The 561,723-nt window shown below is 43.0% G+C and overlaps 5 protein-coding genes, 1 non-coding gene and 3 pseudogenes across 12 annotated transcripts; 6 read left to right on the top strand and 3 right to left on the bottom strand.

Annotated features, from left to right (window-relative positions):
• Positions 1-158,427: 158,427 nt before the first annotated feature.
• RAD51AP2 (RAD51 associated protein 2) lies at positions 158,428-165,882 on the bottom strand. The gene is made up of 3 exons (XM_004450785.2): positions 162,738-165,882; positions 161,873-161,956; positions 158,428-158,546 (listed from the first exon to the last, which is right to left on the bottom strand). Exons 1-3 carry the CDS (start codon positions 165,880-165,882, stop codon positions 158,428-158,430), a joined length of 3,348 nt encoding a protein of 1,115 aa, XP_004450842.2.
• A 6,341-nt stretch (positions 165,883-172,223) lies between these two features.
• On the top strand, positions 172,224-172,879 carry LOC105745424 (large ribosomal subunit protein uL6 pseudogene; annotated as a pseudogene).
• Positions 172,880-199,233: 26,354 nt separating this feature from the next.
• Positions 199,234-305,606, top strand: VSNL1 (visinin like 1). 2 transcript variants are annotated; one of them, XM_004450781.4, is made up of 5 exons: positions 231,291-231,380; positions 232,720-233,055; positions 244,915-245,081; positions 297,040-297,255; positions 304,667-305,606. In XM_004450781.4, the coding sequence occupies exons 3-5, from the start codon at positions 244,920-244,922 to the stop codon at positions 304,862-304,864; spliced, it is 576 nt and encodes a 191-aa protein (XP_004450838.1). In that variant the 5' UTR covers positions 231,291-231,380; positions 232,720-233,055; positions 244,915-244,919; the 3' UTR covers positions 304,865-305,606. The 2 variants fall into 2 exon arrangements, with proteins under 2 accessions (XP_058144081.1, XP_004450838.1); XM_058288098.2 differs by lacking the exons at positions 231,291-231,380; positions 232,720-233,055 and adding an exon at positions 199,234-199,512.
• A 7,945-nt stretch (positions 305,607-313,551) lies between these two features.
• Positions 313,552-482,901, bottom strand: SMC6 (structural maintenance of chromosomes 6). 4 transcript variants are annotated; one of them, XM_058288091.2, is made up of 28 exons: positions 482,780-482,901; positions 482,363-482,449; positions 413,505-413,647; positions 408,841-408,958; positions 405,394-405,499; positions 399,568-399,704; positions 398,701-398,762; positions 394,356-394,436; positions 393,522-393,623; positions 387,776-387,895; positions 387,577-387,675; positions 385,112-385,258; positions 384,772-384,860; positions 384,427-384,591; positions 383,472-383,650; positions 377,968-378,172; positions 375,197-375,311; positions 373,808-373,968; positions 366,066-366,201; positions 365,117-365,197; positions 364,050-364,220; positions 347,249-347,386; positions 346,798-346,943; positions 341,863-341,988; positions 338,492-338,597; positions 318,908-319,060; positions 314,840-314,937; positions 313,552-314,060 (listed from the first exon to the last, which is right to left on the bottom strand). In XM_058288091.2, exons 1-28 carry the CDS (start codon positions 482,895-482,897, stop codon positions 313,946-313,948), a joined length of 3,504 nt encoding a protein of 1,167 aa, XP_058144074.2. In that variant the 5' UTR covers positions 482,898-482,901; the 3' UTR covers positions 313,552-313,945. The 4 variants fall into 4 exon arrangements, with proteins under 4 accessions (XP_058144074.2, XP_058144076.2, XP_058144077.2 ...); XM_058288093.2 differs by lacking the exon at positions 482,363-482,449; XM_058288094.2 differs by lacking the exon at positions 387,776-387,895.
• On the top strand, positions 317,229-317,335 carry LOC111762393 (U6 spliceosomal RNA). The gene has a single exon (XR_009183520.1). It is a non-coding gene; the product is annotated as a U6 spliceosomal RNA (small nuclear RNA).
• Positions 421,405-453,723, top strand: GEN1 (GEN1 Holliday junction 5' flap endonuclease). 3 transcript variants are annotated; one of them, XM_071211886.1, is made up of 14 exons: positions 421,405-421,471; positions 428,431-428,633; positions 429,624-429,810; positions 432,333-432,509; positions 434,091-434,201; positions 435,891-435,964; positions 437,851-437,939; positions 439,262-439,406; positions 439,720-439,756; positions 439,844-439,924; positions 440,649-440,779; positions 446,747-446,808; positions 449,240-449,380; positions 450,279-453,723. In XM_071211886.1, the coding sequence occupies exons 2-14, from the start codon at positions 428,473-428,475 to the stop codon at positions 451,583-451,585; spliced, it is 2,703 nt and encodes a 900-aa protein (XP_071067987.1). In that variant the 5' UTR covers positions 421,405-421,471; positions 428,431-428,472; the 3' UTR covers positions 451,586-453,723. The 3 variants fall into 3 exon arrangements, with proteins under 3 accessions (XP_071067987.1, XP_004450836.1, XP_058144080.1); XM_004450779.5 differs by lacking the exon at positions 421,405-421,471 and adding an exon at positions 421,745-422,779; XM_058288097.2 differs by lacking the exons at positions 421,405-421,471; positions 446,747-446,808; positions 450,279-453,723 and adding an exon at positions 422,013-422,779 and having other exon boundaries at positions 449,240-449,370.
• On the top strand, positions 442,182-445,467 carry LOC139437582 (high mobility group protein B3 pseudogene; annotated as a pseudogene).
• A 25,625-nt stretch (positions 482,902-508,526) lies between the features above and the next one.
• On the top strand, positions 508,527-509,057 carry MSGN1 (mesogenin 1). Its single transcript, XM_004450783.2, has one exon. It carries the CDS (start codon positions 508,527-508,529, stop codon positions 509,055-509,057), a length of 531 nt encoding a protein of 176 aa, XP_004450840.2.
• A 26,881-nt stretch (positions 509,058-535,938) lies between these two features.
• Positions 535,939-536,434, bottom strand: LOC139437592 (heat shock protein HSP 90-alpha pseudogene; annotated as a pseudogene).
• Positions 536,435-561,723: the final 25,289 nt, after the last annotated feature.

Below are 561,723 nucleotides of genomic sequence, written 5' to 3' on the forward strand. Positions count from 1 at the left end.
CAGCCTCTCGGGGAGAGCAAAGCAGGAAAAGAGGCCCAGTTCCCCGCCTCTAGGCTCCAAAGGCCAAGTAGGCTCATTCTCTACCTGTGCAGAGCCACAGTCATCATGAGATGCCATTCCACAAGCCTCATCCCAGGGCAGAAAAATCAGCCAAGAGAGCCAAACTTGCAAATGTGACAGAGCCACAGAGCCCAAAGGAAAAAGTTCTGGGTTTAATTCATTTAGGTGTCACCCTTTTATTGATTGCTTTTGCACTGCCAGGCACTGCCTGTGCCAAAAAGACAAAGGTAACGGGACATGATCTTTACTCTGAAAGATTTCCCAGTTTACAGAGGCAGACAAAAAGTGAACAACTACCATTCAACTACCATGCCTTGACTGAAGTGAGCCGAGGTGTTCTGGGGGGGGACAGAAGAGGAGCCACAATACAAAATGCACAGAAAATAGCAAATAGGAAAACCACTTTTAAAAAGTTCAAACTGGTAACTGATAACAGTGGTGGACTTAGGGGAAGGGATATAAGAGACTAAAAGAGTTGGAGAGAGACTTGCTTTCATTTTTTTAATCTTTTGATGCATGAATTACCAATTCACAAATTATTAATCAATTAAAGATAAAATATTGGTAAAAATGAATAAAGAAATGAATCCTTGTCCAGGATAAAAAGCCATAACTGTCTACCATCTGCTTATTCGCAGTCAAGAAAAATAGGAATGCATTAGTCCCAACGAATAAATAGCAATGCATTTGAGTTTTAATAAGCATGTTTGAAATTCACAAGCCTTGCATTTTATATCAGGGTCCCGGGTTTCCATGCAATCAAGACACAGGCTTAACAAAATACAATGCCAGTCACAGTATGAATTGTTATAACCACTTGATAAAAAGTTTTACTTTGAGTGCACCAGAACCATCTTAAAGGCTAGTTAAAACACTTCCAAAATTTCTGGTTCAGTAGGTCTATGAGAGAACCCGACAATTTGCATTTCTCACGAGTTCCCAGTGATGCTGCAGAACCACAGCCTTTACCTTGAGCACCACTGCTTTATAGAAACTCATGCACATGTACACCTGGACACATAAGCAAAAAGGCTCAGAGAGATATTGTCCATACCCCAATCGAGAGACAACCCAAGGCACTGGTGACAGAAGAATGTTCAAGTTGAGGTGAATCAATACAACAGATTGTCAAGCCACGATGAAAATGCACCACAGCTGCATGCAACGACACACTGACTCTCACAAATACAACGCGGGAGCAAAAAGATGCAAGACACAAAGAGTATATGTAGCACGACTTCATTCACAGAAAGACCCAAATAGGGAAATGAAACTATATCGTTTACAGCTGCAAACATGGGCAGTAAGAGTATAAAGCAAAGCAAGTAGAGTCAGAATGCCAGGTCCCTCGAGACTGGGGAGGGTGACAGAAGGGTGCCAGGGTGCTGGCAATGCAAGATTTCTTGAACTGGTGTGATCCTAGTTTTGACTTGACAAGTAACAATTTCTTGACTTGGTGGTGCCCTCCCTGCATTGGCTCAATAATTGATGACTTCTTGACTTGGTGGTGGTGACTCCAGTGTGGGCTCGATAACTGACGATTTCTTGACTTCAGGGTGGCAATTTCAGTGTTGGCTCCATAATTATCTGTTGAATGCACAAATGTGTTCAATGCACTTTTCTTTACAAATGTGATATTTAACAATAAAAGAAGGTGAGAAATATTCAAAGGGGAGAGAGCCCTTAAAATGGGGGAGTGGGGAGAAGCTTCGCAGAGCTGCTGAGACAGAAGCTTCAGTGAAAGAAATTTAAGTGTTTTTTTTTTAATAAAACGAACTATTCAGTTCAGTTATTTGAAAACAGAATTGTTATGGAGTTTTTAAAATATGTATTCCATTTGTAAGGTAAACTTAAAAATTGCCATTTTAAAAAATAATTCAATGCAAGTTTTCATAAATTAATATCAATTTCAATAGAAATAGATTTTGAAATAATCCATTTTATTACTGCTTTTAGGATGAACTAAAGTTTAAGTTATTATTATTTAATACTCATTAAGCCCAGAATCATGCCTTCTTCTGTGCTAGGTAGGTTCTAGGTGTCAAATCACAAATAGAAAAACCATTAGGATTGAATCTTCCCAGAAAATTTTTACCTATCAACCAATATATTCTGATTCAAAAGTCTTCCAGCACTGCTTCCTCTCTTCTTCCCCCAAAATTAGACAAGAACTGTTTTCCTCCTCAACACAGAATTCTCACATTAATCCTTCAGAGGTCAAAGATTTTGAAAGCATCTACCACTTTAGCCAAAGTTTCGGGGTGAATCAGAGCATATCTGTTCTATTTCTCAGTTTCTTCTTGCTGAATCATTCTGATTTTGCTTCATAAAACAACATTTTGAAGTAGGAATTGTTTTTCTTTTTGACTTGTGTAGAAGGATGCCTTGACTACTTCTACAAAGAGCCATTGCCTTATAATTCTAAAAGCTTCCACGTTCACCCTCCTCAGTCTTCGCCTTCTCTGACATCATCAGGAAAGCCACAGGTTGACCAAAACTTGCTGGTTCAAAACTTCAGGGGCTAATACTTTCCCCCTCCACAGGTGAGTCCCACAAACCCACTGGTAAAGTCTGTCCGGATGGAAGGATAATAGCCATTCATACATCCGACTGAATACAGACCCACCAGCTAAAGCTTCCCTGCTCCTCTCCACCTCGCTTGCTTGATGAAACCTCCTCTGTTGGCCATTCCTCCTGCAAAGCAGAGCTTTAGGGAGGGGAGGAAGAGGTCACTAACAGGAGGGAGTTTGGTACCATTTACCTGTATGCCCTCCCAGTACCCTAGAGAGAGCCGGCCAGGGAAAGCATGTGTTGAGGGAAAGGGCAGAGAATAGCAGTAAGTATTGAAGCTAAATTGGGTTATCCGAGAAGAACTCCCCTTGACTCTGGGAATGCCCTAAAAACGTCAAAGACAACAGATTCCTCCAGCTGAGATGAAATGTTGACAGAGAGGCAGATGCCAAGACTAGAACACTGGCTGGGGAAGGGCGGGGCTGGGCATCGTGCCCCCCACCATTTCCACTGCTGGGGCTCTGACCCAAGCGGGGTCTGTCATTGTCAGCCACACCTTCCTGGGCACAAGAAGGATAGAAACAGAGAACTGAGGCCGGTTTGGACCCCTTCAAACAATGTTCTTTGAATTTGTGTTCAATAGGCTTTTTTACCCAGTGTAAGGCACAACCGAATGTCTACTAATAAGACCTAAATTAAGAAATGGATTTCATTGCTAATCTACTTCTAATACATGAAGGAGAGTTCATTTCTGGGGAAAAAATGATCAAAACAGTTCCCACTTTTCTGCAGCTCATGTCCTTGTAATTTTCCAACCAGACACATCCTGAGGGGCATATTAAAGATTTGGAATTTAGATAACAAAATAAATCATTCATTCCCAATAAACAGAAGCATGGACGACACTATTTGTTTTCAAATTTTCTGCTGCTCTTAATGCCAACAGGAACTGCACGTACATGTTGCAGAAGCAATCAATGGAGCTATTACCCTTCTCCCAAGCAAAGAATGTAATGTAAATTTCCACTGGGCAGGATTTGCAATGTCAGTAGGAGAGGGAAGAATTTACACTGAGATATTTAGCTCCCTGCCTTTCATCCACCAGAGGCCGGACACTGCCCAGGGGACTTCTCCTTCTCATGGGGCTCCTGGGCAGCTATGAGCTGAAGGTCCGGGGAGCAGACCCTGAAGTCTCTCTGCTCTCCTGAGCTTGTTTCCAATCTCTCTGTAGAGTGAAAGATCACTCCTTGTTGATGCAATTTCAGTCATCACTCGCGAGGTAGGTGCTGGGGCACAGAAGGCATTTTGTAAGGTGGGGGAGACTTTACCTGGCCAATGCTCACCCGATGATGCATGAGGCCAGGATATGCTTGATGTGATTGAGTCACCAGTTCTTATATCCGCACATCAGTTCGCACGTGTTGCGTGATGGTCAAATAAAATCAGGTCTGTGAGGGGAAACTGGGGGTTACTTGGAAATGGCAGAACTTCCTTTTCTAGATCTTACATAGGCTACAAAGTAATCATTGTAGATTCTAGAATGTCACAAGGCATGAGCCCAGGCCAGCACAATCCTACCATCTTATAGATAGGAAATCAGGTCCAGAAGGAGGAATAGGCAGTTGACAGATATGGCGCAGTGTGTTAGTGGTGGAGCTGCTCGCTGGGCTCTATGGGTCCTTGTCCACACCAGTGGTGTAGACCTGGTCAATCAATCCATGGTTAGACCAGAAGACTGCCTTCGTGGCACACGTTCAGGGGCCTACTCATCTCCCATCCAGTCTGAGGCCTGAGAAACTCCATCAAATGTCTGAGTGGAGGCAGAGAAGGACAGGTGCTTCTCCTTTGAATATCTGAGTACAGACGTTTTATGTGAGAGCAGGCTTTGAAAACAGACAGAGAATGGAGCTTGAGGACCATCGAGGCTCTGGGAGAGTGAACACTGTCAGGAACACGAGGAGTTCAGAAACATGGTTGGCAGACACGGAAAACGGGCTTCCCTTCCCCCATAACAGAGTGTGGGAGCACGCCTCCGTACTTATTTGTAAACCTCAGCTGGAGAAATACAGCCCAAAGAGGCCCTGCCCTGAGGAAGGGGGGCAGAAATTGTTTCAATAAATATATACGTTTATGAAGTGTTATAAATTGGGACGTTCAAGAAGATTCCGTAACAGGAGCCTATGTGGCAATTTCCGTGGCTATCAACCCTCAGCTAAGTAAAACAAGAGGTTGGGCAATAGAATGAGAAGAAAAAGGGAGAAAAGAGGGAAGAAGTAAAAGCGAAGAGACCAACCCAATATCCACGGGTGAGAGAGAGGGGCCGACGGCACCTGCCTGGCCACTCCACTAGGTTGGCCCTAGTGCTGACCGGCCCTCTTCTCACCACACTGCTTCAGTCCCTTCCAGCAGCACCTGCCTCTCGGGCACTTCTTATTTGTGTCACTTAGTCGCTGCTCCTCTTGAATCCACCTCAGCTAACGCCCACTCACCCTCTAAAGATCATCCAAGGAGCGTTGTCTGGTCGCCTAGTATGTCTTCGAGGCCCCTACTCTGTGCTCAGATGGCACCTAGGCTGACATGTTGTATCACACCCAGCACGCCGCAGTCAATCCCGGATCCACTTGTCCGTCTTCCCAGTGGGACCGTGAGCAGCCTGCGGGCAGGAGCTATGCCTTCTTTTCCTTGGCCTCCCGCCCACCCTCCACCAGACATGGCATGTCGGGGGTGCTCATTAAATCTTAGAATGAAAGAATTGGCCCTAAAGGTCAGGACTGACAGGTAACTTTTGCCTTTACAAATTCTGAAGCTCAAATCTCTTCGTCTCGAGTAGTATCCAAAGTTCTCCAAGGTAAGAGCCCAGGGTGTCATTCCAGAAGCAGATGGCCTGGGAAAGCAGCCTTTCCATGGTACATGGACCCCCACTCACAGGCACTGTCTGAAGACTCAGCTCAGCCAACGGGAAACACCTCAAGACGTTGCTACCACAGATTAGCCCAAATAGCTGAAAGGCTGTTTACCAGCAAAACCCAAAATTAACTGGCCTGGCTGATGAAACAGGGCCATCATACTTCAGGAAACCACAGTAGCCTGTTCCACAGCAAGACATCTAAGGTCTTTACAGCAAGTACTGGCCTGTGCAGAGCCCAGGAGGCATCCAACAGTCTCTGCTGGACTGCGTGCCCTGTCGGCTAAAGGAAGCGTTAGCAGAGGAATGGCTGAGAAGTTCTGATGGCAATAGCCCCTCCTCCTCCCTCACCCCTGCCCCAGTTTTCCCCATACATCTCATCACTGTGCTCTCTTGAAACGTATGGCTCTAAGGCTAGTGCTGGCTGATGAAATTTTGTTTTGGTAGCTAGAGAAAGTGCATCTACCCAGCCGCAGGGAAGAAGTGCAAGTAGAGATCAGCACTGGGGTGTCGTTTTTCAGCAATGTAACTTAAATGCTATCTAATGGAAAGCAGGGGCCAGGGGACAATGGCTGGCCAACATGCTGCTGATAGGGATGCCAAGTCGATGGTGCCAGGCAAGGAATCCACTTCCTGGAGTCTTATTTAGGAGACGCTGAAAGCGAGGGCTGAAGGTCAGTCTTGAATGTGCTCCTTTCCATTCATGACCTGAGGCTTAGCAGATTAGGACACGGGGGCGTCCCCCCAGCCTCTGCAATCACACCCGAGGCTTGTGGCTCTTCTCTCCTACCTGCCTTACCCCGTCTTTCTCCTCTGCGGAGATAGCTCAAGATGAGAGCTCCCCTGTGAGGCTTTCCCCACTCCTGGGTCAGAATTGATTGCTCTCACCCCTCAAAACTCTGTTGAACATCTGTGCATGTCACTCACATCATTGGGCTTGCATTTTTCTCTTCCTGTCTGTCTCCCTTCTGGACTGTGAGTCTCTTGAGCCCAGAGGGCATTCCAATTCATCTCTTTTTCCTCCTGTTCCATAGAGAACCGGGCCTGGTTAAAGTGGGAGTTCTCTCCCCCACAAACGCATCTCATCCCAGCAGACAGCCGTGTTCTGATAAACAATTTCATTCGTGAGAAAACGAATAGGAGAGACAACACTCCACCAGCTCAAGGTCAAGGTGGCCACGCTGGCCCAGGAGGCCTGGAAATGGCGATCAGACAGACCTGACAGCGAATGGCCTTTCCCACAGCAGGACAATCACAGCTTGCCAGACCTCCGGATGCTTCTCCCTCGATAGAATCGGGGCCAGCCTGAAGCCTGCCCCTAACACGAAGACGGAGCACAGAGCTATTTGCACCACTTCATCTGCTTGGATCAAAAAGTACAGACCAACATCCAACCACTCCTAAAGAGAGGCGGAAGTTTCGTCAGGGATGCAGAATCTGGAGTCAACCTATAACTTGGTTTTACCACTTAACAGCTTTATAATCTAGGCATCCAAATGTTTGTCATTCTGGCTTAATTTTCTCATGGGTATTTTGCAACATTTGGTCAGTAGAAAGTTGAAGACTACATTCTAGGTGTCAGGTTTTTTTTTTCTTTAGTAATAAATATTAAAAAGGCCATTGATTTTTCTCTGTGTACAACCCTGATCTTATTCTATAATATGGATGGAGCACTCTCCTTGTTAATAATTTCTTAAAAAGTATGCAGTTTTGATATAGTCTCTGGCCAAATGTTATTTGCGAGATTTGGTTTTGTTTTGGCATGGTTTATTTTTACAGACTAGATTTTTTTGTTAAGTTGTGTTATTATTTCCAATTTTATTTCACTGGGTTTGGCCTGTACAAATTATGTATTGTTTTTGACTGCTAAAATCGTTCCTTATGCTATAGGGGAGAAGTCATACTCTCTCTTCTGGATTTTGGGGAATAGGGTCCTGAATTTGCAAGTGGAAAGCAGTGCTCGTAAGTCACCACGACCTTCAGAAGGTACCAGGAGCACCTCTTAACCCAGCTACCTTCATTTGAGCCCCTCTGCTTTGATTTGTAGGCTAGGAGTTTTTCAGATATGTTAAAAATGGAAACATAGTTCCTACAATATAAAATTACCAGGCTATGAAAAAGTGGTGTCTGGCAGCAAAATTAATTCAGCAACAAGAAATACTCGATGTTTTATAAATCCTTGAACGTTTCAAGCGTCCTTATAGAAGAACGTCAAGTCCCATGTTGATCTGACTGCTATATCTCTACACTTTTTATGAAACGCCAAGACAATTGTCAATTTATTTTCAGTGCTGTTGCTTCTTTTCCCTCTTCTCTTCCTTTTCTGTTAGACTTTCTTTCTCTCCTTCTTAGTTCTTTTGATGCTGAATGTCCTGTCCTCTAGCCAGCTTTTTCCAAATAACAGTTCTGACCCAGCATCTCTCCAACTCTAACAACTTCCTAACCATCCAGCCACCCATTTACGTGCGCCATCTTTCTTCTCAACAGCAGGCTATTGACTCCTGGCTCCTCCACGACACACTCAGTAGGTCACAATTACAGGCCTGCCCAGTGGAGAACCAATGCCTAACGGTGACTTAGCCAAGACCCTGGACCCTGTGGCCAAGGCTCTCCACATCCAGCTCTGTGATTTTCTCTAGTAGGGCTTTCAGTTATCTGCTTCAAGCTTAGAATCACGGATTTTCAAGTTGGCCAGAATCATAATCCCTATCATTTGTTTTCTTAGTCAAGAAAAATGAATTCTGGCAAAGGTAAGCAATGTGGCCAAATAGCAAGCAGCCAAGGCAGAGTTGGATTAGAAGCCTGGGCACCGGGCCCTGGTCTCAGACAGCTCTGCCCTTCCTTATGGGTCTATAACTTGCTTCATGTGCATCTTCTTTCTTCTTATCATTCTTTTCCTTTCCACCCCCTCATCTTTTCCCTTCCGATCCCCCTCTAGAATCCTATAAAACTGTTCTACATGATAATTTGTTTCATTTATCTTGCATCTATGAGAGATAATGTAAATTCAGGCTAATTAATCACAAAGGTCATCCTAAATTACAGAAAAGATGTAGTAAGATCACTTGAAAGAAACCCCGTTTTGTTCTCTTTGGACCCATAGGCAATTCAAAGTGGGCTCTGTGAGAGTCAGGTATGAGAGGTGATCTCATCGTGAGCGTCAGCAGGAGCTGTGGGGGTGGCTAAAATGCTTGATGTGCATCTTTATTTATTTTTTTATTTTTTTAATCTCTTGCACCACCGCAACTCTGTGTTCTGCTATGTCTTCTTATTTTCTCTCCTCTGTGTCTCTTGTTGCATCATCTTGCTGCGCCAGCTCTCAGTGTCGGCTGGCACGCCTGCACGGGGCGACTTTCCTGCACTGTACAGCATTCCCACGAAGGGGGTCACTCCCGCGCAAGGTGGCATTCCAGCGTGGGCCAGCACTCGGCATGGGCCAGCTTATCGAGTGGGCCAGCTTGCCCTCACCAGCAGGCTCTGGGCATCGAACCCTGGACCTACCTATATGGTAGACGGGAGCCCAATTGGTTGAGCCACATCCGTTTCCCTTGATGTACATCTTTAGCAACACCACGGCTCACGGAGGAGGAAGCAGGCACGATGCGTGAACCTGCCTGTTTACCGGTGACAAAACCTTCTAGACACACTGCCCACTGGAGGCGTAAACTCCCGAATCAAGAGAGGAGAAGGTGTCAGTATCCCATTTTAAACACAAAATAGTAGGAGGTCCCCAAGGCGAAGTCCGGGAGCTGAGCCCCCTCTGCCACCTCCAGACCTCCTCTTGGTGGCTCCCATTGTTCCACGTTTTCCACCAAGTCCTGGCCACGGTGCATGGGGAACACATTTCTTTGCGAAGACTGTGCCCTCGAGGTCAGCAGCTGGCTTTCACTCACCCCTAAGTCTCATTCGCTCCACAATTCTGCTCAAAAACGTTCCTCTTCCTAAATGAACCTGCATTAAATATTGTGCGGAGTGGCACTGAAATCCAGAAGCTCAATCTTTTGATTCAGTTCCACTTCATTTTCACAGAATTCCTGAATTAATGCAGCTGAGGAATGGAGTTCTTCCCCCGGGGCCGAGGCCTGCAGGGCCCATCTGGTGGCTGGCAGGCCTCCAGCTCAGCTTCTCCTCCTCTCAGGTTTAACTGAAGATCCACCTCCTCCGGGAAGCCCTCGCCACTGCACTCGGCCTCCTCCCGATTGCTTTCTGATTCATGCTGTTGACTCTGGGTACTGAACACTCGCAGCTTTCATTAACCCTCACTCTACCTTTCTTCTCCAGTGGGCAAGGACCAGTTTCTATTTCCTTGCCTCTTCCCAGCAGTGCCCAGCACGATGTCTCATGCAAAGCAGGTGCCCAGTAAACACTGACTTAGAACCAATCAGCTTCCCAGCATCAGGCTGGGAGTGCAATCCCAGCCCGACGCTGGAGTGATTCTACTTCTAGCCATACCCAGCACCTCACACCTGCACAGCCTTGCCCAGGGGCTCTCTTCCTGGCTAGGTACACAGTGCAACACAAAAGGCCAAGGCTCCAGATCCAAGCTGCGCTCTGTCCCTGGGCTATAAACCCTGAATGGCTATTTCTTGCCCCTGCAGACCCCAACCCCAGCCTGCTCCAGTCTGCTTCTGCACCCAGCAGGGGAGAGCCCTAGACCCGCTGCCCAGGGGTCTGTATTCACAAGCAGCCCCTGCGACCCAGCCTTGTGGAAGGCCAGGGAAGTGGCCCGGGGCAGCAACCCAGGCTCTTTAAATGCTTCCACTGCAATGCAGTGCTGCTCGCTCTCTAGGAAATGATGGCTCAGTGCTCCCGGTATGGGAGGGCCGCCGAGAGGCTGCAGGAAGGGCTGGTGACTGCAGCAGAGTCGTGATGCAGTCCTGGGCTTTTGACCGTGCGATGGAGCACAAAGCACGGCCAGTGCTGATTTCACACACGCGCGTGCAGAGTGGGGAGGCACGCAATGCAGCTTGCTGGAACATTTCTAAGGCAAGCTCCGCACCAGCTGCTCCGGGTGCTCCTCGTGTGCTCAGCTGCTCCCCGGCAGGGAGAACAGGAAGCGGCCCAGGCCGCAGAGCTCCAGCCTGGAGGACAACGAGCTGAGCTCCAGCCTGGAGGGCAACGAGCCCAGCTGGAGCACAACGAGCCGAGCTGGAGCGCGGCGGCAGGAGGCTGCCTCACAAACCACCCCTGAAATCCTTCCCCCTAAAACACTTCCATCCCGAGCCAGCGCCCCCTTCGGGACACCTTCCTGCCCTCCCCTTCCCTCTGAGCAAAGCCTGTGTTCATTCACCTAAGGGTGTTTTGTCACTAAGGTCCCAGCACCCTGGCTTGCTTCCCCCCACCCCACACCTGAGAAGCAGGACGTGTGAAGGGGGGCCCTGCACAGACCCGAGGTTTCCCTCCCGCGGCGAGGGGCCTGGGGCGAGGCCGCAGGGACCCCTGCTGGGGGGAGCTCCCCCCCCACCCCTCTGAGCCGGCTTAGGGGTAGCTCTCCCCCACTCCTCTGAGCCAGGCTGGGGCTCCCATCACTGTCGGGGAGCACTGCAGGTCCCTCCTCTGAGGATGACACAGCCCCTGGCCATTTACCAGGTTTTCCTGGAATGGGACTTTTTTTGTGTTCATTTCGTGGCCATTTAAATTGTTTCCCTTTTGTCACTCTCTTTTTACTTCCTCTTCCACAGACACTTTTGGGGCACCTATTGCATCGACACCCTCAGTGTCAGTCCGGGGGGGCTCAGAATGAGAGTTCACCATAAACCAGAACGAAACGGGCAGCTTGGGGGTGCTCGAGATGGGGGCTCCCCCGAGCAGAACTGGGATGCAGAGGGAGGGCTCCGAGACCTCGAATTCCAGGGTGAAGGCCAGATCCAAGCACAGCCCTCATGGTTCATTTACACTCAGAGAGCTGCTGCAGCACGTAGAGGCCCCGGCTGCGCCTCCAGGAGGACTCCCGCCTGGAATGGCGCAGAGAGGGTCAGCACCTTGATGAGGCCGCGCTGTCGCCAGGGTCAGTGGGATGGGAGGCGGGGGGCCCAAGGCTGCCGTCTCTCGGGAGCAGGAAGCTAACGCTGGGGCTGGGCCCGCCGGGCTGGAAGGAGCTCATTAGGCAAAGAGGAGGAGGTAAGGCGGGATGTTCCAGAAAAGACATCCAGGATGGAGAGGATCTAGCAAGGATCTACTTCTCCCTGACAGCGAGTCTTGGGGTTTATAATACAATTATAGGGTTTACTTGGGTTTGACACCCCTCCACCCCCCCACAACCTCACCCCATGCCAAAACCTCCTCCAGGAAGGCAGACATCCCCACTGTTTTGCTCACCGTTCTGTCCCCAGCACCTAACACAAATAGGTGTGCCAGTGAATGAATGAATGGACGGAGGGAGGCCAGTTCTACTGGAGCACTCAGTGCTGCGTATGAATAAAGCGCTTGTGCTTGAGCAAAATCAGGCATCCATTCATATCAAAAGATGTGAAATCATTGTTTATGGGTGCCCCCTCCCCCGCCACCGCTAGCCCCATTTTTCCTTCTCTAGGACAAGACTGGAATGCGTACCCATATTTTCATATCCTGGACAAAGGACAGCCATACTACCAACCAAAGCCTGGAGAAGCCTTGCTCACCCATTTCCCCCATTTTGCAGATGAGGAAACTGAGGCAGGCCTAAGGAGGTCAACTGATAGGCCGAGATGGCTGAAGTTGTGAGCTCTCTGGAAGCTGTCCACAAGCCCGTGTTCCTCTTTACTTCCCCCCCCACCCCAGTCTCCCCCACCATTTTCTTCCCTTAATCCCCCTCTTAACGTTTTCTGCCGCTGCCCTTTCTCAGTCCCCACTGCCGCCCTCCTGGTTCCGTCCTCACTTTTGCCGGCCGTCCCTCCAGCAGGCCCCTCTCCTTGCCTCACAGAAGTTAGCAGGATGGAGAGCCCAACTTGGAGTCTCCCTCTCTATAAAAACTCCGGCCAGCGGGCCCTTTCCTACCTCCAGCACCTGAAGTCTGGAGCCTTCTTGGCGCATGCATGTACTTTCTTACACTTCTGCTGCCATCTGTCAGGGGAAATGCTTCTTCCCCCCCGCCCCCCCTCGAGCCGTAACACAAAAAAGGGGTTAATTATTGACATCTCTCTCCCTTTTTTTTGCTTCATAACAGAGGAAACCAGGGAAGAGTAAATTTATCATTATAGACTGGGCTCTTCCCTTTTCCTCTTGGAAACTAGCTTTGCCACAGAGCACGGTTCCCTTCTGATCATGACGAAGCCTGGGATGCAAGTCTGCAATCCCAGAGCTCAGGGCCAAGCAGCCCTGGGGACTGACGCTAAGCCGTGCGTCCTTCCGTTGACCTTCCTCTACTGGGAGAACAGAGAATGCAGTGCGTCTCTTCAGCTTACACCTGTCACCTTTCGCAATCGGTCCAGAACTCAGGAGGGAAAGTGTCACCCTCACTGCCGCAGCGTGCTCTATGGATATTTTAAGTCTTGCCTTGTCATTTAATCTCCAGACTCTATGCCTTGTCTCTCCATCTCTAGCATGAACTCCACAGGGGTGGGAACTATGGCGTGTAATTTTTCATATCCTCCAGACCCCTCAGTTCAAAGCTTGCTCATAGCAGGTGCTCAATCAATTTCTACTCAATGCAATTTTTGTTGAAAAACTCGGATACCTCCCAGCAATCAAGTAATTTTCCCTAAAGTGTTTTCACCATAATTCTACCGCAAATAAAGATATGTAACCAAGGAAACATCTTTTCCGTTCTAGCTAAAACATATCCTTAAAAAAAAAATCTTCCCTAGGTACTCACCCTTCTCCTCCATCATTTCTCTCTTTGTTTGGTGGAAATAAAAAAGATGTAATGAGATCTTGAAGGAGTAGTGCCACCTGAGGCATGGTCATTCTGATCACTCATCCCACCCTCTTTTCATTTATAATCCCTAAAACAGCTTTTAGATGCCATGTCACATACGACTGGCAGAGCTCAGAATTCATATTTTCCATGAGCAGACCCAATGTCTGTATCTCAGGGTTGAGCACCAGACAAGACTACAAATTCCCAGGTGTAACATTCTCCATCCTTCTATCGCCTGCTACTCTGACCCCTTCCCCAAGGACTGGACCCTGTTTCTCTTTCCCCTTTCTGTGCCCATTTATCCAGAGCCAAGTTTCTCTTTTGCCGGGCACTCAGTATTACCTATTGACCGCGATGTTATTTCTACACTGCTCCATCTGAGAATTTCCCCCACTTCCCCAACATCACAGTCATATTAGTGACATGTTGCTAACGTTGCTTCATTTTGCCTAGCCTTTTGGTCCATGTGGAACCTCTGAGCAGTCTCTTCTAGGACCTTCCTTTATTTAGTTTAATTGCCCCAGGTCCCATCTGGCCTGAGACATTTCCTTCCGTTCACTCTCTTTTCAGACCTCAACCAAATCATTATTAACATCATAGCCTGAGTCTGCCCAATTTAGCCCTGAATTTGTCATGGGTAAGATCCAAGTATGAAAAAGAAAGGGAAACTTTGAGACACTCTCATCTGATCCAGTTCCCCCTTCTTCATTTTATAAATGAGGACGCAAAGGTCCCAGGAGATTAAGTGAGTTGCCCAAGTAACCTACAGGCAAACTCAAGACTAAACACCAGGGCTCCTGACAACCAATTTTGTACTCCAGTATTTTTGAGGAAATTAGAAAAATAACAGCAACAACAGATATCCATTTATCATTATTGTATAAAAGAGAGTTGCCAAAATGATACCAATTTCTTACAAACCAATGACTCAAATGCAAGATATTTGCAAATTGAAAATTGATTTTCAACAGTCTTTATGGGATGGATATTAAACTATAACACACGGCAAGGTTGAATGTTCTTCTATCCTAAGAGACCAACAATTCAGTCTTTTAATAGGAAACTATTGCAGTAAAAGAAGTTCTAGAAGCCTCCAAGGTCTTATATTCCATTAGGAATACAAACAGCAGCTTTAGCATAAAGCTAAAGAATCTCATTGTACTATTAAAGGGAGAAATACTCAACAAAATAAAATCAAGGAAATGTAATGAAAGGTATGACTCTTTAAAAAATCCAAATCCCTACACTTCAATTAAAATGTAAAGAGTTCATAAAACAAGACAAAGCCTGTCACTGTTATAATGAAATCATATGACATGATGCAAAAATAAAAACGACTACCATATCACCCTCCAAATACAACTTCCTTGACATAGTCAATATTTTGTGGTGATTGATATATTATAAAATTATGTATTTACTGAAATAGTATGCTATAAACCAAAAAAGTATGCTTAAGGTAAAAAATATATTTCCACTAAGAACACTCCATATTTTTACTGTTAAATTCCCACTACCAACCCATAGACTGCAAATTAGTTTCAATCAATTCAGCTCTGTGTTTCCATCAATAAATGACTCATTTCCATGAATAAATGACTCTTGAATAGACCAAGTATTTATTAAAAATGCCCCCAATAAGTTTCACATTTATAGGTAATGTTGAAATTCACACCATAATCTTCCAATATATTCTAGGGAGAGAGATAATCAATGAATTTGGGCTCTCAGAATCAAATACAGCCATCTAATTCTGAACACATAAATTGCAAAGTAGTCCCCCTAAATTCCAGATATTCCTGAAACGGCAGCACTGTTGGAGAGTGATTGGGATTTGATGCTTTGCCAGCACTGGGGTGGATGGGGGGGATGAGTAGGTAGAATCACTTGAAAAGAGTGCTATAGTAATTTGCCAGTGCTTATAATGTAAAGGCCCTCTTTGCATGCTAACAGAGGAGCTAGATACTCAGACCACTCAACTTAAACCAGTCCTCAAGACACACTTTCTCATTTGATCCATTCCCTGGAGAGTATAAAATGGCTTAAGATGCTACAGAAAGTATATTTTAAGGTGAAATCTTTAAAAGCATTTGAATTGAGCTGTCCAGTATAACCTTGCCAGTTACTGCTTCCTCAATACCTAAAGATGAAATGATCAGGGTCAGGCAGATTTAAATGCTTTAAATTGTATTAATACATTTAATCCTCATTTTAGAGTTGAGAAAACTGAGTCACTGAGAGGTAAAGCAAAGTACCCAAGACAAATGGCAGAATCTGCATTCCAACTCCAGTAGTCTGACTCCAGAGCCTTCACTCATGCCATGCAATTCAATACAGGGTGATCCCTGGGGAAAGATATAAAGAAGTCTGTCCAGAGAAAATGACAATTCAAAACACCTATTCAAATTCCCAGGACCCTCACAAAGGTTTTCTCAACAAAACACCCTCTCTGTTACTCAGTCTTCATACCTGTAAAATGGGGGAAATAACCATTCTTCTTTCATTCTGGGTGGTTGTAAGAATCAAAGAACATAATGAATTTCTCTTAGAAAATAATATAGCACAAGGTAAATACAGGATTATATAACATCAACAGTGAATCAGTGTGGGTGGAGCACTTTCAAGAAATGTTAGGTAAAAACAATCTAAAGTTAAATAAAAATCACAGGTCAAAGAGCAATATACCATAATCACCAGTGTTTCAGGAAACACAAATCAAACATAAGGAAAATTGAGGCTGAAGGTCTAAGTTCTCCCAAAGGATCACCACCCAGGTCACCACCCATTGTCAGCAGACCCTTAGGATCATCACCCAGGTGGTCACCCATTGTTACAGACCCTTAAGGTCATCACCCAGGTGGTCACCCATTGTTACGGACCCTTAGGAACATCACCTAGGTAGCCACCCATTGTCACAGACCCTTAAGCTCATCATCCAGGTTGCCACCCATTGTCGTAGACACTAGGATCCACCCAGGTGGCCATCCATTGTCACAGATCTTTAGGGTCATCACCTAGGAGACCACCCATTTTCACAGACCCTTAGGTAGAAAAAAGCACCAGGAGCCAGGATAGAGGTCTTGCCTCAGCGTCTCAAACCCAACCCAAGATGTGTGACTCTGAACAGAGGTCTGTTCTTTGTTTTCAGTTTCCTCATTTGAAAAGTTCAGCCTCCTTATTAGGACAGCCCTCCCTTCTGTCTCACACTTCCTCCTTGAGTGTTGAGGCTCAGTGGTACAGCAAAAAGCCTGCGGGGCTAGAACTTTGAGGTTCTTCCCTCACCTACACCCAGGGCTGGGTCCTGTAGAGGTAAACCTCTGTGATGCTGGAAGAAAGGGTAATGAAGAGGCAGGGTAGTATTGCCAAGGCCCATAGATTTGACATCTTAGACACCCCTCTTATCGGTTGCCCTATAGCAGTTTGATATGGTTATGAATTCCAAAAATAGATATTGGATTATGTTTGTGATTTGGTCTGTACCTGGGTGTAATTGCGTTATGGTTAGGGCTTTGATTGGGCTACATCATTAGGACATTGAGTCACAGATAAAAGGTATGGCAAAGGACAGAGCTGGAGCTTTTGATGCGAGGGTTTTTGATGTTGGAGTTTGATGCTGAAGCTTTAAGCTGGAGCCCCAGAAAGTAAGCTCACAGAGGAAAGAGAAGCAAGCCCCAGGAAGAGAGGAACCCTGAGCCCAGGAAGAAGCAAGTCCTGGGAAGAGAGGAACCCTGAACTCAGAGAGAAGCAAGATCCTGGAAGGGAGGAACCCAGGAAGCCCGAACCCTCGCAGACGTCAGCAGCCATCATGTTCCAACACGTGAAAATAGACTTTAGTGAGGGAAGTAACTTATGCTTTATGGCCTGGTATCTGTAAGCCCCTACCCCAAATAAACACCCTTTTTAAAAACCAACCAATTTCTGGTATTTTGCATCAGCACCCCTCGGGCTGACTAATACACTCCCTAAGCCACAGGCCCACCATGACCATTTCCCTGGTTCCAGCCCCATCAGCTCTCGCGGGGATGCTGGCTAGACTGCAAAGGGCACATAGCCAGCCCTCAAGGCCTCGAGCCTCTTCAGACTAAGCAAAGCCTTCCCTTGCCTCCAGAGGTCTTCCTAAGATGTGATTTGATCACAACGGTGTCCAGCCTGAAAATACGGGGCTCAATATAAGGTAATAGTGAAGTACCTTCTGAACTTGGAAAGAAAAGATCATTTGAAGTACACAAAATAATTGCATTACAGATGAGATGGACTTTCTCGAGTAATTTTTAAAGGACAGCATCAAAGCAGTAAAATCAGGCAGGATCGTTATCTTGGTTTGGGTACCCCTAAGAGCAGATCCTGAGGCAAGGATTTTAGCATGAGAAGAGTTTTGGGAGTGATCTCAACATGGGAAAGTGATTCTTGAATGGGAAGAGAGCCAATAGATACACATTACAGATAGGGTAGGGGGGTGGCAATCCCACTGGGGACCTTCCAACAGAATGTGGAACACATCTCAGGATGTCCCACTGAGAGGCAAGGAAGCCAGGGCATTTCCCCACCAACTCCTGACCTCCTTGGTGAGGGAATCCTGCCTGGCTCTTTCATTCTCCAGAACGTACCTTCTAGTGAAGGCTAAGCATGCCCCAAGACCAGAGAACATCCTCAGACGAAGAAATGCAGGAAGCTCTAATGTGTATATGGGACCTGTCTACAGCAGAATGTGAGCTAGACACCAAAAACTGAGCGAAAGGCTAAGTTCTAATCTTTCAATGGCATTAGCAGATCTGAAGGAAGAATATCCAGAGAGGAAAGGAGATCTGTATGGAGACTAGGAGAAGGGTGCCAGGGAGAAAGCATGTGAGCATTTAGCCAATTTTACAAAGCTGAAAAATCACATTTTCTAGTAAAAGTAGAAGACTCTCCTAGGCACTGGGCCAATAATATTAGCTATAATTTGTTATCTTTTGTGCCAGGCACTGTGTTAGATGCGGAGGGGCACATGATATTCATCACCTTATGACACCCCAGCAAATGAGAAAACTATGATTTGGAGGGATTCATTGACATTTCAAAGTTCCAGAATTAGTAAATGTCGGCCCCTTACTAGCTCCAAGGTCTTGGACAAGTTGGACTTGAAGTCTTCCATTAAAGAGCTTTGATTACGTGGCCTCAGCTTTCCTCACCACAGCAAGAGGGAAATGCACGCAGGGATCTCTAAGCACTCTTACAGTTCCGATAGGCTTCACATGCCCTGGAATATATTACAGGAAATTCAGACCGGTGTGAAGTTGAAATTCATTCCTTTAGTATGTGTGCAAAATATTGCCCTCTCCTGATGTCCATTAAAACAATAACCACCATGAAACCATCAAAATCCAAGCACTCCTACAATTGCAAGCAGGAGAGTCCCATCCATCAGATGTGTGGAATCAAAGCTTCCCTCAATTAACGGTGGAGTGGGCATCACCATCCCAGAGTCCTCAGGATTGGGAAACAAACTATGAGCTAAAATAAACTTACTAGTATTCTACTGTTGACTTACTGTGATTTTAGCAATGGAAGAAATACCATTGTTGTGGAGGCAGTGACCTATGGATATTCTGGGGTTAGGGAGAGGGAAAAACAGGTGTAATAGGGGGGCATTTTTGGGATTTGGGAACCATCCTAAATGACATTACAGTGACAGTTATAGGCCATTGTATATCTGGCCATAACCTACAGAGTCAAATGGGAAAGAGTGTAAACTTCAGTGTAAACTATAATCCATGCTTAGTGGCAATGCTCCAAAATGTGTTTAATTGCAATGAATGTACCACATTGATGAAAGTTGTTGCTAATGTGGGAAAATATGGGAGGTGTGGGGAGCGGGGCATATGAGAATCCCCTTTATATTCCCTGTAACATTTATGTAATTGAAATATCTTTTAAAAAATAATAAAATGGAGAAAAAAATCTAAGCACTCTCCAACTCCAACATGTATGGTCTTTCTACTACCCTGTCCTGTTTCAATGTTCTAGAGAACCTGTCAAATGTTGACATGAACTATTTGCCAATATTGTCTAGCTTCCTTCATTTTGATACCATGGCCACCACTCTTTAATGCTAGGAGGGATCTGGATTGGCAATTTAGTCAATTCAATATAACTTTCCTAATTTCCTCTTCTATGAGTCAAGCCATATGCCAGGCACATTTGGCAGTACAGAGATTGATAAGATATGATTCCTGCACTCAAGAGATTTATAATACTGGGGTAGGAGAGGAACCTACTATTTAAGAAACTCTTTCTCATCTATTATCACTTTTAATCTTCATAATGGTCCAATAAGGTAAAGTAGTAAATATCTATGCCACACAATCACAACAACTATAGATTATTTCTCCTTTATCCTTTACTCAAAGAGAGTTTTACTGATGTCTCTGATTCACAAGACACTGGACTCACCTCATGATCAATATCTTGGTTCAGAAGTATGTGGTTGGAATAAATATTCTCAACAATTTGCAAAATCCCCATACTTACTCCAGCTTGCAGAATCCTCATATGAAGTAAGAACTACTCTGGTTTGAAGGAGCAAACAAAAGCAGTGAAGTGTTTTCCCTACCAAAAGAGAAATCAAAAGAAATATCACATCCTTGGAGGAATCATAGTGATGCCACTATAAAATACATGAAAACTGCACATGTGATGTTTCCTTGCAGCTCCCCAAACAACTTTCTACTTTAGCCAGTGCAACACGATGGGATGAGAAATGAAATTGGTGGCAGCACCTACTGAAGCTGCCAGATCAGATTCCTTACTGGTGTTATTGGCACCTAGTTTGGGGTTATTAGTTGAGCAAATGCATTTTTATCCATCCGAATGAACAGAGATCACTAAGAGTAATCTGCTTTGACCTGGGGGAGACAGAAGTATACCTTTACGGTACTAGGAATGTCAAGTCTGGTTGGTTAGGGGTGAACCAACTCTCCAAATCAGTGCCACAATTTAGTTCCCAAGAACCTCTCACAACCCTGTAGGATACCATTCTGATTCATTCCATGTAAATCATTCTATTGATAGGAAACAGCGAGCAGGAAGTAGCAGGGTGCTTTTAGAAAACTGAAGTGTTTGGTGGATATCGCCAGACAAAGGAACTCAAGCTAGTCTTGACTTAAGTGCAGGATGCTCTGACCTTTGACCTTCTGACCCAGCACGCCCATCAGAGCAGAGGTCTTTCAGGTTTCAGAGCATTACCATATGCCCTTCAAGAAGAGATTGATCTTCTTTTGGAAAATAGTTCCTAGCTTGCTAATAAGCTTGAAGAAGACTGAACTCACAACCAGGACAACCTCAGCCCTTCTTCCCATGAATTTGCAGGCATCTCAGCAGGACACTGGATTACCACAGGTGGTGAAAGGGAAGTGGAGCCAGTCTTTTTAGACAACAGCATCAGGGCAGAGCACCCTTGCTCATACCTGGATTATATAATAAAAAGGACGACCACTCAGAGACTTGTTCACTAAGCTGGTTTCCTAGGCTTGTGTTTTAGTTTTGTGCCAATGTGTTGCTTAAACAAGAGAGCATGAGACTGATGGTCCAGCATTCTGTTGAAACAACACGGTTACCTCAACGGTGAGATGCCACGGCCCTCTTTCTCTCCCACTTGATTTTCCAGGCCTGCCAGTGTTTTCTTGGCAGCTGCATTCTTTCCATGGAATCAGTATCATCTGCTCACAGGAGATGAGAACATTGTTATTAAACACTGCTCTGTGGATTTTTAAAGCACACATATTTGGCTTGGAATTAAACTAAAAATCAAAATCCTATTTCATAGCAGGATGATGATTCCTGTGAAACCCTGTGAAATATGATGCTGCAGAAGCAGATGAGGCTAATAGTAATTACTGCTTTAATCACATCAAGTTAGGTGCATTGTAAATAGAATCCTCCAAAAATTATATCCTCAGCAAGGAGAGGTATGGAAGCCTGCTACCATTAGTAGCTGCATAACAAAGTGACAACAAAATTGTTAACAAAAGCAACATCCACAGGCATCTTAATAATCTGAATTCTTGCTCACTCGTTCATTTTTCAATCTTGGGAGGCTTTCATTAGACTGACTTCATAACACAAAGGGGGAAAGTGGCCAACTTCACGGCCTGAGGAACCCTGGGGACACTACAATGGACATGACTAACCACAAGCAGCAAGATCATAACAATTCAGGATGGACAACCCTCGAATCCTGGAGCCTTCCAGGCTGTGCGATGCTACATGAACGATGACCTCTCTGCACTTCAAGGGTGGCTTATTTTTAAATGAGATAATGTTCATTAAATGCTTGCCACAATACCACACTCCAGCTAGGCTTTCAGCAAGTGACACCTCAGTGGTCACCCTGCTGCCAAGAGCTGCTTTCAGAGGCCCTAAAAAGGTGTAGCTTCAACTGGGAATGAGGAAGGGGCTAGCATGGAAGACCTAAGAGATCACGATGAGGCTTGGCATGCGCTCCCCCTTGCCCGCTGACCCCAGGAGAGCTGAAGATTCTTTCTAGCCGCTGCTCCCTCTTTGGGTCAACCCTACATAGCTTAACGATGGAGCTATGCTGACAAGCCTCGGGTGCTCCAGGAAGATGAAAGAGAGCCAAGCCTCTGAAGCTCAGCTGCCTAAATATCTAAAATCAGGCAAACCAGCTGGTGGGTAAGGAGGAACAAGGAGGAAGCAAGAGAAATCGAGAACGATAAACACTGAAAATCAAATGCGCACAATCTGGAAAAGAGGTTGTCAGCTAGGCTGTGCTCCTTCTACGCGCCTGGTTTAGATGAAAAGGTCCCGGGGTTGGCCGTGTTGCCACAGCCGTGAAACGATTTTTTGTCTGCTGGAGGCAATGGTCAAAGAACAAAGTCTACACTAGAAGCAAGTCTGTTTCCAGTAACAAATCTGGGTGAGCTCCAAAAGTCTCCAGGTGTTTTTCTAGGGGGATAAATAGGGCTGGAGAGATCACTCATGTGCTCAGGAAACGGATGCAAACTTCCTTGCCTCCAGTCACCCATTCCTAGAGGCACCACGATGCGCTTCGGCCTAAAGCCTGCGCTGGCTTGCGGGAACAGCATTTTTCTGCTTCCAAATGCAATAATCATAGTAACATTTATGGAGAACTTATGCTACACCAGGCTCCAAGTCCTTTACAGGAGCCAGATGTAGATAGAGCACGTGATTGTGAGTACAGTCATGGTACAACGAGCCATGCGACACCCTGCAGTAGCTCTGCTTCTCGTAAGGTGTGGGTTTAAGGGAACGCCATTCAGCTCCTCAGAGGCTTAGCACACAGCTACAGCCTCACAACCGCCTCCAGCGTTTCAGAACAAATCCCCTTCCAGATCATTCTTTCCTGCACTAAAACTCCTTTCTGAGATGCCAAGCCTGCAGGCACCTTTCCATCGCGCTGCAGTCATTACCGTGATCACCCCTCTCCGGATAGCTTCAGTGCCCACATCAGCAAGTTCTGCGCGTTTTGAAGCTCAGGGAGGCGACGTCGTGTTCGCCCTGGGGACTTGCTCTTCCTGCAGTGCGGGCAGCTGCCTTGAGTCCTGGTTCTAATGAACGACAGCGGGGCTGCAGTTTTACACCGCACAGTTCATTGCCCCATTACAAAGGGCTTTGCAAAAATTCTCTCCCCGGCAGCCTGGAAAGATTTAAAAACCCAGAAAGTTTAAATCACATGCCCAATAAATAGTAAGGAAAGAATGAAAGGAGATTTGTCCCCCTGGGCTTAAGGCCTGCTCCTCACAGAGCCCCAGTGCTGAGCCTCCAAAGAAGGAGGGTCAGGCAACCTGCGTGGAAGCTCAGGGCTCGAATGGGCGGGCTGAATCCTCTTCCTTTCTTTGGTCTCTCAAAAACTACGTGTGGCTTTGAAATAGATGCATTAGTCAGGTGAGACTCCTCTTGTTCCCGTTATTGAGTAAAGGTCCTCAAAAAGGTTTGGAGAGTTGATATCGTTTTGGGGGGCTGAGGTTTATTTACAAGCCATTTTGTCATCCTCGTTTCAAGATCCACAGTAACAGGGAGACAGATCTTTTGTGATTGAACTGGGCAAAGTTCAAGACCCGTGTCCCTACAGGCCCACTGAACCTGCCATGACACCAAACCCTTCCTCCTTCTCGAACCTCAGCACCGTGCACCCCAAGACGAAGATGTGGCCCCCGAGGGCAGTGACGGTTGATTTTATGTGTCATCTTGGCTGGACGACGGTGCCCACCTGTTTGGTCAAACGCTGATCTAGATGTTGCCGTGAAGGTATTTTATGCACGTGATTAACATCTACAATAAACTGACTTTCAGTAAAGGAGATTCCCCTGGCTGGTAGAAGGGAGCTTCATCCAATTAGTTGGAGGCCTTAAGAATGAAACTTGAAGTTTCTGGAGGAAAAGAAATTCTGCCTCAAGACTACAACTTAAGCTCCTGTCTGAGTTTCCAGCCTGCCCTCCTACCCTATAAATTTCATTTTTGCCAGCCCGCACAATCACTTAAGCCAATTCCTTAAGCAAAATCTTTTTTAATATAGGTATATGTGTGTATAATTCGATAGACAGATGATAGATAGACAGATAGATAGATAGATAGATAGATAGATAGATAGATAGATAGATAGCTATTAGAAGGATAACAGGTTACACACATCCAGTTAGTTGTTTTTCTGGAAAACCTTAACTGATTAGACAACTTTTGACTCAGCCCTTTTAGCAGCAGGAGGCCAGAGAGTTCAGGGAAAAAAGCCCTGGCCTTCTGGATGTGCCGACTTCAGTGCCCACCTCAGACCCGGCTTTCTATGCCACAAGTGACTTAATCTCCCAGTGGGTGGTCTCCTGACAGCAGAATAAAGGTTCTTTCCATGCTTAGCTCCAAAGGGCTACTATGACTATTAGATCCCTGGGAAAGGAGAGTAAGTGTCAAGCTTTTCCAAGGAATGTGAAATAACCGGAAGCAATTTAAAATATTTGGTGAAGGTCAATAGACAAATATTACTGATATATACAAAGGACCAGATTCCAAGAAGAAAATGAAAATGTGAAGCACAGGTCTTGTCATTCTGTATCTCATAGACTTGCCTTACATATTAGACAAGCACACCCAGGAAAAGGTAACTGAGACAGGTCAGAGGAATTCTGGGAAGATGGCAGCATAAGAAGCTCCAGGACTCAATCCTTACACCAAAACAACTATCAAACAGGCTCCAGGAACTGTCTGAAACAACAATTTGGAAACTCCTGAAGCCGTGAGAACGTTGTACAGCGTCCAGGGAAGAGCAAGGGAACGGGCTGGTAAATACAGTAAAGAGCCGTGATCCCACCCTGAGCTGCCAGGGCATGGCCCCACCCTGGTGTCTGTAAGGTCTGCTATTTCCAAATAAAGGGCCGACCCAATCCCGAGCTACAGAAGAGCTCGCAGCGCGAAGGTGATGTATTGCAAGTGCACACGGAAGGAACTGGGGAAATCTTCCCAAAACCAGCTCTAAGTGAAAAGGGGGTCCAGGGACTTTATAGGACAAATAAGGGTTAGGGATCAAGGGATGACCGAGTGTGCATTCCTGCTGTGGCGATGACTCTGGAACTTTTTTACAGGGTCTCCTGTGTCATCTCCTGTGTGCAAAACTCCTGTTTGCATCCTGGTTCACAGCCTTTTATCTCAAGAAAGTTGCAGGTTTCCTGGGTTATAAGGCGCTCCCCGCACCACTCTGTGATTTTACTGAGATGCTCTCTTACTCCCTACTTTCCTGGGAGTAGAACTGGGAAGTTCTGGTTATTGTCCTTCTGAGAACAAAGAACAAAGAGTAAACTACTAAGATTAGGTTAATAGAAAACCAGTCCAACTGGATCTGGGGGGGAAGGTATTTGAATTTTTCAGAGGTGAACGTTTAATAAGCACATCTTCCAGCTGTCGTGGTTGCAGGCTGCTGCAGACACCGGTCCCTGACAGGTGGCTGGGGACAGGAACAGAGGTGTCCACCTGCCATCACTGATCGTGGCTTTTGATTAGCAAATTCAGATTACTGTGCCTGGCTCAGAGGGCAGCTACTGTTTCAACCTCCCCTCCCCACCCCAAAGTAGGCAGCAGCTTTTGTTTCCAGGAGCCCCAGACAAAGTGAGAGTGGTGGAGATTTAAAGACACAAGGCTTCATCAGGGCTGTGGGGGAAAGTTAGCTGAAGGGCTGCAAGAAATCGTAAAGAAATCAAAAGCAAAATTAGGAAATATTTTGAGGCAAATGAAAATGAAAATTCAGCATATCCAAACTTATGGGATGAAGAGAAGACAGTGTTGAGAGGGAAATTTATATTTAAAAAAGAAGAAAGACTTCAAATAAGAGACCTAACCCTGAAACTGGAAGGGTTCGGAAAGAAAGAATAAACTAAACCCAAAGCAAGAAGGAAAGAAATAACAAAGATTAGAGCTGAGATAAATGAAATTATTTTAAAAAGCAATAAAGAGAGTCAAAAAAACAGAAGTTGTTACTTTGAAAAGATCAACAAAATTGACAAACCTCTAGTATGAATGACAAAGGAGAAAAATAATGGCTACAAATAACAAAAATTAGAAATGAAAAGGAAGACATTACTACCAACCCTACTGAAATAAAAAGGACTATGTGCATGCAAGGGGTGCCGTGCCACAAGGAGTGTGCCCCACAGGAGAGCCGCCTCCCATGAAAAAAGCGCAGCCTGCCCAGGAGTGACGCTGCATACACAGAGAGCTGACGCAGCAAGATGATGCAACCAAAAAGAGACGCAGTTTCCCAGTGCCACCTGATAATACAAGCGGACACAGAAGAACACACAGCGAATGGACACAGAGAGCAGACACCGGGGGCGGGGGGGAAGGGGAAAGAAATAAATAAAATAAATCTTTAAAAAAAATTTTTTTTAAACCTTCCAACAAAGAAAAGCCCAGAAGCAAATGGTTTCACAGGGAGTTCTACCAAACATTCCAAGAAGACTTAACTCTAATTCTGCTCAAAATCTTCCAAAAAATTGAGGAGGAACCACTCCCTAATTCATGCTACAAGGCAAACATCATCCTCATACCAAAACCAATAAAGATACCACATGAAAAAATATATGAATATAGATGCAAAAATCCTCAAAAAGATACTAGCAAACCATCTCCAACAGTGAATTACAAGAATTACACAGAACACCCAAGTGGGATTTATCCATAGCCTACTAGGTTGGTTCAACATAAGAAAATCAAATAATGTAATAAACCACATTAATAGAATGAAGGTGGGGGGAATGATCATCTGAATTGATACAGAAAAGGGGTTTGACAAAGTCCAGCACTTTGTGATAAAACCACTTAGAAAACTAGGAATAGAAGGAAAAACCCTCAGCATGATAAAGGGCATATATGAAAAGTATAAAACTAACATCCTACGTATTGGGGAAGGACTGAAAGCTTTCCCTCTAAAATCAGGAACAAGGCAAGGAAGTTCACTGTCACCGCTGTTATTCAACAGTGTACTGGAAGTTCTACCCAGAGCAGTTAGACAGAAAAAAGAAATGAAAAGGAATCCAAATGGAAAAGAAAGACGTAAAAGTTTCCTTATTTGCAGATGAGATAATCTTATATACAGGAAATCCTGAAAAAATCCACAACAAAGCTGCTAGAGCTAATAAATGAATGCAGCAAAGTGGCGGGGTACTTTGAATTCAACACTCAAAAATCAGAAGTGTTTGTATACACAAGCAATGAACAATCAGAAGAAGAAATCAGGGAAAAAATTCCATTCACAATAGCAACTAAAAGAATTGAATATTTAGGAATAAATCTAACCAAGGATGTGAAGGACTTATACACAGAAAACTACAAAACTTTGCTCAAAGAAATTTAAGAAGACCTAAATAAATGGAAAGATATTCTGCATTCATGAATTGGAAAACTAAATATCATTAAGATGTCAGTACTACCAAAAGCAATTTATAGATTCGATGCAATCCCAATTAAAATTTCAATAACCTTCTTTGCAGAAATAAAAAAGCCAATTATCAGCTTTGTATGGAAGAGTAAGGAGCCCTCAATAGTTAAAGCTATCTTGAAAAAAAAGAACAAATTTGGAAGACTTGGGAGCAGATGTAGCTCAAACGGTTGAGCATCTGCTTCCTGTGTTCAAAGTCCTGGGTGCAATTCCTGGTACTTCCTAAAAACAAACAAACAAATGAAAAAACCAACTCTCTTTGGGAAGTGGATGTGGCTCAGTGGTTGAGCATCTGCTTCCCATGTATGAGGAGGTCCTGGGTTCATTCCCTTGTACCTTCCAAAAAAAATTTTTTTTTTTAATTGGAGAACTCACAATTCTCAATCTTAAAACTTACCACAATTTTCAATCTTAAAACTTACTACAAACAGTACAAACACAACATTGTACTGGCACAAGGACAGACATATAGACCAGCGGAATTAAATTGAGAGCTCAGAAATGAACCTTCACATTTATGGCCAACTGATTTTTGTCAAGGCAGCAAAGACCACTCAAAGTGAAAGAAGAGTCTCTTCAACAAGTGATGCTGGGAAAACTGGATCTCTATTTACTAAATAAGGAGAACTCCTACCTCATACCATATATAAAAATCAATTCAAAATAGTCCAAAGACTTAAATATAAGACCAGAACTATCAAACTCCTAGAGAAAAATATAGGAAAGCATCTTTAGGACTGTGCTAAGTAATGGTTTCTCAGATTTTATACCTAAAGCACAAGCAACAAAAGAAAAAAAAATAGGTAAATGGGACCATACCAAAATAAAAAACTCAGATAACTTTATCATGAAAGTAAAAAGACAACCTACAGAATAGAAGAAAATATTTGGAAGCCACAAAACTAATAAAAGATTACTATCCTGTCTATATAAAGAAATCCTTCGACTTAACAACAAAAAAGCAAAAAAAACAATTTTAAAATTGGCAAAAGACTTGAACAGATATCTCTCTGAAGAAGATATACAAATAGCCAGAAAGCCAATGAAAAGATGCTCAACATCATTAACCAGCAGGTAAATGCAAATCAAAACCACAATGAGATATCATTTCATACCCATTAGATTGACTGCTATTAAAAAACAGAAAATAACAAGTGTTGGATAGGACTTGGACAAATAGGAACACCCATTCATTGCTGGTGTGAATGTAAAAGTATGCAGCCACTGTGGAAAATAGTTGGGCAGTTTCTCAGAAAGCTAAGTATAGAACTACCATATGATCTGGCAATCCCGCTTCTAGGTATATACCCAAAAGAATTGAAAGCAGGAGCTTGACCAAATATTTGTACACTAATGTTCATGGCAGCATTATTCACAATTTCCAGAAGATGGAAGCAACCCCATCAACCAATGAATAGATAAATAAAATATAGTATATACACACCGTGGAATATTATTCAGCCATAAAAGGAAATGAAGTCCTGATACATGCAACAACTTGGATGCATCTTAAAGACATCATGTTGAGTGAAATAAGCCAAACACAAATATTGTATGAGCTCACTTATTTGAAATTATTAGCATACACAAACTCGTAAAGTCAGAATCTAGAATATAGGTTACCAGGGGATGGGGTTGTGATAGGGAATGGGAAGTTAAGGCTTAAAATGGACAGAGTTCCTATTTGGAATGATGGAGATGTTTTGGTAATGGATGGATGGCGATTGTAGCATGACATTGTGAATACAATTAACAGCACTGAAATATATATCTGAATATGACTAAAAGGGAAAATGTTAGATGTGTATATGGTAACACAATAAGATTTTTTTTTTTAATCCATGGAACTACACAAACAGTGAACGCTAGATTAAACCATGGACTTTAATTAATAGTACAGTTATAAAAGTGTTCTCCCATCAATTGTAGCAAATGTTCTACACCAATCTAAGGTGTCAATACTAGGGTGATATGTGGGAATTCTCTTTTATGCATGATTGTTCAATAAACACACAATTTCTCTGTGACTGTTGGAAGCTTTTTGTGAATCCCAGGAAAGGTCATGTTCTTGGAGTTAATCCATTCTTGTGGGTGTGGGGCCCTTGGATTGGATTGAATTCAGTCAGAGGCCTTTGAAGTACTTCAGTGAGGTGTAACCGAGAGTGGATCTCAGCCCTCTTGCTGAGTTTTGTACAAGTGGGAGAAACATGCAGAGACACACCAATAAAAGAGGGCTCCAGGATCACCTACAGACATAGAAAGACAAAGCAACCCTGGGAGGCTGAGAGAGAGGCCGAGGCTGGAATCAACAGAGCAACCCGAAGCTGAAGCAAAGAAACCCAGAGGAGAGGGGAGGGGTGACCCATATGCCTGATCACCCCTGGCTGAGCTTGGGGAGAAAGAAGCCAGCAGGAGAAGGTAGAGACTGCTCGCCATTTTGCCTTGCCACGTGGCAGGAATCCAGAATCGCCAACAGCCGACCTTTGGTGAGACAGCCTCTCTGATGATGCCTTGATTTGGACATTTTTATAGCCCTAGGACTGTAAGATTTTGCCCTGATAAATTCCCATTATAATAGCCAGCTCACTTCTGATATTTTGCATTGTCAGCAAAAGGGAAACTAAGACATCATCCAATAAAGGGAAAAAAAGTAACTGAAAACCAATCAATGCTTTGCAGCATGTGAACAAATAGGGAAGTTAATGCCAAAGAAGAGATAAATAGAAGAGATGACATAGAAGGTATAGAAGAATTTACAGATCTAAAACAAAAGAGAAGGAAAGGGGAAAACCAAGGCAGGTGGGATACTTACACAAAGGAAAATATAAGACTCCCAGGGGAAGCTAGAGACCATTTGCTGGAAGAACAGATGGATTTGATAGGATAAAACAGCCCATTTATGATATAAATAAGTAGAAGATAGGCAGGTAGATAGACAGATAAGACAAATTGTCTAAATATGAATAAAGACTTAGAAAAAGAAATACAAGTGGCCCTTTTTTTTGCACTTTTTAAATTAAAGTTAATAGATCACAAAGAACTTTACATTAAAAAACATTTAAAAAAACATAAAAAACATAAGAGGTTCCCATACACCCTACTCCCCACCTCCCAACCCATCGTTTTTGTAAATTGTATTTTTTTGAAGAACTATACATCACACAAAAAAGTTTCATTAAAAAATATGAGGTTCCCATATACCCCCCACCCCACCCCCACCCCACTCCTCCCACACCAACAACCTCCTCCATCATTGTGGCACGCTCATCGCACTTGGTGAACACATTTTGGGGCACTGCTGCACCACATGAATAATAGTTTGCCTGTAGTTCACACTCTCCCCCAGTACATTCAGTGGGTTATGGCAGGATATATAAAGCCCAGCATCTGACCCTGCAATATCATTTAGGATAACTCCGAGTCCCAAAAATGCCCCCACATCACATCTCTTCTTCCCTCTCCCTGCCCTCAGCAAGTGGCCCTTTAACATGAACGTGTGCTCAACTTCATTCACAATGAGATGCTTCAGGCTAAAACTACACAGAGATACCATTTCCCACTTATCAAATTGTCAAAATTTCCAAAGTTTAACAATATACTCTGTTAGTAGGTCTTTGGGGAAACAGCCCTCATACATTGCTGGTGGGACTGCCAAATGCACTACCTCTGGAGAACCGCGTTTAGCAATATCTAGTAAAGTCATATATGTTTTCAACTTTTAAGGAGCAAGCTCATATTGAGGACTGTACCACAATTATATACTGACTAAAAAAAAATCTACTTAAGCACAAAGCTATTCACTGTGGCATTATTTTTAATAGCAAAAGACTGGAAACTACTCAAATGTCCATTTAATAGGAAACTGATTGAATAAACTATGATACATCTAAACACTGGAGTATTACCCAGCAATAAGAAGGAACAAGGATTTATTTTATTACTGTTGTGATGTGATCACCATAAAAAAATATGTATATACACATATATTTATATATATTATATATGCAAAGAGATCATAGCAAACAAAATGGAAGGATAAAAGAAAACCTAATAAAAATTGTTATCTATATAGGGGAGCAAGAGAATAGAACAGAAGTGACAAGGATATATGTTACATTTCTCTGAACGCACTTTGTTTTGTAGTCTTGATTTGGGAATCATGTAAATGTCTGCAAAACTGCAAAGCAAAATTATTCAAAAAGCTGAAAGTAATTCTTAAGAGTCACAAATGAATGTAGCAAATGAACTTAACAGGGTATTGAGTTGATTGAACCACTCAGAGAGAAATTATTTCATGTGACTTGAAAACACAGTCACGTGAACATCTCTAGAAGTATATATTATAACAGCAAAAAGAGCTGCAAACAAACCTTACACAGCTTTTGCTACTCATATTTCTGGCAGTAATATCAGTGTTGTGATCTTACGTGTGTGGAGGATAAAGCAGGTGAGCAATGATGTTGGTGGTGCTGGGGGAAAAATTGTTGCTGTGGGAGAAGAGATAGGAGTGTGGAAGCAGAGAAGTTGAGCAAAAACCCTGTAATGATAAATTTCACGTAAGAGATATCAGCATGAATTTATGATATGTTTACTTTAAAAAATATGCATTTCCTACTACTGCTCATTAATAAGAATAGAAATGATGACCAAAGGGCACCAGAGTTCCTGGACTGTCGCTTATGACTTTTACCACCTTAGCAAACCATGATACCTAAGGAGAAATGAGGATTCCAGGTCTGGGGCAATAAATGTACAATGTTTTTCATTTCAAAATTCAAGGACGTTATCAAAAACTGCTAGAGTTTTATAAAAATGACTCAGAAATCAACTTGAAAAGACTCTCAACAAGCCAAAAATAGGACAATTGGAACATAAAAATCAATAATATCTTCAAGAGACTTAAATCCATCAAATATGATTTTTATATGCTCTAAAAATGAAAATGTAAAAACAGCTCATGTGTCACTATTGGTGGATACTAGGAGAACCGACACATAATCTTAAAAATTGGTAACTAAATGCCAAGAACCAAGCATTTGTCTTACCTTTCCTGTATGAACTATACCTCAGGATAATCAAATCGTTAATGATGGACAGCTATTCTTTTAGCTATTCTTTTTTAAAGAACCACAGTTAATTAATAAAGAACTACGCCACTTTGCAACCTCTAATGAAACAGTGGGTCAAAGCAATGAATGTCAATGGTTTTTGAAGCCATTAGTGGAAAAACCGATGGGAACTTAAAATGGATGACTCAAACTGATGACCCATAAACCTACTGATTAACCTTCCTTCCTTCCTTCCTCTCTTCCTCCCTTCCTCCCTTCCTCCCTTCCTCCCTTCCTTCCTCCCTTCCTCTCTCCCTGCCTCCCTCCCTTCCTTTCTTTTAAAGAAACTTTAGAGTACATAAATGTTACATGAAAAATATAGGGGATTCCTATATGCCCCACTCCCTCCCTTTCCCACATTAACAACATACTTCATTAGTGTGGTATATTTTTGTTACAATTGATGAACACATATTGAAGCATTGCCACTAACCATGGATTATAGCTTACATTATAGTTTACACTCTGTCCTGTGCAATTTTGTAGTTATGACAAACTATAGAATGGACTGTATCCATCATTGCAATGTCATGCAGACCAATTCCAATGTCCCAGAACTGCCCCCATATTATACCTATTTTTTGTTCTCCCTCCCCTCAGAACCACCAGTGGCCACTACCTCCACACCATTGATAAAAGTCCTTCTATTGCCAGAATCTTAATAAGTCTATAGTAAAATAATAGTAAGCCTACGTTAGTCCATTAGTCATTCCCCAATCCTGAGGATTTGGGGATGGGGATACCGACTCTGCCTCTAATTGAAGAGGGGCTTAGATCCCATAGGGCAAATAGATGGGACTATCTTCCTTGCAGTTGCAGATGTTCTTTGTTCCTTGGAATGAACGTTGTCCATCATCATCATCTTGTTAGTTGTCCTGGCTGAGTCCGAACTGGAAAGCAGGTGTTGCAACTCTGCAGAGATTCAGGGCCCAACTGGCACAAGGATGGACCAAAGATTTAAGTCTCTTGGACATACACCTATCAAGTATGGTACTAACTATAGGTTCAAATAGAAGGGGTGGAAGAGCCATGTGTAGGGAAACCAGAACTGAATCCAACTCTGTCACACTGGGGAGCAAAAATTTCAAAGTAAGATCCACTGGCAGGGTGCCAAACTCTTGAGTTGTCTGCCCTGCCAATAGTGTCTGGATGTCGCTAGAGCCCTCAGGAGCCCTGCTATTTGAAGCACTATTTACTTTGGCAGTCAATGAGATTCTGCTGAGACATGCATAAGCATAACCTCTGGAATGACCTCCCAACTCACTTTGAAATCTTTTAGCTATAAAAACTCATTTGTATTTAGCATTTCTCCCTTATGGTCAAGGATTTTTTCCAGGTGCATTGCTAGTTGGCACTTGGTAATAATCCCTCAGTGCCAGGAAGGCTTATCCCCAGGAGTCATGTCCCACACCAGCAGTGGGGGGGGAAGGTAATGCATTTATATGTTGAGCTTAGCTTAGAAAAATGCCACATTTGAATAACAAGGAGGCCCTCAGGAAGTAACTCTTAGGCAACACATAATACTAGGCTAAGTTTCAATTTCAAAGGAAAAGGTTCTTAAGTACAATCATCAATATCAAGGGTCTGGCACAATGGTCCATCCTCCTTCACTAGGCACTGCCCCTGTACTTAGGGGATTCTTGCTGTCCCATTAAAGAATGCAGTAGAACACCTCAGGATGGAAATTTAATATTTTTTCAGTTATTGTGTGGATCGCCAACCCCTGTGACAATGCCCCATGAACACTTGAGGACATTCATATGCCTTGGAGGCATGCCCCAGATGAACTTCCTCCCATGCATCTCCCCATCACTGACACCCTGCACCAATGATCCTCCCCTGCCACAGTTGTAACCTTCTGTGATCCAAAATCTCTCCAAAGGTGAAGTCAAGAAAATAACCAAATAAAAATAATAAGGAAATGAAATAATAATAATAGTTTTAAAATAACATAAAATTTTTTAAATAAATAGAAAATTTTAAATAATTAAAAAATTTTTTGACTCTATGTCTATCACTATAAGATCTATTCTCTTGTATATACAGTGACTTTTTTTCTGTATATTCCCCCAGTGTCTTTTTTTTTTTTTTTTTTTCATTTTATCTTCAAAGAAGCTTTAGGTTACAGAAAAGTCATGTAGAGAATATAGGGGATTTCCATATACCTAATGTCCTCCCCCTTTTCTCCTCTCCCCTATTAATAACATTTTACATGTGCAGGGTTCATTTATTAAAATTGATGTACAAATATTGAAGCATATCTACTAACCATGGTCAATTTTTTACATTATAATTTACATTTTGGACTGCACGCTTTTATAAATTTTTACAAAATTTTAAATGTCAAGATCATGCAGAACAATTCCAATGCCCCCAGAATGCCCTATGTTCCATATATTCTACTCTCCCTCCTTCCTCCCAGACCTATGGTAACCACCTTTTGAGTAATAAGATTCATAGTTACTTGCAATAATATTGAGGGCTTCATATATTGGTCTTTCTTTTATTAGGCACTGCCTATGTTCTCAAGAGACTCTCTGGCCCCTCTTATTTAGGAACATAGCACAATTGCCCAGGATGGGAGTTCAATATTCTCCTGTTTATTGTGTGAGTTTCCACCCACTGATATAACATACTATGATAAGAGGAAAATTTACATATTCCATAGGAGCCTGCCCCAGGTGCACCCTGTCCTTATGTCCCTCCCCACATCCAACACCCTATACCAGTAATCCTCCCCTGCCATATTTGTCAAAAGAATATTCCCGACATTGTAGTTTTAACCACAGACCTGCAAATACCCAGAGTTCACCTGATCCTTCCCCTGACTTTCCCCCTAGGTCCAACTCCCTACCTTACCCCCCTCACAGACCAGCACCACCAAACCCAATAGCATCACTGCACCACTGTCACACTCATCCCCGGCACAAATACACCCATCCACCTTATCATAGATTTCGCTTATGTGGCCATTGGCTCACAACCTTCTACTCCCATTATGTATCCTGTAAACATGTCTTCCAGACTCTCGCTCTGTGAGTCTGCTCAATTTGTTTCATTCATAAGCAAATTAAGGTCATGTAATATTTGTCCTTCAGGGCCTGGCTTACATCACTCAACATAATGTCTTCAAGATTCACCCATGTTATCCTATGTGTTAATATTGCATTCCTTCTTACAGCTGAATAATATTCCATTGTATGTATGTACCACAATTTGCTTATCCATTCATATGTTGATGGACACCTGTGCTGCTTCCAACTTTTGGCAAGAGTGAATAATGCCACTGCGAACATTGGTGTGCATTTATCTATTCATGTTCCTGCTTTCAATTCTTCTGGATTTATACCAAGCAGTGGAATTGCTGGATTATAGGGCAGTTCTATAGTTAGCCTCCTGAGCAAGTGCCAAACTGCCCTCCACAATGGCTGCACCATTGTATATTCCCACAGCAGTGGATAAAGTGGTCCCTTTCCTCCACAACCTCTCCAACACTTGTAGTCCTCTGTTTTTTAATAGCCACCAATCTCATGGGTGTGAGATGATATGTCTTGGTAGTTTTGATTTGTATTTCTCTAATAGCTAGTGATATTGAGCATCATTTCGTGTGCTTTTTAGTCATTTGTATTCGTCTTTGGAGAAGTGTCTATTCAAATAACTTGCCCATTTTTAAAATAGGTTGTCTCTTTTTATTTTTGAGATGTAGTATATCTTTATGGATGATGGATATTAGACCCCAATCACACAGATAGTTACCAAATATTTTCTCACATTGAGTATGCTGCCTTTTCCCTTTCTTGACAAACTTCTTTGAGGTAAAAAAAAGTTTTTAACTTTGAGGAGGTCCCATTGATTCATTTATTACTCATGCTTTGGGTATAAAATTCATGAAACCCTTTCCTACTACAAGATCTTGTAGATGCTTCCTTATATTATCTTCCAGGAGATTTATGGTCTTGGTTCTTATATTTAGGTCTTTGGTCCATCTTGAGTTAATTTTTGTATGAAGTGTGAAGTGGTGTTCCTCTCTCATTCTTTTGGACATGGATATCCAGTTCTCCAAACACCATTTGTTGAAGAGGCCATTCTCTCCCAGTTCAGTGGACTTGGTGAACTTGTCAAATGTAAGTTGACCATATATGTGAGGATTAATATCAGAACACTCAGTTCTGTTCCATTGATCAGTATGTCTGTCCTTGTGCCAATACCATGCAGTTTTGACCACTGTAGCTTTGTAGTATGTTAAAGTCAGGTGGTGTGATTCTCCAATTTCAATATGTCTTTGGCTATTCAGGGCCCCTTGCTCTTCCAAATAAATTTCATAGTTAGCTTTTCCAATTCAGTGAAAAATGCTGAGGTTATTTCTTATTGGGATTGCATTAAATCTGTAAATCAGTTTAGGTAGGATAGACATCTTCATGATGTTTAATCTTCCTATTCAGGAACAAGGAATATTCTTCCATTTATTTAGGTCTTTTCTGATTTCCTCTAAAAATGTGTAGCTTTCTGTGTACAAGTCCTTTACATCTTCAGTTTAGTTTATTTCTAGGCATTTGATTCTTTTAGTTTCTTTTATAAATAGAATTTTTTTATTTCCTTCCCAGATTGCTCATTATTGGTGTACAGAAATGCTACTGAAAAAAAAATGCTACTGATTTTTGTGCATTGATCCTATATCCTGCCACTTTACTGAACTCATTTATAAGCTCTAGAAGCTTTTTTGTAGATCTCCAGGGCTTTCTATGTAGAGGATCATGTCATTTGCAAATAGTGAAATTTTTACTACTTCCTTTCCAGTTCGGGTGCCTTTTATATCTTTTTCTTGCCTCAATGCTCAAGCAAGTACTTCTACCACAATGTTAAATAAGAGCAGTGACAGTGGGCATCCTTGTCTTGTTCCAGATCTTAGAGGGAACAAGAATATTCACCATTGAATATGATGTTAGCTGTGGGGTTTTCATATATACCTTTTATCTTGTTGAGGGATTTCTTGCTATTCCTATCTTTTGAATTGTTTTTATCAGGAAAAGGTACTATATTTTGTCTAATGCTTTTTCTGCATCAATAGAAATGATCATGTGTGGTTTTTTTTCAATTTGTTAATATGGTGTATTACATTAATTGATTTTCTTATGTTGAACCATCCTTGCATACCAGGGATGAAACCCACTTGGTCATGGTGTACAATTCATTTGATGTGCTGTCGAATACAATTAGCAAGCATTTTGTTGAGGATTTTAGCAGCTAAATTCATTATACAGCTTGGTCTGTAATTTTCTTTTCTTGTGTTGTCTTTGTTTGACTTTGGTATTAGGGTAATGTTAGCATCATAGAATGAGTTAGGCAATGTTCCTTCTATTTCAATTTTTTGGAAGAGTTTAAGCAAGACAGGTGTTAGTTCTTTCTGGAATGTTTGGTAGAATTCTTCTGTGAATCTGTCTGACCTGGGGCTCTTCTTAGTTGGGAGGTTTTTAATGACTGATCCTATCTCTACTTGTGATTAGTTTGTTGAGATCATCAATTTCTTTTTTCATCAATGTAGGCTGCTTATGTGTTTCTAGGAATTTGCCCATTTCCTCAAAGTTATCCATCTTATTGGCGTACAATTTTTCAAAGTATCCTCTTATGATACTCTTTATTTCTGTGGGATCAGTGGTGATATCCCCTTCCTTGATTCTTATTTTAGGTATTTGCATCTTCTTTTTTCTTTGTTAGTCTAGCTAAGGGTTTGTGAATTTTATTGATCTTCTCAAAGAATCAGCTTTTATTTTTTTTTTATTGATTTTGTAATAATATTACATTAAAAATATATATGTAAGGTCCCATTCAACCCCACCCCCTCACCCCACCTCTCCCCCCCCCCCCCCCCCAGCAACACTCGTTCCCATCATCATGACACATCCATTGGATTTGGTAAGTACATCTTTGGGCACCACTGCACCTCATAGTCAATGGTCCACATCATGGCCCATACTCTCCCCCATTCCATCCAGTGGGCCCTGTGAGGATTTACAATGTCCGGTGATTGCCTCTGAAGCACCATCCAGGGCAGCTCCATGTCCCAAAGACGCCTCCACCTCTCATCTCTTCCTGCCTTTCCCCATACCCATCAGCCACCATGTCCACTTTTCCCAATCCAATGCCACCTCTTCTATGTGGACTTCGGATTGGTTGTGTCCATTGCACCTCTATGTCAAGAGGAGGCTCAGATTCCACATGGATGTTGGATGCAATCCTCCCACTTTCAGTTGTAATCACTCTAGGCTCCATGGTGTGGTGGTTGTCCTTCTTCAACTCCATCTTAGCTGAGTGTGGTAAGTCCAATAAATCATATTGTAGGTGCTGGAGTCTGTTGAAGCTCAGGACCTGGCTATCACATTGTCAGTCCAGAGAAAGAATCAGCTTTTAGTTTTGTTCATTGTTTTCTAGTGCTTTCTTGTTTTCAATTTCATTTGAAATGAAATTTCAATGAAATTTCTTTGAAATTCTGCTCTAATCTTTGTTATTTCTTTCTTTCTACTTGCTTTAGGATTAGTTTGTTGTTCTTTTTCTAATTCCTCCATGTGTGCAGTTAGGTCTTTGGTTTCAGTTGTTTTTTCTTTTTTAATATAGGCATTTATGGCTATAAATTTCCCTCTCAGCAATGCTTTTGCTGCATCCCATAGGTTTTGATACATTGTGTTGTCATTTCCATTTGTTTCGAGGTAGTTACTGGTTTCTTTTCCAATTTCCTCCTCAAACCACAGATTTTCTAAAAGTGTGTTGTTTAAATTCCTTATCTTTGTGCATAATCTGGTTCTCTGTCCCTTACTGATTTCCAGTGTCATTCCATTGTGTTCAGAGAAATTATTTTGTATAATTTCAATCTTTCTGAATTTGTTGAGAGTTGTTCTGTGACCTAGCATGTAGTGTATCCTAGAGAATGATCCATGTGGGCTCCAGAAGAATGTGTATCCTGCTAATGTTCTGTATACGCTGTTTTTTCTCATATTAGGATAGCTATTCCAGCCTTTTTCGGTTATTGTTTACAAGTAAAATTGTTTACCAACCATTCACTTTCAAACTTCTTGCGTCCCTAGGTCTAAGGTGAGATTCTTGTAGGCAGCATATAGATGGGTCAAATTTCCTTGTCCATTCTGCCAATCTGAGTCTCTTGACTGGAGAGTTTCAAAGTTATTCAAAATAATTCAAAGTTATTACTGTCAAGGAATTACTTACAGTAGCCATATTTTCTTTAGGTTTATGTATGCCATATGTTGTTTTTATTTCTCTTTTTATCTTTTTAGTTATTCTTACCAATATCTTTCCTACATTCTCCTCCAATCCTCTCTCTCCTGTTTTTTCCTTTTAATCTGCAGAACTCCTTTTAGTATTTCTTGAAGGGCAGGTTTCTTTTGACAAACTCTTAATTTCTGTTTATCTGTGAATATTTTGAACTTTCCCTCATTTTTTTCAAAGATTTATTTATTTATTTATTTATTTATTTCTCTTCTCTTCCCCACCTACCCAGTTGTCTGCTCTCTGTGTCCATTTTCTGTGTGTTCTTCTTTGTCCACTTGCATTCTAGTCAGCGGCACCAGGAATATGTGTCTCTTTTTGTTGTGTCATCTTGCTGCATCAGTTTTCCATGTGTGTGGTGCCACTCCTGGGCAGGTTGTGCTTTTTTCACATGGGGCAGCTCTCCTTGAGGGGCACACTCCTTGAGCATGGGGCTCCCCTGCATGGCACAGCACTCCTTGCATGCATCAGCACTATGAATGGGCCAGCTCACCACATGGGTCAGGAGGCCCTAGGTTTGAACCCTGGACATCCTATGTAGTAGGCAAACACTCTATCAATTGACCAAATCCACTTCCCTGCCCTCATTTTTGAATGCCAGCTTTGATGGATACAGAATTCTTGCCTGGAAGTTTTTTTTTTTCTTTTATCACTGCCTTCTTGTCTCCAGGGTTTCAGATGAGAAGTCACCGTTATTCTTATTGAGCTTCCCTTGTATGTGATGGATTTCTTTTCTCTTGCTGCCTTCAATATTCTCTCCTTGTCTTGAGCATTGGAAAATTTGATAAGTATGTGTCTTGGAGAAGGCCTGTTAGGATTTATACTGTTTGGGGTGTGCTGCACTTTCTGGACATATATGTCCATGTCCCTGAAAAGAGTTGGGAAATTTTCAGTTATTATTTCCTCCAACATTCCTTCTGTCTCCCTTCTCTTCTCCTTTTTCAATGTCTATAATGCATATATTTATGTGTTTCATGTTGTCATTCAAATCTCTAAGTCCCAGCTAGATTTTTTCTTTTCATCTATCTGTTCTACTATCTGTTTGATTTCAGATGTACTATCTTTGACATCACTAATTCTTTCCTCTACCTGCTCAAATCTGCTTTTAAGTGCTTCCAGTGTATTTTTTATTTCTTGCATTGTGCCATTCATCACCATCATATCTGTTTCTTTTTATGTATGTTTATAATTTCTTCAGCATGTTCCCCCAGTGCTTCTCAATATCCTTTATCTCTTCCTTCACTTCAATAAGTTGATTCATGATATTTATTTGGACACCTCTGATTGGACATTCCATGTTCTGCACCTCCTCCTGTTTTTTAGTTTGTTCACTAGACTGGACCATGTTTCCTTGTTTCTTATTATGACTTGTAATTTTTTGTCGGTGCCTAGGCATCTGTTAATCTTGATGGGTTTATTTTATTGGTTAGCTTTTCTACTCTAGGGTTTTATTTTGTTGTTTTGTGTGTGTGTGGTAAGGTTCCTTTTTGACACTTTGTTCCTCTTATTCTGTCTTTGCAATTGTCTGTGTTCCTTTGGAGAAAAAAAAATTAGGACCAAAAAAAGAAAGAGATAAGAAGAGGGAAAGAATAATAGTAATAATAATTTTAAAAAGGCAGAAAAGGGAGGTGGACTTGGCCCAGTAGTTAGGGCATCCATCTACCACATGGGAGGTCCATGGTTCAAACTCTGGGCCTCCTTGACCTGTGTGAAGCTGGCCCAAGCACAGTGCTGATGCGCGCAAGGAGTGGCATGGCACGCAGGGGTGTCCCCGCGTAGGGGAGCCCCATGCGCAAGGAGTGCGCCCTGTGAAGAGAGTCACCCAGCACAAAAGAAAGTGCAGCCTGCCCAGGAATGGCACCACACACATGGAGAGCTGACACAACAAGATAACACAACAGAAAGAAACACAGATTCCCGTGCCACTGACAACAGCAGAAGTGGACAAAGAAGATGCAGCAGATAGACACAGAGAACAGACAACGGGGTGGGGGGGGGAAGGGGAGAGAAATAAATAAATAAATAAATAAAAAGGTAGAAAAGGAATCATACAAGAGGTAGGAAAATAAGTAATACAGGTAAAAAATCAAAAAAATATGAAGGAATATAAAAGGTGGAATAGGAAAAAATGAAACAAGGAACAAAATAGAGAAAAATAGAATAAATCAAAAGATTGGAATGATGAGAAGAGAGAGAAAGAGAAAAAGAAAAAGAGAGAAATTTTTTTAAATTGAAGGCCAAACAAAAAGAGATGCATGAAAGAAAACAGAAACAGAAGATATAAAAATGAAGGAAAGAAAAGAAAGAAAGTAGGTAGAAAAAAATAAAGAAAAGAAAAAGAAAGGAAATGAAGAAAGGGGAAAGGCAACAAACAAGAAACAAACAGAAAAAAAAAAGGAAAAACAGTGTTCCCTCTTAAGCCCCTAAGGAGCGTCTCAGGCTGCCAGTGCTCATCAATCAATCACCCTTCAACCTGCCCGCCACAGCTGATATGCCGGGTTTTAGTGAAAAAAATTAAGAAAAAAAGAAGTAACCAATAAAAAAATAACAGATCAAAGAAAGCTTCAAACAAAAATTTCTGTCTATATGTTCCCTGCCATAAGGTATCAGCTGGGTGCTTGATAAGCCAGTGGGTCACTCTCTGGATCACTTCTCTAAAAAGACCCAGGGATCAAACTAGGAACCTCATATATACAAAGCAGGAACTCCTCCACTGAGCTATAGCAGTTCCACAGTTGAAGTAGCTTCTGAAAGCTCATCTGTGTCATCCTGCCTCCATTCCCTCAAGCAAGTTAGGCTTCTAACAGTTTGCCGAGCCAGGCTCTTTGGCACCTGCCTCTGCCCCCTCTCTCCCTTAGTTCCTCTCTCTCCCAGGTTGGCTGGGTGTGACAGCCTGCCTGATCAGAGCCCTCTGCCCTCTCCCCACAGCTGCCTCAGTGCCCTCTGAGATTCAAAGGGGGCTTAGCTGACCAAACTCACTGACAAGAAACTACCCTCCACCCTCCGCCAGACCCCCCTCCCTCTCAGGGAATGCTCCCTCCCACTCAGTTAATTGCAGTGAGTCAGGGGCTTTCCTGAGGCTAGTTGCCTTGGGGGGGGGCAGTGATATGTGCCATTTCCAGCCACAGGGGCGAGTAACTCACAGTTTTTCTTTGGCTTCCTTATCTGTCTAGTTCCCTCCTGGATGATGTGTAGCACTTTCTGGTTCTATGTATCTCCAAAGCAGCTCCCTGGGATAGCTTTTTGCCTTTTCTCTGTTCTTTTTTGCGAGAGAACTGGGCTCTGCCTACCAGCTTTGACACCATTTCCCTAAAAGTCCTCCTGATTAATCTTCATACCATGAAAAGAGAGAGAACCAGCCACTGAGCTCTGCCAGCGGTAATAACATAGGAAGTTATCACTGCTATGAGATATTCTTGACAGAAATTTGAAGCTAAATCTGTTTACACCTCTAGACCTAATTATTAACTTGAACCATGCAAACTTGCCAATATTTGACCATTTTGACCTAGAAAAGTACAATTTCGTTTGGTTCAACCTAATAACTAAATAAAAGGTCAAAGAAGTTAAGTTAAACACCATGGGAATGCCATTGGCAAGATCCAGACAGAGCGAATGACCCAGTTTTTGTAGCTACAATAACAAAAACAAAATTACAAGGAAATTTTTAAATGGAATGAATGGTGAGAGAAGTACTAACAGACTGAAAAAGGCTTAGGAGACGTTCAGATAAAGCACAAGGTGTGAATGTTATTAGGATCCTGATTCAAACAATCCAACTATCCAAGAAAAAGAGACAATTAAGAAAATTTTTAAAACTCTTTGGATATTGTTTTATAAGGATTTACTGTTAACTTTAGATTATGTTAAGAACATTATGGTTATTTTAAACAGGATCATTTATCTTTTAGAAATATATATATATATTTCTGTAAATTACAGATGAAATCCACTAAGTCTAGTATTTGCTTTAACCTAATCTAAAGAGTGTGTGTGAGAGAGAGAAAAGGGTGAGGCTAGATAAACAAGGTTGACGATGTATTGATAATTAGGGAAGATGGGTCCCGGGTACACGGGAGTTAAACTACTCTCTATACTTTCATATATATTTAACATTTTCCATTATTAAAACTTAGTAGAAAAAAATATTTATATTCTAATCACTGGAGAGTCATTGAAAGTTGTCAACAGGGAAGAAAAGCATACTCATCAAATTACAAAGATGACACACCCATTCCTAGAGTCTGGTTTTATTCTTCACATTTTTCTGTAGGACACAGAGGAGCCCAGTCTAACTGCAATTCCTTTCAACCTGACTCCTGGAAGCCCAAAGCAAAGGTATCTCCAGATCGAGTGGGTGGCAGACACACTTGCCTTGATTTTTTTTTTAAGAGAAAAATAAAAGAAAAATGTCAACATACAGGTCAGATATTTATGATTCTCTAATGTTCCAACAGATCAGCTGGAAAAGAAGTTTCCTCAAATAAATTGATGTTGTATAATTCGAAGTCAGGAAAGGTTGTACAAAGTTTGTGCATCTTTATTCGAACATAACTTTAGACGTGAACCAATTTAAATCATCTGAGTAGAAACTTAAGTTGATGTATTGCTTTTTATCCTCTAAAAGAAATAGTTCTATATTTTCCAATACTCTTAGTAAGATAGGTAACATATTCCCCGTTCAAACTTGTTTATGCTCTTAATTTTCTTAAGAAAGCCTTTCTAAAAAGAATATAAGGATAAACTTAAGGCTTGGTGTGTCTTAAATCTATTTATTTAGAATTTACACATATTATCCAGGTATTTTCAAGATCTGATTCCTGCCACCCTCATGGGCAGCAGCCTTGTTTAGTGTCTCCTGCCTTCCCTTAGTGTGGTCAGAACCTGTGACTTGCTTCTAACCTCTATAATATGGCAGGGGTGATGGGATGGCATGCTTGTGATCAGGTTACATTCTATGATAAAGGCAACAGGCTGCCGATCCGTGATGAGGTTTGAAAACATACATGACTCCATCTTCCAAGTGTGCGCTAGAGATTTTCTTGCTGACCTGATGTAAGCAAGTTGCTCTGCTGTGCATGGAAAGGGCTGCAATCCAGGGAACTGCAGGCAGCCTCTAGGAGTGGAGGCTTTCAATTCTAGCATGAGAATTCTAGCACTGAAGTTTGCTGACCACCACGTGAACTTGGAAGAGAACTCCAAGCTCCGCTGACTGCTTGATTGCAGGCTGTGAGACCCTGAGCAGAGGCCCCACATGGCCATGCCCAGATGCTTTTTACTTTTTCATGGAAACCTAGAGACAATAAATGTGTGCTATTTTTAAGTCATTAAATTTACGGTAGAGAACTAGCATACCCATGGACTCATTTTCATGGTCCCCATGCCATGTATAAGTTATTCTTTCCGCCTGAAATGTTCTCTTCCCCTTATCTACCTGCCTTATGATTTTGTATCCTTTAACATATAGTTTAAGCACTTCCAATTCTGGTAGACGTTCCAGTCTTGACTTGTACCCTTCGTTCTTGAGCCCACCGTCAACCTTTGGGATGAATTAGTTCCCTCTCTGAATCTGAATTGTACCTGGAATATACCTCTACTGTTGCAAATCATTAAAATTACGAAAGGCCTGCATCCCTCACCAGACACTGAGTTTTTCATTTATTAATTCACTCATTCAACCAGTATTTCCTGCTCACGACATGCTGGATGGTATGCTAAGTGCTTCTCAAAAGACAGAGACTGTCGTTTATGCATCTTCATGTTTCCTCATGAGTGCTGGGACTGGCACATAAATAAAAAATAAAATTGGGGGCTCTAGGGTAATTCACCCGAAAGTCCATGCTCCAAAAATTAGCTTGCCAAATGACCGATTCACCAAAAACTGCCAGTCCCAAAAACATGTTTTTTATAGCCATTTCACTTTGAGAGGCAGAGACACGTTCAGGGTTTAAGCCTGCAAAAGCCTGAAAAGACTATTTAAGGAAAATCTCACTCCCTGGATCTTGAAAATTATTTGGGTTCGAAAATCTGAATCCCATGAAAAGTCTACATTTAGCCATGCGGAATTCTGTGCTGAAATCACTCTAGCAAAGCTAAGCAAATTTGTCATTTGGTGAATTCATTTTAGTTAACTGGTCTGATGGCAGGTTATTACTCATTTCTGTTTGGTAGAAACAATAAGAGCTGTTGTGGTTTTAAGGAAGACAAAAATCCACATGAGCTAGAGTAATTAGAGAGGTCACCAGGGAGGACGTACATGAACTGTGCTTTGACACAGGAGACGCATCTAAGTGAAGGAGTGAAAGGATTGGGGAAAAGCCAATAACTTACAAAGGACAGCAAGGTTATCTTTCTCACCAAAGCAATTAGATCCAAATCTAATGAGTAATTTATGCATAGGATACATAATAATTGAAAACAGACTTTAAAAAGAGAATTATGATTTGGAACGTTGTTCAAAGAGGGGCAAATGCCTTTCAAGAGGATTGCATTCCACTCTGACATTTGACTTGAGAGTCTTGAGAGTGAAACCTTGGGACACCTTTTATTCTTTGTAAACGTCATGCTTACTTGAAAAACGAAAACAAATACAAAGACATTCCCTTCACTCTTCCATGAGAATATCACTAGTTTTCATTATTGCTTCTTAATCTCATCTATCACTAGAGCTATGTACTTCTTAAGATGAGTTCAAGATTTTTTTTATATTTTGTCTTGTGTTTGCTATTCTTTGAAATTGTTTGTGAAATTGTGGAATTATTTCTTCCATGAATGGACTGCTAGAACTCATTTGGCCTGGTGTTTCCCTACCATCACAGGAATATTCAGGTTTCCTATTTCTTCTTGAGTCAATTCTGGGAAGTTACAATTTTCTTGGAATTTTTCCTCCCACCTAAATTTCAAATATGTTAGCATAAAGTTGTCTATAATATCCTTATATTATTTATTTAGTTTCTGTAAGAGTTATGACCATTTTTTCATTCCTAATGATATTTATTTGTACCTTCACTCTCTTTTTATGGATCAGACTTATCATTTTTATTTGTTTGTCTATTTTATTTTTCTCAAGTAGTAACTTTTGGTTGTGTTGGTTCTATTTCATTTTCTATTTTTATTAACTTTACCTTAGCATTATTAGTTCCTTTATTCTATTTTTTTATTTTGTTTTTATAACTTTTTAAGTTGAATATTTACATGCAAAATGTTTTCTTCTTTAATGTGTGAGTTATCTTAAAGTCTATTTTTTTTCCTGGATATAGTTCTTCCTACTGTCTTTTTATTATTAATTTCTAATATAATATGGTCCACTTCAAATGTATTGAAAAATGGTTTATGGCCTAATATGGAGTCAATTTTCCTAAATGTTCCTAAATTTGAAAATTTTTCAATTGTTCTGAGTAGTATTTCATATATGTCCATTAAGTTATGATCATAATTTGCAATATTCAAATCTTCTCTATCTTTACTGATATTTTTTGTCTGAACTCATATACTGAGAGAAGTGTGTAGTAACCTCTCTCTCTGTTGTGAAAGTCTAATCAATTTCTCCCTTGAATTCCACCAAGGTTTGTTTTACATAGTTTGAACATGTGTTCTTATGAACAAACAAGCTAGAACTGTTATACCTTCCTGAAGTGTTGAACTATTTATTGCAAATGTTGCTTTTAATGTTGAAATCTTCTGGTTTTAATATAAGTAGCCCAGTATTCTTTAGTTTGATTTTGTCTGTTATATCTTTTCCATTCTTTTACTTTTTGTTGTATCTTTATGTTTTATGTGTGACTCTTGTAAAACCACAGTCTAATTTTGCATGTTTTCCAATCTGTCAAATGTTTTCTTTCAAATGGAGAATTTAGTCCATTTTCATTCACTTGAATCCATGATATATTTGGATATATTTTTAATATCTTATTTTGTTCTATTTGTCTCTTTTTCTCCTTCTTTTGTTTATATTCTTTCTTATATTCTTGTGGATTTTTCTAAAAATTTCCCTTTCTGGGAAACGGACTTTGGCCCAGTGGTTAGGGCGTCGGTCTACCACATGGGAGGTCCGCGGTTCAAGCCCGGGGCCTCCTTGACCCGTGTGGAGCTGGCCCATGCGCAGTGCTGATGCGCGCAAGGAGTGCCGTGCCACTCAGGGGTGTCCCCCGCGTAGGGGAGCCCCACGCGCAAGGAGTGCACCCATAAGGAGAGCCGCCCAGCGCGAAGGAGGGAGCAGCCTGCCGAGGAATGGCGCCGCCCACACTTCCCGTGCCGCTGACGACAACAGAAGCGGACAAAGAAACAAGACGCAGCAAAAAGACACAGAAAACAGACAACCGGGGGAGGGGAGGGGAATTAAATAAATAAAAATAAATCTTTAAAAAAAAAAAATTTCCCTTTCTGCCTTCTACTAGATATTCAGAAACATTTTATCATACACACTTAACAAAGACAAATGTTAAAAATATAATTGCCCCGCTTCTAAACTAAATAAGAAGATAGGAACAAGTTAGATACCTGCTATAGTGGTTATGAAAATGCTCCTTTCAGATATTTGTGTGAGGAAGAAAATTAACTGAAGACCGAGCTTCTGCCCCTGAAATCCATCACTGCATATGCACAGAGCCACGAGGCAAGGAAGCCAAGGCAGGCCTATTCTTGGGAGACGCAGGACTCCTCTGAAAGGCCACTTTTGCCCAAGGACTCAGCATCAGCCTTGTCAAGCCTCTTCAGAACTGCATCCACCCACTCTTCCATCCTTCCCTCCTCCCTTACAGAAATCAGAAGGGCATCGTGACCTGGCGGCTCTTCCAGTCTCCCAGGCATCCCGTTTTCCCTAATAAATCTCTTGCACATCAAATCCTGTCTTGGAGCCTGCTTCTCAGAGATCCCAGACTAAAACAAGAAGTGCCAGAAGTGGTCCAAGAGAACAAGTGCTATAATGGGGAAGTGAGACTGGCTCACCCACTGGCAAAAGAAGAGAGCATCTTGCTTGCTAGGGTTTCACAGAGATCCCGGCACAAGATGATAAAGACCTCTAGCTCAAAATTTGGTAGACTTGGCACTGAATCAGTTTAACAGTTGTCTTATACTGGCCTTGCTACCAAAGTCTAGCAGCTTCTTTTTTGCTTTGTCAATACTTTTGCACTCTTTCTTTGTAATCCAGTATTATCCCCTGTGACTTGATACTCTATTGGTAATCCTATTTGCTGTAATACCCAGCACCCTCTTTAGCTCTGGAAAATCTGCTCACCACTCCTGATACCATGTCCATTTACTGAGGACCTACCTACCATGTGCCTGGTGTTATGTTATCTCACTAATCCTCACTACTCTGTCAGTAATTATTATTATCTCATCTAGAGCTGAGAGTCAGTGAATGGTGTGAGGCTGTAGATTTACCTCTGTTCCCATATGGCAGTACAGATTTACACAGGAGATGAAGAGACTTCCTGATTAGCATGGAATTATGCAAGATGTGTCCAACAGATTGAGAGGGTGATGTTGACAGAAGCCCATTTGCAGAGGAGATATAAAGCCTCTCAGAGAACTTACCAGAAAGAATGTATGAGCATGTCATAATGAACTTAGCTTGTTAATAAACACATAAAGATGAGCAGGAAGAGACAGACCAAGGCAGAGCTTGGCAGCTGTTACTAGAACTAATCCTTTTGGAGACACCCGGAGGTGTGTGCGCTCCCTGAAGAGTAACACAACTATGATGTTAATTCAAAGAACTGTCACAATAATTGCTGAAGAAGTTGAGAACCAGGCAATCTTACTGTGGGGATTCTACACACTCCCCCACCCCCATCCCAGCAGAAAATAAATAATACAGAAGGAAGGAGCAGCCTCCTTATTATATAATAAGCATCGGAAGAGGGAATGTTGATAAGACGTAGGAGCAGGAGTGGAGTTCCCATTAACCAGCTCCAGAGCGTTGGCAGAGAAAAGCACCAAGGAGTGGCCATGGCAGAACCCATCCTTTAGGCAACGGGAAGTACCAGGAGCAGAGTTCCAACTGGGCAGGCACCAGCAGAAAATGCTGGGGAGACATTCACCCTAGAAGTCATGCTTTGGTTCAACAAATATTTAGTGAGGAGGTACTGTGTTAGGTCCTTCCACTGACTGGCAATGGGCAGCGGAGGTGTACGGGGCTGTGGCAAACATCATCTCTCCTTAAATTCGGTAATACTTTGGCCCCAACAAACCTAATGTAAAATCCTGCCTTACCAGGCTTTTTCCTTTGCAAAACTTCTAACTGTAGTCATGATCCTTTTAACTAACAAGAAGTCCTTTCTTCTTGATTTATCAAAGGGTCGTTTGTTTGTTTGAGGGATACTAACCCCTATCGACTATCTAGGTTGAAAATATCTTCTCCTCTTCTATAATTTGCCTCTTATATTTACTCATGGTATGTCTTTTTTTTTCTTTTTTCTTTTTTAAGATTTATTTTATTTATTTATTTCCCCACCCACCCTGTTGTCTGCTCTCTTGTGTCCATTGGCTGTGTATTCTTCTGTGTCTGTTTGCATTCTTGGTAGCACTGCCAATCTGTATCTCTTTTTGTTGCATCATCTTGCTGCATCAGCTCTCTGTGTGTGCAGCGTCACTCCTAGGCAGGCTGTGCTTTTTTTTTTCATGCAGGGCTCACTCTTTGTGCGTGGGGCTCCCCTACACGGGGACAACCCCTGCATGGCACAGCACTCCTTGTGCACAGCAGCACTGCACATGGGCCAGCTCCACATGGGCCAGGAGGCCTGGGTTCGAACCCTGGACCTCCTATATGGTAGGTGGACGCTCTATCAGTTGAGCCATATCTGCTTCCCTTTTCATGGTATTTCTTTACATGTATTTATGGTAATCTCTGGAGCCCTCCAGACCTAGATGCAAATTAAATTGTATGACTCAGGACAAGTCACTTATTAAAACAGAAGTTTGATCGTTAATGTACTTGTGTTTTTGCTCTAGGGCAGGAGTTCTTAACAAGGGGTCCATGAGCTTGAATTGAAATTCAAAAAAACATTATTCTTGTGGCGATGTGTTGGTGCAGGGGTGATATATTTATTAAATAATACACATATTGTGTGGACTTAGTAAGGGGTCCATAATTTTCCGCTGACTGGCAAAAGGGTCTGTGGAACAAAAGGTTAAGAACCCCTGCTCTAACCTCAAAGGAGTTTGTCAAGAAAGTAAAAAGGGAGCCCACACAGTGGGAGAAAATATTTGGAAACCATATATCTGATAAGAAACTTATAACTTGCATATATAAAGAACTCCTATATCTTGAAAATAAAAAGATAAACAACCCATTTAAAAAATGGGAAAAAGACTTAAACAGACACTTCTCCAAAGAAGAAATACAAATGGCAAAAAAGCACATGAAAAAATGTTCCAAATCTCTAGCTATCAGGGAAATGCAAATCAAAACCACAATGAGATACCATCTTACACCCATAAGATTGGCAGCTATGAAAAAAACAGAAGAATACAAGTGCTGGAGAGGATGTGAAGAAAGGGGAACACTCATCCACTGCTGGTGGGAATGCAGAAGGATCCAACCATTCTGGAGGACAGTATGGCGGTTTCTCAAAAAACTAACCATAGATTTGCCATATGACCCAGCAATACCACTGCTGGGTATATACCCAGCAGAACTGAAAACAAGGACACAAACCGATATATGTACACCAATGTTCATAGCAGCATTGTTCACTATCGCCAAAAGTTGGAATCAACCCAAATGCCCATCAACAGATGAGTGGATCAATAAAATGTGGTATATACACACAATGGAATACTACTCGGCTGTAAGAACAAACACACTACAAACACATGTGATAACATTGATGAATCTTGAGAACCTTATGTTGAGTGAAGCAACCCAGACATTGAAGGACAAATACTACATGACCTCAATAATATGAAATAACCAAGCTGCCCTAGATAGCAAGAGACTGAACGATAGGCTTACAGGAAATCGGAGGGTGGAGGAAGGATGTGAGCCGATGTCTGCAGGGGTGGAATTTAAGACGAGATGGTGGGAGTTCTGGATCACAGAGTGATTCAACAATGGCAATGGAGGAATACTGGTATAGGATACCATTGACAGGTGATATATGGCTGACAGGGAGCTGTACAGAACATATGTCCAGGGTGCATGGTAATGTTTGGATATACTCATAGTGGCAACAATTAAAAACCACAGCAGGGGGGGTACTGGGTTCCTGGCCAGTGGTGCTCTGTCGTGGTCCCTAGGGGAGCAGCGACAGTCTCCCAGGTGCAGCGGCGGGGACTGGGAGGGAGTGAGGGCTCAACAGTGAGCCCCTGACGCTAATGACTATGCTTGTGAGCTGATAAGCCTAAAATAAGAACAAGGCCTAGAGCAGCATTGTGCCTGGGAATTTCCTCCTGTCAGCCTTCATGTTACTCAAATGTGGCCAGTCTTGAAGCCAAACTCAGCATGTAAATGCAATGCCTTCCCCCCAGCATGGGACATGACACCTGGGGATGAGCCTCCCTGGCACTGAGGGACCACTATCAACTACCATCTGATGATGCAGCTGGAAAATGACCTTATACGGAAGGTTCAATGCAGATCAGCAGAATATCCCTGTCTACATAAAATAACATGACTTTAAAATGCTGTTTGACCTAATGTAAGGGGGAAATGGAAAGGAGAAATGAGTTTATATGGCTACGAGTCTCTAAAAAAGAGTCTGGAGGCTGTCAGAAGGATTGCCCCTATGCACAACTGAGCAGAGTCTGAGAGACAGATAAAGCAGATACAACCTCCAGGTATTGGTTCCTTTGAGGGCTAAAGAGACCCATGGGAGTTATGGTTATGGCAGATGGGGTTAACTACCAGGTCAGATGGCCCCTCTTTGGAACTGGTGTTTATGTGTGATGAATCTGGACTCAGATGGGATCTTTCTTCATAAGACTTTCATGCTAATGTGCTGGAGTTGCAGTTAGTGTTGGGGTTTAAGATATATTTAGGGGATTTGAATCTCTGGACTGACAATGTGATAGCCAGGTCCTGAGCCTCAACAGACTCCAGCGCCTACAATCTGATTTATTGGACTCACCACACTCAGCTAAGATGGAGTTGAAGAATGTCAACCACCACACCATGGAGCCTAGAGTGATTACAACTGAAAGTGGGAGGATTGCATCCAGCATCCATGTGGAATCTGAGCCTCCTCTTGACATAGAGGTGCAATGGACACAACCAATCCAATGTCCACATAGAAAAGGTGGCATTGGATTGGGAAAAGTGGACATGGTGGCTGATGGGTATGGGGAAAGGCAGGAAGAGATGAGAGGTGGAGGCGTCTTTGGGACATGGAGCTGCCCTGGATGGTGCATTGTAAATCCGGACATTGTAAATCCTCACAGGGCCCACTGGATGGAATGAGAGTATGGGCCATGATGTGGACCATTGACCATGAGGTGCAGAGGTGCCCAAAGATGTACTTACCAAATGCAATGGATGTGTCATGATGATGGGAATGAGTGTTGCTGGGGTGGGGGGAGAGGTGGGGTGGGGGTGGTGGGGTTGAATGGGACCTCATATATATATATTTTTAATGTAATATTATTACAAAGTCAATTAAAAAAAGAAAAGAAAAGAAAAAAGAAAAAAATTCAGTTTTGAAGTGGAAGAATAACCAAAAAAAAAAAAAAAGAACCCCTGCTCTAGGGTTGAGCTTTTTGCATTTTTTAAAGAAATGTTTCTCTACTCTTAAGTTACATACATATTTGCCTATGTTTTCCTCTAACAGCGAAATTTCTCATCTATGGGTCTTTCATCTCCTAGAGTTTATTTTTTTGTATGGAATATGCAGGGATCTACTTTTCCGCATGCAGCCAATCAATAGTCTAAAACCAGTTGGTCCTATCTTTCCCCTTCTTATTCACAAAGCCTCCTTTGTCATTTTCCAAATTCTCCTAGGAAGTGGTTCTGTTTCTGGACTCCAGGAATCAATATCACAAAGTTTTAATTACTGTGGCTTTATTTTATACCTTAATAGATGTAGAGTACATATCTCCCTTCTTGTATTTCTCCTTGAAAATTGTCTATTCTTAGCCTTTTACCAATCCATATGAATTTTTCAATCATCTTGTAAATGTCTAAGAAAAACTCTGAGGAGTTTTGTTTGGAAATACCATGAATTTATGGATTGATCTGGAAAAACTTCCCATGTGTGAGACACTGAGCATTCCCATTCATGAATGTAGCAGTTTGATGTGGTTATTAATTCCAAAAATAGATACTGGATTATGTTTGTAATCTGGTGTATTACTGGGCATGATTGAGTTATGATTAGGGCTTTGACTGGGCCACAGATAAAAGGCATGGCAAAGGACAGAGTTGGAGCTTTTGATGCAAGGGTTTATGATGTTGGAGTTTTGATGTTGGAGTTTGATGCTGAAGGCTTAAGCTGGAGCCACAGAAAGTAAACTTGCAGAGGAAAGAGAAGCCAGCCCCAGGAATGTAGGAACCAAGGAAGCCTGAACCCTCACAGATGTCAGCAGCCATCTTGCTCCAAATAGACTTTGGTGAGGGAAGTAACTTATGCTTATGGCCTGGTATCTGTAAGTTCCTACCCCAAATAAATACCCTTTATAAAAACCAACCAATTTCTGATATTTGCATCAGCACCCCTTTGGCTGACTAATACAATGAGTATAGCACATCTCTCCATTTACGAAGTCTTCTTTTGCTTTTTGATATAGATGTATAATTTTCCCCATAGTACTCCAGAGGCCCTTTATTTGGATTTTTATGGAACAATTATTTTTGCTGCTCTTTTGAATAAAACTTTTATTTATATTTTATTTTCTCATGCTTGCTGAAACATTAGGCAGATATTCATTTTTGCAAATTTCAATCTTATGTTTAGCAGACTTGCTGACCTTTCGATTTTCTTGGCTTTTCCATGTAAAAATCATATTATCTTTAAATAACTGCCAAGTTATGAACCGCATTGACTAGCTCACAAGTTGAGGCAAGTGTGAGAACTGGGAGGACTACAAGGCTACAGGTACTAGTAGGAAAACTCTAGGGTGAGGGGACCTTAGCAAGTGGCTGAAAAAGGTTGTGGTATAAGAGACTGATGCTTTGAAGCCTTCCCTCCTTGGCTAAATCAAGCCACTGGACTCAAGTGCACAAAGACAGAAACTTTTGCATATAAAAACAAGTGACAGACTAGAATTAGTTTTAGCCAACCCCTACTTTATATCCTTAATTAACTCTTTCTCATATAATTCTTAAATAAGCAAATTAAAATTCCCCCATTACGTTATTTTCCCTAAATATACACATATACACAACTAGAGAGGCTAGGATAAAGAATCCCTATATATGTATCAACCAGCTTCAGCAATTACCAGCTCATGGCCTATATTGTTTTCTTTTTGTTCACACCCATTTTCCCCACTAGATTATTTTGAAACAAATTTTAGATAGCATTTCATTCATAAATATCTCAGTATGCATTTCTAAAATGTAAGAACAATTTTTAAAAGCATAACACTACTTGACTTTAAAAATGTCAATAATTCCTTAATATTAAGAAATGCCAATTCTGGAACACCTGGATAACCACATGCAAAGAATTAATTTGGACCCATATGTTGCTCCATAAATAAAAATTAGCTTGAAATGGACCAATTACCTAAACATAAGAGCTAAAAACAAACAGGAGTAAATCTTCATGAACTTGAATTTGGCAGTAGATTCTTCAATTTGACACCACAAGCACAAGCAACAAATGAAGAAAACAGATAAAAGAAGACTTCATAAAATATTAAAAATCGGGGGGCAACAAAGAACATTACCAAGAATGTGAAAAGACAACCTACAGAATGTGAAAAAATAGTTGCAAATCATGTCTGATAAGAGTTTAATATCTAGAATGGGGGCTCTTAACCACAGGTCTGTGGAGAGATTTCAGGGGGTCCATAAGCTTGAATTGAAAATTCAAAAAAACTTTATTCTTGTGGGGACACTTTGGTGCAGATGTGATGTATTTATTAAATAATACACAGCATAGTGTGGGCTTAGTAAGGGCTCCATGGTTTTCACCTGACTGGCAAAGGGGTCTGTGGAACAAAAAAAGGTTAAGAACCCTTGGTCTAGAATATATAAAGAACTCTTATAACTCACCAAAGACAAATAACCCAATTAAAAAATGGGCAAATGACTTTAGTGTAGATTTTTCCAATGATGATAAACAAATGACCAATAAGTACATGAAAATATGTTCATTCCACTATTAAGGAAGTGCAAATCAAAATCACAATGAGATACCCCTTCACACTCACTCGAATGGCTATTAAATACAAAACAGAGGGAAGCAGATGTGCTCAAGCGATTGAGCTCCTGTCTACCATATGGAGGGTCCAGGGTTCGATTCCCAGGGTCTTCTGGTGAAAAGCAGACACAGAAGAACATGCAGTGAATGGACACAGAGAGCAGACAGCAAGCACAAGCAGTGGGCGAGGGGAGTATACATAAATAAATCTTTTTTAAAAGTACAAAATAGAAGATAACAATTGTTGGTGGGCACGTGGAGAAATTAGAACCCTTGGGCATTGCTGATGGGAATGTAAAATGGTGCAGCTGCCATGGAAAATAGTTTGGCATTTAAACATAAAATTATTATATGACATGGCAAGTCAATTACCAAGAGAGATGAAAACATGCCCATTACAGAAACTTATACACAAATGTATACAGCAGCATTATTCATAACTGCAAAACAGTAGAAACCACCCAAATGTCCTTCAATGAGTAAATGGATAAACAAATGGAATATTATTCAGCCATAAAAAGGAATGAAGTGCTGATACAAATTGGATGAACCTCGAAAATGTGCTAAGTGAAAGAAGCCACACACAAAGGGTCATATAGAGTGTGATTCCTTTCATATGATAAGTCCAGAGTAGACAAGTTCATAGACAGAAAGCAGATTAGGAATTACCAGGGGGAGGGGAGTGATTGCTTAATGAGCACAGGGTGTTTTTAGGAGTGATGGAAAATTTTGAAACCGGAGAGATCTTGTGGTTGTACAACATTGTGAACACACTAAATACCATTCAATTGTACACTTTAATATGGTGAATTCTATGTTATATGAATTTTATTCACCTCAATAAAAACAAATAAATGCATACATACATACACACATGTGTACACAAATACAGGCATTAATGAAAAATACTGCCTGTCAGTATTCATATATTGATAGATGTCTCATATATTTTAAAAATTGGTTTGTTTGAATCCGGAATCAAAATATCCACACATTGAGATTGGTTGATAGTTTTTCACCTCTCTTTTAAACTATAAGCTTTCCCTTCATTATTTTTTTTCTTCCATGCCAATTGTTTGTTGAAGATCCCAGCTCATTTGTCCTATAAAGCAATAGGATCTTTCAGACAATACAGGTGAAGGGTTAAATTATACAAGTTAAATTGGAAATGCATTAGAAGTGTCTGCTTTAGGGGACCATAAACATGCCTTATGGCTCAGCAATTTCACTCCTAGCTAGTTATCTCGAAAATGCATTCCTATGTATACCAAGGAACTTGTACTAGAATGTTAAAACACTATTATTTATTTTAGTGCCAAATTGTCCACATGCCAGATGTCCATCAATAATAGAATCAAAAAGTATATTCAGGGAAATGGACTTGGCCCAGTGGTTAGGGCGTCCGTCTACCACATGGGAGGCCCGCGGTTCAAGCCCCGGGCCTCCTTGACCCGTGTGGAGCTGGCCCATGCGCAGTGCTGATGCGCGCAAGGAGTGCCCTGCCACGCAGGGGTGTCCCCCACGTAGGGGAGCCCCACGCGCAAGGAGTGCACCCATAAGGAGAGCCGCCCAGCGTGAAGGAGGGAGCAGCCTGCCGAGGAATGGCGCCGCCCACACTTCCCGTGCCGCTAACAACAGAAGCGGACAAAGAAACAAGACGCAGCAAAAAGACACAGAAAACAGACAACCGGGGGAGGGGAGGGGAATTAAATAAATAAAAATAAATCTTAAAAAAAAAAAAAAAGTATATTCACACACAGTAAAATTATACAACTGTCAAAAGAATGAACCGTTGTTCCACACAACAGCATGGATGAATATAGTAAATGTGATATCGAGATAAAGAAAAAGAAACACAGAGGTGTACATCTGTTTAAAATTCAAAAAGAGGAATCACTGCTCTGTGGTGGGAGAGGTCAGATGAGGTGCTCCTTTGGGGGTGCGGATTTAGAAGGGCTTTGAGGGAGACTTGGGAGATGCTGGGTGATGCTAACTTTATAGAAATTCATTGAATTATACACAAAATTTTACACTTACAATATCTATGTTGTATTAAAATAAGAAGATTTTTCAAAAATCTCATTGGAGGGAGGAGGTGACTCAAGCCATTGGGCACCTCCCTCCCAAGTGGGAGGTCCCAGGTTCAGTCCCCAGTGCCTCCTAAAAAAAGAAGACAAGCACACAACGAGCAGACAGCAAGTGCAAACAACGATGGGGAGAGAAATAAACAAATGAATCTTTTTTAAAAATCATATTGGAACTTTCAAGGAACTCAATAAACTGTTTCTAAAAGGTATATGGAAGGTCAAGTTGTAAAGATTAACCAGAACACTCCAGAACAAAAGCCAAGTAGGGGAGTCAGTGTGTGGCAATTTGATATTATTGATGAATTCCAAAAACAAGATAGTGATCATGTTTGTAAACTGGTCAGTTCCTCTGGGTGTGATACCCTTTGATTGTATTAAATGCAGATGTTTCACTTTCACTTGATTAAGTTAAGATTAAGGCTTTGGTTTGGACACTTAAGTAGGATCTTGAATCTCTGCCCCCTTGGTGGGTGGACACGCACACAGAAAATGACGCAGCAGAGGAGAGAACTCCGTTTTGGATGGAGCCCCAGGGAGAGAACCAAGCTACTCACCTGACAGTTCACAGCTGGCCTTGTGGAGACAGCAGAGCAGCTGAGCCTGGGAAGAGGCAAGAGACGAGCCTTATGCCAGCCTCAGCTGAGATTGGAAGAAGCTGGGACCGTGGAGCCTCTTCCTAGGAGGAAGAGGAAGGCTGGACCCTCACAGAGACCGGCAGCCATCTTGCTCCAGCACGTGGCAACAGACTTTGGTGAGAGAAATAATTTACTCTTTATGGACTTGTGAATGTAAGTTTCTACTCCAAGTAAATAGCCTTTATATGGGAACCTCTTATATTTTTTAATGTAACATTTTGTGTCATCTATGTATCATTAAAAAAAAAAAAACAATAGAAATTTTGCTAAATAAAAAAAAAAATGCCAGTAGACTTCTGGTATTTTGCACCAGTACCCCTTTGGCTGACTAATACACAGTGTTATAAGATATATTGGCTTATTATAAATCTATAATAGATAATATTGCTTTGATGTAGGAATAGAATAATTGACAAATGACTTTGAATCAATAATGTTAAAATGGACCCACCCATTTACAAAAACCTGGCATGCCATAACCATGAGGATGAAGTTGAGTATTAAGTAAATTATGCTGGGATAAATGATTATCTTTGTGGGAAGAAAAAGAATAAAAATGGATCCCTACCTCAAAACACATTCAAAAATCAAATTCAGAATATATTAAATATATTAATAAAATATAAAACGTTTTTTAAATTAGAGGTAAATTTAGAAGAAAATTTTAGTAAACATTGGGGTATGGGATGATTCTGTAAAACATGATGAAAAAAACAGCAAACCCTGAGGAAAAGGTGGATGGATACATCTGGCTACATTAAAATTAAGTACTACTGTTCTTTAAATTACACCATAAAAAAATTAAAATACAAGCCTCAAGGTGAAGAAGATATTTGAAAAATTATTTAATGACAAATGATTGTTATACGTAATTCGTAACAAAGGCCGTATAATATGAAAATGACTAACAATCCAATTGAATTGGGCAAAACATTTGACTATACACTTCCCAAGTGAGGACACGGAAGTAGTCAATAAAAAGCACAAAAAGATGCACAACCTCATTAGCAATTAGAAAAATGCAAATTGAAACTTTAGTGAGATATAACATCACACTCACCAGATTGGCAAAAATTAAATATCTGAAAGTATTAAGTGCTGAGAAGAACGTGTAGCATTTAATCTTTATACCCTGCTGGTACAAGCATAAATTGGTACAACCACTCTGGAAAACAATTTAGTCTTCCCCAGCAAAGGTTAAGATGCCTATACCGTGTGTAGCGGCTTAGAGCTGTATACCCCAGAAAAGGAATTGGTCTTCAACTTCTCCATCCCCTGGGTATGAACCCTTGTAAGTAGTACCTCTGGTGAGTTACTTCAGGTAAGGGGAGGCCCAGCTGACTCAGGAGGGGTCTTGGTCCTATTAGTGTAGGTCTTAAAGGGACAGTCACAGAGAGAGAGAAAGTGGATGTGAGGAGCCAGAAGCTGGAAGCCCGCGAAACCCGGAGGACTAAGCAAGGCTGCCACGTGCATTGCCACATGACAGAAAGCCTAGGAACAAGGATCACCAGCAGCCAGCCCCAGTGTGACACATTCCTCTGGGAGAAAGCATCGCCTTGATGACACCTTGCCTTAAAACCATGAGCCAATAACTTGTGATGCTGGACCTATACCTTAGAGAAATTCTTGTTCTTATTTTATTGAGAGACGTGTCATTTATAATAATAGCAAAAGAATGGAGGTACCCAAAGGTCCATCAACTGGAGGAACCTTACATAAAAGAGGTGGTGCAATTGCATTTGTCTTATCCCTGACTTCAAAGGGAATTCTTCTAATAATACTCACCATTAAGAGTGATACTTGACATAGGTTTCCATAAATACCCCTATTTGGCTAAGGAAATGTCCTTTATATTTCTGATTGGCCAAGGGTATTTTCATGAATAGATTTAAAAATTATCAACCTCTTTTCCTATATCTATAGAGACAATACAAACAATTAAATCTGATAACGTGGTCAATTATATTGTGTGGTTAATGACCAGTCTTAAACCACAGGATAAATTAAATTTGATAATTGTGTGTCATCCTCTTTATCTGTGCCTAGATTCCATTTTCTTATATTTGCTTAGTTTGTCTGCATCTCTGTTCCTGAATGTGATGAGCCTGTAGTTTTCATTCCTTATGCAGAATTTTAATTATTTGACATCAAGACTATATCTAGCTCACAGAATTAATTTAAAGAGTTTTCCCCCTTATTCTCAGGAAGAGTTTATATAAAATTGGAACTTTGAATTAACACTCCTCTGTCTTTTAATTTCCATCATTGATGCTAGAAGTCTGTTGTTCATTTACCTTGTCAATCCTGGGCTTCTTTAAATTTTTTCTTCTTTTTTTGGTATTCTATAATTTAACAAAAATATATCTAAATATGGGTTTTTCTATATATCCTGCTTAGTTATAATTGAATTTATTATGATTCATTTTTTTCATCAATTTTGGAAGGTTCTTAGCCATTATCTCTTCACATAATTTCTCCATATTTTTCCTTTTTCTTTCTTTTGGAACTCCAAGCAGATGTATTTAAACCTCCTATCAACCACATCCTTAACTTCTCTTTTGTATTTTGCATTTCATCTCTTTGTATTACATTCTAGATAATTTCTTTGGCTTTATCTTCTAGCAAGCTAATTATTTCTTCAGTTGAATCTAAATTTTTGTCCATCCCAACCACTGAATTTTATTTTAATTATTATAATTTTTATTCCTAAAAGTTATACTTGGTTCTTTTTTTGAAAAAAAAAATCGCAATCTGTATGCTAAGTATAAATATTTATTTTACGTTCTATTTATGTTAATAACTACATTTAACATTTTTCTAAAGTGGGTTCTATATTTTGCTTTGTTTTGTTTTGTTTTAAATGACTACTCTCACTATGATGCCTTGCTTTTTTGTGTGATTTAGAGTTGTTTATTGGTGTATCACATCTTGGAAGTATATCTGTGGGAATCCATTGTTGCCTAGCACGCTTCTCTGGAATCCTCTTTGGGAATGCTACAAATTCAGGGATTTTCCATTGGTGGTATCCAGGATTTCTCATGCAAAAAATTTCCAGGTATTGAAATTCTCCAAAATGTATATGATTTTCTGTAGGTTTTTCTCTTCTCCCCAGAAGACTTTTTAAAATAAATGGTAAATGTGTAGATTACTGGACACGGACTCACGGATTTTGATTTGGCTGGCTTGCGGTAGGGTCTAGGTATATGTAAATAATTTTCAATAAGGACACTAGAAAATTCTTATTCTGTTGTTCTAGGAATCATATTTTAAGACATGCTATACCAGGAACTTTACATTTTAACATATAGGCAATAGGAACTAAATATTATTCATCTGAGATATAAACTCATCAACTTTAAGATTACTTTGGTAGTTATAGAGTGAATGTGCTGAAGTAGGAGAGACTGGTGGTTGGAAGACTGCTGGGCTGTTGAAATAGTCCTAATGAAAGAAGGAAGCCAGGTAGCTGATATTTCTGAGGTAAAATCTACAAGGTTTGGTGATCAAGGGGATATAGGTGTGAGGGAGAAGAAAACGCCAGTCATGCCTCTGGAAGTTAATCCTTTTGTTTTTCAAAAGTTATTTGATGTCAGGGTGATGGATTCTACTGCTCAAAGCTCCACTTTTCTATATTTACAATTGTATGTTTTCTTATGAAATACTACTTGAATATGCAATGAAAACCACCACATGACATTTTCTGAAGGAATATGAAACACACACACACATACAAGCTTCTATAAATAGGAAGTCACCCATGCCCTATCACCCTTGTGTATACACTAAGCTTGATATTTGGAAGGTAAATGTTATGTGTCATCATTATAAGTGTTTTCCCTCTTGGCATTTGGGAGAACCACAAAAGACCTTTTTTTTTTTTTATAAAAGCAGAATTAGAAAAATTCACACGAAATCAAATGCCACAGGAGATCAAAAGCTTATCAGAGGTCTATGACTATGGGTCATGGGGGGAAATCAAAATGATTTTCTGACAGTTTCTAAAATAGCCTAATGACTACCAAAAGCTCCAAATACACCTGAGCAGTGAGCAGCAAAACACAGACCACAGTTGTGACACTTTTTGCTCCAAAGGCATTCTGAGTGGTGGTCAAGGTTGATCTTACTTACCTAAGTATCACTGGTAACCCAGTCGTACGGAAGTCTACCAATGCAGGGATAGAGTAGAGTCGATATAAACAATTCACAACAGCAGTCACATTATATCCGTGGTCGTCTTAACTACGAAAGCACACTGAACACATGCTTTTCAAAGCCTTCACCAGAACCTCTTCCGGAGTTTACACAACACACAAACTTGATGCCCTGTTCCATCTCTCCTTCACTTTCCATGCCCTAGAACTTGCTGTCCATTTCAACAGACACGCCTCCACCAAAGAGAGAAGTCCTTTATGAGGACTTTTACAGGACACCATATGATGAAACTCACAGCTCTTCGTTTTTCACAGGAATTAATTTTAAGTGAGATTCGGGAAATTTAAAAGGGAAGTATGAAAAACATGAACTCTCCATTCCACTTTTAACGGGAACAAAAAGGATTTTTAGTTGCCCAAAAAGTAAGTGTCAGTCTTAAATTTCCAACAGGGTTCTTTTTTGAAAGGTCAGCAATATTTTTCTTTTTTTTTTTTTAGCTTTCCTAAGTGTTTAGTCATCTTTACAGATCTTCCAAGCTGGAAAAGATCCATAACTATCTCTGATATGCTTCCTTTGACCTTGCTAACTCAGAAGGGCCCTCAAATATTGAAGAACCAATGAAGCTTTTCAGTGATGACAAAATTACAAGACTAAGTTGCTGCAAGATTATTTCACGGACATTTCGTAAGCCAGCTCATGGGCAAGGTAGAGTCATCAAGGATTTCTAAGCAAAAGAGTTACACAGTTAGAGCTTGATTTTTAAAAGATCCATCATATTATGACCTTAAATTTTCTAAAATGATGAACATTTTCAAACCTACCTAAAACAAATATGAATTGTATAATAAGCCCCATGAGCTCATCACCAAGCTTCAGCAACTACAGGACATGCTCAACCTTCTTCCGCTGTCATTTCTTCATTACCCCTCACTGGATGATTCCAGAGCTAATTCCTGACATCATAACACCTTAAGTATAACTACTTCAGTAGGTGTCTCTAGAAGATAAGGAATTTTTAGAAAACATAACCATGATACTCTTATCACACATTTTAGAAACTAACAGTAATTCCTTAACATCACCAAACATCCAATTTTAGTCTAGGCTTTGAATGCATGCATTGCCCATGTTATTAGTGATTTGGTGAACACAAAATGACCTTGACCACACAGTGCCTGTAGTCAAGTTGGGGAGAAATCATAGAAGATACACTGTTTCTATCCCTGTCAACTGCTGTGACAATGTAAGCATAAAATGAATAATTATAGTAGGTTGAAATACTGAATAGTTAAAACCAATCAGTTCATAATGATACTTTTTAAAAAATCTTGTGGGTCACTTTTGGAGATGTTAGAGAAACAACACGTTGAACTGAAAACTGGAAAATTACAGGAAAGAATCAAACATGTATTTTAAAAAATTTTAAAGTACTTCAAGATAACCAAATAGTCAATGAAAGTTTTTTATTTTCCTCAAGAAGTATTCCACTTAATAGATAAAGAAAGATTGGTAGACTAAACCATCGCCATCTTATAATCCCTAATGGAATAATAAATTTAATGCAATGATCAACAATAGTTGCTAAAATCACTAGACAAAATGATAATGGGGAACTTTAAAAATGGAGGGATCAAGCCAGCAATGCTTGACAAGACTGATCACCAAAAGAGACAAACGGGGTGGATCAGAGGAGAAGGGCACCTATTACCACATCCAGGGGAGGGTCTCACCACACAGAGGGTAGCACAGGGCGCACAAAACCTGCCCCCAGGAGCAGAGTCGCCAGCAAAGCACGACTGGCACAGGCACCAGGTGTTCCACTGCTCACTGACACAGAGGAGAGACAGCAAGATCAGCTTCCCAGAGGACGCCTGCCCCCCGTGGGCAGCGGGTCTCCATCCACAGCAGACACAGGGGCATGATCTAGTACCCCCTCCTGTGCTGTGTCTCAGAGGAAGGACCCGCTCCCTCCCTGGCAGGCAGGTAGACCAGCAGGTGTGGGCCCAGTACCAAGACTTCCACACCTTGCCCAGGCTGTCTCCAGGGAGTGAAGGGAAGGAAGGTGTGGGCAGACCGCTGCCAGCTAGGGGGTGTGCTTCCCCGCCAGGCACGCCCGGGAAGGGAGCCAGCCCATGCCCTCCTAGGTAAGGCTCACACAGCCAAGCCTGAGCACCGGCTTTATTTGCCCAGCGTGTGGAAGGGTAGAAGGTGGAGCTGGGACTGCCCCCACCACAGCAGGCTTACTAGCTCCTCCATCAAAGTACACAAAACTCCCTGGGAAGCATTCTTGCCAGAAGATGGAATGTGGTTCTGATCACATCTCTATGGCCAACTACTGGTTGGCAGGAGATACAGAACAGAGAAACCCACCAAACGATTCCACGGTGACATATTCAGCCTTCCTGGGCTGTGGGAGTCTCCACAGGACAAATGATCTGCGTTCTTCTCCACGGAAATTGCGAGGAGAAAGAGGATGGAGAAAACCTAGAATTAGAGAGACTTAAGAGTCATGTCAATCAAATGTAATATATGGACCGAGCTTGGATCATGATTGGAAACAAGGCAACTGTCAAAAATTTAAAAACAAAGACTCAAACACGGATTGGATATCAGATGATATTATGGATATATTTAAATTGTTATATTTCTAAAGTTCTTATGGGGATAAAAATGAAATGCTTATAGGTGAAATGATATAGTATTAAAGTTTACAGCAAAATAACAAAGTGGGAGAGAATTAGATAAGCAGAATGGGCCATGATTTGATAATTATTGAAACAGAGTGATGGGCATATGTGGATTCCTTATACTAGTCTCTCTACTTTGGTCTATACTTAAAATGTTGTATTATTGTAAGGTCAAATATGAATAGATAAATGTGTTTAATGTATATAAGGAAGTAAAGAAGGAAATGAAAACATGAACAAAGAAAAGACTATCAAAACTCTGAAAAATAATCTAAACATACCTGCAGAATGGAAAATAATATTTTTTAGCATTTGTATTGAAGTTTATCATTTATACCTGAACATCCATAAACAGTAAGTGTATAGTTTAAGTTGTGGACTTACAGAGCAAGCATCCATATCATTATATAGGGCTCCCATACATCAATCATCCCACCACCAACACCTTGCATTTCTGTGAAACAATTGTTACAAATACAAAAGAGCATCATCAAAACATTTCTACTAAGTACAACCAAAATCTTACATTTGGTGGATTTTTCCCCCAACCCACCCAGTTGTTGACACCCTGTTTTAGTATTATATACTAGTTATAGTTTGTGAGAGAATGTTCTCATATTTGTTGTTACCCACAGTCTACCTTCTACCACAGGACTTACTGTTATACATTCCTATGCCTTATATAGTTCATTCAAAGTGGCTCTCATACTCATCACAGAGTTGTGCTGTCATCAACTCAATTTTAGAATGTTTTCATTATATAATCAAACACCCAAAATGATATTTTATGAAACTTCAGTCTGATTCTAAAATTTATGTTGAAGAACAAAAGGATAAGAATTTTTTAAACTCCCTAAATAAAAAACAAGAAGGAAATGGATAAGGAGATGAAGAAGGAGAAGAAAATGAGAAAGAGAAGTGGAGGAGTAGAAGGAGAAAGAGAGCAGGTCCTACAAGATATCAAGGTTTATTACAAATTAATAAAAGTTAAGATAGTGTGCTACTGGTACAAGGGAAGATTAATAGACCAAAGGACTAAACCAGTGAGCACAGAAAGACACTCCACATACACACCATAAGAAAATGTTAAACAGATAACATTGAAGTTTGTTGGGAAAAAATCGCTAATTCATCAAATGGTGTAGAGGCAGCTAATTATCAGAATGGGGAAAAATGAAAATAAGTACCTGTCTCATACCCAACAAAAATGAAAAATACTACCCTGTTTAATTTTAGAAAAATATATTTGGGGAGGGGGGCATATTTCACAAGATTCTATATGTTCTAATCATGTGAACAATTCCATAATATGCTTTATCTGCATTTTACTCATTGCAGGAAGAACCAGACTCTCCAATACCCATCTTCTCCCTTACTCTAATACTCATAAGGTTCTGTACTTTATTCTGACCCATTTCTTATCTTCTGTAAATCCTGAACCCTTCAATTCCTCTGTGCTCTCTGGCATTCATTGTCCATCATTAGAAAAATCCCCTATATTTTCAAATTTGTCTTGAAAACTCCCTTCACCTTCTCTTGAAGAGAAATTTAGCTCTTCCTTCAGGACACTGCTTCTGATAAAATCACACAAACTTCAATTTCCCAATCCTAAAATGAGAACACTGAACACTAGATAACATTTTAGGTGTTTTTCAAATATAAGAATTCCTGTTCTTTCCTTCGTCTGCAAGTCTTATCACTCTAAGAGATCATATACTTCATTCTTCACCAGTAAATACTACAAGCTGAAAATGAAATATTTGCCATGGTGTTTACATTAAAAGTAAAGCAAATGTGCAGGATATATTGTGTCTTTTGGAATAGACTTTCAATTACATATCTCTTAGGATTCTTCTCCTTGATTTTCTAAAGTGCATTTTTAATGATTTACTATTAATGATTGGAGAATTTAATTTCACTTAAGATTAATAAATTAGGGCATGCATTTTAATACTCACTGTATGTATTTTTCGTTTGTCAGAACTGCAAGATCTAGTATTTAAAATTGATGTAAACAAGATATTAGATACAATAAATAAGAAAAATATGACAATTCTAAAACCTGTTGTGATAGGAAAACAGCTATATTACCAGCACTTGGTTCAACATCCTGATAGAATTGGCAGTTAAAAGACCACGCACAACAGTTCAGATTTCCAGTGCTATGCATCCTATGACATATTTAACTAATTTCCATAATTCTGCAATTAGTGCTTATCAAGTAATTTCTGTATCTGTATGCAATGATTTAAAATAAAAACAGATGCCAGAGAAAAAATTATTTTTCAGTGAAAATAAACTAGGGAACTAAAGAGTAGACAAAAGAAAAATGGGAGTATGAATAGCCACCACGCACCATTGGCACGTATTTTTAAATGTACCAACGTGTTCATTCATCCTAACCCTCGAACCAAGTTGGTAAAATCAAGGCATGAAGAATGTTTTCATATAAAATGCTTGATTACATAATTGTGTTAAATATTAAACAACATCATTTAAACATAGTGTTTAATAAGACTATACCGTATATGTGTGTACAATTAAAATTATATTAAAGTTAATTCAAAATATCTTGTCCAATAAGGAAAGTAAATCAATAACTGCAAGAAAATAAAATTGGCTCGGTAGTCTCATCCCAAAATGAGTTAGTAAAAGTTCCTCTTTGCTTTCCCTGTACATTTTCCAGATGGCAGAAGCTGTCCCACCTCCAGATCATGCCTCTAACATCTCAAAACTCTATAAGCATTTGCATTTTTTGTACTTGGGTGGTATTTCATGAGTAGGAGCCATTGTGAAAACAATGAGGACTGCTCACTTCTAGGAGAGCTGCAATGTCTGTGGTTTTTATGTTCTTCTCCTCTCAGAGGTAGAGGAAGAGACCTTGACACTTCCTTACCTTCAGAGAGGAACCCTTGCTTCTGCTTGGCTGTTAGAAAATGAGGTTCTTCTAACTAGTTCCATGGCCAGGCTGTGACCATTTTCCATCTGCAGGACGTCTGTCTTAACCAACTGACAGTTCTACCTGGGCAACTCACTTGGATGTTGCCCTCCAAAACCATGCCCTTATTTTGAATATATATATAAAATTCTTTTGGTATTACCATTCTTTTTTTTCATGTAATAAACTTTATTTTTAAAGAAGTTTTAGATGACATAAAAGTTATATCAAAAGTATAGGGGATTCCCATATAATCCCACTCCCTCCCTTCCCACATTTTCCCCTGTTAATACCATCTTACATTAGTATGGTACATTGTCACAATTGATGAACAAATATTGAAGCAGTGCTGCTAATCAAGGTCTATAGTTTACATTATAGTTTACACTTTGCACCATACAATTTTATATGTTTTGACAAAATGTTTAATGGCCTGTATCCATCGTTGCAATATCATGCAGAGCAATTCCAAATCCCCTAAAAATGCCCTATGTTCCACCTATTCTTCCTTCCCCCTCCACTCAGAACCTCTGGTAACCACTATCTTTATATCAGAGCTACAGTTTCTTCTGTTAATACAATAATAATGTCTACTTTGTCCATAGTTGCATTCTCCCCTTATGTTTGTTCATTCCTCAATCTTGAGGATTTGGGAATGATGATGCCTGCTTGGCTTCAGATTGAGAGGGGGCTTAGATCTTATGAGGCAGATGGAAGAACTGTTTTGTTTGCAGTTGTAGATACTCCTTGTTTGTTGGGATGGGGGTTGTCCCTCACCATCATTTCTTTAGTTGTCCTGGGTGAATCTGATAAACTGGAGAGTAGGTGTTGGCCACGAATCTGCTGAGATTCAGGGCTCAACCAGCATATGAACAGACCAAGGATTTAAGTCTCTGGGACAGATGTTTAATGAGTATAGTGCTAATTACGGGCTCAAATAAAAGGGGTTGAAGAATCATGTGTAAGGAAATCATAAACGAGTCTAACTCTGTTATAGTGGGGAAATAGGTTACCATATATTCCAAGGCAAGGCCCACTGATGGGGTGATGATTTCATGGGGTGTATGCCTGGGATGATTCTACAGCCCTTGGAAGCACCCTTATTTGAGGCTTTGTTTGCTATGGCAGTTAGTGAGATCCACCTGAGATGTGCATAAGTATAACCTCTGGAATGACATCCTAACTCACTTTGAAACCTCTTAACTGTAAAAACTTTTTTGTATTTAATGTTTCTGCCTTTTGGTCAAGGTCTTTTTCCAAAGCATTAATAGTTAGTGTTTGGTAATAATCCCTCAGTGCTAGGGAGGCTCATTCCCAGGAGTCATGTCCCATGCCTGGGGAAGGTAGTATGTTTATTTGTTGAGTTTGACTTATAGAGACACCACATTTGAGTAACAAGCAGGTTTTCAGGAGGTAACTCTCAAAGTAATAGATATTATTAGGTTGTTTCAATTTTACAAGAATAAGGTTCATAAGTATAAGCATTAATATTGAAGACTTGGCATATTGGTTTGTTTTCTTTTATTAGTCACTGCCTATATACTCGAGAAATTCTTATCCCTATAACTGAAAACATAGCAGTGCTCAATTAGAATTCAATATTTTATTGGTTATTGTGTGGGTCTCCACCCACTGAGATAACATCCTATGACCACGTGAACACATTCATATTCCATGGAGACATGCCTCAGAAAACACTTCACCACACCTTCCCCCACCTTGTCTTTTATAGATTACCTTTCATTCCCCTCAGTCGGTCACTTAGTAGCACCAAAGAATTTACCCCCTCATCTAACCCCTCTAATTCATGGGCATAAACAGGCCAGAATGCTAAGAATTTTAGCTTGGGTAGTATGCTCCAAGTTTTCCCAGCATGGCTCAAAAGTACGATAAACACTGTCCTGCTTTTCATATTTCCAACATAAAAAAGTTCTAAAAACAAAAAGGACAGCCTTATCCTTCCCCTTGAGGACCACTGATTTCATTCATGCTATCTAAATGTTCGAATGGAAATCATTTAGAAATTAAATGCATATTCTCAAGGTGTGTAAGGGCTGGCATAATGACCCTGAGCAAAACACTTCTAAACGACCTCACTCCCGTGGCTGGAGTACTTGCTACTGAGAGTTACAGGGCTCCCAGTTTAGGAGACAGATGGTGAAGAAAGTGCGTAAAGTCCTATTAACTCATTAGTGACCTCACTGCCTCCATCATCGGAAATCAGCAGGGGTAGCAGAAGATTAAAACTGACTTCTGGAAATATAAACTGACCTAAGTTTATGCAGAATGAGAATGAATGTGACACTCAACAGTACTCATCACTCTTGAGATTTTGAGAGCTGCAGCAAAGAGGACTGGGAACATCCTACATGATTATTCATGGACACTCTATGACATTTCTGATCAATCCCCCAGGGACCACTTATTGCAAAAACAATTACGGACTAAATAGTGTTGAGCTGTATTATTGCAAACCTTAATGACGTGTGTGAATGAGTTCCTTTCACAAGTATAAGAAGCTCTGCCAGTGGCCAGGACAAGAGTGCTAACCTGTAGCCATGACCGAATTCCCTTTGAGGTTCGCTTCAGGACATCACTTGAAACCCACTGGAAGGGCCTTCTCAGATCCTGCTGCTTTTAGCACAAAATCTACTGTCGTAGATTCAAGCCTCCAACAGTAATGTTTCCTGCTATTAATTTCCTTATTTCTTCCTAGAGAGACCAATGACCCATTTTTATCATGTGAATCCAGACCCATAACAACAAATAGGATGCTCCTTGGAGAAGTCTCAGACTTTTTAGACATCTGGAAATCCTAGACTAAATTAATCCTACAAACAGAAATTAAACCTTGTGTCAAAGTTGTCGCAGCCTTCCAGACCTGCTCCATGTGAGAGGCTGAAGACAACATTCACAGAAAGAGCAGAGCATCCACCTGCCTAACTGTCAACAAGAAGGCCACACTTCTGATTCACTTGCTCGTACCTAACAGATTCCAACATGCCGCCTATAAACTCAGTCCCGGCTTGACCCTCCTGTGTCCCACTGACATTCGCCGTGGCCCAGAAGCTAAAGAAAATACTTTGAACTCCAATGTCTGTCCTAATCATATCTTTTCTTCCAGGAAGCAATTTATTGACTTTTTCATTGGAAACTGTCACACAGACTGAGCAGGGTAGCTAATTCACTCTCTCCCAGCAAAGAAAAGGATTAGATTTCCAAACATCTCTAAAACCAAAGCACCAGTGTGTTAAATGAGCACTTCTAGCTAGAGCACTACTCCATCTGGACCCACTGGTTTGGTCCCTGAGGGCCAAATGTGAGAAGGAAGGAATTTACTTCCAAGGACTGTGCAGAACTAAACTTCACAAAAAGGATTGGCCTGTACCAGCTACTGACAAAGTATTCTTTTCTATGGAAAAGACACCATAACAGCACATTCCTTCAATGTTTTGCATATTGGATCTACTCTCCATGATGCTTAACTCTGAAAGAGGAAGACTCATGATACTGTGATGTGGGAGTGATGGTCTAACATGTGGAACAGAAAAATTCCCTAAACATTCTGAGCATGAACTTGTAGATTCAGGACTGTCCCCATCATACCAGAGAAAGAGGGGAGTCCCTGAGCTATATTTAGCAACTGTTGTCTCTGGATTATTTTGCCATAGGAAAGATAAAATCATTTTTGGAAACAAGTGTTAGCAACTGTAGCTGTTTGGCATTATTTATGAATTCCAAAAATAGATATTGGATTATGTTTGTAAATTGGTCTGTTCCTCTGGGTTCATTAGATTGTGTTGGATTCAGAGGTTCCACTCTTACTTGATTAAATCTTGATTGAGGCTTTGATTGGGCCATGTCAGTAGGACAGAGAAAGTGACAAGGCAGAGGAGTTAGTTGGAGTTTTAATGTTGGAGCCCCAGGAAGTAAACACACAGAGAAGCAGATATGTGAGAAAAGAGAGAAGACTCCTTTAGACATGGCAGAGGCCCTGGGTAGAGAGACGAGCCATTAGCCTGATAGTCTACAGCTGGCCTTCTGGAGAGAGGAGAGCCGCTGAGCCCAGAGAGAAACAGTCCCGCTGGGAGAGAGACAAGACTTCTCCCAGCCTATAGCTGATTTTGGAAGAAGCTGGGACCACAGAGACTTAAGAGGAAGCCAAACTCTCGCAGATGTCAGCAGCCATCTTGCTCCTACACGTGGCAACAGACTTTGGTGAGGGAAATAATTTATACTTTATGGCCTGGTAACTAAGCCTCTACCACAAATACCCTTTATAAAAACCAGCAGACTTCTGGTACTTTGCATCAGTACCCCTTTGGCTGACTAATACAATAATTATACGCAGAGCTGCACTAAAAATGTGACCTTTGCAGAGTATATTGCAACATTGCTTCTCTATAAAACTTGAAGCTTAAGAAATGGCACTGGCTCCATATGGAACGTTTTCCCCTCCCTGTGAAAGGGCTGAGGCATGATGGTTGCAGAGAGCAACCTATTCATCCTGCAGAGATACTGCTCTGTTGGAGCAATCTCGAACTCAGCCCATTTTCAAGCAAAGGAGTAACGTCAGGACTGCTTCTCAAAAATGAGTCTCTACTGTGAGCTGCTTGGAGTGTCACCTCAACCATCAAAGGAGGGATGGGCTCAGCTGTGGTGAGGAAACTTCCAACCTATTCCTGTCAACTCAAAGGGTGTCCAAGGTTTATCTAGCCCCACCTGAATAATGTGGCCGAGGCTCACCACAATGAGGATAAGAACTTATCTACATCAACTGGCAGCCTTCCAGGGAATTCAGAAATACAAACTAAAATAAATAGGATAGCATTCATTTACATGGAGAAGTAGCCCTTACAAAATGCAACAAACATTTTAGCCTTACAAAGAAGCATCTCAAACGTTCCCACTTGCATGCCAAGTATTGAACCGCAAATAAGATATTTGAAGAAGTTAACAGATGTGGCTCAACCAACTGGGCTCCGGTCTACCATATGGGAGGTCCGGGGTCCAATGCCTGGGGCCTCCTGGTGAGGGCAAGCTGGCCCACGTGGAGAGCTGGCCCACGCAGAGTGCTGGCCCATGCTGGAATGCCACAACACAGGAGTGCCGCCCTGCGCGGGAGTGCCGCCCAGTGTGGGAAAGGCCGCCCCGTGCAGGAGTGCCGGCCAACGCTGAGAGCTGACACAGCAAGATGATGCAGGGGAGACACAGAGGAGAGAAAATAAGAAGACATAGCAGAGCGGGGACCTGTGGTGGCACAGGAGAGTGATTGCCTCTCTCCCACTCTGGAGGGTCCCTGGATCAGTTCCCGAAGCCACCAAATGAGAATACAAGCAGACACAGAGGAACACACAGCAAATGGACACAGAAGCAGACAAAAGGGGGAAGAAATAAATTAAAAATTTTAAAAAAAGAAGTTTACACGAATCCATCTTTAAGGTGGAGTACTGATTACGGTCCCCAAAGAACTGCAAATGTGAAACATTAGGAAACATTCTCTCGTGCCCTTTCCTTTTCCAGATTGCAAGTTGTGATCTTCTTAGACCTCCTCTTTGTCCCCCTCTTGGTGTCAAATTATGATATGACAGAACTCAGATGTGAAACCACATGGGTTCCTGAGTGCTGGTGAAAGAAACCTCGGAAATACAGGAGAGAGAAAATGTTTCTCTCCCTGACAGCCGCAGAAAATATTATTTTGCCTCTCTAGTTCAAATAAAAGGGTTTTGGAGAACATCCACGAAAGTATCAATCTCACTCCCCTCTGTGGAAAGTGTCATCTGTTCTGTGTTACTGAAACTGTCCTTATGCCAGGGAGTCTTTCAGAATACTTGGGCTTCAGAGATTACTGCTGTGCCCTGAAAATATGTTAACCCTCCAAGTTTGTGATCCTGATTAGCCTTTGCTATTTCAGTTATTATTATCCCTATAATAATATTTAAACTAGAGTCATTGTTTCCTGAAAGGTAAGGTACTAGTGAGGTTTCTCTTTTTAAAGCCAGGACACATTTTGGAATTCCCTTTTTTCTCCCTTCGTCCATAAATGTAACACTGATCCCGTGAAAAGATTGATTTCTTGATTCATAGTTCAAGATTCTTGGTCTCATTTAAAAAAATTTTTTATGATTTGTTATAGCACAACTAATATATTTCAAATGGACAAAAACTTAGTAGCATTTACACTATCTTGAGATAAAATGCCTTGGAATGGAAGCTTCCTTTCCAGTACTTTCAGGTCTATAAGAAGTATCTAGAAAATTTACTACTGTGGAAAATGAAGACTGCTTAAATTGAGCGGGGTGGGGGGAGGCCTGTGCTTTTTCTTTTTGATTAATTGCTGTAACACTGTCCATCAGATGGCTAAGGGAGTTTCATAATTTCTTTACACATCATTAGGTGCCAAAGCTCTTGCAGGACAACTTTGATGCTATGTGGATTCTGCCATTTTGTTAGCACTGATATGGCTCTTGGGTCCACCACTCCATTAGAACTATTAATGCCATTCATATTAATTTTTGTTACAAATCTTACAAAGAGGGTGCTTCTGGGTATTTAGGTCCACATTCTATTTTTTTTATTTTTTTTTTTTGGCTCTCTGCGTCCATCCACTGTGCGTTCTTCTTTGTCTGTATTTATTGATTTTATTTCCCCTTCCTCCTTGTGACTTGCTTGCTGTCTGCTTTCTGTGTCCATTGGCTGCACACTCTTCTGTGGTTTTTTTTTTGCTTGTCTCCCTTTTTGTTGTGTCACCTTGCTGAGTCGGCTCTCTTCAGTGCTTGTGGGGCCAGGAGGCACCCCACAGCGTCTGTGGGTTGGGTGGCGCTCCGTGGCGCTCACGGGCCCGGCAGCTCTCCACAGCGTGCGGGCCAGCCCGCCTTCAGAAGGAGGCCCCGGGACACGAACCCAGGGCCTCCCATATGGTAGACGGGAGCCCACCTGATGGAGCCACAGCCGCTTCTCCACATTCCATTTTAAGGCTATATATTAGGTTTTCGTAAATCGGTCCTGAAGGCTCAATTATCATCCCTGTCCATCTTGTAAGGGTCATCATCTTCTTGACCCTGGCTAGCTATGCCATCTTCCAGTCTTTTCTGACCTTCTTCGAGTTCTTCCAATAGTGAGAAATGATGAGGGACTTTTGCTCCCAAGCCTGTGGTGGCTGCCATCTTGCATCGCTGTTGCTCAAAGCCCTCTCATTTAAATTAAATCTAGTATATGCTAGGGCATTTTGAATTACAGAGAGAAAAACAAAGTTCCTGAGACTATACACATTTTAGGATGCAGAAGGAAGATAATAATTTTTAGCTAATACTACATTTGGGGAAGCCACCTATAACACTTTTCCTGATGCTTGTTGGTTGGCTGAAAACAAAATATATCTTGAACTTCCCTCTTACTTTAAACTTGAATTTTCAACCCTTATTTGCAAAACCATTAAACATAGCATGAAGTTCCTTCGTGGGAATTTCGTGATTTACAGATGAGCAAATTGGAGAGCAAATGGATTAAGTAAGAATCTCAGAGTCCCGCATCAAGGAAGGAAAGGGTGAAATGTTAAGTGGCTAAGTACTAATTCCGGATGTGTGATCCAGCAGCCAGCTGCTTATGAAGTAACTAGAAATATGGAATTGCATCTAGTTACTATGGCCCAATTCCCACATTAGGAAGAAAAATTCTAACATGTTACAGAAATAGACATACTTAAATGGGAGCAGGATCCCTTGCTGTGTTACTCGAGCCTTTTTCCAGCTCACTCATAAGCGCTGCCATTTTACTTTGCTGTTCTTATTTCAAATAATATAAAGGGCAAATGTTTGTGTGGATGTGTAAGGATTCATGCTCAAGACCAGGAAAATAAATAGACTTTCTTTCATTATATCGTCTCTTTCTATAATCTGGTTTTACATTTCTGTACTCAAAACTATTGTGAGCGCTCCTGTCCTTAGAGAATATTTAACTTTTAACTAAGCCTAGCAGTTTTATAAGTTTATTGAATCAAAGTAGATTCTATCATTTGTGACACTTTCATAAATGACATTTTGATGGAGAAAATGCAGATGTATAATGAGGTAGAGTAGAAAAAGCCTTTCAGTCTTCAACCATAAGTTAATTTTTAAAAAGGGACAAAGAAATTATTAATTCTTATTGTAATTTCTTCTTCCTAATTGACTGTAATGAGGAAGGATAAAATATGATCAACTAAAACAAATCTGTATACCAACTAATCACAGAGAGGAAGGAGAAGAATCAATTCTAAGAAATGCCTCCTTAACCTCGGATGTTGACTTAGTGTGCTAAATCATCCCTTCAACAGTAAGGGGACACCAAATAAGAGAAGGGTTTTGTGGACTGTGCCTCAGAGATGAAGCAATGGACACATAAATAATTACAATACAACACATGGCAATTGAATATAGTTCTATAATTGAAGAAAGTATAATGGGAAAGTTGAGACGGAAGGCATTATTTGTGGGTGGGAGGAATGAGGCAAGGGTTTAAAAAGATGTCAAGGTAGTAATTTTTTATGGCCCTGTCCAAATCATCCTTTGCTGTGGCAAATAGGTTAAGAGAAAAATTACTTCTAAAAATATGTATTGCTGCACACTAGAAAAGTTCTTCTCCTATCAAGATAGAACACAGCTAGATGGCTGAAATGTATGTTTTCTTAATTACTGCCTGCTGATGGAAGTCCAGATTCCTTAGCATGTATTCAAGACCTCCATTATCTGGCTCTAACCTCCTTCTAGCTTTATTTTTCACCAAGTCACTTTCTACTTAACTACACTCCAGGAAACCAGAATATTCTGCACCTTCCCTTTCTTTATATAGTTTGTTTCCTCTGTATCGAATGTCCTTTCCCATCCTATTTCATCTGTCATAGTTATCGATCTCTCAGGAAGCGGACTTGGCCCAGTGGTTAGGGTGTCCGTCTACCACATGGGAGGTCCAAGGTTCAAACCCCGGGCCTCCTTGACCCGTGTGGAGCTGGCCCATGCGCAGTGCTGATGCGCGCAAGGAGTGCCTTGCCACACAGGGGTGTCCCCGCATAGGGGAGCCCCACATGCAAGGAATGCGCCCCATAAGGAGACCTGCCCAGCGCATAAGAAAGTGCAGCCTGCCCAGAAATGGCACCACACACATGGAGACCTGACACAGCAAGGTGACACAACAAAAAGAAACACAGATTCCCATGCCGCTGATAAGGATAGAAATGATCACAGAGGAACACACAGCAAATGGACACAGAGAGCAGGCAACTGGGGTGGGGGGGGTAAAGGGAGAGAAATAAATAAAAATCTTTAAAAAAAAAATTATTGATCTCTCCCTGAAAATTTAGTTCAAATGCTATTCCCTCATCTTTCTATCCACCTGTGATGGCCACTCCTCTACCAAGATATGGGGTTTGTTTATCCATCCCTTACAGCTGGGCCGAGGCTGTGACTACTTGGACAAAAGAAGATAGCAGATGGACTAGTGAGCCAGGCTTTAAGAGAACTAGCAAATTCTGCATCTTGATATGGCGAGGAAGCCTGAGCTAGTCACATGGAGAGCCCACCTGGAAAGAGACAGATGCCCATCCTGCCATCCCAGCTGAGGCACCTGACGAGAGTGTGGCATTCAGCCCAGCTGAACACTTGGAGGATGACATGGCCTTCCATTGGCTGACAGCAGCCCCTGAAAGATCCCAAAGAAAGCCAGACAAACCTAGTCAGCCCATAGCAGGATTAGAGAAAAGAATAAATTCTTATTATAAGCCACTAAATTTTGGAATGATTTGTTATGCAGCAACGGAAAATTGGGATACCATCTGAAAAGTATGCGCTGAATGGTCTTTAAGGACCTGCTCTCAAGGAACTTGGAGTTTAGCAGAAGGCAAAGACATATGAATTCATAAATTCATTAAAGTGCTGAAATGTTGTGATAGAAGTCCATATATGCTACAGCGGAGGCAGAAAGAATGGTGTAGAGGCTTCTCCAAGGAGTGGAGGTAGGTAGGAAACTATTGATGTTAAAGGTCCTGCGATGTATAGGACAATCTGATACAAGAAAGAATTTCCCTGTGTTCTGTCCAACTTGAAGATATCTTTACATTCCTTCAGTTAATACCCTGTTCATAATTACCTGCACTTGGAACCTAATTCCTTTTTACATACAAACCCAAAATATCTCTTACACTGTTTTAATATGTACTAGGTGTGTTGTTTTGAAGCTGTCCTTATCCCCAGAAAGAATATGTTGTGAAATCTAATCCGTTCCTGTGGGTATAAACCCTTCACAAGTTGGACCTTTTGGTGATGTGACTTCAGTTAAGGGGTGGCCCACCTCAATCAGGCTGGGTCTTAATCCTATTCCTGGAGTCCTTTATAAGAGAATAAAATTTGAATGTAGAGAGAAAGCCAAGGAAGCAAGAAGCTATAATCAACGAAACCCAGAAGAGATGGGAGAAGCCAGGAGACACCACCTGGCAGAGGAGTCCAGGATCGCGGGCAGCTGGTCTTTGGGAAGAAAGCATCACCTTGACGATGCCTCGATTTGGACATCTTCCTAGCCCCAAAACTATGAGCAAATAAATTCCCATATTTTAAGCCAACCCATTCCATGACATTTGTCTAAGCAGCCTAGGAAACTAAAACACCTGATTTAGAAATGTAAGAACTGTATGAGTCAATGGAAGGTTGTGGTTAATTTTGTTTAGAATTTTGCAAATTGTTCAGCATTTTCAAAAATTAGATTATGAATGGCAGGATAGCTTAAGTTATCTGAATCACCAAAAGAACATGACTATATTGATTGGTATTTCTAGCTGTCACATTCACAGTAATTCTTCTGTGTTCTAAAAGCATGGCCTCCTCATTGTCTTTATTTTTTTAATAATATTTTTATTTTTAAAGAGGTTTTAGATTACATAAATGTTACATAAAGTATATAGGGGAATCCCATATGCCCTACTCCCTCCCCCTCCCACACCCTCCCACATTAACAACATCCTTCCTTAGTGTGGTACATTTGTGACAATTGATGAACACAGATTGAAGAATTGCCACTAACCATGGATTGCTGAGATCCAGGGTTCAACTGGCACATGGATAGTCCGAAGATTTAAGTCTGTGGGACCTATCTTTAACAACTAGAGTGCTTATTATAGATTCAAATAGAGGGGCAGAAAGCCATGTGTAGGGCTCCATTCTCTTCTCAGAGCTGCTTATTTCCATACCTCACATAACGTCAAGGTTAGAAGGAGAAAGCCGTGCCTCCTCGGAACCTTGTAATGTTATTTTGATAGTCAAGCAGCGTATCACATGGACAGCCCAAAGATTTCAGCCTCTTGGACATACACCTATCAAGTCTAGTGCTAACTGTAGGTTCAGTGAGAAGGCACAGAAGGGCCATGTGTAGGGAAACTATAAATGAGTCTAACTCTGTTACGCCAGGGAGCATAAATTCCAAAGGAAGGCCCCCTGACAGGGCGCCGAGTTCCTGAGCTGTTTGCCCGGCCTCTGGTGTCTGGGTGTCTCCAGAGCCCTCGGGCGCCCCGCTGTTGGAGGCAGTGTTTACTGTGGCAGTCCAAGAGGTCCTGCTGAGACATGCATAATCGTAATCTAATATATCCCTGTGTGCATAGTTCTGAGTAAAATACATGTTACTTTGCTGTAAGTTCCTTTCTTCTTTTCGTTTGTTTTCGTTCCTGGGGCTGCCATAACAAATTACCCCACAGTGGGTGACTGAAGACAACAGAACTTGACTCTCTCACAGGGGGGGGCAGGAGTCTGAACTCAAGGGGTTGGTGCCAGGCTCCCTCCCGGCTCCTGCGGTGGCTCGCCGCAATCCACGGCTCTCTCTGCCTCGACTGCCACATGGTTCTCTCCCTCTATCTGCCTGTGTCCAAATTTCCTCTTCTTATAAGGACACCAGTCACACTGGATTAACTTGACCATTTCCAACTGAAACGACCCTATTTCCAGATAAGGACACATTCTGGGGTCCTGAGGATAAGTACTTCAGCCGATCTTTGGAGGAAACAATTCAACCCAGAGCAATGTTGTGTTAGTCAGTCAAAGGGGTGCTGATGCAAAATACCAGAAATTGGTTGTTTTTTATAAAGGATATTTATCTGGTGTAGGAGCTTACACACACCAGGCTGTAAAGCATAAGTTACTTCCCTCACCAAAACCTATTTTCACCTGTTGGAGCAAGTTGGCTGCTGATGTCTGCGAGGGTTCAGGCTTTCTGGGTGCCTCCATCAAACTCCAACATCAAAAACCCTCCAACTCTGTCCTTTGCCATGCCTTTTATCTGTGAGTCCCCACCCACCAAGGGGCAGGAACTCAGTGCCCTACTGGTACAAGAGGTTTACATAATTATTTACTCAAGTAAACCTATGAATCCAGTATAATCTAATTATAAACAATCCAATATTTCTTTTTGGAATTCATCAATAATATCAAACTGCTACAAACGTTAAGACCAGTTTTTTAAATTATGTAATAGTAGGATTTGATAACTGACAGTAAAGAGGAAAAAGAAAGAATGCGATAGTTACATTGCTCAACTATCAAAATAACATTATGAGGTTCAGAAGAGGCACGAATTTCTCCTTCTGACCTTGACATATGTGAGGTATAGAAAAATAAGCAGCTCTACCTGAGAAAAGAATGGAGGAAGTCATGCATAGCAGTTTGATATAATTGATGAATTCCAAAAAGAAATTGGATTATGCTTGTAATCTGATCTGTACCTGGGCATGACTGAGTTATGATTAGGGCGTTGCATCCCTACCCCTTGGTGGGGTGGGACTCACAGATAAAAGGCATGGCAAAGGACAGAGTTGGAGCTTTTGATGCAAGAGTTTCTGATGTTGGAGTTTGATCCTAAAGACTTAAGCTGGAGCCCTGGGAAGTAAGCTCACAGAGGAAAGAGAAGCAAGCCCAGGGAAGAGAGGAACTTTGAACCCAGAGAAAAGCAAGCCCCAGGAACATAGGAACCCAGGAAGCCTGAACCCTCGCAGACGTTGGCAGCCATCTTGCTCCAAATAGACTTTGGTGAGGGAAGTAACTTATGCTTATGGCCTGGTATCTGTAAGCTCCTACCCCAAATAAATACCCTTTGTAAAAACCAACCAGTTTCTGGTATTTTGCATGAGCACCCCTTTGGCTGACTAATACACCATGTCTTCAGGAGACAGTCAGATTTCCACTAGCAAAGGGGCTGAAGAAAACATTTGCAATTGAGAGCACTGAGAGCCTCCATGGTGAGGAGGAGCAAGCATAACGGGCACTATAGTTGAAGGATTTAGCTGGATGCCACATTTCTAAAACTTTTAGTCTCGGTGGATCCTCGTGGGTGCAGAGTCTGGCCTGACATGTTTGATAGGGTTTCTAAAGGAGTCCTGGCCCCCTGGGTCTCCCTCTCTCACTCCTCTTTCTGAATAAGCAGCATCACTTAGAGAAAGTAGATGTATATTGGTATAACAAGCTTTCCAATCACCCCATATTAAATCTGAGGGAAATTCATGCAATTTGTTTTATCTGAACAGAGTTGATCCAGTATTAACAGTCATTTCTGGTCTGTTAAAGTTTAATTGTTGGGAAAGCATTAGTTTTCTCTTGATGCTTCTTCTCTGGAATTCAAGGAACAGCCTAGTCAATAAGAAAAAACAGGGAAACTACTCTCTTTTCTGCTTTTGACTTGGAAATTTCATATTGCTTACTCTTCTTCAAACTACTTTAAATGCTAAAATTGGTCCAAAGCTCTCTTGAGTCAGAATGTTACCTGTGTAACTACTACTCAGTGAAAGTATATTCAAATATATGCAGTGAGAAAAATAAGTTGAAGTTGAGGTGTGTGTGAAATAGTACAGAGTAAGGATGAGGCATTCTTCAGAGTTCCTCAGATAAATCTTTTTGTTAGTAAAACTGTTCTACCCGTTAAAATCAAATACAATATATAACATTGAGCTTATACCACCATAGGAATTTCAAAACAGTGCTGCCAAATGGATGCATGGTAGAGTGTACGTAAAGATACCTTAACAGCAAGTAACGTCATCAGTCTCAAACCCTATACTAGAAATATTCATATGCTCCTAATGTATAGACCCCAAGAGCAAAGTTCCACAATACAGGGTGGGATGCTGGGATGTTTTTAATGATTTCTCATGGATCAAGAGAATTTGGGGAGCAATGATTTTCAACTCTGTCCTTTTAAAAATTTAATAAGACAGGGCATAAAGAGAAAATTAAAAGAAACATCAATAAGCACAGGAAAACTGTTAAATCTTATTTTTAATAAAATGAATGCAAATTACAAAATGAGGGCCCACTTTCTCTTACCAAATTTTGAAGATTTAAAAATAATAAAGGAATTAAAATTAAAGAAAATATTAGTCAGGTTAAAAGTTCAGGAAAATGAGCTCTCTCATACATTGCTGCTTGGGGAGTAAACTGGCACCATCTTTTTGGAAGCCAATCTGGCAACTTGTGTCCTAAAAGCACTGTAAAATGTAAAATATACTTCTATAAATGTATCCTAAGAAAAGTGCTGTGAATATATGCAAAAATTATAGCATTGCTTGCAAATTGGAGAAAACGCAAATGCCCAAAAACAGGGTATTAACTCACTTATGGCCTGCATTCATATATTGGAATGTTGTTCACACTTTAAAATGATATTTATTGATATAAAAAGATGTTCATCTATATTGTTAAGTAAAATAAAGAGTTGGTTACAAAACAGCATTATGTAAAATGTGTGTTTTAGAGGGGTATTTTAAACTAAAAGTTTTCTTTGTTGCTTATTTATATTAACTAAACTTTATATAATCCATTCATCCATTCCCTAGTCAAAGTACTAATTATACTGCAATGGAAAAACATTATCTGTACACCTTCGTAGAGACTACATTCTAATGGATAGAGACAGACAACAGACACGTAAATAAATGTGAACATGCATTATTTTTGTAATGAGGTTTCTTTTTTTTTTTTTTTTTTTACATTTATGAGGCGCAAAACAAACTTCACAGCATTTTAGGATTTGGAAACATTTCAACAGAAGTCACATATAAGAGGATGTGTTCATTGTCTCCATTTTCTCTTTTCCAATATAGAGAAAGGTTTTGCGTGACCTAAAATACACATTAAAAATCCAGCTGGTGTTTCCTTCCCATAGGCATACGTGGAAGGATGCATGGGGCAAAATGTGCCCCACTGGTCAAGAAACTAGAAGACCTGGGAGTTATCTTAATTCTTAACCAAGGGACTTGGGCAAGACAGGGAACTTCTCTGTGCCTCGGTTTCTTCATCAGATAAAAATATAATTACATCTTTCAAGCATATTATGCAGACTTGTGACAAGGATGAAATAAACCGATATCCTGATGAAGATAAAATCATCAGCTCTTATAATAAGAAGTGCTGTGTGTGTGCAAACACATGCGTTACTGATCGAAGAATGTTTGCTGAAATCAATTTAGCAGTAACAGTAATAATAGCTATTATTATACGAGAACCTGCAAGCTATACACCATGCTGGATGTTTTAACTATAGGACAACTTTTAAATATAGGACAACCATTGTTTCAGTCAGGTATCACCATTCTCATTTCACAAATGAGGGAGATAAGATTCAAAAAATAGTTTGTTCAAGGTAAGACAGAACCAGACCTACAGACCTTTATTTTTTTTTTAAGATTTATTTCTTTTTCCCCCTCCTTCCATTCTCTGCTCTCTGTGTCCATTCGCTGTGTGTTCTTCTGTGTCTGCTTGTATTCTTATTAGGTGGCTCCAGGAACCGATCCTGGGACCTTCCAGAGTGGGAGAGAGGCGCTCATTGTCTTGCGCCACCTCGGCTCCCTGATGGCAGCATCTCTTATTGTCTCTCCTCTGTGTCTCTTTTTGTTGTCATCTTGCTGCACTAGCTCTCCATGTGGGCTGGTACACCTGCACGGGGCGGCACTCCTGCACAGGGCAGCCCTCCTTGAGTGGGCCAGCTGACCACACGGGCAAGCTTGCTTTCACCAGAAGGCCTGGGTATTGAACCCTGGACCTCCTGTATGGTAGACGGGAGCCACATCCACTTTCCCAGACCTACAGACCTTTAAAACTCATTAGCTTTCTTTTGTGATACCTATCCATGCACCTCATAATTTCTTATATTAAAAAATAATTTTGTGTTAAAATAAGAGAATACCAAGTGTTAAAAGTGACCATCTCATTTTGTTTCTAATTTATCCAATCTTGGCTATGTAAGATAAAAATGAAATGATCAGCAGCTTGGAAAAGAAAAAGGAAAGGAAAAAAGTTAAAATAAATAAAAACATAAACACTTCATAATCCTGCTTTGCATTTACAATAAAAAATGATACTTCCTAGTACTTTACAAATTAGGATGCTCCAGAGAAATGGCCTTTTCCAGTTTCCCAAAGAAATCACCCACCCTGTAACCTATACGGGATGACAACAGTTAACTACAAGAGGGCTTGGTATGGTCTTGGAAAGAGGGAAGATTGCTGGTTTCCAATCCCTGGCATTCCACTTTCTTGGGTGCCATGACCTTGACCAAGCCCTTCGTTCTCCAGGTCTCCCCCATCTCTGAAATCTACTTCACAGAGCTGGTAGCAGGAGCTCACGAAGCCACAATTATAGTTTAAATGCCTGGCGTGTCAACCAATGTCAAGGATAAGGTTTAGTGCCCTGTGGTCCTCCAGAAGATAGAGAAGGTCAAGCTCTGCCTTCTGAGGACTTTCAAAAGTGTGTTCACCTCCATCAGAAAGGAAAGGAAAGGGAACCACCAAGAGCCCAAGTCCATTTGGTACCCTCGTTCAGCGATTCGGATCCTCATTAAGGAAAACAGGGCTCATTACACGCCCCAGCCCGTCATCCCCAGCGCTCCTCAGAAATATTTTGCAATATTTTACTTGGATGTATTTGGATTAATCTCAGGGGACTACAATTGCTTTGTTAGAAAAGCCGCTGGATTGATGATTGTTTTCTCATCTATTAACTGTTTAATGGACACAGGACAGAATGCCCCCCTGGATCTGCTTTATCTAGAAGGTGCCAGAAATTTGCTTTATAAAGAAAGGATCATCTTGTTAAACCGAGGCAGTGTTCTCTATGCTCAGTGTAGCATCCTCACAAAAAGAAAGTTAAAGTTCTTCATTTTAGACTTAGTCAAAGAAGGGGGCTGTGGTTTAACAAGGCTTTTAAAGAGCTCAAAGTTCTTCTTTCCCTTGTGTTCATTCTTGCTCACTTGGTATTCAATGTTGCTCCTGAGTTTGGGCACATTTAATTGAAACTCCATTTTTCCTCATTAATAAGATTTTATTTTTGTTTGCATCACAGCTTTAACGTTTTCTACAATAAATGGTATGTATTTTAATAATAAGAGGAAAGAACAGGTGTAACGGGGCATTTTCAGGACACTGGAATTGTCCTGCCCGACATTGCAATGATGGATACAGGCCATTACACATTTTGTCCAAACTTATAAGATTGTGCAGGGAAAAGTGTAAACTACAATATAATCTATAGTCCATAGTGGCAATGCTCCGATATGCATTCATCACTTGTAGCAAATGCACCACATCAATGAAGGATGTTGTTAATGGGGGAGCTGTGGGAGGGGGAGGGAGTGCGGTATTTGGGAATCCCCCTGCATTGTTTTAAAAGCTTCCCCCGCCAGATGGCTTCCTCATCTGTTTTGCTCATCTGCTATTGTCTTCTTGCTGTGTGCTCATTTATATTTTTGATGCAACATTGATGTAATCTAAAGTCTTTAAAAATAAAAAATTAACTCAAAAAAAATTGAAACCCAACTGAAATTTTAAAGAGTTTTGATTTTTTATATTATTAGGAATGCGAGTAATACAAAGTTTTAAATAGGACCTTCGATCAGAAATAGTTTCAACAACAATAGAATGTGTGATAAATACTTAAAAACAGAGTTTATTATATACAATGGAGTCTTGCGATTTGTATTAATTATAGGAGAGCATAAATAAGACCAGGCTTAATGAATAAAATCAGAAGACATAAGTTTTATTATGAATAAAATCAGAAGACATAAGTATTTTAAAACAAATCATTTAAACTCTTTTCCATTCATATAAGTATATGGTACTATTAAATATTTCCTATATTTGATTTGCTAAAAAATACAATTTTATTCAGTTAGCCTGATGCCAACATTTTTAAAATGTTACTAGGTATGCAACTTTGGTTAGTTTAGTCAGAGTCTCCTTCTTAAGATAAAATAGAGATGCTGATATTACTTCATGGGGAATTTAAAGGAAATAATGTAGACAGATGCCTAATAATGCCATCACAAGAGCAGTATTAACAAGGGCTCCTGAATTAAGGTATTTTTTTTAGTTTAGCTCACATTCTTCCTTTTCTTCCAAATCTGCCGTTTTTACAAAAGCAAGACCATTTTAGACACTTCGCTAAAGAAAAATAAGCACAAGAAAAGTGTTTAAACTCTTCAGGGGTCAGGAAATGTGAATTAAAACTATGATGAGCCACCACTACACCCGCAAGCATAGCAAAACTGCACAAACGCTGGAGAGGAGGTGGAGCTCCTGCAACTCCAAACAGGCTGCGGGATGTGACCTAGGGCAACCGCATCGGGAAAGGCTTTGCAGCTCCTCCAGAAGCTAAATATACATCTACCCTCTGTTTCTGCAGTTCCCCTCCTAAGTATATATTCAAGAGAAATGCAAACATATGTGCCCCGAAGGCCCTCTGAAAAATGCTCCTAGCAACTTTACCGGAGCCATCATCTGGTACATGAATCACCAACAGGGGTACAGCCAGACCATGTAAAAGTACTCAGCACTGAAAAGGAACAAAGGACTGGTATATGCATCGTGGATGACTCCCCGAAATATTATGCTGAGCAAAATAACCCAGACACAAAAAGTATATACTGTGTTATTCCATTTATTGGAAATTCTAGAATGTGCAAAACTAGGTTCTACGGGGATACAACTCAGGTCTGTGGTTTCTTCCCCTGGTGTGTGTTTTTGGGTGGGATGGGGGGTTGGGGGGGGGGAGCTGGTATCTTCTCTTCTTTTCTTTGGATTTGCCAGAAGTTTGTAATTTTTTTTAAGGATTTATTTATTTATTTTCCCCCTCCCCCCCCCCCGCCCTGCTGTGGTTTTTTTGCTGTCTGTGTCTATTTGCTGTGTGATCTTCTGTATCTATTTCTCTTTTTGTCTTCTCATTTTTTCTCATCTAGGATTCACCAGGATTTGATCCTGGGAACCCCTGATGGGGAGAAAGGTTCCCTGTCAATTGCGCCACCTCCATTCCCGGTCTTTGCTGTGCTTCACCTTGACTCTCCCCTTCATCTCTCTTTTTGACGTGTTGTCATCTTGCTGCGTGACTCACTGAGTGGGCACTGGCCCACCACTGGGCCCTCGCATGGGCACTGGCTCTCTGCACAGGCATGCTTCATCCTCTTCCTCACCAGGAGGCCCCAGGGATCCTACCCAGGTCCTCCCATATGATAGGCAGAAGCCCTGTCACTTGAGCCACATCCACTTCCTGAGGTCTTGTCAAAGTAATAGTTTTTTGGTCTTTTTTGAGTTGTCTTTTTTTGTGTGTATGAAGGCTCTTCTTATATTTATTAATTTTCCCTTCAATTTTCAGTTTATCATACTGGTCATTTTTGCTAGTTGCATCTTTCTTTAAAGTATATTATCCTAATATTGGAAGTTTAAGTATCCTCTTTTGAGTACCATCTTTGGCTACATTTCTTATGTTTTGCTCTTCATTCCTAAATATAATTGCAGTCTTCTTTGGTTGTCCATTTACCCCAGGGTATGTGAAAGAAGTTACACAAATGTGTTGTTCAATTTGCTTATTTCAAGCAAAACTGTGTTATTAGAAATCTAACAACAAGAAACAATCTTGCACAATTTCCTACACAGAAATAAACATTGAAAAATGAAACCCATGACTAAGCTTTATTTCTAAATACAAGGAGTTGAAAACTGAATTTCTAATAGGATTCTGATTTTAAATTTTATGAAACACACAAATACAGTTACAGAGGACTCAAGCTATCATTAGGCTCTACTTAACTTTATTCTCTGGTCCTAACACCATACCAGGAGTGCTCCTTCCTGCTCATTATTAAAAGAGAATTTCTCTGGGCATTGATTTGGAGCAAACCCCAGCTGCTAGCTGCTTTGAATAAAGATAGCTTACCTCTATAAGTAATCACTCCATCAATTACCCTGGCAATTGTCTGGAGAAACTTCTTGGGTGACACTTGACTCCATATTAAGAGTGTTTTGAGGGAAGCGGACTTGGCCCAGTGGTTAGGGCGTCCGTCTACCACATGGGAGGTCCGCGGTTCAAGCCCCGGGCCTCCTTGACCCGTGTGGAGCTGGCCCATGCGCAGTGCTGATGTGCGCAAGGAGTGCCCTGCCACGCAGGGGTGTCCCCCGCATGGGGGAGCCCCACGCGCAAGGAGTGCGCCCCGTAAGGAGAGCCACCCAGCGCAAAAGGAAGTGCAGCCTGCCCAGGAATGGCGCCGCCCACACTTCCCGTGCTGCTGACGACAACAGAAACGGACAAAGAAACAAGACGCAGCAAATAGACACAGAGAACAGACAACCGGGGGGTGGGGAGGGTGGGGGGGGTGGGGGGGGTGGGGGGGGTGGGGGTTTGGGGGGTGGGGAGGGTGGGGGGGGGTGGGGGGGTGGGGGAGTTTGAATAAATAAATAAATCTTTAAAAAAAAAAAAAAGAGTTTTTTGAGGGCCTCTGGAAAAACAGTCCTTACCTTGGCAGTCAGTTCCTTCTATCCTTGCCTGCGTGTGTTTCAGGTTATAAATTCCTTCTCCAGTCTGATCCTACCCGCTTTCTGTAATTCAAAAAGTCTGCAAAATATCTGGAAGGCTTATGGAATCCTTTATTCTTTCTTGCCTTTTAGTAGTTAGAGAATACACAGTCACACACACATACACAATTTCATTGGTCCCTGGATTTCAACAGGGAGATCAGCAGCACCATCATGTTGGCTAAGTCAAGGAGATACCATCCATGTCATATTGGCCTTACTTTTCAGGGTGTGGGAGGCTGAATTATGCAGCCCAAGAAAGGCATGTTCTTAATCATAATCCCTTTCTGTGGCTGTGAACCCATCACAAATAGGACCTCTTTTTTTTAAGATTTATTTTATTTACCCCTCCCCCACTCTTGTTACTTGCAGTCACCATCTGCGCTCTGTGTCCATTTGCTGTGTGCTCTCTGTGTCTGCTCATCTTCTCTTTAGGAGGCACCAGGAACTGAACCCGGGATTTCCCATGTGGAAGAGAGGCGCTCAATCGCCTAAGCCACCTCAGCTCCCTGGTTTGCTGTGTCTCTCATTGTCTTTCCTCTTTGTGTCTCTTTTGTTGTATCATCTTGTTGCATCCACTCACCATGCCTGTCCACCATGCCAGCTCGCCTTCTCCAGGAGGCACCGGGAACCGAACCCAGGACCTCCCATGTCATAGGCAGAAGCCCAATTGCTTGAGCCATATCTGCTTCCCAGGACTTTTTGAAGATACTGTTTTAGTTAAGGTGTGGCCCAAGTGAATGAGGTCGGGCCTGAATCCTATTATTGGAAGCTTTATGAAGAGAAAGCCATGTAGAGGACAAGAAGCTGCAAGTCAACAGAATCCAAAAGAGAAAGAAGAGGCTAATATCACGAGCAGTGCCATGCGGCAGAAAAGCCAAGGGCTCAAGGATGACCAGCAGCCAGTGCCAGCATGTGAGTCTACAGCAGGGGGTCTTAGCAAGGGGTCCATGAGCTTGAACTGAAATTTTTAAAAAAACGTTATTCTTGTGGGGACGTGTTGGTGCAGGTACGATATACTTATTAAGTAATACACAGCATAGTATGGACTTAGTAAGGGGTCCGTGGTTTTCACCCGACTGGCAGAGGGGTCCATGGAACAAAAAAGGTCAAGAAACTCTGGTCTACGGGGAGAAAGCATTGCTTTGCTGACACCTCGGTTTTGGACTTCTCCTAGCCTCAAAACCATGAACCAGTAAATTCCTGTTGTCGTAGCCAGCCCGTTTTGTGGTGTCTGTGATCAGAGCAGGGAAACTCAGACAACGGGGTTGTGCAAAATGGGGCCTCAGAGTAAGAAAATACGTGTGCTCAATCTGCCATATTGAACCTGACGTACAAACAGCTCACTGCTGTTTCTCAAGTAGGCCTTCCTTGCTTCTCTGTACTGGTGGTAATTGTGTTAGAATTCTCAAAAACATTCTGGATTTGTTATTTTAAAATGTGTCTCTTTCTGGCACCAGTGTTCTATGTGAGAGCACCCACAAATCTTTTGTAACGTCTTAATGTGAAAGATCCTCCAGACATGGTTAAATGAAAGGAGGGAAGGAGAGACGTACTGGCAGTTTCCCGCATGTGGAGAAAAGGGAGATTGTAGGGTGAGAGCCAAACTGTTATCATTTTCCAAATGTTCCCAATGTATTTTCATTTGCTTGCTGACTCTTTTTATCGGACAATAAAACTAAAGGCCTTCTGCACCCAAATGAAATAGAAAGGAATTTTTACTGAGAGCAATAAAAAATATGAATTGCTGCATTTGGAAAAGTCTTATTGAAACATTTTGGCAATTTCTAACTTTAAATGACCAAGCCTACCAGGACATGAAAACAATACTTGCTGAGAGCAGAATATATTATGGGTAACAACAGGACTTTACCTCTACTTTACCTTACATATTCATTAATTCAAAATGCATAACAGTCACTTATAAATGGGTATGGATATACCCACAAAATCAAAACAAAACATCTCCTCCAGAGATTCCCACTATTACTACAATCCAGCTTGTCAAAATGATATTTCCAGTATATTGCAGAATTAAAATAAACATCCACATCACCTGGAACCAAAGAAGAAAATATGCCTTATAATAAAATTGTAATTTGGGCGGCGGACTTGGCCCAGTGGTTAGGGCGTCCGTCTACCACATGGGAGGTCCGCGGTTCAAACCCTGGACCTCCTTGACCTGTGTGCAGCTGGCCCATGCGCAGTGCTGATGTGCGCAAGGAGTGCCCTGCCACGCAGGGGTGTCCCCTGCGTAGGGGAGCCCCATGCACAAGGAGTGCGCGCGTAAGGAGAGCCACCCAGCGTGAAAGAAAGTGCAGCCTGCCCAGGAATGGCGCCGCACACATGGAGAGCTGACACAGCAAGACGATGCAACAAAAAGAAACACAGATTCCCATGCCGCTGACAACAACAGAAGCGGACAAAGAAGATGAAGATGCAGCAGATAGAGACAGAGAACAGACAACCAGGGTGGCGGGGGGGCGGAAAAGGAGAGAAATAAATAAATAAATAGATCTTTTTTAAAAAATATATAATTTGATGAATGTGGATCCGTATGTATTTATGGAACCAATGGCAAAAGGTTCTCTTCAAGGCTTCCAGTTACTTATTGAATAAGGTACAAATTCTTTCCATTTGCTTCTGAATTCCAGCCTCTAGCTCTTCTACCTCTCTCGTCTCTCATTACTTCTCAACATAAATGAATTATTAAATCTTGGAAAATATTTTGCTCACTCATTCATTTGCTCATTTAGGAAATATTTATTAAGCCCCTACCATATAGCAGAAACTGTTTTAGGCCCTAGGGATACATCAGTGAAACAAGAGACAAAATTGTTACTCTTCTGGATCTTATAGTCTTGTGGGGGTAAGAGGAGAAAGAAATGAAAGTATGTTTTCAATTAATATGTAAATTATAGGTTAGAAGCGAAGGACTACAGAGAAGGTGAATAAGGGTAAGTGGCTAGGGGTCTAGGGTAGGAACCGACCTAGCTTACATCCACGGGTCCCAGGAAAGCCCGTCCTGCCTTCTCCAACCCGCAGCCATTGCTCCATCCTCTGAATCGCGATAGCACTACCTGGGTCATTCCCCCGGCATTGCTCACACGCTAACATTTTTTTCTTTTTTTTTTTATCATCTGTTTTTTTTTAAAGACACATAGATCACACAAAATGTTACATTAAAAAATATAAGAGGTTCCCAAATACCCACTCCCCACACCCCCCACTCCTCCCACATTGAGAACTTGTTTCATCGGTGTGTTACGTTCATTGCATTTGATGAATACATTTTGGAGCACTGCTGCACCGCATGGATTATAGTTTACGTTGTGGTTTACTCTCTCTCCCAGTCCATTCAGTGGGTTATGGCAGATAATGTCCAGCATCTGTCCCTGCAATATCGTTGACAAGGTTCCGAAAATGCCCCATGTTACCTTGTATTGCCATAGGCAGGAAAGTAAACTAGAAACAGCAGGAAGGAGTTGGAGTCCAACTCTAGCTCTCCCACTTGGCAAATCACTTAAGAATTCCAGTGGTTTTCTCATTCTGGAGATGAGGGGTTTAGACTAAACGTTATCCGAACATGTTTTGTTTTTTTGTTGGTTTTCTAAAAAGCCCTCTTTTTTTTTCACAAGCAAACCCTGCCCCTCTACCTTCCCCCAGCGCCCACTCCCACATCTCTCATCTGCATTCTCCAGCTATGAATTTGCTCTTTCTAGTCACCTCTTACCCAAATAACTTTTGTACTTGAAATATCCTAATTTTATGGTATGTCCCTCTCTTTTCCCCCAATTTCACCATAAGACTGTGCCTTTCACACATGTTCTTCTGCCCTGAACCCACATGTAGTAAGTTCTAATTTCTATTAGTTGATTTATTGGCAAACGTTTTCAGTCTCATCATCAAAACATCATCAAAACTTTCCAGGCATAGACCAACCTTTCCAACAACTTCAGAATTTCCTGCAGTGAACTGTTTCTCTGACTAAACATCTCTGCTGTGAGCAAAATCGCAGATATTTGAGGGAGTTTGAGCTCCGGTATTCGTGATTCTTGAGCCCTGCCACTAATGTGCCCTGAATGCAAATGTTTTGCTTTAAAAAGGACTTGATGCTCTCTAAGAAAAGCTGCCCCTCTGTGGTCTCCACGTAATTGGGAGCTTGTATTGCCACATAACCGTTTCCTGTCACTCGCTAGTCGATCCTAAAGTTTCTAAAACAGATTATCTAAACAAGACTGCACTTCTCAGACGTCACCGGACCTCGGAATCCTTGAGGATTACTTAAAAATGCAGATTCTAACCCAGTAAGGCAGAGTGGGCCCTTGCTCCTGCCTGCTTACCCACCGCTCGGGTGGCACCAACCCTGTTCAGTCAGAGATAGAGCTCACTGCAGGAACAGAAGTCAATGACAGCATTATTGCACATCTTCAAGGCAGAAATGGGATTTTGATCCTCCTCACCACAGCGGAATTGCTGAGGCGACTTTTCTCTCCATTTAAAACCTGAGTGTGCTTTGTGACAGTCTGTCTTATTTTTGGTAGTTCTATGGACAGAGCCATATTAATATTATTAATCTGTGAAAGATAGATGGAGGTAGAAGATCTATTTACACTGCGTGATAAATCTCAACAATTAAACCTCTCTGGAAAATGTTCAGTCTGACACAGTGTGCAGTGCCTGGGCATAAATTTTTTTTAAACAAAAGCATTAAAAACCAAGTTTTATTGCTAGAAAAGACAGCATCAGAGCTATCGGGCATAGGAAGAAAAGAAATATTGTTTCTAAAAACCTTCCAAGGTTATTTTGAATTATTTCTGTTATTAACACATTTATCATTTTCATAGAAGTTGCTATTTTAAAATGCTACTGGCACACACTGCTCTTGGGCCTCCTTGCTATGCACAGATGCAAATGAGCAGGTAGAGTGTTCAGTCAAACAGGCGAGGTTAAGAATGAATGTTTGTGGATCAAATATTACTTCCTGAATGCTGCCTGAGAAAGAGGGCCAAGGCTGAGCAAAGAGGTTTGCCTAAATGGATCATCAAAGCCAGGGGATCCTGAACCTTGACCTTCAAAATACGTAACTAAGTGGTATCAAAAGAAGTTGAGAATAGGAAATAGTGGTAAGAGTAAAATCCAACAGGGTCTGCATAAATTAAGGAGCAAGCCAGGATCCACACAGGGCTTTCACCACCCCTCTAGATGATTCTGTGTGTAGAAAGCATTTACCAAGGATGGGGCTGACACTAGATTAGGCAATTACTCATCTTGCTTGGACCTTTACTTTAAAAGGGGGGCAGAGTCAAGACAAATTTCTGCCCTGCCTGTCCAATTTGTCACATAATCTAAATTTGGAAAATTTAAATTCATAAATAAGTAACTAGTGTGTATGAAAATGACATTAGAATTGTTTCTGAAGTTTAAAAAAAAACAAAACTTGCATTCATCTGTGCAAACTTCTCAAACGACTGGCAAATAAAAAATTTTCATCCATACCTGTTGATCTACTTCAATTAAAGTATACTTTACTTAAAGTATACTTTAGGTAATTAGATCATCTAAAACAGTATTATTTGGACTACTATCCATGGCTCAATTTCTTGAAAGCCTGTGAGAGTGGATTCATTATTTCCTTGCCCAGTGTGCTTTCATTTATTAAAATTCCTCCTCTCTCAGGTTCTTTGACCAGTTAACGTGAATCCTGTACAAACGCCCAAGACTCTTCAGTCCTGGTCCAGTCCAGTCCCAATGGATTAAGATGGTCCCACTTCTTAAGACATCTCCGATCACTTTAGATGGCTAATGTCTTTGAGTGACTAGTTGTCACTACACAGCTGCCAGACAACAGAGCTTTCAGATGATGGCAAAAAAAAAGGATATTTTCTATGGGCTGAAAAAAAGAAAAAAGCAGTACACGAAAAAAATGTCTAGCAAAGTGAAACTCTCCCTTAATGTGTTACAGTGCCTTTTTGAAGCTTATACTCACCAATGGATGACACATCATTGCTTCATTTCACGACTGACTATAATAATATAGTAATATCTAAGATAAATATTATTTCATCTTATTTTTCACTAATTTAAACGTACATTAATTGGCAAAAGGATTTTTTGAGTTCGGTCTTCATTCTACCTTACATTTACAGGATTCTGTCATGCTATTTTTTTAACTTCTTAGAAGAGGATAAAAAAAAATTGCAATTTGAGTCAAAATATTGGGTTCTGGTCCCAGATTTAGCCCAGCTAAACACATAGCCTTCATCGGTCTCCTCTCATGGACCTGACGGCTCACTGAGGAAGCAAAAATGTGTATACTCTCAACCGGAGCCTATGGAACAGCCTGGATTTCTTTCCTCACTAACGGATTCACAATCATCCTCCCCACACTTCCTTTCCCAGGTCATACCCACTTTCAGGCCTTCCACCCTTCCCCCTTCTCATTCTCTGAGGAAAGTTTGTGTATCAAGGACTTCAGAAGCTTCCATTAGTCCATCTGCCAACCCAGAGCGAGTCCAAAGCAGTTCTATTCTGGCGCATCCAAATACAAATGAAGGAAGCCTCTTAGACATGTACTACTAGACCTGAGATGAACCATAGTTCACCACCTACAACTGAAAACCCTTCCTTAGAGAAGAATGATCTGTAATAAATGTAGACGGAATGATAGTTTTAAAATAAAAGTAATTAAAAGAAATAATCAGCCATGGATCATCAGTGGATGCTAAATTAGTCATGAGATGAAAGGCTGATGGGGAACAGGATATCCAGTGCATTGAGGTTGAACCAGTCAGATGATGTGCTCAGTATAAAATGGCAAACTTACCATTACAAGAGAGAGCTGGTGGTCACCACCGTAACCAGTATCACTAAGAGTGACATTTTACATCTCCTGATATGATTCAGTAGCCTTTGAAGAACTCTTTGCCAAAAATGCCTAATTGAATCTAATGGTAAAAAAAAAAAAAAAAAGAAAGAAAAGTAGCGCATATAAAATCTCAGGGAGTGGGTGTGGCTCAGGCTGCTGGGCACTCGACTTCCATGTGGGAGGTCCCAGGTTCAGTTCCAGATGCCTCTTGGAAAAGGTGAGCAAACAATGAGCAGACAGACAAGAAAACCGTATGGGGGAGAGGGGGAATAAATTTTTAAAAGTAGTGACTCTGGGAAGCGAACTTGGCCCAGTGGTTAGGGCATCCGTCTACCACATGGGAGGTCCGCGGTTCAAACCCCAGGCCTCCTTAACCCATGTGCAGCTGGCCCATGTGCAGTGGTGATGTGCGCAAGGACTGCCGTGCCACGCAGGGGTGTCCCCCGCTCTGGGGAACCCCACGCGCAAGGAGTGCACCCTGTAAGGAGAGCCGCCCAGCACAAAAGAAAGTGCAGCCTGCCCAGGAATGGCGCTGCACACACGGAGAGCTGACACAAGAAGATGATGCAACAAAAAGAAATACTGATTCCCATGCCGCTGACAACAACAGAAGCGGACAAAGAAGAAGACACAGCAAATAGACACAGAGAACAGACAACTGGGGAGGGGTTAAGAGGAGAGAAATAAAAAGCGAAAAAATAAAATAAAAGTAGTGACTCTAATTGTGCCTTTAGATCTAATTTTCAGTTTATAAGAATCATGGGAGAGAGAGAAACAAGTTAAAGGACAATATAGGAAAAAAACAGACAAAATACATACATTTTACTAGGCAACCATTCTGATCCTCAAAAAATTCAGTGCCACTCAATCTCAATCTCAATGTCAAAATGGAGAGAGCTATGACTAAAGAATCATAACACAAAATGCAGTGTGAATTTTGAGAGATTCCAGGTTCGATTTAAAAAAAAAAGAGCAGCTATAATAGCCATTTGAGGGACCGCTGGGAAGTTCTTTAATACGTGGTAGGCATTAACTTATAAGTGGGAATTGTTCATTTTCTTAGGTGCAAAGACAGTATTTTGCCTATGTGAAAAACTGTCCTTGTTTTCAGAATATTATGCTGAATCTTCTTATAGGGGAACAAGTTTCTCTGAATGAGTCTGCAACTAGGGTAAAATGTTAGCTGTTGAACCTACCTGGACGCATACAGATGCCCTCCATATTATTATTCCAGCTTTTCTGTGTTCTGAAATTTTTAATTATGAAGCCAAAATCTGATTATTTTTAGCTGGCGGTTTTTTTTCCCAGCAGCTAAAACCTTTCTTCAAACAAAACCTCACAAGGAGGCACAGGAAGTAAAGCAGACAGCCCTGAGCTCTTCTGACGGAAGTAGAATGAGGAACAGGGGGCCCTGCTCAGCGCTTAGAGGGTCTCCGTCAGAAACCCACGGTTAGCGGGCCATTTCTCATGGTGACAAGAAAGGAGGGATAGCAGCAGACACCAAGTACTGAAGGAAGGCGAAGGGACGAGCTCAAAGAAGAAAGGGGCACAAGAGAGGAAGCCGGCCAAAAGCACAACGTGTATTTCACATTCTAGTTAGCACCAGTCCTGACTGAGGACATTCTGGGGTCCCAGGGCTCTTAGGTAGGTAGAGGCTGGCAGACAAGGTCTTAGACCCAAACTTTAGCAAGAAAGAGGCCTCCGGCCACTAGATGGCGCACTCAGGGCGTCAGGGAGGAGACCCCAGGGCCATCCACGTGGACGGCTCATAAACACTGAGGGAGGCTGTAGCTCTCTGTGCTCTTTTTCATAGCAGATGTGTAGTTTTAAAATCCAGTTGAATTGCCCTTTTATTACTAAAAAGTTTTAGACTTGGTGCCTAAATTAGACAAGTTTTTATTTACTTCCTATTTGAAACATTTCACTTTAAGAAAACAGCGTACTAAATGTATGCATGTTTTAATTATGTACTTTTAAAAGCATAATGAGATAGCCTGAGTTTAATTAGGTGCTGAGCTTTTCTTTTCACTCTTTCGTAGGCTGCTGGGTATGTGCGGGTGTTTATGATTTTAGAAACCTGCCTCTTCCTTAATTAGTTTCCACCCATTCTGAACTTTCTCTGAAATAATAAGCCACATCATCTATTGCATACATCTAAATAGATGCAATTTTCTAAGGGACAAAGATTTTATAAAGAAGTGAATTTGTGAATTTAATAAAATAATATTTTTTCTGGGTGTTGCCTGTGGATAGACACTTGGGTTAAAGTTTCCTACAGCTCTGCTATTATTATGACTTTATGTGTAAGTATTGCTTTTTAGAAAAATTACCAGTGTAGTGCCTTAGGAGCATATTTTAAAAGGAATTTTTATAGTCTTCCTGATATTTAACACTAATAGGTTCTAAGATAATTACCTTTTCTTAGTGTCCACATTCTTGCTAAATTAAGCCATAGATTGTCATGTAGATAATCAAGGTGTTCTTATAGAGAGAGCTTTTTTGGCAACTCAAATTTAGACAAAGTTATCAATCAGCCTTTGGGAGAGATAGAGGAAGGGAGGGAAGGCACGAACATGCATGGAGTGTGAATTGCTGCCAGCTCCTTTTATATACATTATTTCACTTTGTTCTCATGACATTTCCCCTCTTCAGCAAGTACTCGAAATGGGGTTAAAATACACATAATACCTGTCTGATTTTTAAATCCATATTTGTTCCCAAATACAGCTTATCATCGTTAGAAATTACATTTTAGAAAGGTAAGTGGGAATATGCCACATCTACAAGAAGCTGCACCCTTCAGCACATCTACTATGACTTAAAAGGTACTTACTGCAGAGAAGAAATCACAGTGAGAAAAATTAAAGCCTCAAAACCTGTCTTTCAGCCTTTCTTAAATAACGAAGGGACCAGGCACTGAGAAATGATGGGGAGGGTCTCACACTCCTCTCAACTATAAGACAGAAACATTAAACAGCAACCGTCTTTTCCTTTTCTTTTACCAAAATAAGTCATGTGTAGAAAAGAAACATATATCTATTTATTCTATCAAAATACCTAGAATATGCCAGTAACTAAGGGGAAAATTAACTGTAGAACTACCGCCAACACTACCATTAACCAAAATAATGCATCAGGACCTCCCACTGTGGGGGGTGGGGGGAGCCCCAGCCCTACCCCAGAAGCAATCCCTTGCTTCAGCAGCCCTCCAGCCACCATGACGGAGCACTTCCAGGAACGAAACACTTTTTTAAGAATAGACATCCCTTTAGAGCCAAAAACTGAGCCCAAGAGCAATATCGAAGCAGTTATCTATTAACTATACAAACTTAAGTATTCTGTACTTTGAGATCTATAAAATTTGGATACCATTGCCTCATGGATTTAGCTTTAGGATTAACTGAGGATAAACATACAAAAGCTCTCTTGCTGCCTGATACAAAATAGGTTCTTGTAGTGGGTTGAACGGTGGCTTCCCAACGATGAGTTCACATACTGATTCCCAGAACCTGTGAGAGCGTTACTTTATTTCTAAGGAAGGGACTTTGAAGATGGAATTAAGGAACTGGAGATGAGCAGGTCATTCTGGATTATCCAGGTGGACTCACAGGCAATGACAAGGGTTCTCAGAAGAGAGACGCAGGGAGACTGGGTGGAGAGGAGGGGACAGGAAGACGAGGCAGGGATCAGCGCAACATGGACGCGAGCCAGGGAAGCCGGGGTGCGTCTAGACCCCTGCCGCTGGAAAAGGCCGGGGGGCTCTGGAGCCTGCGAGGGGCGCAGCCCTGCCTCCACCGGGGTTTCAGACTATGGCTCGAGCACTGTGTGAAAATACCATTTTGAGTTTCAAGCCGCCCGATGTGTGGCACTTGTCACTGACGCCAAGGACCCTAGCCCAGTTCTCATGTGATCACTGGGTGAGAGTCTTCGCAGGGCCTTCTTATCGGGTTCATTCCAGGGCTCTCCACCTTCAGGGCACGTTAGCATCATGTGGCCGCTCAGAACACACAGAAGCCCGGGACGTGCCCCCAAAGACGTGGATTTAAATTGGTAGCAGGTTGGGGAATGGTAAGTGTCTCAGGTGTTTTTAAAACCTCCCAAGTAAACAAAGTGGGGCAAATGCTGAGACCCCCGGTCATGTTGCTGATTCGGAGTCTGTTTTCCCGTTGGGTTTTGAGCTCTGTCGGGGCAGGGCCCACATCAAGATGATGCCTCCCCAGATCTGTGGGACCCAGCGCAGTGCCTGAATGTAGCCATTTATTTGTGGAATAAATTAATGAATGCCAAACCCTCTTAATGTGGTTTTCAAATGTGAAAAATGAAGGAAGTGTGGCTCCTACCCTCCCATAGGTCACAGTTTTGGAGAGAAGGGGGCACAAGAGAGACTTTCGAGGAACAATAACTATCCTTTAGAATTGCATTCAGCTGCAAGTAATAGAAACCTTAAAATAGCAATAGCTTAAATGAGATAGAAGTAGCTCTCAAACAGGAAAGAAATCCAGGGAAATCCAGCAGCCGACTAGGAGTAAGGCAGCTTTAGAGGCGGCAGGGGCCTGAGCCCCTTGGTCCTCAGCACACACTTCTAGCTCACAGTCAGTTGGGCACCTGGGCTCCAGGGACAGCGAGCACATTGCAGCCTGCAGGAGGGAGCAGAGGACAAGACCCTCCCATAAGTTACCCTGACACGTCCTCTCCCAGCCCAATGACGAGAGCATCATCACGTGGCCATTCCTACATAGAGGAGAGCTGAGGACATTACTTTATCTCAGGTAGTCGTGTACCCAGCTACAAAGGAAGGTTCTATATTATTTAAGGAAAAGGGAGAAAGTGGCTATCAGGAGCATGGACTGCTGTGTCTGCTGTAACAACTGCAACAGAACTTAGAGAACACAGAGCAACTTGGATACTGTGCTGTAACGCAGGTCCACGGGGCTTCGGGGGTGCAGAGCAGGGTGTTAAATTCCAACTGGCAGCATCAGGGAGGGCTTCATTGAGAAGGTACCACTTGAGCCGTGTCTTAAAGATAACTAGAACAGGAGGCAAAGAAAGAAGTGCTCCAGGTAGACGGGATACTCGGAGCAAAAGCAGGGATGTGGGAAAGTCCAGGAAAGGTACCTCCTCTACAGAACATCAGAGCGTTCTATTCTGCTGAGGAAAGAGAAGAAGCTTTGAATCACAAAGACCAAAGTTGAATGACCAGCCTCACCACTTAACAGACGGGCATCCTCGCCTAAAGGGAGGCTGTGACATCAGGTGAGACTCGGAAACACATTTTGCAAATAATGAAGCTGAAAATATATATATGATAAGATGAAACAGGAGCTGAGGGTCAGTGATGGTGGGACATAAATGTCACACTAAGAACTCTGAATTTAGTCAGCCAGTAATAATGTGGTAATTGAGCATATTACTAAAACTCATTCTAGTCCTTTATTGAAATTCCACTCGTCTTTGGTAATTTCAGTTTTTAAAAATTGGCGATATTAACAGCAAAAAACTATTTGTCATAATGGAGAAACTCACATACCACCTTGGAATTCTTTCACACCATTTTATTCCTCCTTACAGCTTTCAAGCCATCTAGTAGACACATGCAGAAAAAATCTGTTTGAAAACGAAAAGTAAAAGATGTTTTATAAACTCCAGATGGAATGTGGTCTCCACTCAGATCAGATATGAAAAGACTTCCAGGCACCAGGATGGATAGCCAATTCTATCCGAAGGTGAGATGAAACTTATCACGTTTTACTAATTGAGCTGAAGAATGGAAGAAAGCAGCTAGACGATGTGGGGGTGATGGGCGCTGAGCGGAACAGCTGGGAAGGGTGGAGCTGGATCTCAGTTTGCTGAGGACAACAAGTACCAGGCATAGTATCAGATAGTTTATATCCAATATCTCAATATCAACAACCTTATGGCCCAAATATAGCTGAGGTTCAGGAAGGTTAAGTGTCTTGCCCAAAGACTCAAAACCCAGGGACTGAGGCTATTAACCCGGTCGAACTCAAAGCATTTGCCTTTGCCGCGAAGGCGACATACGTTGTCTGGCTCGACCCATCACTCTCTGCTTCCTATTTCACTCCTAACGCTTTACTGCCGGCTTATTCCATCCAACCTGCAACAAAACCTTTCTGCCTTCTTCTTCTGTTTGTGCAGATATTTTCATTTTCCATATTCACTGATTTTCTTCTTTAGTTCCAAGCTTTCCCACTTCCTGATTTTATAAAGTAACCCTTAAACATTTCAAAACTTAAGAAAAAAAATGTTACTGACAGAGCCCACATGTACCGCTCCCCCTGCCTCTGAAAGCTTCCCAGTCTTCCCTGCCCTTTGCAGAAACAGCTGCTGATGAATTTCAAAACTGTCTTCCTTTCTCTTTTCTGCAGGTGCTTCCTAATGCCTCAGTGGTGGGTAGAAATACATGAGACCTCTGTTTGCTCAAGAGGTAAATTCAGACTGGGCACTAAGCCAGTTGTAGGCCCCCTGTGGCAATTTGATATTGTTTATGAGCTCCACAAATAGATACTGGATCACGTTTGTAAACTGGTCTATCCCTCCAAGCATATTAGATTATATTGGACTCAGGGGTTTCACTTTTACTTGATTAAATAATGGTCAAGGCGTTGATTGGGCCACGTCAGTAGGACGTAGCATCCCTGCCCCCTGGGGCATGGGGACTCACAGAGAAGCCACACCAGAGAAGAGAGGTGGGAATTTCAGTGCTGGAGCCCAGGGAGTAAGCACACAGAGGAGCAGAGAGAAGGTTTGATTGGAGATGGCAGAGGCCCCAGGAACAGAGATGAGCCATTTGCTGATAGTCTCCCGCTGGCCTTGTGGAGATAGCAGAGCAGCTGAGCCCGGAGAGAGGCAAGCCCAGAAAGAGAGGAACCAGGAAGCCTGAACCCTGGCAGACGTCAGCAGCCATCTTGCTCCAACAAGTGGCAACAGACCTTGGTGAGGGAAGCAACTTGCCCTTTATGGTCTGGTAACTATAAGCTCCCATTTCAAATAAATGCCCTTTATAAAACCCAACCGATTTCTGGTATTTTGCATCAGCACCCCTTTGGCTGGCTAGTACACCCCCTAATAGAGAATTCCTTTATTCAAACGATACTGACACAATGATTGTGAACAAGGAATATGTACTATTTATCTCGTTTGTCACTTACGATTTCCAATGCTCCCAATCTATCTTCCCAGCCTTAGTTTTCCACCCTTCAAAGACGTTACCGTGTTTGGACTACCTGCTGCTCCTTAAACATAAAATCGTACTTCTGGATTTTATTTATTTACCCAGAAGGGCCTCTCCTGTCTCCCCTTATAAGAATCCTGTTCATCCTACAACACTCAGCTCAGCTCAAACGCCCCTCCTCCAAGAGACCTTTCTGATCACCATAGCTGGAAGGCTCTCTCCTTTCTTCTAATTGCTAGAGGATTACCTTTATTTTCCCAACCACTTTATTTATTTTTATATTTCTCTCCCCTTTCCCCCACCCCCCCCCAAGTTGTCTGTTCTCTGTGTCCATTCGCTGTATGTTCTTCTGTGTCCACTTGTGTTGTTGTCAGCGGCACCAGGAATCTGTGTCTCCTTTTGTTGCATCATCTTGCTGTGTCAGCCCTCCGTGTGTATGGCACCACTCCTGGGCAGGCTGCACTTTTTTCACATGGAGCAGCTCTCCTTACAGGACGCAGTCCTTGTGTGTGGGGCTCCCCTACGTGGGGGACACCCCTGAGTGGCACGGCACTCCTTGCACACATTGGCACTGAGCATGGGCCAGCTCACCACACAGGTCAGGAGGTCCTGGGTTTGAGCCCTGGACCTCCCATGTGGTAGGTGGACACTCGACCTGTTGAGCCAAATCCTCTTCCCCCAACCACTTTAACAATGTTTTTATTGTCTAGTTATACACAGATGGAAAAAACCACACAAACCTAATGTGTAGCTTAATGAGTTATTATAAGGTGACCACCATCCTGATCAAGAAATAGAAGCCCCTTGCGTGTGCTCCATCCTCACCCCATACCTCCTCCTGCCCTAAGTTAGCATTTTCCTGGCCAAGTCACTCTTCACCATCTATTTTATGTTATTAGCTTGAGTGTGCATGTGTGTTCCCCTATTAGAAGATAAGAATTTCCAAGTCTTACCTAATCATCTTTGCGGATCTGCAATACTTTCAGATTCTGTTTCTTGCTATGAAAGAAATAAACCTGGTCATGTGACAGAGAGTAGCTGTGGAGATGCAGGAAAGGAAGGGAGTTGGCGAAAGAATTGATGTAAGAAAGCAATGATATTTCAGCTGAATCCTGAAAGAAGAGAAAGAGCTGACCATAGAACTAGGCTGCAGGCATGTGGAACAAGTAGCACGGCAAAGGTCCTGAGGCAGAAGAGGAGCTGTGTGTTCAAGGGAGAAAAAGGAGGCCAATGTTTCTAGAGTGGAGAGCAAGCATGAGAGTGGGAAGAAGGAGGAAAGGGAGCTGGAGCAGAATGCTTGGTGCCACCGTGGAATCTGAATTTATTGGAATGCCATTGGGATGTTTAAATCTGGATATTGGTATGATATGATCCACACTTTTAGAGACAAAGGACTTTATTACTCATGGCACATTAGGCAAAGTAGGCGGACTAAGCTCCACGTTCACATCAGTTCCTTTGGCCCCCAAAGTCCCACAGGACCCAGGCGGATGCTGCACACACGGTGGTTTGGGTCCCAGGTGAGGAGCCCCATGCTGAGGAAACTCCAGGTTTGTTTGTTTTTAAACAAATCAATTTTATTGATACATATTGATAAAGCATACAATTTATCCAAAGTGTACAGTAAATGGCATTTAGTATAATCACATAGTTGCGTGTTCAACACTTCAATCATTAGTAAAGCATGTTCCTTATCTCAATAATAGTAATAATAGTAAACACAAAACAGACAAACAAGAAAATTCATCACCTCTCAAATCTGTTTCCCTGCTGTACATAGCTGCTATTTTTGGCTATTCTTGCACAATTATTTGTTTGTTTATTAACCAGTTTTATTGAGGTAGATTCACATACCATATGAGCTATCCAAAGTGTATAATCACTGGCTTTTAGTATAATCACAATGTTATACATTCATCCTCTCAAAAATTTTAGGACAATTTCAGTTCCAAAAAGAAAGGCTCAATTCCCCTTAGCATTCCTTCCTCAGCCCTATATAACCACTAATCTAATTTCATCTTTATAAATTGGTTTATATTTACAATTTCTAGAAATGGAGTCATACAATACATAGTACTTTGAGACCAGTCTCCTTCATTCAATACAATATTTTTTGTCTGATATTAATATTGTAGTATTAACCTACATTTGTTTAGTATCAAAGAAAAACAGTCATATATGCAATTTTACCCATATTCGTATTGCATAGAATACATTTATATTTCACATAATATATTTAGCTCATAATAAGACAGTTATATAGTATTTGTACTTTTGTGTTGGGCTTGCTTCACTCAACATAATGTCCTCCAGTTTCATCCATGTTGTCACACATTTCATGACTTCATTTTCTGTCACTGTTGCATAATATTCCATCAAATATATTCTCCACAATTCATTTATCCATTCATCAGTTGATGGACACGTGGGTTGTTTCCAGATTTGGCTATCGTGAATAATGCTGCTCTGAATATCAGTGTGCAGATGTCTATTCATGTCACCACTCTCGGTTCTTCTGGGTATATGCCTAGCAATGTTATTGCAGGGTCCCATGGCAAGTCAATATTCAACTTCCTTACTACCAGTCTTCCACAGTAGCTGTACCATTCTGTGTTCTCACCAATAGTGAATAAGTGTTCCTATCTTTCCACATCCCCTCCAACATTTACAGTTTTCCAACTTTTTAATAGTAGTCAGTCTAATAGGTTTAAAATGATATCTCATGTAGGTTTTTGTTTGTTTGTTTTTGTTTGTTTTTCTTAAAGATTTATTTCTCTCCCCTTCTCTCCCCCACCCCAGTTGTCTGTTCTCTGTCTATTTGCTGCTTGTTCTTTGTCCGCTTCTGTTGTTGTCAGTGGCATGGAAATCTGTGTTTCTTTTTGTTGCGTCATATTGTTGTGTCAGTTCTCTGTGTGTGCAGCGCCATTCCTGGGCAGGCTAAACTTCCTTTCATGCTGGGCGGCTCTCCTTACAGGGCACACTCCTTGTGCATGGGGCTCTTCTACATGGGGACACCCCTGCATGGCAGGGCACTCCTTGTGCACATCAGCACTGTGCATGGGCCAGCTCCACACAGGTCAAGGAGGCCCGGGGTTTGAACCATGAACCTCCCATGTGATAGACAGACTCCCTAACCACTGGGCCAAGTTCGCTTCCCTCTCATGTAGTTTTGATTTGCATTTCCCTAATCACTAATGATGTTGAGCATTTTTTCTTGTGTTGCTTCACCATTTGAATTTCTTCTTTGGACCACTGTCTTTACAAGTCTTTTGCTCATTTTTAAATTGGATACTTTGTCTTTTTATTGTTGAGTTGTATGATCTCCTTATATATCATGGATATTAAACCTTTATCAGATATGTGATTGCCAAATATTTTCTCCAATTAAATCAGCTGCCTTTTCACCCTTTTGACAAAGTCCTGTGAGGTGCAAATGTTGAATTTTGAGGAGGCCCCATTTATCTGTTTCTTCTTTTGTTGCTCATGCTTTGGGGGTAAGGTTTTTGAAATTGCCACTAACACAAAATCTTAAAGATGTTTTCTGACATTTTATTCTAGGAGTTTCATGGTTGTTGTTTTTATATTTAGGTTCTTGATCCATTCTGAGTTCATATTTCCATAAGGTGTGAGGTAGGGGTCTTCTTTCTTTTGGACATGGCTATCCAGTTCTCCTAGACCCATTAGTTGAATAGACTGTTCTGGCCTAGCTGGGTGGGCTTAACAGCTCTGTCAAAAATCACTTTACTATATACATGAGGATCAATTTCTGAGTTCTCAATTCAGTTCCATTGGCCAATCTGTCCTTATGCCAGTACCATGCCATTTTCACTACCGTAGCTAAGTAACATGCTTTAAAGTTAGGAATGAGAGTCCTCCAACTTAGTTCTTCTTTTTTAAAACAATTTTGACTATTAGGGGCCCATTACCCTTCCAAATAAATTTGATTATTGGCTTTTCTATTTCTGCAAAAAAGGCTGTATTGAATCTGTAAATTAGATGAGTAGAATTGACATTTTAACAATATTTAGTCTTCCAATTCATGAACATGGAATGTCCTTCCATTTATTTAAGTCTTCTTCAGTTCCTTTTAGCAATGTTTTATAGTTTATTACTAAATATTTTATTGTTTTAGTCATTATAATAAAAGGATTTTTTTCTGATTTCCTCCTCACAGTGCACATCAGTAGTGTATAGAAATGATATTGATTTTTGCATATTAATCTTGTATCTCACCACTTCGCTGAACTTATCTTTTAATTCCAGTAGCTTTGTTGTGGATCTTTCAGAATTTTCTAGATATAGTTTTACTTCTTCCATTCCTATTTAGGTTCCTTTTATTTCTTTCCTTAGCTTAATTGCATTAGCTAGAACTTCTAGCATAATATTGAATAATAATGGTGACAGTGGGCATCCTTGTATTATTTCTGATCTCAGTGGGAAAGCTTTCAGTCTTTCACCGTTAAGTACAATGGTAGATGTAGGTTTTTCATGTATGCACTTTATCATATTGAGAAAGCTTCCTTCTATTCCTAGCTTTAGGGGTGTTCTTTATCAAGAAAGGAAGCTATATTTTGTCAAATGCTTTTCTGCATTAATCAAGAGGATCATGTGATTTTTCTTTAATTTATCAATGTGTTTTATTACACTAATTGATTTTCTTATGTTGAAACACACTAGCATATGTGGGATAAAACTCACTTGATTGTGGTGTATAATTTTTTTAAGGTGCTTTTGGATTGTGTTTGCAAGTGTTTTGTTGAGGAGTTTTGCATCTATATTCATTAGAGATATTGGTCTATAGTTTTCTTTTTTTGTAGTATCTTTATCTGGTTTTGGTATTAGTGTGATGTTGGCTTCATAGAATGAGTCTGGTAACATTCTTTCCTGTGCAATTCTTTTAAGAGCTTAAGCAAGGTCAGTATTAGGTCCTCTTTGAATGATTGGTAGAATTCACCTATGAAACCATCTAGTCCTGGGCTTTTCACCTTTGAGATGTTTTTGATGGCTGTTTCAATCTCTTCACTTGAAATTAGTTTGCTGAGGTCTTCTTTTTCTTCTAGGGTTAGTGTAGATGATTTGTGTATTTCTAGGAATTTGTCAATCTCATCTACATTTTCAAAATTTTTGGCATATAGTTGTTCATAGTATCCTCTAATGACCTCTTATTTCTGCAGGGTCTATAGTAATGTCTCCCCTCCCATTTCTGATTTTATTTGTTTGTGTCTTCTCTCTTTTTTCTTTGTCAATCTAGCTAAGGATTTATCAATTTTGTTGATATTCTCAAAGAACCAACTTTAAGTTTTGTTGATTCTCTATTTTTTATTATTGTTCCCAAATTCATTCCTTTCTGCTCTGATCTTTACTATTTCTTTCTTTCAGCTTGGTTTGGGATTAGTTTGTGTCCTTTTTCAAGTTCCTCCAGGTATGCAGTTAAGTCTTCAATTCTAACTCTTTCTTCTTTTTTATTGTAAGCATTGAGGGCTATAAATTTCCCTCTCAGCACTGCTTTTACAGTGTCCCATAGGTTTTTATATGTTGTGTACTCATTTTCATTCATCTCAAGACATTTGCTGAATTCTCTTGCAGTTTCTTCTTTGACTCACTAATTAAGAGTGTGTTGTTTCATCTCCATATATTTATGCATTTTCCCTTTTTCATCCATTATTGATTTCTAGTTTTATTCTGTTATGATTGGAGAAAGTGTTTTGTATAATTTCGATCTTTTTAAATTTATTGAGACTAATCTTATGACCCAACATATAGTGTACCTTGGAGAAGGATCCATGGGCTCTTAAAAAGAATGTATATCCTGCTGTTTTGGGGTACAATGCTCTATAGATGCCTGTTAGGTCTAGTTCATTTATCATATTATTCAAGCTCTCTTTTTCCTCATTTATCCTCTGTCCAAATGTTCTATCCAATACTGAGAGTGTTGTATTGAAGTCTCCAACTATTACAGTAGTAACATATATTTCTCCCTTCAGCTTTGCCAGTATGTGCCTCATGTATCTTGGGGCACAAAAGTTGGATGCATAAATATTTAGTATAGTTATCTCTTCTTGCTGAATTGCCCCTTTAATTAATATATAATGACCATCTTCATCTCTTATAACAGTTTTGCATTTGAAATCTATTTTGTCTGATATTAGTATTGCTACTCCAGCTCTTTTTCGGTTACTGTCTGCATGGAATATCTTTTTCCAACCTTTCATTTTTAACCTGGTTGTTCCTTACATCTGAGGTGGGTGTCTTGTAGACAACAAATAGATGGCTCATATTTTTAAATCCATTCTACCAGTCTATGTCTTTTGATTGGGGAGTTCAAGTCATTAAGCCATTAACATTCAATGTTATTATTGTAAAGGCATTATTTACTTCATCCATTTTGTCCTTTTGCTTTCTGTTCTCATATTGTACTATTGTCTGTCTTCTTAACCTTTAGTTTACCCATCCTAATAATCTTCATTTCTATACTCTTCTCCAAGTCTTTCACCCTTGTTTTTTCTTTTCAGGCTGCAGCACTCCCTTTAGTATCTCTTATAATTCTGATCTTTTGGTAACACATTCTATCAATTTTTGTTTGTGAAGATTTTGAACTCCCCTTCATTTTTGAAGGACACTGCCAATACAGAATTCTTGGCTGGCAGTTTTTCCCTTTCAGTACCTTAAATACATAATACCATTTCCTTCCCTCCTCAATAGTTTCTGATGAGAGGTCAGCCCTTAATCTTATTGAGTTTCCCTATGTGATGCTTTGCCTTTCTCTTGCTGCTTTCAGAATCTTCTCTTTATCTCTGATGTTTGTCATTCTGAACAGTAGGTGTCTCAAGGTCAGTCTGTTCAGATTTCTTCTGTTTCAGGTGTGTTGTCCTTCTTTGATAATGATATTTATGTCTTTCATAAGGATAGGGAAGTTTTCAGTCATTATTTCCTCAAATATTCTTCCCGCCTCTTTTCCATTTTCTTCTTCTGGGACACTGATCATGCATATGTTTTTGCATTTCACATTGTCATTCAATTCCCTGAGACCCTGTTCCATTTTTTCCATTCTCTTCCCTTCTGTTCTCCTGTCTTTTCCAGTTCAGATGGTCTGTTTTGGAAATTGCTAATTCTGTCTTCAAGCAATTTAAATCTGCTCTTATGTGTCACTTATGTATTTTTAATCTCATCCATCATGTCTTTCATTTCCATAAGGTCTATTACTTTTCTTTGTAGACATTCAAATTGTTCTTTATGCCCTCCCAGGGTCTTCTTAATAGCCGTCATCTCTTTAGTCATATTTTCTTTCAATTCTTTAAATTGATTTAAGAGAGTTGTGTAATTATTATTGATTAATTTTCTTCAATCTTGTATCTCTTCAGGATATTTGGTTTGTTCCTTTGGCTGGGCCATCTCTTCCTTTTTCCTAGTGTGGCTTGCAAGTTTTTGCTGATGTCTAGGCATCTGAATATGTTGGTGAATTTACTCTGATGGCCAATTTCTCTCTTTTGCCTATTGTTATTTTTTCACAGTTCTTTTTCCATATTTGGTTCAACTTATCCTAAGTATTTAAAATCTCCCATCTTAAATTATCAAAATCATGCCAAGGACTCACTAATGGGGTACAGATTTTCCACAGAAGTTAGGGAACAAAGAGACCCAATTGCAGTTTTGGTACATGCAATTTCCAGGCTGCCCAGAAGATGGCATTCATTGGCACACATTTCCAGGAGGAGTATCTTTCATTTTTCCTGTGTTTTGGTCTGGCCATAGCTAAGGACCAAAGAGGACTCCACTGGCCAAATTCACTGAAGAAAAGCCCCTGTCTTCCCCTCCCTTTTGCCTTGTAATAACTGAGAGGGAGGAAGACATTTGCTCCCCTCTCAGTCAGCTGCAATGAGCCAGGGGTTTCACCCCAGCCTAATATATTGGGGGTGGGGGAGGGAAGCCCTTCTTGGAAGCTGGGAGGTTTAGTAACTCACTGTTTATTGTTTCAGGTTCTTCCTTTCTCTGCTCTGCACCCTCCTGGGAGTTGCAAAGCACAGTCCTGGTCTGCTGACCCCAAAGCAGTTCCCTCAGGCAGCTTTTGGCTCTTTCTCTGTTGTTTTGTGAGAGAGCTAAGCCTTGTCTGCCTAATCTGATGCGATCTTCCAACCGATCCACATTTTTTAAAGTATTACTCAGTCAAGTCCTGAAAACACTCTTATCCTTGGAGATGGCCTTGGTCACTACTTTAGTATCAGTGCTGTAGTTTCTTCTGAACTCCCACTTCACATCTTCACCTCCTAAAGCTGTTTCTTCTTGAAACTTCAGACTCACCAAATCTAATAGCAAACTTTCTTCTCCCCAATAAGTGACTCAGAGTCTTAATTTCTATCGTGACCCTGGTTATCTCACTTCAAAACCCCACGATACCTCCATCCTCCCTCTTCATACTCTACCATGGTTCCTACTCAGGAGCTCCCTTTTCATCTCCATTGCTTCTACCCTCCTTCTGCACCTCATCAGATTCAAGCCTAAGCGACCAAAATAGCACCCAAGTACTTATTCTCTTTATCCAGTTCCTCAGGTCCCTCTTTCTTACATTGTTCACCATGGTTTCATTCTCTATTTAACAAACTATATCTCCCCAAAAATGTTCAAACTCTTCAGTGTGGCATTTAAGAACCATTCTAGCCTTAAGCCTTATCCTTTACTACTCCTTTAACTAAATCCTCCCCTCTAGACAACTTGGTCTACTTATACTTTTTCTCCACCAAAAATATATTTTTCTCTTCTCTTCACTCATCAAAAGTCTAGGTCAAAATGACTAAGTGGCCATATCAAATGCCTCTATCAAACCAACTTTCCTGCAAAGTTCAACAAAAGGCAATTTTCTCAAGAAATACTTTCTATGCATGTCCATAAGAACAAAGCAGATATTAAGAAGAAGGTACTAAAATACCTTTTCAGCTGGAATTGAAAGTATACCCAAAGATGATCTATAGGCTCTGAATATTAAGGCAATAAGTGAATGTCTGTTTTGATTAACTACTTAATATAGCATCTGGACAATCTCCCATGAATGTGGTCATGCAAGCTTTTCAATATGAGTTTGTAGATCATTTAATATTAAACATTACTTTGGCCTTTCATAACTAAACTTTTTAATAATTTTGTCTGTCTCAGTTGAGCCTGTCAAAAGCATAAGTCTAAAAAAGTCTATTCATGGTTAAGATGATTCAAGTGAAAGAAAAATATTAAATTCGCAAACCCTGCAATATTTTAATATCAAAGCTAGAATCTTTAAAGCATAATCGAGAATAATAAAATAATATCTCCAAGATGGCTATGGTTATTTATCATATGAATGAGCTGAATTTGCTCCGATTCAATGTTGAACTTATGCTGAGGCAAACAATGGCACATACAACTCCACATGCTGATGACCACTTCTGCTCACAGGAAAACGTCTAGTCTTCTGAAGCCAAAGAACCTTCAAAGACACAAGTAATAACTTCCCAAAGGTACAGAAGTAGAGGCAACATTTAGGGATGGGATATAATAGGGCCTGGTATGCATTACATGCACAAAAAGAATTTGACTTTGATTCCACATTGAAGTGGCTCCTTTCTCCTTCATTCTAGAATGATAGAAACAGACGACCGAGGAGAATGAAGTCTCCGGAGGTTTTCAGGACAAACATACAAACAGATGTATCCTGGGAACCACCTTTGGGAGAATTACTTATCACCTTTCAGGCCATTGATAAATTGGTGGTTGTTTATTATCACAGATTAATAGATGAGTGCTGTGATGATAAACTGACAAATAAACACTAAAAACGTACTATAACTTTGCCATTTGAGATGAAACTAACACTTCTAAAGGCCAAATCAGCCTTGAAGCTCCCAGAATGAAAATACTATTAATCTACTACAACTACTATTAATAATAATTTAATACTTAGTAGCAAGAAGGAGGAGAAGAGGAAAAAGAAATAATTTTGTACCTGGAATTTTCCATAAATCACCTTATTTACTTGGCGGGGTAGATTTACAGCTCAGTTTGGGGAATAAGCATTTGAACCTGAGCAAATCCTAAAGCCCGTGCACTTTCTCTACATTGCTGCCTCTGCTGAGTAGGGAAAGAGAAGGAAGGCAGGCGAGCAAAGGAGAAGAGAGACTGTCTGTGAGCAAGGATGTCTTCAGTGTTGGAGGTAGAAACCCAATCCTTGCCTCGTGGCCTTGGCCCTAAGAGCTCACATCAGTTGCCAGAGTCCTGGCCAGCTCAGTACAAGTTTAGCCTGGGCGCCCAGCCCCCTTCTCTTGGCCAGGAGAGGACAGGTGACTTGATGGACTATTGCCATGCAGGCCCCCAGATAAAGGACACTCAGGAGAAAAGGCCAGGGTAGCTCCCAAGGCAGCAGTTCAGCACCGCAACTCTAGGTTGACTGCTCGAGGTAGTGCTGGTGACTTGTCTAAGTGAATGAACGGAAGGCAGGAATTGAAAGCCCAGCAGAGCAGGAAGGAGAAAGAGAAGACCCTGGAGAAAATTTCTTTCTACAATTGCTTAGAACCTTGTCCAAATCATAATGAATCATACTCTATCATTTAACTATTTCTAGATAATGTAATGCTAGACTTTTCTTCTTTATTATCAGTTCACTTCAGCCAAGGCCTTATCCTCAACAGACCAATTTTTATCTTAGTATAAATTTCATCAATTTTATTTATGCATGTAATTTTCAAAGCAAAGCTTTAAACTACGCTCACACAAAAAAAAATGCAGTTCCTTTCCCTACTTACTAACACAGCCTAGCTCCAAAAGCACTTTTCAACTCTTTCATCTATTTCTTTTGATATTTTACATATGAAAATGCTTATATTGCCACTTTTTGATTTGTCACTTTTAGAAATTATCTGCTTACTTTCAAATCTAGCAGATCAATATTTGGCATATTTAAAACTGTTACCCCTACATCTGCTCACCACCTTCCATCTTTCCAGAGCCATTCTCTTATAATCCTGGTTAATTTAGTAGTCAGTGTTAAATCATTACTTTGTACTTATTTGTTTAAGAGCCAAACAATTTACTAAGATTAGAATTCCTTATTTGTATATAGCTCCCTCTCCCCACAGATTTAATAACTGCCCATTTCCAAATGTCCCATTAGATGTGTATATACCTGCTGCAAGACCTTCAAATACTCCAGCATCCTGGAAAGCACAGAGCTCCTTTCTGTCCTGATAGCCGCTGTCCCCGAGCCCTCACCACTCCTGCACCCCGGCCCGGCCTCTCCTACCCCTGGGGCAGAACTGTCCCTCTGGGCTTCCTTTTCGCTTCATCTTCATCTCTCCTCGGCAACCTTATAACAGATGCTCTATTTTCTCTCCTGAGTCATCCCCCTTTTTAAATTTACTGTCCTACTACTTACTCCAGAAGGTGTCTAAGAAAAGATGCATGGGAGGTAAATTTTCTATGTATGTGAAACTGAAATTGTTTTTATCAGAACCTCTTGCTGTACAATGCTAAAGAGTAAATGATTTTCCCTCAGATTCTTGAAGCTGTGCTCTCTTGTCTCTCTTCCCACCTCTTGATAGTGTACTTCCAGTGAGTCCAGTCTTAACTATTTGGTGTGGCAGGTTTTCATTCCATAAGTATCTAGTGAACACCTACTGTGTACCGCACACAGAATCTCACCTACTTAACAAGTAGCATAGTGTAGTAGCAACGTACATAGCCTGGAGTCCCACCTGGGTTCAAGTCCCAGCTTTGGTTTTCTAACATGTGGCCCCGCACATGTACCTCTCTGTACCTCTTTGCTCCCTTACCTTGGCCTGTAAAATGGAGAAGATTAAACGAGCTACTCCTTGGTGTGATGGCACATGTGTCATCTACTAGTGTCACTGAAGAGCTCCTTTGCATGTTTCATCAAGTGATGACTCTAGAAAGTCAGGCTCAGCTGAGGATGGTTAATAGCCATGGTTGTTGGTAGGGTGAGTTTATTTCAGTTCAAGTTCAGTTATTTTTCCATCATGATTTTAGGCTTGCCTGGGACACACTAGTACAAAACATATTTGGTGGGTCCAAGAGAATGAACTCTTTAGAAGCCCTCAAGCTCCAGGAGGCAGTGACTTAGTAAGTGGACTTCATGCTGTGCCAGGCTGACCCACCTCCCCTTGGTGAGCACAAGCCACAAGGACGGCGCAGCCACCCAGCCGATGCTGACGCCTACTTGAGGCCCACTTAACACCGGCAAATGCTCGGTGCCTTGCGAGCCATAGTACCCCGCAGAGTGGACCCATAATCTAAACCAGACAGAAGTCCTGAGGAGAAAAAGACGACCTGCTGAGCTAAGTAGAGGAGTTAATTCTAAGCAGTTCACAATCACACTTTGGATTCCCATCTCTTTTCTATAAAGAATCCAGGACAAATCATCATTTTACAGGAGAAAAGTCTAAATGTTGAATATCTTAACCTGTATTGCTAATAGCAGCAAATCAGAATGATCAATTAGGAAGGGAAAGAATTTTTTAAATCTTTATAGGAACTGCATTCAAAAAATATTTGCTAATATCTTTTCAGTTTTGTGCTTTCACTTGAGTCATATATCAATCAACACTTGAGAAAGAAAAGTAAATTGATTACTGAGATTCTTTTTCTCCTCATGATATATTTCCCTATTAGAGTATGTTTTCTAAGGATTTTCCATAGCCAAATATTAATGCCAAAAAAAAAAAGGAACCAAGAATCCAAAAAAAAAGGAAAGGAATTCCAAAAGAGAACAGACAAAATGAAAGATAGAATGAAAAACAGAAATAAAATTTAAAAGAATGGCTAATGTCATTTTGTAGCAAAGAAAAATAAAAGTTTGAAAGAAAAAAGTGATTAGGAAGCAGACTAAAAATAAAAATATATCTATGAAAAACATTTTAAAAAGTAAGAAAAAAACAAAAATGTAATCTATGAAATAATTTGAAACTTTGAAAGAATGAAGTGATAAGGAAGCAGAAGAAAAATTAGAAAAATAAAAACGTATCTATGAAATTCATTAATTGGCTTATAGAGAATAACATCTAAAGATAATCTTCAGACATTCCGGGGTGGCTTTGCAGGTGCTGATTCCTTATGTTTAGATTTCCTTAGCTAATCAAGTAGCCTGCTGTAGCCCAAGGGATGAAGTTCCAGCTCACGGTAAAATCCCATAGAACCTGCCTGCCCAAGCCCTACAGCCTTTAATCCTTCCGGGAAAGTGCTTGATGGATCTGAAATATTGAAGTCTGAGGCAAGACAGATGAAATCAGGTTTGTGAAAAGCACTGAAGGAAAAGATCATAAAACTTCCACTGACTCTGGTCATATCATGTCTCTTTTTCTACATGTTTCTCAAAGGATACTGGAGTCAAACACCATCTGTTGCTCATAGCATGTTTCAGACGACGTCACCAAAGTATATTTTACGTACCATAAAATTCATCCTTTTTGATTGCACAACTCAATGATTCTTTTGTAACTCTTGGGTGGTGCAACTGTCATCATAGACCAGTTTTAGAACATTTTCATTCCCCCAGGAAGCTCCCTCATAGTCAGGTCCAGGCAACCACTAATCTACTTTCCACCTCTAGAAATTTGCCTTTCTGGACATTTCATGCATATTGACTTGTACCGCATGTAGTCACTTGTGTCTGGACACTCGCTCTGCGTAATGTTTTTGAGGTTCATCTGTGACATAGCCTGGGTCAGTAGCTTGTTCTTTTTGAGACTGAATTATGTTGCATTGTAGGGATCTAGCACATTTTATCTACCCATTCCCAAGTTGATGGACAATTAGGTTCTTTCTGGTTTCAACTCTATAAATAATGCTGCTATAAACATCTGGGCAGGTCTTTGTGTGGAAACCTGCGTTCATTTCTCTTGGGGAAGCACCTAGAATGGCATTATGAGATCATGTCATAGTTTTACTTTTAACTTTTTGAGAAACAGCCAAACTGTTTCCCAAAGGATCTGCACCATTTTACATTTTCACCAGCAACGCAAGAGGCTTCGTGCTTTCTACATCCTTGCTAAGACTTGTTATTGTAGGTCTTATTTATTATAGCCAGGCTAGTGGGTGTGAAATGATAGCTCATTGCAGTTTTAATTTGCATTTCCCCAGTGACTAATGATGTTAGCAGCTCACTACATTTTGAAGTTACATGAGATCTAATCAAGCTCCTTTGTTTACAAATTAGGAAACTGACAGCTAGAGAAGTGATTTACATAAGATGATTCAGAAATTTAGGTGCAAAAATAGAATACGGATCCTTTGACTCTTTATCTAGTGCACATTTCTCTCTATGAATCAGAAATTACAACTGTATCATAAACGAAGTCTAGACCCCCCCACCAATAGATCATAGTTTCCTCTGAGGCAGGAGTGAAGATCTGTAGCTCTCTCAGCCCTTGGTCCAGTTTTTACATGATCTTTATCTTTCTTTTCCCTGGCTGAGTACAGATTACTAGCATGTTCCGTGCTCCATAGATGTCTGTTTGAATAAATTGACGTTTTTCTGGCTTTCATTCATTCATTAAAGTATAATGTGTATCTGAGGAGAGAGAGACCAGCAAGAATGTTGGGAACACCTTACACAAAACAGGTACGTGGCAGTCACAGGTGAGGGGAGTCCTTTCCTCTGCCCGTGAAACTCCATGGGTGCTCAGCATCTCGCTCACACCTTCCAAGTCAAGGTGTCCATCAGCTCTTCATTGTACCATGTCAACAGCAACAAAACCGACTGTCCTGCATCACGCGTACGAAAAAGACACGAAGTCATTCCCTCCTTTAACCCGGCTCTGTCTAGCCGGTATTCTTAAGGTCAAGTCCAAATTACTGAGTCTGACACCTGAGCCCTTCACAGTCTAGGCTCATCTGGTCTCTCCAGCCTCACTCCCTCCCACACCCACCAAATGAGTTAAAACCACCCTAAATTTCTCACATTTCTCTCTAAGTAACAGGGTCATGTACAACTCCACATCAGGGTATAAGTTCTTCCTTCTGGCACTCCCTAATCTTTTTCTGGTAGGTAACATCCAACACTTTCTCTATGAAACATTTCCTAAAAGTGTGAAACAGTTCATCCCTTCTTCCACCGCCCCCAGTTATCTCAAAGCATTCCATTTCTGTTTTTATCACACTCGTCCAGTGCTTTAGTACCAATTTAATTGGTTCTATACAATCTACCCTTCATGGTTATACCTTGAGGAACTATCAGTGCTGGGACACTGTTGATGCCCCAATAGTGTTGATTTAATGAATAAAGGACCACAGATTTCTAGCCTAGAAAACAAAGGTAGCATTCATGGAATAATACATCCAGTCTTGAAGGTGGGAGTAGATAAGTGCATAAGAAAAAGACAAATAAGAACATGCCAATCACCATAGTAAGCATACACCTTTTATCATTTCATTTATCTTCACAAAAAGCAAAGTAAATATTATTATTCCCACCTAGAGCCCAAGGTCAAAAAAAGTAAAGTAATTTGTACAAGGACATTCAGTTATTGTCAGAATCTGCACCCCAGTCCAAATCTGCTGGTTCCAAACCACCTGATCTTTAAAATACTATGTCATCAAAGCAAATTTTATAGAACAAACTCATTTTTGTAGTTGTAATTAATTGCAGTCCTTATCTAGCCATTTTCTGGGATGATAAAGAGAGAAATGTTTGGTTGCAGCAGAAGTTCTGCATTATTTTAGTTACTGATTCAACCATATTGAGAATTCAGTCCACGCTAGTCATTTTGCTAGGGACCACAGAAATTTTTTTAAAGTATAAAATATGGTTCAAGGAGGCTGCCTTCTAACTCAGTTAGTGGCATATAGATATAACAAGGAAGCAAAGAAATAGAAAGAAAATGCTATTTGAATACAATGAAAGCAAATGTTTTGAAGAACCAGGATGAGCCAATTACTCACAGATTCCAAAATTGTCCCTCGGTCATAGTTACAGTGCTATCGCAAGTAGGCTCCACTTGAAATTCTTCTAGAAAGAAAATAATTTATTTTGCAACTTAAATAGACCCCTTTCAAGCATAATTTACATGAATCTTCTCATGTAGGATCACTGGAAATTCTTTGCTCTCTCCATTAACTACTAATCAATTAAAAAATCATGATTTAAGAATACATTATAAAGAAGGCAGAAAAATTCTGTTAACATGTGTCAGAATATATATATACTTTCATCATGCAAGTACAGAAAAATTAGTTGCAAAACTGAGAAATAAGAAAGAAAATTTCACCTGTAATGCAATTAGGAGAAAGCTATACACAAATCACAGATTATAAAGTATATCTGAAAAATACAATAAAATTTGGACCAGATCAAGGGTTGATATCAAAAGCTATTATATTACTCTATGTCTTTCAAACAGGGGAAGACTTTTTAAAAGTCACTGATACTTAGAAAACCAACCAAAAATATTTTTCTTAGAATAATAGCAACTCCAGGCTTAGCCAAGCCTTAGAACACCAAAGATTAAAAAAAAAAAAAAAAGACAACCTTAAAAAGTACTGGAGAGGGGGAAACGGACTTTGGCCCAGTGGTTAGGGCGTCCGTCTACCATATGAGAGGTCCGCGGTTCAAACCCCGGGCCTCCTTGACCCGTGTGGAGCTGGCCATGCGCAGTGCTGATGCGCGCAAGGAGTGCCGTGCCACGCAAGGGTGTCCCCCGCGTGGGGGAGCCCCACGCGCAAGGAGTGTGCCCGTGAGGAAAGCCGCCCAGCGTGAAAAGAAAGAGCAGCCTGCCCAGGAATGGGGCCGCCCACACTTCCCTTGCCGCTGACGACAACAGAAGCGGACAAAGAAACAAAGACGCAGCAAATAGACACCAAGAACAGACAACCAGGGGAGGGGGGGAAATTAAATAAATAAATAAATCTTTAAAAAAAAAAAAAAGTACTGGAGAGGAAAATCAGTCATATACAAAGATAAGGACACAGAATGGTATCCTAATTCACAGAAACAATGCTGAATGCAAGAAATCATTGAAGCAATATCTTTGAGATGCTGGAAAAATGAGTTTCAGTGTGAAAATAAAGATATTTCCAGACATGTAGTTCACATCACCCATATAAAGATTACTTAAATTGATAAGTTCTAGCAAAACTGAAAAAAGTAGAGGTGACTACTACCAATATCAGGAAAAAAGGGTAAGACCTGTCACAGATCTTGCAGACATTAGAGCAACAAGAGAATACCATGAACGACTTAGATGAAACGACCATTTATATAAAATGGACAAATTCTTTGACAGACACAAACTATCAAACCACACTCAAAAATAAATAAATACCCTAATAGTCCAACACTTATTAAAGACATTAAATTCATAGTTAAAAACCCTTCCCTCAGTGCTGAGTTCCTAACTGGGGGAGTTCTGTCACATACCCCAATGGAACAGAAACAATCCCCCAAGTGCAAGGGCAAAGACCAGTGAAGAAGGATGGTCCAATGATGGGCCCTTGATACTGATGACTATGCTTATGAACCTGTGTTTTTGAAACTTCAACTAGGCCTAGAGCTGCAGGGTGCCTAAGAGTTACCTTCTGAGAGCCTCCATGTTGCTCAAATGTGGCCACTCTCTAAGCCAAACTCATCATATAAATGCATTACCTTCCCCCCAGCATGGGACATGATTACTGGGGATGAGCCTCCCTGGTGCTGAGGGATTACTATCAATCACCAGCTTGTGATGCAACTAGAAGAAGACCTTGAATAAAAGTGGGAAATAGTAAAGACAAATTAGTTTATATGGCCAAGAGACTTCAAAATGAGTAGAGAGGTCATCAGAGGAGTCATGCTTATGCATGTCTCAGTAGGATCCCAGAAACAGTTAAAGTAGATACAACTTCAGGTACTGGTGGTCTGAGGGCTACAGAGACACACAGGTTCTATGGTTATGGCAGATGGCTCTGGAGTTCAGTGTCTTGCCAGTGGGCCCTAGTTTGGAATTTGTGCTCTTGAGTGTGATTAAGTTGATCTCAGATGTGACCTCTCTGCACATACTTCTTCTGTCACTTTTACTGAACCTGTGATTGATGCTGGGGTTGGTGTATGCTCAGGAGACTTGAATCTCTGGATTGTCCATGTGCCACCTGGGCCCTGAGCCTCAGCAGAGTTGCAACACCTACTCTCCTGTTCATTGGACTTACCAAGGTCAGCTACCAGGGAGGTGAGGATGGTCAACCACCATACCAGGGAACTGAGAGAGCCTACAACTGCAAGAAGGAGAATCACATACATCAGCCATGCGGGATCTAAGCCCCTCTCAATTTAGAGGTAGAGTGGACATCGCCATCCCAGGATCCAGAATGGAAGAATAAAATATGGGTTAGAGTGGACTTACTGGTATTCTACTATAGAATTATTGTGACTCTAGCAATGGAAGAAGTTATATTATTGATGTGGAGACAGTGGCCACAGGAGTTGCTGACAGTAGGGAGAGGGAAGAAGACGTGTGATATGGGGGCATTTTCGGGACTTGGAGTTGTCCTGAATGATATTGCAGAGATAGATGTAGGACATTGTATATCCTGCCATAACCCACTGAATGGACTGGGGGAAGAATGTAAACTACAATATAAACTATAATCCATAACGTGTATCAGTGCTCCAAAATGGATTCACCAAAGGCAGTGAGTGTGCCACATTGATGAAAGAGGTTGTTGATGTGGGAGGAGTGGGGGGATGGAAATGGGGTAGATCCAAACCTCTTATATTTTTTAATGTAACATTTTGTGTGACCTGTGTACCTTGAAAAAAAAGACAATGAAGAAATTTGCTTTAAAATTGAAAGAAAAAAAACCCTTCCCTCAAAGAAAACTCCAAGGAGAGAAAGAGGGAAGGAGGGAAGGGGGGAAGGGGAGAAAGGAGGACATCGATTCTACCAAAGTTCTTTCAGACTCCAGAAGAGGAGAGAACACTTTCCAAATCATTTTGTGAGTCTAGCATTTGCTCAATGTCAAACCAAAGTCATTACAAGAATAAAAATGACGGACCAATATCCCTCATGAATACAGATGCAAAATCCCTTAATAATATTTAGCAAATCTTATGCAGTGATAAATTAACTGGATAATAAATCAGGACTTTGTCACATTTACTTCAGGAAACAAAGATTGTTTTAAAATTTGAAAATTCATAATTACATCAGTCCAATAATAAAAGAAAAAACTATGTAATTATCTCAAGAGATACAGAATAAACAGTTGACTAAATTCAACATCCATTCAGGATAAATTAAAAAATCACTCAAGAAGTTAATAATATAAGAGAGCTTTCTCAGCCTGTTAATGAACACCAATTTTTTAAAAACTATGTTAACATCATACTAATGGTAAAACAATGAATGCTTTCCTTCTAAGATGAGGAACAAAACAAAGATGTCTATTCTCACCACTGTATTCAACATTGTGCAGAGGTCCTAGACACTGAGTAAGTTAAGAAAAAGAATTAAAGGCACATAGATTGAAAATGAAAAATAACATTGTCTTTATACAGAGACAACACATTTGTCTATGTACAAAGCCCCAAAGAATCTACCAAAAAAGCTACTAGAGCTATTAACTGAGTTTAGCAAATCCATAGGTTATGTGCCAAATAGCCTATAATTAACTGTATTTCTATACAATAGCAATAAAAACTTGGAAGCTGAAATTTTTTAAAAAACTGATTATGATATCAGAAATTACGAAATGCAGCTGGAAAACTCTCACAAAATACATACAAAATTTGTATGCTGTAAACTATAAAACATTGCTGAAAGAAATTAAAGATCTAAATAAATGAAGAACTATACCATATTCATTGATCAGAAAACTAAATATTGTTAAAATGTCACTTTTCACCAAACTGGTTTATAGATTCAGTGCCATCCCAATAGAAATCCCAACAGAACTTTCTGTAGAAATTTACAAACTGATTCTAAAATCTATGGAAAAGAAAAGTCAAAACAGTTTTGGAAAAAATGTAGAACAAAGATGGAGGAATCATACTACTTGATTTCATGACTAAAGTATAATAATCAAAACATTGTGATATTGACATGAAGATAGATATAGATATATAGTTAATATAGATATAGATATATATAGATATATAGATATAGATAAACAAAGAAAGAAAGAAAGAAAGAAAGCAAGAAAGCAAGCAAGCAAGAAAGAAAGGCTACAGAATAGACAGAGACACTTATGTGTGTTTGTGGCAGGGATGGGGAACAAAATAGAGAGCCCAGAAACAAACCCACCTATTTGATGGCCAATTGATGTTTGACAAAGAGTCTAAGGAAAAAATCTATGGAGAAAAGATAGACGCTTTTATAAATAACACTGGAAAAATTAAGCATTCATTTTTTTAAATCTTGACTTTTACCTTTAATAATATACAAAAATGAACTTGAAATCAATTATAGATCTAAACATAAGAGTTAAAACTATAAAACTTCTAGAAAAAACAAAAAAGACAATCATTGTGGCCTTGGTATGGGAAAGATTTCTTAGCTAGTACACAAAAATCAAAAACCAGGAGAGAAAAAAATAATAAATTAGACTTCATGAAAAATAAAAATCATTTGCTCTTTAAAGATACTATTAAGAAAATGAAAAGACAAGCCACAGACTAGGAGAAAATATTTATAAAACAAATAGCTGATAAAAGATATCTAGAAAATAAAAAGAATACTTACAACTCAATAATAAGACAATTCAGTTTCCAAAAAAAAGTGAATAGATTTGAATAGACATTTTGTCAAAGATCAGACCCAGATGGAAATTTTTTAAAAATCACTGAAAATGTATTCAATAGTCAGTATGGAAATGCAAATTGAAAACAAAATGAGATATTCTGAAAGGTTAGAAGGGGTAAAATTAAAGACTGATATTACCAAGTGTTGACAAGGATATGGAGGAACTGGAACTCCCGCTGGAACTGGAACTCTCCTAGTGTGAATATAAAATAAAATACCTACTTTGGAAAATAATTTAGAAGTTTCTTTAACAATTTGACTTGCACATATCACATAACCCAGCTATTCCAGTCCTAGGTTTTTATCCACAAGAGAGTAAGCATATGGTACTGTAAGAATTTGTACTTGAATGTTGATATCACATTTATTTTGGATAGCCAAAAACAGGAAAGAGTTCAAATGTTCATAAATAAGTGATTGAACAAAGTATGATACATTCATATGTAATACTTCTCAGAAATAAAAAGTGAACTTTGATACATGCAATAGTATGGATGAGCATCATTATGATGAGTGAAAGAAGCTATGCCTACAAGACTATATTCCATTTGATTTCTTTGTATAACATTCTAAAGATGGAAAAATTATATGAAAGAAAGCAAATCAGTGGTTTCTAGGACCTGAGGGTGGGAGGAGAAGATTGACTAAAAAGGGGCAAAGGGAATTTTTTGTGATTAAAATGTTTTCCATCTTGAATGTAGAAGTAATTACATAACTGTATACATTTGTTAAAGCTCAGGAAATTATACACTTAAAAGGTAGTATACTTTCTATTATATTATGCTTCTTAAAACTAATTTGTAAATGGTATATGGTTAAAAAATTGATAATTCCCAGAATAAATATAAGTATATTGCTAAGAACATGGGAGGAAACATCAGAAAACAAAAACAATTCATGGCATTAATTATGATTGCCTCTGCTGAGCTTGCCTTAAGAGTGGGAAAGGAATGTGTCAAAGGATTGCTGTATTTCATAATTATTCTTTCCACAATCTTTGTTTTTAAAAATAGCTTTGTTCAATATGTGTTCATCTATAGTAACAAATGTACCACTAATGAAGGATGTTGTTAATGTGGGAAAGTGTGGGAGGGGGAAGGAGTGGGTAATATGGAAATCTCTTATATTTTTTATGCAATCTAAAGCTCCTTTAAAATTAAAAATTAATAAAAAAGATTATATTACAAATTATTTGTAATTCCACATCTCAGATGTAAAGTTCATGGTTTACATAATGTGCACTCTAAATACTTAGGCATTATCAAATGTTTCCAAATATCTGACAACAAATAAAAGAGAATATGAAAATCAAAAAAATAGCTTTGATAAAAATAAAGGTTTTTTTAAAAAGGTAACTAATACTCAAGAATTTTTTAGAAAAAAAAAAGCAGGTGTGGTAGTGCACACAAAAAATAGACCAATGAAGAGTCCATAATTAGAGCCACAAATGCGTAAGAATTTGATGAATAATAGAGATAGCATTTTAGATCATTAAAGAAGAATAATCAATTAAGCTAATGTGACAAATGGTTTTTCATGTGGATAAAAAACAGATTAAATCCCTATATAGCAACATACCTATTCATTTTTAAAAATTACAAATGGAATAGAAACCTGAATACCTCTTACAAAACTTTAATATTATTAAAGGAAAATACAGAAAACTACCCTTATGGGTTCAAGATAGGGAAGGTGTTCTTAAAGATGGTACATCAAGCAAAAATAAAAGAGGAAGCGGCTAGAATGAACTATATTCAAACTAAAACTTTTGATGAAAAAAGATACCATTTTAAAAGAAGTTAAAAGATATGGGATACACTGCATCAGAATATTTTCAATACATGTAATAGCAAAAGATGTGTCTCCAAGATATAAAAAGAAACCCCTACAGATAAATATGAGAGAAACAAACCAATAGAAAATAATGGAACCCGAAGATTTGGACTAGTCTAAAAAGAGGAAATAAAAATGTTAATAATGAAAACATATTGACTTCACTAGTAATCAGAGGAGCATATCCTAAATGAACGCAAAGCTATTTTCACACAAGAGATTGACAACAGTTTGAGCACGTATTAGCAGATTGCAGGAAATGGGTACCCTGTGCACTGCCAAAGGAAATGTGAACGCTTATATCCACTTGGGAGTCAGTACTTAAGAGCTGAAAATGTGCTTTACCTGATATTTTAGGTATCTGCTCTAAAGAATATACACACACATGTTCAAGGAATTATGGCCATATATACTTATTGTGGCATTGTTTCTGCAATGAAAAACAAAAACAGAAAACTGAAAGCTCATCAGTATGGGAATGGCTAGCAGGCTGTGCTGATGGACTGCAGGTGCAGTGCACAAGCCAGCCTTATGTTAGAAGAGAAGATGGAGGTGCAGGAAGAAGTGCCAGGGAAGGCAAGGTGGGCTCTTACCTGAGTCACGCAGAGCACTGCTGCTTGTAGCACATGCCTCTCCTATGGAACTACGGAATTGCCTTTGGTGTGGGTGAATGTGTGGTCCCTTCTGTTTCTTAAAATTTTGTCCAAATTCAGTCTCAACATCCACGTGCCTCTATTTGTATCTTCCCATCTCTGATAGTTAGCCTTCAGCCTGCGGCAATTGCTGGAGACGGTGGCTTTGCCCATCCTTACTGCTGAGAGAGGGCCCCATGCAGCCACCAGGGTGGGCAGTCAAAGGTGATATCCCTCAGCCTGAAGCTCCAAGGCTCTGGTGCTGACCCAGGCAGATGGCCTGAGGGTACAACTATCACCTATTACATCATCTTAAGGCCAAGGTGAGGAGGACAGAAATAGTGGGTGAGCCACCACCACAGCAAGTCTCCACCCTGAGGCAAATTTTCATCCTAGCCAAGAGCATCACTTACACATCAACTGATACAATCCAGGACTCGCAAAGCTTTCCTCAGCCTGTAGGAAACAAAACAAAACAAAATTAATTGTTCTTCGTGCTGTTTAGATGGAAAATGTGAGCATTTTCGAACATATGATCCATCTCCCAGAACTGGGTAGCCTATTGTCTGTTCCCAAAACCATCCCCATTTCTCCTCCTCTTAGACAGAACCACCCAGCTGACAGAACATACGGCGTCTTCTCCTAAAGGTAAGCTAAAGCTACAGCTTTTGTGAGCTCTCAAATACAAAAGCTTGCTGACACCTTTGTTCTTGAGCTGGGTATTCCAGATGCAAGACTAACTCACTCACTGCGTTCACGTGCATTTTCACAAATCTTAGCACAGATTAATGCATCACCTCCCACTTGGCATGAGTTTACAATTCCTTGGGAGCAAGTGCAAATTGGACTGTGACAGAAGATCTGTCTATGCAGAAGAACAGCAAGCTCTTTCCAACTTCTGGAAAATGTAATGCCACAGACAGGCCAGTGTAAATACCAACTAAGGGAGCAATATATTTCTGCCTACTCTTAATTTGTCAGACTTGATTACAGATGTTTTCAAGAATTACAACCAATCCTTTTTTTGCAACACATTGGATCAACATTTTTGAATACTAAATATTAGATGTAATTTCATTTTTGCCAACATCAATGGCTTTTTCGTGGCTCAAAGTGACCTATACATTTTGTGAAATACCAAATAACGAAAAAATTTGGTGAAGGTTTTTAACAATACTTCTTATTATGCAAACTTTACTGAAATACAATTATCTGTACAAGTGTATTTGAGTAACATGTACACTTGAGATATAATTGAATATTTTTATAGACATTCCAGATGGCAAAACACCTAAAAATCCTTAAATAATTTTTTAAGCCATGGCATAAACAGTTTTTGCTGGCATTCCAGAAACCCACGCATTTTATTAGCATATGCCTCCTTGTCATATTTTAACAGTCCCTAATAATAACCAAAACACTTAGCACATAAATAGCGTTGATAAGCTGAGCCAAACTATAATGTGGAGAGAAATGATGGTACGGTGGCAAGAGCATTGGAAAAAAATGCTTCTAGTCTAACCATGTGAACTTTGACAAATTTGCTCACCTCTGTGAGCCTCTATTTCCTTGTTTTTTAGCAGAAGCGTCATCATCATGGTTTATTGAGAGCAGAGTCTTGGTAAAGGTCTACCTGAAAGTACTTTATTTGGGAAATGACCCCAAGTTGCAGAAGGACCAGAAGAGTGGACCAGGGAAGGGGAAGGCAGGAGAGGATATGGTTACTGAGTCGACCACTGCCTGGCGTTACTGGTATACAGGGGCTCTGGGGAGCCTCACGAAATGTCTCTCAGAGCAGTCCAACCAGGGGCAAAGATTCATTCATCGACTCATGGCCCAGAGTAGGTATTGGTTTCTGTGAAGCACGAACTACCTGTGTGGGGTAACAGGAGTCACAGATTAATGGATAAGTCGAACCACAGTCAAGGGAAGAGTGGCAAAAGGCCAAATCCTGCATAAAGCCCATTTGAGCTCCAGTCTAGAGATGTCAGATGTAAGGATTAAGGCGAGGCTCAGAGCGTCCAGAGATGGAAGCCAGGAGAGCCAGAAATGCCCGGAACGCTTGAACACTAGCGGGTGTTTGGAGCTCATCGTTGTATGCAGACCAGGTTTTCATGCATAGGGAAATTCAAACTGGTGCTAATACCTAAATGCATTTTCAACCTGTGACCTTTTTAAAACCAACTTTAGAACTACCCGAGATGTTTGTCAAAAACACACATAAATGCACATACACAAATGCACAAATTCCTAGAATCCTGCCCAAATCTAATGAATAAAAGTCTCTGAAGTTAAGGTTCAGGGTTATGCGATTTAAGTTAGCTCTTAAAGTACACCAAAGTTGGGGATCAAAACGTCTACATATGAATAGAAGAACTTGTAACACTGACATAAAAACTGATATACATGAATTTCATGTCATTTCATTTCCAGTGGTCACCAGAGGTTCTGCGGGGAAGGTGGGGGAAGAATTGGTGTAACATGGGGCATTTTGGGGACTCTGGAATTATACTGCATGATATTGCAATGACAGGTACAAACCATTATACATTTTGTCAAAATGTATAAAATTGTGCGATGCAAAGTATAAACCATAATGTAGACTGTAGACCATGCTCAGTAGCAACGCTTCAATGTGTGTTCATCAATTGTAAAAAAGATGCCACCCTAAAGAAAGATGTTTTTAATGGGAGAAAGTGTGGGAGAGGGAAGGGATGGGTATGTGAGAATTCCCTATGTTTTCGATGTAACATCAGTAGAGTTGATGGTAACACATTACAGTGAGTAGCAGCTAGTTTATAAGTGGAATTGTGGCTGAAAGGGTAGTCTAGGGATGTAAATGTCAATTGAAAGAAAGCTAGAGAACAATCTAGGGACTGAATAACACAGTGAACTCAGAGGTGGATAAGAATTGTGATTAACAGTGCAAAGGCAAAAATGTCCTTCTGTGAACTAGAATGGGTATATGTCACAATTGCAGGGTGGTGGGAATGTGCAGAAGCATGGGAAAAATACAATTGGTGTGATCTATGAACTATAGTTAACAGCAATACTGTAATAGTCATGCATCTATGCCAAGGAAGTACTGTATTAATAATAGGGGCGTATGGAAAAAGAATGCCAAATATACACTATGGACCATTGTTAGTGGTAACAGTCTGATGATATTATCTCATAATCTGAAACAAATGTTCCACAATGGTGTAGTATGTTGACAAAGAGTTGTCGTATGGGAATTCTACACATGTCCATTATGGTTTTGTAGGTTCACAACTTGTGTAATAAAAAACATATTTTTAAAAATCAATAGGCCATAGATGTGTGAGTCTTTTTCTGGACTTCCAATTCCATACCACTGGTCCACATGCCTACCTTTATACCAGTACCACTCTGTTTTGACTTTTGTAGCTTTATCATAAAATTTGAAATTGGAAAGTGTGACTCAAACTTTGTTCTTCTTTTTGAAAAACTGTTTTGGATATTTAGGGGCCCCTTGCAGTTCCATATGAATTTGCAATTCAATTTTTCCTCTCCTACAAAAATGGCAGATGGAATTTCAATAGGATTGCACTGAATTTGTATACAGCTTTAGTGACAGCCTTAACTATTTTACCTCTTCCAACCTGTGAGCATTAGATGTCTTGCCATTTATTTAAATCATCTTTAATTTCTTTCAGCCTTTTTTTTTGTAGTTTAAACTATACAAGTGTTTCATATCCTTAGTTAAATTTATTTCTAGATAATTTATTTTTTAGGTGCTATTCTAAACAGAATTGTTTTCTTAATTTCCTCTTTGAATTGCTCATTGCTAGTGTATAGGAATATGGCTAATTGATCTTGTATCCTGGCACTATGCTGAACTCATTTACTAGCTCTAACAGTTTCTTGTGGATTCCATTGGATTTTCTATTTATAAGATCATATCATCTGAAAATAGAGAGGTTTTACTTCTTCCTTTTCAATTCCGATGTCTTTTATTTCTTTTTCTTGCCTAATTTCTCTGGCAGCCTTGCTGTGTTGACGTGCCAGGGGCAGAACAGTATTCCTTCTTAATTCAAAAGTAATTCCTTTTTATTTTAAGTTATTCTCCTTTGGGCTAGTTTCATAAGTTGGAAACGATTTTTTATATAACTGTTTAGCATGTGTTACCCAGAGTGCCTCACTTACTACAATTCCATCAAAAGGCTGAGCTAGGCCAAACCACAGAGAACTGGTCTGGGTTCAAATAATGAAGAAAAGTGTAACTCAAATATTGTTCTACATTGCCTTCACTTTGGTTTACTGACAAATCAAACAAAACGTGACAAGGGCAAACAGAAAATAAGCACACATGCAAGTAGAGACGCTCTCTCTTGCCTCTGATTTTTCATAATCCAAAGTTCAGTGGTTGATGCAGCCACGTAAAGTGTAGGCTCTGATAGGCCAGAGAAGAAACCAGGATCCTTGGCAATTCTTGCAGTGACACAGTTACGTAATTTTGCACTGTACTTCCTGCTGCCATGGGGCAAAAAAAGCCCTGAGTGAATGGTTTCCTCTTAAAACTGGCCATTCAAGGGAGTTAAATTCATGTTGTTAGTAACCTGAATTTAGTATGGGATTAGGATAAAGGAAATTATTTTAATTGTTTTAAACTCCCCAACAGCATGAATTTGCATGAATAACTCTCTAATATACCACCTATTTTTACCACTAGTGTCCAAGGCCTGAAAGCACCTGCCGATATTTAGTATCTTTAACATCAGTTTGGGAACATAATTATTTCTGAGAAATATCTGGCAAGCATAAATTCCAGGCAAAAACAAATTTCAATTTTTAAAAAGTAAGAAATCTCCCAATTCTTAGCATTGCATTTCTCCCACAGATATCTCATATAGCAAAACTTAAGCCATGATACAATTCTGCATATATATTTAGAGCAAAACATAGTTTTTAGGTTAGCTTTGCATTTTATCTCTAAAATCCATTTGCAGGGAACAGAAGTAGCTCAAGGAATTGGATGCCCGCCTCACACATGGAAGGTCCCAGGTTCAGATCCCAGTGTCTCCTAAAGAACACAAGCAGGTGCCACAACCAGCAGATGCTACAACCAGCAGGAAAAAGAAGTGACTCAAGTATCTGGGCACTCACCTCTCACATGGGAGGTCCCAGGTTCAGTTCCCGGTGCCTCCTAAAGAGGACAAGCAGACACCAAGGAGACAGATGAGGGAGCCATCTTGGCAGGGGGGTGGGGAATAAAAAATTTGAAAATAAAAAAATAAATCCACTTGCTACAATTTTTCACACATATCCAACCTTCTCCTATCATCACTGTCAATGAAACTCACTGGTCTGGAGGGGCAAAGGAAAAAAAGGAAAAAAGCAAGTCTTCCAGATTCCACCAGTGCGATCATCTTTAAACACTATGCAAACCAATTATTTATTGAAGCACTGTTTTGAAAGGCCAGGCACTTTGTAAATATAATCAATTTAATATTTACAACAAACCCCCTTATTATTCTGCTCTACTGATGAAGGAATTAAGGCACAGAAAGGCTGAGTACTGTAAATAAGATCACAACCAGATGCAATGGATGTGACATGATGATGGGGGAGAGTGTTATTGTGGGGGGAGTGGGGGGGGTGGGGGCGGTGGGGGCGAATGGGGACCTCATATTTTTTTAATGTAATATCTTTTTAAAAAATGAATAAATTGAGTAGAATTTGAAGAAAAAAAAAAGATCACAGACGTAAGTTAGATGTGGAGCCAGGATTCAAACCCAGGCCAACTGGCTCCAAAGACCATGCTTAGTCAGTACTCAGGAGGTTCTATTCTCTGTACCAACCACTCTAACCTTTTCAGCCCAATGGTTGGGGAAAAATGAGTAAACAAAAGGGAAACACACCATCCTAGATCAAGGCACACTGCGTCTCTTACCAAAGTAAAGTAGCTCATTTATTATTCCTTTACACAGTCCTTGATCTTTTACCACAGAATCAGAAAATGGACCAGCTCTTACACCACAGGGATAAATAAAAACATATATATAAGCACACTGTTTCTATAATGGTTGCATATGGTTCTTAGAGAAATTTAAAACTTCGAAAAACAAACATACTCTATTACTACCTCCATATATTAATTTTTGGTCATGTTCTCTACAAAGAAACACTTTCAAATTCAAGAGGTAGGCATTTACTTGCCATGGTTTTCTCATAAAAAAAATGGTTAACCTTGCTGCAACCAAGTTATATCACATCATCCTTAAGAAAATCTACCATTTTTTACCCTATTTTTCTGCATAATTTGCCGTTGGTATCCCAAACACATTTTTAAACTATGAAGAATGAGAGAAGAAAGAAAAAATAAAAAGATTCATTCAGTTAAATATGTTTTGCTATGTTTCTTGTAGGTTTTCTTTTCTTAAATGAATGAAATACAAGTTCTTATTTGTCTGCCAAGAACTGTGAAATGAATGTATACTCATATTAACTATTAATGCTCATACCAACATTGTGAATAAGTATTGTCTCCATTTTACAGATGAAAAAGCTCAATTTCAGGATTTTAAGTAATTTGTTTAGAACAAAAGATCTTAATAACCGTGATTTAGACCCAAATTCAAACTTCAAGAATGCTTTCCACAAGTTATATTTTACTTGTCTTAAATTTGCAAATTACTATATTCCACATACAAGTATTTCATTCAGTTATTGATACACAAAGTACCAAACATTTAGGTTAAGACTTGAGTCCACAAACATGAAGCTGGATAAATTACATATTTGCAGTTTATGGGTTGCAATATAATTAGATTGGAATATATTGCAATATATAAAGTATAGATTGAAAATACAATCTATAAACAACTATTCACATTTATTTTAAATAAGTATTAAAAATAAAATTAAATATTTTCCAGTCTCTATGATATCTCAAAGGTCACTTTTCACATTTTAAAAACAATTTATTTTGATGAAAATGAAATTTCACAATGACAGGAACATGGGGAATAATACATGACCTTGATAATTACCACTAACCGTGGCACAGCATTTCAGCAATGTCATCCTAACCGTCCATCCATTGTGTGCTGGTTTGTCATCCCATGGTCACAAGGTCACTGCAGAAGCTCCAGGTTGTGCTCAGGGAAGGGAAAATAGGGAAAAAATAGTGCCAGAGATATTAACTCTTGCCCACTGTCTCAAGCCCTCTTAGAAGCCACAGCAGTGTTCCTACATTAAACGGGCCAGAAGAGACAATCACTGCTGCCTACCCCCAGCTGCAAGGGAGGCTGGGACAAAATGCGTAGTTATCTTTTTCGACTTCTGTTGTTCACCCAACAAAGTAAAAGGGAGTTGGAAAAGACACTTGGGGAGGCCAGTCAAGAGTGTCTAGTATATTATTAGTCACATTTTAACAGATAAAACCAAGAATCTTTATCTCAAAGAATTTTTAAAAAGCAGGCAAGGTAATAGGGTCTTCAGTTAGGCTGATCCCATCGTTGAGCCCCCACTCCAAGAAAATAAGTAGGCACGGGAAATGGGCACCTTCCACAATGTGTGTACGTTGAAACAGCTCTCAGAGTAAATTGGGGAACTTCTGGGCTGGAGAAGACAAAGCTCCTAACTTGAGAATTGGACCAGAGGAGAGGGACAGTGCCCTCGGGAATTATTGGTCTCCTCGACAGCTATTAAAGAAAATTAATGAGGTCTGCAGAGTTGGCTCAGGTCGCAGTGAAAGCTCCTACAGCCCTATCCCTTCAAGTTACTGCATTTCCTATAGCCTCGATCTCGGGAGTTCTGCTGTTGGCCAACTTGTTCCCTCCCTGCAGCACCTTCCTGGAAGGCTGAAGGTTGGCGTGACTCCCTGTAGCCACGGGACAATGCAATCATCTGTCGCAATCACCAGGGAGCCTGCTAAGAAAAACCCAAAGCAACTGTCAAACCGAGGAGGAGAGCCAGAGCGGCCACCAGGGCTCCAACTCAGTAGTCCAGGAATGAGATCATTCTATCAAGAACTAGCAGACATTTGGGGATAAACAAGAGCCTGGAAGGGAAGAATACTGTTAGCCATTTGCTTAGGGTAGTAGAAAAATTAACCACCAAGAAAATAGATAAATGGATAAAACAGAAGAAAACTCTGAAAAAAAAATAAATTGTATTCTCTGAGGGATTCTAGAGAATATTGCAACCATAAAATGAAAACAGGGATCTTTGGAAAAGGTTTAAGGGAAGACAACTCATGATGGGAAAGAAAGTCTATAGAATGGCAAGAAAAAATGGAAACAATCAAAAACGTAGTTAGTTATTTAGAAGGCCAAGGAATATTTCCAGAATGTATATAAAACACCAAAAAAGAGAATTATCTGAGAAAGGATGCATTTAGCAAATCCAACATCTGTTTATTAGAAATTCCAGAAGAGAGAACTGACAGGATGAAAAGCAAAATAAGAATATAAGAGAAGAAATTTGAGCTGAAGAAAAACTCAAGTCTTTTATATATATTTCAAAAATTGATTAAGTTCCTGTTCTGAATTAGTTAAGTTGACTTTTTAATTTGGGTTCAGGTGGAGGTCAGGTGAGACACAGTAGGAAAAGGAGACCCTAAGGCATAAGAAAAGATACTTTGTTACTCACAGATCCCAGGGAAAGAGAGGGGCGCTGTGAGGGGTGGCTGGGGAGTGCACCCAGCAGGTGCGGAGCGAAGGCAAAGCTCGGCCTTTGTGGTGGTTCAGAGGAGGAGGCTGTAGATTTCTCGCAGGCGTCAAGGACTGGTCCATTTTAAGCAAATGCTCACGAAATGAGAAAGGGACTGAGGGTCCAGGGGCGGCGGGGCTGGTTGGGTTATCATCGCAGCCAGCTGTGGGGCTAGCATGAGGCGAGTGGGGGAAAGCCCTGGGCTGGGAGAGTTTACGCCCCAGGCCTGGAGAGCTGCGAGTTAAGCAGGCCGAAGGGCAAGGGCTCAGCCCGAGTAGGAAGGCTGCCCGGTCAGTGCACACGAAGTCTGACAGCTCCGACGGCTCCTATTAAGAACTAGACACGGGACTGGCGCTGAGCGCCGCTTTCATTCGAAAGAGCAATCAAGTGGCAGCAGTTAATATTGAAGAAAGTCACCCACCTAGAGACATCCTGGGGAAATTGTAAACTCTAAGGAAAAAAAGAGAAAATTACATAGGCTGTGAGAGTTGAGGGGTGGGGATGGAGAGAAGCAATAGATTAGAATAAATGTCAATACTTCTTAGTAGGAGGGAGGAATAGAGAAATATCTATGGGGGGGGGTATTAAATGTCTGCCAAAGGGGTGCCAATGCAAAGTATCAGAACTCTCCTGGTTTTTATGCAGGGTGTTTATTTGGGGGAAAAGCTTCCAGTTCCAAGGCCCTGAAGAGTCCAACTCGAGGCTGCTTCTCACCAGAGTCAGGGGCCCCGGGTTGCAGCAGGATGGCCGCGGAGGGTCAGCCTCCCTCTGCACAGCCCCCGCAGCTGAGCTGGCTCAGGGCTTGGCTCTCAGGCTTCCTCCCTCTCCTGACGTAGGGCTCTTTCTTTCCAGGCTTTCACATGGCAGGATCACATGGCAGGATCAAAATGACCAAGTCCTCTCCTCTGGCGTGTCTTCTTGAGTGAGTGTCCATTTATACCGGCCCAGCAAGGGGGCAGGGATCAACCCGAGTCACGCCTGACCGACGGTCAAATCAAAGTCCTAATCTTAACAGGTGATGGAACCCAGGGCCCCTCAACTGAATCCAGTGTAACCAAGGGGTATCACACCCAGAAGAATGGATTAGTTTACAAACATAACCTTTCTGTTTTGGGGGATTCATAAAGTAATCTCAAACAGTCACAGGAGCTAAAGGAAAAGGATTCTGAACATAAAATTCTTTGCCAGACAAGTTATCATTCAAGTATGAGGGCAAAATAAAAACATTTTCTGACAGGTAAGGACTACAAAACTCTTCTACAAGGATTTTTTCAGGTGCAAATGGAGTAACTAACAAAACCCACTTGAAACAGAGGAGGGGGTTTCTTGGCTCATAAAACTGGGAAGGAAAGGGTTGGACTGGCCACAGGCACAACTGGATCCAAATTCTCAACTACGTCTACCCTCTTCTCTGTCTTGGCTTCCTTCCTCTCCTGGTGGTGGGAAGAATGGACATGGTGGCAACTCCAATCCCATATTATCCTGTAGTGGCAAGTGAATGACTTCACTCAATAGGAATGTCCTGGAAGAACACTGTCCTGGCTTGAATCTTACACCCACATCTTGGAAAATAAAACCCCATGCCCAGGCTGCTCTGGCCAGACATGGAGCAGGGCTTTATGACTGGTGGCGCCACAAGTATCCCATAAAATAGATAGTGCCAGAGGAGAAATTTCCCAAAGGAGAGCGTGCTATTGCCAGAAGAAAACAGAAGACGTACTAGGCAGCCAAAAACAATGGCAATGCACTACACCACCTATTTATCCTTTCTGGAAAAAAAGAAAAAAATTCTGCAAAGTGTAATTCTGAAAACAAAACAAAAAAAGAATAAAGATTAAGAGAAAGAAACTGCAATAGTGGGAAAAGAAGCCAGCAAAATTTATAGTTCCTTGAAAATAATTGTGAGTAATATGTACTTGAAGTAAAATATAATTGTGCAAAAAAGGAGCTCTAAAAATAGAAGCATATGCAAAATTAAAATAAATAAAAATGAATTAAACCTCTGAAAAATTCCAAGTGATTCATGATTGTTGTTAGGGGTGAAAGGAGGGAATCAAGAGCAAAGAAAAAGTGTCCTAATTGTCTAATCTTCTTTGAGAAGATAAGAAAAATGAAGATTCATATATTGTGTTTAATTATCTATGTTAATATTCCGTATATGTATTGGAATTTTATGTTTTAAATATATGTATTGGAATTTTAAGAGTAGCTGCTGGCATAGCAGTCCTTAATACTGGTTGTGAATCTTAGGCATGTTGATGTTTTATAGAAGTACAAATACCTGGGCCCCAAACAGATTCTAGTTCCATAAATCTGGTCTTGGGTCTTGGAAGCCATGGTTTTTAAAGCTCCACATGTGCATAATGGTAACCACAATTGCAAATCATTGCACTAGTAGAAATAAGATTTAGACTTTCTAAAACACTCCAGGGGAAACATGGGGAAAATTAACAATCCAGGATAAGTCAGGAAATATAGGCAAACAAGAAAGCAGAAAAGAAATAAAATAAGAGAGCAGAAAAGAGGAAGCATATTGGTGATTATCATATGTACAAATGGATTAATTCCCCTATTCTAAAAATATTCTCACATGAGTTTGAAAAAAATAAAAAGCAAGATCCAGTTATATATTTTTTTTATCAAAAAAAATTTTGTTGCTACAAAATGATTGAAAAATTGTAAATACCAAGAGGTTTTTGTCAAATGATACCAAATTTAAATTGAGTGGGAATGTTAACATCAAAGTAGGGTGCAAGGCAAAAATCAAAATTTTTTATATTGAAAAGAAGTAAAATCCATGCAGGAAGTTTAACAGCCATAAACCTTTCTTTACCAAAAAACACAGCAGCAAAATATTTATGGAAAGGGAGAAAAGAATTCCTGAGCCTGAGGTTCTCACTCCTGCTAGGGAAGTCATGGGTGGGAAGAGCAGCTAGGGTCATCTGAGGACCCACATTTCACTCCAGGAAAACTAGACAGATGTAGGTTTTCCTGAGACAGTCCACTATCCTAAGCATGCCATTTTAAATCGGAAAATGAAATTTATTTAGAAATTCACTGGGTAGCGTAAAGCCCAAACTGAAAGGGGCTAGACATAAGGTGGAAAGCATGGGTGGGGACAGATGGCCTGAAGCTGCCGAGTGCTTCGTCTAGGTGAGCTGGCCACAGCTTCTTCCAGGCGTTCCCTCCCCCATAGTCAAGATCGTTCACCTCTGGGTCTCCAACAATTTCAAAGACCTATTGCCATCGGTATTTCTATTTCTGTCCCATGAACCTCTTCTCAAGTGTGTCAGGCTCCTGCTTACTTTATCTTACTGGGTTATGAACAACTGGCCTCTCCCCTAAAAACACTGCTTCCCCTGCAGTCTTCTACCACTGAGCCTCCAGCAGTGTAAGTGCCTTCTTGTTTCACTTTGCAGCTTTCAAGTATTGTCTCAAAAACCCTTAGCTTTGAATCCCAGGTCAACAAATTCAGTCACCAGCTACCCATGGTTGTTGCTGTCATCTCCAGTTTCCCCATCCCCACCCCACACTTCTCAGCTGTCTTAGCCTGGCTCACTGTCACTCTCTCACACTACTCCTTTCTCAATTCTTGGTGATTTCAATGTGCATGTAAAGAATTCTTCCAGCACTCTAGCATCTCAGTGATTTTAATTTCTCTCCATAATGATAATCTTTCTGCACTGTATCAGACACTCTTTCCCATTGCTGTACCCTAGATACGGCAATCTTGCCTTAATTTCAGTTGCATTCATCTCACTCTGACCACAATCACCTCTCTTGTCAGCTCACTTCCTGTACGTCCCAAACCCAATAATCCTTTGATCTGACTGGGACTTCCAGACCACTGACCCCACCTCTTTCTCTGTCCTTCACCCACCTTGATGACTTTGCCTGCTCCTCACCCCCCTTAAATTACATAGCTATTCGCTCCCCTGAATATATCTTTATTTCATTGCCCCTCTCTCACTTGAACGTGGCAAAACGTAGCCTTGGTTACAACTGATCCTCTACCTGCTCTTAGCCTGAACACATGAAACTGAACATAACTGGAGAAAAACGCAAACCCACACTTGGCTGTGCTCAGCTGTAAATGCAAGGAGTGAACCTCAAATGTGAATTCGTTATGGCCAGACAAACATATCATAAATCCTGTGTGCATTTAGCCTTTCTTCCTCCTCGACGAGTATTTCATACTCTCTTCTCTCTTGGTAAACCCTACCAACACCTCCTTCTTAGATATCAATTTCAGCAGACAACAGCTTTCTACATTACCAAGAAATTTGAAATAATCAGAAGAGAACATTCAGGGAATCCTACCATCACATTACACCCCCTTGGCTTCTCACCTGTTACCAAAGATAATAAACTTTCCAGTTCCTATTTAAAGCCAATTCTTCCACATGTTCACTAGGTGCCATCCCGTCTGCCTACTCAAGAGCAACACTCTAGTAATTCTTGCCCCTCTCCCACATCAATTTCTTACTCTCTACTAACTTTCCCATCAGCATGCAAAACATGCTATTATGTTTCCCATATTTAAAAAGAAATCCTTCTCTTTCTCACCTTCCTCCACCAGCTCCCCCCTTCCCCCATTTCTCTGCTCCCTTTTACAGCAAAACCCCTTTAAAAGTTGTTGGTACTTACCATCTCCAATCTTTCTCCTCCTTTTCTCTCTTAAACTCACACTGAGGGAGCTTTGCCCCATCACTTCACTGAAACTGTTCTGCTCTAGGTCTTCAGTCACCTCCACATTGCTGAATTCAGTGGCCAATTCGCATTACGAAGGGAGTGATACACTCTCTTCACTTGGCTTTTGGGACACCACCCTCTCTAGGTTTTTCTACTGTCTCATTCATTTTTCCTCTGCTCTCCTTTGCTAATTTCTCCTCTTTTCATTGCCCTTTTAATAACTGAGGTCCCTGTGCTCACGCCCTGGTCTTTTCTTTTCCACCTACATTCACTCCTTGGTGATCATATCCACTCCCAGAGCTTTAATACCAGATTTGCGTCTCTAATACAGATCTCTCCAGAACTCCAGCCTGGAATCTGCAACTGCATCCTGACCACACCTACTTGGATAGCTCCCAGACATCTCCGATGCAGTATGTCTAAAACCAAACTCCTGATACCCATCGTCCAAACCTTCCTCTCCTTCAGCCTACTTTTAATTTGATAGCAACAGTAAACTTTAAATTGCAAAAGTCAAAAATCTCGGAGTTATCTTTGACTCCTTTATTTTTCTCACATCGCACATGTAATTTCAGAAAATCCTTTTGAGTCTACCTTCAAAATGTATCCAGAATAAAACCAGTTCTCACCAACTTCACTTTTACAACCTTAGTCCAGAGTTCTGGTCTATTTTAACAGGTATTTATCTTATTTTTTCCTCCCCCATCTATTTCCCAACAACCAATCACAGCGACTCTTTTAAATCATAACTCAGGTATCATCCCTAACAACTATCAAGTCTTTGCTTTAATCTTAGGGAGGTCTGTTCACATTGCAATCCCCCTCACATATACCACCTCTCCTCTTTAACCCATTCTACTTTTACTTGTCACCGTCTATCATGTTGTATGATTTACTTCATATTATGCTTATTTTTTATTGTCTATCTATACCCTTGTAGCATATAGGCTCCACAAGAGAGGGAATTTTGTCTATTTTGTTCACTGATGTGATGTCTATAACACACTTGATACATAGTCAGTGGTAAAAAAATATTTGTTGAATAAATGAATTCTTTTAGTTCTTATACTAATTAATAATAAGCACTTGAACAAACTGCTTCCTGACAGTGCTAAATTAAATGTTGTTGTTATTATTATCAAATGCCTACCATGTACCAAGCACCCTGAATTTTATCTATAATGTTGATAAGAGCCCTAAAAGACAGATATTGCTGTCAACAGTTTGCAGATGGAGGAACAGAGAGTCTAAGAAGTTATTACGAGTTGGAGCCAGATCTCTCTAACTCAAAAAACCCATGTTCTTTCTGCTATGATATGCTGCCTTTGCTTTCTGTTTATTTGTTTCACACTCTTTTTTGGAAATTCAGGGTTTAATGTAACCAAAAGTCATGGCAGGCATTTATTTCCATCTCTTGACTGGCTCCATTTTTCCACCACAAAACTACAACCCAATCTGCTAAATACGTCTCCATATGTCGGAGAAAAAAGTCCTAGCCCACATTTTTCCCATAGTACTCAAGTCAAAGGGAGATGTTTGGAGAACTAAATATTAGGTCAAACAGAAGAACATTCAACATAGACTAATGCTGTGAAGCTGAAAATTAGCACATCCTCATGGGGAAAAGATTTTTATTTTTCAATTTGCTTCAGAAGAGGAATATGAGGCAGGCATATATTGTCACATTCCATCATTTCTAAAACTGAAGAGTCCTTCATGGCCAAAGGCCCTGCAATGTTATAAAATTCACAGACTTAAATAGTATTGAATGTATATATCAAGCCATTCTTTAAAAATATTGGTTTCACTCCCATCACTAAATACATTTTACCTCATATAGCCTGCAGTGAGGAATGGGGTAAAGTAATAATCAACTCACTATTAACTCATTGTTAGAGATTAACTACTATTAGATAAAAATCCTTTATTACATATTAACTTACTTATGAGCATTGCAAAATCTGACCTTATTATTCTAATATTGTCCAGTGTCTAAAACAAATTGAGAAGCTTATGCTTTAAATATTTTTTTCTACCAATTTACCAAACTGGGTTCCAGCATAAATAAATTACAGAATAAAATATATGTGTATATGTTTAAAGCGATAAGGAGGGAGGAAGGAAGGGAAGGAGGGAGGAGGGAGGAAGGAAGGGAAGGAGGGAGGGAGGGAGGGAGGAAGGAAGGAAGGAAGGAAGGAAGGAAGGAAGGAAGGAAGGAAGGAAGGAAGGAAGGAAGGAAGGAAGGAAGGGAGAGGGAAAAGTAAAGAAAAAGAGAAAGAGGGAGGGGAGAGGGAGAAACCTTGAGTAGTATGCTCTACCTCTGAATTAGTCTTCTATATGTCAGTATAGAAGACTTAAAGAATTTCTCCAAAGACATATGAATCACTAGAAAATGAAAGAATTAATTATTCTTTATTGGGACTATAATATGTGGATTACTAAGAATTAATTTGTTGTAACATTTTGTGTGATCTATGTATCTTTTAAAAATAAATTTAAAATACGTTTTTTTAAAAAGAATTAATTTGTTCCAGATTCTGGAATTTCAATATATTTGTTTTCTATGCCAGGAAGGCTCTTTTAATTTTCTGATTTATTGCTCTTAGGAACACAAATCAAGTTCTTAAAACTAAGGAATAATTTTTCACTCTAAGAACAGATTTAACTCCAATTTATTTTCTCTTAATCTATAATCCCCCACAATTTTGTATAAAATGTAATAAATGAAAAATATACCATTAACCAATTTAAAAATCTACAGCTTAACTAAATTTTTGTCTTCATGTCCTGAATAGAATTTTCCCCCATCCTGTCTGATATAAAATTTTCAAAATCTTTTAAGATTTAATTTCATATAAAACCTCTTCCCAGTAAGATTAATCTATCAATATTGTCATCCCCATAGCATTCAGTTTATTTACTTTCCTGCATTCTTTGTGAATGCTTTTTCCTTTCTAATTAGAGTTCAAATATTTATCTTGTCTATCTTTGTAACTCCCACAGTACTTAGCAAAGTGCCTTGTACATATCAAATTCTCAAGGGATATTTATTCAACTGAATAATGTGTTTCATTCACTCAAATCTAACAATATTTCTTGCTTTCTCTCAAACTTACCAATATACAATGTTTTTCCAAGCCTAAAGAACACTAAGTATTTGGTAAATTTGATTTAATTTCAAGTGTAAACAGTTATATTCACAATTTTATCTTAATGTTAAACTTTTCTTCTAGGTGAATTGTTTGTAAGAATAACTATTAAGCAAAGGAACTTCACATCCAAGTTCTGAAACTCAGAAGCAGATTTTAAAGACATAGGAATGTGTTAGCTGCAGCTCAGAATCCTACCATAAAATCACTTTGTGGGTTGAAAAATGAGAAAGACTTGCAAAAGTGGGAGCTTTTTTCCCTTCTGTTGTGATGGAGTTATGATGCCACTTTGGTGTTAAAAAAGAAAAACTGAGAAAATATCTACTTTTTAAAATACAGTGAAGTTCAAACTGCCTTGTCCATTTAAACAATTAATTTTTTATAGTAAAAGGACCTCCATGATAGCTAGTAAAATATATTACACAATTTTTTAAAACTTGCCCCAAACATGTTGAGGCAGGATAGAATAGGGACCTAAGGAGGAAGGGACAGAAACCTAATAAAAGTGACACAAACAGAAATGGAGGCAGGCGCCTGCTGACTCCCATCAGCCTGCTGAGCCACGGGGCAAGTAGGAAGGGGCTCCCAGCACACACCCAGCAGCCAGCAAGGGGGCCCCTTTCAGGCTACCTGAGTCTAGTGGACTGACGGGAGGCAGTCACCGCCGCCAACACGCCCAGCGTTGTCCATGGACAGCAGCCGGAAGCGAATCACCACCGCACAGCAGCCCCAGACCCCCAAGCACCAAATCAGCCACCAGAGCTCCCCTGCCTGGGCTCAAATACTTCGCCTGTCTCTCCCTGGAGAATGCCGGCCCCGTGCCTGAGGGGGTGAACTTCTGTTCTTTGGCTCCCCAGGCCCCCCCAGTAAATTCTCCACTTGCTGAATTAATGTGTGCTCTTCCTTGAATTCTTTAAGAACCCAGACGCAGCCCCCCAGCTGGTGGAGCGAGTTGCTGGGGGGTGCCTCGTGGCCCCCAGGCTAGGCACACCTGAAGCTTTCTGCAAATGGCCTGTTGATCACACACAGCACAAAGGGCCTCCCCAGAGGACCTGCTGGGGTCAGGTCAGCGGAGGCCGCTCTGCACACCTCACCGAAATGGAGAGGAGAGGCCATCCGTGCTGCCCCAGCCGTGGGACGACCCCAGCCCAGGGGAGGAACCGCAGGCGAGCGCTCCTGCCCTGAGAGGCTGCAGGTGCCCTCCTCCCGTGTCTGGGTGTAAGGTGGGGTCAGGCTGCTCTTTCGACCGCCCCTGGGCTATGCAGTGGACACAGAGAAGCATCTGCTCACATGGGAAAGAGGGCGGTAGGCGAGGAGGGCGAGAGGCAGCCGAGGGAGCCCCTGTCTTCCCAGCACACTAGTGTTCGAATCCTACCTTCCAAAGTAAGGGTTCTGAAAAGTACAGATTCAAAAGCCATAATACAAATTCCTAAGCATAAAGGTCCATATTCCTCAACTCATGCAATGTAGGTGCGTGGAATAAGCAAGAGACCCATTTGGTAATCTTTTATTTGTAACCTACAATGGATAAGAAGGTTCTATTACACATATGTGTGTGTGCGCATATAACTTATTTTGTTGTGTGTGTGTATGTGTTTATCACACACACACACAAAAGATACTCGTGTGCCAGGAACCTTGCTAAATATTTCATGCGCATTGTATCTAATCCTCACAATATTTGAAATGTTGACCCCATGGAAATCAATCAAAACATTAGGGCTATTATCATTCACAATTGCCAAAAAAAGGAAGGAACCCAAGTGTCCATCAACCAATGAATGGCTAAACAAAATACAGTTTATAAATATAATGAAATATTACTCAGCTATAAAAAGGAATGAAGTTCTGATACATGCTACTACGGGGTGAAACCTGAAGATATGTTGAGTGAAATAAGCCAGACAAATATCGATATGAAATAATTCATATTACTGATATGAAATAATTAGAATGATATGAAATATCTTTGATATGAAATAATTAGAATGAGAAACTAGAATTCAGGTTAATGCTTACTTGTAGTCTCTCTTTGGGGTGATGGAAAAGTTTTACTAATGGATGGTGGTGATGGTAGCCCAACATTGTGAATGTAATTTACAACACTGAGTTGTACATTTGAAAGTGGTTAAAATGGGAAGTTATTGTTGTGTACATGTAAGTATGATGTGGGCTATGGGTGGCAGGCTCTTTGTCTCTTCAGAGATAACCTAAACTGTGACTTGTGGGTGTGGGATGATGAAAGGTTGCAGTCCTGCCCTTGGTGAGCAGGAGACAGTTTAACAATGCAAGGTCTATAAACTTTAAGTATTCAGGGGAAATGCAAAGCAAATATGCTGAGCACAGTCTGGAAGGCCCTAGCTTTAAGTGCTAGGAAGGGGAGGCTGATCACCTCCCGAGAGAACCCTAGTAGCCCCAGAAGGTTGGGGGGAAGCCATTCTCTCTAGGCTTGGGAAAAGGAGAAAAACCGGGGAAAAGCCCTGGTGTTTTGGGTTTGTCTAACTGCATGTTAGAATCTGGTACTGGTCTTATATCCACTAAAGGAGTGGAGTCTTGATTTTAATAAAAAGGGCTATTTATAGGTTCAAGTCCTAATGTCCTGGAAATTGGTCTAGATTAAAAAAAAAAAACAAAGCTTGGTTACAGGAAAATGGATCGGCTTTTCTGGTGGAGCTTGGTCTCGGTATAAGGTTTAAACAGTGGAAAAAGTCTAGCTGAAATCTTTTGTTATGGTGCTAAATTGTGAATGAATTCGCTTTATACCAAATGTTAAGTGTTCTGAGGTTTGTGATGGCTGTGGGGGCAGCCATGGTGAAAATATATATAAATTTGTGGGTCAGATTAGTGACCTTTGTGCTTCTGTCTGTGTCAGCTCAATGCTAGTGTTGGAGTTGTGTCCTTATGTAAAGTAGAATTATAGCTGAGCTGGAGCCCTCCCTTGCCATTGGCAAGGGAGTGAAATGATTATGGGGCAAAACTGAGGAGTCTGGATGTTTGCCGAGTCTAGATGTTTGTGCATGCTCTGCCGTCTTGTCTCTGGTCTGGCCCTTTGCCGGGGTTTGGAGGCCATCTGTGTCTGCGCCACGCACCCAAGTTTGTTGGGGCTGCCCCAGTCAGGGTGGCTGGGTCCCTGGGAGAGTTTTTGTCTGCTCATTTTGGCTGAAAGCTGGAAAGGGGGGAGCGGCTTGCCCCTTTCCAGTGAGTCCACACCTTCTATTCATAAGCCGCATTCCTGTTTGTTGTGCACCCGACTGGCTGGAAGGGGGGGAAGTGAAGGGGGTGAAAAGCGGAATCAGAATAAATGCAGTAAAGTTCCCTCCCTAGGGTGTCAAAGCCAAACTATATTTGCATTCTGCCCAGGTTCTTAGAAGGTATTGTAGTAACTTTAAGTAAGAGAATGTGTTCTGTGAAGGTAAAATTTGTCTTAAAGGTATAAATAATTATAAAGGTTTTACAAAGCATTGTTTAAATTAAGGTATTTAAATGACTATTTGCAGAAAGTCATTATTAAACAAAAACTGAATTGATAATAATAATAATAAAAGGTAATTTTATAACAAACTTATTCGGCAGCCAGCCTCCCCTGCCAACTTGCTTCCAAAAAAACTGTTTCTGGTATTACATGCTACTAAGTATTAAAAGCGAAGAAAAGTTCATTATTTTAACAAGCTTGTTTAGTATTAATGGCAATTATATGTTGTAAGAAGTTTGCCTGGTAACTTAGTATGTGGGATATATGGAATGTGTTTTTATTATTAAGGAAGCAGAAGATGATTTTGTCCTAAGATAAAATGATTGATTATTGGAAAGAGTAGAGTATGGGACAAAATCTGAATAAATACTGAAAGTGTAGAAGGTTTGTGGAAGGAAACTTTTATGATTAAAATTGAGTAAGATCAGTATACAAAGAAAATCTGGTTTATCAAAATAGCTTCTTGTGCTTTAACCTCATCATTTCCTCAGTGTTTGAAGAAGGGTCTTATCTCATCAAATCCTGAAAAGTAGCTTTTATTTCAAACTAACTGCAAGAGATTTATTTTACCTTAAAAGAGAAATTAAAGTAATGGTTAAGTTCATCTAATATGTTATAGTCGAATGAAAGGTGTTTAAAAGTGTTATAAAATTAACAGGTTTTAAAAAAATTAATAAAAACTGTAACTAAGAGTTAAAATCATTTATAAATGCATTTATATTATGAAAGAGCAGAAAGATAATAACTGAAATTATAACTGAGTGAATTTAGCCTGAAACTGTTATTTAAGTGTAAATTCTAAACTAATCTTTCCTTTGTTTATGGTTACTTCAAGCCTAACCTCACCCCTTGCCTTTGCCTATGGTTATTTCATAATAGCTTCTGCCCCTACAGGCCAGACAAGAGCAAGGACATCACTGTCTCCTGTCCTGGTATTAGTAACCCTTTCTCTCATGAATTCAAGTGTAAACTAAATAAATTGCTGCCTGATGGAATAAGGTTAAATGACCACTGGAGTTTTATTATCTCCAAAATCAAAAAGGGGGGTGAAGGGGGAGAAGTCTCCTGCCTTAATGGTCAGTGTTCCTAAGAGTGGCAATTCATGAGAGAAACCAGTCTGTCTCCCTGAGGCTTCAAATAGCCTCAGTAAATATATATAAGATTAATCTTGTTGTTTATCCAAAATTCTGCTAATTTCAAAGTGAAATATAAAGTTCTAGAACAAAACGGTACTAAAGCATTGAGAACATTTTGGTTATTACAATCCATTAAGAAGGAAAATTCTTGTGTAAAACTGCATAGTCATAGTATAAAACTGCACAGTCATAGTGCAAATTAAGAAGAGTTTCAGGAGTCTTTGAAATGTTTTGCAGTCACACTTGTTTTGTAAGAATTAGAAGTTTAAAGTAACTAAAGTTATGTTGTTGTGTCAAACTATTCATGTCTGCCTATTTGCTCAAATTGTTGAGGTTAAATATGCAGTTATAAGTAATATATATTTCGGAACCCCAAATTAAGCTAAACAATATATGAAATAATTCAAATTATAAATAATATCAATGAGTTTTGTTTCTGTGTCTAACTCTTTGTGTCTGCCCATTTGCTCAGTGTATGTCTTCATACACCAGGATAATATCAAATTAACAAATGAAAATTCTTAAAAGAGCTCTATTCAAATTGTTAAAAATTAAATATGCAGTTATATTTGTAAATATTCTTAAAGACCAAATTAAACTAAGCAGGATGAAAAAGTCATATAGAAATCTAATTATAAAAACAATTGGGAAAAGGCCTCCTCTTTGCAAGAGCTTTAAAGGCAAGATTAGGTGTGGCAGATTAAACCTACCTACGAGGCTAGGGAATTAAGAATCAGTTTGCCCGGTAATTTCCCAGTTTAAACCTTTTGTCAACCATAAAATGTAAAAAAAAACGAAGATTAGGTTGGTTTTCACATAAAGGAAAAAAAATGTTGATTGGTGTAACCTGGTGGCCTGCTGCCTCAGTCTCCCACTCCCGGGTTGGACAGCAGTGGAGGAGACCAGCTCAGGCCAGTCCTACGGGCAGTAAAAGGTTGCCCAAGAAGGAGCTAGGTTGGTGCCATTTCTAAATTCTATTCTATTTCTTATTATAAATTCTATTCCTTATTTAACAAAGGGGAACAGGTAGAAACTAAAATGGTTGGAATGTGAGATAGAAGAAGCAGTTAAATCACAAACTTTTGCGTGGGAAAGTTAGATCTCAGATAAGCTTTAACTTCTGAAGTATCCAATCTATGGAAAAACAGAGGAAGAGCTTGTGTGCTAGGCTTAGGGGTATAAATTGTGTCATTTTTCTTTGTTCTGGGTGCCAGCCATATCTGGCTCTGCGCCCCTTCTTGCAAGATTGAGAATAAATTATTTTCTCCTCCACAATCTGGTGAGCCTTATTTACTTCCAGAAGATTTCTTTCCAACAAAATAAAGGTAATTAGTGGTTCTATTAACAAATTTCAGTAAGTAAAGAAAAGTCCATAAAAACTATGGAAAGATCTTTCCTGGGTTATGATTAAACAAATTAAGTAATTATGTAATGTGTTTTAAAACCTGGTAGTCAGTATGCTTTTAAATTGTTCATTTTCATAACTTAAACAAAGAAAAGAAGTTCTTAGCTTCCTGTAAGGGAAAAAGAGAACATTCCTTGCATAAACTATAATGGTTTCAATTTTATTTAACTTGAGTGTAATCTCCCATAGTTAATTTATAAACTAAATTAACATTATGTACAAAATCCTCAGAGTAATGAAAATTGTAAGTTCACATTGGTGAAATTAGGCTAAAGGAAAAAGATTGTAGATATGCTCTCTTAAATAAATAGAGTAAATTTCTTTGGTAATTGTAATTTAATAAGTTTATTTAAACATGAGGTGGCTAGTCAATGTGGTTATAGTCAATTATAAAGAGTTTGTAAAACATCTTCCAAACTAAAAACGTTTAAATAGTTCTAGTTCTAAAAGTCATTGTTAACTAAAACTTAGATTGGTATTGGTTGCAAAAAATAACTTCGTGATAATAAAACCTGTCTGAAGGCCACCACAAGGTACATATTTAAGTAAATGGTAATAAAAAGTTATCTTGATTCTATTGGAAATATTCTGTTTTCACTTTAACAATGAAAAATATTTTTTTCCTCTATTACTAAAGTAAAGTACCTACTGATATCTTCATGGTAAAATTGTGTAAGTAAACAGTCATTTGATATATGATGTGTTGCATTAAATTGTTTAAAATATATATATAAAAACAAGGAATAAACGTTAACATTATCAAACTCTTGTGCATTCAAACCAGGCCTTGTATGCATTGCATTTTGCCTCTCCATGTGAGTTATTGGCTAGGCTGGTCACTGACCCCTCAATTAAAAATATTTGATATATCAGCCTCTGGTTCTGCTCCTGAAGTCGATGGAAACTACGTTGCAGTTTCAAGCTCCTGCAGCAGCCAATAATGACTCTGTACAGCCAAGTGTACAATGGATATTGCCTCCAGACTGGCACTGTTCCATGGAGCCAGAGAGCACTATGCACCAGGCTAGTAGAATACTGGAAAATCTCTCTAAGATCAAGGATGCTGCGACTTGCTCACTGCATTGAAGAACATGCTAAGTGGAGCCATGATACCAGGATACTGTAAGTGAAACTTAAACACAATTGGCATTATGGCCTGCTCTCATGGAGAGATAACATGTAAAGTATTACAAACCTGAAACTCAAAACTAATAATTGCAACTCTGAATCCTTATGCATTAAGTAATACATTAGTTAATATTAAGTGCTGTACTTTTATCCTGTACTAAATATATGCCTAATAATTATAACGTTATCTTTTCTATTTTGGATCAAGTGCAGAAGTATATTAGATATGTTAAATTACTGGTAAAATCATTTTCTAAACAGTTAATAAACATGTCTATAGAATAAGTTGGCAGTCTAAGCCAGTCTCAGTCAACTTCTATATTCTACTGTACTCTGCTGTGTAGCAAAGGTGAGGCTTGCTCGCTGATGGTGAGTCAGTCACCTATTGAACAAGTCAAAATTGCTAAAAATTGTACAATTAAAACCAAGGTGTAAAAAAACCTTTATTCTGTAGTTCTGATCACTCCCACAGGTGAAAACTAAGAGAATTTCCAACTTAGTGTTCTAATCCTGAGTGAAGCCAGTCGCCCAAGGAGTGCCAGTTCACCAGGAGCACCTGACAGAGCGAATGAGTGCCAATCATTGAACAGCTTGGAATGTGTCTTCAGACAAAGTTAAGTGTCTGTTGCAATTTCTCTCTAAAGATGAATAACTTAAAAAAGAATATATATGCTGTTCCCACCAGCTTTTAAGGAGTGCCATCTTTATAGGCACCTAACCTTGTCTACCTCTGTAATCCAATGTGTCCTCTTTTAAAAACGGGTATTCCAAATTTTTAATTAAGTTTGTTTCTTTCAGAGTGAACATCTTATTAACCATATGAAAACTTCATCCAACTTCGTACAGAATGCCAGATCCATCTTCCTCCAGTTAGAATAAATTAAGAGTTTTACACCTTATTAGGCAATGACTACAGCCCGTGGCCAGCAGGAAGCAGTTACAGAAAAGAGATCCGTCTCCCTTCAGCACCCCTTTTAAATTAAAGGTGTAAACTCTTCAAGGGTAAAATAAAATTAATAGATGGATCTGGAACCTGACTGGAAATCCATGTGAGCGCCAGTGGCCGCAGGATGACTGCAGGAGGCCCCGCCCCAGGATTCTGCTGTCCAGAATGAAAACTTCTAAACTCTTAAAAACAGTCCTGGATGCTACACTAAAGATTGATAAATAATCAATCAAAACAACAAACAGCCATCCACCTCATAGCTCCAACAATAATTATGCCAAAGCTTAGCAAGTTAAACTTTGGCAAAGGGGGGAAATGATGTGGGCTATGGGTGGCAGGCTTTTTGTCTCTTCGGAGATAACCTAAACTGTGACTTGTGGGTGTGGGATGATGAAAGGTTGCAGTCCTGCCCTTGGTGAGCAGGAGACAGTTTAACAATGCAAGGTCTATAAACTTTAAGTATTCAGGGGAAATGCAAAGAAAATATGCTAAAAGCTTATCGAATGCCAGAGGTCCATGCTAAAAGCTTACTAAGATGTGGAAATATATGCTAATTCAAGCCTATTGAGAACTGAAACAAAAGGACCATTTGGCCTTTCCTCTCTGTATAAAAGGGACTAAAAAATCTTGTTCGGGGCTCGGGATTCAAACAGAAAGTTCCCGAGTCCGGCCGGCCGTCAATAAACCATTTTTCCTTCTCAAAATCATTCCTGAGTCCTGGCCTCACTATACTCAAGTAATTGAACTTCTCTCAAATTCTACTACAAGTAGAGTGAAAAAATCTAAAAACCATAGAACTGTACAACACAAACAGTGAACCCTAATATAAACTATGGACTACAGTTAATAGTATAATTCCAATAATATTGATATTATCTCATCAACTGTAAAAAAAAAAAAAAAGACTACACTAAAACGAAGGTTCAAATGTTTTAGGCCTTAGCCTTTTATCATTATATTTTCTTTTAGGGAAAAAGTAATTATAGCTCATTTTAAATAGTGGCTATGTCAATTTATGTCAGTTTTTGTCAACTTTTCTTTTAAGGGTTCCGAGCTTTGGGGAACTACACTGCGAACATTGACAAAAACTTCCCTGTGAACAGAGACGTTTCAAAGCATTTTAAGCCTTGACATAATGGCTCTGATGTGGGCTATGGGTGGGAGGCTCTTTGTCTCTTCAGAGATAACCTAAGCTCTCTAACTTGTGGGTATGATGGTAAGAGGCTGCAGTCCTGCCCTTGGTAACAATGGCAAGGACTCCAGTCCCAGGAAACAGTTTAACAATGCAAGGTCTATAAACTTTAAGTATTTAGGGGATGTGCAAACTAAATATGCTAAAAGCTTACCTAGAATTCTGAGGTCCATGCTAAAAGCTTACCTAAGATGTGGAAGATATATATGCTAATTGAAGCCTATTGAGAACTGAAACAAAGGGACCATTTGGCCTTTCCTCTCTGTATAAAAGGGATTCAAAAATCTTGTTTGGGCCTCGGGAATGAAACAGAAAGCTCCCGAGTCTGGCCGGCTGTCAATAAACCATTTTTCCTTCTCAAAATCATTCCTGAGTCCTGGCCTCTCTAAACGCAAATAATTGAACCTCTCTCAAATTCTACAACAGCTCCAAAGGAGGTTTTATCTTCTATTTTGCTAACAACATCTGCACTTAGGAGCCAAAATACACTGCTTTCTTACTGACACAGCACAAAGTGTCCAAAAGACAGGGAAGAGTCCCACGACTGGCGGTCTCCCCGGGAGGCCAACGGCTGGGATCAAGGTCAGCAGACGACATTACGATGGTACTGCAAAAGTCTATGCGAGGCTTGAAAAATTCTTGAAAGTGGAAATTAAAAATGCTAACCAATATAAGGGGATAGTTAAGCGTGTTACTGTTATGGAGTCTTACAATGTCTGTCTTGTGATTTGCTGCATAACCATCAGAATGCTTTTAGTAATTGCAATCTTAAGACTACAAGAATGATAATAATCATCAACTCTTTATTTAGAACCCCAAAAGTGTCTAGCTGTTGGACAAGTCGTGTGTGGGTTTTGTGTGTATAAATAATGGACCTTGCTTTTAGAGAGCATTCAACTTTAGTTGACAAAATCTAATATGCAAAACCCATCAAGCAATCAAAACAGGAAAGTTGAGCTTTCATTCTAAAAAACACGAAATGAATATCAGCATATAATCAATAAAAAATGCTTTTGCATACAAGGCATTGAGTAAGTGCTTTAGTGACTACAAAGAAGTTTCTAAAATGGTGCCTATGCACAACCTTAGAAAGGCAAAGAAACAAATAATGCAAGGCAGCAATAATAATGCTTGACGAGTGAATTTTAAAAAGAAGTACTAATATTATTCAGAGGACACTGCAATCATTAACTATTCAATTAGTTGAAGAAAGCCTTATCGAAGTGGAAGGAATTTAAAGATAGATAACATTTACATAGGTCAAAGAGAAGAGTATCTCATTAAAGGAAAGACAACAAAATGGAAGAACAGATGTTGGGAGAAAGAAAGTGGGGGTATTAATAGTGTAACTGTAGGGAAATTGTGGGGTAGACATCCTAGAAAGTGACACATTAGGTAAGGCCCCCTTATAGCGACTCTAAAGAATGAGAAGGGACAGATAAGTTAGAGAACTCCTTAGGAAGAAGAAGCAGCAGGACTTGCTGTGGGAGAGCTAGACTCAGGGATGCCTTGAGACTTTGATAGACTGAGCTGAGCTGAAGTTATTGACCAGCAGCAAATGCAAATTAGAGAAGTAAACATAGTAAAGAGTTTTGACCCTGGTCAGATCACCTGGGTTTGAATTCTGACTCTGCCACTTATTACTGGGTGACCTTAGACAACTTATTTAAACTTGTAATATAAAATGAGATAGTAATAATATCTGTTTGTGAGGAAATTGAAGGAATAAATGATTTAATATATGTAAGTTGCTCAGAATATCTCCTGACCTCTAATAAGCATTTAATGAGTATTAGGGTTTTCATTATTGTTACTCAATTGAAATTAGAATTTGAAAAAGTTAAGAATTCAATATAATTTGGTGTCAAAACCATGGAGACTTGGTATGTTCAATGACCCATGAAAAGCAATGAAATTTCTTAGGAATAAAATTCAAGCAAAAGAGCAAAAGCCCATGGACTACACTTTGGAGTATACTTGGTCAGAGAGAAAAGAGGAAAATCAAGGCAGTAAAAGTTTCAAAAATAGAAGGCATCTAGCAATACAAAGCAATCAAAGACAACGCAAACTGAAAATGCCCAAGTCCTCAACAATTCTGAAGGGCTCTTTCTGGTGAGAGTCATCAGGGCAGGGCAGAGTTAGAGCAGGAAAGGCCCTCAGGAAAGAAGAGAAGGGACGCCGTGCCTGCCGGTGGAGGCCTAAGAAAGGCCCAGGTAGAACCAGAGCGGGAGGTGAAGGAGCCACCCTGGAAGGAGTGGTGATCAGCCAGGTTGCAGAACCAATCCAGAACATGTTTTAAGAAAAGGGATAGGGACTAGGAAATGAAACATGTTGATAAAATTATATTTATTGAAATATGAAGATCAGTTTAAAGTAGAATTAGGAATATTTTTAAAGTTAAAAATAAAAAATTCTAAAGTTCTTTCAAAAAGTAATGTAATTTTAGTCAAAATGTCAGATTGATTAAATCCATTTGACTCAAGATTCAGTTTCTTTATCATAAAATTTTTTTTCTCTCTTTATTCTCAATTTTTAACATATTGAAATGTATAAATTACTGGATTACTTAAGCATCTCATAAAGACCAAATTTATTTAGAGAAACACATATATTCTAAGGAAAAAGTGAGAGTGACATCCACTGAGAAACATGCATATTGAACAACAAAGTGTAGGCATATAACAAATAACTCAAAATATCTTACATGTTTATTAATAATAAAATATTATTGTTTTATAAAAATATGTGAAGGCAAAGAATTGCTAACAATTTTTTTCCCCAGCGAGGAAAACTGGATAACTGAGTAACAAAAAAGAGAGGGGGACTTTGTATATTCTGGTTTTATTTTTATATTTTTATTCTTTGCATTTTATACTATGTCTATATATTGACTTTTCAAAGTTCCCAAATAAAAATAAATAAAATTTAAGAGATTAAAGGGAAAATATAAAAGTAAAAAATATAGAAAAATTTGAAGAATTCTAATAGATGCTCTTTACTAACAAAAGAAAGAAAGAATTGGAAATTTTAAATTTGTTGCATTGACTTCATTTGCAAGATCTTAAATGGGATAAGAGACAGGACATTGAATTTTGAGGAGTATTTTTGTAACTTAATTTTCAAAATTTAAAATCATATATGCTATATTTTACCTTATTTATCTTATATTCTTTTCATTTAAAAAAAGACAACAGAATTTCTGAAGAAATATACATAGTAACTGATCTGGATCCAAGCATTGTTTTTGTTTCTTTGACTCAAGGAGAAAATACAATGGAGAATAACAAGGAAGGAAAAGAACTTTAAATTCTAGAAGGGCATGGAGCCTTATCCCTCAAGAAGAAAAGTTTATTCAGCGTATTATATTTAAGACATTCCCAGTCTTATTATGCTGAGCACCATTCTAAGCACTGGGGATATAGTGGTAAGAAAATAGGCAAGAGCTTTGCCTTATAGACCTTAAAATCTGGTGGGAAAGATAGACAAAAAAACAAGATAAGTAAATAAAATACATAGTATGTCAACAGTGAAGTATTAAGGAGGAAAAGTTAAAATAGGAAAAGGGGTATGAATGTAAAGGGGAAGGAAAATCCACCTTGACATTTGAGTGAAGTTCTTAGGAAGGGGTGTGAGTTAAGTCGTATGTCTTTGAACAAGCATTGTAGACAAAGAAAGCTAGTGCAAAGGCCCTGAGGCAGGGATCTGGCTAACGTGTTCAAGAACATAGGCCAGCGTGGTCTCCGTGGAATGAACAAGGGGGAGAGTAGTAGAGAAAATTTCAGGGAGGTAATAGAGGGTGGCATCATTATATATTCTTTATACCTCAGCGTGAGGAGTTTGGCTTTTATACTGTGTATAAATCCATTGGAAGGATTTGAGCAGAGCTGTGATATGCTATGACTTATATTTTAAAAGATTTAAAGCATCACTCAGATTAGACTGAAGGGGAGCAATGACTGAAGCAGGGAGACCAGTTAGGACCCTCGCTCCAAATTAGTAAAATTGGATTTTGAATTTGGGTCTAGGTGGAGGTCAGGCACAACACATTGGGAAACTGAGGCCATACTGCACGAGAAAAGATAGTTTTGTTACTTACAGGTCCCTGAGAGACAGACGGGCACAATGAGGGTTGGCGAGAAAGCTCTGGCTTGGGTGGTTCAACCAGTAGGCGTCCAAGCGTGGTGGGGATGGTCAATTTATCAACCATGGGTTTTCAGTGAGGCGTACGGGTGATGGCTGCAGCCGGGGGTTTGGGCTCTAGGGCAGGAAAGCTGCTTATAAACTAAGCCAAAGGTCAGCCTGCGGCAAGTGGCTCGGCCGAGGAAAGACGGACGCTGAGGCAGCAGGCAAGTGTTGATAGTTAAACCTCTATTGCAATAGTCCAGACAAGAAAAGCTAAAGTTTTGCTGATGGGCTAGATGTGGATTATGAGAAAAAGAGAAGTGTTACTGATGACTCCAAGGTTTCTGACCTGATCAAAGCAATAAAGTTGTCATCCACGATGGAGGCCGACTTGGCCCAGTGGTTAGGGCGTCCATCTACCACATGGGAGGTCTGCGGTTCAAACCCCGGTCCTCCTTGACCCGTGTGGAGCTGGCCAACGTGCAGTGCTGATGCGCGCAAGGAGTGCCCTGCCACGCAGGGGTGCCCCCTGCATTGGGGAGCCCCACGCACAAGGAGTGCACCCCGTAAGGAGAGCCGCCCAGCGCGAAAGAAAGTGCAGCTGCCCAAGAATGGCGCTGCACACACGGAGAACTGACACAATAAGATGCTACAACAAAAAGAGACACAGATTCCCGTGCCACTGACAACAGAAGCAGACAAAGACGACGCAGCAAATAGACACAGAGAACAGACAACCGGGGTGTGGGGGGGCAGGAGAAAAATAAATAAAATAAATAAATCTTTAAAAAAAAAAGTTGTCATTCACTGAAACGGGAAAATCTGTGGGAGGAGCAGTTTAGGAGAAATATTAGGGGCTCAGTTTGGGGCATATTAAGTTCGAGATACCTATTAGACATCCCAGTAGAAATGCTGAGTATACAATTACATGTGAGTCAAATTCACGAAAGAAGTCTGCTTGAGCCACATCTGCTCCCCAATTTACAAATTCTTAATGACCTTATGACCTTGGACAAGTCTTAACTTTTAAAAACAAGATAATCTTATTATCAATTTTTTGTGTGAATTGATACATTTAGTCTTCCTTTTGTAGTGATATGCTTTCTAGTTTATATGCTTTCTTAATGCTTTCTTTTTACCTAATTACTTCTCTAATGTTTTGAAATATATTTTTTATTCCACTGGTGATTACCTTTAAATGGTATATATTTCTCTCCCAACTTCAAGCAAAGAAAGTCAACTCCCTGAAGGCAAGTTCTTATCCATGACTTCACTCATCTACCACTGGCCCTAACACATTTAGCATATAGAAAAGATATTAAAATACATTTTGTTCTATGGGTAGATAAATAGTAGTAGGTATTAACTACGGGATCATAATTCTGCTCAGTGGCCAAAGATAGATAGACTCTAGAGAAGGAAATAAAGATTAGAAAAAGAATGCAGAGCAAAATGGCAAAGAAGGCTACAAGGAGAGAGGCTCCATCCCAATCCTAATACTAGCTATGTGACCTTGAGAAATTTACCCATGCTCCCTGCACCTCTGTTTTCTTATATGAAAAATAAGGTGAGTAGATTAGAACAATGGTTTGTTGCCTTTTTTTAATGGCCCACAGATCCTTTTGAGAAACCTAAAAAGTCTATGAATGTTCTCCACAGAAAGATCATATATATACATATATATCATGAAAAATAGCAAATCAGTAGGTTTTATGAGATCATGAAAAGCCTTTAATATCAAAACTTCAATGAAATATCGTATAACATTTTAAAATTAGGACATAATTCACACACGCAAACTCTTATACCTTATAATAAAGAAAACTCAAAATCCCAAGCTGGGGGAAAAAAAAACGAAAAACATTTATCCAAAGAAAGTACAAAAACATTTCTAGATGTTCTAAAATGTTTTGAAATGTGAAAGCCCAATGTCTTCATCTCAGCTCTTGTCACACGTTTATTTCAGATAGGGATGAAGGTGCTTAAGCTTAGCTTTTCTTGACAAACCAATCCTGATTGGTCGGCTGCATGTCTTAAGAGGATGTATTCTTGAAATTCCATGTGAAAAATTGCTACCTAAAAAGATAATAGAATTACATAAAAGAGTAAAAATTACCAGAAGTTTCTATGCTTTGAAAAGTTACTAACTTCTAATCATGATACTGGCAACATTTACTGAGCAACTGACAGCTTTAAGTTCATTATTTTACTTAACGCTGTCCCCATCTTTAAAATGGGGAAACCAAAGCACAAAAGAGTTAAGTGACTTTACCAGTATAAATTAGCAACTAAATAAAACCATTACTCCAGCCAGGCAGTCTTACTTAACAATTAAAATACAACTGCAGAGATTTTAAAGTCAACCAGGTGTAGTGGCTTTAAAGAACATTTTTCTATTTGAAGCTAAACAACTACGCTATCTTGTTAATGATTATGTTTGGCTTCTAATAGAAATTATTATCAATAATAGAACTCAGATGTATTTCATTTGATATACACCATGGAGAGCTCTGATTCTGAAATTTGTATGGAACATTATGGTACATCATTTTCAAAGTGGTTCAAAACATTTCATAGAGATACATGCATTCTTAAATCAGTTAACCAGATGGGTAGGATAATGAAGTAATGATAATGAAATGCAACAATACTTCTAACTTTCACAGTGTTTTTTTTAAATAAACTTTGGGGTACATATGTAAACCTAGAAATGGAAAGCAGGTTTTAATGAATTTGCATGGCTTTAATGTAGTAGCACATTAACTAAAACCAGTGTAATCAACCCAAAATTAAATCTGGCAAATGGTAAACAGCATGATTTCTATTCAGTTAAGCCAAACTGAATCTCTGTGTATTTTATATAAACATTTAATATTAAAAAATTGAAATTAGATATAAATGGGGAACACAATAATAACTATAAATCATTCTATGATATTTTATTCAACATTAAAATTATAAAGTTAATTATAAAAAGAGAAAAAGTATATTTTGTTGCTACAATGTCTTAAAAAACATTTAAACAGAGATTGTCCAAAGCAAAGCAGAATTGTTGGATCATATCTGATATACTAGATTCTGTTACAAATTAGAAAAATTTAGTAGTTTATGCTGTATATTATAAGATTACTACCTCAGAACTAAACCATGATTAATAGTCTATTTGATTACTTCTACTAAGTATCTCTTTCCTTTCTCATATTCTAACATGATAGATACTTTTGGTAATTTTGCAATGATTGGGACATCACTGAACCAATTTGTATGAACAGTAGGCCTTTTGCAAACCACACACCATTAAACAGTCACTAAGTTAGGGTTATAAGGATGTATTTCCTTATCTCCTTGGATTTCCTACCTTTTTAATAAACAGATTATGATAATTTTTATTATTGCTATACACTAGATTAATTTTTCTTTGTATTATTTAACAATTCTGATCTTTCAAGCACACCGCAAAAGTTATTTATTTTAAAACTCAGTGTTTTAAAAATGTCAGGAAATTCATTTGTGGTCTTTTAGAAATAATACAACCTCAAATATTTTCTAACTCCTTGCAATGCAAAGTCCCCAGACTAGCAGCATCTACTTCTGTTGGGAACTTGTTAGAAATGTAGACTTTTAAGTCTCTTCCTACAACTGAATCAAAATCTTTTAACAAGATCCTCAGGTGATTAGTATATACATTTAAGTTAGGGAAGCACTGGTCTAAAAGCTACTTAAAGCAACCAGCAGACTGGCTGGCTGGCATATAACCCACACTCAGAATAAATTCAAAATGCTTGCCTAAATACTTGCCTTCTTCACACCACAGAGAGAAATGACAGAGAAAGAGAATGGTAAAAATTTTAAGTTAATTAAGAGAGGAGGTGTCCTGATGACAAGAGGGTAGGTATCAAACATGTTTCCAAAAACTGAGCTCTCTCCCATGCCTTTAAAACCACACCGTAAAAGCAGGCACCCATTCTTATGCACCCACTTCCCCGTATTTCCCAACTCTCCCCTTACTCTGTGAACTGACACCACACTCAGAAAGATGATTCCATATTTATGCACTTTGCAAGTGAACTTAAGACAGCTATGCTTACATAGCATTAAATAATTCCGGCTGACCTCACATTATTTTTCATATTTCATGACAAGGAGACACTTTGCCTTGTTGAGGAAAAAGCAGGTAATTATGGGTTTAGAGATATCACAAACAAATGATACATTTCTTTTCTAATTTATTCACGTACTTTAATCTTCTTCATGTATCTATTTCATTATCACAAATATAATCATGATGACAATATGAGTAGGTGCTCCCTAATCTTCTTCTATTCAATACCAAATATGTTCTAAATCCAATTTCTTCCTTTCTTTTTTGTCCTAGAAGAAGCAACCCCTACCCTTTCCAAGCTAGTTCTTGCCACTCCTGCTTTTAGACTCATGGAATAGTGCCCTCAATTCTTTCCTTTATTCAGGAAGAAGAGAAGACCTGGTGCTTTTGACCTTCCAAGAACATGGATTAATTTTTAAGATTATTTCACTGTCAGTTCAGAAAAGAGGAAAATTCACAGTTGTGAATTAAGGGACCAGGGACAGCATTCCCCTGGTGATGAGAAGCCCAGGAAAAAATGTTTCAAGAAATGAAGCACGACTGAAGATGTTTTGGCAAATATATTTCACCTACATCATTATTCCTCGTAGATCTAATGTTATTATGTAATACGATAAATTTCTGGTCAAACTATAACTTACCCCAGTTTTCTATTTCAGTTCTACTCCTACCTCACCCCCATAGATAATACAGGTTAGAAGGGATGTTAGGCTTGTGTATTTTATGCTAATACTGTGGACCTTTTAGGCAAATGATGGAGTTAATTGTTTAACTTTTCTTTAGTTTTATTTTTTAACTAGTAGCCAAATGTTAAAATGCCATTATCATGAATCATGATAATATGCCTAAATGGTACTAAAATTTTATAAAATATATAAAATTATCCATAAAGAGTCCCATAACAAAAAAGTATAAAGAAATATTGATAAAAAATATACATAACTGGTAGTAACATCTCATTAATGGAAATCCAACTTAAACAAATGATTAGATGTATATATTAGACATGTGTGTGTATATATATGTATCCTATCCTGTCACATAGTTATTGTAATACATCACTGCAAATATTTTAACACAGTTTTAGTAAGTGCATTTCTTAATAAAATTCTAAATGACATTTTAATTTTTAACCAATTTTCAATTATTGGAATTTGCATAAAAATGTGTTTACAAAAGTGTTAAATCTTTGTGTTTATTTTTTAACAACTTAAGGATCTGTTTCTTTCTCATGATAAAAATCCCAGAAGGTAACAATCATCTTAGAAGGTATTCTAGAAAATAACTAAAAAAATCTTACCTCCTTTAAGTAAAAAATTCAACTTTTCTTCTTTAAATTCATCAGAAAATAAAGCAGATCTTTGAGGTATAGATTTTTCACAATCTGTAAATTAAAATTGATATATTATAGCAAAAAGCAACTTTTATATAAAATGTTAATACTGTAAGTAAATCATTTTTTCAGAGTATTTCTTCCATTAACTCTTCTAATATTTAGAAAAATGTAGCAGGACTCTTCAGAGCTCCTTTAACATTTTAATAACTTATTGACTTGCATTTGAATATACCACTTAATGTTTGACCAGTCCTGCTACTCAAAACACAAGAATGCAACAATCATCTTTGAAAGTATTCAAGAAAATAACTAAAAATCTTACCTTCCTGCAATAAATAAACAAATTTTTCTTCCTTAAATTCATCAGAAAATAATACAGGTCTTTGAGGTAGAGATCTTTTACAATCTGAAAATAAACATCAACGCATTATAGCAAAAAGTAACTTCTATATAAAATGTTAATGCTGTAAGCAAATTATTTTTTTCAAAAATATTTCCTTCAACAGACATCTTCACTTTTTTTTAAGAAGGTACATGATTTGAACCTGGGACCCCCCCCCCATGTGGGAGGCAGGTGCTCAATCACTGAGCTACATTCTCTCCCTGACTCCTAATATTACTCTTCAAAACTCCTTTTACAAGTTTAGAGGCTTGTTGCCTTTGACTTCTATATATTATCTAATGATTGAGCAGTCCTTTATGTGAAAATGACATTTATCAATAAATCTTATACTTTACCTTCTTTTGTCAAAATTACATTTCACCTACAAAGAAAAAAACAGTACTTTTTTCTCTCATAGGAAAGAATGTTTTAAAACTACTGTCATACCTTCCTCAGAAGTAGAATAAGGTAATTCTTCCTTGGAAGCCCTTGGACAGCCGTGTTCATGAGGCACTTCCTGTTCTCCATTATCGGCTACTGTTTTCCACTTAAAGGAACTTTGGTGGCTTTTATGTATAGTAGGACCTGCTCTAATATCACAGAGCAGAGAAGATGCACATGTTTTGTTGACTGTACCCATTTTCAAATCTTTTTTTACCTCCTTTTTTAACTGGTCAACCGTATTGCTTTCTCCAAAGCAATTTTCTTGCCCATTGTTTGTTTCCACAGTGCTTAGAATTTCTTTGTCCTCACTAATTTTGTGAAACATTCTAAGTTCTTCAAGTACTAAATCAAATTTATTCTTCATCTCAAAATCTTTTACTATTGTCACAGTTTCTGTTGGTAAACACTTAGCAGTTAAATCCTGTAAACATTCATTGTTCCCTGTACTCATTTCAATTTCCAAATGATGATTAACACATTCTGTAGAGTCATTCTTTGGATAAAAATGCTTTGAATTAGCTAACTCCCTTTCTGGCAAAATACTGTCCAATTCATTTCTGTCAGCTACGTCATTTTGATTAGCATATACTTGATTTATCTGAATAGCATCTTCCATGTTTAGTTTCTCGTTTGTTAATGAAATCGATTGAATAGAAAACATGCTATCCACTGAGGAAAAATTATGTTTCACTTCCTTTTCTATCTTAAGATCTTTATGAACTTGGCAACTGTTTGTTAAGCTTCGTGTTGTGATTTTTACTTCCTCCTTCAAAATTAAGTCCTCTTTCTTTTCTTCCATTTCACTTAGGAGGTTCTTGAAAATTAACATCTGAGCTTTAGTCTTGGTATTGGTTTGCCCACCATGTGTTGCGTCTTGGCTTGCCAGTATGGCCTGTTGCTTAACACTGAAGAAATTTTCACATATGCTACTAATCTTATTATACTCCTGTTTTCTTTCATTGTCTAAATCTTGATTGTATGTATTTACTTCATAAAACATTTCATTAATATATTTTTGGTTGTTCTGCATAAACTGAGGATAACACTTAGCATTTGTTTTAGCAGTAATGGGGCTAAAATGAGCCAAATTTTTCACATTTACTACTTGATCAGGACAATTATCATTCTTATAACTAAATTCTTTTGTCAAAAAAATTTCATCCGTGTCATCAAAGTCCATTAAAAGGGGAATTTTTTCATAAGTGTCAAAAATTGGAAAATGTGTATTTTTAGCAGTCATACTGAATGAATTTATGGTTTCTTTCTTACACTCTTCAAAAGCATGTTCCGTTTTAAATATCTTTCTTTTCTTTAACATAGATTTCATATTTTCTTCTAACATACTTGAAAAAGTTGAAATCCTTGCTAGATAAGCAGTATCCACTATGATATTTTTTGGATAATTCAAGTAAACTATCCACTTGAAAATAATGTAGTCTTCTAATTTAGAACCAGTTTCGATTCTTGTTAAAGGGTCAAAGTTATGGATCAAAAAAGCTAGGCTAGTTTTCAATATGATATTTAGAGTTTCTGAAACAATTGTTCGCCAATATGTGCTACACATATTCTTCCTATTGACAGTCATATTCCTGCTTATGAGATTTTGATCTCCAATTTGCTTTTTGCACATCAAACTTTCACACCAAGTTAAAATACTATTACAGTTTTTATTTCCTGAAATATCTTGGAGGAAATAAAACATTTCTGTAATGAAACTTTCAAAAATGTTACTTAAATGTAAGGTTTTTTGCATAGTATAATATCTTAACTGTAGTGCATTATCATTTTCTTCCTTACCATTTAGCCAGACAATTTTTATTAATGTTTTTTGGGTACCCAGAGAGCCTATCATGAGGGGTTTTGATAGTTCTTCATATGTATTCATGGCTTTTGTATTGAGAAAACCTTCCTTGTTTAAAAGGTCTATTTCTAATAATTGCAGGAAATTCAATTTTTCTCCAGTTTTTTTCAGATTCTCACATTTAGTCTTGTCATTATTCATAATCCAGCAACTGGCACTGTTTCTTTTCGAAAGATGTCTAATGTTACAATCCGAGTTTTGAGATTTTTCCAAACTCATTGGTATATAACTGTCTAGACATGTTTCTGCTTCTCCCCCATTTGCGTCTTCTGGTATTATAGTGAAATTTCTTTCAGAGGCTCTTACATCACACCTCATCCTAGTGTGGTTATAGTAGTTGGAGCAGATGAAGTCTTTTTTCCTCTTCCGAGTATTTTGGTTGCTCGGTGACAGATCACTACTTTCATAACATTCAGAAAGTATACTTTCTACCTCCACAATTTTTTTATCATTCTGCAACTTTTGCTTCTTAACATGGGGTCTATTTTGGGAATAGTAAATGTTTGTGAAATCCCTAACATATGCCTCACTTTTGTCATTCTTTTTCTTTGCTATTCCCTTTAAATAGTCAGAGGACATTTTGCTATTTAAGTCAGGGATACATATTGTGATGTTATCTCTAAAGTAGCTGGATTTGCCAATTTCCAAGCTGGGCTGATTTTCAGATTTTGATAGTTTTAGTGTAAGTTCTGCAATGGTACTCTCTTTTTTATTCGATGGTGTAACACTGTCAGCTTGATGCCTGTTCTTCATTTCATGAGACGTGGGTTTAGTTTCCTTGTAAAAGATAATATCTAAAAGTGGATTTTCTGCCTGTGTTATACAACCATTGTCTTTCCGACTGCTCTCGCTCCCTTGGACCGAGCATTGTTTTCCGCGCTCGTTGTGCCCTCCACTCAGCGCCCGCTCGGAAGCCCCCTGGGCAGCCCCCGCGCCGCCGCCGCAGCCTCGCGAGGGGCGCGAGGCGCTCTCCGGGCACCGCGGGCTACGTGCCGGCCTCCCGCTGACTGACTTCTCCACACAGGAGCCTGCGGCTTGGTCACCCAGCCAGGCCGGCTGCACGAGCAGCGCCCGGAACGTTCTGGGCGGCAGCTCCCAGCCTTTCTCCTCCTCAGACAGCCGCGGCACCACGGGCAGCCGCCAGCCCGCCGCGCAGACCCCGCCGGGCTCCTCCCCGCGGAGCCGCTTGCTCGCGGGCGGCGGGGAGCCGGGGGCCGCGGCCGGCGCCGGGGCGGAGGCGGGTCGCCCCAGCGCGGCAGCGCGCGGCCCGAGGGGCGGGAGCGCCATGACCGCCCCTGAGGGTCTCTCCAGGACCCCGCCGGCAGCAGCCTCCTGGCGGGCTCCGCCTCGCCCTGGCCACGCCCCGGCCACGCCCCCCGGGCCTGGAGTTGGCCTCAGCCTCGGGGCGCGCCCCGCCCCTTCCCCGCCCCTGCCCCGCCCCTCTAGGCCCCGCCCCCCAGGCCCCGCCCCGCTCTCGGTCCCAAAGCCGCCAGCGCCGGGTCAGTTTGGCAATTTTCCGCGTCTCTGGGAGATGCCTCACGTCATGGAGATATTTTCTTCCCTCACTCTGGTAGAAAATAAAAATAAGGGGAAAAGTCAGAATCTCTCTTTTTTAAAAATAACTTCGTGAATGGAAATCGCTTCATTTTTAAAAGTCTGTTTTCCTCAGAAAGGGGTCTCCACAGTCGCCGGCGTCGCGTCGGGGGCAGGCGCGTCGTTCTGCACGCAGCAGACCAAACCTTTCTGTATCCCGAAAACTTCTGAAACTCAGTGAATCATCCCGGTGGCACTTAAAATCAGGTTTCTGCTTCACAAACGAAAGTGCATTTGGGGGAAAGAGGCGCTGGTACTTCACAGGCTGAATGTTTCAGGAAACGGTGCAAGTGTGTGAAAATTATTATCCGGATGGTTATTAATCTTCACTGAAGTCCATAAGAAACAGCTTTCATATGTGCTGTAGGGTTTTCTTCCCCAGTATGTAGATAAAATTACTTGACTTAGATATAAAAGTTTTATGTTCCCATTTATTGGAAACATAAATAATAATATAGCCTGACTCGTTCTAATAATTGTTTTTAAACATTTTTCCTCTTTTCATCTGCTTTGAGGCTCATTTCTTTGTGATTTCCAGGCAGTTCTGATTTTTGTGAATTCAAGAATCATAAAGAAGACTCCTTCAATATGTTTATTATAATCTGCATGTTTATTAACAGACATGTAATTACTGCTTGGTGATCAAAAACCTCAATCCCCTTTTGGGTTGTTTTTTGGTGTGTGCTTTGGGGGGGTTTGTTTTGTTTTGTTTTTATCTATCTATCTATATGTATATATATATTTTTTAAGATACTCAGATTACACAAAAAAATACACGGGAGTCCCATACAATACAAGGGAGCCCCACTCCCTACACCTCCCGCCCTTCCCCACGTTAACAGCTTCCTTCATTAGTGTGGTACAGTCATCGTAATTGATGAACACATTTGGAGCATTGCCACTCAGCATGGATTGTAGTTTACATTGTTGTTTACACTCTCTCCCTTTCAATCTGTAGGTGATGGCAAGATATATAATGGCCTGTTTGTGCCATTGCAATATCATTCAGGACAATTGCAAGTTCCAAAAATGCCCCCATTTTACACTCTTTGTCTTCTCCCTACCTTCAGCACCTCTGTGGCCACTGTGTCCCTATCAATGATATAATTTCTTCCATTGCTAGAATCCCAGTAAATCTATAGTAGAATACCAGTAAGTCCACTCTAGTCATATTTTATTCCCCAATCCTGAGGATTCTGGGATGGTGACGCCCCCTTGGTGGTTGTTTTAAAATTGGTTTATTTTATGTTCCTGGCAATAAAATTGTATAAGAAATACAATAATATGGAACAGGAATCCTGATTACTAGTCCCAGAGGAGTATATAGGGCAATATATGACTAGCATATTACTTCAGGTAATAAGACAGTCATCAGCCTCCTATCTTGTAAATACACCTACATATATTGTGCTTTCAATTCTGGGCATTTCCTATTACTTAGCTTGTAAATTCCTTCAGGAAAAAGTTTGCTTAAATTTACAGAAAGTCTGGCAGGATATGTACTTCATAAGCACTATAAACAAGAATGTGGACCATGCCATGTGCTGGCCCACACAGGAGTGCTGGCCTGCGCGGAGAGCTGGCTCAGCAAGATGACACAACAGAAAGAGACATAGCAGTCCTGGGAGCTGAGATGGTGCAAGTGTTTGAGCCCCTCTCCCACTCCGGAAGGGCCCAGGATGGGATCCCAGGGCTGCCTAAAGAGAAGACAAGCAGACACAGAAAGCAGACAACAGTGCAAAACCAATGGATTGGTGGGTGGTTGGGGAGGGGGGGAGAAATAAATAAATAAATAAATCTTAAAAAAAAAAAAGGAATGTGACAGTGGTTTCCATTGTACATCAGTGAGATTTCAAAATGCTACTTCTATATAGCTTATGTTCCAATGTTCATTCTCCCAGATTGTGCACAAATCTACATTCCATTCTAATGCAATCTGTTCTATGCTTGTGATCAGCTCATAAGAAGTGACTCATAAGAACTAAGTGCACTAGCACGATATTGGAAGTAAGTTTTCCATATATGAAATAAATGCAATAGCTTTGTGATTTCTAGATTAGTCTTTAACTTGATGTTTGATTTTTTCCCCTTCATTTTGCTAATTTGCCCAAGAACACACTGGATCTCCCAAATTGTTTTTTAGATTTCATCACACCATTTTTTTAAAATTAGAGGTATTATAAGTTTACAGAAAAATCATAGAGAAAATAGAGTTCCCCATTCCATATATCTCCTTATGATAACACCTTGCATTAGTGTGGGACATTTTTATAAATGATGAAAGAATATTCTTATAATTGTACTATTAATTATAGTCCAGGGTTTACATTAGGGCCTTATTATTGGTTAAGAAAACAAACAAACAACTATTCATGGTTTAAAGACTAGAATTCAAATAAACCCCTGTAGTACTAAATTTAATTCATCAAAAGTTTGAGAACTATGTCCAACATGTTGCTAGGCATACAGAAATGTATAATGTTGTTTTCATTACCCTGAAGAAACTTACAATAATGAGGACAGAAAAAATGAGTCTTTTTTCACATTTACTTATTCAGATATTACACTAATGACCACAACCATTTCAATCAATGCCTATTGAAATTACAAGTTTTACGTAGGGGTTTGTGTGTGTGTGTGTGTTTTGCTTTATGTTAAATGCTATGTTGAAAATGTACCACTTAAAAGTGAGAAAGGTAGAAAGTTGTAGCTTTGACTCATTATACTCAAAATATAAATAAGATGTTCAAATTTCAAATGCCATATTCTTCTATATTACTTTACCTGCCCTTTCTATAAAAGCACTTACTTCCCTTGTTAACAGTAAACTCATCTTTAATAGCAGCACCTCTCTGATTACTTTTAGCATGTTCAGACCTGAATGAATGAAAGAATAAATTAGTTCATGAGATAAACTCTGCACAAGCTCCTACTAGAGTTTTGAGAAATTCACTCAATACTTGAAGAAACCTAAAGGCCAATGTCCCTAGTATGGTACACCAGATCTTTACAACTAGCTTCATATCTCTCTCTCTCTTTTTTTTTTTTTCCTTTCTTTCTTTCTTTCATTTTTCTTCATAGTACCTACACCAGACAGTTTGCTATTTTCTTGCCAACCCATACATATGCTGAATGCCCTTCTCTTTCTCTACCTGGCAAAATCCTATTCAGTCTGGAAAGCCTTACCCTAAATTACCTCCACTATGAACTCTTCTCTACTTCTTTCCTCTCCTATCCATTCCCCATGTGCGATGTCTTTATTTTTAACTGTATTACAGCATTTAGTCTTATTGTAGTTAGTTGTTTTCATGTCTGCTCCTTTAGATTCTGTGTTAACCAAAGGCAAGGATTTATTCATTTTTGCATCCCCATTGCCTCATATTAAGTATCTCAGTTAATGAGAATAAATGAAATTGTATTACTGCTACTAACCCTTCATCAATTCAAATGAATTTAATGTTATCTTGAGAGTGTTTAAAGTTTCGGATTTTGGTTTTGATTTTATATTTTAAAGTAATGTCTGGCTTGAAAATATACCACCATTAAGTTCAAAGTTTGACTTTAAGTATTGCTTGTTTTAGCATAATTTAAGTTTCATGATGTCCATTTAACTAACTCAACAGTTTATTTTCTCTTTTGCATCTTTTAATAAGTGATGAAAATGATAAATAAATAGGCTAAACCTAAAACTCTGATACAGAATATGTGCAAAAGTTTTAAGCTGTGAGCCACCACCTTATTCTCAATTTTCATTGATGGCATCGTTATCTACCAAGCCTTGAAACCTTAATGTTATTGTTAACTTTTTTTTCTCTTTTTCACTCTTCCCCCAACATCTGACCCTCATGTAGACATCGATCAAGTCTTGGTGATTCCTCTTGAAACATGACCCTGAAAGTATCTTATTTTCTTTATCCTTAATGCTTCAGCTTTTGTTGGGGTCCTCATTGTCACTGTTGCTATTATTGCAGCATCTTCTTTTTACTAGACTTTCCTCATTTCTGTCCAACCCCCACACTACAAGAGTTCTCTTCTTAAAATATAAACCATATTGTTCCTTTCTTACTTAAGATTGCCTAAGGCTCTTTGATACTTGCCCAATAAAACACAAACTCTTTAATGGGGCACACAAAGTTTCTGGTAGTCCAGCTCCACACTGTTTTTCCAGCTACAATGTTTCCTTGTACAGCACCTACACATTGCGCTTTCCTACACATTGAATTGACCATTCCTTAAATATGAGACTATGAGACTCCATAGTCTTTGGCATATGCTGGTTCATTTGCCTAAAGTGTAGAAGCAGACCTCACTAAAGTCTTCTGAAGTGATTCCCAAGTTTACAGCCGTCTTGCTCCCCATTCTTTTTAACTTCTAAATCTTTATCTCATTAATGGATTATTATATTTTTTGTATGCTTAGCTAGTGATAAATTACCTTTTTCCTGAACACTAGCTTTGGAAAACCAGGTGGGAATGTTGAGTTACTTACCACATCCATTTGATGTTCTGATAAATTTCAGCATCAATTAAAAGATTCTTTGTCATTGAAACAAAAGCAGGAGCTTGTATTATATTGGAACACATGCAATTGAAAATAGCACCTCTTTTAAAGAGAAGTGAGGGAGGGATGGATAAGTGGAGCGCAGAAGATATTTAGAGCACTGAAATTATTCTTACTATAATAGTGGATACATGACATATGAATTTGTCATTACCCATAGAACTGCACAAAACAAAGACTGAATCTGATGTAAAGTATGGACTTTAGTTAACTGTGTATATATATTTTTTCATCAATTGTAATAAATGCCAGGTGCCAGAAATAGAGGGACCTATGTGTGGGAGGAGAAGGGCTATATAAGAACTCTGTACTGTCTGCTCAATTTTTCTGTAAACCTAAAACTGCTCTAGAGTCTACTAAACTAGAAAAAAGTAATTGTGAACTCTTTTTAATTAATCTTTCATGAGAAATTTTTTCAAGGTTTTTTAGAGGGCAAAATGTCTATTTTTAATCACCCAAGCTTATAATTATTTCAATTTCTCATTTTGTACACATTTTCAGTTATGAAAATTAGTTATTTTGGTTTGGATATGCAATAAATACTTAGCTGTACATTGCAAAAACATAGAGCTTCCTTTTACTTCAAATGTTGGAGAAATTAAAATACAAAATACATTTAACATGAAAACTGTGGTAAACATGCTTTAATTTTTGACCCTGAAAACTATATAGAGTAATAGTTGATGGGCAGGCTCTGAAATCAAACTGCTTAAGTGTGAACCTATGGTCCAATTCTTCTTTGCTGTATAATTTGAGCAAAATACTTATCTTTGCTGAAGCACATTATTCGTGTAATTGAGGATTATAAAGTCAAACATATCTTATAAGCTGTTGTGTGAATTAAGTGACACAAACCATGTTACGCATTAAGAAGAGTGCTGGGCACACTGCAGGAGTTCATTATTATTATTTTTAAATTATGATATTTATTATTAATATCAACCAACGATGTGCTGGAGCGGCTCCTTCAGGCTTAGAAGATCTGATTGTCAACTTCTTTTCCTAAACCCCCTTTTCAGTAACTTCACGCAAGTTGCTTCACTGGACCATGGTGGGGTATTTACAGCACTGGAATGAGCACAAATGGAGCTTTTTTTTTTTCCTGGAGAATCTGTTAAAGAGTTACTATCCTACTACTGCATCAACCTCTGTCTTGCAATGCTTGTAAATCAGTTCTCACTACAGGGTTACTGTAGCTATAGTAAGCCAGGCAGCTTGTTGTATCTTGTCTGGCTATTCTGAAGACTTTATTTAAAAATAAAAATAAAAATAAAACATTAGTGTCAGTTTGTTTCCCTCTGATGTTACTTCTTTTTATAAGTGGAGACTTGACTTCAAAATGAGTCAAATACAAGTAATCATTTCAATATTTTAAGTTTGCTTATTGTGCTGGTTTCCAAATGGAACAGGTTCAATTCGAGGGAAAACACCGCATTAAAAGAATGCTTTCAGCTGCCACATCTACCATGAGAAGGATGACCGTTCTCAGCAACCAGGCTGCCAGCATTCCAGAAAATGTCGAAATCACGCCGAAGGGATGCGCAGTTATTGTAAAGGGCCCCAGAGGAACCCTGTGGAGGGACTTCAGTTACATCAGTGTAGAACTCAGTCTACTTGGGAAGAAAAAGAAGTGGCTTTGGGTTGACAAATGGTGGGCAAATAGAAAGGAACTGGCTACGTTTGGCACTATCTGCAGTCACGTACAGAACATGATCGAGGGTGTTAACATTGGGCTCCCGCTACAAGACGAGGTCCGGGCATGCTCGTTTCCCCATCAACGTTGTTATTCAGGAGAATGGGTCTCTGGTTGAAATCCGAGATTTCTTGGGTGAAAAATACATTCGCAGGGTTCATTTGAGAGCAGGTGTTGCTTGTTCATTATCTCAAGCCCAGAAAGATGAGTTAATTCTTGAAGGAAATGATATTAAACTTGTATCAAATTCAGCTGCTTTGATTCAACAAGCCATGACAGTTAAAAACAAGGATATAAGAAAAATTTTGGATGGGAGTTATGTCTCTGAAAAAGGAACAGTTCGGCAGGCTGATGAATAAAATCTAAGAGTTGTGCAGCAATGGGAACAACAAGATGCCAGACCTATTTATGCTATTTTAAAGATTCAATAAAATTCATCTTTAATGTGAAAAATAATAATAAATAAAAGAATGCTTTAGTATCACTCCGAGTGCAGTGTGTCACTGTTTACTATCAATCAATAAACACTGACAAAAGAATAATAGTAGTCTTTGAAATGCACTTTGAAAAAGCACTTTTAAGTGGATTTTCTCATTTAATGATTTGATTTAATAAATTGATATGATGAACACCTATAATATACAAAGAACTGTGTCTGACACTAAAGTAAATACTGTGGCATTAAGATAAAATCCCCGTTCCTAAAAAACACATTTTACCTGGTGAGGCAAGAAATATGCATAGAAAAGAATAACTAACAATATTTGTAAATCAGATAGTCTAGTTAATCGGGCTGTCCACAGTTTGTCTTAGACTATTTTCCAGTCTTGTATCCAGTCACTTCATTGCTCTCTGATATGTGTGTTACATTCTGGCAACACAAAACCACTTGCTATTCTCCAAACACTCCATACTTTGTTGGTGGTGTTACTCAGTTCAGAAGACATTTTTTGAGCAGTTATTACCCATTGTGTTCTAGGTACTAGGGATTCAAAAATAAGGCATGGTCTTTGTTTTCAAGGAACTTAGAGTGCAACAGGAGAAGCAATAGAGTTTATTTCAGTTTAATAAGTGCCTCCATATAGATATGTCCCAGAAGATTCAAACCTACCCTGGGTGCTTAGAGAAGGTATTAAGGAAGAAATGGTGCTCAAAAGTCAATTCCTAAAAAATGCCTTTAACATTCCATTCCTACAAGCCTGTAATTCTGTAAATCATCCCTTTTATCTGCTTTTTCATCTGTTACCACAACATGTTAGACATCTGTTGTGATACTGGTAAAATTGTATAATGATTAGTTGCACAAATACCATCTCCTCCACTAAATTATTAGCTCCTTGGAACTCTGAACGGTTATCTTGTTCACCTTCATATATCTAGCATTTAGCATGGGACCTACCATACAGTAGAGAATAATAACTTTTTAAATTGTTGGTTTAAATACATATCAAGTGAATAATACATAAAATAAGTACTGAATTCCAGTCAACCAAGATGATGGTGTATGCTGTTCCAGGGTGCATGCTGTTGCCCCACAGAACCTTCAAACCACTTGTAAAAACTGGCAGAGCCATCTTCCTCAGAATTCTGGAAAACAGTTAAATGGGTGCAGTGCCTGGGCAAATAGCAGTTCAAGAAAATGCAGCTTTAAAAGAGGTTAGGAGAAGCTCGTGATGCCCATCCTCAACCCATGCCACAGAGTGGTCTGCTTCGGCGGTGCCGCAGGCAGCTGCTCCACAGGACTGGGCGTGAAGGAGCGGCTTCTGGCCCACGAAGGCTGCTGGGTAGAGGTCCAGAGTGTGGAGAGGGCTCAGGGCCAGTGACAGGGCCATACAGCGACAGGGCCACATGGGGACACCGGCTCCCAGTCTGCTGCTGACACTGGGTGTTTGTAGTTGGAGTACATATTTGAGTGGCATATAAATGTAACGCTGCATTGGAAGCACAATGTGTGGTGGCACCTCTATGTTAAAAGAGCTGGATGTGTCCTGGGGATGCAAAAAAGAAAAACTCCTCCCCCATCCTCTCCCCAGTGTGGTGCGCAGCCAGTCTGCGCTACCACTTTGGTCCCTTGCCCTGTTCCAGATGGAGCAGAGTAACCACAGTGCACATACTGTGGTGCCCACATGCCTGTCTCTCAGGAGCATCCTGTAAGCCCAATCAGGAAACTCCTCTCTGGTTCAGCCTCTCAGAAATTGCCCTGCAGGCAGAAGCAGTTTGCAGACAGCTAAAGCAATATTTGAAAAACAATTAAGTCAAAGGAGCCTGGGACAAAAGATTATCTGCTGTAAGTCATACAATAGGGCAACTGGGAGGGGGAAAAAGGTGGTTTCACGGGGAGTAGGAGGGGTATTTAAAATTCCTGTAAAAAGGGGAATTCCTAAGGCCACAAGCAAGCACTAGCCCAGAACAAGATGCACTCATAGAAGAGACAGGGAATCTTCTTCATAGGAGGGCTAAACCCTGAAGGAGAGCACAAGCCAACATAGAACCAATTTGCAAAGACTGTGAAAGCTGTTTTTCGCATTGGTTGATTTGTTTTTATTAGTTCCTGGCATTCAAGGAAATCTTTGTTACATCACTAGCTGGATACAAATGTAAGGAATATACATCTCAGGGACTAAATCTCTGAGTAAATACTTTAGAATATTAAAATGTACAGTGTGCAACAAAAGATACAAGACAAACAAAGAAACAGGAAAATGGCCCATCCAAAGGACTAAGATAAAAACCAGAAATTATCAATGAAGACCAGACTTTGGACACGCCAGACAAAGACTTTTTAAAAAATTGTACACAATATAACAAAGGCGATAAAACACAGAGAAAGAACTAAAGGATATAAGAAGACAATGAATGGACAATATGAGAATGTCAATAAAGAGATAAAAAGTATAAAAAGGAACCAAATGGAAGTACTGGAGTTGAAGTCTACAATAACTGAAATGAAAAATTCTCTAGAGGGTTTCAACAGCAGAATGGAGCTGATAAAAGAATTGATGAACTCAAGGATAAGACAATTTTAAAAATTCAGGCTGAAGAGTAGAAAGAAAAATAGGTGGAAAAGGCAAACAGAACCTAACAGACCTGGGGACACTATCAATTGTCCCAATATATTTTCTGGGAGTTCCAGAAAGAGAAGAAAGGGAAAGGCGCAGGTGGGATATGCAAAGAAATAATGGCAGAGAACTTCCCAAATTAAACAATGACATGATATGCGCATTCAAGAATCCCAATGAACTCCAAACAGGACAAACTCAAAAGAACCGTGCCCAGATACATAGTAGTCACATGATTGAATGCCAAGGACAAAGGAAGAGATCTGAGAGCTGTAAGAGAAAAGCAACATTTACATAAGAGAACTCTGATAAGTTTAAATGCCATTTTCTTCTCATAAACCATGGAGGCAAGAAGGTAGGGGGTTGAAATACTAAAAGTGGTGAAAGGAAACAACTGCCAATCAAGAATTTTATATCCAGCAAGACTGTTTTTCAAAGTGAGGGAGAGACTAAGACATTCCCAGATAAATCAAAGCTGATCTGCCCTATGAGCAATGTTGCAGACTGAAATGAAAAGACACTAGATGGTGTCTTGGATCCACTAGACAGTGGATCAAAGTGGCATAAAGAAATAAGACCTCTGGTAAAGATAATAACATGGGTAATTATAAATGCCAGTACTATTGTATTATATTTTTTGTGTGTAACCCTGATTTTCACTTCTTACTGGTTCTAAAATTCAGATGCATAAAATGTAGTGATAAATCTATGGTTTTGATATACAATGTATAATGATAAAGTTTGAAATAAGTACAACAAATAGGTGGAGAGGCTAGGAGGTGTAGGAATAATGTATATGTGTGCTCTTAAAGTTAAATTGGTATAAAATAAAACATGATATTTATAGAGTTGGGATGTTAAATTTGAAGCACATGGTAATCACAAAGAAGATATATGAAATATATATACAGAAAGAAATGAGAAGTGCTGCAAAAAAATCAAATGAATATGAAAGTAGGCAATAAAAGAAGAACTGAAGGACAAAAAAAAAGTATAAGAATTACAAAGACTAATAGAAAAATGGGAAAAGAAAGCCCTGCATTATCCATAGGTATTTTAAATGTAAATGGATTATACTCTCTAGTCAAAATGCAGAGATTGGCAGATTGGATTTTTTTAAAAAGAATTATTTATTTATTTATTTCCCCTTCCCCCCCACCCTGGTTGTCTGTTGTCTGTGTCTATTTGCTGCATCTTCTTTTGTCCGCTTCTGTTGTTGTCAGCAGCACGGGAATCTGTGTCTCTTTTTTGCTGCGTCATCTTGTTGTGTCATTTTCTGTGTGGGTGGCACCATTCTTAGGCAGGCTGCACTTTCTTTCATACTGGGTGGCTCTCCTTATGGGGCACACTTTCTTTGCACATGCGGCTCCCCTATGTGCGGGACACCCCTATGTGGCACAGCACTCCTTGTGTGCATCAGCACTGTGCATGGGCCAGCTCCACATGGCCCAGGGTTTGAACCGTGGACCTCCCATGTGGTAGATGGACGCCCTAACCACTGGGCCAAGTCTGCCACACAGACTGGATTTTAAAAGCATGACACAGCTATATATGTTTACCAGAGAGTTATATTAAATTAAAAGAGACAAGCAGGTTGAAAGTGAAAGGATGGAAAATATATACTATGCAAATAGTAACAAAAAGAGAGCTGGGGTAGCTATAATAACATCAAATAAAATAGGCTTTTATTATTTTATTGTAGTGACAATGAAGGTCACTATATATTGATAAAGGAGTCAATTCAACAAGAAGATATAACAATTGTAAATATATATGCACTTAACAGCATAGCCCCAAAATATATGAATCAAATATTGACAGATTTGAAGGGAGAACTAGGCAGCTCTACACTACTAGTAAGAGACTATTGCTTTCTTTTGATACACTACTTTCAATAAGGAAAAGAACATCTAGACAGAAAATCAATAAGGAATTAGAAGAATTGAATGATACTGTAAAAACCTAGACCTAGTGAACATATATAGAACACTTTATCCAACTGCAGCAGAATGCACATTCTTCTCTAATGCAAATAAATCATACTCCATGATAGAGTATATGTTAGTTCCTAAAACAAGTCTTAATAAATTCAAAAATATTGAAATGATACAATGAATCTTCTCTGACCACTGATTTCTAGAATAAAGCTTAGAAATCAGTAACAGACAGAGAACTGGAAAATGTGGCAATATGTGAAAATTACACAATGCACTCTTAACCAATGTGTCAAAGAAGAAATCATAAAGGGAAATTAGAAAATATCTTGAAGCAAATGAATATCAAAACACAACACACCAAAACGTATGGTATGCAGTAAAGGAGGTCTGGGAGAGAAATCTATAGCTTTAAATGTTTAAATTTTAAAAAGAACAACAATCTCAAATCAGAGCTCTAACCTTACACCTGAGGACCTAGAAAAAGAAGAGCAAACTGAGCCCAAAGCAAGCAGAAGGGAGGAAATAACAATTAGAGTAGAGATAAATGAAATAGAGAATTTGAAAGCAATGGAGACAGTCAACTAAATCAAAATTTTGTTTTTTGAAAAGATCAATAAACTCGACAAACAGCTAGACTGACAAAGGAAAAAAGAGGGGACAAAAATAACTAGAAATGAAAGGGGTGCAATACTACTGGTGCCACAGACATAAAAAGATATTACGAACAACTGTATACCAACAAATTAGATATCCTAGATGAGATGGACAAATTCCTAGAAACACCAACCTATCTACACTGACTAAAGAAGAAAAAGAAGATTTCAAAGTTCAATAACAAGTAAAGAGATGACATCAATAATCAAAAACCTCCTCCCAAAATGTGCCAGATGGTTTCAATGGTGAATTTTACCAAAGATTCCAAAAAAATTAACACTGATTCAGCTCAAACTTCTCCAAAAAATTGAAGAGGAGGAACCACTCCCTAACTCATTCTATGAAGCCAATCACATACTAAAACTAAAGCAAGATAAAGATATCATGAAAAAGAAAATTACAGACCAATATCCCTTAAGAATATAGATGCAAAAATTCTCAACAGAATTTTAGAAAACTGAATACAAGTGCACATTAAAATAATTATACACCATGATCAAGTGAGATCTACACCAGGTCTGCGAGGTTGATTCAACATAAGAAAATCAGTTTATGTAATATACCCATTAACAGAACGAAGAGAAATGAAACATAAGATTACCTGAATTGGCACAGAAAAGACATTTGACACAATCCAGCATCCTTTCATGATAAAAACACTTAGAAAACTAGAACTAGAAGGAAATTTCCTCAACAAGAGAAAGAATATATATGAAAAACCCACAGCTGAAATTATACTCAATGATGAAAGACTGAAATCTTTCCCTCTAAGATCAGGAAATAGACAAGGATGACCACTGTCACCACTGTTATTCAACATTGTACTAGAAGTCTAGCCAGAGCAATTAAGCAAGAAAAAAAAAGTAAAATATTCCCTATTTACAGATGACATGAATCATATATATAGAAAGTACTGAAGAGTCCATAACAAAACCACTAGAACTAATAAATAAATTCAGCAAAACAAAGTGGCAGGGTGCAATATCAACACACACACAAAAAAATCAATAGTGATTCCATGCACTAGTAAAGAACAATCTTAAAGGAGATTTTTTAAAAATTCTATTTACAATAGCAACTAAAAGAATCAAATATCTAGGAGTAAATTTAATCAAAGATGGTAAGGATTTTTACCTGGAAAACTAGATAACATCTCTAAAAGAAACCAAAGAAGACCTAAATAAATGGAAAGATATTGCATGTTCATGGATTGGAAGAGAAAATATTATCAAAGTGTCAATTCAATCCAAAGAGATTTATAGATTCACACAATCCTACTCAAAATTCAGACAGCCTTTTTGCAGAATTGGAAAAGGCAATCATCAAATATATATGGAAGGGTAAGGGGGGTCGAGTAGTCAACCATCTGGAAGAACAAACTTGGGGGGCTTGCAATTTCTGGTTTTAAAACTTATTATAATCTACAGTAATCCAAATAGCATAGTATTACTGACACAAGAACAGACATATAGACCAAAGGAATCAAACTGAGAGTTCAGACAGAAACCATTACATGTATGAGCAATTGATTTTTGACAAGAGTGCCAAGTCCACTCAATGGGGAAAGAATAGTCTTTTCAACAAATGGTGCTGGAAAAACTGGATATCCACATGCAAAAGAATGAAGGTTGACCCCTTCTCATGCCCTGTACAAAAATACTCAAAATGGATCAAAGACTGAAACATAAGAAGAAAAACTACAAAAAAACTTCTAGAAGAAAACACAGGGAGGCAGTTTCAGTACCTTGTGTTAGACAATGGTTTTTTAGACATCATACCAAATGCAGGAGCAATGAACAAAAATAGATAAATGGGACTTCATCAAAATTTAAAATTTTGTGCATAAAAGGACTTCATCATGAAAGAAAAAATACAACCTACAGAATGGGAAAAAATATTTGGAAGCCACATATCTGATAAGGGTTTAGTATTCAGAATAAATAAAGAAGCCCTACAATTCAGCAATAAAAAAACAACCCATTTAAAATATGGGTAAAAGACGTGAATATGCATTTGCCCAAAGAAGATATACAAATGTCCAAAAAGCACATTAAAAAGATGCTCAACAACATTAGAGAAATACAAATTGAAACCACAATGTATGCCATCTCACACCCACTAGAATAGTTCCTATGATTGAGAAAAAACAAACACACAGCAAATAGCAAGTGTTGACCAGGCTGTGGAGAAATAAGAACCCTCAATTTTTGTTGGTGGAAATGTAAAATGGTGTAGATGCGTGAAAAACAATTTGGCAGTTCCTCATAAAGTTAAATATAGAATTACCTTTTGTTTTGAGAAACATATATCCCAAGGAATGTAAGTAGGGACTTGAATTGATATTTGCACACTGTTGTTCATAACAGCGTTGTTCACAATTGCCAAAATATGGAAGCACACAAAGTGCCCATCAAAAGAAATGGCTAACAACATGTTGCATATACACACAATAGAATGCAACAAACGGTCTATCCTTGAAGATATCATGTTGAGTGAAATAAGCCAGATATAAAAGGATAAATATTGTATCATCTCATTAATATGAAATAATTAGAATAAACATAGAGTTCTAAACAGGTTACCAGGGCTCAGAGTTGGGGACGGGAGCAGGGGGTTAATACTTAATTGGTAAAGAGTTTCTATTTGGGGTGATAGAAAAATTTTGGTATTCGATGGTGACGATGGTAGCACAACACTGTGAATGTAATTAACACCACTGAACGATATATTTTAATAGGGTTAAAAGAAGAAATGTTAGGTTGTATATGTTTCTAGAAAAAAAAATAAGAAAAAACATAGAACTGTACAACATGGTAAACCCTAACGTAAACTATGCATTATAGATAATAGTATATTTATAATAATATCTTTCATCAAATCTATCAAAGTTACCACACTAATGCAAAGCATTAATACAAGGGGGTATGTATGGGAATTCTGTTTTCAGCATGATTTTTCTGTAAACCTGCAATGCCTGTAATAAAAAATTGTGTCAATTATATAAAACAATATGTATATTTTGTGTTGTTGGGCCTGTAACACATAAAAATGCAATATATATAATATATTGTCAATAATAGCATAATGTTGATAGGCAGGAGCAACAAAGTACTAGCACACCAAATCCAGCAAAATATAAAAAGAATTGCACATCATGACTAAATGAGATTTATTCAAGAGATGCGAGGTTGATCCAAAACTCAATTAATACATACATCAAATCATTGGAGCTAAAAAACTAAAATTACTTGATCATCTTGATTGACACAGAAAAAGCAGTGAACCAAATCCAATACCCTTTCATGATAAAAAACACTCATCAAACAGGGAATAGAAGGGAACTTTCACACCTGATAAAGGGCATCTATGAAAAGCCCAAGCTAATATCATACCTACTGGTAAAAGACTGGATGCTTCCCTCATAAGATCAGGAACAAGACAAGAATGTCTGTTTCCAGCACTTCTATTCAACATTGTACTGGAAGTTCTAGTTAGGGCAAGTAGGCAAGAAAAAGAAACAAAATGTGCCCATATTGGAAAGGAAGATGTAAAATAATCTCTATTCACAAATGGCATGATCAGGAATATAGAAAAATCCTAAGAAATCCACTGAAAAACTATTAGACTAAATGAGTTCACCAAGATTGCAAGAAACAAGATCGACATGCAGAAATCAATTGCATTTCTATACACTTGCAATGAACAATATGAAAATGAAGTAAGAAAACAATTTCATTCACAGTAGTATCAAAAGAATAAACTACTTAAGGATCAATTTAACAAAAGAAGTGGAAAACACTTATGCTTTGAAAACAACAAAACAGTGAAATTAAAGATCTAAATAAATAGAGAAACATGCTATGTTCATGGGTCAAAAGATTTAACATTGTTAATGTGGCAGTATGTCCCAAACTGACCTACAGATTTAACACAGTCCCTACAGGAATCCCAGCTGATTTTGTTCAAGAAATTGACAAGTTTATTTTAAAATTCTTATGGTGTCGTAAGGGACCCAGAATAGCCAAAACAATCCTGAAAATGAAGACTAAAGTAAGACAACTCTCACTTCTCAATTTCAAAAGTTACTACAGACATATAGATCAATGGAATAGAATTGATAGTCCAGATAAATAAACCCAAACTTACAGTCAACTGATTTTCAACAAGTGTGCTATGAGCATTCAATGGGGAAAGCATAACATTTCCAACAGATCTTACTGGGACAACTGGATAGCCACATGCAAAAGAAGGAAATTGGACCTGTTACTCACACCACATGAGAAAAATCAACTCAACATGGAATAAAGATGTAAGCATAAGAACAAAAACTATAAAAATTTTCTAAAAAACCATAGAGGTAAAACTTCATGACCTCACATTTGGCAAAGGATTCTTAGATATGATTCCAAAAGCATAAGTAACAAAAGAAAAAAATAGATAAATTTTTAAAAAACTTTTTGCTTCAACAGATGCCATAAGGTGTTTAAGGTTACTAAAACCTCCAGGAGCAATATACCAGAAATGGGGTAGCATGAATTTATTAAGTTCAAAGCTTACAGCTCTGAGGCTGTGAAAATGTCCAAATCAGAGATCATCAAAGATGCTGTCTTACCGAAGGTTGGCTGCTTGCGACTCTGGACTCCTGACCCATGGCAGACACAGTAGTGGCTCTTGGGTCTGGGTCTCTGTCTTCTCCAGGCTTACTTCTTCCCCAAGTTAAGCTGTGGGTGATCGGGTATAAGGCTCCTCTCTCCCCTCTCCTCTGCGCCTCGTCTCTTTCAGCCTCTTTTTTCCATACCTCCATGCTCTGCTGTTTCCAACCTCCAGCTTCGAGGACCTCTCTCTCAGCCTCTCTCAGGGTTTCTCTGTCTCTGCTGCTTTTTCTGTGTCTGCAGCAATTCAGTCCTCCATTCATAAAGGATGCCAGTTACAGGATTAAGATGCACCCTAATCTAAGGCCCTCAGCTGAAGCAATCTAATCAAAAGGGCATACAGGCACAGGAATGGGTTCGTGTTAAGAACATGGTTTTCTGGTGTCCATAAAAGATTCAAACCAGCACAAAAAGTGGAAACACAACCTACAGAATATGAGAAAATATCTGCAAATCATATATCTGATAAAGGATTTGTATTAGGAATATAAAAAGAATTCATAAAACCCAACAGTAAAAAAGCCAAAAAACCCAATTTTAAAAATGAGCAAAGGCTATGACTAGACATTTTTACAAGGAAGACATGCAGATGGACAATAGGCACATGAAAAGTGCAGCAAGGATGCAGAAAAATTGGAATCCTCATACACTACTGGGGGGAAGGTAAAATGATGCATCCAGTTTGGAAAACAGTTTTTCAGTTCCTCAAATGATTGAACAGAGAGTTCTTATATGACACAGCAATTCCACTTCTAGGTATATACCCAAGAAAAATGAAAACATATGTCTACATAGAAACTTATACACAAATACATATAGCAGCATTATTCATAAGAGCCCAGAGGTAGAAATAACCCACATGTCCATCAGAAGATGAATGGATAAACAAAATGTGGTATTGCCATACAATGGAATATTTTTCCAACATAAATAAGAATAAACTATTGATATATGCTACATGAATGAACCTTAGAAACAATATGTTAAATGAAATAAGCTAGTCACAAAAGACTGCATATATAATTCCATTTGTATGAAAGTTCAGAATAGGGAAATCCATTGACAAAAAAGTAGATCAATGGTTGCTTACGGCAGAGGTGGGTGTTAGCTAAAAGATTCGTTTTTAAAGGATGAAATACTCTAAACTTGACTATGGTAGAAGTTTTTATTTATCTATGAATATACTATAAACCATTGGACTGTACACTTTAAATAGATAACTTGTACATTATATGAATTATAACTTAATAAAGCTGTTAAAAATAATAATAAAATAAATTAGCATGTTTCTCAAGGGTGGAAATATCAGAACTGCATTCTCCCAACTCTTCTTTGTTGCTGATATTGCAGTTCTAACTAGTCATGGTCATGGTCAAAATGATATATTTTATATTCTCCATGCTACTTATATGTGCTATCCATGATACCTATAGATTCATTGTAGGCAGAGAAATCTCTTAACTCTTGATGGAAATTAAACCTCGTATCTCCTCTTATTAGCATGGTGTCTTGGTTTTAAAAAAGGTTTCCAAATTGTGATCGTGATCAAAATGCTTTTAAGCAGTAACTTCTTGATGATATTTTCTTTATTGTTTAATATGGTAAGTTTTAATTCTGAATTTAGAAATAATTTCCCCAAAATTAGCTTGAGTTTGCATGGGCAGCGATGAATCTTTAAATCAATAGCAATATAGACACTATATAGTGTCTCTGCTATATAGTGTCACAATATGACACTATATAGATTTCAGTGTCATCTGCATATAGTCAATGATTTTCAAAACAAAACAAACATATGACATTTTTCTTAGAAAGCAAAAAGGGGAAACTTATATATACTTTTACAAAGGCCCTGGAAAGCTATGCTCAGTTCCAGGGAAGCTACAAGATAACAGAGAAAAATGTGAAGTCTAGCACCATTTTCATGGATCAATAGTGAAAAAAAAGAACTACATAAGGAAGAACATAAACATATTTCTTGGCCTCGAAATGATTACATTGGGTGCCAAAGGATGGTTCCAGTATCTATTGCCAATTGTCAAAACTGTTGCCCAGTCAAATAAACCTAGAAACTCCCTTCTGTTGAGTCTAATTTCCTTTTTAGTTCATCAGTCTAATAACATGGTCTTCATGGAAATTAACTCAAACACTAAGTCACGTCTTGTTTAAATACTTTTCAAATATATTCTCCCATATCTTGTGGAAACCTGTAATGAATATGAGAAGTATCAACTAGTGGAAGTTGTCAAATTTCTTCCTTAAAATCAGTATAATCCCCCATATTTTCTCAGTAACATTTATGAAATCAAAAGCTTCTTCTAAAATAAAGAAAAAAGTAATAACCAAAAAAGATGCTCTGAATGCTAGAATGGCATCATCCTAAAAAAAGTGAAATACAAATTATCCAAAAAGTTAAAAAAAGGATATCACTGAAGGATTATTCAATTATCAATAACATTAGAAAAAAATCATATAAGAGCAACTATGTTTCACTGCTGTTTGTTCTGTAAATGGGGAATTATGTGTCACTCTACTAGACCAATTATGAAGCATAATGATTATCAAGTTATAGAAATAATCTCAATTATCAGAAATCACAGCTGAATTTTAATTATTCAAGATAGTAAAATCATAAAAAAATAACCCACTAAGAATGAAAACTAGGGACAGAAAGAGGAAATTATTCGAACAAATAATTGCTGAGCTCTATTATGAATCAAGATTTGGCATTGTGACTTGTATAAGAAGAATTATGAGACAGCCTCCACATGCAGTAGGTTTATAATACAGTTGGATAAGAAAATCTAAAAGGAGAACTATATGGTATGGCAATATTCTTTTGATTATTCCATTCATTTTAAGTCTACTGGGAATTGAAAAGATGGAAATGTCACTCTGGGGTAGATAATAGAGAAAGTCTTCATGGATTTGAACGAGACCTTGAAGAAGAAATAGGAAAATTACTTACAGCAACCAAATTAAGCAACGCATTGTAGCCAGAATCTCCCTCCAGAATTCTGGTCATCTCACCGTAAAAGTCCTCATTCTGGGGTACACATTTGGCTGGGGCTCTGACAATACTGCAGATTAGAGGTTGGTCTGGGTTTTGTCCATTGAGTCAGAAGATCTTTGAGAGAACCTTGCTCAGCTCAGGTTCGTCTGGAGGGCTCTATTCTTCTCTAATTTCAGCACAGGATTGGGTTGGAATCACTGTCACCCCTGACTTGTGTGGGGAGCCACAGAAGACGGGTGTCACCATAACTGCTGAAGAATGAAATTCTCTCTCTGAAGGAAAAAAAGGTTTTGCCATAAGTCTGAGGAGATTCATTTTTGGCATCTTTCCATTCATTTTTACTATTTGAATAAAATATGCCGCCAACTGACAGCATGAGATTTATAATAAGAAGGGCCATAAAGAAATATTCAGAGGAGGAAAAAAAAAAACACACTCAACTGCCAGCATAAGGGACATTGTATCTTAACTCCTTTAATGTTTCTTCATTTTCAAGTGACCTCAGATGAAGAGGGCTGTCCACAAATAGAGTAGGATTACCGTATTCTTTCCTACAGACCTCAGTGGCAAATTGGTCACTCATCTTTTAGGATAAGAAAAATTCACTCACAAATATCATGAATGTTTATTCTTTTAGATTAATAGATCTACTAGCTCTCTAAGGAGAAAGAGCTTCTATCTATTGAGAAGTCTTTTAGAAAAACCTGCTTTTACTTATTTTATTTTTAATTTTTTTTGTTTTTTATTTTTCTTTTTTTTCTCTCTTTATTTTTAAATGTTACATTAAAAAAATATGAGGTCCCCATATACCCCCCACCCCCCTAACCCCACTCCTCGCACAGCAACAACCTCTTTCATCATCGTGGGACATTCATTGCATTTGGTGAATACATTTTGGAGCACTGCTGCACCACATGGGTTATAGTTTACATTGTAGTTTACACTCTCCCCCAGTCCAACCAGTGGGCCATGGCAGGACATACAATGTCCAGCATCTGTTTTTAAAATGCATGTTGAATCCATCAAGACCAAAAAAGTGAATTTTAGCTTTTTCAAAACTTGCCTTAATTCATCACTTTCAAACGCTTTCAGAATGATCATGATCTCAAGTTTCAATTACTTATCTTCCAAATGGAACAGTAATGTATGAAAATTTTAATAATGCTTCTAGGTAGCAGGATTTTAATAGAAGTTGATCTTTGCAGATTTAATATTTGGGCTGACTGTATTTGTGAATGACCCCAGAGGATCCAGTAACAAGTAGTAATATGTCATTTTGCTAAAGCATGAATGTGATTGTCTATGAAACTGGAGCTTGTAATTGAACAACTAAATTAGTAAGGTTAGTCAGCTGGCCACCCAGCATCTGCATCTCAAAGTAGCTATGTAGTTCTTATTTGTTAGCTCACTTAATACCTTAGAAGGAGGCAATTTTATGGCCATTTTAACAACAAAGCAATTTTATTTTAGAGTGATATTCAGATTTGGGGGAGTTAGAAAGATTTTAGGACATATCCCTCATAAATGTCAAGTGTCCACAATATATTAAAGAAGTAATACATTTAATCTCCTTGACTTATTCTCATCCAATCCACAACCAACATGCTTGAACCTCTAATACTATCCTTCAATCTGCACAACAGGAACACAGTAAGGTCTACAGCCAATGTTTCCAAAATCATCTTATGGATCATTGGCATCATGTTGGATAAAGCTAACTTCAAAGTATTGTTTAACATTACGGTGTTAGAAACACATTTATTAGAACATCTATAAACTAGCCTTGGAAATCTTAAACAGAATTCATTTCACTTTTCCCAGTGGTACTGTAATCAATGTACCTAATGAGATTTTCATAAGCAACAATACGAAACGTCTCTAAGGAAATTATTTTAAATGAGCTCAAAACCAAAACCATGAATATAATTCTCTTTTCAATTGGAAGGAACTGGCCGAATATCATCTTAGATGCAAATTAGCACTATTAATTTGCTATCCGGAATTTTGTAGATGTCCAACATTTTTTAATTTTTGAAACATAGAGCTCTAATTTTAGGTAGCTTTGAAACTTCTCCATTTTTAAATGAGGGGAAGGAGACATGGAGGAACCTTAAGTGATCTGCCCATCTACTAAGTTAGCAGAGTATATTCTTGAATTTAGGTCTCAATGCAAATTCCAGTGATATTCACAGAAAAAAAATGCTATTTGTAGAAAGGAAAACCCTTTCTTTCTATTATTGCACTGTCAGAATAGTCTGTTTTGGAAACTAATCCCTACCCCGAATTGAAATATAATTGTCCACTTAGCTAAATGGTGATAGAAGACAGTTAAGAGCCATCTTTTCCATCCTGAGTTAATTTGACCTTTAACTTGCAGGTTGTTTGTTTGCTAGGCTGCTGAAAGCAAATACCATAAAATGTGCTGGCTTTAACAATGGGAATTTATTAGCTTACATGCCTACAGTTTTGAGGCCGTGAGATTGTCCAAATAAAAGCATCCTCAAGGAGATGCTTTCTTCCCGAAGACTGGCTACCAGTGATTCTTGAGCCTCTGCCATGTGGCAAGGCAGGTGGCAGTGTCTGCTGGTCCCTCCCTTCTCTTCCAGTTTTCGCTGCTCTCAGCTTCTTGCTTTGGTGGCTTTCTTTCCTGTATTCATCCTGTTTATAAAGGACTCCAGTAAGAAGATTAAGACCTTCCCTGGGCCATGCCTTAATTGAAGTAACCTCATGGAAACCTACTTACAATAGGTTTATGCCTACAGGAATGGATTAGCTACAAGAACATGATTTTCTGGGATACATACAGTTCCAAACCACCACATGGATTAAAAATTTTTGTCAACATTATATATTGAATTTGAAGTCATCACTGTCCTCTCCATGACTGACCAAATCTAAAAAAACTTTAAAGGAAGGGCATGCTGTCCCACGGATTCAGAGTTCATCATGCTCTGCTGACACCTTGAGTTTGAACTTCTCCTAGCCTCAAAACTGTAAGGCAATAAATTTCCATTGTTTAAACCAATCTATTGCCTGATATTTGCTTTAGCAGCCAAGAAACTAAAATAGTTTTTGGTCCTGAAAAATGAGGTGCAGTTATTGCAAATATCTAAAAATGTGGAAATGGCTTTAGAGATGGAAGAATTGTGAGGTGCTTGATAGAAAAACCTAGATAGCTTTGAAGAGACTGTTGATGGAAATGTGAATGATAAAGGTACTTCCAAGAGGCCTTTGAAGGAAATTATGACTGTGTTATCAGAAATTGGAGGAAAGGCAATTCTCGTTATAAAGTAGCAGAGAACTTGACAAAATTGAATCCTGATGTTGGATGGAAGGGAGAACTTTAAAGTAATAAACTCGGATATTTAGAGGAGAAGATTTCCAAGCTAAGTGTGGAAGGTACATCCTGGTTTCTCCTTGTGGCTCATAGTGAAATGAGAGAGGAGAGAGACAAATTGAGGAGTGATGTGTTAAGCACAAGGAAATCAGCAATTAATAATTTAGAAAACTCTTGACCTGTTCAATAGTGTGCTCTGAGACTAGGCCCAGATGTGGCTTTTTCAGAACCTCCTTGAGCTTCTGGAAATGAGTCTCCAGAGAACAGGGCCCCATGTGAGGGTCCAACTGAACAATCCTTTGCTAAAGAGGTGGTGCCTGAATATGGATCCAGACATGGCAGGGGAAGTCGGATTGGAAGTGCAGTTATCTAGGAAGGATCTGAGAAGAGTTATATTGTCTGATGGTTTGGACCCACTTGAACTGCACACAAAGCAGACAGGCTTTTTGCAAAATTTGTATGAGCAGAACCACTGCCAGCCAGGACTGAAAGGGACAGAGAAGGAACAAATTGAAGGAAGAATGACTTCATAGACATAACCAGAAGCCTAGTTCTGGACCGAAGATATTTTCCATGTGTAGGGGAAGGGCAGGTCCACCTTCGTGCTTGGAGAGGATGGCTGTTCCTTGTGCCCCATTGTTCAGGGACAGTGCCACTGTCCCAAGGCTCAGAGATGGTAGAACCTGAGCTCCAACATTCACGGAGAACCTGGCCGCTGTATCAATGCTCACAGTCATGGGGCCTTCACCCTGACAATCTGGGAGAGCTTACTGCCAAGCACTTAGAAGGAGCGGGGCTGCTGCTTCATGAGGTCCAGAGGACAAAACAAAGACGACTCTCAGACCTTGGATTCTAACACAGTTTACTCTGCTGGGTTTCAGACTCGTTTGGAACCGGTGACCATGTTTTCTTTTCAATTTCTTCCTCTAGAATGGGAATGTTTATCATATGCCTGTCCTTCCATTGCTTATTGGAAGCAGATAACTTATTTTCTAGGTTTCACAGGTCCATTGGGTACAGGAATTTTGCCCCAGGATGGACCACACCCATAACTGATTTTTATGAGATTTTGTATTTAGAATTGTTACTGACTTAAAGATATTGTGACAGAATTAATTAAAAATACACTTATATTTTAACATATATATTAATATGCAATAAAGACCTTGGGGTTGAGGGCAGACTGTTGGGGACTGAGTCAAGTTCACAACCAAAGCCACATTCAGGTCACAACCCCTGGTCCTGTGGGTTGATCCCATTTGTCAACAGGGCCCGTGAAGATGTTATTGGATCAGGAGGGGCCAGATTGAATGAGGGTGGGCCTTAATCCAATACGGCTGAAGTCTTTATAAGCAAAGGAAATTAGACACTGAAGAGGAAGCCACGGGAGACGCAAGAAGCTGGAAGTTAGCAGAACCTGAAAGGGAAAGAAGACACTTCCACATGAATTACATGTGATGGAAAAGCCAAAGAACCCCAAAGATTGCTGGATAGCCAGGAGATATTGATGCTGGGAGGAAGCTAGCCTTCTAGCTTCTGACACTAGGAGCCAATAAATTCCTATTGTTAGTCCACAAATTGTATGGTATTTGTTTTAGCTGCTAGGAAATTAATACAGTAAACTTGCAGGGAAAGGCCAGGAACGTGTTGGTTTAGGGGCTAAGCACACTCCTCCAAAAGTATTACCAGAGATCCCAGATATGAAAATTATTATATATTAATATTTTCTAAAACAATTCAAGCAGCATGCATATATTTGAAATTATGCTATTATTGTGGTTATTAACTATGGGCCACATAGTTAATAACTGTGTTAGATGAACGTACAAACCCTTGACAATCATTCTTTTAATCCCACATACTTTTTTTAAGGGTCACACTTTTTATTCATTTATTTATTTTATTTATTTCTCTCCCCCTACCTTCGTTGTTTTGCATTCACTGTCAGCTCTCTGTATGCTTGTCTTCTTTTTCTTCTTCTTATTTTTCAGGAGGCCCTGGGAACCAAACCTGGGACCTCCCATGTGGTAGGAAAGCACCCAACTGTTTGAGCCACATCTGCTTTCCTCCCACATACATTTTTAAAAACACAATGTTAAGTGCTACTAGAAGATACTAAATGAGTAAAACAGTCATTACTGTCTAGGAGTTTGCAAAAAAATGCATAGGAAGAATAACGATCGCACAATTAACTCTTCCAAATTCTTTTCCCTGAACTTAGATGATTCCTAGAGTTATACCCTTCTTGCCCCTTCTCTTTCTTACTCATCGTTTATCAGTCATATATATGTTCATGGCCTCAACCATTAGGTATTTAAGTAACTACTAGTTCTGTACCTCTAGAAGCAGACCTCTCTCCAAAGTTGCAGACCTGTACTTTCTTGATGACTTCGCCTGGATGTACCAGGAGCCTGTCAGATGAAGTAAACACGCCCAGAAGTTAACCTCATCAGTTCTCCCTCCTTTTCCTCAAATTTGCATGTCCATTTCAATTAAAACCAATACTATTGTCCCAATGACCCAGTTCCAAATTTACAATTGTGGTTTACTTTACATCCTCTTGCAAAAAGTAAGAAATTCTGTTGTTATTACCCCAACAGTATCAAATTCATATTCTTTTCACATCCATTGTTACTCTTCTGTTTCAAGTCCTTATTACTTTCATGTGATTATAAGATGTTTTTCTTCCAGTTCTTTTTGTCTCATTACGCCCCATCTAGTCCCCCATTAGGAGTGATATCTTTTTTCCAAATAAAATAATACATGGAAATTCTAATTATGTAAAAACTATAAAACTGAAACTGTTCTCATTATAAGTCATTTTTGCTGGTTTCATTTTAATCTTGTTTCTTTTATTAAAATCCAATATATACCAAATCTGTCTGAAATGATACTGTGAACTGCATCTCTATCACCAAATATCAACGGATTGCCTTAAAAATTCTATTATGGGTTTAATAGCAACAACTACCAAAATTTGTTGTATTTCAGGCAATTTGAAAAAAAAAAGCAGGTTTCTTAAGGCCTCTGAATTTGGGGGCAAAAATATACAGATAAAAATACATGAATAAGTGTAAAATTTGTGGTTTTAATGCAAATTTTCATGGGCTTAGACTATGAACTTTTAATGCAATTTTGTGTTTTTAATGTACACTGGTTTCCCAATCAAGTGAAACAAAATGAGCCAAACTTTTTTTTCTCTATTAGACTAAGTAACAGTAAATCACCTTTTTCCTAAATTGTAATCTACTCCTGCAAGTTCCTGTTATGCCCAGCAAGAAGCAGGAGCTGGGAATAGACAGAAAATAGTGGAGCATTTCGTCCACATCAGAGAGTAGGGACTGGAAAACTAGAAATAGATTACTGAGTTTTCCCTAATTTCATCACTTATAGCTACATAACTTCTGGAAAGTACTATAATTTGGCCTAAGGAATTAATAATCTAAAAGTTAATATTCCCCTCTGCAAAGTGAAGATAATAATATCTGTCTTGGGATCACAGAATATAAGGACTGAGAATGTGAAATCATTTAAACATTATAAACTACAAGCTAATTTATTATAGATCTGAGTTTACAATGAATGCCTAATGTCCAGAGAAACAAACAAAAAAGAATGATAGATTAAAAGCCATAGAAAAGAATCCATTTCTCAATGCTTTCAAAAACTTTGCCATGGGCATTAATTGTCTAACAGTAATTCAATGGGTGATAGAAATTTAACCCAGGTGGAAGAAATTTATGTGAAAAACTTATAAAATTCTTTATATTGAGTTAGGAACTCTAAATCCAAAGGTCACACATTAGTCAGAACAATTTAAGAGCTTGGCACATCTCATTTCACCCTTTGAAATTAAAAACAGAGAACATAGCCTTTACTTGTAATTATAGATAGGACTGTCATTTCGTGATGGCTCATGTTTGGACAGAGCTTCATAGTTGGGGAGGTATTTCCATATGTACTGTCTCCGTTAATCCTCCCAACAGCCCTGTAAACCGTATGCTCTGTGCTAAGGGGAACTCTTCCACAAGGAAGTATTTCAGCTGAACTTGAAGGATTAGTAGCAGTCCTCCAGGCAACAACCAGGGAAAGAAGAGTTTCCCAAGACTACAGAAAGCATATGCAGAAGTGCCAGGAAGTAGACCAGCTCTACACATTTGAGGAGCTACAGGAACTGAGGTACAGCTGGGAGGCCACAAAATCCACGTGGCAGGAGATGGGGCTGGAAGCCAGGGCCAGGAAAGGAGGCTTCCTGTAGGCTGCCTTACACAGCAGGTTGATCTTTTTTAAATTTTTTTTTTGTCTTTATTTTTTTAATGTTACATTAAAAAAATATGAGGTCCCTATATACCCCCTAGCCCCCTCACCCCCCTCCTCCCCCCATAACAACAACCTCCTCCATCATCATGGGACATTCATTGCATTTGGTGAATACATCTCTGAGCACCACTGCACCTCATGGTCAATGGTCCACATCATAGCCCACACTCTCCTACAGTCCACCCAGTGGGCCATAGGAGGACCTACAATGTCCGGTAACTGTCCCTGCAGCACCATCCAGGACAACTCCAAGTCCCGAAAACGCCCCCACATCTCATCTCTTCCTCCCACTCCCTACCCCCAGCAGCAACCATGGCCACTTTCTCCACATCAATGCCACATTTTATTCGATTACTAATCACAATAGTTCATAAATAGAATATCAGTAAGTCCACTCTAATCCATACTCTAGTCCTCCATCCTGTGGACCTTAGAATGGTTGTGTCCACTCCACATCTATATCAAGAAGGGGCTTAGATTCCACATGGATGCTGGATGCAATTCTCCTGCTTTCAGTTGTAGGCACTCTTGGCTCCCTGGTGTGGTGGTTGACCTTCTTCACCTCCATGTTAGATGAGTGGGGTAAGTTCAATAAACCAGAGTGTAGGAGCTGAAGTCTATTGAGGCTCAGGGCCTGGCTATCACATGGTCAGTCCAGAGATTCAGGTCCCCTGGGTATACATTAAACCCCAGCACCAACTACAGTTCTGATAAAAGTAACAGGAGAGACTTGTGAGCAAAGATCACATCTAAGTCCAGCTCCATCGCACAGAAACACAAACTCCAAAGTAGGGCCAACTGAGATGGCACTGAACTCCATAGCAGGTTGATCTTGATTGTTCCAAGTGAGCAACTACCAAAGGGTTTTATTCAAGGGTGGGATGTAATTTTATCTGAGTTTGTGCAACAGTTAATGGGAATGAGAAAGAACAATCCCAGAGTGAGGTGTTGGCCTGAACTCAAGCAGTGGCAGCGAGGGATGGGTTGGGGAGACAGTCAAAAGACAGAATCCATGGGGTTAAGTACTGATTTGTTGGGGAATGGAGAAGAGGGAGCTGCTGCAGATGACACCCAAGCTCTGGTTTAGAGGCCTTGGTTGGCAGCGGGCACCCTCGAGTTGTAGGGTGCACAGGAGGACTGGTGGAGGTGAGGAGCGGGGAGGTCACTATTTTGGAGGAGTCTCTAAGGGATTCGCGTGAAGATATTCGGCAGGCAGTTGTACGAAATGGGAGAATGAGAGAAAAGCCTGGACTTAAGATCATCAGTCGTCACTCTTCTTGAGCCCTTTCTCTTTAGGATGATAAAACGAACTTTAGAGGAAGAAAATGAAAAGATCATTAAAAACAGATTTCCTCCATCAGGCACAGAAAACAGGCAGGAGTGCTGGGAAGTGCACTTTCTTCTGGGTGTGCTGCCTTCCCAAACAAAGCTGACTACTCTGGTTAGGCAGGCAATGAGCAGCCCAGACCATAGGTGGGCGATTCAGAATAATGAGGCAGGGATTTGGGATTTGCATTTTTCTCATAGGAAATAGGAGACTATTGAAGGAAATAAGACTATCAAAGTATTCAGAAGATTGATCGTCGTACATAGGTCTATTAGTCTGATAAGAAAACAGTACTTTATAGAGCTGTAATCAAATTATGGGGAAAGGATGTACCTCAAGTGGTTGGGCACCTGCTCCCCATGTACAAGATCCTGGGTTCAATCCCCAGGACCTCCTAAAAATATATCTATATATCTATATAAATATATATAAATTGAAGAAGTGTGAAGAAGAGGGAAAAAGTGAAGAGGACTGAAAGGGCACTTTGTAGCATCTGGAGACATAACTAATACATGCATTGCCTCAGTTTCCTCCTCATTTGCAAAATGAGTTATAATAAATACCTATCTCATAGGTAAAGAGGGTTGTTGTGAAATTGACTATTGCATATATAGTGCTAGGTATACTGCCTGGACTAAAGGAGTTCAGTGGATGCTTGATGAATGAATAATGTATGGCATCAAAGAAAATCAACCAAAATCTACTAATAATCACCTTTATTAACTGGGGCATTTTTTTCTTTCTGTCAGTCAGTATACCCAGACATCCACACACCAATGTTCACAGCAGCAATTCACAATTGCCAAAAGGTGGAAACAATCCAGGTGTCCATCAACCAATGAATGGATAAACTGTGGTCTATTCATACGATGGCATATTATGCAGCTGTAAGAAGAAATGAGGTCGTCAAGCATATGACAACGTGGATGAACCTGGAGGACATTATGTTGAGTGAAGAACGTCAGACAGAAAAGGACAAATACTGTATGACTGTGTTACTATGAACCAAATATATTGTGTAACATATTGTATGATTCAAAAACAATTATACGTATTCAGTACATTTGATTGAGAAAAGGATGTTTTTATTCAACTGTGTTTTCTTATTTTTAAATTGTTTATATTTTCAAGTAAGTGTACAAAGTAAAGTTAAAAAAAAAATTAGTACAGTCCACTTGCCTTGAGACTATGGTACTGAACCTATATCCTGAAAAAAGCAATCAACATTCAGCACTATAAACCCAATTGTGAAACTCTTGATAACAGAATGAGGAATTTTTTTGTCATCGTCCATGGTCGCTGGAGGGGATGTAGAATTAACTATTTTTAGTTTCCCTTACCTTTAATGCTAAGATTCTTTGCTGGCTTTGAGAGCTTCATCAACAATTCAAAGGAACCATCTTAAGGAAAATGGGTTTGCTTTAGACCAGGATGGGCCTTTGGAGACCCTTCTCGATCAGATGGTCTCCAAAGCACAGACCACCCAGAAAGCAGACCCATGATTTGACCTGTAGCCGCAGCTCATACAATCTGTACAGACAGGCATGACGCTCCCCCTGGACGTGCAGGGGAATCACGTCAAGCAAAGCCCGTGCCTTTGCCCACTTGTTGTGGAAGCACACGCAGGAGAGCACCGACGTGCACCGTGAATCCCGCTGGTACCAGAACAAGTGCCGCACGGCTGTATTCTAGGAGATTTCCTGCTTGGCCTTAGGGAAGTCATTTTACTGACTCTCTACCCATGTTATATGTTGAGTAGTGTCTCCCAAAGAGGTTTGTTCAAGTCCTAACCCCACTTCGACGACCATGACCTTGCTTGGAAATAGGATTTTTGAAGCCATGGTAAGATCAGGCCAAGCTGCAGGTGGGTGGCCCTACGCCATGTAACGGCTGCCCTTGTGAGAAGGGGAGAAGTGGACACACAGACCCAGGGGCGATGCCACGTGGCCTCTGAGGCGGGCCTGAGCTCAAGGACCACCAGCACAGCACCCCAAGCGAGGAAGAGGCGAGGCAGGATTCTCCCACCAGGTTTTGGACTTCTAGTCCCTACAACTGTGAGACCAGGCAGTGCTCTTGTCTTAAACAACATAGTTTGCGGTCCTTTGCAGCGGCCTTAGTACACCACACATTTTAAAAATAGAATAAAATATCAGGATAAACATAATCATCTTACATAATGCTGCTGCTGTGTAAGGAATAACAACAGTAGCTTTTTGGAACACGGGCACTTTAACCACACAAGAAAACTGCTATCCTGATTCTTTATGAATTTAAATGAGTACCATTCCTATTTCTCTTCATTTTCTAATGATGACTTTCAAACAATTTTTCTTCCAATTTCCAAAATACCCTCATGCTCTAACTTCCACCCTTCTTCGTTCACATTTTATACCCAAGCTTTTCCAAAAAATAAAATTACAACGAGTTTGCAGGGCCACAAGCTTATACCTGTTCTACTGCTGGCACTGGGCACTTTTCCCGGCATCCTCAACTTGTCCTCCATGCCACATTTGAAGCTGGTGAGAATATTAAATGGAGTTGTGTACAACTTTAAAAGCCATTCCCGGTTGGATTTCATTTTGCTTGTTTGACTCTGGGAAGGAGTGAGGTGAAGTAAGGCTACAATCGTGTGTAAAGAACCGAATTTGCAACCGAGGAGAGGAAATTGCCTGCTCGGTGTTTCTGCGCAGTGGAGGGGTCTTTCCGGAACTCAGAGGGCGCAAAGGTGCGCTCCCTAAGGCACCGCGCTCCTAAAAGGCAAAACCCCAGAAAGATGAAGGCGTAAAAAGCCACGGAACCGCTGGAGATTAAAAATCGAGATAGCGCATCAAAGGCTCCATACAACGCTCTAGTGCAATGGAAACTACCGCATTTAGAAGAAAAAACCCTGCCCGCCCAATTGCGCCAAGCGGCTTCACCAAAGCGCAGCCGCCAAGTTCAAGTCCCCGTACCCGGCTCCTCCAAAGCACCCGCGGGCACTCGTGCCTCAACCCGAGTTGAAAGCCAGTTGTCTCAACGCGAGCACTGCCCTGAAAGCGATCTCCAGGGCGCGAGAACCAGGAACGGCTCTCGGAGGGGAGAAGTAACCTGGTGGCCGTCGGTGGCCGCTGAGGGCCGGGCGGCTGTCCTAGAGAGGAAATCCCGGGGGCCGCGCGCGGAGGGAGCTCGTGGGGGCCTCTGGGGCCGCCGGGAAGGGACCTCGAGCGCCTCGGAGGTGGGCCCCGGAGCCCACCCGTGCCTGCGCCCACCCCTCGCACCCCGGCAATGCGACCGAGAGGCTCCGGGCCGCGCGGGGAGTCCCGCAGCGCAGCGCGCCCTGCGGCTGCGAGCGCAGGGCTGCCCCCGAGGGCCACCCCAACGTCCGGGGCCACCGCCCGCACCGCGCTCCGGGTCTCCCCAGCCGCCGCACACCGCGGGCGGGTCCCGCCGGGAAAGCCCGCGTGGCCCGTGGCCCCCGCGCCGGCACCCGATCGCGACACCGCGCCGCAGGCGTCACCGCTCGGGGACGCTTCGAGACGGCTGCCCCAGGTTTGCGCCTCGTCGCCCGGGCTGGTGCCTGGCCGGGGTTCCCCGCGGGGGCCGGGGAGCGCGGAAGCCAGTGTCCGCGGGAGACGCCGTCGGCGCCCCCAGCGCCGGTCTCCCTGGCCGTGGCCGTGCGTGGCGCAGAGGCGCTTCGCGGGCTGCCAGGTCTGCGCTGGACGGAGGTCCTCCCCTGGGGCGCGCAGGACTTCCCTCCCCCGGGATAAAGACAGCTCGCCCCCGAGGGGAAACTCAGGAGGGTCGCCCCGCGGTGTCCCCGGCGCCCAGAAAGTGCCTGTCAGGCCCGGGTGCGGGGGCCACCCGCGCAGGGTGGGCACCCCTGGGGAGCCTCCCCGGGCGCTGCTCCTTGCCCAGTGCTCCGGGCTCCGGCAGGCCCGCGCGGGCGTCCTTCGGGGACACGGGGGCTGATGGGACCTTCCTGTCGCAGCCCCCTCCCCCGGGCTCGCAAGGGGGACCAGCCCCTCCCACCCGCGACGTGTCCCCTGCGCCCACGGGGCGCACGCAGAAAGCGCTCCTTACGAACCCTCTGCGCATGTTAGCGTGACTCGACCAGGGTCACCGCGGCAGGAGGCAGCCCTGGGACCCAGCGCCCTTCGGCTCGCATTTCTCCCGCGGCTCCGGGCCGGGCCTGGGGGCGCCCCGGGCTCCCCGCCTCGGCTTGGGGCGCCCGGCGGGCAGCACAACCCCGTTCCCCCAAGACGCGTACTCGCGGGACTCCCCCCGAGGGCTCAAGGCCGCCGCCGCCCCCACGTCCCCACCCTGCCCGCCTAGGCACCCCCCCCACCGGCGCCGCGCGGCGCCCCACCTTCCCGCCGCGTTTCCGCTACAGCCCCGCGCCGCGGAACCCCCCGCGCCCCCTTCCCCCCGACTGAGCATGCGCCCCTGCCGGCGCCTGGAGTCCACAGCCCGCGCGCTCCCGGCCGGGGGCGGGGCCAGGGCAGGGGGCGGGGCGCGGGGCGGGGCGCGCCTGCGCACTCGGCTCCGCGGCCCTGGGGCTGTCCATGGGATTCCCAAGCCGCCGCAGACTCCCCCGAGCGCGGTGCGGGGCGGCTGGGCTGGCGGGGCGCGATCCGAGCGGGCTTTAGGCAGCCAGGGCGCTCCGGGGCAGCGGGCGGCGCGGGACAACCACGCACCGACGGCCTCGCCGCTCGCCAGAATTAGAGCCGTCTTCTCGGAGAAGCAGAACTGTCGAGGCGTGTGGCCGCGACCGCGACCCTGCGCAGCGCTGTGCGGTGAGTGGAAAGGACCGTCTCCCCGGCGATCCCGCACGGGCAGCGCACCCCTGCCGGCCGCGGCCGCGGTCACACACCTGGCTCTGCACAGAGGCGGGTCCGGGCGTGCGGACAGTCGCTTTGGCCGCTGCGGGCGTGGGGCCGGGGTCGTGGGGGGCCCCTCGGAGGCGGGGGTGCGGGCAGCGCTTGCTTGCGGCGTGCTCGGGGATTGTCTGCAGCCGCGCTGAAGGCCACCCGAGGTGCGGTTTTCGCGAGTCTATATATAGGCGGGTTTCCTTGCGCAGAGCTCGGGCGCTCGTGGACGGGCTGCGAAGTTTTCCGGGCGCTGCTGAACGGGCGAGCGGCTGCAGCCAGGGCCAGCCCCGCGCCCCGGGGGGGGGGGGGAGCGGGGGGGTGCACCATTTTCCTCGCCGGGGGAGGGGTGCAGCAGGGGTTGGCGGAGTACAGCGGAGGGGACGAGAGCGCAGGGAGACGCGGGTGCTTTCTCCGCGGATCCACGGAGTGGGGCGCAACGGGAGCGCATTTCCCTCGCGCTGTCTGGAGCCAGGGCGGTCGTTTTTCGTCTCTGGTTTTCCATCCTGATGGTGAAGGGGCAGGAGGAGGCCGGGAGGTGGGCCGCCGCGCGCCCCCCGGGCCGCTCTGGAAGGAGCCGGAGGCGCGAACCCCGCTACTTGCCTGCGTGGGGCGTTCGTTTCGGGGAGCGCGGGGCCAAGAGCCGGCGCCCCTGGCTTGTTCCGCAGGCTGCCCTAAAGGAGAGAAGGTCGTTTGTGATTTGGCTTAGGATGGGCCGGTCTTTGCCCAGAAGCTGGCAGAAGGGTCCTTGCAAGGTCAAACCGTGGAAAGCAGACCGCCGATTATCCGCGCCCAGGGCGCTGGTGGCGGTGGTGGGGGCTGGGGGCCAGGGAATGGGCCGCTGCTGCGAGGGCTCAGCCTGCACCAGCGCCCTGCCCGGGGGACTGTGGGCATCCATTTTCCCGGAGTTGCTCTCCTGTCCAGGTTTTGGAGACCACAATGAAATGAAGTGCCGGCGGGTGTGGAAAACCCAAGCCGTGGGCTGTGCGTGACTTCCCACTTGAAGGCAAGGGGGGGGGGGTGCTTTATTTCTACCTATAGGAATTTAAGAAAAAATCAAGGGATTCCAGCTGGAGACAAACCCCAAATGAAACTCTTGGGGAAACGCGTTTTACCCCCACTGGCGTCTACACTGCCTGGCGTATGTGGGGGGGCGGGGGAGAGTGCGTGAGGAGCCCTGCATCGTTGAACACCCTGCTCATTAGTGCATGCTCATTAATCTCAGAGTGTTGAATAACCCTTGAAAACGCTGCACTGAAGCAGCTCGGCACGATGGCGTGAGGCAGGCAGAGGAGGAGGCGCGTGGCCCGTGTGTGACCACAGCAGCCAGGTTCCCGTGGAAAAATCAGGTCCAGCTTCTGAAATGGAGTGGACGGGAGTGGATCTCTCCCCAGTGAGGCAGGTCGTTACAGGGGTCTTTGGCCCTGGTATCAAGAGCTGTTTGGAAACCCTCAAAGGTCTTGACAGTTTATTTTACAAGGATGAAATTTGAAACCCAAAGCATCCATCGCTCTGCCTCCTCAGCTCCTTCCTTACTCCTGGGCAGAGGGACCAATCATCTGCCACAAGGAGACACACGCCTTGTCCCCTCTTGAGAGTTGGCATCTGCTCCGTGAACGGTGCAGGCGTTGGGCTGCGCTGGTTCACGGGCGGTGGAGGAAAAGGGCGAGCCTGGAGTTAAATCTCAGAGGTGTGGATCTTGGGGTCCCTGGCTCCCAGGCTAACTGCTTTGAAGGGTCAGATTGGGAAGAGACCCTAGAAGGCATCCAGGCCAGTCCCCTTGTTTTACAAATGAGGCAACTGAGGCCCAAAGCCATGGAAAAATCAATTGACTGTGGAATAAATAAGTTAACAAGTAATGTCGAGTGGAAGTACTGCTTTCTGGCTGCCCTTTGCAGCATCCTGGGTGGTGGCAATGCTGCATTCTCCAAAAAAAAAATGTCTGCTCCTCCAGCCGCTCTTCACGGTGGTCTCCAGGCCCCTGTCCTCGGCCTCTCTGCTTCCCCCTCTGCCTCTCTCCTACCAAGGCCTCTTTCCTCTGTTCTCTTGCCCCTCAACCCTCATACCCCGACCTCACTGGAGGCTTAGGTGGCCTTTGTGGCCTCCTGGCATCTCCGTCAGCTTCTCTGGAATCCCTGGAGGTTTGTGAGTGCAGGGGCAGAGCAGACGGAACCTGCCGCTCCTGTCTGAGCACCACCCAGGGCTTTTCTCCATCCCCTCCCTGCCCTAAGCCCCAGGGTCCTGCCCGAGGCTCTGCAGGCGCCATCTCCAAGGTCTCACCCATCCAGCCTCTTCCCAGATGGCTGCAGCTGCTGCACCGGGACCTGGTGGCATGAGCAGGCTGCAGGTGTCAACATGCCAGGGGCCCCGCCGGCTCTCCCTGGGCTACTGGAAAGGCCGAACCCCAATCGGAGATGCCTGTCTCCAGCCTCCAAGGAAACTGATGAAGCCACCCACGGAGGAGGAGGGGGTGGGCTGGGGAAGCTAGAGGGAGCCGCCTGGCTGGCTGAGCCTGGAGCGGCACTGCCGGGCACAGCGCAGCCTCCTAGAGGCTTTGTGTGTCCCAGGAACGGCCACCCCTTCGCACCAGGTTGGGTTTGCTGGCCCTCGCCCTGCCTGCCGGCTTGTCTTCCCTCCCTCCTGCTTTTCCAGTCTTTCTCTCCTCTCCCTTCCTCTCCCTCTTGCCTCCTTGTTTTCTCCCTTCCTTCCTTTCCTAAGAATTTCCTGAGGGCGTTTGGAAGATGATCTGTGCCCTCCTCTCCCTTCTTGAGACGTCCTCTCCCAGGCACTCAGAGCCAACCTCAGCCAGCAGAAACGTCCCCTTCGGGGAGCTGGCACGGTCTCCTACCTGAGGGCTGGGGCCCCGGGGAGAAGCGGCCAGCTGCTGAGCCTGTCCCTCTTTAAAGACCCCCCCGAGGACCCCTGAAAGTTGCTAAGGGAGCTGAGCCTTCTCTGACACGGTCTGATGTCTGTCTTGGAGAGATCCGCGCTGGGTTGTCTGGCCCTTGTGTTGCTACCCTGTGCTGAAACCAGGCCTGCGGGGCCCTTCCGAACACCGCAGCCTCTGCAGAGACACGAGACTAGGAGTTGCTAAGTGCCCGCTATTGATTTGCTCTCCTGTGACTCCCGTTCTGCTAGAGGATAACGTGGCTGGGAATGTTATCTCGGGCACGCTGCAGGTTCTCTATTTGGGTGGTGTGTTGGGGTGTTTTCCACACACTGATGGGCACTGTGACAGCACGACATCAAATGCGTGGGTTCCTGATTGATAAGAGCAATCTGTTTTAATGTTGTTCTCAAAGTCTTTTTCTTCGTACTGAGTGATTTTTCTGCTCTTGAGATTGGGGATGGTTTAGGAAGGTAGAAAGGCTCTTTTTGTAGAAGATATCACATTCAGTTACTCTCTTAAGAAATTGGCAATGCCCATCTCTGTTGTGTACATGGTATACATAAACACAGTCATTCTCCTACCCTATGAATGGCACAGAAATAAATTGATATGTGATTGAACTTACTATTATCCCAGTGCTTAGGTCACATAATTAATAGAATAAATGAACTGGATTTGGGTTCATAAAAATTACTTAATTCATTCCTCCACTACATAAAAAATATATATTACATTAAGGGAAAAGTTTATTTAAAACCATGTCTATAAAATGGCATTACAGTCTGCAAGGGCAAAGATTTTAATGGCTTTTTTCATATTTCCACAGCTCTGCACAATGTCACAGTAGGTACTCCATAATATTTGTCAATTATGTATTTGTTCTAGTAAGAATGGATTTCATGAGCCTTACTAATTACATCAAGAAATCAAATCATCTACTAAACTCTGTGCACAATTAACATCGCTTTAACTATCTGTACGTCACTAAAAGAAAAAGCTAGACTGAAGAATATTAAATCATTTATTCTATTAGATATAAGAATATTACATTAATACTTTCATGAGTACTTTTACATCCATGTATATGATCCACTTATCCCCCCTTTAACTACTTAATAAGTGAAAAACATATTATTATTTTTCTCTGTTTACAAGAATTGCCATTAATAAGTCCAAAAAGGAATATAAGCCTAGGCTGTGGTACTGTGTGATCCACTTATTTAGATCGCCACTTTTTGAACTGTAATGACTTTAGCACGTTCATGTGGTAAAGGGACCTCAATACTGCATTTCTCATTTACAGTTTGTTTCTAAAGATAACTTCTGCTCTCTTGAGTGAATCGAAATAGTTTGAGTTACTCCCAGCTTGATTCATTGAGAATTTCCAAATGGAAGGATCTTAGGGATGCTTTGGAAACTATTTCATGAATGAAACAGAAATGGAATAGCAAATTACGGAAGAATCCTCAAAGAGGTTTGACATTTTAATAATAAGGTGCCTGTGAATATATTAAAGAGATGCTCTATACCCTTATCAGCCAATTTAAAGCATGTGATTCAGATTCTCTACCTTGAAGCTTAGGGCATTTCACCCCTGCCTTACCTCTTGCAACCCTAACAAATGGTCTGCTATGTTAGAACCAATGGTTTACTTAAAAAAACAAAAAAACATAATTCATGGCATTTCCAACAATTTGTTGAATTATTTTCAGGTGAGCAATCTATTTCCTTTTGTTCTAAATCACAGTTAAGACTTGGAGTATTCTCATTCACCAAGTGGCCTTCGAATTCAGTGTATCCTAATATAGCAGTTGCTGAACTTTTCATAGACAGTAGGTTCTCCTAATTAAAAAGATTGCATTTTTACAAAGCATAGCTTGTAATAGGCAAAAGTGTTTATAAGTCAGTTCAATTTACTTAAAATTATTATAGTTCCATAGAATGAATCTCTTTTTTTAAAAATTCTTGCTCATATAAGGACTTTTCTAAAAATAGAAACCTATCCCTTTAAATGTGTTTTTTTCTCCTTTCTTTGGATTTTGTTTATAATCTGTTAGGCTCTGGAGACTATGAACTTTAAAGGAGTGGTATGTAAATAAAGGTGGGGTTTTTTGTTTGCTTTTTGTTGTTGTTGTTGTTTGCAAATCATTAACATGCTAAATGTGCTTTGGATCCTAGGTGAATTTTTTCTAAAGTAAATAGCCAGACTCTGCTCTTTCTATGGTTTTATATTTAAAAATGTTTATTACAAGTTAGGTTTCTTAAAATAGTAAGACTCAAGTGCTATAGGAGTCTTTGATGTTTAATATTCTGTTAATTTGTGATTACTGTTTATTTCTGATTTCTTGAAATTCAATTTTAAATTATGAGTAAAATGTCCCAATGAGGCCCATTAAGCATTATCAATAAACTTGAAATACCTATTAATATAATATTTTATTAGTAATGGAACACAGTGCTATACAAGTCTGAATTTCAATTAGCAGTTTCTGTTTGGTGGAGGTATTTGGCATTTGATGTTACGAGTTAATAGAAAACTATCAATTTTGTTTATTCCAGAAGTTCAAGTGTTTCTGAAATTTATATAGAAGGTGCTTGGTGGTGTTGGTGGAAACAGCCTATTTCTTTCATGTTTCTTGCACATATGGGAAACTTTATGTACATACAAGATTGTCAGTTGTTCTTTTAAATGGTTGTGTTTTTTTTAAAACCCTTTAACTCTCTCCTCACTTTTAGTTTGTGAATTAGAAAACTCAGCTTAAAGGATTTCAGCTGGCCCAAAGGAAATTAGGAGAGGACTTGCAGACAAGAGTTTGTAAGCCAGACAGACCTCGATTAAAATGCCCAGTTCCACAGTGTGTTTGTCCTGTAAGTGGTTTAACCTCTCAGCCTCAGGTTCCACTTAAAATAGTAATTTGCAGAATGCTTGAACAGGAAAGAGAAAATTAGATGTGTAAAGAAAGTAATGTAAGTCCTCATAGTTGAAAATAGATAATCAATAATAGTTATTCTCACTGTCTTTCCTTTCATCAGAAACTAATAGCTCCTCAGCCCCTTTGCTCTCTGAATTGTAATAAGGCCATCTTCCCGGAGCCTCTTGGTAAGGAATGGAGTTATTAAAGAGCCCTGAGCAATTAACAGTGCTTTATCCACTTTATAAAACTAATATTTATTGAATTTATGTGCAAAGGATTGTGTGGCTACTGTGGAATCACTAAAATGCATGCGAGCCCATCCTTCAGGAAGTTTTTGCCTGACAGGGAAGACAGAAAAGTGCACTTGCGGACATCACTGAAGTAAAAGGTGGTATGGATGCTAGAGGAGAGGGATTCCAGAAGAAAGGGCTGCTGAGAGCTCAACTTTCCCATCGCTCTCATTCCTTCCTAGGTCAACCCCCTTCCCAGTCTACCTTTTCTCTCCCACCGTCACCCCACCATACGATACCAGCTTACAACTGGGCACAGCAAAAGAGAGCACTGAAGGATGCTGTAAAGTTAATTTCCTTTTCGTATACATTTTAAGGTTACCTAGTCATTATTTTTCAATGCACCTAAATAATACGGCCTTTTTGTTGCCTCCTCCCCCACTGTGAGTCACTGAATTTCAGTAAATTCAAATTCCAAGGGCCCTGCCTTTTGGTTTAATTATTATGAGGGGATAATTCTATCCCTTAATCCCTTCCCCCAAAAGGCTTTCTACCCGAAGCTCGCCCTTCCTGTCCCTTATTATTCCAGCCCATTTCATGACTAATCTTTCAGTGGAAGTCTGTGGGAGGAGTCTTAGAAGACCTACTCTTTCATTCTTTCTCCCAGCGCTTTGGTGAGAAATGAGCTCCTCCAGCTCCCCTTTACTGCGGAAACAAAAGCTGGTTTCCAGCCCTCTCCACACACCGCTCGCCCACCCACACCAAATCCAAGCGGCCGCCTTGTTTTCAGCTCTTCTGATAGTCTTCTCAATTCCCCTCATTTTTCCCCCTTCTCCTATTTCCTGATTCCCTTCTCCTATTTCCTAGGGAATTTCAAGCATATTTCTAAGCTGTGCTTAAAAGGAAATAACCCTTTTTCCCTTTGAAGTTTATAGAATTTTCACCCACATCCTGAGGCTCTTTTGTAGAGTGGGAGGATTGCAGGAGGACACTCAGACATGCCTTCGACCATGGGTTCTAGCTCATTGTTTGTACCTGTGTATGTGGGGGTGGATAATAGAGGTGCCTTATCGGGGTGTTGAAGGCCTAATATAAAAATGCACACGCGGCACCTAGAAGAGCTTACGCCGTGGACCCCCGTGCCTCTCAGCCTGCTTCCCGTACGTGTTCCACTGCATTCCTTCCAAGTGTATCTGTCCTACTTTGCTGGTGGTTAAATAACAGCCCAGGTGCATCTATCCCAGGTAGCTTGGCGGGCATGGTCCTAGAAAAGGTGCACTAACTGAAGCACATTCTAACTTGGGCTCCTGGCATTGTATGGAAAAGCTCTCCTGTTGAAATCCTCATGGATTCTGATGACTAACGTTCAAGCAGTTGATGGGCAGTCCTCCCTGATCCAGCGTTTTTATGGTGTCCTTCAAAATAACGTCAGAGGACACCGACCACCCGCTCTTTGTCTTCTGCACTGTCGCCTTTCTTTCCCTATCTTGTCCTCTAAGATGCCTGAGGTGCCTGTGAACTTTCAGCTTAATATCCTTACTTCACCCCTTTGGGCCAGGCCTAGCTCTATCGCTTGCAGTTCTTTTGTCCATCAAGTAAATGTCTACCACATAAGACCACATAGAGGGCAGAGAGGAGACCCAAGTAGCACACACAGTACGTGTTGCTGAACATGTCCGATTCGAGATTAGACCATCAGGGCCCTTGTTTGCTGAGTGTTTAGAAATGTGCAGGGCTGCTTATTGGCCAGGAGCAGGGAATTGCCCTCAAAGCATGAGGGGAGGGGTGGGGATATACATATAGATACATACATGCATGTATACATGATATATTCATCATATGTTCAATGTACTGTGAGAGTAATTTATATATTTAAGGGCAAATAGCTTTATGCCAGCTCAATGCTTATGAGACAGCCTGAAAGAAAGTCCTATTGAAAGTCCCCCAGTTCTAGATGGAATGGTGGGAGGGACAGCAGTGGTTAAATTTGGTGGAAAAGGCTTTTTAGACTTTGCATTTTTAAAAAGCGTATTTCCAAAGTTGTGTTCCCTGTAACTCATTGATAGGTGTTTCTCCTCCAAAAATTTAGCATCTAAGCAATTTTGGGGAAGAACGGTTGCTGCGTCCCCTTCCTGGATATTCTCAAAGCACATTTCGATATTCCTGATTTTGAGTGGTTCTGGGGGAAAGTCCTGATGCCTTCAAGGAACTGACATTAAAATGTACGTACTGGCATTTCATTGTAGTTATGAAGAGCCCGTTTGGGAAAGCCTCTTTAGAAAGACAAAGGTTTGGGGGAAGAGTAGAAAATAGGTAAGCCCAGGGGAACATCAGATGGGTGCTTTAGGCCTTACAAATGCGCAGCCCTGGAAAAGGTACTCAGTGTCGCTGAGTTGTCATTTCCTCATGTGCAGGTAAGTGTGACATTACTGCCTGCTCTCCTTAAGGGTTAAGTCAGGGTGAGGGGACACCTGTGGACCTGCTCTTCAGGTTATATGGTGCCATGCCATGGTGAGGAGATATGGTCCTTATCCTTCAACCTCAGAATTTCCATTTATCCTTGATAAGGTAAAGGTAACTTAAGAATCTGGTCTTGTGCAAATTATTACACCAAGGAAAATGCCCCCCTCCTCTGCCCGCCCCCTTCCCAACCCGGGTCCTGGGATAAAATGACAAATCTATATGATAACTAAAAATTGAAAAAAAAAAGAATTTGAAATAAAACCATTCTTCAGGGGGAACGTGAATTACGTAATGATTGAGATGCAACTATTATATTGTCTCCCAGAATTTGTCCCATAGTGGCTGTGGCCTGGAGCCATCACGGTCATGCACACAGGTCCGTGTGAGCAGGGAGGCTTTCCAAATCAGAGTTTCATCCTGCGGCTATGGAGAAAACCCGCGGGGTAACCGGGGCTCGCGTTCCTGGAATGAGCGTGTGCAGACAACGACGCAGACACCTAAGGGCGATGGAATTGGTGGGCGGGACAAAAGAACCAAGCGCGTGTGCCTTCGAGGGACCTGCCTCGGCGGTGTTCTGTGCCTGCTGGGTGCGGGCGGACAGGGACAGGGACTTCTCTACTAGCGCCTTGGAAACTGTTTCTCATGAGCTCTGATGGCCCAAATCCGAGTCTTCCCGAGAATCCTTTCCTGGTCACTCTGAGCAAAAGTAATCTCTTGGCCCCCTGTCCCATCTGGAGGCGTGTTCATCACCCGCGGACATGCCGGCTCTCCTGCAAGCCTGGGAGCTCCTGCAGAGAGGCCAGGCCTGCTGGATTTCTCCACCCTCTTTAGAGAGGCGCACCCTGGAGGGCAGCGTGATAGCTACTCCACCGGCACATTGCCCCCGGCAGGCAGGCCTTGTGGAAATCCCCAGGGCGGAGATGCGCAGGAGACACAGAGAGGGATGCGGATTTGGCTCAACGGATAGAGTGTCCACTTACCACATGGGAGGTCCAGGGTTCAAACCCGGGTTCTCCTGACCCGTGTGGTGAGCTGGCCTACGCGCAGTGCAGGGGTGTTCCTGTGTAGGGGCGCCCCACATGCAAGGAGTGCACCCCATAAGGAGAGCCCTGCGTGAAAAAAGCGCAGCCTGCCCAGGAGTGGCACCGCACACACGGAGAGCTGACACAGCAAGATGACACAACAAAAAGAGACACAGATTCCCGGTACCACTGACAAGAATATAAGCCGACACAGAAGAACACACAGCGAATGGACAGAGAGCGCGGACAACGGGGGAGAAGGTGGGGGTGGGGGGAAGGTGGGAGGGAGAGTAAAAGCAAACAAATAGAAAAAGAGTCCACAGACACGTGGGAGAAGGAGAAACAGCATTTGGGCATCACAAAGAGAACTGATGGCCGGTGACACAGCCCAGCCCAGTGAGGCTTCGCCTATTTCCTATATTCGCCTTCTTGTGCCCCCTTCTAGAAGCAGCAGAGCAAGCAATGATGGAGAGAAGCAAACGGGAGACAAGAACCCATCACGATCCGCCACATCCTAGACTGAAATCTTAGCTCAAGATTGAGCTGAGGAATGAAAGATTGGACTGGATATGGAGCAGGAGTTGATTTAGGACTGAGCTGTTTAACACCTGGAAAGAAGCCCTTCTGTCATGCTGAAAGTGACCTGAGAGCATGGAGATCATCCCAGGACAGGAGAGACCCTAGAGCACCTGTGCGGCAGTGATGAGGGGACAGAGCTGGAGAGCCAAGCTGTTCAATAAATTGGCTGCACAGGGAGCGATGCACCGTGGCATTGGATTCTCTCAATGAGAGGCGAGGCTGGCGTGGCTCTGAGAAAGCAGCAGCCAGTGCGCCCTGGAGTGGCAGAGGGCGGTGGTCTGGCCCGAGAGAGGCTGGAAAGTTCGGCATTCCTCCACAGCGGTGCTCAGAGACCAAGGGCACCGACCATATGTATCACTCCTCTTTTGCTCTTGGCTGAAATGTAATGCATACGGCCGCTGGACGATTTCTCTAGGCCGGGTGGCCAATGAGCAGCGGGAGCAGAGGCGGTTTGCACCCTTTCACAATGGGAGCTACTGACTCTTCAGAGCACTTAGGGTGGACGGGTGCCGTGTTCCACAGTGACACAGACGATCTCGTGATCTCGCTCATTCCTCATCAAAGCTCTGCAGGGCTGGTGTGTGAGGTTCACTTTATGGCTGCGAGGTCTGGGTCCTAGAGAGGAGGGTAGATGGCCCAAGGTCACAAAGCTCCTAAGCGATAAAGCTGTCGCCCAGGCCCAGGGCTCTCTCTCCCTATCTATTCCGGCGCTTTGTGTGTGCGTGTTACTTTTGATTATGGAGAGCATACACATTTGGAGACAACATTGTCATGAGACCCCGTGGACCCATTGCTCATTATTAAGGTCTCTTTTATTTTACTTTTCTCCCCTCCAGTGAACTGATTTGAAGCAAATAGTCCACTATATCATTTCATCTTTAAATATTTAAACATGCATCTGTAAGGATTCTTAAAAACGTAACCACGATACTATTATCACACCAAAACAAACATCTAAATATCATCAAATATCCGGTCAGTATTCAAATCTCATGAATATTTTTATGGTTTGTGTGAATCAGATCCAATTTATATCAAAATTGGCCAATAGGTAACAGCCTTTTTTCTGTGACAAGCCTCTTTTTCACTGGAGAAGAAGGAGGGTGTCTAGGTAAGAGTTCTGGCTTTGAAGTCAACTCATAACTCTGGACAAAAGTTATCTAAATCTTGAAAACTGAAAATTATACCTCTGAGAGTAATTGTGAAGAGTAATGCCGTAATATCGGTGAAAGCACTTAGAAGAGTGTCTGGCACGTACAAGGTTCTCAAGGAGGATTCATTTCCTTTTTAAAAAAAAAAAAAAAGAAAGAGAAAAGAAAACTAAATAATAGGCCAAAAGCTTGAGGAAACTTCTTGGAGTGCTTTGGCTAGTGCTCTCTGGAGAGCACTCCCATTTTGTTTTTGGATGGAAATTTGCCCACATTTGTGCCAAAGTGACTAAGAACTGATGATGGCTCGGACTGTCCCCGCCAACAAGACTTTGGTTCTGTAGGGTTTTGCACAAGGAAAGGAAAGAAATCTGTAACTTGAAAATTACCTCGAATTGAGACAAATGCACAATATTGTAGATATTTTTAACTACATGCTTATTAAAAATAATAGAAAAAAATTAAAATATGGCATGACATCATATCAGTATGCAGAGGACAATATTATGTTGCAGAAGCCACATAATTTAAAGCAAAAACAAAGACATACTAAAGAAGTTAACCTGATGCAGATCTGAGTCTGCTTCTTGTTCACAGGAACTGGAGCAACTCACCTCATTTTCCAGAGCAGGGGATGGGGGGCGGGGGTCTTAGTTCCTTCGGCTATCAAATGGAAGTTCTGAATAAGGTGGTCAACAGTTCAGACATCGGAAACATGAGAGAATGGAAAGAATAATTAACTGTATACATCAGAACCAATTTTGAATTTTGACTTAATGACTGTGGCTTTAGAAAAGTAAGTTAATCTTTCTGAGCCTAAGTCTTCTCATTTGTTAAATGTAAATTATAACCTATCTCAAAATTGTTGAGAGGACTAGAGATAATATATACTAAAGAACTGGCACAACCCTGGCATTTAATTGGTTCTCAATAATGATTATTATTATTGCTGGTTTTTAATAAAGAAGTAGTATTTGCTGTCCTCAACCAAAGAGCTTTTAATTAAAATTGAGAAGATAAATAAATTGGTAATCAAGAAGAAGAGCAGAAAGGCTAGCTCCTGCTTTGAGTGCATGTGAAACCGTTTTAAGTTGATAAATACTTTATGTCGAACATGGGTGTTTGATTCAGAACATTTGTTTATAAGGACTTTTAGCACAAATGCTGTAACAGTGTCCCTGGATTGCTTATGCCAACTCAATGTCAAGTCAACAGCTTCTTCTATATTATGTGGGAACTACTTCCTAAAATGCCAACTGGAGGTGCTAGCAAGGAGTACTCAGGTTTTTTGTTTTGTTTTATTTTCAAAATACTTAAGTTTTTTAACTTTAAAAAAAGTGTTTATAATCTTTTTTTTTATTTTTAAAGATGCTTTAGATTGCATACATGTTACATAAAAAATAAGGGGATCCCCATATGCCCCACCTTCTCCCCTCCCCCGCTTTCCCACATTAACAACATTCTTCATTAGCGTGGTATATTTATTACAATTGATGAACACATATTGAAGCACTGCTACTGACTGTGAACTATAGTTTGCATTATAGTTTACACTCTGTCCTGCAGAATTGTATAGGTTATGACAAAATGTATAATAGCCTGTATCCATCATTGCAATGTCGCCCCCGTGTTACACCTATTCTTCCCTCTCCCCTCAGAACCTTTGGTGGCCACTGCCTTTATATCAATGATAAAAGTACTTCCATTGCTAGAATAATAATAAGAAGTCAACTTTAGTCCATTGTTTATTCCCCAATCTTGAGAGTTGGAGATGGTGATTCCCACTTTGTTACTAATTGAGAGGGGGCTTAGATTCCATGGAGCAGGTGGATGGAACTATCTTGCTTACAGTTGCAGACACCTTCTGTTCCTAGGGATGTGTGTTGTCCATCATCATCTCCTTATTACTTGTCCTGGATGAGTCCAGTGAACTGGAGATAGGTGCTGCAACTCTGCTGAGATTTAGGGCTCAACCGGCACATGAACAGACCAAAGATTTAAGTCTCTGGGACATATATTTAACAAGAATAGTGCTAATTATAGGTTCAAATAAAAGGGGCAGAAGAGCCATGTGTAGGGAAAATGAGTCTAACTCCATTAAACTGGGGAGCATAAATTCTAAAGTAAGGCCCACTGACAGGGTGCAGAATACCTGAGCTTGTCTACCCTGCTTATAGTGTCTAGATGTCTCTAGAGCCCTCAGGAGCCCCCATCTTTGAACCACTATTTACTGTGGCAGTCAATGAGATCCAGCTGAGATGTACATATGCATAACATCCAGAAGGACCTCCTGACTCACTCTGAAATTTTTAGCCATAAAAACTCATTTGTATTTGATATTTCCCTCTTTTGGTCAAGGTCTTTTTTCAGATGCATTGCTAGTTGGTACTTGGTATTAATACCTTGGTGCCAAGAAGGCTCATTCTAGGGAGTCATGTCCCACATCGGGGGAGACAGGGTGAGAGGTACTGTGTTTATATGCTGAGTTTGGCTTAGAAGAAAGTCCACATTTGAGCAACAAGGAGGCTTTCAGGAGGTAACTCTTAGGCAATATATAATACTAGGGTAAGTTTCAATTTCACAAGAAAAGGATCATTAGTACGATCATCAATATCAAGGATCTGGCATAATGTTCTATCCTCCTTCACTAGGCACTGCCTATGTACTCAGAGGAGGCTTGTCATTTTATTAGAGAATGTAGCAGGACTCCCCAGGATGGGAATTCAATAATCTTTTGACTATTGTGTGGGTCTCTGCCCACTGAGGAGTCTTGTTATTTTATTAGAGAATGTAGCAGGACTCCCCAGGATGGGAATTCAATAATCTTTTGGCTATTGTGTGGGTCTCTGCCCACTGAGACAGTGCCCCATGAACACTTGAACATATTCATATACCATAGAGGCATGCCCCAGATACACCCCTCCCCATTCATCCCCCCATCACTGATACCCCACACTAGTGATCCACCCCTGCCACTGTTGTGACCCTTTTATGATCCAAAGCCTCTTCAAAAATGAAGCAAAAAAAAAAAAACCCAAATAAAATTTATAATAAAATATTAATTAAAAAAGTAAAATAGAAAAAATTTTTAATATATTGTATCTTTCATCACTGTAAGATCTGTTATCTTTTATGTACAGTGACAATTTCTTCCGTATGTTCCCCCAATGTCAAAATTTTTCTTTTTATCTTCAGAGAAGCTTTAGGTTACAGAAAAGCCACAAAGAAAATATAGGGAATTCCTGTATACCTAACATCCTTCCCCTTTTCCACTCTCCCCTATTAATAACATTTTACATGTGGATGGTTTTTACAATTCATGTATAAATATTGAAGCGTTGCTCCTGACCATGGTCAGTGGTTTACATTTTGCACCATACACTTTTATAGGTTTTGACAAAATTTAAAATTGTGAGTACTCAGGTTTTTATAACAGATTTGGAAACTTATAAATCTGTGAAAGGAAATTCGTTAAGAGATGATATGATAGAAGCACTCAAAGCCCATACCATCCTCTAGCTAGCTTCTCTGAATTGTAGTTATTAGATTTCGGTGACAGATAGTCAGGAATACTGTCATTTCTTTGAATTTGTGTCTGACTTGGACACCACTGATTGTTATCATGCTGACGAGATTGGCTCCTTAAAACAGAATATTCCAGTTTCCTGGAATTCCAGTGTCTAGAAACAGAGTATTCCAGTTTCATGTTTGTCTAGGCGTAGGTATAAGTACAGAATTTTTCTTTTTAAACGAAGGAGACAGAGATTGCTTATTCTTTCAGAAGGTCTGTTTTCTGGGTTTACAAACTCATTTGACAAAACTCTACCCAGTAAGAACTAGACCTAAAGAGGGCTGCTGGTCCCAGTGATTCACTGAACAAATACTTGGTCCAAGGTCCTACTCTGTGCATCAGCTCCCCACTGTTTGCTCTTTTTAAGTATAAAGCAATACCGTTTCTGATTAAAAAGAATATTACTTGCTTACTGTAGAAACTTTAGAAAGCAAAACATAGAAACAAGAATAAAAACCATCTATAATCTATTGTTAATAGATTATATTTCTCTCCTTTCTATATATTGTTTTATAATTGAGGCAACTCCTTTCTTTAAAATTTATGTCCTACTTTTTTTCCCTTGATATTATAATGGCAGAAGCATGATCTTTACAATTAAAACTTGTAAATATAATTTTTAAATACCTCCCTTATACTCTGCCATCTGCATGAACATAATTTACCTTACCGTTCTCTTATTGTGACGCTTTCTCTTTTTAAATACCACTGAAGAGAGCATAAGTACACGTAGCCCTAACTTTATCCTGGACAATATCCTCAGCATGGATTTCTAGGCTTCTCTAGCCAAGTGAACAATTTCTTTAAACCAGGCTTGCTTTTTAGCAGGCAGAGGGTTGAATGCTAGGGACTGGTAGGCCTAAGGATATAACATTTAGTACTTTGAGGAAGATACATGTAAACTAGGTAGTAACTCATAGGAAAGACTAGGAACTAATCAAAACCTACCTGCAACTATCTGAAATCCCATCATTTCTGTCATATCATTTTGGACCAGAAAACTGGAAAAAGAGACAAGTCTCTGCCGAAGTCCCAACATACCGGTTCATACAGTTTTCGTGGCATGCTGTGTTTTTACCATCTTACCATTACCACTCCTTTCATCCACCCTCGTCACCCTCATCATCCTCATCATCACCATCATCTTTGTCAGCATTTCTCGTCTTCCTAACCAGGTTGTGAAATCATCAAAAGCAGACTCAGTGTCTCCTTAGTCTTAGGGTTTTGCAGAGGACTGTGCACCTAGAGGGGCCTCAGAGAAAATAGAAGACTGTTGGGTTTCCAAGATGTAGTCAAAGATACATTTCATGTGCTCAGAGCTTTGTCCCGTGCCAGCTTCGGCCCCCCATTTTGCCATCCCTACAAGACCCTTATCAGATAAAGTTTTCTCTCCTTCATACAGAAAACATCTCTTGTGTTCCTACTATGTGCCCAGGGAGTTTGGTTCTAGGGATACAAGAATACTTAAGAAAAATCTTTTCCTTCAAGAAGTTCGTTGTCTGAAACAGGGAGCTGACTGAGGTAGACAGGTGTTACATGATTGTTAAAGTCCTATTTTGACCGAGCAAAACACCTGCTAGATACTTGCCTCTTAAGGCATGGGATCATACAAAATGGCCAACATAGACAAAACACGTCCATGCTCTTTCTTAGGTGGTGCAATGTCTATGAGTTTGGTACCCCTAGTCTCAAAGGAATGCTCCTGGGCCCTGGCTTTTCCTTCCATTTTAAGGTTAGTTTTAGAAGATTTCTGTACCAAATGTAGTGAAGACCCAGTGTTTATGACCCATTTTTGCATCAGTTATTATAAGAATCACATTCATTGAATTAAACAATCACATAGGAGTGCAGCCTAAGAAAAGGAGGCAAGTTATAAAATAATGCCTATTCATCTCATCCTAACTCAACTGAACCATTGAAAGTGGTTGGCTGGCAGAAGCCATGGTAGAAAGCAAATTATGTCTGTGATGTCACACAGACCTGAATGCAAATCCTGACATTATCATTCACTGGCTGCATAGCTTTCATTTTCTAGCCTATGAAATGGAAACTGGTAAGTCTATCCTGCATGTTTGTCATAAAGCCTAAGTGAGATTATGCACTTGAGTTGCCTACAGCAGAACTGGGGATAGAATGAATGTGTAATACCTGGTTCCAGTCATCATTATCTACTTTCAAGCCAGTAAGAAAGGGAAGGGGTGGGGAAGGATGTACCTCTTCCTTTTTAAAGACACTTATTTAAGTCACACCCAAATATTCTGCATGTGTGCCTTTGGCCAGAATTTGGTCACATTTAGCAGAACCCCTGCCAAAAGTTAGAGATTTTTATTACTACAGCAGAAGAGAGATACAGATCCTGAAGGAATGTAGAAGCTTCTGCCATAATAGGTAGTAACACGATTTTTAAGTTACAATAAACATTTTAATTTAAATTGTCAAAAATTGTGAAACTGTTCTTTAGAATGTAATACTAAAAATCAGCTCAAAATAATAAATTCACATCTAAGGTTCTAATCAACTATGTCTTTTACAAAGAACATTAACCCAGGAGTCATTAAATCTTAGTATTCTTTCCTGTGCTTTTGTTTTTAGCTTTGTCATCTTGGTCAAATCCCTTTCCTTTGCTGAACCTTTGTCTCAACATATGTAAAAGGAGCAGGATTAAACCAAATGGCTCTAATTTCCTTCCAGCTCTACCTCCTATTACTGAATGTCGAAGGTGAATCTCATAGACTTTCGTACCAGAATTTTAAAGTAATATAACATTACTGGGAAAAAATATAGTGATGAGTCAATTTGGAATAGAGAGAAATTTGTCTTTGTATATTTGTATCCTGCCATATCTCAGGAAGAATTAAAGACCTCTATTATTCTTTATTTCTACAAAAGCAATATCATAAGAAAATGAAATAGTAAGAGTAAACACTGGGAAAGAGATTAACTGTTTTTTGCTGATTATATATCTGGAAAATTTTTAAAAATTGATTTAAAAATTAGGTAAGAGGTTGAATATAAGAAAAAATACAAAAACCAATAGCCTTCTCTTCTTTGTAATCTAATCTAATTCAGAAATGGAAATTGGAAAAATGATCAAATATTCAGGCCTAAAAATTATAAGAAAAGCAAATATCCCAGTGCATGATAACTATAAAGCCTAGTGAAGAACAGTAAATATGATACGAAAAATGGAAAAGCAATATTCTTGAATGGAAAGACCATATAAAAATGTAAGACATATGTGTAAGACATCTATTACATGTCTATGAGATATATTCATAAGAAACATATTACAAGAATAATGACATAAGGATTTTTTCTTGTAGGCATTATTTAGGTTGTTTAGTACATCAGAAAAACTGCATGCCGGAGACTGAAGAGCCAGCACGGGGATTAGCGGGATAACATGGCAAGGCTGGCCTTTCAGGTCAGAACAGGCTCTCAGTGTAATCAAATCCATACGGCACTGGCATAGCAACGGACAAATTGATCAATAGGATAAGACAGAGAATTCACCAAGTTATCATCTTTTTATGAGGCTTTGTGAAATACCAACAAATTTGATGGAAAGAATGTAGTTTATGTAATAAATGGCACTGGCTCAATTAATTATCCGTTTGGAAGTCAGGAAAATTTGACCCCTATCTCAGACTATGTAAAGTGTATTCCAGATATATTGCAGACTTCAGTTTCTTACAGGCTTAGAAGAAAATCTAGAAGATATATGTGTAAACTATATTGGTGAGAAATACCCTTAAGCAGTTGAGAAGCTATGAAAGAAGAGACATATTCGATGATCTATAAGAGTCCATTATCTCAAAAGCTGTCATTAACAGAAATTTTCAGTATATTTTGATAAGCATTAAAAGACAAATTTCTGTATTCCCAGGACCATAGTGCCTGGTATATAATCGAGATTCAGATGACAACAGTACATTGTAGATGGGATAAGAACCATGGAAAGAAGGAGTGATTATGTACTAAGAAAGTTTGGAAAAGTGAGAAAGCAAATCTGTTTTCAAAAGATTTCTCAAACTGCCTCTTTGACCCTTAAAATTTGTTTCAATGTGAGTGTGATAGCTAATCCAGCTCAGCAGTTCAAAATAAATATTAAATGAGTTCCTGTTTATGTGCCAAGCCCTATACCTGAAAAATGTACAGGTAAAGAGATGGACATGGTGCCCGCTCTGGGGGCCATATGGCAGAGCAGACAGGCAGTTATGAAGTGATGAGCCTGAACAGGTGGGAGACCCTGGTCCTGTGGGCGTTTGCCACAGAGACCAATTTAGGTGAATGGACCTGGGACAGAAACGAGGTGACATTTATGGGGATGGGTGTCAGCTAGATGAAGAGAGAGGCAGAAAGTGCTCTGGCAGGAATAGTGTGTGCAAAAAGCTAAATCTGATGGAGAACGTGGCGAGAACCTGGAGCTCAGAGAGCTGAAGGGTTAGCCAGCAAGAGCCCAGCTCCAGATTGTGGTGACTCTTCTAAGCAGTGGTCCGGGGTTCTGACTGTACCCTGGAGCAGTGAGACACTGTTGAAGGTTGTAACGAGAATGAGTTGATCAGATTTGCATTTTCAAAAGATCCTTCAGGAGAAGGAATTAGGCAGGAGGAGCTAGAAGCAAACAGACCTGTTGGGAGGCAATTGCAGTTGTCCAGGTGAGAGGTGATATTGGCATAGCACAAATTGAGAAAAAGACACCAACCTGAGACATCGTGGGATAGAGTGCCCCTGTTTGTGGGCCACTGGTGGTACAATTCTTTAGGATAGAGAATCTATGCCAGTGCCTGTTCTTTTTGGGGGTTCTTAACAATACAGCCCAGAAGTTAATTCAGAAAACAGTTCCTTTACGTTTTTCTAAATACATACAGCCATCAGAATAAAAAGGTGACACACCAAACCTTTTCGTCCAGCCAGCAGGGCTTGCAGTGAGCTTTCATCAGGTCTACAGTTTGTGTCAGCTGTTCCCAGTCTATTCTAGTACTTCTTTGTACTTGCTGGACTTCTTTGTAACATCAACAACTCTTACAAGCTCCTTTAGATTCGTGTTTGTACTTTCATCACTAGTTGATTAGGAGAATAGTTAGCTACTATAAATTCAGCAACTTTTAAAAATAATTTTTATTTTATTAATAGCAATACAGCCTCAACCTCCATTTGAAAAACAATGCAGTGGTCTGTGACAGTCACTTTTCGATGACCACAGCTTGGTGTCCATGGGCATTCACAGACTTCTTGTGGATTCTCCCTGTCCCAGAGTTCACCCAGCAGTCCACAGGTCACATTTTATCTTGCAGATGTCTAAAGGTTTTTGTTTGAAATAACCACAAAGCTAATGGTAACACCATTTCTTTACGTATTCCACTTTCTTTGAAGATCAAAGCAACAACTCTTTGCCCCCAAATGGTGGCATTTCAGAAGAGCAGGTGGCTTTCTGCCTCCTTACAGGGTGAGCCCCAATCTTAGAATCTGGGGGGCTTTTCCCAATAATGCCATACGCTGCAATAATGCAGTTTGATCTGCCTATGGCCACTACTCGAGAAAGAGGACTTACTTTAAGGGTGAAGAGCTTCTTTGGCTGCTCCCTCCTCTTCCTGTCCCTCTGTCTAAACATGGCACCCCAGCTGCTTTCTCTGCAGTTCAGCTCTGCTTTGCAGTCACTAATGGCACATGGCCAGTACTGTCTGCCTCCCGTTCCCAAACCGCAAAGGAGCAAGTCTGATAACCTCAGCTCCCGCTCTGCAGAGCCCTGCCATTGTCTGCCTCGCTGGTCTCATCAGCTAGCCCGGGCTCGGGTCAGCCCCGATGGTCTCTTCAGGCCCCCTCTCCCTGAAACAATGTCCCTGACCATGCAATGTGGAGAGGACCATTTCAGCTAAAAGCAGAGAGGGGCTGTTTTCATACCTGACGTGTTCAGTAGATCAGGCAAGGGACGAGTGGGGTGGGGCGGTAAAAGGGACTAACTCCTTTGTGTCAAAAATAATTCAGGCAACTGACATACCTTTATCTGATTTAATCTTCAGAGCAAAGCCTTGCAGATTTGTAATATTATCCCCATTTAACAGAAGAGGACAGTGAGGTTTTGCCTGGTCATCCACCAGCTCCAAACTTGCTTGACTCCAGAGCTTCCGTGAAAACTCAGCAGGGCCGAGAGTGTTAGCAGTGGAAGTGGCAAACGTTGGTGAATCAGTTAACCTGGTTAGAATTCGATCAGTCAAGAGAGTTTTAAGGTAATAAGTAAATAGGGAATTGCTAAACATTTGAGAATTGTCTGAGCACTAACCATTTAAATGTGTTGTTTTAAAGATAATGTAATTTTCATTGTAAAGTTAATGTGATAATGGTAAAGAACTTTGAAAATACTAAAGTAGAAATAAATAAAATCATCCTAATATTCAAAGGTAATTATTGCAAATATTTGGCATATTTCTTTCTGGTTTTTATTCTATTTTTTAAAATAGTCACAGGTATACTATAGATAAAAATTTACTAACTTTCTTCTAAATATTCCTTTTCAAAACCTATTCCTTTCATTATATCAAGTATTTTTTCAGAGCCACACTCTTCTCTGTGTTCTATTTATTTAGTCTTTTTCCTGGCTCCAGGCAGGATTTGATAGGCTAAGAAAACATGTCAGGGGTTGTAAAATAAGCTAAAACAGAATAAATATCTATTAGAAAAGAGGGGTCTGAAAAATGGAAAACAGGGGCTTTCTCCTGACTTGTTCGGTGCCACGTTCCTGGTTGGTCAATAGGAGTTTCCCTAACGTGGCCTGGCCACCTCCACTCTGTCCCCCGTGAGACCTTCCCACCCAAAACGCAAGCTGCAGAGAGCCAGGCCAGGGTGGCTGCCCCAGGACGGGTTCCATCTTGCCAATGAAATACCTGTTTGTCATTGAATTGACCTTTGCTACACCATCCCATGAAGCTGTTCAGAGTGGCCTTTAGACAGTGCCTCCAAGGCTTGGGCTTCGGAGCCTGGGAAAGCAGCAGCAGCCACCCCAGCGATGACACTCATTTTCTGTGCTTAGCGCAAGGGCGGGAAGCAGGGAGCTCAAAGAGCTACTCCCTTCCAATGGCATTGATTCTCGCTGCCTCAGAACCGCAGAAGAGCAGTACTTCTGAAAGTGCCTTTTAGAGTTCTTGTTAAACTGATGAAAGTAAAACTAGTCATGGAATGCTCACATGGCACCAGGCCTGGACAAACGAAACCCCTCCCCACCCCTCCCCACCCCTCGCCACCTGGAGCAGTCCAAGCCCCTGCAGGGCACAAACAAGTACCTGGGACGCATTCCCCGCAGGTGCAGCCGCCACACCAAAAAGGCAGTCATAAGGTGAGGGAAGCTGACTGGAATTTCCTTGTTAATTTGTGATACCCAAATTCATGTATCATGAAAATGATATCATTTGAGAATTACCCAAGGGATGTCAGAGAAGTATATATTTTTCTAAACTAATAGGGACCTGATTTATAGCTGTCAGTGAAAAATTCTTAGAGTTAAAACAGTTCTCTCTTCTCTCTTCTGGCCCGTGTTTCCTCTGAAATGAACCTGTTACTTTTCTGTGATAAGGGATACAAGAAAATGTGATTCTTCCAAGTCACGGGCAGTGATGAGCAGCGCTTCAACAATGTGAAGTACCTGGGAAGGAAGTCAGCGAGCGTTAGCGAAGTCTGAATTATAGAATACTTGAAAAGAAAGTACATTATTTTTACTGTGAAGAACGTCACTTACAGAAAAGCTCAAAGAATAATAAATGAAATACCCATCGACCTACACCCAGTGTCCATACACGTGATGCCTCTTACGTGTGGAAGTTGCCGTTTCCCCTCTCAGTCCTGTCCACCTCCCCGGTCACCTCCCTTCTTCAGAGACAACCACTCTGTAGAACTCGGGGTGCATTTTCCTCAAGGATGTGTTGATTCTTTCTTACTAAAAATATATATGTCTATTAGTACCATTTTGAATGTTTTGATATTTAAGTAGCTATCATATTGGATGCATAATTCTCCAAGTGGATTCTCTCAAATGGTTTTTAGTTCGCTCTATTTTTATTCATATAACGTCATTCATTATAACCACTAAGTCGTATTTCATCATACGACTATACCGCAAGTCAACTATTTCCCTATTTGATGGGCATATAGGTTGGTGCTTTTTAAAAATTTGCTATTGCAAAATTGCAGCATACGTCCTTTTTATATGTTCCCTTGTGTATATGTGTGAGAGTTTCTGGAGGGTATATATGTTGAAATGAAATTCCTAGATCATGTGCTAGGTACATCTTCTACTGTGTCAGATGATGCGAAATTCTTCTCCAGAGAAGAAATAATAGTTTATATTCCTACCAGCAGTATATTAGAAAGAGTTCCTACTTCTTGATATCTTTGTGAGTACTTGGTATCAGCACTAAAAAAAAAAAATGTTTAACCAAACTAACGGTATAAAATGGTGTTTTGTGGTTTTTCCATTTTCCCTATTATTCTTTTATTGGCCATTTAAGTTTTATTCTCTAAATTATCTGTCCATATGCTTTGCCTATTTTTCTATAGGATTGTTCATCTTTTTCTCATTCATTATTTGGCATTTTTATATATTCTGAATATGAATGTTTTGTTATATACATCGCAGATAATGTCCCCTTGCCTGTCATTTATTTAAATTTCTTTATGGTACCTTTTGTCTTAAAAACAAAATGAGATAGTAGGATTTATCAGTCTCTCACCATGATTTGTGCATATTGTGTTTTTGGGTTTTGTTTTTTGGGGGAATATCGGGGTTGGAATTCTGGACCTCTTATGTGGGAAGCCAGCACTCACCACTGAGCCACATCGGCTCCCTTCTTTGGGTTTTGTTGTTGTTGTTTTGTTTTTAAAAACACATTTATTCAGCCTGATGATCAGACTGTTATATTTAGCAATCAACAGCATGGGTGCAAAAAAAAAGTCTCCATCAAAGCCCTTTGTTGGAATGCTTTACACTTTCCAGAGAACAGAAACTAAAATGACCTGTTACACAATGAGTCACGAATACAGACTTTGTGGGGTTTTTTTGCCCATACACATGACTATTGTCTAAAACACGTCTTCTTTGTAGCAGCGAGGCCCTGCCACCACTGTGCTTGGCTGAGTTCACAGACCTGTTGTAACCTGTAGCTTCCCTGTCCCTTCTCTGGCTCTCCTCTCCTGCTGAGCTTAGTTGCCTTGCAGTAGTTAAAACCTTCTGCTACTGCCATAGCTACTGCTGCTGCTGGCACCACCACAGCCACCTTGGTTTTGTGGTTTGGCAAAGTATTGGCCTCCACCTCCATAAGGGCCAGAGCGTCTGCCTCCAAAGTTCCCTCCCTTCCTAGGTCAAATTTGAAGACTGATTGTAATTGCTTAATTCATCGTAGCTTCTGCCATTTCCAAAATTGCTTCCATCACTACCAAAGCCATTATAGCCATCACCACTGCCACCAAACCCACTACCACCTTGGCTGCCACCAGAGCCACCTTGACCACTGACATCTCCTCCATGACCAAAGTTGTCATTCCTCCCAAAGCCACCTCCACGACCGCCAACAAAGTTCCCTGAACCACTTCGGCCTCTTTGGCTGGCTGAAGCACTGGCCGTCTTTGCTTAGACAGGGCTTTCCTTACTTCACGCTGGTGGCCATTCACAGTAGGGTGTTTCTGAATGACAGTCTTATCCACAGAGTCATGCTCATCAAAGGTTACAAAGCAAAGCCTCTCTTCTCACCACAGCCTCAGTCATGATTTCAATTACTTTAATTTTCCCAAACTGCTTAAAATATTCTCTTAGGTGGTGCTCTTCAATGTCTTCCACCAAAGCTCTTTTTCACAGTTCAGTGAGCAGGTGGTCTCGGGGAGTCTTCTCTTGAGACAGCCCTCTCTGGTTCCACGCTTTCCGTCCACCTTGCGTGGCCTTGCCTTCACGTTGGCAGCCACCTCCCCCTCCACCATGGCGTACGTGACAGACCCAAAGCCTCTGGAACACTTGGTGTGTGGATCTCTCATCGCCACACAGCCTGTGGGTGTCCCCCTTTGCTCAAAATGGCTCCTCAGACTCTCGTCGGTTGTTTCAAAGCTTAATCCCCTGATGAAGAGCTTCCGCAGCTGTTCAGGCTCTTTAGGCGCCTCGGACTTAGTCATGACAGCAGCAGGAGGAAAGACTTGAACGATGCTTCCTCAGCGTTGTCCACCAGAGAAAGCAGGAAGCTAACCATCCTATCTCCTTTCTTTGGGTTTTAATCTGTCTGAAATATATTTTTGTATTTGGGGTGAGGTTGGGATCTAATTTTATTTTTGCCTTATAAATAATCGGTTATCCTAACACACAATTTTATTGAATAGCTTTTTCTTTCCCTGATGTTTTATCATACCCCACTATCATATATAAGGTTCCAGTATTTTTAACTCTATATTCTATTGCATGGTTTTATTTCTCTGTCCTTGTACCCTACGACTGTCTTAGATTCTATGGCTTATGATGTATTTAGATATTTGGTAGAGCAGAACTCTCTCCTTGTTCTTCTTTAAACTTGTCTTCACTATTCCTGACCTTTTGATTTTCCATTTGAACTTTAAAATAATTTTATCAAACTTCTTGAAAAATCCATTTGGTATTTTTATGAGAAGTAGATGCAGTGATTGCTTGAATGGAGAGAGACTTAATGTGTTGATGTGACTTGATTTCCAATTTATTTAGATATTTTTGTGTTTTAAATAAAGTTTTATAATTTTCTTCATAGAGTTTTGTCACACTCTTATAAGGCTTATTCCTAATTATCTTACATGTTTTGTTTCTAATATTCATAGGGTCTTACTTTTTATTAGATTTTCTATATGGTTATTGCCTTTACATAACGGAACATTTAAAATTGTATGTCAATCAAAATATTTATTGAAATTTCTGAACTCTTATTATTTGTAATCATTTGCTATGAAATATTGGATTTTTCTCTGTAGACAATCGTAACTTCAGCAAATAACTGCTATCTTTTCCTTTCAAGCCTTTTATTTATTTATTGTATTACTTCTTTAGCTTGGTCTTTGAGTTATACCTGTGAAGGTCGGTCATCATGTCTCTTTTTAATCTAATAGAAATGCTTCTAAATCTTTGTAATTTGCTAGAGCTTTATTTAAAAAATAATATCTAATGGTGTTTAATTTTTTTAATGCTTTTCTAATCATCATATGGTTTTTTTTCTTCTTTTCTCTGTTAATGAGTTCAGTGCCATTATTAGTCCATAATAATTAGTGCCATATAGATTTTCTAATATGTATCATCTTTGCATTCCAGGGATAAACTAAAATAGGCAGTGATATTTTAAATACATTACTGTGTTCTATTTGCTAATGTTTAGGTGTATTGCTTCTCTTTTCATAAGTTGTATTAGCCTAGACTTTTCTTTATATAATTCCTTATAAATGTCATGTAGCTGGATTTTTAAACAATTCACTCTAAAGATCTTTATCTTTTCATGGGTGGTTTTAATTCAGTTACATTTATTGTGATTACTGATATATTTAGGCTTATATCTACCTTCTTATTTTATATTTTCATTTAGCTTTTTAAAAATTATGTTTATTCCTCTATTTTCTATTGGATTAATGTTTACTTATTCCCTTTCTTTTTCTCTACTCATGGAATTTATAAATTTCATTTCTGTTCAATTAGTGATTTTTTTATATTCTCAAATGCATACAACAGATTCTAAGGTTAATCAATATATTTACTTTCCTCCTTAATAAACAAAGTACCTTAGAATGCCCGAGCTCCAAAATGCCCCCTCCTATCATCCATGTCATTGTTTTCTAGTATTTTTGTTGTACCTTGTTTTTAATCCCAGAAACAGTTGTTGTTTTGCCACAAATATGTATGTATCAATTTGTTTCACCTGTTTCTTTGCTTATTATCTTCTGGAATTTTCATTCTGGTTTCAGTTTCCTTCTTCCTGAAGTATATCCACTAATAGTTTTTTCAGATAGGGTCTGTAATTAGTATTTTCTCTAATCTCCATGTGTGTGAAAATGTCTTCATCTAGTTATCTTTTTTTTTTTTTTTTTTTTTTTGAGATACTGGGGCCAGGGATTGAACCTGGGACCTCATATGTGGGAAGCCAGTGCTTAACTACTGAGCTACACTGGCTCCCCTCATTCTCATTCTTGAATGAACTTTAACTGGGTATATGATTCCAGGTTGACAGCTATTTGCCCTTAGCATTTTGAAGCTATTCTCTTATTTTCTGGAAGTCATTCTGTCTGATGAGAAAACTGCTTTTAGACTGATTGCTCCTTTATAGATAACCTGTATCTTCTTTCTAGTTGGTGCTTAGATAATTTTCTTCACTTTTGATGTTCTTCAATTTTACCACCCTGTGCTTAGATGTGGATTTGTTTACTTCCCCTTTTCTGGAATTTGTGAAATGCTTCATTCTGAAATTTTCAATTCTGAAAAAAGCTCTATGATGTGATTTCTCCCCTATTCTGTCTTTTCTTCCCTTCTGAAGCTCTTAATAGATGTATATCAGAGCTTCTAATTCTAGCCTCATTGACTCTAAATTTCTCTTCCAGGTTTTCCATTTCTTATTTCACTCTGTTCCATTGTAGATAATTTCATTAGAACTATCTTCCAATTTGACAAATCTCTCTTCACCTGTGTCTCAACTATTATTTAAGCTCTCTATTTCTCTTGAAAATTTTCTTGACTTCATATTTATAGAATTTCTATTCCATTTCCTCCTGGCTCGTGTGGTGAGCTGGCCCATGCACAGTGCTGCTGTGCATAAGGAGTGCTGGCCCACGCAGGGATGCCCCTGCATGCAAGGAGTGGCCCCTGCGCAAAGGAGAGCTGCCCTGTGTGAAATCACAGCCCACCCAGGAGTGGTCCCATGTGCACGGAGAGTTGGTGCAGCAAGATGATACAACAGAAAGAGACACAGATCCCCAGTGCTACCTGATGAAAATACAAGCAGACACAGGAGAACACACAGTGAATGGACACAGAAAACTGACAATGGGGGGGGGGGGGCGGCTAGAGAAATAAATAAATCTTTAAAAAAAATAAAAATAAAACCCTCTCCCTTCAAGGTGTATTCTGTGGGCCTTAGCATCTGAACCTAGTTCCTTAGTTTTGTCTTTTTTCCTGATACCAAATTGTTTCCCTTTCCCTTCATCTTGAAGCATCATTTCTACATGTTTGGAGAAGTGGGAGAAAGAAAGTGGGGACAGTGGGAGGCTTCCAGCTTCAGCTCAGTCTGCCATCTTAACTGGAAGTCTTCTGGATAGAGCAGTGTTTGCCATCTTAATCAGAAGTCCCTAGATAGAGCAGTTTGAATTACCTTAAGAAAGTAGAGGTCCTTGTGAATGTACTTTAATGACTGTAATAAAGCTTTATAAATTTCTTATTTGTAAAATATTTTGAAGATATTCTTAAAGTAGATAAAAGTGCTCTCTCTTCTCTTCCATACCCATCATATTCACCCTTGCAATTTTGTCACTTATTTGTCTTTCAATCCAGTGAACTGAATTATTACACACTCCAAATTAGTAGAATGCAACTTGCTGGGTTTTATGTTATTGCTGTGTTTAGCTTTCAAAATCTTCTGTTTTCATTTCCTATTATAGAAGATATCCCCCTGTCATTTAATGTTCTTTGAACATATGATTTTTAATAAGAAAGTAGTTTTCCAGCCCGTAGAGATTTAATTATTCCTTTAATTATTTCTTACTTTGGCTCTAATTTTCACTACTATGAAGAGCATTAGCATGAGCATCTTTGTGCCCAATCTTTGAAGACAGAGCTGATAATTTCCTTAAGTTAAATTCCTGGGTTGAAAGATATTAACAATTAAAGGCTCTTAACACATATTTCCAAGGATACCAGTTTTTTTCTAGTGGTTAAAACTAATATACTAAGAACTTGTAACATCAGGTATAAAATTAAACTACCTTTAAACTTTTGCTTCTTGCCTCCTTACTCATAGTCAAGGATAAGTTCTTATCAAAACGGAGACATTTAGTTGGACTTTGAGAATTCTCATATTTGTGCTTTCTTTTGGAATTGTTCAATGAGGGATTTTTTCTCCTCAGTCTCAGATACCTGGCATAATGCAAGGAATCAGCCCTAAATCTTGGCGACTCTCTGAAGCGAGTGTCTCTGTCACACATCATTTCTTGCGTAAGAGGCAGTCAAGTGTTTGCCTCCCCACGAGCTCTTCACTTCCATCACCAGCAGGAGCAGGGGCCTTTTTCGTTTTCCACAAAAGACCAAAACTTTTTAGTTTTCACTTTTCTTTTTAACCAAGTAGGAAAGATCCTACATGCATGAGGAAAAATAGCGACTAACAAAACTTTGCTGAGATGCAGATAGCCAGGTGCCTTGTTAGCTGGTGAACTTGCTCCTGCACACAGCCTTGCACAGAGCGTGTCTTGAATTCACATTCCAGAAGCTCACCCATCGCTTCACTTGACGGGCTTTTAGGGGCCCCATGACAGAGTTTAAATTCCAATGTTGAATTTGTTAATACCAAGGGTATACACTCCTGGGAGCAGGATTTCTTATAAATGTAGGTATCTATGGATTGGTATTATAAAACTTTTTCTAATGCAGTGGAAAGGATCCATCAGGACAACCTAGGAAGATAAACTATAAATGTAGATGCTATTTATTGAGCATCTACAGCATCAGGCACCATGTTCGGGTTTTCACTTACATTCCCTCAATTTCACAAAGCCCTTTCAGTCAGGTGTTGCTACCACCACTTTACAGATGAGGAAGTTGAGCCTTAAAAGTTAGTTAATCGTACAAAATGACAAGACTAATTTACCCAGCATGAACCTGTGGTCTTCCCACTGTTTAACCTTGCTTGATCAAAACCTCCTAATGCACTCTGCAGTAGAGTATAGAGAAATTGCTTTATAATCTAAGAATACCCAGAATGCCAAGAGTCTGTTAGAGGGATGGTCTGGGCGAGGGAAATTTCCTATTTTGTAACATGATCCACATTTTCCTCCAAGTCCTGGCTCCAACCTAACACAACTAAATACTTTTTCTTAAACAATGTTGTAGCCTCTGATCTGACTTAAAGCAGTTTATGTTCTTCCTGCGAGTTGGTAATAATTAAAAATCTTCCTGGCCACTGAGCTCATGAGCAGGTGGTCAGAGGAACTTAAAGGTGACCTTCCTTTCAACCAGTTTGGCTGAGGCAGCCTCTTTGAGTTAATGTATGAAATGGGCATGTCCATATATTGAGTATCAAAAGCTGTCACTCCGCGGCGGAGTTGGCCCAATGGATAGGGCGTCCGTCTGCCACATGGGAGGTCCATGATTCAAACCCCGGGCCTCCTTGACCTGTGTGGAGCTGGCCCATGCGCAGCGCTGATGCGCACAAGGAGTGCCCTGCCACGCAGGGGTGTCCCCCACGTAGGGGAGCCCCATGTGCAAGGAGTGCGCCCCATAAGGAGAGCCGCCCAGGGTGAAAGAAAGTGCAGCCTGCCCAGGAATGGCACTGCACACATGGAGAGCAGACACAGCAAGATGACGCAACAAAGAGAGACACAGATTCCCGTGCCGCTGACAACAACAGAAGCGGACAAAGAAGAAGACGCAGCAAATAGACACAGAGAACAGACAACCGGGGTGGGGGGGGAGGGGAGAGAAATAAATAAATAAACCTTTGGGGAAAAAAAAAGAGCTGTCACTCCCAAGAAAGAAAGCCTGTATTTGAAAATTATATCAAGTTAAGACATTCATTTCACAAATACATTTAAGTCCCAGGACAGTGCTACTAGTCACACCCCACCATAAACAAAACAGACCAGTGAGGGGTGTGTGCATAAGAGAGGATGCCCCTAGACCAGATCCCACGGAGATCTGAAAGGGCCCCTCGTCTTACCAAGTGGCTGGAGCAGACCACGCTGCCAAACAAATGCACCCACACAAAGAGGAAGAAGGGGGTACAGGTGCAGAGTGGGCTGGTCTGCGCCTGCGGCACACGGCGTTTGCCAGGTACTCGTCCGTATTATCTCTTCTTTAACCTTCACCATCTACTTTGCTTTTATGTTTCCTTTCCCTCTTGTTCTGGAAGGTTTGCTTAATCATATAGTAAGCACTTAGGTAGAGCTGGATCTATTTCTAGACTCGCCATCCTGCTATGCTGATCTATATTTCTATTTTTGGCCAATAAATCCTTCACTTATTTGAGGAGAGCTCAAATTTCCTCTGAGTCTTTGCTTCTCTAGGCTTAGCATTCCCAGTTCTTTCCATCCATACTCTTGCATTTGGCATCGAGCCCCTCCCATTCTGCTGGGGACCAAAGCAGGTGACTGGCCACGTCTCAGAGCCCTTGACTTCCCTCCCTTGAGGAAAGAAGTGCATGAATCAGGGCAGCTACTTGGCAAGGCATGAGGATGAGCCGCTTTTACATGTAAACACCAATTTTTGTTCTGGAAAGCACTCTCTTGTTTCTCCTCTCTTCTAATGTGGCAAAACAGTTTTCAGTGGCTAAGAGCCTGCCAGGGTTCAAGTCCCACTTTCCCCATTGTCTCGCTGCGTGACCATGGACAAGTTTCTTAACCCAAGTCTTATTTCCTTCAATGGTAGAATGAAGACATAATGCTCTCTGCTTCCTAAAATTGTAGATGATGTAAAGTAATCCACGAGCACAGAGGAGGTACCTGGTAATAGAAGCACTTATCACTGCTAAAATATTAGTCGTATAGATTTCGGTATTTCATTTCACCTTTGGAGGTAGGTATTAATATACTCAATTTCAAGTCAAATTAAGAGGTAAAAAGTTCAGTTTCTTTCCCAAAGGCGCAAGGTTATAGAAATGGTAGCACCGAGCCTGTTGCCTCACCTGCCACCTCACTTATCCCACTCCAGGCCCACGTGCTCTCCTGTAAACCGCGGGACGGCACAGCGTCGCACAGGGATCTCAGACCTGGGGCCTTGGCTTCTGCCGTGCTTGCACAGGTGAGGCTGTAAATCCTTAGGTAAAGGTAAAGGTTCAAATATATGACTGTTCCAAGGTTTCCTTGGGGCTTTCAACCTGGACAGGTGTGGATTAGCGGGTGAGAGCAATATGGCGTTACCTCTTTGTGCACCTTAGCCCAGGTGGGAGCGTCCCCCTGCAGGCTTAGAACCACTAACCCCACCGCTCCAGAGGGCAGCGACTCGGACCCAGGAGCGGCTGTCATGCCCTCTGGTGTCAGAGGAGGCAGCCCTGCCTCCCCTTCTGGGCACGTTACCTGTGCTGGCTGCAGGCGGGAAGGCAGGTGGGCGGAGGATGCCTCCTTAGCCCGTGCGCACGCCTGCCAAGTCAAACAGAACCGGAGGGTCTAATTTTAGCCCTCCTAGCCTTGGCATTGTCCCTTTCAGCCAGGATGTTTTTCATGCACCCCCATAAAGCGCCTCGCCCAGCCTTGCTGGATCCTTCACAAAGGCCCAGCAAGGGAGGGTGAGCGTCGCCAAGCGCTGGAAACACATCAAAGCGTCAGCCTCCTCCAGCAACCGCTGGTGGACATGCCCTGCCCGCGCCTCCAGGCCTGCGGGAAGGGGCACAGGGCTGCCCTTCTCCTCCTCTGGGGCTCCCCTGCCTCCAGCTTCTTTGTCGGGAACCTTCGGTTGGCAGGGGTCCCTTCTGCCTTATGCCGGGGATTTGCCGTTTTCCCTGCTTGTCACCCCTGACAAAGCTTACTTCTTTCCCTTTATCTAGGTCTTGTTTTCTTTCCTGAGCTGTCATGGAAAGTACATAAGATTAAGAGCTGGAAACAATTTTGCAGTGTACATTTGATTTTTTTTGAGAGGTACTGGGGATCGAACCTGACCTTGTGTGTGGGAGGCAGGCACTCAACCACTCAGGTGGTTCCCAACAATTTTACCATTTTAAAACTGCCTCCTATCAAAGCACAGAAAACCCACACAGGCCTTTGGGGAGGCCCCAGAAAACCCTTCCTGAGGCTGTCAGCTGACTTCTGTGGCCATGAGTTCCAGGCTGAGGGCCCAGAATGGTGGGCCTTACCTCCGGGGAAATTGTCTCCTTATTTTCTGGAAAAGGGACTAGGAAGGTCAAGCCAGGGCCAATCGCAGAGGTGCTCCTGCTGCCAAAGGCTTTCTGGACCTTTCCTTCACCTTTCTGGTAGGTTCCTCTCTGGACGTCACTGGACAGCGCTATACCCCGCTTTCGGCCCTCAGAAGTGACCACCTCCCTGTCTGAATTGTCCGTGTTCGGTCATTGCAATGAGCATTGGGTGATGCTTTAGCAGCCGCAGAGTTCTCCCCCATCTTGCATCTCATTTAAATCTTGTTGTAGTTCACCGAGCTTGGCAATGTCATCATCGGTCTCAGGGGTGTGAAACGAGCCTCGGAGAGGTTGATGCAATGTGGTGGGACCGACGGTGGGGCAGTGACCCAGGATCCGGGCTGCAAACACGGCAGCCCCCCTCGCCGCCTCTCCAGGCGCCAGCAACAGGCTCAGCAGCGCAGCTGGTAGCAGACCCGCCTCTGCTCCGCCTTCATCTCTTCACCCTGCGTGGAGGGTGCGCCTGGAACTAAACGGCTTCAGCCTGCACGTGAGCCCTGAGCCTCGGCTGTGAATAGTTCTGAAGGGAGCAGCTCTCGTTGGCAGCACGGCGGGACATCTCTTCAGGTATCTGGGGACCATTTTGTGAATGAAAGGCGTTTTGTTTGTTAGTTGAAATGGAAATTACGTGTGTGCGTTTTTTCTGATTATAAGCGTTTTATGTCTTCATTATAAAAAGTGCCGAAAGATACTGAGGAGGGAGTGAAATATCATCATCCTACCACCGCAGCTACCTAGAGTTAAGATTTTGATGTAAATTGTGTACTTCCCAAACTTCGTGCGTGGTCAGGCTTGCACGTGAATGAGTATGAAAAAACCAAAAGCAGGTGACTCTGCAGAGTGCCTGGGGACCTGCTTTTTTCACTCGACAGTTGATTGCAGATATCTCCTCTCTGTTCTTTCTTTTCTGGAGCGCAGGTGCCATTATCCACATTATCTATAGAAAGTCCCACTTCTATTTTTTTCTGTTTTTTTTTTAAATTTTAGAATATTGTTTTATTTTATTTTTATTTATTAGAGAACAATCATGCATAAAGTACAGGATTCCATATTCCCTACTCTGAAGAGCTTGCATAGGTATGGACCATTTGCTATGATTGGTGATGGCAATTATGCTATAGGCTGTAGTCCATGATTTGATGTAGGGTTCACTCTGTGTAGTACAGTTCCACGGATTTTTAAAAAAAAATTTGTTCTGTTACCATAGATACAATCCAACATACTTCTGTTTTATTATATATTTTAAAATATCCCTTCTATCTTCTATACTTACTTCCATTTCCCTCACCCATTCTGTTATTCAATACCTCCCCTCAGAGAAGTGTTTACTCTTGAAAATAGAGTTGTTTGGTATATTTATGTTTTAATTTAAATTAATGAGTCATTATCAGTCCCTGTCAATCAGTCCAGCTCTGCATTGCCACCCATTGGACACACTCACCAGAATTTAGTTAACCATTTTCCTATGGTAGACATTTAGCCTGTTTTAATTTTTTATTGTTTTCAACAATTCTGGGGAAAACATTGTTGCATATTCATCTCTTCATCCTTGCACGGTTATTTTCTGAGGATAACTTGGAAGGCCCACTTTGTAAATGCCCTTTGCCCCACCTGTCAGCTCTTAGGGGAGCTTCATTGCTGATTCCCAGCCCGAGGTCCAGAAGCTTCCCCCTCCCTCTCTCCTGCGACACTTGCTTGTTTCTCCCTGATGGCCCTTGGCACGGCCATCTCTCTCCGTAGCTTCTCTCTCCTCCCTGAGCCGTGCCGACCGGCTCTAGCTCCTTGGTGGGGGGACTCCAGCTTCACTCATGGAGTCAACATCTCCCGAGAACCCGCGCAGTGGCCAGCTCTGGACCAGGGCTGAGGTGAAGTGGACGCACCTGCACCTGGGGACCTCGCGGCCTGGCGAGATGGCCGACGCCTCTGACGGTTCATGCCTAGCAGGTGCACTAGGTACGGTCAGGGCGACAAAGAGGAAGCGCAACAAAAAGTCACCCAATGTGATGTACCACGTCTGTGTCCTGTAATAAGAGCTGGGGTTCACTGGAAAACCAAGGTGGAGCTGGGGGGGCACGTGGGAGGTGAGGCCACAGGGGTCCTGAGTGGGGGGAAGGGGTGGCAGAGGGCAGGGCAGGCCCAGGGGAGCGGGTCTCGTGAGCCTCACCGAACCCTGGAGTTCAGAGGGCGAAAGGTGGGACGCCACCGGAGGGGTGAAACAGGGCAGTGAGATGGTTGGAGTTTGCATTCCAGGAAGTTCTTTCTGGCTATACCAGGCATAAGACTGTGGATGGGGAAGCCAGTTAGGAGGCTCGTGTAATAATTGAAGTGGGACGTGGGGTTCGCCTGCACTAAGGCAGCAGGGACGCAGAGAAGTAGGGGCGTTGGGAGAGAGTTAGGAAATGGAGTCCACCCAGGGCCTTGCTTGGTACCTGAGGAGGTACAGGAACGTGATGGAGGGAAGGAGCGAGGATGAAGCCTGGGCTCGGCCAGGACTCCGGGGTGCCTGGTGGGGACCTGACCCACCCAGGAGAAAAGAGGTTTTAGGAGGAAGCAGACGCTTTTGGATAATCTGTTGTGTCGATGTGCTTGGAGGACACAGAAGTGGACATGCCTCGCGGGCAAATGTGTGTGTGGACCTGGTATTCAGGAAAGGTCTGCCCCGGTGGTAGACTGGGAGCCCTGTTTACCTCTGCTGTAGGTGACCATCTAAGTTCAAGGTGACTGAATGAATGATTTCACTTTTGGCATCGTGTTTCCTTCCAGCAAAACATTCTGTCTCTGTAGAACTGACTTGATTTGTGAAGTTCCAAGTTCTCTGGATTGCGGAGCACAACTCCAGCTCTATTTGGCAAACATTCATAAGCATCATCTGTGGGAAAGGCCCTGAGCTGGGCAGAGTGGGCTGGGAGTCACGCTGCCCCGGCTCGGTGGCGGACACTGCGAGGCTCTGTCACTAAGCAGCTGCGTGCCCTGCCATCGGTCCCTGAACCTCTCTGCGCCTGCTCTAAAAAGAGGGGCTTGGGCCAGACGCTTGACCCTGGGCACACTTCTCCTTTCACCTGCTCTGTATTTATTGTCCTTTCTTCAGTGGAGCTCCTGTCGGTGGTTCTAACAGCGCCACTGCCGTCAAAATAGTTCTCATTTATTATGGATCAAATGGGTGCTTTTGCCTTGGTCCCCAAGGTCGCAGTCTGTGTCCCCACCCGTTTCGGCTGCGCTCCCACGAGGTCCACGCTCTGAGGTCATGTCGTCAGGGGACGCTGTGGGGAAGGGCTCGCCTCTTTCCCGGAGCTGCTCTGATCCCCGCAAATGCCATGAGATGCCAGCCTGTGCTCCACGGTCTCCCGGCAGGCGCCCTGGGAAATGCTGCTGGGGCCGTGTAAGCATCTGGCTGCCAGGGAGGATGAAAAAGAGAGGAGCAGAGAGAACCAGGGGGTGGGCCGTTTTCCTTTCTGAGAGAGGAAGACCTCGCACAGGGCGCGGGGCGGCTAGAGGCAGGCACGGTGTTCAGGGCTGCTTAGGTCTCTGGAAACCAGCCGCCTCGTGTCCTGGGTTTAGGGGATCCCAGGGGGGTGTTGGCGGGGGTTGTTCGGCGCCTGCCACCGAGATCCCCGTGTTGGTAAGCATTCCAGGGCTTGCGGCTCTGCCTGCTGGGCAGGGGGCCGCCCGCCGCGGGCGCGGGACGGTGGGAGCGCCGAGCCAGCTCAGAGGCACCGCGCTCACCCTGCCCCACCGTCAGCTGTCCCTAGGAGCTGGCGGGATTCATCACCCTCCTGAGCCTTGGATTCTCCGATCTAAAACCGACGGGCCGGAGCCGCAGCGCGTGGGAGCAGGTCTTCTCAGGCTTGGCCTTCTGGAGTTGTGCGGCTTTGGAATTCTTCACGCTCATCCCCCGGGACAGAGGACTTTGGAGCCATGTCAGGAAGGCCAGGCTCGGGGTGGTAGAGAATCAGAGTGACCCTGGAATATAGCCGGGCCGCTCTGGGGGTTTTCTCCTTAGGCATCTACAGTGATTTTAATTCACGCTTTGGGCCAATGTTTCCCAAATTGGCTGGTGATCCTCTTCACCTGAGTTGCTTGTTAAACAGTCCATATTTCCAGCCCTGCCCAAGACCTAGGAAAGGATAATAGCAGGGCGAGTTCTCAAGGTATTTTTAACAAGGTAGCCAAGGTTGATCCTTTTTTTTTTTTTAAAGATTTTTAATTTATTTCTCTCCCCCTTCCCCCTGTTGTCTGCTCTCTGTTCGTCTGTGTTCACTTGTATTCTTGTCAGTGGCACAGGGAATCTGTGATTCTTTTTGTTGCATCATCTTGCTGCATCAGTTCTCCTTGTGTGCGGCACCATTCCTGGGCAGGCTGCACTTTCTTTTGCTCTGGGCGGCTCTCCTTACGGGGCGCACTCCCTGCTCATGGGGCTCTCCTACGTGGGGGACACCCCTGCATGGCACGGCACTCCTTGCACGCGTCAGCACTGCGCATGGGCCAGCTCCACACGGGTCAAGGAGGCCCGGGGTTTGAACTGCGGACCTCCCATGTGGTAGGCAGACGCCCTATCCATTGAGCCAAGTCCACTTCCCAAGGCTGATTCTTATGATCAGGCGCATTTGGGGAACACTGCTCTACAGTTTTCCTGGGGAACCAGCCACAGTGCAGCAGGCCTGGCCTGGTGGGAACATGTCTCTGTCCCCGTGGCCCGGAGCTCTCTGCTGTGGACCTTCATTTCCCTTGCCCTCCCCACGCCCAAGGGCCCTGAATGTCTCCTTCCTCCAGTTCTGAACTTTGCGGGCCCAGGATCGCGTCTTCTCTGTATTTCCCACTCTGCCCAGCTCAGGGCCTTTCCCACAGATGATGCTTATGAATATTTGCCAAATAGAGCTTCCCAGAGACTTTTCTGCCAGCCTCAGTTCATCGGGCCATGAGTGATTAGTGACAGAAAACCAGGACGCCAGGTACAAGGAGAAGGGACAATAGAACTGGTAGAGAAGCGAGATGGAGAAGGCAGCACTAGGCTGAGCTGCAGGCATGAGATTTAGAGAGATGGTACAGAAAAGCCGGGGTGCTACACGCAGGTGTCTAAGAGGGAGCAAGAGCAGGAGGGCAGCTCGTCCCCCCATTTCCTTGCACAGAAGAGGAGCCGAGGGCCCAGGGAGAAGAGATTCACTCTGCGTCACCGCCGAGCCGTAATGCGGCGCTAGACCAGCCCGGCTCCCAGCAACCCCTTCCCAACTGGCCACACCTGCAGCTGTCATGTGGTCCAGAAGTCCCCAACCTGAGTCGGCAAAGCCCTTCCTTCCCTGCCCTGGCCCCGTCTCCCCGCTGGCTGCCCGCCGGCGTGCTCAGCCTGCTGCTGGTCTGTGCGTGGGCCGGGGCTGCCCCTTCCACGCTGCCCGTCACTGGACGCATCTCCCGAGGTTGGCCGGGCTGACAGCTGGAGCAAGTGGGCGAAGCTGAGGGGAAGCACCAGGAGCCTCCTGATTCTCCACGGCGCCAGCACGTCCTGGAGAAGTTGGGTTTAGGTATCAGAGTGGAGAAGGGCCACACTCAGAGCCACACACACACACGTGCATTTTTTTAATCCTCTTTAAGATGGTTTGTGGAGAGGAGATTTTCATGGGTTCTTCTCCCTAGCGGGCCCTTTCTCCCCTCCAGGAAGTTCTCCGGGTCCTCTTCTCAGGGCGCTCTGCCCTGTTCTGCCAGTTTTGCTCTGGAACCCTGCTCTCGAGGTCGAGTGGACAAGACTCCCGGGTGGAGACCAGTTAGGAGGTGGCTGCAGCGTCTCGGCAGAGCAGGTGACGGCGTGTCCGGGAAGCGGCGGGCCCGGGAGAACGGCCTCCATTCCTCATCAAGCGTTTTACTAGCTGCGAGGGTAAAGTACCTCTAGAGCTGGAAATTTCTCACCAGTTAAATAGGGATGATAGTTACCCCTTCCGACAGCATTTTTATGAAGGTAGAATCTCGTTGCACAAGAGCCTCCTGTACACCACTAAGGGGTGGACACACTGCAGTCTTTTCCAGGCAGCGTTTGCAGTGAAGTGACGCTGGGCTGCCCCGTGGCTCTGTCCCTGGCACCCGCCTGGCCGCGCCTCCAGCTGCCCCGGTGGCTGAGCCTCCTGCTGGGGCAAGGGAAGCTCTTTTGGTTTTTGGCTGGGCTGGTTTTTGTCTCAAAGCCCGGAGTCCCAGCTTAAAGGGCCCTTGCTCAGGCTTCTGTCACCTCCCTCCTTGGGGATAGACACTCAAGTCCAGACGGGTTCTCAGGTAAAGCATCCACGGAGCCAACGCCACTGACTCTTTGAGACAAGCCCGTTTAAAGTCTGTGGCTCATCTTTTCCTATTTAGAAAACTTGTCTTGCGAATAAGTGAATAGTCTGGAAGGACCTTGAAGATTGCCTCATCCCACTCACTGATTTTACCAACGGGGAAACTGAGCGACGGGGAAGAAAGCACCTCGCGCATGATCGCAGGGTGAGACGAGAGGCAGAGCTGGGCGAATCCCCTTCACCCTTCGTCACAGAACCTCTTCATTGGGGTGTAGTTGGCTTGGCTGTCATCTTCGCTCTGTCATCCTGGGCCATGTGTCCTGTGTGGCTGCAGCCACAGGTCAGCGAGGACAGGTGGGAGCAGCTGTCCATCTCCACCGTCGTTCACTTACCAAGTGTGTCGTTCACTTACCAAGTGTTACTAAGTCCCACCTTGGTGCCAAGTGCCAAGCACATGAGATAAAGGCGCCTGCAAGGTGTTCAGAATTCAGAGATGAAGGGAGACCAGCAAACGGTCTCCAGGAGGCCATGCCGTGCAACAGAACTTTCCTCCTGTCCACTGCCTGCATTTTGTATTTGTGTATATATGATGGCATCAACTCTCCTCACATATAGGTTATTATGAGACTGGAAAAAACATCAAATACCATCCTTTGATGAAGGCCAGGGACGGGATCCTTGAGTAACTGCCCCCAGGGGCTCAGTCGCCCTCCTTTATTCATTCCCTTACAAAATATTTGCTGAATCTCCGGTTTGAACCAGGCCCTACTGTAGGTACCAGGGATGCAAAGATAAAGGAATGACCATCCTATCTCCCAAGAAACTAAAAATCCAGTAGAGAAATAAATGATAATGGATAATGTACAAAATAAGGTTGATGCCTAGGGGAAAGTCTGCCTTGGGACATCTGAAATGGCTTCCTGAAGGAGGTGGCTTGTGAGTTGAGACCATGGAAGAAGGGGAAGGAGTCTGCTGATCTGGTAAAGGGGGAAGGCATTCTGGGAAAAGAAAGCAGCCTCTGCCAAGCCAAGAGAGTGAGAAAGCTCACAAATCCTGGAAAACAGCAGGCACCGGTGATTGCTGGTGTATGAAGTCGAAGAACGATCACCAGAAAATGGGTGTACCCGTCAGCAGGACCTGTGCCATGCTCAGGAGAGAGGGCTACCTCCTGCAGACCATGGAGGACTCCTGAGAGTTTAAGGAGAGGATGAGATGGCGAGCTTGGTCTTCAGAAGCCTCGCTCACGCAGCAGGGTGGAGGTGGGAGGCAGGAGACCGGTGAGGAGGCTGATCCCTAATCCAGACAAAGCCCCACTGATGAGGGCAGTGGCAGAACTTGATTTTCTGTGTGACTCACCTATTGCCAAGCTTATCTGAGTGACGGTGCTGGCCATGACCCGTAACCAAGAAGCGGGAAGTTACACACTTCCGTCTCCAAAACTGTGATTCATGGTCTTGACAATGTGGCTTGTGTTAAGAGCCCACCCTCTCCCCACTCAGCTGGAATGGTTTAAGGCATCACAGAGGATCCATGGGACATCCAAGCTCTCTTGCCCAATAGAGAAGCTGATATGTCCTTGAACTTCTAAGGGTTCTTGGGAAGGTGGGTTTTGATAACCTTTCATCCATTTTCCCACCATGAATACAAACTCACTACTGAGCTTGTGGTTTTGGTAAATCTAAGAGCCTTTTGCAAACAAGGCAGCCTGGCAAAGTCACTGTGTTGTGGAATTTAAGAGAAGTTCAATTACTTGAGTATAGAGAGGCCAGGACTCAGGAATGATTTTGAGAAGGAAAAATGGTTTATTGACGGCCGGCCGGACTCGGGAGCTTTCAGTTTGAATCCCGAGCCCTGAACAAGATTTTCAAAAGTTTTTTATACAGAGAGGAAAGACCAAATGGTCCCTTTGTTTCAGTTCTCAATAGGCTTCAATTAGCATATATCTTCTACATCTTAGGTAAGCTTTTAGCATGGACTCCAGACATTCTAGATAAGCCTTTAGCGTATTTGGTTTTTGCATTTCTCCTAAATACTTAAAGTTTATAGCCCTTGCATTGTTAAACATTTCCTGGGACTGGAGCCGCTGCCACTGTCCCTAAGGGCAGGACTGCAGCCTCTTACCGTTCCACACCCACAAGTCAAACAACTTAGTCATCTCTGAAGAGACAAAGAGCCCTCCACCCATAGCCCACATCAACTGGACCCTCTTTCATCTGAGAGGCACTGGCTCAGCTCTCTCTAGCCTTCAGGCTTCTGCTCCTTTTCCTAAAATGCCTTCCATTCACCTGACTTTTTGTGACTGTGTTTTGGAGTCTTGCACATCCAACTCCAAATTCCAGCTCTGCCATGCCTTAGGGGTATGATCACCCCCAAAAAGTGCTGTGAGCCCCAGAGGTCTGCATATGGAATGGTGGCCATGGTCATTACTGCTGAGGTGTTGTAGGGTTAGAGATCAGGTTTGTGAAGTGTCCAAACAGTGCCCACCCCACAGCCAACGCTCGATAGTCCATAGCTGATGTGATTAGGTGAGACTCTAGTTTAATAATCCACCGTGAGAGTTTGTAATCCTCCACTGAAAAGAACAAAGTGAAGTGCTGATAGAATTGGTAATACATCTTCAAATAGTTTTCGTACCCAGGGTAACTAAACCTGGCTCCTGAGATCTACTTGATTTCCAGATCTGGCTGTGAAATCCTTCAGTAAGTTATAAGTAAGTGGCAGCTTGCTAATAAGGAACTTGAAATTAAGAGCAAAAATAAGGAGAGAAGTTCTATGATACAGGGAAAAGTTGCAGATCGCCAGGTCCTATGCTCAAACAGAAGAGCTTGGAAGACAAATGGCCATCTTGGTGGAACCTTCTGTGCTGTGTGCTGCTGGGATAGTGCTCTCCAAGTAGCATGAGTGTTTGATTTCATTACATTGAAAGAATTGTTCAGTGTTAGGGCAAGTTACTGACAAGGGTGTGGAATCATTTAAGAGGAGGTTAAAAAAAAAAAGAATAAAAATGAGGTATGTGATGAGATGAGCCCTTCTGGCTATTGCAAGTGCAAACCTGCCTGCAGCCTAGGAGAAAATGTGTGTGGCACGCATGCTGACAACCTGGGGCCACTTGAGTAAATTCTTCAAAACTAAGTTCATTCTCTTCTAACAGGACTTGAAATATCTGCTGACACTTTCCTCATTCTGGTGATCCCTCAGATTTTCAAATTTAGCTTGACTTCATTAATCAATCTGGGATTAATTTGTTTTGCTTTAATTCTTTTGTTTTTTATAACACAACAGCCTTAATAGGAAACATTTTTAAAAACCATCCTTAATTTCCCTTGATACTACAACTGTTTTCATATTCATATTTTCATTTTCATACAACTATTTCATATTCATATTCATGTTCTTTTTGGTCTTTTTGTACCTATTTATTTCTTATTAGCCATCAGAGTAAATCTGAAAGAGTTCTGTTATTAAGCCTGCTTGAATAATGAAGAAATTGATGCGGATCAGCAGGATATCCCTGTCTACATATAATAACATGACTTTAAAATGCTGTTTGACCTAATGTAAGGGGGAAATGGAAAGGAGAAATGAGTTTATATGGCTACAAGTCTCTAAAAAAGAGTCTGGAGATTGTCAGAAGGATTGCCCTTATGCACACATGAGCAGAGTCTCAGAGACAGATAAAGTAGATACAATCCCAGGTACTGGTTCTTTTGAGGGCTAAAGAGACCCATGGGTTCTATGGTCATGGCAGATGGGGTTCACTGCCATGTCAGATGGCCCTTCTTTGGAGCTGGTGTTTCTGCGTGATGGAACTGGACTCAGATGGGATCTCTTTTCACAAGACTTTCATGCTACTTCACTGGAATTGTAGCTGGTGTTGGGGTTTAAGATATATTTAGGGGATTTGAATCTCTGGACTGAGAATATGATAGCCAGGCCCTGAGCCTCAACAGACTTCATCTCCTACACTCTGATTTATTGGACTTACCCCACTCAGCTAACATGGAGTTGAAGAAGGTCAACCACCACACCATGGAGCCTAGAGTGCCTACAACTGAGCAGGAGGATTGCATCCAGTATCCATGTGGAATCTAAGCCCCCACTTGACATAGATGTGCAATGGACACAACCAATCCAATGTCCACAGAGAAAATGTGGCATTGGTGTGGGAAGGGTGGCCATGGTGGCTGCTGGGTGTGGGGAATGGGAGGAAGAGATGAGGTGGGGAGGCGTTTTTGGGACTTGGAGTTGTCCTGGGTGGTGCTTCATGGACAACTACGGGACATTGTAGATCCCCCCAGGGCCCACTGGATGGAACGTGGGAGAGTGTGGGCTATGATGTGGACCATTGACTATGGGGTGCAGCGATGCCCAGAGATGTACCTACCAGGTGCAATGGATGTGTCATGATGATTGGGAGAGAGTGTTGCTGTGGGGGGAGTGGGGAGTGGGGACGGTGGGGTTGAATGGGACTTCATATTTTTTGAATGTAATATTTTTTAAAAAATGAATAAAAAATAATAATAAAATAAAATCTAAAAAAAAAAAAAGAGTTCATTAATATTACCCTAACTGGTATGTGTAGCAAATGGCTGAATCAGGAGTAAAAATCAAGAATGACTCCAAAACCCAAGCTCTGTCTCCTTGCCCCCAGCTGTGACGTTGGCCACACAGCCTGGCACATAATCGATATATAATTTTTCTCATTTTTTTTAACTTGTCATCAGTAGTGATTGTAGATCAGTAAATCAGTCATCAGTGAACAGCATGGAATTATGTCAACTAAGGCTCACCAGCCAATCCCTAGAAAAAGCCACCGACAGATTGACAACTTGAAAAGCTATGTCGTAGGAAGTCTCTGAAGATGAGAGGAGAAACAGATAATTAATGTGAATAATAAAAATAAGATGTTTTCATTTGGGAAAAAATGCTGCAACTTTAGAACCAGGTCAATTGAGACTGCCTGCAATTGCTGTCAGATTTTCCAAACCACTTCTTGAGCACGTGGCTCTAAAGCTTTCTTATTGTTCTTGTCAATAAACCCATTTAATACTCTGCAAACTAAATGTAGAATTAGGCACCAGGGCGGCAAGTGCTAATGAATTGCAAATCATAGAAGGAGAAGAAAAACAGCTTCCATTTACTTCATACACATAGCATAAAAGGGGTGATTGCCTTCCATCTAGGAGCCGATGCCATGCGAAAGATGGCACGATGTGCCAGTGGGGTGGGTGCCACAATATTTTGAACTGTCAAAATCATGCAGAAAAGACAGAGTTCCCACATACCCCCCTTCTCACAGTTTTCCTTATTATTGGTACTTTGCGTAAGTGTGGTGCTTTTGTTACAATTGATGAAACTATATTATTTATAATTATACTGTTAACTATAGTCCATAGTTTACATTAGGGTCCACTGTGTAGTACAGTCCTATGGTTTTTAAAAAATTGTTACTGTAGTAACATATATATGTATACTCTAAAATTCCCCCTTTTAATCACATGCAAGTACTTAATTCATTGGTGTTAATTACACTCACCAGGTTGTACTACCATCATCACCGTCCATTCCCAAAACTTTTCTATTACCCCAAACAGAAATCCTGTTCCAATTAAGCATTAACTCCACATCCCCCATCCCCACGCCCACCCTTGGTAACCTGTGCTCTAGTTTCTGAGTCTATGGATTTGTTTATTCTAATTATTTCAAATCTGTGAGCTCATGCAACTCTTGTCCTTTGTGTCGGGCTTATCTCCCGCAACATGATGTCCTCAAGGCTCATCCGTGCTGTGGCAGGCATCAGGACTTCCCGTCCAGGGGTGGAAAATGCGCCGTTGTTTGTGGACGGCACGTTGCCTTTCGCCACTCCTCTGCTGGTGGACATTTGGGTGCCTTCCACCTCTTGGCCATTGTCAACAACACTTTTGGGTGTGTGACTGGAGTGGGGTTGCCGGCCACGCGATTATCCATCCTACAGTTCACTTTCTGAGGAACTCGTCGCTCTCCCAGAACTCAAAGTAGAAGGAGGCAGACTTGGGGAGACCTTGACGAGCCCGGGGGAGGGAGCTCTGCTCCAGGGACTGCTCAGAACATTCAGAACGCCCTCGGCTCCTCTGTGAGTCTGGAAGGAGCACAGCCACGGTGCTAACCGCCTTAATTTGCTTTTCCTCAGACACGATGGGGAAACAGAACAGCAAGCTGGCCCCTGAGGTGATGGAGGACCTGGTGAGGAGCACGGAGTTCAACGAGCACGAGCTCAAGCAGTGGTACAAAGGCTTCCTCAAGGACTGTCCGAGCGGGAGGCTGAACCTCGAGGAGTTCCAGCAGCTCTACGTCAAGGTAGGCGGCTCTTCCCACCTCTCTGCTTCTCAGGCTGGAAACGGTTGTCTTCATAAAATGCGGCTGAACAGGGAGGGATAACTGCCCGCTTATGTCAGCTCTGGTGGTTTTTCGGATAATAAAACAGAAAGAAAATGGGCATTTAAAGTATCTGTTCCCAAGATAAGTCAATCAATCTTTTTAGGAGGTACTGGGAATTGAAGCCAGGACCTTGTACATACGTGGGAAGCAGGTGCTCAACCATTGAGCTACCTCCGCTCCCCAATGAGAGTTGGTTTTTTCATTTGTTGGTTTGTTTGTTTGTTTTTTTTTGTTTTTAAGAGGTACTGGGGATTGAACCCAGAACCCTGTATATGGGAAGCAGGTCCTCAACCACTTGAGTTATATCCGTTCCCCTCAAGCAATTTCTGAATAAGAGGAGTAGTTGTTAAATCAAACACTGAATAGAATTCAGGGATGACCGTATCTGGTGAAGGAGTCATAAAAATCTCAGCTAATCGTCTCTGCTGATGATCGATAAGCTGAAATTATAACATTGTTTGGCTCCTTAGAGGTATCTGCACCTCTGTCAGGTGAAGAGAAAGTCCCTGGGAGGCCTCCTTCACCATGAACAGCGCTCCCCTTTGCAGATGAGAACCCACGTTCCCTCAGCAGCCCATCTGGAAGGGGGCTCTGGCAGACACCAGGGCATCGGTGTCTACACCATGGACCCCTAACTCAGCATTTGTACTGTGTAGACCTTCATCTTTCCCTGGAGATCAGCTAAAACTGTGCCAAAGAAGGCGATATTGTTTTTGTTTGTCTGCATTTACATGTTGTTTGGGTTCTAGGTTTGGCATGATCCCAATTTCAATTTTGCATATTATATATGTTATGCCTGCAGAAGAAATGAAATTCAGATTAGGAAATCTTTCCTTTATCTTGTGTTTGTAGTAAGTGTCAATTTGGGCAATATGAGCCATCCGGAGGCATATAATGGTTGTAGTAAACATTGTCTTTATCTCCTGAAGTTGACTGTTTCACAAACCCTGTGGCCCAGCAATTCCAATTCTTGCACATGAACAAGAAATGACATGTATAGAAATGCCCGTAGCTGCACTGATCACAATAGCAAAACCTGGAAGTAAGCCAAATGCCCATCAAAGGGAGGACAGAAAATGAACTGTGGTATATTCACAAGCTAACAGGTTGTCCTGCGGTCAACACGTTTGAACTAAGGCAACAATAAAACATTAAGTGCAAAAAGTAAGTCCCAAAAGATTCTTAATAAAACACAAGGGACACGAAAATAAACTTGGCGGGACTACAAACATATGCAGTAAAATCCTATACAAAGGAAAGCAAGGAAGTGATGAACCCAAGATTTAGGCCGATGTTATTCTGGTGGGGAAGGGGCCGGGGATGGAATGGGGGCATGGCCATGGGCTTAGAGATCGATGGTTGTCCACCCCGTAGTTGAACGGCAGGTTTTCAGGGGCCTGGTGCGTTGCTGAAAGCTAACCCACCGACTGAATAAACACATGAGAGGCCGCGGGGACCGCTGACGGCCGGGGTGGACCCGGCATCATGAGTCACAGGTGCATACAAAGCTATCCTTACACGGACATAGTAAGGTGCACATACAGCTGTAGTCATCTTATAAGATTCAGGTAATTAGGCATTAGCATGCAGAGGGCTTTCCTATGGAAGGGCTGAGAAAGGCAGCTCCTGTTCAGTGGCTGTCAACTGCGCGTGTGGAGAGGTGGGGTGGTATGTCTTTCCTGGATGATTGCTCTCCTCAGTCTTCAGAGCCACCGCTTCCACCGTTTCTTCGCTCAGGAGTTAGCTTGTGCCTCAGAACTCTCTTCACCACCAGCCCCCTAGGAAAGTACAGACAAGTGACATTTGTCCAAGTCACCTTCATGTCGCGAAAGGTCATGCAAGCTGTCGCCCCCGTTCAAGAGGGTTGGTGTGCCTCACTCCTCGGTATTTTTTTGAAAAGAGATGGGGTTTGCCTTTGAGGAGACAGTTGACGTGCGGAAAATGTATTTCACGCGTGGACTGTAAGTAGCTGACCCTGCGAGAGCCGCAGCCTCAAGCCAGGGCGCGTGAACTTTGACCTCGCCTCTGCATCTTACGTTACAGCTGATGTGGACGTGCCCACTCCAGCCCCGCTTTCCGCTCCTGCCCAGCCCAGGTGTTTCAAGAGGGGAAGAGATGCCTTTCTGGACTTAGTTTATGTTCTCGCCATCCTCTTCTTGTAGCCTCTCAACAGCCACGCGCCAACCTGGCTGCGTTCTCGTGCCAAATAGAAAGCAGGAGAAGTCCTCCTCTCCTTCCAGAGCTGTCCAAGGACAGGATGCAGGGGACAGTCCCAGAGGCCATGGCCACACAGGACCTGAGGGAGAAGCCCGGGTCAAGGTGGGGTAGGCAAGGGGCCCGGGAGCAGCCTCTCCTGACGTGACGAGAGGCTCAGGGGAGCGACGTGGCTCTGGGGTTGAGCGCCTGCTTCCCGAGGATGAGGTCCCGGGTCTAATCCCCAGGACCCCCTGAAAAAAAAAGGTGAGGCTCTGGCCAACGAGGCAGTTTGCCCAAGGCCGCAAAAAAGAGCGACGGTGGGACGGACATGGGAGTCTGGGGCACTGACGCCCACAGGGCACCCCGCCCCGCCGGGTTCCCACAGCACTTGCCTCTTCCTTCTGTTAGAGGGTGGCGTGACCTGGGGGTCTCCGACGGCAGGGCCCAGCTCCTCCACGTGGGTGAGCACAGGGCCCTGCACTCATTCCGCTCACTCGGGGACCGTGGAGTGGCCCCGGGCGAGAGCCGCAGGCCCCGTCGCTTCTGGAACGGGAGGAGCAGTCGGATAGAGTGTTTGCGTGTTCATCATGGAATCCACCGCGTGCGCGTGGAGACTCCTACGTGCGTGAAACATCCCGCAAGCCTCAGTGGAGTCCACCCAGAAGGCGGACATGCCAGGCCCTGATTCTTCTCCCCACTTTACAGACGAGAAAACTGAGGCTCAGAAAAACAAGACCCTCGGCCCAAAGTCACGGGAGCGAAGGCGGGACGGACGAGGCCCGGGCGGCTGATGCCCTCTGCGCGCACGTGGCCTGGGCTTGCCCACCCGATCCCCTCGCCTCGCCCCTCCCGCCCACCCTCCGCACGGCTGCCAGAGCGAGCCTCGTAAACCAGGCCCTCCCCGGTGGGATGCAGGTTTCATTTTTCGGTCGTGGACCCCACAGCCACCGCGTGCCGGGCCATGTAGACCGGTGGCTCTCAGAGCCGGCCGCAGCGCACACCTCGGCAAGCGTGTCCGGTGGGGTCGGGCTGAACGCTTGCCCAGGGCGCCTGGTGGGGGAGCCGGGAGGAGCAGGCAGTGGGCAGAGCATGGACAGCTCTGCTCCCCAGGCTGTCCCGGGCCAGGCGGGAAGACACGATCAGCCACCAGACAAGGTCTCATGGCATAAACGGGGCCAAGTGAGAGAACGAGAGGGTCGTTTCAAGAGGGTCTATGGGAACAAGAACCGGCTTCGCGCAGCGGTGGCAGGAAGACTTGCCTCTTGGCTTTTTAGAATACGACACGTCTCCCAGTTGCTGTTATTCTGCCTATTTTTCTAGCCTGGTGCTTTTCCTGCTCTGTCGCCACATGCAAACCCAGAGCCCTGTCGTGTCTTTTTTCGTTTCCTAGGCTGCTGAGGCAATTACGTGCCATCGGTCAGCTTAAACAATGGGTGTGTATCAGCTTCCAGTTTGGATGCTAAAAGAGAGTCCAGCCCAAGGTGTCATCAGGGTGCTGGTTTCCTCCTGCAGACTCGGGCGCTCCGGGGCGGGCTGCAGGCAAGCCTGGGTCCTTGGCTTGGCACTTGGCAAGGCACATGGCAGCATGGCGTCTCCCTTCTCTTCTGGGTTCCATAGATGTCCAGGCTCTGGCTTCCGCGGGCTTTCTCCCTCTCGGTCTGAATTTCATTCTCTTATAAAGGGCCAGTCATAGGATTAAGACCCATCCCAGGGAAGCGGACTTGACCCAGTGGTTAGGGCGTCTGTCTACCACATGGGAGGTCCGCGGTTCAAACCCCGGGCCTCCTTGACCCGTGTGGAGCTGGCCCATGCGCAGTGCTGATGCTCAAGGAGTGCTGTGCCACCCAGGGGTGTCCCCCGCGTAGGGGAGCCCCATGCCCAAGGAGTGCGCCCCGTAAGGAGAGCCGCCCAGCGCGAAAGAAAGTGCAGCCTGCCCAGGAATGGTGTTGCACACACGGAGAACTGACACAACACAATGATGCAACAAAAAGAAACACCAATTCCCGGTGCCACTGATAAGGATAGAAGTGGTCACAGAAGAACACACAGCGAATGGACACAGAAAGCAGACAACTGGGGGTGGTGGGAGAAATAAATTTTTTTTTAAATCTTTAAAAAAAAAAAAAGACCCATCGCAACTGGACTGGGTCACACCTCAACTGAAGTAACCTCATCGAAAGGTCCTGCTTAAATGGGTTTACACCCACAGGAATGGATTACATTTCAAAACTTGTTTTTCTGGGTACAGACAGCTTCAAACTACTGCAGTGTCTGATATAGGAGACCTTCTGTCAGGAAAGGGCTGGCACACGGGCACACGCAGGGATTTCTGTGTCTCTGGTCCTAGAAGTTGTAGCTCATGTCCCATCAGCCCCTCCATGGCACAGCTGCTGAGAGGTTGGGAAGGAAAACTTCCCATGTTGTCACCAAGAACGATGTATCTGATTCTCCCCCACACCCATGGGAATTTCCTGTTTCATATTGATTGCCAAATTGGAATCACACATTAGGATGGAGAGTGCGCAATAATAGCTGCATTTTCAGAGAAGCCGCTCCAGCTTTGAAAGAACATTGACTTTGGGGAAAAGCAAGCAACTGTGTTCAGGAGTAAGTGTCAGCTCTCCCGGGGTTGTCTTCTCTGGTGGACTGATGCCATTCCTATTTTGCTTAGCCACTATGACATCTGAAGCCAAAGAAACCGAGAAACACACCTGGCAGAGTCCTGCAAAAAGCCCTAAATAGATTTGGGTATTTGCTTGGAATTTGTACGGGTCATTTTCATCAGGAGTCATTTGGGTTGGCTTGGGTTGAGTTGAAAAGGCAGGCACAGGGTTAATTAAAAAGGTCATGGGATGTGGAAGGAGATAGACCTGAGATTAACTCCTGGCGCTGCTTTGAATCTCAGTTTCCTATCACTTCATGTGGTTGAGCCTCAAATGGAAGAATGGAAGCTAAAATGATTGGCCACTGAGAGCAAAATAATTTGCCATCAAGGTTGATGATCTCTTCATTTACTCTCACAGAGCCAAGATGGGTAATAGGTTTTGTTTCACGCGCCACATCCAATGGCAACACAGAAGAGTAGATGGAGGAGGATGTCACAGGTCAGCAGGGAAACGCACCCTAATCCAAGATCTACCACAAGCCACAAGGATGGGAGGGCCTGTGGCAGGTCTCACCCAAGGGTGTGCCACCCCGCTCCATCCCAGCTCTTAGACACTGAGCTCTGAGGCCCCGGAGCACCAGGGCTCTCCATAGCTCTCTGCTGCCAGGCAGGGCCAAGTGGTGGAGCGCAAGGCTTCTTACCCAACCCCAGTCTGATGCCTTGTCCCCACATTCCCCCACGAGAAAGGAGACACCCTTGCTCCATCCCGACTTCTCACCATTTGGCAGATGAAGAAAGAGTCTAAATTGTTCTGTGGGGCTCCAGCCCAAACTCTCATCAAACTGCCCCAATTTTTCTTCTCAGAAGAATGTGAGGCTGTGCGTGAGGCGGGGGAAGGTGCACCTGAGACAGGTAGGAGGGTCCTAGAGGCCAGTGTGATCATCCCTGAGCCAACAATTTGAATTTTAATAGAATTTGTACATAACAAAAGAGTTTCTGCCAAGTGATTCCATGTTCCTCCAAGGGACAATTTTCTAAAGAGCTTCTGTGATGTGAGCTTCAGAAGATGTCTTCCAGCTTCTCCATCCAAATGTGGGCTCATTCATTCATTCAAACACGTTTCCTTTGTGCTTTCTGTGGAGTCGACCCTGTCCTAGGCACTGCCCTCAGTAAGTCAGAGCCTGGAAGAGGAGGTATATCATCTTATTTTTGGATAATACTTTTCACTTCACAAAACCATCTTTATTTTACAACAGACTATATGAGTGGAGTGCCAAGAAATTGTCTAGACTGAAGGCACTGGAAACACAAGTCTATTCACCAAACTTCTGTTGACTCAACTACCCAGGGGTGGTCTTAAGGCAAGGTAAAAATAAAGGTTAGCATAGAATTAGAAGCTGCTAAACATTTGTTGATAAAGATATGTTAATAGAACAAAAAATATTTTCTAATTGTCAAAGGAGAATATATTATGAAAATACGGTATAATCTTTTCCATGGTTTTAGAGTTCTACTTTCAGTTTTTGTTCTTATGCTTAGAAACCTACTATCAGGAGTCAAAGGTACTCCTTATAAAAGTTGTAGGCAAACATATCATAAATATAGGGTTTTAGACACATAACCTTTGTTTGGAAGAATCTGAAGTTTTAACAAGTGTGCATCTAGTTCTGCTCCCTTTTCTGCGTGGCTTTGGGTAAGCCCCTTCCCTCGCTGGCTCAGCGTTAGCGTCTATGCAAATGAAAATCCTTGGTCTGTCCTAGAGGCTCTCAAGCTTTAGTGGGCTTGGAATGAATGCTCCATTGGCAGACTTCTGGGCCCCTTCCTCGGGGTGGCTGTTCTCCTGGGACTAGGTTACAGCCCAGAAATCTGCCTGTGCAGTAATTCCAGTGGAGGTGATCCATGAATCAGACTCTGTGAAGCACTATCCTTGGGGTTGGCAGCAGGAGTTCTATACACCGAAATGATGTATAAAATTTCACATTTATGTGCTCTCCAGGGCGAACTTTCCTCAAGCTCAGGAAGGAAGGTTCTGTTAGCCGAGAAAGGTTAAGAGTCACTCAAGTTGCTTGTAACTAGACTGCATGATGGCAGAGTTACTGGGTCTTAATTTACACCAGGGCAAATGGAGAAAGCTCCCTTCTAAACTATACTTTCCAATAAAACTTAACTGGCATAAGAATAGTAAGAGTTTCTCGTCTGCACTTCGCTAACTTTGCTTTTGGTTTGTGGATGATACTGTCCCGATCCACTCGGGGCCATGCGTTGAGTTTTAGTTCACCTAGAGGCCCATGAGGCTGCAAGGGCAGGGGCGGGGCTCAGTGAGAAAAATGATAAGTCGTGCTCATGCCCCTGAGCGCACTAGACAACTGCGGGCCCTGGGAGACAGAGTAGGCCAGGTCCCTGCCCTCGGGCGTCCTGGGCGGGTGCCAGCAGGTCTTCAGCTGCCTGCAGGCTTTAAACGTAGGTGCGCACAAATAGCTGAGATACAGAGTTTATTGTGGTCAGGGCCAGGAAGGACCAGAGGGCCGGGAAGGGGGAGCTCAGGGTGGGCTTGTGGGGAAGGCGACGTTGAGGCTGATCCTCGAAGGACAGATTGGGACAGAAGGGGCTGTCCCTCTGCCTAGAAACTCGGAAATCTCTTTGCTTAGAATCACAAAAGCTGGAACAGAAAATGGCTATTGGGTTTAGAGCCCCTGGGCATGGTGTAGGTAGGAGAGCCATCAGTGAGCATCTGTTTGTTTAAAAGAAATAAAAACAAAGAAGCAACCAAAGACCTCTGGCAGTGCTGCAGAGACAGCCAGGAAGACAACTGCTGAAAGCAAAGCTTGTCCACACCAGGGGCTCCCACCACACCCCGGGTTCCTCCCCCCTCTCCTCTCTCCTCTCTCTTCTTTCTTCTTATCACTCTAAGTGCTTCAGCTCACGATTAGCTCCCTCCACTCTCGACTCTCGCAGTGACCTGTGACTTTGGAGGGAGCAGTCCCCTCTCTTTTAGCCCGGGGTGTTGGGAAGGTCTCTTGCAACCCGCTGTTCTCTGCACCGTACCGTGCGTCCTGGGTTCTTCTGGCTTCGTTCAGGATCAGGTTCCTGAGTTTCTCTGGTCTACTTGGTTGGGAAGCAGAAGGCACCGAATCCCAGCCGTCCTTCCAAAACCACCTCAAAGGCTTCTCCCTCGGGAAGCCTGCCTCGGTCTCCCCAACTCTAAGAGACTGAAGAGGCTCTTCTCCCACTATGTTCTCATGGCCTTAGTGTGAGGCCCCTTTTAACACCAAGTGCAATGAATGTCCCATGATGATGGAGGAGGAGGTTGTTATGGGAGGAGTGGGGTGGGGGGTCTGCAAGCATCTCTTCCCTTCTCTAGGTAAAACCCCCACTCCCCAGAACCAGTACCGAGGGGTTTGGTCTGAATACACGTAAACGCAGCATGGTTTAATCAGAAGAGCTGACCGTGCACCCGGCTCTCCCACACAAGCCTTGGGAACTTGGGAAGGACATTTAGGCTGACTTTACAGTAAATTTCCTCATTGTAAAATGGGGAGAATCCTCTGAGCCCTGCTTACCTGAGAGGCTATTCCAGAAATAAGAAGGTAGAGAGTGTGGAAGTGCTTTGTAAACAGTGCATGGCCTTACCAGGGAGAGGCCGGTTAGCGGCTGCTCTATCGTAATACCTGCTCATGCAAAGGGCTTCCAGAAGGCAGGCCGCCCTGTCCATCGAGCTGTGGCATCGAGGTCTTGCTTTCCTATCAAATATTTTATCAGAAACCATCGTGACAGGGGAGGCAGATGTGACTCAATTGATACAGTGTCCGTCTATCATACGGAGGGTCCAGGGTTCAAACCAGGGCCTCCTGACCTGTGCGATGAGCTGGCCCACACTCAGTGCTGCTGCCATGCCACACAGGGATGTCCCCGCGTAGGGGACCCCTACTCGCAAGGAGAGTGCCCTGCAAGGAGAACCGCCCCGCATGAAAAAAAACAGCACAGCCCACCCAGGAGTGGCACTGCACACACGGAGAGCTGATGCAGCAAGTTGACCGCAACAAAGAAGAGACGCAGTTTCCCAGTGCCGCGGGATAATGCAAGCGGACGCAGAAGAACACACAGCTGCACAGCAAGTGGACACAGCAGACAATGGGGGGGGATAAATAAAAATAAATCTTAAAAAAAACACGGAAACCATCACGACAGTGCTGACTATTAGCTCTTCTCAATATCTGATTCAAATCAATTTTGAACATAAAACTCTCGCCTCAAAAAAAGATGTTCAGATTGATTTTCAGGGATCCAGAGTCTACATGTTAATAATAGCTAATTAGGAGTAGGTCCTCTTAGAAATGTGTTGGGAAAAGCTAGATACAGAAGATCTGTAATTCCTTCGGGAAAGTAGACATTACATAAGATTCAAAATGTCATCCAGATCGCGCTGGCGAGGATGTTGCAATTTTTAGTGAGAAGCTGGGAATTCATTTCTATTCGGAATGTTTGCCAACATGCTTGAGGCTGCACTTCAACTTGAATTAATGTGGGAAAGAAGACCTGGGGTCTGAAATCTCGAGAAGGAGATGAAAATGAAGTTACGGTTCCAGGAAATTGAGAGCCGGCGAGAGCGGCTCAGGACGGAGCGAGTGAGCGGTGTGATGGAGAAGGCACTTATCCGAGCGGTGAGGAGCGATGACCCCCGCCTCTCGGGGTGTGAACTGGTGCAGCCTGGCCCCCGCACCTTGGGGTTTTGCTTTCCCACGATCGGGCCGCCTGCCAGTTGGAGGGTCATCTCCATGATGGAATCCCAAAAGAATGCTCTTAGACGATACCTCCTCTGCTTTGTCCCCAAGATAAGGTTGGAAAGAGCCTTTCCAAGTCTCTCCGTCCACCCGCCTCTCCCAGTCCCCACTCTTCCCATGGGGAAATGGATACCCTGAAAGGGGAGAGGCTGCCCCGGGTGGCACTGTGTCTTAACTGCTCCAGTGGACATCCAAGAGGAGAAGCGAGCCAACTCCAGCCTGATTGTGGGGGTTAGAGCAAGAAGGACCTACCTTCCTCTCTTAGTTATTCTCTCCAGCTGATGATTCGAAGGGCAGACCATTTCTAGCTGGAAATAGAGCCAAAGGGGAAGAGCCAGTTTCTACGGCAGAACTGGACGTGAGGAGAGCAAGTCGTGTCCCAGGCCCCTAACTATGAAGCTGATTTTCATTCCTGGATTTTCCTGACTGTTTGAAACAGGGGGTGCTGGCCTCTGGTGTCACTGGCCCACGCTGGATCTAAGATGGGACTGGTGGGCTCGCCACGGTGGGAGTCAGGGCCTCCCTTCTGCTCCTGTGACGGACCAGGCACCTGCTGGAAGGAAGCTGCGTCACTGGTTATTTGATGCATTGATTGTTTGGGGTGATTCCTGGACCACTGCGTGCCCCTCTCTGAGAGGAGCGAGTGGAGCTTCTGGGCCTGTCCCTGTGACTCCGCTGACGTCGCCACAAGTGGAAACCGAGGACACTACGTTGCTCCTTCTGTCCCAGATGAAATCCAGGCCTATCACAACGGGGAGGGAGCCGGGACGGTCGCCATGAACTAGAACTCTGTCGATCTAGACTGTCCAAGGGCCTCATTAGCGCCAACTTATGGGAATCCCTTTGTGGCTCGTAATCCAGAGCCGCTGCTCGCAGCCATCCACCTTCAACCAACTACCAAGTGGCCTCTGTAAACAAATCGTGGGCTGAGAGCTATGGGGGATGCAAAGTTTGAGGCAGAGCAGGGCTCCACTAGCAGAAAATAGAGCCATCTACGTAAATAATTAAAAGATAGAATAGAAAATGGTATTTGCCCCAAGACAGGTGCAGATATTCTAGCCTAGGGAATTTTTGTATAAAAAGTCTTCCTGGAAGGTTTCAAGGTGCCTTGACATATAGGTGGGACTTGTAGCTGCTGTGACAACACAAGCAGGAGAACAAGCACCGAAAAACAGGGGTGGTGGGAAAATAGCAAGCAGTTCTGTTTGCTGACGTCTCAGATAACCAAAGAGGAATCAGGGAAGCAGTGGAATTGGAGGCATGACTGGGGCTCGACCACAGAGGGCTTCGAATGCCAGAAAAGCCCCAAGTCTGGAACGTCGTGGATGATCTTCCACCTTGCAAAGCTCGTCAGGACCCGTGACGTGAGTGTGGGAGCCCTCGGAGCCAGTCTTTGTACCTTTTGAAGCAATACGGCTGCCGACCAAGTCAGAGAAGGCGCTTTTCCTTTTCTCTCCTAAACGTCTGGGACTCAAGGAGTCGAGCTGCAAGTGTCCTCCAGGATGGCTTAGCGGGAAGCGGACTTGGCTCAGCGAATAGAGCGTCCGTCTACCATATGGAGGGTCCGGGGTTCAAACCCAGGGCCTCCTGACCAGTGTGGAGCTGGCCCACGCGCAGTGCTGATGTGCGCAAGGAGTGCCCTGCCACGCAGGGGTGTCCCCCACGCAGGGGAGCCCCACGCACAAGGAGTGCACCCCATAAGGAGAGCCGCCCAGCGCGAAAGAAAGTGTAGCCTGCCCAGGAATGGCGCCGCACACACAGAGAGCTGACGCAGCAAGATGACACAACAAAGAGAAACACAGATTCCCAGTGCCGCTGATAAGGATAGATGCAGTCTCAGAAGAACACACAGCGAATGGACACAGAGAGAAGACAATGGGGGGGGGGGCAGGGAAGAAAAATAAATAAAAAATAAATCTTAAAAGAAAAACAAGAATGGCTTAGAGGCAGAAGTTGACTCCATCTAGTCATGAAATTCGTGTTGTTTGCACCTTGCGTGTCCAGCACACTTGGGAGGGGGCAGGTGAGACATCACAGAGGCTCCACGTCTTCTGGGGAAGTAGAGGCAGGGGCAGGCCAGGCCTCGGGGCAGTGAGGTCCCAGGGAGGCTGGACGTGGGCGGGTGGGGCGGGAGGCAAAGCTCTCTGTCCACACAGCAGGTGGTGAGGAGAAGGGCAGGGGGTGGGCGAGGCCCGAGAGCGCTGGACCCTGCGCAGTGGGCATGGCTCCTGTCCCCCAGCCCCCCAGCCAGGTCCTGGCTGTCACCCGTCATCCCGTGTCCGTTCCCAGCTACAGGCACCTGCCCCGGACAATCCACTTGCTCTGGGAGAGTCGGTCCCTGGGCCTCCACGTCTCCCTGTGTTGTTGTTGTTTTCATAATTAGTCTTTTTTTAAAAATTTCTCCCCACTCCCCCCCGCACCCCGGTTGTCTGCTCTCTATGTCCATGCGCTGGGTGTTCTTCTGTGTCCGCTTGTATTCTTGTCAGGAGCACTGGGAATCTGTGTTTCTTTTTGTTGCGTCATCTTGCTGTGTCAGCTCTCCATGTGTGCAGCGCCATTCCTGGGCAGGCTGCACTTTCCTTCGCACTGGACGGCTCTCCTTACAGGGCACACTCATTGTGCGTGGGGCTCCCCTACACGGGGGACACCCCTGCGTGGCACGGCACTCCCTGTGCACGGCACTGCATGTGGGCCAGCTCCACACGGGTCAGGGGGCCCTGGGTTTGAACCGCAGACCTCCTGTGTGGTAGGCGGACACCCTATCCACTGGGCCAAATCCACTTCCCTCCCTTGTGTTTTTGAGTGTTGATTTTTCATTACGAAGTAGTGCAAAGATGTAAGTCGTGTGCATTACCGTTTGGGGCTTGGATGGCGTCTTATCAGGCCCAGAGGAGAGCTGAGAACGCCGCTGACCTCCCGGCAAGGTGGCTGCTCCCCTGGAGCCACGCATGGCTGTGACCCTCGGCCCTGCCCCGGAGGAGCCCGGGGGTTCCGGCAGGGCATTTCTGTTCCCTTACTTCAGATTCCTCGTCCCCGGAAGTGCATCTTGCTATCCTCCTTACAAGGGGTAAAAGATGCTCCATCAGTGGGGAAGGTGAGCGCGGCAAGGAAACCGCCGCTATTTCTGAGGCCGCGCTCCGTGGACAGAAGCCCTGGCCCCGCTGTCCGTGGCTGGTGCCGTTACTGTCCCCACGGGGCGGGGAGACTGTTTGGCTTCATCCAGGCCAACAGCCCTGCCTGCCTTCCCCAGAACCCCCCTAGGTGGGTCCAGGTGTCAGAGGGGTCCCCCAGCGGCGGGGCGGGGAGGGGAGCTGGGGAGAGGGAGCAGCCGGTGGGGGAATCTCCCGGAGCCCTGGGGCAGGTGGTGACACCCGAAGGCAGCCAGGTGGAGAGCGGGGAGGGGGCTGGTGCACAGCCCCCCTGCAGGCTGACCCCTGGGGGGAGGGGCACGGGGGCACCTGCTCCCCTCTGGCGGTGGTCAAGGTCCCCGGAGGCTGCGGGGACGTCCCTGCCTGGGGGAAGTGGCACTGCCTTACAACGAACACGGTAGGAAACCTGGCCCCTGGAGTCCCTTCTGGAATAAATCAAAAGCTGCCTGGACGGGGATGAGTAATGCTCGGAGGATAATAATAGCTAGACCTGACGCGGTGGGGCCAGCCCGCCCCGGGCGCTTCCCGCGAGTTAACTCGTTCATCCTTGCGGGGGAATACGAGCAGGCGTCGTTACTGCCTCGATTTTACAAATGAGGAAACGTGTCACCAAGAGGTGACACAGCTTCACCGGGCCCCTGGGCACTCACGCTCACGGCCGAGCTCTTTCCCATGCCTGGAGAGCCCTGCTGAGCAGCCCAGGCAGCCCCGGTCGCCACCGACAAGAGCGGATTCTGTTCCTTGCTTTACATTTTAAAATTTCAAGTCAACGGCCTGGCGGTTCGAGGCCCGAGCCGGACAGCTGCGTCCCTTGCGCTGCAGGCCCATCGCCTCCCCTCCCCAGGTCCTCGCCTCGGCAGGCGGAACGGGCCTGCCTCACCTGCCTCCGGGGCGGTGGGGGGGCCCGGGTGGGGCGAGGGTCTAGTGTGGGGGTTCCATGGGCAGTGCTGGAGGCGGTCAGCCGAAGCTGGGGCGGGTGGGCTGTGTGCGAGGCCTCGAGGCTCCCGCCGTGACCACCAGTGAGGGGGCAGCCACAGTGAGTGCCCCCTGCCAATCATGGCCCTTGTGGCTGTGGCCTCCTGCCATGACCAAGGCTACAAATCTAGATGCATGCTTTCCCGGTCCACGAGGTGAGAAGGTGCATCTCAGCCATCACCCAATAACAAAAACCAGCTGGTTGAAAGAACCAATGCATAGATGAACAAAGAACTGTCTTCCAGCTTCCCTGAAATCCTATTCAAGGAAACAGCAAAAGTGTGCTATCCAGAGCAGTAGAGCTGCAGAGATTCACGACGAGCCATTCCATGTGGAATGATGAGATGAGTAGAATGCAGCACAACATAGCAAGTAACAGCACCCACTCCCACATCACGTGGTTAGCGGATTTCCTTGTGAGCGCGTGAGGCAGTGGCCAGCAAAAGAGAGTGGCCAATGGGCTTCTTTCAATGCTGTTTTCCCAAAGAGGAAATGGAAGTAGGCTAAAACGTGAAACTCAAGATGTCCAGTATGAAGAAGCTACCCAACAACTTGAAATTAGACTGCTTATATCGAGCTCCTACGAGGATTGTCCAAGAAAAAAGGTAGAAACTGAAAGGATTTTCCTTTAGAAGAAAGGCAAGGGCCACCGTAAGAGACATAGATGGTCTTTGAAAATAGATGGCTCCGTCTGCTCTCTAAGTCAGTCTCCCCGACTAGCCAAGGCAAGCCTTATTTGTATCCATGTTCTTTTAAAAAAAGGCGACATGCCTGCTAGGAGCTCGATGAAGGGTGACATCGTGTTAGAGCGAACGTGTTGAGGCTCCACAGCTCAGCCCCAGTCAAATCTCTCGCAGACTCAGAAGCTGGTGCCTGGAGACGTCTTTCAAGAGGACATAGCTGGGTTGCCAGGGTAACTCACGGATGGGGATCTCACCGGCTTTGGGAGAGATTACATAAGACAAGCCCAGCTGGGGATAGCCACGGAGGTCCTGGGGCTGCTTTGCATCGGCTGTCAGGGTGGTGTCGTGTGAGGAGAGCACCGCTAGACACTGGGTCGGCCACCTGACTGCAGAAGTCTCAGTGGCCAGACTGATGTCGCTCGGAGTAGCCGAGGACTCCCGTTGAAGGATTGGCAATTTCCTGTATCTTGGTATTAGGGACATGTGGTCATATGTGTTTATTGTTCAAATGGCCCTGGAAGGACCAATCTCAGTTAATTAATAACTTTCAATGGAGGAGACATGAAGCTCCAGCTGAGTGTTTACATCTATGTAAATTCAATTTATTTTTGTGGGTGTGTTAGTATATAAATTCAGCCGAGTGTGCCAGGAGCTCAGGTAGTTTCAGCAGGCCTGAAGATCATCTTTCTCTTACGGAACGCCCAGGCCAGCGAGGCAGCTCTGCTCTGGAGGCCCTTTGGGACTCAGGCTCCTTCTCTCCTGGTGTTCCCTCCAGAGGGTGGCCCTGATTCACATGACCCCAAATGTCTGGGTACAGGTCACATTTCCAGCTAGTGAGAAGGAGAAAAGGGAAGGAGTGGGGGAGCGTGCCCCTCCCTTGCATGCGTCACCTTGCCCCATATCCAGAGCCGGATCTCCTGGCAACACCTAGCTGCAAGGGACACTGGGACAATGGCCTTGCTTGGGAATGGCCATCTGCCCAGCTAAAAGTCCATTTCTATGGAAGGAGAGGAGACTAGATAATGAGCGAGAGCCAGCGGCTTCTTTCCAGTGGGTATGTTTTTGGAGGGGTCCTTTCTGTCATCAGCCTCTTTTTTTTTTTCTGTTATCAGCCTCTCTTCTGAAGGTCAAAGGCAGAATGTGCAGTTATTTGAGCTTCCCTGTGGGTGCGATATGAAGCTTTGACAAGGAGGAATGGACTCACTTCTGCTTTACTAAATATGATCGGTGCCAAGTGCCCCCTCTTGCTGCCGGGGCTCCTGCCTGACAACCGCCCTAGGGCTCTTCTGTGCGGGACGCCCTGGGGCCTGATGGAAACTTTAGCAGAGCAGAGTGAGTGAAACGTGGTCACAAAGGCCCACCGATGGTCGCTTCATATGCTGCTGGCATTGGGGTCTGTTTTAATACACAAGGAACTGTTGTCCATAACTTGAGAGAGTGTAAAGCCCCTCTGCCATCTCTACCCTCTTCCTGAGAGTCCACTCTCCCAGTCTTTATTCCCACAGGGGAGCCCTTGTGGGGTGTGCAGCTGGTCGTGTAGACCGTGACTAGTGCTTTTGTTCCTCTTCTGGCATCAGCTTGGCAGCAGAGGCATTTATTTACCTACCTGAACTGAATATCACATAAAAAGTAAGTTTGGGTGGTATTAGATGAACATGGCATCAAATGAGGCACAAGTAACCAGCAACTATTGAGAGAAGCTGAGGCACAGGGGCATGGACCCACAATTACACTCAGTAAGATTTCTTCATGCAGAGTGACTATTTGGTCTTTTTATTTCATCCATCCATCCATCCATCCAACTATCCAATCATCCATCCATCCATCCATCTATCCATCCATCCATCCATCCATCCATCCATCCATCCATCCAATCATGCAGTCATCCATCTATCCATCCATCCAATCATCCATTCACCCACTCATCCATCAATGCATCCATCCATTTATCCAATCATCCATCCATCCATCCATCAATGCATCACCCACCCATCCATCCATCCAATCATCCATTCACTCATTCATGCATCAATGCATCCATCCATTCATCCACCCATCCTTCCATCCATCAGTGTATCTATCCATTCCTCCATCAATGCATGCATCCATCCATCTAATCATCCATTCACCCACTCATCCATCAATGCATCCATCCATCCATCCAATCATCATCCACTCATCCATCCATCCATCCACCCACCCATCCATTTATCCATCCATTAATCCATTAAGCATTATTGAACATCTGCTTTACACAAGGCTGGAATTAAAAGCTGGGGATACTGAAATGAACCAAGAGCCATGTTCTCTGCTTTCAAGGAGCTCAGTCAATGGGGGGGTAGTCAAGGCAGTGATAATGCAGCGAGGCAAGTGTTGTGCTCAGTGCAAGCAATGTGTCATGAGAAATGCATAGGGCTGAGAGTCTAGACAGGCTTCCCAGAAGGCATCGTACCTGAACCATATCTTGGCAGAGTGAACCAGGTGGAGATGAAATGCAGGGACGCCGGGCAATGGGAAGCATTTGTAGTCTTTTGTTTTTCTTGCTGAGATTTATTTCTTCCTCCTCCTTGTCCACAAAATCATCTTGCAAGGCAAGATCCTAAATATTTCTAAGCCTCTCTAAAAATACACCCATAATCTAATGGAAACAAGCACGTTGGCAAGACGTCCCCTTCCTGCCCATTAGTCAGCCCTTTATCGGAACAGCGCGTCGAGGACCAAGAACATGACGCTGGATCACAATGTGTTAGTGACGTGGGGCTGGAGCGATCCGGATGCTCCCCCACCCTGCCGTGTGTTTCCAAGGAATCTTCCTCTGAACTCTGGCCAGGCTGGGACGGCAGCGCAAGACCCTGAACTCTGCTCGCTTTGATCCGGTGGTGCCAGGCTTGGCTCCATTTCTCAGGGACGATGGAAACCTTTATTCCACTCACGCAAGCTGTCGTGACGTCGTCCTGGTCCTGGTGGTAGTTTTGAGAAAGACAAAGGAAAGGGAAAGGGGATGGTGCTTGTGTTTATTGAGTTCCCACTATGTGCCAAGTAAATGCGAGAGAAGGAGAGGAGAGGAGAGTGCGTGGGAATCGTATAAATAGCAGCAGCCGGAGCAGCAGCCACAAAAGGGAAAACAAGAACAATGAAACGGCAAACATTTATACTGCACCTACTATGTGCTGGGCACGCTTCTAAGCAGGCGTTTAAATCACACAACATTCTTCGGAGTAAGTGCCATGGCTATCCCCATTTTACAGATGAGGCAACTGAGGCACCGAGAGAAAGCGGCACGTCCGAGGCCACGCCACTAGTGACTGGGTAAGAGCTGGTTTCCCAGCTCTGCCCTTACCACGTGGCCTTGAGCGAAGCTATGTAAACTCTCAGCCTCAGTTTCTTCGTCTAAGAGCAGGCGAAAGCAATGCCTCCCACACAGCTCTGTGGTGGGGACCAGGGCTCTTACTGCAAGACGTGGAACGAGAGCAAGACCTGCCACGCCAGTGATGAGCTGTGTCTTTTGCTTTTTCATTTTTATGCTGAGAGACCAAACTCAAATAGAGACGAGATGAAGGATGGTCATGCCTTGTAACCAGATGGGGTACTGAGCTTGCCCACGGCCGCTTTGGGGGGGCCAGAGGCCGGGCTTCTTCCAGGCCAGGTGAAGTTTGGATGATTACTCTGGGGGGATCCACCCAAGACTCCCCACAGGAGACACTGGCACTCCCAGGCTGAAGCCAGCCAGTCCCTCAGCCCCCTTTTCCTGTGTCTTTTTCCCTGTGTTCCCCAGTTCCTCACCCAGTGCCCACCTACACGCTGTCTCCCTCCCCTCGCCCAGGGCTGCGGCCCAGAAAGCCTTTAATCTGTTTATTTACACTAAATTAGCAAAGACTGATTAGGCTTAACGGGTACATCAAGGAACCCGAAGGAGTAGTGCTGAAATCTTAGGGTGCGTGAAGGAGAGCTTTACATTCTGAAATGCACATCACACTGGGAGCAAAGCAAAGCTAGGCTTTGTCCAGGGATGGGAATGTGACAAGCCGTGCCCTTCCCTCAAGGCAGTGGGTGGGGAGGCGGGGAGGGAGGTGGGCGTGCTGGAAAGCTGGCGCCTTCTGTGGCGTTGGGACCCTCATCACGATGGGACCCTGAGGTCGGAGGCTCCAGCCCCCTGCCTGAGGATGGCAGCAGAGGCTGCTCCAGTGGACGCTGGACCTGTGTGATCTCTGTGGGGCCGAGCAGCCCAGCCGCCTGGCAAGGTGCTCCCCACCCAACTGCCCTGCAGGGCGGAGGCCCCGCTGCCCCCGTGGCCACCCCAGCGGGCCAAGGGCGAGTGGGGGGGCTGGGGACGGTCAGCCCCATGGGACCTTACTGAATGGATCATGAAGAGAGAACGCTACAGCCCAAAGGAGAAGAGGCCAGGGAAGCAGGAAGCGGCTCCGGGAGCCGGCCCCGACCGTGTGCTGCATCTTTGACCTGCACGTGCCCGGTGGGGCCTCCCACTCCCCTTCTGGTTCAGTGGGAAGGAGCTGAGACCAGCAGCTGTACTTTGAAAAAGCTCCATGACGGCTCTGAAATGCACCCCACGTTCCCCCAAGCCGTGACGCGATGCTGAGCGGGGCCCGGCAGCTCTGGGCGCCATCGGTGGTTTCATCTCCCAGAAGGTGGACTTGCCCCTCGCGTGCTTCATTCATTCACTCACAGAGAGTTTCCTGAGCCCTCCTCCGAGTCGGGCTCAGTCCTCCCTGCGGGGACACGAGATGGATGGGACGCCCAGCCGTGGCTCGGGCGTGATGCCAAGCCTCCGCTCCCCTTCGCCCCATCTCCCCCTGCCTTCCGCTGACTCCCTAGGTCATCCCCCTCCTTCTTATCTCCCCTCTGGCCTCCCTCCCACTCCCTCACTCTTCCCATCTCCCCCCTCCTGTCCTGGGAGCTCAGATTTCCAGCATCTCCCCTCCCCAATCCATTGTCCATCACTGGCCGGGGAAGGCCAACGTAAGAGGACCAAGAAAACACGTGGCTGCATAAGTATCAGCTGCAGGTGTGACCTCTTGAATGAGGATTAGTTACTGAGTGCACAGAAAATATTAACTCAGAAATGAGGAACTGGAGAAAACAAAGAAATGTGTTGGAAAGAAGAGCGAAATTCTTGGGAGATGTCTGACGGCCTGCGCGTGTCTGTATTGCTGAGATCATCACGGCCACATCCGGGTGACGCCTGCGGGGTGGAGAGCAGGAGCAGATGAGCAGGGAGGGACATCAGGAGACAGGGCTTCTTGTCCCAGCTCGGCCACGGGCCCCCAGGGGAGCTCAGACCAGACAGCCTCACTGCGAACGGTGTCAGGGCTAAACAGTCGTAAGGACAATCTTCTCCAAACCAAGGTTTCTTCGTATTGAACACGCGTCACTTCTCCAGGCAGGTGGGCGCATACTCGGTAGGATGCCGGCTTCCTCCCTGACCTGCGCAGGGCTCTGCAGCTGGTCCAGAACTCATTCATTCATCCCAGTTTTCATCCCGTTGCCCATAAGATAAACACGAGTCGCTCCCGCCGCCGGAGGGGTTGTGTGTCAGGTGGTCAGAAACTGCAAATCTGCCAGACAAGACCCTGCCCACAAGAGCCCCCAGTCCAGTGCTCAGATTCCTGAAAGAGGGGAGCCACGGAAGGTTGAAGAGGTGGGACGAGAGCTGGGAAACGTGTCTGTGGAGGTGGCAAGTCCGAAGGGCTTCCTGGAGGAGGTGGCGTCAAAGGTGGGCTCTGAACTGGGATAGAATTCCAGCAGGACTTTGTGGGGAGGGCGTGCTGCTGGGCAGCCCTTCTCTTCGGGCGAAGCATCCCTGGGGAGCCTCAGTGGTCCCTCCGCCCCCTCACATGTGCCACAACGTGGTGCTGGCAGGAAGTCCTGCTTTCCTGTTATAAGGCTTCCCAGTGGGGGGAGCCATTGGCTCCCCAAGGCTGAGCAAATTACACATTCCCACTGAATCCTGTTGGCAGAGCTCCGCAGCCTTCAGCACCAGAGGGTGCCAGTGACGGCGTAATTACCCCTTGTTACGAGTTTCGCCAGTTGTCATTTTCCCGAGAGCTGCGGAGACGCCCGGCCTCTGCCTGGCAGCCGCCAGGGCAGCCAGCCCGATGCGCTCCACACGGGGCGCCCGGCTGGCTCTGCCTGCTGCCCAGCTCCTCCTGAGCCGGCCAGCGTGTCCCAGCTCAGCAGTGGCCGGCGCTCGAGGGGCACGTGGCCCGGGCCAGCTCTCCTGAGCAGGAGCCCTGCCTCCAGGGAATTCCCAGGCTTGCATTTGCCACATGAGACGGTTACAAGGGGCCAAGGTGAAACGCAAGCCAGCTCGTGGGTGCACCGAGAGCCCGGGGCTTCGGGGACAGACAGAACTCGGGTCCGATTCTGGTAATCTCGTGGAAGGGCAGGGACCATGGAAATGCCCTGCAGATGCTGGCGCTGGGCACGTTACCCCTGCCCCGGAGAGTTCCCTTTTCCTTTCAGAAGCAGGGGACGGGAAAGCAGACTTGGCCCAATGGATAGGGCGTCCGCCTACCACATGAGTATTATCTTAATTTGATTCAGGGACTGATATTATTTTAAGCAGGGGTTCAGCTCTATCAAAGGTTAGTTAGGGAAGCGGACTTGGCCCAGTGGTTAGGGCATCCACCTACCACATGGGAGGTCCGCGGTTCAAACCCCGGGCCTCCTTGACCCGTGTGGAGCTGGCCCATGCGCAGTGCTGATGCGCGCAGGGAGCACCCTGCCACGCAGGGGTGTCCCCCCTAGGGGAGCCCCACGCGCAAGGAGTGCACCCGTAAGGAGAGCCGCCCAGCGCGAAAGAAAGTGCAGCCTGCCCAGGAATGGCGCCACACACAAGGAGAGCTGGCACAGCAAGATGACGCAACAAAAAAGCACACAGATTCCCGTGCCGCTGACAACAGAAGTGGACAAAGGAGAACACGTAGCAAATAGACACAGAGAACAGACAACTGGGGTCGGGGGGCAGGGAGGGAAGGGGAGAGAAATAAATAAAATAAATCTTTTTTAAAAAAAGAAGAAGCAGGGGACGGTATGCCTACTGGAGTTCGTGCCCTGCTTTTGTCACTGAATCCATGTCAGCCTCCTCCTCCTTAACTGTAGGTCCCATGAAATCATACTTCTCCTCAAAAACCTCCCCTGGTGTCCACGTATAGCATTAAATGAAGAAAAGGTCCATTGCAAAATACGGAAGTAGAGATGTATCATATGATCCAACTTTAGCAAAATATCTGCACATTTCTGCCCTCCGTCCCTCTTGCGGTCTCTCTCCACACACACACGTCCTCACATCCTTAGGTATACGTGTATCTATAGATCTACATACGTATTCCTATCTGCGCGTCTGTCTGGATGTATGTCCCTGCAGAAATGATGACAAAATCCCCCACGCGGTTGCCTTTGAGAAGGGGAACTGTGAGGGGCGCCCTTCACTCATATGTGCTTTATCACTTGAGAGTTTTGGTTAGGCCTCGAGGCAGGGCCTTAGTGGATAAGCAGAGACGGCCGAAGAAAGCTGCAGCACGAGGGTCAGGCACACGCACGTTTGTTCCGTCTGCAGAGCTGAGGCGCCAAGGCCAGGCTGAAGCGGCTCGGTCCCGGCTCCCGCGCTGCACTTCCACTCTTGCTTAAACGCCCGAGTTACTGCTCAGCATTTGCTTTGATGATGCGTTAGTTTTTAGGCATATGGATGAACACACACAGCTGGGTATGTAACTGTAGGATTAGTATGTTCGGGAAATCACGCTTGCACATACATTGCATGATCAAGAAAGGGGCGGATAACTCCAACCACTGGTGGGAATTTTACTATATTAATCAAGGAAGTTGAAGTGAGGACAGCAAGGGGCTGCTTCTGCCCAGGTTTGGCCAGCCAGTTGAAGCTGGTTTTCATACTTCATTGCTTCAACAGGATATTCTCGACCACCAAAAGCGGAATTTGGCCCAAAGAGAGGGTTGCATTTTATTACCTTCTGATTTATATACAATTCTTTTCTTTGTATTCTAATAACATGGAGAGAAATAAGTTACTTTCAAGGATTCGGTCATCCTACATCCATCATTTTCACAATACACAAGTAATTCCTTTTCATTTTAAACTAATTTTTTAAAAACCCTCCTATGGCTTCCTTTCTCAGCTGGAAAAAGTACAAATTGTATTTCCTTGCACTGTTATCAGTGACTGTAAGGAACAGAAAAGCCAACTAATGGTCACTCAAACACACAGGAGTTTATTTTTCTTATATGAAAAGAGGTGTGGAGCCGGGCCTGTCTTGAGCACTGGGTTACGCCGTCTGAACGTCCTTTAGTTCCTCTTGGCCTTTGCCTCACGAGGCAGGATGAATGCTGCAGTCCCGGGCATCACATCACTTTTCCAGTCTGGTGGAAATAGGGAAAGGGTGTCAACCGCGTCCATCGCTTTTTATCAGAAAATCAAAAGGTTTCCGAGGAGTGCCTTCCACCCACCACCTCTAGCAGACTTCCTCTTCTGTCCCTTTGGCCTAAATTATATCCCATGGCCAAAAAGAAAAAAAGGAAGGAAAAACCACCACATAGATGGATTGTCGTGATGAGTGTTGGTCCCATCAGCACCTGCCGCCCGGGGTTGGGAGCAGGGTGGCTCGAACAAGGGCAGCTGGATCAGGAAGGAGGAAGTGGGGGATGCATAAAGATGGGGACGACGGGAGCCCCCGGGGCCGACAGCCCCCCTCTCCTTTCCCCATGCTTACACTTGCCGGGCCGTCCCCAGCCCTGCCCCTCCAGCCTGCAGGCGACGAGCCATCCCCTGACCTGTGACATCCGCCCCTGGGAACGGGGCTCACCTGCTGCCAGCACGGTCAGGAGAGCGGGCCGCGCGCTGCCTGGACTGTGGGGGCCGGCGCCCGCGGGGCTCCTTGGTGAATCGACGAGCTCCGGTTGGTGCTTTATCTTTCCTGACGGGCTAGGAAACGGCGGCCCGGCCCCCTCGCCTCCCTCTGCAGCAGAGGTGAGGCCTACAAAGCAGAGGAGGACAGAGCTGACTCTCAGGACCATCAAGCATTTCTCCAACAGCGACTTGCGGGCCGGCGCCGCGGGGGCAGGTGGCACGGGCTGATGGAAGGGGGCGGCCGTGCGTTCCAAACAGGCTGGCCTGGCCGGGGCTAGCTCGTTGTGCACCTGGCCTGCGGCTGCTGGGGTGTCCCTCCCGACCCCCCTCCTTGACTCGGAGCTGCTGGAGGTCAAGGGCTGGTTGAGCGTCCCTAGAAAACGGAACTGGCTAGTAGGGTCGGTCTGTGGCCCTTGCCCCTGTCCTAGCAGGGTCCCAGCGTCCATCCTGGCCGGTGGCTTCGCCCCAGGGAGGAGCGAGGGACCCAAAACCCTCCCAGGGCAGCAGCAGTGAGCCCCACTGGGCAGTCCTCGGGGTGAGCTCACGCCCGTTGTGATGATCAGGCTATTGTGTCAGCTCAGGCAGGTAACTGTGCCCAGGTGTGTGGTCAAGCAAGCCCTGGGCTAACTGTAATACAAGGGCACTGATGGACTTGAGTCACCAGTGACTTTACTGCAGGGTAAATCATAGATAGCTGATTACAATGACATCAATCAGGGAGATTGCCATCAGCCATGAGTGACGCTTAACCCAATCAGCTGAATGCCTTAAAAGGGGAAGTGATTCCAGCACTGAGAGAGAATTTCTCAGCTCCTCTTTGGACAACCAGCGTCTCCCAGAACTCATCCAGAACCTTCACTCAGCTTTCACTGGAGTGCCTGGGTGCACCTGCCTACGGAACCTGGACTTGTGCATCCCCACGGCTGCGTGAGAGACTCTGATAACTCCCTTACTATCGACGGATACCCCTCTTTGATTCTGTCTCCCTAGAGAGCCCTGACCAATTCAGCCTCCCCTGACTCACTTGTGCAGGGCGCAGGACGGGCCCTTCCCCTCTGCCACCCCCCATCCCTGGCGCTTTGCCCTGCTGCGGGGACGGATGGTTTCAGGACCCTGAGGGTAGCCGGCCCCTCCCTCACCCCTCAGCGAGTCCACTTCCCCTGACCTTGGTCTCACAGCTGTTAGAGGCCCCTGGGGGCCGGGGGTCGTCCTGGCCGGCCCCCTGTTCCTCTACGAAAGAGGAACGGGGCTCGGGGAAGGGAAGGGGCTTGGCAAGGAGGTCGTGAATCCCGCCTCCTCCCAGCCTTGCCCTGCAGCCTCTCTCCGGCTTCTGGGCCCGTGCAGTTAGTATGGGAAGAGGCTAAAGAGCAGACGTGCTCCGCCTCGGGTGGGCCTGCCCTGCCAAGGCGCGGAGCCGCGGGGGCTGGGTGGTGACGGGATGGCACCGCTGTGGCCGGGGCCCCGGGCTGCTGTTTCCACGACCACTGCCCTTCCCCTGGGCTGGCCAGCCCGGGCTCTCTGAGTTGAGCAGGGCTGAGCTGTACCACCGTGTGGAATTCTTTGCGTTTGGAACTGCCTCTGTCTCCCCACACACACACTCTTTCCCTCTACCTTTGCCTAGCGAAGGGCAGGAGGGGTTCCCAGCGGCACATGCCAGGCACGCCAGCACCTTCCAAGCCCTGGAGAGCATCACTGCCCTGGGCAAGGGCATTGAGAGGGGCGCTGGGGGGGTGCCAGGGGTCCGCTGTCGAGTGGCGCCCAGTAATCGGGGAGGCACGGGGTGCTCTCGGCCACTGGAGGAGGCGGTCGCCGGCAGGTGAGCTCCTGTGGCTGCCCGGACAAATCCCCACGAGCTCGGGGGCTCACAACCGCACGGGTTTATTATCTTGTGGCTCTGGAGCCGTGAGTCTGCCACGGCCGTGCTGGCCTGACATCCAGGTGTCGGCACTGCGCTCTCCGGTCCCTCCAGGGGAGCCCCTGGCCCTGCCTTCTCCAGCTTCTAGCGGCCCCCATCTCCTTGGCTCGTGGCCCCTTCCTCCTCCCTGAGCGGCAGCTTGGCACCTTCCTCTGCTTCTGCGGTGAAGCCCCCCCTGACTCGTCTAAGACCCCCTGTGGTGACACAGGGTCAACTCCCAGAGGAAGGGGCTCGGGTGGGGGAGGCAGCGGTGGCCCTGGGTGGTCGAATGCTTTCCATCACGTCACCCCCAAATTCTCCCGGCACTTTAGGCCAATGGACTGCCTTGTTCTCTCCTAAGTAAAGGAAGAGTGGGGGGCGGGTGGGGGTGGGAGGGGTCTGTGAGGAGGAGCTGGGGGTCAGGGTGCTCTGCAGGCCGACCAGGCCTCCTCACAAGCCCCGGCCGACGATGGCCACCTCAGCCCAGCCTCATGAGAGCCACCGCCCAGGCTGGCCGAGCGGCCTGCTGGAGTGACCCGCCGTGGGTGGAGCCGGGCCCGGCTTCTTGGAGGCCAGGGGCGAGTCCTCGCGCCTCCTCTGACCGCTGCCCCGTGGGGTGCCAGGGCTGGGCGGGCGGGCCTCGAGGCCCCCGTGCTCAGGTGCGCTCCTCCAAGCTTGAGGGAGCCTGGGCTCAGCTGCCTGGCGGGCGGCGGTGAGCAGCTTTCCCTTCTCAGAAGGGGCGTGGAGAGAGGGGAACCCCGATTTCCCGTAACTTAAATAAAACGGGGAGCTCCAAAGCAGCCGGCGCCCTTGGGGTCCCCAGGTGCCTCTGCTCCTAGGGCGCCCGGGTGCTCAGCCAGGCGGGTGGACGTGCTCTCTTCCGCTCTCCTGGAAGAGGCACCCCCCCGGCAGGGAAGCAGCGGACGCGGGCCCTGCCCTGCCAGTGCTGGCCGCCCCCGGGGGGCCTGTCCCCGCCTGGCAGGGGAGGACCCCTCACTCCCCCACTGGGTAAAATTCTGCAGGTGTCTGCCCTGGCTTGCAACTGGACTCACCACCAGGGGTTCTCAGATGTATTCATTTCAGTCCTTAGGAAAAACAGACGCAGCCCCCACTTTCCGGCAGCCGGCGGGTGGCACAGGGCTGGCACGGGCGGACCCCGGTGGCGCGGGGCTCCTGCGGTCTTGGGTCCCATTCGGGCTCTCGAGAGGACGGGAGGAGAGGCATTTGGCTTCCTGGAGTGAGCTGAACCCCGGGGCACGGCTGGGGAGGTGCCAGGGGTAGGACGGCCCAGGAGTGGGGGGCGAGGAAAGCCTGCAGGGCAGCGGCGCGTGCCATCCATTGGAAAGCACCAGGAGCGGTTCTGCTGGGGTAGAAGTGGGCGCAGGCAGGGAGGGGACCGCTGCGCGCGGGGGCAGAGCCGCAGAGGGGGCGGGAGACGGCGGGTTTCGGCTAAGGAGGCTCCGCGGGGCACCCTGGCAGTGTGGGTGCGGATGGAGGAGGCCACGGGGAGAGGGTCCAGCCCCTGCCCCGTCCCCCGGGGAAGCTCGGCTGAGGGCTCGGGGGGTGCCCTGCGCAGGGGTGTTTTCAGGACAGACGGGCCCCGGTTCCGCGCCAGCCTCGCCCACCCCCAGAGCAGGTCCTCGTCGCCCATGAGAGCCAAGGATCCCCTGACGAGGCAGCCGTCCCTGCTCCCCTGGGAAAGTGGGTGGTGGGTGAGCAAGAAGCTGGTCATGATCTTATGTTTTGAGAAGAAGAATTTCACACCCACCACTGTCTTTTATCTGGTGACATTACAGCTAGATTCCAAAGCCTCAGGGATCAAAGAGGGTACATAGTAATAAATAGCAAAAATCACACAGTCTTCACTTGCTGGTGTAAAAAAAGCCTAAGAGTAACCCCTGATAAAATCAGAGAAAAAACACAGTCGAGTGAGACCTCTCAATTTAGACTCCTTGGGGAAGGCTAATTTGAATTTTACGTTATTTCTAAGGAATGTAATTTTAGTCCTCTCACATTCAAACGGAAAACCTTAGGAGACTATTTGTGTAATCAAATGCTAATGAGTAGACTAAGGCAAGGTAAGAGGAGAATCGTAATAGACGTGTGTTACACCAGCGTTCTGGTCATTTTTCAATAGACAGGCGTGAACCTGATGCAGGAGAGCCTCTTTCAGCAGCATCCGGCACCGCACTTAGCAGGCAGCCCTGGAGAAGCCCACGCTCTCGGGGGGCTTTGGAAAGGGACCCGATTTGGGGATTGGATTTTTCTGGATGGCGAGGAAGACCCTGAGAGTCACGAGGGCGGGCAAGCTGGACGGTGAGGGGTCCTCACGTCCTCATCGCATTCCTCGACAACACTCGGTTGTTATTTTAATAAATGTTTGATGTTAACTACAACGCCAGTGTTGGTGTAAGAGCAAACCTTCCTCAAATGAAAGAATTTCCTTCCCTTAACAGATCAGGAAGTTTTTTCCTCTTTTAGAGTGTTGCTGGGGTGGGGGGGAGAGGTGGGGTGGGGGGGTGGGGATGAATGGGACCTCACATATATATTTTTAATGTAATATTATTACAAAGTCAATAAAATAAAAAAAATTAAAAAAAAAAAAATAACAACCGAGGAAGGGGCACACTTGATCTCTGACCACTGTTATTTAGTTTTGTTATGGAAATTGCCCCATTCAGTAAGATAGGAAATTAGCATAACTTTTGGAAATGAAGGGATACAGTTATCACTATTGAGAGAGGTGTCCAGAAAAACCCATGAGAATCAAAAGAAAAAAGTAATAAGAATTTGTTTAAAGAAGCTAGATATGAGTTAAAAATAGAAAATTATTAGTTTTTCTATATACCATCAATAATTAATCAGAAAACCTATTAGAAAAAGATAACACTTGCAATAGCAATAAAATGAAATACCTGAAAACAACCTTTACAAAACATGCATGGGACTTATATGAAGAAAATGTTATTGAGGGACATAAAAGACGACTTAAATCAATGGAAAGAAACGCAATGCTCCTGAATAATAACATTGAATACTACTAAGATACCAATTCCTCTTTAATTAATTTTGGATGTAATTTAATGTCAACTTAAAAGTAGCTCATGGTACACTTGGAAGAATATATAGCTGTGACCAGCAGCCATGTAAGGAAATGGGTTACTTGATCTGTCAAATATGAAAACGTGTTTTATAACTTCAGTAATTAAACAAATATGGCACTGGCGCCACAGCAGAAAAATGACCTGAGTAGTTGGGTCAGACAATCTTCAGTGTGTCTGAGAATGTCATACGTGATATAATGCCTTTGTAGCCTGATGACCAGTGGGGCACTGGGTTGACTTTCCATGGGGAGAGAATGGAAAAAATATTCAGATCCTCTCCTTCCACAGACACCAAACCTTGACAGATTAAACAGTTGATTGTTTAAATTAAACCAAGGAAACGAGAAGGGAGTGGAAGTTTGTTTATTAATTGTCCGGATGGAAGTGATATCTAAGAGCAAAACCACATGGGAGGTCCGCGGTTCAAACCCCGGGCCTCCTTGCCCCGTGTGGAGCTGGCCATGCGCAGTGTGATGCGCGCAAGGAGTGCCGTGCCACGCAAGGGTGTCCCCCGCGTGGGGGAGCCCCACGCGCAAGGAGTGCCCCGTAAGGAGAGCCGCCCAGCGCGAAAGAAAGAGCAGCCTGTCCAGGAATGGCGCCGCCCACACGGAGAGCTGACACAACAGGGTGACACAGCAAAAAGAAACACAGATTCCAGGTGCCACTGACAAGAATGCAAGTAGACACAAAAGAACACACAGCGAATGGACACAGAGAGCAGTCAACGGGGCGGGGCGGGGAGGAGGGAGAAATAAAAATAAAACTTAAAAAAAACTCCCCAATTATTAAACAAAAGCAAAAATATGCGGTAGGCGGAAGAGCTCTCCCACCCGGTGTCCACGTTCTCGTCCCTGGAGCCTGTGACGTGCCAGAGAGGAAGGCGGGGGAGGGCGGCTCTCAGCTCGCCAGCTTGCTGCCCTGGCATGGGGAAAGTGTCTGGGATTTTCTGGGTGGGCCCTTGAAAGGGGAGGGGGCAGAGCGATGTGCTGTGAGGACCCCACCCGCGAGTGGTGCTTCTGGGGCGGGGGACGGGGCGTGAGCCTCGAGGGGCTGGGGGCACCCTCCCCGGCAGCCCTGGGAAGCCCCTGATTTCAGCTGGACCTGGGCCCTCGGAACTGTAAGGTCATCATCTGTTGTTTTCAGCCCCCACGTGAGGTGTGCCTTACGGCAGCCAGGTGATATGCAGGTGATCCCCAGGTGATCCCCAGGTGATCCCCAGGCATGTAATTAAGATGTGGGGTCAGGCCCCACGACAGTGCCCGGCTGCCCTGGCAGTCGCGGCCGTGGTGGGAATCAACCCGAAGCCTCTACTCCCTGGCACAGGAGGGCGAGCGACCTCCTCCTCTTCTGCCTCCGCCCGGCGTCGCGCAGCAGCTCTGCCCGCCTGCCCCGACCTGTGCAGCAGCTGTTGTGGCAGCATCTTGGCAAGATGCCCCAAGTTTGCGGTCACTTTCGGGCACTGGCCATTAGAAGAGGCTCATTTCAGGGATGTACGACTCAGTCCTACTCACTTAACGAGTCCCGCCCCTGCCTCGAGTCCCAGCGCATCCTCCCGCCAGCACAGGTGACTCGAGCCCTGCCGGGACGGGCCGTCCCTCTCCCTCCCTCCCCCGCCGCCCTCCCCGGCACCTGCCAGCTCCTCCACCCCGTGCCCCCGGGGGTGAGAGCGGAGGACGGGCCCTTCCTGACCCCTGACCCCTTCCTGACCCCTGACCCGGGCGGCGCGCTGCGGCCCATTCCCGACCCCCTGGTCCCGCGCACTCTGGCCTTGGGGCAGGCTGGCCACGACCTCCTACCCGCCGCCCCTGGCGGGGCCAGCTGGGACCTCAGCTGGGGGGTTTCCCGCTGCACGTCCCTCTCCCCTCAGCGGCTCCTGGGCCAACTCCAGGATCCACTGTCCACCCCTCTTAGGAACTGGGAACTTCAGGGGGATGGGGCAGGGCTGGGGAGAAGCCCCCGCTGCCTCAGTGTCCTCTCCCACCCTGTGTCTCTCGGTTCTTTGCCCCCATCAGGAGCACAGGGGCTGACTAAGCAGTGCCAACCAGGCATCGCATGCCAGTCTCTTTTTGGAGGACTCTCCCTTCTTTTCCAGGGACGCTAGGAGCCCCCTGCTGTCCTCAGGGGATGACCCCCCCCCCACTAGCTTGCTGTCCTGGATGGAGGACAAGCTCCCGCCTTAGCAGCTTTTAGCAACCCTCCTGCCTGCCACGGCCCCCTGGAGTCAGTGTGCTTAGCCAGGATTTTAGGAGAAATCCCTGTGTTCCTGCCTCAGATGAGGCCTTGGGGACATCCCCTGATTTAATCACCCACTCCCAAGTCATGGCACCTCCGACCTGCACCCATCACCGGCCCCGTGGGGTGGGGTGAGCCCCTGGAGGATTTTAGCGGCAGAGGAAGCCATAAAGGACGTTCTGTCCCAGGTCCACCGTTCCTGGCCTCTCCCAGCAGTTCCACCCTCATTCCAACAGCAGATGGCAGGTGCGGCCGGTGCCTCCAGGGTCCCGGGCATGGTCACCGCTGCCCGAGCCAGCGCTCAGCCTGTTGACACACGGGCCAGCCCCTAACGGCTTCTGGGCCGGTCCCCGCCCGCCTTGTCCCTGAGCGCCTGTCCTGTGCCAAGCTCTGGCGGTCACAAAGCCAGACGGCCCTGCCCCCTGGGGAGTCACCCAGCAAGCGGGCCCAGGCGTAACTCCAGGACCAGCCTCAGCAGCTCAAGTGCCCTGAAAGAAGTACAGTGGAAGGTCAAGAGCACAAACGGGGGGCCCGGGGCCGAGGGTCCGGGCGGCGCAGAGCCCCGGGGCCCTGCCTCTGCCCCGTGGGCACTTCCCTGGCTCTCGCGGTGTCCGCCCGTCTTGGGAAGCTTTTAACTGTCCCAGCGCTGGAGGCGTGGAAGTGAGGGGGGCATTTGAAGATGACCCTGCTACCTGGCGCGTCCTCAGCATGGCGCCCGCAGGGGGGACACGTGTGCCAAGAGGGCCGGTTTTGAAGGCCGGTGAATGCCAGGCCACGGGCTCTGCTCAGGAAGGACCACAGAGAAGAGGGACCTTGTGAGAGTGGCACTGGAGGGCTGGGGCATGGGTGGCCGTTGGGGGCGGGCGCTGGGGCCGGTCATCTTGTCCATAGACACGTGTGAGGGTGGCGGTGGCCGGGACTTTCTGACGCCGAGTTGGTTTGTTGGACCGGCTCCTCCTTCTCACCCGGCCTTTAGAAGAGAAGCTCCAAGCCCACCAGTGCGCGCCCCGGGAGGGTCGGCGCCGGGTTCCGGCTCCGTCCTCAGGCAGGTGGCCCCGACCTGGGCATGGAGCCTCCGGCCAGCGTCCCGGGGCCCAGGGCTCGGGCGCGGCCCCCGCGCTCTCTCCCACCCCCAGACCCTCCGCCAGGGCCCATTATGGAAAGAACTGGCGTCGGGGCGGGTGGGAGAAGCCGGCGCTGCCGAGTGCCACCCACACGTCAGGACGCCCGCTCTGGGAGCAGCCTGACTCCCGGAGTTGCAGGTGCACTTGCTCCATTCCCACGTACGGGCCCAAGCAGGTGCCGGCACACGAGTCCCCGAAGCTCAGGACGGTCGGGGGCGAGGCTGGGGGGCTCACAGCCCTCGGGCCGCCCCGGCCTCTCGGGCGCGCTGCGGGTGCTTCCCAGAGCCCCTGCCCCCGCGGGGCACTCGAGTAGCAGCCGCCCGCTGTGCCCTTGAGGCCACCCCGGGCCGGGTCCCCCGCCGGCTCTCCTTACTCTTGCGGCAGGATTTTCCCGCCTCCCCTCCCCGCGCCTTCCCCTTCTGCGCCGGCAGCCGTGACCCACCGGGCAGGGGTTCAAGGGCCCGGGAGCCCCCCGGCGCTCCCCAGGGCTCCACTCCAGAGCTTCCGGGCGGGCAGCTCCGCTGAGCAAGGAGGAGGCTGTCCACACTCCCAAACCCGGCTCAGCTGGGCAGACCCAAAAAAGCAAAGAGGAGCCCCTTGTTCGCGGGTGGGAAGGCTGCACGTCGCCACGATGCCCGCTGTCCCGCGGCGGACCCAGCAGCTCCCCCGGGCTCCCCCGGGCTCCCCCGGGCCTTCACAGGGCCCTGGGTGCTCTGGAGCGTGACCTAGTTATTCGAAGCTCCTCTGCAAGAATATGTTTTTAATCATGATCAAAAAGAGAAGCGTGAGGGGGTACCCACTATACGTTAGTATAAATTATAAGTTTGCAGTAATTAAAACACGAAATAGAGGAATGGACTGGCAGCCAAAGAAAGAGCCTAGCAAGTTCAAACACAGGCCCAGATACAGAGGTCATTTGATCCTGGACAAGGCGGCATCTCAAATCAAGAAGGAAGTAACGGACTCTTCACTACCTCAGAGCAGCGGGCCCGTCGCTGGGGGAAGAGACGGGATCTGCACCCTACTCCCACAAGAGGAAAGCGAGTTTTCAAAGGTCAATTTGAAAGAGAGTGATAGGAGGGGAGCAGTCGTAGAAGAAAAGATAATGTGAATTTTTTTATAATGTGAAGATTTTCTTTGTCTCAGTGTGGAAAAGGCCTTCCAAAGTATGACACTAAAACCAGAAGCCATTTTGAAAAATGCTGATGGACTTGGCTACGTAAAAAGGTTGAATTCTGTAAAGAAAGAAAAAATCGTCACAAGTTTACTTAGGATTGTCTTCAAAGGAAATAGAGAAGATGTTCAGCCTCATTAAAAATCAAGTTTTCATCTATCAAGAAAGAGAGATTAGAAGGGCGCAGTCCACACGGGCACCCTAGCCATGGGCAGCTGGTGGCAACATGCCTCACAATTAAACGTTTGTGTGCTCTGTCACCAGCAGTCCATTTCTCAGAAAGGATCAGATCAAATTTTCTAAACAAAAATTCCCACTAAGGTATCGAGAACCATAAACACGTTTCCACCCGTGGTCGGAGGGTTAAGGTTTGGTTAAATAAATTCTGGAACAATTACAGTGGACTATTAGAGAGCCGGGTAGAAGGGGCACATACGGCGACGGCCAGTGACACGGGAAGGTTCTCACGACGCGTCGCTCGGCGACTGAAGCTGGTTAGCTGTTGGAGGCGGCGTGCTGTGTGCGTGTGTGCAGCAGCGTGCGTGAGCGTCGGCGCGTGGGGTCCCTAGAAGGGGGCTGGCCCCTCAGTGCGAGGTGCCGATTCACCGCTGTACCCCCCACGTGACACGGGGGCCCGCGTCGAGGGACGGACGCCTGGAATGGGGAGCTCTGTCGGGAGCGGCTCTTGCCGAGTGGATGGTTCTGGGGTTATTATTCCTTAATTTCCATGTTCTTAAAATTTTCTTCATGTTGTCCTTATAGTCAGAAAAAAGCATTTCTGTTTTCATTAAACGATGATAAAAGGGATTTTTAAAAGGAGAAACAAGAAGTCTCCTTCAGTCATGCTTTGAACAGGGTGCCCTTCGGAGAGGAATTAGGAAAGAAGGGCAGGAGCTGGCACGTTGCACAGCTGGCTCCTGGCTGATGGAGAAGTAAAAGCAAGAAAAGAATGCTGCGGATAGCGCTGGTGGAGCGAGAGCCGCTGGCCCCGGCACCAGGGTTTTCCTAAGGGAGGCAGGCACGGCCCTTCTCTGGAGGACTTCGTAGCCCAGTGTGGGGACAGACTGACAGAAGGGTAATTACAGTGAGGAGTGACAAGTGTCATTTTTTTTTTTAAAGATTTATTTATTTATTTGTTTTATCCCCACCCCGCCGAGTCTGCTCTCCTGTGTCCATTCACCGTGTGTTCTTCTGTGTCCGCTTATATTCTTGTCAGCAGCACCTGGAATCTGTGTTTCTTTTTGTTGCCTCATCTTGTTGTGTCACCTCTCCGTGTGTGCGGCGCCATTCCTGGGCAGGCTGTACTTTCTCTCACGCTGGGCGGCTCTCCTTACGGGGCGCACTCCTTGTGCGTGGGGCTCCCCTACACGGGGGACACCCCTGCGTGGCATGGCACTCCTTGCGCGCGTCAGCACTGCGCATGGGCCAGCTCCACACGGGTCAGGAGGCCCGGGGTTTGAACCGCGGACCTCCCATGTGGTAGGTGGATGCTCTAGCTGTTGAGCCAGATCCGCTTCCCCTGGAGTGGCAAGTGTCCTGATCACACCAACATGGCACCTGCGATGACCCAGAGGAGCAACTCACTCGGCTTACGCGTGGGAGAGGGCAGCCGCAGAGGTGAGAGGAAGGAGCATCCTGGGAAGACCGCTCGGAGGAGGCGGCCCTGCACTGAAAGGCCTGCCAGGGAAGGGCGAGGGGCAAGGGGACTTCCTGTGGGCGCAGCACGAGGGGGCACTGTGGGAGGCTCTCCTGTGGGCAGGTGTGGGCACAGCTGCCCCAGGCAGGAGGGGAGCGGGGCTGGGAGGCACCCACAGGGCCTCGTGTGACCGGTCAAAGGAGCGCGTGTGGCTGGGCTGCAGGGTGCACGGGGTGCTGGGACAGTTCCTAGCCCAGGGCAGCTCGCCCAGCGCCCCCGCCAGGAGGCCCCGCGCTGTCCCCAGGAATCCTGAGTGCGTTTGGAGCAGGGCACCCACGTTTGCACTTTGCACCCGAGCCCACAACTGCGAAAGACCCAGGCAGCGGCCCGGGGGGCTGCAGCAGGCTGTCCACGGGGCAGCGGCCAGCGCAGGGCAGCGCGGGGTAGCACCGCATGCCAGGGGCGCTGACCTGCAGGCCAGGAGGGACCTGCTTCCCTCCGCCCCTCAGATTTGCTGGGCGGAAGTGGGGATCCGCGAAGGTAAACTGAGGCTCTCAGGTGGGCTGGGGAAGGGGGAGACGGGGTCTCATTTGTTTTTTGTTTGTTTTAAGAGAGTATTGGAGCATTTTATTTTATTTTTTATCCATTATTTTTTTTAATTTGTTATCTTTTTTTAAGATACATAAATCACACAAAACATTACAATAAAAAGTATACGAGGTTTGGGAAATATATGAAGTAGGGCGTCCACCTACCACATGGGAGGTCCGTGGTTCAAACCCCGGGCCTCCTTGACCCGTGTGGAGCTGGCCCATGCGCAGTGCTGATGCGCGCAAGGAGTGCCGTGCCACGCAGGGGTGTCTCCCACGTAGGGGAGCCCCACGCGTAAGGAGTGCGCCCCGTAAGGAGAACCGCCCAGCGTGAGAGAAAGTACAGCCTGCCCAGGAATGGCGCCGCACACACGGAGAGCTGACACAGCAAGATGATGCAACAAAAAGAAACACAGATTTCTGTGTCGCTCAGAAGCAGGCAAAAAAGAACACGCAGCAAATAGACACAGAGAACAGACAACTGGGGCCGGGGGGGGGGGGGGGGGGGGACGGGGACGGCGGGGGAGGGGAGAGAAATAAATAAATAAATCTTTAAAAAAAAAAAAGTATGTGAGGTTCCCATATACCCCGCTCCCCAGCCCCCCACTCCTTTTGTTGCAGGGTCACAGCGGCCAGCAGAGAAGAGGGTGGCGGCTCCCCAGGTCCAGGGAGCGCACCCCGCCCCTGCCAGGGCCCCCACCCCGCCAGGTCCTGCCCCGGGGGTCAGGTCTGGGGACAGGGCAGCTTGGCCCGCGCCCCCGGCCCCTGGGGTTGGTGTTTGTCGCCCGAGGGCGTCCCTGCACCCAGCCCCGCTGCCCGGCTGCCTGGCCACGCTCGGGGGAGACGCCCCTGGCTGCAGCATGGGCCCTCGGGGTGCCGCGGGCCGGGGGGCGCCTATGGGGATTGTGCCCCCCAAAACCAGGGCCGCGAGCGCCCGGGGAGCCCCGGGGCTCCCGATGGAAAAACGGGTTTGCCTCGGGGGGTCTGGGCTCAGGGCCTCCTCGGCCCCCCAAACCCGCCCTGGTCTGCGGCTCTTGCCCGTGCAGTCGGGGCCCCCGTCGGCCCCCAGGAGCCCCTTCTCTGTCACAGTGGGGGCCGCTCAGCCCCGGGCTCTGCACTCCGGGGTTCACACCTCAGCCCTGATACAGATGGGTGACCTTGACCAAGTTACCGTGCCTCGGTTTCCCCATCTGTGCGCCCCATCCTCCTAGGAATCTTGTGCGAATTATGGTCAAACGGGTAAAAGATTAAACAGCGTCTAGGGCGTAGCTAGCCCAGTATGCACCGGTGTGCGTTTGGGGCCACTTCCCCATACAGGGAGCTTGTCGCCGGAGGTGGCGCAGGTCTTAGCACAGGCCCCCCAGGAAGGCTGCTCCCCTGTGCCCAGTGTCCCCTAAACACCTGGCACCGGACGCAGCGAGCCGCTGCCTCGACCTCCCAGCTAGGCACGGCGGGGTCTTCTCTGACTTCTCGGAGGAGGACACAGGACGTACCTCCGCAGAGGGCCGGGCCTGCTGCCCCGAGCGGCCCCCCAGCCCACGGAAATCGTGGCCCACACCGGCGCAGTCCCTGTGGCACCCCGGGGCCTGGCTGCTGGGATGGGGAGACCTGTCCTGGGGTTTGGGGCTAAGGAAGCCGCTGCCGAGGGACGGGACTGTAGACAGCCGGCTCAGGAACCCACGGGGCCCACGCAAGCAGGACGCCCGTCTCTCCGGCCACCCATTGATCAACAAGACTGGGGCTGGGTCTAGGCGGGACAGGAACAGTGTCCAGGGCTGAGCAGCGCACGGCGTCCCCGCCAGCGTCCACTCCCGGTGTCCACTACACTGAAATTCATTTCCTGACGATGGCCTGTAGTCCTAGAATTTGGGTAATTAAAAACATTCTTTTTTTTCTTTATAGATTCATTTTATGTATTTACTCCCCCCTCCCTGTTGTTTGTGCTCACTGTCTGCTCGTCTTCTCTTTAGGAGGCACCAGGAACGGAACCTGGGACCTCCTGTGTGGGAGAGAGGCACTCAATCACTTGAGCCACCTCAGCTTCCTGCTTTGTTGTGTCTCTCATTGTCTTTCCTCTTCGTGTCTCCCCATTGCACCCTCTTGTTGCATCAGCTCGCCACACCTTCCCATGTGCCAGCTCAGTTTCTTGCTCCTCTTCTCCAGGAGGCACCGGGAACTGACACCGGGACCTCCCATGTGGCAGGCGGGAGCTCGATCGCTTGAGCCACATCTGCTTCCCTAAACACGTTCTTTTGCATTGTGCACACTGTTGAGAGCAGTGCGGTCCAACACAGTGGTCACCGGCCTCTTGTAATGTGGCTAGTCCAAAGTGGAAGGTTCTCTAAGTGCAGAGTACACATCGGTTTCAAAGACTTAGTCCAAAAATAAATAAATTATCTCATTAATAATTTTAATATTGAGTGCATTGTAAATGGGGTAGTTTTGATGCTTTTTGAGTCTAGTGGGTTAAATAAAATATAGTATTAAAATCGTCACTTGTATTTTTTACCACTTTTGTTGGAAATCTTCGAATCACGTACGTGGCTCGCATTCGTGGCTTGCGACACCTGTCTGCTGGACAGGGGGCTCTCGAGGTCAGCCGCGACAGGCGTGTGCTTTAGTTGTCACCGAGCCTTTTTCTCTCTTTCTGGTAGAATCGTAGAAGGTTAGATCTGGAAGGAGGACGCCCACGCCAGTTTGCTCAGGCTCCTGATTTACAGGCAGAGAAACTGAGGCACTGAGAGGAGAAACGATTCTGGGTTCAGGTGGCACCGTGGGCCCCCGCCCCCCCACTGGAGCTGGCTGAGCTGTCCTCGGCCCACCGTGCCTGCTGCCCCCTCCCCGGGGCGCCTGGCCTCCTCACGAGCTGGCGCGGGGAGCCCTGGGCCGGCAGAAGCTGCTCCTGCTCTCCTGCAGGCTGCACAGGGCTAAAGCAGGAGACACGAGGAGACGCCCCCCCAACGCCTGAACAAGTGGGGGAGCTCCTCAGGGTGAAGTCAGCCCCTCCCAGAAGCGTCTCTCCAGCCTCCGCCCGGCCCCCTCCTCCAGCCCCCCAAGCCAGGCTCCGCAGACCCCCTGGGCTTCTCCCAGGGCTGGGCCTTGTGGACGCTGCTCCCCCACCCCACAGACATGCCCGCACTGCTCACATCCTGCTGCCTTCGTGCCCAGCGCAAGCCCTGCCTCCTCCAGGGAGCCTCCCCTGATTTTCCAGCTTTGCCTGAGCGTGCTTCTTAGAACCCCAAATGCCCGCCATCCACCCTCTTGCTCCTTGAAGCGGGGCCCGCCGACCTGCAGCTTCGGTGGCACCTGGGAGGCTGTTAGAAAGGCACAATCGGGGGCCCCACCCAAGACCTTCAGAGCCAGAGCGTGCCTTTTAACAAGGCCCCGGGAGACTGCCCGGCGCTCCCTGGAGGAAGCAGGCGCCGTGCCAGGCTTCCACGGGGCCTGCTGCAGAGCCTGGCGTGGCGCGGAGGCCTGGAGATGCAGACCCCCGCCGGCCCCCCGGCAGCAGCACGTCCACAGGGGCCGGCCCGGCCCTCCCGCCACTGCCCAGGACACCGCTGAGCGGCTGCGTGGGAAGCCCGGCTTGGCAGGCTCCCGGAGCTCCCAAAGGTCCCTGAGAAGCTGCGCTGTGGCAGCTTTCACCCCGAGGAGAAGGGGGGACGGCCTTGCTCACGCGAGGCGTGACATCGGGACTTGGCCCGTTTGGGTGTGTTTGTTCCCATGTGTGTTAGGAGGGACCCTGCGGCTTGGTGGCTTAGAGTAGGGCCTCTTGGGCTGAACTGGGGCCACACACCAGGTCTGCCACCTTGGACGGGCCAGGGCTGTCCTCAGCTGAGCCGACTCGCTGGGAGCTGGGAGCTGCGCCTGGCACAGTCAAATGCTGTAAAGCTAACTCAGTGACTTTTGTGTAACGTTGAGATTCTAGAACGATAGGATCTAGAGCTCGAGAGCCAGCTCTGCCCCGTGAGAAAGCCGAGGGCCAGCCTGTCACGGGCCGACACACTGCTTCCTCAGAACCCAGACCCTGGCCTGCCCAGTGTGCCCCCGTTAGGATGCCCCTCAGGATGTGACTGGACAGGGAGCAAAGGGCCAGGCCCGGCGCTGGAGCCCGCGTGGCCGCTGCCCACTCGCTCGGCCCCTCGTCCTCACGGTAGGAAGAGCCCAGGTCTGGAGCCTCTGGACAAACCCTTGAGCCCTCCCTCACCCGGACAGCTGACCCCTCCATCCAACCTCTCCACCCTTGAGTCAAGAATAATTGCGAAGGGAAGCTGACATGGCTCAACGGATAAAGCATCCGCCTTCCATGTGGAGGGTCCAGGGTTCAAATCCAGGGCCTCCTTGACCTGTGTGGAACTGGCCCACGCGGTGCTGCCGTGTGCAAGGAGTGCCATGCCACGCAGGGGTGCCCCACACGCAAGGAGTACACACACAAAAAAAAAAGCTCAGCCCACCCAGGAGTGGAACCGCACTTGTGGAGAGCTGATGCAGCAAGATGACCCAACAGAAAAAGACACAGATTTCCGGTGCTGCTGCCAGGAATCCAAGCGGACACAGAAGAAAACACAGCGAATGGACACAGAGAGCAGACAATGGGGGGGGGGGGGTGAGAAATAAAAACTAAAAATAAGTAAAAATTTAAAAAAAAGAATAATTGCCAAAATTACTCTCCAGGGAGAGGAAGAAGTCAGGGGGTTCGAGCAGAGAGGGCGCGGAGTAGGGCTCCTCCGGGGTGGTGGGATATCCTGCCCCTGCTGCCCTGGAGGGGGCCTCAACGCCCGGGAATTTCCCACGTTGCGGGATTCCGTGCCTCAACTGCATTACTGGCTTTGAGCAAATTTGGCCTGGTGGACGCGGGCTTGAAGGTCATGAAAGGAAGATGGAGATATACCGCATCCCACGCCTCCAGCAAGACAACCCTGTGCCCCCACGCCCGCTGCTGGGCCCCCCAGCTGGTCCTGTGTTGCTAGTGACCTCTGCGGGGTCTCTGTGCCCACCTCCCTAAGCAGACAAAGTCCTGGGCACCGTGTGCACTCTTCATCCCTCCCAGCACCGAGCGCTGTGTGTGTTCAAAACTGCTGATGGTATCCTTAGAAGAGCGCAAGAAAATCACCTCTTCGGCGGGTGTTTCTGGCATTCCTCTGTTTTCCTATTCTGGGCACTTGGGGCATGTCTTGCTGAAATGGCAGGACGACGACGATGACGAGAGCAGCGTCTTAGGCTGGGCGCACGTCACCATGACCTCGCAGGGTCCTTACCAGGTCCATCTGGAGAAGAATGCCCACCGCCCCTGGAGACACAGCTGGCCAGCGGAAGAACTGGCACCTCCCCGTGACAAGAGCCCACCCCAGCAGCCAAGCCCCTGCCCCCGCTTTTCCTGTGAAGGATACAAGGCTTTGGAAAGGGTTAAACCCCTTTGCCTAAAGTCCCACATCTTGTCAGCTGCACATCTATACTCAGTCCCTGCCATCTCACCCCAAAGCTCCTGCTCTGGCCTGCCCTCCCACTCCTTTCCATCGTGTGTTTACTTGTCTGCTTCTTGGTCTACAGCCAACCTCGTCCTACACCTTTGGTAGCTGAGACGGAACTACAGGGGCCTTGTATATTTTGGGGAGAAGCTAAAGATACATCAGTCATGGTAGACAGTAATGGACTTCGGGGACACCTTAGAGTTAACAGGAAGATTCCTTCCTGCCAGGGGAGGGAGGACACGTATCCTAAGAAGCAGCCCTGAATATATTCATTTCTTACCGCCGTGTTCAGGTTCTGCAGGTAGAACTTTCCTAGCTCAGGCTGTCACTGCTGCTCCACCTGTGCTGTGCAGCTCTCTTCCCTGGAGGCCAGACCTGGTGGCCTGTGACAATTCTTGTTGAGATGCATTCAGCCTGACCCTTCTCATCGCTGTCACCATGATGTTGTGAAATGAGGAGGGGGGTCAGAAACGGGAATTGATCTTTAGTAGATCCTTTCATTCCAGGAGATGGGAGGTAGAGAAGGCAGGGAGCCAGTTTCATCTGCTCGTCTACCCAATTCAGTTGGAGCAACTGAAGAAAGTACCAGGTGATGGGGGACGTTTGAATTTTTCTCACATCAGCCAGTCTTTCACCAAGCACCTTCAAAGACCCTCACCCCTTCCCTACTTTCAAAAAGAGGTTCCTTCTTAAGTCTATAAAACAATCTTCTTTCTAATCTGGCTGAGTGTCCCTAAATGGAAATTCATGACAATTTCCAGAGTGTGTTCACTATTGACCTGCTTCTCAGGTTGGTAATGAGCAGACCGATTTATGCTGTTGGCTTAAGGTCAGTCAGCAAGGGAGGTGCTGGAAGAATCCCTCCACCCAAATCAAGATGTCATTGGTCCATTTCATAGTACAAATGGACAGTGGACAGAAGTTGGACAGACTAAAGAGAGAGAAATGATTTGACTTTTAAATGAGTAACCAATGAATGGTCCTTCATGGTCTGTGACACTTTAAATATATTTATATAAAATATACATGCTCACCCAGCAAAGTTTGAGCCTGCAATTAGGGTATATCACCACATGGGGGCAGTAGATGTTTGGGTCAGTGACAAATCCAAACTCATGAAAGTACCATCAATTTCCCACACCTCCCTGTTGGCTTTTTTCCCTTGAGATTTTACTTCCAGAATCAAAAAGAAAAAAAAAAAGTAAAACATTATAGCTATAAGGACTATTAAAATTTATTTAAATTAAGTCTTCATTTTGGAAGATGTTAGAGGCAAGATGGCAGACACCATGAATCTCAATCCAGCATCCTCACTCCTTCTACCCTGTTGCCTCTTTTATCCATCCGGATAGTGTCCCTAAAGCATTTATAAAGCACCTACTGTATACTGGCTTCTGATCTGAGCACTCTGTGCGTGCTCAAGGAGAGCCCAGCCTTTGCCTCGTAGTGGAGGTGAAGTGGGCTTTCCCCTCGGGAAGGTTCTAAATGAAGGACACCTGGGAATTTCCGTGCCTGTTTCCACTGCCCGTGTCCGGGAGTGCGTGGTCCTCAGGGCCTTCTCCTGCGGTTACTATGCCAACGAGACCGGCCTAGCACCTGAGTGAAAAGGGCTTGCCCTCCCCGGAGACCAAATGCTCTTCCCTAGAAGCCTAGTTCAGGCCTAATTTTCTCCTCGGGTGTGTGGCTCAGAAGCACCGTGAACTGAGAATAGTGGAGTCGTGGGATGAAGGGCCAGGGAGCTCGTAGGGGCTGAGAAGCGCCTCCCGGGGACCTGGGTGGTGGCTGTGGGGCCTGGGTGGAGGGGGCTGTGGGGTGGGGGGCGTGAGCTCGACGCCGCCCTGGGAGCACACGTGGGGCGGGCAGCACAGCCCCCCGCTGGTGGCTGTGGGCAGGGCCCGCCTGCTCCCAGTGTCACCGGCCCATGCTGCTTGGCAGCGCGTGCGGGGTCCGCGGGGCAGGTGGCCGTTCTGGCACTCGCCATGTCTCATCGGGGTACTGTCATCCCCTCGCCCCCACACGGGACCCAGTGCTGTCCTGCCCTGCCTGGGGTACTTCCCGGGTCACCCGCGAGGAGGGGTCGAGAGGTGGAGGAATGGCGCGGCCTCCCCGGCCTCGTGGTCTGCAGCGCTGGGGCACCCGTCGCTGCGCGGGGAGCCGCACCCACCACCGCGGGCCGAGGGCGGTGGTCCACCGGCCCCTCCCTGTCCCCGGGGTAGCTTCCGGGAGGGGAAGGGCGTCCTGGAGCCAGCTCCGTGGGCTCCTCCTCAGGGCTGTGATCAAAGCCACCCCGGAAGGGACACAGGACTGTCACGGGCTGGGGGGAGGGGGGGTCCTTGGAGAGGCCCCGCCTGAGAAAAGAGGACAGGTCAGGCCTGAGGGGTGAGCGCAGGAAGGGACAGGTCTCCAGTGGGGGGAGCGCGACCGCGCAGGCGTCCCAAGAAACGGGCAGTGGGGGAGCAGCACGCGTGGGGGGCTGGCGACACGGGGAGGGCCACCCCAGTCCTTGGGGCCGAGGAGCAGTGTTGGGGCTGCCGTGGGTGGGCTGGGAGTGGACATGGCCACACCAGGGCGGGGACAGGGGCCTGGGGAGGACTGGGGGTGGGTGCGTGGGGTGTGGGGGGACAGTTAGGAGAAAAGGTGGGGCCACCCTTGGACCCGGAATGGGGGTCCCAGACCTCGTGGGGGGCTTAGAGTAAAGCTCAAACCCGAACCAAGCTAGCCCTCCGGGGCACAGCAGCCCGGGGCCCCCAGCCGCAGACCCCTCCCCCAGGTGCTGTGCGGGCGGCCACTTGGGAACCCGCAGGCGCCCCCGCAGCCTGGAGGGGTCCACAGCCGGCCCCTCACGACATCCCACGACCCTGTGCAGTGGGTCCTCCCGTGCCCCGTTTTGTGGCTCAGGTGGGCTCTGACTTAGCCAAGGATCCAGCCCCATGGCGCCTCTCCTTTTGGGTCCCGCTTTCCGCCCAGGGCACGCACTCCTGCCCGGCGGGAAAGGGGCGCAGGCAGGACCGGGAGACTGCCCGTACCCGGGGCGCCCGCAGAGCGGGGCGCACAGCATGTCCCGCCTGCCCTGGGCCCAGCTCGCTGTCGCCTGGGAAAGGAGGACGGTGAGAGCGCGGGCAGCTTAGGGACAGGGCCGTGCCCCTGTTGCCCCTCGAGTGGGTGCTCCACGCCCCGTGGGCCTGCCGCCCGCACAGAGCCAGGGAGACGGGAAGGCAGGACACCCGCCTGCAGGCCCAGGGGACCCCGCAGAGGCAGGAGGAGGGCTGCGCGGGGAGGAGGGGCCTTCGGGACCAGCCCGAGGGGGCCTGGGGGAGGGGGATTGCTGCTCGGTGTGGGAGGCTGGGCAGGGACTGGCAGCACCCAGGAAGTGCACGGGGCGCGGCTCGCTGGCATCCAGGGTGAGGCTCGGGGGTGCGGCCTGGGCGCAGAGGTCGGGGGGGAGGCCGTCCCAGGGGGAAGCATTGGAGGGGGTGGCTCTTCCTGGACCCCGGTCCTCCGAGGGCTTCTATGGGAGGTGGGCAGTCCTGGCCAGGGGACCCCAAAGCTCAGGCTGACAGCGCGTGCCGTGCTTGGAGCCCTCAGGAACCCCTGCAGAGTGGCATCCCGCAAGGGGCGTGGAGAGCCCGGAAGGGCGAGTTGGCACCTGCTCTGCAGGGCTGGTGGGAACACAAGGGCGACAGCAGGTGGCAGGCGGTAGCGGGGAAGGGCCAGGCGCCAGGTCAGTGGCGCTGGGTGGCCCCGAGATCCCCGCCTGCTGCCGGCGCCTGCCGGCCAGCTCTGCCAGGGCCCGGGAGGGTGTGCACCCCCGCAGCCCCCGCGGGGCGCCCACTGTGCTGGCAGCAGGCCCGCAGGGGCAGAGGCCCCCGGCGGACGCCAGCGGGGTGAGGGGCTAGGCTGGGGGACAGTTCCCCTGGTGGGGGGCAATTAGGGGGCGCCGCCCTGGTGGCAGGCGCGGGAACCAGGGCCGGACGGCGCCCTCCCTGAGACCGGCCCCCCTCTGGGCTGTTTTGGGTGGACAGAGGGGCATCTGTCGCTTCCGCAGTGCGAGGTCTGCTTTGCGGCGCCGGGAGCCAGATCCTGGCAGGGACTGTCCCCCCGGCAGCCTCGCTGCCACCCCTTCCTCAATGCGCGAAGCCCCTGGCCCACCCAAAGGCGGGTGCGAGGACGTGCTGCCCCCACCAGGTCCAGGCAGGAGGGAGGGCTTCTCAGGCCCAGATGCTTTCTCTGAACTCAGAGCATCTTCCAGAAGGTGGAGGCCTAGGAAGAGGGAGAGATTGGGGCGGGGGCGGGGGGGGGGATTTCTTAATTCCCTCCACCCAACAGCCAGTGGGGAGGGGTGCCAGTAGGGGGGGGGCTGAGGAAGGGCCTGGAGCTGCAGGAAGGACGAGATGTGTATTTGGCCGGTGCTCACCTCTGGAGGGAACAGTCATTTTAATATTCACACTGGACAGATTACTGGGGGGCGGGGGGAGCGGGGGTGGGGGTGGGGGGAGTCAGCCCTGAGCCCATTATCTGTGGGAAAACACCTCTCCTGGGGCCTTGGGGGCTCTGGTTAATCCAAGCCAAAATGCTGCCATCTGCCCCAGGAGGCAGAAGCCACAAGCATCTCCTGGGGTCCCCGGTGCCTGGCCTGGCTGGGGTGGCGTGTGCGCAGGAGGCTGCGGGGAAGGGTTTGTGGGACCCCAGCCAGTAGCGGCTCCCAGACCCACACCTAGGCTTTGATGGAGAAGCTCAGCAGCCTGGATTTTAGGATGGCAGGAGGGGGCCACACTCTGATGTTTTAGGTTGAAAAGGCATCCTATTATCTCCATCGCTCTTGTTTGCGGTACTCTACATTTGTTAATTTATCAAATTTAATTTTACACCTATTTATGTTGGTTGACTAAGATCAACTTTCCCCAATATCGTTATGCGCCATGTTTTTTCTTCTTCTGGTTTAGTCCCAGACCTAACACAGTGTTTGACACAGAGGAGCTGCTCCTTCAAAGTGTGTTGAGTTAATGAACGAATGATTCATAAAAAATAGCCCTCAGGGGCATCGGAGTCATTTCCATGCAGTGCACAGGTAGAGCCAGGAGATGGCGGTAGAGATCCACAGCCGAGGAGGTAAAGCCTTACCAGGGAGGAATTCCATCGTGGAACAGGCCCATTTGTATCCTCAAAGGTGGATATATGTGGGTTTATTTCCTCAGCTAAGACATCAAAAGGGGAGAGAGCAAGGTGTGGTGGCACAGATCGGCCAGGCCTGCACGTAAGCCCCGACTCTGCCGTGGCCAGCCAGGAAACGGCAAGTCCCTCCGCCTGCGAGCTTCAGTTTCCTCACGCACAAAACAGTTTACAATGCCAGGTCTTGTTGTAAGGATTAAATAAAATAACCCGCTGCCCCATGCTCTGTGAGAATCAGGGACGCTCTTCCTAACACCCCGCCTTCTGCCCTGCCCCGTCAGGCCTTGGGACGTCTGGAAAGTCTTCTCCGTTCCAGTTCGAGGCCTCTTTTCCAGTTAGAGGGGCATCATCTCACATCGCCATCCTCACTGTCCCCATCAGCGCCCGCCCTCAGCAGCCTCCCCTCACAGAGCCACGGCAGGGCCCCGTTCCTCCAACGTGGCGTGCTCCCCCTCTTTGGGTGTCGTTCTCGGGAGGGAGAAGAGCTCTCCTGGCTCCCGGGCGCGCAGCAGGCTGAGAGCGGCTGGCGCTGTCCAAGCCCGGGTTTCCTCGTGCATATCGTGGAGCTGGTGACAGCTGCTCTGCAGGGACATTCTGGAGATGGACTGACAAGGCATAGAGAAGGCTGTTCAATACAGGAGCCCCAGCCACATAGCACGTAACTTACCTGTAGGATAAATAGTACTTTACATAGTTGGGTTCCTCAGACACACCAGCCACGTCTAGCTGGTGGCTGCCGCTTTCCAGCATCACAGGGAGGTCTTTGGACGGGGCGGGCTAGGATATAATAAATATTCAACCGACGTAGCTAGCAGCAGCAGCAGCGGTCGGCCGTCTGGGTCCCTTGACGTCGGCACTCAAATGCCTCTTTCGTTTGGTCATTCGACAAGATTCTATTGAGTATCTACCTGTGCAGGCCCTGCCATGGGTCTTTTGCAGACACATATGTTATGCTTTAGGCTCTGAGAATTTACAGTTCGATCAGAGGTGTTAAACAATCATCTGAATAAACATTAATGACAGGTGGCGCTAAACCTGCTGCTCTGTTACCAAGTAAGAATTAAAAAGAGCCGAACCGTCCCTTGGGTCATGAGGATGCTGGAAGGTGCTGAATGTGTCGTCAGTTGTAGCTGCACAATACAGTTATTAGGAAGGACAACAGGAAGGACGACCCCATTCATGCACTTAATTATTGCAGGGCATCTACTAGGTGGTGGTGGTAAAATAATCAGGAGCGCCAGGCTCTCTGCCGTCACGGAGCTTTCGTGTCTCCTGGAGGGAAACAGATGGAGAATAAATAAAATATGCTCGCAGTGAGCTGCTTTTTGTAGAAAAATAACACAGGAGAGGGGGGAGAGGTACACTGGGAGCAAGAGAGCTGCCATCCTCGTGAGTGGGATTTTAGTCGTTCTCGTCACACTTCAGCTGTGATGAAAGCTGCTCCCCGACTGGAGCACGGGTGGATCGGGGTGGATCGGGGTGGATTTAGCTACGACAGCGTTCGAGTCACAGGCGGGACTGAGTTGCTGAAGGCAGGGGCCCCGAGAAGATGGGAAGGCGTGAGGCACAGGCCTGGCTCCCCAGGAATCTCCAGGGCTGTCTCTGGGGCGCTTAAGCCGAGAGGTGACCGGCCGTCCCTGCCCTGACCGTGCCCCCGTAGGAACAGGGCCAAGAAGAGAAATCGCGATGACCTAAGCCAGCGCGTCCAGAGCCCGTGCGGCTCAAGCCAGGACGTTCTGCTCCAGAGGCGGAGACTGGTTCCAGTCCAGAAAACCGCAGGTGTCGGGGAGGTGACCCTTCCGAGCCGGACGTTGAGGTGACGAGGGAAGACGCATCGGCTGTGAAGACGAGGGGCCTCTTTGGTGACACCCCGGCACGCGCGGGCCTTGGGACCCAGGATCGTGCACACAGGGGAGACGCGTGCAGCCAGGTTGACATCGGAACGGGTCCTGCGCCCCCAGGGCCGAGCCTGAGAGCAGAGAGAAGCCGCGTTCAGGCGCGGGCCCGTCCAGGTGATGGTGCTTGCATGTCCAGCTGAGGACTTGGCTTTTGTCCCGCTAGTTGTTTCTGAGACGTGAACCGGCCCAGTCTGCCCTGTTTTAGGAAGGTTCCGCCAGCTCTGAGTGTTGAGCCTGGAGGGGCCTGGAGGCTGGAGGCAGTTAGCAGAAGGGGCGAGAAGCCGATGTGAGGCAGGCAGCTCGGAGGTGGCCAAGGGAGGACAGAGAGGGGGACCGAGGCGACAGCTCCAAGTAGAAGGGCACTGGGCAGCAGGGGGTGACTGGCACGGGTGTGTCCTGCCCAGCGAGCTGCAGGCGTCCAGTGGCTGTGCGCGTCCCGCGTGGCAGCCCTGCGGGCAGCCGGCCCAGGCTGTGCCTCCTCTGCTGGGGGCAGAGAGGAGGGGTCCGGGGGGACAGGCCCCCTGTGCCCTCCGCAGACCTTCCGGAAGAGGAGGCAGCCAGGGCAGCCTGCCGCGTGCCAGCGCCCCACTCGGGCGACAGCACAGTGGCCGCCGTGGCCGCACGCACAGCCCCCTGCTTGTGAGTCTGCAGGACAGCAGGTGCCCACACCAGCACCAGCCCCCCCAAACCCGCCGAGGGGCCTGCGTTCTGGGGCCTCCTGGAAAGCCTGCGCCCCGGCCTCTCCCCGGCGGGCACTGTGGGCTGCGCTCTCCTGCTCCTGTCCAGGCCTGGCCCAAGCCTGGGGGGACGCCAGCGCCGGGGCCTCCCCGGGAGGCCCTGGCCCCTTGTTCCAACAGAGACCCACCTGGAAATGGAGTATCTCATCAGGAGGAGGAGCACATCCCCGATGAGGGAAACCATCAGAACGTGACCGGAAGAATTTTCTAAAGGTATCTGAGGCCATCTGAGCACACAGCGTTTATGTTGACCATAAACGTCAGAAAAGACTTTCTGCAGGCTACGGGCAACTTTGCTCTCTCCAAGTTTACATCTGATTGTTCTTCTCAAGGGTTTTCAGATCTAAGGTAACTTTTAAAATATCGTCCTAAGGTGGCCAGGCACTTTTAAATAAAACCGTCAAATATACGCCATGAGGAAGGCGAAAGATAAAACATGACCAGAAACCAACACGCGTGAAGGGAATACCCGGCGGTCTCATAGCATGGCGCGGGGAAGAACGGCCGGTGGACAGCTTGGGGCGGCACAGGGGCCCGCTCAGCCTGAGACCCGGGACCCCAAGGCAAATGAGCCAGCAGCAAAGAGCACCCACCTGGAAACGGAGGCAGACACTGGGGTGCAGGGTGCACGAGAGCGCAGCTTACCTCTGTGGGAACTGGCAAGCTCCAAACTCAGCCCCTGTCCTCAGGCACCGTGCCCCGAGGGGCCTGCGGTGGACGTGGGGTGGGGGGGACATGCCGGGCAGGTCAAGGGGAGAGACGCCTTCTCCAGCCTCGACTCCCCGTGCTGAGACCAGCCGCTGTTCTGAGCTGCAGGCATGTTGAGTTAAATTTCAAGCTCCCCGTTAACCATGCGGTCTTGAGGGCCAGGGCATAGCCTCAGCACCTAAGATGGGGCCTGGCAAGAAATAGGTGTCTGTGATGACCCCCTCCTCCCCTCCCCCCACCAATGGCTCCCTTGTCTGTTTTAATTTTTTTAAATTTTATCCCCCCCTTGTGGTTTTTTGCATGCTGTCTGTTCTGTGTCCATTCGATGCATGCTCTTCTGCGTTTTTGCTTGTCTCCCTTTTCTCATGGCGTCACCTTGCTGAGTCGGCTCTCTGCGGCGCTTGTGGGCCGGCGGTTCTCCACGGCGTGTGGGCCAGCCTGCTTCACCAGGAGGCCCCGGGACGCAAGCCCAGAGCCTCCCATAGGGTAGATGGGAGTCCCACTGATTGAGCCATAGCCGCTTCCCTGTTGTTTTTGCTTGTTGTCTGCCCATTTTTTTCTCCTTGATGTCTGCTCGTTGTTTGTCTTCTTAGGAGGCACTGGGAACCGAACCCAGTACCTCCCATGTGGGAGGTAGGCGTTAACTGCTCGAGCTACATCCACTCCCCGCTCCATGGCTTTTGATAAATAATGAACCTGAAGGAGAGCAGAAATGAATCCTGTGTTTGGAATATGAGAGAACAAAGGAGAAAAGTGTCCCGCAGAGACTTAGAGGGATAAATGGTTTTTCTTTTCTTTTTTTTTAAAGATTTATTTCTCTCCCCGCCCCCCCCCCCAGTTGCTTTCTCTGTCCATTCGCTGTGCGTTTTTCTGTGTCTGCTTCTATTCTTGTCAGTGGCACGGGGAATCTGTGTCTCTCTTTGCTGCGTCATCTTGTGTCAGCTCTCCGTGTGTGCGGCGTCATTCCTGGGCAGGCTGCACTTTCTTTCGCGCTGGGCGGCTCTCCTTATGGGCGCACTCCTTGCACATGGGGCTCCCCTATGCAGGGACACCCCTGCGAGGCAGGGCACTCCTTGCACACATCAGCGCTGCACATGGGCCAGCTCCACACGGGTCAAGGAGGCTCTGGGTTTGAACCCTGGACCTCCCATGTGGTAGGAGGACACCCTATCTGTTGAGCCAAGTCCTCTTCCAGTGTTTTTCTTTTTTTAAAGACATAGTTCTCAAATATTTATTTTCTGAGATGAAAAAGGAATTGTTTGTCCCCCTAAGTTCTGGGCGGTTTGTGACATAACTCCAGTAACCTGGAGGATGCTGGTGGCTCAGGGTCGGGGGCTGAGATCAGCCAGCCTCTGCTCCCGGAAGTACCTGTTCTCCAGCCTCCTGCCTCGAGCCTTACGTGGAAAACACCCAGTTTATTTCTGGAGGGAAGCTTTCTGCCCTCCGGGGCCAGAGAAGGGCAGCGCTGCCTTCTCTCTGCTGGCCCAGAAGGCTCTGCCCGGGGCTGGTGCCGCACCGGGTGCAGGGTGCGGGGTGCAGGGTGCAGGGCAGCAGGGTGCAGGGTGCGGGGTGCGGGGTGCGGGTGTGGGGTGTGCGGGGTGCGGGGTGCGCGGGATGCGGGATGCGGGGTGCGGGTGCGGGGCACGGGGTGCGGGGTGCGGGGCGCGGGGTGCGGGGTGTGGGGCGCGGGGTGCAGGGCAGCGGGGTGCGGGTGCAAGGGGCGGGGCACGGGGTGCGGGGCGGCGGGGCGGCGGGGGGCGGGGTGCATGGTGCGGGGTGCGGGGCGCGGGGTGCGGGGTGCAGGGCAGCGGGGTGCGGGTGCAAGGGGCGGGGCGCGGGGCGCGGGGTGCAGGGCGGCGGGGCGCATCGCCCACAGACGGCCGCGGGGCCCGGGGCCCACTCTGTTCTGCCGCGGGCCTCCCTGGGTTTGTTCGGGGCTTGGATTCCGGGTTTCTTTTTTCCACTTTTCTTCCTGCTCTCTCCCTGGAGAAGGTCCCCCAGCTTTCCTGGGGGGACACGCGGCTGATTGTTAGAAGCCCCCGCCCCCGTGGCAGGTAGAGGGGGCCACACCGGCGCCTTCTCCTCCCTCCTCTTGGCGTCCGTCCCCTGCTCCACCGCCGAGGTGGCTTTGGGCTCTGGCACCCCCTCTTCAGGCCTCTCGGGAATAACCCAGTGAGTGCTACTTCCAGTGGGTCTGACGTGTCTGTCCTGCAAAAAAAAAAGGTCCCTCTAAAAGGAGGTCAATTCAAAGAATGAGCCACGACGATGAAAGAGGTGGTCGATGGGGGAGGAGTGGGGTGAGGGGGGGGGGTGGGGGGTGTATGGGGACCTCTTATAATTTTTGAATGTAACATTTTTTGTGATCTGTGTATCTTCCAAATAATACAATTTAAAAAACTGATGGGGTGAGGGGTGGGGAGTGGGGTATATGGGAACCTCTGATGTTTTTTAATGTAGCGTTCTGTGTGATCCATTAACTTTATAAAAAGATAATTAAAAAAATAAAGAGTTCTTCAGAATGAAAAAAAAAATAGAGGTCACCCAGGAAGGAGCTGGGCGCGGGCTGGGCGGGGACAGTGGCAGGAGAAGCTGGTCCTGGCAGCCCCTGCCCTGCCCGTGGGAGCCCAGCTTTTCACACCTACAGGGTGTCAGAGCTGTGTACCCCCCCGGGGGGGGCCTTCCCGGGGTGCTGGGCCTGGGGAAGCTGCAAACGGGGCGCGGCTCAGGCCCCCCAGGCCCTGCCCCGCCTCAGCCCCCCGAGGGCGGGGTGCCCGGTGCCCCCCCCAGGCCCCAGCCCGCCCCGCCCCTCCCTGCTCCCGCCTCCCGCCGCTGCGACTTCTGACCCGCCTGGTGTCCCTGTGTCCCTGCAGTTCTTCCCATATGGGGACGCCTCCAAGTTCGCCCAGCACGCCTTCCGCACCTTCGACAAGAACGGCGACGGCACCATCGACTTCCGAGAGTTCATCTGCGCGCTCTCCATCACCTCCAGGGGCAGCTTCGAGCAGAAGCTCAACTGGGCCTTCAACATGTACGACCTGGACGGCGACGGCAAGATCACCCGCGTGGAGATGCTGGAGATCATCGAGGTGGGCGCCCGCCCGAGCCCCGCCCCCGGGCGCTCCCCCGAGCCCGGAGCCCGCTGCCCCTGAGCCCGCTGAGCCCACTGCCCCCCGAGCCCGCTGCCCCCCGAGCCCTGCCCCCAGACACTTTCCCCCGAGCCCAGAGCCCGCTGCCCCCGAGCCCGCTGAGCCCGCTGCCCCCCGAGCCCGCTGACTCCGAGCCCGCTGAGCCCACTGCCCCCGAGCCCACTGCCCCCCCGGGCCCGCTGCCCCCGAGCCCACTGCCCCCCCGAGCCCGCTGCCCCCCCGGGCCCGCTGCCCCCGAGCCCACTGCCCCCCCCGAGCCCGCTGCCCCCCCGGGCCTGCTGCCCCCCCGGGCCTGCTGCCCCGGAGCCCACTGCCCCCCCGAGCCCGCTGCCCCGAACCAGCTGCCCCCCCGAGCCCACTGACTCCGAGCCCGCTGAGCCCACTGCCCCCCCGGGCCCGCTGCCCCCGAGCCCACTGCCCCCCCTAGCCCGCTGCCCCCGAGCCTGCTGCCCCGAACCAGCTGCCCCCCCGAGCCCACTGACTCCGAGCCCGCTGAGCCCACTGCCCCCCCGGGCCCGCTGCCCCCGAGCCCACTGCCCCCACAAGCCCGCTGAGCCCACTGCCCTCACAAGCCCGCTGAGCCCACTGCCCCCGAGCCCGCGGCCCCCCGAGCCCACTGAGCCCACTGCCCCCCAAGCCCGCTGAGTCCACTGCCCCCTGAGCCCACTGAGCCCACTGCCCCTGAGCCCTGTCCCCGAAGCCCACTGCCCCCACAAGCCCGCTGAGGCAACTGCCCCTGAGCCCTGTCCCCGGAGCCTGCTGCCCCCCGAGCCCAAGGCCCCCCGAGCCCACTGAGCCCACTGCCCCCACAAGCCCGCTGAGCCCACTGCCCCCGAGCCCTGTCCCCGGAGCCTGCTGCCCCCCCGAGCCCAAGGCCCTCCGAGCCCAAGGCCCCCCCCTGAGCCCACTGCCCCTCGAGCCCATGGACCCCGGACCACTGTCCCCTGAGCCCCCTGCCCCACGAGCCCGCTGTCCCCTGGAGGCCCCTGCCCCCTGAGCCCACAGACCCCCCAGCCCGCTGCCTCCCCGCCTAACTTGCTGCCCCCCAGCTCACTACCCCCGGAGCCCGCCGAGTGCTGCCCGCATCCCCCTCCCTGGCCCCCAAGGGGGTGGCCCTTCACCCCGCCAAGAGCAGGTGCCCACCTGCCTCGGGCACCCCGCTCCTGGCCACGGTGCTCCAGGGGCTGCCAGCTTTCCCTGGACACCCAGTCCTGCTTCTGGGCTCTTCACCCCCCCCATAGGCCCTCCCCAGCCCCCCGTGACTCTTATCCCACTCAGTCTGTGCCCCCCTCTCACCCCCAGCCCCACCCCAAGCCATCCAGCCTCTTACCAAGATTAGAGTTTCACAGTGGGCAGCACAGCCCCCAGGCTTCCTACCAAAATGCAAGCCCTCGGGGGGGGGGGGTCCCCAGAGCCTGGCAGAGGAGGGGGCCCGTGACCTCTGGTGTGTGCCCCCACCTCTGCGACCTGAGGGCAGAAGTGCAGCCCTTCTTAGGCAGGACACAAGCGCTCCTTCCCTACAGCTGGGGTGGCCGCCTGTCCAGGCAGGGCTGAGGTGGGGAGGGGCCCCAAGTGGAACGGGGGCGTGTGCAAAGTCTGAGTAGGTGAAAACCGAGGAGCCGAACCCTGCAGGTGTCCTTCCCCACTGCCTTGTGTGGGGGTGGGGGGTGGGGGGGCAGACAGAGGGAGAGAGAGGGAGAAAGGGAGAAAAAGAGAGAGGAAGAGAGAAGAGAGGGAGAAGGAGAGAGGGAGAGGGAGGAGAAGAGGGGGAGAGGTGGGGAGGGAGAGAGGGAGGGGGGAGACAGAGAGACCTTCCCTGGCCCTCCCAGTGCAGCCTCGCCCCTGGGAGCCTCGCCCTTCCCGCGTCCACCTTCTCTTATGGTGTCTTTAGTCTCTGCTCCTTGTGCCTCTTGCCCTCCGGTGGCCATGCCTACTAGCCTCCGGCAAGCCCGGCACGCGGGGAGCTCAGTCTTCTCTTTCTGGGCCATCCCGCTGCGCCGGTGCTTCCAGGCGGCGTGCACATCTAAGCGTGTGGGTGACGCGCCCGTCATCGTGCTCGTCTTTCTCACTCTTCAGTCTCAGCCCCTCCTCCACACTCCCCTTCCTACAAAAACGAGCTTCCCAAGCTTTCTGTCACTGATGACCGAGCCCCAGCCTCTCTCCTTCTTGTCCGTGCCCTTCGGCCAAGGGCCACCAAGAACACAGCTGCAGTTGGACAAGCTGAGTTTATTACTCACCGCAGGGACAGTGCAGTGAGAGGGCACTAACAGGAGTTGTTGTGGGATTCGGGCTGTTGGGGTGGCTTGGGGGGGGTTCCGGGAAGCGGGGTTTAGCTCTGGACTGGGTACCGTCAGAGTGTGGGGACAATTCCATGAGTGTGCAGCTCAGTGCGCCTTTTCTAGGCGAGGTTTCCGGAGGACTGAGCCCTGGGGCACGCCGGTGTTTAGAGCCAGGGCCCTAGCGGGAACCACGGAAGGAGACTGAGAAAGGGAAATCAAAGACAAAAATAAGAGTGAGGAGTCCTGGGAGGGAAATCCAAAAAATAATCCACAGGGAAGGACTCATGTCCAACGGTATTGATAGAAGTAAAACGAAAACTAATCATTGTCAATTGGATTTGGAAACCGAGAGGCCATGGGTGGACCAGCCGATGGTAACGTCAGGGGCAGGGCGGGGGCACAGTCCTAAAGGGGTGCCCGAGAGAACGGCGACGGTGGCGTCGTGGCGACGGTGAGTATAGAAACTCCTCCCAGGGAGCTCTTCTCGGAAAAGAGAGGAGCAGCTGTGGGTCTGGAGGTTGAGCACCCGCTTCCCACATGGGAGGTCCCAGGTTCAGTTCCCAGTGCCTCCTAAAAACCAAAAGCAAGCGAAGAACGAAGAAACCAACTCCGGAAAGCTGATGCAGCCCAGGGATTGAGCACCAGCTTCTCACATATGAGGTCCCGGGTTCACTGTCCGGCCCGGGACCTCAAAAGTAAAAGGGAAACAGGACTAGAGCCTGCTGTTGTGACCTGGGACCTCGAGGCCACTCCACTCCGGCGGTTAGAGCCGTAACGTCACCCAACCCGTGAGCGCTGGGCACTGCGCAGCTCTTTGCTCGGAAACTCCTCCGTGGTTTCTCCTCCCCTGAGCGCGGCTTGTCCTTCGGCCACGGGGCCCGGCCGGCCCCTCAGCAGCTTGGGAGCTCGCGCCCTGCCTCGTGCCCTCCTGGGGGACGCCTCGCGCCCTCCTGGGCGACACCCCGCCGTGGCCGGCCCGCACAGCCTCCCCGTTTCATCAAGTCCGCGGACCCCGTCTCTGCTGCGCCCAGGACACCCCTCCTGTGCCTCCCTTCCCCCAGGAGTCGCAGCCCTGCTCTGCCCGCTGTGTAGTCTGGAAGGACTGTGGCCTTTTGCGCCGTTTTCCAGCCTCCGGTGGGAAGGCACGGCCTGTGCTGGTCGGCCCGTCACGGCCACAGGAAGGGGAGCTCCAGGAGCCGGGCCCTGGCCCTGCTCCCTCGTGCTGTCGGCGCCCCCGTGCCCTCAGGAAGCGCCGGCCCACGCGGGGGTCTGTAAGCACTCTTCCTCTCAGCTCGCCTGTGCGCACGACCCGGCAGCTACTTCTCAAGATTTTTTAAGATTTATTTATTTTTAAAATTTCTCTCCCCCGTCCCCCCTACAGTTGTCTGCTCTCTGTGTCCATTCTCTGTGTGTTCTTCTGTGTCCGCTTCTATTCTTGTCAGTGGCACCAGGAATCTGTGTCTCTTTTCTGTTGCATAATCTTGCTGTGTCAGCTCTCTGTGTGTGCAGCGCCACTCCAGGGCAGGCTGCACTTTCTTTTGTGCTGGGCGGCTCTCCTTACGGGGCACGCTCCTTGAACATGGGGCTCCCCTACATGGGACACCCCTGCGTGGCACGGCACTCCTTGTGCGCATCAGCACTGAGCGTGGGCCAGCTCCACACGGGCCAGGAGGCCCTGGGTTTGGACCCTGGACCCTCCATATGGTAGGCGGACGTTCTATCCATTGAGCCAAGTTCGCTTCCCTCTCAGGACTCTCTGGGCTTCTGCCCAGTACCTCAGCCTCCGAGCCACAGTGCCGCCCGCCTCTCTCCCTCGCGATCTTCTCCCTTGGGCTATCACTTGGCTCTCCGTCTCACGGGCCCTGCTGGTGGGTTCCCCCTTCTCCACCCCCGTGATTCCCACCCAGGTTCTGATCACCACCTGCGCCCTCGGTATTTCCTGCCCCCAGGTCCCCTCTGCTGAGCCGCCTTCTCCAGGGCCACAGATGAGTGTTCTTACGGGGTCCCGCCATTCTCTCACGCCGGTGCATAGCCCCCAAAGCTTCTCATCCGCCCGGTGGAGAATTCTTTCCAGGGCATCATCGTGTTCACGGGCACTAGGCATGGGCACCTCCGGGCTTGCGTCGCTCCGCTCTGGCCCTCACCCTCTCTCCACGGGCCCCTCGCCCTGCACGGCCAGGGCTCAGATCCTTCTTTTCACCCTGGAACGTGCGTCCTAGCTCAGTGCCCGAGCAAGTCCTCTCGCCCTTCAAGGCCTAGGTTAGCTTGCCCTGTCAAGGATGCCTTCTGTGCCCCTCTCACCCCCGAGGTCCACACTCACCTCCCAGCGAGGTGGTGAAGAGACAGGAATGAAAAGACCTGCCTGGAGGGGGCAGTTTCCAGATAAGTGAACAGCCAAAACCCCGGGGCGGGGCAGGCGCTGGAGGGGGCCGGGGGCCCGTGGAGTGGGGAGGCCAGGCCACCTCACAGAGGGAGGCCTTCTGAAGGAGCAGAGGCTGAGCTGTCTCAGAGGACGCATTGAATCTAGCCCGGCATCCGGCAAGGGACAGACAGGCAGACAGAACTCAAGCTTGCCTCGGCCCCTTGGTGCGCCGTGTTCCTGCACAGCATCCGCCTCAGTGTTGGATGCTTTAAATGAGAGGATAGTGGCTTAATTATGTCTTCTCAGAGAAGAACGTGCAGTAACGTGTCCTGTTCTTGGAGACCATAATGCTAAACATGGCCTCAGCCTACACATTAGCGTCAAATGCTATAGGTTGCCTCTGGAACATTCTGTTTTGTCGTCATGTTCCTGACCCAAATTGCAGCGTTGCATCCTGGGGGGGGGGGAGGTTACTGAGACTGCCGTTTTCTGAGTTGTTCCGGGAGGTTCGGGGCAGATCTCCTGGGTTTGCGTTTCTTGTTGTCCTGGCTTTATTGTGTGTTTGTATTAAGGACTGTCATTATACCCATTGTCTCATTTGATCCCTTTTAATTTCACTTTTAAGGGTCAGATGAGAAGGACAACTTACAGAGATGACCCACTTGGCTCTATTTTAACTTCTAGGTGATACTCAGTCTCCCCTTTTCCCTCCGTACGGGACACTGGTTGCCAGGCCAATCTGGACTCCATCTGCCAATTGTCCACAAAATTAGAAATTTCAATACCCTGTTTCTTTCAGAGTCAAATTTCTTAAGATTTTCCCACCACAAATAAACACCTTCTTCCTACAAACATGAACAAGCAAAAAATATTTCATCTCAATGGACATTTTAACTCGTTAAATAAACCACTTACTTGTGGTTTACTGTCCCTAGTTGGCATTTTTAAAAACAACTTGAGATAGAATTTCTATCCCATAAATTCACCCATTTTAAGTGGACGATTCAGTGATTTTCAGTAAATTTGATGAGGTGTGCAGCCATCACCCAGTCCAGGTTTAGAACCTGTTAGTTCCCCAGGGAAGCCCCTTCGCTCACCGGCCAGTGCCCTTCCCACCCCGGCCCCAGGCAAGCCTGGACTTGGCCTCTGTGGCTCCCCCTGCCCCCGACATTCCACATAGATGGCCTCAGTGTCTGGCCCGCCGGGCTTCTTTCCTCAGCGTGATAAACTGTACTCCATTGCACGTATATATTTTACCTATTTACCAGTTGATGGACATTTGTGTTGTTTCCACTTTGGGGCTACTATGCGTAATGCTGCCGTGAATATTCGCATGCAAGCCCTTGTGCAGATGGGCAGTTACTATTTTAAGGCACTTTTTTGGAAAAAAAAATATTTCTACCTAGGAAAACCCATACTGCAAACTAATTGCATACAATTAATCAAACTCAGTAATTGGGATCTTCTCTTTATTCTTTAGCACATGAACAGAGCCCCTGACCCATGGCTCTCCCTAAACTCACCTCTTTTGGGGCTAAGTTTTACTGGTACATCTTCTTGGTTGTTTTAACAGATTGTAAGCTCTTTATTCAGTAGGGGCCATATTTCCCCTTTTCCTCAATCTCTAAGGGCTACGACTTGTTGACTATCACTTGCACCTTAAACTCAGGACGTTTAAAACTGAACTCATTTTATTCTCCCTAACTTTGTTTCTAACCCATTATTCTTGCCCTCACCACCCAGCTACCTTTCTACCCATTTCCTCTAAACAGAAATCCTGGAGTCGTCCAAAATTCCTAGATATCCAGTTGGTCACAAGACACCCCGCACACTGATTGCATCACTCTTTTTAAAAAATCACGTAAAAGTCCTTCAAAACAAATTTTTTTTTTTTAAAGATTTATTTTCATTTATTTAATTCCCCTCCCCTCCCCCGGTTGTCTGTTTTCTGTGTCTTTTTGCTGCGTCTTGTTTCTTTGTCCGCTGTTGTCGTCAGCAGCACGAGAAGTGTGGGCGGTGCCATTCCTCGGCAGGCTGCTCCCTCCTTCGCGCTGGGCGGCTCTCCTTATGGGTGCACTCCTTGCGCGTGGGGCTCGCCTACGCGGGGGACACCCCTGTGTAGCAGGGCACTCCTTGCGCGCATCACTGCGCATGGGCCAGCTCCACACGGGTCAAGGAGGCCCGGGGTTTGAACCGCGGACCTCCCATGTGGTAGACAGACGCCCTAAACCACCGGGCCAAAGTCGGTTTACCTCAAAACAAATTTAAAATCTGTCTTGTCGTAGAACTTGATGGTCTCCTTGCTTCCCTCTCGTGCTTCATCTCTTACCAGCACCTCACGTGGCCCACCTCTTGTCTCCTCCCCTCTCCCCACGCACCACACTCTAGCAAGTTAAATGGACTTTTTCTATTTAACCAGCATTTACTGAAGCCCTACTGTGTGCCAGGCACTGTGCCAAGCCTTGAGACTACAGGGGTGAGCAAAAGACACGTAGTTCCTGGCTCCATGGAATGTCCCGGTGGGGAAGACAAACCAGTTATTACAATAAAGCACACGGCGGGGACTTGCACGGGGAATGAACCTCTTCTGAGGAGAGAGCTTTCCCAGAGGCTTGGCGGGGACTCGGATCTATCAGGTGAAGGGCAGGCCAGGCGAGTTCTCCTTCCCCCTGCGTCTCACTAACACGTCGCGTGATGGTCTTCTCCCCAGGCTATCTACAAAATGGTGGGTACTGTGATCATGATGAAAATGAACGAGGATGGCCTCACGCCTGAGCAGCGGGTAGACAAGATCTTCAGCAAGATGGATAAGAACAAAGATGACCAGATTACACTGGATGAATTCAAAGAAGCTGCAAAGAGTGACCCTTCCATTGTTTTACTTCTGCAGTGTGACATCCAGAAATGAGCTGATGCCAACACTATGGACTGCTCAAGTCTCAATGTTCCATTCAGTCTGCAGCTACACACACACACACACACAGTGCTTGGACTACCTATAAACGGACTTGCTTCTTGTGTTTGAAACACTTGTGTGCATGAGAATGTCATTTGCTGATGAATTTTAAAAGTATATATTATAAAACAAACAACCTGCCACAATGTGATATGTGTAATATCATTTCATAAAAACCCTCCTCCTCCGAAGCCCAGGCAGAAATGTGCTGCAAGGAGTCCTGTGGTTTCCTGTTCATGTTTGGCTAATGCTGTGTCTCCTGGATTACCATCATGTTAGTGGCGCTAAGACCCCGTGGTAATGTATCTTATAAGCTGTGTCACCATTCTCCTGTAAATTAGTACTGGACAGAGGGGCCCTTCGCGTCCGTGTCTGGTCCACACAAAAGAGCTTGTATTATCAGTGACTATAAATGTAATACTTTTGCATGCCTTTTAGGTTTGCCTTAATTCTTACCTCATTTGCATCCTATCAATCTGGAAAGAGCTTTGTTGGATGAATGCAGTATAAAACTTAAAAACCCTGCTAAAATGACTCATTAATTAAGTATATTTATCTATAGACACAAAGATATTATTTATTGGAAGTGGGAAAAAAAAAAAGGTGGGAGTGTATGGCTTTCTGCTTGAATTTTCAAAGGCTTCCAAAGAAGTTGCAATAGATGTCCTGAATAAATTTATAACATTTGACTCTCCCCCCATTCTTATTTTATAACTTTTAATTTTAAAAAGATGTTCATAATGATCAAGGCCTGGCTAGCAACAAATAATGGAATTTGCCTGTAAACACACAACTGTGGGACTTGAAAGATTAATGACAAGGGAAAGAAAACAACTAACTCTTCAACTTGGCCTTCAGAAGAGGGACAATTGATATGATATGAGGTATAAATAAACCAGAAGACTTGTTCATCTTCAAAAGATGCTCCTTAAATGCCAGTAAACGTTACCTCAGTGTGCCTGGTGCATCACGCCCTACGCAGCTCTGGAGGCTGAGAAGGGTCCCCCAGGAGCCAGAAGACGACTTCCGTCTTTCCAAATCAAAAGTATCCTAGTTGTCACCTTTAATGAGGCAATGAAGCTCTGACCCCTTGACCCTAAGCTAGGAGGGCAGAAGACAGGCCATCAAGACCTCTGAAGGCAGGCTTGCATTTTCACAATGCCTGAGAAGTGCAGTTTCTTTAGGCAGTGCTGGCCAGTAAAGCTTTCTGTCATTATGCAAATGGACTCTGTATCTGCATTGTCCACTACCCACATGTGGCTACTGAGCACTTCAAATGTGGCTTAGTGTGACTGAGCAACAGAATTTTCACTTTAATCTAAATTTACCTTCCTAGCTGTGGCTAGCACTGTGGTGTCAGGCAGCAGGCTGTCCTTTGGGCTGAGTGCCCGCCCCGTTCCCCCCCGTACGGCCCCTGTGTCTGTCTTAGGGTCATTAAGTGGGGCCCGGGCCTGCTGATCCCATTCACTGTCCAGCAAGCCGCCCTCTGCACACTTGGCACCAGGGCCGCCTGCGGCACCGACAGCACCTCCACTCTCCCCGGAGGGCGCTGTCCCGGGCCCGCAGAAGGCCCTTCGCCGTGCTGGCGTCCAGGAGGGACGTGGGAGACCCCACGCCTCCCGGCAGCTTAGCCCTCGAGGAGGGCGGGCGGGGGCAGGCTGTGGCGGCCTGGTAAGTCAGGCCCTGGGAAACTCATTCACAGCCAAGGACCACTCATCACCCGCTGGGTGACCAACACCATTCTTGGGAGACAAGACAGGTGACAAAACACTCCAAATGTCCAACCATAAGAACTGAAGCAAGCACGGGAGGTAAGAGGGGCGGTGAGGGAGGGGGCCGTGGTGGCTCTGTGCGGTGGGCTGGCCAGTGGGCATTTGAAGGAAGACCTGGAGGCAGAAAGGGAGCCCTGGGGAGCCTTGGGGATATGTGGGGTGTCTGTAGATGGTACAGGGGAAAGCCTCCAGTAGACTCAACAGTTTTTTCAAAATCAAACGTAGAACTTGAGCCGTCCAGTGACACCGTCCGGCAGGGACCTTGGAGAACTGTCCAGCAGTACGTAGTGAAGCGCACAAGCGCCCTCTGACCAGCCTTCCCACTCGCGGGGGTACTGCCCCCAGGCACCCTCAGAGGCCTGTACGCGCACATGTCCCCGGGTGCCTCGGCAGCTCTGCTGCGGCTGTGGATACAGGGGGCAATCCCATGGCCCGCCACTAGAGGAATGGGCCAGTACAGTGGCTGTACCCTAGTGTACCACCAATCATCAGCTGGAAGCAACACTGATGTACACACAGAAACATGGGCCTATTATACACACAAAATACATAAATGAAAAGACATCCACATGAAAGAATTCCGAGGACACAAAAGGAAGCATCGCATTGTAATTTTTTATGGGGGTGGGTCATCCCGTTACTATTGCTCCATGAAAACTCACCCCCCAAATTTATTCTTAAAATAACAATCCGTTTATTATTTTGTATGACTTCTGTGGGCCAAGAACCTGGGAAGGGCTCACCTGAATGATTCTGGCCTGCGGTAATCCCTGCAGCTGCTGCAGTCAGGTGGCTACTGAGGCTGAAACGGGGCTGGATGGGTCTCTCTCTCTCTCTCTCTCTCCAAGTTTCATCGCTTGTTTTGACCTAACCTCGGATCACGAAGTATCACTTCCACAGCATTCTGCTGGATACAAGCAAGTCACAAAACCCTTCATGCTCGAGAGGAATTAGAACCATCTCTTGATGGGGCATGGCACAGCTCTATTAGAACACGTGGTGGGAGATATTGGCATGCTGTTGTTCAAAAACATCTGCCTGTCTGCCATGGCCACAATTTCACATCTCTTCCACGTGCAAAGTGAACTCACACCCTCCCAAGAAACCCCAAAGGTCTCACACCAATACTGCTTCAGTTCTGGCTTGAGAGCTAAGAGCTCATCACCCAAAGGTTCTTCAGATGTGGTTCCTCAAGCACAGCACCTTGAGGACCGTGCTTTGGAGCCAAAGGCCTGTGAACCAAAGGGATAATTTAGCCCCGCCTCCCCCCCCCCACTGAACATCTGATAACAAGACAGGAACAGAGTAAGTGTAACAGACACTCCCTTTCCCAAATGGGGGGATGGAAAGCACACAGCCATCTCTGGTCCACAGCAATTCTGAAACTGTCAGGCACATGTTACACGTAACTTGATTAAGGCCCAGTCCTACTCTTGGCGGTTGTTTTCAGTGCTCTTGGCTCTGCCCTTCGTGCTGCTTCCACCCTCTTTGTCCTTCCTTTTTCATTAAAAACATAGCCTGTTTACAGCTTAGCAGTTTTCTCAGCCTGCTGTCTGCCCATAAGCCTTCAGGAGTACAAAGGCCTCTTTCATATTGCACTTCTCCGTCCGCGAGTCTGTGCCTTCCTCACCCTTGCGTGACCTGGTGGGTTTCTTACCCATCACTGTGTAAGTCCACTCCACTGGAAAGAGCCCACTGGGGACTGCCGTGGACCACACCTCCCACGGCCTCAGGAGCCCCCATCGTGGAGGGCCTGCAAGGGACACCATAGGCCGCCTCGTGCCTGAAGTATCTAGCTACACTTCCTTCCACTTCCTGAGGTCCTAATAAGGGATTTCATAGTCCCAACCGGATCTCATTTTTGCATTTAAGTAATTTCTACACGTGAAAATCACTTGCCATCTGGAGAAGTCTGGGAATGAGAAACAATCCTGGTCCCTTTATATTCAATTGTTTATTCTTCTGCTCATTTCTCTCCACGCCCCTTTCGTCATATGCAGTAGGAAGCCAGGAGGTACTTAAGTATTCTACCCAGGAAACTCCTTGATTAGACCTAGTTGATTGGGTGCATTTCCTACTTTCCACATTACCACAGGCAGTTGTTCCCAAACTGCCCACCATGCCAATCCAAGGCCCCCTCCTCCTGCCTCCAGTCACGTGTTCTCCCCTTCCCTTTAGCCCTCACTGTGCCATGCTTGAAGCTGCTGCTAACACGGGGCTCTTCAGGCTTCACGAACAATGTCCTCAAGCCCTTCCAGGCAGTGCCACAAAAGCTGAGATTTTTATTACGGTTCTTCTACTTCCAGATGCCAAAATCTGTTCCAGGCACTATTACCAGGTAAAAAAATTGCTCTAAAACGTTGTGGCTTAGAACAATTACATTATCACTTATGGTTTCTGTGGGCCAGGAACTTGGGGGTTCCTTGTTGGGCCCTCTCACAGCTGCAGGGACATGGTGGCTCCCACACTGGAACACGGCGAGGACCGAGGCACGTAGAGCGGCAGGCCAGCTCTCCTCGTGCAGACTCAGGGCTGCTCCATGGGGCTGGCTTAGGCTCCCTCGCTGCACGGCAGCCTCAGAAGACTGCAGCACGGAGTTTCCCAGCAGTGAAGGGGCAGGAGGGTTCCTTTGCCTTTTCTGCCCTAGCCTTGCAAGTCCACCAGTGCCACCTGCGATGCCATCTACTGGCTTCAAGTGAGTTATACCTCTGCCCAGCTTTAGAAGAGAACCCAACTCTAAAGGCCAGGCTATGGAAGAACATGGGAGGGTACTAGGACTATTGTGGTCATCTTTGGAAAACACCATGTGCCAAAGGGAATGAGGAATGGAAACAAAAGTAAGTACTGCAAGACGGATAACTGAGGGAGTACGTTCAATCAGCGCTCTGCACCTGAGCTCCATTTAAACACACACCTCAGCGAGGGGCCTCACGGACCTCGCCGCGGGAACCAGCCGTTCTGCCTATGCGCAGCTGCCATTTGAATGACTGTTAGTAACACCTGCTGCCGTTCTGAGGGGGAAACACCCCCAAATGTCTTTTATTCCTAGCCCGTGTTTTCTCTTTTTATTTCTTGAATAACTCTAAACACTTGAAAAGGGGATCTCTATTGCTTTAAAGCTTCATGTTTCCCATAATTCACACATTCAGGATTGCAGTCTCTAGATGAATGATACCAGCTATTTCTAAGGGGCCAGATTATTTCTTCTGCACAGTTGTGGACCACGTCAGGAAGGAAAAACAGGCTTAAATACACATCTTCAGAGAGCCTTATAGCAAGAGATATGAAGGAAGAGGTCTAGCAAGATAATAACAGAGCTCCTAAATAAAACGGCAGTTTACTTAGCTCCTTTCTTGTAAGCAATTAAGCTTCCCAACTTGGGCATGCAAGTTGGATTTCCCCAGCATTTTGCAGGTGAAATCTTCATCTCTAGACTTTTAAGTCATGTTATTATTTTCCAAGTTCTTATACTTAACCAGTATCCAGAACCAATTAGGGTGTCCCACAGGTGTCCCACAAGTGTCATCTGCTTGCACCAGTTTTTCTTCTCTGACCAGTTGTCATCCCTCCCTCTCATTTCCCCCTCCTCTATCTCCCTCTAGTTATTTAGGCTCCAGGTCCAACAGAAGTTGTCCTGGGCTCCTTTCACAACCCCACAGCCTTCTCCCCACTGGCCCCGCACTTCAGATCTGAACACTTCTACTTCCACCATCTTCGTCCAAGCCACAACCACCTCTTACCCAAGCCACTGCGAGAGCCCCCAGACTAGTCACCGTCTTTGCATGTGTGCTGTACCCTAAACCCTATTCACACAGGGGCCAGATTCTTTTAAGAAGTAAACAAGGCCATATTCGAAAACCTACTTTGAATAGTTTTAGGACTCTCGTTACGGTATCTCACTTCTGCCTAACTCTGAACCTCACCCCAATCCCTTAAGCTCCCCTTTGGTGACTAAAGCACTCTGGCCTTGTGGTTCCTGAACGCTGAGTTCATTCTTACCTCCAGCCTTTGCCCCCACTTTCCTCTCGTTACTGTTTTCCCACATACCTTCCCATAGCTGGGTCTCACTTGTATTTCAGGCCTCTCCTCACAGATTTCTCGGAGCGGTCTTCCCTCACCACTCCATCCGAGAGCCCTCCCCCTCCTCCCTCCACTCCTTACTCTGCCTCAGCATTGGCAACAGGAAATACCATCACCTGGAAATATATACGCCATCGTATGTGCCTCCCTAAACTAGACTTTAAGCTCTTTAAGGGCAGACTTTATAGTACTCACTGCAGTATTCCAGTGCTTAAGAGTCCCTAGCACACGGGGGGAGTTGTTTTTGAATGACAATCTCCATATTCTCAAACTGGAGGAAAATCAGGCAGCAAAAGCCTTGTTAAGCTTACTAGGACTAGCGAGTATTTTCATGCTGTGTTCAGTTTCTATGAGGCTTCTATCCAGGTGTCACAGACAAAATTTAACAAGCTAGATATCAGTATTATATATAATTGAGGAAAAAAACTCACACCCTGACTCAAAGAAAGTGAATTCATATTCACATCACTTTACTGCTCCTTAAAGAACAAAAATCTGTTTCTGTTAAATAGTATTTTGAAATATCTTCAAGTCTATACAGCATTTAATTAAAATAATGAAATATCAGTAACTGTTTAAACTTTTAGGACCATAAGTTTCAAACCGATTCTCAAAAACTCTCAGGGATGGTCAGAGTGTGGGGCATCCATTAGATATACAAACAAGTCATAAATCCAACTAGGATATTACGGGCTCAAGACATTATAAACACATTGTCTTTCTGCCGGCGTCTGATTTGTACTCAGACCTTTTAATCAGACATTCTAGACCACTTGTTCTTCATCACAGTTCAACATTTCTAATCCAATTCGTGAGTCCCAACCAGTAATTTCTTACACAGAATTTAATCATTTTGGTCTCCAGATATAAAAAACCCAGACATTTTGAAGTTATGCAAGAAAAGTACTAGAGGATGGGAGAAGACATTGAAACTTGGAAATATTTTAAAAGGCATTTTCTGAATCTTTTAGTGTTCACTGTCAACTTGAGTAAGTATTATTTATACCATGGTTTACTAAAGTTTCATCACATTTGTCATTTTGACAATTACTGTCATCATTTCCACCCCCACCCCCCCAAAGATATGAGAAGGTAGGATTTAAGAATTCAAGGCATCATTTTCTTCCATGTTTTCTGGACTGTGTTAGTTCAGTCATAGCTGCACTGATGATAAATGAGAAGAGATATCCATATGCTGTATTTAAGCTCCATTCAGTCAATTAATACTACCTTTCCCATTTAACAAAAGCATGACCTCAACATACATAAATTTTAGGTTTTATTTCCAGAAGTTATATTTTAAAAGCATAATTTCTATTTATTCTTTTATTCTAATTAATATGAATAAATAGAATAGTGAGTGAAGATATTTTCACTTACGATGGTTGAAACCAAAACTCTGTGAGGCCCAAGACAATGACTTATCTTTGATTCAACAAGAAATGCTGGGATATCTGAGGTTTATATTTCCCATTTTGTATTAATAACCAAAACATTCCAAATTATCACAAAACTCAAGACACTGAAATTATTTCATTAATATGAGTTCATGCATTTGGTATACGCTACTTCATTTTCTATTTGAAAAAGTTCATGTACTTTAAAATAGTTTTGATACAATGAGTTATAAATGTAACTTAAAAATCACACTTTGTTGAGTCAGTGGGGAATGTTTGAAACATTTAGCCCACATCTTCTCTCTGTATATTAGTAAAGCACAAGTTTTTGGACTTCTCATTTGCCAACTGGTTCCAATTTAAGACTAAATTAGACTCTCTCCCCCAGTAAAAGCAAAAACAAAACAAAGCTCAATTTTCCTCAATAACCATCACCTGGCTCTTAAAATACTTCCTTTTCCATAAAATACCGCCTTTTCAAGTTCATATATAATTTAAAACGTACTTCCAGCAATATAAGGAATGCTTCTTGTTGGACACTCACATCTTTCTGAAAAGGTGAGTACCAACCCTAGTATCAAACACAAAGAGTTCAGGCAACAGTCCTCATCATACTCCTGAAGAGAGAACATTCAGAAATATCATTTCTAACACCACACTGTATTCACCACTCTAAGAAGCATAGTTTTTAATATCTCTGAAATCAGGATGTGTCTTATAGTGTATGTCAGCTCACAATCAATGGCTTGGCATCTGATTCCTGCAACCACCAGCTACTGCTTTCCTGCTCCATAAGGAGTGGAGCTAAGCAGTTGCCCTCCATCCCAATTTTCCCAGATCCCTGCTCAGTCTGGTCTCCGAGTCCCTCTGACCTGCATCCTCTCTCAGATGAGCCCTAAACTGAAGGACACTGGACTGAAGACCAAGGAATTCTAAACCCAGCAAGCATGCTGCAGGTCACAGTGAAAAACAATCACTATCCAATCCTGATATCAGTTACAGGCCCTTCTTTAAGTTGGGTGGAGGGTAGTTAAAGTATGGAAAGAAAGGCATTGTGCCATAGCTGGCAGTACTTTTTCTTTCCCAGTGCTCCATAAAATAGTCTTATAAATGGATGACATCTTAAATTTGATGAAATATGGTAATTAAAAGTTATAGCCCAAATCCATAGTTTTCTCTCTGGGGTTAAAAATGATCTGTAAGCAGTGATTTTGCCCAAGGTATAAGCACTAAAAGAGGTGCACTTCTGAAATAGTCATGCACAGTTCTCTCTCCTTGTCCACAGCCCATACCCCCTATCCCACCCCACTAGGAGAAATCCTTCCCTTCATCCATTTTTTATAATTTAACTATAGAAAGTAATATTCTGAAAAAGCAAAACTAAATATAATCAGTGTTCACATTTTTATTTTAATTCTTACAAAATACGGTAGAAATGAACCCAAACTAAACAGATATGTACATGTGCATATGTACAAAACTTTACCTCTGAAAAATAATATATAAAATTAGATGGTTAAAAAAACAAAACAAACTGAAGATTTAAAACCAGTACTACAAAGTTGATTTTCTCAAAGTAAAGTAACTGTTATTTTAAATTGCTAGTTATTGTTAATTTTCTAGACTTATTTACACATTTTATTGTGATCATAAACAAAAGGCAGGGTTTTTTTTACATTTTAGAAATATTTTCCATTTCACTTTATTTCATCAAATAGCCCTGAATTTTTTCTTTCCCTTTACAAATCTTTCAACATGAGAACAGGGTTTATTAAGTTATAAAATCAACTTCGATCACCTTCTTCCTCTTGAGTCACAGGTCGGAAGGGCAAAGTAGTTTGTCCTCTTTCAGGATCAGACATTCGAAGAATCCTAATCAGTTTACTTGAAGGAAGTGAGCTAGAGGAAACAAAATTACTCAAATTTCCAAGAAAGTTTACTCATATTTAAAAAATTCTACTACCCCAAGGATATATCAATTTAAATGGCTTTTATCTGCTAATTAGAGGGATACATCCAATATGTAGAGTTCTAGGAGAAATACAATTTGTAACAAGGAAATAATCTGCTTTCTTTTTAAAAATTAACTTCCTACAAGATGTCACGGGATTTCAGTACAGAGGAAAAATAAAATGAAGGAGAGTTTCCTATCTATTTTAACTCTTGTCCTTATCTAGCAAGGAAAGAGTTACCTGATTATTATTCCCAAACTCCTATTTATATCCCTATACCATCAAGTGATCACTCCAGAGACAGAGTAGCAACTCTAAGGGACACAGTGCCTGACACTGCAGACACCCCAATACAGGCCAACTGACAGCAGAGGAGAGCTCATTATTTAGAAAGACTGGTAGGGGGAAGCCACCCAGAGGGCAGCCAGACAAGGGAAATCAGGAATCGTTTTTATTCAGTTTTAGAATGACTAAAACTACTTTATCACAGTCAGTCATGAGAGAAAGTCACAGGTCAAATCAACTTGTTAACTTGTTAGGGGAGGGAAATAACAGTTTAAATAATCTGAAAAGGAAAAACCAGCTTTAATCTCAAACTAGTATAAGTGCTATTTTTCTCTTTTTACTGGTCTTTTATATATTTACATTTTTAAAAGATTACAAAAAATGTCTTCCCCTTTTTAAATATTTTATATTTTTATTTGTGGATGAGTGGTAAAAAGTTACCTCATACTTTGAGGAGTAAGCAAGATAAATTGTCTAAAACGCTGGGAATCTGCCATCTTAAGAATCATGTCCATTGCAATTCTCCTGTTAACCATATCCTGAAGAAAAAAGGCAAAAGTTAGGACCACTGTCACACCAGTCTTATTTCTGTAAATGAAGCATTCTGCTGGTTGAGCAAGACACATGGGCTGTCATCATGGCCCATCCATTACCTTATCTATGATGCCAAGGAATTCTTATGGGAAAAGATAATAGAGATTACTAAGGATAACTGAATAAATATATCTTCTAATAATTTCTATAATCAAAGTAGTTGCATGTATAAACCCCTTCTCTCAAATATACCTAGCAATTAAAATAACCAGAAAATATTCAAAAGATGCAACTGTTACAGCATTAATGTAATTTACACAATAATGGTTAACCACTCAGGACAATGATTGAAATACAGTTTCAAATTTATTAAGGCTCTCAAATTTTCCCTCAATGATCAAAGTATTTGAAAAACACTGCGCCCCGCCCCCATGACTGCAGATAAAGAACCACTAATGCTTAATTTTAATAGGCCTTGAAATTATCTGAACTAAACCTTGTGCTTATACTTTTTCTGGGTTAAATAACATAAAAAGAAGAAAATCAGAGTACCCTTCCTTGAAAACTCATGTAAATAGAAAACACACAAATGAAAGTATGTATAAAGGTTTACTGGAAATCACATGTGGCAGAACAGCCTAATGGTTAGAACATGGGCTCTGGCGGCAAATAGGGCACCTGAATCCTGGCTATACTGCTCAAGGGCTCTTATGAAATGACTTTTTCTACAAAGCTTATCTATAAAGTCATCTAACTTGAAGTTAAATATTACCAGAGCTTGCTCAAAATTAATACTGTCCTTTCAAAGCAACTGCTGCAGGAGTGCTTTCATTTATTTAATAGCAAAGCTGCCAATGAACCAAAAAGCCCTTATTCACTTCCTGTGGATTGGCCCTTAGAACTTGGGGGCAGTCTTCTGAATAATTTTAAAAGGGGAAAAAATCCCATTTTGATTGAGAAGCTCTCCATTTTTAAAAGATAAAGAAGATGTTCAGAATTAAATCTGACAAATAAGACAGGTAAGTACACTGAACAGTGGCATGTTGTATGGAAAGGGTGGCATGGCACGCTCCTATGATTTGTGAATTAGCTTTGAAATCAATTCTTAAGAATTTCAACCTATTTCAACAATGCTATCAGGAAAAAAATGACAACACAATCATATACAAAAAGTACACAATCATATACAAAAAATGACTGCATGGTTATACCACACTCACTTAAAAATAAAAATTCTGATTCCTATATAACATTTGCTAAATGCTTTTACAGGCTAAGAATTAGATGATATAACTATGATTAAGAGACTAAGAATTAAGACACAGTCCATAACTTCAAAAAGGTTGCAGTCTGGTAGGATATTCAAACAAGAAAATAAGTGACTAACAGGATAAAATTACTATTTTAGTATAATTTGCTATAAGGTGGTATCAAGGGATCTCTGAGAGCTTGCAAATCTTGCCTGACAGTGGATAGTGGCTGCAGCAATTTGATATTACTTATGAATTCCAAAAATAGATTTTGGATTATGTTTGTAAACTGGTCTGTTTCTCTGGGTGTCTTAGATTGTATTAACTTCAGAGGTTTCATTTTTACTTGATTAAATTATGATTAGGGCCTTTTGAGCCACTTCAGTAGGACATTGAGTCCTCATACCCTTGGTGGGCAGGGAGCTGGAGTGTTTTTGATGCTGGAGCCCCACAAGGTAAACACACAGGAGAACAGAACAGAGAGGAAGAGAGACACGGCAGACGTCCTGGGAAGAGAGGAGCCTGGTAAGTCTACAGCTGACCTGTGGAGAGAAAAGAGCAGCTAAGCCCGGAGAGATGAGACCCAGGAAAGAGGCAAGACTTATCCCAGCCTACAGCTGAGATCAGATGAAGCTGGGACCACGGAGTTTTAATAGGAGGAAGAAGGCTGAAATCTTGCAGGCGTTGGCAGCCATCTTGCTCCAACACGTGTCAAAAGATTTTGGTGAGGGAAGTGACTTACACTTTATTACCGGGGTAACTATAAGCTTCTACCCCAAATAAATACCCTTTTAAAAAGCCAGCAAATTCCTGGTCTTTGCATCAGCACCCCTTTGGCTGACTGACACATGGTCTTTCAAGGTTTCATAGAGTTTATGTGTGAATGAGCTGGAGTGAGACAACCCAATGAAAAAGGGGATTAACAGAAAGAAGCACAGGGGCATAAAAAGAGGAGGCACAGTGTGTTTAGGCAATCACAAATAGTTCAGAATGGGCAAAAATGTAGGCAGATGACATATAAAAAAGGGTCTTAAAGTTACCTTACAGTGCTCGCTTCAACAGCACATATACTAAAATTGGAACAATACAGAGAAGATTAGCATGGCTCCTGTGCAAGGATGACAAGCAAATTTGTGAAGTGTTCCATATTGTAAAAAAAATTGAAAATTGAAAAAAAAAAAGTTACCTTACAGGATTAAACATTTATCTCACAGAGTAGCTAATGATGGAAGAGTTTTTAAACAGGTGACTGACCACGAAACTTTTTATTTAAGAAATGTAAACCTGTCCAAAAGACAGACTGAAAGAAAGAGCAAGACTGACATCTGGGGGTGTGGACAGGGGGCCACCCCAACCAGCAAGAGGTGAAGGGACAGTGCTGAGAGCTAAGGAAGTTTAAATGAGGCTGGAAAAGAAGGCAGAGTTCAGAGATTAAACTTAAGGAGGGTGCAAAAAGGAAAGAAGATTCATGGATATTGTGAAGTTAAGTGATCGGGTTGGTAATGGCAATTCGACATTGACCAAGGTAAGGGATTCAGAAAAAGAAAGAGGTGTTGAGAAGATACATTCAGACATGCTCAGTGTGAATGGGGGTTTACCAGATGAGGTCCAGCAGGCAGCTAGGCACATGGGGCTAGAGTGCAACAGAGATCTAAGGATGAGATATTTCTTGCCAAGTATCTAAATAAGGGTTGTAGTTTTGGGGACTGTGTTTGTGTGGAGGGTGGGTGGATAGGGTACAGTATTCAGGAAAATCAGCAAGTGTAGAGAAAACAGAGAAGACCTCAAATATTTAAGGGCAACAAAATAGGAGACTGAAAAAAAGAGTAGAAGACAGGAGAACCAAGAAAGAAATGTGGACAACAGCAACAAGACACACATTAAGAAATGGATAGGCCTGTGGTGCCACTTCTACTTCAGGGAATTAAAGACAGAATAAATGCTCACTTTTCATCTTTATTAAAGAAGTTTGGCTGGAGCAGTGCAGTTTAAGTTTAAACTTAAACCCCAACGAGAGTGGATTTAGGAAGGACAGAGACATGAAGAAGCGAATGATTGCTAACTCATCTGTGAGGCCTGCCATGTGCCTGCACTCTAACTAATGCACTGCATGCAAGACCTCACTTGAACTTCACACCACGCTGTAAGGCAGGAAATGTTAATACCCTAGTTTCATAGATGAAGCAACTGAGACCCAAAAAGGTTAAGTCCTTTGCCCAAAGTCATCTGGGTAGTTGATGGCAAAACTAGGTCTCCAATCCTAGTCTTTCAACTTCAAAGTCAAATGCTCTTGCGCCCTTATATAAATACTGTTCTGAAAAGTGTGTCTAGGAAGGAAAAGAGAGATTGAAAAGCAGCTAGAGTTAGTCGAAGCAAGGGAGGATGGATTGGTTATGATTTTGTGTTAAAACACAAGAGCTGGAACATGCTTATAGGCTAATGGAGATAAACTAGGGAAGAGACTGAAGAACTGGATTATCTAATGGAAAGTAAGGATATCCACAAAGGGCAAAAGGGGATGGAGCCCAGGACAGGACCTCTAGAGAGTAAATGAAAGCAAGGGAGAGAACTGGAATTCTTTAGATTTTATATATTCCCTACCACAGACTGAAGAGTCAGGGTAGGATCTTTCCTGCTATGGGTAAAACTAAAGAAACAATTGCTTCCTTTCAAAATGCACATTTCAGACAAACAAAAAAATAGAGAATTTAAAATTCAACAATACCATGTAGACATCAAACTCATCCAGGCATCTGAAAGGAGACTCAGCAATGGACCACAGAGAAAGAATGAAGCAAACGGTGGAAAAAGAACGTTCACCTCCAGATAAGGCTCTCATGTCATTGAAAGCAGCTCTATTTCCCTCTCCAGGTTGAACCTTGAAGAGAATGATTTAACAAGGAACAAAAAAAATGAGTACAGAAAAAGTCAGGTTAAATTCTTTATAGTATCTGTTGGCTAACATTAGGAAGAATGGGTTCATTGCTTTATTTTTTTTAAAGAAGATAAAAATGAAATCATTTAGTGAAATGAAAATGTCATCAATTCCATCTAAAATATTTTACAATAAGAGTAGGTGATAAAATGACTTTTAAGTTTTACTGCAAGATTATCAAACTGAAAACTTTTCTCACCATAATCAAATCTAAAATACAAAAATTCCAAAGGCTTAAATATAAGTGTCAATGTTAGGTAAACATTAGTGATAAAAACGAGTAATTTAAACTAGCCCTTTTCAAGCTATTATAGTTTCAAACGTTTACAAATGCTGCAATAATCTTTGATACTTGGGTCACAGTGACATCTAGTGGTCAAGCAGCTTTAAAAGTAATTACTAAGTGGCCAAGGGACAGAGGGAGCAACCTTGAAGAGGCTCACACTAGCCAAGAATAACAGCAAGAATGGGCTGAAACACAAAGTATGTTTTTAAAAAATCGATGGTTTATAACAACTTCTTAAAAAAATACTTCTTTACTAAATAAGGACTCACAGGAACAATTAAAAAATTACCAAAATTTGTAATTTTTTCACACTATTTCCTGAGAATACAGAATACTAGATTTCCCCCCCACAGAATTCTAGCTATATATATTTCTCTAAAAGGTGAAAAAAACAGTGCACTAATCAATTTTATACCATTAGCAGAAATATCTCAAATATTTCCAATCCACTATTTGAAAAATTATGTAGCTCTCAAGTGAACATAATTTTTTAATATTCTAAGGGTTATAAATATTCTGAATTTTTAAACATACAATGAAATTTTTTCTTACCTATAAATCCGAATCCTCTATGAAAACCCAAATATAAAAGCAACATTAACCTAAGTAGTAAAAAACCAAACAAGCAAGCAAAAACATAACAGTAAGAACTAATAAATACTGGGATGCAATACTTCATCCTAAAACTGTACTTGATAAAAATCTAAGGAATGATGTCCTAGATAAATTGTAGAGATCTAAAATTTAGCCCTAACCTATTATTTATCATGGGACTTCAGTTTCAGTTTCCCTATTTGTAAAATGAAGACTAGATAACATAAAAGATTCTTAAAGTAAAAATACTCTTTTGAATAACAAGGATGATATCAGAAAGCCTAGCCTGTGTTTTCTTATACAGTTAGCCCTGCGGATATATTATTCAAAAACTACTAATACTTTCTTCTTTTCTTCATTTTTATTAAGATATAATTTATATCTAGTAAAGAGCACAAAGGGATACAGCACAAGTAATTTTTACACACAGAGACACACCTGGGAACCATTATCAGACCCAGACAGAATACTTCCTGCATCTTAGGGAGACCCCTTGTGTTCTCTCCCAGTCATTATGCCCCCTCACTATCTTCTACCTTCAAAAGGTAAGTACTGTTCTGACAATCACCATTCAGTAGTTTTACCATTTTCTGAACTTCATGTGTACATATTATACTCTGGTGTACGTACTTTACATATATATCCTGTGTATGGCTTTTACTCATATAGTGTCAATGAATTCATGTATGTTGGGTTCTTTTTCATTCCTCTCAGTATCCCATTATGTGAAACCACCATAATTTGATTTACCCTTTCAATTTTGGGTGGATATTTGGGTTGCTCAGTTTTGGGCTGTTCTAGACAAAGACCCTATAAATATTATCAAATGCATCTTTTTTGGTGGATATAAGCACTCATTCCTCTTGGGTTTATCCCTAAGAGTGGAAATCCTTTTAACAATTCCAAACAGGTTTCCAAATTAGTTTTACCAAATTATATTACTACCCCCCAGCTATGTATAAGAGTTATACTTCTACAACCACACCAACACAAGATAATGCTAGTCTTGTCAACTTTAGCCATGCTAATAGGTTGTGACAGTAACTTATTATGGTATACGTTTGTATTTCTCCAAAGACTAACAATTCTGAGCACTTTTAAATGTTATTATTTGCTATTTGGATATCTTAATTGATAAAGCTCCCGTTTTTGGTCATTTTTAAATGAGTCTTCTTTTTAATGTCAGTTCTTTAAATATGCTGGATATGAGTCTTTTATTGTATATACATGTTGAAAACATCGATTCCTGGTCTGTAGCTTGCCTTATTGTTCTTTTAATGCTGTTTTGAATGATCAGAAGTTTTTTGTTGTTTTTTTAATTTATTTTTTCTTTCAAAAAATTTTTTTAAATGTTACATTAAAAAAATATAAGAGGTACCCAATCTTTTCTTTTGGGTAGATTTTGTCTACCATTTGTCTCATTTGGAAAATCTTCATAAAAGATCATATTCTTTTTTTCTAAAAGCTTTATACTACATTTTACATTTAATTCTATATCCATTTCTAAATTAAAGTTTGCTGGTTTGCCTATTTATTTTGAACAAAAGGATATCCAATTTGACCCAACACCATTTCTTAAAAGACCACCCTTTTTTTTCATTAGCTTGCAGTATTTGCTGAAGGTCAGGCAGCCAACTACGTATGGTCTGTCTCTGGGCTCTTTACTGTGATGTGACATGTCCATCTTCATGTCACTAACACACTGTAGCTTCAGGATAAATTTTAATGTCAGAGAGTGTTCTTCAAACTGACTTGATTATCCTGGGTCCTTTGCATTTTTATACATATTTTGGGATGAGCTTGCCAATTTCTATAAAAGCCTCGTGGAGACTGTAACTGCCCTAAATCCAGAGATCAATTTAGTAAGAATTCAAATCATAATATTTAGCCTTCCATAATCCATGAATATGGTATAGCCCTTTCAGGTTAAAAAAATTCTTGTTTCTCAGAAATGTTTTGCAGTCTTCACTATAAATGTCAGTTTATTTCCATTTCATTCTCTTTAGTGCTATTTAATTTTTGTTCCCCAATTTTTTGGATAATATATACAAATATTCATATTTTTGAATAATAACCTTGTATATAAAGAGCTAAGTTCATTTATGAATTTTAATCATCTGTAGATCCCTTTGGATTTTCTATATACACAATTACATCACCTGTGTATAATGACAGTTTACTTCTTAATTTCCAATCTTTATTTTATTTTTTTGACTTTGACCTGGCTAGGTCATCAGTAAAATACTGAATTTCTGGTGACAGCAGATATATCCTTATATTGTTCCCATCCTAGAAGGAAAGCATTTAATATTTCACCATTAAAAATAATATTTACTGTAAGTTTTTTGTAGATACTGTTTATCAAATTAAGGAAGTTTCCTTCTAATATTGGTTTCCTAGATTTTTGACTGTGACTATTAAATTTTTCAAAACTTTTTCTGCAAAATTTTTCCAAAGACGATTGTACCAGTTCACATTTCTAGTAGCAATTATTGAGAGCTTCAGTGGCTCTATAACCTAACTGTCCACCCACCCAGAATTTGGAATTGTTAGTCTTTTTAATTTTAGCCTTTTTTGTAGTAGCCCAATATAGTGGATGTAGCTCAGTGTTTGAGCAGCCACTTCCCATGTACGAGATTCTAAGTTCAATCCCTGGTACCGCCTTTAACAAAAAAAAAAGCTGTTAGGATTTGTAATTTCTTTTTTATTCCTGATATTCATAACTTGTATTTTCTTCCTTCTTTTACCAGGGATTTATCAATATATCTCTTTCAATGAAAGTGTTAGCTTTGATTTTCTCTACTGTACATTTGCTTTTATTCTCCAATTTTAACTCTTCATTATTTTCCTTTTGTCTACCTGGGTTTATAATCAACTTTTCTTCTTTCCCACCTTCCTTATAGAACTTACTGATGTTCAAGCTTTCTTCCTTACTGATATATGCATTTAGAGCTAAAAATTCCCTCTCTGAACAATCCTTTGGCTACATATACAAGCACTGATAATTTTTTATTTTTATTCAGTTCAAAATTATCTTCTAATTCCCATTATGACTCCTCTGAGTCACAGATTATTTAGCAGTGTGCTGCATAATTTTCTAACATTTGGAAACTTTTAGGATACTTTTCTGTTTTTACTAATTTCATTCAACTCTGTAATGCAGTCTATTGGATTTCAATCCTCTGAAATTTGAGACTTCCATTAAGGCCAGGAAAATGGTATGTGTCAAAAGAATCTTTAATGTGGTAGTTCAGTACAGAGCTTTATAAATATGCCAATTAGGTCAACCTGGTTAAAAGTGTAATTAAAATCTTTTATATCCTCACTTTTAAAAAAATAACCAGACAAGTAAACAAGGAATTCATTTTTCAAAAGATTAATCCAAACTGAACAAATATTCTACCCTAAAACTTATTCCACCCCATAATTAGAATAAAAGCCTGTACTGATACATTCTCTTCTCAATATAGCAATGATCAGGATGAGCTCTTTTCTAAAGTACAACAAAGCAATGGTACTTCACCATTGGCCTTAATTCAAACACTGAGCAATTTCACTCCAGTGACGGAAGTCGATGCTGAATCAGGTACTTTCATGGGAATTCTAGTTCATCTCATCACAGACTCCTGTCTACTCTGTCAGAGGGGGATGACCCATGCAATCTTAATGCCTTTCCTTCCTTTGGCCCAGGCGTGCCAAAAGCTGGAAGATTGTGGGGTCAAACTCCTGCCTCTCCAGAGCTTCTTGAAGATGTTTTTGGCATCTTTCTTCCACCAAGTCAGTGCTTTAGGAAGGCAGCCTCTTCAAAACCCTCCACCTGAGTGTACGTGTGCATGTGGTGGTCGTCTTGGCCTCCTCTCCTCCGCAGGCGCACTGCTCCGGGCATTAACCTCCACCTGGACGGTCACCTGCCCTGAGGCTTCTGCCTCTTGTTTCCATTGCAGCCTTCCCTGTCCTGCTCCATGATGCAGCTCCAGGCTCTCATGTGGCCTCTTCCTCATTGTTGTCATTCCTCTGGCAGGCGATTCTTTCTGCTTCCAGAAGCATCTCTTCCCACTTTTGCCTCCTAGATTCTCTGTGATGTTCAAAATCATCCACAGTCCTCACCAACTTTTAATCTACATGTTCTGTCAATTACTGAGAAAGGGTTGTTACAACTCCAAACTATAACTACTGTCAATTTTTCTACTTTGCCTTTTAGTTCTCATGACTGTTACATGTATTGAAGCTATATTACCAGGTATATTTAAATGAAATTTATTTTTTTAAGATTTTATTTCTCTCCCCTTCTCCCCGCCACACAACCCCCCACCCCAACCCCCACTGTCTGCTCTCTGTGTCCACTCGCTGTGCATTCTTCTGTGTCTGCTTGCACCCATATTGGCACCAGGAAACTGTGTTTCTTTTTTTTGTTGTGTCATCTTGCTGCGTCAGCTCTCCGTGTGTGCAGCGCCACTCCTGGGCGGGCTGTACTTTTTTACTTCCACGTGGGGTGGCTCTCCTTGCAGGGTGCACTCCTTGTGTGTGGCACACCCCCACATGGGGGTGCCCCTGAGTGACACCACACTCCTTGTGTGCAGCAGCTCTGTGTATGGCCAGTTCACCACACCAGTCAGGAGGCTTGGGTAGTAAACCCTGGACCCTCCCATATGGGAGGCAGATGGTCTCTCAATTGAGCCATGTCTGCTTCCCTGAAACTAATTTTTTGAAATTACTTTTATCATTATGAAATGCTCCTTTTGCTCTCTAGTAATTCATTCTGCCTTAAAGTCTACTTTGTTATAAATATAGCTGTATTAGTGTTGTTCTGGCTGTTTCTAGTTTATCTTTTTTCATATTTTACTTTGAACCTTTGTCCTTATGTTAACATTTAAAAATATTTCTTATAAACAGCATAAAGCTGGCTCTTGTATAATTTTTATATCCAGTCTGAAAGTTGCTATTTAATCCAATTACTTATTCCATTTATGGGTCATTAGTAATTACTAATAGATGAGGTTAAGCTAATCATCTATTTATTTGTCCCCTATGTTCTTTATTTCTACATCTCTTTTTGCCTTCATTTAATTATTAAGATTTTTCTTTCTGTTCCTTTTATCTGGTCTCCATTAGCTTTTCTAAAATTTTTTTCCCCTGAGTTACTGGGGACAGGGATTGAACCCCAGACCTCGTACATGGGAAGCCAGCACTCCACCACTGAGCTACATAGGCTACTCTGAGTTGGTTTTTCATTTGTTGGCTTGTTGGGTTTTTTTTCGCTTTAAGGAAGCACTGGAAACTGAACCTGGGACCTCCCATGTGGGAGCAGGTGCTCAACTGCTGGAGCCACATCTACCCCCTCCATTAGCTTTTTATTTTTTAACTTATTTTTTATTCATTTTTAAAAGATACTTAGATTACATAAAAAGTTACATAAAAAAATATCAGGGATTCCCGTATGCCCCACTCCCCACATGTATTTCCGCAATAAAGCAGACTTGTTCCTGCGCTCAGGCTGTCTCTGTGGTTTTTACCGCGTGTCCCCCACGCCTGGAGAACCTAGGCCTACGCGCTGGCCTAGGGGCTTCCCGCCGAGCCGTGGAAGGCTGCCCGGACCTCGTGGGCCGCTAATCACTGCCAGCGAGCCCACACTTGGGGGCTCGTCCGGGATCCTTTCCTTCCACCGCCTTACGGCCCCTGTTGTCTGCTGTTGCTGTTGTCTACTGGCGACCATTTCAGCTCTCCAGGTAGGGACCCCGTCGCCGTCTTTTCTTCTCCCACTATGGGCACCTCCCTCTCTTCACACCATACCCCTCAGGTTCGGCTTTTAGCCGCCCTGCTTGATACCAATGGGGTTCGCGTTTCCCTGAAACAGCTCCAAAAATATTGGGACTTACTACTCCCCTTCAATCCGTGGCTCGCCACCTGCCAGCTCTGGAGCCCGGACACGTACTCACGGCTAATAGATCGAGTTACCTCTGCCATAGAGCATGAAAGGCGGTCTTTTCCGCCCGGCCTGCTGCCTACTCTTGTGGCCGTTCGTGCCTGCCTCCTTGGTGCACCATCCGAAGTCATCCGGGACAAATCGATCAAACAACCCAATGATTATGAGCCCGATGATCTTAGAGACACGAATTCTCTGTCTGACCAGCTCCCCGCTCGCGCTCCCCGCCGCCTACAGAAACCGTTTCTGTGGCTCCTCAGAATAGCGGACCTCCTCCTCCTTCCTCCACCCCTGCCCAAGATGGCGTGCTTCCTGCTTCTTCCTCACCCGGATTAGAGCCCGCCGGCGGGAACAAAGGCGCTTCCTCTCGCCTTTACCCGCCCCTTCCTGTCTCGTCATCCCCCGGGCCGGCCCCCGGAAATGATGTAGCTTCGCCGCCATCTTGGCCGGCCCCCGGAAATGATGTAACTTCGCCGCCATCTTGGCCGGCCCCCGGAAATGATGTAGTTTCGCCGCCATCTTGGCCGGCCCCCGGAAATGATGTAGCTTCGCCGCCATCTTGGCCGGCCCCCGGAAATGATGTAGCTTCGCCGCCATCTTGGCCGGCCCCCGGAAATGATGTAGCTTCGCCGCCATCTTGGCCGGCCCCCGGAAATGATGTAGCTTCGCCGCCATCTTGGCCGGCCCCCGGAAATGATGTAGCTTCGCCGCCATCTTGGCCGGCCCCCGGAAATGATGTAGCTTCGTCGCCATCTTGGCCGGCCCCCGGAAATGATGTAACTCCGCCGCCATCTTGGCCGGCCCCCAGAAGTGACGTAACTTCGCCGCCATCTTGGCCGGCTCCCGGAAATGACGTGGCTTCGCCGCCATCTTGGCCGGCTCCCGGAAATGACGTGGCTTCACCGCCATCTTGTCCGACGCTCAAAAGGGTCCCGCCACCAGCTTGTTGCCGCCTTGACGCTGCTAAGCTGCCACTCCCTCACTTGTTTCCCGCTACCGCTCATCCCTCGCCACCACCATATAACGGCGACTCCGGAAGAGCGCACCCTTCCACCCCTCAGCTTTACCCGCTCAACCCGCTGCCTACGCCACAGCGCCCTCAGACCTGGCTTCCCTTTACGGCCGAAGAGATCAAGACACTGCGAAAGGCCGTGAAAGAAGATGGTATAGGTAGCCCATATGTCCAACAATTGTTAGAAGAACTGGGAGTTCAACTTGCGCTCCCCTATGACTGGATTTCCTTAGCCCGCACCATCCTTCCGCCCGGTCAGTTTCTTGAATGGCGTGCCTATTATCAGCATGCTGTTGAGCAGCAAGTAGCAGAGAACGCCCGCATCGGTGTCAGAGATCCACCGGACGCCTACACCGGAATCAACGGCTTTGCTAATCCTCAGTCTTATGTCAATATAGATCCAGGGTTTTGGCAACGAGCAAAGAACCTTGTCCAGCGGTCATTTTCGCTAGTCTCCTCCAAGCAATCTACCAAATTTGCGCAAATGCTTCAAGACCCACAAGAGACCTTTCCTGCGTTTGTCGCACGCGTTCTAGAAGCCTGTCAGCGGAAAATCACCAATGAAGACGCCCAATTTATGTTAGCAAAAGAGCTTATTCTCGACGGATGCCTCGCACCCTTCCGGACTGTCATCCTCTCTCTTCGCGACAAGCAGATACACGAGTGGGTCTTAGCCTGCCGAGATATTGACCCTCAAACTAAAGCGCTTACTACTGCCTTCGCCTCCGCCATGGCTGTGTCCTCTGCCTCTGCTTCTGCCTGCTTTCGATGCGGTCAACCTGGTCATTTCATCCGCGAGTGCCCTCAACAAGCGGCTCCCCGCCCTGCCGAGGCACTGCGCCGACCGAGAGGCCCCCCCACACCATGCCCGCGCTGTGGAAAAGGGTACCATTGGGCTCCCGATTGCCGTTCCTCGCAACAGCCTTTAAACTTCCAACGGGGCAGGCCTCAGCCCCTCTCCCAAGAGGCCTTCAAGAGAGCTCCAAAGCCCTAATGTGGACAATGCCTATCACACGTCACCAGAAACCTTCCCTCGAGCTCAAAATCAACGGGCAGTGGCTTGAAGGGCTCTTAGACTCTGGTGCTGAAATCTCTTGTATTCCCTTTGAAATCGCTGCCTTCAACCACTGGCCCCTCGAAACCGGCCCTCAAGTCATTGGCGCCACGGGAGCTGCTACCTCCTGGAAGACATCACAGCCTTTGCATTGGAACGATCGAGAAGGTCACGAAGGCCAAATTCGTCCACTCGTCCTTTCTTCAGTTCAAACCATCCTGTGGGGACGAGATGTCCTCAGCCAGCTAAAAGCTCGAATCACCACAGAAGCCTTCTCAGCCGCGCTGCCCCCCCCCTTCTAGGGGCCACTGCTCCTGTCTCAAGACCTGACCCTATCCCTCTGGAATGGGACACAGAGGAGCCCATCTGGGTCGAGCAGTGGCCCTTGCCCGTGCACAAGTTACAGGCTCTCTCTGCCCTCGTCGAGGAACAACTACAAGCGGGGCACATTGAGCCGTCCACCAGTCCCTACAACTCACCAATCTTTGTCATTAACAAAAAAAACACTAGCAAGTTCCGCCTTCTCCACGACCTTCGAGAAATCAACAAGCACATCAAGCCGATGGGGTCACCCCAGCCAGGCTGCCCCCATCCTACTGCAGTCCCCCAGCATTTTCATGCGGCGACCATCGACATCAAGGACTGTTTTTTCTCCATTCCTCTTCACCCGCGGGACTGCCCACGATTTGCATTTACAGTCCCACGCACTAACAACCAGGGCGCAGCACGCCGATTCCAGTGGAGAGTGCTACCACAAGGTATGCGGAATAGCCCCACCATGTGCCAGCTTTATGTCAACTGTGCCCTCGAGCCGCTGCGCTCTCATTTCCAGCCTGAAGAAACATACATCATCCATTATATGGACGATCTTCTCTTAGCAGCGAGTTCTAGCACCCTTCTCAATGACCTGCTTTCTGCAGTGATGACCAACCTCTCAAGTCTCGGGCTTACCGTACAGTCAGACAAAATAAACCTCAAACCTCCTTTTCAATTCTTGGGTTTTCATTTCCATCACTTCATACAACCGTCAAGCCCTCAGCTGCACATCTCTCCCACTATGACACTGACTGAACTTCAGCAACTTTGTGGGCAAATCAATTGGCTTCGATCAGCTCTTCCCATCACGACAGCACAAATGCAGCCTCTCTTCGAGCTTCTGCAAACCAAAGATAGCCCACCTGCTGCAGTCCGGCAAAAGATCACCATCACCCGCGCTGCGCAAGAAGCCGTCCAACAAGTCAGTGATGCGCTTCAGCAATGCCGCCTCGAGCGATTCTCTCCAGATCTTCCAATCTTTGCCCTGGTTCTACCGACGCCGGTCACCCCGACAGGTCTCCTGTGGCAAGATGGTCCTCTTCTTTTTCTGCACACGTCAAAGAGCAAACTCCCAAAAATCTGCCCTTTCCTAAGGGCCTGGATTGCGTTGGCCACTGACTTAGTCTTCCTTTCCATACAAACGTATGGTATCCCACCGCACACTATTATTTGGCCTCTTGATGCCAAAGAAGTTTCTTCCCTTATTATGAACAATACCCAGATGCAGAGCTTAGTAGAGCTCTTTCGCGGCTCCTTTGATAATCACTACCCTCATCACCGTTTGCTGCAAGGGGTGTCTCAGTTAGCATTCTCTAACCCGTTCCGCCCGTTGCCTGCGCGGAACCCCATTCCATCAGCCATCACTGCCTTCACAGACGCCTCAAAAACAGCGTTTGCAGCCGTTATCTACACTCCTGGAAAACCTGAGCCCCAGCACTTAGTATTCGCCAATGACTTCTCTGTTCAAGTAGGCGAGCTCCTAGCGGTCGCAGCGGTCCTCAATCTCCACCCAAGCCAGCCTCTCAATATCTTTACAGACAGCCTATACACACTACAAGTTTGTCGCAGCCTGCCACTTGCCACCTTTTTGCCAGGCGATTCAAACATTGACCGAGCACTTGCCTTCATGCAGCGCTTACTTGAAACGAGACAGCAGCCCTGGTTCATCACACATTTGCGAAGTCATTCCAACCTTCCGGGGCCCCTTGCCCACGGCAACAACCTTGCCGATGCGGCGGTGTCAAGCTTTAGAGTATTTCCTTTAGCCTGCAAAGATTATGTTGTGGATGAAAATCTGCTTGGAGACCCCATCAACCACGCTAAGTTGCTGCACTCGCGGTTTCATTACTCAGCGCGGACAATTCGCAAGCTCTATCCAGAATTACCCGCTGAAACCTGCAAGCACCTAGTGCGCTCGTGCCGCGTGTGCGCCCCTCTCCTCCCTCTGGGGCCCCTGCAACCCCGAGGTGTCAACCCTCGCGGCCTCCGACCTAACTCGCGGTGGCAACTAGATGTCACTCATGTCAGCGCCTTCGGCCGCTTCAAGTATCTTCACGTAGCCATTGACACCTTTTCCCATCTGTGCTACGCGGTGCCCCTCGCAGGGGAGAGTGCCAAACATTGCATCAAGGCTCTTCGCCAAGCCATTCTGTTCATGGGAGTCCCGTGGGACCTCAAAACAGATAACGGGCCAGCATACCGCAGTGCTTCCTTTGCCAACTTTGTGCAAATGTATCACATCACACATCACTTCGGCATTCCGTATAACCCACAAGGACAAGGAATTGTCGAACGCACTCATCAACAGCTCAAGCTACTCATTCAAAAAGAGAAAGCCTCTTCCCCCCACAAAGCTCCAGCAGATGTTGTAACAGCTTGTCTCATCCATCACAATCTCCTAACTTTTGATAGTCAAGGACTCTCTCCCACGCATAAGCATTGGGGACCTATGTGGCCGCCTTCCCAAACTCCTGTGGTCTACTGGAAAGACCCAGCTTCCAATCGCTGGCAAGAAGAACCTGCCCCTCTGCTAGCACAAGGAAGAGGGTTCGCCTGTATTTTCCCAGAAACAGAACGACAGCCTCTTTGGGTCCCAGGAAGGTACATCCGGCCTGCAACACAGCAGCTTGACCTAGATGATATCCCGCGCCCACTAGCGCCAGACCCCGAAGACATCCCACGTCCTTTGATACCAGAACACAATGCTAATGGCAATGATTGAGACATCGGCCAAGCCCCCTCCTAAAAATGTTTCTATTCCAATAAGTGCTCTCTCTAAGTTTCTTTCTGCTGATTGCCCCTCCTCTATGGGGGCTCTTTTTTCCTTTTTGTCATTCCAGATCTTTCCAAAGACCCAACTCTGCACAAGAGAAGCCTCTGCTACCTCCGCAACCCGCCGTTGACAAGTGCCTGACCTTCACCAAAACGTGCCTTATAACCTATCAATAAAGGGAACTCACCGTGCAAATGCTCCTCAAGCTCCCCTCCCACCCACTCTTACTTTGCTTTTTTCTTGCAATTTTCATTTTTCTAACAATCTTTTCAGCTGTCTGTCTCGCAGCCACAGCCCCAACAGACTGGAACCTTCGTCAACGTCTTCTCCTCGCTATTGTCTGGTTGCTTCTAATTGCTATCCTCATCTCTCTTGTAGTCCTTCTCCCATGACCACTATGCGCCCCCAAGTACATTCATTTGAGCCTACTACCCCAACACCGTCGCCCATGGGGACCACACCAGCTCTCTCTCGCCGCGAACGACGTCGACAACGCTTCTTTGCCCGCCGTCTAAGCCGACTTTCTCTTGAAGATGATGACCCCATCGAACGCCAAATTCTTCAACTCCTCAGACAAGCCCGCTCTATCCAGACCCCTGCCTCCTGCCCCTCCACCCTCCCCCGTCTCATTCATCTCCTTATCCTCATGCTGTCTCTAGCCTCCTCTGCTACAGCCAACCTGAATCACCAGCCCTTCAATTGGACCCTCAGCCTCTGGCAGTTTGAAAAACTTCTCGCCTTCAACGTGACTGCTGGAGCCCCCTCCTTCACGCTGCACGTTTGCCGGCTAGCTGGATACGATCACACAGATACTAAAATCTCAAGCTCTGTTATAAATACATTTAACATGGGATACATCAGTAATAAGTTGCCACCCCGACCCAAGTGCTCAGGCACCCCTAGCAGTGGCCTTACTGGCCCCTACGGGAAAACTCTTTCCGGTTACTATATATGCCCCCCTTCAGTGAGAGGCTGTCATGATCCGACACATTACTACTGCCCATCCTGGGGCTGTGAAACCATAGCCTATGGCCTGTCTACAACCCCAAAAGACAAAGACCCATATCTCACTCTCAAGTATGGAAATCGATGGGACCGCGTCACACTTTCTGTCAAAGACCCTAATTCAGATCAGTGGTTCACAGGCCGCACTTGGGGGATCCGTCTGTATATGACCGAGTATGACCCTGGTGCCTTTTTTATTATAATGAAAAGACCTGTCTCCGCCCCACTCTCTGCTATTGGTCCCAACCACATCCTTAACCCTCCTCCCCCACCCACTGTTCACCTTCTTCCGTCCTCATCTACTCCCCTCAAAATCTCTTCCACCTCGACCGCCTTCGTTCCTTCTACTAGGTCCACTTCCCCCCCTGCTTCAGATTTACAACCACATCCTCTCATCTCCTCTAGTCCCTACTTCAAACTCCTAAACGCCTCCTATTTCTCTCTCAACGCCTCCCACCCCAACCTCACTCGCTCTTGCTGGTTGTGTCTTTCCCCCAGCCTCCCCCTCTATGATCCACTTGCTATTCCTTCACCACTCTTTACTTCCTCCACCGACGATTCCCCCTCTTCCTGCAATTGGAATCAATCTACTCATGTCCCACTCACTTTTACGCACATCTCTTCCAAAGGTTTATGCATTCACCCCCGTTCTTCTCGCACTCCCAGCCTTACAGCCTGTGCCAACTATACCTCCCAAAATATCTCTACCAAATACTTAATTCCTCTAAACACTACCCTATGGCTTTGCTCTTCCACCAGACTTACTCCATGCTTATCTGTTGCCACACTTAGCAAGACCAAAGAAACATGTGCTCTTATCCTCCTCACACCTCGAGTCATTTATCACACTCCTCTACATTTCTTTGAAGCCTTTGATCACACGCAAGAAGCTATTTACCTCCACAAACGCGAACCTATTACTGCTGTACTCACTGTCACTTCCCTCCTAGCTGCAGCTGGAGCTGCCACTGGTGTTGCAGCTCTAGCTACACAAGCATCTGCCCTCCAAAACCTCAGACAAGCAGTAGACTCTGATATCATCTACCTCCGTGATGCAGTCAAATACCTTAAAGACTCTCTTAATTCTCTCTCTGAAGTTGTCCTGCAAAACCGCCGAGGCCTTGACCTCCTCCTCCTTAAAGAAAGTGGCCTATGTGCTGCTCTAGGAGAAGAATGCTGCGTTTATGCTAACTATACCGGCTTAGTAGACTCTAGCTTAAAAGAACTTGAAAAAGGTCTCAACCAACGCCGACTTGAACGAGCCCAAACTGCTGGTTCCTGGGGCTTCCTGCAGCCCCTCCTCCCCTATCTCCTCCCGTTACTAACCCCAGTTCTGCTCATTGTCCTGGGCCTCACCGTCGGTCCCTGGGCCATTCGACAAATCATCCGCCTTGCCAAAGATCATGCTGACAGTGTATTCTCCTCATTTGTCCAAATTCATTACCAACGTCTCGTTGCTTCTGATTCCATTCCTCAATCTCGACCATGTCCTCGCCCCCCTTCCCACCGTACTTCCTGCCTGTAAGCTGCTTACTGTAGAACTCCCTGACCGTAGCCGCCGGCACGGGTTTGTTTCCCTCGGCGTAAAGGGCTTGGGTGCACCCCCCCGCCCCCCTTTATTGCTATACATCAGAGAAATTTTGCAGTTAAGTTAGCCACAGTGCTATCCACCCCAAAAAAGCAACATCAGGTTAGATATTTCATTTAGCACTAGCACGTACCGACTCTAAGGGCTATACATGCATCCTGATCAAATGCTATGTCATTTGCCCTTAGCCAGTCAATTCTGCCCCCTCACCCCTCGTCCTCCCCAGAGATACTCTGTTTTCATCTACTCTCCCTTATAAAACAGAAGGAGCAATTGTTGCTGCATCCCTTCCCCCAGCCTTTGTTATCTCCTTCCTCCAGCAGTTGCTGTCCTTCCCGCCAGTCCCGCCCACGTTGCCAATATATAATCTGCCTTCTTCCCTGGCTACTGCCTACCTCATAGCCGCCTGCACAACTCCGCCTATCCACTACCGCCCCGTAGTTAACCCGCCCCAGCTCCTGCCCCTCCCTCTAACCAACCCTATATAACCAAGTGTATTTCCGCAATAAAGCAGACTTGTTCCTGCGCTCAGGCTGTCTCCGTGGTTTTTACCGCGCGTCCCCCACGCCTGGAGAACCTAGGCCTACGCGCTGGCCTAGGGGCTTCCCGCCGAGCCGTGGAAGGCTGCCCGGACCTCGTGGGCCGCTAATCACTGCCAGCGAGCCCACACCCACACCTCCCCCATTCCGCACACTAACAACTTCTTTCATTAGTGTGGTATAGTCATTGTAACTGATGAGCACATTTTGGAACATTGCCACTAATCATGGATTATAGTTTACTTGTGGTGTATACTCTCTCCCACTCAATTGTGTAGGTTATGGCCGTATATGTAACAACACATATATGTCATTGCAATGTCACTCAGGACAATTCCAAGTCCTGAAATTGCCCCCATATTACCTCTTTGTCCCTCTCCCTGACTTCAGCACCTCCAGTGGTAACTGTCTCCACATTAATGACACAATTTCTTCCATAGCTAGAATCACAGTACATCTATAGTAGAACACCAAGAAGTACACTTTAGTGCATATTTTATTTTTTGTTTTAAGGAGGCACTGGGAACTGAATCTAGGACCTCCCATGTGGGAGGCAGGCACTCAACTGCTTGAGCTACATCTGCTCCCCATACTAGTTTTTTAATTATACAGTCTTTTATAATTCTTTCAGTGGTTACTCTAGAGATTGCAATATACACCTGTGATGTATTAGTCTATCTTAAATTAGTATTGGTATTATTTCCTGAACAACCAAGAATGTTATACAATAGTTAAACTTCACATACACCTATACCTTTTTTGTGCTATTGTTGTCAAATATTTTATAACTTATAAACTCCCTCTAAGACACTATTTTGTTACTTTAGACAATCAAAGCTATTTCATTTATTTACCCAGATATTTACTTTTTGTACTGCTCTGTTCCTTCCAGTAGTTCCATGTTTCCATCTAGAATAGTTTTTCTTTCATCTAAAGAATTTCTTCAGTATTTCTTGTGGGACAAGTATATTACAGAACACTTTTTTCAGCTTCTGTTTGAGAACAACTCGTTCACAAGGGGCTCTATATATACACCCCAGTCTACGTGAGAACAAGCAGCAACATGCAGTTAACTATCAGCATTACTCATAGTCTAAGGAATTCAAAAAACGTATCTCAAGGTACAAAGTCTACGTGTTCTATTTACTACAAAAATGTTATCTGCTCATCTTTTCTTTCAGCCTTTCACAGCTTCCTCCTGTTTGCCCCTGAACTCTTAATTACTGCATTCCTTAGGTTACAAGCATAGCCAAGGAAACAGCACATCTCCTTGCGAGACCACCGTGCCTCAATTTCCAACAGTAGGTATAAAATTATAGTTTTTGAATAATTTTTAAAAATTCCTTTTGACACTTTAAAGTCTGTACCTGACACTTAGCCTTTCATGACTTGTTTAAAAGTCTGCCTTCAGTTTATTGTTGCTCCTTGGAAAGTAATGTATATTTTTTCCTCTGGCTACTTGCAAGATTCTTTATCTTTCAGCCCCCTAGCTACCTAAGTGAGGAAATGGTTTTCTTTGTACTTATTCCTTTAGGGTTGCTGAGATTCCAGAATCTGGGTGGATGTATTGCAGTTTTGAAAATGTGAAACCATAATCTCTTCAAATATTTTTTCAGCTTTCTTTTTTCTATCCTATCAGGACACCAATTCCACTTATGTTAGACCTGATCATGTCCTTCCCATCTCTTAAGCTCTGTTCAGTGTTTTTCACTGTCTTTTAAAATATTGTTCAATTTGGATATTTTCTTTGTAACCTGCTTCAAGGTCATCAATTTTGTCTTTTTCTATTTCAGTCTTGTGTTAAATCCATTCAATGAGTCCTTAATTTCTTGTAATTCTAATTCTCTGTGGAAACTCTACATTTTTCAAAATCAATTCTATCAATTCTATTTTCTTTAACATAGTAATGATGTTTAAAATACTAGTCTGCTATCTCTTATAACTGTATCATCTATGGTCTGCTTCCATTGCCTACTTTTTCTAGTCATATTTATCTATTCTTCCTATGTCTGGTCAGTTTTACAGCTTTGAGATATAAACAAAATACAATAAATTGCATATATTTAAAGTATAAAATTTGATTAGTTTGGGCAAAGGTATACACCCATGAAACCACAACTCATAATAAGGAATGCCATTATCTCCAAATTTTCTCAGTCTCCTTTGTAATCTGTATCTTGGTCCACTGACCTATTTGTCTAGCATTAATACAACGGCATACTGTCTTTATTATATAGCTGTGTATTAAATTTTTATAGTCAGTTAAGTCTTTCAACTTAGTTATTTCTTTCCAAAGTTGTTTAGGCTATTTTAGGCCTTTGTATTTCCATATGAATTTTAGCATTGGCTCACTGACAGCTAGAAACATCAGCTGGCATTCTGATGGGTGATTGTGCTGAATCTATAGCTCAAACTGGCAAGGATTAAAATCTTAAAAATATTAAGTCTTCCAAGACACAAGCACAATACATCTCTCCATTCAGATCTTTAATTTCTTAGCAATGTTTTATAGTTTTCAGTGTACAGGCCTTGCTCGTCTTTTATTAGAATATTCCTGTTTTACATTTTAGGTTCTATTACAAATGATTTATTATTTAAAATTTCAATTTCTGATTGTTTTTTGCTAATATATAATTTAATTTACAATATACACAATTAATATTTGTATATTGTTTGTGTCAGACAACCTTAAATTCACTTACTAGTTCTGGCAGTCTTTTTTGGATTCCATCAGATTTTCCCTATTCATGTTGTTTGCAAATAAAGAGATCTTTACTTATTTCTTCTAATCTCCAGGCCTTTTTCAGTTCTTTTTCTTGACTTACTGCACTGGCTAGAACCTCCAGTACAAGGTTGAAGAGAAATGGTGGGTATGAATATTGTGGCTTTTCCTAATCCTAGACAGAAAGCACTCCATCTTTTTCATGCTCATCATTTTGTACATTTTGTATAAAAAAACAAACAAGTCTCCAGAGGATACAGTATTTCACCAAAGAGGGGTCTATTTTCTCTCATTAGGTTGGGGGAATGGCACAGCTATCAGTTGCTCAGGAGTAAACTGGGTTGGGCTGAGTTGCAATTTTAATAAAATTAAATCCACTTTCATTCATCCATTTCCTTGGGTCACCAAGAACTCAGCAAATGAATAGTTGGAAAATCAGCCACATGCCTGGAACTTACCAAGTTTTTCATCTCTTGCCAGTCCTTGACTACTAATCCCAGAATTGCCAAATGCCTCCAGGAAAGAAAACATCCAACAATTGTCAGCTTATCTTGTAAAGGCTCTCCCCATTCCCGGGGATATCAATTCATCTACTCCTTATGGCCACTACTGCTTTCTAGTTTCTTTAAAAATAGGACTTTTTAAATTTATCTGGCTTTAGTGTAGTTTTCAATGAGAACACTGCACTGCTGCAACACATATTCCTATCAGCAGAATTTCTCCCAATACATTCAAATCTGTATCTTTAATAATTATTTGGTGCCTTTAAATGGTGGGTGGGGAAGTGCTAACCAATGATTTATTGGCAGAAATTTAAATAAAGGGAAGGTAAATTTTTTCTACTTTGATTAAAATGCAGTGTTTCCAAGTAGCTAAATGTTCCAAACAACTAACATTTATTCTAAGTATTAAAATGGAAGGGTAAAATTTTTATCAACGGAGAGTAGGTAAACAAATTACTTGAAAATTTTGCCCCAGATAATTCAGAGTAGCTTACCTGCTCTGGACCTCCTCACTACCCAATTTTTAATGTCATATATCCCCATTCCCTCTTTTAAATGCATGTGATTATAAAAAAGTCCATTGCTACAGACTCTACAAAGTTGGATGTATTAACTTTCTTTATCCAAAAAAGGCCATATCTAGACACAATTACATAGAGTGGCACATTCTTTGAGATAACCATTTTTGGCTTAGTGAGACCAGAGAATATGGACTTTCTACAATGACCCACATACTTTAAAATGCTCATAAATTTTAAAAAGAAATCAGTGAGTGCAAAGAGAAGGTAAATACTTGTGACTTAAAATGAAATTCATAATTAAAATTATAACACAATAGTTTGCTTGTCTGGGGGAAAGAAAAAAAGCTAAACAAAACAATAATATATATAATATCAGTAATATCAATTTAATTTTCAACACTCTGGCAAAGGTTATCCTTAACTTAAAAATAATCAAAATTAAGTTCTTTTTGTCTTTCAAAGACAATGGGTTAACGTTTCATCAAAAGAAAAGAAACAGGTAATATTCCTAACAATCAAGATGCAGTTAAGATACTTACTGATATAGTAAGAGTTTCATTTTTGTGGTCAAAATTCATTTTTCCACAATAGGCCCGCTGAGATAATAAATTGTCGAAGTACAATTTACATCGTAAAGTCAAACATCTTGAAAAATAAAGAAATTAGGCACGTTAAAGAGGATAAAAACACAGAACTGTATATTCAATATGAACTAAGCATGTGAGAAGAGTAGACGAAAATATGCCAAAATGTTAATATTGGTTGACCACTTAATAAGTGATATTTTTGGAAGATTTTTCCCTTTGTGTATATCTATTCACTTACACATGTCCACATTTTTTTCAGTTCATTTACTTTTATGTTAATAACTATATATAAAACAAATAAAGATGTCATCCCACATTTAATTAACTATTTATATTAGTAAGTCAATACATAAGCCATCAATTAATTTGAAACCATTACACTAATGCATGTGATATCTAAATCTTGTCCTTAAAAGGCTTATACTCTAGTGTGGATAAGATAAATGGATACATTGCTCCTTCACCTGCCTGTCTCCCCAAAGTCAGAGTGAGCAATGAGGGTATAAGGATGATCTCTTATTATCCTATAATGCTATTTTATACATTGCCTGGCACAAGGTGAACTCCATCATTCCTTACCTATTTATTAGCTGGCATTCTATTTAAGGAGGGACTTTCCCTTATTCAATTGCTTTTTTACTTACTTACCTTCCTGTTTTTCAGTCTGGGCTCACAGATTCCTATTTTATTCATTGGGTTATCATCCACTACTGTCCTTATTTACTTTGATCCTCAAATTGTCCCCAACTTTGTCAGCGGGACTTCCCTCAAGCTGGCTCCTAGGTCACTTTATCATGAACCAACAATCTTTGTGTTTTGTATTTTTTGAGCCACGTCATTATTTGGCATAGCAAGCAGCATTATCTTGTACCATCCCTTCCCAGCTCTGGGATCAGAGAAGCCTTACTTCCTTTTAGTGGGGAGCGATATCTAGAAAATACATCTGGGTGATAGGTGACCAGGTATTTTTCTTAACATCTGTCCTCCTTAATGAGTCTAATGTTCATTCATTTCTTCAGAGTAACTAACACTTGATTCCTTTCCCTCCTTTATTCCTCAAACTACATTAAATCCCCACACTAGAAAATACTGACAGGCTTGAGGTTTGTTTTATTTTTATTTTTTTGCTGCCATATAAACCACAACTAATTGGTTTTCAGAACTTTTTGTTAAATTAAAAGCATGGAAATATATGCTTTTGGCTACCAGTAACTTTATAACAAAGGCTTTAACTTTTCTTTCTTTCAAAACTAATATGTACTCTTTAGCCCATTCACTGGACATCTAAGAGACTGTCCTCATAAAAAGGCAAGTTTCTCCAGGTTAAAGATAAAAGATTTATAACATTTGATCATCCTCATTGGCCTTTGAAAATTGAAGAAACATTATAATACATGTCAGTGGTGAGGAACCATAACAAGGTAAAAAGCTGTAAAACAATTATATGTGCAGAAAATGTAGTAAATAAAAAAGTTCTGGAAAACATTTTTGTACTGCTCCTGAAAAAGATGGAAAAACTAGAATTGGAATTGTACTTCTGCGTCTGGAAAAGATGGAATAATTGGAATTGGACTTACTTTTCTGCCTAAAACAACTAAAAAACTGGGGAAAATATATGAAGAGTTTTCAAATTCTGGATATCAGACAGTGTGCAGGGCAATGATCTCTGAAAGATGAGAAAAACTGAGATAAGCTCTAAGATTGCCCTGTATTATTATATGTAATAGTAATATTAGTAAACCCAGGCTGTGTCTGGCTGTCTACCTGCTTGAGGGCACAGACCTGGGAGTCCAGGGAGGGCAAGGAGACCCCATTTCACAAGGCAGAATACTAGAGAGGAGAGAAGTGCATCAAGAGGACTCTGAGCTCCCACAAGCAGTCCTCCTTGAGTCTTTGGTTGAGGACTGGTCACTGTGTATGAGGACACTAGTTGCTGGGACTGGGGAAAGAAACACCTGAAAGAAGCAAAGGGAATAATCCTTGAAACTCACACAGAGCCAGAAATAGTTCACATTTCCACCAGATAGAATGGAAAACCTTAAAATTTACAAGGTATCAGACAGAGTACTTAGAAAAGTATTGACTTAGAGGTAGGAAAAAAATTAGCCCTCAATTAAACGCTGCACTGGTTCCGCGCCTGATCAAGCTTAAAAGCAAATCCAAAAGGATAAAAATGAATATTATCTAATTTAAGTCCTAGTAACATACCTATAAAACTGAAAGACATTTCAAAAATTAATGTATAGTTTAGTTAAGGAATATGTAAAATGTGCAAAAGCCTATCTTTATGGCTTTATCTAAGTTCCTCTGTATTAGAGCCATATGCACATATATATGTATGTATATACGTACGTATTGCTATAGTCTTTTTTTTTTTTTTTTTAATGGTAGGCGAAGGAGTTTATTAAGAAACAAGAAAATGAGAAAAGTACACGGTCCAAGGCATGGACCACAGGGTACTGCAGGAAGAGTGGTGCGCGGGGAGCGCCAGGTCAGGGTTTTTAAAAAGTCTTTCCTCTCCCCTTTCGTAATGTTGGGGGTGGAGCCCCAGCTGTCTGCTGTTCAATTGGTTGCCACTATAGTCTTAAGATTGAGTATGAGCATAAAGACAGTTAAAATGCGTGTCACTGAGAGAATGCCACTGGGGGAAATTAGAGGAAAATGAAAGGAATTAGGATGCTTTACACCCTACTCTGTCAAAGAGCCATCTCTACCAAAGAACTGTCCTGTTTCTGTTTAGTTGGGATTACTCTATCCCTGTAAGTCTGCCCATCTCTGAGTATATTAACACTATCCAGGTTCCCTGGTTCTATATTCATTCATTCATTCATTAATATATCAAGTTCCTACTATATTTCAGGCACAAATTTAGGCACTAGAGGTACAGCAGGAAACAGAGTTTCTGCAATCAATGAGCTACACCATTTTAGAAGATGATGGTACATCAACTGAGATACTGCCTCAACAGGTCCAATAAACACTCATATGCCTTAAGAAGATGCAATGCCCAAGAATGAAAGAGGCTATTTTAAAATCAGTGAGCTCCCATCCAAAGGACCTATTTAAGCAGAGATTGAACATCTTTACTTGAGTTCTCTAGTAAAGGATATCTAGCAGAGAATTAGCTTACTACAAGGGTTCCTTCAAATTCAGAAATCTGATTATATTAATGCTAAGCACTAGCTGACAAAGCAAGCACTGACAGTTTCCTCAATAAATGAATCATAAGAAGGCTCTTTTAATTTAATGTGATTATTTATAAGGGATAATGTCAAAACAAAGAAAACACAAAAATACATAAGGTAATTTTCTAAGTCACTTACCTTCTAAACTGCTGATATGTTTTGTATCTATGGGTCATTATTTCTTCCAGTAATTTAATAAACCTTTTTAGAGTCCTTACTTTATTATCCAGATCAAGATAGGTCTCTCTTGCTTCTTGGTACTGCCTATTTTATGAACAAAATATTAAATAAATAAATCCCATTCAAAAGAACATATAGAAAAGTAAAATCACAAATATATTTAATTTAGGAGTGCTGAGGAGGCTGAGTAGTTAGTAGCAGATCCCAGAAACCTTGAGTCAAAACACACTCCCAGAATGAGAGTGCTAGTCTGTGTGGGAAGAACTATTCGTGAGGCTGTGAAGGAAAAAGCCCAAGCCCTGAAGAAGGCAAAGTATTTGAGGAAAATGCACTGGCAGAGGAGGCACACCTTAGAAAATGCCAGCAAATATATACCCTCTCAAAGTGAAGGGCTCAGAGTAGACGGCAAGAAATGCTTCCCTTGGTGACAGATGCCAATGAGGAAGCAAGGGAATGCAGGGTCACTATCAGAATCCCTCCTTCCTGAACAAGATAAAAGCAAAGAAGCAGAGGAGGCATGGCTATTCAAAAGTACAATGATGGAAAATAACACTCTGTTGTGAGGGAACAAAAATCTTGAGAAACAAATGAACAATAAAAAGGCATAAGCATAGCATCCATACATAGATACTTTTGGGGAAAAAAGAAGAGGTACAGAAGAGCTGCAAAAACTTTCCTTTACACAAAGAACACTTAAAAAGAATATTGCCACAAAGCAAACAAAAAGGCTAATTGAGCACCATGAATTAGGAAAAAAAAAAAAAATCATGAGGCAAGTAGTGCGAACCAGAAGGAATACCTCAAAGCCAAAATAAAATAACTCAAAGAACAGACAGGTAAACAACAGAAGGTGATAATCAGACAAGAGGAAGAGATTAAGGCAGAACCTGAAGAACCCAAGGAGGGGAAGCCAGGGTTAAACAAAAATATAATCACAGAAAAACCAGAAGATGTATGGGACAAACAGACAGCAAAGAAAACACATTAAGGAACAGAGAGAACAGAAACAAGAAAAGCAGACAAAATCTAAAAATCCAAAATGGCTGGACCAAATGATAATTAAAGGATGTCCAACATATGTATAATCTAAGACCCAAAAATGAAAAGACAAGCAAATGAATACTGGATTCTTTACTGGAGGAAAGGTAGTGAGAAGTGACAAAATTGCAATCGGACTGTATATTAACCTGCATTTTAAAACTGTATTATACAGCGTAAGAGATTGTTTTGTTCTTAGGAAATATATGCCGAAATACTGATATATAAAGGGTCATGATACATGCAGATACACTCAAATGACAAGCAAAAAAGGTGTATGTGTAGTTTGAATGGAATAGCCAGAAACAGCAGCTATGTATAGTGGGGCAAGCATAGAGAGATTGAGAGGTGTGGAATTTTCTTGTCTTTTTATTATTATTACTGAAATAATGAAAATGTTCTAATAATGACTGAAGTGATGAACACACAACTATATGATTATAGCAAATACTACTGACTGCACACTTTGGATGACTTGTTGGTATAAAAAACAACAAAAAATAATTAGTATGTTAACGTAAAAAAAGTATATCTGTGTATGTATATGTAGGCTACACACTATATATATGTATAGGCTTTCAATAATGTTTAGAACCTTATGAATTTGAGTATTTATAATAATGTAATGTAAGTTTATGTCAACCAAATCCAGGCAATTTCTCCATCCAATACAGTATTAATTCAGATGGGAAAATTCATTAGGACTCAAATTTCATCTGGGGCCCAGCTGCTTCTTACATTATTATTATAATTATTAATCTTATTTGACAACGGATAGGATGAAAAACATTATCTGTGTGCTTAGTGGAATATGAAATTAAAATAATTTTTTGCACAGAAAACTGAATGTAGCTTTTTTCCACAGGATAATTTCAATAAATTAGAAACAGAAAAAACATTATAAAGCCACAGTAATTAAAGTAGTATGCTTTTTAATAACTGTCTATTGAATCTACAATTATCTCAAAGAATAGTTCAACGTAAAAAAAAAAAGTATGCTACTGGCCCATGAATAGAAAGTGTCATAGACTTAGAATACAAGCCAAGTGAGTTCTTTCATAGTCTTAGAGTGGAGAAGACCTTTAAAACTAGTTTAAAATCTATAAGGCATAAATGAAAAAGTTAACACTGATTACATAAAAATTTTGGTATTGTAAAAACACACCATAGACTATTAAAAAAAAAAGACAAGCTGAAAAAAATACTCGTTACTTAGTTCTTAAAATCTGATCTCTTTAAATATATGAATAACTCTTAGTAATTAGTAAGATTCACAGAAAAATGAAAAAAAGTACATGAAAGGTTCACAGAAAAAAAAATGGCCTTTAATACATGAAAAGATGTTCAACCTCATTCAATATAAGAGAAATGCAAATTAAAAACTACACCAAGATCTGTTTTTTTGTTTTTGAAGATTTATTTATTTATTTCTCTCCCCTCCCCCCACCCCAGTTGTTTGTTCTCTGTGCTATTCACTGCGTGTTCTTCTTTGTCTGCTTCTGTTGTTGTCAGCGGCACAGGAATTTGTGTTTCTTTTTCTTGCATCATCTTGTTGTGTCAGCTCTCTGTGTGTGCTGCACCATTCCTGGGCAGGCTGCACTTCCTTTCGCACTGGGCGGCTCTCCTTACAGGGCGCACTCCTTGTGCGTGGGGCTCCCGTACGCGGGGGACACCCCTGTGTGGCAGGGCACTCCCTGCATGCATCAGCACTGCGTGTGGGCCAGCTCCACACGGGTCAAGGAGGCCCGGGGTTTGAACCGTGGACCTCCCATGTGGTAGGCGGACGCCCTAACCACTGGGCCAAGTCCCTTCTTCTTTACTATATTTATGCCAACATCAAAAGGGCATTTGGGGGGAGAGGATGGGGCTCAAGCAGTTGAGCACCTGTCTCTCACATGGGAGGTCCTGAGTTCAGTTTCCGGTACCTCCTAAAAAAGCAACAAGCAGACAGTAAAAAGGAGCAATGAGCAGACAATGAGAAAAAAACAATGAGCAGACAACGAGGAAAAACAACAAGCAGACAACGAGCAAGACAATCTGCAAAAACAAATGAGCGGGGAGTAGTTGTGGCTCAAGCAGTTGAGCATCCACCTCCCACATGGGAAGTCCCATGTTCGGTTCCTTGTGCCTCCTCAAGAAAAAAACAATGAGCAAAAAACAACAAGCAAACAGACAAAGGAGTTGCAATACCCACTCTTCAGTACACTGGTCTCACCCAGGACAACTAACAAGGAAGTGATGATGGAAAACCACCACAACAAAGAACTGAGAAAGTTTACAATTGGCTGTATGGGACTGAAACCCCTTCTGAATTAGAGGTGGAGTGGGTATCACCATTCCAGAATCCTTAGGATTGGGGAATAGAATAAGGACTAGAGTTGACTGACTGGCATTCTACTATAGACTTATTGTGATTCTAGCAATGGACGAACTTATATCACTGATGTGGAGGCAGTGGCCACTGAAGTTCTGAGGTCAGGGAGAGGGAAAATGGGTGTAATATACTGGCATTTCCTAGACTCTGCAATTGTCCTGACATTACAACAACAGATACAAGCCATTATATATCTTGCCATAACTTACAGAATTGTGTGGGAGAGAGTGTAAACTACACTGTAAACTATAGTCCACGCTTAGCGGCAACGCTCAAAATGTGTTCATCACCTACAATCAATGTACCACACTAATGAAAGATGTTGTTACACATTAACAACATGGGTAATTGTGCGCCAAGTGGGGAGTGGGGCATAGGGGAGTCCTTTATATTTTTTCTGTAACGTTTATATAGTCTAAATATATTTTTTTAAGAATTAAAAAATTAAAATATAAATTATATAAGAAAAAAAGGAAACAATTTGTATAACAGCTTATATAGGGTGCTATCTTTTGTATCTGCAAGGATGAAAAAGAAACCATATTCAAAACCTTACATCTGAATAAACACTGAATACATATTTCATAAATTAATAGAAATAAAAGGAAAGAGAAGAAAGAAGGGATGGGGATAATGAGAACAGGGAGGAGGAGAAACTTTTCATGGTTGCAATATTATACTTTATTTTTAAAACGTAAGATGTGTTAACTTGTTTCAAACAAAATAATTTCTCTTGCTATTTTGATGTTTCTTTCCACTGTTTCCATTTTGTATTACTTGGCTTAACTTTTTTAATGCATTAATTTTTTAATGCTTTTGAAATATATTACCTAAAATGCTTTCCAGAAAGATGTCAATAATAAAAACGTACTATGTTTTACCATTTATTATGTTTATTGTTAATTCTCTCAATCTTCAAAACATCCTCATAAGGCAAGTACTGAAAATATGACCATTTTATAAACAAGAAAATTAATGTTCAGAGGGATTAATTTGTTGAAGTCACACAATTAGGTAATGGAAAAATTACAATTCAAACCCAGGCATTCATACTTCAGAATCTGTGTGCTCTCATGATACTTTAGCAGCAATATATGAAAATATCCATTTCACTAACACCCCGCTGACAATGAGTACTGTATTCTTTTTTCCATTTTATTCAATCTGATGGATTTGAAAAATGGCTTCTAAGTGTTTTGATTTGCGTTTCTTTGATTACTTGTGAAGCTGGACAGTCTTGAGTCTATATGAATCAGACAGGTATGAAAATGGCATTTATGTCCAAGTGGCATTCCAAAATGAGAATTGTAGTAATTCAAAAGAGGTTACCTCTTATTGTTAATGACACATATAAAAGACAAGTTTGGTTAGAACTATTTGTAAAAATAACACTTCATCCAAATTTAAGATATACATATAAACTTTCATTATTTATATCTTGATAATATGAATTAATGGTATAATAAAGTAAAACTACTTACCTCATTATTTCCTCTCGATCTCCATGACTAGCATGTTCTGCCTGTATCTTTTGTCTTAATCGATTAATTTCTTTGTCTAGAATTGATGCAGATTTTTTTACTTCTATTCGCTCTGGGCAGATTTGTCTTGCTTGTGACATTTTCTCCTAAATTAACATATGTTAAATATCTTACATTAGTTAAGAGGGGCTGCCAATTTCTAAGTTACTCCAAAGCACTGTAAATGGCTGTTACTGTATTGTCTCAAGTCCTCTCTACATTGTCACCACACCCTGAGGGTCCCTAAGCTTCTTACTCTGAGGCTTTATTGAAATATCTGTAACTCTATAGGAAAGAGATATTCAGACAACGTTTCTGGTTTTGGAAACATGTCTTTCAGGAAAACATACTTTAATAATCATGACTAAGGCTGTAAACAAAACAAAGTGAAAGAAAAAAAATGGTGCATAACCTCTAGTTCTTTCTCTTTCATATCAAGTTCCCGTTTCTTTTTATTTAAAGTATCCAAGTGTTCTTTCTGTTTGTCTTCATAATGCTGCTTCCCTCGTTTTTGGTTATCCACTTCAGAATCAGCAAGGTTTAATTCATCCTGTTTGAAGAAAGCCAAATAATCTTTAAAGATTGATTAAAGCAAAACAAAACAAAAAAACCCCACCCCAGCATAGGTATAAAACTAATTAACAACTCTATAGTCTGATATGATTATGTTGCATTTGAAGAGGCCATTGCATAAATAATTCATATCCATATGAGCATTTTTAAAAAATTAAGATTCCATCATGTAGTCAAATTCTTATTTGAAGCCTTATATATTATGATGCTTTCCAATACTTTTTAGGGTATACTACATAGTTTTTTCTCTGGAAAACAAATCAGGCTTGAAAAGACTTAAAATAGTGCAAGTAGTGGATATTTATAGAGGTCATCAGACAAATAATTTTTTTTAAAAGGTGGGGTGGGGTGGAGTGGAGGAGGAAAGAATGTAAAGATATTTAACACTGACTTATGTAGTAATTATTTCTGGAGGTACCTCACAATTTTGAGGGCAGAATTAATTGTAAAGTAGCCTTAAGATCACTTTAAAAAATTGGTTGGTTTTTATAAAGGGTATTTACTTGGGGTAGGAGCTTACAGATACTAGGCCATAAAACATAAGTTACTTCCCTCACCAAAGTCTATTTTCACATGTTGGAGCAAGATGGCTGCCGATGCCTGCGCGGATTCAGGCTTCCTGGGACTGGCTTCTCTTTCCTCTGTGTGCTTACTTCCTGGGGCTCCAGCTTAAGGCTTCACCATCAAGCTCCAACTTCAAAAACCCCTAACTCTGTCCTCTGCCATGCCTGTTATCTGTGAGGTGAGGACTCAAGGCCCTTCTGGCACAAGAGGTTTACATAATTACTTAATCAAGTAAACCTATGAATCCAATATAATCTAATATACCCAGAGGAAAAGATCAGTTTACAACATAATCCAGTATTTCTTTTTAGAATTCGTCAATAATATCAAACTGCTACAACTATGATAAGGTAAAGATGCATAAACATTGTAGTACACAGCAACCACTAGAAAAATAAAATAAGAGATGTCCTAAGAAGCTAGGAGAGGAGATAATAAAGGAACATTGAAAATTACTTGGTTAATTCCAGAAGAAGGAAATAAGGAAGAAAAACTGAACAAAACGGAACAAGTGTAATGATGGCAGACATAAATCCAGTCATATTATATTCTAGTAAATGGAAACTGACTAATGATTCCAATTAAAAAGCAAGCACTGTCAAGCTGGATTTTAAAAAGATATTTATAAGAGGAAGATTGAAAATGAAAATATAGGAGAGATTTACTATTCCAACATTAATCCTAATAAATGCAGTGTGGCAATGTTAACATCAGACAAGTTTGACTTCAAGACAAGGAATCTGACCAGAGGTGAGACGGAACATTTTCATAGCCGTTAGAGAGTTAAACTATCAAGAAAATCTAACCATCTTGAATGTATATACACTTCATAACAGAACTTCATACTTGAACCAAAAATTGACAGGACAAAAGTGAGAAACAGACAAATCCACAATCACAGTGTGACTTTAAAGCCATGCCTCAGTAAATAAAAGAAAAAGTAAGCAAAAAATTCATTAAATGGATCTAAGTGATATTTGGAAGGCACTAACACAAGTACAGATCACATCCACATGCACATGAAACACTAAGATAAATCAAATGCAAAGCCATAAAACAAGTCAAAATATATTTCATAAAAAAATTAAATCACACAAAAGGTGTTTTCTATGAACAATGGAATTAAATTATAAATCAATAACAAAATGGTTCCTGAAAACTCCCTAAATATTTGAAAATTAAGACACTTCTAAATAAAGCAAGTTCAAATATATACTGACAGGAGAAATTAAAATACACTTTGAGTGAAAGATAATGAAAACACAGCATATCAAAAATGGCAAGATATAGCTAAAGAAGTGCCAAGTTTAAAAATGCAAACTCTTACATGGATATTTCAGAAAGAAGATTTAAAGTCAATAATTTAAGCTTCTGCCTCAAGAAACTAGAAAACTAAGGGCAAATCAAGCATACAATAGAAGACCAAAGTAAAAGAAGTCAATGAAATATAAAATAGACAAGCAATAAAAAAAGAGATGAAAGAAAAAGGTTTTTTGAAAAAGAAAATGGATAAATCTCTAGTAAGACTTTATGAAAAGAAGAGAAAAAAATTACCATTATTGGGAATGAAAGATGAAGCATCCTTATAAATACTAGAGGTTGCATTAGGTATTAGGAACTTGTTTACCATTAAATTTAAAACGCTTCATAAAATAGTCTTCATCCCTTGAAAAATACAACTTTCTGAAAATGATACAAAAAGAAATAGAGGGAAGCGGATATGGCTCAAGCAACTGAGCTCCCACCTACCACATGGGAGATAACTGGTTTGGTTCCTGGTGCCTCCTAAAGAAGACAGTTAGCTAGTGCAATGGGCAGGTGCAGAGAGATGATACAACAAGATGATGCAACAAGAGAAACAAGTAGAAAACGTAATGAACACAGCAATTCAAGGAATGGAGGTGGCTCAAGCAATATTAAGCACCTCCCTCCAATAATGAAGGTCTTGGGTTCGGTTCCTGTTGCCTCCTAAAAAAACAAGGAAGACAGACATAGCAATCTCCAACAAGGGGATGGGGAAAAATAAATAAATAAGTCTTTACCAAAAAAAGGCTTAAAAATAATAGAAGATATGGATATATCTGTACTTCGTAACAAAATTTAACTGATAATTAACATGCTTTTCACAATAAAAACTTGAGGCTCTGAGACCCCCATGGATTCACTGGTAAATTCTACCGAACAGTTAAAGAACAAATAATATCTAACAAAACACTTTCAAAAAACAAAAGAGAAAATAATACTTCCCAACTTGTTTTGTAAAGCCAGAATACTGAGGGCAAAACCAAAAAGATTATAAACAAAATGGTCCAGAAAGCTAGGTACAAATTTTATTTTTAATTAACAAACAGAACATAGCAATTTATTAAAAAGTCAATATATCTTGATCAAATGGAATTTATCACAGAAATACATGGCCGCTTATTAAAAAATCTACTATCCTATTATATGGAAATAAAATCATACTACAATCTCATCAGATGCAGACATATTTGACAGATTCACAACACAACCATGAAAAAAAAATCTCACTAAAGTAGGAATAGAAGTTTGAAAAGAACATCAATGAAAGGCCAACACTAACCATACGCTTCATGATGAAATACCGATTGCTTCCTTTTTAAGATCAAGTATAAGGCAAGGACATCTAATCTCATTGCTTATATTCAATACTGTACTGGACTATTTCAATTAAATTAAGAAAAGGATACACAGTTTGGTGTATATTCTTGCATTCAGACTATATCCTATAAATACACTAATTCATACAACATTATGGTTTTTACATTTTGCATATGGGATCATAATATATATTGCCTTGCATTTAAAAAAAAATTTAGAAGACATTACAAAGACAGATACAGAACATTATATATCCTTCCATAACCTGCAGAATGGCGTGGGACAGAGTGTAAATTACAATGTAAACTATAATCCATGCCGTGTGGCAATGCTCCAAAATGTGTTCATCAATTGCAATGAACATACCACACTGATGAAAGAAGGTTAATGTGGGAAAAGTGGGAGAACTGGGGAGTGGGGCATATGGGAATCCCCTATATTTTTTTAAGTAACATTTTATGTAATCAATCTATGTATCTTTTAAAAATAAATTAAAAAATATTTTTAAAAATTTACCAATAAAACTTAATTATCTTCCAAAAAGAAAACTGCAGGGTAAGAGTATACCCTAAGCAATCTGCTTTGCTCTTAGGAAATGAAACTAGGGAATCAGAGTGGCTGAGCCAGCTAGGAGCAAAGACAAACTGAAATGAAGCCATAAGTCAACTTGAAAAGGAAAAAGAAAAAAAACATCAATCTCAAACCAACAAAGATTACAAAGTAAATACAAATAAACCTAGCCACAAATGTAGAATACCCTTATGGGCTGAAAGTAAATGAAAGCAAAGATACAGCATGCAAACAAAAATAATAATAAGGCTTAGGCTAACATCTGATAAAACAGATGTCAAGACAGAAAGTATTACCTGAGATAAAGAAGGACATTTTATAATAAAAGGATTAATTCATCAAGATGACATAAAAAGCATCTAAAAAGATATACCTTTTGTGAGCTTCAAATTACACAAGAAAAAATCTCCAAAGTTAAAGGGAGAATATAAACAATCATAATTGGAGATTTTTAACATCCTGAACAATGCTACCAACCAACTTGACTTAACTATTTATCCAACAGTAACACATGAAGAATAGAATGCATATTCTGTTCAAATGCACATGATATGTTTAACAGGACAGATCAAATGCTGGGGCATAAAATAAGCCTCAAAAAGTTCAGAAAGACTGAAAACATAAGGAATATGTTCTCTGTCCGCATATAACAACTGGATATCAATAACAGTAATATAACCAGTAAAATCCTAAATATTAGAAATAATCCCCTAATCCATGGTACAAAGAATTCACAAAGAAAATCAGAACATATTTTGAACTGATCAATAATGAAAACAAATATAGTAACATAAGTGAGTGGCAACTAAAGCATACTTTAAATAACATGTTAGAAAAGGATGTTGAAAACCAAGTGAACTGGGTCCTCACCATTAAAAATGAGAAAGAGCACATTAAACACAAAGTAAGCAGCAAGAAGGAAATAAAAGATAAAAGGAGAAATCAAGGAAATAGAAAATAAACCTACAATAGGAAAAGTCAATAAAACTATAAATTGATACTTTGTCAAGGTCAATGAACCCAATAAGTTCTAGCTAGAGTGATCAAAAGAGAAGACTGAAATGATCAGTATCAGGAATAAAGCAGGAGACAAGATGAACAATTTCATGTGACATGACAACTGAGGTAAAACAGTAAAGTACTTTAAAGTAATTTTAATCAAATTACCAAGGTTGACCTAGAAGAACAGCTAATGTCAACTAAAGAAACTGAATTCATATTCAAAAAAACTTTTCAACAAGAAAACAGGTCAAATTGCTTCACTGGCAAATTCTATTATTAAGTATTTAAGGAAGAAATTTCACATCTATAAAAACTTTCAGAAAAGAGGAAACATTTCCAAACTCATTTTTTGAGGCCAATATAAGTCTAATACAGAAAAATAAAGACATCAGGGAAGAACAAGACAGCAGATGAGTAAGAAGCTCCAAGAGTCAGCTCATGCTACAGAGCAGTTAGTAATCTAGAGAGAGCTATCGAAAGCACCTGTCTGCAGGGCTTAGGAGTCCAGAAGAGCATCCTGCAACAACCCTGAAACAATGAAAGGGGGAGACAGACCATGTGCAGCACAGCTGTGTGAATAGAGCATTCCATGCTGTGAGGTCAGTGCTCATCTTTCACTGGGGGACAAGGCAACACAGGAGGTCTTCTGTGGCTAGAGTTGAGAGCTCCATTTCCCAAATACAGAAGAGGAATCGACAATTGGCCACTGACTTCAGCTGATTAGTAAATTCAGCTGGCTAAGTATAACCCTAAGAACAGTTAAAGTTTAAAACTGTCCACTTCAGAAAAAGGCTGGTGGCTGCCATTTTAACTCCATCCCTGACATGAGGGGAAGCGGGGCTGATTGAAAATCAGTGACGGTAGGGACTGGCTTCTTTCCACCCAGATCAGACTGCAGCCCTAGCCTAGGCTCCTGTTCCACCTCTAGCAAGAGGAAGCTGGCAGGACCTGCACCAGCCTTTCTGGATAACTGCAGGCACTTCCCACCAGCACAGAATGAAGGGTTGACACCTGGGGCTCTATCCCAACACCCAAACGATAGGAGAGGAGTTGTATATCCTTGGTCTCTCAGGGCAACTGCAGGCACTTTTGATTCACACAAACTGGTTTGTTGAGCGCCTTCAATTCCATCGCCTCCTTTCCACCCCTCTAGAATAAGGGGCTGGTGATTCTTCAGTCTCTCTGGCAACTGCAGGTGCTTTCAGCCCACACAAGACTGGATAGTTGGATACCTGTAGCTCTATACCCATTCCCCAATAGAATAAGATGGGAGAGGAGTTTCTTCAGCCTCTCTAGGCAGCTACAGCACACTTTGGGCCACATGAACTGGTGTGCTAAGAGTCTTCAACACCATCTTCACCCCTGCCCTCACCCACCACAGGACAGGCTACAACTGTGTTTCCTCAGCCTACCCGGGCAACTGTAGGTGCGTTTGGCCTGCACGAACTTCACTGTTGGGTCCCAGTGGCTCCACCCCAACCTTCGACAGCACAAGAGTATGATGGTGTTCCCCCAGCCTGTCTGGGTAACTGCAGATTCTTTTGGCCCACACACTCTGAATAGTCGGACACCTGTAGCTCCATCTCCATTCCCAATTAGGACAGGAGGGGGCTGGTGTTTCCTCAGCCTCTCCAGACAACAGCAGGCACATGTGGCTTACACATACTTAACTATTCGGCACCTGTGGTTCCATCCCTACCCCCTAAAGGGCAGAAGGGAAGGTACACGCTTAGTCTCTCAGGGCAACTGCAGGTGCATTCAACCCACATGGATTAGACTCCAGAAGGCCAATCCTCTCCCCTGGCAGGGCAGGAAGGGGGCCAACTACATAAGTCTACCTGGGCAACTGTGGTCATTTTGGTCCCACATGGCATATGCTCCCAGGTAGGGGAGGAAGGGGTGTGACACTTCATCAGTCTCTCTGGGCAACTACAGGCCATCTTGGCCTGCACGACTTGGATTACACATGGTTGCAGCTCTGTTCCTAACCCTGGCAGAGAAGAAAGGTGGGAGAAGCTTCATCAGTCCCTGGGGCCATGAGGCCAGTTTCAGCCTCCACGGCTTAACAGTACCAACTACATCCTTGGCTCCTATTATACAACCAGCAAGGGAGAAAGGGCAAGAAAGCCCTAAACTAAATAGAGAAACTACACTCAGAAAAAATACATCTAGGAAGCCAGATGTCAAGACATCAACAAAAAATTACAATCCATACCAAAAAACAGAAAGATATAGCCCACTGAAAGGAACAAGATAAACCTCCAGATGACATAAAAGGAGTTGACACAACTAATCAATGATGTTCAAACAAATCTCTTTAATAAACTCAATAATACGGCTAAAGAGATTAAAAATTATAAGACACTGGGTGAACACAAAGAATTTGAAAGCATACATACAAAAATGTGAACAAAAGGCACATTAAATGAAATTAAAAATACACTGGAGAGAGTGGATGTAGCTCAAGCGGTTCGGCACCTGCCTACCACATGTGGTCCTGGATGTGACCCCTGACCTCCTAAGAACGAAGCAAACAAATGAAAAAAACCAACAGAGGGGCACTGATGTAGTTCAGTGGCTGAGAGCCAGGTTCCCACATATGAGATCCTGGGTTCAAACCCCAACCCCAGTGCCTAAAAAAGAAAAAAATTACACTGGAGGCATCTCCCAGCAGATTTGAGGGAGAGGAAAAGATTGATGAACTTGACGATATGACCTCTGAAACATAAAAGGGAACAGATGAAAAATGGAAAAAATTGAACAGGATCTCAGGGAATTAAATGATGAAAAGAAATATGCAAATATATGTGTCATGGGTGTCTCAGAAGGAGAAGAGAGAGGAGAAAAGGGGCAGAAAGAATATTTGAAAAAATAATGGTAGAAAATTTCCCAGCCCTGTTGATGGACATAAATAACCATGTCCAAACAGGATAATGTACTCCCATCTGAATAAAACCAAATAGACCAACACCAAGATACATACTAATCAGAATGTCAAATGCCAAAGACAAAGAGAATTCTGAGAGCAGCAAAAGAGAAGTGACACAAAACATATAAGGGATACCCAATAAGATGAAGTGCCAATTTCTCATCAGAAACCATGGAAGAAGGCAGTGGTAAGATATATTTAAGATACTGCAAAAGAAAAACTGCTAGCCAAGAATCTTATATCCAGCAAGATTGTCTTTCAAAAATGAGGGCAAGTTTAGAATATTCAGATAAACAGAAAGCAAAAGGTTTGTAACCAAGAGACTGGCTTTGCAGGACATACTAAAGGGAGTGCTACAGCCTGGAAAGAAAAGACAGGAGGAGAGAGGCTTGGAAGAGTCTAGAAATGAAGATTCTATCAGTAAAAGTAACTAAAAATGTAAAAATAGTGATGAAAATCAAATATGACAGATAAAATTCAATGGTCAAAATGGGTGAAATAAGAACCACCTTTACAGTAATAACATTTAATGTTAATGTATTAAATTCCCCAATCAAAAAACACAGAATGGCAGAATGGATTAAGAAAATATGAGCCATCTATATGCTGTCATATGCTCTCCTCTTTTTTGACAAAGAGACCCACCTTAGACCCAAGGATACCAATAGATGGAAAGTGAAAGGCTGGAAAAATATACTCCATGCATGCAGTAACCAAAAAACAAAACAAAATCAACCCTGGAGTAGTTATATCGGATGAAAAAGGCTTTAAAAACAAAACTGGTATGAGATACAAAGAAGGACATTATATATCAGTAAAAGGGGCAATTCACTAGGAAGAAATAACAATCATAAATGAATATGTAGCTAACCAGGTTGCCTCAAGATACATGAGGCAAACATGGGCAAAATATAAGGGAGTAATAGATATCTCTACAATAATAGTTGGAGACTTAAAACACTACTCTCAGCATTGGAGAGAACATCAGGGCAGAAGATCAATAAAGAAACAGAGAGCTTCTGTAATATGATAAATGAACTAAACCTAAAAGACAGAGACAGGAACAGTATACCCCAAAACAGTAAGATATACATTCTTCTCAAGTGTTCATGGATCTTTCTCCATATGTTGGGTCACAAAGCAGATCTCAATAAATTCATCAAGATCAAAATTATACAAAGCACTTTTCTGATCATAATGAAATAAAGTAGGAAATCAACAAGAGGCAGAAAAAGAGAAAAATCACAAAAATATGGAGATTAAACAGCACACTCTTACATAATCAGTGGGTCAAAGAAAAAAAACTGTCAGCGAAATCAATAAATATCTCAAGATGAATAAAAATGAGAACACAACACATCAGAATCTATGGGAAGTAGCAAAAGCAGTGCTGAGTGGGAAATTTATAGCCCTCAATGCTTATATTAAAAAAGAAAGAGTTAAAATCAATAACCTAACTACACAGCTGGAGGAGCTAGGAGAAAAAAATAAAACAGCAAACTAGTCCCACAGCAAGTAGAAGGAATGAAATAATGAACATCAGAGAAAATACAAAAAACAATAGGGAGAATTAACAAAAATTGGTTCTTCAAGAAGATTAAGAAAATCGACAAACCCTTAGTTAGACAGACAAAAAGAGAAGATGCAAATAAGTAAAATAAAAAATGAAAATGGGGACATTACTATTGACCACAGAAATAAAAGAGATCATAAGAGGATACTATGAACATCTGTACACCAACAAACTAGGCAATTCAGATGAAATGGAAAAATTCCTAGGAATGTACAGATGACCTACACTGAAGAAATAGAAGACCTTAACAAACCAATCACAAGTAGGTGGATTGAAATAGTCACCAAACAACTCCCCAAAATGAAAAGCCCAGTACCAAATGGTTTCACAGGTTAGTTCTACAAAGAATTCAAAGATTTAGTACCAATCTTACCCAGCTCTTCCAAAAAATGAACAAGAAGGAATGCTACTAAACTCATTCTATGAAGCCAATATCACCCTAATACCAAAGCCAGATAAAGATATTACAATAAAAGAGAGAAAATTATAGACCCATCTCCCTAATTAATATGGATGCAAAATTCATCAACAAAATACTTGCTAATCAAATTCAACACCACATTACAAGAATTATTCATCACGATCAAGTGGGTTTTATACCAGGCATGCAAGCAAGGGTGGTTCAACACAAGAAAATCAATCAGCATAATACACCACATTAATAAATAAAAGAGGAAAAATCAGATGATCCTATCAATTGATGCAGAAATGGCATTTGACAAAATACAACATCCTTTCTTGATAAAAATACTACAAAGTTAGGAATTGAGGAAACTTTCTCAATACAAAAGGCCATATATGAAAAACCCATAGCTAACATTGTACTCAATGGGAAAAGACTGAAAGCTTTCCCATTGAAATCAAGGACAAGACAAGGATGTCTACTGTTACCACTGTTGTTCAGTTTAGTGCTAGAGGTTCTAGCTAGGGCAATCAGGGAAGAAAAAGAAATAAAAGGCAACTAAATTGGAAAGGAAAATATAAAACTTTTGCTTTTTGCAAAAAGAGATGATCCTGTACCTAGAAAGTCCCCAAAAATCTACAACAAGGCCGCTGGAACTAAAACGATTTCGGCAGAGTGACAGGATACAAGATCAATACGCAAAAATCAGTGAAGTTTCTATAAAGTAGTAATGCACAATCCAAGGAGTAAGTGAGTAAAAAAAACTCCATTTAAAATAGTGACCAACAGAACCCAATACTTAGGAATAAACTTAACCAAAGATGTAAAGCCACTGTATTCAGAAAACTACAATGTACTGCTAAAAGAAATTTTAAAACGACCTAAATAATTAAAAGAACATTCCATGCTCATGGACTGGAAGACTAAATATCATTAAGATGTCAGTTCTACCCAAATTGGTATACTGACTCAAAGCAATCCTGATAAATTCCATCAGCATTTTTTAAACCAATGAAAAACATAATTATCAAATTTATTTGGAAGAGTAAGGGGACTTGAATAGCCAGAAACATCTTAAAAAGTAAAAATGAAGTTGGAGACTTTTACTTCTTGACTTTAAATCTTATTATCTATCTACAATAGTAAAAAGAGCATGATACTAAAATAAAGATAGACACATAGACCAATGAAACCGAATCTATGGTTCAGAAACAGATCCACGTATCTATGGTCAAGTGATTTTTGAAAAGCCTGTCAAACCTGCCCAGCTGGGTAAGAACAGTTTATTCAACAAATGGCACTGGGAGAACTGGATATCCATAGCCAAAAGAAAGAAAAAGAACTCCTACCTCACTCTTTATACAAAAATTAACTCAAAAGGGATCAAAGACCTAAATAGAAAAGAACCCTAAAGCTCCTAGAAGAAAACGTAGGAAAACATCTTCACAACCAGGTGGTAGGTGGTGCATTCTTAAACCTTACCGCAAAAACACAAACAATGAAAGAAAACATGGATAAAAGGGACCTCCTCAAACTTAAACACTTTTGTGATTCAAAGGACTTCATCAAGAAGGTGAAACGGCAGTCCACTCAATGGGAGAACATACCTGGAAACCACATATCCACTAAAAGTTTAATTTCCATTTTATATACAGAGATTATACAACTCAACAATAAAAGAGCAAGCAATCCAATTAAAAAGTGGGCAAAATTCAAAGAGACATTTTTCCAAAGAGGAAATATTAAGGGACAAAGAGCACATGGAAAAATGTTCAATGTCACTAGCTATTAGGGAAACGCAAATCAAAATGAGAATGAGATATCATCTCATACTGCATAAAATGGCCATTATTTAAAAATCAGAAAACAGTAAGTTCTGGAGAAGATATGGAGAAACAGGTATTCTTTCACTGTTGGTGGATTGTAAAATGGTACAGAGCCTCTGTGGCAGACAGTTTGGAGTTTCCTCAGAAAGCTAAATAAAGAAATGCCATATGATCCAGCAATTCCAGAAGAACTGAAAACTGTGACATTACAGACAACTTCACATTGATGTTCACAGAGGTGTTATTCACAATTGCCAAATGATGGAAACAACCTAAGTGTCCATCAACCAATGAATGGATAAACAAAATGTATTATATATACGATGGAATACTATGCTGCAATAAGAAGAAATGAAGTTGGGACATATTTTGTTAACATAGATGACTCCTGAAGACACTATGCAAAGCAAAATAAGCCAGACACAAAAGGACAAAATTGCATGGTCTCACTAATATGAACTAAATAGGAAGCATAAACACATGGAGTCAAATCTAGAACAAAGATTCTTAGGACTTAAGAGGAGGGCTGAGAAGGAGTACTGATGCTTAATGTATGTAGAAGTTTTAATTAACTTGATTATAAATGTATGGAAATGGACTGAGTTGATGGTAACACATTATAGTGAGTAGCAGCTGTTTTATAAATGGGATTGTGGCTGAAAGGGTCTAGGGATGTACATGTCAATTGGAAGAAAGCTAGAGAATAATCTAGGGATTGAATAACAGAGTGAACCCAGCAGTGGATGAGAATTGTGGTTAATAGCACAAATCCAAGAATGTCCTTCTGTGAACTAGAATGGATACACATCTATATTGCAGGGTGGTGGGAATGTAGAAAAGTATGGGAAAAATACAATTACTGTAGCCTACATACTCCAGTTAACAGCAATACTATAATACTCCGGCACCAGTGTCAAGGATGTACTGTGTTAATAATGAGGGGGTGGGAAAAATATGCCAAATGTATGTTATGGTCCACAGTTAATGATAATAAGTTTGATGGTCTCACAGTCTGTGATAAATGTTCCACAATGGTGTGGTATGTTGAAGTGTTGTTGTATGGGAATTCTACACATGTGCATGATTGTTATGTAAATTCACAACTTCTATGATAAAAATATATTAAAAAAAAAAAAACCCCAACAAAACAATAAGGGCCTCCCATAGTTACAGAATGAAAGCACTAGATTAAAGGGGGAAAAACAGAGATATCACAAGGAAAGAGAATCACAGACCAATGTACACAGAATCAAAAATCCTTAATAAAATTGTGACAAATAGAACTCAATTATTTATAAAAAGGGAAATAATTATAACCAAAAAATAGACAATATTCTCCATAATAATAAAGAAGGAAAACCATGTAATTATTTGAAGAGTATTCCCACTTTTAGGTATTTAACCAAGAAAAATGGAAGCTTACGTTCACAGGAAAATCTATACTTCAATGTTTATGGTAACTTTATTAATAGTCACCAAAAAACTGGAAACCCCAAATGTCCTTTTGGTGAATGGATAAGCAAACTGTGGTACATCAATATAATTTATGCATATAATGATTTGGATAAAATTCAAATACTTCATGCTAAATGAAAAAAGCCAAACAACCCTATGCATTTGTCATATAAGTGTACAATAAATAGACTGAAATGTGAATGGAAACCAAGCAGTATTTCTTAATGTTAAATAGGCCATTTGAATTTTAGGCTTCTAAATTTTTGCATAACCTAAGTAACTTTTTTAAAAAAAGATTATTTATTTCTCCCCTTCCACCTCATTCTGCACTTGCTGTCTGCTCTCTGTTTCCATTTGCTGTGTGTTCTTCTATGTCTGTTCATCTTCTCTTTAAAGAGGCAGCACTGGGAACCGATCCTGAGCCTTTCCGGAGTGGAAGAGAGGTGCTCAATCTCTTATTACCACCTCAGCTCCCTGGTCTGCGGCATCTCTTATTGTCTCTCTTCTGTGTCTCTTTTTGTTGTGTCATCTTACTGAGTCAGCTCGCCACGCAGGGCAGCACACCTGCATGCTGAGGCCACCTTGCCACTTGGGCCAGCTTGCCATGGGGGTGCCATCTTCTTTCACCAGGCGGCCCTGGGAATCAAACCCTGGACCGCCTATATGGTAGACGGGAACCCAATCGCCCACATCCACCTCCCCAAAGTAATATACTTTATATCCTAAAAACACATTACATTATTTTATCTCATCTTATAATTTCATACATGAATGGTGGCCAAAATATATTTTCCCTTGTCATTGGGAAAAGAGGATTTTTAAGGTATATACAGTACACAAATTTCTTTAAAGGAGTTATAGCTTAGTAAAAAGATTTTAGAAGGTGATATATAGACTCATCAAATATGGCAGCTATTCACAAACACTGATCTATAGATTGACTGCATTACAATCAATTTGGAAACTTATAAACTCTGAGTTAGTAGATCTAGGATCACTAAATCTGAATTTTCAAAATGGGACTTGATATAAGAATCAACAAAATAAGATTTAGACTGCCAAATGGTTTACTCATTTGGTTTTGTTTACAAAGACCTGGACACAAATGTTCAGAGCAGCTTTACTAGTAATAGCCCTAAAATGGAAATCCAAATGTCTATCAACAGTAAATGGGATAAACAAATTAAATAAAAAGTAACAAATTCTTGAACCAAGTAACAGTATGAATATTATAATCCAAAGGATTATATTTTATTCTCTTCACTCCCTTTTTCTTTGAAAATATACTTGGTGAATATATTAAGTGCCAGACACTGTTAAGGTCCAAGAGGTCAGACTCAAAAGAAAAAGCAAGAATATGTAATATATGATTCCATTACATACAATTCTAGAAAATGTGAAAACAATAGTATTAGGAAGGAAACTGGTGACTGCCTAGGAACAATGGCATAGGGGAGAAGAGGAAACACATGGACTACAAAGGGACATGAGGAAACTGTGGGCCATGATGGATAAGTTTACTATTGTGATTATGGTGATAGTGTCATAGGAATATACATGTTTTAGCTTATCAAACTGTACATGTACACATGTATATTTAATGTATGCCAATAATGTCTCAAAACTGTTAAAATAATAAAAAGGCTGGTGATTTATTAACTATCAATTAGATTTTAGTCAATTTATTTGGTTTATCAGGTTTTAAAAAACTGCTTATTTATCTTAGCTCTCAGCATTTTCAAAAGCTCAGGTATCCTCCATCCAAAGGAACTCTATCCATGCCAAAAATGAGAGCCCCCACCATCACCACCGTGACGACAACACTGTGGACTATCTGCATAAGCTCAATGTGGGTCTCACTACTCCCTGTGCAAAATATTCAGTTTACAACAAAAGCATTAAGTCTGTAAACATAAATGAAAATAATCACCATTCAAAGTGAGAAAACTATTCCGTGCCAAGATTTCAGTGACAACATATTTTACACAGAGCACTCCATACCCTTACCACTCTCCCAGTGCGAATCTTAAAAGCAAACAGATTATATCTAGAGGCTGCTGTCAGGATGACAGTTTAATAGGAATTAAGTTATTTTCTTAGCCAAATCCTCTTCCTACTGTTATGTATCGATGCCTCGTGTGATATGATATTGAAAAGAAAATCTCCTGCTACTGAATGGCTACATGCAGTTTTACTGGCTCACCTCCTAGCTTTCAATTATTTGCGGCTAAGACAGAGTTAAGATCAAGAATTCTTACTGCCTTCTGCCCATATTCTCCACTCCTGAACTTATTTATGGACTCTCAATTCCAGGAATTGCTTTAGCCTAGATATCCCTAAAAGAACAGAACACAGCTTACACTTTCATCATTTCTTGTTTTTTAATTTAAAATTTTCTGGGATAAGTAATTTAGTTGCTTATCTTTCTTTCGCTATATTGTATTGGCACATCTTATTTTAAGTTAGCCAGTTACCCACTATTTTTTTTTGAACTTTCCTTTGTTATAAATTTACTGCTCTAATTCCTAAAATGAATTTTACCTTGTCTTATTCTTGACAATTTTAATATTTATTTCATTCCTTATTTTATCTTAAAAACTAAATTTTATCTTTAAAAAATCTTGGACTTTTTCATCTTTAATTTTTATTTATTTTAGTAACTATCATTTTCCTTATCTCTCACATTTCTTTCCTTCTTTCAACTTAAATAAATTTTATATTCTTCTTAATCAGTTAATTTATTAATCTAGTTTCCTACTTTTAAAATTCTTACCATAAATAAGTTAAAACAAAAACAAAAACACCTTAGGTTATGTCAGGCAGGAATTTCAGCTATATGAGATCAACAATAGAGAAATTCTATCCTATAAACTGGAAATGCAGTCTCAATCCAGCTGCTCTTCCAACTTCCTTTAATGTTTTCCCAACTCTCTGTTTCCTAAAATTTTCAGTAAAGAACTATATTAGAGTTTCTATGCATTCAAATTCAACTTCTAAAATATTTAAATATATTTTTATTCTGAGGATAATTTTCCTGCAAATTAAGAGTATTTATATACTATTAACTCTTCTCAGTGTCTTACAGATAAAATTTGAAGTTCTGAGAAGAGCTATTCATAAGAATACTACTAACATAAAGCTACCTGACAGTCATATTTATTAAATGATAAGGGGAAATCCACACAATTTAATTACTAAAAATATTTTACTTTCCAAAATTTAGTCTTTAAAAGCATTTATTAAAGTGTCAACCAATCTGCCTGGAATGTAACTGAGACTTGCTGATGAACAGTTCAGGAGCCCTTTATTTTAATTTGGCTTTCATAGCAACTAATCCTTGAGTATTAAAGGGAAAGTGGAAAAACAGTCAAGCACAGAAACAATGTAAATATACAAAATGTCCCTCCTTCTGGAAATTAAAAAAAAAACCCACAAAATAAAGAGGTAACAAAAGCTGCACTCTTAAGGAAACAGTAAATTGGTAACTTTATTCTCCTAAAGGCACAAGCAGAAGTGGTTTATTTCTAATTGTCTAATGATGAATATTTGGTTCCACCCATTCTTTACCTTCCATTTTTATATGATTATATTTACATAAAATTATAAATTCTTTTAGGGCAATATTCAACCACTGTACTGTGGATATAAAACTAAAAGCTAAAAGAATATATATAACAGAACAGCAACAATACATACCTTAAGTGGATCTGCTAGCTCTGACAGCTGATTAATTTTCAATTTAATTGCATCATACTTGTTTTCTGCATCTATTTTTAAAGTTTTAAGATTCTCCATATTTTCTTTTTGTTGCTCCATATTTTTCTCAACCAGTTTCATTTTATTTTTATTTTCTTGAGCTTCATCTTCCTGGTAACATTTAAAGAACATACAGAATTAATTAAAATACTAAAATTATCAAGTAGAAAAAGAGCATAAACAGTTCTAAGAGATATGTTATAGGCAAGTTAAGATAAAAGACAAATTCTAAATTGAAATTAGGCAATAGAAGGGACAGAAAAAGAAACTCAAAAAGTTTGAATAAAATTATTTCTAGTCAAGAAGTAAAACTTACTGAATATTTTTTTTTAAAGTTACTACTATTTTTAAAATCTAGATATAACAATGCAGATTGAAGTAGCAAAATACAAACTCAAAGAACAACAGCTAAAAAGTTTCATTAGAGTTATGGTCCATCAGAGCAGGGACTTTTTTAATCTATTTTTTTCATTGCTGTATCCCTAGCACTTAATACAGTGCCTTGGCCAGAGACACTCAGTAATTATATATTTTAGCAAGACTCAGCAATCTACCTAATTCACTGTTTATTGTAATTCTGCTTATAAATGTCATAAACTAATGTCCGGAAAAATTAAAATAAAACAATGTAAAGAGATCAACTACAACTGAGTGACAGAGGGCATTATTATCTCTGCCCTTTAACACTGATGATAATTAACCCTGAGAGTGCCTATGTGAAGAAACACTATGCTAGACAATATTGTTTGATGGACCACAGTCTTGAAGCACAATTAAGTTTTGGTAATGCTTTATTTTATATGGAAAAATTAAATTATTATGCATGCATCCTATATACAAAACAGTAAGCAATTTGAAAGCTATATGCCAGTTTTTACCAATTTGTAAATGGAGATGGCAATCCTAGCAGACTCAATGAAAAAGATTAAAAAAAAAAAACAACTGAGAGTAGATGCCATTACCCTAAATGACAGTTTTATCCTTTAAATCAAAGAGAAGCAACTTACCAAGGTCGCAATATCTACAGACTGGTGTTCTTCTATATTCTCAAGTTCCCGAATTTCAGAAAGGCATTTTCTTATTTTCATCTGAAACAAAGTATTTAGATTTTAGTAACATAGACATAAATAACAAAAATAAAAACCTTGGAAATACAATAAAGGTTTCCGTAATCAACAAAAAGGGTACATTAGAATTAGTAAACAAACTAAAGAAGGTTACGCATAATTCTAAATTCTGTCATGGATCGCCCACAGTGCTAATCCAAACCCCGTTCCACCCCCAAGTTGGGAAAAAAAAGGCAAGTAATCCACTTTAGCATTTAAAATCAGGACAATATTGAATCTATAAAGAAAATATTTTCTGAAATATCTCCAAAGTCTAAAGTTATGGAAAGCTTAATCCAGCAGTTCTCAAAGTGTGATCTAGGTACCCCTGAGATCCTTTCATGGGGTCTGTGAGGTCAAAACTATTTTTACAAAAACATCAAGACATTATTCACTATTTTTCTTATTTTCTGACAAGGGTAAAATTGTTTTATAACTATATGACATGTACTATCACAACAGATTAAATGCAGAAACTGACAGAATTCAGGTGAATTTTATTAAACCAGGCATTAAAAAGATTTACAAATACAAAAAATGCCAATCTTCTCACTTTTTGTTTTGTTTTTTATTGGGGAAAATACAGCTATTTTTGGGGCATAGTTATTTTAGATGAAAACTGTTATATTAACATAATTAATTATTGTTATTTTAAAAAGAATACATATTTTTAATTTTCTATTTCAATCTTTAGTAATGAATATAACTAACCCACATAAAAGCTTTTTTAAGTATAAAGGAGCTTGAAACCAAAGTGTTTGAGAACACTGCTCTACTTAAATGAATGGTAGAATCTTAAAAACAGCTTAGAAATGTTAAGTTGAAAAAAACGAAGTTTTTTTTTATTTACCTTTAAATCTTTATAATGTACTTGGCACCTTTTAAGAAATTCTTCATTGCGTTTAATATCCTTTTCAAGGGTAGACAAATGTTGTTGAAGATTTAATATCTGGGCCTTCTTATTTTCAACCTCATTCTCCAAGAGGCTTGATGAAGAGGATAAAAAAAATACTTTAAATCTATTTCTCAATATTACAAATACTTGAGACTTTAAAAAGAAGGGTTTGTAATAGCTTATATGCAAACCCTATTCCGCTAAACCAGTCCAGTAAGTTTACGCAGTTGTTAATCACATGAACAATATATTATAGAGATTTTTTAAAAACTAAACTGAGGTTTTACATGATATGCTTTCTATGTGCCAGGCATCATGCATAGTAGCAAACAGAGAAAGAAATAGTATTAAGAAGAAATTTAAAAATCAAGAAATAAACTTTAACAGTAAAATGTGAAAAGGACACTATACCATTCAGAGGTGACAACTGAAGTGTATTTTTAAAGTTTTCATCAGTTAGGAAAACTAGAGGAGAAGATGGAAATACAGCAAGGCATAGAGGATGAAAACGGAATGACAAAACTGAAAGTCAGGTCAGTATTTACTGTAGGCTAATAAAGCTCAGAATGTATGGGGAGTGGCAGGGAAGCAGCAGAGGACAAGGAAGCGAGATGGATAAAGCAGGAAGATGCCAAGGCCAGTAAGGGCCTTTTGTGTCTGCAGTGTCAACAGTCTTCAGACGCGACCTACTCTTGCCTCACTGATCCAAGCATCTATCTTTCAAAGCTGTGTGCTTGATGGAAGAGAAAAACATTTGAAGGTAATCTTCTCTCTGGTTAAAGTATATGCCCTATTTCACTAAGATGTGTATTTTTTCAAATTTTAACATTCCTAAACTCTGAAACTATCTTCCAGTCCATAGTTCAATTAATGGCATTTTTTATAGGTAGATAAAATAATAAAGCATCTTAAATTTAATGAAACATTAACCAAAAAATTTACCATGTAATCAAATTTGAAACCTAAAAGTCTAAACTAAAACTAAAAGCCACAGACTAAGCAAAGATATTCTATTACACAGTTTTCTAAATATTTAGAATAAATTTAAGCAATCAACATAATTTGCATTAATGAAATTGCTAAATTTACTTCAGCTTCTACTCTTGGAAGAACTAATTCCATTATACATCTTCATAGGGTGTCCCTCCTTATGTTTTTTTTTTAATAGGAGCTATCAGGGATTGAACCAGGACCTCGTACATGACAGGCAGGTTCTCAACCACTGAGCTACACACACTCCCCAAAGAAAGCTGTTTTTTTTTTTCATTTGCTGTTTTCTGGAGGTACCAGGGATTGACCCTGGGACTTTGTACATGGAAAGCCAGCACTCAACCAACTGAACTACATCTGCTCCCCTCCTTAGTTTTTAAATAGCTTTTACATGGAAAAAGAGCATTTGCTACCTAATGAAAGCTATATTAAACCTGCGATAATCAGTATGTGCTGTTTATGAGATGTTACCCCTTCCTCTACCTGCCCATCTGAAAGAGCACACACTTCTCACCCTTTAGCCTCTCATTCTACTTTACATGTCTCCATAGAACTTACCACCTGATCTTGTACCCCTTTTCTTAATATAAGTTCCAGGAGAAATTCTGTGTACTTTGTTTCCCACTGTATCTCCAGTGCCTAGATAGTATCTCCAGTGCATAGTAGGTACTCTTAAAATACTTGTTGTTTGAAGGAGCAAAGAATGGTTTAAAACCATTATATTAATATCCATAACTGCTTAATATTATCAAATATTAAATTGGAACAAAAATTATATATTAATAAAGTAGCCATCTGACAATAGCTATTGAAATAATTTTAAAATCCACATATCCTTTGATCTAGCATTTTCAATGCTTACCACTTACGACATGCACACATACTTTTATTAAGTATACCAAGATATTCATGTGTGTGCTCTCACTGCAGCACTGTAACAGAGGAAACAGCAAACAACCTCTATGTCCATCAATAGGAAATTGGTTAAATAAATTATGGAAAACCCATACTGAGAGGTAGGTCTAAATGTGCTGATATGGAAAGATCTCCAACATATTGTATTGAGAGGGATAGGAAAGCAACATGGAGAAATTACATGTAAACTGATACATACTACACAACATGGATGAAACCTGAAAACATTATACTTCATGAAGCAGCCAGACACAAAAAGCTAGATATTATACGATTCCATCTATATAAAATGTTCAGAACAGACAAATCCATAAAGACTGAAAGTTGACTACTGGTTGTACCAGAGGGTTGGAGGACACAGAAATCGGGAGTGAATGGTAATGGCACAGTTTGCTTTTCTTGAATTAGATAGTGGTGACGGTTGTACAACCTTGTAAAGAACTAAAAAAACACAGAACTGTATAACTTGAGAGTAAATTTTATTGTATAAAAATTATATCTCAGTTTTTATAACCAAATATATGGTACAAGCATAAAAATTACTGTTCTGGAAATACATGTAAGAAATTGTTATACTATTATCTTATTTTGGAAAGAAAGTTGGAAAAAGTTTTACTTCTCATTGAATACCTTCTGTACTGTTTAAATTTTCTCATCATATGCATATAATATTTTTATTTATTTTGAAAGTGTCAAGAGACTATGGATAAATGGGAATATAAGCTACTTTTGTTTTCCAATTTTTAAATTAAAAACAATAATGAGACTTGCTGACCTGAACTATTTACAGGAGCCCAAGAAAAGTGAACTGGCTTATGAAGAGCACCCACTGAGAATACCATTTTTAACATTCACTATTCTCAAACTACAAACATAAAATAAAAATAAAAATACTGAAATTACAGTCTTAAAACTATTTTGAAAAATCTGATTCCTTGATGCTACAAACAGCCAATCCCTTTCAAAACACATCTGTATATATCCAGGGACAAGAACAAAGGCAAAAGTGATAACAACCTGTCAAAAGTAATTAGGTGGATGGGAAGCAGACTTGGCCCAGTGGTTAGGGCGTCTGTCTACCACATGGGAGGTCCGCGGTTCAAACCCCAGGCCTCCCTGACCCGTGTGGAGCTGGCCCATGTGCAGTACTAATGCGCTAAAAAGGAGTGCCCTGCCATGCAGGGGTGTCCCCCGTGTAGGGAAGCCCCCCGCACAAGGAGTGCATCCTATAAAGGAGAGCCACCCAGCACGAAAGTTCAGCCTACCCAGGAATGGTGCCGCACACATGGAGAGCTGACACAAGATGACGCAACAAAAAGAAACACAGATTCCTGTGCCACTGACAACAACAGAGGCGGACAAAAAAGAACACGCAGCAAATGGACACAGAGAGCAGACAACTGGGGGGGGGGGAGAAGGGGAGAGAAATAAATAAAAAATAAATCTTTAAAAAAAAAAAAGTAAGTAGGTGGACCCTTACCTCACATCATATGCAAAAATTAACTCAAAATGGATCAATTTCCAAAATATAAAGGCTAAAACATAAAACTCTTCAAAGAGTTTAAAGGAGCTCTTAAAGTAGAGTTTATAAGAAGAAAATTTTAAGGAACTTGTATCTAGAAATGGATTCTTAGACAGTACATCAAAAGCATGAACAGTCAAAGAAAAACACAATGAATTAAATTTTCTCAAAATTAAAAATGTTGGTACATCAAAGGAAATTATCAAGTAAGTGAAAATACAATATACGGAATGGTAGAAATTAACTGCAAATCATATTAAGGGTTTGCTATCCAGAATATATAAAGAACTCCTATAAGTTAACAAAAAGACAACCAACCAAATTTAAATACAGGCAAAGGACCTAAAAGGATATTTCTCCAAAAATATACAAATGGCCAATAAGTACATGAAAAGATATTCAACATCATTAGCCATTAGGAAAATACAAAATCAAAATCACGAGATATCTACTTTCTGCCCACTAAGCTCGCTATTATTTTTTAAATGGAAAATAATTACGTTGGTGAGGATGTGGAGAAACTGGAACGCTCATGCATTATTGGTAGGAATGTAAAATGGTATAGCCACTGTAGAAAATAGTTTGGCAGTTCCTCACAAAGTTAAACATAGAATTACCTAGCAATCCCACCAAGTACTCAAAGAATTGAAAATAGAGACTAAACAGATATTTGTACAGCAAAATTCACAGCTTCATTCTTCACAATAGTCAAAAGGTAGAAAGAAATAGTCAAGTGTACATCTACAGATGACTGAACAGATGAATGAGGAATTATTGCTTAATGGGGACAGAGTTTCTGTTTTGCATGATAATAGCCAATGGGATGACGGTAGCACAACACTGTAAGTGTAATTAATGTTACTGAATCGTTCCACCAAAAATGGTTAATATGGCAGATTTTATGTTACATATGTTACTAAAATTTTAAAAATTGTTTTTTTAATAAGTAGGGGAAAGAATTCAGATGAATGGAACACATTGCCTAGTATTAACATGCAGAAAATCATGGTAGGCGGGGACTAAAACAGTCTCAGAATGACAAGTCCAACCAGCCACCCCAAGTACTTCTGTCCCACCTTTGTGGCAGAGCAACCCCATGCTGTTATTTAGGAGGAGGAGGCCACCAATTCTAGTGGGAATTTGAAGGACAAAAAGTGGGGTGAGGGGTGAGGAAAATGGGTATAGAAGGCAACCCTGTCCACCTTCATATAGCTATAGATAATGATGTATAATACCTACATTAATAGACCAATCCATTTCTGCCCACAAAATTCAGAAGTGGAAGACTTAAACAAAGAAATAATGAAAATGATGAAATGATGAAAAACCTTAAGTAGAGAAGATATAGCAAAAGTGCTTTAACAACGTGGCAAAAGAAAATTAGGAGGAAAACCACAATGTTAATTCCTTTTACTTCAGTGTTGCAATTTTAACACAAAGCAGAATGACCTGTTACAGGGTCCAGTAAAGGGACGTTTAATTGAATTGTTCCAGACACTTTTAAAAGAGTGGCTTTGCTTAGTGGCAATGCTCCAAAATGTGTTCATCAATTGTAACAAGTGTACCACACTAATGAAGTATGGTGTTAACGCGGGAAATTGTGGGGAAGCTAGGGAATGGGGCCTATGGGAATCCTCTATAATTTTTATGTAACATTTATGCAATCTAAGTATCTTTAAAAAAATAAAAATAAAAAAGCATATTAAAGAAAATAAAAAATAAAAGAGTGGGTTTAGAAAGAGCTGGTGAATGAAAAGAGAATGTCACCAGGGAGCAGATATGGTTCAAGCCGTTGAGTGCCTGCTTCCCACACAGGTCCACGGTGCCTCCTAAAAACAAATGAAAAAAAGAAACAAGCAAACAAACGAAAAAACAACTCAGGGGAGCTGGGAGCTAATGTGGCTCAGTGGCTGAGTGCCAGCCAGGGTCCAATCCCCAGTCCCGATACCTCAAAATAAAAAAAAAAAAGACAATGTCACTTGCTGTAACGAAGTCACTGTATTCTGATATGGTAAATTCAGGTTACCTATTAAGTACTTTGGCAGGATTTTTTTTTTTTTCAAATAAATGTGTCCTACAGTACGAGGTGTACTTTATATTTCTTACAAAAATAAGTATTTTTTTACCTTCCAAAAATCACACAACTAACATACTGTTCTGGTCCAAGAGATGACACAAAAATAATTCATATATCATCAGATCTTGTTTTAACTTCCGTCAAATAGGTTATCATTGTGGGAAATCATTTTTAAAAACCTTTTTTCACCTAATTTTTAAAACAAAAGTTTTGTCCACTACACATTAGTATGCATGCTTTTTAGCTGAAAATAAGGTCAAATATCAACCACAAACTTAAGTTTTTGAATATTTGTTACTAAAACACTAGAATCAGGGTCCTGATTTGCTTGTGAGATACAATTATAATCTCTTCTTAAATTATAAGAAAAGCGTACTATACTTTAGAAGATTTGTGAAACAAATGCATGAAGCATTCTGAATTACATAGAGTAAAACTACCATGATAATGTTTATACATTCAAATTCATATTTGTTTGAATACCACACAATTTTAGGGTTAGACAGTTAAGAATTAGGAAGGCCTGATTCAAATGTTACAATAGAGTGGACAAACATTTATTACCTATTCTAGAGGTCACTGTTATACAAATGCATTCAAACTTTTATGGATTCCCATCTATCATATCACAAAGGCTCAGTGACAATTTAAAATGTGTGCTGAATGCCATAACATCAAGTTGCTGGTCATTCAACTTTTTTCTATTGTTAAATGAGTTTTACTCAACTTTGTAGAATCCATTATGGTTATTTTCCTTCACAATCACACAAAATGAAAGAAAACAAGGTAACTATTTCAAGAAAACTCTTATTTCCCTTACACAAGTCACTTATAATACTTCCACTTTTGCTCAATTTTCTTAAATATTTCTTCTACTTAAATTTTAAGTTCTATTATTTAATATCTAAGTTACTAGCTCAGATATCAATTCATCAACTGGAGTAGTCCAGAAGCTCTGTTTCCTGGGCATGTATTTTATGTTCTAATTGGTCTTTCTTTAGCTGCTTTAGCTTTGTTTTTTGGGGTTTTTTTGTTTTTTTTTTTTTGAGGTACCAGGTTTGGGGACTGAACTAAAGACCCTCTATGTGAGAAGCTGGTGTTCAACTACTGAGCCACATCAGCTTCCTTGAGTTGTTTTTTGTTTTTTTTTTCATTTGTCTGTCTGTCTGTTTTTTTGATTTTAGGAGTCACCGGAACTGAACCCAGGACCTTCCACTAAACTGCGTGAGCCACATCTGTTCCCTCAGATTTATTTTTAATGGGAACTTTGGAGCTCAGGTCTTGCTGCTGCAGAATGTCCTATGGCAGTAGTCCCACAAGTGAAAGTAGTCTCTATATCCAAGGGAAGTAATACAAGAATTAGGGAGCGCAGCACATTCACAAAGGTATAAGGAAGACTTCTAGATTCTGTCTCTTTCCATACTGACAGCACCAGTTCAGGGAGAATGCTTGGCTATTAAGTTCCTTCTCAGACTCAGGGGGGCCAAGGGACCAAGTATGCTCAGGCAAGACTTCTGTTGACCTTTTTCCCAGGGCTCCAAGATTCACTAAATTCCAGCCTCTCCACCTAAGACTGATGCTGGCCTCCAAGCTTTTTCATAACTATCCTAAGAGAGAAAATACAGCACCAATACTGTGTGCTGAGATTATCACACAGGACAGAGTCTTATTTATGCGAAGATGTTCTGGGGTCACAAAATGAAAGGCAAACAGATTGGAAATGAGTAGTGAGTTGCCTCTAATTTGTTGTCTTTCTAGAATAGCAAAACTCAAAGTACCAGTCAGAAAAATACAGAACTTGAGACAAAATGTAAACCAGCACACTTGTTCCCTCACTGAAAAAAGTTAGCAGACAAAACCCTAGGCACAGTGATTTGGCTGATTTACATTTTGCGTTACCTCCTTACCTCTTTGCAGACAGTGAACAAATAATATTTTAAAAGGTGGCCTAGGAAACACATTTCAGTAGCTCTGTTCTAAAACACTCTCAGCCCAGAATACTGTCATCAAAGTGACAAAAAATATCTGTCAACCTAGAATTCTACATCTAGCTAAATGCTCTTTTAAAACTGAACACTGAGATGGATTACTCACAGTTCTTCACTGAAATGACTTATTAAAAAGAATATGAAAGAAACTGAACCCCAAAGGAAGCAGTGGGTATATTAGAGTAGAGCTAAACTTCACACTAACCTTATTTCAGAATCCACATCTTTGCTTAGGAACTTAGGTCTTGTATTTTCAGATGAATAGTAACGACCAGCAAAAACTTGATCACCATCAGCAGTAAAAGCTTCTCTACAGTTCTTGGGTGGCTTCTGGGACTGCATTACCTTACGAGCTACAGAATTATCCTAAAAAAAAAAAAAAAAAAAAAAAAAAACAGGGTAAAATACAATTTTTAAATTATGTCAAAGCATTCCTGATACATAAAATTTCACAATGTTACTTATCTTTATTATTTTAAGATAATCCAATTATCTATTTAAATGTTCCAGTGAAGTAACTCCATGACATTAATAAGAATTTCAAAAACAACCTTTAAGACTCAAAGAATTAAAATTATTCAGACATTCTTTAAAGCACCATAATGTTATAACTTTTCAAGTCATCTTTCATGACAAACCGATCAATTTTACATTTGAATTCTAATATTGCTCTTCATTTAAAATACTTTAAAAATTTATTTTATCTTTTCACAAGAAAACATTCATATAGACTAGCCCATACGTACCTTATTTATTTAAAATGACTTTCATTACCTAGAAAAGATATGAGTAAATAGAAAAATCCAATAAGCAATTAGTATTTTAAATTACATGAGGAAAACCTGGAAATATTTCAGCTCTGGAGGAAGTTAAAAATGGAATTAGGCTTATAAAAGGCCCACTCACCCTCTCTGGGGGACAGATCTTTAACAACAAGATTTCACCGTTTCAAGTATTGTTCTAAAATATGACAGAGCCAAACCCACAAATAATTATAATATAAACTGCAATACATACATCTGTATTATCAATACCACCACTTCCCTCTCTCCATTAATGAGGAAAACAGACTCTATTATGTTGTCTTAATTATAGACTTCTGTAGCTCCTTGTCCCTTCTCAGCATATTTTTGCCGATAGATGAAAACCCAATATGGTAGTCAGGTCAAACATGTACACTAAAATGTACATACAAATAAATATTTATTTTACAGAACTCAAAAGTTATAAGAAAAATAATTTTAAAAACATCAAATAAAATACATGTAAAAAGTAGAAATGAAATACGCATCTGCAAGGGCATATGCAATATGGATTTGCTAGCCAATCAAGAAAGAATGTACAAAAAGTTTTTATAGCACTATGCACCAAAAGAATAATATCCATTTATGAAATTAGTTTTACAAAGAATAGCCTGTAGGACAAAAAAAGCACAAACCAACCAGCTCTTTAAAGATTATTATATAGGTTTTCCTATGCGTAAAACTTCAGTGGTGAAACACAACAACTCTATAATAAAAGGAGACACAAATATACATAAATATCTTTGATTTTGAAAATTTTAAAATAACAAACATCAAACATTTGGACTTACTTTAATTAACAGCACTGTCTCTATTCCCCTCATGTCAATTAGACTATTGGCAACAACTGCATTATCAATTTCTAAAGCTGTCAGAACTGATGGAAACTCTGGATGATAAGCAGCTCTAGGAAACAAAAATACATAAGGGTTAGTTTACCAAATTTTAATTAAATATATACGTATATTTTTAAACGGGTGCAGAGTTATAGATAATAAGACAACCATGCAGAATATCTGATAACAAATGAAAACAAATCTGTAACAGGCTTCCTTGTTTTATTTACTTAGCAAACATTTATATAATACAATACTTTACTTCGTGCCAGGCACCGTTCTAGGCATATTACAAATATTAACTCATTTAATACTCACAACAACCCTGAGATAAATACTATTATTCTCTCCATATTTTTACAGGGATGCTAAGGAAGCATCAGAGAGTTTAGTAAGTTCCCCAACATCATAAAGCTACTTAAGTAAACAGGTTAGGACTTAAACCAGACAGCTCAGGTCTAAAATCCAGACTCATAAACTTTTTACTGATATCATATGTAAAAGTCAATTAATTAAAAAAAAAAACTTATAAAAACTTCGTTTTCCCATTGATGTGAAACAGGAAAAAAATGAAGTTTATTATATCATCACAGAGGAAGAATGAGAAAAGATATCCTTATAATTGCAATTGGGGTTCCCTAAAACACAATCTTTCACATGAAAAATTTAAACATTTGAGTTATTATAAGCACTAAGAATGTATACACCACGAATTATAGGTAGAGGAGCAATGACTATCTGTGGGGGCAGGGAGGGGAGACTTTCTTAGTCCTAGAACTCCAAAAAAAAAGAGGGTCTTTGGATATGTTTTACTCATTCATTAATTAATTCAACATGTGCTTACTCAGTACCTACTATGTGCCAAGTGCCGTTCCAGAGGATGAAGATACAGCAGTAAACAAAACAGCATCCCTTTCCTCAGGAAGTCAGGCAATAAAGAAAAAGGAAGAAGAGAAAAGTGGCACTCTATGTTTTATACCAAAAGGTCAGGAAAAGTCTCATGTAGATGACACTGAGGAGACACCTGAGATCTGGAATGCACACAGGCATCTCAAAAAAGAGCATTTCAGGCAGAAGGTAAAGCAATCGCAAAAGCTCAAAGGGGCAGAAGAAGGGCAAGAGGCCACCATCTGTTGCAGCCAACTGAGCAGTGAGTGAAAAAGCTTCTTGTGGTCATAAAAGAGATGGTTATAGGAAGGGAATCAGGATGGGAAAGTTTAGGGCACTGTGAACAGTGGAATGACATGACTCTGGCTGCTGTACTGAGACTGAGGGTGGCAGGGAACCAAAAGTGGAAGATCAGCCTACTGCAATACTCAAGTGAGACCAGAAGTGGAAGATCAGCCTACTGTAATACTCAAGTGAGACAGGACGATGATGGCTTGAACCAGGGTGGGAGCCATAGAAGTGTTTAGGTCTTGGATATACTTTCAAATACAGAATATATGATGTAGGGTTGCAGAGAAGAGTCAAGAATAATAGATTTTTGGCTTGAGCAACTATAAAATGAAGATGGAGAAGACTGGAAGAGCAGGTTTTAGGGAGAAATGAGGAGTTTGGCTTTTAGATATTAAGTTTGAAATGCCTATTGGATATCTAAGTGGAGAATATATTCTGAACACATCATATTCTGGAGTCCACAGAAAAGAGCAAGCTAGAGATGTAATGTGGTATCCATTAATGTATAAAAGGCATTTAAAGCCATGAAGCTAGATGAGTTCACCTATGGAAGAAGTGAACTGAGGAAAGATCTGGATCACTGGTATGTTTAGAGGTTCCCAGTTGAGGAGGAACAAGAAAAGGATACTATAGGAAGAATACCTAGTGTATTAGAAAAACCAAAAGTAAGATCCTAGAAGCCAAGTAAAAACAAGTTTTCAGGAAGAATGAGATGATCGACTGAGTCAAAACATTACTGATATATAAAGTCAGTGTGTAGTAAGGACCATTAAGCAAAGTCACTTGACTAGTGCCTTGAGTCACGAAAGTCTGATTGCAGCAAGTTCAAGAAAGAGTGATGAGAGATTAAACACATCACTTGTGAGTAGTACTTCCTGTAAACCAAAACAGAGAAATAGGATGGTAGCACCGAAACCAGCTCCTCAGAATAGAGTTCAAGGATAGGAAAGAATAGGAATGCTCTGGAAACAGAAATGTCCCAGAAGGTCAACAAAACCAACTAAGGAGTGAGGGTGAGGATGGGAAGGGTGTGGGAGTCTAAGAGGGCAAGGATGTGGTAGGAGATTCTGGTGAAAAGCAGATTCTAGCCAGTATACTGAAAATACAGGATCTGTGCTAAGAAGTAGTAGCCATTTTTGAGCCAACAACACCATCATATAAGATGAGATTTACTAACTAGCTTGCTTTAAAGCACCAAATCACAACCACTTTTTCCTTTTGATATACTTCTCAAGGATTTATTCTATATAGGTTTATATTATACTTATTGTATATTGAGAGATGCTATATGATCAGTCAAGAAAAACTAAAAGTAGAAATAGTAGCAATGAGAAGTCAGTGACAGGAGACAAAGTTAAGTAAAAAGCTTAAATAGGACAGAAGGGGCACCTAAAACCGAGGCATGCATAATTAAAGAGGTGATTTGGTGAAATTTCACAAATCCTAGTATGGATAGGATTAACACTAAAAAACTTTTAATTCCATCGGACATTCTACATAATTTAGCAAAACCAAAAACAGTATGCAATTATTGATGCATTCATTACCTGTGTCTTACATCATACATATCATTCCGAAATTCAGAAACTATTATCTGTGGCCGGGAAGTCCCTGGTGAATAAAACTTTTTCATCAGTGCCTGAAGTACTCTTTCGTCAGCATGATTATGGCAACAATAGGCTTGCAAAAGTCCTTTTAAGCAAGATTCAATAGCCAGAGCAAGCTCAGGGTCCCGAAGATGAATGCATGCTCCTGAGAGAGAGAAAAGTAGGTAAGGGTACACAAATACTTATTTAGAAATATTAATATAATTCTTGTAATAGTTCATGAATGACTTCAAAGTATTTCCAAATAAGGAGTTTAAATGATATTATAGTTCTTATTTCAAATAAATGGGAAATCCCAACATAGCCTCTCCACACATACTGGGGAGAAAACACCAAATGTTAAAATTCTCTAATAAAAATCACCAGTAAGAGAGATATTCAGCAAGATGGCAGTGGAGTAAGGAGCTCCTAGAGTCAGATCCTGCTACAGGGAAGTTAGTAAACACCCAGAGCTATCTTATCTGGAGATAGCTGAAGCACCTGTTTCGGGGATACAGGAGACGAGAAGAGCATCCTGCAACATCCTTGAAGGAACAGAAGGACGAGACTGCCCACTTGCAGAGAAGATTCAGAAGTAGAGAGCTCCAAGACCCAGGGGCCAGTGCCCATCCTCCACTGGAGGTACAAGCCACCTCGGAAGCGGTTACGGGGCTAGAATTGAAAGCTCCACTTCCCAAAAAAGCGGAAAGAAGAGACGATTGGGCACCAACTTCAGCTACAGATGAGTAAATTTGGCAGGTTAAAGTATAATCCTAAGAACAGCTGGTCTGAACCTGTTCAAGTCAGAAAGAGGCCAGTAGCCACCATCTTAACTCCGCACTTGGCAAGAGGGGAAGCGGGTCAGACTGAAAATCAGTGCTGGAAGGGACCAGCTTCTTTCCATCTAGATCAGAGTGCATCTCTAGTCCAGGCCCCAGCCTCACCTCCAGGAGGGAAGAAGCTGGGGGTACCTGTAGTTTCTCTCCGGGAAACTACCAGTCAAGCCGCGGAGGCCAGTGATTATCCTACTTTGGCAGCACAAGCTACCTCAGAGGCTATTCTGTGGCAGGAATTTGAAGTTCCAATTCCCAAAAACAGGGGAGGAAGACATGGTTGGCTACGGATTTCAGCTGCTGATTATTAAACTTGGCTGGCTAAAGTATAAAACCTAAGAACTGCTAGGGTATGAATCAGTCCAAATTGGAAAGAGGCCTGTAGTTACCATTTTAACTCCACCCGCAGCATGACGGGAAGCCGGGCTGACAGAAATCAGTGACAGTAGAAACCAATTTCTTTCACCCACATGGGCCTGTAGCCCTAGCCTAGGCTTCAGACCCACCTCTGGCAGGCCTTGCATGAGCCCATCCAGGTAACTGCGGGTACATTTGGGTGGTGTAGACTGAATAATTGTAAGTCTACCAGGGAAACTGTGGTCATCTTGAACCTGCATGCCATAGACTGCTGCCCACACCTGCAGCTCTATACCTATCCGAGGAGAGAAAGGGACGTGAAGCTTCATCAGTCTCTCTTGGCAATCACAGTCTAGACCTGCACGCCTTGGATTATTCCACATAGCTGTGACTCTGTCCCTAGCCCTGGCAAAGGAGAAAGTTGGGAGAAGCTTCATTGGTCCCTGGGGCAATGAAGGCAGCTTGAGCCTCCACAGCTTATAGCACCAACTACATCCTTGGCTCATATGTACAATCAGGAAGGGATAAATGCCAGGAAGTCTTAACTTAAAAAGAAAAACTACACCCAGAATAAATATTCTAGTAGGCCAGATGCCAAGACACCAACAAAAAATTACGATCCACACCAAGAAACAGGAAGATTTGGCCCAGTTAAAGTAACAAGCTTCCAGATGACAAAAAGGAGTTGAAACAACTAATCAGATGTTCAATGAAATCTCCTTAATAAATTCAATGAGACGGCTAAAGAGATTAAGGATATTAAAAAGACAATGGATGAGCACAAAGAATTTGAAACCATACATAGAAAAACAGCAGATCTTATGCAAATGAAAGGCACAATAAATGAAATTTTAAAAACACTGGAACTATATTAATAGCAGATTTGAGGAGGCAGAAGAAAGGACTGGTGAGCTTGAAGAAATGGTTTCTGAAAGTGAACATACAAAAAACAGATGAAGAGTGGAAAAAATTGAACACGGTCTCAGGAAACTAAATGACAGCAAAAGAAGTGCAAACATATGTATCATGGGTGGCCCAGAAGGAGAAGAGAAGGGAAAAGGGGAAGGAGTATCTGAAGAAATAATGGTAGAAAATTTCCCAAATCTATCGAAGGACATAAATATCCATGTCCAAGAAGCACAATGTACTCCCATTCAAAAAAATCTGAATAGACCAACTCTGAGACACATACTAATCAGAATGTCAAATGCCAACAACAAAGAATTCTGAAAACAGCAAGAGAGCAGCAATGCATAACATATAAGAAATACCCAATAAGATTAAGCGCTGATTCTCACCAGAAACCATGAATGCAAGGCAGTGGTATGATATATTTAAAATACTACAAGAGAAAAATTTCTAGCCAAGAATCTTATATCCGTGGCAAGGTTATCTTTCAATACTGAGGACAATTTTAGAATATTCACAAATAAACAGAAACTGAGAGAATTTCTAACCAAAAGACCAGATTTTCAGGAAATACTAAAGGGTGTTCTAGAGCTTGAAAAGAAAACACAGGAGAGAGAGAGGGGTCTGGATGGAAGAAAGTCTAGAAATGAATATTATATCAATAAAAGTAACAAAGTGTCAAAAGACTGATGAAAACAAAATATGACAGATAGAACTCAAATAGGAATAAACTTAACAATGTAAAGCACTTATATTCAGAAAACTGCAACTCAATGAAAAGAAATCAGTAAAGGTCTAAGTCACGGGAAGAACAGTCCATGCTCATGGATTGGAAGACTAAATTTCATTAAGGTGTCAATTCACTCAAATTGATATATTCAATGCAATTTTGATAAAAATTCTACCAGCATTGTTTTTTAAAAATTGAAAGCATGATTATCAAATTTATTTGGAAGGGTTAGGGGTCCTGAACAGCCAGAAACATCATAAAAAGGAAAAGCAAACTCTCAAACTCTCATCTCTAGACTTTAAATTATATTACCTAGCTATAGTTAAGAAAAACAGTATGGTACTGGTATAAAGACAGACACAGAGACCAAAGTAACCAAATTGATGGTTCAGAAACAGACTCTCACATGTATGGGCAAGTGATTTTTGACTAAGCCTGTCAAACCCACACAGCTCGGGCAGAACAGTCCCTTCAACAAACTGCTGAAAGAACTGGATATCCATAGCCAAAAGAAGGAAAGAGGACCCCTATCTCACATCTTATCCAAAATCAACTCAAAAGGGATCAAAAACCTAAAAATAAAAGAACCATAAAGCTTCTAGAAGAAATTGTAGGAAAATATCTTCAAGACCTGGTGGTAGTGGTGAATTCTTAAAGGAGATAAGAGGAGGACTGAGATGGACTACTGATGTTTAATGTATGTAGAAGTTTTAATGAGCTTTATTGTAAAAATGTGGAAATGTATAGAGTGGATGGTAACACACAGTAACAGCTAGTTTATAAATGGTGACATGGCTGAAAACGGTAGTCTAGGTATGTAAATGCTGACAAAATGCTAGAGAATAATCTAGGAACTGAATAGCACAGTAAACCAAAAGGTGGATGAGAATTGTGGTTGATGGTACAGATACAAGAGTGTCCTATGTTAGCTAGAGCAAATGTACATCACTATTGCAAGGTGGTGGGAACCTGAAGCATAGGAAAAATACAACTGGAGTGGTTAGCAGTAATAAAATAATACTCTTGCATCTATGCCAAAGATATACTGTGTTCATAATGGGGCAGTATGGAAAATGTGCGCCAAATGTATACTATGGACATGCTAACAATTGATGGTATCATCTTATTTGCAACAAGCGTTCCACCAGTGTGGTGTGCTGATAGAAGGATGTTGTTTGGGAATTCTGCACATGTGCATGATTGTTTTATAAGTTTCCAGCTTCTGTCATAAAAAATATATTTTAAAAATAATAATTGGAAGGGTTCAAAGAAAAATACACCAAATGTAAGATAAGGACTGTAATTAGTAGTAAGATTTTGACAATATTCTTTCATAATTTGTAACAAATGTCTCACAACAATGCAAGGTGTTGGTAGAGGGTTGATGTTTGGGACCCCTGTATGATGTTACGCATGTTTGCTTTGTAAGTTCGCAACACTTACTATACACTTATTGTTTATATATGTTCATATGTAAATGATATAAAGATAATAATAACAGGATAGGTTCGGGGAAAAATACTTCAGTTGGTAATGATGTTCTGACAATGCTCTTTAATTGTAAGTTAAAAATGTTTAGCAACAATGCAAGTGGTGGGATGAGGTACAAGAGTCCTTGTATGATGTCATATGTGTTTGTTTTGTAAGTTCATAACTATTACTGTACACTTATTTTTTATGTATGTTTAGGTATGAATGATATACTTGAATAGATTTTTTAAGAAAATCAACAGTAAGCTCTTCTACGTAAGTTTATACCACTCCAGCCTCTCAATGGTGTTCTGAAAAGTAAGTTTAAACATTACTATTTTCTGTAAAAGTGATTAATACTGGGATTTTAGATTTAGGAAGGGAAATGGATCTTTTTTTTTTTTTCAAGGAGTTACTGGGGATTGAAGCAGGACCTGGTATATGGGAAGCAGGCACAAAATCACTGAGCTACACCTGCTGCCCAGAAAATGGATCCTAATAATAGGTATACCTCTCATTTAAATGAAGTGGCACTACTACATACTTAAATATAGTACTTTACTAACAAAATATGTTTGTATTTATAGCATCATGTTAACCTAATGGACAGAATTAAGAGACAACTTCCCAGGACAACAAATTGACTAAATTAAAATATATATATATCCTATATGTATGGGATAATAATACATATAGGATAATAATTATATAACCACAGAATTTAAAGTTGGAAGAGGGCCTTAGAAATCCTGCTGTCCAATCTAAGCTGAAACTGATATAGAAAAGTAATTTGTATGAAGATTATACAAAACCCAGGTGAATGTTCTTTCAACTACATCTTGATGTCACAGGCTTTTCTAATCAATGATATTCAAATTAGTTCACTGATTCATTCAGAAGGAAAATCAGAACTAGATTATTCAAAACTCTGTAATTACTTTTCCTAACTTTTCATTCTTTTGACATTTTATACATAAAAAGTACAAAAGGAAAGCTATGAAGTTTAAAGTGATTTTTACCATTACTTCTTAAAATAGGTACGAATAAAGTCTATATATTATTAAATAACTCTTCAGTAATAAAGTTTTAAAATGAGATTCAACGGACCCCTTTCTGAAAATGAAAACATAATATTTATTATATCTTCATTAAATAATAATAAATACCTAAAGGGCCTACAGGTTTATAGGTAAAATGTCCTCGTCTATAAGCATCATCTATTGCTTCAAGAAGAGCTGGAACATGAGGGCCAAATCTTTTTAGACCATCAGTTTTACTATCTTTCAGTTCTTTCAGTTGCCTCTGATTATAGTTCAGTGTATTCTTCACATCTAATTCTTCTCTTCTAAAAAAAATAAAAGTAGAAAAACAAAATATAGATATGATACAGTTATACAAAAATATTCAGTTCTTGCCCATAACACCTGGATAACAACAATGACCCAGGCTACTCTAAAAACTAAGAGCAGATGGCTTTATTTGGAAATGTGTTACAGAGAAAAATAATTGAAAGGTCTCAAAACTTGGCATGAAAAGGGCAATGCAATAGCAATGGGCTGGGAAGGAGATGTGTGTGGCTCACGTAGTTGGGTGCCTGTCTACCACATGGGAGATGCTGGATTTGGTTCCTGCTGCCTCCTAAAGATGACGAGTAAGACAGCAAACTGAGGCGACAGGCTGCCATGGAAAGGTGACGCAAAAAGATGATACAGTGAGATAACAAGGAGACACAATGATGAAACACAATGAGAGACACAACAAGGAGGGAGAAGAGGTGGCTGAAGCAATTGGGTGCCTCCCTTCAGTTCCCAGGGTCTCCTAAAAGAAAAAAAAAAAAAGACGACACAGACAAAGCAAACAATGAACAGACACAGAGAGCAGATAGTGAGTGCAAACAACGCGGGGAAGAAACAAATAATATAAATCTTTACAAAAAATAGTGATGGACTACCAATCTCTGATAGTATCCAATTCTTTGAGTTTAAGAAAACTCTTGGATTAGAAATGATTTTTTTAAAAAGACCTCTTATGTAGAAGAAAAAAACTGTTTTCTTTCTTCATATAAAAAGCAAAATTATATAATGTTCAAGTAATTGAAAAGGATTATTAATTCTAACTTACTTAATTCTGTTGTGCTCCTCTTTGTCCTTTTCTATGGCTTGTTGAAACTGTTCAATCTCTTGATTAACTGAACTGTCTTGATTTTGTAGGGTCCTTATTCTCTCTTTTAACCAGGATATTTTTTTTTGCCTTTCCAACCGCTCAGGTTCCAAAGATTGATCAGTACTAAAAAAATAACCCAAAGTGGAAAATGTTAAATGAAAAGCCTAACATTTTAAAAGCATATGCAAATCAATGTGATAAAATTTCTTTACCAACAATACAAAAAATGTAATACTCCATTCACCTAGACTACTTTATTACAAAATGAGGCAATCATGGAAATTACAAAGTTAACTATCCCACCTTTTTTTCAGTTCCTCAATTCTTCTACAAAGCTGCTCATCATCTTTCTTTAATGCTTTATATTCATTTAGGGAATGGTTATATAAAACCTAACAAAAAATTAAATGTGCTTTAGTAAAATAAGAAAACATTCCATTCAAATCACTTTTGCCAAATCTTCAAATCAGATGCTAAATAAATGCAAATATCTTTTCTAAATCAAGTGCATAAATGGTCACTTGAAATAACTGCATTGTTTTTATGTCTTTCTGAAAGGAACACAGATTTCAACCCAGTTACAAAACCTATCCCTTATGAGATGTGCAGTTTTAAATATTGCAGGTTAGAAAATTTCTCTCACCTCAGCTTCGTTATAGGTTCTTTTCTTGGCAATAACATCTGCTTTCAGTATCATACATTCTGGTGCCCGTGCATTCGTCTCTTGACTAATTTTTTCTAGTTTATCTTGAATATCCTTGTATTTTTTTTCTGCTTCATTAAGTCTGACCTTTAAGAAAAGATTAACTTGTTGGAGTATATTTTATTTTTCTTCAGTAAACATAGAAAAATGAAAAGATAGTTATATATAGTCTATATTTCACTAATAAATTTAATTTCACCTGACTAAATAAACCCAAGACACTAGGTCAGCAAACATAACTATATGAAATGTCAATATATAATTTAACTTTAACTCCACATTTACTTATTCAACAAATGTGCTATCCTCTAATACAAAAAATTTTTCTTCAAAGAGCACAATTTAAGATAGTTAGATACAATTTAACCGAGAAACAGATACACAGACCATTATTAATAAAAAGAACTGCTTAAATAAGACATGACTACTGATAATAATGGAAGCAGAGAGAAAGAACCCATAGGTCTATAAGAAAGTCAGGAATACCTACAAAGAGAAAGAAGCATTTGAGGTAAAACAGAAGACAAGCTGGCAAAGAGTGTTAGACACAGATGGAAGAGCATGTACAAAGACATTAATACCTATTTTAGGAAATAAATATACAGCTGGAGCGTATGCTGAAAGGGTGGGAGGAGATGAAGTAAAGGGGTAGAAAGGCCCTGAATTCCATAATGAGCTTACCACTACATCATCTGGGCACTAGGGAGACAGGATATGTTAGGTCACTCCAGAAGCACTTGGAATGCAGGGCAGAATGGAAAAATCAGAGGGAATGAACCCAATAAGAAATTAATAGAATATTATGGGCCAAAAAAGGAATTTGGAAACAAAATGGAGCACTGATAATAGGGATGGATTAGAAGGGACAGATAAAAGAATTATTTAAAGCAGGGATCAGCAAGCTTTTACTGTAAAGAACGAAATAATATATAAATTTAGGCTTTGTGGGCCATGTGGTCTCTGTTACAACTACTCAACTCTACCAAAATGAACATGGCTGAGTTCCAAAAAACCAGGCAAAACCAGGCAGCAGGCCAGATTTGGCCCAATGGCCATAGTTTGCTGATCCTCGCTTTAGAGAATGTGATGACTAAATGGATATAGAAAATAGGGGAGACAGAGACCTAAGATAATTACCCAGATTTCCGGATCAGGCAATTGGGGAGATAATAATACCATGTATCAAGATAAGTAATGCAGAAAAAAAGAATAGAGTCAGTGTTAGACATGCTAAGTTTAAATTGACTGGGACATGTAGGTATAAGATGTGAAGAAAGATATTTGAGTCAAGTACACAGGACAAAAGTTTGCATAGGAGACAGATTAAAGAGTTGTTGGTATATAAAACATTTTGGAAATACCACAGAGTGGTAATGAGGTTTTACCATTAAAATACCTATATTATATACTCTGCATGTCTTTCATAAAATTGGAAGTAGGTCCAGGTGTTATACAAACTAAACACGTACTTCCCAGTTTAAAATTAGGTCAACACATTATTAATCTGCTTTAATCACTATTTCTTCAGAAACCTTCCAGTAAGTAGTCATTGTACAAACAACGATGAAATATATTTTGTGAAATATTTTATGCAAGACATAGTGCAAAGGATATAAATATAAAATAAGATCATCCTTACCTCCCAAATATTACCATTTACTACAGAGTGCACAAATTTTAAGTGGAGCAGAGGCCTACAACTAAATATCATTCACATCTGAGAGAAAGTTGAGCATCTACTGCTCAATTTGGATTCCATTTTTAGACTTGGAAATATCCAAGGAAAAAAGTAATTTAAGTTCTTCCCTATGATGAGCTGAGATATAAGGCTGAGAAAAATAATTTGGCAAAATTTTCAAAATTTTCTCTCAGAAATGGCAATGTGAGGTGAGAGATAGTTCCATTTACTACCTCAAGAGGGAGTTAGAAACTCAGCACAGAGATTACTAAGTAAATGTATCATCTTCACCATGCTTGCTATTTTTATATCCTCATCTACTACCTCAACAGAGAATTACTGTCTTTACCACTTAATCCTCTTCTAACTCCAGGCCCCAGAGGAAGACTTGTGTAGCTTTCTCGAATGTCACAAAGCTTCTAACTGGGCTCTTCAGTCCCCGGTTCAAACTACTTTAACTGAACTAGCAATTTATTCCAAGACTAAAAGCTTCATCTTCTAGGACCTCTAGTTAATTAACAAAGTCCTATTGCCCATATGCATGAATTTAGGGTTCTATATCCCTAGCTTTAGACAGATTGTACTATTTTGAAAAGAAAGTTGCCACAATAGTCTTCAGATACAAGTTCAAATGCAGATAATATATACAGGTTGAAACTGCCACTTCTGTGGGGTCAAAAATAGGAATTTCATAACCTAATAAATCTAAATGAAAAAAAAGAATTACCTGCTGTTCTTCCATTTTCCTATCAAGTCTGGCAGCACGATCTTCTCCAATTTTGATATTATCTCTGATAGCATTCAACTGTTTTTCAATTTCATTGACCTAAAAATAAATTATATTGCAAGTCACTTACAAGATTAACTGTAACCAAATATATTCAATACACTACAAAAATACTGGACAAGTAATTAGTGAAAATTACCACTGCCCAAGCCATTTCATGTTTTAAGCATTCTAAATTAGTCTTCATTGTACTTAAACCAGCTATACTTTGAAAGCGTTCCTCTTTCTCCAAACACTGATGCTTTAGTTCAGTAAGTCGCTAAAAAAAAAAAAAAAGAAGATATTTCTCACTAACATCAAAAAGACAAATCTTTTTGCAAATAAACTACTTTTGGAAGCAATGCCCAAATAAGTATTACATGAAGATTTGTTAGAAAATTACTTCTTTAAAGCGAAAATAAAAATATTTTTGGCTCTTTGGTATACCTGTGCTCAGCGTAATAATATAAATTTGTTAATTTCTGCACTACAAAAATGGCCAAATATTCTTAGGAAGAAAAGCAAAGTAATAAAATATTCAAGACCACAAAGGTATAGACAAATCCCAAAACTCTTTTTCCCATTTTCTCTTTTCTCTCTTGATTCTTTATCTGACAAGAGTGGTCTGTTCTTCCCAGTCAAGTATACACACTATTCATTTCAAAGATAATCGAAGTATCAATCAAGAAGTAAACATTTTTCTTACTTACGTTCTCTCAACAATAAATAAAATTACCAAACAAATATTAACAATCCTTGACATGAGTCTTCTAAAGGGCCTCAGAGTCCATATTCTATACACCTGGCTAGGCAGGGTCTCTTCTTCATTCATGCTTATTATACTTGACTAGGGCCTTAACACTGTGGTTCTTACTATGTTTCCCTATCCAATTCATTCTCCAGGATTATTTTGATCCATTATCACTTGCTTCAAACTTTCATACAACCCCACCACCCTTTTTTCACACTCATTCTCCCTGACTCCTACTTAAAAATTTAGAAACAAGGCAGAAACTCCAACTTTCAAAGCCTTCTCTACAAATCTAAGGCAGCAATCTCTTCTTCCTGCTGCAACAGAAACAGAGGCTTCATTATATTAAGTCCAATCCCCACTTACTTATCCCCCACTTCTGCCCTCTTAGAGGTCTAAGTCCACTGATTTCCCCATCTACCTTTTAATCTTTATATACCACTTCTCCCTTTTCAATGACTCCTTTCCATTATCAGGTTTAAGCTTGCTTATCTTTGCCACTTATAAACAAAACCACCTCTATCCACCCATGGAACCACTTCCTCCTCTACAATTCTTTCCCCCCTTCCATCCAAGTATCCTGAAAATTACATAATGTCTATCTCCTTTACTTCTTCACAATTTTTAGCCCCACAAATTTAGATTCTGCTTTCACCACTACTAAAATTAGTCTTGCCATGGTCATTAATGAAAGACTGTTGTCACTAAACTCAGTGAGTATCACTCCTTGTGTATGCCCCCTTGCTACTCTGATAGGCATGACCACTTCATTCTCCAATCACTCTTCCCTTCGCTTCTATGGCTTCTGTGAGCATTTCTCACATGCCTGGTGACCTGGGCCCACTTTTCCTCTCACCTGAGGTGATCTGGTCATCCCTGTGTCTTAAATAACAACATACTGATTATTTCTAACTTTTTCAATAAAGGTCCTACTTTATTTCTGTATCCAAAACTCATACATCCAAATTCCCACTTAAAAGTTACATGCTCATGAACAACTCAACATTACTGTGTTCAAAATGAAATTTGCCATTTGAAAAAAAAAAAAAAAAAAAACAGAAAAGAAAAAGAAAAAAAAGGAAAACTGGTTCTTCTTCCCAAGTCTCCTAACTTCCTCTACCGCCTGGGTCATTAACCTGGAGGTCATTCTGTCACCCTTGAAACCTCCCATGTCTTACTTTTACCCCTCCATCTCCCATGAAACACCTGCCCAAATCATTTCAAAGCACACACCAACTACTGCTGTCGCAATACTAATATCTAAGCAATCACCATCACTTTGGGCAATGACAAGACCTTCTTTATTGTTCTCTCTACATTTGTTATTTCCTTTCAGCAACTCTCTTCTCCAGCAGTCATATAGTGAAAATAAACACTTAATCAAGCCATCCACTTCGATAGCCTTCTCTTAAGTTTTACAAGGTCCTCCACAATCTGACCTCTTCTCTCACTTTTGTGTTTTCACTACAACCAATACAAGAATTCTCCCAGTTTTTCAAAATCACTGTGCTCTTATCCCTGAGGCTTCAGCCATGCTATTTCTAAGAACACCCTACTTCATCCTCATCATCTTTTCCCTGATATTAGTTACCTCGCAATTCTCACCTTAGACACCACTGCCTGAACAATTCCCTTTGTTCCCACTCTCCATGGTTAGAATGCTATTAGGAGCTTTTGGCAGCTCCTTTAGTTGTACTCACCATACCCAAATTATTTAACATCTGTGTTTCTTGCCAGACAGTTAGGTCTCTTTTATTATTTTATTACTCTTGTTTTTTTTTTTTTTTAAAGATTTAATCTCACCCTTCCCCCCCCAAGTTGTTTGCAGTTGTTGTCTGCTTTCTCTGTCCATTTGCTGTGTGCACTCTGTGTCTGCTTGTTTTTTCTTTAGGAGGCACCAGGAACCAAACCCAGGTCCTCCCATGAGGCAGAGAGGTGCCTCAATCACCAGAGACACCTCAGCTACCTGTTTTGTTGTGTCTCTCATTGTCTTTCCTCTTTGTATCTCTTTTTTTTTTTCCAAAGACTTCCATTTTTTTATTTCTCTCCCCTTCCCCCTACCCTGGTTGTCTGTTCTGTGTGTCTGTTTTGCTGCGTCGTCTTCTTTGTCCGCTTCTGTTGTTGTCAGCAGCACGGGAACCTGTGTTTCTTTTCTGCTGTGTCATCTTGTATCAGCTCTCCGTGTGGGCGGCTCCATCCTTAGGCAGGCTGCACTTTTTTGCGCTGGGCGGCTCTTCTTATGGGCACACTCCTTGAGCATGGGGCTCTCCTTCGCGGGGAGCACCCCTGCGTGGCATGGCACTCCTTGCGTGCATCAGCACTGCACATGGGCCAGCTTCACACGGGTCAAGGAGGCCCGGGGTTTGAACCACGGACCTCCCATATGGTAGGCGGAGGCCCTAACCACTGGGCCAAGCCTACTTTCCCTTTATATCTCTTTTCGTTGCGTCATTTTGTTGCGTGGGCTCACTGCGCCTGCCCACGGTGCCAGCTTGCCTTCTCCAGGATGCACTGGGGACCAAACCCGGGACTTCCCCTGTGGTGGACAGAAGCCCAATTGCTTGAGCCACATCCGCTTCCCTATTGTTTTTATTTGACACTATACGCCCACAGCCAAAACACAATGCTAGAGACATGGTAAGAACTTAATGTTTATTGTTTGACTAATTACTGATTTCTAATCTTCTCATATTATTTCTCGAAGACTTAAGGATTTGAATCATCAAGATTCAAATCCTGAATTTATTTTCAGAATATAGGACATTTAATTAGAATAAAAGTTCTTATCAAGAAATTCTGCCATACAATAAAGGGAAGTGCTTTTTTTTTTGTCTTTATTTTTTTAATATTACATTCAAAAAATATAAGGTCCCCATATACCCCCACCCCCCTCACCCCACTCCTCCCCCCATAGCAACATTCTCCTCCATCATCATGAGACATTCATTGCATTTGGTGAATACATCTCTGAGCACCGCTGCACCTCATGGTCAATGGTCCACATCATAGCCCACACTCTCCCACGTTCCACCCAGTGGGCCATGGGAGGACATACAATGTCCGGTAACTGTCCCTGCAGCATCACCCAGGACAACTCCGAGTCCAGAAAATGCCTCCACATCTCATCTCTTCCTCCCATTCCCCTCCCCCAGCAGCCACCATGGCCACTTTCTCCACACCAGTGCCACATTTTCTTCGATTACTAATCATAATAGTTCATGAATGGAAAGTGCTTCTTAAACTTCACAATCAAAATACCTTTAATCATTGAGGACAAAGTAATAAGGAAGTGTTTAACATCAACTTGCCTGAAACAAACTTCTTCAAAGTTCAGATGTATTATTTTTAAAAGAATAAATGTAGCATATGCTATACTGTCTGACTGTTTGAATATGTAATTACTTCCTTTCCCCACTAACACAAACTTCAAAAAAGTGTGCTGGATTGTGGTTTATAGTACTTCTTTATATTCCACCACATACCCCAGGGTTTGAAAAGATAACACAGACAATAAAAACAAATATACTTATCCTCGCTTTGAGTTTTCACTTAATGTACCATGCTGCTATAGACGTACGTATTTCTCAAAAACTTGAAATAACTTTAAAGGTCAATGTAATGCCTAATAGGGAAACGGACTTGGCCCAGTGGTTAGGGCATCCGTCTACCACATGGGAGGTCCGCGGTTCAAACCCCGGGCCTCCTTGACCCGTGTGGAGCTGGCCATGCGCAGTGCTGATGCGCGCAAGGAGTGCCCAGCCACGCAGGGGTGTCCCCCGCGTAGGGGAGCCCCACGCGCAAGGAGTGCACCCGTAAGGAGAGCCACCCAGCGCGAAGGAGGGAGCAGCCTGCTGAGGAATGGCGCCACCCACATTTCCCGTGCCGCTGACGACAACAGAAGCGGACAAAGAAGCAAGACGCAGCAAAAAGACACAGAAAACAGACAACCAGGAGAGGGGAGGGGAATTAAATAAATAAAAATAAATCTTTAAAAAAAAAAAAAATGTAATGCCTAATAAATATGATTGGGTCCCTCATTAATATGATAATATAAAAAAGGACAAGCTAAGGGAAACGAAGTGGCTCAAGTGACTGGGCTTCCGTCTACCACATAAGAGGTCAAAGGTTCGATTCCTGGGGCCCCCTGGTGAAAGAAAAGCTGGCCTGCGTGGAGAGCTGGCGGAGCAAGATGAGCAACAAAAAGGGACACAGAGGAGACAATAAGAGATGCAGGAGGCTAGGAAGCTGAGGCGGCACAAGAGACTGAGCACCTCTCTCCTACTCCAGATGGTCCCCAGGATCAGTTCCTGGTGCTGTCTGAAGAGAAGACAGACACAGAAAGCAGGCACAAAAACAGTGGGCATGGGGAGGGGAGAGTAAAGGAAAGTAAATCTTAAAAAAAGAAAAAAAAGAATGGATATAACAACAACAACAAAAAAAGAACAAGCAAAGTATCTGAATGTTAATCTGGCAGTATAAAATGGACTACCGAAATAAGATATGGAAAAACTGGTGGCACATAATGTACCAAATGGCCAACTAGACAAAAGGCTGGATCTTTTGGACTCTAAGAAAGTATTAAGAACAAAACAGCGGACTTAAAAACAAATTTAAGTAATTCATGATTGGCTTGAGTGATTTAAAATTCATGCAAATTTGCATGGCTGCCAAACTGGTAATGATACAACTGCGACCAAGCTATCAGTTACTTGAAGAATGTTAATATTAGTGTACTGAAAGAGTTATCTACTGGATGCAATTATGAATACATATTACATCTACTTCAGTATAAGGATTTTGTTTATTATCCCAGCAAAAGAAATGTTACAGTGTTTGAACTACTTATAGCAGGAATTACTGATATCTTATTGTGGAACCAATCAGTCATACACCAAGGGTAAGTATTTAAGATACTGCCCTGTCATCCAGAAGTTTATAGTCTGAAGAGGAAATAAGATATGTACATATCCATTACTACAGAACAAAAAAGTAAGGCTTAATGAATACCCTGAATATAAAAACCATTTCATACACTTCATAGAGTGCTATAAAAATGCTGTGTGTGTGTATCTATCTCATTTTACAATACCACTGACCTTAACTACTACAGGAATTTGGTTGGTCTCAAAAACATTGACTTTAACAGTTTACAAACCTCTTCTCCTTGATTTATCTGCTCCTTTGTTCTTTCCTTTGTTTCCATAATGTATGAATAATCTTCCTTCATTTGTTCAAGTTGGGTTGCTTTCATAAAGAACTGTATAGCAACAACAAAAACAGAAATAGGAGTTTTAAACTTCCGTGGAACTGGAAAAAAATTGGATTGGTCTCCAAAAAATAAACTTTAGACCAAATAAGGAAAATGACATTAAAAAGATACTTAAACAAGTACACATAAGCATAAAAGAACATGCATATTATTTCAGATCCAAAATTAATTTACTTATTAACCTCCTATGTTCACAAATACAGATTATTTGCAGAAACTCTTAACACATTTTTGTGTAATAGGAACCCCATTTTGAAAGTTTATTTTCACTGATTTTCCCATTCTTTTAGTGAAAATGAAAAACACCAACAACAGTATCTTTGATCTTAGCCCATTTTAAATTGCTTTTAGAATAGGAAATATCAAATTTCATTGAAAAGGCTAAGCAATAAATTTCAGTAAGTCAAATACTGTCAGATTTTTAAGTTTTAAATAATTTAAGATTTAATAATATTTAAATTGTGTATTTACAACCAACTGTTACCTTCTATTTCCTTAAAGATGAATTTAAAAAATAATAACCCATTCTCATTCAATATTAAAAGCCAGAAAGTGATAATAAGGGATTACCAAGAATATTACACTACCATCTTAACAAATTCCTAATTTAGTCCAATGCTCCACACCTATTATGTGAGCAAGAATAATGCTTAATATTTACACTTAATCTATAAATTAAATTCTTTTTGGTAGGTTTATATTTACTTTGGTGCCCCTTACTTTATATTTGTCACCCTCATTTTTAGACTGCAAGAACTGCTTGCTCATCTCTTGCGTTAAAACAGAAACAGGATTATCTACCTGAAACAATAAAACAAAGCAAAGATTATTTTATTAACATTTTACGTAAATGATTTAAATACAGAACTGAAATTTATTCATAATTGACCAACTATGGTGCCATTGGGAAGGCTAAGCACTAGCCAAAGATTTAGCATTAGGCGAAGTATACAAAGAAAATGAGAGATATGGTTAATGCAGAGAAATGTTTCATAATTCATACCAAGGAAGTAAATACTATAGTCAAAATAAATATTCTGCATTACATGAGAACCCAAGCACAAAAAACCTCTTAGAAAGTTTTTCCTTTCTTCTACCTGTTTTATATCACTTGTAAGGTACTAAAGCTATAGGACAATAGAGCAGGAAAACACCAAGCACTGGGGTCAGTCTCTAACCTCCTAGTTGCTCTGAGCAAGTTAACTGGTTTCTCCAACTAAATACAAAAAGGCGAACTTAGTTACTTCTAATCAGAATTACGGTAAGTACTGCTGTTTTTTTGTGTTTTTTTAACAGTAATTGTGGTGGTTTGATACTTTATATACCCCAGAAAATCATGTTCTTAAACCTAATCCATTAACTATTCTAAGTAGGACATTCTGATGAGGTTACTTCAGTTAAAGGTGTGGCCCAGGGTGGGTCTTAATCCTCTTACTAGCACCTTTTATAAATGATATGAATACAGGGAGGGGACTGGGAGAGAAGAGATGCAGAAAGCCCAGGAAGCAAGAAGCTGCAAGCAAGGAAACATAGACGAGGTCAGAGACTAGCAGATGCAGCCATGTGCCTGAATTTACTATGTGACAGTCAAGTCAGCAATCACCGGCAGCTGGTCCTTAGGAAGACAGCATTGCCTTAATCTGGACATTTTCAAGGCCTCAAAACTGTAAGCTTGTATGCTAAATAAACACTACCCCATTTTATGGTACCTGCTTTCAGCAGCTTAGCAAACTAAAACAGCAATTCAACAGATTCACATTTGTCTTCATTTCTTCAAGAGGATATTGTGAAACAAACTGAAATTTGGAGTCCTTTTTTTTTCTTGGAGTGGGAGTCATTTAAATAAGCCACTGCTTGAATTATGCTACTTTGGTTAATAAGTATAGTACAGCTGAAAAAGTGTAATAAAAAAATATAACTTGTTTCAAAAAGATTCAGGGTCACTACTGAATTTCTTAGTATGCCAATGGCTGAAAAATTTCTATTAAGTAAAATATTTGGACCTATCTTCTAAGATAATAAAAAGCATCTATGCAGGTATAAAGAAGTCTCTCCACTGACATTCTTCTTATTTTATAGGCAAAACAACTGTCTCCTGCATTTTTAAAAATTTTTATTTTAATTTATTTTAGAAGGTACAGGGATTGAACCCAGAACCTCACACATGGGACGCAGGTACTCAACCACTGAACTATACACATACCCTGTCTCCATTTCATAATAACACCTATCCTGTGTCTTAACGTCATACTGCATTTGCCTTTTTAAAAGAATTAATGAACTACCTTTAATGACAGGCATTTAACCACCAAATTTGAATTAACAGCTTTACCAAAGTTTAAATTCTTTTTTTCAATATCCCTTTGATTGTTTCTTAATGTTTTTCCTAGTCCCTAACTACTCTAGGGATTATTTGAGAAACTGGTAGCTTTACCTGTCAATACTGTGGAGCAAGGAAGCGACAAGCACGAACTGGTAAACTTTGGAAAAGGGTAAGACGAGGAGAAATGGAGCAATATAATCAGGTCCTTAAAGATATTAAATACTCTTCTCCCTCCTAGTAATCTAGATCAGCAATGTCTAATAGAAATATAATGCAAGCCAACGAATAATTTTAAATGTTCTAGCAACTGTTAAAAACATAAAAAGCAGGTAAAATTAGCTTTAATAATGTATTTTTCATCTAGTATATCCAAAACATTAAATATTCACCATGTACTCAATATTTAAAAATTCAGTTATTCCTTCCTAAGTCTTCGAAATCCAGTGTGTATTATACATTTAAAATACATCTTAATTTGGACTATGCACATTTCAAGTGTTCAACATCCAAAGGTGGCGAGTGGCTACTGCACTGGACCGTACAGCTCTAACCCTTCATATTTTGACCAATTAAACTGAGCCTTCTGTTACAGGTTAAATGAACTATGTGAGAAGAGGGCTAAAGGGGTTATGATAATAATCTTCAAATATTTCAAAAGAGAATAAGCCTGTTTTTCATTCTCCAAGGAATAGCAGGTCAAAGAAACAAGCTTTATTTTACTTTTCACATAATGAAAACTTTCTAATATAGTTGTCCAAAGGTACAATCACTAGCTGAAGGAATACCTGGTATGGATTCTCTACAGGGTAAACACAAGGTAAGATAAACATTCTATAAAGGTATAGAAACTATCTTGGATGCCTTTCAAGATTCCCCTTAATATCTATCAATCCATAAACTCTAACTTTTGATTTTCTTACTTTTACTTAACAATTTGAATTCCACTGTCCTGTGTTCCAACCTGCAATTTATTTGCAATTATCAGCTTTTCTCCAGATTTTCTCCAGATAATCGTTTTCCCAAACCTATTGTGATGGTTAGGTTCATGTGTCAACCTAGCCAGGTAATGGTGCCTATTTGTTTGGTCAAGCAAGCACTGGCCTACATGTTATTGTGAGGACATTTCATGGACTTAAATTTTTATTAAGTTGATTGCATCCATAGCTGATTACACTAACAACCAACTGATGAGACTGCCTTCAACATGAGAGAAGTCTCATCTAATCAGTTGAAGGTCTTAAAAGAAGTGATGGTTTCAGCAGCAAGAATTTCTACCTCTACTTCAGACAGCCAGCTTTGCCCCAGGAATTCATCAGGGACCTTCAACTGAGTTTCCAGCCTACAGGCTGCCCTGCAGAATTTGGACTCACATGTCCCCAAAGTACTGGGAGACAATTTTATAAAAGTTCCTAATATTTATAGATATCTCCTGTCGGTTCTGTTTCCTAGAAAAACCTTGACTAATACACCTAAGCTGTCCATTTGAAAGCCATTAATCACAAGTGGCTATTTTTTTTTTTTAAAGATTTATTTTTTTTATTCCCCACTCCCCAGTTGTCTGCTCTCTGTGTCCATTCACTGTGTGTTCTTCTGTGACCGCTTCTATCCTTATCAGTGGCACCGGTAATCTGTGTTTCTTTTTGTTGTGTTATCTTGCTGGGTCAGCTCTCCCTGTGTGCAGTGCAGTTCTTGGGCAGGGTGCACTTTCTTTTGCGTTGGGCGGCTCTCCTTATGGGTCGCACTCCTTGCGCGTGGGACTCCCCTATGCGGGGGACACCCCTGCATAGCAAGGCACTCCTTGTACGCATCAGCACTGCGCATGGGCCAGCTCCACACAGATCAAGGAGGCTTAGGGTTTGAACTGTGGACCTCCCATGTGGTAGGCAGATAAGGCACGCCTTATCCAATGGGCCAAGTCTGCTTCCCACACTTGGTTATTTTTAATTAATTAAAATTAACCAAAATTAAAAATTCAATTCCTTGGTCAAACTAGTCACATTTCAAGTGATCAGTAATGGCTACCCCAATGGACAGCAAAGACACACATTTTTACCAAGACAGAAAGTTCCACTGGGTAGTTTTATGGTGCACTGGATAGAGCACTAGAATGAAACAGGCATGCCTGGATTCCAACCCAGGTTCTACCAGTGACCACCCTAGACCATCTAATACACAAATAAATTCACTTTTCTTGTTCCCAGTTTCTCACTTCAAAATAAAGGGAGTGGAGTAGATGATTTCTAAAGACAATTCCTATCCTAATGTTTTAGGACTACATGTACCCTATTTCCAATTAACTCTGCTAAAACATCCTTGGCAGAAAGGACACAAGACTTCTCCCCCACAGGTATGATCAATAACTACAAAACAGAAACACATTGCCCTTTTAGAATAAATTTGCTTTCTTGAAGAATTTAGCAACCCAATTTAGGAGACTATGATGCTATTGTGATTATAGTAGCAGAAAACAATGAAACTTTATAGCCTTATTAACATAAACATTAGTACATACAGGTACAGACTCCACATCCTTGAAAGTTCTAGCAGATTAAGGGTGTTATATTACATACTGAAAATTCAAATTGAAGTAGTAAATTTTAAGGAACTTCACAACACTACATATCCATCCTGTGTCCAATTATTTATGAGACCATTTCAAATACTTTTACATTATACTACATATAAAATCACAAGAAAAAACCAGTTGCATGAATTAATCTGAAACTCAAATTAAGCAATTACCTGTATGTTAAAATGATCAAGAATTGCAATCAGCTCTTCTTTCCTAGTAGAAACTACAGCCCCTAAGGGTTATGAAAAACATAAATCACCATATTGTTTCTAGGGCAATAATAAAGAAAAAAAAGTCATTTATAAAATATAAATTTTCACTATGTCATCAAGAAAGGTACTACTGAATACACCTAAGTCTAACCTGGAGTAACATCCTAATGTTGGCACAAGTGTACAGAGTAGGAATAAGCACACAGGTGCAGTGACAATGCTTGCCTTCTTCCCACAGTGAAACGTTTTATATAAGTTATTCTTTTATAACTCTTTATGTCACCTTTATGTCCTTCCTTTGTGGAAAGGGTTCTTAACCTTTTTTGTTCCACAGACCCCTCTGCCAGTCAGGTGAAAACCACCGACCCATTACTAAGCCCACACTATACTGTGTGTTATTAAATAAATTTATCACCCCTGCAACAACATGTCCCCACAAGAAAAATGTTTTTTTGAATTTAAATTCAAGCTCATTGACCCCTTGTTAAGAATCCCTGGTTTACGGGCTTTTCCACCATTTGCTAACCATCTCTACATGCTATAGAAATCATAGGAGACAAAATAGGGTTTGCAAGTGAGAACAAAATAGTATATATGTTTCAGACTGACCCAAATCCTGTTAATCATGATTTTGTTACAGAATGTCTTGTTGGTAAAACTATTTGTAACTTATTTATGCATATATACATATAACCAATTATCATACAAGAAAGCAGTTTCAAGAGACAAGGAAGAAAAGCTCTTTTCTTGAACCAGCACAATCACATATTCTAATTGGGTATTCAGTAATATTTTATATGAAATGAAAATAAATTTACAACAAACCTGCTTCACTCTTTAGTTTGTAAGATCTACTTCCATCCATGCTGATGTGCTGCTGCACAATTATAGAGTCACCATACACATTTGCCCTGTATGCATCATCTCCTCTATTCCTTAAAGTTATTGAGATATCCGCTGAACTGAAACAATGAGGTTAAGCTAAATCACATGAAGACCTTATACAATTTTAAGAGTAGGGTACTAGAATTTTCAAAACCCTCCCCCTAGTAATTTGGCTAATTCATTTGAAAACTAGCATTACACCAGCAATTGATGCCTGCTAGACTTATATAGAATAATGATAAAGATATTATGGCTCACACAAAAAAAATAAAGTTGGGAATAAAAGAAAGCTTAGGAAAAGTACGTGACTATTCTATCCATAAGAGAATTACCACATTTGCACAAATCCCATTAAGTGTTGGTTCTTTCAAACACACAAGTAAATTATACATTACCCTGTAGGCGTTGTGTAGTTAATATTATGCTATTATGAATTATATAATAAAGCATCAAACGACAGTAAACCAAATACACTGATAGAATAAGAATCATGGCAAAGAAATAACATTTTCTAACAGGGAAGGTTAGTTTTCAATTACTTGGCAATAAAAAAGGAAAGTATTTAATACCAAGAAATGTAAAATAAAGCTCAAAATTTCTTAAAGCTTTATTGGCATACAAAGTAGTATAACACAGCTAAACACACATATGAATGCTAAGTGTATAAGTCTGCTTTAATCGATAGTCTGTTATAGTTTATAAGTTTTAAAGAATGTTAAGGCATTTATAGCTACATGTATTTTTAGATATTTTGAGGAACAAAAAAAAATTGGCCTTTACTGAATTTGTTTACATTTCAAGCTATTTTTCCTTTTCCAACTTCTGTTAAAATCAGACTTGCAGAAAAACAAAAAGATACTGATGAAGAACATTAATACATATTTATAATTTCCTTAAATATAAAAGCAGAAAAATTCTCTAGTTCATATGAGCAGTGATGCAATGCTAATCACTTATACAAAACTGTTTTATTTGATAATTAAATGAAATCAATTACTCCAACAAACTTATTTAGACGAAATCTGTAATAATGTTCCCATATGCAGGAGATTTAAAAAAAAACATTGAAGATGAACTTCATTATAAATATAATAGACATTATAATATATTATTATAGACACACTATATTATAGCAGACACACTAAGTGAGGTGTTTGCTCAGCTCTTGCTCTCTCAACATAGTCTTTGCAAGTGCCCTAGCAGAAAGAGAGGACTTAGCCACTTGAGTACTAAATATTACCTCCCCACTTGGCCCTCCAGGGTTTAAGTTACAGAAATCTGACCCTAACTAAACCAGAGTCTCTTTAAAAATTTAAATTAAAACAAAACAAAAAAAAAGGTAAAATCAAAACAAAGTATAAAATTTAGTTAATTACATGTATCAATGTTACTTAGCTTTGATAATACCCTGGTTATGTAAGATACTGACATTTAAGGGAAACTGCAAAAGGTATGTATATACAGGAGCTCTCTGTACTATCTTTGTAACACTTCTGTAAATTTAAAACTATTTCTAAAATGTACAGATGTTTCAAATTAAGCTACAATCAAGTCTAGGCAGTGATTCCCTAGAAACACAAAGCAATGAGACCTATGGGACTAACAAAATCAACTTGAGGCATGACACCCTGATGGACAGGAAGAATTTTTCTGCAGCATCTACAAAGAGAAGTCGGAGTAGAGAACAGATAAGCTCTTAGGAAACTACCCAAACAGACTAATAGATACATATGCCCAGAAATACTGGCAGAAAGAGCCAGAGACATAGAAAGCCTAAGTGTACTTCCCTACACACCCAAATGCTAAGACAGTAAGACATGAATGCTTGTACACAAGGAGACACAAAAACAAAAACCCAGCTAAAAAATAAGGCGTGTGCAGTCCAGAGACAATAAAAGGGAGAACCACATTCACATACCTACACATGTCATAAAGAGAGAAAGGAAGGGAGGAGAGTACACAGAAGTACAGCCAATTAAGCAAAGGGGGTAAGGGAAGTGGTACACAGGTAAAGTTGCAGGACAGATGGACAGTCCATAGAAAGGGAAAGAAAGAGGTTGTTGATGTGGGAGGAGTGGGGTAGGGGGGTGAGGAGGGTAAGAGGGTGAGGGGGGTAAGGGATATGTGGGGACCTCATATTTTTTTAATGTGACATTTAAAAATATATAGAGAAAAATATATAAAAAAATAATTTATTCAATCAGGTCCCTGTTGATGGATATTTGGGTTGGTTTTAGTATTTTGCTATATATTATAAATAATACTATAGGAACAAAAAAAAAAAGGGAAAGGGAAACAGAAACACAAAGACACCTAGAGAAAGTCAGAGGTACAAAGGAAGGACCCAGATACAAAAGGTACTTGGTTCCTGAGGCTCTCTTTCAGTTTTGGTCCCTCATGAGATCCAGCTGCACTTCCTCCCTACAGCTTCTAAGATATACATCCCTGAATCTTTATGGTAAATCTTAAACATTCCAGAAAAGGTGCAATTCATGGGTTTTTTTTAAAGCTTTGATTCTAATGAAAAATCAAGGTTGAGAACCACTAACCAATATATGATAGAGGAAAGGAAGCTAGTTTACAAAATAAAGCAAAACTTCTTTCATTTCACTAAGTAGTATGATTACCAGGTACTAAAGTGAATGCAAGCTGTAAAAAAAAAAAAAAATTTTTTTTAAATAAAGGATTTCCAAATATTTGCTCTCAATTACTAAACCTTTCTCTTGGTTACCAAACAGCAAATTTATTATCTTCATTCCTAACTACTTGCATTTGAGACCTATCTTTAGTACAGTGAGAACATCAGAGGTACTGCCATCATATTGCTACATGAATTTAAAAATTTATTTTAAAAATTAAGGCTTATGAAAAAAGTCTCATAATAACAAACTGCTCAAAAAATTTGTGCAAGAGGGGGACAAGTGAACTAAGCAATAACTCTGTTTCTCCCCATTTTGATATACCCTTAGCTGATGCTAAGCCCTAAAGCACAATATTTATAAATGCAGGCGACCTTTGAATGGAAAGACAAACTATCAATGACAGCTTTTCTAGAATGGAAATATATGTATGTAGTACCACAATAAGAATTCGGCTTCATTCTCAACGCTAGAAGAACCCATCTGTACAGAAGTTAACTGGCAAGAGCACATGGATGGGGACAATCAATAAGGAAAATTCATGTAAAAATGATACATCTGCTCCTCTCCAGGTAACCAGCATGAGTTCTGCATCCTCAGCTAAATAAAGGAGGAATGTACAGTAGGAGTGTTTCTTTATCCTTCCATAATCCTACAGCTGCTGTCAGAACCAGGGATGATGCAAAGCTTCCACTACCCCAGCCAGTATTAGGAAGGCTGAGGGGGAGAGTGAACTGAAACATTCAAGAACCTGAAGAGGAATGAACATGAGAGACCCTGGGTCATAGAGAGAGGACTTCATGGGAAGAAGTTTACCAGAACTCATCCACTGTTCCTGAACCACTGCTAAAGCACTCATGGTGGGCTGAGCACCAGGTCAGCAACCCAAGGGTTCTCTGGCTTCTCCTAACAGCATTAGTCAAGCCATTACCAAGAACTGAAGAGTCCAGACTGGACCAAAGCCCAGATGTCACAAATGGGTCCCCCACACTTTGACAGTGAAGACTACAATGTCAGGCAAGGAGGTTGGGAAGCAGGGGAGGAGTCTTTAGGACACCGTCAAACCTGGGTATGACTGACAGACCTTCTTCAGGAAGTGGGATAGCTGCATGGAGTAGAGATGTGGGTTAGAAGAGGAGAACTGAGCTAACTCAACATACAAGTGATGAGAGACTATTAAACAAGGGGAGTTTTACAGATACGAAAAAAAATTTTTAGAAGGTAATAGGGATTGACCCAGGACCTAGTAGTACATGGGAAGCAGGCATTCAATCACTTAGCTATGCCTGCTCCCCCCAAATGTTTTTAATGAGGGGATGATATAAGTAATAGATTTAGGATTAGAAAATCTGCTTTTAACTATATTTTCAGGCAAGCTCCGATTAAAGTTATTAACTGTTACCGTTTTAAAAAAAATTTTTCCCCTCTAAAGGCAGCTGTGTTTTACAAAGTCAGTGTTTTGTGAGAATTAGCTTTTATTTTTTAAGTGGTAATAAAAAAAAAAGAAAAGAAAAAATAATAACGAGTATTCATATTCAAAGGACAGGTCTCAGGTTCAAGGATATTTCCTGCTTTGGTCCAGGTACTTTCCAAACATTAAAAAAAAAAATTTACCTGAAACATAATGCATTTAATGATATATTAAAAAAATTTCTTCCTGAAGCTTCTATTTGAAAAATCAATGTGTTATCTGGAATAGATAAGACTAGGTGACTGTGTGAGGAGAAAAAAAAACAAAAAACCTGAGAAATAGATATTAAATATAATGAATCATATAATGAATTAAAATAGTTTTGAGAGCATTCACTTAAAGTGCTAAATAACTATTCTTGCCTTCATACATAATTTTCTTTGGGGGCTGGAAAGGGAGGCGAGACCTTGCTAAGACAGGACCCAAATAAGGTAAGTGGAGACAAAAGTATGTTGGGGAAATGTTATCAAGTAGTTCTTTTCCAAGATCATTCAGCATGGGAAATGATTTCCTGTATGTTTTTCCCCCAATTCTCTTGAGACAAGTTGGAACCTTGGCTTAGTTAGGATTCCTAAGCATCCAATACTGATGCATAACTTGTCTCCATTCATTTTTAAGAAAAAAAAAAAAAAAATACAGGGAAAGTTTAAATGAATAGAACACTGAGATGAGGGAAAATCTATTATGAGAAAAAAGATATCATTGTTAATTACAAAAGTTTGAAAAAGCCTGAAATATCCTGGGCACTGGATACATGAGAATATTGAGCAGTGGACATAGCCTCACCCTGATAGCTAGTATGGCAGAATTTGGGAAGTCTAGTTATTATAACAAACAAGGTCCCTTCAGAAGTATCTGGGGTAGTACTAAAAAAAAAGAGATGGAACTGAAGAGAGAGTGGCTAGTGGGCAAAAGGTTCCAAGTCTATGATGATACAAATTAGATATTAATACATAGCTATGTTAAGTCAACCCACAACAAAAAGAAATATAAATGTAAAAGCAAAGAGAACGGTTGTATGACCATTTGCCAAGAGTCAGAAGAGACCACAAATGGACTTGTGACTGTGGTTCTCTAATCAAATTCACTGGGATAAACCTGGTTAAGTGTCTAAAATCAGTCAGAGGGTGGAATGCTTTCTAAATTCTTAGAGAGCTGAAAATAGAAATTTTGTGCAGGGACATTGTGGTGGCTCTTGTCCCTATTATATGATAAGGACCTGCTGATGTTGGTTTGGGTCAAATGGCAAAAAAATCCAATATTCATAAATACATAAACCAACATATGAAGATTTTTCCAGAAAGACTGATATAAGCATGAATATAAATGAACAGTTACATGGCAATAATTTACATGAGCTATCTGCTAGGAGAGAATAGCAGGCAGCAGTGGACAGTGATGGCAATAAGGGCCAAGAGAAAGGAATGAAAAGATATGATACTGCTGCTCCTCTTCTGGAAAGCTACTTCATTTCCAGTAATGGCTACTTGAATTACGAATCTAAAAGAGGTGGAAAAAAGAGAAAGCAAGGCCTTGCTTCCCCTTTACTACTAATCCATAGTCGTTTGCACCACCAATGTACAAACTGTTTTCCTTTTTTTAACAGAGCTGACTCTTACTGAAGAACTGAAAGTACATGTAGAAACAAATTCTTACCTCTGTCCATCTTTCACAAAACCCTTTAAAGAAGATCCTCTATTAGTAGCAATTGCTTTTCCACCAAGACCAACTATGAGAGCTGTGAGCACGGCGCTCTTCCCACCTAAAGAAACAGGTGTTGAAAAATTACATTCATTAAAAAGACAGAAAAGGCTAATTTCTACAATTTCATGCAGTAGGATTTCTGAATGAAAATATGAACTGGTCTCACCATGAAATAAAATTTTATAGTACAATTGTAATTTTCTTCCAGTGACAAAGCACCAAATGTCTTTTAAAAGTTGAATATCTTGAAATACCTAACTGTACTATAAGAAAAAAAATTATGCATTTCAGTAATCAAATTTTTGCCACCAATAAGGAAATGGGAAAAACAGTTGTGATACCTTTCCAACCAGAAACTCTCAATATATCATCTTGGCCCATTAGCCTATTAAATAAATTTATCTCTTTATTTATACACAAAAACTTAACTCATCCAATTTTTATTGCATTCTAATTTAATTACAATTACTAATTACCTTTTCCATAAATTCTCAGAAGTCAGAAATTAACAATTCTAGAATATAAGTTCCATGTGGACAACAATGCTTTCTATTTTGTTCAATGCTGCATCTCCAATATCAGCAAATAGGCACTCACATATTTGTTTAGTAAATGAATACACTTCAATAAGAAAAAATTAGTAGTCATACAGATAGATGTTTTACGTATTCTAACAACTATTATTCCTACTCTGAACCTTGAAAATGTGTAATTTTTTCCTAGTCTATTAAGTATGTAGCATATTACAAGCTGAAATTCTAATCTCTATTTTTTTTTAAAGATTATGGTTTATTTTCCCCCTCCCCCCCCCCCCCCCACTCTGCTGTCTCTGTCCATTCACTGTGTGATCTTCCATATCTACTTTTCTTGTCTTCTTGTTTTTCTCCTCTAGGGTTCACCGGGATTTGATCCCCTGATGTGGAGGGAAGTTTCCTGTCACTTGTGCCACCTCAGTTCCAGCTCCACCTCGCCTTGACTTTCTCCTTTGTCTCTCTTCTGTTGCGTGATCATCTTGCTGTGGTATGACTCACTTGTCTGGGCACTGGCCTGCTACCCAGGCACTTGGCTCACCACATGGGCACTCATGCAGGCACTGGCTCGCTGTGCAGGCATGCTTTTTTTTTTAACCAGGAGAACCCAGGGATCAAACCTGGGTCCTCCCACATGGTAGGCAGAAGCCCAATCACATCCGCTTCCCTAATATCTCTATTAATTACCCAAAATATGATAACCATTTTCTGAAGTTCATGATCAACTATTCCAATCAACTCCTAGCCCATTATCTTCCACAGAATACTTCCAATTAACCAAAACACGTGACTGGGTAACCTAATTCAGTTCAAGTGCTTATTCTAACTTTCCTTATTTTCATTCTCAAATCCACTGCGTCCACTACTTGCATCATTTCCTCTTAAATTTTATTAACAAAATCATTTCAAAAGTTAAAGGGGAGCAGGTGTAGCTTAGTGTTTGAGTGTCTACTTCCAATGTACAAAGTCCCAGGTTCAATCCCTGGCACCTCATATTTAAAAAAAAAAAAGTGAAAGGAGAGGGAGGGAGGAAGAAAGGAAGGAACCACCTACCTACCAGCAGGACATATCAGTTTTTTTGCATTATTTACCCAACAGGATCTCTCTATAGCACTGACCCTTTAACTATGCCTACTTTCCTCCTAAAAAATGCTTTTGGGAAGTAGATAAGGCTTAAGGAATTGAGCTCCTGTCTACTACATGGGAGGTCCCAGTACCTCCTAAAAGAAAGATGAGCAAACAACAGACAGATACAGTGAATGCAAACAATGGGGGGGGGGGGGGGGGGGGAGCGAAGGGAATTAATAAGTAAAATAAAAAAACTAAACACTTTCTACTTAGCTAACTAGTAGAGTATGTAAAACAATAGCTAAATGGACTCTGTAGATACAGAAACCTAGTTTCATAGTCTAGAACTGACACCAGTTGGTAGACTCTGGCAAGCTTCTTCTCCATGCCTGGCCAGCCTATCACAGCCTATCACAGCCTAACTAGATTTTATGCCTCCTTTGTGTTCCCCTTCTAATCAATCCTTCACAATGTGCTCAGTTTATTTTACAAATCTTGACCTTGTCAACGCTCTATACAAAAACTTTAATTGGTTCCCCATAAACATCCAAACAAAGTTCCAAAATCTTTGACACTCAAGATCCTCAATAATATGACCAACAACATGGCCTACAATATGACTCTCCAGCGTAAGCACCTGTCCATCCCCACCACGTACTGTACAATAAGGTCATATAAAGCTGTTCACCATGTCCGATACACATCTGTTTGTACCCCTCCAAAACTTTCCTGATGAGTCATCTTTGCCTCGAACATCTCAGCTGCTTCTTCCTCAATGAGACCAAAAGAATTTGTAATTTTCATTTAAATACCAACACATTTGGTATTTGACACATTCGAACCACTATCCCTAAAAGTTTTCATTAGCCACAATCAGTGATAATTAGTAACTTTCACTTTTGGGTTCCCAAGCCACTTTATTTATTCTCAATTACAATATTTAATAGAGTGAGACAAAGGGCTGCCTCAAAAACAATAAGGATTTCTTGTCTACTCTTTAGTGGTATGGATTTAAAAAAAAAAAGGCAGGAGAAAAGCACATGTAGTTCAAGTGTTTGAGCACCTACTTCCCATATATGAGGTCCTGGTTTGATCAGTTACCAGATATCTCCTAAAAACAAACGAAAAATCCAACTCGGGGGAACTTAGTGGTCACCTGCTTCCCAAGAATGAGGTCCTGGGGTTCAATCCTAAAAAATCCTAAAAAACACAAACCAACCAAAAAAAAAACACAAAAAACTCAAGGGAGGTCAGTGGTTTAGCACCAACTTCCCACACACAAGATCACAGGTTCAATAATCCCCAGCCCCTGTACCTAAAAAAGAAGCAGGAAATATTTATCCCTACTACATAAATAACAAACCTAGAGTTAATTCAATATATTCTTAAAGCATAGATGAGCAGCAAATACCGAGAATAGTAGCAACCATACATAGCTACATAAATCAAACACTTACCATTAAAAGTCACCTATTTCAGGGAAGCAGATGTAGCTCAACCGATTGGGCTCCCGTCTACCATATCGGAGGCCCTGGGTTCACGTCCTAGGGCCCCCTTATGAAGGCAAGCTGACCCATGCCCGTGGAAAGCTGGCATAGTAAGATGACGCAACAAAGGGAGACAAACAGACAAAGAAGAATGTGCAGCAAATGGACAGAGAGAGCAGACAGAAAGCAAGCGGCTGAGAGGGGAATAAATAAAAATAAATCTTAAAAAAAAAATCACCTATTTTTAAAAACTAATGCGTTCTAATCACACTGAACTGTTCAAAGTCTAATTAGAGGAGGGGAAAAGCACTTACTTCCATTGTTTCCAACGACAAAGTTAACATTAGAACCAAATTTGAAGGGTCCAAGCATTGAATGACACATAAAATTTTTTAATTGAATACTCTCAATTATTCCAACTTCTGCAGCAGTCTATTGACAGAAAACAATTATGAAAATCAATCTAATTCACTCACTATAATCATTCAAACATTTACTGATAGAAAAAGACCAGCAGTATTACCAATGAAAAAAAGTACAGAAAATGAATGTTAACTTCAACAACTGAATGATATGCTTTTAAATGGTAAACGTATTAAAATACCAATTTAATATAACTAAAAACTTACTTCCCAGAGTCTAAACTTTCTAGAATTTTTAAAAGATCTAGTAAGCGTAGCATAATATTTCTCAACCTTGACAATACTGATATTTCAGGCCAGATTATTTTTTTCTTGTCATGTGCATTTTAGACAATTCAGACTCTACCAACTATATGCCAGTTGCACACACACTGCTCTCTAATTTCAATAATCAAAATTATATCCAGACATTGCCAAATGGTACCTGTGCAGTGAAATAACCCTGATTGAGAATCACGGTTTAGTAAAACTTACTGTGAATTATATTTAAAGCTCGTTAAGATGATTATCCAGCCATGGTTTGAACATGGAATTCACCGTCTGACATAGTGAAAGAGATGAACACTTCTGAACGTAAGAATACAGGTTCATCTTTTTTTTTTAATAGATCAAATGTAGGTTTTACATGCAGAAAGCAGACTTCACATATACCCTGCCCACACACTCAGATTTCCTCATTATTAATATTTTGCTTAAGTGTTGTACCTGTTATAACCGATGAAAAAATACTGTCATAATTATAGCATTAAATATAGGCCATAGTTTATACTAGGGTTCATTCCTTGTACAATTCTATGAGTTTGTTTTTATTCTTATTCTGATATCATATATACAAGTGTACAGTTCAGTTGTGATAATTACATTCACAATCTTGTGCTACCAACACACTATCAAAATGCTTCCACCACCCCAAAAAGAAACTCAGTACCAATTAAGCATTAACTCCCTATTCCCTCACCCACTCTACCCCTAGTAAACCTGTATTCTAATTTCTGGCTCTGTGAATTTGCATATTATAATTACTTCATATCTGTGAGATCATACATACAACATTTGTCCTTTTGTGTCTAGCTTATTTCACTCAACAGAATTATCTTTGGCATTCGACAATTTGATTATAATATGTCTGGGCATCAATTTATTCAGGTTTCTTCTGTATGAGGTTTGCTGAACTACTTTAATGTATATACTCATGTTTTATTTAATTTGGGAAGTCTTCTGACATTATTTCTTTGAATATTCCTTCTACCACTTCCTTTCTTCTCCTTTTGGAACTCCCATAATGCATTTAATGGTATGCTTTGATGGTGTCCCACAGGACTCTTTAGGGTCTGTTCACTTTTCTTCACTCCTTTTTCTTTCTCCTCCTCAATCAAAACCATTTCAAATGTCTTATCTTCAAGTTCACAGATTCTTCCACCAGCTTCAATCTGCTGTTAAACAGCTTTAGGGAATTATTTATTTCATTAACAGTAACTGTGGACTTCAGCTCCAGTGCTTCTATTTGGCTCATTTTTATAATTGCTTTTTATTGAAATTCTCATTTTCTCTTTTTCCTGATATCCTTTAGTTCTCTTCCTGTGTTTTCTTTTAGCTCCTTGAGAATATTTAAGACTTTCTTCTTTTAGGGTAGGCAAGGAAATAGCATATTAAGAAACAAAAGGGGAAAGCGGATTTGGCTCAACTGATAGAGCGCCTGCCTACCACATGGGAGGTCAGGGGTTCAAACCCAGGGCCTCATGACCCATGTGGTGAGCTGGCCCACGTATAGTGCTGATGTGTGCAAGGAGTGCCGTGCCATGCAGGGGTGTCGCCAGTGTAGGGGAGCCCCACGCATAAGGAGTGCTCCCCGTAAGGGGAGCTGTGCGAGAAAAGTGCAGCCTGCCCAGGAGTGTCAGCACACACATGGAGAGCTGATGCGGCAAGATGATGCAATAAAAAAGAGATACAGATTCCCAGTGCTGCTGACAAGAATCCAAGCGGACACAGAAGAACACATGCAGTGAATGGACACAGAGAGCAGACAACAGGGGGTAGGGGAGAGAAATAAAAAAAATAAATAAATCTTAAAAAGAAAAAAGAAGCAAGAGGGGAGCCAATGTGGCTCACTAGTTGAGCACCAGCTCCCCATATATGAGGTCCCGGGTTTAATTCCCAGCCCCTGGCAGCTCAAACAGGGGAAAAAAAACAACAAAAAAACTGTTAAGTTTTGAGAGCTCTTCATATATTTGCTACAAATACTTTGTCAGATATGTGGTTTGCAAATATTTTCTCCCAGTCTGTAGCTTGTCATTTTAACAAGGTCTTTGCAGAACCAAAATTTTTAAATTTTGATGTTTTTTTGTTGTTGTTGTCTGTTCCTGAGACGGTTGTCTTGTCTGTTTGCTCACTGTCTGCTTTTTTCCTTTAGGAGGCACTGGAAACTGAACCCAGGACATCCCATGTGGGAGGTGGGAGCTCAACTACTTGAGCCACATCTACTCCTGATGAAGTTTCAATTTACTCTCGGATTATGCTTTTGGTGACAAGTGTAAGAACACTTTGCCTAGCCCTAGATCCTGAAGATTTCTCCTATATTTGTTTCTAAGAGTTTTATAGTCTAATGTTTTAAATTTAAGTTCATGACAATTCTGAATTCATTTTCGGTAAGGTGTGACTTAGGTTGAGATTTTTAAAAATTTTTTTGCCAATGGATATTTAATTACTCCAATGCCATTTGTTGAAAAGGTTACTTCTCATTAAACTGTTTTTAGAACTTTGTCAAAAATAAGTTTGTTATCATTTGTAATGGTTTGTTTCTAGATTCTCTGTTCTGTTCCACTGATTCATTTGTCTATCACTACACCAATACTAGTCTTGGTTACTATAACTGTATCATAAATAATGAAATTGTATACAATGATTCTTCCTAATTTATTTTTCTTTTCAAAATTGTTTTAGCTACTCTAGGTCCTTTAGCCTTTCCATATAAATTTTAGAACAAATTTTTGTACATCTAGAAAAAAGTATGCTGGGATTTTGACAGGAATTGAGTTAAAGTTGCTTATTAGTTTAGCGGAGAACTGACATCTTTCCCATGTATGTTGAGTCTTCCAATTCATTAACAAAGACTATCACTCCATCTATTTAGGTCTTTGAGTTTTTTCATCAAAACTGTATACTGTATAGTTTTTAGCATTCAAGACCTATGCTTATTTGTTTTAGATTTATACCTAAATTGTTTTTTTCTTTATTTTGGGGGGCAACTGTAAATTGTATTATATTCTGAATTTTGACGTCCATGTGTTCATTGTTAGTATATTAGAATACAATTAGTTTTTGAATGTTTATCTTGAATCCTGAGACCCTGCTAAATGCAATTAGCATTTCCATGACATTTTTGTAGAATCCTGGAGATTTTCTAAGAAAAAACTGGCTAATCTGCAATCAGGAACAGAACCTGTATACCTTTTATTTTTTTTCTTGTTTTAATGCACTGGCTAGATCTTTTAGCAGTATGGTGAATAAAAGTGGTAAGAGCAGACATCCCTTGGTCTTGTTTTTCATCTTAAGAGAAAAGCATTCAGTCTTTTGCCATTAAGTACAATGCTAGTTGTAGTTTTTTTTAATCAATGCTCCTGATAATGTTGGAAAGTTGCCCTCTAATCCTAGTTTTCTGAGTTTTTTTAAAACTCATAAGTGGGTGCTAAATTTTGTTGAATGTTCTTCCTGCATATGTAATATGATCATGTGAACTTCCCTTTTTTAGCCTGTTTATATGGTAAATTATATTAATTGATGTTTATGTACTGAATCAGTCAAATGCCAGGAATACACTTGACTTGATGATAATGTATAATTCTTTTTATAAATTGCTGAATTCTATTTGTTAATGTTTTATTAAAGGTTCTTGCATTCCATATTTATGAGAGACATTAGTCTGTAGTTTTCTTTTTTTGGTACCTTCTTTGCCTGCTTTTGCTATTGAGGCAATGAATTGAGAAGTACTTCCTTCTCTTTTCTGGAAGAGACTGTAGAATTGATGATAATTCTTCTTTAAACATTTGGTAGAATTGGCCAATGAAACCAAATGGCTGGAGATTTCTTTTTTAGGGGTTTTAAAATTATGACTTCAACATCCTTAATAGTTAGAGATCTATTCAAATTATTCATTCATCTAACTTATCAAATTTATATAGAAAGACTTGTTAACAATATTTCCTTATTATCCTTTTGATATTTGCAGGGTCTATAGGTCTATCATTCTGTTTCACCCTGATATTGATAATTAGTGTTCTCTCTTTTTTTCTTTGCCAGTCTCAGTAGAAATAAGATAAGTTTATTGCTCTTTTCAAAGAACTAGCTCTTTCATGGATTTTCTCTAATTTACAGATAATTAACATAAACCTCGAAATTGGTCAGAACAGATTGTTTCACCTCAGCTTTTAAAATATCTTATTACTTTTCCAGATTGTGAATTATTAAAGGACACTATATATAAACCTGATATGAGAGAATACTAAATATAAACCAGGTATGAGAAACATACCAATCAAAAAACTTCATTTTGTACTTACCAAAGTAGAGGTACCATTAGTGAAAGAAACTGTACATTCATCTTCATCAACATCTTTATCAAAATCTTCCACTTCCTCTTGTCTTGGTCTTTTGGCATTTTCAGGAGACAAGAAATTTTCTTCCTTTCTTTTGGCCATCAGGTCTGAACAAATATTCATAGTAACAATGAAGTAAAGCAATTATAGCATCCCTTATTATTGTTACTTATACAAAAAATAAATCACAGAAAGCTTATTAAATTTTAAGTACTATGCTCATCCATTTTCACTTTAAAAATTAAAGTAAAAAAAATCATCTGCCTAATCTACAATAGATTTCTACCATATTCATGGACAATATTTTATCTACACAAGCTTACCTGTATGTTTTTAACTGTGAACACACAAAAGGCAAATTACTTTATTTGTGTTACTATGGTTTCCAGTTCCCTGGATCTATTAGTAGAGATGGCATAATGCCATCTGAAATTATTTCAGAGCCATCATCCAATTTTTACAAATTATAAAGCAATAGCAAATCAGATAAAACTTTTAATCTTTAAATTTTTCCCCCAAAGAAGCATATTTTGAAGCAGTGTTGCTAAAAACAGTATATATTGTCTATTTTTTGCCAATATACTGTAAAAGATGTACATAAGAAATTTACTTAAAATTATACAAAAGATTTTGCTAAGCATGAATACTGAACCTCAAGTCAAAGCTAATGGCTTATGACTATCCTGATTACTTTTAATTTTTTTTTTTTAAATATACTTAAGAGGGAAGCAGACTTGGCTCAATGGATAGAGCATCTGCCTATCACATGGGTGGTCCAGGGTTCAAATCCAGGGCCTCATGACCCGTGTGGTGAGCTGGCCCACGCTCAGTGCTGATGCGCACAAGGAGTGCCATGCCACACAGGGGTGTCCCCTGCGTAGGGACCCCACACGCAAGGTGTGCACCCCGTAAGGGGAGCTGCCCCACGCTAAAGTAAGTCCAGCCTGCCCAGGAGTGGTGCCGCACATACACAGAACTGATGCAGCAAAATGACACAAGAAGAGACACAGACTCCCGGTGCCGCTGACAAGAATACAAGCAGACACAGAACACACAGCGAATTGACACAAAGTGCAGACAATGGGGGGGAAGGAAGAGAAATAAATAAAAATAAATCTTAAAAAAAAAATACATTTATGACCTAAATAGGTACCCAATAATTGCTTGATGAATAAAGAAGAGAAATATCCACGACACGGATAACCAAAACCTTTTAACATACAGGAAAAGGATCTGAGGAACAGTTCTAGTCGCAACTTATGTAACTGTACGTGCGTGCGTGCGCGCACACACATACACAAACCCCACTGCCCCAATACTACACCATAACAATCCTGTCCACACCAAGCATCTGGCTCCCTTTCCCACCATGGCAAGAATCGACAGGAGATTTTTCCCTTCCATGAATATGGATCAAAAAAATTCTAGTTGTTTTTCACTAGCAGAGATCACACTTCTCCTTAATAACAAACACACAGGCCATGAGAGCCAATTTTAAGTGTTAGTAGGGGAGATGGTAGGGAACAGAATGGGTGTACTAAAAAAGGGAACATGAAGTCAAAGGGCAGGAAAATAGAGACTCTGGCTAAAGAATACCAGAGAAAGAAAACGAGAGTTGTTTTTGTGAACTACCTTTATCAGGTCTTCTTATAATGACAATGTGCATCTCATTAAGTGAAATGAGTAATTTTTCCATCATTCTTGTCTTCTAAAATCACTTCTACGGCATGACATTAGTAAAATTTTCTTTTGAGATTAAGGAAGAACCAAGTGTAAACCTATAACCTAGGGGTGACTGATTCAAAGTTAATTTTATGAAATCGTTTCTATTTCTTCCTTGTATATTGGTTTTTACAGGTCCACTACATCTTACAGAATCCATTGTTGTCATTTTCCATCTTGATAAAGCCTCAAATTTCCTACACAAAATTACCTTATGCTTTATAAAATCCCCATCAGTAGCCATGACTCCTTTCACACAAATTCTGCTTGAATAATTAAACCTGAGAGCAATTTTAAACATTTTATCCAAGAACTAGTGCTTTGGTTTGTCAAACCTAGTATTTTTCTTTAATAAGAATATTCTGATATTAATTCACATGTTTTCCTACAGTATTAAGCCCCAACAAAAACTCATTCTCTCCAGCCAAGCCCTGGTGAGGCTGTAAGGAGGAATCATCAGGGTTGAGTCAGTGGAGATACCCATGAGGTACTACCCTCTGTCCCCCGGGGGGGTATGAGAGGAGGCCTAGTGGGGAGGTAGGACTTTCACCACTGCCCAACCCATCCCCACCCAGCAGTCATTGTGACTAAGAGGAGGTCTGGTTATTTCCTCCAGTCTGCGTCCTTGGCTGGGCTAACAATGAAAGGCAGTAGTTCTCAAATGTTTTGGTCTCTCAAAAAGTCCTGAGGATCCCAAAGAACTTTTGTTTACATCGCTCAATATTTACCATACTGAGATTTTTAAATGAGGGAATGGATGTGGTTCAATCCCTCGTACGCCTGCTTCCCACATAGGAGGTCCTGGGTTCCATCCCCAGTGCCTCTTAAACACAAACAACAAACAAACAAACAAAAAACAACTCAGGGGAGCCACTGTGGCTCTGGGTGAGTGCCAGCTTCCCATATACAAGGTCCAGGGTTTAATCCCAGTACCTCAAACAAAATTAAAACTGAGAAAACTTTTAAAACACAGAACATACAAGTACACATTCACATTCCATTACTTCTCAGGGCAATGACATCTTCGTGTAATGGAACCTCTAGAAAACTCCACTGTACACAGGTGAGCAAATTAAAATGAAAAAGTAATTTAGAGGTAAGTAAGAAACAGAATATAGGACTTGTAAACTCCTAGAATTATGGTACATGGACCAGCAAACATCATCTATATCTGAGAATTTGTTAGAAATGCAGAATCTCAGGCCAAGTGAACAGTAATTTTCATTTTAACAAGCTCTCAGGTGATTCATATACACATTAAAAGTTTGAAAACTGTTGTTAAAGAATTTGGACTTAATCCTATTATGAAGACAATAGAGAACCTAATAAGATAAATCAAATATTGTTTAAAAAGTATATTGAGGAAGCGGACTTAGCCCAATGGATAGGGCATCCGTCTACCACATGGGAGGTCTGTGGTTCAAACCCCGGGCCTCCTTGACCCATGTGGAGATGGCCTATGCACAGTGCTGATGGTGCCCAAGGAAGGCCGTGCCACGCAGGGGTGTCCCCCGCGTAGGGGAGTCCCACGCGCAAGGAGTGCGCCCCAAGGAGAGCCGCCCAGCGCGAAAGTGAGTGCAGCCTGCCGAAGAATGGTGACGTACACACGGAGAGCAGACACAAGATGACGCAACAAAAAGAAACACTGATTCCTGGTGCTGCTGATAAGGATAGAAGTTGTCACAGAAGAACACGCAGCGAATGGAGACAGAGAGCAGACAACTGGGGGCGGGGGGGGGGGGAGACAAATAAATAAAAAATCAATCTTTAAAAAAAAAAAGGCAAAAAGTATATTAACATCCAGGAAGGACATTTAACCTAAACAAATGCCTTTCAAGGCAGCATTACCATTAGTCACCGCCACTTAGTATTCAACAGCTTTACACAAAAAAAAAGTTTATTTTGAATCTATTACAGAAGGCAAAACTTCAAAATCAAATATTTTTCAAATTATTTCATAACAAAAATCACTGCATAACAATTTCAGCTTAGAATACTAGACTACTACCCAAAACTAAATACCAGGCTATTATTCTCCCAGCAACACTTTCTCCCACCCATCTCATCCCATTCTCAATTACTGAGGAGTAATTTATCATAGAACAGTAAAAAAGAAAGCATTACTTTTTGATGGTTTCCCCAACATTAAATGTCCTTTTAGACATAATCTTTATTAGTTCCTATATTTTACCATAAGAAAACAGTTTCTGAAGTAAAACTGGGGGAAAGGAGGTACCCTAAGATAAATGTGATGAGCTTCTTACAATGAATGGGGGATTTTATACTACACAGAAGGTGGTGCCAGCAAACACTATAAGATAACGACGTTTTTATTTCCTGGGTGTAGCCTGGGATTTGCAGTATGCTATTAGGTTTCCATGGTAACTTACACCTGAAACTGGAGGATCCTACCTTTTAAAATGGGAAATCACTCTGTAATGATGGTGGAATTTTCAAAAATATATCAGTCCTGTGAGTCAGATACACATTAAAATTATTTCCCAATGCATATCTGACAGACCTGGAGCAGTTAAGTCTCTGCTAAGGTTTCCACTATACACACAAGAAAAAGAAGGTCCTCGACCCTTTCTGTCCTTTTGTGGTTGGTAACATTTAGCTGGGTAATACAGGAAATCCTAAAAATATGGGGAAGGGGAAATAATCTCCGCAACTCAGAAATGAACTTGTACACAGTGAATACCCTTTTTATTCCAAAAAATGAAATAAAATAATTTGCAAAAGGCTAAAGAGACATAATAATAGATTCCAAGAAAAATACTTTAAAAAATATTGGACTACACCAAAAAAGGAAAAAAGCATCTCTGCGATCTTCAATATATCCACAAAGCTCTTCATAGTTTTTAATACTTCCTAATTTACAATAAAAAGCAGGAATAAGGCACATTTTTTCCTTATAGGAAGCAAACTCCATCAAACCATGAATGGTAACAGATATGCAGATACCAATAAGTAAGTTTAAGAAGAAAAATCAATAATCAAGGGTTCATAACATGATGCAGGTGTATAGGAAATTTGACAGATTAAATGTATTTTCTAAATTTTACTGTGATTATCTAATAATCCACACTTTTCATTAATACCTACATAGGGATTAATGCCCGAGAGAAGTGACAAAACAGAATTAGAATTATCAATAAGAAAGTGGTTTAAAAAAAAGCAGGGAAGCGAATATGGCTTGAGCAGCTGGGCCCCCACCTACCACATGAGAGGTCCCGGGTTCGGTTCCCAGTGCCTCCTAAAGATGAGCAAGACAGTGAGCTGGCGTGATGGGCTGGCACAGCAAGCTGACGACACAAGGAGGAAAACACAATGAGAGATACATTAAGCAGGTAGCAGAGGTAATTCAAGCGATTAGAAGCCTCCCTCCCACATGGGAGTTCCCGGTTCCTGATGCCGCCTAAAAAAAAAGATGAGAACACAAAGAGCAGACACAGACAGCAAGTGAAAACAAGAGGGGGGGTGGTGGTGGTGGAGCAAATTACTGCTACTTCTGAATCTGCCCTACATTGTTTACCTCAGCTCCAATTCCACTCCTCTTACTACAGATATATTCATTCTAAATTAAGCAGTCTCTATAAAGTATTGAATTAATTAAGCACATAGCTTGGAATCTATCATGAATTCACGAGACACAATAAAAATAAGATAAATATTTAAGTGAAAATAATTCCTAAGTCCATCCATCAAAATTCAAGATCAGCAAAAGTGGAAAGTACGAAATACAGTATTTCTGATAAAAAAAAATTTAAGGAATTTGTTTTTGAAAACATCCCTGTGACAATGTTGAGAATGGATGAAACAGAATAAAAATGGCAAAAAAGATAGCAAATGATGAGGGCCTGGGAAGATGTTACTCAATCAGTTGGGCTCCCGTCTACCATATGGGAGGCCCTGGGTTGGCGTCCCCGGCCTCCTTGTGAAGACAGGCTGACCCACAACCGCAGAGAGCTGACCGCCCACACCCAGGGAGCAGGGAGAGCTGGTGCAGCAAGATGAAGCAACAAAGGGAGACAAGCAGACACAGAAGAACGTGCAGCGAATGGAGAGCAGACAGCAAGCAAGCGGCAAGAGGGGGGGATAAATAAAAAACAAATCTTAAAAAAAAAATTGGTGAGGCCTAAGCAGTGGTAATCAGGGATGAAGGGAGAGATTAAACCAAGAGATTTAAAAGACCAGATAAAATGGGAATTAACATTTGTTGAATAACTACCTCTAATGAGGTTAACTACTGATATAAATGCTTTATTTCCTTTCATCCTCAGCATCCTTACAAGATAAATGCCCTTATATTACAAAAGAGGAAACTGAGGCCCTTGCTAAAGACATTTTTCCAGGTTTATGCACTATAATTAGGAGACCCCAGATCCAACCTCAGGCTTCAAACCTCCTTAATCCCAAAGTTCTTACTGGCATGAACAAATGAGTTTGACAGTTTAGTTGTTCATAGGCAGTAAAACTGGCTATGAATCTGTTTCTCATCTTTTCTCATTAACGTATAAAACTGCTAAAAGGATTCTACTGTGATATGTTCCTCTAATGTTATTAAAGTCAATGAAAACTTTGGGCTTGCTTTATCAAGCTTCATTATGTGTTTAATTTTCAGAAATAATCTTCATACCTAATGCTAAATACCACTCTAAGTAGTAGGAGCGCATGTGACAAGAACAGAGGATAAAAAAAATACATTTATTTTGTTTGAAAACACTGAGTTTGAAGTGTTCCTAAGAGCCTGAGATGAAGAGGCCCATAGATAGTAAAATATACTTCCGTGGAACTACGGAAACTGGAGAAAGCAGTTTCAACTGGACTACCTGGGAAAGTATGTTGAGTGAGAAGCCTGTAACTGAATCAAAGATGTTAACGTTACTATCACTACATTGACCCTCAGTCATCAGAACTGCGGCATTTGTGTCTTAAATATAATGCATGTCAAACGTGAGCTAATCATTTATTAATTCCTGGAAGTAAAAGGCAGTTTCAGTTTTCCTTAGATCTGAAAATCACAGCCAAATTTTAGGCAGGTTTTATGTAACATTCTACGGACTAGGGACTCAGTAAAATAAACCTCTGTGGAATAAAACCCGTTTTTCACTTTGACATGCACATGCGCTTACTTTTGCCCAGCTCAATACTAAACCCTCTATACTGTCACAAGAATCCTGAGTCTGAAAGTTAGGTACTATGTCATTTCCTCCAACTTACAGAAGTGAAATTTAAAAAGGTGGTACCAAACTTGTCCACGGTCACACAACTCTGGTTGTGCCTGACACAGAAACATTTTTAACTTTTATGCTAGTGGTCACCAAACTGTTTTGTACTTGCATCCATCGGGGAAAATTTTTTTCAATACACATTCCAACATAAAAGTTTACGCACTAATAAAATGAATTAAAGAAAACTAGTAAAAGTTCTAGAATGCCGCTGTCCCACACACCCATGGGACTATCTGGAAGCTTTTTGCAAGTGTTTTTTGTTCTTTTTGGTCAGGAAACGGGGACTCTTTTCCCTTTGACTATACATGACAGTGTACTGGTCTCCACAGGCGTGATTTACAACCCTGGCTTTTAATCTCCCATGTATCACACATGCAGTCCTAAGCGTTCACCGCACACCCGCCTTGAGGGTTTCAACGCCAAGAAGTCCCTCTCTCTAGGAATTACCACAGCATCACCTCAAGTCCCTTAGGTCCCACTGCCCTTCCCTCCCCTTAAGTCCCGTCACGGCACTTCAAAGCCGCGCTGCTTCTCCCGTTCATTTCCACAAGAAAACATGAAAAAGAAAATGCCAGTAAAAGACCCTCACAGGGTTTAATTTTCCTAGGTAAGACTTTCCGTCTTCACGAAACAGATATAGATACGAACGTCGTTTTACGTATCTGCATAGAAACGCTTTAGAAACACTCTGGCTGCCACAAGCGACCAAGTGCATGGGTTACCCCCACTCGTGACGAGGCCCCGTCCCGAGCCGCACCCCGCGCGAGGCGGCCGCAGCAAGCCCAGGGCCCTTCGGGGGGCAGGCGCCCGTCCCCCGCGTCGCCCGGGGCCGGCGGGCGGACCGCGCAGCGCACGCCGCCAAGTTTCCCGCGGCTGAAAAGGCGCGAAGGTTTCCGCCCGAGGGAGCCGCCCTTCCCGTCCCGAGCGCGGGGACCGCCCTGGGCTGCCCGCAGCGGCGGTGACCCTCGGCCTCAGGTGGGCGCCAGCTCAGGGGGCAGGCAGCCGGGGGAGCCCGAGGCGAGGCGGAGCGGCAGCGCGCGCCCTCACCCTACCTCGACCCCGTCGAAATCTCCCGGAGGAACCCAGTCCGCGGGGCCGGACCGACGCGGCCCGATGCCAGGGCCACCCCCGGGGAGTCTCGGCGTCCTGCGGCCGCCGTTGGCCCGCGGGAACCGCACGCCCGGCGCCCACCGCGGGCCACTCCGCGCTTGCGCCCCGCCTCCCCGCCCCGGGGACTCCAATCGCGCCTGCGCCGCCTTCTGGGTTCTTCGCGCCGCTCGCGTCAAGAAGGAGAGGCCGGAAGTGCGGCCGATTGGCGGGAAGCGGTAGGCATGCGCGGCTCTGCGGCGGCAGGGAGCAAGACAGGAGAAGGGCGGTGCCAAGTGCGCCGGCGGCGGGTCTGCGCATGCGTACGTCGGCCGCGTACGCGCGGGAAGCGGAAGCAAGCGGGAAGGCGCAGGGGGCGTCTCCTTCCCGGAAGGGGCGGGTCGGGGGGAGGCGGTCGGCGCCAAATTCTAAAGCGCTTCCGGGATCTTCTGCAGTGGAGCAGCAATACCTTGGGTGGGATTTGCTCGCGAGCGGAAAAGGAGGCTCCCCACCTTCCCCAGCAGAGAAAACTTGGAGGAAACAATAGTTAGGATCGAAGCGAAACTGGTAAAGACGGGGCTTGTTCCAAAACCAAGGAGGAGGGGGTCGTTCGGTAAGTCCCGCCGAAAGCAGGGGAGGGGCGCCCGCCGCACTGGGCTCTGACCGTCACTTCAGGAAAGCCCCGTCGGCGAACTGCCCTGCTCCTCCTCCAGCAAAACCTTCAGCGGCTCGCCTTGAATCAATCACTGCTTCTGGAGGCTCCTGGCGCCCCTACCCAAGCTCCGCCGGGCCGGCGACCCCCGCCCCCAAAGCTACTCCTAGGAAGCTGCCGACTCCCAGGTGCACACAGCCCGTGTTCCGTCTCCACGTGAGCGTTGTTTTGAAAAAACATTACATAGCATTTACCTTAAGGCGGCACGGTTGGTTGTTTACAGTGCCCCCTGTCCCCTAAACTGTAAACGTCCTCAATAAAAATCAGAACCAGCTCCTCTCAACCTGACAGCGACGTCTACATCCGGCCTTACACACCGCCATGCACATGAATGTGCTTCTCTAGCCTACTGACCTGCTTTCCATACTCCAAAATCTCTTCTAGATGAAAAAAAAAAATAGCATTTACTGCTCCGTCCCCCCGGTGCAAATAAAATGATGTTGAACCTCTGGTCTTCCATCAAAGTCACCCTTTGACTTCTAAAGGTAATCAAATATGTATTTTATTCCTGTTGTGGCCCTTGCCATGGAAAAATGAGACGCATGACATAGTCAAAGTAGACAAGACATGTGAAAATTAGAGACATAAGTGCTAAATAGAGTGGTATTTGAGACAGCACAGAAAGGTAAATATAATGCACAATTTAATGACTTAAAAAAAAAGGGAATGGTTTATGTGGCCTGGCTATCTCTTCAGAAAAGGTAGGACTGTTAAAGATGAGTAGGATAGCAGAGTTGAAGGAAGAAAGACCGAGTTTAGTATATGTTGAGGAGGGTCTAAAACATCTGACCTAACTGGTCCTTATTCATAAAGAGTGAGAAACACTGTTGAGAGGTCTCTGCTTAGGTGTCACTTCCTTCAGGAAGCCTTCCTGACGCCCAAGGCTGGGTAGGGGACCTCTGCTATGACTCCTATACCATGCTGTCTTGATGGCTGTACTTATCTCGTCATAAAATTCCCTTTTTATCTGCAGTCTCACCTTACTAAGGTCTTTAAATTAAAATACAGGGCTGGATATTGAGTTGCTGGTACATGGTAGGTGTTCGATAAATATTAATTGATAACAAGTAAGTTAAGCCTTAGTTGTATTATACTTCGTAGTTTTAAAAAACAAACAAAAAGGCTAAATTCATAAAAGAAATAATAAAGTATAGCATTAATTAGTGAGATTACTTTGATCCCATGTAATACTCTTGCCCTGAAATAAAGTTTACATCATTTACCACTGTTTATTTAAGACTCTAGTCATCTAAATGGGAATTGGGAAATTTGACGTATTCTTTATTTCATTGTTAAAATAAGTTTTCTTCCTAATGCTTTTGCTTAAAATTGAAAATTGGAAAACTGTTGGTTTAATAAAATGTGTCTGTATTTGTGTAAATCAAACCACTGAGCTTTTTATGTTCTTTAAATTTGATTCATTAGTGGAGTTAGCAAGGTACTGTGCTTTTCTCACCCCTTTCAGTTTTATAATTAACCAATAAAAGCGTATTAGCTTTTAAGGAAGTTTTAGAAACATAAATTGATTTATGGGTACCATATGGTTACATCAAAGGATTTGTTTTTGTTTTTTAAACTGATGTGGATTCTTAAGCTTTTTCTTAAAACTAGAAATTCATGGTCTTTCTACTAAGCAGTAACAGCTAAAATAGAGTGATTTCTTATAGCAAGCTATTAAAATTGGTCATGAGATTCAAAGGATATTACAATGTTAGGATTCATCTGGTTTAATCCCCTGATTTTATAGGTAAGTTAGTCTTCCTAAGGTTATACACCTTATTAGTGGAATAGCCAAGACTGAAATCCTAGGCTTTCTTTTCCTGGGTTCAGCCCCTTTTCAGTAAACTAAATAAATTGGAACCACTAATAGGATAAAGTCATGTGCTATGTTTTGTAATGCCTATGTTGATTCACATACCTTTTCTCATGCCGCAAACATTCTTAAGAATTACTACGTATGTCTTCTCATATGTAGTATATAGATTGAATAAGATGGAAGTCTATAACATTTTATATTATGGAAGGTATGAGTAGGTACTCACCAAATTCCACACCACAGAAATTTCAGATTCTTCTCTTATAAACTAAAAAGCATGACAAAAGTATACATTGTACTGAATATTACATTTAGGACACTTTTGGGTTACTCCTCGTTGCGTTTTATAACGGGCTATAAGATACCTACCATAGATGAAGATTAAATTAACAGAAGTTCATGTCACCTCTAAGAAAATTCGTTATTCATTACAAGGAAAATGATGGTTTTTAAGATCACTGGCTTCCAAGGGGAGAATGTGTGGAAGCGGGGTGAGGAATAAAGCAGGGAGACCAGGTAGAAGACCATTGCAGTTAAATACAGGCAAGAATAGGAGAGTAACTTTAAAGATGGGGATTTAGGATGTATTTTGGAGTTAAAGGACTTGGGGATCAGTTTGCTGTTGGGGTGCAAAGAGAAGAACTGAGGATGAGTACTTGGTTTTTGACCTAAACAACTGGGTATTTGGGTAAGATAACAGTTTTGAGGAAAATCAAGAGTTAATGGATGGATTGTGCATCCATATGGAGGTAACAAGTAAACAATTGGATATTCTAGTGGGCAGTTCAGCAGAGAAGTCAGATGATGTAGGATAAGTAATATTAAAAAGTGACAAGAGGGTGAAGAGAAATTTATTGTAGTCTTCAAAAGGGCCTCATCAGTAATGTCCTTTCCAAGGTAGTATGCCTCTCCAATTGACTCTAAAAATATTCTTCCTATAAATCTCTGCTCACTTTCATTCCCCACGCCTATTTTTTAAGGTTTTTTTTGTTATTTTTTAAGATTAAAAGTAGTCAAGTTTTACATGTCTAACAGACATTGATTGATGAGAAGTTACTAAAAGGATAAGCTCCCATAAAAATGTCTCCTTGATTCCCATCAGTCAGAGGAAATAATGGAAAATAAGTGTTTTACACAATAGCAAGTCTTTTGTGCTTATGGAAGAAATGAACATTACTACGTTACTGGACTGTACTTGCAGAGCAGAACTGAGACTAAACTTTTTCAGATCTATTTCAGTAAAATAGGGCTATAAATGAAAGTGTTAAGTTAAAAAGACTTTGAGATAGATTAAAGAATATGGTGATCAGGATTGGCAGTGAAAGAGACATATTCCTAGAAAATGTCACATAGTACATAGTGGAGGAGAAAACTCCAGCTCAGAAATAGTAACCTGAATTTTACTTTCTGGGACCAACAGACAATTCTGTTAACAGATTTCTTTTCTGCTTTTTACCTATGTTAATACCAGTTGTCTTTAAGTAGCCGTTCCTACAACCTTGTAGTCTTTACAAAATTGCTAATATCTGTTCAGCTTAATCATTGCTAGTTCTGTAATATATCATGAATGGTTATTTGTTAAACCTTGCTTATTTCTGAAGTTAATATATTAAAATTTAATTTTTAAGTGTAATAAGTCTCTTGTATCAGAGATATTATTTATGGGCTTAATTAAAAACCCTGTTTATCTTATTTAAGGGATCCAGTCTGTGGGAAACAATAATATGTTAATAGAATCCATTTTGTTCTTATTTTTTCCCAGGTATGACTGCCCTGGGAATAATGTATTCCATTAAAGTCTTTATAAAATGATCCTTATGTGCTTGAAATATTTAGAAAACAACAGTTTGTAAAATCAAGAGAAGACCACATCATTGTGTCCTTAATTTTTTTACCACAACTCTCAGAAGGAATACAATTGACATAACAATCCTGTACACAAATGTGTGCATATGTGTTATCATTAGAAATAACCCTGTCCTAGAGGTGATCTCCCTTCCTATTCACAGTTATATCTATGTAGTCAACTTATATAATGAAGCATTGCAGACAGGATATAAAGAATTGAAGCCCGGAGCTAGAGTTTAAGGAAGTCTTAAAGCTGGAAAGCCAGAGGAAGGATCCTCCTCGCCTCAAACCACAGGGCTAGTTTCTAGGCAGCCTGAAGGAAGCCCAAATGCGTGAATCTCTCTTCCTCAAGAAAGCCCAGCTCAAGTCAAATTTAATGTTCAGATATTTGCCAGTTTACCACAATATTGTCTTTTAATTTGACCCATGACCCATACCCATATTTGGTTACTTAATATTTGAGCAAGAAGCAGACCCCATAAAGATTTCTAGTTTTATTTCCCCAACCCCTTGCAGACAAGACCACATTTATTAAAACAGTTTTTAAATTTGAAAAGTAATATCATCCACATGGTTATTTTAAAAATTAACACAAAGAATTTTTAGGACATTTTAAATGAATAAAGACAACATCTGACATCGAGTAGAAAAAAAAATTAATACAAAGAGATAATACTTTGAAGAGTAAATCTTCCTCTCATCCCTGAACTGCAGTCATCTCTAATATGTTACCTCTTTTATTCCTTTTTCATTTTCAAAACTTAGAGAATTTTTTATCAGTACATATTTTTATGTGCTGGATCTTGCCTTCCATTTTTTCAACATAACCATAATTCACTAACTAGTTCACTATTGATGGCCGTTTGGTTCTTCCCAGTGTCTTAACTGTTACAGACATTCCTGCAGTGGCTCTCTATGCCAGTCTGCACAAATCCAAGAGCACATCTTAAATTCCTAGAGGAGGTCTTGCTAAATCAAGTTACCTGCATTTAAAATATTTGCATTTAGCAGCAGAACCACAGTTAAATGAAATAAGATCACTTGTAATAATGCTCCAGAGAGGAATTGCATCATTTCCTTCAGTGGCGTTCTAGTCCAGTTTCCAACATGAGCCACAATGTAAAGCAATGCTATCAACAAGAACTTCCGCCTCATAATTTCTTTCTGAGTTTTACACATTCTGATGATGAATAGTTTTTCTTTAAAAGTCCCATTTCATTCCTTCGCAATGGTGCCTTAGAAAATATGTGCCACCTCCCCTTTTATTTCCAGAATTAACCACAACTTTTCTAATTAACAGAGTAAACCTTACACTCTGTGTCACAATGCTACGCTAACCACTTGGGCTTCTTGATGTTAAATAGACAATATTAGGACTGTGCTGCCATTAATGCTATTTAGTGCTTGCGTTGTTTTACCTGTCATAAAGTGACATCTGAATATTTGTGCAGTCCTTCGTAAAAATTAGTTAGACTTGTGGCCATGATCACATTTTTTTTAAATAACATTCAGAAAATCACAGAAAATGACAGTAAGATTTAACAGCATTAATATTCTTTGCAGCCATACACAAATAAATATCGTTTTAGAATGGATTCTCTTAAAGGAACAGACAATACAGTACTTCTTACTCAAAATAGTTTTGTGTCACGGTCATGACTTCAATATTTTGGGAAGTTGTATTAAAGTCATTCAGAGGATGATAATCTGAGTTGTTTTTGTATAGTCAGACTGAATCTTTGTTGCTCATCATTTCATACACTCATCAAATAATAACCAATGAAAAAAGACATTTAGATGTTTAATAAGGAAAAGCTGGCTCCTAGAAAATACCAAAGTAAGTTACAATAGAAATGAAGCCAATTTTATTTTAAAATGTACATGTCCATAGGAAAGAAAAATTGCCAGTGCTTTTCTTTTGAGTGATGGAACTATTGGTAATTTTATTTCAATTTTTCTTATTTTGTAATTTTTTAAAACTGCCGCAAAGAACATTTGTTACCTGGCAATTTAAAAATCCATTGTCCTTTTTAAAAAGATAATGGCATAGTCCTTCAACTCCACATTTCCTATCGTTTCTTCTCCCCTCCCTTTCTTCATCATTTTTTCATTAACCCCCTTGTTTTTTTCTTTAGTTTTGTTTTAATGCTTTCTTGCTTTTGATTTGTTTTGTTTTTCCTGATTGTGATAGGACTTGTCCCCCTCTCTAAATATAAAATAGAGATTAAGTTCTGAAAGTAGACAATATGATTTAGATTTACAGAGTCAATGTGTTTTCTACCCATCTCCACATTTTTCAGTTCTTGTTATTAGCCAGTCACCAACTTTTTTTTTTTTTTAATGTTTTAGGTGTTTTTGGTTAATTTAGAAAAAGTGACTAATGGAAGAAATAAGGAGAATCTTCTGTTTATGAATATCCTGACCAGCTCATACATTGTTTAAATTCCTGTTCTGGGCTGTTTCTTTCAACAGTCTTTTTGAAAGTGTTTCACAGAACAGCGGCTAATCACCAGAATGGGAGTGAATGACCTGTGGCCAGTTTTGGAGCCTGTTAAGCAACACCTCCACTTGCAAAGTCTTGCTGGGAAAACCATTGCAGTGGATCTGAGTCTCTGGGTGTGTGAGGCACAAACAGTCAAAAGAATGATGGGAACAGTCATGAAGCCCCACCTGAGGTACGGTGAAAATTCTTAGACTAGAATGTGCAGATGCAAACCAACTAAGTTTTGTTCTCCTTTATGTCTTCTTTTACATTTGGAGGTTCTAAAATATATTAACATGTCGATATCTGCCATCTTAATGTTCATAACTCACAAATTTGTGCATCTTATCCTTTGAATTCCAGACTCAAATATCTTGCTGCCTGTTTAATAAATCTAAGATACTTCGGTTACTAAAAGCCAGAAATTTGGAAGTCATTTTCTCCCTGTTTTATCTCGCCCCCACATCCAGTCCATGAGTAAATCTCGTCAGTCCTGCTTCGGAAGTATACTGTGTTCACAAACCAGCCCAGACCAAGCCAGCAGCCTCTTCGGTCCTGCTGAAATGCCTTCTTACCTACTTGCCCTCCCTTTGCACTGTGCCTCCCCCCCAAACCGTTTTGCCTGTAGCAGTTGAAATAATCATGATGTCCACTCCACTGAGAATAAAACCTTAACCCTCTTGCATGTATGCTGTTTTCAGTCCTGTCGTGTGCCAGAGCACCTTGCACAGCAGCCACGGTGGCTGCCTCTCAATTTCTAAGGAATGCCAAGTGTCTTCCTGCCTCACACTGAGCCCTCTGCCCAGAATGTGCTTCCTAACACCCTTCAAGTGACTATTTAGTCACTTTCTCTGGTTACCACCTGAAACACGACCTCTTTGGAAAGCCTCTCCTGACCACCCTACCTTAAGCAGGTTTTCCAGTTGTTCGAGTCATTTTCTATGAGTCCTTTGTTTACGTCCTCCCAACACTAATTACAGTTTAAAAGACAAAGGATTCTGTTTTCTAAATAAATTTTCCTGTCTTGCCCTTAAATCACAAGCTCCTAGAGCACAGAGACCACATTTGTTGGGCCTATTCAGTGTTGGATCTCCAGTGCCTGACACTTGCCATTGCACCATACTGTTTTAACTTTTGCTCCTAATACGTGATGATTACCATGTTGTTAATTTGTATATTTCAGGAACTTGTTTTTTCGTATCTCATTTTTAACGCTAATGGATGTAAAACTGGTGTTTGTTATGGAAGGGGAACCCCCAAAGCTGAAAGCTGATGTCATAAACAAACGGAATCAGGTTCGGTTCGGGCCTTCGGGAAAAACCTGGTCTCAGAAAACAGGGAGATCACACTTCAAATCAGTCTTAAGAGAGGTGAGCATTTAGATTTGGCTCAGTTATTTTAATTAAAGTACATTTTACTCTGATAAAATTTATTGTTCAGTCATCTTTAAAACTCCTGAACCTTAATGTGGCCAAAGTGGAGAGAGAAAGAGCGTATGTTTTGGGATGAAACTGCCTGGGTTCAAGTCCTGGCTCTGGCATTTAGAAGCTCTGAGCCTTGGGCAAGATGTTTAACCTTGCTTTACCTCATTTCCACCTCTGTGAAGTGAGATAATAATACACTGAAGGGATGTGGTAGAAACTAGAGAAAGCATATCTAATGCATCTAGTGTGTAATGGGGACTTAATACATGTTACCTGTTATAACTTCTTCAGGGCTTCAGAATAACTCCCAGTGTACATGAGATCTTATTAATTCATACTTACACTCGTTCAGAATTGTGCTGGTTCATATATAGAATATGTATTTGGCTTCCTCCTGGGCTTTGCTATCTTTATAATTTTAAAAAAGTAACTATTGTCATATTTTAGTGTACTGTTATATATTTGTATTGCTTCTCAAATTATTACATAATATATTTTTATAAAAGTTAAGAGGATAAATCACCTATAAAAATGCAATATATAAAATAGTAAGGTACTATTCTGTTTTTCTCTTCAAATGTATGTATTTTTAAAGAGTTGCTGTAATAGTACACAAATAATTTTTATCTTGGACTTTTCATTGAACATAAGTATATACCCATACTTTCCTGTTGCCTTATTCTGTTCAGATTTCATAACTTGTAATGGTTGTACAAAATGTATGAAGCTGTTAATCATTCCTCGTGATGATATGTATTTGCTTGCTTTTCAGTTTTTCACTATTATATGTGAAATTATGATGAGCCTTTTTGTGTGCTTAGCTTTTTCTTGTGATTTGGGATTTGAAATAAAATGACCCAAAGTGGGATTGATAGACCAAAGTTTAAGAATGATTTTATAACTCTTGCCAGATTACTTTCTACCAGTACAGATAGGAGATAAGCAGTTTCAGCACAAGCACAAGACATTGGATGTTAGGAGGTTGATTTTTGTACTATTTAGAAAGCAAATAGGCTTATCTGCCTTTTATTGGTGAGGTTGAACCTGTAGTTCTAGTGCCTCTTGAGGGAATGGCCATCATGTCCTTTCCCCACTTATCTCTTGAGGCTTTAATTTTTCATTTTGTTCATGTTTATATATTACGGTTATAAACCTTTTATCATATTTGCTTTGAATTCATTTCCCTATTTTTCTTATTAATTTAAAATTTGCATTTCTGTTAAAGGCATTATATAAATTAATCATCATTTTTCTCCTCCTCTGAAATTTTGTGTTTGTTATTCTTGTGTGATTTTTAAAAATTGTCTTCAGTTTATGAATGTTCCATCTTATTAACTGTCTAGTTTGTGACCAAACTATCTGTGATATATTCTAACTATTTCTTGTATAATCAGTTTATGAAAATACCCATGGGCTCTCGTCCTGGGGCATTAATACCCAGTAAAAAGCAAAAAGACATCCATTTTTTCTTGAGAAAATTGATCCATTCTTATTTCTTTATTGCAGTAATTGTGATGTTCTCAGGCATTTGTGTGGTTTAGGTATCACCCACCTATTATTAATTTTCATGTTTCTGTACACTCAGGTTCTAGGCCCTGTTTCCTCCTAATCCATTGCTTTCTTTTAGGTATAAGTATGAAAAGAACAAATTAGTCCTCCTCCAACACTACCCCACGTGATACAGACTTAGGGTACAGAAAATTGCAACCAGCCTTATCGCAAATTCTGTGCTGGCTTTTTGAAAAGAGAATGACAAATGGTACTGAGAAACTGAAATAATGTTCAAACTCAGACCTTTTGTTTTGTTATAAAAGGATACTTCTCATCTAGGGGTAAGGTAGCAGCAGCCACAGTGTTACCATAAAGACAGACAATTCATCTGTCATCAAACTTCCTCTCTATTGTCATTCATTCAGAGTCCTCAACATAGTACTTTGTCTTTTTGAACCTAGTCCACCTTCAGCAATATCTAGCAGAGGTTTTCAGTATGTAATATAGTGTGAGCAATTAATCAGTCAAAGCAAGAGATGGTATCTATTCTTTGACTCTCTAGAAACCAAATAGCCTCCTTTTCTCAACACACTCAATATTCCCCAGTACAGAGAGCGAATGACATATGACTAAAAAGAAATGCAGTAAATTGTAGGTCTAAATAAACTACATCTCAGCTGGGTCGAAATCATAACCCAGAGAAAATCAGAATAGATGATGTGTGCATCAGCAGCTCTTAACAAGATAGATAAAAATAAAAACCACAATACAGATTTTATAATCACACCTAAAATTTTAACATTCTTTAAGGCCATCAAGTATTGAATTAGTGCTCAAATTTCCAATGTTAAAAAAATAACAATTTTTAAAACTAAACGAAATAGTTACTGTTAATGGTTATAGACGTAAGTTAAACACTGAAGAAATCAGCAGTGAAAACGTTCTTAGATTTCTCACATGTTTTTTTTATTTTGCAGTGCCTAGGTATGCTAGAATGCTTAGGAATTCCATGGGTTCAGGCTGCTGGGGAAGCTGAAGCCATGTGTGCGTACCTCGATGCTAATGGTTACGTGGATGGCTGCCTCACCAACGACGGAGATGCCTTCCTCTATGGGGCACAGACTGTCTACAGGAACTTCACTATGAATGCAAAGGTATTTTTTTCTTTCTCCTTTTCTGCATTTGTTTCTATAATCACCTTTTTTTTTTAAGGATTATTCGATGAGTAAATGAAATAATACATGTAATTTTGTTTACTGTAATGACTGGCATGTAGCAATTGCTAAGTAAATGTGTCAGGGAGTTAGATGTGGCTCGAGTGATTGGGTTCCCGTCTACCCTATAAGAAGTCCAGGGTTTGATACTGAGGCCTCCTGGTGAAGGCAGGTTGGCCTGTGTGGCAAGCTGGCCTGCGCGGAGAGCTGGCCCACGCAGAGTGCTGGTCTGTGCAGGTGTGCTGGCCCATACAGAGTGCTGGCCCACATGGAAAGCTGGTGCAGCAAGATGACGCAGCAAAAAGAGACACAAAGGAGAGACAGTAAGAGACACAGCAGACCATGGAGCTGAGGTGGCGCAAGAGAATGAGCACCTCTCACCCACTCTGTAAGGTTCCAGGATTAGTTCCTGGCACCACCTGATGAGAATACAAGCAGACACAGAAGAACACATAGCAAAAGGACAGAGAGAGCAGACAACGGGGGTAGGGGGACAAATAAGTAAATAAATCTTAAAAAAAAAATTCTTTGCTCTTTATTTTCTTCTCTCTGAAATGTAGATTTCCCTCCTGAAGTCAAGATTGTTTCACATGGTTTAAGTCTAAATAAATTTCAATAATATATCACAAAATTACATGTGAAATATATTGCTTTGACTCAGAAGCTCCACTGTTAGAAATTCCTCCTCAAAAACACCCTCCAAATATGCAAGGAGACATGTACAAGAACATTCCTTGTAGCATTTAAGTAATTACAGAAACCTGGGAAACCAAATGCCCATTGGTAAGGAAATCGTTAAATACTTCAGAATAGTGGTTCTCAATCAGGGAGGCCCAACTGGTGGGATTGTGGCTGTGACAGTTAAGGGTTGTGACATCTGGACTGCTCTTTAGATATTTGGTAGATTTAGATATTTAGTAGATAACAATTCTGTTCTCTCCCAAAATGCTAATAGTAACTGTACTGAGAAATACCATCTCAGAGTCCATATGGTGTAATCCTAAGCAGTCACTAAAAATACACGTGTAATTGACAAAGAAAGTTGCCCAGACATATTAGTGAAAAAATGTTCCAAAATGGTATTTTCTGCTTAGCCCTACTTTTACTTAAACATATAATAAATGTTTGTATATATGTGCCAAAGAAAATGTTTTTTGGAAGACTATGCGCCAAGCTGGTACTAAGTCAGCTTTAGGTGGTACAGTTTCAGAGAGTGTTTACTTTCTGCAGTGTATATTTTACAATATTTAATTTTATAAATTACAGATGTACTTTTTTAGACCTCATAGAGCGAGAAAGAGGAAATTGACTACTCTCATTTATTTTTCAAGGCCAATTTTGAAACTTTATTTCCTGTTGTTGAAATTTCAGATTCTATGTAGATTCTGGTGATCAGTATAGTTTTTCTGTTTAGGTTTTTAAGAATAATTAAACATTTAAAGAAAACTGTCAAATTATTTTTTGTAATGTTTAATGTATAAATGTTTGCTTTTCGAAGATGAAATCTGTACTTTCTTTTAGGATCCACATGTCGACTGTTATACAATGTCATCTATCAAGAGTAGACTGGGCTTAGATAGAGATGCTCTGGTTGGCCTAGCAATTCTACTTGGCTGTGATTATCTTCCAAAGGTGTGCTTAAATTATCCTGTTTATTTACTATGCGTTGTGTGTCTTTTTTGCTATCTTACATGTTGCATAATTAGGAATATAGTATGATAAAATGACTAAGAATCTGGTTTAAAATATAGTTTTAGGCTTTGTTAAATTTTCAGTAATTGAAATAATCAGCATTTCAAAGAGCATTAAAAAACTGACTTTGTGATACCGAATGGTATGAGCTAGAATAGGATAAGTCGTGCTGCAGCTTGAAGCTCAGTAAACCAGTACTCTTGCTTAATATTATAGATTTGCATTCAAGTTGGACTATGCTTTTAAAGGAATAGAGGGATTAATCTTTTATCATGCCATTATTAGTTTTTATTAGTTTTGTCTGTTTTTAGTTTTCAGTCTCCAGTGTAACTTTTGAATTGTGCACATGTTCAGTGTTATTACTATTGCTAGGCAACATGGTTATTGGGGTAAGCCATTTATCCTGCCCTGCCTCTCAGCATTGTATCTGATTTTGTCCAAGAGAACATTTTATTTTTATCTTAAGATGCACAATACAATACTCTAACAAAACAGGTATATGATGAGTTAAGAATTAAGATAATCCCATTTTCTTAAATATAATGTTAAAAAATATAGAATGAGTAATATTGTAGCTCTTACTATGCAGTCTTAGCATTATGTCCTTCCTAATAATCTCTTTATCTTTGGTAAATGCCTCTATCCCTAGGAGAATTCTAAAGAAGAATGGCATGATTTTTTTTTCACCTGTGCTTAGAAGAAAGGAAAAAATAGCAGCATAATAAAATCAATAACCCTAATCAATGGCCGAATAGAGAAATCAGCACTTTTTTTTAGTTAGTAAGAAAAAGTATTAACACAAAAATTGTTATTGTAATTCTCATTCTGAAACAGAAGATCTTATTTCCCAAATATAATTATATCATAATTAAAATCTATAAACCACTCAATGTTGAATTTAAGAAAAAATTGTAAACTTGAACTCAGAGAAACCAACTTTAGCTACAGTGGCTTTTACAATGACTTTTACCTTAGCTATTGCATTTACCTTAGCTATTTTGACCTTTTATATGTACCAAAATTACTATCTTTTTAAATTGTTCTGTGTAGATATTTTTTAAGACTATGCACTAATATAAAATTTAAATTTTCAAAGTTTAAGATATAGCTTCAAAAAATTCAAAAAGATACAGCTAAATGCTAATCCAAGAAGTGTGCTATTTCAAAATATCTCACAATTGGCATGCCAAAGATACAGGCTGTTCTATTTTGATGTCCAGGTGTTTGGATATTAAATTTCATCTAATTAAATGAGCTTTCTTTTTGCTGATAACAAATATAAAGTTATGTAAAGTTACAATATTACCATTATAATTAATATAGAAAATGAAAGCTCTCTAAAATTCTGTCCCTCTCTTCCCTAAAATAAACAGTTAGTGGGTCGGTATATAACTGTCTGACTTTTTTTGTTTAAATGAATACCAGTGTAACTGTTATTTTATTTGCAAATCTAGATCATACTATTTTCATCCTACGCATAACAGTGTATCTTGGACATCTTTTCCTATTATTACTTGAAGAGCTAACTCGTTTTGTTTCCAGTGGCATAATCTTTCATTGACTAGATGTACCATACTCTAACCATTTTCTAGTGATTAATATGTAAATTTTTTTCCCACTTTCTGTAAGGGAGTCCCCGGAGTTGGAAAAGAGCAAGCATTAAAACTCATACAGATTTTAAAAGGGGAAAGTTTACTTCAGAGGTAACTAAAAATGAGTTTTTCTTATGACATTGGGTTTTTTTTCTTGTTGAGCTTAATATTGAATATGATAAAAAGATTATGCTTCCCAAAAAAGGTTTTTATATTTTAAACTCACCTTTATTTTCATTTAAAAAATCATTTATTTTCACTTATTCTGAAGTTTTCCAGTGAAAAAATGAGAATATATGTTCTAAGCCATACTGTATATTATTTTTTATATCATTAGTTCACTACCAACACAATTATTATGTCAAACGCCTCTTTTCATAACCACAGGTGTTTTGTTACAGGCTATCGCAGACTAAAAATAAATATGGTTTTAAAATAATTTTGTATTTAATATTTTGAAATTGCATTTCTTTTGTTTTTTTCTATAAATGAAACATCTATACTGTTACAAGTTAATAATAAGCAACACTTGATCAGAAATTTTACTTGACTGCCTTTTTTTTCTATAGCTACACATTTAATAATATATTAATTCCAGTCAATTTAGTCTCCATAGTTTGAGAATTCAAAATTATTAAGATACAGGTTACATTGAAGTTTACAAACTCTGCTGTTTCATATCTAAAAAGCATATTAATTTAAAACAGTCTTTGCCCCCAGTAGGTTTGAGATGATGAGTACTTAAAAAGAAATGTTTAAGTGGTAGAAATGGAAGAATGGTCATGAAAAACATTTCAAGTCACTGTACTCTTTCCTATAATGCTTCTCTTTAAACTATAAAGCTATTGATAAAGCCAAGATTTTAAAAAAATCATTATTGACATCAGTGAGTATTGTGCCAAAGCAGGAAAGAAAAGGTATTCTTTGGCATGGGGTTAGGGTTAAGTAATCATTGGGAGATGTGAAGAATGATACAAACTGGCTAACTAGAAATTATATTTATTGAAATAGATCCAGCAGATTCATTCTTTTGGCAACTTTATTAAATGTTTGTCTTCACACTTGAAAATAATGAAATTATATTTCTTTTTTAAGTATAATTCTAACTCTCATTAGTTTAGACTGACTTTTCCCAGTTATTTTTAGTTTTTGGAGCTCTATCACTTATCTAGTAAAAATTATGCCAAGTTTTAGCAAACTTATACTTGGCATTTGCAGTAAATGAGTTAGAAATTCCAAGAGCTACATAATTACTTGAAGTACCAGATACTACACAATGAACAGAACACGTAATATAGCTTTCAGTTAGAATTGTAACTTGTGTAAATAGAGGAATATAATGAAAACATCTATATTTTATGATTAATACCTAACTTTCCTCTTGGTGGTTTTATATTAAACCTGGAACTTTAGCCAAAAGTGAAATTAACTTCCATTTAATAGAAATCCTAGCAGTATTATACATATTTAAAAAATATATTTCTTTAAAAAGTCAGTGGTGGTTTTGCTTGTTTGCTTAAGAGATTAAGAAAATGATCATTTTTAATGGTCTAGATTTTTTAAGGTTTTTTTACATAGAAGATTAAAGTGTTATTTAGAATTGTATATTACCCTTCACCTTTATTTCAGATATAGGGAAATCACATACATGATTCAGTTTGTTTTATATTCCAGCACACAGAAGAAGCCAAAAAAGGACATAACAAATTATTCTGCCCATATATTGATGACTTTTAAAAAGAAAAAGGTTGGATGAATATGTGTTGTGTGCACATGCACTTTCCCCTGTTGTAGTTCTGCTCTCTGTCCTTGGGCCACATTTAAAAATTGTAGGACACAGACTGAGGGGTCCCCAGAGAAGGTCGGGGCAGTAACTTTATCTCCTACCAAGGGGATAAATAAGTAGACAAGTGAAAGGGAACAGAATAGTTTGACATTTGAGAATGTGACATTTTTGTGAACTTTTTTTTTCTTTTTAAAACCATTTTCTATTAAAGGTTTAATCAGTGGAATGAAAAATCTTATTACTCTGATCCACAACTAGTTGTTACAAAACTGGCTCCTTGCCCTGTGTGTTCCCATCCAGGTAAGCAGACCTAGGGAATGATAGCTCCAGAATATTAGTGTCTGATACCCTTGTTTTCATTCCTGTTCTTATAGTCGTTTTGACAAATCTATAAATAATGCTTGGAAGCCTTTTGCATTGTCTTCCACACTGGCTTGTAGTCAGGAATTGTGTCACATGTATCTGACACAGTGCATTACATACACATAGTAAGCATTAGTAGGTGTTTCTTCAGTGAAATAATATGATCTAAATGCTAAAATATGGATAAGTACAGTTTCAATCAGTGATACCAGATTACTTAGATCTTAAAGTTTTCCATCTGTTTTCAATATAGAAATCTGTTTTAAGAATAAAAGATATGCCAGTAAGTCTCATGGGAAAATGGAACTGAAATAAGTTGTTATTATGTCATTGGTTTATATTCACATGCTTAAATGATTCTTGTCCCATAACGCGTTTTTATTGCGTGTAAAATAGTGACTTTAAACTCATTTTAACTACATGTCCACAATTACTGAAATTAGCTTGACTCCACTTCATTAGTCTTAGGGAAATAAAGATGTCAGTCAACATGTACTGAGAAAGTCCTTTCACTCCCACACGAGTTTAGGAGATCATGTCACCTCATCTTTTAAAAGAAACCCTGCTTTATGTAATTGTCTTAATATGTTTCATTAACATTGTTAAATTATAGGTGAAATGATGGAAGAAAAGAAATGCTTTTTTTAGATAGGATGCCATTATGTACCTAATAAATGACAGTTTTTACTTCATCTCAAGTATGCATGCTCTTCATATCCTCAAAACAACATTGAAGTTAGTTGCACTTTCGTTTTAAAGGGAACTAGGACCACAGTCATTCATTATGTGTTCCTCTTCCAATTATATAGTTCCAAATAACTGTATAGGTCATTGAGAGCTAGGCACTAGCAAAGGTAGTTAACTGCCCTATACTTTTAATATTCTCATTAAAGAAACCATTTCATGAATTATTCTATTACGTAAATCTTTTTATACTAATAATTACATTCTACTTTTCTTGTAGCTACCACATAAACCACAAAGTTTTCCATTGTTGCTTATTGTAAATATGTAATTTCAGATAGAATAGTAATTTTTAAAGTGTCACATGATAGTAATGACTCCAGATCTACTTGATCCTAAGAATTACTGAGGGGTTCATTTCTCTATTCAACCAAAATGCATTAAATGCCTTTATGCTAGGCACAGGTGCTGGGTAGTGTTATTTTTTGAAAGTTTGGATAAGAGCAGGAAAAAAAGTATGTAGAAGATAATTCTAAAATGTAGCGGAAACCATGGTTCACTGTGTCTCCACAAAGGTTCACCTGAGGATCATGAACGTAATGGATGCAAATTGTGTAAAAGCGAGCGTCGTGCACCACGTGGTGAGGATTCCTGCCCCAGCGAGGGGTGCTGTACCAAACATGATAAGCAGCTGACTGCAGTGGAGAACAGTGTTAAGAAGTAAGCTTTTCTCGTGTTTTTAAATCTATTTTTTCCTACCATGACCAATTTTATGGATCTGTGCTTGAATTCCACATATACATTCTCCCATCATCTGTAGATTTAGTAAAATGTCACAAAATCTTTTTCTATTTTCTGTTCAAAAATTAGGCTGTCTCATGAGATAGTAATTCAATAGTTAATCAGCAGATGCTAGATGACTGGGATTCTGTACAAGGACATCTTCATTAAATGGGAGGAGTTTGATGAGATGATTTGAGTCTCTCTAAAATGGCCTGATTTAATTGACGACACGTATGTAATTTATTTTCAGAAAAGCTTGCAGTTGTGAAGGCTTCCCATTCCATGAGGTAATAATCGGTATTTCACCGATGCATTTATTTTAAACACTCTTAAAAATTTAAATTCTCAATTCCTATATTTTTTTCCCTTCCTAGGTTATTGAAGAATTTCTTTTGAACAAGGATAAGTTGGTGAAAGTAATCAGATACCAAAGACCTGACTTATTATTGTTTCAGGTATCTGAAAATAAATTCTTGAAACTTTATAGAATGAAGTTACATACTGGGAAGAAAAGGAAGGATATTATTCACCTTTCTTGAGAGCCAGTTTGATTGTCCATATGGAATCCTTACTCCTTTGCCACATTAGACCATACTTTGCAGACAGTAAGACAAATCAAAGTTCTACTGTTCTTTAAAAGACATCTTAAATACTATAAACATATATATTGTATCCAGAGATATGTTGAGGGGAGAGGGGCTAAAAACCAAAGAATGTCAGAATATAGTATATTAATGTGGAAGGCAGTGCAGTTTACAAGTGTACTAGATTTGTAATCAGTGACCCAAGTTTAAATTTGATAGTCATTCACTTATAATTGAATGATCCTGGGTATTATTGGCCTTAAAATAGAAATAATATCCTGAGGATTAAATTCAATTATGTATATAAGCCCTATGACTAAGATTATATCAATATCTCCATTTTACAGATGGAAAAGCTGAGGCTAAGAGAGGTTAAGTAACTTACCCAACAGCTAAGAAATATCAGACTGAGATTCAAGCCAAAACCTTCACAGTCATTAGGCAATACTGCCTCCTTAGGAAACTCAGTGTTCTTTCTGGAAAAATTCACATTGAAACTACTTTAGTGTTAATTCTAAAGGAAAAAATATCTGAGAGTATATTCATCTCCAAGAGGTATAACAAAATCTTGTTTTATTTTTTTTCATGTTTACAGAGATTTACTCTGGAAAAAATGGAATGGCCCAATCACTATGCATGTGAGAAATTGTTGGTACTTTTGACCCACTATGACATGATCGAAAGAAAACTCGGTAGAAGGAACTCTAATCAACTACAGCCAATTCGGTAATATAACTTAAAGAGTTGTATGAAGGAGTCTCTGTGTTCTCATTTGACTATTCTCCTTAATATCATTAATAATGGGATATATAGCTTTTTGTTTTATAAAATGGTAGGAAGCCCTGTTACAATATTAAAGCTTATTCAGGACCTGCATAATAAGCTCATGCTTTGACATACTTCTCTGCTTCAAGCATAAAATAATGATAGATTATAAAAAGAAATGGGGAAGCGGATGTGGCTCAACTGACAGAGCATCCGTCTACCATATGGAGGGTCCATGATTCGATACCCACATGCAGTGCTGCCACGTGCAAGAAGTGCCATGCCATGCAGGAGTGCCCCCCGCATAGGGGTGCCCCACACTCAAGGAGTGCACTTTTGTAAGGAGAGCTGCCCTGCGTGAAAAAAGTGCAGCCTGCTAGGAGTGGTGCCGCACACAGAGCTGATGCAGCGAGATGACACAATAAAAAGACACAGAATCCCAGTGCCACCTGACAAGAATGCAAGCAGACACAAAAGAACACACAATGAATGGACACAGAGAGCAGACAATGGAGGGGAGGGGGAAGAAAGGGAGAGAAATAAGTAAAAATCTAAAAAAAGAAAAAATAAATATTCAAAGACATAGCCATTTCAATGGACCAGAAGAGGAACAAAGTGCAAAATGAATGGCGGGACTAAAACTGTGAGCTTTAGAGCCCTGAATCCGGAGAGCAGCAGCGTCCTCCAGGTGCAAATCCAGTAAGGGCACCCCAGAGCAAGGTGGCAGAGGAGTCCGACTTGTTGCTTCAATCCCAGAGTCTGGTGTGGAATTCTCCCATACCTGGAGGGAAGCTGGGATAGAGGATAAAAACTGACCAAATGCTGTCTAAGGTCCAGAAATCCTGCTGGAAATTACTCAGAAAGTACTGGAGAGGTAGAGGTGAGGACAGAGATAAAAGAGACTAGAAGAAAAAAAGGAAATGGCATAATGTGATGAAATATAATGTAAAAAAAATTGTAACAAATGCACTCAAGATTAAATTAACTTTTATAAAAGTCTCAAATTTTGGGGTGGGGCCCTTTCAGAATGTTGGGATATTCAATGAAATGATTGAAAGCATATATCCAAAAAAGCCAGTAGATGGATTAGGAAACAAAAGTGTATAGAAATCATTTAAATGGATGGCTATAAAAAATGAACTACTAGAGATCTTAATAAAAATAATCATTTAAATAAGACTCTAGTCTGAACTTGGTCAAAAACTATTAGTGAATTGAAAAACAGTACTAAAGTCACACAGAAGGCAGCACAGAGTCTCCAATAAACGAATACTGGAGTAGTTGTAACACAGGATAGTTTGATAGGTTCCAATTTATTTCTAGAAGCTAATAGAAGGAAACGTAGAGAAGTAATTTTTAAGAGATGATTTCTGAGAGTATTCCACAATTTATGAAAAGTTCTCAGATCCAGTTACACTCCAAGTATATACAAGGTAAGTAAAAATAAATCCCACACACAAACATATTGTAGGCATCAAGGATAAAGGGAGAAATCTTGAAAATTATCAAACCAACTGGCAAGAATCATCAATGGATGTTAAAACCATTGGGTGAAAAACTTCTGGACAAAAAGAATAGTCATACAGTCCATAGTATCACACTGCAGAGGAATTACAAAGGAAAAGTTATACCTTAAAAGGGGGAGAAACCAGATGGACTCACCATCGTCACAGTCTCAAGTATTATGTCACTTACTAATTACAAAGGAAAAATGGCTACCTTGAAAAGTGAAGAAATGGTCAATAGGACAGTAAACTGCCATGTACCTCTTAACATGGTACACTGAGGAAGACACCATATCATTTATGTCGTATTCCTGCCAAAACTGTTTAATGCAAATGTAATTACAAGAGCACAATAAGATAAAAGTAAGGAACAATCTACAGAACAGCTTTCCTGCAGTATTCAAAAATACGGATGCCATAAAAGATAATCTACAAAATGTTTCTAGGCTAAAAGACTACAGAGACATAACAAAGCCATGTGTTGTGGTCCTGATTAGATTTTTTTTTTCAAACCACAAAGGATATTTTTAGAACAATTGGGGAAATTTGAGTATGGACTATATATTAGATAATGATACTGTCAGTGTTAAATTTCCTCAGTGTGCTAGGTATATTGTGGCTCTTTAGGTAAATACCCTACCTTGAAAGGCTGCAATATTTAGGGGAGATCTGTCATGAGACATATCTGCAACTTATCTTCAAATGGTTCAGAAAATAAATGTATAAAGAAAGATAGCAAATGAGGCAGTGTTTTTTGTACTATTGCAACTTTTTTTAAAGGTTTGAAATTTTTCAAAGTGAAAATTGGAAAGTATCGAAGAAAAAAGAAAATCTACAAAGGAATGCCATTCTGATAGCATGCATCTTCCAGAATATGATGGAGTAATATTTTCCAAGTATTGAGCAAAAATAATTGGCAACCTAGAGATCATTTAAGCAAGCATCATTCATAGGTCAAACAGTTTCAAACATTAAAAGAGAGTTTACCACTCACAGAGCGTTGTTAAAAGCCCTGTTCAAGAATGTACTTCAGTAAGAAAAGTGAACTCAGGGAAGATGTTGAACTAATAATACATTTGGCTAATTTAATAAACTGGAAAATATTGCATATAAATATTTGCATAGTACTTGATATATCATAAATGACAACAATTAGAGCTTCCAAAGTATGCATGTAAACATTTAAGGTTAATTACTAAAATAGATAAATAATTTGTCTTCCAGTTCAGCAAATTTGACATTTAAAATAGATAAATAGGGAAGTGGATATGGCCCAAGCGATTGAGCTCCTCGTAAGAGCTCACATAGGAGGTCCCAGATTTGGTTCCTTGTGCCTCCTAAAGAAAATGAGCAAGACAGCTCACATGATGGGCTGGCACAGTGAGCTGATGCAACAGGAATGTCAAGGAGGAAAACATAATGAGATACAGCAAAGCAAGGAGTGGAGGTGGCTCAAGTGATTAGGCGCCTCCCCCTCACATGGGAGGTCCCAGGTTCGGTTCCCAGTGCCTCCTAAAAAAGAAAGATGAGCACACAACGAACAGATGCAGCAAGCACAAACAATGAGGGTGTGAAGAGAAATAAATAAATATTTTTTTAAAAAGTTAAAACCTTTAAGCCAAAAGAATGAATAACGAGTATGAAAATGCATAATAATGAAAAGAATGTATTAATAGAACCTAACAATTATAAGCTATGCACCTATCAAAAAATTATTTTTTGAGTGAACTAGTCAAGTGAATAGGAAATAATTCCTAACATTTTTTTAAATTTATTTATTTTGAGGTACTAGGGCCGGGGCTTGAACCCTGGACCTTGTATGTGGGAAGCCAGCACTCAACCACTGAGCCACATCAATTCGCCTGAGTTGGTTTAGTTTGCTTGTTGTTTGTTTTAAGAGGCACCAGGAACCAAACCCAGGACCTCACATGTGAGAGGCAGGTGCTCATCCACTTGAGTCATATCCACTCCCATAATATATTTTTTTAAAGATATATTTTTATTTGTCCCCCCCCCCCCAAGTTGTCTGTTCTCTGTGTCTATTTTGCTGTGTGTTCTTCTTTGTCCACTTCTGTTGTTATCAGCGGCACAGGAATCTGTTTCTTTTTGTTGCATCATATTGTTGCGTCAACTCTCTGTATGTACAGCGCCATTCCTGGGCAGGCTATACTTTCTTTGGCGTTGGGCGGCTCTCCTTAACCGGGCACACTCCTGGCACGTGAGGCTCCCCTACACGGGGACACCCCTGCGTGGCACGGCACTCCTTGCACGCATCAGCACTGCACGTGGGCTAGCTGCACACAGGTCAAGGAGGCCCGGGGTTTGAACTGCGGACCTCCCATGTGGTAGATGGACGCCCTAACCACTGGGCCAAGTCTGCTTCCTGATAATATTTTTACTTAGAAAGGCGGCTCTTGGGGATGCAGCTAGTATGAGGCTGACAGCATTGAGCTGCGTGTTGTGCCTTGCACTGCCCACACCGGCGAACAGTACAGTCAGGATGCCTAAGGTGACCCCCAGAAACCAAAGGGCAAGATGTCTGCTTACGCCTTCTTTGTGCAGACATGCAGAAGAACATAAGAAGAAAAACACTGGGGTCCCTGTCAATTTGGCAGAGTTTTCCAAGAAGTGCTCTGAGAGGTGGAAGACAATGTCTGGGAAGGAGAAATCAAAATTTGATGCGATGGCAAAGGTGAACAAAGTACGCTATGATTGGGAAATGAAGGATTATGGACCAGCTAAGGGAGGCAAGAAGGATCCTAATTCCTCCAAATGGCCACCATCTGGAATTCTTCCTGCTCTGTTCAGAATTCCACCCCAAGATCAAATCCACAAACCCTGTCATCTCTACTGGAGCCATGGCCAGAAAGCTGGGTGAGATGTGGAGCAGCCTGAGTGACAGTGAAAAGCAGCCGTGCAACAACAAAACGGCGAAGCTGAAGAAGTACGAGAAAGATGTCGCCCACTGAAGGTCCAAAGGAAAGTTTGATGGCACATAGAGTCCTGCTAAAGTTGCCCAGAAAAAGGTGGTAGAGGAAGATGAAGAGGAGAAGAGGGAGGATGAATAAAAAACTTGATCTCCTTGTGAATACCTTAGGGCAGGGAGCGCCGTCGTGGGCACACCTCTTATTTGAGCCGTGTCTGTTGCCTGCATTAGGTTTAATGACAGAATTGGATCGTCATACTGTAGTCTCTCATCGTGCGGTAGAAATTGTCAGTGGTTTACATGAAGTGGCCATGGGTGTCAGGAGCACCCTGAAACTATCAAAGTTGTACATATTTCCAAACATTCTTAAACTGAAAAGGCACTCTGGGGTTTCCTCTGCACTTTGCTGTTAGTGTGGCAAGACATTTAAAGGTGTTTCTGGCATTTTTTTGTTTTTTTAATTTGTAAGGTGGTGTTCACTATCGTTTTTGGCTGTACATATCTATGATTTGTAAAAATGAATGCAGCGAGGAAACTTCTTGGCTGGTCCCTGCTCGCTTGAGGCAGTGATGGCTCTGGCAGGGCAGCGGTCAGGTGTGCTCTGGGAGGCTCGACCTGTTTTTTTGTTGGTTTTTTTTTTAAAGATTTATTTTTATTTATTTCTCTCCTCTCCCTACCCCTACCCGCCCCCCCCCCCCTTGTCTGCTCTCTGTGTCCATTCACGGTGTGTTCTTCTGTGTCAGCAGCACTGGGAATCTGTGTTTCTTTTTGTTGCGTCATCTTGCTGTGTCAGCTCTTCGTGTATGCGGCGCCATTCCTGGGCAGGCTGCACTTCCTTTCCCACTGGGCGGCTCTCCTTACGGGCGCACTCCTTGGGCGTGGGGCTCCCCTACGCGGGGGACACCCCTGCGTGGCACGGCACTCCTTGCGCGCATCAGCACTGCGCATGGGCCAGCTCCACACGGGTCAAGGAGGCCCGGGGTTTGAACCGTGGACCTCCCATGTGGTAGGCGGACGCCCTATCCATTGGGCCAAGTTCGCTTCCCGAGGCTTGACCTGTTGACACTGCAGTGGCACCCATTTAGCTTCAGGTTGTCTTGTTTCTGTATATAGTGACGTAGCATTTTGCTGCCATTGTAGCTGTGGGAAAGGGGCAGGGGGATCAGCTGGCAGGAGAAGTGTTCGGATTTTTTTTAGTTAAATGCGGTAGTTTAAAAACTTTGTTCTTAAACTAGAAACTCTTCATTGTCAGCAAAGTGAAGAGCTACTGCATCAAAGTTCAAGAAACTTCTTCTGTACTTTAACACAATTTGCAATATTCTGTTGTAATTTTTTTGTATGTTTAGAATGCTGAAATGTTTTTGAAGTTAAATAAAATGGTATTTTATTTTTAAAAAACAAAACAAAACAGTGGAGGCAGGGTTATTCAGGTACACAAATTGAGACTGTCCAAATAATTTATGCAGTTAGACCTCATCTTAGGAATTTGTTTTTCAGAATTGTTAAGACCCGAATCAGAAATGGAGTTCATTGTTTTGAAATAGAATGGGAGAAGCCTGGTAGGTATTACCTTTAAGCAAAATGTTTAATTTAAAACATTTGACCATATATATTTAGCAAAGATTATACACACGTATACAATATGTATGTATGTATTAAAAATAAAGAATGTAAGCATATGTACCAAGGATAATTTCATAGTTTACTTGTATTATTTTAACTCATTTTGGTGGTAAATATGGCAACTTTTGTTTATTTTATTCTAATGGAAACTAACTTTCTTTTAATGTCTTAAATTGACTTTTCCTGGCAATCAGTATTTAAAATATGATGTTAAAATAGTTTTGATTCATGTTTTCTCAAGAAAATGTTTCTACAAATGGTTTGGTCATTGGATTTCATATATAGCTAGTCTACAGGAATCAAGGTTGCCAAATAGGGCCTGGGGTACTCTTTCTCTCCCTTGTTTATGCTATTTATTTATTTTCATGGGAATTTGTAGTTGTCAAATTACTCTTATTTTGGGTACAGACAGAGATAGAATAAACTCTCAACTATATAATAGGAGGCTCAGGTAATTTAAGGTGGAAAATTAGCTCAAATCCACTTCTGTTTGGGTTTGAAACTAGATTGTGTGATTATATTTGAGTTCGTGAGAGAGATTTGTTCAGTGAAAAAGTTTAAGCTGTATATAACTTTGAAGAATGGAATAGTAAAAATTAGATCAACCATTCCAAGCAATTATGGGAAGATAGAAGGCTGAAGAGTTTTGGAAACTATGTAGGAAGTGTTCTACTAACTGTAGTATATTTTTAGAAGGAAAATGCTATGAATCCAGTTTGGCAGTGGATCTCCCCTATCTAGAATTAAGGGTCTGGTATCCACTCTCACTCACTTCTTGTGGAGGCTATACTTTATGGGGGAAGATGTGCCCCAAGCTAGTTTTAACTAAAAAGCACTTTAAGATGACCTATTTCCTTGTTTCTGTTTTAAATCATCTAACATTTTCATTATTAATTGGCTTCTCATACAGTTTTGCCCACTTATGAATACAAAGATCTAATCTAATATGTTGTATTATTGTAAATTTGTGTTTAAGCATTCTCATTTAGCAGCTAAACTTGTGATAATCTCCGAAACAAAAATTCTGGAAAGTAGTTTTATGTATGTGTATATATATATATATATTTTTTTTTTTTTTTTTTAATTTCTCCCCCCCATACCACCGTTGTCCCCATTGTCTGCTCTCTGTGTCCATTTGCTGTGTGCTCTTCTCGTCTGCTTGTGTTCTCATTAGGCGGCTCCAGGCACTGATCCTAGGACCTTCTGGAGTGGGAGAGAGGCGATTACGCTCTTGCACCACCTCAGCTCCCTGTTCTGCTATGTCTTCTTATCTTCTCTCCTCCGTGTCTCTTGTTGCATCATCTTGCTGTGCCAGCTCTCTGCGTCGGCTGGCACTCCCGCGCGGGGTAGCTTTCCTGTGCTGGGTGGTATTCCCATGCAGGGTGGCACTCCTGCACGGGGTGGCATTCCTGCTGTGTGGGCCAGCTTGCCATCACAAGGAGGCCCTGGGCATCAAACCATGGACCTCCTGTGTGGTAGACAGGAGCCCAATTGGTTGAGCCACATCCTTTTCCCAGTAATGTTTTTTATTACCCTTTCCATTCTGTTCTTTTAAGAAGCCACCACAAAAGAAAGCTGATGTTAAAGTTTTAGAAAACTATCTATTCCCATTACTTATCCAGACTCGTAGCACTTATTTGACTAAATTAAACCAACCAATATTATCTAAACTGTTTTCTATTTTCTAAGCTCTTCCTTTCATCTTTGAAGCATGAGAATATATTTATTTATTTTTTTAAATTTCTCTCCCCTTTCCCCCCAGTTGTCTGTTCTCTGTGTCTATTTGCTGCGTGTTCTTCTTTGTCTGCTTCTGTTGTTGTCAGTGACACGGAAATCTGTGTTTCTTTTCGTTGCGTCATCTTGCTGCGTCAACTCTCCATGTGTATGGCGCCATTCTTGGGCAGGCTGCACTTTCGCGCAGGGCCGCTCTCCTTACTGGGCATACTCCTTGTGCATGGGGCTCCCGTATGCTGGGGACACCCCTGGGTGGCACGGCACTCCTTGTGCACACCAGCACTGCACATGGGCCAGCTCCACAAGGGTCAAGGAGGCCCGGGGTTTGAACCGCAGACCTCCCATGTGGTAGACGGACACCCTAACCACTGGGCCAAGTCCGCTTCCCATGAGAATGTATTTAAAGTTCTAATTTTAAAAGAATCTCCTCCCAGCTCTTCCCGTGGAAAAGAAAATCAATTTTATACTAGTATCAACATATTATTAGAATAGAGATATAGAGTAAAGCAAGATATGCAATCAGTGATCCATTGTGGGTGACTTAGTTTAATTGGTAAGCTTAGTTTCCTGGAGAAAAATTGAGTTTTTGAAATCTGTAATTGAAGCTGCTTTACTGTATTTTTAATCTTTTAGAACATTATGCTACAGAGGATAAACATGGAGAATTGTCTCTACAAACAATGGAAGAAGAATCATTGTTTGAAGCAGCCTATCCTGAGATTGTTGCTATTTACAAAAAAGAAAAATTAGAAAATAAAGGGAAGAAACAGAAAAGTAAGTATAGGGTTTGAAAGCTACTTAATGTCACAATTTCAAAGAGCCACCTGTTCTTTTGTAATGTATATTTTCTAAACTTTGTTGAATGTTTGATAAAATCAGTAGTAAGGATTGTACTCTTTCTTCTGTGTTCACTTACTTTCTTTCAAAGCTGAGAGGCCACGAGTAAACCATTCTGCTCTATGTCTACTTATTTACCAAGTGTAAATAATAATTAATATACTGGGAAGTGGTTGTGGTTCAACTGATAGAGTGTCCACCTACCATATGGAGGGTCCAGGGTTTGATACCCAGGGCCTCCTGACCTGTGTGTTGAGCTGGTCCACGCGCAGTGCTGCCACGCACAAGAAGTGCTGTGCCATGTAGGGGTATCCCCCACGTAGGGGCGCCCCACAAAGAGCCACCCCACGTGATAAAAGCACAACCCACCCAGGAGTGGCACTGCACACACAGAGAGCTGACACAACAAGATGACATGACAAAAAAGCTACACAGTTTCATAGTGCTGCATAACAAAAATGCAAAAAACACAGCAAATGGACACAGAGAGCAGATAATGGGGGAAGGGGAGAGAAATAAATAAAATAAATCTTTAAAAAATAATAATTAATATACTAACAAATTATTGGGCAACTACTATGTATAACATATTTTTGGTTCTAAGTACATTTTATTTATTTCTCAGAAATTGGTCAGGAAAAAAACTTCATTATAACATTCTTTCCAAAGGAAAATATTTTATAATATTGTGCTTTATAATACACTTTCCAGAATTGCATTGCAACAAAAAAAAGTGAAAACTTCATGTAGATTTCTGATCTGAATTCCTTAGTTTATTTTTTTAATTCAACTTAAAATAAAAATAGATTTTAAATGTTTTTTTTCTTCTTTTCAGGTAAGAAAATTAATCCGAAAGAAAATGACATGCCAGAATCAGATGATATAATGAGTTTTCAGTCACACATGACTTTAAAACCCGCATGTGAAATCTTTTCTAAGGAGAATTCCAAGTTAAATGTGGAAATTCCTGATCCTAGATTGCCCCAAAAAGATAATTCTGAGTCAATGAAGAGCTTGCTTTTGCCAATAGATGATTCCTGTTTGGATACACAAGAAGTGTTACTGTCTTCTCCAAGCCCTTTGGTTGTACATCAAATTAAAACTGTCAGTAAGTCTTTAATTTCAGAATCTAGTCACCCCAACATTTTATCTCATAATAGATCCGAGATTGCTGATCTACATTTGAGCACCATTGACTGGGAAGGTACTTCTTTTAGTAATTCTCCAGCTATTCTAGGGAACACTGTCTCTCACCAGGCAAAGTCAGAACCTGAAACAACCATCGCTAATAGCTTTGAAAACATTCCAGGACAATTGCCACGTGATTCAGAATGGTGCACCACAGGCATCAATAAAGCATTGGATTTCGATGGGAATTTTCAAAAGGCAAGTTTTGAAGAACATCTACTTTCTGGCATTACTGATTTACACCTTCAGGATTTGCCTTTAATGGAACGAATACGTATAAAATCATCACGTACTCTGGATAGTGTTCAGCCTGACGTTGACCTGAAAACTTTGTCCCTGTGTGAGATAAAAGAACATTGTACTGCTAACAGCAGTTCTGCATGTCCAGCACACTTTTCAAAGGATCTTCCAGGAATTCATTTGCAAAATGAATCCAGAAACTCTAAAGTTCTAAAAGGAGACCAACTGTTTAAAAAAAACTATACAATGACTACTTCTGCACATCAATCTGTAAGTAACCCGGTGGTGAAGACCTCCAATGTGAGACTCGGACCACCAAAAGCTGCTTTAAATCATGGTAGAAAAGTCGATGTCCAAACCGCTCAGAGAACTGCAACAAAGAAGACCGTGTGCCTTGACAGACATTCCTCTGATGAAGAAAGTGCCCCAGTGTTTGAGAAAGTGAAGTATGCAACTCAGAAAGCGAAGCAGTGCTCTCAGAAGTCTAACCCGTTCCAATTCAAGAGAAGTGACCCTCAGACGCATGTTAAAAAAAAGGAGCAGTGTGCCCAGGCTTCTAAAGTAGGTGGAAATGAAGAAAACTGTTTCCCTGATCCAGCACAACGTTCTCTGAATTTTCTGCAGCGTAATAAAGAAAAAGATGACTCTGGTTCTTGTCTGGATAGTCCTCTTCCTTTATGTCAGAGATTAAAACTAAGATTCCAGAGCACTTGAAACTAAATAAAAAATATTTAAAACTACTTTATTTTCCTATTACTGTCAGCGTTAGAAAGGGCAGAGAGAAGGTGTCTAATTAATGTTTGGTACAAAAGTGTAATGTACTTCTATATATCATGAAATACTTTTGCCATTTTAACCAAAATTATAATAAAAAATGTAACCTAAAACTTCAGTTTCACAATATGATCTTCTGTGGTGAAAACTTCAAATAATATATTTTTGCCACACACATTTACTGTTTTTTATATCCTTAGTGGTTACTCTTTTTTTAGCTTTAAATATTGTTACCATAGCACTATGGTATATATGTTTCATGTATTTACTCATTTTCATTCATTCCTTCCAAAAGTCTCTAAAGTATTTATGTATACTCTGGCTTGTTCACAAGAGGCTAACTCTTTCTAATTGCCTGCATTCTCTTACTGTCATCTGTTAATGCCTTTGCTGAGAGTTATGTTATGACTCAATGTGAAAATGCCTTTAGTGTCCTCTTCCAGGTTTGGTATTCTTATTCTCCTTTGTTAGGGGCATAAGTGGAAAAGGAGAGAGTGTAAATCATGGTTTTCAAGGTTAAATAAACTCAGGAAAGCTACTCTGTAGATGTCCCCACAAGTTCACAGGTATATCAAATGGAGAAAGATTAGGACAATAGAATTTAAAATTGAAAGAGGAGTAGAAACTTCTTCAGGGTAACACAGATAATAGTGGTGTAGGAACTAAAACCCATTTTTTGCTCCTAATTCTTGGGATTTTTTTTTTTCTTCTCTAGAACTTTATTTTTTCCCTGACATCTGTTCATAAAAAATGAATCTATGTAATATATGATATACTGACTTTAATGCCTCCAAGTACATTGTTCATTAATTTATCTAGCACTCAAAAACTCTAGAGGCATCCAAATTAGAAGTAAAACTGTCCCTTATTGCAGATGGTACATTCCTGTTTATAGAATATCCTAAGGAATCCACTAAAAAAGAATCTAATAAATGAGTACAGCAAAGCTGCAGAACATAAGATCAGTAAACACATAAATCAATTGTGTTTTATACACCTGCAATGAATAATCCCAAAATGAAATTTGGAGTATCATTTATAACAGCATCAAAAAAATTAAAATATGTAGGAGTAAATTTAACAAAAGCAGTGTAAAACTTACACTCTGAAAACTGCAAAACATTGTTGAAAGCCTAAATAAATGGTAAGACATCCCATGTTCAATGTTTGAAGACTTAACATTGTTAGGATGGCAATACTCTCCAAGTTGATCTATAGATTCAGTGCAATCCCCATCAAAATTCAAGCTGGTTTCTTTTCAGAAATTGACAAGATGAATCTGAAATTCATAAGGAATTTTTAGGGACTCAAAATACCCAAAACAATCTTGAAAAATTGGAGCACTTATCCACCCTGATTTCAAAAGTTACTATAGAATTCCAGTAACGAAGACTGTGTGGTACTGGCATAAGGAGAGACCTTATTCTAGTCTATTAATGGAGTAGAACTGTGAGTTCAAAAATAAGCCCTTTTATGGTCAATTAATTTTCAACCATGTGTGCCAAGAAAATTCAATGGGAGAAAAATAGTCTTTCAGCAAATGGTGCTAGGACAACAGAATATCCACATGCTGAAGAATTAAGTTTGAACATTACCTTACACCATAAACAAATATACTCAAAATGGATCAAAGATGTAATTATAAGAGCTAAATCTGTAAAACTTTTAGGAGAAAACAGGAATAATTTTTCATGAACTTGGATCAGGCAAAGATTTTTTAGATATACCAAAAGCACAAGTGACAAGAGAAAATATAAATTTGACTTCATTAAAATTCAAAACTTCTTTGCTTCAAAGGACACCATCAAGAAGATGAAAATACAGTTGACAGAATGGAAGAGAGAAAATATTTGCAAATCACATATAACGATTCTAGAACATATAAAGACCTTACAGCTCAATAAAAAGGCAACCCAATTTTAAATGGGCAAAGTATTTGAATATTTTTCCAAGGAATATGTACAAACAGCAAGTAAGCACCATGAAAAGGATTCTCAATATCATTAGCCATTAGGGATGGGCAAATCAAAACCAGAAGAGGCCACTTCACCCCTAGTAGGATGATTATAATCAAAAAAGAAGTGGAGAGGATGTGGAGAATTGGAACCCTAACCCTGCTTATTATTCCTGCTGGTAGGAATGTAAAATGAGCAACCACTTTGGGAAACAATCTGATGATTCCACAGATGATTAAACAGAGTATCAATTCCACTCCTAGATATATACACAAGAAATGAAAAAAATGTCCACACAAAAGCTAGTACGGAAATAATGAATGGATAGCAAAATGTGGTATATCCATACAATGAAATGGCAGCCAAAAAAAAAGGAATGAAATACTAATACTTGCTACTATGTGGATGAACCTGAGAACATTATGCTAAGTGAAAGAAACCAATCACAAAAGACTACCTACAGTCGTAAATTATATGGTTCAATTCATATGAAATATCCAGTATAAGCAGATCTATAGAAACAAAGTAGACTTCTGGTAGCCTTGGGTTGGGGGGTGGGTGTGGCAGGTAGAAGGGGAAAGACTGCTAATGAGTATGGAGGATTTGGGTGGGGGGTGGGGGAGAATGATTAAAGTATTCTAAAATTTGTGGTAATGGTTGCACAAATCTAAAATATACTAAAAGCCTTTAATTGTACAATTTAAATAGGCGATTGTATGAAGCATGAATTATGTCACAATAAAGCTGATTTTTTTTAATTGTAGAGAATTTTACCCATCCTTTTTTTTTTTCAGAAAGGTTGTAGGTGTACAGAAAAATTGTATTACCACCCTACCCCACTGCCATTATTAACACTTTGCATTAGTGTGGTACCTTCACAACTGATGAAAAAAATATAGTAATTATGCTTATAGTCCAAAGTTTATGTTAGAGTTCTCTGTGTTGTACGATTCTGTTTTTTCCCTAGTAACATGTATCAAACTAAAATTTCCCGTTTTAACCACATTCAGATATATAGTTTGGTGATAATTACATGCACAATGTTGTGTTACTGTCACCATCATCCATTACCAAAACTTTTCTATCACCCCAAACAGAAATTCTGTTCCAATTAAGTATTAACTCTCCATTCCCTATTCCCACCTCAGCCCCCAATAACCTGTATTCTAGTTTCTCTGATTTTGTTATCAGTGAGATCCTACAAGATTTTGTATCAGTGAGATTCTACAAGATTTGTAAAAATATCTGAAATGCATATATTATAACTTCCTATGTACACACTGCCAATCATCATTTTATAGATTAGAAAATAGATCCAAAGAAGTGAGTAGAGATTTTTCCAGAATTTCAGGTGAAATGTAGGCTTGTTATCTGGTGTTTATTACATTGTATTGTGTTGTAAAATTATACTCATATTTGGAATACTTTTAAATTTTTGTCATTTTTCTGAAGTAATCTTATTTTTTTCTAATAAAAATACATAAAATTATTTGAATCAAGTTTAACTTTGTTTAGAAAACTTTTGTTTGTAGTGCACTTACGATAAAATCCTTGAGGGGAAGGGGAATCCAAAATGAAGACAATCAGTTCTCTGCTCTCAATGAACTCAGCTCCTTGATGGAGCTGATATATGTTATTTGCATAAATTATTTACTTTTCAAGGCAATGCTTTCAAGTGGTTAATTGAAAAGTTGAAAAGAGTACCAATAATACAGAGTAAAAAAGTCTTCTTAATGCTCAGCCTCCACTCATTGCATCCCAAGGCAGCACCATCTCTGCTTGCCGGTGTATCCTTCCAGGGATGTTTAGTGATATATCCTAGAAACTGTTCCATGTCAGTAAATAATGTCTGTCTCTAATGGCTTCAGTGTTTCTGCGTGTATACCTTGGCACAAATGCCAATATAATCTAATAGATTTCATGTTTGATCTTAACTGTTGATAAATGTTAGTTCCTTTCCAATCTGCATGCCTTTTACCTATTTTTCTTGCCTTGTTGAATTGGCTAGGACTTTTAATTCAATACTGAATAGAAATACTGAAAGCATTTTGCCTTATCCCTTATATTATATAGAAAACATTAAGCTTTTTGTTATTGAGTATAATGTTGGCTCTAGGTGTTTTTTCTGTTTTGTTTTTTTAAAGATTTACTTAAAATCTTTAAGAGTGTCTGCTCTCTGTGTCCATTTGCTGTGTGTTCTTCTGTGTCTGCTTGTGTTCTCATTAGGCTCTGGGAACCTATCCTGGGACCTTCCGGATGGGAGAGGTGATCATTCTCTTGTACCACCTCAGCTCCCTGACCTGCTGCATCTCTTTTTGTCTCTTCTCTGTGTTTCTTTTTGCTGCATCATCTTGCTGTGCCAGCTCTCCGCGTGAGCCAGCACTCCTGCATGGGCAGCACTCTGCACAGGCCAGCACTCCGCGTGGGCCAGCTCGCCACACAGGCCAGCTTGCCTTCACCAGGAGGCCCTGGGCATCAAACCCTGGATGGGAGCCCAATTGCTTGAGCCATATCCACTTCTCTCTAAGTTTTTTTTTTGGTAGATGTTCTAATCAGGTCGAAGAAATTCTCTTCTTATTCCTAGTTTACCTACAGTTTTTATCATGAATGAGTATTGAGGTTTTTCTAATCCTTTTACTGTATCTTTTTAAATGGTGAATAGCATTGTTTTAAATGGAACAATCAAACCTTGAATTCTGAGATAAATTCCTCTTGATTACAATGTATTATCTTTTTATGTATAGTTGGATTTGATATACTTAATTTTTTAAAAGAGTTTTGCGTCTGAGTTCATGAGGTTGCTGGTCTGTAGTTCTCTTGTGATGTCTTTGTCTGGCCTTGACCTTATGAAATGAATTGAGATGTATTCTGAAGAATGTTTGTGGATTGGCATTATTTCTCCTGGAAATGTATAGAATTCACCAGGGAAAACATTGGGTCTGGATTTTTCTTTGTTGGGAAGGTTTTAAATTATCAATTAAGTGTCTTTAATTAATACAGAGCTCTTCAAGCTCTCTATTTCTTCTTGGATCACTTTTGATAATTTGTGTCTCTCAACAATTTTGTCCATTTCATCTAAATTGTCGAATTTTTAACATATCCTTTTATTGTGTGTGTAGGAACTGTAGCAATAGTCATCCTTAATTTCTGATATTGATAATTTGTTCTTGATCATTCTGGCTAGAGGCTTTTCAGTTTTATTGATCTTTGCAAATAACTGGCCTTTAGAGTCACTGATTTTTAAAAAATATATCATTGATTTCTACACTTATATTTATTATTTACTTTCTTATACTTCTACTTACTTTGGGTTTAGTTTGCTCTTCTTATTTCCTAAGGTCCCTGAGGTTCTGTTAATTTTTTTCAGATCATTGATTTTAGGTCATTTTGCTGTCTACTTAATATCATGTCAGCTTGCATAAAATGTAGAAATCTTGCAACCACATTGGACATATCCCTCTTTCCTTTATATTATAGTTGTGAAATGAATTACACTTATATATATATATCCTTAATCTCACAGGATAGTTATATTTTTTCTTGAAAGTTATATGGTTATAAGGAAATTAAGAGGGAAAAAAGCAAAGAATATCTTATCTTTTGCATCTACTCATTTACCATTTCCTGTGCTCTTTTTTTTTCTTTAAGATCTGAAATTTTAGTAATAATTTCCCATCAGCCTGAAAAGTTTTTGTAGTGCAGGCTAACTGGTAATGATTTTTAATTTTCTTAAACTAAACCACACTTCAATTCACCTCATTCTTGATGGGTATTTTCACTGGATAGAAAATTCTAGGACAATAGTGTTTTAGTTTTAGTTTTTTCCCACTAATATTTTTTTAAAGATTTATTTTTATTTATTTCTCTCCCCTTCCCACCCTCCCCACCGTTGTCTGCTTTCTTGTGTCTATTCTCTGTGTGTTCCTCTGTGTCCACTTGCATTCTCAGTGGCACCAAGATTCTGTATCCCTTTTTGTTACGTCATCTTGCTGCATCAGCTCTCTGTGTTTGTGGCATCACTCCTAGGCAGGCTGCACTTTTTCACGTGGGGCAGCTTTCCTTGTGGGGCACACTCCTTGCGTGCGGCAGCACTACACATGGGCCAGCTCACCAAACAGGCCAGGAGGCCCTGGGTTCGAACTCTGGACCTCCTACATGGTAGGCAGATGCTCTATCAGTTGAGCCACATCAGCTTCCCCATTAGTATTTTAAAGATGTGGTTCTCTTCTCTTCTTGCCTATATGGTTTCTAATGAGAAGTCAGCTCATAACTCAATCAATGTTCTTCTCTATGTAATGCATTGGGTTTTTTCCTGGTTGCTTTTAAGATTTGTTCCTTATGTTTGAATATTATATGCCTCAGTGTGGGCTTCTTGGTGTTTATTCTGCTTAATGTTCCATGAACTTCTTGCATCTGTAAATGTCTGTCTTCCATCAAATTTAGGAAATAAGCCATTATTTCTTTAAAAAAATGTTTTTGTTATATTCTCTCCTCTCCTTCAAGAATTACAAGTACATTTATGATGGTTCTTTTGATACTACCCAGCAGGTCCCTAAGGTTCTGTTAATGTTTTTCAATCTCTTTTTCTCTCTTCTCATTAGAAAATGTTAACCCATCTATCTCCAAGATTACTTTTTCCTCTATAATCTCTCATCAGCTGTTAAACCATCCAGTGATTTTTAAAAAACTCAGATACTGTATCTTTCAGTTCTGGAGTTTCCATTTGTTCCTTTTTCTTGTTTCTATTACTCTGTTCATATTTCCTATCTTTTCATTCATTGAAAGCATATTTTACTTTACCTCGTTGAGGATAGTTATAATTGCTCTTAAATTCTTTTGGAATAGTTCCATATATGGGTAAGCTCAGGGTTGGACTCAGATAATTTTAGTATTCTAATTGTATAGATTATGAATTTTGTTATTTCTCTCTGATGAGTGCAATTTCTTTCATTTCAGTTATCTTGATTGAGCTTGAATTGAAAACTGTATCCTGAGTGGCAGCTCCCGTCTCAGATGGGATGTTTTGACTTTAGCTGAGCTGCTGTGAGCTGCTCCAGGGGGTCAGTCAGCTTATAGGCGGGCAGAGTCTGGAGCTGCTCTTGGGGAGGGCAGGAGATCCTCTCTCTGATGACTCTTTCCTCGGTTTCCTTTTCTTCAGTGGCCACAGTTCTCCGCCTCATTGTTCTGGGTTCTCCACCTAGAAAGACTTGTTTTTCTGCTATCCCTCTGCTGCTACTGTGTCAACTGCATTTTAACTCTGGGCTATAAACCACAACACAGGGAACTTTGTTTTTATAGCCTTCCTTCTTCCTTCCATGTGTGTACTCACCACCAGAGTGTCTTCTTCTGTTTACTTTGTAGTCTTTTGGTAGCTGTTTTTTGTAGTAGCCCCAGCTATTATAGTTTTTCTGTGGTGGAATCATCCCCTAGGTTTTACTGTCATTACCCACAATATTTTTGTGTCCATGCACTTGTACAATCCTCTGTTACAGTAAAATCTTTGGGCCATTCAGTGCAACACGTGTTTATACAACATGATTCAACAAAATGACCATTTTCCAACTCGGGTTTCTCTTTACTAAATGAATTGGGATTTGTAGAAATGTTAAGCATTGGTATTATTTCTACAGCATTGTCTGAGGTGAGAATACTATGCCTCACAGTTGCCATTGTCTATACAGAGGCATCATTAATTTACTATGAACATCAAGCAGTAAGATAGCACAGTTACCTCTCCTTGCACTCATTGTATAATGCAAAATGAACTTTCAATTCATTTTCCGTTACAGAGTAACTTATAGGGAGAAAAAGTAGTGATTGTTAAATGGTGTCGTCTGTTGACAGTTATATTTTTAACTATAGATTAATAGGCATTTCGTTTGATTTTAAAAGGGGAAGGAAAATAAGGGAGCAGTGAGTAGAACACCTCACTCTGAAGTCATAACTCAGGAGTGCTAGGCTGCAAACGATCAGTATGGAAGTTGAGCGACATGGTGGCAGGATTTCCCTTTGAGATTTCAGCTTAGTTGCGAGTCACTAGCCTCACCCTTTCAGGTCCAGGAATTCCTACATCGTATCAGTGTCCGAACATTGATTAGGTTCAGTGGATGTCGACATACTTGAAAAATTGATGGGCTAAGAAGCCACTTTATTTATTACAAGGGTCACAAGCTCGAAAGTCTACAGTAGCCCATCAGTTGCTATAAGAGAATGATGCGGACACATCCACCAACTCATGGAGGGCACCAATATTTTCCACATGGTAATGTCAACTCAGGGTTCTGGGGTTGTCAGATCTTCCAACTTTTCAACAGAAATCAGGAGCATAGACTCTTAGAGGAAATACAAATTCTATGGGAAACAACTTTTAGGTGTTGACAGTTAATTAAAAAAAAAAAAAAACTTTTACCAAGAAAATTATGTCTGGAGGCCAGATCTGGCCCTTAGACTGTTGGCTTGCAACTTCTGAGTTCAACAAAAGACTTGGCAGACTCATTGACCAGTTATTTCTGTCCTTGTGAGAACACCTCCTAGAATTAGGCAGCTTATTTTTAATTTGGAAGTACAATCAAACATTGTGTTTTATTTATTCAGAATTTCACATTTTCCTTGATAATCTAATAACTATCTTTACACATTTTAATAGTTTATCTACTCTTCTATTCAGATAAAAGCTGAGTAAAAGCAGACAATATTTACAATATCTACTTCTAATGAACGCTTTGTTTAATGCACCTCCTTTAGTAGACAAATCTGTGTGAATTAGGAAATGAAAAGTATTTAAAACCTTATTTTCATGACTCCTGCTTCCTCTCAATTTGGAGGGGTGGATAGCAAGTCTAACTTTAGTGACATTTCTATCCCTTTACCTCCTCTGTGCAAAATTAGCAAGATTGTCACTCTGGGATGGGAGGTGTTTAAAGGGAAGAACTTGGGAGCCGGGGTTTCAAATCCCCATTGGCATTCTCTAGAGCATTTAGCTCCCTCCCAGCTTCCCTTTCTTCACTTCTCTCAGTGACTTGCTGGTAAATAGAGGGACGAGGGAGGAGCCCTGACCTGTAACTTTTGCAGCATTTGCCAAATTCCATGGTGTAATTTCATCTATCATGGTCAATTTTAAGCTACCAATTGTTTACCAATTGGCTAGTATATTAGTCAGCCAAAAGAGTGCCAATGCAAAGTACCAGAAAGCTGTTGGCTTTTATAAAGGTTATTTATTTGGGGTAGAAACTTACGGTTACCAGGCCATAAAGTGTAAGTTATTTTCCTCATCAAAGTCTGTTGCAACGTGTTGGGGCAAGATGGCTGCCGGTCTCTGCGAGGGTTCAGCCTTCCTCTTCCTCCTAAGGCTCCGTGGTCCTGGCTCCTTCCTTTCTCAGCTGTAGGTCAGCATAAGCCTTGTCTCTCTCCAAGGGGTCAGGCTCAGCTGCTCTGCTCCCTTCACAAGATCAGCTGTAGATGATCAGGCTCATTCTCTTCCCAGGGCCTCCACCGTGTCTAATGGAGTCTTCTCTCTTTCCTCACCTATTTGCTTCTCTACACTAAAACTCTAACTGGGAAGCAGATGTGGCTCAACTGATAGAGCATCTGTGTACCACATGGGAGGTCCAGGGTTCAAACCCAGGGCCTCTTGGCCCATGAGATGAGCTGGCCCACGCATGGCGCTGCCACGCGCAAGGAGTGCCATGCCATGCAGGGGTGTCCCCTGTGTAGGGGAGCCCCACACGGAAGAAGTGTGCCCCACATTGAGCCACCCCATGCAAGAAAAGCGCAGCCCGCCCAGGAGTGGCGCTGCACACACGGAGAGCTGACGCAGCAAGATGATGCAACAAAAGAGATAAGATTCCCAGTGCCACTGGGAATGCAAATGGACACAGAAGAACACACAGTGAATGGAGAGCAGACAATGGGGGGTGGGGGGATGGGGGCAGCAAGGAAAGAGAAATAAATAGTAAAATAAAAGTCTTTTTAAAAAACTCAAACTCCTCTGCGACATCGTTTGCTCTGTGAGTGGGAGGCGGGGACTCAACGCCCTACTTACATGACCAAATCAAAACCTTAATCATAACTTAATCATGTAAAAGGGAAACCTCTGAATCTAATACCATCTAATATGCCCAGGGGAACAGACCAGTTTACAAACATAATCCAATATCTATTTTTGGAATTCATAAACATTATCAAATTGCTACAGCTAGCAAAATTCCTGAAAATTTCACAGTTGACTCTCAAGCCAGTATGAACTAGTCCTAGCACATCACTGCCTTTCACCCTAAATCCTGTGGCAAAATACTTTGAATAATTCTCCATAACATGATCAATTCCTACATACTTGTCTCCTTTTTAAATCTTCACTGTCTAAAAGAGTAGCATCTAACCATATGTGGCAACTGAGCACGTAAAATGTGGCATGTGTAACTGAGGAATTGAATTTTTTATTCAATTTACTTTTTTCTTAAAAATTTGTGTTTTGCGCTTGCTGTCTACTCTCTGTTTATTCTTCTGTGTCTGCTTGTCTTCTCTTTAGGTGGCACCAGGAACCAATCCTGGGACCTTCTGGAGTGGGAGAGAGGTGCTCAATCTCTTGTGCAACCTCAGCTCCCTGGTATGCTGCATCTCTTAATATCTCTCCTCTTTGCCTCTTTTTGTTGCATCATCTTGCTGTGCTAGCTCTCTGCTTGCACGGGCCAGCACTCCCGTGTGGGTCAGCACTCTGTGTGGGCCAGCTTACCTTGCTCCAGGAGGCCCCGGGAATCGAACACTCGACCTCCTGTGTAGAGACAGGAGCCCAATCACTTGAGCCACATCAGTTTCCCCGATTTACTTTTAAATTTAAAAATTGATACCTGATTTGGCTATTTGAGAACTTTAAAGAAGTTTGGAACTTGGCTTGGATCTACTTTTACTAATGTAAATTTATGAAATTCAAACAGAGATCAAGTATTGCTGATGAAAATTTAGTGTCTGAGTTGAGATGTGCTATAAGTGTAAAATACACATCAGATTTCAAGAACAATGAAAAAAAGAATATAAAATATTTGGAGTATATTGGGTTGAATAAAATATATTATTAAAATTAATTTCACTTGTTTCTTTTTACTTTTTAAAAATGTGGCTACCAGAAAAATTTCAGGTACACATTTGGCTCAATATAGATGAAATCAACATCCTTTTTTCTCTTTATCTATTTCCCAGAATTTATTGAAATATATCACTCATCCATAAATATACATAAACAATAAGTGTAATACGTGTGAACTTACAAAACAAACATATATAACATCATACAGGACTCTCATAACTCACCCTACCACCAATACCTTGCGTTGTTGTGAAACATTTTTAACTACTGATTAAAGAGCATTGTCAAAATATTATTATTAACCAAAGTATTTTCCCCCAACTCGCCCTATTATTACTATCTTTATAGCATTTATATATGAACATACATAAACAATAAGTGTATAGGAAAAGTTGTGAACTTACAAAGCAAACATGCATAACATCATACAGGGGTCCCATACATCAATCCTCCACTAACACCTTGCATTGTTGTGAGACATTTGTTACAAATTATGAAAGAATATTGTCAAAATCTTACTAGTAATTACAGTCCTTATCTTACATTTGGAGTATTTTTCCCCCAACTCACTCTATATTTTTTTAAATATATTTTTTATGACAGAAGTTGTAAATTTATAAAACATTCATGCACATGTGCAGAATTCCCAAACAACAGCCCTCCATTAACACACCACACTGTGGTGGAACATTTGTTACAGATAAAATAATACCATCTGATTATTACCACATCCATAGTGTACATTTGGCTCACATTTTCCATACCGCCCATTATCAACACAGTTCATCTTTGGCATAGATGCAAGAATATTATATTATTACTACTAACCACAGTCCATAGGTCACTCCACTTTTTACCCATGCCTCTCCACATTCCCACAACCCTGCAAAAGTGATTCATATCTGCTCTAGCTAAAAAAAGGACATTCCTTCATCTGTACCATCAACCACAACTCTCATCCACCTCTTGGTTTACCATATTAGATTATTATCTAGTATGGTAGATTATTCTCTAGCATTCTGTCAATTGGCATTGACATACCTTCAGCCACATTCCCATTTATAAACTGTTACTCACTATGTGTTACCATCCACTCTATACATTTCCACACTTTTACAGTAAAGCTAATTAAAACCTCTACATACATTAAACATGAGTAGTCCATCTCAGTCCTCCTCTTATCTCCTTTAAGGATCCACCACCTACCACCAGGTCTTGAACATATTTTCCTACAAATTCTTCTAGAAGCTTTAAGGTTCTTGCTTTTATTTTTAGGTTTTTGATCCATTTTGAGTTCATTTTTGGATAAGGTGTGAGATAGGGGTCCTCTTTCCTTCTTTTGTCTATGGATATCCAGTTCTTTCAGCACCATTTGTTGAATGGACTGTTCTGCCTGAGCTGTGTGGGTTTGACAGGCTAGTCAAAAACCACTTGACCATACATGTGAGAGTCTGTTTCTGAACCATCAGTTTGGTTCCATTGGTCTCTGTATCTATCTTTATGCCAGTACCAAGCTGTTTTTACCACTATAGCAAGGTAATATAAAGTCTGGAGATGAGGTTCACTTTTCCTTTTTAAATGCTTCTGGCTAGTCAGGACCCCTTACCCTTCCAAATAAATTTGATAATCGTGTTTTCGATTTTTAAAAATATGCTGGTGGAATTTTTATGGGGATTGCATTGAATCTGTATATCAATTTGAGTAGAATTAACATATTAATGGTTTTTAGACTTCCAGTCCGTGAACTTGGAATGTTCTTCCAGTTATTTAGACTTTTTTTTGAAGTCTTTTAACACTGAGTTGCAGTTTTCTGAATGTAAGTGCTTTACATTCTTGGTTTATTTTCACCACTGTTTTGACACTTTGTAACTTTTATTGACATAATCTTCATTTCTAGACTCTCTTCCAGGCCTCTCTCTCCTGTCTTTTCTTTTTAGGCTCTAGCACACCCTTTAGTATTTCCTGAAAATCTGGTCTCTTGCTTAGAAATTCTTTCAGTTTCTGTTTATCTTTGAATATTCTAAACTCGCCCTCCATTTTGAAAGAAAATCTTGCCAGATATAAGATTCTTGGCTGGAAGTTTTTCTCTTGTAGTATCTTAAGTATATCATACCCTTGTCTTCTTGCCTTCATGGCTTCTGGTAAGAAATCAGCACTTAATCTTATTGGGTATCCCTTATGTATTATGCATTGCTTCTCTCTTACTGCTCTCAGAATTCCCTCTTTGTCTTTGCCATTTGCTATTCTGATTAGTATGTGTCTTGGTCTATTTGGACTTTTTTGGATGGGAGTACATCGTGCTTCTTGGACATGAATATCTATGTACTTCAATAGGGTTGGGAAATTTTCTACTATTATTTCTTCAAATATTCCTTCTGCCCCTTTTCCCTTCTCTTTCTGGAAAACCCATGACATATATATTTGTACATCTTTTGCTGTCATTTAGTTCCCCGAGACCTTGTTCAATTTTTTTCCAGTCTTTTCTTCACCTGTTGTTTTGTATGTTCACTTTCAGAAGCCATTTCTTGAAGCTCACCAATTCTTTTTTCTGCCTTCTCAAATCTGCTATTATATGATTCCAATGTTTTCAAATTATCATTTAAAATTTAAAAGAAAATTTCTTTCCTATAAGATCTGCTATTTTTCTTTGTATGCTTTCAAATTCTTCTTTGTGCTCATCCAATGTCTTCTTAATATCCTTAATCTTTTGAGCCATCTCATTGTTTGAACATCTATGATTAGTTGTCTCAACTCCTTTATGTCATCTGCAGGCTTATCTCATTCCTTTAACTGGGCCATAGCTTCCTGTTTCCTGGTGTGGATTGTAAATTTTTGTTAGTGTCTTGGCATCTGGCTTACTAGAGTATTTATTGGGTGCAGTTTTCCTCTTTAGTTTAGGGCTTCCTGTCCTTTCTCCCTTGCTTGTTGTGCAGTAGGAGCCAAAGATGCCATTGGCGCTGTAAGCTGTGGAGGCTCAAGCTGCTCTCATTGCCCCAGGGACTGATGAAGCTTTCCCCAACTTTCTCTTTTGCCAGGGGTAGGGACAGAGCCAGAGCTGAGTGGAATAATCCAAGTTGTGCAGGCCTAGACTGTAGGTGCCCAGAGAGACTAACAAAGCTTCACGCCCCTTTCTCCCCTGCCTGGGGCAGGGATGGAGTTGCAGGTATGGGCAGCAATCTATGCAGCAGGTCTAAGATGACCACAGTTGCCCTAGTAGACTTCTGATTATTCAGTCTGTGCAGCCAAAGGTACCTGCAGTTACCTGCATAGGCTGGTGCTGGGCCCACCAGCCTCCTCCCTGCCAGAGGTGGGCCTGATGCCTAGTCTAGGGCTGCAGGCTGAACTGGGTGAAAGAAACCAGTTCCTACTGTCACTGTGATTTTTGGTCAGCAGAGCTTTCCGTCATGCTGGGGGTGGAGACAAAATTGTGGCCCCTGGCCTCTTTCTGAGTTAGACAGGTTCTGACTTTAGCTGTTTTTAGGCTTATACTTTAGCCAGCCAAATTTATTCATTTGTAGCTGAAATTGGCAGCCAACTGCTTCCTCCTCCCCTGTTTTGGGGAAATGGAGCTTCCAATTCCAGCCACAGAAGAACTTTTAGGGTGGCTTGTGCCACCAGAGTAGGATAATCACCAGCCTCCACGGCTTGGCCTGTAACTTCCCAGAGAGGCTGGCGCAGGTCCTTGCAGCTTCCTCCCTGCTGGAGGTGGCACTGGGGCCTAGGCTAGAGCTGCAATCTGACCTAGATGGAAGGAAGCCGATCCCTACCAGCACTGGGATTTTAAGTCCACCCCTCATGCCAGGTGTGGAGTTAAGATGGCAGCTCATGCCCTCCTTCTGACTTGGACAGGCTCAAACTTAGCTGTTCTCAGGATTATACTTTAGCCTGCTGAATTTACTCATCAGTAGCTAAAGTTGCTGCCCAACCGTCTCTTCCTCCCCCATTTTTGGGAAGTGGAGCTTCCAATTCCTGCTGCAAAACAGCTCCCAAAGTGGCTTGTGCCTCCAGTGGAGGATGGGCACTGGCCTCTGGGGCATGGAGTGCTCTACTTATAAGTCTTCTCTGCAGATGGGCAGTCTCCTCCTTCAACTGCTTCAAGGATGTGGCAGGATGCTCTTCTGGTCTCCTGGAGCCCCCCAAACAGGTGCTTCAGCAGCTCCTGATAGCCCTCGTGTTCACTAATTTACCTGTAGCAGGAGTTGACTCTAGGAGCTCCTTACTCTGCCACCATCTTGCTGGTTGTCCCCCAAATGTTGCCTTTTTTAATAGTTAGTAGTAAACTTCATACAAATAAAGCACTTAATACCCAGCACACTGGAATAAAAACAAACATATATAGCCCTAGCCATAGGCCAGGCACTATTTTAAGTTCTTTGAATAAATTAATTTGGTCCTTACAACAATCCTTTGAGGTGAGTTACTGTTATTGGTCCCATTGTATAGATGGGGAAACTGAGGCAAAGCACCTAAGTAAGGTGTCCAAGGTCACACAGTTAGAAAATGGCAAAGCAAATTCAAACCCAGCTATCTGTTTCTGGAGACTGTTTTAAATACCACACCTGCCTCCCTATTATTAAGTGCTGACTATTATTATATAACTGTGTGCATAGGAGTATGTGTTAGGACCAAATAAAATAATCCATGCTAAGTACTTAGGGCAGTGCCTGGCATATAATAGTCAATATTAGGTTTTATTACTATTAAAAAAAACATCCTCATTTGGTCTCCATTTGGTCTCTCTTATCCTTCACAGTTCAATTTTGTTAGTTTTACCTAGTTCACTATATTTTTCTTGTCATAGCAATGAATTAATCTCCTTGTTACTAAATCTAATTAACAATTTGTATCCCTAAATTTACTGTATTGGTAGTAGTAATTCTAGGGAAACAATGTACAGGAGATACACATATAGAGAAAGCGTGTGTATATTTTGAGATTTTTAATGGAATAGATTCACACGACTGTGGGCATGGGCAAATCCGAATGCCGCAGAGCAGGCCGCAAGCTGGAAACTCCGACAAAGGTTTCAATGAATTCCCCAGGAGAAGCTGGCTGCCTGAAGTAGAGATGAGCATTCCCTCTCTGACTGCTGAAATCATCACTTCTCCTTTTAGGACCTTTGACTGATTAGATGAGAAGCCTCTCATAGTTGAAGGCATTGTCCTCAGTTGATTGTAGGTATAATGAGCCATAGATGCCATCAACGCACTGATGATTTAATGCACAAAATCTCCTCACGGTAACAATCAAGCCAGTGCTTGCTTGACCAGACAACTGGGCATCATACCCTGACCACATCAACACATAAATTTAACCATCAAATTTACTTTTCTGCAGAATTTAGTACCACTTGAACTTCCTTTGCTTCAAAAATTCTCTTCGCTTGGTCTCCATGTCAACACTGCCTCTGGGGTTTTCTCCTACCTTTTGGCTGTAACTTTTAACTCCTCATAGGCTTATTCATGCATATGCATAAGCATATTCACGCTCCTTAAATATTGTTCCTCCTCCATTTCTCACGTTGGCCCTCTTATTTTATTCACTCTTTCCGGGTATTTTCCACTCTCAAGGATTTAACTGCTTGTGTGCTGATGACTCACATACGAATCTTTAGCAGAGACTTCTCTCCTGACCTACAGACCTGATAGTCAACTACTCCCTGGCATCTCTGGGCATAAGGGAGTGGCAGTAGAAGGTAGAGGCTCCAAGGTGCCTGATACACCTTCTAACCCTGGGAATAGGCCCAAGCCTTGCTGTACCTGGTTCATGGTTCCATGGGGAGTCATTTAGACAGTAGACACTCATTCATTCATTGCCCAGACATTGATTTAGGGTCAACTGGGTGCCGGGTTTTATGCATATCAAATGCAAAGATCTGCCAGGTGACACCATGAGGTCTAAATTTCAGTTTTCACCTTCAAGGAATTGACAGTTGAGAGCAAGGTAAGGAAATGGGTAATATTTACATACAAGAATAAATACGTACATTTTTCGTGCTTCATTGACTGTCTTGCTAAGGAGGCTTTGCTTCCCTCTAAATTCCTCTCTGCCTCTGGCTACAGAGGGTCCTGGCACTGAGTTCTCCCTCTGCCCTAACTGCTCCAGGCTCTGTGGCATTAGACTGAAGTCCTTGGGAGTGTTTCTTGTAGGTTTCATATTGAGGAGGCCTTTCTTTATTCCTTTGGGTAACATGCCCCTAATTTGGTTGCAAGACATGCCTGGCTTCAAATTCTTTTCTGCTACAGATTTGCTGTATGACCATGAGGACAGTACCTATCTTTACTGGCCCCATTTCCTCAAATAGTCATGTAACACCTATTATGTCCAGTCCTTGCGCAGGGCTCTGAAGATACAGTGGTGGGTAAATATACCTGAAAAGGCTGCTGGCCTGTCTAGAATGGGCCACTCAGTAGAGGGTGGGCATGTCAGCTACCATCACTTGGAAGGAGAACTATCTATCAGATTTGGGTTCAAAAAGAATATAGCCAAACACTTGCTTGGGGTAGAAATATGAACCCTAAGACAGTCTGTGTGGGGCAGTGTGAAGGTAGGAAGGGCGTTTTCAAAAAAAGGCAGCTCCTTCTCTAGGTTACATGATCAGAAAAGGGATCCTAGAGGATGTGGCCTGGGAGCTAAGGTTATAATATTTGATAAAGAGTACTAGATAAGAACGCTAGCTCAGGTATAATTTAGTCTTCAATGGATTCTTCATCCAGTCACCCAAAGTATGTATTTATTTTTCCCAAAGTATTTTTTGAGCACCTACTTTGTGCTTTTCTGTGTATAACAGCCAGCAGGGGACCCAGATAGTTAAAATAATTTTTCCAGGTCACCCAGATGGAAAAGGCCAAAGCTAGGGTTAGAACTCAGGTCTCCCAACTCATTAGTGAGAGAATTCCCTGTAGCTAGGTTTCTACGCTTTATTCAAATGTCACCTCAGAGAGTCTTTCCTGACCCTTTCATCTAATATAACTCCCATCTGTCATTACGCCCTTATTCTACTACACTTTTCTTCACACCGATCAGTACCTGACATTATACAACACCTCCCCCTTTTCAAATCGTCTTTTTCCCAAAATAAAATGCCAGCGTGATGAGGGCAGGGACATCGTCCCTGAGTGGTCCTTGGCACGACAGCTGAAGAAGGCGTGTCGTCTCCCTCCACGGGGTCTGGTGCCCAGGGGATGCACTTTGCTTGCAGAATGTGGTCTCCGCACTCCAGCGTGGAGCCCCGCCCGCGTCCCCAGCGTCTGACTCAGACCTTCACGGCCTCGCTCCGGGGCTCCTGCCTCCTGAGCCCTCCTCTTACCCCTGGGCCTGGGCTCATGAGTTCTCCCCACCTAACAGGATGGCTCCTCCCTTCTTAGCTAGACAAATTCCTCTTCATTCATCACAGACCTACTCAGATGGTATAATTTCTCTCACCCAAGAAGTAGCAGTTGCTCTGTCATTTGTGCTCCCCAAGAAGCTGCATACCTTCCTGATAGTAACGATTACCTTTCATGCAGTCATTCACTGCACAAATATTGAGTGCGCATCACGTAGTGGGCACAATAGTCTTATTTTCTTAACCACTCGTCCCCTTAGACTAAACTGAGGAATCTTTGAACATGGGGATCCAGTTCCATCTCTTCTTGTGTCCCGCTAGAATCTTGCACAGGGTTGCACCCATTTCTCTTTTCTGCTTCCCCGACTTTCACTTAACCTACTAAGACTTAGGGTGTTCACAGTCTTCTCTGAAAAAGATTAGATGCTTCTGAAGGGCGCTGGAGAGCTCTAAGAGCCCTGTGAATCGTTTGGCGTTTCACCAGCCGCCAGCATCCTGAGGCAGAGCCGCCATCTTGCATCTCCACAGCTACCACAGAGAAGGAGGCCCAGGACGCGCTCAGTGCCGCCTCACGGGTGGTGAGCTCAGGGTCTTAGCTCTTCCATAGCTGTGCAGGCTGGAGAAAGAAGAGCCGGCTGGACGGTCCCTCCTCGGGTTTGACGGCTCCCCCCTCAGCCTGGCCAAGAGGCCGAGGCGGGGCCTGCTTTCCAAGGTGAAGGAGCGGAATCAACTACTGCCTGTTCCTGCTGTCCCAGTAGCACCGGGGGTAAAACAGCTTGGATAATAGGCCTCGGGCCGCCTCCTTTCATCTGCAGATTAATGCGGCCCGGACGTTTATCACCTTCTTAGCCAGGAAGGGCTTTCATCAGGCTCAGCTAACAGCTCGCAGTAGCCTCTGAAAGGACTTGGCACCTTGTCTTGAAGCCACAGGCTGCAGCGGCACCGAGTCACATCCATGACAATCCCCGTGAGGATATCCCTGCTTGTCAGAAAGGATAGTTCCTGCAGCGCAGGGCAAGATCAGTTTAATCAGTCAACTGCCTCCTCGGCACTGGAGGGGGGGTCCTCGGCCAAGCGGGCCCCTCTGTGAGTAGAATCCCTTTGAACGTTTTGCTGTTTGACAAATTCCCTTTTGCAAAGCAGTGAAGCAGAACTTGTCTAGTGGGGATTGTGTCTAAACTTGCTCAGCATTATTCTGTGCCAAGACCCTAAAAGGGACAGGCTGACCTCCCAACATGGCAAAAACTGCTCGTATATTTAGAATTCTCTAATCCAAAACCTAGTGAAAGGATTCTATAGTTCGTCATAACTTAACATCTTTTCACCTAGGGCTCAGCAGTCCCCTGCCTTTCAGCTGGGGACAGTCTGAGAGGGTTGACCTTCTAAATGCTTTGAAATGCTCTGAAAACGAGAAGGGGCAATTACCAAACACCCCCGTGAAGGGAGATTACAAGTCCTTTTTTTATTTTCCAATTCGAGGGCCCCGCGACTTCGCGGCCGGGACAGTTCAGCGGGAGGTGACAGGGCTCAGAGCCCCGGGGCTGCACCCCGGAGCAGCCCAAAGCACCTTTTCTTAGCAAAGGCAGTGGTCTGACGATTGTCCTGATCCTGCTTTTCTCCTTCCCACAAACGGTACTTTTATGGGTTCCCTCCTCTCTCCACTTTAGGTTACGTTTTCAGAATAAACGACCTCTTGAGGGACATATTTTTATGTCTGAATTTATCATTTCTCAGTTTTATTTGCCAAATCCACTGTTGATCTGCAGACGGTGTCTTTAAAATGTGCCCCGCTATAATCTGTATAATTCGAAGGGAAGATTATCATCTCTAGTTTACACATAAAGAGAAAAGGTGTCACTAAAAAGGGCACTAAAGATTGCCTGTAGGCTCACACCGTTTCGAAAGTCTGCTGTGCAAAACATTAAGTGAATCTTGGGAGAAGTGAACTGACATGTTGAAGGCCACACACTTTGCTAATACTTCAGGTTCTTCAGAGATGCCCCACCAAAAAGTGAGAGGCAGGACTTTCCTCACCTATTTATAGATAAAGAGCTTATGGAAGCGGGCAAACTTATCCAAAGTCCACATTCAGTAAGCAGCAGGGCCAGGATTCGAACCCAGTGCTAAACTAACTCCGAAGCTTCCTTGCTCTCTCCTTCAGGCTTCTCTGGCCAGGAGCTACGGCTTCATGCTCCCTGTTGAGCCAAGTCCCCGGCACTTTTAAAGACGCCACTCTTCGGAGAGATGCAATCCCCTCTACTGATCTGATTTGTAGAAACTGGCTACCAAATATGAAGATTCAGAGTCCCGCTTTGTTTTCTGAAGTAGTATTGCAAACATTCAAGAAATTATCACAAAATTTACTTGAATTTTCAGAGTTAAAAAATAACCATTTCCAAGTCAACGTGGGTAGGATGGAGGATGTCGGTGTGAGGAGAGAGCTGGATGCGGGGACAGGTCGAGTACCAAATCGCCCCAAGCTTTATCCTCTTCCTTCAGAACTCCACCCGTGGGTGCGAGCAGAGCTTGGGACGGACGCTGGGGGAGCATTTGTTAGGGACATCTCCTTCTTAGCGCCCTTTCTGATTTGCATTGCCTTTGCACAGGGTGCCAGGCATGTTAAGTATTTTATTTTTAAAGATTTATTTTTATCTATTTCTCTCCCCTTCCCGGCCCTCCCCGCCACCCCTGCTGTCTGCTCTCTGTGTCCATTCACTGTGTTCTTCTGATCCTTTTGTATTCTTGTCAGTGGCACCGGGAATCTGTGTCTCTTTTTGTTGCGTCATCTTGCGGCATCAGCTCTCCTTGTGTGTGGTGCCACTCCTGGGCAGGTTGTGCTTTCTTTCATGTGGGGCGGCTTTCCTTGAGGGGCGCACTCCTTGCGCGTGGGGCTCCCCTACGCGGGGGACACCCCTGCGAGGCAAGGCACTCCTTGCACGCATCAGCACTACGCATGGGCCAGCTCCACACGGGTCAAGGAGGCCCGGGGTTTGAACCCTGAACCTCCTATGTGGTAGGCGGATGCTCTATCATTTGAGTCAAATCTGCTTCCCTTAAGTACATTTTAAAAATAACCTTGAAGGCAAGGCAGTGAAGTAAAGCAACATGTTGGCAGTCGCTCTGTTTGCACCAGGATCTCCTCCCACTTCTACCGCTCCCTCCCTCGAGCAGGTTCCTGGCACCGCCTTCTAACCGAGCTCCTGCTCCAGAGCACGCCCTGCCCTGCACAGTCCACACGACAGCCAGCAGGCCCAACACGAGCCACAGCCCAGCAGGCCCCGGTGACAAGCTTCCCACGCAGCGCGTGGCGCTCAGTGGCTGAGCAAACCAAAGGAGGAAAGCTTCCCGTGACTTCTCATCTCGCTCCAAGATCCACACTGAGTCCACAAGGCCCTGCGGTGGACCTTGCCTGTTCCCCGCCGTGACCTTCTCTTCCCCTCTCCTGCCCACGTGCCTCGCTCCCGCTCCACGGCTTTCTTTCCTGTCCTCCCACAGGCCGAGCTTGCTGCTCCTGCTGGCTCTTCTCCCTGCCTGGCCAGCTCCCGGGTCTCCTCCTCGCCAGGCAGGCCTCCGCCCTGCCCGGAGCACTTCTGGACTGTGCTCCCACCCCACCCCTCTCACCCACTTTCCTCTCTCCCTGCGTTATTTTCTCTACAAATTACTGCATTGCACCTGCTATTACTAGAGTAACAGCACAGGAAAAGAGACTTTGTCTTGTTTGCTGCATCCCCAGAGCTTTTAACAGAGCCTGGCATGTAATATGCCCTTGATATTTGTTGAATGAATGAATGACACAAACCTTTGAACCCAAATCTGTCTTGAGGCCAAAGCCCATGATCTGACCATCAGCACACTGAGGTTTTTTTTTTTTTTAACATGCTGCAATTTTAAATGGAATTCTTAGTATCCACTCAGTCCTGGGCCAGGCTTGGTGCAGAGTTCACAGGCTCTGGTTTCCCAAACTATAACTGACTGTGGTGCCACACTCACTTGTTTTTGAGATCAACTCTACAGCCCCGTGCTGGAGAAGGGAGTGGTCAGCGAGGACCCAGGGGTCCTAGGGACGTGTAACTTGACACAGCCTTCACCAGTGGATGCAACTTGGGGTGGGGAGGGGAGGCTGTCAGGTTCTTACATAAAACTTAACTTAGTCTGGTGAGTTTATCTAGAAAAGAGTCTACTAAGTTTTAGGACATTCCAGCCTGAGGCCACTTGTTAGAACCTTCTGCTGGAAAAAACTCCCTGGCCCATTAATACAAGTAGTTACAGGCCAGCGAGGGAGGAGAAAGGGGAAACCAAGGCAGTGGGGATCCCTGTTTCCAACTGAGGATGCTGGTGATCTCGGGGAGGGTGGGTGGTGAGGGGCCCGGAACCTGGCTCACAACGGGGTTCAAATCATGATGGCTCTTGTCCTTAATCTAAAGCCATTCCCATGTGTGTGTGGGCCCATTGGAAACAGGGCCTCTCCAAGGGGTGATTTTTAGTTAAGCACCAGGATGGGCCTAAATCCTGTCACTGGTGGCCCCGTAGAGATGGCCACAGGAGAGGCAGGAAGCCACGGAACCTGGAGGAGAAAGGGAAGGGCCTCACCGCGTGGTGGACAGGCCACGGGATCTCGAGGCTCGCGGCCACCGGCGCCAGGAGGCCACGGGATCTCGAGGCCGCAGTCCTCCAGGTGAGGCATCGCCTCGCGGATACCTGGATTTGGGACATCCCTTAGACTCATAGCCGTGAGCTAGTCAATTTCCATCGTTGAAGCCACACCCTTGCGTGGTGTTTGTCTTAGGTGGGCAGTGTGGACAGCTACCTTGGCCTGGAAAGTCTCCTTTGTGAATTCCACCCTTTTTTTGAAAACACACCCCTGACATGGGGGGCTCATGGCAAAAGGCCATCTCCTGGGGTAAGAGGTTAGGGCAAAGCTGCTCTGCAGCATCATGTGTGTCCAGGTTATGGGACTGCCCGATCCTGGGTCATCCAGGAATTCCACAGAGGGCCGTGGCTTCAGTCATCTGCTCCTCAGACACCCCCACCTCCACCCATGGCTCCCAATAAAGTGCTGAGCAGGTGATCCCCGAAGACGAGGTCACCAGCTGATGAGGATGACGTACGCTGCACAGGATTAGCAGCCTGTCATCCGTCCCTTCACTCATTCGTTCCTCCACCAAGCAATGCCAAGCAATGTTCCAGCTGCAGGGGCTGTATCCTAAGGAGTTAGACTGTTTCCCTCCCTTGAGGAACTCAAGGTCTATTCCCAGAAAAAGCGCTATGCAGCGAGTTTCTTAACTCTCCCCCACGCTGCCCGGTCTGGGTCGAATGGAAACATCCATCACATGTCCAGGTTTGGGCACAAAAAGTGCCCCAGGAAGGGAAAGCCTTTGCTTAACTCTTTTTTTTTTTTCCTCTCAAGCCCTTCCCAGAAAGGTGATAATGGAAGATTTGGTACCAACTGGGCCAGAGGCAGGGAATTTGCATTTTAAAGTTCGACAGATATTTATGAGCCTTTTGATCTCCTTTCTCTCCTCCACCCTTCCCACCTTTGCCGGCCTCTTCCTCTCCCTCTCTCCCCACCCCCAATTCTTCACCCTGGAACCAGGTATAGAGGGTAGATGACTCCAGGTCTAGAGGCTTCTGGGATATATGCCCTGCTGGGATGTGTTTATAGCCATGGAGCTCCTATTTATACAACACCAGCTACCATCAGGTTCTTTCTAATTCCTGATCCTTACAGCCTCCCTGCTTGTTTCATGTTATTTATCTTAATTTTTAGGAAGAGGAGAAAAGGGAGGCTGGGAGAGCTTCAATAACCTGCCCCAAATCACTGATCTGAAGTGGTAGAGACAGAAATAAAACCCAGCTCCGGGGGCCTCTGAAGCCCTGATGAACTTTTCGAGTCAGACTGAGCGGGAGGCAAGGCTGGGTGTTGTGGCCTCTCAGCTAAGAGGCTTCTTGGAAGAGCTTACCCTGCATTCCAGAGCCCTTGCTGGGGCTCTTCTGGAAATGGCCCAATAAATGTCACAGTTTGATTTACTTGAGGACAAGCTCACAGCTGTCCCTCCCTCCGCACTCTTCGAAGGCTCTGACGTTTTCCCTTCCTTCTGCTCGGTCTTGCACACAGATGCTGCGACCCAGCAGCTGCTTGTCTTGGTTTGGAACCGGGGTCTGCAGCCCCGTGGGATCTGAACAGCGCTTCTCTCTGAACCAGAAAGTGCAGTGGAAACAGGCCTGTATATTTTTGCAGCTGGAAGGGATTCTGAAAAAGGATCTAGGAAAGTGAGGCTCAGAGAATGACTTAGGCAAGGCAGCTGGAGCCAGAGCGAGGAGAACCCAGTGTGTTTGCCATGTTAGAAGATAAAGGAAAGAAGCCACAGTGAGGAATTCCTCAGTGTGCCACGCGCTTTGTCTCACTGAACCTCCACTGCCAGCCAGAGGGGCACCATTTCTTATTAGCCCTCTTCTGCAGCTGGTCCTGGATCACATTAATACCTACTTGGGCTCTACCATGTGTACCTCGGGTGATTCCACATCACAGGCCCGTCCCACCGCGTATGGTGGGGGACAGCGAGGAGCACAGCCAGTTCCTCGCTGAGGGGACTGCTCTGCCTCTGAAGAAGCCCACAGAACCACGGGAGGGATTCAGTCTGTAGCCCAAAGTCATCTGGCAGTCACCAACCCCTGCCCCGGGAACCACCTGCTGGCAGGGCACACTTGCCAACTAGCAGCCTCTCGCCAGATTTTGAGACTGAGTCAAAAGATTTTGCAAGTTCCCATCTTCTTCGGAAATCCATCCCCCTTCCTAAAAGACGGGGCCTTGGAACTGCCAGATGGGGAGCTGTAAGGCAGTCGCCGCTGGTTGCTGAGCCTTCCCTGTTGAGGTTGAGAGATCAGGTTCAAAGCTCAAACCACGGCTTCCCCACCCCTGGCCACCATCCTATTCCCCAGTCCCCATCCCATCCCCAATCCAGGGCAGGACGGCCTCTCCCTTCCCCGGAATGGGTCTTTCTGAAAGCCTCTGGACTGGGCCAAGCTGGAAGCCCGACTGGGAGCCTGAGGCATCTGTCTGTCCTCTCCGTCCCAATCTCAACCTCACAGCAAGGTTCCTTTCCAGGAACAAGAGCTGCAGAAGCAGAAATCACCCCTCTTTAGCACCCAGGGCAGATATTGGTGGGAACTGGGCTGCTCCTATAGGAGCTGTCCTCTGAACGGACCCCTGCCAGCTCTGCAGCGGAGGGTCCCAGCATTTAGAACAGCGCGGAAAGGAAGGGATGCTGGTCAAGTCTGTACATCTCACCCGGCAAGCCCTGGCCCACCCTCAACTGCTCAAGGGACAATTCCCACCATTTCTACCAGGACGTCTTCTTTGCCCATCCTCCCAGTCTCCTCAGGAATGAGGTATCCCCACACTTAACTATCTTGAAAGAGTTGTGCCTCGAGGGACCCCTTTGAACTCCCTACCTAAGGAAACTTTTCTTAATCTTCCCCTCCCTCCTGAGATGGCTCCCTCATCTGCTCATTGTTTTGCTTGTGTCTGCTCATTGACTATCTGCTTGTTGTGTCTGTTTGTTGTGTCCACTTATCTTCTCTTTAGGAGGCACTGGGAACTGAACCTGGAACCTCCAATGAGGTAGGCGGACACCCAACTGCTTGAGCCACATTTGCTTTTCTCAATCTTGATATTCCCGGTTCAGGAGCAAATAATTGACTCTAATGAGAGTGTCACTAAAGATCCCTTCTGGGCATTGTTTGCAAGCTTGCCAGTGATGACATTTTCTTTTCTTTAAAAAGCACTCATCATTTTTAAAATCCATCCCTCTGGTAGCTTTTGGCCTTTTTTGAGTTACACAAAGCCTTAAAACCTTATGAAATCCATAGAGCTCTTTCCTGGTAAAATGCACCTGGGCACAATGATTTTTGCATGCCATGTGTGACACCCTGAAGCCCATTCCACATCCCTCTCACATTAAGAACCTCTCCTCTCTGTAAATTGTATTTTTAAAAAAATATATACATCACACACACACAAATGTTACATTAAAAAATATAAGAGGTTCTCAAATACGATTTACAAAAAGGATGGGGTGGGGGGGGTGGGAAGTGGGGCATATGGGAACCTCTTATGTTTTTTATGTTTTTTTTATGTTTTTTAATGCAACCTTCTTTGTGATCTATTAACTTTAATTTAAAAAGTGGATGTGCCACAATGATGGAAGAGGTTGTTGATGTGCAAAGGGTGGGGTGGGTGGGGTGGGGGGTATACGGGGACCTCATATTTTTTTAATGTAACATTTAAAAGAAAATAAGGGGGAAAAAAGGAGAAAATGGTGTAAAATAATAATAATAATAAAAACTTTCATTAACTAAAAAAAAAAAAAAAGAACCTCTGCCCTTGACACAATTCCCCGGGCATCCCCGGTATGTACGTGGGCTTCTGGTACGTTATAGATACAGTACTTGGGAAACGTGTTTCATGCTGAATGGACTAACGACCCTGAAAGCCAGAAGTTTGCTGATTCTCACAAAGCCAGCTTGTTGATACCCTGCGAAGGAGGTAGTTGCTCTTCTCTCCCAACAGGGATGGCTTTGAGTGAGACCTTAGTGGAGAAACAAGAGGGTGTAGGGGACAAAGCCAGAAAGGAAGACATCCTGGGACGGCATGTGCTGGATCAAATGCCGGGTGGGTGATCCCGGGGTGTACAAACCTCTAAACCAATAGCTGCCAAACGTAGCCTTCCTAGGACTCAGCTGGAGAGTCTGTTATGAAGCAAATTACCCCCCCCCCCATCGATTCTGATTTGGTCATTAGAATACAATTAGAGAATCATTGCCACCGATCAGAGAGAGGTGAGGGGCCCTGGAGAAAGAAACGGAGAGGAGGAAAATCAGAGAGCTTTGAGGCACCGATCAGTCCTGTAGCACTGTCAGAAGAACAAATCTCTTTCCTCTCTCCCTCCTACCTCACTCTCTCTCTCACACACACATCGCGCCCTCCTCTTTTGACTCCACTGTGGCTGTAAAGTGCTTTTGAAAGCAGTCACTTTACGGAGTGGGGAAGTGATCAGCTATTTGCCTGTAGAGGTTTCCTTCTTGTGACAGTATTACTTCTGCTTCAGGCCTGTCCTTGCCTGGGAAGGGACCACTTGCAACAACTGAGGCAGCAACTGAAGCTGGAACCAGCTCACAAAATGTGGAGGTGGGAAGGCCAGCCCCTGCGAGGTGAGCTAGGTTTATTTTTAATTTTTTAAAATGCAGTTTTATTGAGATACATTCGCATACCATGCAACCCATCCAAAGTATATAATCACTGGCTTTTAGTATAATCAGAGTTGTGCATTCATCACTGCAATCAATTTTGGAACATTTTCATTACTCCATAAAGAAACACCCGTGTCCCTAGATGCTTCTCGGTAATTCTCTTTAAAGGACGTACCACAAGAATGACGGTCTCACAGCTACTCCTAGTTTACGGATTACAGAAAGGCTGGCCTCCTCGGAGGCCGAAAGATAACCAAACTGCACCGAGTTTTTCCCAGTGCAGTTCCCCAGACTGGGACTGGATAGGCTGTGGAAGGCTATGGAAGCTGTGGAAGGCTATGGAAGGCTGTCGAAGGCTGTAGAAGGCTGTGACAGGCTGTGGAGGCTGTGGAAGGCTGTGGAAAGCTGTGGAAGGCTATGGAAGGCTGTGGAGGGCTGTGGAAGGCTGTGGAGGGCTGTGGAAGGCTGTGACAGGCTGTGGAGGCTGTGGAAGGCTGTGGAAGGCAATGGAAACTGGAAGGCTGTGGAGGCTGTGGAAGGTTGTAGAGGCTGTGGAAGGCTGTGGAGCCTGTGGAAGCTGTGGAAGCTGTGGAGGCTGTGGAGGCTGTGGAAGGCTGTGGAGGCTGTGGAAGGTTGTAGAGGCTGTGAAAGGCTGTGGAGCCTGTGGAAGCTGTGGAAGCTATGGAGGCTGTGGAGGCTGTGGAAGGCTGTGGAGGCTGTGGAAGGCTTTGGAAGGTTGTGGAAGCTATGGAAGAGTGTGGAAGCTGTGGAAGGCTGTGGACACTGTGGGAGGCTCACCCGAGGAATTCTGTGAAACCCACAGGCCTGGGCCTCACACCTGTGAGTTTTGGCTCATTAGGTTTGGGCCGGGACCCAAGAAACTATACTTCAAAAAAAAAAAAAAAAAAAAACTCCCAGGTAGCTCTGACGGGCAATCAGACTTTGAAACCTCAGGGGGAGTCAAGCGCCATAAAATCAGTGTTGGTTCTCCAGCTGGCTGAGGACAAAATTCCCACCCAGGATCTAGGCTTTCCTGCTCCAGACCTTTTCCCCACAAGCCTGTTTCAAGACCTGGTTCTGATGTCACTTTTTTCCCGGAAGCCTTCTGGATCCCCTGACTGAAATGTCTGTCTCCCTTCTCTCTCCTTCCATAGCACATTTACAATGTCTGTATAGCATTTTATAGTATCATCCCTCTCCTCACGTGACGGTTATTTACCCACAGCTCTATCCACTAGAAATACAATGCCAGCCATGTATATAATCTTCAATTTTCTAGTAGCCACATTAAAAAATATAAAATAAAAGTCAACAGGTGACATGAATTTTAATAACACATTTGACTTGACTCAATATATCCAAAATGCTATTATTTCGATGGGTAACCAATATAAAAAGGAGTAAGGCTTCTACATTTTTAATTCATAGGAAGTATTTGAAATCTGGTGTGTATTGTACATTTGTCGCACACCTTGGCATTGACTAGCCACATTTCCAGGGCTCAGCGGCCACGTGTGGCCGGGCCCTGCTGTCCTGGACAGCTCCACACTGGGCTGTGGGCAGGTCTTTAAATTTCACCCGTGGGACCTCAGGCTGAGCTCAGCCTCTGCCCAGTATAGGTGCTTAGTAAGTATTTGTCTGAATTGATTAAAATGCAAGTTCCTCCATGAGAGAGAGCCCTTTAGTGTTTTTTGCTTGGTCAGTTGATTGTTTTCAGGTACAGCATCTCGGTGGACTCGAGTGGGTGACAGATACACCACCTCAAGGAAAGGAGAAGCCCTCCAGGGCAGGTTTCATCTGAGCGGAGCGGGGGAGCCTGGAGACGCAGGGTGTTGCGGGCAGCAGGAAGAGGCAGTGAGCTGAAGGGGCAGTAGCAGTGACTTGTCCATCATTGTGACTTGTCCGCATTGGACCACCGCGACGGCATCTGATCAGAGCAGATCGGAGGAGGTGGCGGCTCGGAACCCGGCTTCATGCTCCCCCATGCAGGACCTGACGGATGTCTGCGGCGGAAGCACTCCACGGGCTGTAATGTGAAGTCGCTAAAGAAAAGCTGCAGCAAAAACTGTTCTGCGAGAACGTCTTCCTAACACAGTCCAGACCCTGGCCAGGGCCTTCCCAGGAGAGATCTTTCGTGCTCCTCATAATTCAGCCACGGTTGGTTCAATGAAGAGAAGGGGCTATCACTTTTGTCAATAAAGAATTGCCTCCTTGGGAGTTCCCACCAACTTCTGAGGCTACCTTTCCTAGAAAGACGCCTCCTGAGGAATTCAGAGGTCTAGCCCCTTTCTCCTGTGCCCTCTGAGGTCAAGTACTCAATGCACAGAGGTCCAGGGGACTGGGGTCTGGAGCTCTCTGAGTTTGGTGGTCACTAGTAGTTTGATAAATTTCAGCCAAGCACCCACGGGGGGCCAAATCCTGGGATGGATCACTGTATCTCACGCAAGGCCTCAGTGGACGGTGGAAAGAGCTCAGCCTCTGGGCAGCGACAGCACATTCTCCAACACTAACCCGTCACTTCATTTAGAGCATCTGTTGCGTTAAGGCTCTTCCCTTGCACACTTCCCGAAAGGGCTTGAGGGTGGCTCGTGCAAGGCACTGAAGCAAACGGTAAGGACTTGGACCACTAGTAGGTGACCTCCAGCATGGCACCTTACCTCCTTAAGCCACAGCTTCCTCAACTGGAAGATACGGGCAGTAACAGGACCCACCCTCCAGGGTTATGTGATGATCAAACTGTAGATAAAGTGCCCTCAAAATGCATGGGAAGTGCTCCACAAAAGCTCATAACAATTAGAAAATTAAACACAAAATAAAATGGGGTGGTTTAACGTAGAAACAGCAGTAGATATTTTCAAACAGGCAGATGCTGACTATATGTGCACAGCAAGTGATGGACAACAGAGGGAGATGAGAAGAAAGACCATTCTGCCCATCGCCAGCTCATGGCCTGGTTGGGGAAACTATAACATCGTAGGAAAATCTTGTACTGGGCTGGGTAGCCCCAGCTCAGAGCCTAATGGCAGACACCGAGGGGTTGCCTGGTAGAACAGGCCTTAAAGAATCATCAGGAGCCAGGTAAGCAGTAGGAAGGGACCACTCACCTTGGTCAGAAAACGTCCATGCGTCAAGGCTCAGCCATGGGTATGAACAGCCCAACCTCCAGGGGCAGTGATAAGGGTACATCCAGACTGGAGGGAGAGAGGAAGGTGGGAAGGAATGGGGAGACTCAGGGACTGGGGAGATGGGCACTAACAGCATCAAAAAGGAAAACAGAGCAGACTCACCAGCAGGCACAGTCCCTGCAGCCCAGGTGACATCCGCAAGAGCCATAAAATGGCAACAATTTGTATTGAGGGGAAGGGGTGGAAAGGTGGGCACGTGTTGCTCCTCACCCAGGCACTCCTGGGGCCAGCTCTGCTCAGGAGTTCGGCTGCGGTGCCCACCACATGTGGCTGCCCTGATTCAAAGTGTCCATTCCCTTCTTAGGAATGTCTGGGGACAGCTATTTTAACACTTACCTTCTCTGCCTGGCTTCTCTCTCCCACTCCGCACAGCTGGCCTTCTCGTGAAGGATGGCTGGATTATCCCTTGGGGACATTTTGAGCTCTGGGCAGCGAGAGCACTGGGCTCATGCATCTGGGCACAGTGGCCCTGGCAGGATTGCCTCTCCTCTTGCTCTTAGAACCCACCTCCCGGCAACAGTTGTCGGGCCGCTGCCGGCCACAGCTGCAACAATGGGCCATCGTTTGAGCGTGGACGACAGACTCAGCCCCGAGGGGCAGCTGCTCCGTAGAGCCCCCAGGTCCCACCACAAGGACAGCCTTTCTCCAAGCAGCCACAGCTCCAGGTTTTCTAGGAGGATCACCTTCTCACAGTGGCAGGGTCTTGTAGTTGTGCCACTAAGTAGTAGCATCACCTGAGGCGGGCACCCAAGTCCTCCTTGCCCTTGGTTTCCTCAGGCCTCTAATGGAGAGAACGTTTCTCATCTCGTGAGGCTGTGGTGAAGCTCCAGAGACTTGCTAGAGCTGAAAATCTCTTACAAGCTGTACAGCAACGTTCCTATATTATTATTGAGGTCCTTCTCCCCGAGCCTGGTGAAATCATTTCCGATCAATATAGAACATCACGAGAAACGGACTTTGGCCCAGTGGTTAGGGCGTCCATCTACCACATGGGAGGTCTGTGGTTCAAACCCCGGGCCTCCTTGACCCGTGTGGAGCTGGCCCATGCGCAGTGCTGATGCGTGCAAGGAGTGCTGCGCCACGCAGCGGTGTCACCCACGTAGGGGAGCCCCACGCGCAAGGAGTGCACCCATAAGGAGAGCCGCCCAGCGTGAAAGAAAGTGCAGCCTGCCCAGGAATGGCGCCGCCCACACTTCCCGTGCTGCTGACGACAACAGAAGCGGACAAAGAAACAAGACGCAGCAAATAGACACAGAGAACAGACAACCGGGGGAGGGGGGGAATTAAACAAATAAATAAATCTTTAAAAAATATATATATATAGAACATCACAATAAAATTCCAAAATGGGTTTCCCAGATTAATGGTCAGGTGAATGAGGACTTGGGGAGGCAGAGGGGCTTTCTAGGGCAGACACTAGGCCGTGGTTGGGACTGGTGGGATTTGAGAGGTCAGGGGACACAGAGGGAAACTGCCCGGGGGAAAAGGGAGAGAGGAGGAAACCTGGTCTAGAGACAGTGAAGAGCCAGCCTGCAATGGGGGCCGGGGCGTGTAAAGCTGGGAGGGTAGAGGGTCAGACCCGGCCAGCCCTACCCAGGGGGCAGAGACGTGGTCAGGTGGGGAGGGCCAGTTGGTTTCCCTCCCTCTTGGTTAAGTGTGTGGAGTGGGTGTGTACGACTCAGTGTGTATGACTCGTGGGTGTGTGCAATTCACAGGTGTGTATGACTCATGGGTGTGTATGACCAAGACCCAGTTCTGGGCGCAGGCCCCAATCAGTACCGACATCCAGGTTGCGCCAGCCCAGGGAGGGTCAGCACGTCCTCTCCAGATCGACGCATTGGAGGCCACTGGCCTGACCATAGATCCCACAGTGAAGCCAGCTGCACAGCAGGTGTAGCCAGCAGGAGCATTCTAGGGTGTGCTACTTTGCTTACGGCCTGTCCGAGAGCAAGTTGTATGGGCCTTGGAAAGGCCACCCTGCTCCAAGGTGCAAGAGGCTGAGCTGGGCAGCCTGGGGGCACTTATGCCCACCACATCCCCCGCCTCCTACTCTTGACGGAGCTGTGGGCTTTGGCACGCCCACTGATGAGGGTACATGGGTGAGGTTCGATTATTCTGAAAAAGGCAAGGAATTTAAAGGTCTAAGAGCATTTAGTCCATTCCCTGTCTCTCGTGGTTTCTTTGCTGTTCAAAGGTCAATACAAGTGGGCTGGGCCTGGGAAGTGCTCCTGCCATCTTGTGCCCTAGGGGTCACTCATCTGTGAAAGTCTGAGGCTCCTTACCATGAAAAAAGGAGAGGACCCTGGGAGCCCTGCTTTAAGAAGCAATTGTGTTCATGTTGTATTTGCTGCAGCTGATGTACAGATATTGAATCATAGCTACCAAGCATGGTTCCATTTTGGTTTTCATTATGGTTTATATAAAGATCATTGCTGAGCAAGGGGGAAAAGGGTTTGATGTTGGATATATAGGAGTCCCCTCTATTGTATAGGTGAGTTTACTATGATTTAAAACTTTTTTGAAGACAAAATTAAAAACAAAAAAAAGGATATGGACACTGAGGAATGAATGAAAGAGATTGTCTTGCCACTGTACATACAAGGCAACACCTGTTACAGTGATGAAAGGCAAAATATCAAAAACAAAGTTTTATGATATTTTTCATTTTTTAATACACCATTTTTTACTTTATTTTAGTTTTTCTAAATTAGTATTATTCTATTTCTAATCTTTAAACTTATCATTACTATTTCATTTACCCACTAATTGAATTTTGGAATATATTAGGCTTCATTTTTGAAGAAGTTTTGGACCACAGAAGGGTTCGACTATGGCAGGGGAGGAATACTGGTGTGGGGTTTCATTGATGGGTGACACATCGTTGGGAGGGAGTTCTCCAAGGCATGCATATAGGGTACATAAAAATGTTGAAATATTCATTGGGTATTTTCATAGTAGTTACAGTTACAAACGACAACTGGGGGAGTGCTGAGTTCCTAGCCAGGGGAGTTCTGTCACATCCTCCAATGGAAAAGCAACAATCCCCCAAGTGCAAGGGCAAAGACCATTGAAGAAGGGTGGTCCAATGATGAGCCCTTGAAACTGATGACTATGCTTATGAGCCTATGTGCCTGAAATTTCAACTAGGCCTAGAGCTGCAGGGTGCCTAAGAGTTACCTCCTGAGAGCCTCCATGTTGCTTAAATGTGGCCACTCTCTAAGACAAACTCAGCATGTAAATGCATTACCTTCCCCCCAGGGTGGGACATGACTCCTGGGGATGAGCCTCCCTGGTGCCGGGGGATTACTTCGAATCACCAGCTGGTGATGCAACTAGAAAAAGACCTTGAAATGGTAAAGACAAATGAGTTTATATGGCTAAGAGACTTCAAAAAGAGTCGGGGCGGCAGACTTGGCCCAGTGGGGTGGTGGACTTTGCCCAGTGGTTAGGGCATCCGTCTACCACATGGGAGGTCCGCAGTTCAAACCCCGGGCCTCCTTGACCCATGTGGAGCTGGCCCATGTGCAGTGCTGATGTGCGCAAGGTGTGCCCTGCCATGCAGGGGTGTCCCCCGTGTAGGGGAGCCCCACGCTCAAGGAATGCGTCCCGTAAGGAGAGCTGCCCAGCACAAAAGAAAGTGCAGCCTGCTCAGGAATGGTGCCTCAGACACGGAGAGCTGACACAACAAGATGATGCAACAAAAAGAAACACAGATTCCCGTGCCACTGACAACAATGGAAGCGGACAAAGAAGACACAGCCAACAGACACAGAGAACAGAGAACAGACAACCGGGGTGGGGGGAGAGGGGAAGGGGAGAGAAATAAATAAATAAATAAATCTTTAAAAAAAAAGAGTCGGGAGGTCATCAGAGGCATTGCACTTATGCACATCTCAGCAGGATCCCAGAAATAGCCAAAGGAGATACAACCCCAGGCACTGCTGCTCCTGAGGGCTATGGAGACACACAGGTTCTATGGTCATGGCAGATGGCTCTGGAGTTCAATGCCTTGTCAGTGGGCCCTACTTTGGAATTTGTGTTCCTGAGTGTGGTGGGGTGGGACTCAGATGTGACCTTTCTACACATGCGTCTTCTGTCACTTTTACTGAACCTGTGGTTGGCGCTGGAGTTGGCGTACACTCAGGAGACTTTAATCTCTGGACTGGCCATGTGCCAGCTGGAGCCTGAGCCACAGCAGACTTGCAACTCCTACTCTCTGGTTCACTGGACTTACCCAGGTCAGCTAACAGAGAGGTGAAGATGGTCAACTACCACACCAGGGAACCAAGAGTGCCTACAACTAAAAGCAGGAGAATCCCATCCATCAGTCATGTGGGACCTAAGTCCCCTTTCAATTTAGAGGTGGAGTGGACATCACCATCCCAGAGTCCACAGGATGGAGGAATAAAATATGGGTTAGAGTGGACTTACTGGTATTCTATTATAGAACTATTATGACTAGCAATGGAAGAAATTGTATCATTGATGTGGAGAAAGTGGCCATGGTCGTTGCTGAGGGCAGGGAGAGGGAAGAAGAGATGTGATGAGGGGGCATTTTCAGGACTTGGAGTTGTCCTGAATGATATTGCAGGGACAGATGCTGACATTATAAATATCCTGCCATAACCCACTGAATTTACTGGGGAGAGTGTAAAGTACAATGTAAACTATAATCCATGCAGTGCAGCAGTGCTACAAAATGTATTCATCAAATGCAATTAATGTACCACAATGATGAAAGACATTGTTGATGTGGGAGGAGAGAAATGGGATGGGGAGGCAGTGGCCACTGGAGGTTCTGAGGGCAGGGAGAAGGAAAACAGGTGTCATATGTGGGTATTTTTGGGACTTGGGAATTGTCCTGAATGACAGTGCAACAAGATACAGGCATTACATATCCTGTCATAACCTACAGAATTGGGTGAGAGAGAGTCTAAACTACAATATAAACTATAATCCATGCTTAGTGGCAATGCTTCAAAATGAATTCTGTTGCAGCGAATGTAGCACACTAATGAAGGATGTTGTTAATGTGGGAAAATGTGGTGGGTGTAGGGAGAGGGGCATATGGAAATCCCCTATTTTTTTTTAAGATTTATTTATTTCTGCCCCCTCTACCTCATTGTCTGCTCTTTGTGTCCATTTGCTGTGTGTTCTTCTGTGTCTGCTTGTCTTCTCTTTAGGTGGCACTGGAAACTGATGCTGGGACCTTCTGGAGTGGGAGAGAAGTGCTCATCTCTTTTGCCACCTCAGGTCCCTGGTCCGCTGTCTCTCTTATTGTCTCTCTTCTGTGTCTTTTTTTGTTGCATCATCTTGCTGCATCAGCTTTCCACTCGGGCCAGCACTCCTGCTCAGGCCAGCTTGCCGTGGGCCAGCTCACCTTCACCAGGAGGCCCTAGGAACTAATCCCTGGACCTCCTATATGGTAGATGGGAGCCCAATCACTTGAGCCACATCTCTTCCTTCCCCTATATTTTTTCTGTAACATTTATTTTATCTAAGCATCTTTAAAAATATACATATATGTGTGTGTGTATATATATATATATATATATATATATTTTTTTTTTTTTAAAGCAACCCAGCCCCTCTCCCCAGGTGCTTCTTGGGGCCAGGGGAGGATGGTTGTGTACGTGCCATGTGCCTCCTTGCACAGCAGCTGATTCGAGGCCCAAGGCGAGCACCAGCCTCCAGAGGACTGAGAAGGACCTGGGCACTGCCAGGGGCAGACAGAGCTGGAGCTCGTCTTCCAGAGCAACAACTTCGCCTCTCTTTCATCTTTCTTTTTTGTGCTCTGCTGAGCCTCCTCCCCATGTCTTTCTACTCCATGCTAGCCAAGCTGTTCTTACGAGGACTGAGCAAACCTGGTCAAATCCTGCATGTAAAAGTCTTTTGTCCTTTTATTTTTATTATTTTAAATGTATATGTATTAACCAGATGCTTTGATTCAACTAGAGGGCAACTGATTTTTGAGACTTTTTTCCATTTATACATGTACTTACTCAGGCAAACTTTACACAGTCACTGCTTTAAAAATTAGTAACTATTTAAAGTTTAGAAAAACATTCAAGGCTGAAACTCCTCCACTGAGCTAAACCCAGGTCCTACTGTCATGGCAGATGGTTCTGGAGTTCAGTGCCTTGCCAGTGGGCCCTAGTTTGGAATTTGTGTCCCTGAGTGTGGTGGGGTGGGACTAAAATATGCATGCTTGTCTATGCATGCTTCTTCTGTCACTTTTACTGGACCTGTGGTTGATGCTGGAGTTGGTATATGCTCAGGAGACTTGAATCTCTGGACTGTCCATGTGCCAGCTGTGTCCATGTGCCTGAGCCTCAGCAGAGTTGCAGCTCCTACTCTTCAGTTCATTGGACTTTACCCAGGTCAGCTAACAGGGAGGTGAGGATGGTCAACCACCACATCAAGGAACCGAGAGAGTCTACAACTGCAAGCAGGAGAATTGCATCTATGAGCCATGTGGGATCTAAGCCCCCTTTCAATTTAGAGGTGGAGTGGACATTGCCAACCCAGGGTCCTCAGGAATAAAATATGGATTAGAGTGAGCTTACTGGATTCTACTATAGAATTATTGTGACTCTAGCAATGGAAGAAAGTATATCATTGATGTGGAGACAGTGGCCACGGGAGTTGCTGAGGGCAGGGAGAGGGAAAAATAGTTGTGATATGGGGACGTTTTCGGGACTTGGAGTTGTCCTCAATGATATTGCAGGGACAGATGCTGGGCATTATATATCCTACCATAACCCACTGAATGGACTGGGAGAGAGTGGAAACTACAGCATAAACTATAATATATGCGGTGTAGCAGGGCTCCAAAATGTGTTCATCAAACTCAATGAATGTACCACACTAATGGAAGAAGTTGTTGATGTGGGAGGAGTGGGCGTGTGGGGTGGGGGGTATATGGAACCTCTTCTATTTTTTTTTTTTTTTTTTAAAGAATTATTTATTTAATATCCCCCCCTCCCCTGGTTGTCTGTTCTTGGTGTCTATTGCTGCGTCTTGTTTCTTTGTCCGCTTCTGTTGTCGTCAGCGGCACGGGAAGTGTGGTGGCGCCATTCCTGGGCAGGCTGCTCTTTCTTTTCATGCTGGGTGGCTTTCCTCACGGGCGCACTCCTTGCGCGTGGGGCTCCCCACGCGGGGGACACCCTTGCGTGGCACGGAACTCCTTGCGCGCATCAGCACTGCGCATGGCCAGCTCCACGTGGGTCAAGGAGGCCCGGGGTTTGAACCACGGACCTCCCATATGGTAGACGGACGCCCTAACCACTGGGCCAAAGTCCGTTTCCCTCTTCTATTTTTTAATGTAACATTTTGTGTGATCTATGTACCTTTTAAAAAAAAGATAATTAAATAAAAATTTTTAAAAATGTAAAAAGAAAAAAAAAGAACACAGCTAGCAAAACTGAGTGCTTACTGTCTGCGAGGCCAGGCGTCATGGGAGTATTTTACCGGCATTAATATGCACAGTTCTGTGAGGTGGGGACTGTTATTGTCCCTTTTTTGCAAATAGGGAAACCGAGACACAGAGAAGTTAAGCTACCTGCTTATGATCACATAGGGAGGGAAGGCTTGCCCCTAAGTACCCTGACTCCAAGTTTATGTACTGGAGCCTGACACCAGCTTGCGCCTGAAGAATCAAGTAAGACAGAGGAAGGAAAGATTACCCACAATTCTGCTTCCAGAGATAGCCGCTCTCAACACTTCCCAGCCATTTTTATGGGAACAAGTTTAATTGAACCAAAATGTTATTTTTATATATCTTACTTAAAAGCTCTAATATCGGATTATATTTCCTGCTAAAAGTATTCTTCATAAGTAAAGTTTTTGTCAGCTACCTAATAACTATCATATGAAGAGGGTATGATTTATTTAAACATTCTTGTTAGCTATTTAGGTTAAGCTGTTCCAACTTCTTATCACCATAAATAATTAAAACTAAAATACTTACCACAAGTAATACAAAGATGAACAATGACTGCAACTTTTAAAAATTCTGCGCAGTGAATTCCTTAGATCCAGGGTACCTTTAAATTTAAAACGCATTTCAGAGACTTAAAAAAAATTTAAACATGTCGCCAGCTTACCCTCCCACAAGTGTCGCATGGGAAGGACCGTTTCCTCACCCTCTTGCCAACTTTGCCAATTTGGGAGGTGAAAAACGGCCTCACATTGCTGGTTTCATTTACATGCCTTTGATTACTAGTGAGGTGAACATTTTCTTCTATGTTTATTAGCCACTCACTTGTATTTCTTCTTTTATGAGCTGTTTATTCACGTCCTTGTTCATTTCCTCAAAGGCAAGCTTGTGTTTTTTCCTTTTCTGCACAAATTCTCTGCAGAGCATCTCACATGCGAGATACATTTTACCGGGATTGTTCTTTGCCCTGTGTCTGATTTCTAGGTGCCAATTAACTTGCAAATATGGAAATCTGAATTAAAAGTGACCGAAAGAACACACCAAGTTTCTGAAAATAAGAGGGTTCATTACCCAGGTACCCTACGAAAGACATTTAGCATTCATTTCAATAACAGGAGTTTTCATATATTAATTAGTGGTGAAAAAGAATAAAGAAGTAACTTTGCACTGGTCTTCTCTTCGGGCTGGAAAAACAGAGGGAAACCTTAGAGAACAGCCTCTCTGCAAATTGCTTTCAACTTTTTTTGACATGGGTATTAAAGTGCCACCCGAAATACCCGTGGTAATAAAGAGTCCAACTTAAAAGGGGGCGAGGTGTAAATGTAACACCTGAGACCCTTCTTCATCTTGCTGGCCAGTTGCTGAAGGGTGAGTTGTGACGCCGTCAGGGTTGCCACCCCTCCCCAGCCGGCGGGGAGCCGCCCGCCCGGCTTCGCGGGCGAGTGTTGCCGTGGTGAGATTTTGGAACCAAGATGAAACTGCCCATATTCCCTTAAATAAGAATAACCCCAACTTTCTACCCTGATGCTCTCCAGGGAGAATTAGCCTCGCTTCCTGTTTTTATTGCCTCCTTGCTGAGGCTTCTCCAGCACACACACCGCCTCCTCTCTCTACCCCGTTCTCTATTCCGCGTGGCTGCCCATTTTGTGCAGATAGGGCGACTGGATTTTGTTTTTCAAATGAACACACAGGCCTTCCTCAGAGATCTTGCCGGTTCTGTCCCAGCCCAATGCAATTAAGCAAATATCACAGTAAAGCGAGTCACACGAATTTTTTTGGTCTCGCAGTGCACGTAAACGTTCTGCTTACACGATGCTTTAGTGTAAGTGTGCAGTAGCATTATGTCTACAAACGCACCCACAGTAATTAAAAAATACTTTGGGGAGTGGATATGGCTCAAGCGCTTGAGCGCCTTGCTTCCCGCGGGGGAGGTCCCCAGTTCAGTCCTCGGTGCCTCCTAAACACAGAAAAACAAGCAAAGCAAACAAACAAAAAACAACTCAGAGAAGCTGATGTAGCTCAGTGGTTGAGTGCTGGCTTCCCACGCATGAGATCCTGGGTTTAATCCCCGGCCCTAGTACCTCCAAAAGAAACAAAACCAAAACTAACAAGATTCCTTGCTGAGAAGTGATACCCATCACCTGCGCCTTCAGCGAGTGGCGACCTTTTAGCTGGTGGAGGGTCTCGCCTCGATGCTGACGGCTGACTGGTCAGGACAGTGGTTGCTGAAAGCGGGGGTGGCTGTGGCGATGTCTTAAAATAAGACAACAGTGAAGTTGCCACCCCAATGGACTCTTCCTTTCATGAAAGATTTCTCTGTAGCATCTGATGCTGTTTGACAGCATTGTACTCACAGTAGAACCTCTTTCATAATTGGAGCCAGTCCTCCCAAACCCTACCACTGTTTTACCACCTAAGTTTATATAATATTCCAAATCCTTCGAGGTCATTTCAGCAATGGTCACGGCATCGTCACCAGGAGTAGATCCATCTAAAGAAACCCCTAATTTTTTTACTCATCAGTAAGAAGCAATTTCTCACCTGTTTAAGTTTTATCATGAGATTGCAATAATTTAATCACTTCTTCAGGCTCCCATTCCAATCCTAGTTCTCTTTGCTATTTCCACCACATCTGCAGTTACTTCCTCCACTGATGTCTTGAACCCCTCAAAGCTATCCAGGAGGGCAGGAATCAACTTCTTCCAAACTCCTGTGAATGTTGGTATTTTATCCTCCTCCCATAAATCACAAATGCTTTTCCTGGCATCTGGAATGGTGAATCCTTTCCACCAGATTTTCTATTTACTTTGCCTAGATCCAGCAGAGGAATCACTGTCCGCGGCAGCTATAGCCTTATGAAATGTGTTTCTTAGATAAGACTTGAAAGTAAAAATGACTCATTGATCTGTAGGCTGCAGAGTGGACGTTGCGTTAGCAAGTGTGAAAGCAACATTCATCTCATTGTCCGTCAGAGCTCTTGGGTGACCAGATGCATTGTCAATGAGCAGTCATATTTTGATAATAATCTTTTTTTTCCCTGAGCAGTAGGTCTCAACAGTGGGCTTCAAATATTCGGTAAACCATGCTGCAAACTGATGTGCTGTCATCCAGCCTTCGCTGTTGCATTTAGAGACACAGGCAGAGTAGATTTAGTGTCATTCTTACAGGCCCTAGGATTTTTGGAATGGTAAATGAACATTGACTTCAACTTCACTTCACCACTTGCATTAGCCCCTAACATCCTTTGAAGCTTTGAAGCCAGGCATTGACTTCTCTTGTCTAGCTAGAAAAGCCCTGGGTGCCATCTTCTTCCGATAGAAGACTGTTCTGTCTACATTGAGGAGTGCAGCCACCTTCCTCAATGACCTTTGCTAGCTCTTCTGGGTAACTTGCTGGAGCTTCTACATCAGCACTTGCTGCTTCACTTTGTCCTTTCATATTATGGAGATGGTTTCTTTCCTTAAACCTCATTAGTCAACCTCCGCTGGCTTCAAACTTTTCTTCTACAGCTTCCTCAGCTCTCTTAGCCTTCCTAGAAGTGAAGAGATAAGGCCTTGCTCTGCATTAGACTTTGGCTTAAAGAGATGTTGTGGTTGGTCTGATCTTTTATCCAGACTGCCAGAACTTCCTCTATGTCAGCAATAAGGCTGTTTCATCCTCTTATGTGTGTGTTCACTGGAGTAGCACTATTAATTTCTTTCAAGAACTTTTCCTTTGCACTCACAACTTGGCTAAATGTTTGGCACAAGAAGCCTTAGCTTTCAGCTTAACTCAACTTACTTTTTTTTTAAAGATTTATTTTTTAAATGTATTCCCCGGCCCCCTTATCGTTTTTGTGCTTGCTGTCTGCTCTCTGTGCCTATTCATTGTGTGCTTATCTTCTTTTTAAGAGGCACTGGGAACTGAACCGGGGACTTCCCATGTGGGAGGGAGGTGCTAAGTTGTTTGAGCCACCTCCACTCTCTACTTGTTGTATCTCTCATTGTGTTTCCTCACTGTGTCTCTTCGTTGCATCATCTCATTGTGTCAGCTCTCCATGCCAGCTTGCTGTCTTATTCATCTTCTTTAGGAGGTACTGGGAACTGAACCCGGACCTCCCATGTGGTAGGCAGACACCCAACTGCTTGAGCCACATCCACTTCCCTTACCTTGACTTTAGACATGTCTTCCTCAATAAGCTTAATCATGTCTAGCTTTTGACTTAAAGTGAGAGACATGTGACTCTTCCTTTCACTTGAACAATAGAAGTCACTATAGGGTTACTAATGGACATAATTTCAGTATTGTCCTGTCTCAGGGAATAGGGAGGCCTGAGGAGAGGGACAGAGATGGTGGTATGCCTAGTTGGTGGAGCAGGCAGAACACATAGCTTTTAACTTTTCTGTCTTATAGGGGCACTGTTAGTGGTGCCCTCAAACAATTACAAATTAGGGAAACGGACTTTGGCCCAGTGGTTAGGGCGTCCGTCTACCATATGGGAGGTCCGCGGTTCAAACCCCGGGCCTCCTTGACCCGTGTGGAGCTGGCCGTGCACAGTGCTGACGCGCGCAAGGAGTGCCGTGCCACGCAAGGGTGTCCCCCGCATGGGGGAGTCCCACGCGCAAGGAGTGCGCCCGTGAGGAAAGCCGCCCAGCGTGAAAAGAAAGAGCAGCCTGCCCAGGAATGGCGCCGCCCACACTTCCTGTGCCGCTGACGACAACAGAAGCGGACAAAGAAACAAGACGCAGCAAATAGACACCAAGAACAGACAACCAGGGGAGGGGGGGAAATTAAATAAATTTAAAAAAAAAAAATTACAAATTAAAAAATGGTATCCCCAAACAAACAACATCAAAGATTGCCGATCCTGTAACAGATGTTATAAAAATGGAAAAGTTTGAAATATTTTGAAAATTACCAAAATGTGACATGGAGACACAAAGTGAGCACTCATTAGAAAAATGGGGGTGGCAGACTCGGCCCAGTGGTTAGGGCGTCCGTCTACCACATGGGAGGTCCATGGTTCAAACCCCGGGCCTCCTTGACCCATGTGCAGCTGGCCTATGCGGAGTGCTGATGCGCGCAAGGAGTGCCGTGCCACGCGGAGGTGTCCCCGCGTAGGGGAGCCCCACGCGCAAGGAGTGCGCCCCGTAAGGAGAGCCGCCCAGCGCGAAGGAAAGTGCAGCCTGCCCAGGAATGGCGCCGCCCACACAGAGAGCTGACACAACCAGATGACGCAACAAAAAGAAACACAGATTCCTGTGCCGCGATTTCAACAAAGAAGATGCAGGAAGTAGACACAGAGAACAGACAACCAGGTGGGGGGTGTGGAGAAATAAATAAATCTTAAAAAAAAAAAAAATTACTCAGCCTATGTCTATACCTACAAAAGTAGAGAACAAAGGCAATAAACTGGATAATTTATTAAAAAAAAAAGAAAAAGAAAAATGGCACCAATGTCGTGTAAAAAATGCAGTATCTGCAAAGCGCAATAAAACAAAGCACAATAGAATGAGGTATGCCTGTGTCGAGTGATGTTTTCAAAAGAGAAGGAGGCTTCTATTCTGATCAGAAGCCTTTGGAACCAGGGAGGCTGCAGATACATGGCTAGTGCAGATGGCTTCCTTTAGAGAAAACCACATAGCCTTGCTTCCGTCCATATTCCTCCAGCAAAGAAAATTCTCCTCGCACTGGACTGTGCAGTGAGCTTTCAATACGTGATCTTCAGCTCAGGTGGCCAAAACGCTTGAGCAAAAAGAAAGTCTTAATGTGTTTGGGAAGAAGGACGCTGCTTTCCTAGTGAAGGGGATAAACATAACCACCTGCTGGGGCGAGCTGAGAGCTGGGAAGTCCACAGGGAATTCTCTTCTCATGCTTTGGACTTTCTACAGTTCAGCACGTTTGTCTCTTGTCTCTAGTCTCTCCTATGAAGCAAGCTCCACAATTCCGTTCCTATTTTTCTGCTATTTTGTCCTTGCTAATTATTTAGCCTATGAGAAGCATCCGTTTCACAGGGCATGATGCTCCCCAGTGTGTTTTTAGGAGGGTTAAAATCCAAGCATTCTTATGACTTCCTGAATTTTTAATGATCCTACCGTGGTAGTAATGTGATGGCAAGGCTGCGAAGAACCCACGGAGGCTTTGCTGAAACTCTCAGTCTTGACAACATCGTTCTGAGACCAAGCCAGGGACGGCAACCTGGATTTGCCCTCACCTGCTCAGGGGCATAAGGAGACTGCCACGGGCACTTGGGTGTTTTAACACAAACACACACACTCACACATGCAAATGCACACATACACACATCCGTGCACACACACACTCACACACACTCTTCAAGAATGACCTCGTTCTGCTGAAGTTAGCTCGGCGCCAGGGCTGCGTGGTGGGATGACAGGGCCAGGGCTTGGGATGCAGTGACAGCCGTTCAAAGCTTGCCTGGCGGGGAGGAGTCTGCGTGGCCGCGGCTGGAAGAAGGGTCCACCAGGTAAGAGTGCACGGCGTGTGCGTGCCCAGAGCAGGCGGGGACCCCAGCGGGCAGAGGCAGCGATTGAAATCAGCCTGCACAAAGCCGGGGCTTTGGGGGACAAGGGCGGGGCCCAAAGTAAGCCAGAGGCAGCAAGGGCCGGCCCTGTGGACACGACTGCGGCTGCTCCTGGGTGTGTCAGCCCGGGAGCGGGCGTGCGGTGATGCTGCTGCCTTGAGAGGAGTAGCCGAGCTTGGGACCTCAGCACCCGAGCCACCTGAGCACCCGAGTGACCTCAGCATCTGAGTCACCTGAGCACCCGAGTGACTTCAGCAGCGAGGGACCTGAGCATTTGAGCCACCTGAGCATTCAAATGACCTCAGCCTCAAGGAACCTCAGAATCCACATCCCCTGAGCTTCCAAGTGACCTCAGCTTGGGAGGAGGAAGAGGGAGGCCTGCCTTGCTGAGTTAACTGAAGATCTCACAAGCTAATGTACGCAAGGTTCCTTATTTTTAGCTCCCGCCACATAGGAAGGTGTTTGTACTCAACCAATGACGTGATTGCTGCTCTATTGACATGGAGACATTTTTATTTAGAAAAGAACAAAAGTGACTTATTAATAATAGAACAAAAAGCTTCTTCCTAAAAATTTCAATGATAAGAAAACACATGTGAAGATCATCCTCACCCGCTGTTTGGTAGTGATCTTTGTGGGGTTCAAGGCCCAGGGAAGTTCTAGAAGGGATGGGTGGAGTGGGGGAGGGGCCAGATGTCTTCTGTTCTGGAAAACAAGCGCAAACCTTGCAAGGTGCAGCGAGGGCCCCTTCCTGACCCCTGTCTCCTCTCTCCTCCCGTGGGATAAAATCACTCCCTGGAGCTGGTGCCCGGCGAGTGCCACGGCCTGCCCAAGTCACGGCTCCCCCGCGGGCCAGGCTGGCGGGGTGGGGCGGCTTCTTTTCTTGGTTTCTTTCGGGGATTGACCCCAGGACCTTCTACGTGCAAAGCAGGTGCTCAGCCTCCGAGCCACACCCGCTCCCCTGCGCGAGTTTTTAACTTCCCTAAGCTGCAGTTTTTTTCTGATGTAAAATGGGGAACAAAAATGGTACTTTCTTTCGAGGACTTCTATAAGATTTCAACGAAATAACCCACATAAAGCACTCAGCAGTAAATGGAATTATTACCGTTATCCTCTTTGGGATCACTGTGGGTATGATCAAGACAGGGAGCCTCTGCAGGCCACACACACGCGCGCGCACACACGCACATACACACAGCACTTGCTGTGCCCGCTCAACAGGGCAGAAAGGAGGCACGCAGATGCTTTTCCTGTGTAGCCATATGATTTAGGGATGAGAAGAGAAAGTCCAAACCCACGCCCTCTTGTTAGCGTGGTACACTCGGGTGCCTGGGGAAGGCTGCCCGCTGACCGGCCTCGACCCTCCAGTGCGCTGGGGTTTGCAGGGACCCAGTCCAGCTCGGAGTCCACCCGGAAGTCGCTCTCACAAGGACGTGGCGATGCCTCCGACCTGCCTCTGGAGGCCTCGGAGCCCATGTTAGAGCCCAGGTTAGAAAGCCTGCCTGCCTCGGGGCTCAGACTGATGAGCTTCCTTTTTTTTTTTAAAGATTTATTTCTTATTTATTTCTCTCCCTTCCCGCCGCCGCCCCCTCCCCCCCAGTTGTCTGCTCTCTGTGTCCATTCGCTGTGTGTTCTTCTGTGACCGCTTCTATCCTTATCAGCGGCACGGGAATCTGTGTCTCTTTTTGTTGCGTCCTCTTGCTGCGTCAGCTCTCCGTGTGTGCAGCACCATTCCTGGGCAGGCTGCACTTTGTCACGCGGGTCAGCTCTCCTTGTGAGGTGCACTCCTTGCCCGTGGGGCTCCCCTATGCAGGGGACACCCCTGTATGGCTCCTAATCCTGGGGTGACCCCTGATGAGGAGCGGAAACCTGGGAAGTTACCTTAACCAGGGGTTCTTTTTTTTTTTTACATGCACAAATCGGCCTTTATTGATTGCAGCTGGATTAAAGAGAGGAGGGGCTATGCCCACTCCCAGCTCCAGGCAGAGTCCAGAAACCCCGCTGCCTCCCGGGAAAGCCACCAGGGGTTCTTGATAAGGGGTCCGTGAGCTTGAATTGAAATTTCAGAAAAACATTATTCTTGTGGGGACAGGTGGGTGCAGGTGTGACATAGTTATTAAATAATACACAGTATAGCGCGGACTTAGTAAGCGGTCTGTAGTTTTCACCTGACTGGCAAAGGGGTCCGTGGAACAAAACAGGTTGGGGTCCCCTGCTCTAACCCCTCTCTCCTCTATTTCTTATTAGTGAGAAAGGGTTGCTGTGGGCAATAGAACCTGCTTCCTAGGATGGCTGGAGGACTCATTCCAGTTAATCTGTCTTAAGCACTTAGAATACTATCCAGTATAGCCTCTGCTCCAGCCATGCTCCCCTCCAATGTATTGTCTGCACAGCAGCCAGAGAGACCAAAAAAGTTCCTTGGCGTAACTCTCATCAGAAGCTCATTGACAAGCCCGAGTCCAAGCTCCATATCATTATGGACAAGGCTGTCCCCGCCCCGGGACCAACTCTCCACTCCAGCTCCGGCTGCTGCTCTCAGCTCCACTGGACTGCTAGTAGTTTCATGGAACATGGAACATGGAACTGCTAGTAGTTTCTTGTACAAATCACGCTCTGCTAACCTTCACGCAAAGCCCAGAATGCTCTCCTACCTTCCACCTGATTCGCATCCTGAAAGAACTAGCAGGCGTGTTACCTAAAAAGCAGGGCAGTAGGAGTCACGTTTTTCAGAACACCTTCGAGATTCTTGTCCGTGTCTCTCAAGTGTGTTCCTCATTTGTGTAAAGGCATTAATAAGATTTGGCCTAGGCTCACTCTGCCTCCAAGGGCTGTCCTCTTGACACCATTATCACTTCCTATCTGTACACCAAGGTTTGGACAGCCCCCAAAGTATTAAAATTGCTCATATTTCAAAGAAGATACAACAGAGAGGGTGCCCAGGCTTCCACGTATGATTGTGAGGTTGAACCCGCAGGTTAAATTTACTGCAGCACTTATGGCTTGTTGTAAAAGTATTTTGACTTTTCTAACTTCACCTCAATATTCTGAGTGACTTGAAGTTTTGTGTTGTTTTTATTTTTTCTTTATTAGAGAAGCTTTGGGTTTGCAGAACAATCATGCATAAAATACAGGATTCCCACATACTACCCACCACCACTTTGCATTGATATAGAATATTTATTATAATTGATGACAGTACATTTTTATAATTGTACTATTAACTGAAGTCCATGGATAGTGGAGTTAGGGTTCAGTGTTAGTATAGTGCAGTTTCACAGATTTTCTTCAAAAATTTTTATTCTGTTAACATATATACAGTCTAACCTTTCCCCTTTTAATCACATTCAGATATATATTTCAGTGCTTTTACTTATATTCATAAAATTGTGCTACCATCACCAGTATCCATCACCCAAACACTTTCATCATTCTATGTAGGAACACTGTATTTTTTTTCCAATTTATTTATTTAATAATTAATTTAAAAATTTTTTACAGAAGATTTAGATTACGTGAATGTTACATTAAAAATGTTAGGGATTCCCATACGCCTCCCACCCTCTCCTTCCCACACATTCCCACATTAACAACATGCCTCATTGGGATGGTGCATTTGTTAAAATTGATGAACCCATATGCAAGCATTGCTACTAACCATGGATTACAGTTTATATTATAGTTTATATTCTGTACCACATAATTTTGTAAGTTATGACAAAATATACAATGGCTTGTATCCATCACTGCAATGTCATGCAGGACAAATCCAATGTCCAGAAAATGACCCCAAATTACATTTATTCTTCCCTTTCCCATCCCTCAGAACCTCTGGTGGCCACTGCCTTTACATTAGTCATTAAGAGTTCTTCCATTGCTAGAATAATAACAGGTCTTTAGTAGAATAATAATAAGTCTACTTCAGTCATTGTTCATTCCCCAATCTTGAGGATTTTGGGATGGTGGTGCTCATACTGCCTCTAATCGATAGGGGCTTAGATTCCACTGGGCAGGTGGATGGGGCTCTCTTCCTTGCAGTTGCAGACACTCTCTGTTCCTTGGGATGGACGTTGTCCATCATCATCTCCTTGTTAGTTGAGTTCAATGAACTGGAGAGTAGGTGTTGCAACCTGCTGAAATTCAGGACTCAAGTGGCGCATGGACCCTGTTCCTTATCCCTACTATGCCCCCTGCTAACGTATTCAGGATTCTAACTCTATGGGTTTGCTTATTCTAATTGTTTCAAGTCAGCAAGATCATACAATACTTGTCCTTTTGTGTCTGGCTTATTTCACTCAAAGCGATGTCTTCAAGGTTCATCCATGTTGTTGCATGTATCAGGACTTCATTTCCTTTTATGGTTGAATAATATTCCACAGTATGCATATGTTATATTTTATTTAACATTACCACCAGCTATGAACGAGTGTTTCTGTTTCTTCGAGCCCTTGCCAACACTTGCTATTTTCCATTTTATTTATTTATTTATTGACTGATTGATTGATAGCAGCCATTTTAATGGATGTGAAATGATATCTCATTATGATTTTGATTTCCATTTCCCTAATTGTTAATGATGCTCAGGATCTTTTCATGTTCTTTCTGGCCATTTGTATACCTCCTTTGGAGAGATGCCTATTCAAGACTTTTACCTATTTTTAAGTTGGGTTGTTTGTCTTTTTATTAATTTGAGAGATTTCTTGATATAGTCAGGATATTAAAGCTTTATCAGATATTTTTCCCATTATGCATGTTGTCATTTTACTTTCATAATAAAGTCCTTTAAGGCACAGACGTTTTTAATTTCGATGAAGTCTAATTTATCTATTTTTTTTCTTTTGTTGCTTGTGCTTTGGATGTAAAATCTAAGAAACCATTGCCTAACACAAGGTCCTGAAGATGTTCTAAGCTTTCTTCTAGGAGTTTGACAGTTCCAGCTCTTATACTTTTGTCTTTGATCCATTTTGAGTTGATTTTTTTATTTCGTTTGAGGTAGGGGTCCTCCTTCTTTTTTTTTTTTTTTGCAAATGGAGATCCAGTTCTCCCTGTACCATTTGTTGAAGAGACTATTCTTTCCCAGTTGAGTGAGCTTTCCTCACTGTCAAAACTCAGTTGGCCTTAAATGTGAGGGTTGATTTCTGAGCACTTGATTTGATTCCATTGATCTGTCAGTCCTTGTGCCAGTACCATGCTGTTTTGATTACTGTGGTTTTGTAATAAGTTTTAAGATTGGGAAGAGTGAGTCCTCCAACTTTATTCTTCTTTTTCAAGATGACTTTAGCTATCTGGGGCTCCTTACTCTTCCATAAAAATTTGATTGGCTTTTCTATTTCTGCAAAGAAGGTTGCTAGCATTTCAATTGGTATTGCACTGAATCTATAAGTTGCTTTGGGTAGGATTAACATTTTAATGATATTTAGTCTTCGAATCCACAAACACAGAATGTCCTTCCTCTAGGTCTTTGATTTCTTTTAACAATGTTTTGTAGTTTTTAGTGTACAAGTCCTTTACATCCTCAATTAGATTTTTTCCATAAATTTTAGGCCTTAATCTTGTACTCGGTCACTTTGCTGAACTCTTTATTAGCTCTAGGAACTTTGCTGTGGATTTTTCAGGATTTTCTGTATATAGGATCATATGATCTGCAAATAGGGAAAGTTTTACTTCTCACAAGACAAAGTCCTTCCAATTTAGCTTTCTGTTCTCAGTACCCAGCACAGTGTTTGGCATGCCATGGGCACCACACTAAAACCTGAGGACTGAATGGATGGTCACCTTCCTAGCTCCTTGCTAAGAAGCTAAGCATGCAAAGACCTACTAAAATATATCACCCGTGTCTTTACAGAACTGACAGCCTCACTGGGGTCATAAGCCATGTATATGGACATAAAGAGCCAGAACATCAAGCATAATACTAGTGTCAAATGAATGGAGCCAAATTTAAGTGGAGTCAATCAAACAAGGGAGAAATTCTGAAGGCAGAGGCAGGCAGGGAGAACTGCCTGGAGGAGGCAGAGTTTGAACAAAACCTTGCATCTTATAGATATTCCCAGTGATTACGGTATATTTATTACCCTGGGGAGGGATGGTAGCATGGTAGAAGGAGTCTGGGATTTGGAATTCATGCAGGTTGCTTCTTGTCTTTTCTATCTTCTTGCTGTGTTTGTTGGGTGCCTTTCTGAATACAAGTTGCCTCTTCTTTAGATTGTGGATAATAACCTGTACTTATAGAGTTGCTGTGATAATTAAGATGAACTGATACATCTAAAAGAGACGTTGGATTCTCAGCACATGACAGGAATGCAATAAAGAAGAGCTCTCATTTTAATCACAGTCAAGGTAAGATCTCTAATGTTACTGACCAGATTGTTCATCTCTTGAAAGCTTTCTGGAGTATCACTGCAGGTTGGCGTTCACTTGTGTTCTCCCTTTCTCTCTGGCATGACATGGGTCCAGGATTATGAGGGATATAGCCTACTCACTGTGACGTTTCTTGAAAGTCTGGAGGTATTTCTCCCAAAACAGGCTTTCATAAGCATGTGCCATTTCCACGCTGATTTCCCTGATGTTTTATAGCAGGGAAACACTGACAGTTTTAGTGCAGATGATTTCATTTTTGACAGTGTTTACTTTTTTAAATCTTAGAAATATAATAACATATTCTTATCACCCCTTTCCCTGTCTAAAGTCCATTCTTAATTTTTTTTTTTTTAACTGCACAGCAACATGAGACATGTAGGATGATCCTCATATTCACACAAGGAAACTGAGGACTGTAAAGGCTGAATGACTCACGCAGTGCTCCACTGGCAGGTCGGGTCAGAGCAGGAATTCTGGAGCCTGGATTCTGGAGTTCCAAACTTTGAGGCTAAGTTTCAAGTTTTCTTTGGCAGCGGTATGCCTGGAAGGGGGTGGTCATGGGGTGGCTGGCCCCAGCGAGGAGTGGTCATTTTATCATTGCTATTGGTCAGAATTGCCACGACATGGTGACGGCAGAAAACAGAGCAACCTTTTTGTCAGCTTTATCCTGGTTTTAAATGATCTATAGAAAATGCATCCTTTTATTGCCTGCCCAGGAGCTGGTGGCACCCACCTCCTGCTTGTTCACCACTGCTCTTTGGTAAGAAACTGTAGCCAAACCAGTTGCATTAAAAAAACAAAGGCTCCCTTTGAAGGGAGGAATTTTGATTCCTAAGCAGAAGTAACTTGAAGCCGAGAGGAAATGGGGTGATGTAATGTGGCTACATGGAACCTTGACTTTTCTTCCAAGAATCCACTGTGCTCAAGACTGATGCTTATGGTGATATCAGTCACTGTAATTAAAGCTTGCGTTGCAGAGACCTGATCAAAATGTGTACTATTATTAGTAGTATTTCGATTATTCAGACTAAGGAACTGAGGCTAAGAGAGAGCAGTTAACTTGTCCAAGATCACATTACTCAGCAGCAAAGGTAAGTGTTGACCTAGGTTTTGTCCGACTCCAATGGCCGCAGTCTTGCCACCGCTATGACTTGCCATCTTTCCACCCATGCTCTAGAAATGCTCATTTTGTAAAAGAGACCCACCCCAGAGCGTTCCCAGGGCTGCTGCTTGCGCACTAGGGCACCTGGCCTAGGAGGCAGGGGGGCTGGACCGAGCCCCAGGTTTGCAGGCTTCTCATCTGCACAGATGGGCTAGTGCAGGCCACGGGGGCACCAGTGGTTTCAGATTCCAGGGTCACAACAGCCTGTCCCTTCTGCTTCAATTCCTGATGGCGATTTGCCAGTGTCCCGGAAGTGGCTCTCCTGGAGAAAGCTTCCTGGCCGCTCAGGCCCAGAGTTTATGGTCACATCGGTCAGGGTGAAGGCCGAGCTCTCCACGCCTCTGTCCTGGGTTCCCGCGTGGATGTGGCTCGCATTCCCTCGGGGGCTCGTCCTTCTGAAAGGTGGGCGTCAGGCCGTGCCGTCGCCTGGGTCCTCCTCAGGGGGTGCAGCCACAAGGAGAGGGTCAGTACAGGCTCGGCTTCCGAGCGCCGGGGCCACCTGCTCCCCCACCCCATCCTTTGGAAAACAGGACCAGGAAATTTTGCAAGGCCTCCTGGGGTTGGGGGCTCTTGTTGCAATCATAGTAACAATAGTTTAGAAATGTTTGGTGAGGGAACAAGTTTTAGACTCATACTGAAGTATTTGCCTCTATAACTCAGTAATAGGGGAACTCGATAGTCTACCTGATGTGGTGGCCTTTCTACCGACAGCACATGGCTCCCAGGGAAGAAAAACGGCAGATCTCAGAGTCAGGAAACCTGGCTTTTCTATTCCCGTTTCTGACCCAGCCTTTTGGTGTGATGCTGAGCAGCTTGCCAGCCATCTCTGGAACTGTTCTTTTTTTTAATTAATTAATTTTTTTTAAGATTCATTTTATTTATTTCTCTCCCCTTTCCCCCATAGTCTGCTCTCTGTGTCCATTCACTGTGTGTTCTTCTGCATCCTTTTGCATTATCCGGCAGCACTGGAAAAATGTGTCCCTTTTTCCTTGTTGCATCATCTTGCTTCGTCAGCTCTCCATGTGTGCGGCGCCGCTCCTGGGCAGGCTGTGCTTTTTTCCACGCGGGGCGGCTCTCCTTGCAGGATGCACACCTTGTGCGTGGGGCGCCGCTGCGTGGCAGGGCACTCCTTGCGCGCACGGCAGCACTGCACGTGGGCCAGCTCACCACAAGGGTCAGGAGGCCCTGGGGATCGAACCCTGGACCCTCCACATGGTAGACGGATGCTCTATCAGTTGAGCCACATCCGCTTCCCTGGAACTGCTTTCTCACCTCTGAAAGGATGGACTCAGTGGCCACAAATGTCCTCCCTGCTGCCACATTGCTGTGCACTCTTCATGGCCCTGGAGATCCTAAAGGGGTCTCATTTCACAAAAGCTCTTCCTAAAGAAAAGACAGCCACATTCTCCCTCTTTTGCATGGTAAAACGAAAGTGCCTGAGGGCTAAGTTGTTTGCTCCAAAGGAGGTGAACTCTGGCTGCCTTTCCACCCACCAACTGCCGGAAGTTTTATTGGGCCCAGAATAAATCCAGCTTGTCCAGTTTGGTCTTGCCCCATCACTTGCTGTTTTATACCTAATGGAGCAGGATAACCCCCTAGCTAGTGTGTGCCCAACTACAGACCTTAAAAAGCAGGTATATTGTCTTTCACCTTTATTTTCCTCAGATTGAACACCGATTTTTTTTTGATGGACATAAACGGGTCTTACCAGACAGAGAGTGCACACTGAGGAACACGCAAACCAGGCCATCTCCTTGCTCTAAGAACACAGTTCTGGGGCCTGGCTCTGCCGGGTGAGTGCAGTGGGGGGTCCAGGGGTCACCTCACAATAAGTCATTCAGATACTGGTGAGCTTTATGGTGAGCACACAGTAGCAACAATAATTAAACCTACATTTAGGGAAGCAGATATGGCTGAAGCGATTGGGCTCCCGCCTACCACACGGGAAGTCCAGGGTTCAATTTCCGGAGTCTCCTGGTGAAGGCCAGCTGGCCCACGTGGAGAGCGGACCTGAGTGGGGTGCTGGCCCGCCTGGAGTGCTGGCCCGTGTGGAGAGCTGGCAAGCAAGATGACACAACAAAAAGAGACACAGAGGAGAGAAAATAAGAGACACAGCGGACCAGGGAGCTGAGGTGGTGCAAGAGATTGAGCACCTCTCTCCCACTCCAGAAGGTCCCAGGATGGGTTCCCATGCCACCTAAAGAGAAGAAAAGCAGACAAAGAAGAACACAAAGCAAATGGACACAGACAGCAGACAGTGAGAACAGAAACAATAGGTGGGAGAGGAGGGGGCAGGGAGGGAAGTGAGGAGGGAGAAATAAATAATTTTTTTAAAAAACCCTACATTTATTATATGTCTACAATGTTCCAAAAAACTTGGCATATGTTCTTTGTCTCCTTTACGTTAAATTTCTGTTTGGGGACATTCAAGAAATTAGTGAGCAATTTTAGAAAGAAGCTGTAGGAAGGAAACCATTTACGGAGTCTGAGAGCAGAGGTAGCGTTACACGGAGAACTGTGATATCTGAGAACGCAGGGGGACCGTGAGGCTCTGGGAACGGCCACCGAAGCCACCTGTGTTCCCTTCACCTGAGCCAGGCTCAGGCCACCTGTCTCTACCAAAGCTGAAATGCAGAAAACAGAGACACAAAGACATATCTTGATGGGGCGAAGCTAAATAAAAAATAAAAAGGCAGGCTTGGGCCTCTATTTATTAGTAGTATTATCAGGTTATATCTATCTTGATTTGTGTATTTCTTCCTTGATCTCTCAATTTCTCTGAGTGTAAAGTTGAAATCTGCAACCACTACTAAAAATATAGTACATGCTTCTGTTAATGGTTGCTTATATTATCTGAGGATTTCTATGTTTATGATTCTATTTATAGGTCTATTGTTTTTATTAATAAATATCATTTCTCATTTAGCATTATTTTGCCTTTACTTTTGTGTCAGATATTATAGCTGTTGCTATAGGTGCATCATGTCTAAATTAAACGACTCTTATAACTTAAAAAAAAAAGAAAAAAAACCACAGACTTGGGGGTCTGGGGACCTCAGCTCTACCACTTCCTACCAGGAAAACCTTAACCGAGTCTCTTAAACTCTTAGAACCTCAGTATTTTCATCTGTAAAATGATTTTTTAATGAAGATTAGTCACAATATATGTTAAGTGCATTGAACAGTTTCAGAAGATTCTAGAATTTTCAGTAAGAGCTCAAGGCACAGCAGGAGAGAGAGGAGGAGGAAGAGTCTTTGAACACATCTAATTATGTTCCCTGAATGTTCTTATTTTTCAAGATCTGGCTTAGAATAAAGGGCAAAATTAAGAGCATTCTTCTATAGATCAGCTTCCCTGAGACTATGTTAATTAAAAAGACCATAAATTTTCTAATTGGGCCATTGACATTTCTTTTCAATAATTGCAATGGGATTGAAAATAGCCATTCTAAAGGCCACACGGATATTACTCTAAAATGTAACTTGCTGTGTCTCTGATGCTAATAATAATTTGTAGAATTAGTCACAGGTAGAACAAGTTATGTTCGTGGGACAACTGGGGACTCCGAGAGCTCTTTTCCAAAACCCAGGGCCTGTCTCTCAGAGCTTGTAGGAAAGGAAGCAACCTAGCAAGGCCATCCAGCTTAACACATCCAGTGGCATTTGGAGCTCTGGTGGGGTAAACAGGCTCCCGGGTTCATTTCACACTTCCTCTATACATTTCAAAAACCAAGGTGTGACTCTGCAGCTGGATTTTAAAAAGACCTCCAGAAGGCTAAATCCCAGGGATGCCGCCAACCCGACACTCCCTGTCTTAGAAGAGTTTTCTGTTTCCTGGTATCTGCGACGGGGACTCCAAATCCACTCAAAGAAAGGGGCTGCCCGCCTCTTGCGGGACATCTGTGCACGCCGTGGCCCCGGGTCCCCGCAGCTGCCGGCCGGGCCTTGGCTGTGGGAGTGTGGCCCTGCTGGGGGCCTGTCTGCCTGTCCCGAGACCCAGGAACTTCGCTGCAAACGAAGAAAAAGGAGTGGCCTCTGCCGGGAGCGGCCTTGGGCCACCCTCACCTTGGGAGGGACACGCCGTGAGTGCTTGCATCTGACCCACCGGGGCATCCGAGCTCAGAGAGGTTGCCTGGTGCCTAGACCGCGCTGCACCCCACGGCACCCCACATGCTCTGTAACATCCAGGACGACTTGCCGGCAGGGAAGGGGAGGCTAGGGCCTCTGCGGCTCCCCCAGACCCCCAGGACCCCCTCCCCTCTGCCCATTGCCCCAGGTTTGTTTTCTTTGGCTCGACCTTTAATGAGTTCCACAGGACAATGCTAAGTCTAGTGACGTGGCCTTAATTGGTTTGGTTACAACGAGATAATTCCTTTTTTCTTCTCCCGAGGCCTCTCTGTTTAAGGACATTTTAGCTGCAAGACGCTAATTATCAATGAGGAGAAAGTGACACCGGAGGAGCCCATGGTCCCTCCCGCCCTGGCTTCCCCTTTGAACTGCCCCCACCGGGCCCCTTCCCACCTCATCCTTCTCCCACCCTCATAAAGGCGGGCCCTGCCGGGTGCCCCCGGGCCTCCCACTCGCTCTCCCGCAGCCCCGCAGCATGGACGAGCTGCGCGGGCCCTTCCTCGGCCTGGCCCAGGCCTCGGGCGCCCCGGACGGCCCGGCCCTGCTGGCGCCCTGGGACTGGAGGCGGCGGCCCGGGCCCCCGGAGCCGGGCCGGGCGTCCCCCCCGCCGAGCCTGTCCCCGGCCCCGTCCCTGGGGTCCTCGGCCTCCTCGCCCTGCCCGGCCCTGGCCGTGGGCCACGGCGGCACGGGCGGCGGGCCCGGGGGCCCGGGCCCGGTGGACCTCGGCACGCTGGCCTTCCAGCCCACGTACCTGGGCGGCCCGGGGGGCCCCAAGGCCCCGAAGGGTGCCAAGGTCCGGATGTCCGTCCAGCGCAGGAGGAAGGCCAGCGAGCGGGAGAAGCTGCGCATGAGGACGCTGGCCGACGCGCTGCACACCCTGCGCGACTACCTGCCGCCCGTCTACAGCCAGAGGGGCCAGCCGCTCACCAAGATCCAGACGCTCAAGTACACCATCAAGTACATCGGGGACCTCACAGAGCTGCTGGACCGGGCCAAGAGGGCCTAGCCGCTGGGGGGACCCGGCCGGGCCAGCTCCCCTGGGCAGGGAACCTGCAGCGACGCCGGGACAGTGGAGTAGGTGCCAGGAGCCTGTCTGCAAGGTGCTAAGGGAATTCCGTTTTGACTCCCTGGGAGAAGCCCCGCACGGAACCGCAGGGGAGCTAGTTCTTTTCCTTCTGCCCGCCCCAGCATTTCTCAGGAGAGGCGTTTTTGCAAAGAGACAGATACTTTGCCCTTCTCGGCCCGGCCAAGATACTTGAAAGGGACAGTGATTTTAAAGGCATCTTTAAGGATAACGGCCAGTCGCTGCCATTCGTCTCTGCCCGTTGGGTGCTGGGCTTCTCCGTTGCCACCGCTGTCTCTAGGGAAACATTCGTTAGAGATCGGCGCCAAGTAAAGGGCCCTAGCTCCTGCTTTTATTCTCTTTGTGTGTGTGTGTGTGCATGGTGCAAATCATCCCATTAGCTTCACAGGGCCCTGAATCATTTAAATGCAGAAGAAATGAGAGTGGTGGTCAGCGGACAGCCCCGGGCAGGCCAGCTGGGTTAGGCTGGTGAGGCTGCTGGAGGCACGGCCTCCTCCAAGCCCGGGGAAGCAGGGCCAGGCTGCAGGGAAGGAGGGCAGGGGGCATGGGGCTACCCCGGCTGGAGGGCAGCAGCCCCCTGGCCAGCCTGGGGTGGGTGGCACCTCACTGAAGCCCATCCCTGACAATTGCTTTTTCTCAAATGAAGGGACTGGCTCAAAAGGAACAGGAGGCTGTTTTTGCTCAGTAGTCACCGGCAAAAGGGTCAGGAGGAGAACCCACATCTGTCCCACCCTAACTCCTCCTTCCTAAGCGCCTTCCCCACGGCCTCCCAAGTCCCCCCAAGCCTGCATACAGACACACACTGCCCTTCACTGCACCCGGTCTTAGGGCAGGCACCTCAGCCTGGTGAACCTGAACGACACAGTCCATTGTGTTAATCAAGGAGATTCTCAAAAAGGATGGGCTTGTGAGCATGGTTAGAACACTCTCCTAAAATTGTGCAGTTCTTTACACTCCCCCCAGCGTTGTACAACGGAATCCGTTTCACCGTTAGGGCACTGGATATTAGTGATCTTCTGGCTTTCGATGGATAAAAAATGGTTGCCATTGTGTTCATTTTCATTTCCCTGTTATTCGAGGTGGAACGTCTGTATGTTTTCCCGCCTTTGATATGATTATTGTTCATTTGTGGGTCCTGTTCTATAACTTGTCAGTCTGTGTCCTCTGTCATTTTTTTTTATTGGGTTGGTTTTCTTCTTGTTAATAATTCGGAGGCATTCTTTGAACGTTATAGGTGATAAAAATGTTTCCTCCCAATTAATCCTTTTATTGTAACCTTTGTTTATGGTGTCATATATTTATACTTTTGATTGTGGAATCTTTTCTTCTTTGAACCTTTTCAGTTTTATGGGAACGAATGCCCCCACTCCCCCCACCCCCTAATCATTGTAGCTTTCGAGTCTTCCCTTTACTTAAGGCTTCCCAGTTTCAAGGCTATCCAAGCGTTCTTTGTCTAATACTTTAACTGTTTTATTACTTACATATCAATCTCTAATATACCTGTGATTTATCTGTGTCTACATTTTGTGGAAGGAATCTAACTTTATTTCTGATTAGTGTTTCTGTAATTGAAGAATGAGCTTATCTTTTCATCAGGGAGGAGTAGGGCGGTGAGGCACAGCTGCTAAGACCTTGTCCTGCGCATAAAAACCTTCACCAACATCTCATACCTGTTGTAGAAGAAACCAGGCAATGTGGAGTCACATCCAGTCTTGGTCCAAAGGCGCGTACCTTGCGCACGCACGGGCATCCATGTACACGCATCTGTGTGCATCGCCGTTTACGTGTCGGGGAGGAAGAATGGAGAGGAAAGTACTTGGAGGGGGTGTCTGGCCATTGATCAGCTTTACTTCTATTGCTATTTTCTTTGCTATTTTTAAAAGAGTGGGGCCCAAATGTTTTTGAAATTTTTGTTTTTATTTATATTTTTATTTTCGAAGTACCAGGGGCCAGGGATTGAACCTGGGACCTCGTATGCGGGAAGCTGGTGCTCAACCACGGAGCCGCATCGGCTTCCCTGAGTTGGTTTTTTCATTTGATTTGCTTGTGTTATCTGTGTTTGCTTTTTCAGGAGGCACCAGGGACCGAACCCAGGACCTCCCGTGTAGGAGGCAGGCGCTCAACTGCTTGTGCCACATCTGCTCCCATGGCTTTTAGTTTTTAAGTTCACCCCTGAGGAAAGCTCTCTGAGTGGCTAGGGTCCTTTGAGCAGCTGTGTGGACCAGATTCAGTGGCTGGGGTGGAGGTGTCTCCTATTTATTAAACTCTCCCTGAGCCACAGGCTCAAGCACTAGCTGGGCTTGCCTGAGGACTCCTGGGGGCCCCCTGGAGGGCAGGGGGAGGAGACAGTGTCCTGGGGGAGCCCCCCCCCCCCCCCCGGGCCCGTCTCTCCAACCCACCCAACTCAGCACAGATGCAGTCGCCAGGGCTGCCCGCCCACCGCCCTGCCCCTCGCAGAGAGACAACTGCCCGGAGCATTTGGCTCCTGCCACGGTCCCCGGCGAAGCCGCCTCTCCTGCAGGGAGGGGAGCGGGGCAGGTCCCCGGGTTCCTCTGCGGAGCCTCTGAAAGCCTTTGGCCTGGGCAGGCTCAAGAAGAGGAAAAAGCTGTTTCTGGCGCTTGGCAGGGAAGGGGGTGCAGGGGCACGGCCCGTGGGTGCCTACGTGCTGCGTCGTGTGCTCGTGGTGGTTATCCAACACGGTCCTCGTCACCGCCCTGGCAGGGGGGCATTCACACTCCCCCTCCGAGAACGGGGAAACTGAGGCCTAGGACGGCCGAGCAGCACCCGGCTGGCTTGGCAGCGGCTCTGCCCCCACAGCAGGCTCCGGCCAGGGAGCCGAGCAGCCCCCCTTCCCAGCCAGCCAGGCCAGGCGCCCCCGGGCTGGGCGGCCGGCGCGGGGGTCAGGGGAGCCCCCTCCTGGGCTGCTCCAGCTCGCCCGGGCCTCCTTGCAGAGGGGCCATTCATCTCGGCCTCTAAACGACTTCCCTTTGAACTTCGGCCTCCGCCCCCCACATTTCCTCGGGGCTTCCTTCCCGTCCTGGCTGGCGCCGGGGACCCCGCTTCATCTACAGAGGAAGGCGCACTTCTGTTCACTTGTGCTCAATAAAGCGCTCCACAATTCACACCGGGCTGAGGTTTCTTTGTTCTGCGGGTAGTTTCTGCCACATTAGCTAATTGGGAGAGGGGCCACAGTGGGGTGGGGGTGGGAGCACCAATCCACAAACCTGTGGAGTTTGACCGAAACAGATGCACGGGCGGCGTCTCCCGTGGGGCTGGGGCTTTTAAGGTCCTGTGACAATGGCCTGGCGTGCTACCTGCCTAAGCCCAAGCTTCTGCCTGCCCGCGCTGCCCGCTGCCGGAAGCAGGCCTGGGCCCTGGACCCTGGGCGAGCGGCCCTCTCCCCAGGCCTGCCGCTGGGAACCCCAGGGGGCCGCTGTCCTGCAAATGGAACATGGAACCTGAGGCTGTGCCTCTTAGCTGCAGCCCCGAGACTTGATCTCGAAGATCCTCCAACCCTGCAGATGGAAGAGAGCTAAAGAGAGGCTGGGAGAAAGGCCTGGCCTCATGTGTCTCGGGCGTGCTTCGTACTGACCTTCTCCTTAGCTCCTTCTTGGGTTCCTTTCCTCTCCACCTGGACTCCATCGACTTGTTTCTCTTCATGGATGAAGTGGGGGGATCTGGCTGGTGGGATGGCAGGAAGCCCACAGCAGGGAAGGGTTTCGAGAGGACGGCGGTGCGAGATCCAGATCCCCACCCCGGGAGGCGACAGTTGTGGGTGCATCGTAGGAGGTGCGGGCTCAGTGCCGAGGGCTGCACAGACGTTTTCTATTTACCCTTGACCGCTAACTCTACCGGAGCGGAAGAAACTTTGCCCAAGATCCCACAGCAAATGGCAGAGGCGTGCAGGGCAGTGGTGACCGACAAGGGATGGACGTCCCGCTGGTCTGCACTGTCGTTTGAAGGACCTTTGTGCTGGGGCCCAAACTACTTGTTAGAATCGATGCAGGTGAGGGCATATTTTAAACGGCGATGACCTTGCCACGCTCCTCCCTGTGCTACGGAGAGGGCTGCTTCTTTCGTTCTCTCTCCAACCTTCCCTCTGGCTTAAAATGGCGTTTGAGAAAGATGTGGGGGTTTTGTGACAACTTTTGAGTCTTTTTATTTACGGTCCAAGGTTATCAACTGCTTTCAGAAGCACCTGTTTCTAGGGACTACCGCATAAACACCTTTTTCTCTAGTTTTTCAGGTCCATGGCGATACAACTCTAAGGGGCAGTCATGCTACTAGCAATAACTAATATATACTGTGTGCTTGCACTGGGCGAGGTAAGATTGTAAGTGCTTTACTTGATTTAACTTCCATAACAACACTACAAAGTAATGAATCCCCATTTCATAGATGAGGAAACTGAGGCACAGAGAGGTGAAAACTTGTCAAGAACAGGCCACTTGAAAGCATCAGAACCCGGAATCGACTCTAGCAGTCTTGCCCTTATCAGGTGTGTCTTTAGAGAGGACAAAGCATTTTACATATCCTATACCTCTTGATAGATAAAGTGTAACAGGATGATTATGCACATTTTACAGATGAGGAAACTGAGGCTCCGAATGGCCAATACCACGAGATTAATAAGTGGCAGAGCTGGCGCCAGCCTCTAATCTGTTTTTTTTCTGGCTCGGCCGGGCTGTCTCTTTAGGAAGTCCCCGAACCCCCACCCCTGAAGGCATCTCGTAAAGGTGGAGCAATGGCAGGTGCTTCATCGTCTAAAGGTGGAACTGGGACCACTAAGGAGGGGGCTGTGTGGCGCCTCTGACGCTGGCTCTAAACAGTGTGCTCAGCAGGCTGCCTGCACCTGACACAGTGGGCACCTGGGGAGGGCAGTGGCGGAAACTGGCCCCTGCTCCAGCAGGTCACAGGTCAGGAATTTGTACCCTCAAGATCCCTACCACTACTTTTACTAATTCCTAACAGTGAGAGCAGGTGATAATTAAGTATTTCAGTGGCAAGGGTGCTAGGGAGCATGAGAAGGCTTGCTACAGTCCGTGGGCAGCGGGATGGGCTGGGGAGCAGGGGAAGCGGCACGTGGGAGCCTGGGGTCCAGGGCAGTGGGCAGGGAGGGAGACGGGAGGCAGCTGTCACCCGGTAAAGGCCTCGCAGGGACGAGGCGCTCACAGCCGAGCCTCGGACATCAGGTTCAAGGACACAGTGCCACAGGGTGTATGCCGCACGGCCCAAGGGAGGGAGGACCACGCACTCTTCTCAGGCCTTGGGGAGGGCTTCGCACGCTCCAGGCACCGCGGCCGAGGGCACCCCAGCAGAGGGGACAGCACCCGCATGGGCTCAAGCCTGGAGGCCTGCAGAGCTGGGCCCGGGGGCTCCAGGGGGCTGGTTTGGCTGAAGCACCTGGAGGCGAGGGGAAGAAAGGGCCGGCAGGCAGGAGCGCACGGCTGGGGCTTGTGCGTCGTCCTCGAGGCCTGGCCCCTGGCTAACGAGGGGGTCAAGGGTCTGCGTCCCAGTCCGGGCCCTGGTCTAGAGCAGGACATGTGGTAAGGAGCAGTTGGCGGTGCGGCCCAGCGGCTCATTTGCTAAGTGCATTCTCTCTTGTGTTGCTTCTTACCCTGTGGGGAAGCCTGGTCTTCAGCAATGTTTCTTATATATATATATATATTTTTTTTTTTTTTTCCCCTCTTTATTTTTTTTAAATGTTACATTCAAAAAATATGAGGTCCCCATACACCCCTCACCACCACCCCCACTCCTCCCACATCGACAACCTCTTTCATCATCGTGGCACATTCACTGCATTTGGTGAATACATCTTGGAGCACTGCTGCACCCCATGGACAGTGGTCTACACTGTAGTTTACTCTGTCCCCCAGTCCACCCAGTGGGCCATGGCAGGACACGCAATGTCCAGCATCTGTCCCTGCAGCACCACCCAGGAAATCCCCCCTTATCCCCCGCATCCACTTTCCCTGTATCTCACAACTTCTCACATCTTTCTTTCCCCAGACTTGACAAAAAAAGTTTGTCCCCAGCCCTACCCGCTCGGCTCTTGTCCTCCACCCCCTGCCCCATTTCTCCTACGGCTCCCCCAGTTTCTTGCCCTCTCTGTTCCCTCGCACCTGCCCAGCTCTGGAGCGTTCCTCCAGGGAGCGGAGGGGGAAACCGAGGACGGAGCAGGAAGTCCCTTTCACGGGCAAGCTGCCCTCCATTGCGTCGCACTGTCTTCGGGCGCAGTGGCGCTGTGCCACCTCTGCTGGCAGCCAAGGGCCCCTCTGCCCTTTTCCACTCGCTCCAACGCCGCCGGTGCTCAGCGGTGTCCAGAGGCAGCGCAACACCAGGCGTCGGGGGCCGGAGGGGTGGAGGCGGCCCGGAGGCCACACACGGAAACCCGAGGGACGTGGGGGTGGCTTTGTGGCAGCCTCCGTTGGCTGCTCAAGCAAATACGAGAAATGGCTGGGGCTTAAGCCGTGGGAATTTATTCACTCACGGTTTGGAGGCTAAAAGAAAGTCCTAATCAAGCTTTCTCCCTGAAGACGGGGGTTCCAGGGCTGGTTGCGGCCATCCTCGGTCCTTAGCGTGTCACACGGCAAGACACGCAGTGGCCTCTCCTGGCGCCTCCCTTCCCCGCCGGGTTCCCTGGAATTCAGCTTCTGGCTGGTCTCTCTGTGGCTTTTTCTCCCTCTGAATTTCATTTCTCTTATAAAGAATTCCAGAAATAGGATTAAAACCACCCTGACGGAGGTGGGTCCCCCGTAACTGAAGGAGCCTCATCTAAAGGTCCTACCTAGGATGCGTCCACACCCACGGGAATGGACCGAGTTTAAGAACAGGCTTTTCTGGGATAGATACAGTAACTTTAAACCAACCACTGCAGCCTCCTTTTCAGATGTGATATGGTTGAATCCTCTAAATAGCCTCATGAAGGCAAGTGTAGTCTTGTTCAAGACGTTTAAATGGAGTGCAGTGAGATAGATCAATACATAAATGAGAATAAGGGAGAAAAAAATGAAGGAATAAGAATGTAAATGTTTCAATTAATCACATGGCAAAATAGAAAAGTTCAAATGGTACAGAACTCAAAATGCAAAGTAAACAACTATCTTTTTTCATCTAGAACTTGCCTTATGATTTTAAATGATAAATGAAAGATGAAGAAACTGGCATTGACCCGTTTTCAAACACACCATCCCAATTATTCCTAGTTCTATGTTTTTTAACCCTGGCAAGATTTATCATAAATTTTGTTCTCTAGTTGCAATCAGTTGCTCGGTGCTTTATTGTGCTTTATTTTTGGTCTTGTCTAAATTCTGAAAAGCATTTACAACATTATTCAGTAATTTTTATACTCTGATAGCAGAACTAAGTAGCGTGTTTGTAGCCTACAGAAGCACTGTACCCAGGAGTCTACACCATGGGCAAGCTTGAGTTCAAATGTACAGCATGGCTGGGGGCCACCTAAGCCCAGAAACAGACATTTCTGGACCAGTATCCCTCGGCTGCCCAGAAGATGCAAATACAACCACGATGGAAGAGGCCTCAGCCCAGGTCCCATAGGCGCCCCATACCGAGCTCTGCGGAAGGTGGAAGAAACAGCCCATGAGCAGCAGTCAGCAAACAAAATCAATAGAATGAAAGAGGATTTAAATCAGTATCACGCTGCTTTCTGACCACAGTGTAATTAAATTAGAAAAGAATAAAAGGAAAAATGTTCAAGCAGCAGGAAACAAAATACCTCCCATCATTTATTTAAAAAACCAAAACATTCATAATCCAAGGAAGAAAACAGAGTGAAAGTTAAATATTACACTTAATACTGAACAGTGATATAAATACTGAACAGTGATGTAAATTCTGTTTATCAAAGTTGGTGAAATGTAGCTAACACATACAGCCTGAGACATAAACCTTGCATATGTCAGAAAACAAATGAATGAGCTTAGCTTCTACCTTAAAAAGTTGGAAAAGAAAAGCACATACATCCAAAGAAAAGAAACAAAGAAAGGAAACAAAGATGAGAATGGAAATGAATGAGCTGGGAAAGGATGAGACATGATCAGTGATGGCAGATGTTGGTTCCTGGAGAATACTAGAAAACAAAACCACGAGGAATAAAAAGTACAATATTAAAAGCTAAGATCATTCTACATAAAACTTGAAGCTCAGAGACTGGAAACCAAGAATATGGAAAAGAGCCTAGGAAAATGCAGCTTACCAAGACTCATTCAAGAAAAAATTCAAAACCCAAGTTGTTCTATAATCAGTAAAGAAATGGGTTCAGCAGTTCAACCAGTCCACAGCAAGCCCGAGGGATTTTTACATGCATGCTCTTCCCAGGACATAAGGAAGACACAATTCCATCTTGTGCACACTTGCTAGGAAGAGAGCCAACTTTCCATGAGGCTGAGTAGCAGGGTTGCCTATCTGAAGCTTACTCTCCCTTGTTTCCGTACTAGCACACCTTGGCTTTATTGGTAATAAATATGCCCTATACATTAGACCCATGTCTCCGATTCCCTTGCAGTGCCCTAAGACTCCAGGGGGCTCCCAAATTCATCTTACAACGGTGGCACCCTGTTAATAGCCAAGCCTGATGAACATAGAGTGAAACGGAAGACCATAGAATCACTTTACTAACAGAGCAAGCATTTAAAATAAACTCTAGAACATGCCCCCCCAAGCCTCCATCCCAGGGGTCTATCTTGCGGGGACGGGAGGGAGGCTCCTGGAAGGGGATTTCACACTCGTTGTGACAAAGGCTTCCTGCCCCACGTTTTGCGGCTTCCGTAGCTATAAAGTGGGGATAGTAGGAGGGATACTAGCGTTGTAGCTCACACTAGGTAGCAGCATTATCAGTGGGGAGCATTGTTCGAAAGCAGGTGGCAAATGCCACTGCCAGGCTAAACGCTGGCAGAGGTGGGCATTCCACCACGTCCGTAAAGCCACGCTGCAGAGGCCTTTCAGGGAGCTTCAGGTGTGACGTTGGCGAGAAGTTGGCGGGTAGAGTTCACACGGGATGCCCGCAGTGTGCCACCCTTCACCAGCAGCCCACAGCCGGGGAAGGGGTTTCTACTTCCGCCTTCCAGCCCTCACTAGGGTTTGCCTGCGCCCCGGGGCGAGCTGGTAACCCATCCAGCTCCGGGAAGATTGCTCTCCTGCTCGGGGAAGGCTGGTGGGTCCTCGACCCTCTACCCAGATTGGGCCTGGAACGGTGGCCAAGATCCCTGGCAGATCAAAGCCACAGAAAGCCAGCTTGGCAAGCGGAGGTAGTGAGTGAGCCATTTCCCTACGTTTTCTCCCACCTTGGGTGAAAAGGGCAGTTGTGGCTGGCTGGTGGCTGTCTTTGGAATGTGAACAGATGCTTCAGAATGAACCGAGTCTCCTTGGGAAGAGGCTCAAACCCGGAAGTGCCAGCAACAGGCACTCCACGGCCACGACTTTTGTACCTGTTTCTACTTCTAATCCTGCCCCTAGTGCGAGCCTCACCCAGCCTTGCCGGATGGGCGTGCCCCGCGCTGCCAAAATCCCAGAGCAGCCTTCCGCTCAGGTCCCACGCCTCTCGCCCTGCTCGGATCCGCAGTGGCCGCCCACCGCTGCGCGCCTTTTGTGCCTCCTGTTGACGGTTCCCTCCAGCCTGCCACACCCTGTGGGTTCAGCGAACACCCACCACTGTCCTGGCTCGGCTCCGCCTTTTTGCCTTCTTGAGGGCATCGAGTTTGTTTTGCCTGGAAAGAAGGTCAGCGCGGGTCAAGTGTCACGTCTGCTCGCTCGGTCTGTCCCGGCCAGGCTTAGCACAACTAGTTCACACTATTCATGCTGTTCATGATAAGGTCACCTGCGGTTGACTGGTCCGCCCCGTCCTAGCGGCTATTCCACACCTCGCCCAGCATGTGGAAACAGCAGGTGGAGGCACCTGCAGCAGCACCTGCCCCTACCCCCGCCTCCTCCTGGGGAAGGTCCAGATTTTGTTTGATCGCGCCTCTCTGCTGACTTCAGTTTCTTTGTCCTGGAAGTGCTATATATTCACTCCCAGCCACATCTGGTATAAGTAAAAGGTCATAACCGTTTGTTGTTTTTGCCAAAATGCAGTCTGATTGTTCATGTACTTGTCTTATGTTCTTCTGCTTCCTATTACCACACGGATACAACCTCCCTGACTTCGGGGGGCTCTAGGAGAGGACACAGCTGTCCCCCTTCAATAGCAGGTCCTCAGTAATCTCTGGTGAAAGAATAGGATTAACTTAGTTCCTGTAAATTTATTTTAATACCAAGTATGTGGTTTAAGGCAAGTGGAAGGCAAGGCAAAGGGGAAGTCTTACCTAAAGGCTCTTTCCCAGACAGATTCACAGCCCAGTTTAATGCTTGAAAGCAATGTATACGTGTGGAACTAGAAACTCTCCATCTAGACATCTCCTGAAACCTCAAGATAGAAGTAGGAACAAAATTTGGGAAAAGTGTCACTGTTTTCTGGGTAAAAGATGCTCAGTTTCTATTCAAAGTGGCCAAGATGATGGCTCTGGAAGAGATATGTTCTCTCGTGTGGTACAAGCCAGCACTTCCTGTAGATAAATAGAAAGGGGGTGAAAGGCACATCATTCCAAGGAAATTTGCTTCCAACCACCCTGGCCCAAAGCGACAGTACCTGGCTGATGTTCTAGTGCTCCACCACCCCCTTTTGTCTTCCTTCGGGAAAATTGCTTCAATTTCTGGATTTGCTGTTTTCCGGGAAAAATTCCTTCTGTAAAAGCTTTTAGATAGTTCCTGTTCAGATGTCTGCATTCTAGATTCTTACAGTCAGGTCCTTCTTTGAAAGTGGTTTTTAAACAGGGAGGTAGAAGTAGGTACATGTGATGTCCTATGTGAGTCGACTTTGTTTGTGGTTTCACAGTGAGTACCATGATAGTTTCTTGGGACAGAGGCAGCTGTGTTCGATTGTGCAGACGGCCCAGGAGCCCCATTACCCTTCTGCTTTGTACACCAAGGCCGGTTACAGTGGCACACAGCCCAAGTGACTTGCCAAGCCTCAGCTCGCCAGGGCTACACGTCCTTGCACTTGCACACGCTGTGTCAGACGAAAGCTCCTTTGCGTTGCACACGCCCACACTGCCGTGGGAGTTCAGCTGTGGAAGTGAAGACCTTTGCTGGTGAAGCTGAAGAGAGCCACGGGCGCTATCCCAGCAATTCCAGTGAAATCCATTTGGTCTAACACTGCTCGGTGGGATGGGCTCATTGACTCAGAGCCCCTCCTCGGATCCAGGCCAGGAGGCGAAGGTGGCCAAGAGGTAAGGCAAATTCCATGCTGAAGTTTCAGAAGGTGATGGACCTGCTTCATGTAAAGGTTATAGAGTTGAACATGCAAATGCTTATAGGGGCGCCCCCAGAATATAGGGAGTTCTAGATAAAGCACTGTGTTCCAGACAAAGACCTACCACGGAGGATTTGAAGTGAAAGTTGAGTCAAGACTACAGTTCAGGGAAACGGACTTTGGCCCAGTGGTTAGGGCGTCGGTCTACCACATGGGAGGCCCGCGGTTCAAGCCCCGGGCCTCCTTGACCCGTGTGGAGCTGGCCATGCGCAGTGCTGATGCGCGCAAGGAGTGCCGTGCTACACAGGGGTGTCCCCTGCATAGGGGAGCCCCACGCGCAAGGAGTGCACCCGTAAGGAGAGCCGCCCAGCGCGAAAGAAAGAGCAGCCTGCCCAGGAATGGCGCCACCCACACTTCCCGTACCGCTGACGACAACAGAAGCGGACAAAGAAACAAGACGCAGCAAAAAGACACAGAAAACAGACAACCGGGGGGAGAGGAGGGGAGGGGAATTAAATAAATAAAAAATAAATCTAAAAAAAAGACTACAGTTCAGTGCTCATCTCCTTGCTTGTCATCACCACGGCTTTTTAGAGTATGTCATAGACTCGAAAGTGAGGGCTCTAGCTCTTTTGAGTTAAGATTTGCTAATCCATTCAGGTAACCGCAATTAGATATGATATTCTAAATTAGCTTTTGCTTGCTTGGTTTTCACAAGCTTATTTGAGCCAAGTGCCAAAACAGTCTAGATGAAAAGCCTACTTACCACTTCCAACAATGCACTTTCTTCCTTCATGAAAGTAAATATTTTCACTTCAAATCTCTTCAAATGGGAAGGAAACATTATGGATGTTATATCCACAGGGTAAACACAATTTTATGAGAACTTTAAGCATTTGCATAGCTTATTAAACATTTTTTTTAAAAAAAGGGCACACTTGTTATGCACTCTGGGTTAGAGGGCATCAGTTAACATCTGTGGCAGGGATTGATTTCAATCCAAGTTGCATACCTTAATTGTTTCCTCTTGTTTGAAATCCCCACAAAGCAGATAAAGCTCATCATTGAGATACAGGGTCGATTTGTATGCTATGGGAATAAAATATGAACAGCTTAGTTCTTCTGTGGAGGGGGGTCTGAAGGTTAAATTTTATGTATCAGTATGTTGAATTGGAAAAATTTGCTTACCACAAATGTTGATAAGAAGATAAATAAAAAGGCTATGAAATAAAAAAGTGAAAGTGATTAAAAGAATGGGAAAGAGCTTAATCCCAGCTGATACTTCTAAACTTCCTAACAGCCAAGGCAAGAAAGGAAACAGTGTCATAGAATTCTTTGAAGACGAGAATGCAGAACAAGAACTAAGTGTTAAAATAACTGGTTTATAAGGACCAGCCCATTTTATTGCTCAATCTTCAAACATAGTTTTCTAGAAGATAGAGATGTGTTGGTGTTACATCGTTTCTCAGTATGAGCCCATGACACAATGTAATTTGTTCTTAGTGAGGACTGTAATCTTAGGGAATAAGAGGCAACTGGCCAAATTTCCACCTTTTAAGCAGAAGAGTATGTAAAATATTTTTATAACCAGTTTCCTGGGCATTTGAGGTAGCACATGTTCTTTGTGATAACTCTCACTTCTCAGGTCTCTGCTCAAAGGTCATTTCTGCAGGGAGTATAACTACCCCAACTAACTCGCCGGGTAACTCACTGGAACTCTTTAACCAGCTTCTTGTTCTTTAGAGTACTATCCTATGTCTATTTGTCTCTCCCAAAGAAAGGTTTGTTCACAGCTGTGTCTGACACACAGAACAGCACTTGCTACACTCTTGGTGCTCAATGAGGTTGAGTGAACAAACCTTGACCTCTATGACACCTTCTGCTGAAAGCGAGCCTCTGGAAGAAGTAGACTAAAAAAAAAACATCTTGTATTCTATGTGATTAGTCACCTGCTAAGTCAGGGGAAGAAGCCAAATACATGAAATTGAATTTCTACAACATTTAGGTGAAGGAGAAAATACAAGCAGAATGTGTAGAAATAGGTTAAGTTATGCAGAAAATGAATCAGGATTTTTAATTCCCTGAGTATTCTGTTCCATCAGACAACTCACTCCACTGAGGGCTAAGATCCCATAACAGCTGTTGCCAATTTGAAGTAGCCGCTTACCTGTTATTGATGATGTTCCACTGTGGGCTGCTCTTGGGATCTGGACCTGGAGTTGACCAGCAATCTTCTAGAAATAGCTCCAGCTGTGGGTCTTCAGAATCCAGATGCTGTATTTTGAAAAATACTGCTTCTCTTAAATACTTTCCCACAAGGTAGCCCCTATCCTTGTAGAATTCTGAATGAAATAAATCTATAAGAATCAGTTTGACCATTACTTCTTTGATCATCAGTTAAATGGAATATTTTAGGTTTAAAAAATAATTATCTTGACAGTTCAGCAACAGTGATGTAGTAATGAAAATTAAGTTAGAATCAGAAAACTTAGATGTGAGGACCCTCCCTAAAATATGTATACACAGATGAGGACTCCTAACACCTACCCAGGTAATATTCTATTCTACTATTTTATTATTTTTGAAGTACTGGGAGCCGGGATTAAACCCAGGACTTCTTGTGCGGGAAGTTGGCGCTCAACCATTGAGCCACATCAGCTTCCCTGAGTTGTTTCCCCAACCCCCCACTTGTTTTGCTTTTTCCTAGAAGGCACCAGGAGCCGAACTTGGGTCCTCCCATGTGGGAAGCAGGCACTCAACTGCTTAAGTCACATCATTCCCTCTTCATGTATAGATTAAAAGAAAACTCTCCTCCCACCCCCTGTTGTCAGCTCCCTGTGTGCATTCACTGTGCATTCTTCTGTGTGCTTGTCTTCTCTTTAGGCAGCACCAGGAACCAATCCTTGGACCTTCCAGAGTGGGAGAGAGGTACTTGATCTCTTAAGCCACCTCATCTCCCTGGTCTGCTGCGCCTCTTATTGTCTCTCCTCTGTGTCTCTTTTGTTGTGTCATCTTGCTGTGCCAGCTCTCTGCGTGGGCCAGCTCACCGCATGGGCCAGCTCGCCTTCACCAGGAGGCCCCATGAATTGAACCCTGGACCTCCCATATGGTGGATGGGAGCCCAGTCACTTGAGCCACATCTGCTTCCCTCAATTTATTTTGATTAGAGCAAGTTATCAGTTTATTATATTAGTTTACAGAAGCATCATGCTGAAGTCTCCTTCTCAGTTTTCTCTCTTAACCTTTTGCATTTGTGTGGTAGTTTTAATTCATGAAATGTTATACTTATGCTATTGAACACAGTCTGATTTTATACTATCATTATATCCTCACTATTAAGATTTTCCCACTGTGACTAGTTATTAGGGCACTGTTCAAATTAATTTAATAGCTAAGACTTTCTATCGCCTGGATGTGCCATCATTTTCTTTTTCTTAGAAATTCAGGTCTCTCATATGTATCCCTGTATATTCATATATATATTTGCTGTTATAGGTAGTGAGAAGACTGCATATGTTTGAATAAGGTATTATCTCCTTTTGGAGCAGGAATATAAAAGATTAGTGCTCTTGAGGTATTGTGCCACGTTGCATTCTGGAGAGGTGATAATTTTATCACTGCCCTTAAGGAATTGACTTTGCTAAATATTAATTTGATAGGTAAGAAATTCTTTTAGTTTGTAATTCCAACTTTTAGTGATAAATGTTTTTATATAGTAAGTTTATAATTTTAGTTTTGGTGAATTGTATGTATCCTTTGTTGACTTTTCAGTGGGTATTAGCAAGTCATTCACTTTTTTTTTTCTTTATCTTTGAAGTCAGGGTCAGAGATTGGGACCTCGTATGTGGGAAGCTGGTGCTTCACCACTGAGCCACACTGGCTCCCCTGAGTTGTTTTTTTTCGTTTGCTTGTTGTTGTTTGTTTTTTCATGTTTAGGAGGCACTGGGAACTGAACCTGGGACCTTCTGTGTGGGAAGCAGGCGCTCACCTGCTCGAGCCACATCCCCTCCTTCACTTTTAAGATCTGTTCATTTTAGGGATGTTGACCCTTTGTCATTTATTGCAACATTCTCTCCTACCCTTGTCAGAACTTTGTCCTTCTCTGAGAAGTTCCCCCACTGTACATCTGGAAGAACTGATCCTATTGCCACACTAAGAGTCAGAGGCTGGTGTTGGTGGCTGAGGAGGAGGAGGTGACTACTGAATACGCTGCAGTTATCACCACCCGATTAAAAGGAGGTCAGACCAGGGCAGGCTGGCAGCCAGAAGGCCTCCCTGTTGAGAGTTACTGGCTCTTGGAAGTGCAGGGAGTTGTCACAGCTTTGATCGTGGTGTGCTTGGTTACTCCCCTGTTGTCTTCCTCCCCCTGGTGCTCCAGAAACAAGTTGACACCGTAAGTTATCCCACAGCACCCATTTCTCACATGACTCCAGGACAACAGTGGAGACAAGAGTGGCTCAGATGACAGGGAGCTTCTATACAACAAACTCAGTTTTCTACCACGCTAGCAGTAACCACGTGATGAACAAGCCAGTAACACACACATGGACTCTCGTCTTGAGGCCGCCAATAAGTTATCAACTTGTACAAACTCCAAGTTTCCTTCCCATCCTTAACTTGTATAATAATTCAAGGTGTATCCACATTTTTCTTCTCGAGTGCTAGAAACACCTAGTTGCTTCCAGAAAGTTGTGAACCACTGTGTTTTGGTAATTAGAACCTCAGATCCTATACTCAGGATTCTTGTTGCAATGTCACTTCATGTAATACAAGAAGGTTATTCTGCTGATAGCTGTGCTATGGCTGGCCATGTTAGAATGAGGTACCAGTGGATTGGATTCCATCTAGATCTCACTTATATTTATCTTGGTGTTCCTCTCACTGGATTGATGCCTAATCTTTAAGCTGTGATTAAATTACTAACCTTGTAATAACTACCTTCTGCACCAACAAGAACCTGAATGATAATCATGTTGCTATCACTCCTCAATCCACAGTTCCAAGAAACAATGTTGGCGGTGGACAGTTCATGGCGATTCAACCCCAGCTCTACAGAGAGGTCCTTGACGTGGCTGGCTCCAGCGAGAGAGGGCTGACGTGCGTGGGGATGGTCCTAGTAATAATGTCCTCGGAGTACTCCATGTCATCTTAGAGAGGAGATGTTACACCCTTCTTCTGTACCTAAGTACTAATCATGAAGTATTAGAGTCTAACTGCTGTGGAGAGAAAAACGCTTATGCCAGCAGTGAGGGTGGGAAGGCTACCCTCGAGGCAGCAGAACGTTTGAGAGACCAACTAAAATAACCAGGACAACGTGGTCATAGTGTTGTGTCGTTTGGTTACGGTGCAACAGAGGTATAATCTGAAGTGTTTCCTAGAAGTAGTAGGGACACTAACCAGAACTTTTTAGGTTGTATCCAGGGTAGGAACGGAGGGATGGAAGCTGGAAGATTTAGTGCAGTAGAGGCCAGAGAGACCAGGAGCAGGAAGCTAAGTGGAGGAAGACAGTGGGCAGACGACGGGGAGCCCTAGATTGTAGACGGCCTTGGAATTTAGGTTCTTCGTGACAGGCAACGCTTGGCTATCTGGGTGGAGACCAGTTTCATTCTTCCACCAGCCCGCCTCCCAGGATTCAGCCCCTCGCCAGCTGTATTTGCTGGGGCTGCCACACGACCCCTTCACCCCTGCTATGAGAGTGTGGAGGGTTAACAGTGGGGGTGGGTGCTGACCCCAGCCCACTCAGTATCCATGGCCCTGGCCATGCTAGTTGTTACTGGGATGCTTTAGGTGATGAGGCCGTGCTAGTTTGGTACCCTGGGGGTACTTTTGCTGCAACTATTGGGAATGCAGCATTTCTTCTGGGAACTGCCATAACCCATTAATGTACTGGAGGAGAGTGTAAACTACAAGGTAAACTATAATCCATGCGGGGCAGCAGTGCTCCAAAATGTATTCACCAAATGCCATGAATGTGCCACGATGATGAAAGCGGTTGTTGATGCAGGAGGAGTGGGGTGGGGTGGGTGGTGGGGTATATGGGAACCTCTTAAATTTTTTAATATAACATTTTTTATGATCTATGTATCTTTTAAAAAAGATAATTAAATTTCAAAATTCAGAAAAAAAAAAAAGAAGATAAGATAAGCTCGGGGTCATCACTGCCACAACAGAGAGGGTCTTTCTGAGAGTGAAGGGGATACAGAAAGGGCCAATGGAGCCATGCCTCAGGCCAGGGCTAACCCTGGATTTTCCCATTTCCTGAACGAATAACCTGTCCTGATTAAAACTGGGTGTCAGTTGATTGCAACCAAGAGTCCTAATGGAGAGAGAATTCCCAAGTGATAGAGTGGGTCAAAAAAAGCTAGCTATTCTCAAGTAAGTGCTACCCAAACTCTTCTCTTACCCACAGGGCAAGCCACAGCTCTGTCCACCATCAAAATCATCCAGTGCTGCTTGTAGAAAGTGCTTGATCTAACAGCAGTGGAAGTAATGCCTTGAATCGGTTAAGAATCATAAGTAGTGAGAATCCTGATGATCTGTTTTTAAGTTTGTTTCTATAATATCTAAGATACAATGCTGAGTGGTTATAACTCCATTTGCTTTTCTATGCAAAATTTGCCTTAGCATTTTATGTGATCTTATAGCCTGCTTATTGAAAATAGAATTCCCCTAAGTGATTTAAAAAACACTTTGAATAAATAGTGGGTTTTTCCCCAGAGATTTATTTTATTTATTTCTCTCCCCATCCCCGCTGTTGTCTGCTCTCTGTGTTGACTCACCGTGTGTTCTTCTGTGCTCCTTGCACCCTCGGTGGCACCAGGAAACTACGTCATCTTGCTGTGAAAGCTCTCCGTGCGTGCGGCGCCACTCCTGGGCGAGCTGCACTTTTTTCATGAGGGGTGGCTCTCCTTGCAGGGCTCACTCCTTGCGCATGGGGCACCCCCACGCAGGCACGCCCTTGCGTGGCATGGCACTCCTTACACACGGCAGCTCTGCGTGTGGGCCAGCTCACCACATGGGTCAGGAGGCCCTGGGTATCGAACCCTCCATATGGTAGGCAAACGCTCTATCGGCTGAGCCATGTCTGCTTCCCAGAAGAAATAGTATTTTAATGGCTGATGATGAAGAGGCATCATAGTTTAAACAAACTTCTGTTTAAAGGGTAAGATGTCTAATTTTTCCTAAAGATACTAAATTAATATTCATATATCCCTATTTTCCTCATCGCTATATACATATGTTCTTTCAAAGGGAGTCGCTAGGTCTTGAATTTCAAGATGAATTCCAAGTGCTTTGCAGTTAGTTTTCCCTCTAGCAAGAACCAAGTGTACACTAGTTTTAGGGGAGCAGGGATCCCCAGGTTCTCCTTTGGACTAGATGGATGCACTTAAGTAAAGGCAGCTGAGCTCACCTCCAGCTGCTCGGCCTCTGGGCCCTGCGCTCGCCCGCAGCAGGACACTGGCGTGGGTCGTGGACTCCGGAGCGGGCCTCGTGGGTGTCACTCCCCAGCTCACCCGCTGCCTGGGTGGCCTGCTGGGGTGTGAAGGACCAGCTGCCGCTGGAGGCCGCGCCTGGCCTGCCTGAGTGAGAGCAGAGCAACGAGGGCCCCGGGACTCAGTGGGAATCTCCAAACCCGGTCTGAACAGGCTCTTTCAAGGGCCCCGAATCTCCCATCCCAGCTAGAGGCAAGATTGAGCAACTCGGGGGAAGAGTCTGGAGAGTTCTCCAACCACACACCTGCCAGAGTGCTGCGGTCCTGGCCTCGGGCTCATCCTGGAGCAGGTCCACCGGGAGTCACGGGACTGCTCTCTTTTATTTTTAAAGATTTATTTATTTATTTATTTCTATCCTCCCCACACCCCGGTTGTCTGCTCTCTGTGTCTATTTGCTGCGTCTTCTCTGTCTGCTTCTGTTGTTGTCAGCGGCACAGGAATCTGTGTTTCTCTTTGTTGCGTCATCTTGTTGTGTCATTTCTCTGTGTGGGCAGCACCATTCCTGGGCAGGCTGCACTTTCTTTTGCCCTGGGCGGCTCTCCTTATGGGGCACACTCCTTGCGCGTGGGGCTCCCTTACGCGGGGGACACCCCTGCGTGGCAGGGCACTCCTTGCGCACATCAGCACTGCGCATGGGCCAGCTCCACATGGGTCAAGGAGGCCCGGGGTTTGAACCGTGGACCTCCCATGTGGTAGACGGATGCCCTAACCACTGGGCCAAGTCCGCTTCCGGGGGGCTGCTCTCTTATCAGGTGCGTCCCCCCACCCCCACAGGGCACTGTCTGCCGGAAACTGGGTCGGTCCTGGCATCTCAGCTCTTCCCTGGGTTACTGACATGTTAGGAATCCTACTTTGGGCTTCCCCTAAGCCTTTTCCCACAGAAACCTTTGGGATGAAGGTATATTCATCCTTGGTAATTTGTGGACACTGTAGGCCCCTGAGGCTTCGTAGACTAGATCTCCTCTTGGCCTCAAACCATCACGATGATCGTCTCGCTCCTCCTCGCCCTCAAATACTCGGCAGCCGTCCTCCAGGGCGCGTGAGCTCCCGTGCTTCTTAAACGCAGCTCCCACCAAGGAGGCCACGGGTCATTCCAGAGCTAGGAGGGACTGCGCAAGGCCCTTGCAGGAGAGAGCCCGGCATTCAGCGGACATCCCGTCAGACGTGGCCAGCCAGTCTCCATCGAGCAGGAGCGCGGGGTAAGCCAAGCAGGACAGGTGACTCAGGCACAACTGCCACGCTGAATAATCCACATCGATTTTCAAAAATCACAGGTGGCTCAGGCACAGCCTCTGATCATTGATTCGAGAGATTTTCATCCAGTTGTATACAGGCTTGAACAAAGCTGTGAAGCCGCAGAGCTTTACCTTAACTTTGTAGACCCTGAGCTGACTTCTTGCTTCCAGAAAAGCCTGCCCCGCCCCAGTCTCAGCAGCAGTGATTCTCATGTGTCCGTGCCTCCGCTGGCACCGCAGAACGCTAGGCTTAAGGATGAGGGTGCCATCCGCCCCGGAAGCCCTTGGAGCCTGGCTCCACCACCTGCTGCGAGAGATTTAGTTCCTTAAGCGTCTAAGCTCAGCATCCACACCTGTAAAATGGGGGTGATGCAAATGACCGCAACGCGTTTACGCTGCTGGGCACGTGTAAGAGGCTCGGGAAGGGACATTTCGGAATCTGCCGTCTGTTGGGCACTCAGCCACGTGGCAGATGACACCCTAGAGCCCCGCAGGGAAACGGAGAGCCCACAGAGGTGGCCTGGCTCACTGCCGAGGTGTAGCCAGAGAAAAGCTGCTAAAGACTAAAATCCCAGTTAAGGCCCCTACTAGGCCAGGTTCCTTGAAGGCAAAGCTTAGTGGCTCTGTGGACTCCCTAGCACCCCCCCAGGGACTGTGACACTTTCCCCTTCCTCTCTCCCCAACACTCGCCCGGCGGGCGTGAGCCGCGCACTGCAGCGAGACGGCACCTGGTGGTTTTGTTTTGTGGGTTCAATTCATGCCCAACCACCATACTGCATCAGCCCCTTAATACAAAGCACCCCAAACCACCCTCTTTCCAGGTGCCCTCATGAACTTGGGTGCTTGGAGAGTGACTTTCACTGTCCATGCCGTAAAACTCTGATGGGACCCTTGGGACCTGCACTTCTCAGAAAAATAAGTGCACCTGACTGCTGATTATCTCTGGGTAGATGCCGCACTTGCACTATTTGGATTCAACGAAACATTATCTTCGTACTGCCCACTTTCCATGAACTCTATTAGGGGGCTGGGTCTCCCAGGGGTCCCCACACAATGGGTGCCCTTATTTAAGTAGAGGTGGAGTGGACATCACCATCCCAGGGTCCACAGGATGGAGGAATAAAATATGGACTAGAGTGGACTTACTGATATTGTACTATAAAACTATTATGACTAGCAATAGAAGAAAATGTAGCATTGAGGTGGAGAAAGTGGCCGCAGTAGTTACTGAGGGCAGGGAGAGGGAATAAGAGATGTGATGTGGGGGCATTTTTGGGACTTGGAGTTGTCCTAAATGATATTGCAGGGTCAGATGCCGGACGTTACAAGTCCTGCCATAACCCACTGAGTGTACTGGGGGAGAGTGTAAACTACAGGGCAAACTATTATCTATGTAGGGCAGCAATGCCCCAAAATGAGTTCACCAAGTGCGATGAGTGTGCCACGATAATGGGGGAGGTGGTTGGTGTGGGAGGAGTGGGGTGGGGGTGGGTGCGGGGTAAACAGGAACTTCTTATATTTTTTAATGTAATATTTTTTTTGTGATGTATGTATCTTCAAAAAATATAATTTACAAAAATGATATGATGGGGAGGTGGGGGAGTGGGGTATATGGGAACTGCTTATGTTTTTTGTTTTTTTCTTATGTTTTTAATGTAACATTCCTTGTGATCTATTAACTTTAATTTAAAAAAAATACAAGCAATAAAAAAAAAATAATGCTCCTCACCAAGACACGGTGTGAGAAAACCACTCACGCGCCGTGAGATTTGCCTTGTTCCAAGTGAGTCCCTTGAGTAGGCTAAGAGTGGAGTTTTGGGGTCTGACTCATGTCCTTCCTTGAGAAAAGGCTTAGGGGAAGCCGGAAGTAAGATTCCTAATATGTCAGTAACCCAGGGAAGCTCTGAGATGCCAGGACCGGCCCAGTTTCTGGCAGACAGTGCCCTGTCAAGCAAGCCCTGTGGGGATGGGGAGACCACCTGAATAACCGGGGAGCAGCTGAGGTGGGAGCAGCTGAGGCGGGAGCAGCTGAGGCAGGAGCAGCTGAGGCAGGAGCAGCTGAGGAGGGAGCAGCTGAGGCGGGAGCAGCTGAGGCAGGAGCAGCTGAGGAGGGAGCAGCAGAAGAGGGAGCAGCTGAGGGGAGCAGCTGAGGCAGGAGCAGCTGAGGAGGGAGCAGCTGAGGAGGGAGCAGCTGAGGCGGGAGCAGCAGAAGAGGGAGCAGCTGAGGGGAGCAGCTGAGGCAGGAGCAGCTGAGGAGGGAGCAGCTGAGGAGGGAGCAGCTGAGGTGGGAGCAGCAGAAGAGGGAGCAGCTGAGGGGAGCAGCTGAGGCAGGAGCAGCTGAGGAGGGAGCAGCTGAGGAGGGAGCAGCTGAGGCGGGAGCAGCCGAGGAGGGAGCAGCAGAAGAGGGAGCAGCTGAGGAGGGAGCAGCAGAAGAGGGAGCAGCTGAGGGGAGCAGCTGAGGCAGGAGCAGCTGAGGAGGGAGCAGCTGAGGAGGGAGCAGCTGAGGAGGGAGCAGCTGAGGCGGGAGCAGCAGAAGAGGGAGCAGCTGAGGGGAGCAGCTGAGGCAGGAGCAGCTGAGGAGGGAGCAGCTGAGGAGGGAGCTCGCGGTCCACATTCCCCCAGGTCGGAGAGGACAGCCTAGCCCCACTGGATAGCTGGGGACTTGTCTATCTTTCTTTCCGTACCAAACTGGTACGGAAAGGCCCCCGAGACCCCTGACCCAATGCCCTCCCCCTCAGCCCCAGGTGCCCGCCAGTCCACCAGGCCCTGCTTCACAGGGGGGAAAAAAGAGCCCCCAAAATGGCGTTGAAGGAACTGAGGTGCACACGGCTGGGAAGAGCCTGAGCCAGACTTCCCGTGCAGGCTGCTGACTCCAGAGCCCCACTGGGAGCCCCTCTTTGTATCATCGGTGCTTTTTAAACAAAAGCTGAAGTTCTGTCTATTTTCCCATGGCTTTAGCCTCCAGGAAGGGCCTGGAGCCCCTTAGGGGAGGAGCTGACTCTGTGGAAGGAGTGATTGCGCGGTGGGGGGGGCTGTGCGGGTGCTTCACAGACGTGTCAGCCGCTCACCCCACCCTCTCTGTGAAATGTTTGACATTGTCTCCAACTTAGGGGGGACGGAGGACCCAAAAGGTTAAGTCCCCCCCGAGGTCAGGCAGGAGAGCATCAGACCATGTGCGACCGAGAGCCCAAGCCCCCAGGCCGCCCGCTGGCTCTGTGCCATGCGCAGCTGCTTCTTCACCGCAGCCATCAACTGTTTACACATCTCCATGCCCCCAGACGTGAAATCCCCACCATTGCCATACCTTCTGACGGCAAGGGGTTCTGGGTGGGGCTGAGCACAGGGGCCTCTGGGAGACAGTGGCATTTTTCTTGCAAAAGAGATAATCCTTTGACACGACTAAGGCCAGGAAGCCCCCACTGGATCGGGGCACCCCCCAGCTACTGCAAGGCCAAGAGGCTTGTCTTGCGTGGGCGGCCCTCAGGGCCACGGGCATGAGGTCCCACGCACATGCCACAGCCACGAGGTCTGCGTTTGTGGAGGGCGGCCGGGAGCCTCTGGACACGTCCCACCCCCCCGAAGACCACCTACCTACAGGAGTGGCCGCACGTCTGCGCCAAGGTCCTGAAGAACCAACCCGCACAAAGTCTCCCCAAGAATATCTGTACGGAGATAAGTCCACCAGACAGAACCCAAGAGGGGAGGGGGGACAGACAGACACCCTCGGTCCCTGTCATCAGAAGACCAGAGTCCCTGAGGCTCTGTGGCCTGCTCGGCGCCAACCTCCAGGGAAGGCCACATGGGACCCAGAGCCACGACAATGCAGGGCCGCCCCTTCTGCCTTTTTTTTTTTTTTTTTTTTAATTTTTAAACACTTTTTTATTAAAGTTAATAGATCACAAAGAATGTTACATTAAAACATAAGAGGTTACCTTATAACCCACTCCCCACCCCCCACCCCCATCGTTTTTGTAAACTGTAATTTTTTGAAGGTATATACATCTCAAAAAATGTTACATTAAAAAACATAAGAGGTTCCCATATATCCCCCATTCCCCCTCACACACTCTTCCCACACCAATAACCTCCCCCATCATTGTGGCACACTCATCGTTGTGGCACACTCATCATACTTGGCGAACACATTTTGGAGCACTGCTGCACTACATAAATAGTTTACCCTGTAGTTCCCACTCTCTCCCAGTACATTCAGTGGGTTATGGCAGGATATATAATGTCCAGCACCTGACCCTGCAGTATCATTGAGGACAACTCCAAGTCCCAAAAATGACCCCCATCACCTCTTTTCTTTGCTCTCCCTGCCCTCAGCAACTACTGTGGCCACTTTCTTAACCTCAGTGCTACAATTTCTTCTATTACTAGTCAATAGTTTTGTAGTAGAGTATCAGTAAGTCCACTCTAATCCATATTTTATTCCTCCATCGTGTGGACCCTGGGATGGTGATGTCCACTCCACCTCTTAGGGCTTAGATTCCACATGGATGATGGATGCAATTCTCCTGCTTGCAGCTGTAGGCACTCTTGATTCCCTGGTGTGGTGGTTGACCATCTTCACCTCCCTGTTAGCTGACCTGGTAAGTCCAACAAACTAGAGAGCAGGAGTTGCAACTCTGCTGAGTTTTTTTTTGTTTTTTTTTTAATCACTTAGGCATTTTTAAATTGTCTTTTTTAAAAACACCTATCACAAAAACGGTTACATTAAAAAATATGAGGGGAAGCAGATTTGGTCCAATGGATAGGGCGTCCGCCACCACATGGGAGGTCCAAGGTTCAAACTCAGGGCTTCCTGACCCCTGTGATGAGCTGGCCCATGCACAGTGCTGATACATGCAAAGAGTGCCCTGCCATGCAGGGTGTCCCCCGTGTAGGGGAGCCCCACATTCAAGGAATGCACCTCGTAAGGAGAGCTGCCCAGCGTGAAAAAAGTGCAGCCTACCCAGGAATGGCACCGCATATACAGAGCGCTAACACAGCAAGATGATGCAACAAAAAGAGACACAGAAGAACACGCAGCAAATGGACACAGAGAGCAGACAACTGGGTGGCGGAGATATATATATATATGAGGTTCCCATATACCCTGCCCCCCTTCTCCCACATTAACAACCTCTCTCGCCACTGTGGTACATTCATTACAATTGGTGAATACATTTTAGAGCACTGCTGCACCACATGGATAATAGTTCACATTGTAGTTTACCCTCTCCTGAGCATGATGCAGTTGGGCTCAGATGTGACCTTTCTACACATGCCTCTTCTGTCACTTTTACTGAACCTGTGATTGGCTCAGGGGTTGGTGTATACTCAGGAGACTTGAATATCTGGCCTGGCCATGTGCCAGCTTGGCCCTGAGCCTCAGCAGAGTTGCAACTCCTACTCTCCAGGTCGTTGGACTCACCCAGATCAGCTAGCAGGTAGGTGAAGATGGTCAACCACCATACCAGGGAGCCGAGAGAGTCTACAGCTGTAAGCAGGAGAATCACATGCATCACCCTCTGCCTTTTATCTGCACAAAAATGTGACTTCCCACGTGGCCAGGCAGCGTGGAGCTGGCCTTGTGGGGCTTGCAGTCACCAGGGGACTCCATCCCAGCTGCCCTTCCATTAGGACAGTGACCTGCCAGAGCCTGGGCAGGGGTGGTCCTGCCTTCCGCCCCCCTTCCCTGCTCCCTCAGAACGTTCCACAAACACTCCAGGAGTGGCCCAAGTGGGGCTGCCAGCTCAAGCTCACGATGCACAGTCTTGGTTTGGGGACAGCCATGACAACCACCACCCAAGGGGTTGGCTGGAACAGCGGGCTCTGAGGGGTCCGGCGGCTGGAAGGTTTGTTTTAGCCTGGGGCCTGGGGGGACCTGGGGCTTGGGGGCCCGGTGGGGGGGTCTGGGGGGCTTTAGGGGGGTCTGGGGGGTCCCACCCTTGGGGCTCCTTCCCTGCCTGCTGTCTCAAGGTGACATCCTTTCTTTCCTCTTCTGGTTCCTGCTTCTGGCTCTTTCCAAGGCCTCAGGTAACCTGGATTAAACCCTCATTCACACCTGAAGTAAAAAAAATCACATTTGTTTTTTCACGCAACTTTTCATTTTATTCCCCAGCATTTGTTTCCACCTTTTAAAACACAGCAGGATGCGGGCACTGCCTTTCCCGTCAAGGCCGGCAGTCTTCACCGCTTCACAACAGCTTCCTGAGCTTGTAATGGGGCTGCTCCACAGGCTTTTCTTTGGAAAACAAGCCCTGTGGATATTTGCTTCCACTGAATTGGTTAACGTACTAATTTCTAGTGGTCTAGTACATGCAAAGTTTTTAACTAGAGGGGATGGAAGGTTTAAAAAGTAGATCTAAGATAAAACTCAAGTCCGTAAAGCTTTCTTTCAAACATCAGCGTATATGCCTCAGAACACACACTTCAATGAGAGAAGATTCGGTCCACTAAAGGAATCGGCTTGCTAGCTCGACGCTGGTGGCCACAGAGTTAACATTAGGTTACATCCATCTCACTACAAATGCTACCTCAATCAGTAAACACAAGCCAACATGAAATGAGAAAAGAACCACGGGCTCTGCCTTGGTGCCGCAAGTATCACAGTACCACACTTCCAAGTAGAAAGAAATCTTTTCTCCCCCCTTAAGTAGTTGTCATGCCACGCAGATTTTTAAAATGTTAACAAAAACAAAAGAAAAAAATCCATGAAAATATATTACTGGTGGGAATGAAGAGACTACCGGACACGTGGAGAGTTGGGCAGGCAAAGCTCAGTCCACTTCCTCCATGCGCGAGGTGCCGTCATCTCCCTCCAGAGGTGGCGTTTCTTCCGACGCAGCAGCACTGCCGTCGTCAGCAGTAGGTCATCTTCATGGATACCCAGGCCCGGCTTGATCTCCCTGTACGTCTGCGTACGTCTGCGGGTCTTGCAGGATGAAGCTGGACGACAGGAGCGCGGTTTCGCAGAGTAAGTTGGCCAGCCCTTCACGGACTTGTCGTTCTTGTCGGTCTCTGCCTTTTGCCTTAAGGTTTCGATGACGGAATGACAAGGGTTGATCTGCAGGCGCTTCTTGGCTGCCATGTGGCCCGTGGTCGAGCTGTCTCTTAGGGCTCGAGCCTTCATGATTCTCTCCGTGTTTGCTTCCAGCCGTGTGTGCTCGTGACGGTGCAGCAGCACGGGGATGGGACCAAGTGGACTGACACCACCACCTTTTTGACTTTTTTCTCCAAAATGTCTTTCATGATTTTACAGAGATTTTCAAACATTTTTAAAGGGGCCCAAAGTACTTAAATAGGTTCTCACTCACAGGAATGCAGATTAAGAGCCGGTCTAAATCGGGGTACGTAATTCAGCCTACCTCATCCGGTTAAATTGGAATTTCAGATATTTGCAATGTTTGAAATCTCTTTGATAACCGGAACATAAAAATTATACATTGTTTATCTGAAACTCAAACTTGGCTGGACATCACATATTTTATCTGTTAATCTGGCAAACCTCAAAGATGTTGGTTTTGCTGAGAAGAAAAAGAATACTTTGAGATGAGCAGGAATATAAATATGCTTCCCACTAAAAAAAAAATTTTAACCACTTTTGATGAGCTACACACACTAAGTGAGTAGTTAGACATCCACTACAGAGTTGAGTGCACCTGAATCTGCTCGTGACTGCTGAAAGTCTCTCTCTCCACACCAAAATGGGAACTTTCCTTGGCACGAATATGTTGCTGGACACTCAGCTCAATGAGACTCAGAAAGCGACCAAAATTGCAGGTGGCAGCAGTTGATCGGCATGATGGGGGCGCAAGAGAGGACCTCAGCTGCCTCCGTAGAGCACAGGGGGCTGTGTTTACTCTCGGGCATGGAGAAGTACTGCTTAGCCTGCGGCTGACCAGGCGGTATGGGGAGGGTGTGGGACCTGCCTCAGGAGGCTCTTCTCTGAGGCAGGATGTTTGTCTGTCTTGCGGTTGGGTGTTTGGGGAAGAGGGAGCAGGTGTGGGTGGCTGCCCCCTGCGAGCGGGGCATGGGGTCTCTTCTACTCGGCTTCTACTTAGGATGCTTGACTATCTTGACCTACACATGTCATTCTTAAACATTCTCAAACGAGGACCCACTTCTCACCAGGGATTGTGCTGGAAGAGGGGTGTAGTGGTGTAGGGGTGTAGTGGCCAATGCAGAGACCAGGCCCTGCCCTCAGGGCCTGCAGGTGGGTGAATCTCTCCGCAGCAGCCTGGCAGGTGGTTCGCTCTTAGGAGGCAAGTGCCAGTGGGAGCGCCTGCCAATTTATTTATTTATTTTTTTAAAAAAGATTTATTTATTTTTTTATTTCTCTCCCCCCCCACCACCACGGTTGTCTGCTCTCTGTGTCTATTTGCTGCGTCTTCTTTGTCCTCTTCTGTTGTTGTCGGCGGCATGGGAATCTGTGTTTCTTTTTGTTGCGTCATCTTGTTGTGCCAGCTCTCCGTGTGGGCGGCACCATTCCTGGGCAGGCTGCACTTTCTTTTGCACTGGGCAGCTCTCCTGACGGGGTGCACTACTTGCACATGGGGCTCCCCTATGCGGGGGACATGCCTGTGTGGCAGGGCACTCCTTGCATGCATCAGCACTGCACATGGGCCTGCTCCACACGGGTCAAGGAGGCCCGGGGTTTGAACCGTGGACCTCCCATGTGGTAAGATGGACGCCCTAACCACCGGGCCAAGTTCGCCGCCACCTGTCGATTTATTTACCCACAGCTCATGCCGACGCTCCCTTACGAGAGCCCTGCAGAGGACAAGGGGTGCACGCCTGACCCTAAGAGGTTGACAGTCACAGAGCCTGGTTTTTAACTTTAACTTGCTGCTAGGGACGGGCCAAACAGTACGGTTAGCCCTTCCTCTGCGTTCACAGACACAGCCTGCCGGGTGTCCGCTCTGTAGAGCTGCCTCTCTCCCAGCCTTTGGAAGGCTTGGCCAGCCCCTCTGCTCCACGTCCTGGGAAGTAAAAGGAGCCAGCTAGGGTTAGACACTGTGCCACTTCCATCCAGTGGAATATTATGCACCCATTTAAAATGACAATCTAAAACACAGATTTATGTACATGGAAAGATATGCAGGATGTTTAACATTAAAAGTATATGTAAATGTGTGTATGTGATATTCACATAGAAAAAGCTTTATAAGCCACATGTCCAAGTGTTAATATTAGTTACCTTTGAGTAATGGGATTATGAATTTCATCTTTCTATTTCATTTTGATGTAATACAATTACTTAGTTTTCGTCAACAAATATGGATTTCAGGTACAATTTTTAAAAAAATGTTTTTAAAACAAATTTGAAGATAACATATTTTCAGAGGAGGTGAGACATTTACAACAATTTTAATATATCTTTGTTACCTATTTGCATGCTTACAAATATTCTGAAATGAATTTTCTTAACTTGTTGGACTAGAAACTGCTATAAACTTATTTTGTGAAAAAGAAAAAAAAGGAGCCCACTGGGGCTCCGTGTGCCTTTTGTTTGTTTTTTCTCTTTTCTTTTTTGTTTTGTCTTATTCTTTTCCATGTGCCTTCTGATTCAAGGGGTCCGTCTCCCACAGGGTTATGGTGGCTGAAGCACAACGTTGGACAGAAGCCGGGAGGGTCTGGTGGCACCACAGGAGCCCCGAGGGGTTTCTTCATTCTGTCGGGTGTCTGCTGCTGATGGCGGGAATGGCCCCCGGTTCCTCACTGACCCATAGAGGAGCGTTTGCTGGGGCAGGTGGAGGCAGGCCCAGCAGCGACTCCTGGGGGAGAGGGGGCAAGGCCATTAGGGCCAGCGAGGGGGAGCTGGAACCCCTTCTGCTGCTTGAACGTGTAAGACGGATCAAAAGATGCTGGACATATATCTCCTGCCATAACCCACTGGGTGGACTGGGAGAGAGTGTAAACTACAATGTAAACCATTATCTATGTGGTGCAGCAGTACTCCAAAATGTAGTCACCAAATGCAGTGAAGATGCCACAACGCTGAAAGAGGTTGATGTGGGAGGAGTGGGGGGTGGGGGGTGGGGTATATGGGAGCCTCTTATTTTTTTAATGTGATATTTTTTGTGATCTGTGTATCTTCAAAAATATACAATTAAAAAATTGATGGGGGTGGGGGGTGGGGAGTGGGGTATATGGGAACCTCTTATTTTTTTTAATGTAATGTTTTGTGTGATCCATTAACTTAAAAAAAAAAAAAAGTCACTCGGGAAGCTGTCCAGCAGGTGCCAGTGGACAGCCTGCTTCCAGGCCTGGAGGGATTCTGTTTGCAGGTCTAGCACCTCAGAGTCGGGCGGGGGGGCCATGGACCTGTGGCTGACAGCTGACCCTGGAGCTGACGAGCACCCCTAACCCCGGCCGGGCTCAGCCAGTTAACCCTTCCCGGCCTGAGGTTCTTTCTATGTCAGGGAAGGCTTTCCCGTGCCCCATAATTCTTATGAAAAAGCACCCAGCATGCCATTGACACACACTTCTCTTCCCTTCCACCTGGAAGAATGAAGAGCTCCCCCAAAATTGTGGGGAAGAGGGGAGAGAGGAGAGAGAAACCACTGCATGTAAAACAAGTGATTGATCCTCAGTGTTTGAGGTTACTTCACAGTTTTTGTGCAATTTTCTATATTAAAAAAAATCCCCAAGGGTAGGAAAATTAGAAGATTAAATGGTCTTGGGAAGTTAAGTGAAGAAAGAAGGATATCCAGCCGCATACTTCCTGTGCTCGTGGAAAACCTCCTGGAAATAAAAGCAATCGGGTGACGACACTGTTGTAGAGTAATGCGACCTCCGGAAGCCGCAGCGCAGCGCGGGCGCCATGGCACGGCCGGGCCACACGGGGGCGCCGGGCCCCCTCCGATGGCGCCCGGGAGGCGCAGCGAGCGGCCGGGCCGCGTCCTCCGCGTGGCTGGAGAGGGCTCCGCGGGCCGCTCCATTTCCGCCGCCGCCTTGCCCTCCTCTGCCCTCACGGCCTGGAGGGCCTCCACTCTGGCGCCGGGAGGCGGCGACGCGGCCGGGACGAGCGTCCCCCTGCCCTCCCGGGCTCGCCCGGCTCCGGCTCCCCGGGGCGAGGGGACCCCGAGGGCCTGGCCGGGCTGCCGGACGGTCGTGCTCCACCACGCGAGGCCCCTGCAAGCCCCAAGTGCCCGGAAGGTGGAAGCAGCTGCCCTTGGTCTCCCCGAGGTGATCTGAGGAGGCGTCAGGGAGGAAAAAGCCCTCCTCAGGGCGATTCTTCAGCCGCAGCTGACCTCCACGGCTCGGGCCTCCGAGGTCCCGCCTTTTCCAAAGGGGCTGCGCGCTGGACGGGGCTGAGGAGAGGGACGGCGTCCTGGGCGCACAGCGGCCCAAGGCCCGCCCTGGAGGGCGCCAGCCTGGCTGTCCCCGCCCTGCCCCTCCTCACCCACTCCCCGGCCGAGGTGACTTTTTGTAAAAATTTTTTTTAAAAAAAGATACATAAATCACACAAAATGTTAAATAAAAAATATCAGAGGTTCCCATATACCCACTCCCCCCCACTCCTCCCACTTGGACAGCTTCTTTCATTCATGTGGCACTGTCATTGCACTTGGCGACTACATGCTGGAGCCCGGCCGCGCCGCCTGGGTGGCAGTTTCTGTGGTAGTTGACACTCTCCCCCAGCCCGTGCAGAGGGTTCTGGACCCTCCTGGTTCCCTGGGAGGCTGTCGAGGCCACTTTTAGCCAGAACCCTCGAGCGGCATCCAGCCGGGCCCTGGGGCCTCAGGACGCGCAGCTCTTGCGGTGGCTGGAGAGGACGTGGGACTGCGCAGTCCAGGGGAAGGCTTTCCCGGACCCGGGGTCAGGGCGCGGCGCTCTTCTGTAAAAGCTCTGGGGACCCTGCGGTGGCGTCGTGGGCCAGGGCTGCGCCCGCTGGCTTAGCGGCAGGCACGTCGACTCACGCAGGCCTGGCCTTCTCCCCAGAGCCTGTCACGCCCTGGCGCTGACCGGCCGCGAAACTCGGGCCCCCGGCCCCCTGCCTCAGGTCTGCTTCTCCTGGTTCCTGCTGACCCCTGGGCTCCACTCCTGGGCCTTCTCTTTGGGAGGCTCCAGGAATGCTCCCTGAGCCCCCGAGGCAGCAGGGTCACCCCTAAAGAGGACCTTGGAAGTCCCGCACGCAGACGTGTCCACGCCGTCTCCAACCGGCCTGCTGACAGAGGGTCACACCACGGCGCGGGTGAAGACGGAGACCTGCCTTTCGTTGGGGTGCCTGAGTCAGTTGTGGGAAACACTCGCCACCGCCTCCGGGTGTGAAAAGCAGCCAGAGGTAAGGAGATCCCACGTAAAGAAATGAGTGCGCTGTGTTCTGTGTGAGCTTGTTTATTGTCAGCAAATCTTGAATGTATTATAATCTCCAAAGTGACTCAAAAAAGTATCCTTCTTTTGATTTCTTCAACCATTTATATATATATATATATATATAAATATTTTAAAGATTTATTTCCACCCTCCCGCTCTGCTGTTTTTGCTGTCTGTGTTGTCTTTTCTTCTCATTTTCTCTCCTCTAGGATTCACTGGGATTCAATCCTGGGGACTCCTGATGGGGAGAGAGGTTCCCTGTCAATTGTACCACCTCAGTTCCTGGTTTCCGCTGTGCTTGACCTTGACTTTCCCCTTGTCTCTCCTTTTTTTTTTTTTTAAATGATTTTATTTTTTATTTTTATTTTTTCATTTTTTTCTTTATTTTTTAAATATTACATTCAAAAAATATGAGGTCCCCATATACCCCCACCCTCCTCATCCCACTCCTCTCCCCATAACAACAATCTCCTCCATCATCATGACCTTGTCTCTCTTTTGATGAGTCATCCTCTTGCTGCATGACACACTTGCACAGGGCACAGGCTCACCGTGTGGGCACTTGGCTCGCCATGCAGGCACTCGCACAGGCACTGGCCTGCTGCATGGGCATGCTTTCTTTTCTTCTTTTTCACCAGGACGTCCCAGGGATCAAACCCAGGTCCTTCACTATGGTAGGTGGAAGCTCTATCACGTGAGCCACATCTGCTTCCCCTCAACCATGTATAAATGGGAAGACACATTCTTCACTCACTCCATGGGCTGTAGTCTGCAGATTCCTGCCCTAGACCTTGGCTTTAGTGGATTATGCTGATCCATAGCTTTAGCCTTGGGCGTTCCTTGTCAACAGTTTCCCTTGGAAACCCCCCAAATGGGACAGCAGAAGGTAGACACTGTTACAGCTCCCCGCAGATGCTAATCCGAACCCCTGGGGCTCCCAGCCTAGGGGACCTACTGGGGCTCTATCCCCCCTGCTCTCCCTCCGTGGTGGGGTTCACTGAGGCCGGGAGGAAGCTGACGACCCACGTGGCCTGGCAAGGATAGCACGCATGTGCTGCCTCCACAGAGGAGGTGTCCTCAGCCCCCCAGGCTCCCCGACCACCCACCTCTTGGAGGAGAAAGCTGAAGGCCTGGGAAGGACGGGATGAACCCAGGACCACCGGCACCCAGTGGCAAGGCAAGCACCAGGGCAGGTGACTGAATCCACTGGCTTAGAGACACGTGTGGCTCAGCGCCCCACCAGGAGTGTGGGAATAAACGGACCCCGTTCAGAAACACAGTAGTGTTAGTCTCTAGATCGTTGTCCCCAGGTGTGCTCCCACAAAAGCCCCTTCCCTACGTCCTGGGCAGGTTGCTTCTGTTCTGGTTACTTTCTTTTGCAAAAATTAATCCAGTCCCATGTGACCCAAAACTCTCCTCGCCCATCTTAGGCCCTTTCCATGCTACAAGCGCTTGGAGCTGGCAGGGAGGACTTCTCTCCTCTTTCTCCCCCCTCCCCACCCTGTTCTTTTTTTTAAAGCTTTATTTATTTTTATTTCTTTCCCTTCTGCCCACTCGCCCCAGTTGTCTGCTCTCTGTGTCCATTCGCTGTGTGTTCTTCTGTGTCCGCTTGTATTCTTGTCAGTGGCACCACGAATCTGTCTCTTTTTGTTGCGTCATCTTGCTGTGTCAGCTCTCCATGTGTGCGGCACCATTCCTGGGCAGACTGCTTTCCTTGCGCGGGGCGGCTCTCCTTACGGGGCGCACTCCTTGTGCGTGGGGCTCCCCTACATGGCAGAGCACTCCTTGCGAGCATCAGCATGGCACGTGGGCCAGCTCACCACACGTGGACCCTCCATATGGTAGGCGGATGCTCTATCAGTTGAGCCACATCCACTTCCCTCCACCCTGCTCTAGTTGTGGTCTAGTAACGTGCTGGAGCAAAGGAGTAAAGGTGAGTGCTGTGTGGGTAAATATTTAACAACTGGTTCCTTGGGGTTTAAGGAAAACGCCCTGTTGTGTTGTGTTTGCGGGTGTGCATGGGGCTAATCGTCCCACCACGACTGATTCTGAGCTCCCAGCGCGACGCCCCGAGTAGGGAGCTGGGAAGGAGCGCGCAGCAGCGTGCTGTCCCCAGCAGGCCTGGGCTGGTGGGCGCAGCACCTGGCGAGGGACGAAGGGTGGCCTCTTACCTCACCCAATGGCGCCCCTGATGTCCTCAGAGGGCGGGGGTCGGGTTCTCGAGGCTGAGCAGGGCCTCCCCCCTGCTCATTTCCCTCGGATGGGAGACCGACCTCGTCCACTCCTCAGGCCCGGCCGCCGTGGCGTAGTCCAGGGGCCCCCTGCCAGGGCAGCCCCCTTGTGGGGCGCCTTGGATGCGCTCAAGCTGAGCCGGCTCCACTTGACCCTCGGGGAAGTCACGCAGCCCTGAAACCTCAGGGCTCAGGAGTGCAGGTACATCAGCCCCTTGTCTTCCCCACCCACACCCCCACCTCTCTCCTACCTTCCTGGCCCTTTTGGGGTAAGCACAGGGACTGAGCAGCACATCTGTGGCTTAAGCAAATGTCCAACCAGGGGATGAGCTGCTGATCTTTCATTCTTGTAGAAGGCTGGGGGAGGTTGGGAAGGTGACACTGCCCTCAGAGAACATCCTTTATTTGTTTCTTCACTCAACAAGCCTTTTTAAAAAAATTTCTCTCCCATTCCCTGCCCTCCCCCCCACCCCCAGTTGTCTGCTCTCTGTGTCCATTTGCTGTGTGTTCTTCTGTGTCCACTTCTATTCTTGTTAGTGGCACCAGGAATCTGTGTCTCTTTGTTGTGTCATCTCGTTGCGTCAGCTCTCCGTGTGTGTGGCACCATTCCTGGGCAGGCTGCACTTTTTTTTGTGCTGGGCAGCTCTCCTTATGGGGCACACTCCTTGTGTGTGGGGCTACCCTACACGCGAGACACCCCTGCGTGGCACGGCACTCCTTGTGTGCATCAACACCATGTGTGGGCCAGCTCCACACCGGTTCAGGAGGCCCTGGGTTTAAACCCTGGACCTCCCATGTGGTAGGTGGACACTCTATCCATTGAGCCAAATCCACTTCCCAACAAGCTTCTCTTGAACACCTTCCTAGCACACTGCTAAGTGCAGGGCGGTTGGGAGGAGGGAGAAAGGCGGCTCAGACCCTGTTTCTGTCCCTGATTCACTCTTGGGGTATGCGGCAAACAACTGTTTTAAAAGCGGTCTGGCAGGATATATAATGTCCAGCACCTATCCTGCCATAACCCACTGAATTTACTGGGGGAGAGTGTAAACTATCATCCATGGGGTGCAGCAGTGCTCCAAAATGTATTCACCAAATGCAATGAATGTGCCACGATGATGAGAGAGGTTGTTGATGTGGGAGGAGAGAAATGGGATGGGGAGGCAGTGGCCACTGGAGGTTCTGAGGGCAGGGAGAAGGAAAACAGGTGTCATGTGGGTATTTTTGGGACCTGGGAATTGTCCTGAATGACAGTGCAACAAGATACAGGCATTACATATCCTGTCATAACCTACAGAATTGGGTGGGAGAGAGTCTAAACTACAATATAAACTATAATCCATGCTTAGTGGCAATGCTTCAAAATGAATTCAGTTGCAGCGAATGTAGCACACCAATGAAGGATGTTGTTAATGTGGGAAAATGTGGTGGGTGTAGGGAGAGGGGCATATGGAAATCCCCTATTTTTTTTTAAGATTTATTTATTTCTGCCCCCCCCCCACCTCATTGTCTGCTCTTTGTGTCCATTTGCTGTGTGTTCTTCTGTGTCTGCTTGTCTTCTCTTTAGGCGGCACTGGAAACTAATCCTGGGACCTTCTGGAGTGGGAGAGATGTGCTATTAATTACTTGTGGTTTGAGTCGTTTGTGGGCCCCTGAAAATCCTGGCCTTAAAGCAAACCTGTTCCTGTGCCCATAAACCCACTGTAGGTGGGACCTTTTGATTAGATCACTTCACTAGGGCGTGACCCAGGGTGCATCTTAATCCTCTTAGTAGAGTCCTTTTAAAAGAGGAATAAAAAGCTGCAGACACAGAAAAAAACTGCAGAGACAGAAACCCTGAGAGGCTGATAGTTCCCAGAGGCCAGAGGCAGAGAGAGAGGCCCCTGAGAGGCTGAGAGAGGACCTGTGGAGGGCAAGGAGCTGAAAGCAATGCAGCCTGGATAAGAAGGCAGGGATCAGCAGAGCTTCCATTATGCTCTGCCGTGTGGCAGGAGCCCAGGATCGCCAGACACGGACCTTCAGGGAGAGAGCTTCGCCTGATGCCCTGATTTGGACATTTTTCTCAGCTTTGGAACTGTAAGCTTATAAGTTAATAAATTCCATTGTAAAAGCCAACCCATTTCTGGCATATTGCTCCCAACAGCTTTTAGTAAACCAAAACACCACTCTTCTTCTAGCTCTATAAATTTGCATATCCTAGAAATTTCATGTAAGAGAAATCATACACTATATTCCTTTTGTGTCTGGCCTGTTTCTCTCAACATGATAACTTCAAGATTCATTCATGTTATAGTATACATTAGAATGTCAGTTCTTTTTATGGCTGAATGGTATTCCATTGTATGACAGACAACATGAGAACGATTCATGTGCACTTAAGAAGAAAGTGTATTCTTTTGTTGAGTGACATATTCTAATATGTTTGTTAGGTGTAGTTGATTTATTCAAGTCCTCTGTTTCCTTATTCATCATCTGTCTAGATGTTCTATCAATTATTGAATATGGTATATTGAAGTGTCCAACTTCAATCTGTCAATTTTTGCTTCATATATTCTGGGGCTCTATAGTTAGATGTGCATAAGTTTATTATTGTTAAATTTTATTTTATTATTTTATTATTACTTTTAGAAAGTACTGGGGATTGAACCCAGGACATTGTATATGTGAAGCAGGTGCTCAGTCACTGATCTACAACCGTTCCATAATAGTTGTTATATATTCTTGTTGGATTGAACCTTCTGTCAACTACAGTGTCCTTCTTTATCTCTTGTAAACACTTTAGACTTAACATCTATTTTGTTTGACAATAATATAGCCACTCTGGTTCTCTTTCGGTTACTATATGCATGGGATACCTTTTTCTATCCTTTTACTTCCAACCTCTTTGTGTCTTTGTATCTAAAGTGAATCTCAGGTAGACATTATATAGGTAGGTTTTTTCTCCATCCAATCTGCCAATATCTGTCTTTTAATAGGAGTGTTTAATCCATTTACATTTAAGGTATTAATTGGTAAAGAAGCATTTTCCATTTAGCTATTTGCTTTCTGTATGTCTGGTATGATTTTTGTTCTTCAATTACTCCATTACTTCCTTTTTTTGGTATTTAATTGATTTTTATGTGTAGTAGCTTGATACCCTTTGTATTTTCTTTTCCCTAGATCATTTTATTTTTTATTATTTTTTTTCTTTTCTTTTTTTTTAAATATTTATTTATTATTATTATTTTTTAATTACATTAAAAAATATATATGAGGTCCCATTCAACCCCACCGCCCCCGCCCCCCACTCCCCCCACAGCAACACTCTCTCCCATCATCGTGATACATCCATTGCACCTGTTAAGTTCATCTCTGAGCATCACTGCACCCCATAGTCAGTGGTCCACATCATAGCCCAGACTCTCTCACGTTCCATCCAGTGGGCCCTGGGGGGATCTACAGTGTCCCGTAATTGTCCGTGAAGCAGTATCCAGGACAACTCCACGTCCCGAAAACGCCTCCACATCTCATCTCTTCCTCCCGTTCCCCACACCCAGCAGCCACCATGGCTACCGTTCCCACACCCATTCCACATTTCCTCTGTGGACATTGGATTGGTTGTGTCCATTGCACACCTATGTCAAGTGAGGGCTTAGATTCCACATGGGTACTGGATGCACTCTTCCCGCTTCTAGTTGTAGACACTCTAGGCTCCATGCTGTGGTGGTTGACCTTCTTCAACTCCATGTTAGCTGAGTGGAGTAAGTCCAATAAGTCAAAGTGTAGGAGCTGAAGTCTGTTGAGGCTCTGGGCCTGGGTGTCATATTATCAGTCCAGAGATTCAAATCCCCTACATATATCTTAAACTCAGCACCAAATACAATTCCAATAAAGTAGCATGCAAGTCTTGTGAAAAGAGATCCCCTCTGAGTCCATTTCCATCACGCAGAAACACCAGCTCCAAAGAAGGGCCATCTGTCATGGCAGTGAACCCCTTCTGCCATGACCATAGAACCCGTGGGTCTCTTTATCCCTCAAAAGAACCAATACCTGGGGTTGTATCTACCTTATCTGTCTCTTAGACTCTGTTCAGTTGTACATAGGGATATTCCTTCTGACAACCTCCAGACTCTTTTTTAGAGACTCACAGCCTTATAATCTCATTTCTCCTCTCCATTTCCCCCTTACATTAGGTCAAACCGCTTCCCGAAGTCATGTTATTATATGTAGACAGGTATATTCTGCTGTTCCGCATTGAATCTTTAATTCAAGGTCATTTTCTAGTTGCTTCTTCAGCTGGTATGTGGTAGTGATCCCTCGGTGCCAGGGAGGCTCATCCCCGGGTGTCGTGTCCCACGCTGGGGGGAATGCATCACATCTACACGCTGAGTTTGGCTGTGAGAGTGGCCACATTTGAGTAACATGAAGGCTGTCAGGAGGAAACCCCCAGGCACAATGCTACTCTAGGCCTTGTTCTTATTGCAGGTGCATAGGCTCAAAAGTGTAGCCATTAATATCAAGGGCCCACTGTTGGGCCCTCCTTCCTTCCTGGTTCTTGCCGTTGCACCTGGAGGATTGCCGCTGCTCTCCCAGGGCCCACAACAGTGACCCCCCGGCCAGGAGCCCAGTACCCCCCCAGCTGTTGTTTTTAATTGTTTCCACTATGAGTATATATAGACATTACCATATACCCTGGGCATATGCCCTGTATAACTCCCTGTCAACCATATATATCCTGTCAATAACATCCCATATCAGTATTCCTCCGCTGCCATTGTTGAACCACTCTGTGATCCAAAACTTCCCGTAAAGTGAATCCCAACATAATGTCAGCTTCAGAAGAGTCTTAGATCACCAAAATTCGTATATACAATATACAGTATTTCCCCAGATCCACCATAAAACCTTTTCCCTTCCACAGCAATAATCTTTTAACTTATTCATATCATATTTCCTGAAACTGATGTACAGATTCCGAAACTATAGTTTTCAAACAAGGTAACATTTGTGCTTACTATGTGGTCCATACTTTAGGTTGTACAGTTTTCTAAATTTTTTAGTTATCCTATGTTTTGTCTTATGGTTTTCATTATTAGTCTGTCGTCCCCTATATGTTTTTGGTGTAATATTAGCTGTTTTATATTCATCCTCGTGTACTCTCACATAACTCCTCTTTTGCCCCCTTATTTACCTTTGTTCTATCCATTGCACGTCCATTTTCCCCTCCCCTTAGGGCCCACAACGCCTGCCAATCTAATGCCCTGGGAGCCGTCCTTTCTCACGAGAGATACAGTTCTCTCTATTCGACGGCATTAGTCTTCCCCAGGATATGGGTCCACCCCACCCAATGGTAGAACGCACCTTGGCAAAATGAGCCTTCAGCTATTCCCTCCGGAGTCCGTCCTGCATCAGACCATACCCCCTGAGCGTCCTAACCAGGTGACCCTCCTACTTATACTTTGATACGTTTTACTCAACATTTAGTTCTCAACAAACTTCTGGCACTCTCCCATGTTTGTATGTTGCCCCTCCCTCCCACCTATTTCTTGGACCATATTACCCCTCTTCCCATCCCCAGCCCCCCTCAAACCCAGAAAACCCCACCCGAAGGTAACCCCTTGCCCCCATTTTGTCCCTTCTTTGTGCTCATACTTACCCCCAGCTCATCACAGATTCCACCCCTACAGACATTAACTCACATCCTTCCTCCACCCCCCGATTTCCAGTAAGCCACTTTTCCAGACTCTAGCTCTCTGAGGCAGTTAACTTATTTCATATCATTGAGGTCATATAGTATTTGTCCTTCAATGCCTGGGTTGCTTCACTTAACATAAGATTCTCAAGGTTCATCCATGTTATCACGTGCGATTGTAGTGTATTGGTTCTTACAGCTGAGTAGTATTCCATTGTGTGTATATACCACATTTTATTGATCCACTCATCTGTTGATGGACTTTTGGATTGATTCCAACTTTTGGCGATGGTGAACAATGCTGCTATGAACGTTGGTGTACATATATCGGTTTGTGTCCTTGTTTTCAGATCTGATGGGTATATACCCAGCAGTGGTATTGCTGGGTCATATGGCAAATCTATGGATAATTTTTTGAGAAACTGCCAAACTGTCCTCCAGAATGGTTGGATCCTTCTGCATTCCCACCAGCAATGGATGAGTGTTCCCCTTTCTTCACATCCTCTCCAGCATTTGTATTCTACTGTTTTTTTCATGGCTGCCAATCTTATGGGAGTAAGATGGTATCTCATTGTAGTTTTGATTTGCATTTCCCTGACAGCTAGGGATTTGGAGCATTTTTTCATGTGCTTTTTAGCCATTTGTATTTCTTCTTTGGAGAAGTGTCTGTTTAAATCTTTTTCCCATTTTTTAAATGGGTTGTTTATCTTTTTGTTTTCGAGATATATGAGTTCTTTATATATGCAAGTTATAAGTCTCTTATCAGATATATGGTTGCCAAATATTTTCTCCCATTGTGTGGGTTCCCTTTTTACTTTCTTGACAAACTCCTTTGAGGTGCAGAAGGCTTTAATTTTGAGGTAGTCCCATTTATCTATTTGTTCTTTTGCTGCTCGTGCTTTTGGTGTGATATTCATGAAGCCATTTCCTATTACAAGGTCCTGTAGATGTTTCCCTACACTGCTTTCTAAGGTCTTTATGGTCTTGGCTCTTATATTTAGGTCTTTGATCCATCTAGAGTTGATCTTTGTATAAGGTGTGAGATGGTAATCCTCTTTCATTCTTCTACATATGGCTATCCAGTTCTCCAGGCACCATTTGTTGAATAGGCCATTCTCTCCCAGTTGAGAGGGTTTGGTGGCTTTATCGAATATTATATGGCTATATACATGAGGTTCTATATCTGAACTTTCAATTCGATTCCATTGGTCTGTGTGTCTCTCCTTATGCCAGTACCATGCTGTTTTCACTACTGTAGCTTTGTAGTATGTTTTGAAGTCAGGAAGTGTGATTCCTCCTATTTCGTTTTTCTTTTTCAATATGTCTTTGGCTATTCGGGGCCTCTTTTTATTCCAAATAAATTTCATAGTTAGTTTTTCTAGTTCCTTAAAGAAGGCTGTGTTGATTTTTATTGGGATTGCATTGAATGTGTAGATCAGTTTTGGTAGGATAGACATCTTAATAATATTCAGTCTTCCTATCCATGAACAGGGAATATTCTTCCATTTATTTAGGTCTTCTTTGATTTCCTTGAACAATCTTGTATAGTTCTCGATGTATAAGTTTTTTACCTCTTTAGTTAAATTTATTCCTAAGTATTTGATTTTTTTATTTACTATTGTGAATGGTATTTGTTTCTTGATTTCCTCCTGATCTTGCTCATTATTGGTGTATAGAAATGCTACTGATTTTTGCGCATTGATCTTATAACCTGCGACTTTGCTAAACTCATTTATGAGTTCTAGGAGCTTTGTTGAAGATCTCTCAGGGTTTTCTATATATAGGATCATGTCATCTGCAAATAATGAAATTTTGACTTCTTCCCTTCCATTTTGAATGCCTTTTATATCTGGTTCTTGTCTCAGTGCTCGAGCCAGTACTTCCAAGACAATGTTAAATAGGAGCGGAGACAATGGGCATCCTTGTCTTGTTCCTGATTTTAGAGGGAAGGATTTCAGGACTTCGCCATTGTAAACAATGTTGGCTTTAGGTTTTTCATATATACTCTTTATCATGTTCACACAGTTTCCTTGTATTCCGATCTTTTGGAGTGTTTTTATCAGGAAGGGGTGCTGTATTTTGTCAAATGCCTTTTCTGCATCTATAGATATAATCATGTGGTTTTTTTCTCTCAATCTGTTTATATAGTGTATTACATTGATTGATTTTCTTATGTTGAACCATCCTTGCATACCTGGGATAAATCCCACTTGGTCATGGTGTATAATTCGTTTAATGTGTTGTTGAATACGATTAGCAAGTATTTTGTTAAGTATTTTTGCGTCTAGGTTCATTAGAGAAATTGGTCTGTAATTTTCCTTTCTTGTGGTGTCTTTGTTTGGCTTTGGTACTAGGGTAATGTTGGCATCATAGAAGGAATTAGGCAGTGTTCCTTCTGTTTCGATTTTTTGGAATAGTTTCAACAGGATTGGTGTTAGTTCTTTCCGGAATGTTTTGTAGAATTCACCTGTGAAGCCGTCTGGCCCTGGGCTCTTCTTAGTTGGGAGATTTTTAATGACTGATTCTATCTCTTTGCTTGTGATTGGTTTGTTAAGATCATCAATTTCTTCTTTCGTCAGTATGGGCTGCTTATGTATTTCTAGGAATTTGTCCATTTCCTCTAAATTGTCATTTTTGTTGGAATATAGTTTTTCAAAGCATCCTCTTATGATAGTCTTTATTTCTGTGGGGTCAGTGGTGATATCACCTTTCTCATTTCTTATTTTGTGTATTTGCATCTTTTCTCTTTTTTTCTTTGTTAGTCTCGCTAAAGGTTTGTCAATTTTGTTGATCTTCTCAAAAAACCAGCTCTTGGTCTTGTTTATTTTTTCAAGTGCTTTCTTATTTTCTATTTCATTTAGTTCTGCTCTTATCTTTGTTATTTCCTTCCTTCTTCTTCCTGTTGGGTTACTTTGTTGTTGTTTTTCTAATTCCTTCAAATGTGCAGTTAATTCTTCAATTTCTGCTCTTTCTTCTTTTTTGATATATGAATTTATGGCTATAAATTTCCCTCTCAGTACCGCTTTTGCTGCATCCCATAAATTTTGGTATGTTGTGTTATCATTATCATTTGTTTCAAGGTAGTCATTGATTTCTTTTGAGATTTCCTCTTTGACCCACTGTTTTTCTAAGAGTGTGCTGTTTAATTTCCAAATTGTCGTGTGAAGTCTGGGTCTCTGTCCCTTGCAAATTTCCAGCTTGACTCCACTGTGGTCAGAGATATTGTTTTGTATGATTTCGATCTTTCTGAATTCATTAAGCCTTTCTTTGTGGCCTAGCATATGGTCAATCTTGGAGAATGTTCCATGTGCGCTTGAGAAAAATGTATATCCTGCTGTGTTTGGGTGTAATGATCTATATATGTCTATTAGATCCAGCTCTTCTAATATACTGTTCAAATGTTTTGTTTCTTTAGTGATTCTCTTTTGAGATGGTCTGTCCAGAGTTGATAGTGGTGTATTAAAATCCCCCACTATAATTGTAGATGCATCTATTCTTTCACTTAGTTTTTCCAGCGTTTGCCTCACATATTTAGAGGCGCCCTTGTTAGGAGCATAAATATTTATGATTGTTCGATCTTCTTGACAAATTGTCCCTTTCACTAAAATATAGTATCCTTCTTTGTCTCTCACAATTGTTTCGCATTTAAAGTCTATTTTGTCTGATATTAATATAGCTACTCCTGCCTTTTTTTGGTTGTTGTTTGCTTGTATGATTGTTTTCCAGCCATTCACTTTCAACCTCCATGAGTCTCTGGGTCTAAGATGTGTCTCTTGTAGGCAGCATATAGATGGGTCGTATTTCCTTATCCAGTGTCCCAGTCTGAATCTTTTGATAGGTGAGTTTAATCCGTTGACATTCAGTGTTATTACGTTTAGAGAGTTATTTATGGTAGCCATATTTTGGTTGGATTTGTGTTTGTTATATTTTGTTTGTATTATTTTATTTTCCCCTTCTATTTTTGTCTTTCTTGTTGCTTTTACACTCTCCTCCATCTCTGACTGTCCTGTTTTTTCCTTTCTTCCTGCAGAATTCCCTTAAGAATTTCTTGAAGGGGAGGTTTCTTGTTGATATACTCTTTCAGTTTCTGTTTATCTGTGAATATTTTGAACTCTCCATCATTTTTGAATGCTAGTTTAGCTGGATAGAGTATTCTTGGTTGGAGATTTTTTTCCTTTAGTACCTTGACTATATCATACCACTGCCTTCTTGCCTCCATCGTTTCAGATGAGAAATCAGCACTTAATCTTATGGAGTTTCCCTTGTATGTGATGGTTTTCTTTTCTCTTGCTGCTTTTAGAATTTTTTCTTTGTCTTGAGCATTGGATAATTTGACAAGTATATGTCTTGGGGTGGGCCTGTTGGGGTTTATGACCAGTGGAGTGCGCTGTGCTTCTTGGATATGTACATCTGTCTCTTTCAGTAGATTTGGGAAGTTTTCATTCATTATTTCCTGCAACACTCCTTCTGACCCCTTTCCCTTCTCTTCTCCTTCTGGAATGCCTATAATACGTATGTTTGAGCGTTTTGCGTTATCATTCAGGTCCCTAAGTCCTATCTGGATTTTTTCTACCTTTTTATTGACCACTTCTACTATCTGTTTGATTTCCAATGCACTGTCTTCCACATCACTAATTCTCTGCTCTGCCTCTTCTAGTCTGCTGATATTTGCTGCAAGTGTATTTTTGATTTCTTGAATTGTGGTGTTCATTTCCATCATATCTGTTATTTTTTTGCGCATGTCTGCAATTTCCCCTCCAAGTGTTGTCTTCACGCTGTTAACCTCTTTCATTACTTCATCAAATTTGTCGGTGATAAATGTTCTGAGATCTTTCATTGCTTGTGCGAAGTCCTGCCCCCCTTCCTGATTTTCAGTTTGTTGATTGGATTCAGCCATGTTTTCCTGATTACTGGTTTGGTTTGTAGATTTTTGTTGCTGTCTTGTCAACATTTTTTCTTGATGGGTTTAATCAGTTCCTTAGCTTCTTTGTCTAGTCTTGGAGATTAATTAGCTGTTGTTTTTGCGTAAGTGTTATATCTTCTCTTTGTCACTTTGTTCTTCTTATTCCAATTTCTTATTGCTAGTTAAGCTCACTTTAAAGGAAAGTATTAGTGCTGGGGAAAGTCAATTGTGTAAGGAAGGAAAAAGTGTGAAGTAGTATTGGTGATATATGTTTACAAAGCAACAATATGAGTTCTGGGAGGATGGAGGTTAGATCATGTAAATTGTGTAGAGTTATAGTAGTAGGAAAGTACCTATAATGAGGTAGACGACTGAATATGGGAGGAATGTGGTACGTACTAAGAGGCTATTGTTTTCGTGAGAGAGGGAAAGAGAAAAGAAAGGTAATAGTTTCAGGGACGAATACCAGATGGAAAACTAAACAAAGGTATTAGAAATTAAGAGTTAGACACTTTGTGGATCAAAGAAAGGGAGATGGAATATAGGAGAGATAGCAGATGGTGGAGGATATCAAGTTGTAGGGGAAAGGGGATAGTGTAGATAGGCTAAATCTATTCACAGAGAAATGAGGCAGTGGAGGGTGAGGAAACCCAGCAAATGTGAGGTATTTCCTGTAGGACCTATTGTATTGTTAAGGTAAAATAGTATAAGAAGAATATTGGGGACAAGAAAGAGAGGATTGAAAAAAAAAAAGAACAACAAGAACAACAACAACAAAAAATTAAAAAAATAAATAAATTAAAAAAAAAAACAAAAACAAAGAACAGAAACCCCGCCGCCAGGCTCGGCTGGGCTCAGCTGGGCTCCGGTCCCCCGCCCGCCGCCCGCCGCGGCTCGGCTGGGCTCGGCTGAGCTCGGCTTTCCCGCCCGCCGCCCGGCGCGGCGTGGCTGGGCTTGGCCCCCCCCCCCCCCGCCCGCTGCGGCTCAGCCGGGCTCGGCCGGACTCGGCCGGACTCGGCTTCCCCGCCCACCGCCCGCCGCCGCGGCGCAGCGCGGCTCAGCTCTCCCGCCCGCCGCCCGCCGCGGCACGGCTAGGCTCGGCTGGGCTTGTCTCCTTCGCCTGCCGCCCGCCGCGGCACAGCGCGGCTCGGCTCTCCCGCCCGCCACCCGCCACGGTGCTAGCTGCCTCGGCTCCGCCTACCCAAGGAGGGAGTCCTCCACACGTAGCTGGGATCTCCGTGTATATTTCACAGATGGATCCTCTCTGTTACCTTCCCTCCAAATCGATGTCCAGACACCTCCAGACCAGGAAAAATCCCGAGACAGCCGGTCCCAAAGAGTCTCCGACGCCTCCCAGCCGATTCCCCCCAGGAACTAGTAACCGGGAAGTTCACTCAGCCGCCATCTTGCCTCCCCCTCCTGAAAAGTCCCAAATTATATCTTATAGACCAGTCCTTTCCGTTACCTTCCCACCAAATCGATGTCCAGACACTTCCTGCCTTGAAAAAATCCTGAAAAAGCCTGGTCCCGGAGAACCTCCAGCGGTGCCCAGCTGCCTCTTCCCAGGAGAGACGGCAAGGCAAGCTCACTCAGCCACCATCTTGCCGGAAGTCCTAGATCATTTTAGTTATTGTATTAATGGACACCTTTGTGATTACAATTAATATCTTAAGTGAATAACAACCTGATTGTATCACACCGTCTTAGTTACAGTAGTATACAAATGCTCTCCTTCTGTACATCGCTGTCTGGATTTCCTCTTTATAATGTTATTGTCCCATATTACATCTATATACATTGTATTTTCATTAACATAGATTTTAATTATTGATTTATCAATTTGCTTTTTAAGCCATATAGAGAAAACAAAAAGCAATTACAAACCAAAAGTACGATAATACAGGATTTAATATTTACCTTTGTAGTTACCTTTACTAATGTTCTATTTCTTCTTATGGCTTCGAGTTACTATCTAGTGTCCTTTTATTTCAGCCTGAAGGATTCACTTTAGAATAACTTGAACAGAAGATCTTCTGGTAACAAACTCCTTTGATTCTCTGTAAATCTCATATTTTCTCCTTTAATCTTGAAGGATGATTTTGTCAGATATAGAATTCTTGGTTGACAGGTGTTTTTTTCCTTTAAGGATTTAAAATATGCTGACTTCTGTCCTGATGGAAAATTGGCTGTTAATATTTTTGAGAATCCCTTTTACTTTACAAGTTGCTCCTCTTTTGCTGCTTTCAAAATTCTGTTTGTCTTTGAATTTTGACATTTTCACTATAATGTGTCTCAGTGTGAAGCTCTTTGCATTTATTCTGTTTAGAGTTCATTGAGCTTTTTGGATGTGTATATTCATATCTTTATGTTTGGGAAATTTTTGGCTATTATTTCTTCAAATGCTTTTTCTTCCCTTTTCTCTTACTCTTGTCATTCTGAGACTCCTATAATGTGGTTGATACAGTTGACGTCTGGCCATTATCTCACAGGTCCCTCGGGCTCTGTTAATCTTTATTTTTTTCTTTCTACTCCTCACAGTGGATGATTTCAACGGTCTTGTCTTCAAGTTCATTTATCCTTTCTTCTTCCTGCCTAAATCTGTTGTTGAATCACTCTAGTGGGTTTTTCATTTCAAGTACTTTTCAGCTCTTGTTTGGTTCTTTTTTATAATTTCTAGCTCTTTATTTTGTTCAGACAATATTTTCCTTATTTCTTTTACTTCTTTGTTCATGATTTTGTTTAGCTCATGGAACACATTTTAGGCAGTTTAACAGTTTTAATACTAGTTTCAATGTATGAGTTTCCTCAGGGATGATTTCTGTCACATTCTTTTTTCCTGAGAATGGAATATAATTTGCTATTTCTTTTATAATTTTTTTGTTGATAAACTGGAATTTCTGAGTATTTTGTTATTTTAACTCTGGAAATTGAATTGTCCCATTCCTTTGGGATTGCTTCAGCCATCACTTTGTGACTTTTTCAAACTGCTTTTGGTCTCAAAATGGAAAGGGAGAAAAGGTACTGTGTTTTAAAGACTCCTCTGTCACTTCTGCCTGTGGGGTGGAAAGAATGGTCAACCTCCACACCAACTCCCCAGGCATCGAAAGCAGTAACTATCGAATAGACCACACACTCCTGGTTTTGCCCTTCCAATGTCTTATTGCCCACCCTGTCACACAGCTGGGGGGTAGATGATGGTAGCTGCTACACCAAAGGTGAAATTCACCAATATTTACTGAACTTTACCAATACTTACTGAAATTTACCAGTCTTTTAATCCACTTTCTCTCTGGATGCTACAAACATTCCACTAGACTTCAGAGTTCCAATAGAGTTGATGCAGATAGTTCCTGCCAATTCACCAGCTGTTTTTGGCAGAGAGACTGAGTCTAGGTGCTCCCTACTCCATCGTCTTCCTGTAATCCTCTCTCTTGCAGACAGAGACACCTGGAATCTTCTTGTCTTTCTTTACTGCTTCTTCCAACTTCACGAATCAGAAGCCCTTTCCGTCCCTTATCTAAGGATAAAGATCGGTTAGAATGGAGTATCTGACAACTAAAGCTAAAGGCTTGGAAGGAAAAGAGGCAGGGCTGCATGGGCAGGGGAGCAGAGAGGTTGGAGGCTGAGGGGTTATTGGGAGAGAGGGGATCTATAGAAAGGGAAGCTGCTGGAGAGACAGGGGTGGTGGGCAGGTATGTGGATGGCCTTGAAAGTAAAAACAAATGCCTAGTGCATCCACTGAAGCAAAGGGTGAAGGAACAGACAGGGTGGAGAAGACAGTTTTGATTTCTCTTCAAGGTGGGTTCCACATGGATTGCAGTAGATGGCTTAAACTCAAATTAAAGCAGGTTCTGCACTTTGTCAGGCATCCATGTCTAAGTGAAACTTTTTTTGTTTTTTGTTTTTGGCGTGGACTTTTGTGTCTGACCTTTCCAAAGGTAAAGAAAGCTTATCTGTGATTGCTGAAACATGGGCAGTGTCCAGCCATCCCTGAATCAAAGCACACCACAGAGCAGAGGTAAGTGACCACTCATCTCCTAGTAGAATGGTGCCCAAGAAAATGAAAAGTAGGGGCTTATCTGGGAAGGGCTGTGTATCTCAGCACTAGAGCTTCTTTGAGAGTGGGTGATTCAACCAGGAGCCTGCAATTATGCTTTCCTTTGTGAATTTATCAGGCTGTAACCGTCACAGAACCGCCTGTAGGGGAAATTGCTTGATGGACAGGATCTTAAAAATGTGTCATTTAACATGGGATAGTTAAAGAAAATGGCGTTCTTTCAGGAGACAGGAGCTATCTCTAGCAATCTGGAAGAATTAGCAAAAGGACGTGAGGAGTCATCAGAATCAGTGGTGGGCACACAGGAAGCCTGGGCAGGTTCCAGGATGGGAGCGCATCTGGTTTTGGGTACTTCCAGGTACATAAGACGAAGGACGTGTGAGCGTATGCGGGGAGTGAGGGTGGGAAGGGCAGGGACCTGGGCAGGGGCACGTGGGGGATGAGTAGGTAGGCGGCAGAGTTGCAGATTTAGCAGGAAAAATTTGTTCTCTGTAATGCCCAGTTAAATTATTTAGTATAAGTATGTCCCAAATTTGGGGCATCTTCTAAAAGAACCATTCTGTTAGAGAGCAATGATTTAAGGGAGCATCTTAGAGAAATCAATAACATTATGTGCATCTCCGCTTGTATCGGAATGCAAAACGTATTGGAAAAATTAAGATCTGTGTGGATTATTGGACACTACGTAAATGGATTAAAATGGCCCCAGGTTTGGAATACCTTCATCTGGTTGGTAGTAGATAGGCAGTTTCTGGTATTAGAATTTAGACTTCAGTGCTACTAGATAAATCCACAGCTGAGGAATTAAAGAAAAGAGTAACCTTAATTTATTCAGTAGGATTGTTGCTATTTTTTTTTTCATTCTTATCCTCTCCAGAGTGCCAGCCCTGTTCTAGCAGCTGGTTGAGAGAATGCTTGGGAATATGAACTGTTTGGTAGTGCTTGCATGTTTTAGTTTACACAGCAGGCACTGCAGAGCTGCAGCAAATGACCCTCTAAGTGCTAGCCTGCCCAAGGAGACAGGGCTGGCACTTGCTTGACGAGGGCGCATTCTTCAGCATCTCAGAAACATGGGGCAGTTTTCCCCCAGGGAGTGAGCCCCGATAGGGAAGAGGTTTCTTCCCTCCCCAGGTGGCCTTGGCTCACCAACCTAGAGAATGACATAAATTGGGAAGGGTGGTCAGAAGACGGTTTGGGCAGTTTGAGAAGAGTGGAGTAGGGGCATAGGGTGGTCCCCAGCAAGTAGGCAGCTCAGGGCAGGGCAGAGGCAGAGGGGACTGTGGCCTCTGGACTTGCTCAGGGGAGATGTGGACCAGCCTGCAAGGAGGCCACCTGTCCTGTAGCAGAAGAGCCACACAAGGCTTCTGTGAGGCCCCTTCCTGTCCTTCAGACGCCCTTCACGTGAGATACTGCTGCCTGCTCTGAGGGCTTGGGGTGGTGCATCACGAGAAATGGGGACGACAACTCTGTGGCACTTGCTAGTTGGAACTCAGTTCAAGTCAGGCCCAAGGCCCGTTCCTAATGCGGGGCTTTTAGAAATCAAGTAGGTCCTTCCATCCCTGTCACGGCTAAGGGGATTCCACGAGGCACTCTGGGCTCCCGCACTGTAAATGCCAGCTTCAGCATTTGTCCTTATCGGCGTTGAGGTGGAGATTTCTATGGTCCTGCAGACCTTGCCCTCGTACCATCGATGCCCCTTCCCAGGCAAGGCCGTGGGCTGTCGGAAGGATGAAGGAGCTGGTCCTCCAAATGGGTGCTCAGCTCACTGCCTGGGTGTCCCCCGAGGTATGAAGCTGGATCCACAGCTGCCACTAATTCTGCCACTTAGCACCCCCCCCGAGGCTAGCAAAGAGCTCCTGGAGAAGACTGAGACGCAGAAAGAAACAGGCCTTTCTGTTGGTGAATTGGACCATGTTCTTGGCTGAAAGTAACCCAAAGTACCTGATGAATTTAATCAAAGAGAACCCACGGACCTCCTGAGGATCTGGAGGATTGCGCTTGGGAGTGGGCAAGATTGAGGGTGCTTTGGACGGTCGAGAGGCAAGAAGCAGAGGCTCAGCCCCGTGTCAGCAGTGCTGCCATGGGCACCGCTGCGTTCTGACCAACGGCCTCCGCTCGCCCTGCCCGTGCGCAAGACACATCCCCGGAGAGAATGGGGCTGACCCCACGTGTGTCTCCAGACCCGTGGAGTGAAATTGTCCCCCTTTCCTGAGGAAAAGCAGTCAGCCTAGCATTCTCCAAGACCCACCATGCTTTGCTCTGGACAGCCTTATAAATTAATACCTATATTTGTCAGCCAAAGAGGTGCTGATGCAAAATACAAGAAATTGGTTGGGTTTTACAAAGGGTATTTGGGGTAGGAGCTTACAGATACCAGGTCATAAAGCATAAGTTACTTCCCTCACCAAAGTCTATTTGGGGCAAGATGGCTGCTGATGTCTGCAAGGGTTCAGGCTTCCTGGGTTTCACATTCTTGGGGTTTGCTTTTCTCTGGGTTCAAAGTTCCTTTCTTTCTGGGGCTGGCTTCCCTTTCCTTTGTGAGCTTCCTTCCCGGCTCTTCAGCATCAAACTCCAACATCAAAACTCCAACATCAGATAAACCCCCCATCTCTGTCCTTTGCCACTCCTTTCATCTGTGAGTCCCCACCCACCAAGGGGTGGGGACACAATGCCCTAATCATAACTCAATCATGCCCAGGTACAGATCAGATTACAAACATAATCCAGTATCTGTTTTTGAAATTCATAACCATATCAAACTGCTACAGTACCCTTACATAAAACATGGATTCACAAGGTCTCAGGATGTAAGGACAAGGCAGACTAGGGGAAAAAAATCCAATGACTGGCAAATGGAGTCACAAGAAAATTTGTCTCATTCTGGATTCTGGGTGGAAAAAAAATATTTTTCTACTCTCATAATCAGAACTACCAAGCCAAGAAAGAAATTAACCTAAAAAGGGTCTCTGCCTAGTAACACATATGAGAAAATAAAAGCCTTTTTTATATGATATGTCCTGAAACCGGACCTTTAATACACCTGCTACATGGGAATGAGGCTTGTACGTGTGAGTTCAGCTGTGTGCACACGGAAGCGTGAGGGTCCCTTAGACTGATGGAAAGAGCCAGAATGGAAGGCTGGCAGGTCTGTAAGAAGCAGGGGCCATCTAGCAGTATGCTTGGGCTGGCCCCACAAATGTTAAGGATGGAGCTGAATTTTGCTAATTGCAGCCAATATTTGCATCTTATATGGGATCTAGTCAACTGATCTGACTCCACTTAGTGAGACGTTCCCATTTGATTGTGTACTTTTCAAGGGATGGGACTGCATGTGGCTAATATGTTTTGTGATTATTTATATGTATTATTTTTGCCACTCGCTTC

Source organism: Dasypus novemcinctus, chromosome 25 (assembly GCF_030445035.2).
Source record: "Dasypus novemcinctus isolate mDasNov1 chromosome 25, mDasNov1.1.hap2, whole genome shotgun sequence".
Classification (NCBI taxonomy): domain Eukaryota; kingdom Metazoa; phylum Chordata; class Mammalia; order Cingulata; family Dasypodidae; genus Dasypus; species Dasypus novemcinctus.

Bases quoted from the DNA above. Each gene is read 5' to 3' on its own strand.
- GEN1 (XM_071211886.1), top strand. From the start codon at position 428,473: ATGGGAGTGAATGACCTGTGGCCAGTTTTGGAGCCTGTTAAGCAACAC. The intron at 432,510-434,090 runs GTATTTTTTTCT...ACTTTCTTTTAG, and splicing joins ACTTCACTATGAATGCAAAG to GATCCACATGTCGACTGTTA. The intron at 446,809-449,239 runs GTAGGTATTACC...TTAATCTTTTAG, and splicing joins AATAGAATGGGAGAAGCCTG to AACATTATGCTACAGAGGAT.
- RAD51AP2 (XM_004450785.2), bottom strand. From the start codon at position 165,882: ATGGCGCTCCCGCCCCTCGGGCCGCGCGCTGCCGCGCTGGGGCGACCC. The intron at 161,957-162,737 runs GTATGACAGTAG...TTTAATTTACAG, and splicing joins TTATTCTACTTCTGAGGAAG to ATTGTGAAAAATCTATACCT. The intron at 158,547-161,872 runs GTAAGATTTTTT...TTATCTTTTTAG, and splicing joins GAATTTTTTACTTAAAGGAG to GTAGCAATTTTTCACATGGA.
- VSNL1 (XM_058288098.2), top strand. From the start codon at position 244,920: ATGGGGAAACAGAACAGCAAGCTGGCCCCTGAGGTGATGGAGGACCTG. The intron at 245,082-297,039 runs GTAGGCGGCTCT...GTGTCCCTGCAG, and splicing joins TCCAGCAGCTCTACGTCAAG to TTCTTCCCATATGGGGACGC. The intron at 297,256-304,666 runs GTGGGCGCCCGC...TCTTCTCCCCAG, and splicing joins AGATGCTGGAGATCATCGAG to GCTATCTACAAAATGGTGGG.
- MSGN1 (XM_004450783.2), top strand. From the start codon at position 508,527: ATGGACGAGCTGCGCGGGCCCTTCCTCGGCCTGGCCCAGGCCTCGGGC.
- SMC6 (XM_058288091.2), bottom strand. From the start codon at position 482,897: ATGCATGAGCCCAGTGCTCTCGCTGCCCAGAGCTCAAAATGTCCCCAA. The intron at 383,651-384,426 runs GTAAGTTAGAAT...TATTTTTTTTAG, and splicing joins GAGGAGCACAACAGAATTAA to AAGAGAAGAATTAGATGTGA. The intron at 375,312-377,967 runs GTAATGAATGCA...TTTGTTTCCTAG, and splicing joins ATGTATGATGTAAGACACAG to AGCTGCTTATCATCCAGAGT.